At 44.8% G+C, this 547,128-nt stretch overlaps 1 long non-coding RNA gene and 1 pseudogene across 1 annotated transcript; both read left to right on the forward strand.

Moving 5' to 3' along the window:
- The first annotated feature begins 50,484 nt into the window (after positions 1–50,484).
- On the forward strand, positions 50,485–369,128 carry LOC144753639 (uncharacterized). Its single transcript, XR_013594447.1, has 3 exons — positions 50,485–50,547; positions 110,910–110,991; positions 368,727–369,128. It is a non-coding gene; the product is annotated as an uncharacterized LOC144753639 (long non-coding RNA).
- Positions 243,662–244,588, forward strand: LOC144756772 (28S ribosomal RNA; annotated as a pseudogene).
- Positions 369,129–547,128: the final 178,000 nt, after the last annotated feature.

The raw sequence follows: 547,128 nt of genomic DNA on the forward strand, positions 1-547,128 counted from the left end.
CTCAGAGTTCACGCAAGAGCTAAGGCTGCAATGCCCAAACGGGAGAAGGGAGGAGGGGCCATCACACTCTATACAGTGTGATAGCCAAACAAAATGTTCCCTTAGTGAAATCGCCAGCAAAGGAGCTAAGCACACAAGTGAGGGGCAATTAAACAAATGCGCCATTAACAAGCCAGCATTTGTAAATGACGAATTTAACAGCTACTGGAAATTGGTGGGGGCGCGAGAGCCAATAGAAGAGGATACAATAGGTCTTTGAGGCTCGACCTTAAAATACATGCCATCCCCTCCAAATGCCAATTTACTCACCGCTCCGCACTTCCTGAGTAATGTGTCCTTACAGAAAATAATTGCTATAACAGCCTAGAAAAATTCAACATATTGCTCCAATAGGCTGCACAAGAAAAAAGGTCACAGGACCCACAAGTCTAGGCCAACTAACAGCTTTATTTCCACCCACAAGTTTCTCTTAAAACTGATCAATCACCACTTTCCAGTCCTGATAAAAATCAGGGGCCAGATTTCTTACGGTGTTGCATTGTCCTCACCTCATGCGAGGTGACACAAGGCAGTGCAGATCCTTAATTGTGAGCAATTTGCACAGCCCTGCATGACTTTGTAAAAAAATGTAATGCAACGCATTAGCTTGTGCTAAGTTAGGTTTCATTTGAAGCCGGTAGGTGTTCCATGGGTGAAGCATTCTGCATTATGCATTGAAAGAAGAAAATCCCTCTTTGGATTGCTTTTGTGCAGGAAAGATTCCCTTCCTGCACAAAAGCAATCTTGCCCATAACACAGGTACTCTTGCTGCATGACACAAGGGTGCCTGCATTGCCGCTAGGCAGAAAGCAGTGCACCAACGCAAGGAAAGAAAAGTGTTGTATATCTCAGTAGTAATGGCACATTTCCCCTCTCTCCGTTCCATGAAATGCAGCGCAGGAACTTGTGGGTGAGTTATAAATGTTATATTCTATTCACAGGGATTTCTAAAGTGCTTGGCTGCAAAAAAAGGTTTCCCAGAGCTGTAACAACCAGATTTCCTCATATAAATATGTAAACTAGAACAGAAAGGTTTTTAGCAATTTCCTGAAAGCTAGTTCCGGTGTGGTTAGTCTTAAATTCAGAAGGAGTGCATTCCACAGTTTAGATACTAAAAAGGTGAAGGACCTACCACCACTCCTGGTTCTCTTTATCGTGGCACTGCAAGATGTTGAATGTTGGACCGCAAAACTCTTGCACGATTACGTGGAGTGAGAAGAACTTTAATCAGTTTAGGACCTCTGAGGTATCGCTCTATGAGCCCTACACTGTTTATCCTCTTAAGTACTGACAGACCAGGAAGGCTTGCTAGGGCAGTAGTAGCAGACTGATGCTTGGGAATCTTCAATAGTGTCCATGCTGAAGTGTTTTGAGTGACTTGAAGTGTTTTTAAAACAGACCGGGTTACATAGGTACAAAGAATTCCCATAGTAAAGCCTGGAGATGACTAAGCCTTTTATTATTAGTCTGTGTGGATGTCTTTGGTATCCATCTGAGCAATTTTCTAAGGGCTCTTAATATGCCAAAACAGGTTCATGCTAATCTTTTGACTTGAGTCACCATTGTCAATTGTCATCAATCCAAAAGTCAAGGCATTGGAGTTCCGATTGTGGAGGAGGGTGGGCACCAAATAAAGAAGGCCAGTTCAGTTCCGTCCATCCATCTCGAAGAACTTTTTCTCACCACCAGCAACTCAGTTTTTTCTCCATTACATTTAAGGCTGCTTGCCTCCTCTCACTCCATAGCATGATTAAGGCACGTATTAAGTGAAGTGGAGATATTTGTTTCTTCGTGGGAAATGAAAATGACAATCCAAGTATCGTCAGCATATGATATAGAACTGAAACTGTAATTATTTAGGACTTCTGTCAATTCGATAACATACAGATTGAACAACGCTGGACTCAATGAGGACCCTTGCGGGACCCTACAGTTGAGAGAACAGATGTTGGACAGAATAGTTCCCTTACAGACTTGAAAGTTTCTGCTAGACAGAAATGAAGTTAGCCACGTGAGTCCCGATCCAAAGATTCAGATTTCCTTTAGCCTTGAAATTAGTACCTGGTGCAGACAGTGTCAAATGCAGCATTGGGATCCATTCGGATCAAAGTAGCGGTCCCACCCCAATCTAAAATGGCTTTCAGCCCTGCAGAGAAGTTTCAGTGCTTCTGCCTGCCCGGAAACTGGTCTGGGACTGATGAAGGGCATTGTTAGTTTCTAAAGATGAAGAAAGGCACTTGTTAACGTGTTTCTCCAGGACTTTGGTCGGTCCTGGCAAGAGAGATATAGGCAGATAATTATCACATATTTCAGGATCAGAAGATGTTTTTTTAATGAAGGTTTTACAATAGCGTGTTTCTAATTTATTGGCCCGGTTCCTGAGCTGAGTGAACATTTAAACATGTCCATCAGCTCGGAGATCACTGCTTTCCCTCCATTTATTGATATGACGGCTGCTGGATCCAAGGGAGATCCTGACTTCAGAGATTTCAGAATGTTTTCGGAGTCTTCATATGTTATTGCTGAAAAAAACAATATTTCTCCCTTATTTGTGGCCGGGAATTAACAGTTTTCTAAGTTCTAAAAGTTATGATGGTGCATTCGCTCCCTCCCTTAGGCCAGTGTGTTGTTTCCATTGGACTAATTTATCCGATGCACCCTGGATTAATTGCTGAAATCTGTTATATCAAAAGTCCAAGTCTTTTGACATCTCAGGGATAGTTCTTGTTAACATTTGTTTCCAAACATTTATATCCATTTTCAACCAATTCCGTTTTGGGTTGTTATGGTCGGGTGCAGCATATTGATTTTTTTGAATAGTTTATTTCAAAAGGAATTATGTTAAGATCTAACCAAAATGACCTCATAAGGGTCCCTCGTTGTTAATTCGGGCATATGAGAAAATATAAGGTAAAGTAGGCTGCCCATTTTGTGAGTAGGGGTGGTAACACGTTGGGTTAATTGGATTGCTGTTAAATCCATTTAAAAAATGCTGGCAACCTCACAGCTGGTATTATCTAAATTGAGATTTAAATCTCTAAACAATGTGTAGTTAGCAGCAGTATAATTCTTGACTGCCACAATTTCTGGAAGAGCATAAATTAAATGGCAGGACCAGGAGGACAATATATTAAGAGTCCAAAGAACGTACCAGTGGAGGAAATCACAAGAGGAAATAACTCACATTCACTTCCAGGAATAATGAATGGCTCAAGCTTAATATTCAGCACCTCTTTATAAATAATGGTGATTCCACCTCCACATTTCCCTCCATGGTCATGCCTAACAATGGAATATGCTGGAAAAAAGGGTCATTGAAATGTCTTGTATCGATTCCTCATTGAGCCAGGTTTCCATTAGGAATAATGCAACTGGTTTATTTCCTTCTAGAAAGGTCAATATATCTGTACAATACTTAGGTAACGACCTACAGCTCAGCAGGTATAGATGACCCTTCGGAGTGAAAATCCTTTCTTTAAAAATATTTTTTCCTGGTTCTTTTACAATTTCTTTAGCCTAAATCAAACTTGCATTCCTCACACATTAGGTTACTAGTGTCTGGAAACATGGTACGGATGCATAGTTTCCCTTTCTCATCATTCAATAAACGTAATTGTGCGGCCGAATACCATATTCTTTAAATGTTGTTACTAGCAGGGGTCTTGGCCCTTTGTTGCAGCCAGGTGCACACAGGCTTACCTTTGGTGCGCCCTTGATGCGCCAGCACTACTGCTGCACCCGGGTGCACATTAAATACTGTGCCAATCATGTAACAACTAGTGCGCTCACCTAAAAATGGAGGCTGATTTTGTCCCAATGGTGAGGCACTGAACGCGGTCAACACCAAGGTATTCTATTTGAAAAGGAAGTCTAAAGTCCTTCCCTCTTGTAGTGGCTCTGGTGGTTACTCCGCAAGTATTAGGAGGCGTCAGGGCAGTTTTGCGTGCAACCCAGCACAAACAGATAGCAGTACCTAATTTTAGCTAGCTGTATATTTACCCCATCCAATCAAATGTGTTCATTTTTAAAATCAGGACCTAACCTCCATTTTAACTGCCTTTTATTTCGCAAACGGCCTCATTCTGCGCCGGACTTCTCCGGTGTTCTCCTCATCCTCACCTTCAAAATGGTTCGAGTGTAGATTGTGGGTCACAGCTTTCTCTTTTGTGATAGAAAGTGTAGCATTGATAAGGACTTAGGTTTGCCTAATGTAGACATTACTTGGATTGGCCGGAGCGGGTTAAAGTGGTATCAACTGCTGCCTTTGGTTTACAGCATTGCGGCCTGCCAAAACTCTGACCTTATGTTTGTGCACTGTGGTGGCAATGACATAGGCACACTTATTGGGTGTAGGACTGGAAATCAAATGAAGGATACTTTTGCTCAATTAATGGTACTTTTCCCCTCAGACTGTCTTGTGATTCTCTAACATATGTCAAAAGCAGAAATGAAAGTGGCCAAACGAGTTCTGCATGTGGGTCTATGAGTGGATATGAAAGTGTCTGTACGGGTCTGTGAGTGAATGCATGAGTCTCCAAGTAGGCCTGGGAGTGGTTGTGAGAGTGTGTCTGTGAGTGGGTGTGTGTCTCTGTGGGTCTGTGAGCGGGTATGTGATTCTCTGACTGGGTCTGTGAGTTAGTGCGGGAGTGTCTAATTGGGTCTCTGATTAGGTGTGTGAATTTCTGAGTGGGTCTGAGAGTGGGTGCATAAGTGACTGAATGGATCTGTAAGTGAGTGTCTGAGTGGGTCTGTGAGTGGGTGTCTGAGCCTCTGAGTGGGTCTGTGAGTGGGTGTATGAATCTGTGAGTGGGTTTGTGAGTGGGAGCATGAGTGTCTGAGTGGGTCTGAGTTGGTGGGTGACTGGGTGGGGGAGGAGTATCTTAGTGGGTCTGTGAGTGAGTGTGTGTGTCTCTGAGTGGGTTTGTAAGTGAGTGACTGCGTGAGTGCATGAATTTCTGAGTAGGTCTTGAGTGAGAGCGCAAGTCTCTAAGTGGATCTGGTAGTGGGTGCATGAGTCTCTCAGTAGGTCAGAGTAGATGCATTAGTGTCTGAGTGGGTCTGTGAGTGGGCATGATATTGTCTGCATGGGTCTGTGACTGGGCGTATGAGTCTTTCAGTGGGTCTGTGAGGGGATGCAGGAATGTCTGAGTAGATCTGTGAGGAGTGTCTGAGTGGGTGCATGAGTGTTTTAGTGGGACTGTGAGTGAGTGAGTGCGTGAGTCGGAGTGAGTGTGTGTGTGGGTGTAAAAGTGTGAGTGGGTCTCTGAGTGAGTACATTAGTGTCTGAGGGTGTATCTGAATGTATTTTTTAAAATTCTTTCAGTGATATTCACGAATCTGTCCTGATGTTACATGGGGCATTGAATTTGCAAATATTGCATGTGGATTTTTGTTTTTGAAGTATTGTACACATAAGGGGGCAGTCAAAGAACCCTTCATCACACCCATACACACATACACATCTATATACATACACACACATACATGCATATACACACACACACACACACACATATGTATATACACACACATATATGTATACACACACACAAATATATAGTGACTGGTTTACAAAAACATAGTAAATCTGCACCCAAAGAAGTACTTCTTAAATGACTGCAAATTTGCTACTTTTTGGAACTTCACAAACACTGGCAGTAGTAGGTTTCCAGGCATTCTACTGGCAATCACACACCAGTGATAACTAGTCTCAATATCCATAGCTGCCACTTGGACAGTGGACTGATTACCAAAGAAAGGGGGGTTACTCCAGAGTCAAAGCTACTGCCAAAGAATATCCCAAACAATGGGACTCAGAGTAGAGTTGTAAGTAAGACTTGAAAGGTCCTGACCAAAAGCCCCATTCGGAGAAGAAGCGGCATGCTACATTAAAATAGAGGGACTAAAATCACAAGCATCCACCAGCTAGTACAGCAGCTTCTGTCTTCATAGAAATGAAAATGTTCAAGTTGAGACCCCCAATGCTTATCAAAATTTGTCCAATCAATAATAATGCAATACACAATTTCATATTGAGTGTCCCATGCTGTCTACTATTAAAATGTTTTTCTGGTCCTATTTATTCATGGCATATAACATCATCCTAGCTGAAGACGATTGCCTTTCATCATTTTTGAGAGATGCACCCAGTCAGGAGGCAGTGATAATTAAGGCATTTTTCCTAATAGTACTGATATCAATTGTCGGCAAACAGAATAATAGAATGACAAGAAGGTGAAGACTTGAGTTAATGAGTTGAGAAATGAGACAAAATTTGGAGATGAAACAACAGGATTATAAGAGTGAAATAACAGACCTGGGCAGGAACAACAGTTGTGGTGCCGTGAAAGAACAGAGTAGACTTTGCACTTACTCTGTCTCAGAATAGGAAGATGGCTTTGTTAGATCCGGTGCAGTCTAATTTTTCCACAATCCTTTGGGGGCAAAAGGCATCTGAATGGCAGCACTCAGATGCCAATTTGCCAATTCTACTTACTGAAGATATCAGAATAGAGGCAATGTCCCCATGGAAAATTTGGAGTTAGGGGGGACGGAAAGAAGAAACACAGGATACATGTTTCTTTTTGGGTTTTTCCTTTGCTGCTTCTCTAATAGGACAAACTAGGACCAGTCTAGGATGGTGTCTTGGGCTAAAAGGTTACTCACTATACTAGTAAACTGCAAGATTTATCTGTCACTTGTGTGCACTAAACCTCTGTGCTACCTATGAGTTGTTAAAATGTGAAGGCATTGCAAGATACCATTGACTCACCAAATTATCAAGAGTAATGGTGTTGGTGACATCATGTACCTGTTCCCCTCAGCAAAAGTGCTGCTCAAGCTACTGGCGCTAATTTGCAGCTGGAACTGTACAAGTGGCATATTTCCAGCCCGCTGGTGGAACTTCACAGAACCCCGCCAAGTTTTCAATGTTACTCAATGGAATCCTGCAGAGTGAAACTCTGTGAGTTCTGCCCACCTCTAGTCAAGATCAGCCAGGAGACCGCACTTGCCATACCAGTAGCCCCCTGTTCCCAGCCATGAAAGACCATGAAAGAAATGTTGTTACTGGTTGAGGGGAGTGAAACCCTACTCAAGCAGTAACCAAAAATCCTTGTCAGGGTGTGGCACAAGCAAGTCCCAAATTAACCTGTGCACACCCCTCTGGTAGCTTGGCACAGAGTAGTCAGGCAATGTGTAAAGCATTTATGCAGCACTTCAAACAGTAATAAAGTGAAAACACAACACAAGAAAAAGCCCACACCAATTTTTAACAAATACATCAAGATCAAAATGATAAAAATCCAATCAGTAGAACCGGAGATTTGCCATTTCATAGATTTCAGAGAAAATAGTGCCAAAAGCACAAAGCGCCAACAGTGGATACCTGGTTGCGCCGGACAGGAGCAAAGCCATACAATCAGCCCGACTGCATTGGAGTGCAGGACAGCTACAGGGACCCAGTTAGTCCAGCTGAATGAGAGTACCTTAAATCCTGGTTTGAGGAGCATCAAGAGGTCCTGTTCAGAGGATGCACCCTGCAGCGGAGGTGATAGGTCAGTCCTAAAAGAGCTGAGGCGCTGTGGTGCTAGGTCTTGTGTCATAGTCAAAGATCTCAACGACGAGGGATTGTGATGCAAAGTCTGGCATCAAGGATGAGTCACACAGTCAAGGTAATGCGTCGGTTCAGAGCGCATGTGATGCAAGAACCTAAGTCATTGTCAAGGCTGCAGTCAATGAAGGATTTGAAATCGAGGGCCTGCAGTGGAAAAGCTTTGCACAGTGGTGGTTCCAAATCAGTCAGTGGGTCAATGCAGTGTCCTTTTCTAGGTATAATCCTCGCAGGAGAGTTGATTTGTTGGTTCTGCTGGGTCCAAAGCACCTGCAGGCAACTCAAGGGGTGGCACCACTTGGCAGAGTAGGACCTACAGATGTGGTGCTGTGTTAAAGGTTGTTGGTGCCTTCTGTCCCTGAGGCTCAAGTCAACAGCCAGCCAACTAGCCCTTGGAGTCACTTTGAGGTTCTGGGTTCAGCAAATGCAGGTTCAATCCTTCTAACCCAGACAAGAAGGCAGCATGTCAGCACAGCAGGGTAACAGTTCTTCAGAGCGGCAGTCCAACAGAGTTGCAGTACTTTCAGCAACACAGCAGTCCTTCTTCCTGACAGAGTATCCACAGGTCCAGAAGTATACTGAAGAGTTGGTGTCTGAGGTCTAATATTTATACCTGGGCCTTCCCTTCAAGTGGAAGAACCTTCTAGAGGTTACTCTCTAAAGTCCACTGATCTCCTGCCTCCCCTGTCCTGGCTCCAGACTAACTACAGGGGCACAGCCTATTCAAGTGTAAGTTGAGCTATGGTAAATAATATGGGATGGTGCACCCGTTGAGTATAAGGTACACAGCTGTATATATCCAGAAATATTCTTTATCGTATTCAATTTCATAAAAACAGCCAAAGAAAACCCAACACACTTTGTTCATGTAAATGAGCTTTTTAGGGCTGCAAATGATACATAACAAGGCACATGTCGATACAGACTTACACACAAAAATTAAACCAAAAAAAATCACACAGACAACATAAAAAATTATTTAAAATTACAAATACCATGCATAATTCAAGTGCCCAGATGACCCCTTCACAATAACAAGGGCCTTTTGGCAAACAACTTCATATGTAGGGGAGAGATCCCAAAGCCAGAAGTATCAAGACTGAAGAAACAACCAATGTGTTCTTATATGTGTAAAGCTTGATTAGCAAAAGAAAGGAATGGGACAGCAGTCATATATTGAAACCGGCCACCTAGTTAGAAAAAGGAGAATGTACATATGTTTAACATACTAGGTAAGAACGGAGGAATAACAAGAGTGTATGGTGTTCTGTAATCAACATACATTATTCACGTATGAGAAAAAAACTGTTCAAATTGCATCATTAACTATGGTAAACTTGCCATAAGGATCATCAGTAGATTGAACAGCCGTCTCTGTCCCAGAGGAGTGTAACATAGCCTTGCTGTAGCACCTAAAAGTAAGATTCATTTGTTTGTTGATTATTATCACAGCACATGGAGCTTGAAAGAGGTGTATCAGCACCAAATCTGAACAAATGGCTGACTAGGAGGAATACGTAAAAGCTCAACTGTCAGCTAGAGACAGGATTCAGGCACTAAATTGTGAAGGCAGGAAAATGCCTGCCTTAAAATTTTTAATTTAAAATCCAACTTCACCAAGAGAGAGGATTTTTCATTACAATTCTAAGGACAAAACCCATGTACTCTTTTCCAGCTCCCATTTGGAAATGATCACTTATTTGATGTGATAAGGTGACTTTATTGTCAGCCTATAGGAGAGGTGGGCCTTACAGTACTGAAAAACTAAATGTAAGCGATTTCACTACCTGGCGGTATAAAGTCAAAAATGACATGTCTCACTTTTTAAATACACTGCACTTTGCTCTCCGAGATGTCCAAGGCCTATCCTAGGGGTGCCTTACATATATTAAAAAGGAAGGTTTAATCTAGGCAAAAGGTTTATGTTGCTATAGGCTAGTCTACCTGAAGGTGAACTAGACCCAGAACGTACAACTAGGTGCCAGAGGGCTTCAAAACCAAACAATCCTTAAGCTAGTTTAAACTAATTGCAAACATTTTTAAATAGAGTAGTAATCATACTGTTATGCACAGTTTATTCAAAACATGTCAATTCCAAGTTTCCAATACTCTACACTTGAAAATGAAAGTTACATTAACTGGAAACATTCTAATATTCAACATCCTGTTGATCTACCTTAGCACCTGTGCTAGACTGACACCTTTGTATCCTGGCCTTCACTGGCCCATTACCCTGACCAAATGAAAACCAAAAAACAAATCCATAATGCACCATTTTTTCTCATTTTTTGGTTTACCCCCGAGCCTCCCGCCCCTCCCTCGTCCTCCCTCCCCACACCCACCCTCCCCTCCCGCCTCGGCCCCAAACCCCCCAGATGCCGCCCCTGCACCCTCTCTAGTGAAGCGCTCAGACCTGGTCTGTGCACGTGATGGAATTACAGTGTGAGCTGTGAGGACTAATATTAAAACTACCAGAAATCAGATAAACACAATGCCCCCCAAAACCTTATATCTAAATCTGCAGCCAATCGCTACCCCCACCATTTTATGAAATGCTCAAAAGATATCCAAAGAATAAGGATGTTGAATATTAGAATTTGTACAGTTAATGTAGGCGGGTTGAATGACTGGTAGGAGCGTCAAAGGCTTGCCCATTTTGTGAAATTTAACGGAATCGATGTACTTTGTCTCCAAGAGACCCATCTTCCATGGGTGAAAAGGAAATTGATGCTTATTAGGGGTTTTGAGTTGGTTCCATGTTCTTCGCAATCATCGTCAACCAGGGGAGTTGCAATCTTAGCAAGAACGTCCCTAGGGGGGGTCAAGCGATGCAAAGCAATTGTTTGGGAAGATGGGCATTAGCCGAGCTTGCTATGGGCTTCACTCTGTGTGTAGTCTATGGGTCAAATCAAGATGACCCAGAGATGTACGACTTTTTGGAAGGAGAGCTAGCTAGCTTGTCTACCCCGACAATACTTTGTGGAGATCTAAATATCTCCGTTGATTGGTATAATCAACCCATATATGTAGGAAACAGCTTACTGAACTGTTGCTACACCCAGCCATCCGGCAGTTGCTCCATTCCATATCGAGGTGTGCGAACGCTAGATGGTGCCAGAGAGCTGCGAAGTCGCCAGAACGCCATTTCGAATGGGCCGAGTGAGCTGCTGCGGAATTACCGGCTCGCTGTTCGCCCTAGCAGTGTCTGCCCTTGCCGTGGAAGCCCCGTGGAAGGCCTGTTTGAAGCCCCGCTGAAGCCCGCTGAAGTTCCCCCTCCCGCCTGGCCCCCGCCTGGCCCCCCTTGCCTGCTTGCCTGGCCATTTTTCATCTGTGCTGTGCTGTGCTGTGCTCGGCTCCGTGGCTGAGCTGAGCTGCGGAGCTCGCGGAGGATTTGTGGCGGCGGAGCTGTGGGTCTCGGCGGGAGGACAGCGGGTTCGAGCGCCGGTGAGCAAGTGGGCGGTGCAGTGTCACCGTGGAGCGGAGACGGAGCCCACGGCAGCAGCCTAGAGGAGTCGAGAATCGTGTGAGCCGAGCCGTTCTCTGCCTCAGCTGCGACCGCTCACGCTCCCATTGAGAGGCCCCATGAGGAGGCAGACGAAAGAGGGCAGAACAGCAACAAACGGCGATTGCGGATCTGAGGCGGCCTGCCCGATCTGAGGAGTTGCAGGAGCTTAGGAGCTTAGGAGTCTATGAGGAATCTATGAGTTTTGGAGTCTGAGTTTGAAGTTTGGAATCAGATTGGAAACAGTTTTGGTCTTAGCAGAGTGGTTTGTAGCCACTGCGGAGCTTGGAGACCAAGGCTCGAGAGCCCAGAGCCCCGTGTGTACCTCTGACTCTGCTGCTGGAGCCTGCCACTTGAGTGGGGCAGAAGTGGGGTCACAAAGGAAAGCTGCAGTAGTGTGGCTCACTGGTTAGAGGCAGCAGGCCTGAGAGCAGAAGTCGGCCCGGGACCAGGGTTCAATTCCCGACGCGGCAGGGTCGTGGACCTTGGTCAGCGGACTCGATAATTCTCGCTTCGCTGCTTACTCTAATCAGGGGTTCCACTCGGCAACTCTGGGCATTAGCTTGCCTAATCTCCACAACGGCCCCACCAATTCCGGGGATGCCTGGCTCCACCTTGGGGACTCCCAGCAAGGGACTATCCCACAGGGAAAGCCAGGACGGGTTCCCCAGAGTTATACAGCGCCGGGACGCCCCCGTTGCTGGGGCAGCTGTGCGCTTTACAAGTATACTACATTTACATTTGCAGTATGCTATTGGGTCCAAAGGACAGAGATGCTGAGACAACAAAAGTACCGTAGAGAAAGCACTATTGAGAAAGTGCCACCACAGAGTGAGAACACGCTGTCAAGGCTTAGGAGGCAGGAGCCAGAGGCTCGAATTTGGAACGACTATCCCCCAAGCCTCACCAGAATTGCCATTTGTCAAGTACCAGCCAATAATAAACCAAACACAAGGAGAAAACCCAGTGGGAAGGATCGCCTCTTTTTCCCGTGGAGGCGCACATCCGGAGCTGGCTGCACCGCCTCCCACGTTTTCCCTGCTTTCCAAAACGCCCGACCACCGAGGCTGGCCACTGAGGTTTGACTTTTTGCTTTGTCGAAAGATTCTAATACCCCTCCATCTCTGTCATGGCAGCCACCGTCACCTAAATGGCTGCCTTTCCTGACGGCTGCTGCTCAAACTGATCACCGCCACATCTCCGGCCCGCCACATTGCCACGGTCTCACTGCCTTACTATCAGCTAGCCTGTGATAGGCGGTCGGGCGGGTATCCTGAAGAGCAGACAGGCTTGGAGGTAAGCCGTGGTGTTTGGTCTGCTGTGATTGTTGGCGCGGCGGAGACGGGGGGAAATGGTCACCTCTAGAAGAACAAAGTGAACAGGGCGTTGGGAAAAGTGACAAGGGAAAAGAATGTATTTGGGGAGTCACAGGAGCCATTTGCAGATTTGGCAGAAGGAGTGGAGTGGAAGCAAGAGTAGGGGCAGTGTGAATCTGCTTTAGCGTCAGTGGGTCAGAGTAAGTCAATAACATGGTTTAAAATCACCTTATTATCAAGAGGTATCAGAAAAAGTAGTCAAATAGAGAGACACTGAAGAAAATCGGTATTTATAAGCTAGACTGCCAGACTACCTGAACGCCAGGGTTAGCCAAAATCATAACACGCATAAGTTACGAAATTAGGAACCCAAGTCAGCCAACTAGTAGGAAATCATTTTTAATAATTGTAATAGGACCATGAGGTCAGGAAAAATTCGACAAGTACCGTTACATAAACTCAAGAAAAGAGCGGCTACAAAAGACCAAATCAAGCAAGTAAGCAAAAACAAAATAAAGGAGATTGCCGGTAAGGAGCAAAAGAGCCTGATTCCAGTCCCCACTCCAGAACCTTTTAAGTTTGGGGAGAAAAACCTAAGGCACAGATTTCATTTTCTAAAAGACCAAATGGCGTTAATCTATGCGACAACAGACAAAGAAAAAAGCTTACAAAGCCCATTAAAACCAATAAACTTAATTACACCGAGTAAAGAGGAAGGAACAGTTCAGGTACAGCGAGAAAAACAGTCAAAACACAAACAAAGAAATGAACTGGAAGGCAGCATGGGTACACTGTCCCGAGAAAAATCAACGATCAAAAACTGGTTGTTAAAAACAACAGCACAAATCCATGCACCCATTTGCCAACTTATGTCCACACCGGACAAGACAAACAATGAAGAAAATGGAAAAAGCCTAACTTTAAAAAATGACCAAAGTCAAATTTGATGTCAGACAAAAACCAAGGGAATACACAAAAGATAGACTGGACAAGATCTTTCTCAATTTTTGAGGAAGACGAACTTCTGAAGATGCTAGAAGTAAACACACAAAATGCAGATGCAGTAGGGGAAAAAAGCAAGTGGATGATAAAGATATAGGGCCTTATTTATGAAAGCCTTGCGCCACCGATGCGTCACTTTTTCCCATGTTAAAAGTGACGCACCGGCGGCGCAAGGCCTTCATAAATAAGCCCATAGAGCGGGCGAAAACAACAGATAAGGGAGAAAAATGGGAAATTACCTCAACCCCCAAAAATTATATCTAGCCCTACCCGATGGAAGGAACATAAACTGAGAAAAGTGGCCTTCCACAAGGAAACGCAAAAAAACACTTGCACATAACTATTTCCTCCGCCAGTTGTTTTGAGTATACGTCAGGGGCCCTGATGCAACCAATAAACACACAAGCGGTCTCCTGGAGTGAATCTTTATTAAAAGGTTTACAGCAAGCAATCGATGTACTAAATTTCCAATCTGACAAGTTGGATGTTCAGGTGGATTTAATGAATCTAATCGCAACACATATAGTGGGAATAAATACCAAATTGGATACTATTTCAGAACACATCACAAAAGAAACAAAATAGGAATTTAAAACAAAGGGTAAAACAATGGTACCAAACTGCGATTGTGGGAAGATAATAGATAAACTGGCCACTTTACCAGCAATTTTGTCAGAAATTCTACGTGTGACACGTACAACAAGGACACTTGGAGAAACCTCCTACCAGGAAACAAAGGGCGAAGTCTTAAAGATCAAAAAGCAAAAGGGTAAAAGCTCACCCATTTTGAAAGAAAAGGTCATAAACTTAGCTGAAGAAAGGGAAACAAACGAAAGAGGACAAGGCGAAAGTAAGGCACATGCGTCATCGGTCACAATTGAAACTCAAACCAAAAGACAACATAAAACAAGCACGGAAAGCAAGGAAGAATGCCACCAAAATCAAATATGAAAGTCAAAATTACCCTATATTTGAACAGAAAAGGAGGAATAAGAGTTTTATTGATTGGAGAGAAGAATCTGACATAATAGAAGCAAAAAACCAATAGGCAAACACAGAAGAAAATATCGAGCCGTCAAAAAATTCAAAGCATAAAACGACAACGTCAAACACCCATCGGAACCTAAAAAATGAAGCGATAACAGAAATAAAATCTATAAACAAAACCAAAAGAATAGTGGACGACCCATCAAAAATACAAGGAGGATCAGGAAACAAACAGCAAATACCACAGGAAAAAGTGCATATACAAGAAAGTCCAACGTGAATTTAAGGCGCAAGAACATTTAAAATTGACGGTAGGAGAATGTGATGAAAATCAATCAATTTAATTCATAAAAGAAATTAGTCACAAAGCCCAAACAGATCAATCATTGAGCATGAACACCCAATTAACAATCACGGTAGGAAACAAAGGAGGGATATATAATTTCCCCCATGGAGCAACACAAAGGGATTTTGAGAGGCCGACCTCGACTCTCAGACCAGCTGAATCAGCAACATGGTACCACAAAGAAGCGGCGACATTATTAATTTCCTGTCCACTAGAAGTATCCACTGTTCAACATCTAGGGCAAGACATCCACCGAGAGCAAACAGAGGAAAGAAGTGACCTCGGTCAGATTCAGAAACCCCAAACGGTTTCCATAGAGACAGGTCGGAAATTACTATTCAGGCCTGAATACTCGACAAAAGGAAAAATGGACACGCTGAACCGGGGGAACATACGTAGACTATTTAGAGAGATTCCGAAATTAAGGGAAATAAGATCAAATGACCTCATAACAGTAGAGTTTGTTCAAATGAGTAAGGACCCAGACTGGGAAATGAGTAGCACCACATGGGCATCAAAGGAGATAACGGACCTTATCTTTTCCACAAGAGTAGACTTTGCTGCATGGGGCATAACACTGGTATATCCTGCGCCAATAAAATATCCATACCCACTATTAAACAGCGTGGCCCCCCTAGCAACAAACATAAAAGGAAAAATATCCTCCATTTTGAGAGAAGCAAGAAAAGAGACAATCGCCCGACAAATAAGGAGGGAACCCGTTTCTAATAGCATAAAAACAGGACAACTAAAGCACGGACCGGAGGAAGACCAAGATTGATCTTGGATCCCACAAGTATTGAATTCTCATCGATCCTGATGGAAGTATTTCAGACCGCAAAGAGCATGTACGAAACATCGAGGAACGTAAGAAAATGGATAGAAAAATAAGAATTTGCTCTTGGAATGTCCACGGTTTTAAAGACATGGAACAAGATCAAGAGACAATTGCTTTTCTGGGTACATTTGACATAATTGTCCTGCAAGAAACATGGAATGTCACCCCCAGACAAATCGTTGGATATGAAGAACATCATGTGATGGCTGAAAAAATCGCCAAATATGGTCACCCAAGAGGGGGTCTGTCCACATATATAACAAATGATTCCAACTGGAAGTCAGAGATAATGGATTCAGGGGTAAATTGGATACAAATCATAAAGCTAGAAAATAAACATGCCACAAAAGAAGTCGGGTGGAAGTTACTGATCTTAAATGTTTACATTCACCCTGAGAAGTCTACAAAAATAAAAAAACTGTTAGAACTAACAAATTTAATGAAAACATTACAAATAACTCACCAACTCCACGGGATGCTGATCACAGGTGATTTCAACAGTGACCTGACAAGATCCAAGGGAAACAACAGCAAAATTCAAACAATAAGGAACGATCTGGAATCACTGGGATTAATGACGCTAAATGTAAACACAAAGGGCGACCAACCTGCAAAAACCACCTACATGTGCGGAAATAAAAAATCCACAATAGACTACACATTAATCAGCAAAGAGCTCATACAGCTCGTTAACCATTTAGGCATCATAGCTCGACCAGAAAGCGATCATTTCCCGCAAGAAACTATACTGAGCTTAAACATCCAACAAAAAGCAAGTATTGCGTCGCTAGCTACAATCCAGGAAGTGTACAACCTAAGGAAACTCAAATGGAGAGGCGCCATAACAAATGCGATAATGGAAACGGTGTATACGCATGTATAAAATACAGCGGCCCTGGAACCCCACTCGCTTGTAAAAAATTGGGAGAATTTACACACACTTTTGCTAGAAAAATTCCCGGCAATGTCAGTAGTGAAACATGCTTATGACGCCTACAAACTGCCATGGTATACTACAAAGCTAAGAGACAAAAAAAGGGAAATTGCTAAAAAACTAAGAAAAAAGGCTGCAATAAACAGACAGGGAAAGGATATAGACAATGGTGAGATACAGAAAATGAGAAAAGAATATAAAGAAGACTGCGGAAAGGCAAAAAGGTTACATACTGGGAAAATATGGGTAGACCTGCTAAGGACAAGTAAACTACCAAATAGCAGTGAATTCTGGGGCTTAATCAATACATTTTCAAAAGGAACTGGTGCGCAGCAAAACATAGGAATAAGTGAAACCTCTTGGCTACAATATATGCGACGATACCCCAACCTTTGATGGTTATGCCCAGATACATCAGCCGGCCATAAAGAAAAATCGTGGGAGGCCCTCTGGGGGCCTCATGACCTTGGTATCAACAAGAGTAATGAGGGAAATAAATCTGTTGAACACAAAATGTAAATGGGTACAATCAAGCAGAATTGAACTCTTGACGGTGGATCTAAAATTCAAAATGATGATTTTATTGAATGTATATATGCAGTGGGAAAATGGGGAGGAGTATGAAAGGGAAAGGAGGTTTTTTAAGGAGGATGTTGACAGTATTTTAGAAAAATACTCCGCAGATACAATAGTGATATTGGGGGATTTCAACCATAAACTAAACCCAAGAAAAGCAGACCTTTATAATATAGAACAGCTAGAGGCATACGGTATAAACCCGGCAAGGTTCCCAGTAGGGGAAACCTCGAAACAAGACCAGGAATTAACACATATCTTAGGAGGCAGGGGTTTTCACTGTGTTAATGGAAGAATAGAATCAGATACACCAGCAGGAAAAACGTTTATTCAAGGGCAGCAGAACTGCCCAATTGACTATATATTCCTGCAGGCCTGGAATTTTTACCAGATAAGATCCTTCAAGTTAACTCAAAATGCGATGAGCGATCACAAACTCCTCCATATAGTAATAACGGGGGGTAGGAAACTACAGAGAGAAACAGTGATAAACCAGGCGGTTGAGTACCCCAAACGAGCGACGACACGTCTAACTGAGGAATATCTGGAAAAAGTGAAGGCCACGCAAATAATAATGGCACCTGCCAATTTTGAAAATAAAAAACTGGAATGGTTTATCTTAAAACTAGAAGAACTGGTTCAATGCCTCAAGATAAACCTAAAAAGAGAAGATCCCAATAGGGTAAAACAAAGAAATTATGGTAAAGGCTTCTCAGTAGTATGTCAAAACAAGAAAAGGGAGATAAGAGCAACACAGAGGAAACAAAAAAAGACCTTTACACAAGAGAGACAGGATCACCTGGTAAAACTTAAAAAAGAATTCAAGCAAATGGTACTCACTACTAAAAGGTCACATAAAGAAAAATGCTGGTTAGAACTTTTGGAAGCCATAGAGAATAAAAATCTAAGGAAATTCTGGCAACTAGTAAAGACAGCATCTGGCATTTCAGAGGGCGAATTAAACTGTGTGGTGAGTGAGGCAGCATGGGATACATACATAAGGGAATTGTACGGGGCAAGGACTCCCAGTCAGGAGATGGAGACCAAATCATGGCAAGATTTTTCTGAAGATCTTCTTGCCAAATTTAACGAAGAACAAGTAGAGCTCACAATAAAAGAACTCAAGTTAACCAGGGCAGCAGGCCCAGACAATCTGCCTGCAATAATTCTAAAGACCGAGGTTACATGGTGGGCAAGTTTCCTGGCCAATATGTTCCAGGTAGTGCTAAAAGATGGCGCAATGCCTCCAACCTGGAAGGGGGCCATAATCAGGCCGATACATAAGAAAGGGAGCAAAGAGGAGCCAAGTAACTATCGGCTGATTAACCTCCTGGATATTGGAGAGAAAGTGTTCTCTAAAATCGTTTTAAAACAACTGAATACATGGGTAGAAGAGTGCCAAATAATCCCCATAGAACAGGGTGGATTCAGAGCAGGCCATTCGACAATAGACCACGGGTTTGCACTATGGGCGTTGGCGAGGAAGTCGACGGAACAGAACGGCAAACTATGCTGCTGTTTCGTCGACTTCAAAGCAGCCTTTGATTCTGTAGATCGGGCCTGCCTTTGGGAGACACTAAAGAGACTAAATATCCCGTCAGATCTCTTGACCATAATAAAAGAACTACACAGGGAAAACTGGGGGCAAGTAATTAAAGATACGAGGGGCTCCCTAACTCCCAAAATACCCATAGCCAATGGGTTAAGACAGGGATGCGTGCTGGCCCCCCAGCTTTTTTCTATCTACTTGTCAGATCTCCCGGCCTATTTAGAGGTGGAGGGCAGTGCCAGTCCAAAAATGGATGGAAACAAAATCCCATGCCTTTTATATGCGGATGATCTGGTGATAATAGATCAGACCGAGAGAGGCCTCCAAAGGAAGCTTAATGCTTTTAATACCTACTGTGCTGAACATTTTTTGACCATTAACTTGGATAAAACAAAAACCCTATGTTTCGGGAAAAAGCTAAGCAGATTTAGCTGGTACATAGGGGACCTTAAATTAGAGACAGTAAATGAGTACCGTTACTTGGGTATTTGGTTCGATAGGACACTAAATTGGAGCACCCATTTAGAAACGCAAAAAGCAAAGGCTCTCTCCTCCATTTGCGGACTTAAAAGGTTTAATAGGGAATATGGTGAGATGTCACACCGGCCAATGCTCAGAGCCTTTGAGGCAATGATCCCCCCCCAAGTTCTCTATGGCGCAGAGATCCTTTATTTGAGCGGTAAGGGATCCTGGGACGTCATAGAGGGAAATTGCATAAAAAGGCTCCTATCACTTCCTAAATCTGCTATGATTCAAGCCATCAGAACAGAAATAGGTACAAAGTCCTGGGCGATATTAACCCAGATGGCTGTGATCAGATTCTGGAAGAGATTAGAAGACCCAGAAACAAAAAAAGTGGCATACTGGTGTCGTAAAGAAATCCAGAAAAGCAAGCTAAAATGGGCGAAGTCCAGTAGGGATAAAGTGAAGGGAATCTGTAACACTCTTGAGCTCGATTGGGACCTGAGCTCATTGCAAATCACTAGTACCAAAGGTGAATTGAAGCAAAGAGGGAAAGAAGTCTCGAAAATGCTTGATAGAGGCTATTTAAGAAAGAAAAAATCAGTGGTACATATGCTAAATGCGTGGTCCCTTGAGAATTGGTACCCCTACCTCGACAGATTACCCAATCGCGGATACAGGCAAGAGATCCTTAGATTTAGAATCGGGATCAACCCATGGGTAATAAACAGAGACCTGAATGCAAAAATGTTAGATAAGGAAGGTCACTGCAAGTGTTACTTGAGGACAAAGGGAGACCCGCTGCATATCTTGTTAGACTGTTTTACACTCCTAGATCTTAGGAAACTTTTGTTGCGTCCTGTCTTCATAAAATATGATGTAAAAACAAGATCACAGGCAGCCAGGCTCTTAATAGAAATCCCCTACATTGATATCGCAATTGCCCTCGGGAAATTTTTAAAGGTGTCTCTGACGGCACTGAGAGATACAGAATAACATGTAGTACTGTATGAGTTTTTAGCAGATTGCAATTGTACGGAGTAATAAGATAGGAATAGGTTTTACTAGACAAATTAAGTTTTAAGATAACTGGAAATTTTACTGATTCTTTGTATTTTTGATAATGGTGTGTACGAACCTCGCACATGGACAAAGTTTTAAAAATAATAAGTCATACTCCATTCTGTGCTATTCTAATTGCATTGTTTAAAGACTACGGTCATAATAAACATACATTTTGACTTGAATATATAGACTCTCTATACAATACCCATACGTTGCAACTCCCGTGCATAGAATTAAGGAAGGAAACAACTAAGGGAAAAGATTTGGGAAATGTAGTAACAAAACACGAAAAAGCCAAATGGGCAAAAGAAACACCAAGCGGGGCACCTATGGACCCATCCCCATTAACAACAGTGAAACAAATAACCTTGTTGATAAAAAAATTAAAAGCAGAAGGCGCAGCAGGCCCCAACTGACTACCAAATGCCCTTTTTAAACAAAACCCTGATTTCTGGGCAAACTATCTCACCCCACTTTTCAACCAGCTGTTCATTGACAAAAAGATACCACGGTCCTGGTATGGCAACATCTTCCACCCTATTTATAAAAACGGGAGCACCATGGAACCCGGGAACTATAGGCTGATAGCTCTCATCGATGTAGAGGCAAAACGTTTCTTATCTTGTATATTATGTCAGCTACAGGAATGGATAAATAAAAACAAAATAGTCCCGAAGTTCCAAACGGGTTTCAGAGAAGGCATGGGATGCACCAGATATCTTTCCGTTCTGGCGCTGTTAATAGAAAGAGCGGAGAAAAAGAAGGTAGGATTATTGGCATGCTATATCGATTTAAAATCCGTGTTCGATAGAGTACCAAGAGACCGGTTGTGGAAAAAGCTAGAATCTTGGGGCCTCCCACAGAAACAAACAGATATAATAATTGCCTTATATAGCGAAACATGGGCCAAAGTAAAACTTGGAGATGGGAGAATGATATCACAACAAACAAACATAAGAAATGGCCTAAAACAGGGCTGTGTGCTCTCTCCAAGCCTATTCAACGTATATCTAGCGGACTTAAACAGCTATCTGCAACAGGTAAACGGACATCCACCCAAACTGGCAAACGAATCAATTCAGTTTCTGCAATACGCAGATGACATCGTGATTTTAAGCCATACACCGATAGGCCTGCAAAGGGTCATAAACAAATTAACAGAGTACTTCGACCTAGTAGGTTTGGAAATTAACAATAAAAAAAAAAGGTCGTGAGATTGGCGGGCCCAAGCCGAGGAACATTTAAATGGTATGCAAAGAATACTCAAATTGAGGAGACAACCACGTATAAATATTTGGGTATTAAACTGTGCAGGAACATGTCCATGGTGGACCAAAAACGGGATATTATAGCCAAAGCACAATCGCTCACCTTCGCCTACAAACTGCTCCAAAAGAAACTACAATGCCCCTCATATGGGCACCTCTTAAAAGTAATGGCAGCTCAACTGTTACCTACCTTGTCTTACGTGTTGGAAATATGGCACGGGAAAGAAATTTACATCCTAAATAAATTACAGACAAGAGTATACAAATCTGTGTTTAATCTTTTTAAAGGATCATCCCCAGCGCAAATACACCTGGAATTTGGCCTACAAAACCAAGTCTTCCAGAGGAAAGCTATCTTTGCAAAATGGTGCTGGAAACTCAGAGCATCAGAAATAGGATCATTGAATAACCTATGTTGGGTGGAAATCAAGAAACAATATGACGAAAAAGAACCAAACTCTTGGGGCTCCTATTTACGAACTGCCCTGGAGTCACTAAACATCGAGGAAGTTTGGAACAGCCACTTGGAATGAACATCTTTCTATAAAATTTGTAAACTAAATGCAAAGTCACTATCCTTGGTGGAAGACAAAAGGATTTTGGCCAAACGCCGTCACGCCTGGTCAGTAATCAATTCATATAAAAGATTAAAATCACAATTTTATCTTGAAGCTCACTTCCGGCTATCGCTAAAAATGAAATCCATGGCATACAGACTGGGCGATCATTGCTCAAAATACCTAATACCAACTTGGAAAAGTAAACACCAAGAAAAGACATGCCACCTTTGTGGGTACCACACAGAAAGTTTGTACCATCTAATGTGCACGTGCAAGACAGTAAAAAACGAAAGAAGATCTTTGTTGAAATCAGTTTTAAACGCTTTAAGAATTCGCACCAGCAGGCAGGCGGTCACTAGTTGGATGGGTGCATCATCGAACATCTTAATATGCGGTGGAGTAAAATTTATGACTCTAGTAGAGACTCTACTCTCGAAAATCAAAACAGATTAAACTTCGGGTGATCTTCTTTTAGGAATTCGTAAATTTTTAAAAAACATGAATTTTATTTTGTTTTTATATGATTGTTATTTTTATATGTATACTTTAAGGTTGTGATAAACCAAATAAAGTTAAATTTTGACTTGACTTGACTTGACATATATGTAGGACGGAAACCTAGAGTTTTCCGGGCCTTAAAGGCCCTCATCAGCTCACATGGGCTGAAGGATGTTTGGGGGGGGCTTAAGAGCCGCATAACCCGGGCTTCACATATTTTTCTAATCCCTTCCAGAAATATACTAAATTAGACTACTTCCTAACTTCTACTCAAGAAATAAATAAGGTTGACATAAAGAAACTACCGAAAGTAATTTCGGACCATAATCCGTTGATACCTTCGTATGAAGTGGATAATTTAAAAAGGGGAATAACTAGTTGGACTTTTGAAAGGAGGTTACTAGCGGACAGTAGATTCGTTGAGCATCTCAGGAAATGGACGGGGAATTTTTTGATGCGAATCGGTACAGCACATTGCGCAATGGTGTCTGGGAGGCATTTAAAGCAGCCTTAAGGGGAGAATGTATAAGCTGTTTGGCCAGGTTAAGGAAAGAGGATAGGAGAGAGGTAGAGAGATTAATGGGGAAATTAGCGGAAGCAGAAGAACAGCATATAAACGATATTGGACACGCTGATGATGGGGTTGAGAGCCATAGGAATATGACGATTATCAAAGCAGAGCTGCAGAAGCTGGTAACGCAGAAGGCAATTGGTGAATATCAAAGCTCTAGGGCAAAGCGCTATGAAACAGGAGAACAGGCAGGTAGGGCTTTGGCGCTGCGACTCAGGCAGGAAAAACTCAAGAATACAATTTCTAGCATACAGGAAGATGGCAAGGAGTATATTGAGCTTAAAGAAATACTTCAGGTTTTTAAGAATTTTTACCAAACTTTGTACAATGAGGAGGGCTGTGACAACCGCCAGGGGGAGGAGAGGGATGATGAAGGCTCAATATTGGATGAACAAGCGAGGGAAGAGCTGGATAGAGATATGACTGGGTGTGAGATCATAGCGGCATTACATGAGTCAGCCTCAGGTAAAGCAGCAGGTCCTGAAGGGATTCCCTTGGAGATATACAAAAACATAGAATCTGAGATTGTCCCATTGCTGTTGGACCTTTTCAACGGTATTTTGTGTTCAGGTGTGATTCCGGACTCTTGGACGGAAACCAACATAATTGTTTTCCATAAGAAGGGGAAACCAAGGGAAAACCCGGGGTCATACTGCCCAATCTCGTTGATCTCTGCTGATATGAAGTTGTATTCTAAGATTTGGGCTAAAAGATTGGGCAGGATCATTGGAGGTCTCGTCTTCCCGTGGCAACACAGGTTTGTCCCAGGGCGAGATACAATGGATCATACAAGATGAGCGATAGCTCTGTTCGATGCCCAGGGCGCCGTGGGGGGGAGATGGCCATGATCCTTCTCAATGCGGAGAAAGCCTTTGACCGCGTGGTCTGCGATTTTCTGTGGGGCATTCTGGCTGGGAGAGGCTTTGGTTGTAAAATTTTTAGAGCTCTTAAAGCTATGTATAAAGATCCGGTAGCACGAGTTGTGGTAATGGGAGAGAGGTCTGAGAATATAGCAATCAAGAGAGGGACGCACCAAGGGTGCCCCTGCTCCCCGATTCTCTTTTCATTATATATCGACCCCCTTATCCAGAGGATATTGGGCTGCCCACGGTTTAGCCCAGTGGTGCTTAATGGATATGTAAATAAACTATTAGCCTATGCCGACGATCTGGCGATTATAACTACAGATCCTCAGCAGGCGATGCCAGTACTTGCCCAATTGGCAGAGGACTTTGGTGGCCGTTCAGGATACTTACTAAACGAAGGGAAGATAATTTGTACAAAAAACATTGTCAAATCTGATGCTAGATTTGTCGATTCGGCGGTCTACCTAGGGGTGAGAGTTAATGCCTTAGTCGACAAGATTGTTGTAGATAACTATTTTCCACTTATTAAAACAATAGAAGCCGATTTGAAAAGAATAGACGTATTACATCTTTCACTGATAGGGAGGGTAAACGTCCTAAAAATGACAATGTTTCCCAAAATGTTGTATTTATTTCGGGCTATACCGCTTCTAATTGAGGAGAAAGTAATTAAAAGTCTAGAATCAACTTTTATAAGGTTTATTTGGCAGTATGGTAAGGTCAGGCACTCTAATAATTTCATGTCATTCCCACTGGAAAGGGGCGGGTTGGCCATGCCAAATCTCAGACTTTATCATTGGACCTGCCTCTTGACCCGGTTGTCGAAAATGGGGATACCCAGAGCCCCCCTTCTATTTTTGAGCTGTTAGAGGGGAGGAAGGCTATTGGTTTATTGATGTGTGAAGTTGACCGCAGGTACTATAAGAAGGCCCGGCTTAAGATTTTGGAAGGGGCATGGGGGACCTGGAAGGCGATCCTAAAGTTTCTTAATATCTCAAAGATAAACCATATCTCCATTTGTAGAACTCTAGTCTCTTTCCTCAATTAGGTACCGATAGGAATTCTCTGGCATGGAAGGAGCATGGAGTTAAGACTTTGGGAGATGTTGTGGCGGGAGATGAAATACTGGGGTTTGATGTAATTCAGCAGAAGTTTGGTATCCCTCCTAACCATTGGTTTTTATATGGTCAGATTGTACGAAGTTTTTCGGCTCTCAGGCCAAAGATTTCGTCGAATGCAGGCAATCCGCTGGATGATTTCCTATTAAAAGGGGGTAAGAAGATTAGAGTAATATATAATCAACTTCTGTTGGGAATTCAAGATGATTTGGAGAAGGTTGAATCAGCTCTGGCATCTAAGCTGGAAAATCCTGATGTTGATCTGGATCTAGCCCTACTTTTGAATAAGAAAATATTTTGGTACTCAAATTTGAGGGCCCAGCATTACAAAACATTGTTTAATCTTTATCATACCCCAGCGAAGCTATTTGCTTGGGGGGGTTAGGGAGGACGATAGATGTCCTAGATGTAAGACTGGCCCAGCAGACTTATTACATATGTTTTACCAATGTGATTTGTTAGTTCCTATTCAGAAAGAGATTATAAAATTTTGGGAGGGGCTGCTAGGTCATAAATTCGATCTATCCCCTACCCTGATGTTATTATGTACGGATGATAAGGCGAAGCTGGGGAAAGATGTAAAAGCCTTTGTATTTATTTCGGTAGCGGTACTCCGGATCCTCATCTCATCGGGATGGAAAGATACCACCGCTCCCTCATTCCAAATGTGGCTTGTAAGATTATTGGGCATGCATAATATAGAGTCGTGTCTATATGAACTGAAGGGCAAAAAAACTCGGGAAATGGGTAAAAGGATATGGGCACCTCTTAAAAAGTGGAGGGATGCAAGAATATAACGGTATTTTACATTTATTATATGTCAAATGCTTACATTAACTTCTGAATCTTTTTAAACATCATTTTAGGTTCTTTTAGCCATGAGACGATTTTTATGGAATGTATATTTTTATCATCTGACCTGCACTTTTAATACTATATTTGCTCTGAATTGGAATTAATACAGTATAGTTGTTTTTTCTGTATTCCTTTTATTTTTAAGGAACAACGAATTTGTATCAGTCTCTTTTTTACTGCACCAGAAAATCTCAATAAAGATATTTAGAAAAAGAAAATGAAAGTTACAAAATATATACAGAGACTGTGAGTTGACGTTATTTTGCTGGTATTTCCCAATTCATTTTGGGTGAAGCACCCTTCGTCAGGGGGTAACTATGAAAGGAGAGAATTTTATTTTTCAAAAAAGCATAATGAAGTTCAGAAGACAGCAGTATGCAGTAAATGCAACAGAAAAGACGAACAACTAGAAAGTCACGTTGCATGACAGTGATCCACTTTGCAATGAGAACAGAAGCCGAATGGGAAACAGATGTACTTACGTGTAGCTTTGGCAAAGGAAGGACTCAATTGTGACCCTTCCTATAAAAACACAAGTGCATTATTCCACTCTCAACAATTGTACATTTATCACAAGTTGTGATCCCAAAACAGGACAGCCAGTGTGCTGAGAGACAAATGAACTGCTAATGCGCAGGCAGCAGCCTTCTAATTAGCGCAACTATGACACCCAGCATGCATCACTAAGAAAACGAGTAACTATGGTTACACTTAGTATCAACAGCCATTAAAGGTAATGAGATCTAGGAAAATCCTGACAGAAGTAGACAATGTGATGGCTATGAATGAAGTGGTAAGGCTAAAGTCAAGGCACACCCTCTGCAATAAATCTAGGTCAGGGAAAAGAGGGGTTTGACATGCACACAAGACTTAATATTTCCCTCACAGACCATCATCTTTTTACCATTGAACATAGTTCTTATACTCATTAAACTTAAAAAGATGCAACAGTAACAACTCAAATGATATTGTTTGTTATTTTATTTTATCAAAACTTTTCACTTTCTTTTTTTCATCTCATTTTTCATATTTTTGTTTTTGTACCAAAAAATACTTCATTTTTACAAATTGTTATCCTTATCACCTTAAAAAGCACAAAGAAATATTATTCTGGATTTCTCAGCTCATAAATACATTTCTTTTACAGCAATAATTCTTTACACTCCAGAAAACATTAAACCAATTCTGAGAACAATACATAGAGAGAAACAAATTAATGAAGAAAAATAAGTTCCCCCTAGTTAGAAATAAATACATACGATCATACTACAGTTACACCAAATCATACAACAACTACACTCATCCAATATCTGTACACAGTTGAGTATTATCTGGCAAGAGAAAACTGCTGCCAGCTACAGAGTCTCCAAATAGAACATGAGACTCAGCACTAGGTCGACGCGCGTTTCGGTGGATTCAGGATGTAAAGACCACCTTCCTCAGGACCTTTCCAGATATATAACAATCAGTTCCCAGGGGAACTATGAATACATAAAAGTGTGAGGACTGTTGCACTTGAAACAAAAAACCTTTTTAACCAAGGCAAGTGTCATATTAGGACCCAACATGGACATCCACATATTTAACTTGGCCATATCGTGTTCAATTTTTCAATAAAGAAAAATAAAGAAACAAAATAAAGGAAAAGGGAAAAATGACAAGAATCTATACAGATAGCATATCACAATCAAATCAAACATGTCTTACATTACAGCAAAGAGAAACACTCAACCACCAAAGATGATACTCAAATAGATCTCATAGTTCAAGCAACCATCACCATCACCCTGTGAAGAAGATATTATCAGAGAACGGTTCTTCATCCACCAAAACCACCCTTGCAGCAATATTTTTACATAAACTTACATATGCCAAAGGGCAGTATGTGTTCAGTTCAGTACTGTCAATCCCAATAATGTGGATCCAATGACAATTTTTCATTAAACTTTCAAAAGGTAATCTTGTACAGGTTCCTAAAATTAGTAAATATGCAGTTAACAGTTCAGCCTATCACCTTTAAGTGAGGAGAACAAAGAAATAATTTATTTCCCAATCCTCTTACCAAAAGATTATTTTGTGTGGGGTCGTCGTCTAATGCTTATTTAAATAGATATAATCCTCCTAAGTAGCAAATCGCCATGTCCAAATTGCACCAAGTATGCTGAAAAACAGTGTAGCAGGATTAATTTAATTTCTACACTGCTAACTCTTTTGGCTATAAGGTGGATGTCATGATTGCTTCGAGGGTACCTACCTAATGTAGACGTTTTACGTCACACATGCATGAAGTGCCAAACCTTAAAAGCAGTAAATAATAACTCTGAAGTTAGTGCCTAATAGCTAAGATTACATGAGCATGCCGCCATTCGTGTGCACGTGAAGGAAAATAAAACAAAAGAAATACCTGGTAAACAGATTATCTGTATATAACTGGGCACAACGTTGGAAATGCAGCCCTCAGAGGGGCACACAATGATCCAGTCATACTGACAAGCAGGGTTTTAAGTGGGCTGAAAAAAAACTGGGGGGGGGGGTCCTCTGGAAGGGGCGTGGCCAATGTAATTAAGGGCGTGGCTTAAAACACATCAGCTAAAAATCTTTGCTGAGCACAGTGTGCCATCAGACTTGTATTTTGCTGTTTCTGTCATTGGATCCAGGTATATGATACAAAAAGTAACATCATACTTAAAACAAATCAGGACTATTGGTTTTGTCAATGGTTGTTAGTTGCATAAGATAAATAAGCAGCAACTATGGCTTGTATAGAATATTGAAAAAGCTTTCACTTAAAGCCCTGGTGACACCACAGCAATGTTGCTGCTCCTGAGTTTCAAAAAGAGAAGGGAAATTCAGAGAGAAAAAGACTATCTTTGAAGGATATCCCTGCCCCTACAATGCTCACCTGGCATGACATCATGCTGTAACTTTTCTATTAGTGAGAAGTGAGCTGTGTAAGCAGTGCAAATCGATGAGCCTGCTGTCACTACAGTCTGGAAAAAAATGGACTACCTGTGCCAGGGCACAAAAAAAGCCCGATAGAGACCCGTTTTGAGGCCTCCTTTTAAAAACTGCCGGTGCTCAGACCCGGAGAGACCCGGCCCACTTAAAGCCCTGCTGACAAGTAAACAAACATAAAAATATAGCCTAAGTCAGACCCGATGTGCACAATACATTCCTAATGCATGAATATGAATTAAGGATTTGTGCAGAGTGATACCTGAGCCAGAAACCACGAGCGTGCCCGCAGGCAACAGCCCATCGCCAGCAAATGTGTAAACCCTGTGTTAAAGCGATGATGATTTAAAAACGCTGAGTTATGTGCCATTGCGTGCTTAGTGATAAAAAACAGAGAACAGAACTAACATAATCTGTCCGAATTAGAAGTAGTAGAAGCAAATGAATTTTGTAACATGAAAAGGGAAGTGAAATGTCACAGGAAAAATCTCTGATGTATATTATACACAAGTCAATTTGATGAGCCACTCTACAGTAATCATATGGTTTGACAATACAACATACCTGATATGTTGCTGTTATATTTGTTATACACCATAAGTGCATGGATATCATTTGGAGGTAGTCAGGGGTCGCGGCTGTGACCTCTAGCTTGCTCCCTGCTACTCCTGGCACTTCCTTTGCGACCCCTTACCTCAGAAGAGGCAAGGGTTTTGCCATGTAGTACAACTTTACTCGAGACTTACAAGAAAAGAAAATAGGCCAATTGGGTGTAAGCCAATTCTACTATGTTTAAAGGAGAGAACACCAGCACTGTAGCACTGGTTAGCAAGGACAGTAACCAACATGAGCCACTGACAGCTGTCAGAGTCAAGAACCAGACCATCCAAGGTTCTCTGACCTCTGATGTTTCTCCGAGTGGTGGGCAACAGCCCCGGTTGTTAGTCATCCTACTTCCAATCTTCCTCCTTCCAGTTCAGGGGTGGTAACTGGAAACTGGCCACTCAGTCCAATGTCTTTAGCCTGAGGCTGAGCAGGGTTCAGGGTGAGTTCTCCCTTACCCTGCCCCTCCATTTCGGCCCACACCCTCCATTTGAGAGTGATACCCTCAGAAAACTGAATTGTCAAGGCACCACAGACGGCCACCCCTGTTGGCTCTTCTGACACCAGGGGCAAATCATTTCCCAGAATGTAGTCTATGGGCTGCTGAGGACTGATTAGAACCTTCTTCTGTGTCACGGCCCTGCCCCATTCTAGGGATACTAGAGCCATAAGGCAGACAAGGACCAGGCCTTCGGCCGGATTTTCCTGTACACCTGGCCAAAGTACTGCTTAGGGGAAACCAGACTTTCCACTATCATGGTCTGGCTGGGCCGGTGCCCTCAGAGCAGTGACAGAGACCCCACTGACCATAACCTAGTGGAGGTGACTGCTCCCACCCTCTGGGATCACCAGTCTGCCCTCTGAGTTCACCTTCCAACTAAAGGAGATTAAGGCATTGATCTACCTCCTGCCCCTGGAGAATACTTACCCCTTAGGCCATGTTGCCCACCCCTTTAGAGATCCAGTGGGTTGTTTCTTAGAACAGAGTCCTCCTGCTTGTGTCCTATCTGAGAACAATCAAAGCAGCTGGGTTAGAAATGGGACAAACTGGGAAACTGCCCACCAGAACATCCTCCCTATTTCTCCTAAGGGACTTGGGAACCCTTTCCGCCCCATTTTTCTCTGATTTGTCTGGGTCACTTTTAGCTTTGCCCTGACTCTGGAGAGGTGAACCTTAACCATCCTTCTTTGGGTCAGGCCCAGGTAAAAGGGAACTTACTATTGATAAGGTGTTGGCACAGATCTGCAAAACAAAGACTACCTATGTGCTCTCTTGCAATCAGATTGTACATCTCCTGGTAATCATTTACATCACTGCCCTTCACTTAACCGTCTAGTGCCTTGCAAAACGAATCCACCCAGAACTGCTGGGACGGCTTCTGTCTGTCCTTAAACCTCTAAATAATATATAGGAAGCCACTCAGTTTGTCTCAAAATAACCCTCCACATGATGAAGAAAACACTTGTGTTTTCTTGTACAACCCTCACCCTACAGGGTTGCCCCTTGGTGACATACATCATCATGAGGACCATCCTGTTCCTCTGCAGAATAAGGCATGTTGCGACCTATGAATTACGCGAGAGCACTAATAGATGCAATAATACGGTGTAGAATGGTGATAATAGGAGTGGGGGTGTTATTTAATGTAGAAAGAAAACCATACCAATACCTGGCTAGTAGGTAAACTATTATTTATTCTGGCCTCTAGTTGGTATGATTAAAACTGTAGAGAGGGAACAGTGGTTAATTATGTTTCAAGCCACCCTCTTGGATTTTCATCAGGACTAAAGATTTACCTCTTTGATGCCACTCCTGTAATGCTGTGGGCCCTGACTCGCACTCAAATACTCCTATTTGGTATTCACTGTTTTGTAATCGGCAATATATAATCATGAGAGGTTAGTCTACCAAACATTTGGCAGTAATCATACTTCCACCAACACATATATATTAAACTACTCCAAATACATGCTGTTTACCACCACATATATTAGTGTCATAATTAGTGAACTACTACATGCTAGAAATAGTGGTGAGCACTTCTAATAAAATGAGTGTACCTTTTGACACACAACACATAGCACATTAAAACATAGAAGTGAGACACATACATAATTTAGGCAAATGCTTTGGTTCATCAATCCGCCGGTGGTCAAAGTGAGCTTATAGTCACACTATGCGGAGTAAAGAAATTGTGGCCATTATGTCAAAATAATGCCTGAATCTGTATTCAAGAAATGTTCCATATATCGAAATCTGCTATGCCATACTCACTACATCAAAGCATCTCCTCGTCAATTCACCTAAAGGACAGATATGCACCGGAGTCCAACTATTACCTGTGCATTGGTTTAATAGCCAGTATCTCTGTCGATAGTGTGTCCTCACTCAACCACATTGGTCTCCGACGGGGAGACTAGACCACCTTCTATCCAAAAAGGCGGCAGCGAGTGGAACCACTTCCTGGTTTCTTTCTTGTAATAGAAAGGAGCCCGCTCAGAAGTGTGAAGCTCTTTTCACAGTTTCTCAGATTAATTTCAAGTAATGTTTTAACCTAGGGGTATGACTGAATAAAAATATGTGGAAATTAGATTATATATATATATATATATATATATATATATATATATATATATATATATATATATATATAAACAAACAATGAGAGATGTCACAATGTATATTAAAAAATGCAAGCGTTTGTGAGATGTTCTACAGAAGGGATGTGGAACATGCATTTTCCTACATAATAGTCACTCTCTTGTACACAGATGTATAAATGTGTGTTAGTCAGGATGTGTATCATGACCAAACCATTAAAATCTCATATTTCTGAAATCAACAGGTAATCAGAGAGTGTGTTCCCTAATATGTATCCATTAGTATGTATTTCCCTCATATATATGTTTTCATATATATTATTCTGTCCTGGTATACAGACTTACAAAAGCTGGCTTGTTTATACAAGCTGGCTTTAGATCTGCTTCAAGATTCTAAGTTCAGTGTATGAACTCTTCCCATCTAGGAGTTAGTCAACACATTGTCCCGATGGTATATTGTCGCTCAGACCCTCAGTGTGGGTTTTAAGTTCAAACACCCACGGTTGTTCTTTCTCAATTATTTGGGACCCATATTTGAATGATTCAGTCAGGTGTTCAAGGACCACACATTGGTAGTTCTGGTCTGTGTATTTCATCTCAAGAAGGTAGGTTGACATTTTCTTTGTAGAACGGCCACACCTAAGCTTGCTTTAATGTTCCCAGATCCTTATCTGTGCCTTGTCATACCCACGTAGTGCAAATTACAGGGACAGGTTATTAGTTACACTACCCTCTGTGTGTAACAGCTCATATGTTTTCTTGAGTTCCTAAGTGGTGTTTTTATATTAAACTAGACTGTCTTTCTAGCTTCGGTTAAGTGGCAGACACTGCATCCACCACATGGGTTATGGCCAATGATGGGGTGTCTCCTTAAACCTCTGCCTGTACTTCACAATAGTGAGTCATATATCCTTACAAGGGTTTCCTTCTCTCGGGATACCACATCTTGTCCCCCTTTTCTAGGGCCAGTTTACCAATACAGCCCTGGTTGCAACACCAGAAACCCCCAAGGTGCAGAAGGACGCTTCCATATGGGAATCTACTCAGAATAGTGCCCTGTGGGATAGCTTACAGAAAGGCAAATAGGCTGTGCTGCAAGTGTGGGAGTGGTTGCCCTTGGGAAAAATGTCATCATTGGTTAGGGAGTGAATGCTACAAAAGTGGCAGCTCACTCGTAGCTCATCAAAAAAACATCTGGCCCTGAAGAGGAACAGAAGAGGGCTAGACTGGAAGTAGTCTTAGACTAGTGTGGAGAACTGAGTGGCTGGACCTGCTCCCATTTGTATACAGAACTGAGAATTAGACTCCAAAGAATTAGGAACAACTGAGCAGTTCTTACATTTGAGCTTAAATTAAAAATACATATACCATGGCCAAGCACTGCCCTTGTATTTAGGGTTTATGGTCCTGTCCACGACCTTCCACAAAGAGAATTAGTCAAAATGGTGGTTAATGCTGCTGGAACTTGGAATTCAGGCTACCCTAGTCAACTTTTTGTATTACCTGCAAAGGTGACATGTTGCCTTAACTTTGTTTAAAATGTGGAGTGCACCAAGGATGCATATTGGGCCCTCTACTTTTTATTATAAATGAATGATTTTTGTGTCTAGCTGACATCCAGTCTCGTTGATCTCTCTAGAATCACCAGGAACTCTTGTTGTTATACGGGAGCGATGAGGTCTTACTGGTGCGTACATCTTCAGCTTTACGTGAGCTAATGGGCCGTTTCATGCTCTTCATGAGCATTTTAGATGTGACCACAAATTAAGACAAGTCACAAATCATGACCTGTGGGCCTAGTAAAAGTACATTGAGAAGTCCTATTTCAAGCAGACAGTCTTTGGTTGGTGTTAAAGTGTTTAGTTACCTGGGAATCACATTTAACTCTGCAGACACGTGGCACTCACAGGTGACTTCTTGTCTCTTGAAGCTCAGTAGATCAGCGGGAGCCATTTTTAATCTTCCCAGCCCATCACTCAAAGGTAATATTTCTCCCTTGTTATAAATGTTTAAACGCTCAATGTATCCCTGGAGCAGTGTATGGGCTAGGGGTTTGGGTTACCACAATGCCTCTTCACTTCCGTCTGAAGGAAAATATATTTTTCGATGGTTTTACACCTCCCTCCAACGGCTTCACATTATATTGTCCACAAAGAGCTTGATCAGCAATAGATTGAGGACATAGTTCACTTGGCACCCCTGTTGCTTTGGATGAGTATCTTGGTTAATCCCCATACCAGGCTATGCAGGGAGATTATGTTGGATTATCTTGGCGTGGATAAAGGATTTTCTATACCATGGCTGAGATACATATCTAACACTTAGAAGGCTTTGGGGTCGTCCTCTCCGTTTTCTCTACCTGCAGCTCTAAAGAAAGAAGATAAAGTAAAGGTTAGGTGTTTATATCTTCAGTTCGGTGAAGAAATGAGATTTGTATTGGAGAGTACAAAAAGCAGCGTCACTTCATTATAGGCTGCTTGCTTCCACCTGAGACAGTGTTCTATCTTGGACTTGAATTAACTCGTTGGGAGCAATCTTTCCTTTTTCAGTTTAGATCTAACACTGTATTGCGTCTTTCGTGTTTTGTTGGATCTTTTGCTAACTTGGGGAGCTCTGTAACACTTTGCCCTTGTGACAACCTCTCTGAACAGTCCTTGTGGCATTATATTATATTTTGCCCTTACTGTAAATATGCACAAATGCACTTTCTCAAGCCTTTATTAAAAACTCTCGGTTATTGCAGATGCAATGAAGCGCTACATCATCTGCAAGTGTTAAACTCTTCCGAATAATTGTTTCAGAAAAAGCTATTTTTTAAAAGCTGCTATCAGAGCCAGTAGAACGATGGAGGGCTAATGTACTACTTAAGGTTGTGATGGATTTCTTTTATATGATTGGCACACTTGTTTTGTGCGGGTTTCTTCCAACCCTTTTACCTTTTTAATGTTGCTTTAAGCATTTTACTGTTGACAGTTTGGCTATTTATTCACTTGTATACGCACCTCATGTATTTATTTTTGGTTGCTGATATTCATTGATTGACATATCTTGCTGTTTTAATGAATTTTATTCATTTGATGTTTCAATTCTGCAATTCGCGTTTAACAATATAGTGTTAATATGCTGTGCAATGTTCTTTTTTTGTCTTTTATGGCCTGTCCAGCGACTAAAAGAATTACTGAACTGAACTGACTCCAAAGGTCAGTTGACTGATCTCCTGTGAGGCAACATAGATATGACAGGCACTTCAGGAAAAAGGTATCTTGCAGTTTAAGTGACCACAGGCAACTAACCCTGGACTGGACCCTGCTGGCAGCCTCTGCTGCAGTGAGTCCTGGCACCCAGTGCTGTCCGTGAGGTCATGGGAGCCTTAGAAGAGACTAAGGGACCAGGAGGAATTTCTCCAGAAAGGCTTGAAAGTTGGAATTACAAGATCTCCGATTTGTCATTTTAACTTTGAGATCACTTGTATGCAGTATCCAGGCTTGCCTCATTGGAGAATTTTGAACTCCAAAAAAGAGACTATTTTCAAAGACATAAATCTGTACCTGGCTAAGTCATGTAAGGTAGGGGGCTTTGAAGGGTGCAAAGTTAGAATTTTCACACCAGAGCTTTTCCCACCAAAAACCAACAGCTTCAGCAGGCCCTCATCCAACAGCCATCCAACTTCTGAAGGCCTTTGCTTAATACAGTGTTTAACCTTGGCCCACTGGAGAATTTTGACTTCCATTTCAGAGGGCTTAATTTAAATGTTGGTATGAAGGAAACTTCATCACAGCTGCCATGGAGTCACCTCCTTGCCAACATAGTGGCCAACCCACCCAATATATATGACAGTGGGCCTTCAATTTGGCAAAGACAGAGATTACTCTGTCTTTCCTGATGCCAAACGTTTCTGACATCCCTGGGGAGTAAGGGCCCTCAGCGAAATGGCTACAGGTCCGCTGACACAATTTAGATGCATCGACATATACTCATTTATAGGTCTTGCCTAGCGACGCAGCGCATGCACTGCTTGCTTGTGAGAACTATTGTTGTCGATTTAGCTTCCGAAAGGGGACAGGCGATGTGCACGCGCCCGGACAGGCGATGTGCACATGTACGGCTCGCATCGTTTGAGCACAATGTGCGCTTGGCGCGCTTTCACTTTCCTAGTTAGTTTCAGTGTTGTGCTTTACTTCGTATCCACACCCCTCCCATTGTTTGTGCACAACGTTCGCATGGCGCACTTTCACTTTCCTAGTTAGTTTTAGTGTTGTGCTTTACTTTGTACCCACACCCCCCCATTGTTCGTGTTCTCCTTCCTTCCACCCTCTCCCATCGTCTGTGCGCTTTCTGTGTTGTGCTTTACTTTGTTACCACCCCCCTCCCGTAGTCCGTGTTCCCCTTCCTCCTGTTGTCCGTGCGCATTCCATTTATTCCCGAACCACTCCAGTGCTCTGAGATTTCCTCTCCATGCTCATGCTCCCCTCCCATTGTCCAAGTTCCCTTTGTTTCCACCCCCCTCTCTGCACTTGAGATCCTCTAGGTTGTGACAGCGGCAACGCAGCTCAGAACGGTGCTGCTTCGGTCTTTCTGAAGGCAAGCCTGGCCCTGGACAGATTCCCCTCTCCTTCAGTGGGTAAAGTATTTCACAGGGGCTCCGGAACAGCAGTGCTTGGAGAGAAAGCGGACCAGAGAGGCGCTGCATGGAATCTGAGCACCTGGGGCATGCAGGGGAGCCCACTCAGCGCTAGGTGAGTCCTTCTGTTTAATTCCGAGAATGGGCATATGCTATTGATTTCAGCTGGCTGCGTCTCGACAGGGAGCCAGACATGCACATTCCTTTTAGATATCATGTTTGGGTGCTTGGTTCAATTGAACGGAATCAATACCACAATTCCCAGAATGCATCCAGGTCCGGTATTTAATGGTAATAGATGTCATCATCTTACTGTAGATCTTGGGGGTACAGGCAATCTTCCCAGCCAACGAGGGTCTAGGGCATTCTGCCCTCAGTCTTCCCCAGACCTCTTTGTCCATTGGCTTTTGAATGTGGCTAGCCACATTTTGCAGCAACTTGTCAGCTGGTATCCAATCTGCAGAGAAAGTATTGCAAATACCAGGAAACAGTATTTAAACTTGCCAGTGCTTGCTTGCTGGTACCAGTGCATGTTTGCAACTGCCGAGAGGAAGGCCGACCTTCACACATGCCCTCTAATTAATATGGGCTTTGGTAGTGAGCTTCGCAGAGAAATCGCTTTAACTGGAGCTGAGAGAAGCAAGCATTTGCAATGCAACAGGTCTCGCATTTATGCGAGTTTGAGCTATTGACATTGCAAATAATAATGCCTTTTATTTTTGTTTTTGTTTTAAAAACATAAATAAAAAGGCATTGTTATTTACAATGCCAATAGCTGATTCTACCCTCAGCTTTCAGGACCAAACTAGAAGAGTGGCCAGCACCTGCTTTGGTCTCCTTCGGGGACTCAGGCCCTTGCTGGGGTTCTTGGATCCTCCTACCCGTCAGCTGATTGTTCAATCTGTAATTTTATCCAGATTGGATTATGCCAGCTTGCTCTTTTTAGGGGTGAATCAAGCTGAGGTTACGTGTTTACAGCGTGTCCAAAATGCTGCTGCCAGAGCTCTGCTGAGGCTTCCGCGTAACTGCTCCTCTACTGGTGCTATCGGGCGGCTACATTGCCAGCTTATGGCCAAGCGGAATGAATTTAAAGTCCTCTGTCTGTCCTTCAAGATCTTTAAGCTTGGTCCCCATGGCTCCTGGCTAACCTGCTGGTACCTTATGTTCCCGAGTCACCAGCTGTGCTCATTGGGACAACACTTGGTTGTTGTCCCTCGAGTGAACCGTCTCCGGGCTGGGGGGGGATCCTTCTGCTGTCTAGCAGCCAAGTTGTGGAATTCCCTGCCCTTTCAGATCCCCAATCTGGATTGCCTATTGGATTTCAGGAAAGCTATTAAAACATTTTTTTCCTCTCTGTCTAGCCCCTTCCCTTTCCTCTTGGTTCTGTTTTTGCACTAACCGGTTCAGTTTCTTAGTCCCCATGTTTATCTGCTGTAAGCGCCGGGACGCCTCTTTGCTGAGGCAGCTGTGTGCTATATAAGTTCAGTTAACATAACATAACATAACATATATGTCTGCCGGATTTAGCACATCTGGCAAACCTGCTGAATACTGTGGTATCGTCCTCTGGCAGCCATGGTCTACTGTGGCCTGGTTCTGCACCAGAATCCCCATCAGGGGTATTGGAGTTGTCCCCAGCATTTGCATCTGCTCCCTTTGGAGAATGGGAATCCTCATCGGAGGTTAAACCCAGGTTGGAAATTACACAGCTTCAGGATGGCTTTATGCAATCTCTCAAATGCGTCTGAGGGTGGTGAAACAGCCCTAGCCTCGGAGGCGGGTTTTTGAGGCACCTTTGCCCCTAAGGGTGCCCGTGTGTCACCTGGAGTCGAGTGCCCACTATCTTCCTTGCCAGGAAATAAAATGCTGTGTTGGGCAGTACATTCAATAGTTTGTTTACTCAGGGGCTCCAAGGCTGATGAGATTGCTCTCTGTAGAGAAGCATCTGCTCCTCCTCCACTGAATCCCAATACTCATTCTCTGTGCTTGGCATGGAAGATCAAGTAGGATAGAGGAATAGTAGCCAGTTGCTTGAAAACAAAAACCCAAGCAAATATCAGGAAACAGTATTTAAACTTGCCAGTGCTTGCTTGCTGGTACCAGTGCATGTTTGCAACTGCCGAGAGGAAGGCCGAGCTTCACACATGTCCTCTAATTAATACGGGCTTTGGTAGTGAGCTTCGCTGAGAAATCGCTTTAACTGGAGCTGAGAGAAGAGAAACAAGCATTTGCAATGCAATAGGTCTTGCATGTATGCGGGTTTGAGCTATTGACATTGCAAATAATAATGCCTTTTATTTTTGTTTTAAAAACATAAATAAAAGGCATTGTTATTTACAATGCCAATAGATGAAACTCTCGTAACTGTGAGACCTATTGCATTGCAAATGCTTGTTTACTGCTTCTTAGTGCCAGACGAATTATGCTTTGCACACACCTACACGTTTTTCCTTATTGAGCCTGTCTGCTTTGTGCCAATATCAAGAGTAATATCAACATACTATGTTTTTGCCGAATTTCATGCATATTCTACCAACAATGCCAAAGTGATTAGCAAATCAACAACTGGCTTTTCAACTGACAAGATATACAAACATGAATAGCACTCGTTACAACGCGTACCATTACAAAGTGGGTATTAGTACACGTTGTCAATTACAACTAGATACCATTACAACGCAAACTTTTACCTCCACTATGTCTTTATCACGCATGCCATTACATCGCAAAAACATGTGTGGTAAAGGTATAGTCGGGGTAAAAGTTTCTACGGTAAGTGATAGCCCTCTCGCTATATTTACACTACCCAGCACAACCCCATACGCTACCCTAAACCCTAAAACACTACCCCCAGCACGACCCCCTACACTACACAAACACCACAAAACTACCCTAAAACACTACCCCCAGCACGACGCCCTACACTACACAAACACCACTACACTACCCTAAACCCTAAAACACTATCCCCAGCATGACCCCTACACTACAGAAACACCACTACACTACGCTAAACCCTGAACCACTCCAGCACGACCCCCTACACTACACCACCACCACTACACTACCCTAAACCCTGAAACACTATCCCAGCACGACCCCCTACACTTTGCACACACCACTACACTACCCTAAATCCTAAAACACTACCCCCAGCACGACCCCCCCGAATCCCAGTCCTGCCCTTACACTTAAACACTACCCAGCAAACCCCCACACTACCCTAAAACACTACCCTACACTACACAAACTCCACTCCACTAAACGCTAAAACACTACCACCAGTACGGCCCCCTACACTACACAAACACCACTACACTACCCTAAACCCTAAAACACTACCCTACACTACACAAACACGACTACACTACCCTAAATCCTACAACACTACCCCCAGCATGACCCCCTACACTACACGAACACCACTACACTACCCTAAACCCTAAAACATTACCCCCATCATGACCCCACGACCCCCGAGTCCTGTCCCTATACTTAAACACTACCCGCACAACCCCCTACACTACCCTAAAACACTACCCTACACTACACAAACACCAGTACACTACCCTAAACCCTAAAACACTACCCTACGCTACACAAACACCACAACACTACCCTAAACCCTAAAACACTACCCCCAGCACAACCCCTACACTACACAAACACCACCACACTACCCTAAGCCCTAAAACACTACCCCTGGCATGACCCCCTACACTACACAAACACCACTACACTACCTTAAACCATAAAAAACTATCCCCAGCACCACCCCCTACACTACACAAACACCAGTACACTACCCTTAACCATAAAACGCTACCCCCAGCACAACCCGCCAGACCTCCATAATCCCTAAAAAAATAACCCCCACCTCATGTCCAATCTCCCTTACCTCTCTCTCCTCATGGTTCCTCTTTCCTCCTGCTTCCTTTCTTCACGTTGTCTCAGAGGGTCAGTGCACGTCATTATGAGGAACACAGTCTCTGTTTCCTTACAACGACGTGGATCGTCTACATATTATTTTAGAACGCATGGTCATTTTCCATACATATCTTTACAACAAAATTTGTTGTAAAGGCATGCGTGGTGAATGACCATGCGTTCTAAAAAAATGCGTAGTAATGACTTTGCGATGTACAACACATGCGTGGTAATGCATGCGTTGTATGGTATCGCGAAGAAAAAAATCATTGAAATGGCTGTTTACCTACAAAAATGTGAAACATTTCAAGCCCACTGTCAAGAAGTGGTTGTGTCTTTGTTCTCCACAAGAGCAGATTACTTTTCACAGTTTCCTGCCACCACTGCAAGCAACAGACCGCTAAGATATACTACTATGCACCAGAGAGGGGGAAGGAGATTTAGTGAGACAAGAAAGACTGTCACAGGATGATAGGCTTCTTCCTCGCTCTACGTCTTCTATATTTTCAGTTATTTTTCTTTTCTTTTTATGAGCGAGGGTGAGAATGTCTGTCTGCACCTGTCATTGAAAAATACATAAAACACACAATACTTTATCATTTTGACAGTTCTAACTTAATCATACCTCCAGTCCCTCCTTACTCTGCACCCACGTCTGCCTCTTATTACCTTTTGTAGTCAATGGGGGTAGCTGCTCTTCGTGTTTCATTTTAGCACTATTGATTAATTCTGTTCTTGTATTTCCAGTTTATAATTGATGAGCTTATGAATGTCATATCCTTGAAATAGCTTGTCAATTTCTTTAATGTAATTTCTGAGTCTCTCTCTCTTTGAATATATATACATAAATATATGTATATATATATATATGTGTATATATATATATATATATATATATATATATATATATGTGTATATATATATATATATATATATATATATATATATATATATATATATATATATATATATATATATATATTCCAAATCCAGCAAATTAGCATGCTCTCAGAAATGTCAAAAACTCCATGAAATTGTTAATCCAACATTTATTTCACAACACAACGCGTTTCGATTCTGAGGAACCTTGATCACGTGAAAATGTGCACCAAATCAGAGAGACTACATAACATGTGGCAAAAAAAGTAAAAAAGGACCAATGTACTAGTATGGCAGCCATCTTGTAGTGGCAAACTGATTAAAGTAAATGCTGCATAAGGTAAAAGTACAGGCATATCGCATATGTAATGTAAATGCAAATGCATTTGTCTTTGCTTAAAATAAAGTTTGTCCCATTCAACCCCACTGTAGGAAAATGCGAGTACATCATCCCAAAAAGTTTTTTTCAGCTGTGCCAATACACTTTGATTGATACCAGATAATCAAACATTGCAGGTGTTGGTCCAAGTGGAAATCATCTATCTGTGGCAAATGTAAAGATCACTACAAAGATTCCTTGTGCAAAACAGTACGAAGGACAAAGGAACCATCCAGTGCATGTATCACAGGCACAAATATGGTGACAATCACATTGAGATGCTGCAACACGCACCTCAAGACAACAAATGGCATGGTAACTGTAGGTAAAAACGTGAGTAAAATGCTTTCATTAGTCACATGGTGAAAGACTAGTGCTCATTTGCAACAAATATCGGGTCAGTGGCCAAACTTTATATATATATATATATATATATATATTCACTGAAAAAACATAGGTTTCAGGGGTGTTATAGTTAGCTGGACATTTCACTCGTATAAAACCATTGAAATTCCCCCGTTATAGTTAGTTGTATTAACTATAACTCGTGCGCCCGCAATCCACTGCTGATGATGTTACATATTACATCATTCATGACATGGTCAGTGACATCGCAGATGACATCACTGATGACATCTCAAATGGCATCCCTGATGACATCACTGATGACATCATCCAGTAAATGTGGTTTGGTTCGATATTTACATAAGTATTATATATATATATATATATATACTAGCAGCCCGCCCCGACCTTGTCCGGGAGCAATCAGGCTTCCCTGCCTGCCCCGACATAGCAGCCCGTCCTGAAATGAGTGTTCAGGGCCCCCGCCCGCCCCGGCCTTGTGCAGCAGCCCGGCCCCCCGCCCGCCCCGACATTGTCAAGCAGCCCAGGCCCCCGCCCGCCCCGTCCCCCGCCTGCCCTGTCCCCCGCATGCCCCGACCCCTGCCTTACCTCAGCTGCCGCTCCTCCTCCGCGCTCCTCATTTCACCGCTCCGCCGCTCCTTGCCGCTTACCGCTCCTCCCGCCTGTCCGCCGGTCCTCACCACCATTCCGCTGTTCATCACCGCTCCTCCCCCGCGCCATGTCCGCCGCTCCTCCTCACGTTCCTGGATGCCGCTCCTCCCCGCGCTCCTGACGTCAGCACGCAGGTCGCGGTCGGCGCTACTTCGAAGGGACTACTTTTTTTTCCATGTTAATTTTTTAACTAATGCATATTTTTATACTTTATATAGCCTATGTCCATCTGCACACCCTGACGATTACAATGATGTATCGGGTGTGTGGATTGGCGCTGTGGTTCCCGAGTTTACCCGCCTCAAAGGTGCAAAGTTCTTTCTTTATAATAGTAGTATAGATATATAGAAATCTGCCTGGAACACTGAATGGATGTATAAGTGTCTGAATGGAGAATTTAGTAGCAATGTGATTGACTGACTAAGTGACGAATCTAAAGTGTCTCACTAAATATATGGGATAGTGTTTAAACTGTGTGAATACCTGTATCACTCTATCTCTTGTTGTGTAAACTACTACATAAGTTGGTTACTAGCTATGTGAAAGTCTATATTAGTTATTAATTAGTTAAGTGAGTATTTATATGGGATAGTGAATGAATGTGTGTGTGGTTTAGTGGGAGGTGTGTGACTGTCGAAAGATGTGTAAATAGTTGATTTAGTAGGTATATGAGGTAAAGACTATATGTGGAAACAGTTATTTGGGTGAGTGAATCTCTTTATGGATGTGGTGATGAGTAAATATATTTCTCAATTATACATGTCCAACAAACTAGAAAAACAAAAGGCAGTGTATGTTACCGCTGTTGTATATAAACAAGTATAACTAAGACTCAGTGATTATATGAGTTACTGTACGGATAACTGTATACTTGTAATAGTGATTTTATAACACACTAAGTATAACTTTCTAACTATATGAATAAATAAAGTGGGGTTTCTATAAGTGTGTAGGTTAGTAAATATAAGTATGATCAATTGTTTGCATAAGTGAATAGGATTTCTGCATAAGTGAATAGGATGTGTTCTAGTGCGTAATGTTGATGTAGGTGTATAAGTATATTTAAAAGTATTCTATTGATCTTTTTAGCATGTATGACTGAATGTATACGTAATTGTTTAGATGTGTGTATAGATGAAGGAATCACTAAGTGGGTTTTTAGAAACTTGTATTGGTGTGTCACTGGTTTCAAACATGATACTCCACATTTTATGATGTGTGTTAAAAGATCACATGGATGATGTCATCAGTGATGTCATTTGAGATGTCATCAGTGATGTCATCAGTGATGTCACTGACCATGTCATGAATGATGTAATATGTGACATCATCAGCAGTGGATTGTGGGCGCGCGAGTTATAGTTAGTACAACTAACTATAACGGGGGAATTTCAATAGTTTTATACGAGTGAAATGTCCAGCTTACTATAACACCCCTGAAACCTATGTTTTTTTCAGTGAATTTCTAAGGTTTTTTAAATGCTAATTCCTAACTATAACTTATCTGAAACCTATGGTTTTTTCAGTGAATTTAAAAGGTTTTTAAATGCTAATTACTAACTATAACATGTCTGAAACCTATGGTTTTTTCAGTGAATTTCCAAGGTTTTTGAATGCTAATTTGTAAATATTTTTATTGGTTTTTTAAATATTTTTTAGCTAATTTTTTAATCTTTTTATTTTTAGATGTTATTTTTTAGATTACATTACGCATTTCCTTTATTAATTTTTTTTACATATTTTATTTATTATTTTATATTGTTTATAATATAGTTACATTATTTTTATTATTCTTTTCTTTTTTTTGCAGTTGCGCACAATACGAACACCCTGCTCTTTTACTGCGCGCAACGTGCCTGCCATTTTAGGGTTGCTGTCTACGATCCGTGTAGGGTGTGCGATGGGTACAACTTTTCCAACGCGGTTGCTATGCCACTTGTGCGCGACGCCTTGCGCATACGCGAGATGTATGTATAACGCGATGTGACGGATGCGCAATAGCGCGTTATGTCATATGCATATCAGACGCAGTGTGTCCGCGACTTCCGCGATTTTTTCAATGTTGAAAAACGCATTTATATATATTTAATATAAATATTAAGACAAAAGATTATCTGAGGTTATTATTTTAATAATTTTCTTTAACTTTCTTAAAAAGTACATCACTGTTATCCTATGGCAGGAAATTCACTTAGCAGGTAAATAGTGTTATCGTTACCTTTTCTTACTCAGTGGTGGATCCTGGATCCAGCACTGCTGCATCTCCTCTAAACAGTTGAAAGAATGCAAATTACCAAAGACGCGCGGAAGCCCACTTTTTTAAAAATAAATATCGCTAGAATGCGCGGATCATACTCGCACCCCGCGAATTTCCCCCCCCCAAAAATTTAAAATAGGGGCCCTGGGAGACCTTGTGGGACCCCCTGACGAGACCTAGAGGATCAGGGTGTGTCTACCCTCTCCCTTTTCACGTTTTAAACACACATTTCTCACACTTCTTCAGCCTCCCTTGTACCGAGACATAAAATGGCTGCCAACAGTTTCTAGTTTCGAATGTTGACAACCACTTGACAGCCAATTAGCCTTGAGCGCGTGATTGGAAGGGTGCACTTATGGTACGATGACAATAAACGGAGTATCCGTATTCAATTTATTTATGGGAAGTGGGCCGCGTGGCCCCCCTCCCATGGCCAATTCCAGGCACCGGGGTCCCCAGCCCCTGGGGCATGACTAATTATATATTATTATTTTATTGACGAGAACTGCAAAGCCCCCCTCCTGAAGCCACTTCAAGGCCACGAGGACATTGGAAATCCATCTATGTATGTACCCCCTCGGACTTGCCTTTACTTTGCGCATGCATGTTTGTGGTACCGCATGCGTGTTATTATCATGCATGCGCACAATACGTCCCACCGTCTGGCTATGTACCCCTAACGTATTTAATTTTATTTGCACATGCTCAATTACATCATGTCCAATCACAGCTCTCACACCCAGTGACATCATGCTGAACCAATCATCCTTCTGCAAAGCATTTATAAGCTGCCAACCTTCTTGAAGTTTTCCTATTCCGCAGTCACAGTCATTGAGAGTGTTCGTATCCACTTCTTCATAGGTGACAACTTTTTTAAGAGTAGTTAAATTAATTAATCTGAACAATCTTTAAATGCAGCGTAAATGCAAATTTATGTTCGATTTGACAATGTTGTTTTTAAGCACGCTTTCCTGCTTTTTTATATCGTTAAAGTTGACTTTGTAACTATTGTTTGTGGGCAAATCACTTAATCCTGTTGCATTTCTTTATTTTGCCAAGCACCATGTGGCCGCTTCTGCAGCAGTGTGCTACGTGCTGTTTAAGTGAATGCGATGTAGTTTTTCTCATGTAAATAGTGCGTCACATGCCCCATGCATTGCAAAAGTAATGTTTTCGGCAATAGGTTATTTTAGCACGGTTTCCAGCTCTTATTTATCTAATAACTTGCCTTAGTTATGATGTTTCTGGGCAAAACACTTATTCTTGCCACGTTTCTTTAATTTGCCAAGCGCGACGTGGCAGTTCCCGCAGCAGTGTGGTACTTGCTGTTCAAGTTAATCCAATGTAGTTTTTCTCGTGTAAGTAGTGTGTCACGTGCCACATGCATTGCAAAAGTAATGTTTTCGGCAATAGTGTATTTTAGCACAGTTTCCAGCTGTTGTATATCAAATAACTTGCCTTGGTAGGCGATGTTTCTGGGCAAATCACTTAAACCTGCTGTGTATATTTTTTGTTAGTGCGCTACCTGCTGCTTCCTCCCCATGCACTGCATATGTAATCGATTGGTCAATGTTGTATTTTAGCACGCTCTCCATGTTTTTTTAATAACGTAAAACTTAATTTCTTATCCTTTGGTCTGTGCAAATCACTTAATCCTGCCACGTTTCTTTAATTTGCCAAGCGGTACGTGGCCGTTCCCGCAGCAGTGTGCCACGTGCTGTTCAAGTTAATGCGATGCCGTTTTTCTCATGTAAGTAGTGCGTTACGTGCCCCATGCATTGCATAAGTAATGTTTTCGGCAATACTGTATTTTAGTACGGTTTCCTGCCCTTGTATTTACAATACCTTGTCTTGGTACGTGAAGTTTGTGGGCAAATCACTTCAACTTGCCGCCTGTCAATTTCTAAGTAGTGCGCCACGTGCTGTTTCCTCCCCATACACTGCACATGTAATTGATTGGTCAAAGTTGTATTTTAGCACGATCTCCATGTTTTTTATTAACGTTAAACTTGATTTGCTATCCTTTGTTCTGTGCAAATCACTTAATCCTGCTGCGTTTGCTTAATTTACCAAGTTCCACGTGCCCGCTCCCGCAGCAGTGTGCCACGTGTTGTTCAAGTTAATGCGCTGTAGTTTGTCTCGTGTAAGTAGTACGTCACGTGCCCCATGCATTGCAAAAGTAATGTTTTCAGCAAAAGTGTATTTTAGCACGGTTTCCAGCTCTTGTATGTAGAATAACTTGCCTTGGTAGACGATGTTTCTGGGCAAATCACTTAATCTTGCCGCCTTTGAATTTTAAAGTAGTGCGTCACTTGCTGCTTCCTCCCCATAACTGCACATGTAATTGATTGGTCAATGTTGTTTTTTAGCACGTTCTGCATGTTTTTTAATAAAGTTAAACTTGATTTCTTATTCTTTGTTCTGTGCAAATCAGTTAATCCTTTTCACGTTTCTTTAATTTGTCAAGCGCCACGTGGCCATTCTCGTAGCAGTGTGCCACATGCTGTTCAAGTTAATGCAATGTACTTTTTCTCGTGTAAGTAGTGCGTCACATGCCCCATGCATTTTAAAAGTAATGTTTTCGGCAGCAGTGTATTTTACCACGGTTTCCAGCTTTTGTACGCACAATAATACTTAATCTTGCCGCCTTTCAATATTAAAGTAGTGCTTCACATGCTGCTTCCTCCCCATCCACTGCACATGTAATCGAATGGTCAATATTGTATTTTAGAGCGCTCCCTTTGCTTTTTAATAACGTTAAACTTGATTTCTTATTCTTTATTTTGTGCAAATCACTTAATCCTGCTGCGTTTCTTTAATTTGCTAAGTGCCACGTGGCCGTTCCCGCTGCAATCTGCTACGTGCTGTTCAAGTTAATTCAATATAGTTTTTGTCTTGTAAGTAGTGCGCCACGTGCTGCTTTGTCCCCATGCAATGCACATGTAATCAATTGGCCAATATTGTATTTTAGCACGCTCCCCATGTTTTTTAATAACCTTAAACTTGACTTGCCCCCTGTTCTACCTCATTATACAGATATCTCAACCATGGGACGTACTGGTTGCCAGACGCTCTTTATTCCTGCCCATGCACTATCCCAAGTGGTCGGCAACAACTCGACACATCAGATCCACTGACTGCTCTCCATATACTCTCAGCCGAAAATTGCAATGGAACTAATGGAGTTATCAGATTTGACTTTAACATTTCATGATAGAAAAGCATTGTGAGATAAGCATTTATGTATTTCATATGTTTGCAGACAGATAACTGTGCTGTTATGTTTTCGTAGAATTAGTGGGCATTCTAGTATGAATGAAACGAATAAAAAAGCATGTCCTCACGATTTTATTGGTCAAATATGTTATTTGAAATTGAATAATGTATCAGTTATAATTTTTCTTGCATCTATAAAAAAATGTATGAAATATAAATCTCCATTGTGATAGTCAATCAATCAATCAATGCATTTGTAGAGTGTGCTACTCACCCTTGAGGGTCTCAAGGCGCTGGGGGGGGGGAGGGGCGGGAGTGCCGCTACTGCTCAAAGAGCCAGGTCTCGAAGTGTTTCCTGAAAGTGAGGTGGTCCTGGGTCAGTCGTAGGTGGGCGGGGAGGGAGTTTCACTTCTTGGCCGCCAGCTAGGAGAATGATCTTCCTCCGGTAGTGATTCTGCAGATCCGTGGGACGGTGGCGAGGGCAAGGCTGGCGGAGTGGAGTTTGCTTGTTGGAGTGCAGGATGTGAGGCGGTTGTTGAGGTATTTGGGACCTATGTCGTGGAGCGCTTTGTGTGCGTCGGTGAGGAGCCTGAACGTGATCCTTTTGTTGACGGTGAGCCAGTGCAGGTCTCTCAGGTGGGCTGATATGTGGCTGTGGTGGGGAATGTTGAGGATGAGTCATGCGAATGCGTTCTGTAAGCGTTGGAGTATTTTCTGAAGTGTGACTGTGGTTCCTGCGTATAGTCTTATAGACGTTTGTTTTTGAAACCCATATGTTTCTCATTTAAATGCTCGTTACACGTTTTCAGCCTGCTGTTGGGAAAGGAAGTGAAAATGTTGTCTTTAATTTTTTATTTGAAGACGTGTCTTTCAATTTTCCGTGATGTTTATTTCTGAATTTCTAGATCAAAGAAGTTCAAAAAGGGTTCTATCAGATCAAGGTCAGGAGTTTGTGAATGAAGTGAGTGGCCAATCTTGCTTCTCAAATATAATTATACCTATTTTTTTAAGGTTAATTGAGAGTTATCTAAATTTTTACAATTAGAACGTTCTGTAAGTGCAATCTATCACCCACAGACAAATCATTTATATGAGTATACTAATATATAAGCCGTACACCTTCAGAGAAGAAGAGTTAATACCTCTGACAAATTGCAAGCGAACAACAAGGAAAGGAATCATTTTCGAGCATAAGTTTAGTGGACCATATAGTATTGCCAATATGCAAGAAAAGCTTGAAAAATAGTCAATAATGCTAGCAAAATGCCTTCACGTACAACTTATAATCTCAACATGTTAAATCAAAATGAAATATTTAACATAACCATTTGTATATCTCTAAAAGGTTTTGCAACAGATATTGAAAAGTCCCTAATATGACCAATGGAAGTTATTGTTATAATCTAACCAAAGATAACAGAAGAGCTACAACTGTGATGCTTTTTGCATTCTGGTAATGATACTTCCATTATGGATGATTGCTTTTCAACCCCAATCCTATTGAGAACAATTGTTTTTATGTACATTAAAATCAAAGTTGGCCATTTGTACAACATATACATTTTTAATTGTTTTTCTGTAAGTGCTCTAAGCACGTAAATGGAGGTCTGGATGCACTCAGATGGTCTCTGTAAATGAAGTGTTCTACCTTATTATACCGATGTCTCAACCATGACAGAAATTGGTTGCCACAGGCTAAATCAAAATTGCGATGGACCTAATGAAGTCATAAGGTTTGACTTTAACATTTTATGATAGAAAATGTATAATACCCTAGTGGTCTCATAAACTTCGGATTACTTGGTACTTTGTTTTGTCTTTGAATCTTTTTTATAAAAAGACACATATTACATTTTGAACATAGTATAGTAAGATATTTTAATTATGTTTGTCAATTTAAAATTATATTTGTTATCCTGTCATAAGAAATTGTTTTGAACAGTTGTGACTGTCCTATATACAAGATAGGTAAACACCTGTAAACATATAGAAAATAATGCAAATTAAGTTTCCAATTTTTACCATTGCTGTTATAATCCGCTAATGTACTTCTTTTTTCATTTAGAATCTGATGAAACATTCTGTATTGTATGCAGACAAAAATACTTTTTTTAAGGATAACAGTAAGGTAAATATTCTTAATATTACTAAACGATGAAGTTAAAAAATAACGTATATAAGTACTTGAGGTTTTATTTTTCATATAATCTCCAATTCACACTTGTGGAGATGGGTCTGATACAGGGTGATTCTCAGTATAACTAATGGATTTACAAGAATCTTTTCTGAGTTGCATCCGCCATCTTGGTTCACTGGCTATACACCCTTCCTAGCAATAGAGTTATTTCCACTTTGCCACTGACTGGAGACAGTGCACTATGTTTAGTATGTAAATAAATGTAAGTTAGTGAAACAAAAAACTATTATTTATCTCCAATCCGTACAGAATAACCAATTAATTTTCACTTTGTTTCCAACAGGCACTATGTTAAGAATACTACAGATGGTTGCCAATTTCATGCATAGAAACACATGTAATATCCTAGTAACCTTATTCAGATTATAAATATACGAATTGTATGTATTAGTAAGTTTCTTTTCATGGTAAAAATGACTTCGTATGCTAGTTGTAAATTTACATACTTTGAATACTCCTGCTATCTAGTGTTCTGTCCAGATTAAGATAAGTAGTATTTCTTTGAAGAAGCCCTTCAATTTGGGAGTAAACTCACTTCTCGTTTTTTAATTAGTCTCCTTGGACATCAACTCAATTGTTACATTCTATTCACACATGAGTTTCATAATATAGTAAGTGTAATATAGAGTAGTCAATACATATGTAAAATAAATAATAAAATGAAACAACCACAGGTGTTGGTGAGTAGGTAGAAGGGCACATGTGAATCAATATTTAACATTCCAAGAATAGAAGCTGAGACTGATAATGCCCTATGTATAGACCCTGTTTGCAGATTCTTACATAAGTGAATAGCTAATGCTTGATTAGCCAATGCTGTATTTTAGCACGCTCTACATGTTTTTTAATAACAAAAAGAACAAAGCTGAACAAATGTTTCAGAATCCCTATAAAAGTTACTTGCCTCATATGCAAGACTGGGCTTTCAAGACGAGACCGCAATAAAAAGTACTTGTGTAGAACTGCAAGAATACGGAAGACCTTGCAGACCAAGATTCTATCTGTCTGTCTGCTGCTGCTCTCGTATTTGCTTGTGACGACTAGTACATTCCATAGTTGAGACATCTGTGTAATGAATTGGGAAGCAGACATACACTTGCCACCCGCCAGAGCTGATGTTCTACCATCTGTGGACCCCTATGTATCTGTGTACCCCCCTATGTCACAGAGAAGCTGATATAGATATGGTCTGTCAATGTGCTGCTGCTCCTGTATCTGCTTGTGATATTTGTTCCCAATTTGGAAAACTTAGAATGACCTGTATAAAATATGGCCGACTGATAGCATATGGAGAACAGTCAGCAGATATTTCCGCCTGACTTAAAAAAGGGCTGTTGTTCTATCCATATGTGGACCCTTATGTATCTGTGTACCCCATCCATCTGTGGACCCCTATGTATCTGTGTACCCCCCTATGTCACGGGGGAGCTGATATAGACAGGTTCTGTCTGTCTGCTGCTGCTCCCTTATCTGCTGGTAATAACTAGTACATTCCATAGTTGAGACATCTGTATAATCAACTGTAATGGCAGGCATAAACAATTCTGAAAGCTGACTGCTAGATTTCTGTGATATAATACCCATGCATGAGCAAGAGCTCTCATTAGCTTTCAGAATCTATTCTCCCATGGCGTACTGTGATGTACGTATTACGTGATGTGATGGAAGTGTGGTAGCATGTAAAGTCATATCCATATTGGACATGGTCGGTGCGCAACTCCCACAATTTTTTTTATTATTAAAAAATATATTTATATATACTTAATATAAATATTAAGACAAGAGTTTATCTGAATATTAATTACCTTTAATAAAAAGTACATAACTTTTTAATGTAATTTCGTAAAGTTGCGCTGGGCGCATCCTACGCACACCCCATGTGACCAAAAAAAGAGATTGCATTGGTTCATTATACTTTCTATTGAAGGACTCCACCTATTTCTATCACTCTTCTAAGAATATTTCTTAGGAAAACACCTCCTGAGAATATATACTGCTCTTTCTTTTTTGGATTACAAATTTACTTAAAGATACTATTGCTGCTAATCCACAATCATCCTCTGATTCAGAGAACTCATCAGAGCAGGAAGTTCTTCCTCAACCTCCAACAAAGTAAACAAATACCAGCATTCTCTGGAAATTTTTCACCTTTCCACCTGGCTTAAAAAAGGTGAATACAACAAAAGTTACTTGCCACATATGCAAGACTGTGCTTTCAAGACAAGACCTCAATCAAAAGTACATTTGTAGAACTGCAAACATACGGAAGCACTTGCAGACCAAACATCTGGTCAACTTTGCAAGGGAAGAGTTAAGGAGATTGAGAGAGGCTCCTCCTGCTTCATGAGGAGGCCCAAGTACCAGTGGAGCACACAAACAACCTCTACTGCACAACCTAAGATTCGTTCCCAATTTGGAAAACTTAGAATGACCTGTATAAAATATGGACGGCTGATAGCACATGGAGAGCAGTCAGTGGATCTTTACACCAAGCTTAAAAAAAAGGGCTGGTGTTCTATCCATCTGTGGACCCCTGTGTATCTGTGTACCCTCCTATGTCATGGTAGAGCTAATATAGACAGGTTCAGTCTGTCTGCTGTTGCTCCCATATCTGCTTGTGACAACTAGTACATTCCATAGTTCAGATATCGGTGTAATGAACCTGGAAAGCAGAGATATACTTGCCACCCCCACTGCTGCTGTTCTATATATCTGTGGACCTATATGTATCTGTATCCACCCCTATGTCACGGGGGAGCTGATATAGACAGGTTCTGTCTATCTGCTGCTTCTCCCGTATCTACCTGAGACGACTAGTACATTCCAAAGTTCAGACATCTGTATAATGAAGTGGGAAGCAGAGATATACTTGCCACCCCCAGGTCTGGTGTTCTATCCATCAGTGGACCCCTATATATCTGAGTATCCCATCCATCTGTGGACCCCTATGTATCTCTGTACCCCCCTATGTCACGGGAGAGCTGATATAGACAAGTTCTATCTGTCTGCTGCTTTTCCCGTATCTGCTTGTGACGACTAGTACATTCCATAGTTCAGACATATATGTAATAAACTTGAAAGAGGAGATATACTTTCTTCAGCCCTGTATGAAATCTTTAACCTGAAACTGAAAAAAAGGTTTGTTGAGCAATTTTCTATATGCAGTAATGCCCGACAAATGAACTCTGACGGAGCCATATTTAAGACCTGTCCTAGCTAAATAAAAGAGGTAACAAAGAATCACTTCCTCCGGCCCCTTTTGTAGGATTAAAATTATTTGCAACACAACATAGGTAGAATGTCTTCCACTTAAACTCGTATGACGCTATTGTGGAAAGCCTCTTAGCCTCTTTCAGAATGTGCATGCAGTCCTGCAGCAGATTTAAGTGTCCATATTGTAGGACCTCAGGACCCATGCTGCCAAGTTCAGTGAGGGAAGGATGGGATGGAGAATCTTTCCACCCATCTTCATCAGTAGGACCGCCTTGTAAGGTAGTCTCCTGTGGGGGAGTACCGACAACTGCAAGTCCTGGTTTGTTTAAGTTACAAATGACATTTCAAGACGAGTAAATACCAGACACAAAATTGTGTCTCATTACAGTCTCATACATAAATACGTACATCCAGGAAAGGATACTTTAATTCTTCTTCATAGTACATTTAAAATGATCTAACATTAATAAAAAGGCAGCACAGTTTACATTTCCATTTGACCTTTTTTACCTCACAAGTAGTGACCTGTCCATAACACACACTATCACATTCATTCAGTCATTAACAAGTCCTGGTTTGTTTAAGTTACAAATGACATTTCAGGATGAGTAAATGCCAGAGACAAAGTAAACGGAGGGAGCAGGACACAGTTAAGAGATATTGTACATCCCTGGGATAGTGCATGAGCAGGAATAAACAGTTTGTGGTGACCAGTACGTCACATGATTGACATATCTGTGAAATGAGCTGGAACAGGGGTTTTACTTTCTTCAACCCCTGTAGGAATTTCCAAACGAAGAGTGAACAGTTTTAAGTCAGCTATGCGACATACCATAACAAGAAAGTCTCCAAAAAATACCTACAATTTAAGAAGAATCAAAATACATAAATGACTACAATCCGGTTATTCTGTCCATGTTAAATACTAACATGGATGTTCAGTACGTTTCAGACAATTCCATTGCTGTAGCTCGATATATAACGTCCTACAATACAAAATTAGAAAAAACGGAATTGAAAGAAATGTGGGAAGACATTTCTCACGAGAAGACTCTAAGTAAAAAATGTATACAGTTTCAATTAGAAGATGTTATCCCATCGAGAAATTGGAGCATATCAATGCTCAGATCGGTTATTATCGGCAAGTCTATACTTCAAATATAGAAGAATAATTTTGGTAAGTCTAAGTCTAAGTCTTGTTGCAGTACGAAATTGGGTACTAAAATCTGTTCAAGAAATTGAACGTTTAGCAGAAAAAGATCCAGAAAGTACAGATATTTTTAAAACATATATGTTGGATACATATTACTCAAACAGAAGTCATCATCTTGAGAACATATGTCTCTATGAAGTGCTGCAAAAGTATTTGGAGATTTTAGGTGAAACGCCAAATTTTTCTTATATTTGTTGTAAGCATGGGCGAATTTTGCGAATTCGCGATGCGCGAATTTGCGTATTCATGAATTCACAATCCGCAAAATTCGTGAACTTTCGCGAATTTGCGGATTTTTTTTGTGTGTTCGCAAGGGTTTCTGCCAGTTCGCGAGGGTTTTTTACGAGTTCGCAAACGCAACGGTCGCGACCATGTTGTTTCTACGTCTGGTTCATCACAGCACCCTCTGTTTCACCACTGCCACCCTCTGGTTCACCCATGCCACCCTCTGGTTCATCACTGCCACCCTCTGGTTCACCCATGCCACCCTCTGGTTCATCACTGCCACTCTCTGGTTCATCAATGTAGATTATGGGGGGAAAAGCACACCTGCACTGCCTCAACTGACATGAATTAATTTGGGGCTGATTAATGTGTCACTGAATTTGAGCTGGCACCTGCTTCCTTAGCTGTAAGTGCTTCCTGATTAATGATGAGCTTGAACATTTGCACCTGCTAAGTGCTTTCAGTTTTGCAAAATTCGTTAGCACATCTGCCCTGCCTCAACTGACATGAATGAATTAGGGGCTGATTAATGTGTCACTGAATTTGAACTTCCAGTCTGGCACCTGCTTCCTTATCTGTAATTGCTTTCTGTTGCAGTGTAATTTTTTTTAACAGGACCATTGTGGCATACTTGTAGCTATTCTCTGAGCCTGCTGTGAGGGTCAGAGCAGGGTCATAGAATAGTTGCAAGTAGGCAACTGAACTCTGGAGGGGCCCCTCAGGAAGCACTACAGGGAATGGTTACTAATGATGAGCTTGAACTTTTGCACCTGCTGAGTGCTTTCAGTTTTGCAAAAATCGCTTTTCTGCAATTTTGCGCGATTCGCGGGGCGCGAATTTGCGCGAGATCGAATTCGGAAGCCGCGAATTCGTGCAAATATGCGATTTTTTTTGCGGTGTGTTAGTTCACGTGGTTTTTTGCATTTTCGCGAGCCGCTTGTAGCGCAACGATGCAAAGTTACCCTAGCGGTCGTACATGGGCGCGGCCATCTTGTTTGCGTGACGTATTTCCGTTTCCGGGCGCTATGTGTAATCTCGCGAAGTGTGCGGCTCGCTAGTACAAGTTCGTGTGTGATCGCGGAGGAAATCTCGCGCGAACTTACCCACGCGGTCGTGAACGGGCGCGGCCATCTTGTTTTTCATTCATTGCTATGGTTCTGGGCATCCTTTCTGTATCCTCTCTCAATCTCTGCCATCCTTTACTTGTTTGAAGTTTTTTTTATATATTTGACTTATTATCTATCCCTCTATTTTTCTAGCTCTATATTTTTGTGCTTTCTGCTACTTTTGGTTAATTTTAAACTACTCTTTTAAACTCTTTTCGTTTCTTCTTCCCTATTCTATTTCTAATTTATTATTTACCTTCCTTTCTGCCCAGACCATCGTAAAGGGAGCCGGGAAGCAGCCCGAGACGGGGAAGGGTCCGGCACCCCGTGCCCGGCTCCCGTTCGGGCATTTGAGGGGGGAGCTAGTGATGCCACGGGAGATCTTTAGCACGGAGGAGGTGGCCGCGCTAGTGTACAGCGCCGCCTCCCCAGGACCATCGTGGCAGGCGGCAGGATCGCAAGCGGCTACGAGATCCGGGATCCGGGAGTGCCGGAAGCGGTGGGAGAAGGTGTGCAGGGCCATGTATGAACACTCTCGGGTCCGGCGCACCTACAACCAGGCCACCCACCGTTGGACGGATATCCTGGACCTTAAGTGCGACCTGCTTGGCGTCGAGATCCCTGGGCTTGGTGAGTAGTAGTAGCTATTTCATCACTACTCTGTTTTCTCCTGCTCTGTGTGTTATTATAATGCAAATTTTTGTTTTTTACCAAGAGCAATAATGCTGCCGATTACATTGTAGGTAAATTATATTTCAAAATCTTCTGTGCATTTCAGGTGCACTGCTCTCCTTCTCAGTAGCGTTGCTACTATGCTTATTTGTTTTCGATTTTGTGTTCATTTCATTTGCCTGAGAAATTATGTATGAGTGTAGTTTACAGAACTGCGTAATGCTAGACACTAAGGGGCAGATTTGCAATTACCGGCGCATCCCTGCAAAGTAGCAGGGATGCGCCAGTAATTGTGCGCCACGCCACCACCACCCATGGTGCGCCGTATTTACAATGAGGCGCACCATGGGTCCAAAACGTCACCGAAGCGTTACGCATCTGTGCCGTAAAGGCGGCGCATTGCTGGAGTTGCGTCACAACGATGGCGCAGCTCCAGCAATGCTCTGGGGTGCCCTATCTCCCCAATGCTGCGTCAAGCCGTTCGTCTGCTTCAAGCAGGCGCAGGGTTTGAGTGACGCATCATTGTCCTAAAAGTGACTGATTGAAATCTTGTAGATTTCCCTCAGCCACTTTTAGGATGCGTTCGTGCGCAGGAACGCCCTCCCTTGCGCCGGAACGTCCCCTGATGGCGCAGGGCTTTACAACATGATGCATCTCCCATATGCGTCACGTTGTTAATATACGCCGCACCATGGCGCCTCTTTTGTTCTGCCGCTGCGTCACAAAAGTCACGCTACAACGGAGCAAAAGACCCGCAAGGGGCTTGTAAATCTGCCCCTACAGACTGAAGTCCAGTCCTTCCTTTGTACACCTGGCAATAAGAAGAAATAGTGGTGGTGGATTGATAGTTTGAGTATTTTAATGACTGGTTAATGTAGTAGGAAACTTTTTAGTGTTGTCACTGATCTGCAATCACGATGGAGTTTGTCTGTCACTTCGCGTGCTGCGGACTGCTGCCTGCCAGTCCTAGGCGAACCTTTTTAGTAGTTTATTTAGTGAGTTAATAACTTTCCAAGTCGACGGTCCGCAAATCAAGCAATACTAATATTGTAGTAGACCACATGAGATAGGTCAATATATCCCGTGGAATAGTTGTCTATTTGCTATTTCGCCAAAATATTTTGTTATTGTTCTTTTGAAATGTTTGATTTGGTTGACAACAATCATCCATGTTTTCGGGTCTTTCTTTCTTTCATTTTGTACATCAGCTCCCCCCAGGGGCAAGAGGACAGAGGAGGAGGTGGTATCGGCTGCTGCTGCTGTAGAAGGCAAGGATCGGTCAGGTGAGGGCTCCTTTGCTGGCCCGGTAAGTTTTCATTTTAATATAGAGTACCTATTTTTTCCTAGCGTACCTCATTCGATTTTTTCTAAATCGTCTTTGCTCTTCTTGTAGACTGTATCTAAATTCTCATCCTGCCTCTACTATGACTCCCTGTGGTATTACTAGATTATTCTTATTAGTCTGTCTGTGTAGCTAACTAAGATTGCACAGTTGGCAAAAGGTGTTAAACGAAACTCCCATTCTAGTCAGCAATAGCTCTATGCACTGAGTGCAGTCCTCTGGGATTGTCCATAATGTCTTTTCAAGTCTTCTAAATGTTTATGCTTTGACAATTCCCAACAATAAAATGTGAATGACCACCAAGAAAGAATAAGATACTACTTTACTTTTGGTTTGGATAGGAGGACAATCCATACTACTACTGTTGCAGGGACAAATCTGCACAAACAGAACTATGGACACTAAATAGTGCATTGTTTATCAATTATAATAGGGGCAGGTAGACTTTCCACATACCTCAGTGATAACAGACTTTGAAGAACCCCCAATCTCCTTACTGACTAGATAGTGTGGCAGAGTCATTTAGGTCCCGAATTCATCGATGATTGATCCCCAAGCGAAGTAGTTACGCCTACCGGTGTGAAGACTTGGGGATGAAACCAAGCTGAATGCTGTAAAGTGATGGGCTCTGGGCGCTGTAGGATACTAGCTGCTGTGGATAAAAGTGTGTAAGTAGTGTTAGTATGCATTTATAGTATATAGGGAGTGGGAAGCGAACTACTCACCCCTACTGGTGTGAAGACTCGGGGATTAAACCGTGAGCCTAAATTGTGAGCTCATTGCTGTAAAGTGATGTGCTCTGGGCGCATTAGCATACCTGTGGAAGAAGTGTTAGTTTACGTTTATACAATATAGGGAGTGGGAAGAGAAAGACTTACCCCTACCGGTCTCAAGACTCGTGGATGAAACCATGAGCTCATTGCTGTAAAGTCAAGTATGTAATGTTAGAATGTAGGGCTTCATGAGGGGAACCTTGCAGAGTTTGTGCTGGATTAGACTGTTGCTTTGCTGTCTGCTCCTGGTGGTGGTTGTTTCAGGTGTCTTGTTTTCTTGTAATAAATCTACTTATTGGATCCACTGCTGTCTGCCTCTTCACTACATAAATTTGGTGACGAGCGGGAGAAGGCAAAAAGAAGGCACCACTCACCAATATTTCAAAATTGCTTGCGTTGTGCTGAAGACCCGTTTTCTTCGTGTAGCTGTTTCTACTCATGCCAGGGTCCTCAGCTCATTGAACTATGTCATCCGACTTCTGGTAGGATTTATATTGTTAGATTTTGCGCTTCCTCTGCTTCTTCACTACATTCTGGTCACTGTACTACACATGTGTAAGTAGTTTTAGAATGCGTTTATACTAACAAATGCATCATGGTCCTAGAGATGGCGACCTCTCAGGCGCAGCTCATACAATTTCCCGGGGTGTGCATTCATGGGACATTTGTGTTTGCTATTAGAGGGTGGTGCATGGCTTCCACCCTGTGATACCAAATACTTGTTCGACTACTTCAAGCGAGTGGAGAAAAACCTCATATCGCTGTAATAGAGGGTATACGGATGATATAAATGGAGTGAAAAGAACAAACAAAAAAGCGGGGTCTCATCTGTTCTTCTAATTGAGGCCCCTGGTGGGTAATGTGCCATGGCCAATCCAGTTATTATATTGCGGGGTCTCTGTAGGACTGGGGATCTTAATGTCACATGTAAATTAGGCGCGGAAGGGCACAGAGACGTTTTGCAGCTTAGGGGAGCACCACCTTCCCGGGTATTGTTTACTAAGTGTTCGTGGGGTTCAAGGCCAACTGAAGTCCGAGGATTGCCACACTCGGGGTCTTTATTTAAATATGCAGGCTGGGACTCAGCAGTCCCTGAAGCCTCGGTGGTCCTAGGCAGTGCCTTATTTGTTCTGTAATCTCGCAGGCAGTACTTATGGTGTTATAAAGTGATCCACTCATAGAACTCTTGCAGTTGTACAATTAACCAGGCTTCATTTGTCTAATAGTCAGTTAGATTATGTTTGGTAGGTGCACTCTAATATTAAATAATGTTGTCCTTAAAATCTCCCATAAACAGATGATTTTCACAGTAAATATTAGAGAAGTGTTGTCAGAAAAAGAAGACCTATACACTCAGTTATTTATTTGAAAAAAAGTAACCTTTATTAAAGCAGAAATAAATAGAAATATAACTTTAATAGAAAAGTATAATAAAAAAAACATGGGTTGGACTCCAGTGGAAGCAGCGTAGGAAACCTGCAACACAAAAATTAAAAATAAGTATGTGTGGTATGTGGAAGAGGTAAACCAAGGTAGTCCGAATGAAGGGACCATAGTGAGAATGGAAGGGAGGGGGAGTGAGTGGAAGGGAGAAGGGAAGGGAGAGTCAAAAAAAGAGAGGGAGGAGGAGACAGAGCATGGGCATATTGCACCCAGCCATTAGTGTCTACCTTCAGTCACCCGTTTGTCTAGGACGCTGGGGTCCGCGAGAAACAGTGTGGTTCAGCAAGTCCTTAAAATTAAATACATGAGGCCAGAGATTATGGGCCATATTATCAAGAAAGGGTGATAAAATTATCACCGCTTTAGCGGCAGGAAACTGCCGCTAAAGCGGAAATAAGGAGTTGATGATTTGCCCTCGTGAATTCCCTTAGAAGCCCAGGTTCTGGTGTGAAGCTAGGCTTCTATGGGAATTCACAAGGGCATATTATCAACCCCTTATTGTCACTTTAGTGGCAGTTTCCTGCCGCTAAAGTGGTGATAATGTTATCGCCGTTCTTTTATAATATAGTCCTACATTATTAGCTATGGGAAAATCGCTTGCATGCACCTGTGCACCCATGGTGCTGCACCCAACCCCTTCCCCCGCACTGTGCTCAATTGTAGGTCTTGCACACCAAGGCTTCACTGCTCACCTGCCACCACTGGTGTGTCCCACGACATGTTGGTGCAAGCTCCTAGTCCGGGGTACGTTTGTACGGTAGACCAGGTCTCCGGTCGGGGATGGTGTCTTGAAACCACGATGGAAGGTGTCAGAATGCCAGGGCATCAATGCAGGGTCTGCTCCCGCTCCGCCCTTCTTGTGGCAATCAATGGAATGTCTGGAAAGGGAGAAATAATGTATTGGTGGAAACGTATGGAGGTAAATGAAGGTTTATTTCAAGCTTGATAGAAAATAGGAGTTGAATGCATACTTTGTTTTTGAAATACGATCTACCAACTGTTAGTGGTAATCGTGGTTCAAAGAGGAGTTGGAGTGCACGAAAATACACAAGGTTAAATAATAATATGTTATGCCAACGTTCACTTACAAAGAAACAGAGTGCATGCTAGAAGCATAATGTGCGCGTGCAATGCAGTGGCGGGAGCCTGTGCGCACGCACACCTAGTAAGGAGCTCACTACAGTGTCCTAAAAGCCAACGCCATGTGTCTGTAGGGCAGTGCTGCCCGCTGGCTCAGGCCTACAAAACGGTCCAGCAGGTCCTTAAAATTAGACTGATGTGACTGAATGAGGTCAGAGATCACATCATTACGCACAGCAACATCACTTTTTTGCACATGCGCACTCAGGGTGATGCACCCCACCCCTCCCACAGCATCGCACTCAACAAGTGTCTTTAGAGCAGCGCTGCCCGTAGGCTCAGGCCTACCTTATGGTACAGCAGGTCTTTAAAATGAGGCAGAGATGTGACTGAATGAGGTCAAAGAACACATCATAACACATGGCAATATTGCTTATTCGCATGTGCGCAGTCTGACTGATGCATCCCACCCCTCCCGCAGCACAGCGCTCAAGAGGTGTCTGTAGGGCAACGCTGCCCGCTGGCTCAGGCCTACAGTACGGTCCAGCAGGTCTTTAAAATGAGACAGAGTTGAGACTGAATAAGGGCAGAGATTACATCATTATGCACAGCAATATCGTTTGTTCGCACCTGCCAAGCCAGCCTGAAGCACCCCACCCCTACTGCCGCACCGCGCTCAATTGGAGGCCCTGTGCACACAGCCTGCTCTGCTTACCTGCTGTCATTGTTGTGTGAGCAAACACTACGTGCAGCAGTGCTCACAATTCAGATGGAGTGTTGATTGCAGGAGAGTGTACACCTAATGGATCCCTTTCGTAGACGATTTGCAGTAGGGCTCACAATTTAGAGCCCGTGTTGATTGCCAGGATGGTGTACACCTCATGGATCCATTTCTTTTTTTTATTGCACATTGTGTTAAGCGAGGTGGATGAGGCATATTATTTGAGGTATTGTGGAAGAAGAGGGACATGTGGTGTTGTGGTTATCCTATTTATACATACGCAAAGTGGGTTGGGCTTGTATACGCCAGGCCAGCGTAGGGGTGTGAATAATTATTAAAAGGACTTGGGCGTGTTCAGTTCCTGTCTGGCCAGGAAGTATACTTTTGTGTGTTTCTTTTGTAGTTTTGACCTCGTAGAGTGTGCAATTTAGATTAGTGTAGCATGTGTCGGGTGTGCGGAAACTATCGTTAATGAGATGGCATGTGATCTAAGGATACTCCTTAGAGCTACCAACACCCAGGCCGAAAGGCAGCACAATAATGTGCACACACATACACCAGGGGCATTGTGTAACACATATTTGTTTTTTGATGGAACGTTTGAGATGCTTGCCAATCACACGTGGAAGGCTAATGTACAGAGCATGAATATTGATCAAGATGATTGTTTCCTGTTGTGTGTAGTATAAGATATGTGTATACAGGAAAACACTTTTCAAAAAAGCTTTCTAAGCAGAAGAGGTGTCTCTCATCAAACTCTGTAGAGAGAATGAGTAAAATGGGTGGGGTCGTCCAACTGTTACAATGGGAAATGTTACGTACCAATCAAATGCTTTTTTTAAGGTCACATGGCAATCGAGCACCGAGCGCGCAAGCAGGCCGCACCGACGCGATTTTGACAAAATATATTTATCATAATATAATTTTATTACAGTTAGAAATATATAAATGTTTAAAATAATTTAGATTTTTGCGTGCTCTAATATACTGTTTAAAGTTATTTAGATCTACTATTAAGACAAAAAAAAGAAAAAAGGGGCTGGCGTACCCGGCGCGATACTATACGTCTTTTGCGTAACACAGGGCCTGGCAGCGTGTATTCGTCGAACACGCAAAGCGTAGCAGACGCGACACAATACGTACATGATGTAATGCATGGCTAGGTACTGCATACCCGTCGGATACCAAAGTAGCACCTGGAATGACTTCAGCCGTATATGATGTTACACGGGACGCGGTACCACGACCTTGTCGGATACGAAATGCGCATCATTTACAAGTTTAGCAATATGGCGGATAGGATTCGTGTGGTGATGGAGCTTGGTACGCTACCAGTATGGGAGTGCAGTTTTCTCCCCCACCCCAAAAATATACATATTTTTTGGTTAAGATATAAAATATTACATAATTACATAAAGTATAATAGAGTTCCAAAATATTTAAAAATATAATAGAAAAAATATAGGTTTTAGAAACATTAAAATATGAAATTAACATTTAAAAAACCATTTAAATTCACTGAAAAAACATAGGTTTTACAGACGTTATAGTTAGAAATTAGCATTTAAAAATGCCTTTGTAATTCACTGTGAAACCCGACACGCCTTATTTAGCGTCGTTCGGCCCAGTCACTGAAGAGGAAGTGGCAGCAACATTGGCATCAACTAAGAGTGGCGCCCCCAGTGACCCAGTCCCTATACGGTTCGTCAAAGACATCACCCGGACCATAGTGCCCCAACTGACTGCCCTCATCAACACCTCGTTAGCCCAAGGAGAAGTCCCTTTAAGCTGGAAGGAGGCAGTCGTGAAAGGGCTTCTCAAGAAACCATCACTAGACCCTGCGGATCTATCCAATTACAGACCAATCTCGCTCCTCCCCTGGATAGGCAAGGTCGCCGAGAAGCTAGCGAACAAAAAGCTGTCACACTTCCTTGAAGCAAACCAACTCCTCAAAAACTCACAGACAGGCTTTAGACCAGGTCAGGGCACTGACACCGCCCTCCTCGCAGCAGTAGAGAAGACCAGGGAAATTATCGATACAGGAGGATCAGTGGCAGTGGTCCTCCTAGACCTGAGCGCGGCCTTCGACACGGTCAGCCACCAGGTCCTAACCCAACGTCTAGATAACATCGGAGTGAAAGACAGAGCGCTGAAATGGCTCACGTCCTTTCTCTCCCGACGCTCTTTCCAAGTCTGGGAAGGTGAAAGCCGCTCCCCCTCCATCCCCCTCCGGTGTGGTGTGCCACAGGGCTCATCACTAAGCCCCACGTTGTTTAACGTGTACATGGCCCCACTGGAGGAGCTGGTCTCACCATTTGGAGTCACTATCGTCAGCTATGCTGACGATACTCAGCTGGTGGTGACGCTCTCCCACCCCAAGCTAGAGCCTTCCAATCTCCGTGACTGCCTCTCCAATGTCCATCAATGGATGAGTGACTCAGCTCTAAAATTAAATGGATCAAAAACGGAGATCCTGCTCCTAGGACACAAAACCATGAACCTTCCCCCTAACATCTGGCCTGCCTGTATGGGTGAACCCCCTACCCCCAAGACGGAGGTTAAGAGTCTGGGAGTGTGGTTGGAGACAGATCTCACCTTCAGAACACAGGCAAGAAAAACGGCCGGCATCTGCTATGGCCTACTCAGATCATGCAGAAAGGTGCTCCCCCTACTCCCATTTCAGTCCCGACTTCTGCTGATCCAAGGCCTAATTTTATCAAGGCTGGACTACAGCAACGCCATTTACCTGGGGGCACCGGAATCCACTCTCCAAACATTGCAAAAAACCCAGAATGCCGCAGCCCGACTACTTACTAATACTCCAGCCAGAACATCAGCCAAACCTGCACTAAGGAAGCTACACTGGCTCCCAATTAGGGAAAGAGTAACTTTCAAAGCCCTTTGCTTGGCCCACAAGGTACTGCACAACGCAGGCCCTCCAATTCTCAACAACTGGATCACACCCTACAGACCTACGAGAGCGCTTCGGTCAGAACATGGAAACCTTATCATGGTTCCCAGGGTGAAGAAGGCCCGCGTAGGTGGCCGCCGTTTCTCAGTCAATACAGCAAAAAAATGGAACGCGCTCCCCCCTAGTCTCAGAGCGGATCCAAACCTCCTACGATTCAGGAAGTCCCTTAAAACCCTACTTTTCCCCTGATTCGTCAACATCTCCTACTTTCTACCCTTTGGAGCCTGAGGTTTAGCGCTGGGATCCTCGTGGGTGACTACGCGCTCTATAAAAACCTAAAATAAATAAATAAATAAATAATAAAAAAAACATAGGTTTCAGGCACTTTATAGTTAGTTGAACATTTCACTCATATAAAACCAGAGAAATTCGCCTGTTATAGTTAGTTGAGCTGACTATAACTCGCGCGCCCGCAATGCACTGCTGATGATGTCACATATTACATCACTCATGACATGGTCAGTGACATCACTGATGACATCACTGATGACATCTCAAATGACATCACTGATGACTGCTAATTCCTAACTAGAACGTCTGTAAAACCTGTTTTTTTCAGTGAATATATATATATATATATATATGTGCTCTGAAAAAAGTGATGTTATAGTTAGATAAAAAGCAAAAACATAACTGAAATTATCCAGTTATAGATATCTCAATTTACTGTAAATAGGACCAGAAATAAACTATAAGTAGCGTTGCTGCAATGCAGAGCATTTTTTTGAACAATGTATTTTCGGATGTGATTAAGGATGTTATCAATGTATTCAGTGAACATCTCATGAGTGATGTAATATGTGAAGATATAAGCAGTGAGGTGCTGTACTTTTTGCTGCACTTTAAAATAAAAAAATGGCAGCTGCCATTGATTAATGAAAAGGACCCCCCGGCTTGGGCCCGGGTAATCACAGAGAATTAATGACTCTGGTGGCAAGTAAGTGTTGAGGAGGTGGTGGGTGTCCAATGCAGATCTAAGATCACAAACACCAGCACTCACTGAGATCCTCAGTCATAGTGATACAATGTGATTGAGGTAACATAATGGTTCTTTTTCTAACTTTAGGGTAGAGTTAAATGTTGATGTAAATTTACTAAAAGAAGAAAGGAAAAAAGTATTTTTAACCTAAGAACCTCCTGATTGAGAAACATATGTTATCATAATTTAAAAAGTCACATGCTAATACTTATTTTGATGCCAAATCCCTTTGAAAACTGAAACGTTTCTACTGGAAAAAACATATTTAAAACCGAGTTATGATTCTGGCTAAAATTCTTAAACCACTGAAATTCACCAGTTATGTTTCAACCCGGAACTATCACCCTTGTGTTGCAAATGTCATCACACACAGTATAATTGATAGCATTATAAGTGACAACAATGATCACATCATACATGACAATACCATTGTTGTGATCTATAACTTGCACCATCCTCTTGTGATGCCTATGACATCGCACATGCTATCATTCATGAGATTATAATTGATGACACAACTCATGACTTAACCACCACTCATGACTTCACCAGTGCTTCCCTTTAGAAATGTGATTGCTAGAAACGTTTAGATTTGTATTGTTATAAATGAGATCCAATGGCTTGCTTAATTTTAAACACTTTTAATAGGACCCTATTTTCCCTATAGAGTACCCATCCCCGAACGCTAAAACCTTTAGGCAACTCATTTCTGAATCCTGCAAACCCCTTACAAATCCAATATATTGTTGCAGAATCATATACTGACACTTTCCCTGGAAGACGCGCTATACCATGAACCCAGAGAAACATATGGTTGTAAACTATCAATCAACTTTCAGAGCCTGCTTCAGCAGTGAAGCAGCAACTCTGAAAGTCCTCCATGGTGAACATCACATTCTAGACCAAGGGGATTTTTTCCCCAGAGTTTTATATAGCACGAACCTGACCCGAAGGTATCTGTGCGCTTTACATGAGCCCCATGTATTACTGACGGAAATATTAATTTTGTTAGGCGAGGAGATTAAGTGATATCCCCAGAATCACAAGATGTTGAGCATCCCTTGCCGGACTTGAACCCGGTTCCCTAGCTATGAGGTCGACTGATTTAGCCATTAGGCTACATCCTCTTCCCAAACTTATGTCTTCCTGTTCTGCTTAACTTATCAGTAGCTGTAGACTAATTAATGAAAGGCTGTAGCAGATACCGGAGCGTGCCATGAATTACAGTGAGAGGGTTTGATTTAAACCTTTCCTGGCAAATCTCAGTTGATAAATATTAGCAACCACACTTCTACCACAGCCAAAGTGGCATGTGGAGTTCCCCAAGGTACTAACTGCACCAACACTTTACAGTCCCTACATGGAGCATAAGGTTTTATCCTACAAAACTTAGAAATAAATGGGCATCAATATGTGGACAGCACCCAATTGTACAAAAATATACCTCAATGACCTATCACATTGATATTCTAAGAAACTGCCTATCAAAACTTTGAACTTGTTTCTAACCTAACAAAAAACCCTATCAACCAGATCCTTGGCTTTACTTTGGATACATTACTAACACTCACCTTCTTTTTAATCAAGCTGGCAAAGGCTTCAATCTGTCATCCACAGTACTTGAATAACATTTTCCAGGTAGTCTGAAAATTAGCAGTTCATTCACCTTTCAAGACTTGAAATTCTTTACTTGCAAACGTTCACCTCCTCTTAAAGTAGTACTATACTTTAGTTCCTGGAGTGGCTCATTCTGCTAACTCTGGGGTGAGTCATCAAGATATGGCCTGGCCGATCCAGACTTTTGTGTTTACAGCCATGACTGTACTAAGGCTCTGTCTGGCTACCATTTGGTTAGACCACAAACCTCCTTCAGTATGTTATTGGCCTGGTAATCTCCTCGCAGTATACCACTGGAGATGGAAGTGTACAAACGGAAGGGGCAAGAGCTACCAAAAAAGGATCTGAAATTTGGACCTCATTATGCAGATGGATTAATGGGGATGAGGGATCTATGGAATCCAGTTTGGGGTAGCGATGTAATGCAATGAATATACAACGATATTGCCCTTTCAGTCTGTTTACCTTTTTATGTTTTGATGTTTTTGCGGCTTCACCTATATCCTGGTGCCTATTAAGAATGACCAAGTTTAATTGCCTTATAGATCAGGGAGTGAGGGTGGAATCCGGTAGAGAAAAATACGATGGATGTAAATAAGGTATTTTTCTTCTTTTTGAATCTATGTCTAAAACATCAGAATAAAGAATATTTAAAAAAAAAAAAAGTTATATATAGAATTAATTTAAATGGCCCCTTTGCTTTTCGCATTATATATCAAGCCATTCATCCAAGCTTTAAACCATAATGTCCGTATTATTCCATTCACGTGTGGCACTTACGGTATTAAGACTATTGCTTATGCGGACGACGTTGCAGTATTCACATCAGACCCAGCAACTGCACTAAGCTTAATACAGGAAGAGGCAAGCATTTTTGGTATCTTTTCAGGTACAAATTAAATGCACACAAAACACAGGTTTTTCATAATATAGAATCTATCACACCTCTCACCGGCGCTTGCCATGATGTAACATATCTGGGAGTCCGGATTACTATTGATATAGAACAAATTTAGAAATACAACTATGAAATACTACTTCAATCAGTCATGAAAAAAATCAAGTGCTGCAATAACTTGCCTATAACCATCTTAGTCAGAGATAATATAGTCAAAATGATTATTCTACCAAAGTTTTTATATTTATTTCGGGCAATTCCTCCCCAGGGTCCCAGGAGTGACGCATCTCTTGTTTTTCAATGCTGCAGCTTCCACTTGGAACTTTTGCCGCATCTGCAGGTACTTGGGCTAAACGTGACGCAACTGTGGATTATTTTAACGCAAACCCTGGAACTCTTTCCAAATCATATTATTGAACTGTGTATGTTGGATTTTTGTCGTTTTGATCTTGTGTTATTTAGATAAAGATACTTTATCTAAACTGGTGTGGAGTCCATTTGTGGTGTTTTCACTGTGTTACTGTGAGTGTTGGTACAAATACTTTACACATTGCCTTTGATAAGTCTGTCTGTTCATGCCAAGCTACCAAGGGGGTGAGCAGGGGTTATCTAAAGAGTGTATCCCCCTTGCCCTGACTAGAAGCAAGGGTCCCTATTTGGACAGTGGTACCTACCTCTGCCAACTAGAGACCCCCAGATCTAACACTGCACAACATATTGTCAATTCTGTACAGCATCATCAAAAGGCATTGGCAAAAGCAATAGGACCCAAAGGTGAGAACTAATGACTTTGCCAATGTTTGGTATACTTTTTGATCAAATCCTTGGAGAAAGGTTCAGCGGCACACAGGAATAAAATATATTTTCTGTGGTGAGAGATGGGGTTGAAGGAGAAGTAGGAAAAGAGTGTTCAACATCTTTCCTTGTGCTTTTATGTTTTTTATAGTAAACTTACCAAATGTACTTTCAGCTATCAAACATCTCTCTGATCATACTTCATCAATGCCCTTCTTTTGCAGGACAATCCTGACTTTCACACCTACATGAAAAAATGGCTTCTTTTTCTTCCAAATCCATTCTGCATATGTTAAAAGGCCCCTGTTTCTATTGTTGCGGAGTGGGGCAAAGGAATACAAAGCGGGTTAGTTACCCAAAAACTACTTATTTTCTCCACTTTGAGAGATTTTATTATTACCATATTAAAATGGACTTATAGTTCATTTGGATGCTGCTGACTTAAATTCTTATTCCGGTGTCCCCAAATGAACACAAATAATGTGATTTTGGACAAAATTCGGTATTTCCCTATCCCTCGAGTGGTTAATTCATTTAATGTGACACTAGTGCATTATAAAAGCTAATTATACTGCGTGACATGTAATCAAAAGATGTTCTATTGCATCACCACATCATACCCTGACCTTTATGATAATATTTTAATCCAATCCCATTTACATGTTAATTTTTTTCTGTACAGCACCAGGAGTTTGAGATGAAACTGCAATATAAATAATGTTTTCTGTATTGTGGTCTACTGCCCATTTAAGTCAGACATAGGCCGTCAAATGTTTAACATAAAATACTCACATATTTGAGGATACGCACAAACTCTCTCTCTCTCTCTCTCTCTCTCTCTCTCTCTCTCTCTCTCTCTCTCTTTCTCTCTCTCTCTCTCTCTCTCGTGCAGCAAGTACAATAACCGATTAATTTATTTTGCTGGTATTCGAACCTGGGACATGAAGGATCCACACTGCTAGTTTTACACTGCAGAGGACACGAACCACCTCGTGAGCAATCACACCGTGGATAGTTATAATATGCAGATGTGGCAGTTTCATGCTGTGTAGACCACTAATCATTATCTGACAGCCTCTCTAGAGTTATTTATCTTCAACACAGACACCTTAATACTTGAATTGATTTGAAGGGTGTCACGAATGTCGGTTCCTTGCAGATTGCCTTCCACCATCAGACTTCCCATACACATTAGCATGCCTTTTTGTAGTGGGTATATAGAGTGATGCCTGTCAGCAAAACTCACACATACCCCCCTGAAAGTGAAACACAACGAGTAACATAAACGCCACCTGTCCTTAAGATGTCTGCAATTTACTGGTCCCTGTTCAGAGGTAAATTGACAATCATTTATGGATTCGGAAAACTCTATTGGGTCAATTACTGGTCAGGCATCATGACCTGCAGTTAAATCTCGTCATTAATAGAAAATAAATCCATGTTGTGTGTTTAACGTTTGTTAACCTAGGAAATGATGAGTGAACTTATATTTCTTGCCGTGCTTTCTCATTTTTTTTATAACTTCATAGGTTTATCAAGTTATGCAAAATAGGTTATTTAGTCAAGTCCCTCATAAATTATGGAGCTGACCTTTCAGAGCTTAATTAATATCAGTGAGCAGAAACAGTCAGCCACCTCTTTGCCCAGCTAGACTTCATTATGCAAGGACATTTGCCACAGATCTCCACATGTGGGCCAGGCTGAGGGTTGGTGCATGCTGCTATGACTTTCATGTGCTCAACCTAGAAGTCTCATGTACTGAAAAACACGGATGCCCCCTCCTCCCTGAACACAGGTAATACAGCAAGTGGGTCACATAGGCCCGATTATCCAATTCCCCTGACACTGGCTTCCTGGCAACTTGCCTTGTATTTTTAATTGTTTTAACCTTTGTGTCAAGAATATGAAAAAAACATTGCTTGAACACTCTATTTCACCGGATGTTATTTATCTTTCTTTAACCAGTTTGCCGTGATCCATAAAGAATGTGATACTTTGTGAAGGGTGCTCATTGGTTCCAAAGTTATCATCAATAAAGAAGCATTAAGAAGACATAGTGGCATAGCCGAGAATATCTAATTCAGCAGTTTGTTACAGAGAGTAGTTGTCAAAATGGTATACATTTTGAGGTTCGATACAGGCTAGTATGCTCGTACCACCTCTTGTCTATTCACTACAAGTATTGCAGAATCTCAACTTCCCTTTTGTTGGACCGGGCCCTCTCTGTAGGGTCATCCCGGATGTTTGCCATCCTGTACATTCCTTTGATAAACTCGTTCTTGTTGGCTTTTAGGACTCTTTGCACTTCACCCTGCTAACCAGTGCTACAGTGTTTGTGCTCTCTCTTGCCCTACACTTGATTGCTATATTTAATGTACTTATAACTCCCTAGTAAATGGTACTACATGTACCTAGAGCCTGTAAATTAAATATTACTAGTGAGTTGCAGCACTCATTGTGCCACCCCCTGAAGTATATTTTTCAAAACATGTCTCAGGCTGCCACTGTATCCTGTAGTGCAGTTTTAAACTGCCATTGCAGCTTGACAAAGTAAACCTTTTGCCAGACCTAAACCTTCCTCTTTAATATTTATAACTCACTCCTAAGATAGGTCCTAAAGGTTCAGAGGGCAGCATGCACTATATTTAAAAATTAGGACCTGTGTACCTAAGTGTTACATGTCCTTGCAGTGAACAACTTCTAAAGTCGTTTTTCACTGTTGTAAGGCACATCTCACCAACTGACTAACACTTGGTTACCTTATCACATTCAATAGGTGCTAACATTAAGGGCCTGATTCTGATGCGGGTTGGAAAGTTTCTCGACCAAATCGGTTTGGAAATGGTTTCCGACCAACTCGGATCGGGAGAGTCCGACCTACAGAGTACGATGCATCTGGATGCTTCCAGATACGATTTGGTTGGACTCCCATTGACTTCAATGCTCTATGCTCTACAAATCAGATGTTGAATTTTGGAGCGCATCTTTAGCACCAGTGTTTAATAGTATAAGACTCTCCCAGACCCTTCCTGAGTCCTGGCACGGGTCAGTCATCAGCCCGATATATAAACAAGGTAGCAAGAGGCTTCCAAACAACTATCGCCTTATTGCTCTCCTAGACGTGGAGGCAAAATACTTTGCTGGCCTTATCTTGGAGGAGTTAACATCATGGGCAACTGAAAATTCCATCATCCCAATCAACCAAACGGGTTTCTGTAAAGGCCAAAGGACCACAACTAATCTCATGGCACTATCATTGCTGAGGGAAGCAGCAAAAGAAACTAAGTCATTTTTATTCTTTTCATTTATTGACTACACTGCTGCATTTGACCACGTGGACCGTAACAAACTTTGGCTGAAACTTGAAAATTTAGGAATACCTAAATGCCTATTAGACGTCCTAATACTGCTCCACTCAAACACCTGGTTTAAAATCAAACTTGAGGCTGGAACACACCTTTCCAAGCCCATCAGGACAACAAAAGGATTAAAACAGGGGTGCCTACTCGTACCCATCTTATTCAATCTTTTTCTAGCCGATCTACCTGGGCAACTTGACAAATGTCCCAATCATGCACCGAAATTAGGGAAAATTACCCTTTCCAACCTGTTATATGCGGATGATCTGTTGTTGATAAGTCGGGCCCCAATGGGCTTCCACCACCTCTTGAACACAACTCATGCTTTTTCAGCAAAGAATGCACTACAAATAAACTTCAATAAGTCAAAGGTAATGGCTGTGAACTATAGGAAAAAAAAGAATCCCCGCTGGCACTTGAATGGCAAAAAGCTCGACCGGGTCACCACATATAAGTACCTGGGAGTAATCTTGGACTCAAATAATACCTCTAGGGCGCAGTTCAAGTCCTTGCCAGGGAAGGCCACAATGATCTATTTGGCATTAAAATCATTAAAGGTCAAACTACCTGACCTTCACTTAAACCTCTTCTTGAAATTCTGGGTGCCAAATTATTAAAACCGATTCTTACCTATGGGAGTGAATCACACCACAGTAAAGATGCGGCGTTGCTGGACACACTCATAGCTAACTCATACCGGCTATTTTTAATCTTCCCAAATATGTCTCCCCGGCTCAGATTCGACTAGAATTCGGCATCCTGAAACAAACCCTATAAAGGCGGAGTGTGTATGCAACAAACTGGCACAAGATTCGCAATGCAGAGGCTGGATCTTTATGTGCAAATGTATGGGAAGAATTACTTCGGCACCGCAACTTCCCGCCGAGAGCCTACTTATATGAATCACTCAAAGTTCTAGGCCTGACTGACACCCAGGAAACATCAATAGATCTCTTGTCTTTTAAAAAGGTAGCCAAAAAATCAGCAAGTATCATTTCAGCGATAGTGGACAAGAAGGACCTAGCAAATAGAGCGCATGGATGGCTAACGGTGGGTGATTATGGAAAATTGCGGTTACAAGCGTACCTCAACATCGGCATGAAAATAAATGTTAAAGAACAATTCTTAAAATTACGCCTCGCCGTAATTCCTATACTCCCACATCTTCCGCCTTGGGAGAGAAACAACCCTTCACAACAGTGTCGCATGTGCAAAACTGGCAAGGAGGACATAGTTCATGTGATTTGCATCTGTCCTAGCCTAAAGGACTTGAGGTACAATCTCCTACGTCCATCCTTCAATCTACATGCCGTTCGGACCTGTAGGCAGGCAGTCAAACTGTGCTTCTCTACTAGCGACATCAAATTGAACTGCCAAGTTGTGAAGTTCTTTGACCTAACAAGAAAGAGACTTAACAATTCCGGCTGAACTTTTAAATCCCTTGAGGATAATCATAAAACTGTTTCCAACAATACTGTAATTTTATGCATTCCAATTTTGTTATGTTTAAGTAACAACGATTTTATTGGAGGTTTTAAAATTTAGTAAAGATTTAATCATATACAAATAAATATTACTCTTACTCTACTCCATGTTGAATCAGTAAGCAAATAAGGCCATTGGTTGACAACTCATAAAGCACATTAAACATATTAATGGAGCTTTTTTGTGTGGGTGCATAAGTGTCCGGATTGAACAAGATGATGTTTTATTATGTGGCAATGATACCAGCTAGGATGGATGACCCAGATCCCGAATGGGCCAGTCTCTTTCTATCTCATTCCATTCCCCTTTTCATTGAGAGCACACTCTTTTTTTGCACCTATCTGCATCGCAGAATCTAGGTGGATGGTCATTGCTCCATCTACAACCATTGCTTCTCCTGGATTTAGATACGTCTAATGGCAGATACCTGCTGATGTATTGTTTATCCAGTTTCTAATGGTACACGATACACATTGCAGCACTGCACCTGTAGCCATAGCACACAACAAGATCCAGTTTTCCGATTTCTGCTCTTCGCAGTCTCAGGCAAGCATGAAAAGCATAAATGTAAGAAAACCATGATTTACACAAAATACACAAACTCCAGTAATCAGTATCACTTCATGAAGGCAGCGGTGATTAAACAGATTTCCCTGCAATAGTACCTGCTGCTCCCCGGGACGCCAGTGGTAAATGACATTACCTCATCGTCCCTCCCTGGCATCCCTGCCTCACCAGACACCCATTCCCACGTGATTTATCACGTGGGGACTATAAGAAGCCCCCAGCCCCACACACCTCCTGTTTTTTTCTTGTCTCACCTGAGAAACGCGTTCCACGCGCTGGCCGTTAGCGGAGTAGCGGTCATTCTGCTTTTTACTTCCGGGGGCTTCGCCTTCGCGTTCTGCTGCCTGCTGGGTCTGGCGGTGCCGGCCTGGAGTGCGCAAGCCTTTCCTCACCGCGTCTCGGAGTAGCGGTGCACTCTTCAGCGGCTAGGCGGACGGGGTCCGGGTGATGGAGTCACCGGCCCTGAGTGGCTGGGGCTGTGTTTCCGGTTCGGGAGGCCGAAATGGGAGACGGCTGCTGTCGGGAGGGCTGGTGATCCTCGGCTGGCTGTTTCTGGTGCCTCGTTACAGTAAGGGCCTCGTGTGAGGTCGTTTGTATTTCTTTTTTGTTGTTTTCTGATTGGTTTTCCCTTTCTTGCTTCTCCTTCATTGGTTTCCTCCCTATTTTTCATACCTATTGGTCGGTTTCTGGGCTGCTCCCTATTTAATGCTTGTCACTGCTGTGCTTCCAACTGTCGATTTCATTATGGCTAAGCGGACTTCCAAGCGCTTACATGTTTTGTCCTCCTCTTCTGAGGATGAAATGGTTATCCCGGCTTGCCGGACTAGGTCCCAGGGTCCAGAGGATTCTTCGGCCCTCCTGTCTGCTTCTGAGGTGCAGGCCATGATTGAATCTGCTGTGGTTTGCGCTCTGGAAAGCAGGGTTCCTGCGAAGCGCAGGTTTTCTCGTGCTGCGTGGGTCCGGTGGACTCTCCCTCTGAGGACTCTTCTTCTTCGGACACTGCCAGGCCTTCTACCTCTTTGGGGAAGTTTGTGCCTAGGGAAGAGTTTCCTGTGATTCTCCAACACATTAGGGAGAACTTGGGGTTTTCGCTATTCTCTGCTCCCGTGGGGTCGGATGACATCTTTCCACAGTATGTTAAACCTCAGGTGCTCGCTATGCCCTTTCATGGTCGCATCAAGGACTTGATTTCGGGGGAGTGGCGGGATCTGGAGCGCTCCTCAGTTCCTCGCTTTTTGCAGAAACTTTATTCCCTGGAGGAGGGGGAGGTCTCTCTTCCTCACTCTGTCAAGGTGGATGCCATGTTGGCCACTCTGATTGGTCGTACGTCTATCAATCCGGAGGATTGTTCTCCTGCTGATGCTACGGATAAGAAGGTGGAATGGGCGCTGAAGAAGGCCTTTTCCGCTGGTAACTTGTCTTTGCGAGCTGGCATTTACTCTGCTTATGCAGCACAATCCTTGGTATCTGACTTTGGGAAGCTGGCCACGGCTATTCAGGAAGAGATGGACTGCTCTGGCTTGCTTGTCTACATGGAGCAGCAGGCTAAACTCTTGGCTGACTTCACTTCGGATGTGCTTCGGTCATCGGCCATGGCCTCTGGCTCCTTGGTTTTGACTCGTAGGAATTTGTGGATGTGTAACTGGAAGTCTGATTCTTCGGAGAAGTCCTCGCTTCTTTAGATTCCCTTTGATGGCAAGATGCTTTTTGGTGAAAAGCTGGATAGTATGATCACTAAGGCCTTCAAGGATCGTAAGCATGCTCTGCCTTACAACAGCAAGGCGTCTGCCTCTGGTTCTCGCCGTTTCTGGAATCCGGCTCCTTCCTCCGCTTATTCCTTCCAATCTTCCCGGCAGTCCTCTAGAAAATTTTCGGCCCATCAGCGCAAGTTCCAGCCCAGGAATTCTGCTGCCTTGGCTGGTCCCAAGACTCCGGCGGATGCCTTCAAGAGGAAATCCTGACGTCAACTGCGTTTCAGCCGCGGGTCCTGTGGGCGGGAGATTGTTGTCTTTCCTGGAGACTTGGCAGCTGGATGTAAGGGATCTCTGGGCATTGACTATTATCAGGAGAGGTTATCTTATCGACTTTGTCGCCATTCCGCCCGGCTGGGGCACCATCCGTACTCCTATCCCCAGGTCTCCGGCCAAGCGGGAGGCTTTTCTGGATGGGGTTCAGGATCTTCAGTCGAAGAAGGCAATCGTTCCGGTCCCTTTGGTGCAGCGGGATCAGGGATGTTATTCCACTTTGTTTCTGTTCCAGAAGGTGTCAGGGGGATTCCGGCTTCTTCTGGACCTCAAGAGGGTGAATGGTTGGGTTCGGACCGTTCACTTCAAGATGGTGAGCTTGCAGTCCATCATTCTGTTGGTGGGGATCCGGGACTTCATGACGTCTATCAATTTGCAGGACGCCTACCTTCATGTTCCAGTGGCTCAGGCTCATCAGCAGTTTCTACGTTTTGCGGTTGGCGACTCCCACTTTGCGATTTTTCCATTCGGGCTGAAGTCCGCTCCTCGGGTCTTCACCAAGCTTTTGGCTCCGTTGGTGTCCCTGGTCCACTGTCAGGGGATATTTCTTCATCCTTATCTGGACGATTGGTTAATTCATGCTTCCTCGTTCCGGTTGGCTCTCAGTCACACGGAGGTGGTTCTGGCCGTTTTGAGGGAGCACAGCTTTCTTATCAATGTGGGAAAGTCATTCTGCACGAGGCTCGGGTGGACAAGATTCATTCTCACATCCTGTCTCTTCTGTCCGGCCCGGTACAGGTGGCAGCTCATTGGCTCCAGGTTCAGGGGGATATGGCGGCCATGGTTTTTCTGGTTTCGTGGGCCAGGTTTCATTTGCATACTCTGATGGCTCATGTTCTGGCGCATTGGTCTCCCCATTGTCTCCACCTCTCTTCGCCGATCCTGGTATCCCTTTCAGATCAGGATGGCCCTGGGTTGATGGCTGGTTCGGGGTCATCTGCTGAAGGGTGTCTCTCTCTCTCTCTCCTCCGGCTCCGGTTGTGGTTACCACGGATGCCAGCCTCTCGGGGTGGGGAGCCTGGTTGGGGGGTTCATCGGTCCAGGGGCTTCTGGTCACCCTCTCAGAGCAGGATGTCGTCGAACTGGAAAGAGTTGGAGGCGGTCCGTTTGGCTATGTTGGCCTTCTCCCAGTTTCTGCAGGGTTCCGTTGTTCTGGTCAGGATGGACAATGTCACTGCCATGGCTTACGTGAACAGGCAGGGGGGACCAAGCCCTCCTCTCTGGCTCTAGTGGTGAGCCGGTTGTTTGTTTGGGCGGAATCTCATCTTTTGGCGCTCTCGGCGATCCATATTCAGGGGGTGTCCAATTCCCTTGCAGATGTCCTCAGCAGGGCCATTCCGTCCTCTGTGGATTTCTGCCTCCGACGGGAGTTGTTTGTGGATCTGACGATACGTTGGTGGACCTCTGGTCCGGTGGTGGACCTCTTTGCAAGTGGGGGCGATGCCATGGTGCCCGGTTTGTCTCCTGCAGTCGGGAGGGGTTGGCCTGGGCGGTGGATGCTCTCTCCTGCCCTTGGCCCAGCGGGCTTCTGTATGCCTTTCCTCCTTTCCCCCTTCTTCTCCGCTTCCTGCTGCGGGTCCACTCCTTGGGTGCTTCTGTGATTCTGGTGGCTCCTGCTTGGCCTCGGGCCTCCTAGTTTTCTCTCCTGGTGGAGATGAGGTCGGAGGTGGAATGGTTGCTGCCTCTGTCTCCACCCCCTTTGATCTTCCCGGTGTTGCAACAGGATGTTCTGGCTCGGATGCGCTTGGCGGCTTGGAGGTTGAACGTTTAGGTCTGCTGCGTCAAGGGGTTCCGGCTGGCTTGACCTCTACTCTGCAGACGGCTAGGCGCGCGTCGACCAACAAGTCTTACCTGCGGCACTGGTGTTCCTTCAGTCGGTGGTGTCTTGTCAAGGGTTTGGACCCTACTTCCTCTTCTTTGTTTGAGGTGATGCTATTTCTCCAGGATGGTGCTGCCTTGGGCTTGAAGGTTTCTTCTCTTCGTTTACAATGGGCTGCGATTAAGGCGTTTTGAAGCTCTTGGGGCAATCTCTCGGATTCTGAGGGGTTGGTTGGTTGGTCGCCTTTTTAAGGGGTTGGGTAATGTTCTTCCTGCCCCTCTGCGGCACTTTCCCACCTGGGATCTGTCTCTTGTCTCTGCGCCTTTTGTCCTTAAAGACTTTCTTTTTGGTGGCCATTTCCTCTGCTCGCCGCCTGGGTGAACTGGGTGCTCTTTCTTCCAAACACCCTTTTTGTCTGGTTTTTGAAGACAGGATCGTGTTGCGGCCGATTAGTGCCTTTCATCCTAAGGTGGATTCTCAGTTCCACAGGGATCAGGAGTTGGTCTTTCCTTTTTTGATTCTCCGTCCTCGGAGTCTGAGGTGCGGCTGCACTCTTTGGATGTTCGGAGGGCTCTCCTGGTCTATTTGGAGCGGGTTGCTCCTTTCCGTCTCTCGGATTCCCTTTTTGTTAATTTTGGGCCTGTGAATCGGGGTTTGCGTCCTACTACTCCTTCCTTGAGTCATTGGGTTCGGTCTCTGATTTCTTTGACGTACAAGGATGCGGGCACCTTTCTCCTTTGGGGGTTCAGGGTTGTTCCACTCGGTCCATGGCTGCGTCCTGTGCGGAGGTCCACGGGGCTTCAATTTCTGAGATTTGCCGGGCTGCCACCTGGGCTTCACCGTTGACCTTTGCCTCTCATTACAGGATTGGCCAGGAGGTTGACTGTGCTGATGTCTTTGGTCACAGGGTTCTTTCCACTATGGTTCCTGAATAGTGTTTTTTCCTTGTTTTCTGTGTTTTTTAATAAACCTGTTTTTGCATACCTTCTTTGGTTGTCCTGTTTGGCTTTGTACATCTCATTGCATAAGGAAGGGAAGCGAGGGAGGGACGATGAGGTACTGCCTCAATTACTTACCGGTAATTGCATTGCTCTGAGTCCTACTCCCTCCCTTCCCTTACTTACATCCCTCCCTCCCTCCCTGATGGTCCAGGCTAACTTTTGGTATGGTTTCGGTCTATGTGGTATTACAGGAGAGGTGTGGGGGCTTCTTATAGTCAAAACATTATACACGTACTCAAAAGTATTCCAGAAGTTAATCCATTTATTTCTTTCATTTCTCAACGTCTGTCTTTCACGTCAAAGGTACAAGGTTCCAAACATTTCTTGCATTTTTTTGCACAGGAATTGCCCATCCGGGCCTAATTACAGGCATGTCGGGAAATTTGAATCCTCCATTCACATTTAAAATCAACCAATGCATTTGGGTCAGTGTGACCTTCCTCAGGGGTATCTACGATAATAAATGAATGTCTGTCAGACAAAGGAACTACTTCCTGCGCAGCAAATATAAATTAACACAGTGCGCTTTTTCAACCCTTATCTTTCAAGTGAAAATTACAACATTCCTAAACATAATATTTAATTTCTCCCTACTTATTTAAGTGCCACACATCCCCTACCCTCCCTTGTTTGCCAACCCTTTCCCCTCACAACTAGTTTTAAAACGCTCATACCTATCCCCAGCTGTACCTAATGTATGTTACCTGGGGATAGCTATGAGCGTTTCAAAACTAGTTGTGAGGGGAGATTCGAACTGGAGTGCAAGAGAGGAAGAGCATGTTGTCCGAACATGGTAGGATCACCACAGATGGGAACTGGTGAATAAACATTTCTGTTGGAAGATTTTGGTAAGCTGCACACTAGGGAGGATTTTCAAAGAAGACGATATGGGGTATTGTTTAGTTTTACTAGTGGAATTAGGGTAATGTATAATCGTTTATGTAAGAAGGGTCATGGGGCACTGTTTGGTGGGAAGGGGTTGGCAAACAAGGGAGGGTAGGGGATGTGTGGTACTTAAATAAGTAGGGAGAAATTAAATATTATGTTTAGGAATGCTGTAATATTCACTTGAAAGATAAGGGTTGAAAAAGTGCACTGTGTTAATTTATATTTGCTGCACAGGAAGTAGTTCCTTTGTCTGACACACAATCATTTATTATCGTAGATACCCCTGAAGAAGGTCACACTGACCAAAATGCATTGGGTGATTTTAAATGTGAATGGAGGATTCGAGTTTCCCGACATGCCTGTGAGTAGACCCGGATGGGCAATTCCTGTGCAAAAAAATGCAAGAAATGTTTGGAACCTCGTACCTTTGACGTGAAAGACAGACGTTGAGAAATGAAAGAAATAAATGGATTAACTTCTGGAACACTTTTGAGTACGTCTATAATGTTTCAACACAAATGTGTATAAAGCTGTGCAACTCTTGGTGACTTGCACAGTGCGCTACACATTTTTTGCAGTATTCACATATGTGCACTCGGGACGGGGCACAATAGAGTGTATGCACGCTAACCTTGAGAAAATAACGAAGAGAAAAAGAATCATGAAACAAAAATAGGGGTGAGCTTCGAGTCATTTGCGGCTTCTTATAGTTCCCATGTGATAAATCACGTGGGTATGGGTGTCTGGTGAGGCAGGGATGCCTCATTGCGTAAGTAAGGGAAGCGAGGGAGTAGGACTCAGAGTAATGCAATTACCGGTAAGTAATTGAGGCAACACCCTCTAAGGACATCACCCAGCTACGTGTCCCAGAGCCTGGACAAAGGCGAAACCCTGTGTTAAGAAGAGGATTATGCGTGTTCACTTTCAGTGGTGGTTGGAGGCAAATCACATTGGGGTGTGCAAAAAATAGACACAAAACAAATACACATAATACACATAAATAAATACACATATACACATAAATATTATACATATAACAAATATACATATTAACATAAATGTACATGTTAAAAAAATCACTTATCTTACACTGCTGTTCCTAGCTCTGCAGCAGGTCCTTGTTGTTCTGCAGCACGTCCTCCGAGTGCAAAGCCCAGAGCCAACTCTCTAATCCAATCAAGATGGTGTGCTAAAGAGTATTGATTGCCTGGAGAGGGCTGGCTCCATGCTCCTAAAGGCACTGTAGGACTTTGCCTGCTCACCACTGTCTTTGCCTGCTCACCACTGTCTTGGCCTTAGCAAGGTAGCTGGCCAAACCAACATGTGTAATGCAAACTTAAGTGGCCACTCCTCATTGCTGCCAATCATTGGCAGCAGTGACGTTCTGACCCCGCCCTCCCCTTGCATTCCATTTGCTGGCAAAAAAGCCTCAGAAATAAAATGGTAATAAAATCATTGTATTACCATTTCATTTTTTACGCTTTCTGCCCAGCGGTGTGGGGGAGGACAACACTTCTCTCACATGGAGGAACCGCTGCTGAAAAATCACTTCATGTATTTGTACGGGGTTTTTTTGTTGTTGGGGATGGCATGAATTTTTAGAGAGTAGAGATTTCTTTGACTAGGTAAAGGGGATTAAAAGTTTTATTTTGGTTTGTTGGTTTTTTGAAATAGCCTGCTTGTAAGGTAGAGCGGTTTCTGGGAGTGCTGATTTTGATTTGGCAGACACTTATTATAAGAAGCAGGTTTCACTTTTTTGTCATTTATTCGAATAGACAGTGCTTATTGAGTGATGTTACTGAGAATCAGTACTCGATGCCAGTAGCGGCTGGATGGGAACGGTGGCAGGGGGCAGGCGAGGTGAGAAGGGGGGTTTTAGAAAGAAAAAAACATACTACATTGTCACCGATCGTCAGCTGCCTACCTCTCCTCCTCTGAGCAGGAACAGGAAGCAGACAGACTCCCAGAGTCCCCTGACCAATCACAGCACTACTAAGGCAGTGCTGTGATTGGTCTAGGTGCCGTGGTTCGACAATTAGTTGGGGACTGGGAGGCTAAGCATGTTCTCCACTCAGGCTGTAATGAAGCATGGGTGGAGAGTGTGCAAAGTGCACAAGACGGTTGGGCCGGCCGAAGAGTCTTGCACACTTAAGTGCAGCAGGAACCACTTCTACTCCCAGGCAACCCAGCCCTGCCCCAACATGATTGGTTCCTAAATAGAAAATAATAATAACGTGATGTTATTAACGTTGCGTTATTATCAATTGCTTTTTCTTTTTGTACTCAGTGGGGCAATGCTCTTCCGCCTTAGCGGAGGAGCCGCCCCTGCTTGATGCAGGAGTAAAATATACATTTTTCTAAGCCTTGCCCCTGCCCAGTCCAGAACCGACCAGGTAATATGAGACGCAACTCCCCTGTTTCGTTTCCCTGTTGTACTTACATGATGTTGAGCGCCTTCCATTTATATACATCATGTGTATTCAATAGAATAGGTCAGTGTTATGTATTTTTTTATGAACATAAATAAAATGAATATGTAGTTCATTCGAGGTTCAATACTTTGTTTTAGGGATATTTTAGGGTAAAATGTGAGAAGCATAGAATGACAGCGAGCTAGAAAATTATTAGATAATTGATGATGATACTCTTTAATATAATGTTTTCATTGCATTTGAAAAGGTCTTTTACTGCTTGGCCTTTATTTGGTAGGAGTTTTAGCTTATGTTGGCGTTTGAAGATCAGATGTAGCAACATAAAGCTAAACAAGATGATATCCTGTTTTAGGAATAATAATTGAAGATGCACATTTAAGACTCATACTGGTTATTCATTTTTTAATGGAAGTAGGATTCTGACAGATCATTTGTCAGTGTCTTGATACTGAACCATATTTGGAATATTCAGATTAAAGTGTACCTGAACCGTGCATGTGTTAAACCTAAAATCAATACATGACCACCAGATGAATCAATGTCAAGGCCCTGCAAAGGCGTTAACTTGGACTGCAGCAATTTAAGGAGAATTTCAAACATATTTTACCAATTTCAAAACTTCACAAACGGAAGGAAGGATATAAGAAAGGATAAAACATCCTACAATAGGCTTGGTAGTCAGAAACATTGTGGTGCAGAATTCCCTGCAGGCAAATTTGTGCAAAGTTGAAAAACTTTTGAACTTTTCAAAGTTGGGAAGTTTTCAGTCTTGCACACCTTCTTCATTGTTGTACCTGTGTGCGATACTAATCAGTGGTAGTGAAGGTGAAGAGAGCCTTTCCGCAAATGAAGGCCTGTGTTTATGGACAAGTCAAAATAATGTTTTTGGTGTACTCATTAGGGCATGAATCGACTTTATGGGAGAAAATGTGTCTAACTCTAAAATATTATCAAACTGACCTGCAACAAAATCCATAAAGATGACAAAAGGGAAATTAGATGAATGTAAGTACTTCTATCCAGAATACCTACATTTGAGTGTATTGCCTGAAAGCTGCTTCACAATGAATATGTTGAGCATACGTTTTTCCCTGCATTCCATATGTTACTATTTTTTGGCCAGTGCCTTCCCTTACTTTAAAATATATATATATATATGTATTACCTACAAGAGGTCGCCAGTAGGTAGTTATAGTTAGAACCTAGTTTCCATGGGAAAAGCATTTTTTGACTTAGCTATAACTTTGGCTGGTTTGACCAATCTGCATGAAATGTTCCCCAAAAATTGTAACAGAGAGTACTATTGTTAGGGAAAGTTTGAGGTGATCCGTGCTGTGGGGACCGATAATTTGGGGTGCGAAATAAGGTTGCATTTGTAATGTTAATTCCCATAGGAACTTTTAGCTATACCTACAGCCTGAACTGCTGAACGGACTCTCAACAAATTTGACAGGGAGGTAGATGTTGGTACAAGGAAGTGCCTTTTACTTTATTTGGTATAAATCCGATCAGTAGTTGTAGAGAAATTGAAGTTAAAAATTATAGTGAACTCTCTGGCCGTGAATATTTTGCAATGAATCGCAAATGTATGTGCCAACGAGAATGCTCTAATTGGCTGGAAGCAACCTGAACAGAAAGTTTTGCCCATTATTTTTTCTATCGGAGATGGTTGTGGGGTGAACATCTGTGTGAGATCCCACATAAGGGGTCATGGTGGAGGTACTCTGACCCCATGGTTGAGAAATGGGGCGTTAGTGACACGAATTATGTGTCCGAAATTCTTTTTTTTTAAATTTTGTGCAATATTTGCGGCGATGCCACGACTGCCAGGGCAGCCCCCATTGTACCATCGTGGGGACATCGTGAATATTAATGTCATTGCGAATACTGGTAAAAATATAAAAATATACATCAATTAATCATTAGTATGCTTTGTTATTTTGATAAATTTTTTTACAGAGTTATTTATATAGTGAGTTATCTACTGTGATGGTTAGAATTAAATATATAATTATCCTTTTTTAATAAGGTGGTGGCTATTGAATTCCGGCATTTGCTTTCTGCATCCATGACATAACTGCGGGGATCACAATACCAACGTCATCGAGATCTCCGACCTTACAGCAAAAAACGGAAAATAGGTTTTAAGAGATGCTTGTTCTAGAAATACACTAGAAAAACATGAGTTTAAAGTGTACAGTGATGAACACCTAGGGGCTGAGCACAATGTTGTCCGTAAAGGCTCCAAACAGCATTCAATTATTCCGAATCTGATTTGGAACCCGCCTTTTCAACCGTCTCGGACACATTTCCCAACGACCGTTACGATGGCTGGAAAGCTTACAGCCTGTCTGACTTGGTTCCGAAAGGCATTGGGAGTAACCCAATCGATCGGAGTCGAATCGTAGCGGTCTTCGGACTGCGTCTCCAACCAAGTGATTAGGATGTCAGAATCGGGCAGCCTTTGGGGCCCCAAAGCAAGCACCCCTTCTGAATCTGCCAAGTGGGGGTACCCATGGGTCCCCCCTTCCCATGCATGCCACTGTCCATGTCATGAGTGATGTAATATGTGAGGTAATAAGCAGTGCATTGTGGGGGCACAAGTTATAGTTTGCTTAGCTAACTATAATTGCTGAATTTCTCTCATTGTGTACGAGTGAAATATCTGCCTAAATATAACGTCTCTGAAACCTTTAGTTTTTTAAGTGAATTTATAAGGTTTTTTGAAATTCTATTTCCTAACTATAACATCCCTGTAACCTTTGGCTCTTTCTTTCAGTGAATGTGTATATATGTGTGTGTGTTGATATAAAAACAACAATTGATGGACAGAATGCAGAACAATGTCATACATTCACCCCAGTACTGAGATCCGGGCCTAAATCCATAATTTTTGTGTTCACCATGCCATTCCAGTTTGAACCCAGCCATATGCAAATCAGTCTTGGCAGTTCGGGCTGGACTGTTCCCATGAGGCACAGGGTGAAGACTGATTTGTATATAGCTGTGTCTGAGCGGGGTGGCAAAGTGAGCTAAAGAATGAAGATGGATTCAACCCAGATCTGTGATTGGGGGTGAGTGTTTGAAACATTTCAGCACTCGGTCCATCATCTCCTTGTGTTTGCTTTGTTCGCCCTAAGTTGGCAGGGTACGCCCAGACGTGGATTCCTTGTTCACTTTACCATTGGATTCAAGCTAGCCTTGCTGATGAAGGCTGTTAGGATACTTGTTAGGATGCTCTTTTCTGGTCCAGGGAAGACATGGCTTGGAAGTTTGGGCTAGGCTGTTCCCAGGAGGCACAGGGTCAAGATTGATATGCATGTAGCTGTGTCTGAGCTGGGGTGGCAAAGTGAGCTAAAGAATGATGATGGATTCAACTCAGATCTTTGACTGAGGGTGAGTGTTTGAAAAGGTTCAGCACCCCGTCCATCATTTCATTGTGTTTGCTGTGTGTTTATAGATACAAAAATGATGAAATTGCTGCACTCCCAGGGACTTCAAATCACTTGATTTTATTGGCATTAATTGGTACATCAGCACGCTGCCAACACATTTCAACCCTTGTGGTCTTGATCACAGTAGCTTAGTCCTTTTACAGTTTCCAATGTGTGCTTGCATGCCTTTTTATGCTCTAATGGGCATTTAGGAACTTGCAGTTTATTTCTAGTAACCTTTGGGGCAGTGCTGCACTCCCTTAGTTATTAATGAAGCATTAGGTATATCCATATTTTAAATGATCTCATCAGTGTTCCAATGCATAAGAGTTTTTCCTTTAGTCCTTTAACCATAGTGCTGATGTTACACTGTGCTGCACCACTCTGCACCATTTGTTCTTCTCCCTAGCTCACTTTAACTGTCTGTGCACTCTGACTGAGGGTGCAGACGCTGGGATATGACCAGTATCCCCAGACATTTCTAAATTGCTCCTTGCGGTAAAATCATGTCCCCCCATGATCCCTGTCTGGCAATGGTAGCCAAGATGGCATCCGTACCTATTGCCGCAGCATTAACAACAATTTTTAATAATATGTTTGCAGCAGGACAATTTCCTTCTTGTTGGAAACAAGCTTCGGTTCTTCCGCTGCTGATAAAAGCTAATTTGGATATAACGGACCCGAATAACTTTCGTCCTATTTCTAGGCTCCCATTACCAGCCAAATTAATAGAAAGAATGATGAATTTCCAACTCAGTGCTTTTCTGGTGGCTCACCGGGCCCTTGATCCCTCCCAACATGGATTCAGAGCTACCACAGGACTGAATCCGCGCTGGTTAAGGCAACGGAGGAAATTAGAGAAGTTTTGGACCACGGAGGCAGAGCGGCGATAGTCCTATTGGATTTATCCGCTGCCTTCGATACGGTACACCATGGGATCCTGATAGACCGGTTGAGGAAATGTGGGGTACAGGGGAAAGCATGGGACATCTTGGAGCCTTTCTTATCCAACAGAGAGCAGTGTTTGGCAATGGAGGATTACGCATCAAAACCTTTTGTGTTGCCTTGCGGTGTTCCGCAGGGCTCTTCCCTAAGCCCCACCCTGTTCAATATTTATGTTACCTCGCTGGGGCCCATTGTTAAGTCGTTTGGGTTTGATTTAACATCTTATGCAGATGACACACAAATTGTGGTGTCAGTGTTACCAGGCAGGGAAGATGGTATAGCCCTTCAATTTCAGGAATGTATGTTGGCTGTAGGTAGATGGATGGCTGATAACTGCCTCAAATTAAACACAGCAAAAACGGAAGTCATTATATTTGGTGCAAGGAAGGACTTCTGGAGCCCCATCTGGTGGCCTAAGGAGATGGGTTTGCCGCCCCTTCCGGTCGCCAAAGTTAAGAACCTGGGTGTCTTAATTGATGATCAACTTTCTTTTAAGTCCCAGGTTAATGGCGTAGCATCATCAGTTTATTTCATACTTAAATCGATTCGGAAGATCCTCCCGTTCCTTCCGGAATGTAGTAAAAAAACAGTTATTACTGCTTTAGCGCTGTCTCGCCTAGACTATTGCAACAGTCTGCTCTTGAATGCCCAACAGGGGCTGCTCAACAAAATGCAGTTGTTGCAAAATGCTGCAGCGAGACTTTTGACCGGTGTACCAAAGGTCGCTTCCATTTCTCCCCAAATCAGAAAACTACACTGGTTGCCAGTGCTGAAGCGGATTTCCTTTAAGGCCCTATGGCTGGTTTTCAAGGCCCTGCAAGGCCTAGGGCCTGCCTGCTTGAGGGAGTACTTTCAATGGTATACTCCTCCTAGGCAGCTAAGATCCTCAGAGCGGCGGCTGGTTAAAGTTCCTCGGGTAAAAAAGGCCCGGTGGGGAGGTAGGAGCTTTGTGCAAGGGGCAGCAAAGGCCTGGAATGCCCTGCCCCTCGCTGTGAGGAATTTGACAGATTTTATGACTTTTAGAAGAAGTATCAAAACTTGGTTGTTTAATCAATAGATTCTCGCCGGTTAATTCAGGAGTATTCATCGAGCGCCAGGACACCTCCGGGTAATAGCGTGCTGTATAAATGCCAAAAATAAAATAAACAAAAATGAGGAAGGCACTGCATTCCCGAGAGTTCTCATCACATGATTTTATTGGCATTAATTGTTACATCAGCACACTACAAACATAAATATATATACACACACACACACATATATATATATATATATATATATATATATTCTCGCTCCGTTGCACCAAAATCCGGGTCACTCGCAGGCGGGTGCCTCTCGTGGCGGCGCCCCACGTGTAAATCACGGCTCAAGTTTCTTTCTAATCTCAGGAAAGAAATTACGGCACTCACAGGGAAAGTGTTCAGTAAGTCTTTACTCGCTCAGCAGACAAACGCGTTTCGGTATTTCCTTCGTCAGTGTCTACCATTGACACGGAAGGAAGCGTGTTTAAATTGTTTACATCACATTTGTGCATGTACATAGAAAGAGGACTGACGTTATACCTCCGTGAAAACGCTATTAACATAGTAAATTACTTTTTACATCAACATTTCAGTATTCACAATCATTAAGGCATATCCATTGCATATCCAATTTAAAGGCACTTTGTATTTTGTGTTTTACCCACATTTTCGCATACAAGTGTAAAGTATATTTGCCTTAGTTGTATAGTGTGTAATTTACTATGTTAATAGCGTTTTCACGGAGGTATAACGTCAGTCCTCTTTCTATGTACATGCACAAATGTGATGTAAACAATTTAAACACGCTTCCTTCCGTGTCAATGGTAGACACTGACGAAGGAAATACCGAAACGCGTTTGTCTGCTGAGCGAGTAAAGACTTACTGAACACTTTCCCTGTGAGTGCCGTAATTTCTTTCCTGAGATTAGAAAGAAACTTGAGCCGTGATATATATATATATATATATATATATATATATATATATATATATATATATATATATATTTTTTTTTTATTACCGAAAATAGCAAAGTGATGTTGAAGTTAGGCAATGCTCTAAGATTATAGCTCACAGTAAAAAACCCTAGAAAATACATGAAAATAATTGGAGGTTAAAGGCATAATATAGTTAGACCTTGCAATAATATAAACAGCTAATGTTTTTAAAAAAAAGAATCTGAAAATATCCAGCTATAGTTTCTAGAGCTAAAAATGGCTTGCGCCCCTGCCATGCATTGACTGAGTACATCACTGATGACATTTCGAATGAAATCAATGATAGCTTCACTGTTATACAAATATTACAAAAAGCACATTATCTAACTATAACATCACTTTAACCTTTAACCTTTTTTAGTGATTTTCTGGTGTTTTTGATTATATTTACCTAGCCCCCTCAATGAGAGTACCTTTTGACCATGTGCAGTAGGGGTTTAGATGCAGGACCTGCAGCCTGGCCTTGAGCGCAACCTCCCTTCCCACGAGCAGCCAATCCCTGCTTTCGTGCAACCCCCACAGACACTCATCCCACAATTTTTCTTAAACATTTTTTTATTTGCTCCAGCAAGACTATGGTGGGGCCTGCAGCATTCCCACAGGATCACAGGAGATGGCCACGATGGGCCCTGCAGGAGTACTGTTGGATTAGCTGCCTGAATTTAGTTTTTCTACCCTTCGTAGTGACCCTGCACAAGTGTCTGGGTGGTCAGGGGTCTCCACCCTGCCCCCATAAAAATTATTATACAAAAAAACTTAGGACATAGGGACCACTACAACATTTCTATCGATGTTACTGCCAGCCAATCAGATCACTGGGTCCTGCTGGGCCAATCTATGGGACCGAGATGCCCAACAGGAGAAGGCCCTTTAAGTCTATTAAAATGCTCTATTATTGTAATTAAGTTCCCAGGGGAGTACGGTGGGACTCCTGCAGGACAAACTGACTATATAGCACTAACTTTTGACCCTTACCGTCTCCATTTTTGTTTCTGTATCGCTGTCTAAAAATCCTATGTGAAATTGCATTGGAAAAACATGTTTTGGGAACCTTCCCTCAATGTTTATCAGTCTCTGCTTGATAGATCACCCCAAACCTTTCCAGGATGGAGCTTAGGTGAATGGACTTTTATTTAGGAAAGTTTAGGGAAGATTTGTCAAATGTTGGTAAAGTTATTAGCTAAAAAGTGGGGGCGTGGCTTAGGCGCTGATGTAGGCAGAGGCGAGCTCCGGAGCTCCTCCGCGGCTGCCCTCCACAAATAGCAATCCTGCCCAGCAATCCTGTGACCCGGCGCCAAAATCCGTACATGAAGGTCCGGTGCCCCTTTTGAGCGCTACTGCTGAGGGCGGCGGAGGCGAGAAGGGGCCGAAAACCAGGGTCACATACCTCCCTCCCTGCCCGTTGTAACTTCAGGCGGCAAGATGGCGTCCGCGATCGGCGAGACTGGCGCCAGGCAGTGAGGGGGACTATCAAGTCTGGCGGCCACACCGGAGGAGCTGGGACCCTGCCACTGAGACCGGAAGAGAGACTGCTGCTCCCGTTTGTGGCTGCGTTGAGGAGGCATTGCATACCGGCGGGCGGGGGCCATACAACTGCATCTGTTTTGCCCCGGCTGCCTGGCCTTAAGATGGCGGCGCCCAGGACAGGACGGACGCCATTTGGTGATCGGCGCAAATTCGTCTGCTGAGGGCCCTACAAGTTTCCCACTGAAGGCAGCGGAGGCCCCTGCATCGGCCCAGACTCAGGGCGCCTCGAGGTGAACTGCAGAGCGGCCCGGCATCGGGGGTAATTGGGGCACGCGGTGCACCTGGCGGCCGGCTCCACGCGACAGCTGCTAGCCTGAGGCCCGACCCGGTTCTGACAGAGGGCACCCCTGGAGTAGTGGTCTGGATTGTGCCCCGGGCCTTTAGTTGAGGCGACTGATGATAAGGCCCATGGGCGCTGGGGGAGTTCCCCCATGGCGCCCCTGGTGGATGACCAGCGACGACTCACCTGACTGAAAGCTCCGGACGACGCGCCTTATACACCCCTGCGTCCTGAGGGGACATCGACCTACTGTGAGGTGCCAAGGGGCCCGACGCTGATGGCAAACTTGTGACAGGTGTGGGCGAGGTGTGAACGGTTGGACGGATAGCGGGCGGCACCACCTTGGCATTGCCTGTTACGGATCAGACGGCTTGGCGCTGAGAGGGGCTGCAGGAGAGGACCCCTGCACAGCATCGAGCCTGAACAGACCCAGGAGGGCCCCCGGGACTGGTTAGTGGTGGTGCCTTGCTGCTGTGAGGTGCGGACGCGGGCTCCCCCCAGAGCTGCTGCTACTGAAAACATCTCCCCACAACAATGGGTCGCGTGTCCAGAAAAAAGGGCTTTGAGGCGCCTGGATGAGCCTGAATGCCACATGGCAGACGAAGATGGGGATACAGAGAGACGGGGGCCGAGTCCACCTGAAGATCCTACCCTGGGCGAAAAAATGCAGGCCATCATGGCGTCAAGAGAAGCATTGGAGAAAAGGATGGACGTCATTGGAACGGACCTCACACTATTGAAGGACAACCACAGGAAGCTCAAGGAGAGAGTGGCGACACAAGAGACCAACATGAAAAGTATTCCTGATGAGGTGACCGCCCTACGACGCTCCGTGAGTGAAGAGTCAAGGCCCTTGAGGTCCGAGCGGAGGACAGTGAAGGCCGCTCACTGCATAATAACCTCTGCATCGTGGGTGTGCTGGAGTGTGAGGAGGGCTCAGATGCGGTCCAAATTCTGGAGAACTGGCTGCGGGCAGAGGTTGCCCCAGAGGGCCTTTCCCCATTCTATGCGATGGAGCGAGCGCACAGGGTCCCGGCCCGCCTGCCCAAGCCTGGTTCTCCACCCCGGCCAATAGTGGCGCAGCGATTGCATTATCGCAACCGGGACTTCATCCTACAAAGGGCTCGAGAACAACAGAACCTGCAAATAGGCAACAGCCGGGTGATGATCTTTCCGGATTACACCAGGGAAGTGCAACGGCAACGGTCCTCCGTTTTTAGCCATCAAGAAGAAGCTACGACAGCTCAGCATCCCATACGCCATGCTCTTCCCAGCACGTCTGAGGGTGACGGCGGATGCGAAGACCCACTTTTTCCTTACCCCGCAGGCAGCATGGGACTGGTTGGAGAATCGGGGTGGTACGATGGGGGGCATCTCGCAGCCAACTTCACCTCGAGAACGACAAGAGTCTGCCTCACCAAGGGGGAGCCCCACTTCCCTGGTGGCTCAGAGACATGAACGGGACAAGGCGATCCGGGCTGTGGTGGTCATCAGTCAGGGAGCGACCAGCCCGTCGAGTGTTGTCACTGAAGCAGTGAAGAGCGGAACGGGGAGCCCGGGCTCCGGCAGCTCTCAGGGCCTCTCCGATATGGAATTACCAAATGTCACCCCACAGACAGCGGATGGAATATTTGGGTGATGGGCCTACAGAAGTTATGAGAGATACATGATGTAGGGCCTGTTACGCTACCGGCTCTTGGGGGGCGATTGGAGATGGGGCAGCACGACTGATAATGATCTCAAGAATGCCGGGGTCTTAGCTTTCTCTACAGGTTTTTCTCCAAGGGGAGGGTGGCCGAAGGGGGGGGGCTCTGGGGGCATTAAGCATGAGCCAAGAGTTTCCTCCTAGTTGCAGTTATGCATTCGAGCAGTTTAGTTTGGATGGGAACCCTTTCTTGTGTGCCTGTCCTGGGGAGTGGGAGTTGGGGGCAGTTTATGTGTTGGGGGGGCTGGGGGAGGGTCGGACATGCCGCTGGGGGGGGGTGCAGTAAATGTGTACACACAACAGATCCATGGGTACCTCCATAGGCCTTAAAGTCATGACCTGGAATGTCCGAGGGATGCATACCATGTGTAGGCGACACAAAATACACGCATACTTGGTACGGAGGGGAGTGCAGATCGCTCTCCTTCAGGAAACACACTTGACGGAGGTAGAGGGGAAGGCACTACAACGTCGCTGGGGAGGTCAGGTTTTTCACACCACTTACTTGGCATATGCCAGGGGAACACTGGTTTGGATAAGAGCAGGAGTACCGTTTCAATGTTTGAGGCAGGTGGTTGACCCCAAGGGTAGATTTACAGTGGTCACAGGGCGACTAGATGGACGGGAAATTACGCTGGGAAGCATATACGCCCCAATATAGATCAACCCACCTTTCTTGCACAACTTTCACAGAAGCTGGCGGGGGTGCTCACGGGTCCTGTGTTAATGGGGGGGATTTTAACCTTGTAACAGACGTGGACCTGGACCGTTCCCACCCACCACTACCTGATGCCCCTACTCGTAGAATAGCAGAAGGCTGGCGGGATTGGCAGTGGAGTTGGGGGCTAACAGACACCTGAAGGGCCCACCATCCCAGGGAACGTGACTACTCTTACTTTTCTGCAGTTCATGAGCTGCATGTCAAACTGGACGCGGTCTTGTGCTCCCCGGACGTTCATATGCAGGTTACGACGAGTGACTACCTAGCCAGAACGACCTCTGATCACAACCCCCTACTGGTGGCCTTGAATTGGGTTCGGGTTAGAACGGCGATTCCTAATTGGCGTCTCAGGCCGGAGGCCCTGTAATACCAGGTCTTCCGGACCACCATAGGCACAGCCATAGAGGAGTATTTCCAGCACAGTGTGGGCACCTCCTCCAGTCTGCAAAATGAATGGGACGCGTTTAAAGAGGTGATCCGCGGGCGGTGCATTGGAGAGGCGGTGGGTATTCGCAGAACTCTATTGAGTGAGGTACAGGGGGCGGAACAATGGCTTCGGGACAAGGAACGAGAAAGACCGGGGCGGGTAGATGTCCAGGAGGAGCTACTAAGTGCAAAGGAGGAGCTGGCCACACAAGTGGAGAGGCTGAGATGTTTTGATTATAAGGCCTACATGGTGCGAGCGCACGCGGAACGCGATAAGTCAGGGGCACTCCTGGCCTGGTTAGCGAATCTGGCCCGCAGGGGCACACCGATCCTTGAGCTACGAGACGAGGGGGGGGACATCCCACTTTGGGCAGCAGGCAATCAACATGTAATTCCTAGATTACTACTCCACGCTGTATCATAGCGTGCTAGACCCCAGGGGACTGGAGGACGGGGATTTCCTAGATATAAAAATTACCGCAGATTGAAGCGGAGGAGGCAGAAAACTTGGGCCGCCTGGTGGAAGTGGGCAAGTTCAGGAGTGCCCTTAAATGCATGGCTAAGAACAAAACCCCAGGCACTCACTACAATCGATCAAAACAGGTTGGTTATTTGCCCACCTCGACGAGAGAGGCGGTGATTGTCCTGCTCCTTAAACAGGGGAAACCGGAGTGGGATCGAACAGCATATCGCCCCCCTCGCGATGTTAAACATTGACTATAAGGTACTGAGTGGCATATTGGCACATCGCCTGATGGTGCACATGAAGACCCTGGTACATGAGGACCAATCTGGTTTCATCCCCACCCGGAACACGGCGGTGAATATTAGGAGACTGTGTCAACTACTACAGGCGTCGGAGGCCGGAGGTGAAAAGGCATGTGTGCTATCCATTGACATCGAAAAGGCCTTTGATAGCCTAGAGTGGCCATACTTGTTTCAGGTTTTGAGGGCCTTCGGCCTGGGTGAGGGGTTCGTGGCATGGACGCAGATCATGTACTCCAATTCGACGGCCAGAGTCTGGACGGGTGGGGTGATTTTGGCAGCATGTGCGGTGGGTAGGGGAACGAGGCAGGGCTGCCCACTATCTCCCCTCCTGTTTTCCCTATCAATGGAGCCCCTAGCGGTGTGTGCACGAAGGGGGGAACACTACTGGGGCCTGGAGGTGCTGGGTCGAATGCACCATATTCCCCTATACGCCGACGACTTACTGATGTTCCTCATCGATAACATGGGCGCGCTCCATGGAGCTAGGGAACTGCTGGAGAGATTGGGAAGGGTGGCGGGACTCAGGGTTAACTGGGCCAAGACCTGTCTGTTTCCGATGCGGGGTGACCGTGGTGCTCCCCCTGAGGGGCTGGATGTGAGATGGGAAGGTAGCTGTTTACCGTACTTGGGGGTGCGGATTTACCATGGTGCAGCCGATTTATTTGAAGGTAACATAGGCCGGGCCCTGCGAAACACCAAGATTAACCTGGACTTCTGGGGGTCATTACCCTTGTCGGTCGCGGGGCGAGTGGCACTACTAAAAATGATAACCCTCCCCCGGTTGCTCTATTACTTTGTGACTCTGCCACTTTGGATACCAGGGAGGTACTTTGCCCAACTCAACTCCATGATCTCTGGCTTCTTGTGGGGATCAGGGAGGCGCAGAGTGGCACTACCTACCCTGATGCGCCCAAGACGGGAGGGAGGCCTTGCAGCACCTGATTTCGAGGCCTACTACCATGCGGCCCAATTTCAATGGTTTACCCAAAGATTGGTGGGGAGGTTGGGCCTGGAAATGGCTCAGAGAGGCTGGGACGCAGAGATGCACCATCTGGCGCGGATTCTTCTGCGCCTCCTGTTGCGGGAAGGGGAGGCCCCCGGGGAGCTCTGGGTCATGAGGCTCTGCTAGAATAGGGCCCTACGACGCCATAAGGGTTGTTCGGCGTATTCGCCCGAGATTCCGATATGGCTCTGCATGGAACTTCCGCATGGGTGTAATTGGCAGCGGCTACATGAGTGGGAGGAATTCGGGATCTCCACCCTTGGGGATCTGTACGAAGATGGTGCACTCCTACCGTTTCAAGAACTAGTGGACAGACATGAGCTGCCTGCGCAGGACTTTCTCCTACATGCGGCCGTGACGGCTGCAATGCGCAAACATTGGAAGGGAGGACTAGAGGAGCCACGGGTTTTCCCCCCCTTGCCAATACATGGTCACCTCTGCGGGAAGGGTCAAGGCGGTCACGTGCCTGTACCGCAGATTGACACAGGGCTTGAGGACTTCACTGGAGAGATTGCGCCCCAAGTGGGAGGTGGACCTAGGAACTCCCATCGAGCCTAAACCTTGGGAAATGCTGATGGAAAAGCATGGAAATGTTCCCGAAACGCCAGATTTCAGCTCATCCAATTCTATGTGTTCCATTGGGCGTACCTCACTCCTTCCAAACTTAATAAGTTCTTCGACTCTCATGTTGCCTGTCCACGATGCAGACTGGAGGATGCAGGGTACATGCATATGTTCTGGGATTGCCCTATGCTGCGGTGGTATTGGGGAGGGATAATTACCAAATTGACTGAGGCAACAGAGAGGGACTTACAAAGTACTCCAGCTGTGTGTCTGCTACACTGGTTCCCCCACACTGCCCGCAACAAAACTACCAGCAGGTTTTTGGATTTGGGTCTGGTTCTAGCCAAGCGCAAAATCACCAGTCATTGGAAAGCGGCCACAGGCCCTAATGCACATCGCTGGCTCAGAGAATTTCTCAAGTGGGCGGACTACGAGGGGACCCTCCAACTCCAACTAGCTCGAAGAACTGAGAGTGACAAGTTATGGGACACAGCCAGAGCCTGGGTATCAATGACAGATCTACTTAAGGACCCGACTGACGAAGAGGACTGATCCTCCTGATCTTACGTGCCCTTTAGGTTGTATGGGACCTCAGCTGCGGACAGTGTGATGACCAAGTAGGCGGGGGTGGGATCTCCTGATTGGGCCCATTCTCCCGGATGGAGATTAGACCACTGACACCGGTCTCAATTGGAGTGTGCGGAATACATTATGAGCGGCACACATGGTATTGGAGAAGCGGCATGTCTGAGGGGAGGGGAGAGGATAGGAGGGGAAGGGTTGCGAGGGATGGGTGTGAGTCTGTTGGGGTGGAGGGGGGAAGGAGAGTTGGATGTTCGGTTCCCTGATCTATTGAATGGGAGATGACTGTATGTAGAATGAATAGCTTGAGTCCCGCGGAGATATGATGCTAGGCGACGAAGTTATGACACCTGACTCAAGAAAGACTGTGCACTGCACGCTGAAAGTGCAGAGAATGCCACTGAATGGCTGAAAGGTGTAGCACTGTTCTACTAAATCTGCATTTATAACTTGACGTTATGAGCTTACCATGCATTTAATGACAACGTGAAAAAGATGTATGCCCTCAGAACAAAACACTCAATAAAATCTGTTTAAAAAAAAAAAAGGTTAATAGCTAAAAAAATACATTCCTTCTTTGGAAAATCTGAACTAACTAAACTACACAGCAGCAGTCACCACTGTGCCATTATGGTTGAGCCACGGGTGTCCACTGCGAAGGAATTTGAAGATTTGCCTAAAGCTTCAGACACTGTAGACAGATATGCACAAAATGTGACAATTGCTTTTCATATTCAGCTAAGTTTCAGCAGTGCAATTTTCCTACAGATTCATGTAGGGGCCTAAAAAATTTAAGGGAGGTGTTTACAAAAATTACGTTTTCCCATTTTCGCTCCCATAAGAGATTTAGCTAATTTCTACAGCTCAATACACTGGATGGATTTACACCACGTTTTTCATAAATGTAGAAATTTACTCAGAAAACATGCTCTTGTGTAGGTGTAATTCTGTCCAGTATTTTTTTTAGATATAATTGTTTACAAAACTGCCAAGTGGATTTTGAAGGGTTATCCTTGCGATTTGCAATCCTCTATAAGTCCAGAAATTCAGAAACTAAAGGAATCCCATTGAACAAGGGTGGCCCACTGGGCGAGGGAGACTGCTGTAACCTGATGCTGTTATAATGCATCCTTTCAATGGTTCCTCCGTTCTCTGTTGCTCAGCCAGTATGTGTGTGATTTAAAGGAATGCTGATAAGTGCCTCAGCTGTAAGAGTATAAGTTGAAGAGAGTGGGCTGAGCAGTGAGGATGCTGTTCCTGGTGGGACATTTATATAAAACCTGTAACTTAAGAGATTTCTTCTTCAATAAATCTACATCTTACAATGTATGTTACCTGGCTACCTGATTCCTGTTTACTAAGAAAGCATCTTGTATTGGTGACGACTGGAAAAAGAACCAAGTGTGAAGATGGCGTCTACCAAAGAAACATAAAAAAAAGAGATTGAAGCTGAAGACAAAAAGAGAAACGCCCTGAAAGCCATAGCAGTGTTTTTTACACCAGACAGCCAACGGAAGTGTAAGTGCATTGGACCTGCTAATGTATGCAGACTGATGCTGACTAATGGTCTTGTAACCTGAGCCAGCATTTCAGGAGTGGACTGGTGGCAAGTGCACATTGTACTGGCAGTGAGTGTATCAGTTAATACACTCTGAGGGCACAGTAACAGTAATGGTTGGGAATGCAAGTTGGTCACAAGCTATTGGGAACCATTGCTGCTTAAATTAAAAAGGGATTGTATGCGTAAATTAACTATGATTTAGCTCCATCGAGTAATGGTGAGAGCGTGCGCTTATGTTTCTCTATCTTTGGGTGACATTATTAAAGAAAAAAATAAGCTACCAGAAATGAATCCAGAGAAAGCATGTGTCTTAGTACTATGTTTGAGCTTGTTCGCAGGGGAGAAGAGAACACATGCAGCATGTGCTGTGGGAAAGGATTTGTGGGCAAGAAAGGACTGTGTGTGTCTTCTGAGAAGAGTGCATGAGGCAAGAATGTCTCCATGATCAGTTGTATCATGTTATGATGTGCATCAGCCATTAAAGAATAATAATAAAATTGAAAACAGTTAGCATATGTCTGTGTGTGCATGCCCAATGTTATTAAAGAGAACTGTCGGGAATCTGAGCCCTCGGAGGGGGAAAATATCAAGAGAGTTGGGTCACAATGTTGAGCCTAAAACCAGTCAAACCCTGTTGAAGATATAACGGAGTCTTTAAAGGCAAACGTGACATTTGGGAATATAACAAGAAGTGAGAACAACTTAACCGGGTGTAGTACTGTCTTTATTTCAACAGTGAGTGTGAAGTTGTCGAGTTGCTCCACCCCTTTAAGCATTGAGTGCTCATTGGACAGCCAGTCTGACAGGAAGATAGTATGCTGACCCAAAGACAATTGATTGACCACAGCGTGAACTAGAGCGCTAACCTTTCGAATGAGGATAAATTCATGTAAACGATTTTAATGTGAGAAAATATTTTGTGGTGATGTGTTCGGGTAAAGGGTCTTTTTACATTAATGGTGAATTTAGTGTTCGGTGAGAAGTCACTCACCGAGAGTGGGGGAGGTGGATATTGTGTTACTGCCATGCCATGTTGAAATTGCAGCAGAGAGTATTGTTGCTTGTCTTGTTGCTATTTATTGTGAATGCTATGTTGAGATTGTCTCAGGGCATTTTGTTGCATTTGTTCCAGTTGAGTATTCACCCCTGGTCCTGTTGTGCATATAGTAAGACGGTGCGGTGATTATTCTGTGCTCTGAGTATTATAATTTGATAGAGATGTTTTTAGGGTCATGTAGGTTGCCCCCTAAATTTGATGAGTCCTTCATAAGCGGCTAAGGATTTGTGTGTGCAGTAGATGGTGTGAGTATCTCTGGTCCTGGCATTTACATAATAGGTTTATAAAGGTGTGCAGTAGAAGGTTGTGTGTAGTCCCTGGTCCTGTGTGCAGTAGAGGGTTTGAGTGGTCCCTTGTCCTGCCAGGGTTGTGAGTGCAGTAGAGGGTGTGAGTAGCCCCTGATCCTGATATTTCTGTAGTCGGTCTACAAGGGTGTGCAGTAGAGGGCAGTAGGTAGTCCCTGGTCCTGTTGAGTCCTTCCTGAGGGTATAAGGATTAAGCGTGTGCAGTAGAGGGTGTGAGACGTTCCCATGTCCTGCCATGCTTTCCATAGTCTTGATCATGTATGAGTGGTGTTGTCATTGTATTACCTGTGATAGTGTGCAGTAGGAGGTGCTGTATTGCATTTAACTGTCTTGATAATTTATGTGGGTAATTGTACTTCCTGTCTTGGTGATTTTAGTGATTGAATATTTGTAGGGCTTATTGATTGTTGTATTTTCTATTTCATGTCCTGTTTTATTTTCATTTATTTCTTTAAGGGGATGAGATGTGTTGTCACCTGATGTTGTTATAATGCATTATTTTCCTAATTCCTTGGCTCCCTGCTGCTCAGTCAGTGTATGTGTGTGTGTGTGTGTGTGTGATGTAATGGAGTGTTGATGAGTGCCTGAGCTGTAAAAGTGTCAATTGGAGAGAGTGGGCTGAGCAGTGAGAATCCTGCTCCTGGTGGGGCACATATATATATTATAGTTAGGAATTAGCATGTAAAAAACCTTAAAAATTCACTGAAAAAACCATAGGTTTCAGGGGCGTTATAGTTAGCTGTGATCTCATTTGAGATGTCATGAGTGATGTCATGAGTGATGTCACTGACCATGTCATGAGTGATGTAATATGTGACGTCATCAGCAGTGCATTGCGGGCGCACGAGTTATAGTTAGCTGAACTTACTATAACAGGGGATTTTCAATGGTTTTGTATGAGAGAAATGTCTAGCTTAATATAACGCCCCTGAAACCTATGGTTTTTTTCAGTGAATTTCTAAGGTTTTTTAAATGCTAATTCCTAACTATAATGTGCCTGAAACCTATGTTTTTTTCTGTGAATTTCTAAGGTTTTTTAAATGATAATTCCTATTTATAATGTTCAATAAGCATATCTTTTTTAATTATCATCCCATTCTCAACATAGTAAAAACTACAAATATTACCACTCTTCAATTTATTCTTTCCTCCAAGAAAATCGCTACAAGCCAGAACCCCAACTAACATTAATAATATACAAACTAGGCGTTCTCGTAGAAAAAAATACAAAAAATCACCACTTCCCAAACTTTCAAAAACAAACCAAATCTACAATGCGATCCAAAAAAGGCGATAGTTCAGTTTACCACTAACAAATTAATATCAACATTTAACTAGTATAAGGACGTTGACTATGTACTGTATGAATTACATCCACCTCACACCCATATCTAAAGACAAATATGTAATAGAGGTACTAATTCTACACTTTCCAACACCCAACAAAATAACAACACTTAGTGCCACCACCAAAAGAACCCCCCTCCTGACCGCTCCCTCTCTACTACCTCAGACGCAATGCAAAACAGGACAACGGACCTTCCCAAAATAATATATCCCCTCAACAGCACACTAGCTCAATGTTCAGAGATGAGGCAATCAACTATGTATAAGGGAAGGATCTCGTATATCAACAATAATGTACACACTGCTAATGCTACCAATGATATGGTATACACTATAGAAACTAAACACTTTTCCGTGTGTAGATATGCTATTGATACGTGTAGTGTACTGCACAGTGGACGCAACCATATTATCTCAGACACTGGGGAATATGTCGGTCATGTAGCTGTGTTGTCTCCCCCCTCCCTTGAAGCAGAAGCGGAATGGGCTGCTCCAACGTATGCAAATTTAGCGTAAGACTATAAATAATCAGCCTACGCCTTGGGCGTGGTTCACTTCTGCAAAGAGAAGAGACTCCTCCACAGCAAAGGTCTGCACCCTGCCACGTGGCTGCCGCCGTGGCCACGTGCCTCCTCGATACCGGCCCATTCCGAACTCAGCACCACAGCACCGCAGACTTATGTCTGTATCGACTACTGCCTTCGATCTCCCCTGCAGACAGCAGGGTTTACAACTTGAATTCAGCTGTGCATCTGCACTACTGACAGCATTGAATAATTAAGCCTTGCTTTATTTAAGGTAGAGAGAATTGTACTCTATGTCTTCCGATTGGGTAAAAGGATGTGACAAAAATCATTAGTCTTTAACTGTGCTGACTACAGCCTTCCATCTACACTGTGGACAGCAGGGTTCACAACTTGAATTCAGCTTTGCATCAACACTATGGACAGCATTGAAATTAGCCTTGATTTATGTAAATGAAGCGACAAAAAAATGCCTCAATGTCTGTACTGAGTACTGCCTTCAAATTTACACTGTGATCAACAGAATTCACCACTTGATATCAGAAGCGCAGAAGCACTTCAGACAACATTGAATTCAGTCTCGATTTATTTAAGGCAGAGACAATTGTAGTATGTCCTCAGATTTTGTTAAAATAAGTGACAAAAAGCATTCCTCGATGTCTGTGTCAACTACTGCCTTCGATCTTCACCACGGACAGCAGGGTTCACAACTTGAATTCAGCTTTCCATCTACATTACCAACAGCATTCAAGTTAGCCTTAATTTATGTAAGGTAGAGACAATTTTCTTAAATGATGTGACAAAAATCATTCCTCAATGTCTGTACTGAGTACTGCCTTCAATGGTACACTCTGATCAACAGAGTTCACCACTTGATACCAGAAGTGCTTAAGCAGTACAGACAACTTTAAATTCATTCTAGATTTATTTATGGCAGAGACAATTGTACTGTATCCTCACATTTTGTTAACGTATGTAACAAAAAAGCTTTCTTTGATGTTTGTGTCACTACTGCCTTCGATCTACACTGTGTACAGCAGGGTTCACAACTTGAATTCAGCTTTCCATCTACACTACAGACACCATTCAAGTTAGCCTTGATTTATGTAAGTCAGAAACAGTTTTGTTAATACGACAAAAACAATTTCTTGATGTCAGTGATGACTACTGCCTTAGATCTACATTGTGAGGGCTCGCGATTAAGGTAGAATGGTGATTGTGCATGACGCATTCCAGTAGACAAGAGATATTATACCACTGCGACCCCCCCGAAACCACAAATCATCGCAGGGTACGCACACGCTGAGTTCCTTCAGTACCACTAACTCACTGCACCACAAGTCATCTCCCCATAGCCTTATTAAAGCAGAATTCACTAGGCAAAAACATTGCTCCCAGTGCAGCCCCCGTGCACTACCGCAGGATACATGCAAGCTCAGTGCCAAAGATACTACTAACTCAATGCACCATAAATCATCACAAAGAAGAGTGAACAGTTTTATGTCCCAGTGAGACATACTGTCCCTTTTAAATGGAATTCATGCAAAATTCAATCGCCAAAACACATTAGTCCAATTTCTGTACCCCCCCCGACCACGCATCATCACAGGATACGTACACGCTAAATGCCAAAGGTACTACTAACTCAGTGCACCAACAATCATTATCATGTGGCCTTACTAAGGCAGAATTTACAAGACAAAAAACATTACTATCAGTTTAGCCTGCCCGGACCGCGCATCATTGCAGGCTCCACAGAACCTTGTTGTTTCAGATACCACTAACTCAGTGCAAACCAAACTAAGTATAACACCTATCAAACCCTACACAATATCCCTTTATTATGCTTCTTTCAAAAATGTATTTTATATCACTTATTGATTTAGTTGAATAATAAAATTTACGCTGCATATATGTTCTATCTTCCACTTCAATCAATATTGCAGATGATGCAGTCCACCCTAAGATCTACACTGAGGACAACAGGGTTTACAACTTCAATTCAGCTTTGTATCTACACTACAGATAGTAGAGAATTTAGCCTTGATTTATTTAAGGCACACACAAAAAATACTCCCATGGCACTGCTAGTATGCACAAGCACCTTTAATCCCTACATCCTGTGAACTATGTTTACAAAGAAAGTACAACACAGCGCCAAAATGTACCTCCACCACTGGTAATACCAAGTACCTCTGGGGTATCACCTTTAACATTGTCACCAGATATACGTCCCCATTTTGAGTAAGTTAGAATGCACTGCGTGAAATGCAATCGTTTAATTTGTTATGGGGAGCAATCAGCAGACCTAGTTTGCAGAGCAGTTGATAACCATTTTTGTTAACCTCAAAATTGATGCAGACCAGTATGCAACACTCAATATTTTGAGTACAGACCGCTCATACCATGCATCATCGCAGGGTGAGCACACGCTGAGCACCACACATACCACTTACTCAGTGCACCATAAATAATCGCCACGTGGCCTTATTAAGGCAAAATTCAGTTGCCAAAAGACATTCTTACCAGTGCGTTCTGCTTGAACCACGCGTCATTGCAGACTCTACATAAACCGCCCCTACCTCAGTGTACCACAACTCATGAACTCTTTAGGATAGAATCTTCTGTGTATTATTTCACACATAATGCTCCTACCTTAGTACAGCAGAAGTCATAAACCGTTTACAATTGAATATCTGTGTATATCATGATTGCTATTCTACTTGTTACCAACAGCAACGTAATAAAATGGAGTTGAGCGCATGTGCCCGTACCCACTTCAACTATCTATCTATGTCTGTGTATTTATTATGTTTCTAAAATGCTGCTTCTACGCTCTACTACATTATATTGTGCTATAAATAGCGTATGCAACTATCCTACCTCTGATAGTAGGTGTGGACTATTCCTCCTTTTTTTAAATTAATTTTTTTTAGCATCTTTATGTAGCGCAAAATCAACCCAAAACTATATCAGCAATTTACATGAGCACCGTATTTACAGTACATTTTCAGGCACGCGTAGATTACGTCATTAGCCTACAATAACAGGATGAGGAGGCAATTCCAAGCCTCGAACACTGATTTCCAGCACCAAGATCGACAGTATACCTGAATGACCACATACGTATATATATTAGCTGCCCTTCATGCGCCAAAAACTGCAACTTAAACCTTTCACAGCCCTGTATTACTATAGCTACAACACTCCACTGAATGTACAACAAACATTCATAATGACAGAAATGCGTCATGTCCACCATCTTTATGTGTGCAACTATGAATGAATATAGAGTCAGTGATACCCCATACACATTTATACCAAATGGGAGTTCCATGGTGACTCATAGTGACGTGGATGTCGCAGTACAGAAAGGGAAGAAATACAACAGCACTAATACAACAATAAAGGCAATAAGGTAAAATACATGGGAGAGTAATATAACGGAAGGTACAACACAGTGATACCCCGTACCTTTCATATTGGCCATGTAGCGGAAATTTACAGACATAATGATACATTTGGGTTTAATACCCGGGTGACGTCAGCACTACAAAATGGACACCCGATTCACTTGATTTTTTATATATCTCACAACGTAACCACACCCATAGCTCTGGAATCATTTTTCAGATTCTCACAAAGCACTGTCATACGTCAGCTCACTCCGCTTACGCTTCCAGGAAAAAACAAAAACGCAACATTGCCCAGATTTCCATTGTACTGATTTCTTAGTTCCAGGTCTAGTTGTCAAAACGGCACACACACACTCCCTCATGGCTGGTATACACCCATATCACACCCATCTAGAACATGCATCACTACACATGTCACCCTACCAATAAAAAAGACAGAGCGCACATGCTCTACCCCATTTTAGAGTTGCTTTCATCCCAAGCGCTGTGATGGTCCGTCCTGGTGGTTTGGACGCCCCATGTAGGCCTGAACCACCAAGTACAAGGGCCCACCAGAAGGTGAGTGGCCTCTTGGGTCACTGAGTTAGTGGTACCGCAAGGACTGAGTGGGTGAGGAACTTGCTATGATGATGGGAGCACTAGTATGTCGTTAACCATACCGATATCAAGACTCGGCACCATATATAAAATTTTCGGGTGGCAGAGCGGGACTGCATGATGTAGAAGGTGTCCTGTCCACAAAAAAGTGGGTGCGCATCGGAGGGAGTTGATGGGGTGTAGCAGACTAGATACAAAAAAGCGAAGCAGCGATTTAGGCGTAAGTAGTCCTATATACCGTATCTTATTGCATTTACATTTTTTTTTCCAATCGGTCAAATGTCTGGTATATAAACTGTACAAATTGTTGTTTTTAAATGCAGGAGGGAAGGTGTGTGAAAGGGCGATGTAATTCTACTCCACATTAAGATAGTAACAAATACCAATCATAACATCTTTCTTTAACTATCTTTTTGATGTAGAGCTTCAGGGTGCATTATGGCCCGGCACGTGGTGAAAAACACACCAGTGACAGAAAGGTGAGCTGTGAATATTCTTTTCAGTCACTCTCTCACTTCCACTCTCCTTTAATAAACAAATGACGCACAATCTTATCTTCCTTTTTATCTTACGGGTTGTGTTTCACAAATTGGTGTTCCCCCCCATATACTCTATATACTATCTTTCAGATCACTAAACTGGAGGGTGCACTATGAACCAGCATGTGCTAGGACACACAACGAAGGCAAAAGGTGAGCTACAAAGATTTTCTCCAGTATTAACTGCTCCATCTATAATTTTCTCTCTCTCAGGTTTTAATGTCGTTTTTTCTCTCTTTCTCTCTCTCACTCTCTCTCACATCGTTTCTCTTTCTCTTTTAAAGTCATGGACGCTGCTGTCCATTCTGCCGTGTACAACCAAAGCTGAGTTCAAGTTGTGAACTCTGTTGGTCACAGTGTTTACACAAGGTAAGCTGAGCGTCCTAAATATACAATGCCGCCGATTAAATGCGTTAGAGATAAAAGGGCTTATTTATAAGCCCCTTGCGCCACTTTTGCACCACTTTTAACATGGGAAAAGTACGCAAAAGTGGCGCAAGGGGCTTGTAAATAAGCCCCAAAAAATATTGTCCTGCATAATGACTTGATCTCTCACCTAATTCTGTCTCATCTCTGAATCATTTTAAAGACCTGTTGATCCATACTGTAAATTTGACGCAGTAGGCACTTCCGTACAGACACCTCTTGAACACGAGCCTATAAGAGAGGTGGAATGTATCAGGCACACTGCAGATGTGCAAATTAAAAAATATCGCCAAGTATTACCTTAACTTGTAATGTTTGACCTTATTTAGTCACATCAATCTAATTTTGAACACTTATTTTCATTTTTGTTTTGTAGATTACCTACCCTTCTTCCATTGGAGTCCATCTCACATTTTGTTTATTATATTGTTATGTTAAAGTTATGCTTTTAGTTATTTATTATATTGTTATTTTAAAGTTACATTTCTAGTTATTTATTGTTATTTTAGTAAAAGTAATTTAAAAAAAGTATATTTGTCTTCTTTTTCTGACATTTCACTATTATTTAGTGTGATAATCATAAAGTTATAAAACATTTAAAAATAGAAATGATATTTATAACTAGAAGTATAACACTGAGGCTAACTCTTTACCAGCTCTTTACCAGAGTCTATAGCTATGACTAATGGTTCCTATGGAAAACTTTTAAAACTCCAGCACAGTAACTGTTTTGATAAGCAACATTGTGTGGTGAACTTCTAACCTCTGTGCTCACTTATGTGTTCCATGAACTGTTACTTTGGTAACAGGCAGTAAGCAGTTTGGGGGTGGGCTTGAAAGGAACTGGGTGTACAGAAACCGTTATATTTACCCAGGATCCTCTACATGACAGAAAGGAAAGCAAAGTAAAACAGAACACTGTGTACCTGATTTCCACCCCTCTTGTGCCACTTTTTTATCCAAGGCCCCACCCCTGCAACATTAGGAGTGTGTGGGCCTCAACGACCCCCCTCAAGCCCCGGGACCCCCAACCCCCGGGGATTTGTGTATTGTGGAAGGCAGGCTGCGTGTCCCTCCGCCTGGAGCCCTCAAGGGCCACTGGGGACGGCCACGCCCCAGGGCCAGCTCCTACAGTGTCCCGGGGTGCCTACCTCGGGACACTGCTGTATGCTATGAGAGGGCGGGAGTCTCGCGGCTCCCGCCCCTCCCATAGCACATTTGGTTTGGATTTGGAAAGACAGAGCAGGGAAATCTGTTCTCACTTTCAAAATCCAAACCAGATTGTTTTTCCACATTCAAGTTAGCATCTCCCCATGTGGAAAAGCAATGCGGGATCCCAAAGGATGCAGGGAGCCGGCAGGACCGTGGGGGCATTGTGGCTCCCCCCCGGGTCCCCAACATTTTTTATAAGACCCGGGGGATAGGGTCCCCGGGGATATTAGAAATTACTGATAGGGGCTATTTTGTTTACTGTAAAATTAGAAGTCGCACACCCAGCGCAGCGCACAGTGCGGCCCCCTGGTGTGCATGCGCTGAATGCAAAACTCATAATCTGTAGGGTGCACAACTCCAGAGCCTTTGGTGCACAACTTTGACGCGTTTGGGAGCCGTCATTGCTTTTCCACATGAGACGCTACTAACATGCAGCTCCCCATGTGAAAAAGCAATCTGATTTAGATTTTGAAAGAGAGAACAGATTTCCTTGCTATGGGAGGGCGGGATGGACATCCCTGGACACTGCAGTAATCGGCCCTCCCACAATACATAAAGCCCCGGGGAGTGGTGGTCCCTGGGTCTTTGGAGACCTTGCAGCCCCCCTAACCATTTTTATTTTTAGCCCCAGGGGGTGACGGGGCCCTTTGGTGCTCCAGGAGAGGGGGCCATGCAGTCCCCTCCCACAATACATAAAGCCCTGGGGGTGTTGGTCCCTGCTGCTTTGAGGACCTTGGACCCCTCCCCCCACCATTTTGTTTTTTTAACCCCAGTTGTGACGATCCCCGGGTATTAGGCCCCCAGGGGCTAATTATATAAAAAAGTTCAGTTTTATTTTATTCATTATTTTTACGCCAGAGTCCGCGCACCCTACACGCACCTGCCGGGTCTTTTTAAAAAAAAATAATAATAAAATGTTGTGGGCCCTGGGGGTCCTTCTGGGACCCCCAAAGCAGGATTTAGAGGGTAAAAGTATTTCTACCCTGCCCCCTTTCTACGTTTTGCACACATATTCCACTGACTTCTTCAGCCTGGCTTCTACCAGGTCACAAAATGGCTGCCAACAGTTCCTGGTTTCGTATGTTGACAACCACTTGACAGCCAATTAGCATTCAGCGCGTGATCGGAAGGGTTCGCTTATGGTGCACTCATGGTGCGCTCAGGGTCCGCGGATCGACAGCGGCCATAGATATATAAATGCTTTTAACTTTAATTTTCTCAGGAACTACTGAACAGATTGACACCATTTAAGCAAAAGGCAAAAGTCTGACCAAGGACTACATCTTTGCCAAATTTGGTGTAATTCCGTTCAGCAGTTCGGGCTGTAGCTGTGGCTAAAGGTCATATGGAAAATTGCATGGGAAAAACGCGTTTTGGGACCCCCCCTTTTTTCTCGGCCCCCGCTTGATGACTCTCCGTGAAACCTTTAGGTTAGGAGCGGACCAGAGCTGACCATAAGCTTTCAAAAGATCGCGAAGATTCATCAACCGGTGCCAAAGTTATTCCAAATAGAATGTTGTGGATTTCCTTTGGAAAATAGGTCCTAACTATAACTACCTACACAGCGGTGCTGTGGTGAAATTAAGTCTGCTGCATCCAGCGGTTGAAACTGTGGTGGATATATATATATCTATACTAATATAATAAAGAGAGAGCCCAAACCTTTGAGGCGGGTAATCACAGGAACCACAGCACCAATCACAACACCCAATACAGCATTGGAAAGGACAGTTGCAGCAGATGGACATAGGCTATACAACTGGCCACCATATACATTCAAAGGGTAAAAGAACCTTAGGGACAAAGTAGTCCCTTGTGGGCGTGGGCGTTCTGCTCGGGGCGTTCTGCTGGGGGCGTGTGCGTTGTGGTGGGTGTGGCCATACAGCGATGGGCGCGGCATTCGCTACGTGTTAGTACTTCCTTGTGGCTGTGTGGGTTGTGCTGGGGGCAGAAATCAGGTACAACAAGCACTTGTAGGGCTCCGTTGTGGGCATGTGGGGGCGGGTCCAACGCTATGTGTTAGTACTTCCATGTGGCCGTGTGCGTTGTGCTGGGGGCGGAAATCTGGGTGCGGAAATCAGGTAAAACAAACATGTGCGTTGTGCTGGGGCGGAAATCTGGGGGTGGAAATCAGGTAAAACAAGCGTTTACAGGGCTCCGTTGTGGGCATGTGGGGGCCTGGTCATACAGCAATCGGCGTGGCATTCAACGGGCATTCGGCAAAAAGGGGGGCGCGGAGATCCTGCAAAACAAGCGTTCACAGAACTCCGTTGTGGCCGTCTGTATACCCGGACAACGTCGGGACGGGCTGCTAGTATGAGCAAGGCACAGGGGTGCCGAAACGTTATGTAACCGACAAGCGAATAAAGAAATTGAACACCGTGAAATTTGGTCCGTGCTTTGTATTTCTGCGCGAGCTGGGAGTGAGTGGCGACGCGCAGGAAACTTTGGTAGTCAATATATATATATATATATATATATATATATATATATATATAGATAGATAGATAGATAGATAGATAGATAGATATGGATATATATAGATATAGATATAGATATATAGATATATATATCTTGTAACCAGTAACTTAAGAGATATCTTCTTCAATATATCTGCATCTTATAATCTACGTGACCTGGCTGTCTGATTACTGTTTACTAAGAAGGCATCTTGTGCTTACAACAAAGACTTTTCTCCCATTGTCCCTTTCAGATCCACAGTTCTAGGACCGGCACAGTTGATGAGATTGGCTGCCTCAAGAGTAGAACTTCACTTGCGATAGACTTTTCAAGAGGTAAGGCAATGCCCTTCATTCTTCCAAACACAAAAGCCATTTAAGGGGACCGAATAGTAACACCCTAAACCAGTGGTTCTTAACTGTTTGACTTCTGTGGACTCCCACTTAATCATTATTGGAAACTTGGGATCCATAGTAAATCATTACTGGAATCCGGGGACTCCCACTGAATCACAGTATAGCGCCAGGAGGCTCCTTCCAGAGTGACAGTTTGCGCCTTATAAATATCATAGTTCATTTCATTTAATTTCATTGCTGGAAGCTAGAGACCACAGCCTAAGCGTTTATGGGGATTTGCACTACAAAACAGCACACAATAAATACAAAACAACCATTCATCAAACAAATACACAAATGAATAATTCACAAAGAAATTGTTTTATAAAATCACAATTTTACTTTTAATGGGAATGTGTGAGCTTTTCTAAATTCAATTGGTGCCATTCATCTTCCATGCTAAATCCTATCTCACGCACTTGCACTGCTCCCATGAAATGTGAGGATAATAACTTAATTTTTAGCTTCCAAATTCAAATACATTTACTTTTACAGAACATTTTAGAACTTTTTATTTTATATTTTGCTTATTTATTTATAACACACGTTATTAATCTGTTAATATTATTTCATTTTGTAATCAGTCACGGACCACACGAGGATGCTTCATAGACTCTCTCGGGTCCCCAGACCATGGGTGTAGGAACATTGTCCTAAACCCTAAGATGAAGTAAGGGGATATTGAAAGAGTCCACCTTTTAAAGTAGCATCCTCAAAATGTAGGCCAGTCAGTAGTACCCCCAAGGTTACCGTTGTCCCTAGCTGAAGTAGGCCTTGCCGGGAATCCGCAGTACCTAAAAAAGGGACTGTGGTTGCAGGTCAAGCTTCTTGGCCTGATACCTTGAAACTAAGGCAAGCTTTAGCAATTCGTCAGTCAATGAGGTTTGCTGTGGATTCACAGCACTCATCATACCATTTGCCATAGATTATTGGTTCCAAAAAAGTAACACAAAATCCAAGATTTCAGTTAAAAGGAAACAACCTGCCCAAAGGCAAAGTTGTGTCATCCTAGCCTTATGCACTAAGGCCATATGCTGCTGGAGTTTGTTGTGCCCACCTGGTTGGGAGTGGGGCCTCTCTGAAGACCATGCCCAATTGCTTGTCCATCCCGCACAACCAAAGGCTGTGTACAGCAGGAGCACTTGTTAATTAAGTGTTAATTAAGGGTTAATAAAACAAACTCACTGAAAGAAAAAATGAATTCTGAAGCAGTAAACCAAACGTTTGTTAATTCAGAGTCCAACAAAATAATAGAGTGAAAGCTTCAACAACATCAAGAAATACACACAAATCAAATAAAAGTATTAGAAATATTATCAACAGCCTAATAATGAAAAAAAAAAGTAAGAAAAGTATATAAAATATAAACCGCAAGCATTAAACCAAGACTAAATTTTTTTTTAAAACAACACTAACACTTAACAGGTACTGTGACGGTTCGCCATTAGGGAGAAAGAGCGTTGGCACCCCTGATGCTAATGCTCTATTACTTACCGGTAATCTTCATTACTCTGGGTACCGTTGTCCTCGTCCCATTCATTACAAAGTGGAGATGACCATCTCCCGACAGAAAAAAACAAGAGGAATGCTGGAACCCTAATACTGCCCCTCCCACCGGGAGTACATAAGCAGTACTTACCCAGCAGCCCTCCTGTACTCCCAGACAGGAAGGCTGGCTGTCCGGGAGGGAGGGAGGGAGGGGCGTATGAATGGGAGGAGGACAACGGGACCCGGAGTAATGAAGATTACCGGTAAGTAATAGAGCATTACCCCCAGGTCCCTTACGTCCTCGTTCCGTTTCATTACAAAGTGGAGAATCCCAAAGAAAAAAAACTGGCCTTCCGCACCCGCAAGCACACCCCGGAAACCACAACCAAAGCAGCAACCCAAGGGAGCACCGAGGAGGAGGGAAAGGGGGACCGCAGGAAACAAACGGCCCACAACCCAGAACAGGACAGCTGGGACCAACAAGGCCTGGAGACCAACAGAAGGCCAGGACCCCAACAAGGAGGCTGCCAACCAGAGAAACCGGAGACAGGGCAAGCGGAACCAAAGGACACGGCGAAGCAACCCACCAGACAAGGCCGCCAAGCCCAGAACCACCGGGAAGGCACACAGGACCCGGCAGCCACACAGACACAGAGCAAACAGAGACAGCCCCGAAGAAGGCCAACGAAAGAAATGGCCAACAGAGCACAGGCACAAGCATCCAGACCAACCAAGGAAGGAGGAAAGCACAGGCCAGAAACCGGCCCAGAGAAACCAGAGGAAAAAAAACACCAAAACTCTGCCAAGGAGGCCCAGGAAGCAGCAAGAGCCCAGGAGCCGGACAGGAGTGAGACCGCAACCAAACAGAAGAGACAGGAAAGGGGAAAGGGACCCGAAAAACCCCAGGACGCCAAAAAACCCAAAGGGGAAGGAGGCCACCAACCAACCGAGGAAGGACACCAAACCCAGAACATCAGGGGCAGAGGAGGCCAACGCAAAGACCACAGGCCCGAGATGCCCCCAGAAAGAAACAGCCGAAAGCCGACCAACAAAGGAGAGGCCAACAACACTGGAAACCAACAACGAACAAGCCGAACACAGGCGGGGACAAAGCCACCGGCCAAAACCCCCAGAAATCCCCCAACCTACAAAGGGAGGGAAAACAAGGCAGGAAGGGAGGCCAGAGCAACCGGGAGCACCCAACTGCCCCCAAACCAGGCAGAGAGGGCAGAGAAAAACAGGCGTCAACACAGCAGAGGACCAAACAGGTACCCAACACCCAGGCCAAGCAAACAGCAAGGGCAGGAGCAGCAGGAAAAAGAAATAGCCCCAGGGCGCACAGCACTCAGGCCAAAAGCCCACAAGGCCCGACCCCAGCAACTCCGGAGAGGAGCCAAGAAAACAGCACAAACCAGGGCAACAGACGGCAAAGGAACCAGGAAACCAGGACTAGAGCCAAGCAACCCGACCATGCAGGAGGACCCGCAGGCCCAACCAAACCCCGGAAGGAGCCCACGCAGAGCCCAGGCCAAAGCAAAGGGCAGGGAGGAACAGGGATTCCCCAGCACATCGCCGGACCATGCAGAAGGCCGGAAAAGAAACAGAGGAAACCGGAAAAGCTGAGCAGATAAGGCAGAGAGCCAAGCAGCAGGAAAACCCAAGACAACCCGCAGCCAGAAGGGAGGACCCCACAGAGCAAGATCACCACAGAACTGCACTCCAACCACAGAAGGGGGCACCCAAACAGACCCACACTGGGAACAAAGCCTGGGGAAGCAAGGGAGGAAGAAGCGAGCCAGGACACCAGACCCAGGAAAAGCCCAGTAAAACATCCCCCAGAGCAGGCCGAAAAGAGACAGCACAGGCAGAAAGCCCAGGAGGCACAGCCTGAGGCCATCCCGAAACCAGCACGAAGCCGGCAGACCCGGAGCCACAGGACCCCCCTCAGGCCCTGGTGACACAAGCCCGGGAAGAGAACCGTCAGCAGGAGAAGGCCCAGACCCAGGCTCAGCCCAAGGGACCGGAGGAGCAAAGCCTGGAACCAAGCCCCCGAGCACCAATCCCTCTGCTTGCTGCAGAGGCAAGGACCCTCGAAAAAGGGTGGGCAGACAAACGGACCCAGCACACCCAATGGCAGGCCACAGCTCCCACACCTGCGATACCCCGAGAAGCAGGGACACCCAGGGGCAGCAAGAAAAGCGGGGAAGAACCCAGCAGGCCAACAGGAACCCAGGGGAACCAACAGGACCCCCAAGCAACCGCCAAAGGAGCAGGAACACAGACCCACCACCAGTCTGGGGCAGGGAAACACAGAGCAGGGAGAACCAGAAGCGCACCCCAACAGGCCGCAACCGAGGAAGCCAGAGGCGAACCCCCACCTAGAGAAAGCAGCAGTGGGTATGACGCAAGCAAGCAGGCAGAGAGACACCAACAACACAGGGAACCGCAGGGACAAACCCAGACAGAGCCAGCGAAAAAAAGGAACCAGTCACCACAACAGCGACAGGAACCCATGCCAACCCGGGGCAGGCCATCAAACAAAGTGCGAATGCCAATAGCACAGAGAACCAGCAAACGAGCACAATGGAGAGGAGAACCCCCCCAACAGCGTCCCAAACGAAAAAGGGCAGAAGCACACGTGGCCAGGAGCAGGTGCATCACCAGAAGGCAGCGACCCAAAGAGAGAAGTCCACAACAGCAAGAGGAACACCCACCACACAGCCCAAGCGAAGCGGCAGGCACCCGCAGGCCGACAGAACACCCTTGGCTGAATGACACAGGGGAAACACCAGTGCCCGGGGCCCACCCCGCAGAAATGTAAACATGCGGCCATGAAGCAGCGCAACACCATGACATCGACCTCCGAGCTGCGACGGCCACAGCCTCCGGGGCCGAATCCAGAACTTCAGCGCACAAGAGGCCAGCCCCAGCCAGAGAAGAGGAAGAGGCAGCGGCAGGAGACGCACCATGCACGACATCCGCCTCAAGGCCTCCAGCAACACCGAAAGAGCCCGACCTCCCCCCAACCACGCTCCGCAGGAGGGGGGGGACCAGAACAGGACCAACAGCAAAGGAAAGAGCACAGGACACGGAATCCCTACCAGGAAGACAGCGTCCCAGCCGAGAAACATGAGGGAGATCCCAGATCCGACTCCAGCGCCAGCGGCGTCCACAGAGGCTCCCGAAGAAAAAGGAGCAAGAACACATAGAGCGGGGGCCAGCAGTACAACAAGGCCCCCACCGCTACTGGGAACAGTACGAAAACACATTAAAGGAAAGCCCTCCGAGTGAGCTCACTGACCGGATTCAAAGGCAGAGACTTTCCCACTCCCCAGCCGGCTCCAAAATTTACCAGGGCAGCGATGCGTGCACCGAAGGAAGGGAAACATGAAATCCAACCTCCGACCAGCACAGACAGCCTGACATTCCTGTGGGAGAGAAGAGACAGAACATGCATCAAGAAGGCAATAAAAACCTGGCAAGCGGGACTCACCCGGAGCGGGGGCCTTCACCAGGAACAAGGCCCCCAGCCCAAACGTTCAGTACACCAGGAGACCGGCAGGAACACAGCAAGCGCGGCACCTCCCACCCAGGCAGTTTCGGGCAGAGGAGCACGTGACCCGGAAGAACCCAGGAGACCAAGCCCCAGCCGCAAAGGGCCGGGAGGTCAAGCAGGACACCGGCTCCAACAGGGACAGACTCCCAGCAAGCCCAGCAGGCCAGGAGAAAGCCCACGGAAACCCCACGCCTGCACAGCCAGGCAGCCGGGTGAGGGAGAAGAGAGCACTGCCACTCCAGCCCAGCAGGAGCAGCACCAGCACGCCATCCAGTCTGTCGACAGACAGAAAACAAGCATTTGCAATGCAATAGGTCTCGCAGCATTCAAGTTTTAATTATTGGCATTGTATATGACAATGTGTTACATGAATTTTTTACAAACTCTGTATTGGCGCATGAAGATGATTTGCAAGTGCCTATTTTGTTGTTTGTAAATAAATATGTAAACATTGACTATTTGTTTGGTTAAAGTTTAATGTTATGATGGTCATGTAAGGGCCTGGATAGGATTGTTATAGTGTTATAGTGAACAAGAACAATTATAGCACGTTATTAGCGAGAGAGAGAATGTATGCTGTCTCATTGTTGACACCAGGCAGCACATAGTGAGATCACCAGACTGGAAGAGAGAGTGCGCATTTTAAATAAATACATGTTTGTGCCTGAAAGGTAGTAAGAAATGTGCCGTGGCCTCACTGCCCAATGGGGAGCCAGTGGCATTGAATCAGCATTTACATTTCATGGAGTTACTTGGCCAATAATGTACCTTGAATTACTTAACCATAATGGGCAAATCCCCTCTCGCCCCGATCAGCTCCTCCGCTTATGACGAGAGAATACCTAGCCTCCTTTCACCTTAGAGGCACCAGAACCACCTTCGAGGGAGAAGAGTCACCCCCCCACTCACCACCCCCCTCAGATTTTTCTCCAATGAGGATCAAGCATCCTACTCCTCTGATCTTACCACTTAGGAAAAACCCCTCCTAGATTTTCACCTGTGAGGAAGAGGGAAACCCATTACCGCCTCAATTCTGCAACTTTGAGGTACCTCATACCCAGTGACTGACATACAGTGGGCTACGGTCCACACATACACGATCCGTGCCCAGGCGACACCTCTCGGAGTCCATCATCCCGCCCGAGTCCCTTCAGCCCCCATGTCACTCGTCCAACACTCACCCCAGCTCTGCGCCTCCTATTCACCCTCCTCTCCGCCTGCAGCACCCAGCCTAGCACTCCCGGCACGCAGCAATTCTCTTGTCCATCCCCGAATTACCATAATCCTTCACCCTATACATTTTTCCAAATCCCCACTTTAGCCACCAAACTTGGACATTCACTCCCTATTCAGCACACTCACTCACCCCTGTACCGTCCAGCACTCAACCCCTTTCTGCTGCCCCCATCCTTTCAAACTTCCCCCTTCCAGCCCCCAACCGCTGCCTCTCATCACCTTCACAGATCCCATCCCATACACTCACTCCGCGGCCCACTGTGTTGGACACTCACTCCGTGCTTGGCCTCCTCCTCCGCCTTCTTCCTCTACAGGCCCCGGTCCGCCAGGGTCATCAGGTAGGCCCACACCTCGCTCCTCAGCCGGGGGGGGCCGAGCTGGCCCTGAGGGGCCTGGGAGATGTCCAGGCGGAGCAGCTGTGTCCCGGCCGCCTCCATGGAGCTGTGTCCAGGCTCAGCCTCGGCCGGCCCTCGCAGGTGACAGCTGTGCCCCCTCCTCCTCGGGGTTGGGGGGGAGTTGGGGAGGAGCGAAAGAGCTTTGATCACGCTCGCCAGCAAACCAGGGGGAAGGGAGGGCCCTCGGGGGCAAGGAATGCCCCCTAGGAATGAGGGATCCGACTCCGGGAGCAGCCCAGGGCCAGTGTCAACCTGGTGGCGTAGTTCAGTCGGTTGACGCATCAGCTGCAGAGATATCTATGCGTGTGACCTGCAAGTCGTAGGTTTCAGTCTGACCAACATAGCTTAGCGGGTTGATCGTCCCGTTCCGGAGTTCTGTGTGAACCTTGAGAGTTCCCGCCCCAGTAGGTAGTCACACGATCCGCACTTCCCTGGGGTACGGGCCCGCTCACCACCAGTCACCCTCCCAGCCCCTCTCATCACCGTCCATCTGCCACACACCCACGCCTGCTGGTGACCGGGCTATAAAACATGTTCTCCACTTTGAACCCTGTAGTGTTACGCGCTCAAACAGGGGGCCACATCATAGGAGCCAGCACCAGGGAGGCCTTCTGTCATTCCCAGCTGAACCTCGAATCCTGCGAGAATGGAGAGTAGACACAAGAGTGGACAGGACACCATCATGGCAGAGGCGGATTCAGACGCGCGCCTTTGGATTGGGTCGCGCGCGCGAGCTTGTAACGTAGGCAGCTCACGCGCGCGACCCAATCCGAAGGCGAGCGTCTGATTCTGCCTCTGCCATAGACAATGCTGCGCGCGTGGCCAGCTCTTGTCTCCCCTCGTTGTTGGCTGAGCCGACTGCTATAGTGTCTCGGCGAGAGCGCGCTTTCGCACGCTTTTCGCAGAGAGACCTGAAAAGCAAAAATTGTAAACCAGCTGTGAGCAAGAAACACAGCAAGAAGGGGTTTTCTGGCCCCTGGAAGGGGTTCTACAGGAACATTACTGGGGTCTGGGGAACAGCCGAGCAGTGAATGGGATTGGAAAGGGAGTGCATGAGATAAGGACGATTATAACATTGCAGTAGAAAGTAACCCGGAACAGCAGAAGGGCATTTATAGGATCAGGAAAGGATTGTGTAGCAAAAGGAAGGGAGAATGTAAGTACTAAAGAGGAAGGGAACTCTGTAGGAAACATCTAGATGTATTAATGAGCAGAAGATTGCTCAGGGGAAGTTGGAGGGGAAAATATAGGAGTAAAAAGAGTCTAAAGAAACATGAAGGAATGGTCGGGGCAGAGAGATGGCAGATCTGCAAAGGAAACCTCAGAACAGTTTGCAAATGTATCGCAAGACTACTTAATGCCCAGGGCATGCGTACCAGTGGCAGATAGTGCGCTATCCAAATTTGAATAACTTAACGCCCAAAACTTGCTCTTCATTGTGGGGACTCATCATGCCTCCCAGAGTGGAAATCCAGGAGAATGTACCCCCAGAACTCACCCCCCATCTCAATGCCTCCTCAGAGGTACTTCTCCATCACCCAATTACCTTACATCCTGCCTGACCTCCTGTTGCTCTCCCGTGCTTCTCCTACTGCCCTACAGCCCCAGACACCCGCTCCTTGCCCCTCCAATGAGTCCCACCGGTCTCCACTGCTAATCAGATGCTAGTCAGATGTCTCTTTGCACTCCTTGTCTCTCTGCACGTCTTTCCTCTGCACTTCTCTCTAGCTCTCTTTCTGCACTGGATATCTCTCTGCACCCTGACGTATCTATGCACCCCCTGACTCTCGCACATCTCTCCTCTGCAATCCTCTCTCGCTCTCTCTTTGCACGGGATATCTCTCTGCACTCAGATGTCTCTTTGCACTCCTTGACTCTCTGCACGTCTCTTCTCTGTCTCCTCTCGCGCTCTCTTTCTGCACCTGATGTCTCTGCACCCAGATGTCTCTTTGCACTCCTTCTCTCTGCACGTCTCTCCTCTGCACTCCTCTCTTGTTCTCTCTTTGCACATGATATCTCTCTGCACCCAGATGTCTCTTTGCACTCCTTCTCTCTGCACGTCTCTCGCATGCACTCCTCTCTCGCTCTCTTTGCACCTGATATCTCTCTGCACCACAGATGTCTCTTTGCACCCCCTGACTCTCACGCATCTCTCCTCTGCACTCCTCTCTCGCTCTCTCTTTGCACCTGATATCTCACTGCACCTAGATGTCTCTTTGCACTCCTTGCCTCTCTGCACATCTCTCCTCTGCACTCCTCTTGTGCTCTCTTTCTGCACCTGATATCTCCCTGCACCCATATGTCTCACTGCACCTCTCAAGTCTCACCGAACCCACTTTGTTTGTGCGGGCCTGGCCACTCTGCACTGCACGGCTCTCTCTGCACTGCACGGCTCTCTCTGCACTGCACGGCTCTCTCTGCACTGCATGGCCCTCTCTGCACTGCACGGCCCTCTCTGCACTGCCCCACTCTCTCTGCACTGCCCCACTCTCTCTGCACTGCCCCAACCTCTCTGCACTGCCCTCTCTGCACTGCCCCAACCTCTCTGCACTGCCCTCTCTCTGTGATTCCCCATCCTCTCTGCACTGCCCCACCCTCTCTGCACCGCCCTGCCCTCTCTGCACTGTCCCACTCTCTCTGCACTGCCCCACTCTCTCTGCACTGCCCCAACCTCTCTGCACTGCCCCAACCTCTCTGCACTGCCCTCTCTCTGTGATTCCCCATCCTCTCTGCACTGCCCCACCCTCTCTGCACTGCCCCGCCCTCTCTGTACTACTCTGCCCTCTCTGCACTGCCCCACTCTCTCTGCACTGCCCCACTCTCTCTGCACTGCTCCAACCTCTCTGCACTGCCCCAACCTCTCTGCACTGCCCTCTCTCTGTGATTCCCCATCCTCTCTGCACTGCCCCACCCTCTCTGCACTGCCCCACCCTCTCTGCACCGCCCTGCCCTCTCTGCACTGTCCCACTCTCTCTGCACTGCCCCACTCTCTCTGCACTGCCCCAACCTCTCTGCACTGCCCCAACCTCTCTGCACTGCCCTCTCTCTGTGATTCCCCATCCTCTCTGCACTGCCCCACCCTCTCTGCACTGCCCCGCCCTCTCTGTACTACTCTGCCCTCTCTGAACTGCCCCACTCTCTCTGCACTGCCCCAACCTCTCTGCACTGCCCTCTCTCTGTGATTCCCCATCCTCTCTGCACTGCCCCACCCTCTCTGCACCGCCCTGCCCTCTCTGCACTGTCCCACTCTCTCTGCACTGCCCCACTCTCTCTGCACTGCCCCAACCTCTCTGCACTGCCCCAACCTCTCTGCACTGCCCTCTCTCTGTGATTCCCCATCCTCTCTGCACTGCCCCACCCTCTCTGCACTGCCCCGCCCTCTCTGTACTACTCTGCCCTCTCTGCACTGCCCCACTCTCTCTGCACTGCCCCACTCTCTCTGCACTGCTCCAACCTCTCTGCACTGCCCCAACCTCTCTGCACTGCCCTCTCTCTGTGATTCCCCATCCTCTCTGCACTGCCCCACCCTCTCTGCACTGCCCCACCCTCTCTGCACCGCCCTGCCCTCTCTGCACTGTCCCACTCTCTCTGCACTGCCCCACTCTCTCTGCACTGCCCCAACCTCTCTGCACTGCCCCAACCTCTCTGCACTGCCCTCTCTCTGTGATTCCCCATCCTCTCTGCACTGCCCCACCCTCTCTGCACTGCCCCGCCCTCTCTGTACTACTCTGCCCTCTCTGAACTGCCCCACTCTCTCTGCACTGCTCCAACCTCTCTGCACTGCCCCAACCTCTCTGCACTGCCCTCTCTCTGTGATTCCCCATCCTCTCTGCACTGCCCCACCCTCTCTGCACCGCCCCGCCCTCTCTGCACTACTCTGCCCTCTTTGCACTGCCCCACTCTCTCTGCACTGTCCCAACCTCTCTGCACTGCCCAATTGTTTTTGCACCCTCTCTGTAACCTCCCGCCCTCTGTGCAGTGCCTTCTCTCTGTGATTCCCCATTCTCTCAGCACTGCTCCACTCTCTCTGCACCACCCCTGTCCTCTGCTCCCTCCCACCCTCTCTGCACCATCCTGCCCTCTCTGCACCCTCCCACTATCTCTGCACTGCCCTCTCTCTGTGATGCCCCATCCTTTCTGCACTGCCCATAGAGCTCTCTCTGCACTGCCACGGCCTCACTGCACCCTCCCACTCGCTCTGCGCTCTCCGTCTCTCTGCACCCTACATGTCCCTCACGCTTCCACTCCAACAGTTTCTCTGACAGCCGCCCCCCTCTCTTCAAACTGCCCTCTCCGCTGACGTTACCCCGGTCTTTGTGTGGCTCCCCTTCCTCTCTGCACTGCTCCACTCTCTCTGCCCCATTCTTTCTGGATCATCATGCCCTCTCTCTGTGATTCCCCATTCTCTCTGCACTGCCCGCTCGCTCTGCACTACCCTCTTCCTGCACTGCCCTCTCTCTCGGCACCCCTGAAGGAAGTTCCCCCCTGAACTGCAGGAACTTCACGTGTCAACATTCGCCCTCGGCTTCCACTCAACGCTGTGCGTGCCCTCTGCGCCCCCTGCCGCTCCCTCCCTCGTCGGCCTGCATTATCCCGTTCGCTCTGCATTGCCCCCTCCTCTGCGCTCACCGTCTGTAAGCACCTCCGGTCCCTCCCTGCACCACCACCCCCCCAATCTCGCCTGAGTGCACTTCCCTGACTCGGCATTGTCAGATGTGCAGTGCACTCCCCACCTCTCTGCGGTCACCATCGCTCTGCACCCCCGTACCTTGCCCCCTGCTGTCCCCCTACGATACTCACCCCCCTCCCCCGTACCTGCCCCCTGCTGTCACCCCCATGCCCCCCTCGTACCTGCCCCACTGCTATCACCCCCGTGTCCCTCACCCGCCCTCGTGCCTGCCCCTCTGCTGTAACCCCGTGTCCCACCCCCCGCCACCCCCCGCTGTCACCCCCACCCCACCGTACCTGCCCTCCTACTATCACCCCCGCCCTGCGTTCCTCGAGCCCACACTGCGGTTGTGGTTTTGCTGCCTGTAATCCGACCGTCAGCCCGTCCACCCATCACAACAAATTAAAAGCTGGATTCTGGTAAGCGCTCCCTCGAGACGGCGTGAGAGAGAGCGGAGTGGGATGGAGACCGGAGATAAGAGAGACCCCGCAAGACAGGGAGAGACGGGCTTAATGAAGAGCGAGAGACCCTGCGTGAGACAGGGAGAGACAGACAGCTTAATGAAGCGCAAGAGAGCGCCCGCTAGAGTTCCTGTGTGAGGAGAGAAACCTTAATGGAAACCTTAAGAGACTCGTAGTGAGACAGAGCGAGAGCTTAACCAAGACCGAGAGAGAGCAGACAGGACACCATCATGGCAGAGGCGGATTCAGACGCGCGCCTTCGGATTGGGTCGCGCACGTGAGCTTGTAACATAGACAGCTCACGAGCGCGACCCAATCCCTAGGCGCACGTCTGATTCAGCCTCTGCCATAGACAATGCTGGGCGCAGGGCCAGCTCTTGTCTCCCCTCGTTGTCGGCTGAGCCGACAGCTATAGTCCTTGCAAGCGATAGCGCGCTTTCGCGAGCTATTCGCAGGCTCGATCTAAAAAGAACAGGAGGGCTGCTGGGTAAGTACTACTTATGTACTCCCGGTTGGAGGGACAGTATTAGGGTCCCAGCATTCCTCTTGTTTTTTTCAGTTGGGAGATGGTCATCTCCACTTTGTAATGAATGGGACGAGTTCATAAGGGACCTGGGGGTAATGCCGCAGATATGAAGAATACAATGGTAATAAAATGATTTTATTACCATTTTATTTTTCAGTGCGACCAGCCTCAGCTAAGTGTGAGAGCGGGCGCTTTGCTGCTGATTGGCAGCAATAGGGTGGAGTGGGGACTACTCCAGCTTAATGTGCGCATGTCAGATTGACTGTCTGTCTTGCGACTGCCAGTGTGACATACGTGCTTTAAGTCTCTCCATCTCGAGCTGAATTAGACAGCTGGATGAAGAGCAGGCACAGGCCCCAAATGACTGAATGAGCGCTGAGCCAACGCCCATTCCAGCCAACCGTGTTGCTTCGCTTGTGCTGGTTAATATTATCAGCACCATGAGTGCAACTTCTGGATTGGTTAGGGAATTTAACTTCCTGGACCCAATGCCATCTGGACTGGAGAAGAACACAGAGGCAGTAGGTTAGTAAACATTTTCTTTTTAATTACAAAATGCATTTTTTGATCCACTTACAGGCAGTGTGAGGAATCCGCACTGCCGCCAACCTCAACTACAAAGCTCTCAATAGTGGCCCATTGTAAACGCTGTTTTTTACGGACTACGATTAAGAACTTTTGCTTTGAGGCTACGTACATGGCTGGTTTCTCACAGTGCCTGTAAGTGGGTCAAAATATTCGCTTCACCACTTTCAGTTGTAAGTAACCGCCACTGAACAGGAAACCATCAAACGGAGATGTTGTCTTTGATATTTCCGCACACACTCTCAGGAGAAACTTAAGGAATGTTACGGACAAGGCTCTTGTCTCCTTTGTCTCTTCCACTGATTCTCTCGCTCATAAGGATGCAGGCGAGGCAGCTTCTGATCTGTCGAATTCCATAGTCAGTGCTGTTGATAAACTTGCCCCTGCTTCTCTGCGATATGTAGCAAGGCGGAAGCCTACTGCACCTTGGTTCTCTAGCCAGCTGAGACTCTTGAGGCAGGGATGTAGGTGCACCGAGAGAAGGTGGAGGAAATCATGGGATTCTAGGGATCGAGAGGCCCATAAGTCTGCATTACGGGAGTATAAACAGAGAGTGGTAAAAGAGAAGCAGGAATACTTCTCCAATCTTACCAGTTCTCTTTCATCTCCTGGGGAGCTGTTTAAAATCGCCGACTCATTATGCTCCCTTCAACTCCCTGATCCTGTAGTCAATTCACAGGAATTGTGCAACAAGATCTCTGACTTTTTCCATAAGAAGATCTTTGATATCCATGCTTCTTTGGATGTCGAACGCCTTTCATTGGATCATAGTATTTCCACCGGGCTATCCAGTCTTGATTCTTTCAGTAAAGATTCTTCTAATCCATCTTTATCGGAATTTCCCCCCCTGTCGCTGGAGGGACTGAATCTCTTGCTAGATAGAACCAAATCCTCTTCCCCTATGGATCCTCTACCTCTTAAAAAACTTAAAGAGTGTAGAAGCAGTCTTCTTCCTCCCATGCTCATGGTTATGAATAAATCTATTTCCCAGGGCTCTTTTCCAACGGTATGGAAGAAGGCTATTGTAAAGCCTCTCCTTAAAAAACCATCCCTTGACCCTGGCCTTTTAAAAAACTTTAGGCCGATCTCCCTTCTCCCTGCTCCTGCAAAAATGTTGGAAGCACACCTAAACTTTCATTTGTCCTCCTTTCTTGATCATTCTGGATATCTAGATAACACACAACATGGTTTCCGGAAACATCACAGTACAGAGTCCGCTCTGACCCTTGTGGCCGACAAGATCCGGTGGAAAGTGGACTCTGGCCAAACTACTGTCTTGGTCCTACTTGATCTCTCGGCCGCATTCGATACCCTGTCTCCCGCCATTTTAACATCTCGGCTTAGGGAGGCAGGGGTTGAGGGATCGGCCCTGAGTCTTTTGAACTCTTTTCTTTTAGAAAGAGAGCAGAGAGTGATGCTTGGGAACTACCTCTCCCCTGCCAAGTCTTTGCAATGTGGGGTGCCACAAGGGTCGGCCTTGAGTCCGACCCTGTTTAACATCTATGTGGCCCCCCTTGCTAGACTAATAAGATCGCAGGGGATGGAGGTAGTATCCTACGCCGATGACACTCAAATCATGGTGTCTCTGGCTCATTCCTCTGTGGCAACATCCGCCTTGAGCTTCAGGGTATGCATGCAGTTGGTGGCAGACTGGATGACTGTTAATTCCCTGAGGCTCAATGGCGAAAAAACAGAGGTATTGGTCTTTGGAAAGAACCAGGACGTTTGGTCGAGCGAGTGGTGGCCTTCTTCTCTTGGCATCTGCCCCACTCCCTCCCAATCAGCCAGAAATCTAGGTGTGATATTTGACACCTCACTCTCTATGTCCCTTCAAGTTAATAGGACCGTGGCCACTTGCTGGGGTGTGATTAGGACTCTTAATAGAATCCGCGAATATCTTTCTCCCCAAGCTCGTAAACAAATTGCAGTCGCTCTTGTTGGCTCCAGGTTGGATTATTGTAATTCCCTGTATATGGAGTCCAACAAGAGCCACGTGCACCGACTGCAAATTGTGCAGAATGCGGCTGCACGGTTTGTATTGGCCCTTCCTAAGGTGTCATCTGCGACTAAAGCCAGGAAAGACCTTCATTGGCTTCCAGTGCAGCATAGAATTTCTTTCAAAATTCTTTGTATGACCTACAGAGCATTGGCGGAGGGACCAACGAGTGGGATTAGTTCCTTACTCGCCCGCTATGTTCCAGTTAGAGGCCTTCGATCCGCTGAACTACTCCAACTTGTCGTGCCACGTGTTAGGCTGGCCAGATGGGGAGCTAGGGCCTTCTCAGTTGTGGCCCCTCAGCTTTGGAATTCTATTCCAATTGAGCTTAAGAGGTTGCCATCAATTGATCTGTTCAAAAAGGAACTAAAAACTTGGTTCTTTAGGAAGTCCTACCTTTGATTGAATGTTCCTTGGAGTGATAAGCTGTGATTCTGATGTTAGGCGCCTTGACGCCCATTGGGCAAAGTATGCGCATAATAAAAACATTTTCATTCATTCATTCATCAGTGGCAATTGCCTTAAACCTTTTAGATCTGTGAACTCTGGAACTTCCTTAAACGGTCGGTGAGGAGTGATTCACAAGTCTAAATATCATCACAGTTGTGTGTTTAACTTTTTGAAATATAATTTGTTCAAATGTCATGGATGTTGGTAATTTGCCCCTGTGCAGGCTGCTTAACAGAACTTGGTTCAGTGAATTCACAATTCAAACCAGCACAAGGAATGAGAAGAGACAGGCAGGAATATAGAAAAGGCAGAGAAGGAAGCAGCACTTTGCTCATTCAACTAGCCAAAAAGCCTTGTAAGGCTAGAGAGAACAATGTGCTTAAAATGTGAAAGGCCAATACAAATGTAGGCTTTTAGCCTTTTCTTTACGTGGACTTGTCCCCTTAAGCATTGGAGCTGGAGATTATTCTTGACAGCGGATCTGCAAATAAAATCTCAATTGCTCTGATTTAAGAACATAACAGTCCTGACGTCAGAAACAAATTTGAACATGAAAGTGTGCCTAACTCGGGCAGTGAATCCCTGGCTGTGCTGCCTTATGCTAGCCGAAGCGTGGATGGGTAGCCTTGCTGTAGGTCAGTGTCCATGTCATAGAAGATTCAGCTTGCTTTTTTTTGTATCAAGTCATTCGATTAGCTGCATATATGCCTGTAAAAGCATGTTAGAATTTTTGAGAGTGATTAATCAGGACATGGGTAGTCATCCAGTATCTAAATAATGAAACTCGTTGTTGTGAATAAGATCCAGGCGTAGAGGCTCTGTCATTTTTAAACACTTTAATCTGTAAAGTCAGGAATAAGTGGAGATTGAAATTGCTACCAAAATGTTGAAGCTCTATGCTAACCTTCTGAGCTTGTTTGCAACCAGTGTAACTTAATCATTTTCACGACTAATAATTTAAATAAATAAAAAAATACCATGCAATTAGCCCTTGCTATTTATGTGCCTCTTTGTTGGCGCCTAGTACTGAACACTAATCATTATCATGCTGCACTACAATGGGACTGGTTTAATGTTTGACTGATGGTACTATGGAGCATATTATCAACAGCCAGCGATAAATATCGCTGGCCGCGCTTAGCGATAGATATTTTATCGCAGGCTATCACAGGAAATTATCGCCATGCTAGCGCTGTATCAACAACGCATAGTGCAATGGTGATAATTATTCCTGGAGTAGTGGTGTTTTCCATGGAACATCACTGTTTTTCCAGCGATTTTTCATGGAAAACCGGCGATAACCTTGCTGATACGACCCTGTGGTCGTATCAGCATAATCCACCCCCCATGTTGTGAATAGGTAAGTCAGTATTTTAGCAGACGTTAGTTTTTGGTGAAAACCGTGGTTTTCGCCAAAAACTAACTTCTGCTAAAATCCTGAGGGCCATCTTGTAAATATCGCGATGTGCATTTCGCGATAATTTACAAGGTAGTCCATCAAGGGTACGCTCAGTGACGCCCACTTTGCATCTCATTAGAGATGTAAAGTGAGGCGTCGGCAAAACAGCTGCTAACATGCGCTAATGCATGTTAGCACCGGCTTGCAAAAAGGGCGATAAGGTTATCTCCGCTTTTTAGGCCCTTGTTAATATGCCCCTATGTCCGTCACGGTGGCGGAAACAGTACCTCTGCCATCCTGATAGACTACCGTCAGTCAGATTTGGAGATGACCACTGGCTCAGAGGTCATCTCTCTACATTGAAGGGAACCACCGGGTGGCCCCATAGCAGAATATTTCAAATTAAAAAACAAATTGGTAGTTGGCCACCGCAGGTTTTGACAGCTTTCACCAAACTTTTAACATGTTTTTGTTCTTGTTAAGAACGCTCCTAAAAGGGAAGCTTGTTTCACAAAAACAAAAATGAATGCCCCCCACTTCCTAAGAGTTCTCTTCTAGAGTGTGAGTGTCATTATTGTGTTTTTTTCTGTTCCTCACCACTAGGTTTTTCCTGGCGGGGACGAGCAGGAAAAAAAAAGGACATTCGACTGTCCACCTGAAATGGGCGGATGGTGTATTGTGCTACCTCTAAAGGCCCCTACTCCTTCAGGGTGTCAGAGGAAGATTTCTGTAAATGAAGACAACAGTGGCTTCTTTCACGGAAAACTTAAGTTAAGCCTATTTTAGGTCTGTGCGTTTTTTACAGACTACCCTGTCGGCCAAACTCCAAAAGGAGACTGCAGTTTTCAATACAGATTGTATGAACAAAATCTACAGTCCTTCGTCTATGAGAGATAATGTCTTGCTTTCTACAATGTCATCAGTGGGCCATCAGTAGGTCATGGGGCATGTGATGTCACTTTTACTGCACCTATGCAATGATTCTGTGCCAATACTCGAAAATGCCACAGTAGGAGCACACGGATAAAGAGAAAACCTGGAAATTCTCTGGAGTGACTCGTGCCTGGCAAAGGACTCAAGAGTTAACTGCTACATGTGCTTGTGTAAATGCTTACCAATGGTGAAAGAACATGATTAGCATCTCTTGATTTGTTTAATGGCATAAGTACAGTGTTAGAGGGAGGCCCTATTGCCAGTGGCGGGGTATATCAACTTTACAATATCTACTTTCACCACCATTGCCTCATATTTGCACCTTGTCGGCTGTCTTCCCAGACAAGCTAAGGCTCCTTGTTACCCGGTCACCCTCCACTGGGGGTGTAGCCAGAGTGGTGAGAGGCACATGAAGGGGGTAAAAGGATTGAGGCTAGCTGTGGCACATTCACAACTGTTACTACTGCCCCAGTCACAGCTTCATCATCCGAATAGTTATCTTGAAGAGAAACTGAACTATCTGCATAGTCCATGGAGGGGAAGATGCTTCAATGATTGCAACATTATCTCACCTATGTTTGTTTGCCTTAGTTACACATCAAATATTGCATGTGAACATTGCACTTAACAAACCAACCACAGCAACAATATAGTAAGAATTAAATAACTTAGTTGTGCAGACCACATTTTAGTAAATGGATTTACATTTGATAAGGTTAAATAAAGAAAAAATGGGCAAAACAGATGAATGGTCCATAAATGTTATAATAGGGAAAATATCAACAATAGAAATTGTCATTGTTTTATAAGGTTTTGTATGTATGTGTGAGGAGTTTGAACAGTGCTCGTTTGTGGATTGGGAGCCAGTGGACCTCTATGAGGTTCAGGGTGATGTGAGGGTGGGGTGGGATGTTGAGGATGAGCCTCATAAAGGAGTGTGCGTTGAGGTAGTTCAGCTTGATGGTGACAAGTGTTTGGGTGATGGTTCTGCGAGTGGTGCTGGTGGGAAACCATTTTAAGATCCTGAGCATTTTGAGTGTCTGGATGCAGGATACAGAGATTGCATTCACCTGGCTGGTTATGGGGAGTTGATTGTTGAATACAATTCCAAGTTTCTTTGTGCTGGGTTCCGGGAGGGGTGTGGGTCCGAGTTTGGTTGGCCACCAGGACGAGTCTCAGGGTAAGGTGTCTTTGTTAAAGTTAACCACTTCAGCATTCACTTTGTTGAGCTTGAAGCAGGTGTCTGGTGTCTTGTCAGAGGGGTTTCACCAGCCAAAGATACAATATTGATTCTGTGGGCATGGATGATGCTGGTGAGTGGGGTGATGTAGACATTGACAGGATGGGCTGAATGAGGATCCTTTGGAACTCTGCAGATTAGGTTGATGATGTCTGAGGTGAAGGGTGCCAGGCTGACTGACTTGGTGCAGCCTGTCGGAAAGGAGCAAATTCAGTGAAGTGTGCACATTGGATGACGGATTAGTGCACTCATTTGAAGAGGATGTGGGTTGGAGATGGTGTTGGAGACTGCAGAAAGATCTAGTTGGATGAGGGTTGCATTGTCATAATCAGGCCCTTTGTCTCCATTTATGCTCAAACTGCTTACAGTGGCTTTAAATGAGCCTGAGCTCTTTTTATTCACCAGCATGCTTTCAGAATGGTTCTCATGAGTTTGTTGGCTTTGAGAGGAGCCAGGGCTTCGGTTCAGGCAGTGATCCAGGCATTGAAGTTGGAGATGGATTCTTGGAGGATGTTGTGTTGTTACAGTGGTATAGGAGTTTGGAAGACCAGGATATGTCTGACATTGTATGTAGTTGGACCAGGTGATGGGTGTGGGCGAGTCTACTATGATGTTGCTGAAGCTGGTGAAGATGAAATCCAGTAGGCATCCATCAGCATGTATTGGGCCTTACACTCACTGCGTGAGTCCAATTTTGGACAGGTCCTTGAGGAAGTTGGTCGTGTTGGAAACAGTGAGGTCCTCATGGGGCCCTGTTATAGAAAGTGCTTCAGGAGTGCAACAGGCATGTGGGCGAACCTTGTGCACTCCAAAGGCACTTTGGCATTACCGAAGGGGCCGCAGATGCTTGTGCAGCTCCTGTAATACAGATAGCGCTATTATTAGAGGGCTTGCCTCATTGCATGGGGAAGTGGCCACATGTAGATAAGGGAATCACTTTGCGCCCACTACGCAATATGGATCTAAGGAAGTGGCAAACATGCTTTTAGGAGGTGCACTGAAAGTGCGCCACAAAAGGGTGACACACTTTTAGTGTTGATCCTGAAGGCATGCCTCAGGAAGGGAAAAGAGGTGTCCTATGGAACCCCCACCATCCCCTTGCAGGCAGGCGCAGTTACTCACGTGCATGCAAAGGGATCTCTCTCCCCCCCTTGAAAATGCATGTATCTTGCCACCAGACAAGTGAAACACAGAGCAGCTTTAATATAGCTGCTCTGTATTTCACTTGAATGTGCTGCCCCAGAGCAGCACAACTCAATTTACCATAATAGGGTGCACTTTCACTGTTTGCACCTGGTGCTCCTCCTTTAAGGTGTGCCAAGGCACTAGCAGGGAAGTGAGTTTGTACGGTAATAAATACGGGCCCAGGTGGTAGTTGAAGTTGTCAAGAAGGATGAAGGCACTGGAGTTTAGAATAAAGGGGGAGACAAATTTCACAATGGTGCAGTCAAAGTTGGAGATTGGTCCGTGGAGGACGGAAGACAAGTGTGCCAATCAGGGTGTAGTTGGCGGTGTTGAGGAGTTTAAAGGTCAGGTGTTCCATGCTGCTGCTGGTGCTTTTCAAAGTGATGGAGCATTGCATGGATTCTTTGAAGAAGATAGTGATTCTGCCTCCGGGTATGTCTGTCCTGTCCTCTCTTGCAATCTTTTAACTGGGGGATGGGAGGCATTTCTGTGGCCACTACAAGGGCTGACAAGCAAGGCAGCCATGTTTAGGTCAGGAAGAGCAGATCTGGTGAGGGGTTGTGTAGCAGACCCCAAATTGCAGTGGTGTGTTTAGTGGGGGACCAATCATTGAGGCGAATGCAAGAGGTTCAGCAGTGTGGTGGGGTCAGGTGTGTGTGGTCATGTGTGTTGGGTGTATGAGGTGCATGGTATAGTGAAGTGGGTGCGGTATGGTGCATGTGAATTGGCAGGTGGCGCAGGAGAACAAACCTTCAGTGTTGGGCAGTCAAGAGTTGCAGCAGTCCTGGGAGGTACGATCAGGCTTCAAGGTGCAGAGGGTCATGGTGAAGTAGTGATGTGGTCAGGTGGATGGGAGGGGGTCCAGGGGTCTAGGCACTGGGCGCACAGATGGAAGCAGATTGGCTTGTCCTTGGCTAACCGCTGCCTTTTCATGCTGCAGCCTCCGTTAGGTGACAACATTGTTGGTTTGAAACCAGTGATATTATTTCCTGGTCAGATGGATGATGGGAAATCCAGTGATGTCACTTCCCGTGCAGATGGATGATGGGAAATCCAGTGATGTCATTTCCTGTGCAGATGAATGATAGGAAATTATCTTCTTCATTTACTTTTTCTTTTAAAGACAGTTTTGACCGGAAACCAGTTATGTCACTTTTGCGCAGATGTATGATGAGAAATCCGGTGATATCGCTTTCTGTACAAATGGATGATGGGGAGCCTACTTGTGGGTAAACTCAGTTAGATATGATATAGGGGTGTATCTAGCTGAAATGATTGACCTTTTATACTTAGAAACAGTTATGGAGCAACAAGGCCAGCAGGATGCATCTGAATGTTGCATTTGGGCAGGGCTCCTGGATGTATGGATCCATCTATCACAGGTGTCTGTAACCAGTCAATCTTGAGCTACCAGTAGCTCACAGATACCTTCAGAGTAGTTCACAGCCTTGAGTCCATTTTAAAATAAGCACAGAGTCACTTTTCCTTTTAACATTAAGGCAAGGTTATGTTTATTTTACAATATTAACATCAGGCTGCAGATAGCAGGGCCTGATAATGAGCAGCGCTCAGTCATATGTATGACCCAGGCTGGGGCACAAAGTTAAAGAACTGAAGCAATGAGGTATTTAGCTCCTAAATTAAAGTCCTTGCTAACTCAATATTGGTGTGTGAGAACAAATTGATTAGGTTAAGTCTTCATTTATATTTTCTCCCATATAAAAATGTTGCATATACAAATAGCAGGCTTCTTCCTCTCAGTGGCCAGTAAACACTGTGCCATATCTATAACTGACAAATAGTCATTTATTTTAAATGGAAGAAATTTAAAGTGAAGAAAAATATTTCTGTGACACATTAAGCCTTAATGTTTGCCTCCACTTTCAATTATGGCAATACGTTCTTTATGTTTTATGAAGCATATTTCTTCACTTTAACTTCCTCCCATTTACACAAAAGGCTGAATCTTTCTGTTATAAATAAGGCACAGTGTCTGCAGGTCTCTGGGAGCAAGAGGCCTGCTGTTTGTAAGTGTGACACCTGGAAGTGGGAGAAGATGTAAATGATGAGTTTTATGCAATTCATATAAACATAATGAAAACTCTTCAGTTTAATATTTTTATAACTGAAAAATACAACCATTATTTTAAGTGGGAGAAATTTAAAGTGGAGAAAAATGTTACATATTATGAACATTTTTGGAGAACATATTTCTGCACTTTAAATTCTCCCATTTAAAACAATGATTGTATGATTCTGTTATACATGTAAAGGTGCCACATATGACGAATGGTATGTCCTGTATCACAAGAACATACAACACAGGCTTTCAGTTAACCATACCCATATATCCCATTCATACTCATGAATGTTCATACAGCCCCAAAGACAACGCTGTCATTGGCACACATTGCAGCAATGTCATAGTCCCCCAAGGCAAAGTATTTTGTTTAAACCATAGTATGTGGCTCTATGGACATTAGCCTTAAATTCACTAAAGTTGGTTGTGGGGGTGTCTGATAATAATGTGCTAGTTGCTTAGCCTTCAATAGCTCATTATGATTGTCACTCATCAGAGGTAGCATTCACTACAGAAAAGGTTAGAAACTCCTAATCTAGCATGTATCCTGAATCAGTTGAGACCACCTGTTTCTAAAACCTTGAAGCAATTCAATGTTCAAATGTCAAGAGGATTCACAAGGGCAGACAGAGGCTACAAATTTGAGGTTTTCATCTGGCTTAAATATTGACGATATTCCAATGTCCTCAAGTGAAGTATTTAGTGCCCAGTTCATTTAGTGTCAGTGTTGCTGTATTTTTCTTCTTGTAGTTTCAGAATATTGAGTGGAAAATATTGTTATGTAAAAATATTGGAGCCTATATTTCTGATACCAAGATATTATGAAGGTAACTTTCTGAATTTAAGTTAAGGCCCGGTTTAGAGTTCAGCAGGTGGACTCCATCACACACATCATGGATATCCCATCTGCAGTATTACAAATGCCATTGGATATAAGGCACTTGCAATATGGTAGATGGGAAATCGATGACATTGGTGATGGAGTAACTCATCTGCCGAACTCTGAATCAAGACAAAAGTTACTCAAATTAACTCCACCTTCATGTACCATGGTAATGTATATTTGATGTATATGGTTGCGTAGCTAAGAATAGTAAATGTTTACATACCTATATCTACTTACTGTCAAAATGTTTTGGTACTCGATACTCAAGCAACAATATTTTTACACATCAATATGTTGCCCACATTATTCTGACATGCACCATTTTGGCTTCCCAGGAACTCAGTCCATAGAGATCCAATTAATTTCTGACTAGCAGGTTCCAGTCAATTCGGGATCCTATGGCTTTCAGTTTCCTAGCAATAACATACAAGTCATCAGTTCCATAGAGAATCATAAAATCTTTAAGCTAATCTTCCAGAAGCAGACGGTCACCAGCAGATAAACAGATTATGCACAGCAGTTCCTGGGCTTAGCACAATTTAGGAGGCTGATTGGTTACAACTCCAGTGCAAGCTGTTTCTAGCAGGAGAATTTGAGTTCAAAGTTTGGGAAATTAGTAACACCTCCCATGTGGAGGCGTACGATTTTGATTCATTCCCAGGTTTACTAGTGTTAGTAAATCTGGGAATGCGCCACAAAACATGGGTGGATGCGTGGGAACACTAAATATCCACTTGTATAACTCCTTCCCAGGGCAGAGTAACACAAGGCAGTGACTTGCACTGCCTTGAGGTACTACAGATTTTCTATGCCTTCAGGTCATGCAAGGTGGCTCTGTGTAGCATAGTAAATCTTAATTAAACTCTTGCGTTGCCCATATGCCACTTTGCGTGAGGCAAGGAAAATGCAGACCTCTGATAAGCCTGGCCCTAAATTCCATACATGATGATATCATGTAAGATGGTGCTACTATAGCAAAAGTCTTATCCTTAGTTAGAGGCTGAATCATCATTCATGTTTAGTAAATATTCTCTAAGTAGAAATCAAATGTCCTGATGCAGTGAAATTGAGGGGTCAATGTTACAGCATCTGTTTCAAGTTGTTTCTGGTAGTGTGCCTTATTTCTGAGCCATACCTTCTGGGTGGAAGCACCTCTGCACCTCCTTCACCATGCCACCATCTTTTAGCTAGCTGAAATGCCACAGCTGGGAACCTCTGAACTCTGGTGGGAACACCACAAACAAGCACAGAAGGCACATCTCGAGGTTTGGCTAAATAGGGTGTGCCATCATATTTGAAATTATAGACAGTCTCTTGCACCAGTAGATATTTCTGTGAGGGTATGTGCATGCTAATGGCGTTAAAACAACCTCTGGTTCATGGTACCAGCAAAAGTATGCCCTGGCTTTACTTTTCATTAGGTTTAAGGTTTAAGGTTGTGTGGTAGATCCTATGGAGGAACTTGGAATGAATGATCTTCAATCGACTGTTTGGCGAGACAGGCCACCCATCTGAGAGCAACAGAAGGTCCAGTCCTCCTCTGATGTGTTTTTGGCGGTTGCAATCCAATTTTCTCAAATTGAGAGCTGTGCTTTGGCATTCCTGATTGTATAGAGGTAAAGAGCACAGGTTATGAGGTATTTAGTTGATGTAGATTGCAGACTCTAAAAGTAGCGTGAGGGTTCTGAAAAGTTGGTGTTCAGTTAGGAATGTAGGAAAAGTATCTGGGCATGTCATATGCAGGCAACAATAGAAGAATAGCTCTAGCAGTGTGTGCCCTTCCCCAGGTGATGGTTAGGAAAATTGAAATAATTCTCCATTCTACAATTGTAAGTAATTTAAGGGAGCAAAGGAGGCTGAGTGATTAATTTTCGCATGTGGGTGATAATTGTGGGTGTAAAAGCAGGTATAATGGACCAGGAGTGTCTCTTCAGCCAAGTACACCCCACTGTAGCAATCATTAACCTACTGTGGGTTATCTGCTGGTGCAGAAAAGCTCAAGAAGGTACAGGCAAGGCCTTATCTTTTTCACGTGTGGGCTAAGAATGGAGGCATGTTATACCAGTATTTTACTCACCACCTTGAGTGCAGTGTAGTAGGGTTCCAGATCTGATAACAAAGCCATCTCTCTCATATGGTAAAATTAAGGTTTACCATTTTAGTCTCTGTGTTTTCCAGCCCATGTGAGCTTAATCATAAGAGATTTGAGTTTCGTGGAAAAATATTTTGGAAGTGGCATGGGTATGGAATAAAGCCACAGGAATGTGGAAAGGACATTCATTTTCATTCAGGCAATTCTGCCTGCCGAGAATAGTAAGATGGATCAATTCTTTACTATGGCATCTATGTCAAAACAGCTGCACCATAATTAATTGTAATACTGGAATCTAGATCACGGCTGATCCACATAACTAGGTATTTGACTAGTTCAGTACAACATTCCAAAGGGAACTCAAGAGTGCTCTTAGATTATCTGAGTGATGGAAACTATTAGCATGATGTTGCCGTAAATAGCTTGAGTATAATGACAAACTGAATCATGGAGAGAGAGCATCCCTGTCTGGTGCCACAAATTGTGACACTTTGCTTGGGGTTTATTCTGTTTATATGTATGCATGCTAATTAGAGCAGGGACATTTACCCCACAAACTCTGCTGGTATCCCCACGTGGTGCGGCGCCGAGAATAGATTAACCCACTCCTCGAATTGAACAACTTTATGGGATTTAGTAGACTAGTGACTACTTTCTAGCCGGGATCACCTTGATGGATTTTTGCAAAGTTGTAAGGAGACTACAGGAAGCAGATTTCCATTGGATCTTATTACTTATTTTATTAAAGGACAGTGGTCCATATGAATCACATTGTTGAGGCTCTTTGCCTGGCTTGAGGAGTGTGACCAGCAGAGCCTCCCTCATAATGGTTGAAAGTACACAATTTTCTCATGAATCCTCGGATAAGCCTAATGAATGAGGAGTCAATTTTGATATATATATACTTTATAGAACTTCCCAGGCGTGTCATCTGTGACGTAGGACTTCCAACTAGTAAGGGTATGTATAGCAGCCCTGATTTACACATTTGATATAAATTGCAACAGAAATTCCTTATGCCTCTCACTTAGCCAAGCAAATGCGATATCATCAAGTATATTTTTCCACATTTCATCTTCATGAAGTTTAGAAGTATATTCAACAATGAAATTAGAATCCTTGAATTAGAAACATTTTGGTCTGGGAACCCATAAATTGGGGGTTCTCTAAAGTACTTGTGAAGTGATAAGCTATGTGACTTTGTTCCTTTCATTCTATTGATTTTTAGTTGTTTGGCTTCAGATGACTCTCAGCCAAACAAAAGGGCTGATGGGCCTTTAAATCAGGCCTTTGTTGGTACCCAGCTGAGAGTGAAAACAAGAATTCCCCCTCGCTGCCTGCAGGTTGCTGTACTGAATAGAATGCAGACAATGAGCAGGTGTCAAATCTATTGGATCACAGACTCACCCATAATGAAGAAGATATACTCAATAAAGGGCTGTGCTTTTCACCGACGTCCGGATTGGACAAATTCAAATTACATTGTGAACTCTCAGAATTTTTTCGCAAACTTAGGTTAAAGGCATTTTTTGAAAACCAAAAACAACCCATGACACAAACACAGGATAAAGGGGACACAAATCTTAAACCAAAATTCACGTTTGTACCTCCTCCGCACACAATCCCGGTGGAACTTCTCACATTTGAACAAGCTACTTATAATGCCATTGAGGAGGTATCGGAACAACCTGTGTTCCGTAACACCAGTGCCAACCAGTATGCGGCAATAACCAGTTAAAATAATAATGACACCATCGTCATAAAACCCGCGGACAAGGGTGGGGGCATTGTCCTACAAAACAAAGAGGCATACCACTGTGAGTGCTTACGACTCTTGGCTGATGAAAAGAATTACAAGCAGCTTAATTAAGACCCCACAAACATGTTGAAAAAGAAGATTGATACTTTGGTCTTGGAAACTGAAGCAAATGGCGACATCAGCAGATAAGAAGCCCTATACCTTACCTCTGGCGAACAGCGGATTCCCTACTTCTACACAATACCTAAAATTCACAAAAACAAAAACCCACCACCTGGTCGCCCGATCGTTTCCGGTATTGGATCACTTCTTGAACCATTACCGCGTTTCTGCTATTTTTTCTTGCAGCCATTGGTACAAGCGACTCCCGCATACCTAAAAGACACCAAAGACCTATTGGCTCAAATAAAAGATATCTCTTTTGACCCAACCACATCCATCCTGCCGAGTATGGACATTGAAAGCTTATATACCAATCTGCCTCAAGACGACACCTTGGAGGTCCTCCAGAGTGCTTTGGAACAAGCAGACTGGCCCTACAGAACACCAAGGAGCTTTATCTGACAGTGTGCGGAATTAGCTCTGAAAGACAATTTCTTCGAATATGAAGGGACGCTGTACCTACAACAATATGGCACATCTATGGGCAGCACATTCGCGCCGAGTGTGGCAGGTCTATATGTATCCACTTTTGAATCTCAACATGTTTTGAACACAGCATCCCCGTACCATGACGAACTGGTGTTTTATAAGAGGTACATCGATGATGTCCTATTCATTTGGCAAGGTACAGAACAAAAACTTACAGAGTTCCTGATCTGGTTTAACACATTGGACCCCAATTTGAGGTTCACACACTGCATGAGCAGGGAAAGTATCACCTTCCTAGATCTGGACATACTAGCACATGATGGCACCCTAACTACGAAAACACACTTCAAACCAACTGCAAGAAACTCCCTCTTCGGATATGAGAGCTTCCACCCTAGACCTCTACGCGAGAATCTCCCATACGGACAATATTTTAGGTTGAGGCGAAACTGCAGCGAAGTCTCTGATTACAAAATACAATCACAAGCTCTCACAAAGAAATTCACTATGAGAGGCTACCCCAAATAAATTGTCCAGAAGGCACAGAAACGGGCGAGAAACCAAAACAGGGATGCTCTACTTAAACCCTCAGCCAAGCAAGAAACAACCCATCCCACTTACCTTTGTAACAACATATAACTCCATATCTACCAAAGTGGCGAAAATCATCCAGAGCAACTGGAGGATACTGACTACTGGAAAATTGCAGTGGGAAAAACACTTTTTTTCCTATAAAAGATCACAGAACCTACGCGACAATTTGGTAACCACCCGCCCAAGACAAAACCCTAACAGAGAACAGACAGTCCTCAACTCCTGGGGTTTACCTAACATCACCGGACATTTCACCTGCGGAAACTGCAGCATGTGTCATCTGACCATGACTACAAAGAATTTGAACCTGGAGCCTGGCAAAACATGGCAGATGTGAAAACACGAACTGCAATTCAGCTAATGTTGTTTACATGATCACATGTCCGTGCAACCTGAGGTACATTGGCATGACTTCTAGGAAAGTCAAAACCAGAATCTGCAAGCACAGAAGTAATATTCGATGCAAACGCAATACCACCAAACTTACTGATCATTTTCTTACCAAAGGGCACACCACAAACGACATGACATGGGTGGTCATTGAACAACTAGAGAGCAACAGAAATAATCTACAAAATGCCCTCTTGGAGAAGGAACAACGAAGGGTGTATAGACTCCAGACCCACGTGACTGGCTTGAATGACAATGTTCCTTGGAACTTAATACTAAGACCATGAGCCTTGGACACTGTTCTTTCATTTGCCTACCAAGATACTGACATACATCTCCAGATCCGAGCTTTGGTCATTTGTCTATGCCCATCGCCACCCGTAGTGATCATACATAGGTTTGCAGGGAACACACTCTCTGAAAGAGGCTTAGTAGACAGCACCTAAGACTCCTATGTCTTTTTATCACTTTAGGCCACGCATGCAATATCCTCTCATACGGTGACAGCTCCCCCTTTTTTCACCTTATAGACCCATGAGCATAGGTGCCTAACTCTAATTCGTTAGTACGGCACTTTTCCCCGCTATAGCGTGTTTATTTTCATTCAATTGCACAGACCTCTAGTATTCTAGCAGGCTGTACGCCACAGAATACGCTTGTGGAGCATATACTTTGTTACAAACTAATCATCAGCGCTCCTTTGCATGCTTTTTAGTGGCCAATCGGCTAACTTCCTAGTGCGGCACTTTGCACGCCCCCGCTATAGCGTGTATGCATTTAACACGCATACTCTATGCATCAGCGCTCCCGCGCATGCACGCACCCCCCTCCCTAGTGGCCATCCGCTGCAAGCGAACTTCACGCTCCAAGCGGTTAGCATTCTAGTCTTCCGTAGCACGTGATCGGCTTCTGCGATCACGTGGGTAGTTCCTACTTCCTAGTTCCTACTTATTATGTGTTCTCTGAGCAGCTTGGTTGCCGGGTCTCCTCCGTACATTAGATTTGGATGCCATGCTAGAGGCGACGAACGTGAGTAACTTCTTCACCTAGACGAACATTTCTTCCAGGTAGGCGACCGCCTGCAGTTAGATCTCTATCTCTGTTTACTCATGATATCGCCATCTATTTCCAGGGTCCCCTAGCATTCCAACGCGAGGCAGGATCAATGTAGCCAATTACTCGTTAAGACAACGTGAGCCTTGCTGCTTTATGTTATGTGTTGGTTTGCCCAGTGTTTGTCTTTGCATAGATTAAATTGATTCTCAATATCACACTTCCCGCGCAAGAATTTTTATTACAGACGTATGACTGCACGAGATGTGCCAGTAGTTATATTTTTAGGCACAATAAGAACTTTGCACTTATAATTGATATGAACCCCACCATGGCACATCGTAGCCACGCAAGTTTTAATTAACAGTGTTTTTAGTGTTCCTGTGCATGCTGCACAAGATCCTGATATGCACTACGCTTGAATGAAGCAGGTACTTCCATCTGGACATCACCCGTTGACCATAGGCACCATACTAGCGATCGTGATTACGATGATAAGATATGCCTTGCATTGCTTCTTTTACTATTACTTCCTTTACAGGTACTTAACGCCCTGGATCCGTGAGTATACCGATCCACTACATACACAACGCGCTTTAGGGTGCGCGTTGATATATCTACACATCCCCGTGGTCATTATAAGTTTTTTGACCACGCACACCTATGGTCCTGAAGAAAGCCTCACGAATACTGTAGAAGGCTGAAACTAGTAGACCTACACTTTCCTGACAGGGATATAGAGGGACATTTTTACCTCAAGTATATCCCACGTATGTTTTTACTCATGCCATAGGACCCTTCTATTAAAACTTTTAAAAGGGTATTTCCTATAGGCATTTTTTAACACATAATTCTCCTCACATAGCACGTTTCACTTTCCACGCAAAATCCCGCTTCGCTGTAGACAGGCGTTGCAGCACAGCTGGATCGCACTCGGTGATCCAGCTGGTCCCCGATGATGAAGCATGCCATCTACTAGGTAGGTGGGTGAGGGGTTTCTTAACAACAATATTTTGTCGTTAATGCCGATTGATCAGGAACAAGGGTAACATCCCTGACCTGTACCTGTTTGAGGTCTTTTCCTCGTTGTTCTTACATATATATTTGGGGAAAAGGACAAGCACCAGTGTTTATTCCTCCCTCTCTTGTTGCTACTGAACATATATAAATCCACTCTGAACTTATGGGCATATTAAGACGATGCTTCGTGAAGACCCAGAAAAGAGGTGCTTTCCAAAAGAAAACCCCCTCTTTGTACTCAAAACCCTGCTGGTTGGAAAAATCCCACCTACTAAATGCAATCGAAAAGGGGCAAAAAGCTGATATCACAGAGGCCAGAAAAAGGTACAAAATCACATTAAGTAAGGCCAAAAGAGAGTGGGAGGAGAATCAGTGGTTGCTAATGGCTGAAGCCTTAGAAAAGAGAGACTTTAAGACTTTTGGGAAACCGATATCTGTCAATTTGACTGGTGCCAACCATTTGGAATTAGTTATAAAACCTGACATCTGGGTTTCATATTTCATTGGCCCGTATAAGGGCAAATTGAAACAAAATAATCTAGCAAGTCTCTCCATGGCTGCGAGGATTATCGATGTGGGAAATGTAATTCATGCAGAGAACAGTAGACCCACCATATCAGAAGTCAATGTCTGCGTTACCTTAGCTGAAACCCATCTAGCAGTCAAACAAATAAATAAAGAAAAGGCGACAGGGATGGATGGTATACCAGGTACTCTTTTTTTCTCCCAACAAGATATCTGGGTACCATACCTGAACGCTGTATCTAATAGCATCCTAAAAGGCTATTATATTCCTCCTACACGGCATGGAGCGATTATTACACCTATCTACAAAAAGGAGAAAGATCAAACCCCTCTAACTACAGACCCATTAGCAGCCTGCTGGATAACACACGGAAAATCTTCTGCAGGCAGGTGTTGTTCAAACTTAACGACTAGATAGATCAGAACAACATCCTAGAAGAGGAGCAAGCTGGGTTCAGATCTAAGATTAGTACACTGGACCAGGTCACCCGCTTTAAGGTGATAACTTGGAAATATGTCACTTTGAAGTGTGCCCAACTATATGTCACTTTCATAGACCTGTGAGCTGCCTGGTTCCAAGGGAAACACTATGGAAGGTATTGGATGGGTATGACATTCCACCAGACCTGCTAAGGCTCTTGAAAGTCCTACACACAAACACCTTTGCAAAGGTCCGGAGGAATAATACAGGGGATTTGATGGATAAGATTGAGATCAACCAAGGCGTAAGACAAGGGTGCGTACTCACCCCCACCCTTTTTAGTCTTTATATTAATGGAACAGTAGGCAGATTGATGGACTGCAAACATGATGCCCCTGAAATAGCAGGTGTGTCTACTCCTATTTTGATGTTTGTGGATGACACCCTACTAATTTCACGTACTCCAATGGGGCTGCAAGCAGAACTAAACGCCTTTGTCTCCTTCTGTGAGGAAAGAGGTTTAGAACTAAACTCATCTAAGTCTAAAGTAATAACCAATAATCCTCACAGAGCATATAGAGGAAATGTATTTATGGAGGGGGTCCTCCTTGAGAAAGTCTTGTACTTTGACTACCTGGGAGTCAGGCTAAGGGCCCTCAACTAGAACAAAGCAAAGCCATCCTCCAAATGAAAGCCTCAGTTATAGGGTGAAAGTACAGGGCACAGCAGTCCTTCTTCCTGGCAGAGTCCACAGTTTCGGAAGTGTAGTGAAGTGTTGGTATCTAAGTTCCCCTTTTAATACTCTGGTACCCTCCTTCTGGAAAGTGTGAGAAGACTCTAAGTGGCTTTGAAGTGCATGGAATTTTCTGACTCCCTGCCATGGCTCCCAGCTGGCTGCAGTGACAATGTGGAGGTGATAGGTCCTTTGTGTGAAGGCAGAGCACTCCCTATGCAGTTGCAAGTGCGCTGTCTGGGAGAAATTCACAAAGTCTGTCAGTTACACCCAGTCATGATTCAAAGCAGGCTACAGGCACAAGGGGACTAAGGGCAGGAAAACGGCAAGCTTCTAAAAGTGGCATTTTCAAAATGTACCATTAAATAGGGTTTTTCATTACAATACACTAGTTTACTCCTTGAGTCTATCTCCCAATTAAGGGAGACTAGAGCATGTTCTACTGCTTACCCCTGGGTATTGCCTCCCACCCAAGGCCACATCCTGTAGAGCTCCCACCAGTGGGTGGGTTCTTGGTACAGAACAAGGACACCTTGCTTGTGCCCCAATTAAGGGCAATCAAAGCACTGGAGTTGGAAATGGGATGCCTTAGGCATGTGCCCACCAGAACCCTCCCACCCCCTAATCTTAGAAGGGAAATGAGAACCCTTTCCCCTCTTGCTTTACTGGGACCTGTTTGGGTCTCTTTATACCCCTCCCTCACTCTGTTGGGAGAACCTGAACCACCCTCCTTAGAATCCTTCACAGGTACCTTCTCAGACACTGTAATACTCACCCGGATACCTGCCTCCTTTGTAAGCTCCCTAGGTTCAGTGATCTTGCAGTCAACCAGGTGTTGGCGAAGCTCTGGAAAATAATGATTGAAAATGTGCTCTCTGAAACCAAATTGTACAGCCCTTCAATAGCGTTTACCTCACTTCCCTCCACTAAACCTTCCAGTGTCTTGCAAAGGTAGTCCACAAAATCCACCCAAGACTGGTCTGGGTGTCTGTGGCTGTTTCTGGACCTCTGACTGTACCTCTCAGGGGTCAGTCCAAATTTAGCAATGAGTATGGCTTTCATCGTGTGTACCCTTGGAGCTACCTCATATGCAGAAAACCATCTATGTATGCCATCTCCCACAAGGTAATTGGGCACCACGTCTATCCAGGAGACACTGGGGTAACACTGGGGTAGGCATGCAGCCTACATGAAGAAAATGGCCACCCCATAGGCACATGTCTGGTCGGCGTCCTGACCAATCACAACGCTGCCATTGCAGCATTGGGATTGGCTTAGGGGATGAGAGAGAGGCTGCCTGCTTCCTGTGGAAGCAGAGACGACGAAGGATTGGGACAGCGAAGGTAAGTTAACATTTAAAAAAAAAATTGATTAACCCCCACCCCGCGCGACCCTGTCGGCGCACGGTGCCCCACTCGCGATTCTTGCCGTACGCGACTGTTGCAAGGATTTTAACAGATATCCCTTCTGACCTCTGGAGACCCACTAGTGTGTGGGAGACAGCTCTTTAGCGCCCCCGTCCCAGCAATTCTCAGCAGGAACATTACCATAAGCTAATTGAGTTCTCTCGCTTAGCCCAGAAGAAATAAATATGCCCAGGCATGACTTAATCAGTAGAAAATTATGTTTAAATGTGATTTCTTAAAAATCTCTAGCACATAAAATAAAATTCAAAGTCTAAATTGATTTGAATGTTTTGAGCAAAACTACTACAGATTTGTATGATAAACGACACTGTAGTTTAAACTGCCATTCTCCTTCACAGTCCCATAATTAAGCACACTAACAGCTGGGGCCGCCTCATCCACTGATTCAGTTATCTTCCAGCTTTCTAGTTATCGATTAGTATGCACTTTCTGGCGTCAGACAAGTTTCGTGCTTCATTCCAGGCCAGTCCCTCAGCCATTCTGTGGCTTGAGTCTTCGTCGGCAGGATTCAGTTCACAGCACAACACTTATTCAGATTGTGCAAAAATCACTGAGTTATTTTACTCGGGATGATAATGTTTTCTAGAGCTAAACATGTTAGTTTATCGCCCCATCAATCAGTATCTTTCACACTGACCAGCACCCTCTATGAGGACCTAATTAGCTCTACTAAATATGATGGCTAAATGGTATTATTTGATTATGTTCACAATAAGCTCACTCACACATTGGTGAATGTGTGAATTTGTCTGCATTTGTATAGTTTAATTGCTGTCTAACCAATCCTGTAAATTGGTCTTTGAATAGACAACACCCATATCACTATGAGAATCTACGACAACCTTTTGAGGAGAATCTGCAGGGTGACAAAGTGTAGTGGCCTCTAAATATCAACGTGGCTCTTAATGCACATGCCAAATATAAAATGCAAGAATCTTAAACATTACCCATCAGATTGTGACGATTTGTATAATGTTTCCTTTATCTAAGTCTTTATTAGTACGAAGCTGCTCGGTTTGTTTTAATCGAATCATCTCATGCCAAGTATTTTTCCTCCCTAGAATCTGCTGCAGGTACAATATACCATCTTCCTCTAAGATATTATTGTAATGATGCAGAGGGAACAAGTCGCTCTGGGTAATGAAGCCGAACTTCAGAAAAAGGTTCCCTGTAGGCAACTTATGACTGTTATTAGTCATCTGCTTTAATGATAGGCCATGCCATCCTGACATTCTCAAAGGCCTTCCAGCGATTATTCACAAGACTTCATTATTTCAATTTGAACAAAGTCCTTCCCTGGTGAACGTTCTATGCAAAAGGGTAAGAGGTTGGGCTGTTTCATGGGTTTAAAATTTCTTTATGTAGGACGTCACTAATTCCGGACCTCCACACTTAAGGATGATAGGATTCCTGTGAAATTTCACTGTCTATAGGATGCAACATATTCCCTTTTTGTTGGTTTGAATGGTATCAGGGAAAGAGAGGGGTCGGCAGGGATCTTGTCAGAAGCTGTGTTGATTTTGGCGTACTCCCTAAGATCAGTTTCCTTCCAACTAGGCATCACGCTTCTTGATATTCTCTCTTTCCTCGGTGATGTGCGAGCCAAATTAAATTATTTGGAGCCAATTCATCTGTATTCGTTGGACCCTGGTGCATCCTAAATCCGCAATGTTTATCAGTGACACAGCAAACATTCCAGTTGCGCCATTCTCTCAAAAAGCCCCAATTCCTTTAAACAGATCTGAATTGTGTTTGCCTTGAACCTTCATTTAATTCCAATGGATTGGGCATAAGAATTTTACTGAGCTGTGCAAAGAAGGGGAATTGAAAAACTGCATGTTGTTCACAGATCTTAAATATGATAAACTAAAATTGTATGCTCCCAACTTTACAAAATATGCTTACCCTTGTTTTTCATGTGCTACGCAAACATATGATGGACGGAATGCTGAATGAATCATACATTCACCCCCAGCCAAGAGATCTGGGAGAAATCCATTGTTCTTTTGCTCACCACGCCACCCCAGTTCAGACTCAGCCCTATGCAAATCAGTCTTGACCCTGTGCCTCATGGGAACAGCCCAGACCGAACTGCCAAGCCAGGTCCTCCCTGGACTGGAAACAAGCATTCTGGGACCGGTTTCAGGGTATGTCACCCTTCTTCGGCCAGGCTAGCTTGAATCCATTGACAGGAAGGTGAAATTACTTTCTAACAAAGGTTCAATCCATAGGAACTAAAATATAATCAAACATATATCATTCTCTAGCCAGAGATGGTACTGACCTGTCGTGATGGAAGCTCTTCCTCTCCACACTCTCTTGTAAAGGACATCACTTTGTCTGGCTTTTGAATGGTGACAGGGAAGCAATTCCTAACACCTGCTGAAAGTATGAGACCCAGGTGCCCTTGTTTTTCAGGCATGGACCTGTGTGTAGGGCATAGTTTGCAAAAGAATGAGTGCTGGAGTCCAAAGCTCTGCTCACAAGTCCGCAGCCGGAGAAGTTAAATGTTGACAAACAGAATACCAAGGCTGCGTAGCCTTAAACCCATCGGATGCCTCATTAACCCAATACCAGACCCCACATCCCCTTCCCCTTAATTTCACTCTTGCCGGTTCCTGCTTTCTTCCTCTATGACAGTTTTTACTGTATTTCCCTTCATCTTTCACCTTTGTGTATTTTCCCCTGTCTTGTTCTCGGGAAATGTCTGATCAGGAAAAATAAGTGTCTGTCCCCAAAAGTAATGGCTCGTGCCCTCAAACAGCAATCACAGGTTCAAATGAGGCACCGCCTGTTTGCAACCTGAAGGTCATGTGTTGGAACCGTGATGAGCCTCTGCAGGGCCAGACTGGCCATAGTGGGCACCAGGTGTTTCCTCAGTAGGCCGCTAGGGTGGGGGGCGGTTTTGGGCCCCTGGAGGCTGATTTTGTTACCGGGGGTTAGCAATATCGGCCCCCTGTAACAAATCGACGTAAACCGGCTGTCGCAAACTGCTTGGCTGCACTCCCCCTCACCCCATGCAGGGGCCAGCTGAGCAGTTTACCAGGGCTGGTTTCTGTTCCCAGTCCGACCCTGAGCCTTTGGCCACGTTAAAAAATCACCCACAAAGAGACTATGAATAATATCTGAATATTTTGTACATGCATTCCCAGATTCGAAATGGAACTCTGAGAAAATAATCCTGTAGGACCTTTTTCGATTTAACCAGACTTATGGAGACCATGTCCTTATTCAATTATTTCATTTTTATAGGGAACATTTGTTTGCTGATACATGGCTCCTCCATTGTTTCCCTCCTGTAGATAATCTAAAGACCTGATGCAAGCCTCATCATCATAGAGTAATAATAATAATACTTTTAATGGTCAGTTAATATTCTACTTGCAATGTAACCAATTTCACATTCCATGCTTAATATCACATAGTAGCAAAGTCATTCATTTCAATTTCAAAATGATTAAAAGTTTGAAAAGATTATTTCATTATTTAAAAAAAATAGTATCCTTTTTCACCCACTTTCTTTCTTTAAGGTTTTAAAGTTCTATGTGACAGAGTTTGTAAAAAACCGTCTCAATGCTTTACAATGAAAAACTGTAAAACCCCAACATTTTTTCCTCATGAATCAATCCACTCGAGCAATTATGTAACAGAAAACCCTACTATAGGTGTGTCTCTTCCTCTCAGTATGTTCATGGGTAAATAGCATAATATGCATGGTAAATCCATTTAGCTAGTTTATAATCCGCTTTCTCAATAAACGTGAACATTTTTCCAGTAAATGGTAAATCTTCTCTCTGCAGGGCAGAAATTACTGCTTGAAAACACGTGTGAATGGCATATTGGTTGAAACCCTCTTAGCAGGCTTCTGCGTTCTCCCAATAAATCTGGCCAACTACAAACTATGTGAGCGACATCTTCTCTGTGATAATCACAGAGGCAACATGACGTTGGATTGCCCAACCTTTTACAAACTGGCAAATTGCTACTGAATTGAAAGTTGCCTAGCCGGAGACTTAAAAGCTTTAGCTTTGATTTTAATCCGTTCAAACCCCCCAGATCGTTCTGGTGATTTACTTGGCCGTATGATGCAATTCACTATCCAAGCGTGGGATCTTTTCGCTAGGTCCCCGTTATCCATCAATGATTACACTTTTTTGCTGATCCTGTTAATCACTTTATTAAATGCGACTTGTTAGAGGGGTATAGCCCATATTTGTTCTGCGCTAAAAGTAGTAATGGCCAAATTTAAATATTCATGGGCTACCGTATTTCTCAGGTCGGTTATAGCATGCCATACGGTTGTCATCAGAGTGGAATATTTGTCTTTTTTTTGTTTATGGCAACATTTCAACTGTTTATATTTTGTCTCCACCGACCAAACTCTAGTTGAATGTGTGCAAGCAAGGCCTGTTTTGTGAGATTAAACAAGCGACAATAGGTCCCTACCTTGAGCTTGTCTATTATTTTATCGACTTTCCCTCTCAAGATCTCCATGCCGTATGTCAGGGATGGGGCGTGTTTAGCTGCCATGATTTGTAGTAGAGGTTTAAGGGACAAGCTTCTTAGGGTGTTCGGGAGGGAGGCAAACGCTATGATTACTGCGTTGTTGCTTCTTTGAATCGCAGCACACTGAATCTTAAATGAGCCTCTCCCATCAAATATAAGCCCCAACTATTTGTACTCTTGTACTGACTCTAACCATAGGCCTTCTATATAAAATGTTGGTCTTATTACTATACCCTGTCACTTAGTCACTAGCATAGTTTTTTGTTTTATTTAAATTAACTTTTAACCCGTGGATCGAGGCAAACTGGGCAGTTTAGCTAATTAGCCACTGGTGCCCCACCTTCCTGAAACTATGTTAGAGAATATTGTTGGTGTACAGAAGATGGGAAATGTTTAAGCCGGCCACCGATGGGGAATGTGAATGGATTCTGTTCAGACCAGGTGTACTGTCGACGAGGTACAAATTGAACAAGAGTGGGGCCAAGACGCAGCCTTGTTTTAGGCCATTTATTGTTGGTATTTTTTTCGATATTGTTGAACCTTGAACCAGCCGAACTCTTGTTCATGTATCTGTCTACAGGAATTGAATTGCTCTGAGGAGAGTAGATACAATACCCCAATTTAACAATTTACCCCAGAGAATGTTTCTCTGCACTGCATCAAAAGCTGAACGAAAATCAACAAAACGCAGTTGAAGACTGATTGAGCGCTGCCTTGCTTGTGCTATTATGAGGGTCAGCATCTGAGTATTGATATGTACCTAGGCCTTTGATAAACTCGGTCTGAATTCTGGGCAGCAGATTTTTAGATTCCACCCAAGCCTTAAGCTCTACCAGCAGGCATTTGGCAAAGAACTTGGCCTACCAGTCCATAAGGGCTTTCAGCCTTATGGTTGGCGAGGTCAGAAGATTGTCCGGCTTTGTGAATAGGGGCCAATATTGATCCCCTTCAATTGTTTGGGATTTCTTGACTGAAGAGAATGTAGTTGAATAAAATGACCGATTTCTCTGCCCAGTATTGAGGATTTTGGGGCTTATTTACAAGCCCCTTGCGCTGCTGGTGCGTCGCTTTTACTACGGGAAAAAGTGACGTACCGGCGGCAAAGGGGCTTCTAAATAAGCCCCTCTTTTGCAAAGCGCTCGAAGGAGGCCATTCGGTCCTGGGGTCCCAGTCCTGTGAGTATTGCTGATGATTATTCCACCGTTCTAGGGTCGATTACTATGGGCGGGGGTTCCCCGGTGCTACTATTGGTGACTGATTTTAAGGATCCAGTTACAGACACTGTGCCCCTGTACATGGCTCGTAGGTGTTTACTCCAAGTTTCTTCTGAGATGTTCTGGTGATGGTCCTTGGGATTTCCAGCTGGTAGAATTATTAACTAATTTCCAGAATTCTGTTGAGTCTTTACGCTTCGAAGAGTGGAGGATTTTACACCACTAACGGTTAGTCTATCATCACAGAGGTGTCTGCTGGCCTTAGGTGCACCTCACCACTTCAGACCATCCGACTGATCATAAGCCTAAAACTCAGCTGGGGTCAATCTATATGCTGGCTTAGTACATTTTATATAGCTGCCCTGGAATGATTTAGCATATTTCGATTAGTGAAATTTAACTACAGACATTTTTCATGAATGTAGGGTATGATTAAACTGACATGGTTCCTGTGAGTGTAAGTCTTGGAGCCTTTAAACAGACGTTCAAAAGAGAACATAAGTGTAGTGTCAAAGGAGAGCATCGTTGCTACTGTCTAAGTCTCTTTGACAAATAAATCCTACTATTGCAGCCGAAATTAGATCAAATAGATGCAAAATGATTTGCCTTAGCTCAGCCAGTAAGAGGAGGCAGCAGTCCCTACCGCGTCACAGAGTGGAGTGGGGTCAGTGAGACTTGCTGACCCCACCCCACTCTGTGACAAGGAAACAGTGATAGACACTCGACCCTGGGCACTTCAGGGCTTGAAACTGAAGCTCCCAAGTATGAGGCTATCAGTGTCGCTTCCTCTCATCATGAGGGGGGGTCCTCCACGTGCTTTGCCAAGATGAAGAGGTCACACCTACAGTGCTGTGCCATCTGCAGCTTGGCAAATTTCAGCTCTGACGCCTGCGCATTTAGCACATGTCAATTGCCTAGTAGTCTGACCTCAACGTAAAGAGTGTCTGTCAGGCTGACTTTTGCCCAGCCTGACAGACACTCTTTATATTCCTCCACCTTCAAGGACGGGCCGATGCTGGGGTCCACATTAACTAATATGCACATGAACCCGATTCCCCCTCTAAATGTGTATATGTGTTTGTCCAGGTATATGCATGGATGAAATCTGGTTATTTCTGTATTTTTATGGGGGCATATATTAATTTTAAGAAGCTTTAGAAAAAGGATTAAATTGCCGGTGTTGCCAAATGTTTATGTTTAAATGTGTGTTTTAAATCTTGAATTTTAACTTTGCATTGGCAAACCCAATAGGTTTGGCATTTAAATGGTGTATACAGATCAATGGATAGTGATGGAAATGCATAGAAGAAATAGCGAAGTATGGATGGATAAATGGATTGATGAGTGCATGTGCATCGATGGATAGCTAGATAGTTTTATGAGCACACGGGTAGATGAAATTTGCAAGTAAGGGGAGTGTAGGGGAATAGTGTTGGAGAAAGGGCAATAAAGGAGTTGGAAGTGAATGAATGAGTTTATGGATGGAGGAATGAGTGTGTGAGTGGTGGTAGTTTTGTGCTGTCACTTGTTAGTGGCTATCAACAAAGAAGAGAAAGACGGAACACAGAGGGAACTCCACTAAGGCCCATATGTTGGTTGAAAGAGTGAGTGTCTTTTCCATAAACCCCGCACCTTGCCCACTCCCAAATTTCCCAACATTGCATTCCTTATCATAAATAAGCCAACATACACTTCTTGTCTTGTGGTGGTCATTTGTTGGCCGCAGTTTTATTAGTAATACACGTATATCTCTAGTCTGCTTTTGTATATCATGCCATAAATCAATATTGGTGAACTGTCATATCTGCGTCGTGCCTTATTTGCATCATATCACACACTGCATTTGCATAAAACATATGTACATGTCTAATAGCAGGTCAGCCTGACAGTTCGTTTGCATAGGTATTTGCAGCTTTCATTGTCTCTTGGCCCTACTGGCTTGTTGGTTGGGATTTCTTTCTTTTTGCGCAGGGGGTGTAGCTTCAGTCCTGGAGTTAGGCCACAAGTCGCTACCTTGTCCGACTTTTGTTGTGCCCTGCCATCCGGCGGGGGCTGGGCAGCATGCGCTGTCTCCGTTTGCTACCCCCTTTGTGGTAGGCCAACTCACCCAGCCGTAAGGTATCCCAAAGTGAGTGGTCCTACACCGCCCTTAGGCCAACTCACCATAGCTCACCGTAAGGCATCCCAAGGTGAATGGTCCTATTCCGGCACACCGCTCTCCGGTGTGCCTCTGTACCAACCATTATCCCCGTAGTTTCTCGCCACGCCACCAGGGAGGCTTATGTTTTCCTGCAGCTCTCCCCTTTCCTCCGTCCTAGGGGTATTTCATCTGCAACCTGCCAAAGACGTTGCGCCCCACAGGTTGTTCCAGAAGAGACTCATGCCCTCCTCGGACAGGTGCACCCCATCATTTGCAAAGAACTAGGGGCGACCCATGTGGATGAGCCCGTGCCTAACTGTTTCAAAGCCTTGGTTCTGCAGAACTTGCTGACAGTGAGGTTCAACTTTTTCCGGGAGTTCTCCACTGCTTTCTGCGAATGAGCCCCATGCCACTCGCTTCTGCTGATCACCTCTGACCAGATGATGGCGGTGCACCCAAGGACCTTGCCTGCCTCCGATAGGTCCCTCTGTATATCCTGCAGGAGGTCTCTCCGCCATCAGCTGGCCAAATCGTTCCCTCCCAGATACACGATTAGAATATCTGGGTGCCATGCCCCCTCCGCTTGTAGCTTTGCAAGGGTTGCCGGCAGCTGCTCCCATTTCATTCCTGGTTGGCCAAACCACCCTATTCAGGTGTCCACCGGTCTGCTTTTGCCCCTTCTGCTGCCACCAGGCTTGCATCCACGTTATGAACGAGTGGCCCACCACCCAAACCAAGCATGGTCTCCGTCCTGCCAGGGTAAGGATAACATATCAAACTGCTGCCTGGTTTGAAAATTGTTTGTAACCCCCCCTCCCTTCCCGGCAGGTTCTGTGGTTTACAGCAGCTGGGGCCTTACATAGGTCCGGTATGCCCGAGACCGCCATCTCCCCACAGCCTGTATTCCGGCCTCGGACATCCCATGCTGTGCGGCCGTCGTGGCAGCCTTGATCCTGAATGAATGGGACGGTGGCAGCCCTGCTTTGCTGATGGAGAGGCGCATGATTGCGCTGAAGTGGAATCTGCTGAGGTGTGAGCCGTCTCTGTGCTTGAACAGGGGCCGCTCGCCGGTCGGTCACAATGACATGAAGACAAGCAGGCAGCATACTGCGCAGCAGTTCTGATCTATAATGCAACGCAGCCTCACTACTGCCCCTCTGCCGGTCTGATCTGTTTTAGAGCACCTTAGTAGGTCTCCAACCCTGTTTTTGGTGTGATGTCGCCAGCCTGCAGGCAACATGTTGCTAGACTTGCCCTTGACGGTGCCACTAACTCGCTGATGCAGAAAGACCAGAAAAAGGCGGTGGAGAATGCTGCCCTGAACCGAAGGTGCTCAAAGTTGTTCTTCGTGATGCTCTGCAGTGCTCCCAACAATGCACTCAATTGTGTGTAGTCTATTGGGCGCTTGCTGTCCTTCCTTGTGCCCTCCGTGAGCTCCCACTCTTTTATTGCCGCCTTGATGTTGTGCATGGCCACGGGGTCTGACTCGCGCTGCTCCCCCGCTCTGACAGATAGGAGCCTACCTGGGGGAGCACAGCTTATATCCCCCCCTCAGTGCTTGCCCACCTCGTGACTCGCCACCCCTATTGGGGGGTTTGTATGGCGCACGGGCCCCCTTTGGCTGGGGGGGATCGGCACCTCGGTGGTGGTCACTGCGGGGAGGTGCAGGAGTTTTCCCGCTTCAGGGGCCGGCTAGGCGTCATGAAACGGATTTTGTCCGGGGGCGCAGCACGGGTTATGGCGCCGGCCCTCAAAGCCCCCTTCGGGGGCAGCCTCTGCACATCCATGTAGAAACCAAAGAGGGGATTGGATCACAAAGCACCTGTCAAGAACCCATCAACATCAGCACGCAGAATATTGCATAGAGGTTGAGGAAGGATGACACTGATATATAAATCATCAATAAAAGAGTAACCTTAACCGTATCATCCCTGTAGGAGAAGGATTTTACAGTTCCCTACCCGAGCTGAAATGTGATTGGGCATTACTTGACTTTTTTTCCTGCAGACAGGAATGCAACGTGTTTTTGAATGTAAAAAGGGCACCGGAAGATGGATAAACAATTCATCTCTCAAAGCATACAAACTGTAAACGCAGTTAGTGGTGTAATCTCTATTTGACTGCCCCAGAAGTGGAAATCCATGTCCCAAGAGCAGCAAAGGAATACATAAGCAATGAATAAAGAAATGAATTTGAAAACAACAAAAATTAAACTTGAATGGAAACGTGACTGAGAAAGGAACCGGGCAGGTTGTGTAGCTGGTGGCTAGGTGGTTTTAGTCCAACATGTGTAATCAGATTGTGTGAAGAACATCAGGAAAAAGGTTGTATCTGCACTGAATGTGCATCTATTCGCATAAGTGATGGAGGCAGGAAGTGAGAGTGAGTGAAACGGCAAGTGTGGGACGGCTATTGTTTCTTTAGAGCTTGCTCACAAAAAAGAACACAGATCATTCAGGTGAGTAATGGTAAACAAGCGCAACTCTCCCTCAAACTAACTCCAAACTGCCATACCCACTGTCTATCCGGAGACAAGTGAAAGGAGCTCAGTGTTCAATGAAGGGTATCACTTATTAGCAGGGACAGTGGAGGAGGTAAGAGCATGATTGAAAATGCAGGGGTCTGTACCAGGGTAATTTTGCTTAATTATTTTTTTTTATCCAAAGGTCCTGTTTCATCAGCGCTTGTTGGTTTCCATAAGCCTTTCCACTGACCAATAGTGAGATGAACATTAGCTTGGCCCTTAATGGTAAACAAGGAACATTCCCTTTAAAATAGATCCAATTACGCTTAACCACTACCCTTGATGCAAGGCTTAGAACAGTAAATATCTTTTTTTCACTAATCTTTTTCACTACAGGACGGTGACACTGATGGGGTGGCTGGTGGGCAAAGCCAAGTGATATTTGAATAAAAAATAATTTCAAGTCTGCTTTTAAAAAGTCAAGTATCTGATTGTGCATTTAGCAGATATTACAAGTCATTGCTCTGGTGCAATTTATTTAGTGGCATGAAACAAACAATTGAGATTTTTTTTCTGGCGATTGGAAGGTTAAAACTACACTGTATGTCCATAATAATAACTTCAATTCCCGCCCCCTGGTTCACAGAAGCTCTTAAGAAAGAAAAATCCACATGTAAGACTCTGGAGAGGCAGTGGCGTAAAAACTATGAACTTCATCAAAAAGAAGTTTACCGAAAGGCCAGAAATAGCTATCATTCAGCTTGTATGAAAGCTAAAGCATGCTATGTTACCACCACTATTAACATGGCCGTAAATAAATCCCAGACTCTCTTCAATACTGTTAAAGAATTGGCTGGTGAGAATTCAAGAGCGGAACCTACCCCTCTTAATACCCAGCAATGCCAGGACTTGGCTTCTTTCTTCACCGAAAAGATTGAGAATATTGTCTCTAATATCAAAAAGGACAGCACGATTACATATAATCAAGATAACACCCCCCAAGTCCCCAGAGGAAATTGTCATCTTGAAGCCTGGCCTCCCATTAATCTGGATACACTGAAGGAATTATTAATATCGATCAAATCGGGTTCCCCACGTGACCCTATTCCTATCAGTATCATAAGTAAATTAGAGGACTCCGCCATGACCTCCATAGCAGAGATACTGAAAGCCTCCATAGAGCAGGCCACAGTTCCTGCTCTATGGAAACATGCTATGGTTAGTCCTCTACTTAAAAAGCCGGCCGCAGACCCTATGATATTGGCCAATTATCGTCCAATTTCATTACTGCCTGCCTTTTCTAAAATTTTAGAGAGGCACATTCACAAGGCACTTTCAACTTATGTGGAAAACAACGAGCTTCTTCATTCGTCCCAATCTGGGTTTAGGAGTGGTTATTCCACCGAGACGGCCCTGCTCGGGGTCACAGAAAAGATCAGGGAGCTCATGGATGATGGTCAAACGGTAGCATTGGTCTTGTTGGATCTAAGTGCGGCCTTCGACACCATTTCTCACTCCATACTGCTCGGCAGGCTGGGGGAGAATGGTGTCGAAGGCAAAGCACTGGAGTGGATTAGATCATACTTATCCCTCCGCACTTTCCAGATCTCCTCTTCGGAGGCATGCTCTGAGGTATTCCACTCTCCTCATGGTGTGCCACAGGGATCGATCCTGAGCCCTTTGTTTTTCAACTTGTACCTACGACCATTGGCAAATCTGGCAGAAAACTTTGGCCTCATCTTAATGACCTATGCAGATGATTCTCAAATTTTGTTTTCACTTTCCAAATCTGAATCATCTGCTCCATCTGCATTAAAAATAGGCCTTCAGGAAATATTCAGTTGGATGTCAGCTAACCAACTTAAATTAAATGGGGAGAAAACAGAGGTCCTCCTCTTAGGGAATAGTAAAGACCTCTGGAGTGATCCCCATTGGCCTTCGTCATTAGGTAAACTTCCACCTCCAGCCTCTCAGGTTAGAAACCTTGGGGTCATCATAGATGACAGTCTATCTATGACTCAGCAAGCCAATAAAGTGGCAGGCATATGTTTTACCATTCTTAAATGGCTACGCAAAATTGTCTGGATGCTACCATCTATTACCCAGAAGACCGTAGTCAATGCCTTAGTGACATCTCGGCTTGATTACGGTAACATCTTGTACCTGGGCTCAAACAAAGCAGTAATAAAACGTCTGCAACTGGTGCAAAACGCTGCGGCCAGACTGCTTTGCAGAATCCCTAGATCCGCTAGGATCACTAAACATCTTAGGGACCTGCATTGGCTCAGGGTTGAAAACCGGATTCGCTTCAAAACCCTGAGCTACCTATTTAAGCTTAAAGCTGGCACTGCTCCCAAATACCTACAGGATCTTGCTAAGCCCTACCTCCCCAATCGCAGTCTTCGTTCATGCGCAGCAGCGAACTTTGCGGTACCGAGGTTCAAACGGGCCAGAATGGGCGGGAGATCTTTTTCCTATTTGGGCCCAACCTTATGGAACACATTGCCCATTCATATACGCAAGGAGGAAAGCTATATGAAATTTAGAAAAAGCGTAAAAACCTGGTTGTTCGACAAATAAGTGCTTTGATTGTTCCCTTTCCAGTTGTGTTTTGTGTTTTGCTGGTTCGGCGCCGGGAAACCCTTTGTGGGTAGCTGTGCGCCTTACAAGTGTTATAAAATAAATAAATAAATAAATAAATAAATAAATTGCACTTTCCTCAGATCTGCGTGTTCTTTACCCGATACTAAATTATTTACTTCAGTGGGAAAATGAATATGTTAACTTAGTCCTTTATTGTTTTGACGAGTCTGATCCATTTTTACACATTTTTCATGTATGTAACATAGTCTGTAAGGAGATGTTTTTTGCAAACATGATGCAGATTTCAAGTAATCATCGCTTTTACCACAGAACCAGTAGACAATGGTACTTGATTGAATCCAGTTGCCCTCCAAACCGCTTTGGTCTTTCTCTGCAAGCGACTGTCATTTGTTTCCCTTTATTTGTTGCTAATTACTTAGATCAGCGTTCCGTGTTTATTCTAGTGCCGATAGCTCAATTTATTTGGCCATTTAATACTAGATGCAGCCTTTGTTTTGGGACTTTCTGAAGATCATTGTCCACAATTAAAATCTTAGTAGCCTCATGAGGCAAGCACTATTTTTAACAGTCAATCGTGCTTAATTGTCACTGTCATTGCTAAATGTGTCCCATTCCTTACGAAAGTAACATTTGAATACCCCATAATAAAGTAAAAGCACCAAAGACATTTTGTTTATCTTGCACGCAAAGAGTAACTATGCAGCAGCAGGCCGTCCTTAAGAGCGGATGAGCCACCACCCTTCCAATTTTTTTCTCACATGAAGAGTGTCTGTTAAGCTGAGCAAAGGTTAGCACAACAGACATTCTTTATGTTCAGATTAGGCAGCCAGGCGCTAGACATGTGTTGAATGTGCAGGCGGGCGCCAGGCTGGCTGAGCTGAACTTTTTGTGGGCATGACCTCTTCATCCTGCAAACCATTTGGAGGACCGCCATCCCAGGTGAGGAGTGGGATGTGGGGGCAGTTTTAAGCCATGAAATTATCAGGTCCTAGTGTCTATCATTGACACCTCATCACAGAGTGGGATGGGGTCAGAAAGTCTCACTGACCCAATCCCACTCAGCAAAGAGGTAAGGCCTGCCAACTCCTCTAATTGGCTGACCTTAAGTCAGTCCCAATCCTACGGGAACCACAGAGGCCGAGATCTCTGCTGCAGCAGTAAAGTTATTTGTTTTAATGTATTTGGTGTGTGTATGTGTTAGACTTGGCATCTTTGGCACAGTTTCACCTGACTTTTTGCCTCTACCTCCTGTATTTTCGATGCTTTGCTGGATTTCGTTTTTGCTGGCTTAGATACTTTGGACACTTTGCCACTGCTGATCAGTGTCAAAGTGCAAGTGCACCCTGTGTAAATTGTTATTACTATTGGTTCTCCCTGGTTGTCATATTTGATTTACTGGTAAGTCCCTAGCAATGTGCACTGAGTGTTCCAGGGCCTGTAAATCAAATGCTACAAGTGGGCCTGCAGCACTGATCATGCCACTCACATGAGTAGCCCTGAAAAGGTATCTCAGACCTGCCACTGCAATGTCTGTGCGCAGTTTTAAACTGCCATGTCGACCGGCAAGTGCACCCACTTGCCAGGCCCTATCCTTCCCTTTTCTTACATGTAAGGCACCCCTCTGGTAGCCCCAAAGTACCCCCCTGGGCAGGGTGCAGTGTATGTGAAAGGTAGGTCATTCTGGTGTGAATGTCCTGATAATGAAATACTGCCAATTTCATTTTTCACTATTGAAAGGCTATTTGCCCCAGAGGATAGAATGGGAGATAATTTGTAACATCTTACAAGTATAACATCCCATTGGGAGAAGATAGGGAAATAAAATTTAGGCTCTCTGAACTCAGAATTTAAAAACACATATTTTAGTAAAGATCGTTTTTAAATTGTGTGTTCGACAATACCACTTTTAGAAAGTAGGCCTTTTCTTGTTTAGCTACTCTGTGCCTCTCTGCCTTTTTGTGGATTGACTGTCTGGTTTTGGAGTGCCAGGGGCTGTGGATGTGCTTTCACTGTAGGCAGTCACTGGAGGGCGGAAGGGGGGGGGGGGTTAGGTGTGCCTCGCCCTTCCTGGATGACTCAAAGCTGAGCTGAATGGGGCTTGGTTGCATTTAGAGTAGTGGGAGGATATTTCCCGGCACCTGAATAGGGCCTGTCTCCCTTGCACAATGCTGGCTCTAGCCCCAGTGGTCATTGTGAGAAGTTGGCCTGATATAGTTCTAGTGATCACCTTGTATCAGTCCAAACAACCCTTATGGTGATTGGTTGTAAGTCAACCTTATAGACCAGCTATCCTAATGGTAGCATGGACAAAGCAGTCTTAGGCTAAACTCTTTTGGCATGTGAAGCCGGCTGTTTTACCACAATATAACCCCTTGAATACCAAGTAAAAGGACACCACACAGGTTGCTATGAAAATAAACAGTATATTTATTAATAACAACACCTCTGAACTCTTTATGAGGTCAGAGGGCTAAGCACATGACAATCTCTTACGAAAAATACTACAAGTCGCACAAAATTACAATGGTGCCCTAGGGGCACAACAAACCATATACTAAGTAAGTGGAATGTGAGAGTCGATAAAAGGAATGGAGCTGTCCAGAGGCTGTAGGATCAATGGGACCACGCTATACTAACTTCAGGTAAGTAATAGGAGGCCCACGTAACGCGTGTGCAGAGTGTAAACTCACGCGCGAGATGCGTAACAACGTCTATGAACAGTACAGTTCAAGTTAAAGGTGAGTACGGACAATCTTGACTAGGTAGGACTAAAACGACTGTGGAACTTGACACTAGGACAGTTAAACTACCCTTGAGCACCAAAACGCTCTTGTTACCTCCCCCACGGGCCGCGGGTGCATAGGTGTCAAAGTGCGTCGGGTTCTCGCGTTGAAGTCAATGGAGCCTGAAAGAAAAGATGCTGCAGGCGACCAGGAGGAAGATGTCCGGTGCAATCCAAGGGTGGATTGTTGAAGAAGGAGACCTGAAAGCAGAGGGGACAATGTTCACAGTCACTAGCCAGTGACTGGAGTGGAACCAGGAAGGAACCAGATGTCGTCGTCGCGATCAGGTGAAGAGTGGACGCTTGACTCTGCAGCCACGTGGACCAGGAGGTGTCTTCGACAACCAGGATGGAGGCACGAGCTGTCCCACGCAAGCTCTCGCTGTCGGCGGTGTCGGATCCGGGATTGGACTCAACAGGCCTTGGCAAAGGCAACCCACGCGGTGAGTGAAGAAAACGTCTGGTGCGGACTAGGAGAGTCCGGGGTGCCCCTCTTTTGGAAGGGAGCAAGGGCCAGTCTGAAGCAACCAGACCAGCAGTGAAGATTCAAAGGTTCGTCGTCTAGGAGGCCACTAGCCAGCCGGCAAGTGACCAGACAATGCGTCGAGCAGCAACAAAGCAGAAGGGCCCCACGCAGATCTCGTGGATGCTGGAGGGCTGATCTTCGGGGCAGGGGCTGCTCGGGGTTGGGGCTTCTCAGTACCCAAAGCACTTGGTCGAGTTTACCTCGGGAGTCGTGCTAGAAGCGAAGTGCAGGTTCGTTCAAGATGGCCGGTCCCACGTGTCTCGTCGCACTCACGGGTCTCAGCTTTGCTGCAGATGTGAGTTGAGGTCGGAGAGGTCTGGGAATCCGGGTCTCATCAGGCTCTGAAGTCTGGATCCTTGAGAGAAGACGACAAAGTGAGGCCGCTGGACGCTTGATGGTGCCTGCAGTTGCAGGGTGGACACTCCTTGTCCACAAGGGAGATTCTTCAGTCTTCTGTGGAGCAGAACGTCGAAGGCCAGAGTTTCTTCTTGATGAATAGTTCAGGTTAATCTAATCTGGAATGGGACCAGCTCCTACCTTTATTCTCCTAAAGGGGGCTGCACTACTGACTAGGTCCCTCCCCTGGGTGGGACCAGGAAGGGGGGTGGCTACACCCCCTATCCTTTGTCTGGTTTCCCACCAGAGCTGGGGCAGGGATGCCCCAGCAACTGGTTTGAACCGGTGTATGCACAGGGCACCTTGTGTGCCCCAGGCATGTCTCATTCCTTTCAGGCCTATCCTCCCCAATACACAAAATCCTGTCTGGGGTGGTGCTAGCACCTCCCAAGGCAGGAAACCCTTTGTCCAAGCCATCCTCGCTGGAAGGACTCCCAGCAGCAGGAGGTCAGACTTGTGTCTGTGGTGGCAGCATCCATCTTGTGATGCTGAGGCTCGAATTAACTTTAACCGGGGTTCACAGTTACATACATGTCGTGTCCCTCTAGAAGGGTGGAATGCTACCCCCGTCACCAGAATTGGCGAGGGGGTAGTATTCCAAATCGTATGACACCTTACTCGACATGTTTTGATAATGTTATACCAGAGTTAGCATTTAACCGCAAGGTTGATAAAGCACTTAAGAGTATATGGTATAGCGTTATCATGGGAACAGCTACAGGACTTGGTTCCGAAAGCTGTAGACAGGCTCAGCTCATGCTAGAGCACCATCTCACATAATTCCAAGCACTCTGCCTTCAGGATTGATAAGGCCTTCCATAGGAGTGACTGATAGGAATATATGTGTCCATTTTAGGGTTAGATATAGGTATACTATATCTACAGCAAAGGGTGTTTACACCACCTTGCCCCAGCTGTCATGCAGCCAGTTGTGTCAGATTTAGATGGCCAGCCAGGGGTGGCATAATACATGCTTCAGCCCCTGGTAGGCCCTGAGTGCACCTATGCCCTGGGTACCTAAGGTACACTGTACAGGGACTGATAAGGTAACCCAGTATCCAATTTGATATGTACCTAAGGTACATGGAATCCATTTTAACAGAGAGAGCAGGAAGCCTGGGGTCCTGAATAGCAGGATCCCAGGCCAACTAAGACAAAAACCAGCAAAACACCAGGCAAGAAGTTGTGGGCAACCATAGTCAGATATCCACCTTCCTACATAACCCCCCACCCCCAAACGAAAGGAGATAAGGCTATCCATGACCAGGTAAGCCTATATTGCCTGAGTGGCCATATGAGGAGGTGCATGCACTGGCATGGTTACCCCCTATCTCATGGTCCACTAAGCAATCCCTCACCCTAAGGGTATCTGAGGGTCTCCACCATAGGGAATCTCTACCTGTGGTGTGTTTTGGTAAAGTAAAAGGCTGGTGCTGGGATGGAGTACTGAAGTGAGGCTCCACTAATGTTGGGCTCAACTTCCTCCAATCGCTATCCACCATATATGCCTTTCTTTCCAGGACTGAGTTGCTGTATGCTCTCAGGGTCAACATCTGGCTACCTAAAGCTGGAGGCTGGGTCCCTCTGTTTGGCTTACTGGAGGGACAGGTCAGGTTTGGGGCCCTTGGGTCCCAGGTTTGGCTGTGCCCAACAGTGTCCATCTGTGGGAGGTCCCTAACTAATTTTAAGGGGGATCCCTCAGGAGTTTGTTTTATTTTCACTTGGCTAGAACTACTAGCTTCAGTGCCCTTAATCTGCTGATTGGGGGGTTCTTTTGGACAGGGGGCCCTTTGAGGTCCACCACTGGCCTCCCTGACCTCTACAACCCTGGGCTGACTGAGGCAGGGTAGAGAGGGGCAGGTTACCTGCTCCAGACTGGGTCCCACCTTGGAAGGGTCCACTGACATCAGGGGTTCTGCCAGGCTAGTCCTGACTACCTCTGGGGCAGTTTCTTCACAAGGGGTAAGATCAGTTCCCTGAGGAGGCTGATCCTTTCCTAAAGTCTGGTGGGAGGGAGATTTCTCTTCCTCCTCAATGCTCTCTGTTTGAGTGGAGTGATCCGTAGTTTCAGGCTTCACAACACTATTATCAGTCTGAGTTTGGGCTGTGGCCATCACAACCCCACCAACCTTTTCAGGAAGGGACTCAGTTTGGGTATGGGCTGTTACCATCACAGCCCTGCTAACCTTTTCAGGGAAGGAATCTGTCTGAGATTGGGCTGAGCCTGGCACAGCCCTCCTAACCTGTTCAGGAAGATTTACCATTTTAGAATGGGTTTCTTGTTCTACCTCAGCCCAGGCTCAGATCTCTAAATCATTCCCCAGTGGGCAATCTACAGGCAAGTTTGATGACACTGCCACTCTCTTGGGGCCAGTGACACCTCCCCAGCTGAGATTTATAACTGCCATGGGATGATGTTTCTGCACTCCATCAATGTTTGTCACCTGGTATGTGGCACCAGGTAAAAGTTGCTTTGAGGGGACTAGGCTCTCAGTCACCATGGTGATGCTAGCCCCTGTGTCTCTGTAGGCCTCAACTTTCAGACCATTGATGAGGGGCTCCTGTCTGTATTTGCCCAAAGTGTTGGGACAATCAGTGAAGTTGGCAAACCCCATGCCAGTCTCACAGACAAGAGTATCTGAGTTAGGGGACCTGGTTAGGCCAGAGTCCCCAGGAACTCCCAAAGTAAAACCACCCAAATTCTTGGGGGTACTCCCACCACCTGGGGGATTACTACTAGTAGTAACAGGAGGCTTGGAAGTGTTACTTGGGGGTATGTTCTCCTTATTGTTGTTGGCCCTTGGACAACTGCTGTCAGTTTTCCAAGGGCCTACCTGTTTGCAGGTATAGCAATAAGGTTTCTTCTGGGTATTGGAAGGATTCTGGGACCCACCCCCCTCAGAGGATTTTTGGGGCCCTGATGTGGTTTGATCTGTAGATTTATTCCCACCCTTCTCTTGAGGTTTGGTTGATTCCTTCTTTTGGTCACCACCTTGGTTCTTAGGCCTAATCCTGGTTCTGACCCATTTGTCTGCCCTCTTACCCAATTCCTGTGGAGAGGTCAGATCAGAGTCTACCAGGTGCTTGTGTAATAACTGGTTCTGACAATTATTTAAGACTTGCTCTCTCATAATTAGATTATACAATCCTTTGTAATCAGTAACCTTACTTCCCAGTAGCCAGCCTTCCAAAGCCTTAGAGGCACAATCAACAAAGTCAGTCCAATCTTGAGCCTGAGTTTTCTGGGTATCCCTGAACATCAACCTGTACTGTTCAGTGGTTAAGCCAAACCCATCAATCAGTGCAGTTTTCAAGACTTGGTAATCATTAGCATCCTCATCTCTAACAGTGAGGAGCTTGTCTCTACCTTTACCTTCAAAGGAGTGCCACAATATAGCTGCCCACTGACTCTGGGGTACCTGCTGTACTTTGCAGGCTCTCTCCAAAGCAGTTATCCACTTGTGGATATCATCTCCTGTCTTATAGGAGGGCACTATTTTACTCAGGTGTCTATTATCAAAACTCCTGTCTCTATCCCTAGGGATATTGCTGCCACCAGTGGGGACTACCCCACTCAACTGTTGCTCCCTAGCAAAGGCAAGCTTCTCTTTGGCCAGGGCAAGTTCTTCCCTCTGGATCCTCAGATTAGCCTCCTTCATCTTTGCCTCATGCTCTCTCCTCTGAGGGGAAGTCATCCTCCTCTGAGCAGATACATGAGAGGCACGAGAGTGCACAGATCTAATGGAGTCCCTAGAATGAGACCTATCTCTTCTAACTCCATAGTTAGGCCTGCTCAGGGTCAGTACTGGGGGTCCCCCAGATCCTTCCCTATGTAGGTCTAAGTTGGCCCTGGTTAGTCTGCTGACTACCCCAGGACCTTTGTCTGCCTCATCCCCAGAGGTGTCCCCTTCTTCCTCCTCCTCCTCTACATTCTCTGTTTCAGGGAGATCTGGATCACCAAGGGTACCTTCTCAGGCTGGCATGCTCCTATCTGGATTAGAGGGGTCTGTGTTAGCAGCCCTTCTGGCATCATATGTCTCTAAGAGACCTAACAGAAAAGGAGTGGTAGGGTTAGAACCCTGTTTCAATTTCCTGGAGGTACACAATTGTCTCATCTCCTGGAAACTGAGAGCTGCATATCTGGAAAGGACCTGTGGAGAGTCACTAACCACTAGGGGAGTCTCTGAAGACTCTCCATGGGTAGACATGCTTTCTAGTGAGGTGCAAGTGATGCACTTACCTACACTATGGGTTTTCCTACTGATCCCTTGCTAAGAGTTGTAGTCAGGGTGTGCTAGGCCCTTTCTACTACAACAGCTGGTTCAGTAGAACTCAGAGTATTTCTAAGCTTGTTATATTTACCTAGAGTACCTTATGTGATCTTTCAAATGATATTTCAAGATTATATGTGGTAAAAACAACAGCAAGCTCAAATCCCAACTGCTGCACACCAATGTGAGAAGTTGGCCTGATATATGATGCTCACTAGTTCTAGTGATCACCTTGTATCAGTCCAATCAACCCTTATGATGATTGGTTGTAAGTCAAACTTATAGACCAGCTATCCTAATGGTAGCATGGACAAAGCAGTCTTAGGCTAAACTCTTTTGGCATGTGAAGCCAGCTGTTTTACCACAATATAACCCCTTGAATACCAAGTGAAAGGACACCACACAGGTTGTTATGAAAATAAACAGTATATTTATTAATAACAACACCTCTGAACTCTTTATGAGGTCAAAGGGCTAAGCATATGACAATCTCTTACGAAAAATACTACAGGTCGCACAAAATTACAATGGTGCCCTAGGGGTACGACAAACCATATACTAAGTAAGTGGAATGTGAGAGTCGATAAAAGGAATGGAGCTGTCCAGAGGCTGTAGGATCGATGGGACCGCGCTATACTAACTTCAGGTAAGTAATAGGAGGCCCACGGAACGCGTGTGCAGAGTGTGAACTCACACGCGAGATGCGTAACAACGTCTATGAACAGTACAGTTCAAGTTAAAGGTGAGTACGGACAATCCTGACTAGGTAGGACTAAAACCACTGTGGAACTCGACACTAGGACAGTTAAACTACCCTTGAGCACCGAAATGCTCTTGTTACCGCACCCACGGGCCGCGGGTGCATAGGTGTCAAAGTGCGTCGGGTTCTCGCGTTGAAGTCAATGGAGCCTGAAAGAAAAGATGCTGCAGGCGACCAGGAGGAAGATGTCCGGTGCAATCCAAGGGTGGATTGTTGAAGAAGGAGACCTGAAAGCAGAGGGGACAATGTTCACAGTCACTAGCCAGTGACTGGAGTGAAACCAGGAAGGTACCAGATGTCGTCGTCGCGATCAGGTGAATAGTGGACGCTTGACTCTGCAGCCACGTGGACCAGGAAGTGTCTTCGATGACCAGGATGGAGGCACACGCTGTCCCACGCAGGCTCTCGCTGTCGGCGGTGTCGGATCCGGGATTGGACTCAACAGGCCTTGGCAAAGGCACCCACGCGGTGAGTGAAGAAAGCGTCTGGTGCGGACTAGGAGAGTCCGGGGTGCCCCTCTTTTGGAAGGGAGCAAGGGCCCGTTTGGAGCAACCAGACCAGCAGTGAAGATTCAAAGGTTCGTCGTCTAGGAGGCCACTAGCCAGCCGGCAAGTGACCAGACAACGCGTCAAGCAGCAACAAAGCAGAAGGGCCCCACGCAGATCTCGTGGATGCTGGAGGGCTGATCTTCGGTGCAGGGGCTGCTCGGGGTTGGGGCTTCTCAGTCCCCAAAGCACTTGGTCGAGTTTACCTCGGGAGTCATGCTGGAAGCGAAGTGCAGGTTCGTTCAAGATGGCCACGTGTCTCGTTGCACCCACGGGTCTCAGCTTTACTGCAGATGTGAGTTGAGGTCGGAGAGGTCTGGGAATCCGGGTTTCGTTGGGCTCTGAAGTCTGGATCCTCGAGGGAAGATGACAAAGTGAAGCCGCTGGACGCTTGATGGTGCCTGCAGTTGCAGGGTGGACACTCCTTGTCCACAAGGGAGATTCTATAGTCTTCTGTGGAGCAGAACGTCGAAGGCCAGAGTTTCTTCTTGATGAATAGTTCAGGTTAATCTAATCTGGAATGGGACCAGCTCCTACCTTTATTCTCCTAAAGGGGGCTGCACTACTGACTAGGTCCCTCCCCTGGGTGGGACCAGGAAGGGGGGTGGCTACACCCCCTATCCTTTGTCCGGTTTCCCGCCAGAGCTGGGGAAGGGATGCCCCAGAAACTGGTTTGAACCGGTGTATGCACAGGGCACCTTGTGTGCCCCAGGCATGTCTCATTCCTTTCAGGCCTATCCTCCCCAATACACAAAATCCTGTCTGGGGTGGTGCTAGCACCTCCCAAGGCAGGAAACCCTTTGTTCAAGCCATCCTCACTGGAAGGACTCCCAGCAGCAGGAGGTCAGACTTGTGTCTGTGGTGGCAGCATCCATCTTGTGATGCTGAGGCTCGAGTTAACTTTAACCGGGGTTCACAGTTACATACATGTTGTGTCCCTCTTGAAGGGTGGAATGCTACCCCCGTCGCCAGAATTGGCGAGGGGTAGTATTCCAAATCGTATGACACCTTACTCGACATGTTTTGATAATGTTATACCAGAGTTAGCATTTAACCGCGAGGTTGATAATGCACTTAAGAGTATATGGTATAGCGTTATCATGGAAACAGCTACAGGACTTGGTTCCGAAAGCTTTAGACAGGCTCAGCTCATGCTAGAGCACCATCTCACATAATTCCAAGCACTCTGCCTTCAGGATTGATAAGGCCTTCCATAGGAGTAACTGATAGGAATATATGTGTCCATTTTAGGGTTAGATATAGGTATACTATATCTACAGCAAAGGGTGTTTACACCACCTTGCCCCAGCTGTCATGCAGCCAGTTGTGTCAGATTTAGATGGCCAGCCAGGGGTGGCATAATACATGCTTCAGCGTCCCTGGTAGGCCCTGAGTGCACCTATGCCCTGGGTACCTAAGGTACACTGTACAGGGACTGATAAGGTGACCCAGTATCCAATTAGATATGTACCTAAGGTACATGGAATCCATTTTAAAAGAGAGAGCAGAAAGCCTGGGGTCCTGAATAGCAGGATCCCAGGCCAACTAAGTAAAACACCAGCAAAACACCAGGCAAAAAGTTGGGGGCAACCATAGTCAGATATCCACCTTCCTACAGTCATACTGCACCAGTGAGGACAGAACTGGTTTGTACTGGGCACAGAGACCCTTTAACAAAGAGACAAAGACAAAATGGGGTATATTTAGTAGACCTTAAACCCCAGAACTTCAGATCACTTCTGGAGTCAAGAAGAAGCTTTGCCAAAGAGAAGAGCTGAAGAGATGTGAGGGGGAGCACTGCCCCTTTGCTGTGTGCTGTGTGAGGTTGCCCTGCAGTTGCTGTTTCTGCCAAGGAAAGGACAAAGACTGGAACTTTGCTGTGAATCTGCTTGAAGAAGAATCTCCGAGGGCCTGAGTGTGCTGGCCTCCTGTTCTGAAGTCGCAGGGACACAAAAACTTTACTTTTCTTTGGAGGCCATGCTCCCTTTCTGCACCACTCTGCAAATACAGCTCGTGTTTCACTACTGATTACTGGTTGAGGGATGAAGTTCACTTTACTCCTGAGGGACCGTGGAGGCTAAGAAGCCCTCCTGGTACCTCCTGTAAGTCCTACACAGCAAGATTCCTGAGAGCTGGTCAGAGGCACAGCCTCCTTTCTTTACCACTCGGCAAGCTAACCCTGGGTGGAGTTTGCGGAGTTGCACTACGCAAAGCTATGCGAAGTGCAAAAAAACTGTCGCACTACGTGGAGCTCCGCAAGCGGCGGAGTACAGTGGAAAATTCCCGTTAGCGGTGATTGCAAAGTGCCGGATGCTTCTCCACACTGTGCCATCATTGCGAACAGCACCATGCACAGCGGCGCAAGCTTACCTTTTCTGCCGCTCGAGTAGATCTTTACTAGAGCGGCAGCTTTTTCAACGCAAACGGGCAGTTTCTTAAGCATATGTGGCTGTAGTGTAGTTCCTATATTCCCAATAGGCTCTGCGCATTGGAATAATATATTCAGCAGTGTAGACGTAGGACTGAGGTTATCTAGGTCTCTACTGACTATATTAGACTTAAGGTTTGCCAGCTAGCTCAGAGGTCACTAGAAACGTTCTCGAATAAACGAGGAGGAGTTTAACCTCCCTGGATAGACAAGAAGGGATTAGCTTCTGACAACCATAAAACATGACAACTTTGCTCTCCCTGAATAGGAGTGTATCTCTAGAGTCGTGTGAAAACAATAGACAGCTATTTCACTCAGTCAAATGTGCGTACTTAGTTTCACCAGAATGCAGAGAAAAGAGAGACGGGCGTTTTCAATAAAAGGTGTTATTTATTGAGCAGTCTTCTTCCTCATACAAGAGAAATGAATTGCCACGATTGTAATGCTCATGGTAAAGTAAAGTGCGTACAGTAAAAGGAGGATTATAAAATAATACTGTAAAAGCATTGATATGGTTTCTTAGCCATATGATACTTTAAAATAGATAAAATATATACATACATATATACATTGACTAATCGTACTCAACTGGTGCTTCTAAATACACCTACCCCGGTGTACCTGACCTAAGCCTAATACGTGGGAAGGAGTAAGTAAGTAGCAGTTTAAGTTAAGTTTGTTTTGCCAAGAATCTGACTCAAGAATTCTCTGTAAGGGCTTAGTCAGTTCCGTACCTGGGTAATAGAAAGCAGATATATTTATACCTGAAAGGTGCCTGGGTTTGACGTAAGGTTGGACATAAGACGTCAATAAAGATGTCACTAAGAACTGGCCATTCTTACAGTGCTTTACAGGAGTTCTAGGACGAAATCAAAACAAAAGCAAGGGGGATTTCCCAGGTCGCTGGAGGCTTGGTTTTGTTTAGAGAACTCGGTGTGCTTACTAGGGGGCCGGAGAAGTAGCCTTGCTTAAGGTGACAGCACGTGCTACGACTGAATTATGGATATGATTATTATGCCGTTGTATGGATATTATTGATTATAACCGGACAAGGGCATAAAATAGGAATATCGATTCAGGTTTCCTAGATAAAACACTACACCCACTCCACGAATTAATGTCCATCATTACTAAAACTTAAGCAATAGTAAACATAAAAGGTGCATGTGTATACCAACCCATCCCAAAATACATTTTTGCATTTGAAATGGTGTATGTGAAATACATGAAAATGATTATAGGTACTGTACTCTTTTTTAAGCAGTGTAATCATTCATTAAAAAAGGATGCATATATATATCGGCATGAATGATTTGCAAAATTTACACATGAAATGGCTCTTAATACATAAACAAAAGGTCGAGACCATTCCATCACATATAAATACAGTTGCTGTAAATGTGCTAGAGGCTGACGTGATATATTATTTTTAGAGTTCCTAAAATAGAAGCTCTGTTCTCTAAGAATAGTTCTACCTAAAGCAGAGTACATGTGCCAAAAAAAGGTAAATATTTTGGAATCGGAGAAAAAAATAATTTCGCTTTCAGGGGAGAGAGAGAAAAAATATAGTTCCAAATATGTTCAGTAGCTTTTGTTTATCAAAGCCGAAGGCCGAATTCAGAGTTCAGGGAATGCTGTGTACTAGTTTGCTTAAAAGTTATTCTTTTTGTTCGGGGGAAAACATCATTTCAGACAGACTTTCAAAAAAGTGGTTTACCGCTTCAGGTGAAAGTTCGACCAAGTTGGAAAATGCCGCAACTGTGCAGTCGTGAGCATGATTGCTATCATCGATGACAGGATCAGCAGTGCTCACAGAAGGTCGTACCTGGGTGATGTTGCTCTCATCTCGTACTTCACTACCCTTCAGTCGCAATGTGGTGAAGTCTCAACGAATGCCGTCATCAGGATCGGTAACCGCTGGGGACAACACGATGCATGAGCCGTTACAGGACTTAGCAAAGTATCTGTATCCAATGGTTCTGCTGATTGTAGTGTAAGACAGACGTCCAACACACATTCTTCTCCGCATAGCATACATCGAAGCACAGGTAAGATACAATTCTGCCAGATGGGTCTGAATGAAAGAAACCAGGTCATATTCAGATCTCTTAGCCGGGCTAATCCAAGGACTTTACTTATGCGGTCCCGATAGCGTATAGTTAGGATCGTTTCTTCCATTGTTGCAGGAGTCTTGTCTGCGTTTTGGCTTGCCATAACGAAGGAGAAGTATCAAAAATAAAATGCCTGCTACGAGTCCCAACAGGAGTGGTAGGCCGCCAAAGACAGAATGGACAAAATTAGGAAAAATGCCCAGAACTGTTGTGAAGGGTGTTAACAGTCCCGAAAAAATTGTCCTAAATATATGTGGGATACCGCCAGTATCGGACATATTTAAAGGATTTGGCTTCACATTTCTGCGAAATGTAGGGGGCAATTTGCTGATAAAAGGCTATGTATCTCTGCCGTTGTCCTTGCGACTTGCAGATCATACGTTTCTTTTGATGACGTCAAGGGCACAGTTGTCTGCAAAAGGATATACTTCATTCTGCTTAAAGTATCAATTCGAATAGAAGAGATATTCAAAAATGGCCAAATGTTTTCCTCCCTGTCTGGAGTGCTGTTTGGAAACAATGCTTGCATACAGCAAGTGACCTTGGAATTAACACTAACTAGATAAGCTTTTCCTGGCACCATGCCACAACATCTGTGGTCCACTATTAGAATATAGCTCCCCTTAGAAAGCCGTCTAAAGAATGGCTCTATTCGAGTTGCAGGTGTGCCATGCAGGTGACATGAAAGGTTATTTGAAGTCCCCTCACAGGCCCCATGCAAGTTAATACCTTGACACAGAAGTATACCACTTAGTGATCTTTTACAATTATTACCACTAAGAAATACATTCTGTTCCTTTTCACTAAAACATGTGTGTGTGTAAGGTAATTTCCATGATGACTTAATGTACCCTTTACCCAACCTTTCATACTGGCCTGCTGGTATATATTCTTGACAGAATTTAAATTTGAAAGTTATTATCGGAATAGTTATTATTCCGTGTATTATCCATTCAATGACAGGTCGTTCTGACATTGTCAATGGTAATCTCTCAAGTTTTTCAATGCTCAGAATTGTATATTCTGCTCCTTTCTGTGCCAAGCTGATTTGTGTATCAGTAAGGTTAAAGGTAGAGAATAATGACGTTTTGTTGATTAAACGCCAAGGCAAGTAGCCTGAACGCAGATTTTGTAACGTCCAGCCAAGCTGTACAATAGAACGTAATTGGGACTGACCGTGTTGTAACATAAGCAAGTCCTGTTCTATTATATCTATAGCAGATGATACAATGCTGTCCAGTGAATATATTCTGGAAGACAGAGTCATTAACCCATTGTCCACAACAGAAAGTGATTTTTCCAAATTAATATGGTCAATTTCCCGTATTTTTTCTGCTGTTTCAATTTGCATTACTTTCCAAGCTTCGTTGTAAGCTGCGTATATACTGGCCGCTATGAAACGTTTTTGACGCTGTTTGCGTGGTCCCATTATGAAATCACGCAAGTCAGCACCGTCTTTAAGTAAAGTCAAGTGTTGCTTAATTTCTGCCGGTGTGGATGTGTGTAGCCATTCTAGGCAGAGTTTTCCTACACTGTATGTTGTAACTATCCCAGGATGTTGTCTCTGGGAGTATCTAGGGTCTGGCCTGGTCAATTTGAACCCCTGTATTTTGTTCAGGAATCTATCTTGACAGTTATTTGTGTCTGTGGGCCAGATCAACCATTTTTTCCAATCAGGATGTGTTCTGTTTTGGTTAAAAATATGGGATACGTCTATCTCAACATCTGTAGTGCTATTACTGTCAGGTGTTGGCTTTGGAATAGACGATTTGTTTAAGTCTTTAATTTTGGCTAGGCCAAGACAGGTTGTCTGTTGAATGGTATCATTCAAGAATATAATTTGTTCTGGTATCATGCAGGCTCTAAATAATGATTCTATACCTTGGACCTGCCAATCTTTGGTACCCCAGGTGGTTTTTGTTTCAATATTGTTTTTCCAAAAATCAAAACCAAATGTAGTCATTTGTTCATAAAATGCTTCTGAATAGATTAATTTAGTGTTTGTCAGCATTGTTTTCATTCCTGTCTTATTTAACATTTTGAAATAAAAGGCTTCTGCTTTACTTGTATTAAACCCTGAGAAGTATGGAAATTTCTCATAAAATGTTTTAGAACTGCCTTTTGGTGGAGTTGCACAATGTTCCCATTGATTATACTTTAAAACATTTCTAGGTTGAGCAGATTTATGCAAATAGTGATATGCAAAATGGTTGTAGCAGTACATGTCTTCATAATTAGATGAACCCTGTAAGTAATCGTGGGGCATATTATCAAGGGATTTATCTCCGCTTTTTTGGCTTTAAAAGCCAAGAAATCGGAGATAAAATTATCTCCCTATCAGCAACAGGGTGCTAACACGCTAATTCGCATGTTAGCACCCTTTTTCTCTACGCTTCCCCTTGCATCTCTAATGAGATGCAAAGGGGGCGTTCCAGAGAAAAATAATAGGAGAAATGTTGTTAAGCGACATTTCTCCTATTATCAAGGATTTCGCTAACCCTGTTAGTGATAAAAAAAGCAGCGCTAACTGCGGTTAGCACTGCTTTTTTTACACCTGGTATTTTCCTGACTTAGTCATGATATCCTATGGAAGGTGGATATCATGGCTAAGTTTGTTAACCCCTATCATCAAGATAACGCCAAACTTCGAGAGATTATCATTAGTTTTCCAGCGATAATCTCTCATTTGGCAGTTAGCGCGAGGATTTTTATCACTTCTGAGATAAACCTTGCTAATAGCAAGTTATCTCTGCGATAATTTCCGGCAATGCTTAGCGTTAAAAAATTCGTTGCTAAGCCTCGTTAGCGATAAATATCGCTAATCATTGGTAATATGCCCCCATGTTCTGTACATTTTGCTGACATTACTAAGTCTGACATCATATCATTAATACTTTCAAAGTCCCAATCATCAGAGAATGTGCTCGGTTTTACAAAGTCACTCAATGAAATCTTAAACTGGTGTGGATACTTCAGGAGTTCTACCGGGCCATAAATATCGTAATCTGTTTTGTCCCAAGCTACCCCACCGGGTATTGGATTGGCTGTGACATTCACGGATGATAGTTCTCTTTTCTCGATGTGAGATGACTTGTGTGGCTTTAGGACAAAGTTGATGTTCTGACTTGCTGTGTCCATTGTACTATATTTTCCCTCAATGAATTTTCCCAAACAAAGAACCATGATGAGCCAAAGCAGGAGGAAGAGTACACCTAACACAATCCAAAATTCAATCCATGGAGAAATCAGATAGGTTTCTTTGAGTTTATGAAAGAGTTCTGTTACTTTGTCTTTAAAAGATTTTGTTGTTGGCTGTTGTTCAGGCTCGCTTGGATCCTCAGAAAAGTCATCGAAATTGATGAAGTAACCAGATGCAGTTCTGTCAATTGTTGGAATCGCTTCCGGATTTTTATTTGCTTTTGGAATTTTCTTTGTTTCATTAGCATAGTCTGTGGCTACATCGTTGTAGACAGGTGTTTCTTGATGAACTGTTTCAATTTGGGCTTCAAGAGGCACAAGTTCCATGGAATTATTGCATAGTCCCTTTTTAATCACTGCAGGTTTATCAAATGTGATTAGTCTCTCAGTTTGAACCTCTTGGATTGTAGCAAGATTTGGTGCTCTGCTGTTTCTTGGGAGTCCACTGGGCCTACTACTTATTATCGGCCACATGATTGTGGTTTTACCAGGTCGATGGATACAACTCGGTTCTCCTTTTTACCAGCAAGGGGCGGTAGTACAACTGATCTTGTTCCGTTGACAGCTAAGACAGGTACTGCTTGTCTGTAAGAAGACCCAAATTCCTTCTTCACCGCGATCTTCTCTCTGAACAGATCCCCAATCTTTGGAATCCAGACAGGCCTTGCTGGGACAGGTGGTTTCTCGTCAGTGGCTGTTGGCTGCTGTTTTAGCTTTACGTTGCTCAGGTCTTTTCTTGTTTCATTTAAGTCCTGTAAAATAGCCAAACGATCTTTGATAGCAAAGCATTTTTCTTCTACCACTGAAGTCTGACTATCTAAGTCCTGAATATGCATTCTAGTACCAAACAATAGTTCATACAGACTGAAACCTTTTAGAGAATTTCTTGGCAGATTGTTAAGACTACATTGGACACTTGTTAAATGTTGGACCCACCCAGTACCCGTACCTAATACCCTCGCCATTATAGATTGCTTTATGTCTCGGTTTTTTCTTTCCACAATCCCGTTTCCCTCAGGATGGAAGGGACAAGACTACCGCAATGCAATGCCCATGCTGGTCATGGCCTCCTTATAAGCTCGAGAGCTAAAAGCAGGACCCTGGTCAGAATGTAGCATGCCAATTGCGTATGTGCCGATATAGACTCGCAAATCTTTTATAACAGTTCTGGCATCAGCCGAGCGCTGGTGTCTACATTTTAAGTGAATCTAGTTTTAAATAATATGCATAGGGACGCATGTTTCCTGTTTAATCATGCGTATAGATCGCCTTTTGCTTTCTATTAGGTGTTCTGGCACTACTTCGGCCGGTTCGCCACTGCGATCTCTGTTGCAGTTTTGACAGCTCATTACAAATTTGTAATGTTGCAGGCTCATTCCCGGCCACCAGTAGTCTGATTGTAATTCCTTCAGAGATTCCTTGATCTTTCGGTACCCTAGACCTTCACCCATGTGTGCGTCAAGACTCTCCTGTTCGTGTTTGGAATCACTCCATCCCCCACTCCAGGGATTCGAGCAAAAGGAACGGAGTTTGCATCGATTATGTATGTATAATTGAGTGGATAGTTTACAGGTAATGCTGCACAGTCGCCTTTTGAAGACGTTTTTACCGCCAGCATGGTTTCCCTGTCTATGTATTTTTCTGAACGCTTTTTTGTGGCTACGGAAGCAGGATTAGTTGCTTCCGCTGTGGCTGTCTCAGCCAATGAATTCCCTGCAGCGTGAACGCCATCACGCTGATGACTCAGTGTATGTATCACGTGAGTCTTTTGTAGTTCTTTCTTTACAAGAACTACTTGTTCCCAAAGCGATTGTTGCTTAATTGTGGCACCTGTGTCATCTTTGTAACCGTTTTGAAACCATTTCTGCAAGTCTTTATTGTATGATTTGACGCAGGAATGCGAATCGCACACTATTAGTATCGGGAATTCGCGATCGGCCATGTCGAGCGCCATTTTTAAAGCTATTAATTCAGTTTGTTGACCTGAATTGTCTTTTACAGATTGTGACATTGTTACCAGTGGTCTCAATTTACCTCCGCGCCACCGGCATTTGACAACCTCGCATGTAGCGTTATAAGCTTGTTTTCCCCAAACTGAGGGTTCTGCATAACTGTTTGTGTATATTATGCAGGCGTACTGTTGGAGGAGCAGAATGTCCTTAGGCAGAGGATATTCTTTTTCATATGTTAGATAGTTCAATTTTTTCATTTCCGGGTCAAAATAGTATTTCACTTTTTCTGTAGCGAGAGAATTTTCCCATTGTATCCATTTTGGATCTATTGCCACGGTAGTTAAATTACATGGGCTTGTTAATGCCTCGAAGGCTGATTCTGCTGTTAAAACAGTAATCCGTCTGCCTTGGGCCTGGGCTCTTTCTTTTGCTACAGCTGTTTGAACCGCATTTACAAAAATTTTCGCAAGACTGAATGTTTTTTCAGCTTGTGAGTACAAGTGTGATTTGTATGCTATTGGTACCTTTTCTCCCTCATTAGAGGTCAGGTACATGAATCCGCATCTTCCTGGGATGACTCGGATTACAAGGTTGCGTGTATTATCGCGAGTTTGCAAGTTTGTTTTTGCTAACATGTCTGTTTGCAATGATCTCAAAATTTCTGTGTGTTTTTGAGTCCAATTAATTGGTTTAAAATCTGGTTTTATTAATTCATAGAGAGGTTTACCCTCTCTGCATAATTTAGAATGTATGTTCTTCCGAAATTGAGGAAACCTAGTATTGATTGTAAGTTCCTCAGCGTTTTTGGTGCTTGGAGTACAGCACACTTCTCTAAGAAATTGTCTGCTAGGCTTTTGCCTTCACTTGATAATTCATATCCTAAAAACAGTTAGATGGGCAATTCGCGACTCTTTGAAGTTGAATTTGTAACCCTCTGCTGCGAACCCAAGTATTATGGTGTTCACTCTTTTCAAGTGAGTATCCAATCATCGTCTGTTAGATAGATGTCATCGACATAAGATAATGCCTCATCATCATACATTTGTAGTAACTCTGTTACTCTTGCTGAGAATAATCCTGGGCTATTCTTGAACCCCTGTGGGAGTCGACAGAAATTTTTCTGCGAGCCCATTATTGAGAAAGCGGTCAAATACCTGCTTTCAGGTGCTATGTTTTGACAAAAGAAGCCATTAGAGATGTCTAATGTTGTTTTGTATTTTTTGCGCACAATGTTATTCATTAGTGCTGCACTGTGTGAGTTTTGTACTGCAAATGTTTTGCAACATGAATTAAGGTGTCTGTAGTCCAAAACTAGACGATATGAATCGTCTGGCTTGGAGACAGGAAACAAAGGATTGTTCATTTGTGAGGTGCATGTTTCAATCACCCCCTGGTATTCAAGTTGATCTAAGATCTCCCTGACCTGTTTTTTAGCTTCTTGCTTAATTGGGTATTGCTTTTGTGCAGTTGGTTGACATTTTAATTGGATTTTGTGAGGAGGAGAGTCCTCATCCCATCCTACATGATTTTTATATAATGCAGGAGCTTGGGCTACTGCCCACTTTCTTTCAAGTGTATATTTTTTATGAATTGGAATGTGATTTGAGAAGGCAGGCATAATCATTTCTTCGCCAAGAGGGCACTCCCTGACAAACTCTGGTGGCCAGTCCTTTTCAGCTAAAAGGATGTCATAGCCTTTGGAAAGGTTATCCCAAAATAGACCCCTTATTTTCCTAGTCTTATCTCCATCTATACGTAATGTTATCTCGTATATCTTATGAGGTTTGCTAACTCTGCTGTCTGCAGTTTCCACTTGAATGTATTCATTCGTGTCCACTGTCTCCAGATGATTCATCAGGATCTTGGTGGCTATGGTCACTTCTGCTGTGCTGTCTAGCACTGTCTGGGCCCACTCTCCGTTTTTCAGCTGTGTCCTCAGTATCCTCGGCTTGTTTGACTATTTTAATGCTGGCTACCTTCTTTCTTGGAAATTGTAATTTTTGGCTTTGATGAGCAGGTTCTTTGTCTTTGGACTTGACGTGCTCTTCCCTTTGTTCTGACCGTCCTCTTCTTTCCGATTTCTGCGAGGAAGTCTGAAAAGATCGAGAGGGACGTGTATCAATATCTTGATATCTATCAGGTTTCTTTAGATTATCCCTATTTCTAAGGTTGTATCTTTTCTCAGAGGGCTCCCTCTGGGGAGACTTGTGTCCTTGGTCCTGAGATCTTTCTCTCCGCCGAGGAGACCTTCCTCTGGACTGGAATCTTTTTTCTTTGGGAGTGGATTGTTTATTTCCATCCCAGCTCTTTTTTGGAGTGTTTAGATTATTTTTAATAAATATTTTTTCAGGATTTTCAGTTACTTGGGGTTTTACTGGTTTCCCACCCAAACTATCTCTTCCTAGTTCTTCATAGGATTTTTCTATGATTCTGGCAAGTTCAAATGGTTGTTCTGTTATATCTGTCTCTTTCAATTTCTGGAGGAAAGTTATATCCTCCGTTGTCAATTGAACCAACTCTCTATATGCCTGTGTTAATTTTTTTATTTTACTACGAGTTCTTCACTTGACATTTTATCAATGTCTGGATGTGGTGTGTAGCTGGCTAGAACCGGCCACGTTGCTCCTGGTCTACCTAGTGGACCGAGCCTGGTGATGTGATTATTATGTTTTAGGGCGCCTTTAAACCAGAGCAGGTGCTCTTGGTATTTTATTGGGATTTCCACCTCCTCGAAAGGATTGTATTCATCCGGTGGTTCCTCTATTTTGTAATAGTGGAACTCGTGTGTGACAGCATTTGCTGCTGGAAAGTTTATCCATGAATAGAATACCTCTGTCTGCCGATCTTCATGTGCCTCAATTACGAATACGACTATACCACCTCTCGATGTTAGTCCATTCTCTATAAGTTTAAGAGTTATAGTTTTTCTTATGTTGACCGGAATGAGTATAGCATTCGGGTCGGTCTGCAGGAGACTAGTGTCATCCTCTAGGAGTTGAGCTGCTATTCTAGCTGTCTCCCTTTCTTCTTCACTTTCTGTCATTTTTACTGACAGAAAGGTTTTTGTTGCAGATCAGGTTTCAAGGAAACAAAGATTAGGTGCACAATATTTTTGGAACACTGTATCCTTCAGCGTTGACTAAACCAAAACTATACATAGAAATCTCTTTCTACTAAGTTCCGGCGGATTTTTAACCTTTTACCCACTCCAGACGTCTTTTGGAGTATTTACGGGAAAAAGGGTCTGTGTGTAAAAAGCACGACTGAGTTACTCTAACGTCTTGCGTTAGATTTATCGCCTTACCAAACGTTGGGCACCATGTAGTGTAGTTCCTATATTCCCAATAGGCTCTGTGCATTGGAATAATATATTCAGCAGTGTAGACGTAGGACTGAGGTTATCTAGGTCTCTACTGACTATATTAGACTTAAGGTTTGCCAGCTAGCTCAGAGGTCACTAGAAACGTTCTCGAATAAACGAGGAGGAGTTTAACCTCCCTGGATAGACAAGAAGGGATTAGCTTCTGACAACCATAAAACATGACAACTTTGCTCTCCCTGAATAAGAGTGTATCTCTAGAGTCGTGTGAAAACAATAGACAGCTATTTCACTCAGTCAAATGTGCGTACTTAGTTTCACCAGAATGCAGAGAAAAGAGAGACGGGCGTTTTCAATAAAAGGTGTTATTTATTGAGCAGTCTTCTTCCTCATACAAGTGAAATGAATTGCCACGATTGTAATGCTCATGGTAAAGTTGTTGTATAACTCCTATATATCCCTATATCGTGTTAAGTTAGCATAGGTACGTTTGAGATTTAAACGCCATTTTTCCTTTCTTGCAACTTCTGCACACGACCCTCATTTGTTGACTTAGCTTTCAACCTAGTAGTTTGCCGTGGTGAATGTGAGAATAATATGTTATTGCTCTGATATCTGCTTTGTTTAATAAAACATGTCTGCACGGAGAGTGCTGAAGTTTCAGGAGCAACACGATATGGAATTGTTATGAGGTCTGATCTCCACGCCTTCATAGTCATAACACAAGTGCAGCCTTTGCCAACTTGGGCTTGAGGCGGGATTGATATTGCTTTGCACGAGAATTGTTAACACACTTGATGCGGTGCACATGCAGAGAGAGCTGGTGTATGCTGATGTGATTCCTTCATGCTAGGACACTAAGGTATGGGCCCGCCCTAAAACAACCCAAAGAGACCTTCTTAGATAATAATATAATATATGTGTTAGGGAGGGTGAGATATAAGTGTTGTTAACTCTTATTCATTACAGCATGTTAACATGCTGTCACCATTCGCTTTTTATGTCTTAGTAACTATGCTGATAATTTTGCTACTGATAATAAGTATACTTGTATTATCAAAGATACTGCGCCTGAGAAGACGGCATTAGTAAATAAACATTTCAAATGCACATGTGTCTTCTTTACTCCATGTTCTGGTTTGTAATGATAATATAACGAAAGAGTGTTCATGAGTCCCACGTACCCTGAGGTACTGTAAGTTCATGTTCTGGTTTGTCTAAACATTGGGTGTTTGATATGTCCAATGAGACACTGTAGCTAGCTCGGTAAGGGGTGAGTTGGTTGCTAAGGTAAGTTTTGGGACATCCTAATTTGCCGAGGTTCCACTCCTCTGTGCACAGTTCTGTGTGAGTACAGAAACCCTGCAACATGGCGCCCAACGGTTTCGGTGGTCTTATATCATGACACTCGAGTAGTTTATCGTTCATGCCTTAACCCCTTCACGTCCGTTTCCGGAAAACGGGGTGTTGGTGAAACCTACCTATTTTTTGAAATAGGTCTTTATTCAAGCTTGATTCTTACTAAAACGGTTTCTTTGAATTACTACCCAGTTGTGCTACAAAGTATTCTTTGTGTTTTCTTGTTTCCAATTCTGTGATGGCGGCAGCGGTGGCTATTGCGCAGCATAGTCGCGTAGCGGTACGCAACCATCTTCAGACGTACCAGGTCCCAGTAGATGGGATGGCTGTGATTTTCGTGGTAAGTGCAGATCCGGCGTTTCCTTACGAGTTGTTTTACTCTTGGGTTACGTTTCCGGCTGTGGACGCTAATTCTGGTTTGTTCCACTCCTACACCGCCTCGGATGTCCCGGCTGAATATACGCCATACAGGGCATTGGAAATACCTATTGATCATTGGCAGCATCGAGTTTGGTTTGATGGCGCCCTCCCCCACTCTTTGTCCCGTGCGAGGTTAGGTCCACTCTCAATTCCAGGTACTAATTGGCCTGCGTTGGGTGGCTTTACCCCGCACCCGAATCACGGGGCTTGCACCCTGGCAGAAATTCGCAGGCTGCATGTAGTTTCCATTTCCGTGATTCGAGCTTTAGTGCAATACATCGGTCGGCATCTTCCTGGTGGGCCCCAGGGGGGTGCGGCCGCACCCATGGAACGAGGCGGAATGCGTCTCAATCCAGTGATGGTAAATTCGGTTTTTGGTGCGCGTCCTGTTGACAACGATGACTTCCCATTCTGGCTAGCAGAGAAGTTTGATCAACTGGAGGCGGTTTTTCCGAATTCAACTCCTGCTGATAAACATAGAATGTTAACGATTACTCTACCGAAGGATATTACTCCTGAACTTGCTGACTGTGAAAGCTGGGGAAAAACTTTTGCGGCAGTTTATACGAGGTGCTTCGGCACCCCGTCTATGAATGCCCTGCCTGAAATCATTAGACGTGTTCAGAATGATCACGGTCCAGAGGCAGCGGTGGAATTGGGTATGCGCCTGTGTGGTTCTTTTGAGATTGTAAGTGATCTCATTCTCTCCAATGTTAAAGGAGATGCAGTTAACTTTCAGGTGTCGAATGCTTTGGCTGCTCTGCCCGATGCCGACAAACCCCGCCAGTTAGCAAAGATTGTAGTGGCCGCTTATAAAACGATAGGCCGCACAAGTAGAGGTCTGAAATATTTTCCAGTGAAGGATAAAAAACAACCTCAGGGACAATCTGCTGTGACAGATGCCCAGCCCAAGTCCAAAAAATCGAATTGGCCTAAAAAACAGACACAGGGGAAGCAGACAGTGCAGACTCAGGGTCCTTTTCCTGCAATACAAGCTCCTGCGCCATCCGACAAAGTTTATGATTTGCGCGACCGCGCGATGATTAAATCACCTGATCGTTTTCAGGGTTCTGATCAACGCTCTCCTCGTTCCTTTCAGGACACATCGGCCCCGAAGACCGGTGGAGGAGGAGGGGGTGGACGTGGACGTGGTGGCCAACAAGGACGTGGTCAGTCCCGCCAGACGGACGGCGCAGTGAAGCAGGAGGATTCTACGCCTAGGCGTCCGCAGTTTGCGAAAAAGAAAGTCGCAGCCTTAACAGCACATCGATATGCCACAGATAGTGAGAACGCGGCTTCGGAATCTGACGTGGGCTCTGACCTTGCTGGACAGCGCGGCGGAGATAACCATAGTCAGAGAGGCGCTGCGTCCACTACTGAGGGTGACAGCGACTGATGTCTACGTTGTGATAGAAACAGCGGATACGAGACTTGCTCCCCCTGAAAGACTATATGAAATTGTCCTGTTAATTGAAGGTGACATACAGCGTACCGTTAAAGGTGTATTTTGGGAGAATCTGTCTTCTACATATGATATTTTACTTTCGGAGGCTGACTGGCCCCCACCTTTTGTGCTCGCGGCGCCGCGAGGGGAGGAGGTGATCCTACCCAGTTTCGCGAACACTGTCTCGAAAGAGCATGCGCAGCATTTTGCAGAAGAGTGGGCTCGGGCTCTCGCGCCGGCTCTGTACCGTAACCAATGTGGTTGGGATAAATTGTCGCCTTGCCACGAAATTCCGTTGCGGTCTCAGCCGCAGCCTCAACCTCAATATCCCATTCGGCGTGAAGCAAAATCTTCCGTCGCGGAAATCCTTGAACAATTGGAATATCAGGGAGTTATTGAAACGTGTGTGTCACCGATGAATAATCCCCTTTTTACTGTGAATAAACCTGACGGATCATATCGTTTGGTTTTGGATTACCGGCATTTGAACTCGCATTGCCGTAACTGTGCAGTACAGAATACCCACGGCTCTGCCCTAGTGGATAGTCTCGTGCGTAAGCGTTTCAAGACAACGCTTGACATATCCAATGGTTTTTATGCCCACAGATTGGACAGCTTTAGCTCCCAATGGACCAGTTTTACAAGCGCTGGAGTCCAAAAGCAATTCCGGCGTCTTCCAATGGGCTACAAGAATAGTCCTGGAGTATTTACCGCTCGAATTGTCTCTATTCTGGAGGCACTCGACCCTGATGCTTTTTCGTATGTGGATGACATATATCTCACAGACGACGATATTTGGGAGCATCTGTGTCGTGTAAATTCTCTTGTTTGCAACTTCGCAGACATGGGTTACAAATTCAACTTTGCAAAATCGCACATTGCTGAACACACAGTGTTGTTTTTGGGCTATGAGCTCAACAATGAAGGTAGAGGTTTGGCTCCTCACTTCTTGGAGAAGTGCGCACAATTGCGCGCACCAACGACACTGAAAAAATTACAATCCTTACTGGGCTTTTTGAATTTCGGCAGAACTTACATACCGGAATATGCCCAGCGTATCAAGCCTTTGTATGCTTTGATACAACCAACTTTCTCAAAATCATGCTGGCTGCCTGAGCATTCTGCCATTTTGCAATCCTTGCAGGCTGATCTGCTCGCTTCTAAATATTTACTGACTCGTGATAACCACACCAACCTGGTCATAAGAATAATTCCTGGGACGGTGGGTTTCACTTACCTCACTTTTAATGAAGGTGACACAGTACCTATTGCTTACAAGTCACACTTGTACACCTCGGCTGAGATGCGGTTTCCCACCATAGAAAAGGTTTTAACTGCTGTCCAAATGGCTATTCTAAAGGAACGAGCTCTGTCACAGGGGAAACGCATGCTAGTGGTAACACCCTGTCCTCATTTGGAGGCAGTCACGAAAGCCAGTGTACCAAATTCGAAAGCTTTGCACCCTCGGTGGATTCAGTGGGCTGCGTCATTGTCATCCTCGGATGTCATGTTTATTTTTGACGCTTCCTTACGGTCGCAGGAGTTCTTGCAGTATGAATTCGTTCACCCTGCTCCTCTGGCGATGCGACCTTTGGAGGACTTCCATTGCATCATTTACACTGATGGGTCGGCGCAGGTTGCGCATGGCTCTAAACATGCCTACGTTTCCGCATGCGCCATTGTGGTCGGTGCTATGTTGAATGATGAGTTCATTTCCAGGGAGGTACACACGTGGCCCCTGGGCGATTGCACCGCACAATTGGCAGAGCTTCGTGCTCTCTTACTAGCTTTGGAGTACGCAGATCCAAGTGTTACTACTCTAATTGTAAGTGATTCTTACTACTGTGTCCAGTCTTACAATGAAAACTTGTTCTTTTGGATTCAAAATGATTTTCATGATTCCAAGGGTAGCACAATAAAACATAAAATGATCTGGGTTCGAGTGGCAGAGCTTAAGGCTATGTTGCCACTCGTTTATGTGATTCATACTCTCGGTCATCAGCGCGTGGGAGTACACGCTCTTGGCAACTCACTTGCTGATGAAGCGGCGAAATCAGCAGTATCTACATACTTAGTTGCAGCAGTTACTAGGTCTAAAACCAAGATTGATAGCGACATCTTGGCAGCGGTTGCTGCCTCTGAGAAGGGAAGTAAACATCCTTCGGGATTCCCTTCGAAGTATAAATACCACTTAAGTCCCGAAAAGGTTCCTTTTGTGACAATTCCTGATGTTGGGGAACGGCTGATTCCCAACTCGGATCGCAGAACAGACTTGATTACAGCGGCTCATGAAGGTGTGGCGTCTGCGCATGCGGGCGTCTCAGCCACTGTAACGCAACTACAACAACGTTTCTGGTGGCGGGGACTGTACAAACAGACGCGTGATTATGTCCTTCTTTGTGACATATGCCAGCAGATTAAACCTTCAACTGCTACGCGTCCGCCTCAGACTCAGTTGTACATTTCTAATAAACCACTAGGCTGTGTTTATTTAGATCACTGCGGTCCATTTTCATCTGATACTGCGTATAAATACATCTTAGTAGCAGTTGACTCATGCACACGCTTTGTTTGGGTATGGCCACATCGCAGCGCTGATTCCCGGACTGTCATCAGAGATTTGCGTATCTTTATAGGGATTTTTGCCTGTGGTACCTTCCATTCGGATCAGGGTCCGGCTTTCGCCTCTAAGGCGTATAAGGATGCCATGACTTCGATGGGGGTCCAAGTCAAGTTTTCGTCACCCTACAGACCCGAGGGTAATAGTGTAGTTGAACGAATGAACCGTGATTTAAAGCAATCTTTGACAGCCCGAGTTATAGGCACTGGCAGAAACTGGCTGGCTCACCTCTATGGCGTGCAGCGTGCTCTTAATAATCTCCCTAGAAGGTCTCTGGGTGGGCGGACCCCATACGAAATGCTCTTTGGCATCAAGATGTTCGTCCCTGACCTTGACGGTCTAGACTCGGTGGTTCGCGCCACTTCCTTTGACGCAGATGAACATTGCAATGTTTTACAGAATCTACAAAAGACGAGAGACACTCTTGCAAAGGAACATTTGCCCTCCACGTCGGATGATGCGTTGCAGATCCCGGTAGTTGGCTGGCTACCCCAAGTTGGAGAACTGGTTCGAGAGAAGATCGACAACAAGAAAGAGTTTGGTCCCTCATATCGAGCTCCGGTCCCAGTGCTTGGAGTGAAGGGCACAAGAACAGTCATTTTACCACCACTTCCAGGTCGTAAGGAAAACAGGTTTATTTCTATTGACAATGTCAAGATACACAGAGTGGCCGATTCTTCTTAGCATGACACCGGCTGTTTCCTGTCCTTCCATTGTGAGAAATTCAATTATGCCCACTGCTTCTAATAATGAACCTGAGGTGGCCATCGAATTACCTGCGGTTTCCAGTCCATTATTGAATAATTTACCAGGAACTAACCTTGATGAGACAGACTATACATACCCCACTGATTTGTCCATGCCTGACCTGCAAGCTCGTTTAGCCACAGAATCCAGATTTTCATTTGACTCTGCTTCCCTTGCCTCGAAAAAACCCTCTAAAATTGCATTATATGCTAGCCTGTTTAAAAAACATTTTTTGATACCTCCTTGGATATACATTTGGCTGGTCCTTTTTTCAGTTTACCTTTTTATGTCAATTGGTTTTGTGTTTTATTTTTTTCGGATTATGAATGGACACTATGTCGAGGAGAGAACTTGCATTACTCATTTGAATGGAACTTTGGCCCCACTTTCCTCTTCACATTCTGTTTATGTTTGTTTATGTTTATTGGATTTGTAATGCGCAACAAATACCCGGAGGTGTCTCGGCGCAGAGGATTTATACAGTGACAGTGAATGAAGAATGGTACTATTGATCAAAGAGCCATGTTTTCAGCTGTTTTCGAAAAATACAAAGGGTAGGACTGGTCTTAATGGTAAGAGGGAGAGTATTCCACAGTCTCGCCGTGGCTACCAAAAAACGTCTGTCTCCCCAGGCAACTGTTCTGGTGCGAGGAAGAGGAAGAAGGTAGTTGGAAGCCGAACGGAGAGACCTCGTGGGAGTGTAGATCCTGAAGGCATTTATCAGAAATTGAGGGCCTGAATTGTGAATAGCTTTGTACGCAATGCAGAGGGCCTTGAATTTTATTCGGCTCCTGACTCTGAGCCAGTGCAGAGTCACACAGATTAAAAAGAGACTTGACTTTGGTTAACATCACAGCGTGGCCTGTTCTGGATGGAATCGCGTGGGATGCAGTTCGTTTTCAGATTCATGGTCCAACGGAAGTCGTTAATGTCCCTAATGTACTAAGAGTTAATATGGGGGATGTGGTGAAACAAAACATTCGTTCTGATGATTGGGATGTTAATGCTGTGGAAAGTTTGTTTTCTGATTTGAAATATTATGCTGCTTTTGATGCTGAGGATTTATATTTAGAATCTGCTAATTATGGTGAATTGTTCTGTTACCAACATTATGGCAATCACTTCTTACACAAGACATCTTCCCGAAGGGATGCGGTTAATTTTACTCAGTGGGAACATTGCCCAGCACCAACACAAGGGAGTTCAGAAACGTTTCTTAAAAAGTATACTTATTTCACTGACTTTAATCAGTCCAATCCCGAGTCCTTTTATTTTAAATTTCACAAACAGCCACTGTCCAAGGTTCGACTTACAAATACAAAATTGTTATATTCAAAGGCCTTCCTGGATCAATTAGTTACTGGAGGGTATGAGTTATGGAAGGATACCATAGACCTTAAATCAGTTTGGGGCTCAAGGGCCTGGCAGGTACAAGGCACTGAGGCTTTGCACCGTGCATGTCTCATCCCAAATCATATGTGGTTTTTAAATGAAACCATTTCCCAGACCACGTGCTTTGGATTGGCTACATCTAAAAGGTTAAACACCCCGTCTTTCCCGGAGTTGGAGGAATATGAGAATTGGAGTAATTTTACTCAATTGTCCATTAGAGATATACAGATTCTACTTCTGAATTCCTCCTTTAACATTTCCAGTATGAATCCCAAGGGTTGGCTGCTTTGGCACCGTAGTGCTGATTCTTGCCAAAAGAGATTTTTAAACATAACTGACGGTTTTAAGACTGTTAGATCTGATCCCCGTTTTGATTTGAGTCATACTGTCACCTCTTACTCTGTGGGCAAGTTGTGTCAAGCTTGGCTGAAACATTCAACTTTACCTGCGGTTAAGTATCACCTTTCCAAACTGAATGCAGACGTGGATTTGAATGATTTCATTAAGGGCCCAGCTAGTGGCAGGTCGAAAAGGTGGTTATATGGTGTTTACAATGAAATTTGGAAACTCTCACAGATTGAGGCTGCTTCACGCCTTAGGGCTATTGATCAGGCAAATCTTGAGAAAGTGCTTGCAGTAGTTGACAATAGCATTAACGTGCTTTCCTCTAGAATTTACACATTAGATAATATTGTGTCGTCTGTTGTTGATATTGTGCATGATGAAGTGTCTGTATTATACCATGGTCAAAATCAATTACGTTCAATCATGCAGTTTGCATGGACACTACAGACTCTAAAAATGGGTAAAGTTCCCTGGGGATACATGAACGTTTCCTCTTTATTTGCACCGTTTAATTTGACAGACAAACAACGCTTGCTTTCAATGCGTGATGCTTCCTTTTCTATGCTCCATATTGAAAGATTGGAATCTTTACCTTTTTCAGTGGCAGAGACCACTGCTGCTACGTGGCTTATCCACGGTTTAATAACGCTGCCTTTTGCTTTATATAAGTTTTCAAATTGTATGAAATATGTGCCAATAGGTCGTTTTGAACCCTTAGGTAGCGGTTTTCTTCATGAGGTCTGGTCACTCCCATACACATACAGATGTTTCAAGGATGAACAAGAGGTTTATCTAACAGGGGATGAGTGTACTGAGACGCCAGATCATTCTTTAATGTGCAGACACATACAGTTACACGGTTCATGTAACAAGGACCGACCGAATATGGCTTGCGTTTTACAGGGCACGCCAGTTCCTGCTATCATCCCCACGTTTAAATTGTTAGAGAATGGTAGTTATTTAATGCTCAATAATGAAAACTGCTGTGGTTTAATTAAAGGTATAGCTTTCATAGTAACGGTTAGTGAGCGAGTTATTTGCTGCAGAAATGTTCTTTATCCTCCCACACGTGAACATAGGGAGTCTTCCATTTGGCCACAGATACCGACCTTGGGAGCAGAATTCAGCGGCATGGCTAGAATAAGAGCTCTATTGTCCCAGAAAGAGGTGGCCTTGAGCTCGGCCCGTGAAACTTTCGTGCTTCACATTGCTAACACCCGCACGGAGGTTCAGGCTCTTTTAAACACTGATTTGCCCTTGCATTTCGGAGCCATGGTCCGTTCAATCTTTAACGCATCCTCCACAACGGGCCTAGCACATTTTTTTAAAGTTGTTAGCGGTGGTCTCGTGACTTCCTTTGAGAAGATTTTTGGAGTCATCCCTGCTTTCTTCCATTCTATTTTTTCATCCTTGTTTGGAGGGTTCCCGTTTTTGCTTGCATTAGCGGCTGGCGCATTGGTGGTTTTCTGCCTTTTTAAATATGGATGCCCTTCCTGTGCAAGACCACGCACAGCTACTACTGACGCGGTTTCGCAACCGCATGCTTGATTACTATGGCACACTGCCGTTAGCGACTCTAAGCACGGCGTTTGGATTATCTTTTCGGTTCTCCTATTTCACCTGTGTCCAGCCTGTATTTCGCTGTCTGACCTGTGATTTCCTTTGGGCCATTGATTTGTGTCTCTGCGGACCAGCATCTTCTGACGTCGATTTTGATCAACTGATGAGTCCTATCATTGCTCACGAGTTGGTTTGTTCTGACGAAAGGATTATGGCCTTGGCGGTGGCACATGGACTAATGGGTCCCTGGGATGTGTTGTCGGCAGCGCAAAATTTCTTGGAACAAAGTTTTCTTGAAAACCCACCGAGCTGTCCTCTGATGGTTATAGAGGATCCGGTGCTGGAAGATCACGTATGTTCCTTTCATCTTTTAAATTGGATGGCTGAACTGTTTTCGGATGAGGACAGTGACTTCCTCCTGGAGGCTGTTGCAGCTTACTTTTCATATACGGTCTTATCATAGACACTGCCTCAAATTGACATGCTGATGGATAGCATTTCCTTGATTTAATTGACTTTTGGTCAAGACATTTTATTTTTTGCTTGCCTATTGGCTTGAGCCACAGTATATTTGTGGGCTATTTTTTTTAGCATTAATTTTTATATTCATGCTCGTTCATAAATGGATTCTGCTCTCATGTGATGGCACTTCTGTTACCTTATTTAGTCCGTTCTCGGATCATGGGGGGGTGTTGTATAACTCCTATATATCCCTATATCGTGTTAAGTTAGCATAGGTACGTTTGAGATTTAAACGCCATTTTTCCTTTCTTGCAACTTCTGCACACGACCCTCATTTGTTGACTTAGCTTTCAACCTAGTAGTTTGCCGTGGTGAATGTGAGAATAATATGTTATTGCTCTGATATCTGCTTTGTTTAATAAAACATGTCTGCACGGAGAGTGCTGAAGTTTCAGGAGCAACACGATATGGAATTGTTATGAGGTCTGATCTCCACGCCTTCATAGTCATAACACAAGTGCAGCCTTTGCCAACTTGGGCTTGAGGCGGGATTGATATTGCTTTGCACGAGAATTGTTAACACACTTGATGCGGTGCACATGCAGAGAGAGCTGGTGTATGCTGATGTGATTCCTTCATGCTAGGACACTAAGGTATGGGCCCGCCCTAAAACAACCCAAAGAGACCTTCTTAGATAATAATATAATATATGTGTTAGGGAGGGTGAGATATAAGTGTTGTTAACTCTTATTCATTACAGCATGTTAACATGCTGTCACCATTCGCTTTTTATGTCTTAGTAACTATGCTGATAATTTTGCTACTGATAATAAGTATACTTGTATTATCAAAGATACTGCGCCTGAGAAGACGGCATTAGTAAATAAACATTTCAAATGCACATGTGTCTTCTTTACTCCATGTTCTGGTTTGTAATGATAATATAACGAAAGAGTGTTCATGAGTCCCACGTACCCTGAGGTACTGTAAGTTCATGTTCTGGTTTGTCTAAACATTGGGTGTTTGATATGTCCAATGAGACACTGTAGCTAGCTCGGTAAGGGGTGAGTTGGTTGCTAAGGTAAGTTTTGGGACATCCTAATTTGCCGAGGTTCCACTCCTCTGTGCACAGTTCTGTGTGAGTACAGAAACCCTGCAACAAAGTAAAGTGCGTACAGTAAAAGGAGGATTAAATAATACTGTAAAAGCATTGATATGGTTTCTTAGCCATATGATACTTTAAAATAGATAAAATATATACATACATATATACATTGACTAATCATACTCAACTGGTGCTTCTAAATATGCCTACCCCGGTGTACCTGACCTAAGCCTAATACGTGGGAAGGAGTAAGTAAGTAGCAGTTTAAGTTAAGTTTGTTTTGCCAAGAATCTGACTCAAGAATTCTCTGTAAGGGTTTAGTCAGTTCCGTACCTGGGTAATAGAAAGCAGGAAGACTGGTATCTCTCTCTCAGGACTTGATATCCCAGCAACCCGCAAGGGTAGGCTAGAAACGCCGGAGCTGGGTTTCTCGGCAGGGGAAAAGACAGCGTCTTTCTCAGCGCGTCAAAGAGGAGGGGCTCTCGCATCAGCTGGGCTTTCGGGTGAGTAGATAGCTGCTCTGCTCCAGATTCACCACCGTGTGTTTGCTTAAGGCAACGTTTGTATATTCTCTTTCAAAGCTTTATTCGAGGGTTATACTCATAAAAGCACAAACATACATTTAAAATACATCATTTAAAAGATTGTGTCCTAATTATACAATAAGTTTTAAAACAATTGTGCAGACATCGGCAATAATCAGAGAAACTTTGATGCATGATTACACAGAAGCCACAAGAAATACCCCAGTCAATTTGCTTTAGAGAATTGCCCTCCGTCTAATAGACCATGCCCACCCCAAGTACTTTGCTGTTGCTAGGACAACAGGCATATCGGTGGAAGTGCAAAGTATTCGTAGTGCCTCGACACCCCTAGATGTCCCTAAGTTTCTACAAACAGGGACTAAACAGACTTTTCTCGGGGTGGTGTAAGCTTTGCACAAAAATAGAAAGTGGCCTCTACTTTCGTTTGCTACACCACACGCTGGGCAACAAGAGGTGGAGGAACTCCTCCATCTACCTGTCAATGATCTCAAAGGAAGGGCACCTGATCTTAACTGGAAGAAAAGCTTCCTATCCCCAGGATTGGTAATGCTGTCCCAATATGGTTCCAAGACAGGATACAGTTTGACTACCAAAAAACGCCCCGTCATGGAGTCGGATCTGGTTTTATTCCAAAGTCTTCCAGCTACCCAATCCCAGTATAGATCTTTAATCGTATTTTTGCTTGGGAAGGGTTCCCCAGATGGATTGTCCCATAAATTTGAAAGGCCAAGATCGCCTAGGGCAGTCCTGAGATTTTTTAGCCAAACTATCTTATGGAAGGTATCAGCATTAATTATGGCCAAAAACCCCTCTGCATAATGCCGGATCTCCGGGGTAGTCCAGAGGCGTCTCCAATAGAGAATCGGACGCAACCTCGCTAGGTCGCTAACTGATCTTCTCCCTAGATCAAGACCAAGCAGAATTAGTGGTGTGCTCTGCGGGAGTCCTGTAATTCCCCTAAAAAACCTATTCTCAGATATCTGCAAAGGGAGGAGCTTCCCAAATCCCCACAGCTCTGCCTCATAGAGGGCAGACCCAAGAGCCTGGTGTCATATACTGCCAAGATGGGTTTTATTGGCTTCGACTTGGATTTTTTGTGTTCCACCCGAAGTGCCCCCGAGATCTGTTGGTGCCTCAAGACCGCCTTTTCTATGTGCTGCGACCATCTCGAGTCGTTTGCTATCTGTATCCCAAGATAGGTAAATACAGTAACCACCTCAAGCTGACAGTTGTTCAGGAATATTTTTGGCCGGGGTCTACGTTTTGATGCGAAGGCCATCAGCTTGGTCTTACCCACGTTGACTTCCAGGCCATGCTCCCTGCAAAAAAGATCAAAAATATTCAGAGCTCGCTGCAGGCCGGCTGGAGTTTTGGATAGAATTAGCGTATCGTCGGCGAACATCAGGATCGGAACCCTGAGGCCCACCAACGAAGGCGCGTCTACACTGGCGTCAAGCATCCGAGCCACTATCCCATTAATGAATAAAGAGAAAAGTCAACAGAGGATTCGCCATTCATGCCCCATTGGACTTTGGCGAAGTTACACTCATGCAGCCTCATTATCAGGGTAAGTAGCTCTGCCGGAAGACCCATTTCGCTCAGACCTGCCCAGAGCTTTCTCCTTGGGACCAGGTCGAAGGCAGCCCGCAGGTCAACAAAAGCAACATACAGGATGCCTTCGCCAAGCACCACCGTCCCCCACTGTAGCAGAACAACTGTGCTGGTAGCCTGCCGAAAACCAGCCTGGTAAGGGGACAGGGCATTGTTCTCGTCAACCCAATCCATCAGTTTGTTTACCACCATCCTCCCTACCACTTTTTGGACAGTGGCGATCAAGCTTATTGGCCTGTAATTAACCGGGAGAGACCGATCCCCTTTTTTATATATGGGTATGATGATCGCTCCCCTCCATAATTCAGGGACAGCCGTTCCCTTCGCAATAGCATTTCCCAAAAGGAATATATATCTGGCCCACCTCGCCTTATCATTAATAAAAACATCAGATGGTACACCATCTAAACCCGGGGCCCTTCCCCCGGGGGCAGTGCATATTGCGACTTCGGTTTCTTTAAGGGTAAATAAAATCCCGATGGCAAATACAGCTGGAATTGCTTCCACATCCTTGAACTCTGCAGTCTCAGCATATTGGGGTTTAAAATGATCAACCCAGGCACCCTCGGCGACGTTGTTATCGGGTTTATCTGGAGTTCCGCCTCTACCCCACTTAACGATATTCCAGAATAACCTGGAGTCCTTGGCCCCCTAAGCCTCCTTTAGTTCGGCCCAATGCTGTTCATCCCATGGTTTTTTTGCTAGGGATAGGCTGGCCTTATAGTGCTTCCTGGCGCCACTAATCGCTACCCTATCCCTGTTCCGAATTGCTCTACCCAAACTTAACCTGGCTTCCCTGTACTGATGATTAAACCACTTGGCTAGTTTGGGTGGTTGTTTGCTATTTGACTTACAGGGCCTCAGGAAGTGCGGTTTTAAAAGGGAAAAGAACTTATCATGTACGTCGGTTATTTCCCTAGACCCTGGGATTACTGGGTTTGCATCCTCCATAGCGGTGATTGCAATGTCCACCTCAGAAATTATAAATGCCATAGATTCTGCATTAGCCAATACACTCGGCCAGTTGACCATTGATGAAGTCTATCCAGTTTTGGGATGCCAGCTTGCTACTCAACCCCACGATGTTCCATGAGACCAACTTGCCTGAACAGGAACCATCTATAGGAACTGCTCCTACAGAGGGCGCCCCAGAATGTCTTGTTAGGATTCCTGCGTACCCCTCCCCATCTGGATTTTTATCCTCTTTATTATGCACAACCTCCTGGATATCAACAGTGCTAGTTATATTTAGATCCTCATTTTCGGATACCCCAGGAATTGGAATGAACTCCCCGCACATTGCCTCAAGATTCACAATTTCCCAATTAGTGCTAGTTTCATTTGGCTCAGCATTTTCGGTTGTCCAAAGAGTTGATACAGACTCCCCACACATATCCTCAAGATTCATACTTTCCCAGTTGTTCATGGTATAATCAAAGTTAAATTCATCATAACCCGAACCCTGGAGATTTTTTCCATTTGGTCAATTAACCCACCCCGGTTCTGCCATCACTTCAAAACGATTATACATTGATACATTACAATAGTTTCCCTGTTGGTAAGGTGCAGTGAAAGGATCAAATCCTGGAGAGGGGAGATTATTGTAACAACCTACTTCAGGGACTATGCCAAATTGAATGCCTGTTGGTCTTGGGTAGAAGAATGTTAGGTCGACAACACCAATTCCAGCACTACTTGTGCCCAAATTTTGCCTCGTAATCAGACGTACCACCCTGGGATCTTTAAAATTGACAACTATACAATCCCTCTCCAAGCGCTTAGGAGTACAACCTACCCAGTCTGTCCTTCTTACTCCAATAATCAACACATCCACTTCCCTGGGCAATGGTCTGTTGATCCTTAACCAGTGCATTGCCTTGTTTTTCAGCATCTGGAAGTATTCTCTTTGACCAACCTGCAAAGGTGGTACATTGGTAAGGATAGCGACAAAAGGATAGGAATCCGGAGGTAGATTCATAGGTGGTATCCTACGAGGCGCTCTCGTAGGAAGTGTATCGGGCAGACTAAGGGCAGGAGCAACAGGGCGTATCGTTGGAATGCTCAGTGGGGCTTGGGAATTGTTCAATACAGGATTACCAGTTTTAGATCTATCTTTGGTACCCGTGGCCACAGTGTCTAGGCGCTTTTTGGGTTGGGAAGTATTGTTACTTGGGTGGTCTGGTAGATGGAAATTAGTCTTAGGGATTTGTTCCGTCGACCGGGGCCTATTTGTAATAGTGATTACAGGGGGAGGAGGCTCAGCGGCAGATACACTGTTTGCCAGCCACTTGGTTTCGAAGGATTGTTACTATCCCCCGTCCTAAGGTGGGTCTTAATTAGGGATTTGGTGGAGAAAAAATTATCTAGGGTAGCCTGCTCGAAGTGGTCTAATCGATCGGCTAGTCTTTTGACTCGTTCTTCGATGGGAGTCAGCAGAGACCTCATCAGCCTCTCCAACTGGAGGAGCAGGGGTAGAGCAGGAGGTGGAGTCTCGGCCGATCCCATCATTGAAGAGTCACTAGGGTTAGGTGCAGAGCTAGCCGGGGTGACTCCATCCTTAACGATTTCGACACCATCGGAGCCAACCCTATTAGGCTCGCAAGGAGTACACAAGTCTGTTCCAAGTTTCGGTATTTTTTTGGGATGTTTGGGAAGACAGCACTTCCTCGAGGCAATGCATCTTTTTCTTTTGGTGCATGATTTATTAGAAACCACATGGAGTGGCACACTCTATTGGGCAATATTTTCCTCACTAATAGGTAAATCAATTAATATAATAGGCGAGGTAGGAACCAGGGTGGTCGTATCATCGACCGCGGGAATGTTAGTCGTTGGGCCAGGTGACTGGGAAGAAGCATGAGGCTTTTCTACTACCACTGGCAGGGTTAGAGATGATAAAGGGGAAACCAATGCCGGAAAACCCAGAGATGGCCGTTTCTCCAAGGGAATTTTAAGGAGTTCAATAGATTGCCTGCGCTCAGCGCATCGCTCCACCAAAGCAATCTCTTTGTCAATGTCTCGAGTTGCCCGACTAAAGTATTTATCTAGGGGACCCAAGATTGTTGGCCCCACCTTGGGCTGAAGGGGGCTCTGGACAGGGGTAGTTGGAGGTGAAGGCATATTTAGCAGGCAGTACACTTAAAAGAGGGAAGAAAACAATATAAGCCGAAACCACATTTCTCAAAACACAGGAACAAACTGTGATAATGGTCCGTAGGTTAAGCGAATCAGAATATCAGAGTGGCTTACTAGTTAAAACAGTGTCCATATAGCAGTAACGCGATGACAGAGAGTGCGCCCAGCCCAGCCTCCTGCAGCCCCTGACGGCCACAGACGGCCCGCCCTTGTCCCGGGCTTCTCCCGGGACGCTCCCGCGCAGCGGTAGACAGATCTTATTAAATGGGGTAGGGAGAGGGCACGGGGCGTGTCAGGCAGGGAGAGCGGACCAGGTGTGTCCAATCGGTCGATGCAGGGACTCCTGGGATACGGAGTCCCTGTTGAACGCTCGCAGCCCTGCTGCAGTTTATGCCTCAGCCCTCACGCTCTGCTCCAGGTCCAATCAGTCACTCTCGTCGTGCTGCGAAGCGGGACCCGCGCAGCGGGACCCGCGCAGCGGGTCCGGCGAGCAGTCAGCGGCAGCCCCAAGGAAACAATGAACAGCAGAACAATGGGCAATTTCCACCACACCAGGCAAGCACAGAGTGTCCCACGAAGGCTCCAGGTAACGCTGCCTTTCAGCGCTCGAGGGCGGGGGGCGTGTCAGGCAGGGAGAGCGGACAAGGTGTATCCAATCGGTTGATGCAGGGACTCCTGGGATATGGAGTCCCTGTTGAATGCTCGCAGCCCTGCTGCAGTTTATGCCTCAGCCCTCACGCTCTGCTCCAGGTCCAATCAGTCACTCTCGTCGCGCTGCGAAGCGGGACCCCCGCAGCGGGTCCGGCGAGCAGTCAGTGGCAGTGACAGCCCCAAGGAAACAACGAACAGCAGAACAATGGGCAATTTCCACCACACCAGGCAAGCACAGAGTGTCCCACGAAGGCTCAGGTAACGCTGTCTTTCAGCGCTCGAGGGCGGGGGCGTGTTAGGCAGGGAGAGCGGACCAGGTGTGTCCAATCGGTGAATGCAGGGACTCCTGGGATATGGAGTCCCTGTTGAACGCTCGCAGCCCTGCTGCAGTTTATGCCTCAGCCGTCACGCTCTGCTCCAGGTCAAATCAGTCACTCTCGCCGCGCTGCGAAGCAGGACCCGCGCAGCGGGTCCGGCAAGCAGTCAGCGTCAGCGTCAGCGGCAGCCCCAAGGAAACAACGAACAGCAGAACAATGGGCAATTTCCACCACACCAGGCAAGCACAGAGTGTTGTATATTTATAACTGAAAGGTGCCTGGGTTTGATGTAAGGTTGGACATAAGACGTCAATAAAGATGTCACTAAGAACTGGCCGTTCTTACAGTGCTTTACAGGAGTTCTAGGACGAAATCAAAACAAAAGCAAGGGGGATTTCCCAGGTTGCTGGAGGCTTGGTTTTGTTTAGAGAACTCGGTGTGCTTACTAGGGGGCCAGAGAAGTAGCCTTGCTTAATGTGACAGCACGTGCTACGACTGAATTATGGATATGATTATTATGCCGTTGTATGGATATTATTGATTATAACCGGACAAGGGCATAAAATAGGAATATCGATTCAGGTTTCCTAGATAAAACACTACATGACCATTCGCAATGAGAAACCTGACCCTCCCACCCCCGCGTGGAGAAATCTCGCTGGGAGGTGGATTTTCTTCACTCGCGCTCACCAACTTGACGTTGGTGAATGCGAGCGAGGAAAGAAATCTGCTCCGCTGCGCAAAGCGGAGTTTTCCAGATCTCCGCGAGCTCCGCATAAGGCGGAGTGGGCGAAACTCCTCAAACTCCGCGAGTGGAGCATAGTTCACTGCCCAGGGATACTACAAACAAAAATTACTAGTTAAAAACTATAGAAATTCACTGAAAAAACAAAGGTTACATGGAAATTATAGTTAGGAATTATCTTTTTAAAAAATCTTAGAAATTTACCTAAAAAATAAAAGGTTACAGGGATGTTATAGTTAGCAAATAGAATTTAAAAAACATGAGAAATTCACTGAAAAATCTTAAGGTTACAGGGAGGTTATAATTAGAGTGACATTTCACTCGTACAAATCCAGAGAATTTCAGCAGTTTCAGTTAATTGAGCTAACTATAACTTGCGCCCCAGCAATGCACTGCTTATGACCTCACATATTACATCACTCATGACATGGTCAGTAACATCACTCATGACATCACTGATGACATCATCCACAGAATCTCTGGTGCACCCTTCCACACGCCAAATTAACCTTTTATACACCAACCCATACCAGTACTTACACAGTCACTCACTGATTCATGGTTCTACACACCCATCCACTCAGTTACCTATATACCCACTCATACACCAACTCACTCACTATTATAGCCACTGATATATCCAATCATACACCCATATAGCCACTAATACAGTCAGTCACTCATAGAGCTACTCACACACCGACTCACTCACCAATAGAGTCAATCATGTACTCACCTATGCAGTTATACACACACCCACTCATTTATTCATACAGATACTAACACATACTCACTCACCTATGCAGTCACTGACACAAGTACACTCACTCATACGGCAACTCTCTCAATCACCCAGTCACACATACACTCACTCATATACTCCAACACTCACCTATACTACCTTTCACATATACAATTACTCACCCTATACCACGGACACATCAAATCACTCAACAGCACAGCCGTATACAGACTCAGTCATCCACACAGCTCATCACAGACACACTCACTAATCCATGCAGCCACAGACTCACCCACTGACTAATTCATGCAGGCAGTCACACACCCCTCGCTCACCCACATGGACATTCGTACACCCATACAGGTACTCAGACAATGAATGACTTAGTCATACAGACATTCACATAACCACTCACCAACCCATATAGCCACTTCAACACCAACTGACAGACTGATGGAGACATTCAGACAACCTTGTCGCTCATCTGTACATTCACTTTGACACCTAATTGCTCACTTATACAATCAGTCACACACCCACTGAATCATCCATACAGGCACTAATACACTCACTGATTCATCAATACACCTTGGTATATATATTTAACACTCAAACGGTTTTCAAACACTCACAGTCACTGAATGATGTCAACAGTGATGTCATCAGTGATGTCACTAATCTTGTCATGAGTGATGTAATATGTGAAGTCATAAGGATTGCATTGCAGGGGAGGGAGTTATACATAGCTCAGCTCACTATAACTGCTGAATTTCTCTTGTTTTAAATGAGTGAAATGTCTTCCTAACTATAACGTCCGTGTAACCTTTGGTATCTGTCACACCATGAAGGAGGCTCACTTCTTCCTGCGGCCCCCCTCCCCGTGCAGTCAGTTTTTGTCTTCGTCTTTTGCTTATTTGCAGCCTGTTGGAAACAGCGCCCCCCCACAGGTTGCTCTGGAATATGCGCATCCCTTCCTCCGTTAGGTGAACCCCGTCCCGTCCATAGAGCTCCAGGTGACCTGGGTGGATAAGGCCATATCTAACGCTCTCCACACCATTGGTTTTGCAGAATTTGCTTACAGCAATATTCAGTTTCCTTTCAGAGTTCTTGACTGCCTTATGTAACTCAGCCCCTCGCCACACCAGCCAGCTGATCAATTCAGACCAAATGATGACGGTGATCCCAAAGCACCGTGCTGCCTTCGTTAGGTCCCCCTGAATGGGGAGGAGTAGCTCTTTTCTCCCCAGCTGAGCTAAATCGCTCCCACCCAGATGAATTATCAGCATGTCTGGGTGCCAGGCTGTGTCCGTCCACAGCTCCTCGAGCGCCGCTGGCAGTTGGTCCTTTCTCATCCCCTGGCGACCCCACCAACATACGCATGTGTTGACCTGACTGCCTCTGTGCAAGGGGCCTCCCGCTGCCACCACAAATTCATCCGGGAAACAAAAGAGTGACCCACCACCCATACCTGATGAGGGCATCACCGTCCTACTGAGGCAATAATCAGAGTGTCAGGAGAATAGCAGGCGATCAAGTATTCATATGCGTTGCCGTGTTTGTTTACAGCAGCTGGGGTCCCATGTAGGTCCTGTATACCTTGGCGTGCCATCTGCCAATGGCCCTGATCCCTGTCTCGGACATCCCATGCTGTACTGCTGTTGTCGCCGCCTCAATCCTAACTGAATGAGAAGCAAAGGAGGCTGGTGGGAGCCCCATCCTGCCCAGAGCTTGGCGCATCACTGCTGAGTACTGGAATTTACTTAAGAGGTTACCTTCTTTATGCTTGAACAGGAGGCCCTCCCCCGTCAGCCGTGCTGCCATGTAGGTTAGTAGGCAGCATACACAGTGCCTGTGCTCTATGAGTATAACCATAAGATAACATTGGTTACATCAAATTGATTTACTTCACTTTCCAACAAGTCCATGGAAGGGTACTGCAGGTAGGAAATGCCCCAGTTGTCTGGAAGTTAAATATCATGTGTTGGCTATAGTGCATATGTACGTCACCTACAAATATGACTAAAAAGTAAAGCTTAAGGGATGTTGTAGCATCTTTGACAGACAGATTAAAACACTGCAGTTATGCATGTCAGAGAAAAAACACTCTACCACATAGACAAACCTGCTTTTATATATTAGTCAAGTCAAATTTAAGAATCCCTTATAAACATAAACCTAAAGGTTTAGGCTTACTGTTTTCTGTGAATATAATGTATAAACTGCCTACCATTCTGATCGTCCTCTACAGACTCTGACCTCTCTCCATACGTATCTAGTAACTCCTGTTACCGAATGTTTTACCTACTATGTAAAGCACTCTTACCCCTTTGGGTCTGGTCTGCGCTTCATAAAACTGCAATATTAAACACATACATATAAAAAATTATGTATGAAATTGGGACATGCTACATATTAAAGAAACGTATCTCCCTACAGTGGTACGTAAGCAGCCTTTTTCCATGAAAAGTGTGATTGCGAATAGTCATTTATTTTCATAATTACACTTAGGAAAATTATAGAGACTTGCTTAAATGTTCTTTCTTACTTTTTAATCAAACTAAAAAGTTATTGCGGTTACTATGTATTTTTAAATTGTAAAGTAAAAAAATAGTAGTATTTAAAAATCATACTTTATGTTGCTTAGAAACGTAGCAGGCTTCAACCGGTGTTGCAGGCTTCTTCTCTCCCTTCAGTGACAATAATTAACATTCCAATTCGGTGGAAACAATAAAAGGTACTTCAAAAGGAAAGAAGACTGTTGTAGGACAAACATTGAAACTCTTAGGGTCCCTCATTAGGCCAAGGGTGATCACATTCCACCTGATTACGAACAGCCCGGAGTTCCTGCACCCGAATTTCTGGGGTGCTGAAACGCCAGGCCCGATTTTACTGGGCAGAATTCTGGCTGGTAACATCACAAAAATATTTGGCTGCAACAGCAGCCGAGCCTCGCTCCAAGTCCTTGCCAAGCTATTTCTTTGGCAAGGGCATCCTGCCGAAACTATTCTACCCTTTCACTCCCTTGCGTCCCATTCTCCCTTCCTCCCCCCTGCCCACATGGAATGTACTGCTTTCATTTGCCTAAATGGGAGCAATAAACTCCTTGCAATGTGAATGTCATGCCGATGTCTGCACGGTCATTCTGTGCCCCTCGTGGCACTATTCGGAGGGATCTAGGGGCATATTACCAACCAATAGAGATAATTTTTGTCTCTAACTTGATTAGAGACAAAAATTATCGACGCAAATCGGCGATTTTTATCGCAGATAAACCTTGCTATTATCAAGGTTTATCGCAAATGCGATAAAAAACGGCCGCAATGCATGAATATCGCTGAAAAGTCAGCGATATTCGTGCATTATCGAGCAAATGCTCTTATCCATGTTATCCACCTCCCATTGGATAACATGGCTAAGAACTGCTCAGGGCAGGTGTTAGCTTTTGGAGATATTCGCGCTTAGCGCGAATATCTCCAAAAGTTGGTAATAGGAGATAGCGATGTTAGCGACTGTTTCCAGTCGCTAACATCTTGGCACGCCCACTTTGCATGTCATTAGTGATAAATATCACTGACATGCAAAGCGGGGCCCAAGATGGTCGCTATCTCCTATTAGCTGTCGCTAACTGGTGTTAGCGACAGCTTGGTAATAGGGAGATAATTTTATCTCCGCTTTCTTGGCTTTTAAAGCCAAAAAAGCGGAGATAAACCCCCTTGATAATATGCCCCCAAATTCGTAATAGGTGGAATTCCACATGGGGATTCTGGCTGGTAATGGTAATTCAGGCTGCTGGAAAATCTCCACATAGAACCTGCCTAATTCACACTCAGGCCATTGGCTGGGATGAGGCTATTGGGAGAGGACAGGAACACCAGGTATCATGAAAGACCTAGCCAAAAGCCTTCTTTTTCACATAACGATGCTATACAGAGACCCAACTGACAGTTCGCCAATTTCCACAAAAACCGGCTCAACTCTCAATTCCCCATCTTTTCCGTGCATCTTTTCTATTTTCAATGTTGTTAGATATGACACACGTTGGCCTACAAAATAATATAGAAAATTGTAAAATATGGTGTCCATAATGACTAAATAGTAAACTGGAGAAAACAAAAACAATGATCTAGTTAACAAATCTGAAAAAGGCTCTGAAGTTGAGATGGGTAGGCCGAGGATGTTGGAGTAACTTTTAAAAGCAAATTAAACTTCAACAGCCATATAGAGAATGTGGCACAGAGGGCAAATTCCGCAGCGGGCATTCTCCATAAGATGGACCAGGAACTGAATCATGACTGTCGAAGTCCTAAAAGAGACGTATAATCTGAAAATCGTTAACCTGCTTCTGTATAGGGATGTAGATGTAATGCAGTAAGTAATGCATCAGATCGAAAGTGTCAAATTGAGCATCTGGAAAACTGTCTAAGACTCCCAAGAGGGTCAATAAATGGAGCCTTATGGTGGGAATTGGGACGGATAAATATTCTATTTAAATACTACCAACGGCTCGTTAATTTTAACTACCAGTTTTCAGCAGCAGGCAGGCACGCAATAAACTCATACATGAAGGTGGATGCTTCAACTTGTTGTTAAGAGAATTTGAGAAATATTACAAGTTTGTTAGACCTTGAGCCCCTGCTGAAAATAGGTCAATATTAAGTGCATCAAGGAAAAAACTCGTAAAACGTTTGACCAAGCAGCTCACATTCCTAGTAGATGCAAACGAATATGAAAATAAACCCTTAACATCGAAGGAAAAATCCAGTCATGTCTAAAAGTCCTAAAATGTAGAAACACCTGGAGGTGGTCATTGAAGCTGAGATTGGGGCAAGTGCCTCATTAGGTAACTTGAAGTCTTGCATGACCCAACTGGAAATAGGCAAATCCTCTTGCAGGTTCTGTAAGGCCAATAGCCGAACTTTCCAACCTATGATTTCCTTGTGTACATATTTTATTAATAGATAAGGAATATTACAATGCCTGTTTTTTAGATCGCTTCAAATTAGGCAAATTAAAGAATTAATGTAATATTTTATTCAGCATGAAAAGTTTGTTTATCTCATGGGTAATGTTTTTAAAAGGGATTTCAATTTTGGAGTTTGTTCTGCCCCAGTGGGAAATGTATTAAACAGTTCAATAAAGTTGAAACAGAGGCCCAAATAAACATTGCTTTAATCCAGAAATTCCAGATACTCATCCCTGCCCATAGAAGGAGGAGAAAATGTTCACTGGTCACAAAGAGGGGTTGGATCCTCAGTTTCATACAGATAGGTCTGGGCATTGCCTACAGCTACTGAATGGGAGCCTGACATCTGTCATTTTTGGTAGAGACTTCTGGGAAGGTTCATACCCAATCAGGATAAGAAATGCTGAAAACAGGCAGCGTTTTGGCAAGAATTCTCCCAAGACTGGTTCTAGAAAGTCAGCGAACACTGGCTAGTGCACTTAATAAAATCGCACCATACCAACAGCTCATCGGAACATTTCTGTTCTGGAAGAAAATATTAGAAGAAAGTAGCATCTTAACTGCTCTGCATGTAAAGAAGTCTGAAATGACCTGTTGTCTCACTCGCACACAGGGAATTGAACTACTCTCCTGTAGTTGTCTCAGTAAAATGAAAGGCTATTGAATGGCTCTGCCGTTGGCAAAACAATCAGTTGTCCGGTTTTGTATTGAACTCAAGGGATCCTGTGTGACCCCCTTGCTGGAGTGAAATCTAAACTCTATAAGACAAGTAATTTGTGACAGAGACCAGGGGCCGTATTACCGGTGACTGCGCCAGCGCTAATTGTCGCTGTGTGCCAGAGTATGTTTGTGTTTATGTGCGTTTGCGCGCTAATACAATATGCGGACAGACACAAATGGACATTATCACAGAGTTCAAAATCTGCGCTAATATTACGACAGCATTACAGACCAGTCCTCTGTAATGCCGCCGGGCGCATACTCTGGTGCACAGCGACAATTAGCGCTGGCGCAGTCATCGGTAATACGGCCCCTGAAGAGATTTTTTTTAGCATCAAGGGAAATTGAAATTTAGTTATTTTGTAGCCTTCGATGAACAATTTAAGTCACCAACAACTCTACAAAAAAGATTGATTCTCATGAGTAAAGGGTTGCTGATTTGAATCAGTAGAAACCTTTTCTGTCAGTGCTTGAGGCTAACTTGTGACCACCACAAAGAAGTATTCAATCATGTGGAGCGCTTATTAGCTCTCACATCCTTTCTTGCCGCACTTAAGAAAATACGAACCAGATCATAGACTAAGTCCAAGTCTAACACAGGGCTTGGGGCAGGGATTAGTCTACAAAGTCATCCCCAATGCAAAGTACCCAAGGTGGTTAAGAAATTGAGCTTGGACCGAGCAGGAGACTTTGGTGCCAAACCTGAAAGTTTCAGTAGGAGATCTGTGACTTCAAGGTACTCTTGTCAGCGTCAAACTCTTGCCTTGCATCAGTGAAAGAAACTGAGAACCAACAAAAAGGAATAAAGTCTACAGGTGAAAATTTTGACCCATGAGATCTCCAATGCTCACCTGAACTCTGCTTCATCTAGGGTGGCCTATTATCAACCTAGGCCCCGGTATAGGAAAGACATTAATTGCAATTGAAACTTTGCTGTTTCTTGGTGCTTTTTTTGCTTTAAATCCTTAAACTCCTCCAACCGCATTTTAACCATTATTATATGCATAGATATTTTTTTCTTGATTTGGTTCGGGAATTTTATTTTGCTGTGTTCTTACCTCTAATTTATCTCGGTGTGGCTTGAAACAATCGTACATTTCTTTGAGTAAACGCATGGTGCTTGTGTCATAGCTACCAGGACTTGAGCAGAGTATCTCAGGGAAATGTGCTGTAATCCATCAAAAGTGTGTTTTATAAAGTTGTTAGGATCTACCCCTTTTAACCGCATCGCTGCGGCGGCTTTTCCCGCTGTACGTAGCAATTTTAAAATTACCACGTTACATGACAAGGTCAGCTCGTCATGAGCGCACGGCAGGTTACGCTCATGACGAGCTGAGCTCGTCATCAGCCTGGAAGGGGTTAAATTATGCTAAATTGGCGAGTCAACAGAACACCAGGAGGAGGTGTGGAAACCTGCTACTATCCTAAGCCTAGACTGACATTTTTATCACAAGCAGGACCTATTCATATCCCTAGAACTTCTGCTATCATGCTTTAATCTACATTGCTGCTTTCCAAAAGCCACTCTATCCGCTGGTAATGTACATGATCCCAAGCCAAACCTGGCACGAGTCCTTCATAACCAGGGACATGGTTGATACTAACCTGGTCCTGCTGCCACCAATCTTGTCACATGCTTTCTATCAAATTAGAGCACAACAATCTCACACATAGGCACTAAAGTATATAGGCAAACAAAGGGAGATGATAGATGGAGCACTGAAACTTTTCAGACACTCACCCCCAGTCACAGATCTGGGTTGAATCCATCATCATTCTTTAGCTTAAATCTCCAGCCCAGTTCAGACCCAGCCAAATGCAAATCTGTTTTCACCCTGTTCCTCATGAGAACAGTCGAGCCCGAACTGCCAAGCCAGGTCTTCCCTGCACAGAAACAAGCATCCTGAGACCGGTTTCGGGATAACACCCCTCATCAGTTGGGATAGCTTGACTCCAGTGGCAAAGTGAGCAGGGGACCCACATCTGGGCATACCCTGACAACTTAGGGCCAACAAGGCAAACACAAGGAGATGATGGCTAGAGCGCTGAAACGTTTCAGACACTCACCCCCAGTCAAAGACCTGGGTTGAATCCATCATCGTTCTTTAGGTCACTTCACCATCCCAGTTCCTACCCCGCCAAATGCACATCAGTCTTGATCCTGTTTCTCACCAGAACAGCACAGCCCAAACTGCCAATCCACGCCTTCCCTGGACCTGAAACAAGCATCCTGGGACCGGTTTTGGGGTAACACTCTTCATCAGACAGGCTAGCTTGAATCCAGTGGCTTGAAGGTGAAATGAAATTCCAACAATGGTACGACCTGTAGGAACTAAATATATCATTTCCTAGCCAGAGAAAGTGCTGACCGGGCTTGATGGAAGTACTTCCTCTCCACCCTCTACTGTAAAGGACATCACTTTGTCTGGCTTTTGAATGGTGACAGGGAAGCAATTTCTAAAACCTGCTGTAAGTTTGAGACCCAGGTGATGGGTCGAGAATGGTAAAATGAGGAGAGCTAGGAAACAGAAGAGGCAAGAAGGTTGAGGGGTTGGTTGGCAGTCCTGGATGAGAGAGGCAGGGAGTTTCCTTGTGCTGAGCAGCCTCATAGGTCATTAAAAAAGCACCACCCTTCAACCTAATCTGAAGTCAATGCCTAGTGTCGTTCAAGAGTTGCTACTGCCTAAAAAGTGTCTACCTATACACAACAATAACTTCCCCTAGGCAGGAGATGAGCTGAAGTGGAGAAATGGGGACGCATGATGTTTCCAGGAGCAGCCAGATCCCATGCCATTGATATTCTGTTGGGTCGGCACCACTTGAAGGAAAGTGGCAGGACAAGTGACATAATGCTGAAGTGAAAAACCACCCTTCTGACTGTCCTTCTGGTCCATGGTGGCGTAAGTTCCCCACCTCTCATAACATGATAACCAACTGGAAACGTTAAGCAGAGGATCTGGAAGGCATCCGTGGAGGACCATTTCCTCTGCTGACATTTCTTTCTTCTCCTTTTAATTTGTGGCTGTGGGTGTCTGTCCTGTGACCAAGTCCTTACACTGCTGTCAAGGTTTCTGCTGGTCTTTCTTTGCCTGACTGTTGCCTGCCACTGAGACTGAGTGGAATGTCTATCAATTGATGTTTGGGGGATGAAATGTGACGTAACTAAAGTTAGTAAAATATGAGGGAATGTTTAATGGACAACATTGCACCAGAGTATGTGCATTATAGTGTAAAATGATGGTTGGCAGACATTAACAATGTATGAAGGGGGGCTGCACTCTAATATTCCAACTTAGTGCAAGTTAAACCAGTGTGTGTGCTGTGTTAGGATTAGTGCCTGCACACTATGAATATGAACTGTATATGGCCTGGTGCCAAAGGCCACCAGGACTCCAAACACGCACAACGAAATAAATGCTCCTTTTAAACAAACTGTAGTGTATTTTATCTCATATACTTCATAAACCAAAGTTCATATTGTTTCAGTCATTATATATTACAATCATATAAATTTCATCTGTATATCAAAACATCAAAGCATCATTTGTTAAATCAATGAAACTGCAAAACATATTCAAAACATAACAAAAACACCCAATGCATTTCGGGGCCCTGCACCTTCGTCAGGGGTCTGTGTAAGAAAAGAAGAAAGAGAAAGAAAAAGAAAACCGTATTACTTTTGGTATCAAGGGGGACAAATGTATGTACACTAAGACTTCCGTTTTTGACGTCTAGCTTACCTAGTGGTTGTTATTTTGCGCGTTGCCAATAATGCTAATAGGGCGCGTAATCCTCTTTTTTTTATGTTCTATAGGAAAACCAATGGAATTATTTGGTGCGAATGGTTAACTAATAGCAAATGAAATGCCATACCTTGAGTAAATTAAGGAGGCTCACCTGAATATGGGAGACTGTGTCCAATCTGAAAAACGCGAATGGACATCTATAAGTATGTTTCTCATGAGTGCTAAACAAAGATGAAATAAATAAAACGAGGAAATCGTGCATTTACCTGTGGGGTATGTGTTAGTTCTAACCCCCAGACAATCAATCTTGTCTTCAGGGTTGCCTACAAGACAATAGAATTGAAATATTGGAACTAAGTAAATTGCCAAAGGTTAGCTGCCATTATTACCGCTTTAAGCAGGCACATCAGCTTACCTGCGGGGAGAGTAGTATTACCGGTCCCGCTTTACAATCTGAAGTACACACGTCCGTTCTGCATGAAGAGAACGCGTGTTACTTACATTTCATGAGCGCTCGTTTTAATGACAAAAAACGAAAAGCGGAAAAACAAAATTTCTATTTCTTACCGATTACCGGCCGGGATGTTTGTGAAATTCAGCTCAATCCTAAGTGTGCCGAGTGGACCGCGGGTACTCGTTAAGTCCCTTTTCACTGTTCCTTAGTAGCTCCAACATTAAAGTAGGACTAGGAGCAAGGAGTGTCGGCCATTTTAGAGTGGTATTTTAGCAAGGACTGCTTAAAGTGAATGTATACGAAAAAGTTGTAAGAGAAAACAATTAAAAAAAGGGTGAAAAAAAGATAGAAAAGTAAACATGAGGAATGAAGTCATCTCCCCGCCAATGCCAAATAATTCCTACCTATTTACAAACTAAATGTCGCCATTTAGATAATTATAGCAATCACATAATAAAATGTGCATGAAATTACACATGTGGATTTCTGAACTATGTTGTTATTCAGAAAGTTAATGTTTGATGATGAATGTGTGTCATCGTGTGCGAGTTTCCCTAGGGTTCCGAGTTAATGTACTTTAAAGGAAACATGCCATGTCCATTTTGTCATTAAGCCCAAAGGGGGTCAGTGTTTGTAGTTTACGAATCCAGAAAGCCTCTTTTTGAAGTAGGATCTTTGAGTTATCCAAACCCAAACGTTGTGGGAGTAATTCAATCACCTGAAATCTTAGTTGGGCAATAGTATGGCCAGCTTCCCACCAATGTTTTGCGAGTGGTGATGTGTAATTCTTATTCCTGATGCGGCTCTTATGTTCTGACAGTCGCAATTTCAACTTGCGCTCAGTTTTGCCAACATATAGAAGGCCACATGGGCATTTGATTGAATATACAACAAACTCAGAATTGCAGGTTGTGTTGTGCCTTAGTTGAATTTTTTCGCCTGTCCGAGGGTGTAGTAAGACGTTTCCCGGTATTATATTATTGCAATTTTTGCAATTATAACAGCGAATGGTTCCTTTGTACACTTCAGGTTGTTGGGTGGTATCCATATGGCGACTTGGTTTATTGAGCAGTTCTTTAAGATTCTGGGCTCTCTTGTATGCAAACAAGGGTCTTTCACTGAATAAGTTGCCAAAGTCTTTCTCTACTTGAATGATCTCCCATCTTTTCAAAATGATTCGCTTTATATCTCTGGAGGCAGTGGAATATTTCGACACAAATACCATTCTTTTATTCTCAGTTTTGAGTCTTTTTTTCAAAAGATCTGCCCTTGGGATAGCCTTGATATGATCCACATGTGCATCCAGTAGTTTCCGCGGATAACCTCTGTCTAGATATCGTTGCTTTTGTTCTTCAATGTGCCTATCACAGCTGGTTTTGTCAGAAGATATTCTTTTTATTCTCATGAATTGTGAGACCGGTAAGTTATTGACAAGATTTGAAGGGTGAAAGCTTCCATAAAGGAGTGCAGTATTTCTATCTGTAGGCTTTTTGTAGAGGGTTGTATTGATGGAATTTTCGCTGAGTGCAACCCAGACATCCAAAAACGGTAAAGCTTCCTTACTGATATTGTGCGTAAATTGTATCCTTGGGTTAGCAAGATTCAAACTCTTGATGTTTTGGATTAGATCCAAGACTGGTCGTTTCCATATGCTAACCCAAGGATACAATTTACGCACAATATCAGTAAGGAAGCTTTACCGTTTTTGGATGTCTGGGTTGCACTCAGCGAAAATTCCATCAATACAACCCTCTACAAAAAGCCTACAGATAGAAACACTGCACTCCTTTATGGAAGCTTTCACCCTTCAAATCTTGTCAATAACTTACCGGTCTCACAATTCATGAGAATAAAAAGAATATCTTCTGACAAAACCAGCTGTGATAGGCACATTGAAGAACAAAAGCAACGATATCTAGACAGAGGTTATCCGCGGAAACTACTGGATGCACATGTGGATCATATCAAGGCTATCCCAAGGGCAGATCTTTTGAAAAAAAGACTCAAAACTGAGAATAAAAGAATGGTATTTGTGTCGAAATATTCCACTGCCTCCAGAGATATAAAGCGAATCATTTTGAAAAGATGGGAGATCATTCAAGTAGAGAAAGACTTTGGCAACTTATTCAGTGAAAGACCCTTGTTTGCATACAAGAGAGCCCAGAATCTTAAAGAACTGCTCAATAAACCAAGTCGCCATATGGATACCACCCAACAACCTGAAGTGTACAAAGGAACCATTCGCTGTTATAATTGCAAAAATTGCAATAATATAATACCGGGAAACGTCTTACTACACCCTCGGACAGGCGAAAAAATTCAACTAAGGCACAACACAACCTGCAATTCTGAGTTTGTTGTATATTCAATCAAATGCCCATGTGGCCTTCTATATGTTGGCAAAACTGAGCGCAAGTTGAAATTGCGACTGTCAGAACATAAGAGCCGCATCAGGAATAAGAATTACACATCACCACTCGCAAAACATTGGTGGGAAGCTGGCCATACTATTGCCCAACTAAGATTTCAGGTGATTGAATTACTCCCACAACGTTTGGGTTTGGATAACTCAAAGATCCTACTTCAAAAAGAGGCTTTCTGGATTCGTAAACTACAAACACTGACCCCCTTTGGGCTTAATGACAAAATGGACATGGCATGTTTCCTTTAAAGTACATTAACTCGGAACCCTAGGGAAACTCGCACACGATGACACACATTCATCATCAAACATTAACTTTCTGAATAACAACATAGTTCAGAAATCCACACGTGTAATTTCATGCACATTTTATTATGTGATTGCTATAATTATCTAAATGGCGACATTTAGTTTGTAAATAGGTAGGAATTATTTGGCATTGGCGGGGAGATGACTTCATTCCTCATGTTTACTTTTCTATCTTTTTTTCACCCTTTTTTTAATTGTTTTCTCTTACAACTTTTTCGTATACATTCACTTTAAGCAGTCCTTGCTAAAATACCACTCTAAAATGGCCGACACTCCTTGCTCCTAGTCCTACTTTAATGTTGGAGCTACTAAGGAACAGTGAAAAGGGACTTAACGAGTACCCGCGGTCCACTCGGCACACTTAGGATTGAGCTGAATTTCACAAACATCCCGGCCGGTAATCGGTAAGAAATAGAAATTTTGTTTTTCCGCTTTTCGTTTTTTGTCATTAAAACGAGCGCTCATGAAATGTAAGTAACACGCGTTCTCTTCATGCAGAACGGACGTGTGTACTTCAGATTGTAAAGCGGGACCGGTAATACTACTCTCCCCGCAGGTAAGCTGATGTGCCTGCTTAAAGCGGTAATAATGGCAGCTAACCTTTGGCAATTTACTTAGTTCCAATATTTCAATTCTATTGTCTTGTAGGCAACCCTGAAGACAAGATTGATTGTCTGGGGGTTAGAACTAACACATACCCCACAGGTAAATGCACGATTTCCTCGTTTTATTTATTTCATCTTTGTTTAGCACTCATGAGAAACATACTTATAGATGTCCATTCGCGTTTTTCAGATTGGACACAGTCTCCCATATTCAGGTGAGCCTCCTTAATTTACTCAAGGTATGGCATTTCATTTGCTATTAGTTAACCATTCGCACCAAATAATTCCATTGGTTTTCCTATAGAACATCAAAAAAAGAGGATTACGCGCCCTATTAGCATCATTGGCAACGCGCAAAATAACAACCACTAGGTAAGCTAGACGTCAAAAACGGAAGTCTTAGTGTACATACATTTGTCCCCCTTGATACCAAAAGTAATACGGTTTTCTTTTTCTTTCTCTTTCTTCTTTTCTTACACAGACCCCTGACGAAGGGGCAGGGCCCCGAAATGCATTGGGTGTTTTTGTTATGTTTTGAATATGTTTTGCAGTTTCATTGATTTAACAAATGATGCTTTGATGTTTTGATATACAGATGAAATTTATATGATTGTAATATATAATGACTGAAACAATATGAACTTTGGTTTATGAAGTATATGAGATAAAATACACTACAGTTTGTTTAAAAGGAGCATTTATTTCGTTGTGCGTGTTTGGAGTCCTGGTGGCCTTTGGCACCAGGCCATATACGGTTGGCAGACATTGCCTCGTGTCACATGGCTCATACATTAATTTAGATAAAATATCCTTCCCTCAACAATTAACTTCCTAGCAGAGAAACATCTGTGAACAGCAGACTCAAATGCCTACGCTGTTATAGCTTCACTCATCCAACCGCTATGCCAAAACCATACTGATAGCACTCCATACATGCATGATAGCCGAAAAATAAATTCCATCAGAAAAATGTGCAGCCTAAAGATTATTGGGGCATGTTGGCTCCCTGCTATAAGATATGTATCTTTTTTCCAAATAACATGCATCCATCAAATGAAGATTTATGGTAATTTGTATGCTGTACCATTATTTTTAGAGTAGCCTGGCCCATGAACAAATAGACTAGGCCAGGCTGTAGTTCAAAAGAGGGGTCCTTTACCATGCCTAGATGGCTGGTGCAAAAGCTGCTGTGTCCATTTCACTGGTGCTGTTTTGTACTTATAATAACCAAAATGCATCATTCTCTTCATGTGACTCAGTGCTCAGACTGCCAAGCTACCATGGAAGTCCTAATGGGGGCTCATTTGGATTACAAGAAAGGATAGTACTCACGTAGACCCTGGTTGAGGACCTCAGTACCAGAATTCCATTTGCCATGTTGCAAAGCACCCAAAATGGGGACCCGAAGGTCCGGATGGGCTTCCCCCACTTGTCTTGGATAGGAAGTTCTGACCGGGCTCCAGGTCAGAGCCCTGGCAGGTGTGAGGGTGGAAGCCCCCAGTCGTGGGCTTTGTCCCACAGGCCCAATAAGGTTTCCCTGGCTTGTCTGCATTCAGAAACTCTGAACGGGCCCGGGGCAAATCCCCATTGGGACATGGGGTGGAAGTCTCCAGCACTGAGCTCCGGTTCCCAGTCCGCCACATCTCATAGTGCCCCAGACAGAGTTACCCTGGCCTGGGAAGGCCTCTCCTTCTAGTCTAGGTCCAGAAACTGTGATGAGGCCCTGGAACAGTGCAGAAGCAGAATGAGAGGTAGAAGCCCGATGCCCTGGGCTCCTTTCTTCAGCCAACCATGCCAGAAAGTGGCCAGAACACGGTTCCACAGGCCTGGGGAGGTCTCCCATGCTTGTGTGGGTTCATAAATTTTGCCTGGGCTCCTGGACAGAGCTGCCTAGGGCCCATTGGTTGAAACCCCAGACCCTGGGCATCATTCGCCAGCCTTCAGTATCACAAAGTGTCTGAGAAGGGGTCCAACAGGCCCGGGGAGGTGTTCGCTGCTTGTCCAGGTTCAGCAGCACTGTCCGAACTCTGGGTCAGAGCCCCAACATTCCCTGGGGTGGAAGACCGTGGCCTCTTTGCTCCAGCCTGCCATGTCATAAAGTGCCCAGGAAGGAGTTCTACAGGCCCGGGGAGGACTCTCCTGCTTGTCTGTGTTCAGAAGCTGTCACCGGGCCCCAGGCCAGGGCCGCTGCAGGCCCTGGGAGGGAAGACCCCCGCCCATGGTCTGTTCCCTGGCTCACTGGTTTCAAAGGTCTGCAGCTGGGGGCCTGCAACCAAAGAAAGGTCTCCTCTGCTTTCTTGCATTCAAAAGCTCTGATCGGGTCTCAGGTCAAAGTCCTGGTGGGCCTTTGGGCGGAAGACCCCAACCCTGGGCTCCATTCACTGGCCTGCCATATCTCAAAATGCCACAGATGGGAACCCACAGGCCCAGGGAGTATTCTACATGTCTGGGTTCAGAAGCTCTGACTCGGCCTTGAAACAGAGCTCCAATTGACCCAGGGGTAGAAGTCTGAGGACCTATGTTCCCTTGCCCACCATGTCATAAAGTGCCTGGGACAGGGTCATGTAGGCCTTAGGTCATCTCCCTGCTTGTCTGAGTTCGGGACCTCTAACTGGGCCCCAGGAAAGGGCCACGGTGGTCTCAGGGGTGGTAGCCACAAACCCTCGGCTCCCTTCGCCATCCCGCCGTATCTTAAAGGGCATGGGATAGGGTCCCACTGGCTTGGGGTTGTCTCCGCTGCTTATCTGGGTTCAGAAGCTCTGTCCAAGCTCCAGGTCAGAGCCACTGTGGGCCCTAGGGGGAATAACAGTAGCCTCCCTGCTCTTCCCCCATGTTGCAAAGTGCCTGGGACGGAGTCCCGCAGGCCCAGGGAGGCCTCCCTTGCTTGTCTGCATTCAGAAGCCCTGACCGGGCCTCGGGTCAAAGCCCTGGCAGGACCTGGGGTGGGATCAGTTCCCTGGGATGCCATATCTCAAAGTGCCCCAGATGGGGACCCACAGGCCAGAAGAGGCCTCTCCTTGTCTTGCTTCAGAAGCTCTGATCAGGCCCTAGGACAGATCCCTAGCACTTCCAGTAGAGAAGGCTGAGGCTGAGCTCCCTTCTCTGGCCCAAAGTTCCTGGAACAGGATCCCACAGGCCTGAGGTTGTCTCCCTTGCTTATCTGGATTCAAAACCTCTGTCCAGACATCAGGTCAGAGCTCCAGCAAGCCCTTCTGGTGGATGACCCTTGGCTCCTTGTTCCAATCCACCCCTTCACAAAGTTCCGTAGATGGGACTTTGCAATCCCAGGAAAGTCTCCCCTGCTTGTCTGTGTTCAGAATGCTTACCGGGCCCCAGGTCAGAACATCGGCGGGCCCTGGAGGCAAAGTATCCGACCCATGGCCCCATACCCTGGCCCGCGATATCTTGAAGTGCCCCAGACAGGAACTCACAGGCCCAGGGAGGCCTCTCCTTCTTGACTGGGTTAAGAATCTCTGACAGGTCCTTAGGACAGAGCCCCAGCAGACCCAGAGGTAGCATCTCAAGGCCCTCTGCTCCTTTCTCCGGCCTGCTATGTCACAAAGTTCCCGGAACAGGATCCAGCAGACCCTGGGTGGTGTCCCCTACTTGTCTGGGTGCAGGATCTCTCATTGGGCCCCAGGAAAGCTCACCGGCAGGCCCAGTAGAGGAAGCCCCAATCCCTGGGGTCCCTTCTCTAGTCTGCTGTGTTGCAAAGTGCCTAGGATGGGGTCAGACAGGCCTGGGGAGGTCTCCTCTGCTTGTCAAGGTTTAGAAGCTGAGTCTGGGCTCCTGGTCAGGACCTCGGGAGTCCTTGGATGGATGACCATGTATTCCCGGCTCCAGCTCGTTGTATCGCAAAGTGCCCGGGACAAAGTCCTGCTGGCCCATTGAGATCTACCCTGCTTGTCTGCATCCAGAAGCTCTAACTGGGCCTAGAGCCAAAGCCTCGGTGGACCCTGGGGTGGAAGACCCCAGTGCTGGGCTCCTTTCCTCGGCCTGTCATATCTCAAAGTTCCCCATACAGGCCGGGGACCCAAAGGACTGGGAAGGCTTTGCCTTCTTGTCTGGGTTCAGAAGCTATAACCAGGCCTAGAGACAGAGCCCCAGCAGACTCAGGGGTAAAAGCCCAAGGCCCTGGGATCCCTTCTCTGGTCCTCTGGAGATCTCTCCTACTTGTTTGGGCTCAGAAGCTTTGACTGGGCTCCAGCACAGAGCCCCAACGGGTCCAGGGGTGAAAGCCTCAGGCCCTGGACTCCATTCTTCCACCCACTGTGTTACAAAGTGCCTGGATGTGGTCCTACAGGCCCAGAAAGTCTCTCCTGCTGGTCTGGGTTCAGCAGCTCTGTCCAGGCTCCAGTTCAGAGCCCCAGGAGGCACTGGGGTGTAAGACCCTGGACTCCCTGCTCCATCCCACTGTGTCATAATAAAGTGGCTGGGACTGACTCTCGCCTGCCCAGGAGGTCTCCCCTGCTTATCTGCATTCAGAAGTGCTGATCAGGCCCAGGTCAGAACCCTGGAGGACCCTGGAGTAGAAAACCCAGCCCTGGGCTCTGTTCCGTGGCCCACAGGTCTCAAAGTTCTTTGGACAGAGGCCTGTAGGCCTGGGAACATCTCCCCTGCTTGTCTTTGTTAAGAACCTGTCACCAGGACCCACGTCAGAGCCCTGGCGGACCCTGGGGTGGAAGTGCCTGACCTTGTCCTGCTTTCCCTGGACTGCCATATCTAAACCTTCCCCAGATGGGGACCTGCAGGCCCGTGACGGCCTCCCCTCCTTTTCTTGGTTTAGAATCTCTCACCGGGCTCCTGGACAGAGCGCCAGCATACCCAGGGCTAGAAGCCCGATGCCCTGGGCTCCCTTTTCTGGACCGCCATATCACAAAGGGCCAGGAACGGGGTCCCACAGAGTTGGGGAAGACTTCACTGTTTGTCAAGGTTCAGGAGCACTCACTTAGCCTTATGGTGGAAACCCCAAGCCCTGGGCTCACTTCTTCAGCCCGCCGTGTCGCAAAGTGCCTGGGACGGGGTACCACAAGCTACGAGAGGTCTCACCTGCTTGTCAAGGTTGAGAAGCTGAGTCTGAGGCACGTGTAAATGTCCTGGCGGGCCCTGAGGTGGAAGACCCTGGCCCTGGGCTCTTTTTCCTGGCCCTACATATTTCAAAGTTACCCATATGGGGACCCACAGGAAATGGGGAGGCCTCTCCTTCTTATCTAGGTTCAGAAGCTCTGACCGGGCCCCAGGGCAAAGCCCAGATGACCCAGAGGTAGAAGCCCAAAGCCTTGGGCTCCCTTCTCCTGCCTGCCATGTTTACAAAGTGACCGAAATGGGGTCCCACACGCCTGCTTGGCGGGTTCAGAAACTTTGACCGGACTCCAGGACAGAGCCCCGCCAGGACAAAGCGTGGAAACTCCAGGCCCTTGGCTTCATTCACCAGCCTGCCCTGTCACAAAGTGGCCAGGCCAGGGTCCCACAGGCCTGGGAATTCTCCCCTTCTTGTCTAGGTGCAAAGGCTCTGTCAGGGCTCTGGGGTAGAGCCCTGACAGACCCTGAGGAGGAAGTCCCTGAACTCCCTTCTTCAATCTGCTGTGTCACAAATTACCCGGAACTTGGTCCCACAGGCCTGGGAAAGTGTCTCTAGATTGTCAGGGCTCAGAAGCTTTGGCCCCAGGTCTGAGACCCGGCAAGCCCAGAGGTGGACGCCCCAGGCCCTGGGCTGCATTCTCTAGTCTGCAGTGTCACAAAGTGACTAGGAATGAGTTCTGCATGCCGGGGGTAGGTCTCCCCTGCTTGTCTGTGTTCAGAAGCTATGACCAGGCCCCAGTTCAGAGCCTAAGCAGGGCATGGGATGGATGACCCAGGCGCTGGGCTCTGTTCCCAGGCCCGCCGTCTCTTAAAGTGCCAAAGGCGCAGATCCGCAAGCCCAAGGAGACCTCTCCTTCTTGTCTGGGATCAGAGGCCCCAGGCACTAGGCTCCCCTTCTATTCCAGGTTCAGAAGCTCTGGCGCGCCCTGGGTTAGAAAACCCTGGGTTCCCTGATCTGGCGTTCCGTGTCATAAAGCACTTGGGACAAAGTCCTGCAGGCAGGGCAAGTCTCCCCTGCTTCTCTGCATTCAAAACCTCTGACCAGGCCCTCGGTCATAACCTCAGATGACCCAGGGCTGGAAGAACTTGGCTTTGGGCTCCATTCCCTGGCCCGTCACATCTGGATGTGCCACAGATGGGGGCCCACAGGCCAGGAAGGTCTCCCTTTCTTGCCCGTGTTCAGAAGCTCTTACCGGGCCCATACACACAGACCTGGCATGCCCTAGGGTAATAGACATTGGCCTGGGCTCTGTTTCCTGACCCGCATTACCTCTAAGTTCCCCAGACAGGAATTTGCAGGGCTGGGTAGTCTTCTCCTCCTTGTCTGGGTTCAGGAGCTTTAACCGCGCCCTGGGATTGAGCTGTAGTGGGCCTGGGGTAGAAACGCAAGGTCCTAGGCTCCCTTCTCCGGGACGCCATGTTACAAAGTGCCCTGAATGAGGTTTCACTCAACTGGGGAGGCCTTCTCTGCTGGTCAGTTTGGAAGCTCTGACTGGGCACCAGGATAGAGCTCTGGTGGGACCTGAGGTGGGAGACCCGAGGCCCTGGGCTCTATTCTGAAGCACACCATGTGATAAATTACCCGGGACGAGATTTCACAGGACCAGGAAAGTTTTCCCTGCTTTTCTGGGTTCAGAAGCTCTGTCCCCAGTCTGGGTCAGAGCCCCAGCAGGCCTGGGGTGTAAGACCCTGGGCTCCCTTGTTTGGCCTGCTGTGCTGGAAAGTGCCCGGGTCCCATCTGCCTGGGGAGACCTTCCCTGCTTGTCTGGGAGGAGAAGCTCTGGCCAGGCCCAGGGACAAAGGTCCAGAAGGCAGTGGGGTAAAAGACCCCAGTACAGGGCTCTGTTCCCTTGCCCTCCATTTTTCAAAGTGTCTCTAACAGGAGCCCACAGGCCATGGAAGGTCTCCCCTGCTTGCCTCTGTTGAGAAGCTCTGACTGAGTCCCAGGTCAGAACCCTAGTGGACCCTGGGGTGGAAATCCCAGTCCCTAAGTTTGCTTGTCTGGCTGAGCTCACGCGGGTCCCCAAGGGCTTGTTTCTGCAGCTGCCTTCCAACCCTGTATGACAGGCACTTCTTCCTGGCCCCGCTTTCCGGTGAGCAGACAGGGATGCGAAGCAGACCACCCCATGCAAAGCGCCCTGCTCATGGGAGAGGAGGCTGGTTCAGTTAGCACAGTACTCTGATTGTGATGCCTGGGCTGACTTGCAAGTCCCAATGATGACTCATTTGACCCTCAAGCCCAACCAGGACTCCAGGAGATTGGATGTGTTGCCTCTGTTTGCCCTCTTTCACTTGGTGTAAATGGATTACAAGAAAGGCAGGTAGCGGGAGGTTCAAACAGGGCTCTTTGGAAGCCCGCACCAGCTCACTGTTCACCAGCTGCTGCCTTACTGTCTTGGTGGGGTGGGAGTGGGTCCCCCAGAATACCCTTCACTGCAGGAGGAGTGGCATTCTGGCACAACATAGGCGTCAAGACACTCCCGCAGTGCGGGAAATTCAAACCAGGCTCTTTGGAATCCAGCACCGGCTCACGTTCGCCCATTACTGCCTTGCTGTCTTGCTAGGGTAGGACTCCGTCCCCCAGCCTGCCCTTCACTGCAGAAGGATGGGCATTTATATACAATATAGGTGCAAGGACATTCCCGCAGTGTGGGTGTGCACGGGCCACGCCCAGGCAAAGCATGTGTTAAGGGTAGGCCTGTCTGCAACCATCCACATCCAGACAAGGCAGGTCTGGGCCACCCCTTTAAAAAGTGCAGTATTTAAATCCAAGACTCCCGGAGCGAGAAGGTGAGACATCCATGCATGTATTGAGAGATGAACTGCTCTTTTTTATACTCTGATAATATGGGGAAGCACAAGATTGTTGGAAGCTCTGAGGCCTTACATAAAGCCCCACATAAGCCAGCCAGTATTAAATGCTATGTTGGAGCACGCTTTTGTAGTTGTTAATAATTAAATAGCGCTCACAGAACAGAGGATGTTGCTTGGGAAGGAGACCTGTGTGGGAGGCTCACTAAGGGGTTTTGGGGTACAACATCTGATGTACCAAGTATTAACAATTCCGTGACAAGAACAACTGTATCTCTCCATTGTTCAGGTGCCCTGCAGGTAGCTAGTGCTAGTATAACAGATCTTGAGTCATCTTTGATGCTCGCTGCTCTGCCATCATCAAATAGTTCCACCTCCCCAGCTGAACCCCAAAATTGGTGGAAAAAATCTAACGTATGTGCCTCAAGGCCCAAGATAAAGATGGTTGGTGCACGGGAGCAAGAGGTTTTAAGTTCTTCGCATATAGATCCTATTAACATTGATGAGTACCATAAGTGTTTTGCAAGGATCCAGGAGAAGAAACTTCATACCATAATAATGCGCCTTGAGGGAATTGAGACACAGTGAGCTACTATTTCGAACCACCATGACGGGGGGGCCCCACAACCGTCACAGGCATCTGGGTCTGGGTTGGTACCTAGTAGTAAGTCCTTGCCACTTGTAGGTGAGGAACTTTTTAAAACTAAAGGGCACCCATCAGGCTTTGGCAGCATCATTAACTGTCTCCCTTCTGGTCTCTGCATCAACATCAAAGGGACCTTGTAATCAAGGAAGTGAAAGTCTCCAGGGTAACTAACAAGGTAGAGTTGGTACCAACAAAGACATATCTTCCAGAGTACACAGAGTACCCAGCCCGCCTTATCATTATTGTCTAACAAGGGGAGACAATGGTTATGGGGATAACATTTTAAAACCTACAATTGATAGTCCTACCTGACTGGCAAAAGTTTGTTAAGCTATATGATGTAATTTTATTGCAGGAAACCTTGGAAATAAATCCTATTGATTTTAATGGCTATAGGTGCTTCAGCCTTCCAGCAGTACCATCTTGCTTTGGCCATGGCATGGCTTGGCAGTTCGGGCTGGACTGTTCCCATGAGGCACAGGGTCAGACTGATTTGCATATAGCCATGTCTGAACTGGGGTGGCAGAGTGGGCTAAAGAACGGTGATGGATCAAACCCAGATCTTTTGACTGTGTGTGAGTGTTTGATTGGTTCAGATGCTCCGTCCATCACACCCCCTTTTGTACCACTTTGGCCGCCATAAGTGTGGCAGGGTAGGATGTATGACATTACAACGCATGCTTTTACCACGCATGCCTTTACAATGCGGTATTTACAACGCATGCCTTTACAACGCATAGCGCTTTGGGGTGCTGGATAGTGAATAGTTTAATTTACTATTCCAACTCCAGTCCCCGTGGACACTAGGGAAGGTGTTGGATAGTAAATTAAATCTATTCCCTATCCTAGAGCGCCCCCCAGCGCAATGCGTTGTAATGGTTTGCGTTGTAAATACCGCGTTGTAAAGGCACTACGTTGTAAAAGTTGCATTGTAAAGGTTGTACACCGGCAGGGTATGCTCAGACGTGAGTCCCTTGCTCACTTTGCCACTGAATTCAAGCAAGCCGGGCTGAAGATGGCTGTAATGCCAGAAACCGGTCCTCGGAAGCTTGTTTCCGGTCCAGGGAAGGCATGGCTTGGCAGTTCGGGCTGGACTGTTCCCATGAGGCACAGGGTCAGACTGATTTGCATATAGCCATGTCTGAACCGGGGTGGCAGAGTGGGCTAAAGAACGGTGATGGATCAAACCCAGATCTTTTGACTGGGTGTGAGTGTTTGATTGGTTCAGATGCTCCGTCCATCACCACCCCTTTTTGTACCGCTTTGGCCGCCATAAGTGTGGCAGGATATGCTCAGACGTGAGTCCCTTGCTCACTTTGCCACTGGATTCTAGCAAGCCGGGCTGAAGTTGGCTGTAAGGCCAGAAACCGTTCCTCGGAAGCTTGTTTCCGGTCCAGGGAAGGCATGGCTTGGCAGTTCGGGCTGGACTGTTCCCATGAGGCACAGGGTCAGACTGATTTGCATATAGCCATGTCTGAACTGGAGTGGCAGAGTGGGCTAAAGAAAGGTGATGGATCAAACCCAGTTCTTTTGACTGGGTGTGAGTGTTTGATTGGTTCAGATGCTCCGTCCATCACCACCCCCTTTTTTTCACCACCCGCTTTTGTACCGCTTTGGCCGCCATAAGTGTGGCAGGGTATGCTCAGACGTGAGTCCCTTGCTCACTTTGCCACTAGATTCAATCAAGCCGGGCTGAAGACGGCTGTAATGCCAGAAACCGGTTCTCGGAAGCTTGTTTCCGGTCCAGGGAAGGCATGGCTTGGCAGTTCGGGCTGGACTGTTCCCATGAGGCACAGGGTCAGACTGGTTTGCATATTGCCATGTCTGAACTGGGGTGGCAGAGTGGTCTAAAGAACGCAGATCTTTTGACTGGGTGGGAGTGTTTGATTGGTTCAGATGCTCCGTCCATCACCACCCCCTTTTGTACCGCTTTGGCCATGTATCTGGCAGGCTTTCTATTTGGTTCAATTTGTCAATTGAGCATTCTGGAGCAGTGGTGAAGTCACCTGGAACTGACTATCAAGCAGTTAGGTATAAGGGGGCGTTGACCTTATTGTTTATTAATTTTCATAACAACGATTTTTTGCATGTCACTGATCAGAAATCCCCATGTTTATTTTCATTTATCTCAACACAAGTAGGGAAGAAATCCCAGCAAGGTCAGCAACTGTACCTCTGTCAAGGGGGTGATTTCAATGCTAGATTACCACGCCAGTAGGCACGGGGAGAGCAGGTGAGCAGGGTAAAAGCAAAAAGGCAGACAGTGGCAGAGTCTGCTAGGACCCGCTTGCCGCATTATTACCTGCAGGGAAGCTCGATATTGCGCGAATTGTTTTAAAGCATTTTTAAGGATTGCTTGTGTACTGCACCACTTTGTTTTGGTGTCACCCACTGCTTTAATTCTCCTTCCGCCCCAGTCCATCACGGCTTCCAGTGCCGATTGCATGGATGGCAGAGAAGGCAGGAGGAGTGCTTCCGGCCTCCACGCTCTGGGCCAATCAGCAGAGGTGGAGGGGTCCATAAAGAGCATGGGAGGAAGGATGCGCAGCGGACGCGCGCAGCGGGTGCGCCGCTGGCGTGCCTAAGGCAAGCCCGTCTGCGCCCGTCCGCGCCTGGAGGACGCCAGACGCCAGCTCTCTGATGGTTTTGAAAGAGGAGTGCTGGCTTATTCCAGAGAGCGCCTGCTGTCCCTTGGATCACAGCCCAACCCTCGCTGCTTGCGCCTGGGAGAGGGAATGGAGGGGCCTTTTTTGCTGCCACAATTGTGGCTTTGATGCCTGCCCCTACTATTCCCCCCTCCCCCTGCCCCGGTAATACCCACCCTAAAAATCCTCCAACTTAATGCCCGCTCCTTGGTAAGACACTATATGGAAATGTATGATCTTATTGAAGATGAGGCTCCTGATGGGTTCTTTATCACAGAGTCTTGGCTAACCGATGACACAGTGGCTGAGCCCGGCCTTGCTCTTCCTCCTGAGTACATCATTTTGACTGTGAACAGGGCGTCGAGGGGGGGGGGGCTTAGCCGTCATCTTTAAGTCTAGGTTCCCTTGTTCTTTGGTCAGAGAGCCTGTAGTGGGGTGTGAATGCGCTCGCTTTGTCTTTTCCCCTAGCGCGCATTTCTCCCTCGCTGGTCTCTTAGTTTACCACCCTCCTGGTCCTGCCGCGGCATTTAAGTCTGCCATTGTCGAGGCTGTAAGCTCCTTAGCCTTGACCTCAGCAAATTTCACTCTCCTCGGGGATCTTAATTTACATTTCGATCTCCCCGCAGACCCTAAAATTGACAGCTTACTTGCCGACCTCGCTGCCTGCCAACTAAGACAGCTGGTGGTGGGGGCTACTAACACGGCTGGACACATGCTTGATCCGGTCTTTTCCAACATTCAGGGGCTTACAACTAAGGCTCCCAGCCCTGTGTGCTGGTCAGATCATCTTTTAGTGTCCCTTTCCCTTCCGCTTCCTACCTTGCTCCCTAGAGTTAATCTTAAATCTACGCTTAGACGTTGCTGGCACAAGCTTAGGTCGGAGGAGCTTCTCCTCCAACACTAAGCATGGATCCGGAACAAGCCTATAAAACATTCTGCGAATGGCTTATTTGCGCTTTAGATTCTCTTATTCCGGTGAAGCAGTCTGTTGGTCGCTGCACTAGCTCTAACCCCTGGTATAATGACTCCCTTGCTATCTTGCGTAGTATCTGTAAAACATTTGAACGGGTCAGGAGAAAGAACTATGACCCAGAGGTGAAAAAGCGGTACCAGGATGGGATTAAAGCCTATCATAAAGCGATACATCTGGCACGTGCTGCCCACCTCACTAATGAAATTAAGGCTAGCAAAAACCCTATTAAATGCATTTTAAAAATTTTGAGTGATTTTAAGAACAGGAAAAAAAACCCTCCCCATACATTTACATCAGGCCAACAGTGTGAAGCTTTGGCCAAATTCTTTGTTTTGAAAGTGGAAGCCATTTATACATTTTTTCTCATCTGCCCTACAGATCAAGTAGCCTCTCCAGTTCCTCGGCCTGCTAACATTTTATTGGTGAAACCTACCATCACTCAGGATGAGCTCATCGCTCTAAGTAGTAGGGTCAAATCAGGGTCCCCTTTAGACCCTATGCGGCCGGAGCTGTTTAAGGACTGTCTTCCGGTCCTTCTTGATCCTCTATGCCAAGTGATCAATTGCTCCTTTACTTCGGCGGTGGTACCTCAGGCTTGGAAACTAGCTAGGGTGATCCCCCTGTTGAAAAAACCCTCCCTCGACCCCAATAAGCCAGAAAATTTCAGGCCTATATCCCTCTTTCCCTGGGCCGCCAAAGTGGCGGAGGCCCACTCTAACAACATCCTCTCTAGCTTTTTGAACAGCAATAGTAGCCTGGATCCCTCACAAACGGGCTTTCGCCCTGACATAGCACCGAGACGGCACTCCTGGCGGTATGCGAGCATCTGCGGTCTATTCTGGATGAGGGTCAAACAGCGGCGCTGATTTTGCTCGATCTCAGTGCCGCGTTTGATACCGTCTCCCATCAGATCCTACTGCGCCACCTTGAGGAGGCTTGGGTAGTGGGCCAGGCCTGGTTCCATTCTTTTCTTTCAGACAGAGCATTTCAGGTCACAGCGCCCCCCTTCCTCTCCCATGTCCATCCCTGCAAGCAGGGGGTCCCTCTATGTCCAGCCTTTAGTGGGAGTAGCGCGTGAATTAGGCCTGACTTTGGTTTCATACGCCGATGATACACAACTGGTGGTTGCCCTCTCCGACGGCGGTGTCCTGGGCCCTGTGCGGTTTCGAACCGGCCTTGAGGCGATTTCTGAGTGGATGACCACTAACTGTTTACAACTTAATGCTAGTAAATCGGAGGTTCTGCTGGTGGGAAGAAACAAGGACCTCTGGAGCATTCAGTGGTGGCCAGCATCCATGGGTAACGCCCCAACCCCGAAGTCAGTGGTAAAAAATCTTGGGATCTGGCTTGATTCCGCTCTTGGGTTCCAGGAACACACAAAAAAGGTGGCTGGCACTTGTTTCTGACTCCTACGCGGCCTCAGACCCATTTCTTTTTTTTTTTATTCTGCTACACGCCAGCTGATCGTTCAGGCTACTATTCTGTCATGCATAGACTACGCCAATTCTCTTTTGTTAGGGGCTAACAAGGGGGAGGTGAACAGCTTGCAGAGAGTCCAAAATCCTGCTGCACAAGTCTTGCTTAGGCTCCCTAGATTTTGTTCTATGTCAGGCGCCATTAGGCGACTCCATTGGCTGCCTGTGCAAAAAAGGATTGAATTCAAAGCGCTCTGCTTAGCTTTCAAAATGTTTAAATTTTCATACCCAGAAATTCTATCCAAACTACTGACCCCTTATGTCCCCAACCGACAATTACGCTCTGCGGAGCAGCTGTTGGCGGTGGTCCCCCATGTGAAGCGTGTTAGAGCCGGGGGAAGGTCTTTCGGCCATTTGGTCGCCCGGCTGTGGAACTCTCTTCCTGCTCAGATACGCCGTCTGGATGGGCTTTTGCCCTTCCGTAAAGCCATTAAAACGTTTTTGTTCCCCAGATAATAGCCTTGCTACCTCTGTTTTTTGCCTCTAGCGCCGGGACGCCCCTTTGCTGGGGCAGCTGTGTGCTCTACAAAACTACTTAATAATAATAATAAAAGAGCTACAGGCTTTTGTTGCATCCTCTGACTTATATAACACATTGGAGGAAGAGAGGACTGAAATACAAGGTCTGACTACTTCTAGGAGATAGAACAGTTTTTCCTTCATTGACCACGTTTTTAGTTCTAATAATCTCAGGCATTCTTTGTCCAGTGGTATAATTGTTGATACAAAGTTTGGGGACCATAACCCGATTGAGATAACCCTGGCAGCACACTATAGAGCGATTCATCTGGAAGTCCCAGGCCTTACCAATCTAACACTAACCACAGATAATTTGAGGTTGCAATGAAAGCTGCCTGAACCCCAAAATTTCTTAATTGGTTGATAGCAGTGAACCTTTAGCTAGTAATGGGATGTCTATCTGAAGATACTAATGAGTGTCCTCTTTCATGGCCTTTTTGTGAAAAAAACAGATCATCATTGTTAATAACTGTTACATTGGTCCCCCAGTGCCCTCGCTGGTTTGATCATGAATGCTCACTTGCCAATCACCGGTTAAGACAGGCTCTAAATACTGAGGCTTGGGATCAAAATTTAGTGACTACTTTGCTGAAGGATTATAAAGCAGCCACAAATAAGAGAATGGCTGAAGTCATCAAATAGAAGTATTTATTGTTAACTGTTACTGACAACACACAAGATACTAAAACATTCTGGAATGCTGCATGTAGCATGCTCTCCTTTGACCTGGGAGTCAGTCAGTTGCCACATAAGTGGGGAAGAGTTGGGTGTTACAATTTGCTGACATCTACATAGACAGTACTCCTACTCCTTTGCTGCTATGGTAAGGGGCTGACCTGACCCGTTTGATTATCTCTTTGCTGGAAGTTGAGACTACTATTGGAAAAAGTGCAGGAGGTAAAGCACTGGTGCCCAATGGTGTCCCTATCTACAACATCAAATGCAATGTTAACCTGCAGGCCCCATTGTTGAAGAATGTATATAACAGTTTGAACTATTCCTCGATTCCTCACTCCTGGACTTCTGTCATCGTTCTCATTTTCAAAAATGGAAATAGGGCCAAGCATAAATGCTACCTTCCTATTTCCTTGATTGACATTCCAGCGAACATTCTGAGTAGAGTTTTGTATAACAGAATAGTAGAGTGGGCCAGTGAAAACAAGGTACTAAACATTTGTCATTTTGGATTTAGAAGTGGCATAGGGACTGTCAAACAGCGCCTTAATTTAAGCCTGAATATTCGGAAGTATTCCGTGGCCAAATAATCATCACTGTGTTTTGCCTTCATAGACCTGCCAATGGCGTTTGACTATGTTAACTACGCAAAATTGTGACCTTTGCTCATTAAATAAAAAATGGTCCCATCTATAGTACCTTTACTGAGGATGAATGACGTTTCAACGCATGCTTTTACCACGCATGCCTTTACAACGCAGGTATTCAATTGATAACTTTATTCGGTCACCACAGACCATAAAAGTACAGATAAAATACATACATACAAACACAGAAAGCTAAAACAATAAATAGCATGTCCAGTAATTTACAGCTAAGAATAGATTAAACCTAAATAGTTATCAAGATAGGCAAAATAAAACTAGAGATAAACATAATTTATACTACCAGCGCATTCAACATTAGACCGTTATACCCCCGGACATAGTTTCAATAATCTGGAACGCGTCAACCACACACTACCCAAGAATTTTGCAACCCCACAAATCATGATGGAGGATGAACTGTCCGTAGAGAGAACACGTAGTGCCTGATTGTGGCACCTCAACCCAAGTTCCCTGCAAACTGGTTTCAACCAAAGTTTCCGAGCTCCTTTGTAAGCTGGGCAAGCAAAAAACAAATGGGCCACAGACTCCTTAGGTGCCGCACAACCTGGGCATGCACACTGGCGGGCACCAGGGTTTGACCACCTCGCCGTAAACTCGTGCACTGGAAGCGTCCCATATCGCAGTTTTAGGTATAACGCACGATCTAGGGGTTTAGTTATCAGATCGAGGAAGGGCTCCCATTTCCTCACACACTTAAATAACAGGAATCGGTCCGTGAGTGGGCCCCCATCCGCAGCCCTCAGCGCATTATTCTGGACCCAGTCCCAATATAGCTTTTTAATCGTTTCCTTGGGCGGTGGCAATTGTGACTCCCATGCATCTCTTAGCCCTAGGTTAAGAACCAGGTCTTTCAGTTTATTCAGCCATACTATTTTTTTGCCCGTGTCCAATAACAGAAGATCATCCAGCCCTTCAGCGTATTTTGCAAGCTCGGCAGTTCTTCTCAATCGAGTCCAAAAAAGCAACGGGCGGAGCCTTACCAAATCCTTTAATGCTCTTCTACCCAGATCTAGTCTCAGGGGGATCAATGGGGTGGAAATAGGGAGAGCCACCACCTTCCTTAGGAAGATATTTTCCGCTGCCGATAAATCAGACACATTTTCGAACCCCCAGAGTTCAGAGCCATATAATGCCGCTGGGAGAATCTGGCCCTCGTAAATAGCCATAGCAGGAGAGACAGGCTTACTGTTTGATTCACGGAGCTCCCTCAAAGTCACCCCGGATACTCTTTGGTGACTGAGTAGCATTTTGGCCAAATGGTTCTTCCAGGTCATACGACTGTTTATCCGGACACCAAGGTAATCAAACGCAGGTATTACAACGCAAGTCGTTACAACGACTTGCAATGAGGGGCGCTGGATAGTGGAATAGTTTAATTTTCTATTCCAACTCCAGTCCCCGTGGATAGTAGGGAAGGTGTTGGATAGAAAATTAAACTATTCCCTATCCAACAGCGCCCTCCAGCGAGAGTCGTTGTAACGACTTTCGTTGTAATTCCTGCGTTGTAATGGTAGTGCGTGGTAAAAGTTTCATTGTAAACAATGATCCCCCTTTACTGATATCCCTACACACAGGTGCTAAGGCTAGAGTGAGCTTTTGGAACGAGGTGGACGTTTCCGACGAGTATAGTATTAGTCGGGGGTCTGCCAGGGGTGCACATTAGCTCCATAACTTTTTATTTTACATATCAATGAGCTTAGTGTAGAACTTACTAAGCTCACCCCTGATGTATCTATGGTGTTTGTTTCCCGCCCCCAGCGTTACTTTATGCGGATGACACAGTTTTAGTTTTTTATATTCCTCTTGCGTCTTATAATACACTCCTTTGTTAATTTTATGGAGAATCTTAATCTGTTGACTAATTTTACTGAGTGTTTTTTACTGACATGTGGGCTGAAGCTCACAAAACTACACTCCATTACTGTTGGCACAAATATTTTAACTAGCACATGCACTTTTTCTTTTTTAAGGATCAATTTTAGCTCTTTGGGCTCATGGTCCCTTCACATTGCAAAGTGTAGAACTAAGTTCTCAAGAGCAATTGGGTCATTACATTGCCGTCACCAAAGGGGGAGAGGCCTCTGAAACCTTTATTGCAAATATATTCTGCAGAGTGCACCCCCATTGCGACTTATGACACAGGAGTTTAGGGCTTGGGTGATCCTGCAAACCTACAGAGAGAGGAATCATTTATGTAGGAGGTTACTATTAGCTCCTATATCTACCTCCTACTGCATCTGCCACAGAGAGCTGGGCATAGATTATTTGAGTGACTATATCCATAGTCAACTGGTCATCCTGTGGTTATCCACTTGGAGTTCGGAAGACGGAACAATAACAAAGAATATAATCAATGACTCTGGCTTGCGAAAATGGTCTCTCCATCCCTTGGTTGGCCTACGTAAAAAAAAAACCTTGGAAGGAATAGGTCTAATTGATATGTTTTGGGATGGAGGACCACAGACTGCTGCTTGTGCGAAGGAAGGGATGCTCTTATTATTGGAAAAAGCTGCTGCAGAAAGTAAGAAAACAAGTGTCATAGATTACTTGCATTTTAATTTAGGGGAGTCCCTCTTGGACTATTTGGGGAACACAAATAGGAGCTGGGTATGTAATGTAATGTTCAGCTTTAGAGCTAGTACAATAAGATATTTTTTAAGTTTCCCTTTTGGGTATCAGCATGAACTTGATCTGAAGATATTCCCCTGTAACAATCAGCCTAAACAAAGCACAATGCACTTTCTCTTTTTTTCTCTTGTTTTTGTGTGTTACATGGAAAAAGATTCCTGGTGCCTTTTATGAGAGACAGAAATATACGGTCCTGAATGCAGGGGTGTAATTTTCTACGCACCTTGACAGACGATTAATCTTGTTGCTGTGTAGCTATGTTTCTCCAAGCTGCAGTATCCTCCAGGAAAACAATGTCAGAGCATTGATTTTTACCTATAATATTCTGTTTATGTTCAAAAGTAAATGTGTGCAGATTTACTACGATATTGTCTGCTGCTATTTTGACCAGATTTTGATGTATTTTTATATTTATTATTCAATCAGGTATTATGGTGTTTTTGCTTCTTTGCACAGTGTTTGCATGTATGATTAGCATGCTTTTATGGCTATTCTATAGCCAAATAAATATTATTTTGATTGATTTGAATGTCAGTTAGCCTTCTTCCAGATAATTAGAGTCAAGGTATGAGGAACCTCATTTCCCTTCCGTCAGTGGCCTGAGCCTATGGCAGTCTTCCAGCTCTGTGTGATAGGCCTTTCCTCTAAGTCTAACTTCCTCGAGAGAAGTCAGGGATGCAAAGCCAGGATTGTGCTCTGATTGATTGGGTTTAGAAGCTTTGACTAGCCCTTGGTTAGAAGTCCAGCTGGCCCAGGGGTGAAAGCGCTTGGCCATGGGCTCCTTTCTCTGGCCCGCTGTGTCACACAGTGCCAGGGACAGGGTCCTGAAGGCCCGTGGAGGTCTCCTTTGCCCTCACTGGGGCCTGTGTCGTAGCTCCATGAATCAGGTATTATGGTGTTTTTGCTTCTTTGCACAGTGTTTGCATGTATGATTAGCATGCTTTTACGGCTATTCTATAGCCAAAAAAAATACTATTTTGATTGATTTGAATGGCAGATGTATGATTAGCATGCTTTTATGGCTATTCTATAGCCAAATAAGTATTATTTTGATTGATTTGAATGTCAGTTAGCCTTCTTCCAGATAATTAGAGTCAAGGTATGAGGAACCTCATTTCCCTTCCGTCAGTGGCCTGAGCCTATGGCAGTCTTCCAGCTCTGTGTGACAGGCCTTTCCTCTAAGTCTAACTTCCTCGAGAGAAGTCAGGCATGCAAAGCCAGGATTGTGCTCTGATTGATTGGGTTTAGAAGCTTTGACTGGGCCCTTGGTCACAAGTCCAGCTCGCCCAGGGGTGAAAGCGCTTGGCCTTGGGCTCCCTTCTCTGGCCGGCTATGACACACAGTGCCTGGGACAGCGTCCCGAAGGCCCTTGGTGGTCTCCTTTGCTCTCACTGGGGCCTGTGTCATAGCTCCCTGAACCCCAACCCTACTCCATAGCTCCTTGCCTGATACCCAGCTTGGGCCCTGAGAACTCGGTCCTCCGATACCCTGGCTTATCCAAGGGTGACCGGACTCCTTGTTTTTAATTTTAAAATACGATACGCCATGACTAGATGGCCGTCCTTTCAGTCCGGGCATCTGATTGCATGTTCCTAATTTGTGCCCAAAAGGACAATCTTCCCTGGAAGTCCCGATGAGTGCTCATTTGAGTCTTCCATCTTAGCCAAGGCTCTAGGATATCAAATGTCACTCCTTGTGCACATATTACAAGAAAGCGGGGGGGGTTTCGTTAGTTGGTACACTGTATTTGGGACCCCTTGTGGCCTGGTGGTGCTCATACAGCTGCTGCCTGGGTCTGCGACTGCATTCCAACATAGTGCATTAGGCCTTTTTCCAAGTCTTGCTTCCCAGACAGCAGGCAGAGAAACAAATCTGACATGCCCAAATAGGACGGCCTGCTTGGGGGAGAGGTTTAGCCAGCACTGTACTGTGATCGTGACAGCCGGGCTGATTTGGAAATACTTATGAAGGCTCATTTAGGGCTCCAAACCCAGCCAGGGCTCCATGAGGTCAGATGTGTTTGCTCTGCTGGGCCCCTTTCACTTGCTGTGCATGAATTACAAGAAATTATTAGGGACAAGATATGAGAGACCCTCGCTTGCCCCCAGTCTTTCTCACAAGGTGCTGTGAGGGCCAGCCCATCTGCCCTGGGGTCCCAGAGGCCTGCTAATGTGGCTGTTTTTAAGCCTTGTCCGATAACTCTTACCTCAGAGCCTTGCTTATCACAGCGCAGGCAGGGATGCAAAGATGACATCCCATGCCAGACGGCTTGCTCAAGACCATTTTATCCAGCATTGTGCTCTGATTCATTGGGCACCTTTGGTCTACTTGTGGATGGATGTTTGACCAGCTTTGGCTATTGTTTCAAGCAGAGATCTTTCATCCTGCCTATACTGTCCGACTTGAGCATCATTCTTTTGTGGAGAGCATTCATCAGAGGAAAAGCCAAGCAGCTTGGCAGCTTATAAAGGTGTCTGATCAGAGTGGATGGGAGCGGGTGGTGCTAACCCCAGATGCTGCTTGGTGGTCCGGGTCCTGTGTGTTGTTCATTGCCCTTTTAAACCTAGTGCATATCCACCGCAGCTCGACCATTCCATGAGATGGCCCCGGCTATCTAGGCTGGGGCATAGCACCCTTGTGTCTTGTTCAGACTGCACCTTCTCTCCCTTCTGTTGTCACTGGCCAGGATGGGACTTCCAGTGCCTGAGTGACTGTTCTGTCCCTCTAACCCCTTGCCAGCAGCATATGCATATCTAATCTAATATCTTTGATAGGGCTACTTTGATTCGGCGCTCTAGCCTCAGGTATATAAACGGTTAGTCATGACTCCGCGCAGCGGACGCGCACAGCGGGCGCGCCTGAATCGCGCCGGAGTCACGCCAGAGTCCAGCCCGTCTGCGCCCGTCCGCGCACGAACGGGTGCAGGGGCTGGGGCTCTCGGCTGTAGGCTTTCGTATACACAGGATGCATTATACCACTTACAGAGGGGAACCCAGTCATTGGATCCCAACCACGCTAGCCTTATTAGAGGAACTGTCTATTCGCGGTTCATGCAGCAGTAAGTCCACCTCCTATTCCCATACCCTGAATCTGGCTAGCCTAAATACTAGATCACTGCAGTGTCATAGTCTTGAGATTTTCACCCTACTCCAAGCTGGAGAAATCGATGTCCTAACATTGACCGAGACCTGGCTCGGGGAAAATTCACTACCAGACATTATAGCCGCAGTTCCTTCAGGTTATGACATACACTGGCATAATCGTATGGGGAATGCCCGTGGGGGAGGAGTAGCTATACTTTTTAAGAAAAACCTAGCTGCAATTAAAATCTTGACAGAAACAGTGGACCTGGCCGATATGCTGGCAGTGAAAATTATGTTTGATAATTTGTGTTTAATCATTCTCACTGTCTATCGCCTGCCAAATTCCACCTCGGCCTTTAACGACCTATTTATGGCCAGCATATCGGATATATGCTCACGTTATAAGAACATAGTAGTTACGGGAGACTTTAATCTACACTGGGACAAGGAGAAAAAGGAACCAGCAGCTAGCTCTTTGGAGACAACAATGTGTTCGCTTGGTTTCAGGCAACTGGTAGACTCCCCTACGCACATAAAGGGCCATATTCTTGACCTGGTCTGGGTGTTGGATCCTAAGATCACCTCAGTAAGAGTTCTCCCTTGTATCTGGTCAGACCACCACCTGATATATTGTGATGTCCCTATTGGTGCAAAACCCCCACAGCCCCCACCAAAATTTAAAAAGACTCGTCAATAGAAAAATGTTGATGCACAAACATTGACATTGTCGCTCAGGGAACTCACTCAACCCACGGCGCCAGGCGCTGATATAGACCAAGAGTGTAGAGAGTTAATGGGTGATTTAACAAGGGCAATTGATCAGATTGCTCCAGTGAAGTCCCAGAAAATGAATAGTGGTGGGAAGGGAGCCCCCTGGTTCACACCAGCTCTAAGAGAGCATAGGAAAGATTTGCAAGATGCTGAGAGAAACTGGAGGAGAAAAAAAGACCCCGAATCCTGTGAACAATACAGGCAGTTGCTTCGGGCCTATAAAAAACATATACACGAATCCAAAGCGACATTCTACGAAAATCGCATTAACAAGGCAGATAATGTTCAGAAGGAAACTTTTAAAATCCTCATGGAACTAAGTAAAAGAACTCAACCTATAGAGACTATCTTCAATTGCGACACCTTTTTGAAATATTTCCTAGAAAAGGTTGAGATTATTTTACAAGATATAACAAGTACCAGAGTTGGCTCCACTGAACCACATCCTGCTAAAACTTCAGGTGGAATGTACTTGTCTAGTTTTCCCCTGATTGATTCATTGAGCCTAGAAACTTTAATGAGGAAAACAAAGTCAGGCTCCCCAGCCGACCCATGTCCTCCTAGTGTGTTCCGCCTAGCCCGCCTCAGCCTAGAAGAACGCATTCTGTCCATGCTAAATAGGTCATTGAACACGGGACAGCTGCCAGCTAGCTTTAAAGAAGCCCGGGTGAAGCCCCTAATCAAGAAAGCTGGGGCCGATCCCAAAGTATTAAAAAACTATCGGCCTATTTACCAGCTTCCATTTCTCTCTAAGGTGCTTGAGCAGCATGTTCTGAAGTCCCTGGCTGCGTTCCTGGAGTCCAACCATCTGCTCCATGACATGCAGGCAGGGTTCCGTGCCCACCATAGCACCGAGTTAGTCATGCTCTCAGTGCTGGACGACCTTAGAGGGTTGGCTGACCGAAAGAAACCAAGCGCCCTGATACTTCTAGACCTATCAGCGGCGTTTGATACCGTCAGCCATACCATACTCCTGGATAGGTTGGCCAGGTTTGGGTTTCGGGGCTCTGCTTACCTCTGGCTGGAATACTTTCTGTCTGGGCGAACCCAGAGGATTCAGCTGGGAGAGGAGGTATCAGGAGCAGGAGACCTGACATGTGGGGTACCCCAAGGCTCCGCCTTATCCCCCTTATTGTTCAACCTATACCTGCAACCACTAATAAGCACCTTGGTTGAGATGGGCTGTCGGGTGTTTAACTATGCAGACGACACTCAGTTGTTGCTGAGCATAGATGACACCGTACGGGCCCAGTCGCTGGCACAGGAGATTCTTAGGTACACTGTTAACTGGATGTCCAGGAATCTCCTGAAGATTAACCCCGAGAAAACAGAGGTGTTAATTGTGTCATCCACTTGTTCTCCCTGGTGTGACCTCTACTGGCCCCAGGAATTAGGGACCACACCCAAGCCAACAATCGCGGTCAAAAGTCTTGGCATGAGAATAGACGGCGCCCTCTCAATGACCAATCAAATCTCTGCGGTAGTGGGTACTTGCAACGGCATCATAAGACAACTGCGCAAACTTGTTCCACTTCTTTCCCAGTCCATGCTTCGCACGATAGTTTCCGCCACCATACTGTCGAGGCTGGACTACGGAAATGCGCTCTACCTGGGCTTACCTAAAGCCTTAACAAACAGACTGCAGGTAGTCTTAAATGATGCGGCAAGACTAATCTTTAGACTTCCAAGGAGATCACACGCATCCCCGCTGTTGCTGAGTCTTCACTGGCTACCAGTGACGCAAAGGTCGGCTTTTAAGAGTCTCTGTATAGCCCATAAGGCTATCTACGGGCAAGCCCCTTCCTATATCAAGGAAAGACTAGTTATCTACAGGCCCGAAAGAAGCCTAAGGTCCTCCGAGGCTCAGTTGCTTGTATGTCCTCGGTTCAGGCTAGCAACAAAAGGAGGGAGATCCTTCTCGGTCCTACTGCCCAAAATGTGGAATGAGCTGCCTGAGTCTCTTCGCAAGGAAGGAAATCTGCTCCGCTTTAGGAAAGCCCTAAAGACAACTCTATTTAGAACAGCGTTGAGCTCAGTACAGACCTAACTCGCCTCCTGTGGCTGCCCGAGTTGTGATGTCATTGTGGTCAAAAGCGCCCTGAGACCTGCCGGTGATTTGGCGCTATACAAACCGACATAAACATAAACATAAACATAAATGATTAAGCCATGCATGTGTGAATGCACATGGCCTGTACAGTCAAACTGCGAATGGCTCATCAAAAAAAATAAAGTTCCTTTACTCGCTCCATCTGATACATGGATAACTGTGGTAATTCTAGAGATAATACATGCCAATGAACGCTGACCTCCCAGGATGTGTGCATTTATCAGACCAAGGCCACTTTGGTGGCTCTGGATAACCATGGGCTGTTTGCACGTCCTGATGATGGCAACAATACATACAGATGTGCTATCAAAGTTTAATGGTACTTTTTTGCCTTCCATGGTGACCATGGGTAACAGGGTTCGATTCTTGTTAGGGAGCCTGGGAAATGGCTACCACCTACCACTCTCGATTTGGGAAGGTAGTGATGAAAAATAACTCTTTTGGGGCTCTACAATTGGAATGAGTGCACTTTGAATCCTTTAACAAGGATCCATTGGAGGGCAAGTCTTGTGCCAGCAGTCACTGTAATTCCAGCTCCAGTAGCATATATTAAAGGTGCTGCTGTTAAAAAGCTTGTTGTTGAATCTTGTGATAAAGCTGTTGGTCCTCAGCGAGGCACGCTACTGCCTGTCCCAGCACCTGCCTCTCATGCCCAATTTGACGCTCTTGACTGACTGTCCAGGAGGTCCAAAGCATTTACTTTGGAAATATTAGAGTGTTCAAAGCAAGCAGGTTGCCTCAATACTCCAGCTATGAATAGTGGAATATGTCTCTGTTTTTTTTTGTTGGTTTTTGGAACTGGGGCATGATTAAAAGGGACAGCCTGGGGCATTCGTACTGTGCCACTAGAGGTGACATTCATGGACCAGTGTAAAACTAATCAAAGTGAAAGCATTTGCTAAGAATGTTTTTATTAATCTAGAATGAAAATTGGAGGTTCCACCTGCAATCCAGCAGCTTTATTCCCATGACCTGCTGAGCACCTTCCAGGAAACCAAGGTCTTTGGGTTCAGGGGCCAGTATGATGCATAGCTGCCAGCCCTCTGGCTTGACGGGATAGGTGTCCCATTTGTCCCGGGCCAGAAAAACCTGGGGTGCCTGGCTGTGTGCTATGTGTGGCTCTCTGTGGTATCCCACAATCGCACACATGCACCACCTTGGATATCCATGGACGTTTGAATCTATTAATGAGTGTGTAATAACTCATCTTCCGAATGAACTAGCCCTAAAAAAGGATGGCGCTGGCACGTAGGGCACATACCAGGACGTCTTCTGAATTGAGAGCCTCAGCTAGTAGGAGGGATGCTGTGGTGCACATGGAAGCCAGGTGCAAGGGCCCTAGTGGAGCAGGTGCAGATTTTGGTGGTAGTAGCGAATATTCAAACAAGAACTTTAAAGGCTGAAGTGGAGAAGGGTTCCATGTGAATAGCAATTAAACATGGTTCCATCGGTCCAAATAGATGGGCGAGCCGGCATTTTGAAGGGAACGGCAAGGATCTCTGTTGCCCTTGGCTGGTAGAGGGATCGCTGTTTTAAGATTTCCAAACCCAGAGAGTCAGAGATGACACCCTCACAGTCTCCAGTGCAGGAATGCAAATTATCCAGGAAAAGCTGGAAGGAGCTCTGAGGAAGAGTTCTCTTTGTGAAGGTCAGGGTGCACTGGAATGTGTTCACTCCAAGAGAGGGTCATGAGTCTTGGAAAATGTTGTGGTGCTGGTGGTTCTGGTGGAATCCTGTGTACCTTCGATGGCCCTTAAAAATCCAGGTGAGGTGGTGTAATTCCTGCACCGAGCCGTAACCATATCTGCAGTAGGTCTCCAAAGTGAACAGCCTCTGGCCTGCTGCAACATTGTAGGTAAGAGAACTTGGCTAATCTGGTCTGAAACTTTGGGATAAGGATTGGCTCTAAAGACTGGTGGGTCAGGCTGGAATATGGAGAGGGGTTGCACAAGTGTCGTGGCTGGATGAGGGGTGTGGGCTGGGTCATTCCTGTGGATCACCATAGCTGCAGTAGATGCATCTCCCCGTGCCCCACCCTGGGGCACGGGCCCAGAATTCTGCCTCAGCCTGCCCCTAGTAGTGTACTTAGAACTGGTGCGGACCAGGGAATCCCACTTTTTAATTAAAACAAAGCATTGCAAAGGCCAGAGATGGGTGTTGATATGATGTGATTTTTGCCCAGTGCTCTGAATGTCAAGGTGAAGAAATTTGATGAAGCGTGGGTAAATGACTGCAACAACTATGACTCACTTAATCTCTTCTCAGTCATAGTGGCCGTTACCTTCAAGTGGTCCAGCTGGTAACTATCTCTATAGTCTTTGAGGAGATGTCAGTGAGCATGAGAGCAAGACATTGCAACGCTAAGGATGGTATAGTTCCTGGATATTGAAACCACCACTAGAGTCACAAACTGTAAATATCCCAGTGAAAAATGCAACTGTGATTTGTGCGGAAACGTAATAGGAACTTTCTTAGAGCATAGAAAACAAGTCCCAAATAAACATAAAGGATTCTACCTAAAACATGTTGCTCAAAATGTGGCAAGAAAGCAGAATTCCACAACACTGCATGCCACTATGCAAAATGTAAAGGTAGAATAAAGAAAAGAGGGCTACAATTCTTCTGTCACTTCTGTAACCTCAGATTTGGATCACAAATTGGAATGTTGCAGCATGCAAGACAAACACATCTGAAAGCACAAAATGATGTTTGACTCTCATTTCAATCAAGCAGCAAATCATCCTTGGTCAAAAGAAGAAATTCTTCTGCTAACTGAATTGGGAAAATTACATGAAAATTAAAGAATTATAAATGCGCTCATGGTTTCACATTTTGACAGTAAAAAAGAAAACAAAATGCAGAGAACGGAATGGATAGAAGAGAAAAAAGAACAAAAAAGCTGGCAAAGGATGTGCAGCAAATATCCAACATTGAAAGTGACTCCAATGACAAACTTGAAAAAGACAGGAAAAAGGCTTTATTATCAGAAAGAGAGTGCCCAAAATCTCTAAGTTTCATGATCTAAATAACAGAATAATAGAAGTTCAATTTTAAAAAAAAAAATGCACATCATCATGAAGCTCCTATGGACCTGATGGAAGAAATTGTGATTTATCTCTCAGAAAATACCAGTGATATAATTCTAAAACTAGTCAATCACAATGAACATCAAAATGAAACTGTTAATGAGCCTATGAGTACTGCTCAAGAGGCACGTCAGAGTGTCCCACTCCAAAATAACAGACTAAAAAATAAATTTAAAAAAGGCTGTGAAGAAATGGGCCCTGAGCCCCCTTACTTACCATGCACATGTTCCCAAGACTGCACTGCCGACGCCTGACACCACAAGAAAAGTAGTAAAATAAAGAGGGAAAACACAGTGACCAACTACACTAATAAAGGAGTACTATGTTTTTGAACAGCGAGCTGAACTCCCAGCAACCAGTCTCATGGGAGAGGAAGAAAAGAAAAGGAAGCCACAGCAGGAAAGAGGGGCAGTGAGGAGGAAACCAAAAAGAAGGAAACTGAAGAGATTGAGAAGTGACCCAAAGAGAGCCATCTGGTGAAACCGATAAATCAGGAGAAGCTGCCGACCTGGACGAGTCCCCCGATGCGTGAGGAGTGGTGGACATCACCGGAGGATGGTGGAGAGCCACTGCAACTCAGGAGAATTGCGGCATGGTGGGCGTGTGTTGAAGGGGAGGGTGTGTGATTGTTTGGGGAGGGAGAGGTCACAGTGTGGGATTGTGTTTGGGTGGGTTCGCACTATAATTTTATTTCACCGAGTAGCACTCACAGTGCCACTGACATAACACCAGCGCACCGGACCTTGCATTTTAAAAGTAATGTCACGGACTGTTAGGAGAAAGGAGTCATTGATTCCAGGTGAAGTTTATCTGGCACGGGTCCTTAGCACTGGCACCTATAGAAAGGAAGGAAGAAGTCTGAGGGCTGTAGGAACAGGGGCACAGAATGTATAAAAACAACAATTCAATTCTAAATACAAATAATGTACAAATTAATGAGCTAAACAAAATATGCAATTTGAGACCGATTACAATTGGTACAGCATGCATGAAGCTATTTACAAAAATCCTGACCAAAAGACTTACTTTGCTCATTAGTTTGATTATGAGACAAAAAGGCTTCATGAAAGTGAGAAGATATTTTGAAAACCTGAAAACCTGACAGTGCTACAGAACTTCATAAAAGGGGCATGAAAGAATAAACACACACTTGCAATGGTGTTTATAGACATTTTAGAATCTTCTGACTCTGGCAGCCACAGTCACATTTATACAGACTGTCAAGAGACAAAGATTTCTGTCATGCATCCCCTAATATGTGATCTTCAGAAAAACGTCAAGGGCTTTACATTTGGATCAGATGGACTTATTGAGCAAATCACCACTTTAGCATTTGCCGATGACATAGCAGTACTCAGTTGCACATGGGAACAAATGAGTACTAATTTGAAGATCATTGAAAAATTCAGTAAAAAAGCAGCCTTAAAACTGAATATGAAAAAGACGCATGTTTTTTTTCACATGTCACCATAAAGACATAGTCCTGGCGACCAATTGCAAACTATGGCAATTCGAAACACAAAACATTGAGAAATTATAGCCCGAGTGAGAGATACCCTCAGATCAAACTTTGATTTTCACACAGGTTATACATGAAATAGCAGAATAAATGAGGTACTAACAGGGTGGGCTCAAAAGCTTAACAGTTTAGTACTTAAGCCCACACAAAAGTTTGAAATATTATGCCACTACCTGGCTCCCAAGATGTCATTTAAACTGGAAATAGCAGGTGCAGAAGCCACACACCTTCATCAATCTGGGCCAGATAATAAACAAATGTGTCAAGCACTTCCTTCACCTATGTGCATACAACTGCAATGGTCTCCTCCGAAACATCTAATGGAGGCCTAAAGATACCATAGCTGTGTAGAACAATAGGACTAAAAAGACCCGGAATCCTTAAAATCTAAGATAAAACTCCAGATTTGTATATTGCTCACTTTTATATGTATGCAGGAGAAATAATAAACAATAATACTGATAATATTATCAAAATTTACAAACTAACCATCTTGGACAGTAGATTGCTAAGGTATACATTGCAAAAGTTAGTAGCATAAGACCAGAGAAAAGAGGAATTTGAGAAATGGAAAAAATTCCGTGTGCAAGGGATGTTGTTAAATATCTAGAAAATAATGCAGCCTTGAATTTCTGGATTAGTAAGCCATTAAATTAAAGGAAAATCAATACATATCTGCACTGATACTAAGAGCAAGTGCCTTGTACACTAGAGAAACAATCCCCAGAAGAAGAGACCAAATATTTGCTAATTGCAGATATTGCAAAGATGTGTGTGAACAAATATTCACTTATAAGGTACATCTCTCAAAACTAAGGCCTTGAGGATTAAAAGTCATAGCACAATTGTAGAACTTCTCATTGATAGAGTGAAAAGGTGTGGTTGGATAACATTCAGGGAACCTCATATCAAAAATTGTCACGGTGAGTTAGGAAACCCTGATGTGATGTTCACCAAAAATGGGACTGCTGTAGTGATTGCTGTCTCAATTAGTTATGAAAACTCACAAAATTCCATTGAACAACCATTTGAGGCAAAGTAAACTACTATCTGGACTAATCACAAGAAATCAAAAACCATACAAACTATTCCACTGTGAAATTTCATGGTTTTATTGTAGGGTATTGGGATATTTGGCCTCAATGTAAATGACGTTGCTCTAGCTGTTCTTGGTCGGCAAAATGTCTTTTCCATTAAAGATGAATATTTACCTGACTACTTTCATGGACACTTTAAAAAATATGCCAAGTATTCTTGGACAACTAATTGTTTAACTTAACACTCAAATGAACACTGTATTACTTAACGCGTATTTCGTCTCAATTAGTCTTCTGTTTTAAGTTTTAAGAAAAATTTTTTGATTGACACTAACATTTCGTTAAACTTTTGCTATAGTCAAAAAAAGAAAAAAAAAGGTTTATTGCATAATTAATTAAAAAATCATTACAATTTCCACATATTAATGTTATGATACAAAAAAATGCTTACTAAAAAGATTAGACTCTTCCTTTGTTAAAATGATGTAACACAGTTTTTAAAAGGGGTTTCTTCCGGGGAAACTCCCACCGGCATTGGGAGGTCAAAGTGTTATTGCATGTTTGTGCAAGGATTACCAGTCATTGGGATCAGGGCAGCGTTAGTTAACCCACTTCTTTCACCCTGTCCTTGTTCCACAAGACTCAGGCATTTTTTCACTTCTGCCAGTAATTTTATTCCCCGGCATGCCAAGATAATTGAGCTCCCTCCCAGCCAACAAGTTACCGCTTGCCTGCAGGTGCGATTTTTAACTCGTTGCAGATCTGTTTTAGTAAACGACGACGTTGTTCCAGGAGAGCCGGACAGACGCACAAAAAGTGAGCTAGTGATTCAGTTTTGTAGCCACAAAGTCTGCAACTCTCGGTCTGGTGATTACCGTTCCAGGATGGTACTAAGTCCTTCGAAATGTGCATACCCATCCTATAGGCTGTAAAGGCTCTTTTTATATGCACATTGAAGTGAGAGGTTAAGTATGCATGCGGTCGTCCAGCTTTGAAGGAGTTGATTGAGAAGTAACGCTTTGTCTTCTTGCTATAGTTAACATGGTTTAGAGTTGAATCTTCGTATTAAAAATAGTTACATGTTTATTCTTTGATTTATTACAAAAATAGTTGTGTATGCACATTTAGATGTACATGTTGATACTTGATGTGTGTGTGAGCACACACATAATTAGGACAGATTGCATAAATGATTGTTAATCACATTTAATCATACCTTACTTTGCACAGGACATTTGTATACGGTTGATCCAGTAGTGCGGTAAGACAGACAATTTATATTATTAGAGAGGTCCTGGAGGGTATACTATCTCTTTCCGATATGTGATGCATTTTCTGTAAGGACAGCTTCAAGTATAGCTATACTCCGGAACAATTGTTGTGCTGTTGGAAGCAAGGCTGATTTGACATTGATAGGGAGCAATAATAACCCCAGAATGAGCCACTGTGTAGCCAAATATCTTGTCATCTAACCAGTGATGCGCATGAATGGATGAATACATTCCCACTGTCCTTACCTACTATGCAGGGAAACAACAGCCAAGGAAATGTGCTCCTCACATTCAGCTGGGTAAGAAGACCCTGTTGAGCTTGACTTTAGTCTAGCACTGTGAAGAAACATGAGAGGTGTAGAAAACGTAGGAGGCCCTTGGACTGCTGGTCAAATACCACAACTCTTATTGTTTTTTCACTTACTGAGTGAGGTGAGGGGTGAGCCCCATGGGGCTCTTACTTCTTAATCCATGCGCCCAGCACCCAATCCAGGGACAGTGGCAGGTGGCGAGTTTGACTGGGGCGGGTCACCTGTCAAACAATAACATAAGTGTCCTAAAGCAAGCTCAGGGAGGACAGAAACCTCCCATGAAGCAGAAGGGCAAAAGCTAGCTTGATCTAAATTTTCAGTATGAATACAGACCGTGAAGCGAGGCTTAAAAATACCACTGACGTTTCTGGTTTAAAGCAGGAGGTGTCAGAAAAGCTACCATAGGGATAATTGGCTTGTGTTGGCCGAGCATTCTTAGCAATGTCACTTTTTGATCCTTCAATGTCGGTTCTTCCTATCATTGTGAAGCAGAATTCACCACGCATTGGATTGTTCATCAGCTAATAAGGAAAGGAGCGGGGATTAAACCATCATAACATAGGTTAGTTTTACCATATCGATGATTTTTTGTAAGGGTTGCAATAGTAATGCTGCTCAGTTGGAGAGGAACTGCAAGTTCACAAATTTTGTGCATGTGTTTGGCTGGGCAGCCGATTAGGGCGAAGGTACCATCTGTGGAATTATGACTGAGCACCTCTAAGTCAGAACCTTCCCCTTAACTGTAACAATACCACAGTGCTGTGGAGCATCAATTGGCCTTGGACAGCTGGCCTTTTGGCTTTTGCATAGATCACTTTGATCAGGGACAGGCGTGTGTTAGGAAAGGGGCCGCCTCAAATGCATTTAGTACACCACATGTTCACTGGTGGTAAATTATTTGTAGCTATACACTGAGTCAAGCTTTTGTCTCTGACCATGGGTGTCCATCCCCTTCTGGAGACTCTCTGCCACCAGGCCAGTGGGAGGGATGGGGTGTGGGTCCCTAGGAGTCTAGATCCACCATGTTCAGTGCAGCATGGGAGCCTAACCCTCACACCCTGCACCTTTGGGTACAGGGATGGGGGCATGATCCCTTGCAGGTCATCAGGGTGACCAGATGGATGAAGCAGGCACCAGTGGAACTACCTGGAGGCAAGAGGCCAGGCAGTGGCTCGAGGGAGGAGGCTCCTGAGTGCTGGTCTTGTTGTTGGCTGCTGCCCATACACTCAGATCACCAGGTCAGGCTGAGCCATCTAGTGACTCGGCTGACCATCTTTATGACTGGTCGGTGGCTGGCCGACCAGATGACAGACGGGCCGGCCGGAGCAACTAACTCGGACATGTGTCTCCCCCCGGGTTCTGTAAGGCATCAGATGTGGGACCTTAATAGTCAAGGAAAAATGTCTTTCCAGGTAGGGGTAGGCTGAGGCCTTAACCCCATTTAGCCCCCAAGCTTGGGTACCACGAAAGTGAAAGGCATCCTTAGCTGATTGACTGGGGGTGACAGTCTCTACCCAGGGCATGGTAGCTGCAGACATAGGATGATCTTGTGTTCTTCTGGGGTGTGAGGCAGAGAGTGGACCCACCATGAAGGGCCAGACCAATACCTGGACAGGTAGCGTCAGAACAAGGAATGAGTCTGGGGCTCCTGCAGATTGAGCAGCTCCCGTAATCCCCCCTGAGAGGTAGGCAAAGCCATGTTTTTTGCCTGGGAGGCTTGATCCCTGCAGTCCAGAGCTCCATGCACTAGGCAGTGTCACCTTCCCTACCCAGACCAGGGTGGTGTCGGACTGGAGAGGAGTCTGGGGTTGCTGCTGGCTGAACAGCTCCTGTATTCTCCCAAAAGAGGGGAGCAAAGCCATAACGTTTGGCAGGGAAGCCAGGGCTCCTGGCATTGGGAAGACCCACCTTGTCTATCTGGGTCAAGGGCTGGGGCAAGGTGGTGTTAGATTGGGGAAGAGTCTCGACTCCTGCATGCTGAGCAGCTCCCTTAATCCCCCATTAGAGGCCCTGTTCCTGTAGTCTGGTGATGCCAGCCAGCAGTCAGAGCCTCTGACTTTACCCAGGGCAGGATGTACCCCCACCCACAAGGGTTTGCCAGGTTTCAATATGTCCACCAGTTTGTTGCTTCATGTGGGCAAAAACAGCGCCAGTAATGTTCCATTCTCAAGGCCGATCCAGCCGATGGATGAGTATGGCTGTACTAGTCAAGGGAACCACAGGACCAGCACAGCCTTCCTTATTTGGAGTATTCCCAGCTCTAGAATAGATCCAACTATTCTGAGATTGGTGCTCAAATATGTTATTCTCAAGTATGTAGTTTAGCTTCAGTTTAGTGCACTCGCTTGTGTGCTTTTAGCATTCTGTGCAATCAGCAGGAGGCCACTATACCAACCCTCCATCTAAAACCTAGACATTTGTAAATGGAAGATTACAAAGGATAAGATGGAACACATGAGCTACTAGTGAACAAGGTGATGTATTATACACATCGCATCAGAAAGCAATGACCTTCACTGTTGTAATGCCGATTCGGTTCTTTCAGACAAACATCAGTCTAAACCCAAGCAAAGACTCGCCGAAGTTGGAAGATGGTGTTCCGCCTTTGCTTAGGGGACAAAAAAATATGGCAGCTGTGAAAATGACCCTTTGTTCAACCGAGAAAACCTTCATAGGACCTCCATCTACCATAATCACATCTTTATCTAGAATGAGATTAAGGCAGGGTCTTTTCGTAGCCATTTTGGGGAGAAAGTAGGAACACACAGTAGCACCATGCAGGTGGATGTCTATTTGGTAGACTGAATAGCTCAGGAATTGCTACTTTTCCACTTCTCCTTTGTTCATTTCCAGTTATGCATGGCTGATATATTAAGTTGTATGCTGCATCATGTCTGTATTCTGGACCATGTCAACATGAAACAATGACCTAGCACACCAATTCAAGGTAGTACAATAGAACTCCCCTGTGTGATTAAGACTTCTCAAATGTGACATAAAAAGACCAAATGTACACTCACTGATGGCTTGGATCTGTGTGTGTGCTCTGGTGCACCAAGAAAACATGCAAATAGATAAACTTGGAGCTGTAGACAGCTTGAAATTGATAGGGTGTCAGTGCTGTTGACTGTAAACAAAAAGTGTGCAGAATGCCAAGAAGGATCGATTGTCACACGTGTGTAGTCAAATGTTCCAAAACATCTAGGGAAATGAATGGCAGCACAAAATTACCATGCCACCCACTGCCTGTCCTGCTGTGACTGTGGCAATGGGATGTACTTTTGTGCTTTGTTATTGATGCTTTTGATAAACTGGATTAGCACTGATCTTTGCTTGGCTGTAAACCACAAGCCACAATGACTCAGGTAATATAGAATAATCCCCATGGCATTGCAATTTAAAGAGTATCTTAACAGAGTCATTGATGGCATGGGAGAAGACTTTTGCTGAAGCTACCTCCTGTTCCCATTTTACAATCATGACCAGGATTACTTGTGAGGGCAAGTGACACCGCTCTAACTTGCTTTTCCCAGATATACTAAAGAATTTGAGGTTTTGGTGTACACTTCTTCTCCTTCTTATGTAGTTGTTCCTCCTTGATTAGGGACAAAAAAACTGACCAGCTTATGTATGGTGCTGAATCATTGGATTGATTCATTGTTGCTGGGTTGAGGTGTGGCATGGGTGTTTTCGTTGAGCCCAGCTTATTGGCTGTATTGAGTGCTTTCCAGGTTTGTTGGATGTGCATTTAGAAAATTCTCTGAAATTGTGTTGTTGAGTGCTTCCAACAGTATGGATACAACACATATTCATGTTATATATAGGCACCCTGTATATAATATTATATTTATGTTGTGCTTCATATTTCACACCTACTTAATTGGTATGTTGACCCTTGTGCTGTGTAGAAGGGTTGTTTTGACATATGCTGACTGGCAACTTTTTTATTTATTTTTCCTTTTGCTGAAATTTGTTGCATATTTTTGTATTTGTGTAAGTTATTAAAAATTGTTATAAGTAACCTGTGTTTTGTGGGTGACTTACTTCAAAGCTGGTTTGGTGCTGAGTCTACTTTACAGTGAACATTGACTTAGCAGCGTTACAGGAAAATGGCAACTTTGATGCAAGGTATTGCAGAGCTCAGCTGAGGAGATCCCAAACCCAAGCAGTGTGTGGAGAAGTAAAATGCTGTGGATCAAGGTATTTTGAGAGTTAGTAACATCATATTTCGAACCACACTCTCATGGATGCAGGTAGAAAACTTGTCAAGAGTTTCAATTGTCCACACCCCACACATTGCAGATCCTCGTGGTGGCCAGTACTGGGAACTTGGCATTGCCACTGTGTACTGGAGAAGGCATGGAGCTGGTATGGTACTTCACCAGATATAATACATACAGTGGTGAGGACTGGCAGCTTGAGGGTGGGAGGATAGTGCCTTTGGCCATGGAGAGGAGGTGACTGGAGCCAGCACTTGTTCCTCACTAGCTGCGGGACTCTGTAGCGATGCACTCATATGGAAGGCAGAGCACCACATAAACACCAATGTCTAATGAGGAGCGACCACCCACAAAGCATAACAGAAATTCCTGAGTGAAAGAGTCACTTTTGCGCTACTTTGGTGAAACTTTCTAAAAATTGTATATTGAATCAAACAAAAAAGGAATTGCTACAAAGCGACAATGTTGTGTCATCACCAGAACATTTGGAAAACACTTGCAGTAACATGCCTATGCATTATACTAGAGACAAAGAAAAGGGTGAAAGAGAGTGGAGCTGCATTTTCCGCAGCTGAGTCAGAAAGTAAAAAGAAAAACCTTTTCACTATGAAAGGGGTTTGGGAGACTATAGAATACAAAAATAAAACCTCTGAATTGCACTAAAGGTGCAAGCAGGAGCCATGCTGAAAATGTATGAATGGTACTGGCAAATAATTGCTTGCCTAGCTTGAGGATGAAATATACCCCATTAAGTCTGTTTTAAGTGTGTCTTAAGTCTGTCCTAAGTTTGTCTTTAGTTTGTCTTAAGTCTGTCTTAAGTCAAACTTAAGACAAAACCCTAACTTTACAACTACTAAATGCCTTCCGTGAATACCAAAAGTAGTAGGACAGACTTAAGACATACTTAAGACAGACTTAAGACAAACTTAAGACAGACTTAAGACAGACTTAAGACAAACTTAAGACAAACTTAAGACAAACTTAGGACAGACTTAAGACAAAATCCTAACTTTACTACTACTAAATGCCTTCTGTGAATACCGAAAGTAGTAAGTTTAGGATTTTGTCTTAAGTTAGTTCTGTGAATCGGGCCCTATAACTTTCAAAACATCAACTGGCAACTAATTTAGTATATTCATGGGTATGGCATTGAAAATGGCCGAACGTGACAGAGAAAGGGGTCCTTTGCTAATGAATTAAAACATCTTAACACTCCATGCAATCTAAAATGGCTCTGGTGACTAATGCTGAGTTACTAGTGCTGAGAAATAAAAGAAATCAGGAAAGAATGGAAATTGGCAAACTGCACTAAATAATTCGGAAGTAATGCTCCTATTATTTTTCTTCTATTGCCAGCAAATGCTGGTGTGAGCCTCAACGTAATAAAAAGGTGTAAAGTAACTCTGAATTGGCTAACAATGTTAATAGTAATCCTATACGATGAAACACTGAAATCTACTATTTATCATACTACCTCAGGCTTTATGTAATTTGGTACAATACAGCTTCACCAATAGTTATAGTATTTCCCTCCCAGGAATGCATAAAAACAAATTTCAATATATTGAAAGATATGGGGACCCCACCACACCTTGAAGGGGTAGGTCTAAGGGATGGGCAAATGGGATGGAAAGGGAATGGTAAGAAGGTCAGTGAGAGTTAGGGCTAACGTGTGGGTTGAGACTGAGTAATTAAATAAGGCTATTAGGAATTTGTTCCCCAGAACTTTCGCTTAGATTTTAGCATCTGCATTAGTGAGGGATATCGGTCTATATGGGCTACAAGCTTCAGATGGCTTGCCCTTTTAAAAAATATATATATATTTGTTATATCCCACGATAGTGGTGCTATATCAGTGTCACCTATTTCCTGTATAACTGCCACCAAAAGTGGGACTGTTACATTCCTAAAGAGCTTATAAAATTCGATTGGTATTGAGTAATCCCCCTCTGCTTATCAGAATGTAAAGAAGTCATAGTGACTAAGATTTAATCAGTAGAATATCTAGGCATAGGAGAGAAGACTCCTCTTCTGTGGACAGGGTAGCTCAGACTTCTTTAAATATATAGAGAGATTTTCCACGTCTATAAGATCTGGTTGAGCATAGAGATTTTTATAAAACTGAATAAATAGTTCAAGCATAAAATGTGAATCTGTATGAAGAGTGTTGTCTGCCCCTCTGAGAGTATTGATTTGGGTTTTAGCTTTATTATCAGCCAAGTAGTATGCTAGTACCCGCCTCACCTGTTCCCCATATTCATACTGGAGGGAGTGGTGCTCATTGTAACAAGCAGCTACTTTTTCCCTTAGTGTCCCCCCTAGAGATGATTGTGCTTCTATTAAAGAGATATATATCTGTGTCTGATTTAAGTCATTGTATCTAATGCTATGGCATGACAATATTCCAAATGATCTAATGCTGAACAGGCTGCCCTAATAGTAGCTTTTCTAGTTTTGCTTAGTTGTAGAACAAATTGTTGAATGATGCCCCTTACAAACGCCTTCATTGAATCTCAAACAGAGACGTTGTATTACGATTAAATTGTATGAACTCTGCTAATCATTTCTGCATATGTAAGAACAACTAATTATTTGTCAGTTAATTTCGTGGAAATGAAAAAGGGCTTCTAGGTGCAGTTACCAACTGTGATTGAAAAGAAAGCAATATGGGGTTGCGGTTGGATGTTATCTTCAGGCAGACTTCCATCGTAGCAGTCTGAAGTATAGCATCCCCAACCCAGGCCATGTAGATCCAATAGTACTGTTTATGAGGGATAGAGTAGAATGTATATCCTGGCCATTTAGGTGTTAAGTTCTCCATGCATCTTTTAGGCTACATAGCTGAGCTAGCTCAAGACTAGATGCCGTACTTTCAGCATTCTTGAAGTCATTCGTTGATTATTAGAGTCATTAGAGTAGTTCATAACGCAATTACAATCCTCCATAATTACTAGAACCCCTTGCCAATCCAATAATTCCAAAATGAAAGAATCAAATATTTCAGGATCATCCGCATTTGGTCCATAAATAGTTGTACATACATATTTAATGCCCAAAATTTCAAGCTGGGCAACTACCCATCTGCCCTTGGGCTCCGCTAAAACCCTGTGCGTTTTATATGATAAAGATTTGCTAGCTAATATAGCAGTTCCTTGGTAAGTAACCCCTGGTCCATGTGAGCCAAATGATTTTTAGTTAAAAATACCATATGGGGTTTATACATATTCAGTTCCTCACGAACTAGTTGGTGCTTACGGCCTGCATTTAAGCCGCCACATTCCAACACAGACATCTAATTGGCCTCATAGTAAATCAAGATTTTTACACAAATAAATAATTTTCCTTAAAGACACATAACTTTCACTATATAATCTTTACTGATCCTATCAAAATCAACTATAATAGCTCCTACATGCTGACTTTCAGCTACAAAATGTTTGACACCAACAATAACATCCCCTTTTCTTTTTTCCACCGGAGATCCCCACCCAGCCCGCCCTAAATCCACCCTGTGCCCATAGGAAGGAAACACTCCTCTCTGCGCAGTCGCTGCATAGACATCCATGGAGAGACGGCCCACCATGAGCGCTCCCGAATCCATGAATAAGTAATATACTGTACTATCATTATACAAATGCAACAAAAAAACGAAGAGCAGAGCCAAAAAAAGCATAACAAGCAAACAAAGGGCAAGAAAAGCAGTTTTAAGGAGATACAAGCCTATGTAGAAATGCCTTTTGCCACTGTGTTTCTCATAAGATACATTAATGATTCATTTATATATATATTTATTTAGGGACCTCCTGCTGCCACCAACTCAGGGCCTGCTGGGCTTCCTGCTCTGTATAAAACAACTGAGAATGTAAAGCTGCTGAAAAGGGGGAACGAAGATGGCGGTCTGACTCCACTGCAGAGAGTTCACGCCCGGAGCTGCTCTCCCGGTCCTATAAGGCACCATTACTTTCAGCGAAAAAGGAGAACAGGGAAAAGAAAGAAATGAAATGCTGACCTGACCTGACTAATACCGATGCCAGGATACCTTATTAAGAACTAATAAAATTAAGAAGATTAGAGCATCAAGGCGGGTGTCTTGCTGCTTTACCAAGACGGTTCTGATTGCTAGGAACCCGCAGCTGTCCTGGGTCCTAACTTGGCGTGGGCTCATCGATTCATGGCAATCTTCTTTCTGCTGGTTCCCCCTTGCTCACATACCTGCTTCTGCTTTAGCTGGTGTGATGGCCCTGCATAAGACAAGCATGTCAAAGGGCAGCCTCACTCATCTGTGCTCTACAACTATGGCTCCAATGCGGACAGGCCGGTTTTCACAGGGGATGATGGACAGCCCTCTAGCTTGAAGAATACCGCAACGCATGCAGCTTCCTCCTGAGTTGCACAACCCTTTCTGAAAATGCCTCAATCAGATAGAGCCAGCGAACTTCTTAACCCGTGAAGGGGACTGAAATTCTGCCGCTAGAGACCCAGACGATAGGAAGGGGTAACAGACTAAAAAGGCACTTCTTTTCTCGGCTCAAAAACCTCACAGCATCTAGATTCATCTGCTGAAATAGGCAACAAGCGCTCTGAATCTCAAAAGGGAGCACCATATAATGTAGACACTCAAGCTATGCTGAGAATTACTCGTGGGCCATCAATCTTTACATAAGCTTGCAGGAACAATCTGTTGCGCATATTAGTGGACAACTTGCTGACTCTCAGCTACATCAAGGGATATTAGACATTTCTCAGAGGCAGGTCATCTATGGATCTAATACCAGCTTGGAAGGCTCAAATGTGGTAGAGCTCGGTTTAGGTGCCAGACCAAATAAGAAGGGGATCTTGGCAGATACAATTGAAAACAATCCTGAGATTTTCCAAATACCTCAGGTGGGTATAGTGTTTTTTCCTCTTGCTGTCTCTGATTCGGCCACACCTAGAAACAGCACCACTACTACTTCTACTTCTATTATTGATGTTGAGACCCCATTTGAGGAATCTGCCAGCCCATCTTCTAGCAAAAAGAAAAACAAAGCATAGCTGCTAGGGATTTCAAAAAGGGGATAGATCAATAGGCTGTCCCATGACACAGCAAGATAATTGCTAGTAAGCTTGGCACAGTCCACTAAGCAAGTAGGTCACAGCAAAGGGTGAGGTTAAACATCTGATATCCTAGCTCTCTGGGTCTGGACCAGGAATTACATTTGATCCAAAGTGAACTGCTAATGCTGGTGGCCCTGACTAAACCACCAATGCGATAAAAAACTTGACTAATCATGCTGACTTGTCAAATGCAACTGGCTTTTTGGCTCTTGCCTCTCCAGCTTCCCCAGCTCTTCCAGCGTCTACTGGTAAAGCTGAGTTGACTGCTCTGGCAACTACTTTCACTATGGCTGAGCCACCAGTTGCTCTGATTCTTCAAGCACAACAAATCCAAAGAGCAGAAGCGCAGAAACATTATGTGCAGACTAGGGCTGACAGCTTACTGATTCAGCAGTCACTCGCAGAAGTAAATCTCGAGGTGGCATCACTTACATTAGACAACACAGAGCTCCAACAACCAGTCGCTGATGCGAAAGAACATGCCTCTATGTCAGTCAAAATCACAGAAATACGTGTGGCCCAGCTCATGTTTCTGCAGGGAAAAATCGAGGATCTGGAAAACAGAAAACGTTGCAACAACCTCAGGCTTTTTGGGGTTCCAGAGGGCAAGGAGGGAACCAATCCTCATGCATATGTGTTACAGCTATTTCAAAAGGCCTTCCCAAACATTGCACACTGGGATTGGGACTGTCAAGTGCAATGTGTTCACAGATTACCAGTGGTCTTGAACAAGCCTGCCAGGCGATAGCCTAGGCCAATTCTTGTTTTCCGTGGGTTCCTTCTTTTGAGGCAGACCATATCCATCAGAGCTCAACCCAATTCTCCTACACAACTTGACTCTTTTTCTTTTTTGTCAGATCAGATTTTTGTAAGAATACTATGGACATACATTGGAAACTACGTCAGCTCTTTGGTCCACTGAAAATTGCAGGGGCACAGGTTTTTCTGCAGGAGCCTGCTTGTCAAAAAGTTATCAAAAAGATTTTATTTCAAATTGTCAGGGCAATATGGCATGGGTAGAAACTATGGAAAACAATTCAAAACATTACAGGGGTGGGATTAGGCTCCATTATTGGTAGGCTGTGGGGTTTTAGGTTTAAACCTATAATAACTGATAAAACCCCACTGAAAGAGAAATAGCCCTCACCAGTGAAAACATATAAACACTGAAAAAACACCTGCACAACCACAAACTAAATGCCATTTGAAGAAAGGAAAAAGAGAGTGAAAGAGTCATTTATTTTCTTCCTGACGGGGCCAATACAATGTAACGTTGTTATACAAGCTACCAGTAACAAAGCCTGGGCTAACATTCTTCTTCTTGAGTTTTGTTGTTTAGGGATGCCACTAAAATATTGTTTCTTCTTCCTTTTGCTTTTTTCAGTTTTGTGGTCTTTGGTCTAAAGATGCAGGGTTTAGAAGCATGTTTTAGGACTTGTTTAATTATTTTATAAACTGTAGAGAATCAGGAAAAAAATATTAAAATCCTATTTGATATTTTGGCTGCGTTTGAATCTTTCACTGTTAGGTAAAATGGCTTGTTTCATAAGAAGCTTTCCTGATATGTGTAATCACATTTACCCACTGAGATTGGGAAATAATCCTTAATACATCAGCCCACAGTTTCTAGTGGGTCAGTATTGACAGTAAGTGAATTGCCAACACCTCAGGATTTAAACATTTAATGCAAGGTATAGTGACAAGTATATGTATAAAGAGTGCAATCACCAACCATCAAGGATATTGATGAAAACGTGACAACAGACTTTTGGAAAACATGGAACGCAGTGTCACTTGGAATGCTATGCAAAAAATGTTCTTTTCAAGTTCAACAAAGATTGGAGTGATATTGTTTATATTTTGAGTGATTCAGCTACATATATGAAAACGTTGTGTGATGACCTGTCAAAATTGATACCTGAGGTGAAGTGATTCCCTGTAGGAGATCCTTGCCACTTGTTAGATGGTATGCTGAAAGCATCTTTGCAATCTTCAGAGTTAATGAGGGATGGTATTGACTTTTTCAGTCCATTCTGGTGCACTGTTTACTTATGCACAGGAACTAAAATGCAAAGATTTATAATTTTGTGCTTTGTGTGGCATCAAAAAAAGAACCATCTCAACTGTGTCCCTTAGCTGATGGTTCTCACTCCAAGGGGCTATGAATGCTATATCATCCATGTGGCAACCGTTTACAGAATGTTTGCTGAGTGATGGTGCCAAAGGCAAGAAATGTGAGGATCTTCGGCCGCATAAACATAGTGATGTGAAAAAAGTGCACTCTACTGCATTATTAGATTTTTACAGGAAAACATAACTTCTGTAGTGGAAATATTTAAAAAAAACTAGAGCTTTAAAAAAGCCTTTTCTGCCAAGTGTTCAGCATAATTGGTGTAGATGTTAAACCTCTCCTTGAGAGTAGGCTGTGCGACACCTTTAGTGACTTTGGCACAGCAACCAGTATTGGCAGGGATAGCTATGTCAGTGGCCAGAGTTAACAAATTGTGTACTGGCTGTTTTGGAGTTGCTCGTCTCAAGTGCCAATGTTGAGAGGGTCATTTCACAGAAGTTTACATGGGAAGAAAAGGGCGAGCGCACATGACCAAAGACTCACTGAAGAAGTATTGTATGGTGTATTACAATAAGTTTAATTTGCAAAACTCTATGTGGACCTCATGTACACTATATATACATTGTCTATATATCATGTTCTATAAGTGCAGAAAGCAAGCAATAATAAAAGCAAAACTTTCCATAAACACCGGAAAAACACTTTTTCTGTTGTTTTTAGTGGCGCGAAAATGTGTAACCACTGATAACAACTGTTTTTTAAGGTATTGAAAACACTGAAAAAACCCCACCAGAATTTACCAAAAATAGAAACTGAAAACAGGAAAGCCTAATTATAGGATGACTACAATCCTTTAGAAACTTCCAACCATTTTCACATCAAAGCAGAATGGCATTTGTGAATTTGATCAGTTGAAAAGTAAGGCTTGGAACTTCATGTTTTTCTCAGAAATAATAAACAAGTATGGAATCGAAAGGGTAGGTAGTTTCTTTAAATAATTACAGATCTGAGTATGTTTAAAAGAAAAGAACTATAAAAGTACTAATATTTTGATGAGGTTTTCTGCAATGAGCCTGGTAGGGGACGTATTGGTCACATATAACTTATATATTTATGTGATACCAGGATTTCAAATTATGAAAAACTATTATATCTCTCATCAAAGATGTGAGGAAAATGTATGAATAAGGAAACACATAATTCGTGTAAATTCCAACCTTAAGTGTATACAATTATATTGTACGTATGTATAGTATATATCTCACCTCTGCAACACTCAACAACACTTACTCTCAGTTGAGTAACATTTGTTTTAGATTTGGGAGGGAAGTTACAAATTGGAGACATGTCAATCAATCAATCAATCATAATACTTGTATAGCGCGCTACTCACCCGGGAGGGTCTCAAGGCGCTTGGGGGAAGGGGACTGCTACTGCTCGAACAGCCAGGTCTTGAGTTGTCTCCTGAAGGCGAGATGGTCCTGGGTCAGCGGAAGGTGGATGGGGAGGGAGTTCCATAACTTGGCCGCCAGGTAGGAGAAGGATCTGCCTCCGGCGGTGGCTCTTTGGATGCGTGGTACGGCGGCGAGGGCGAGGCTAGTAGATCGTAGCTGGCGGGTGGGCGTGTAGAAGGTCAGGCGGTCGTTGAGGTACTTGTGGCCCAGGTCGTGGAGAGACTTGTGTGCATGGGTGAGGAGTCTGAACGTGATCCTCTTGTTGACTGGGAGTCAGTGCAGGTCCCTCAGGTGGCCGGAGATATGGCTGCGTCGGGGGATGTCAAGGATAAGTCGGGCGGAGGCGTTCTGGATGCATTGGAGTCTTTTCTGTAGCTTGGCTGTGGTTCCGGCGTAGAGGGTGTTTCCGTAGTCCAGTCGGCTGGTGACGAGTGCCTGGGTGACCGTCTTCCTGGTTTCGGTCGGGATCCATCGGAAGATCTTGCGGAGCATGCGTAGGGTATGAAAGCATGATGAGGAGACGGCGTTGACTTGTCTGGTCATCGAGAGGGAGGAGTCCAGGATGAAGCCGAGGTTGCGTGCGTGGTCTGTTGGCTTGGGAGTGGTGCCCAGGGCGGGGGGCCACCAGGAGTCGTCCCAGGCGGAGGGCGATGGTCCCAGGATGAGGACTTATGTCTTGTCTGAGTTCAGTTTCAGGCGGCTGTTCTTCATCCACTCGGCGACGTCTTTCATCCCTTCGTGTAGGCTGGTTCTGGCGGTGTCGGGGTCTCTGGTGAGGGAGAGGATCAGCTGGGTGTCGTCGGCGTAGGAGATGATGTTGAGGTTGTGTTGGCTGTGCGATGGCTGCAAGAGGTCTCATGTAGACGTTGAAGAGGGTGGGGCTGAGTGATGATCCTTGTGGTAGGCCGCAGATGACTTCGGTGGCCTCGGATCGAAACGGGGGGAGGCGGACTCTCTGTGTTCTTCCGGCGAGGAACAAGATGATCCACTCCAGTGCCTTCTCTTGGATGCCGATGTTGCTGAGGCGTTGAACTAGGGTGCGGTGGCAGACAGTGTCGAACGCTGCAGAGAGGCCCAGGAGGATGAGTGCCGCTGTTTCTCCGTTGTCGAGCAGGGCTCGGATGTCGTCGGTGGCTGCGATGAGGGCGGTCTCGGTGTTGTGGTTGGCTCTGAAACCGGACTGCGAGGGGTCGAGGGATCCGTTCATCTCGAGGAAGGCGGCCAGCTGTCTGTTGACAATCTTCTCGATGACTTTAGCAGGAAAAGGGAGGAGCGAGATGGGGCGGAAGTTCTTGAGGTCGGTGGGGGCCGCTGTTGGTTTCTTCAGTAGGGCGCTGAGCTCGGCATGCTTCCAGCTCTACGGGAAGGTGGCGGTGTTGAAGGAGGTGTTGATGATGTTCCGGAGTTGGGGTGCGATAGTGGAGTCGGCCTTGTTGAAGACGTGGTGGGGGCAGGGGTCGGTCAGAGATCCGGAGTGGATGGTGTTCATCGTGCGGGCTGTGTCTTCGGTGGTCACCGTGGTCCAGGTGCGGAGGGTGGCGGTGGGGGGCGTTGGTTCGACGGTTGGGTGCGTGGATGGTGCGCCGAAGCTGTTGTGGATGTCGGCGATCTTGCGGTGGAAGAACGAGGCGAGAGAGTCGCAGAGATCTTGTGAAGGAGTGATGTCGTTGTTGCCGGTGTTGGGGTTGGAGAACTCCTTGACGATGCTGAAGAGTTCCTTGCTGTCGTGGGCGTTGTTGTCCAGTCGTTCCTTCAGTGATTTCTTCTTGGTGGTGCGGATAAGCTGGTGCTGCTTGCAGGTGGCGTGTTTGAGGGCGGTCATGTTGTCAGTGGTCTGGTCGAGGAGCCAGGCTTTCTCGAGGGTGCGGCAGGTCTTCTTGGAGTCCTTGAGTTCGTCGGTGAACCAGGAGGCCTTCTTGCTTCTGGGTCATGTAATCTTAGAATGTTCCACTCTTCAAAATATTGGTCTTTGATCTAATCTAGAATTGAAACAATTACTCAATATTTATAAGATGTTACCCTATTCTAGAGTGTGACCATGTGGGCTAGACAGCAGGAAGCCGGTCAAAATAAGTGTGTTAAAAAAACTAATTTTCATATGCTCATTAATTGCTAGATCAATCACTGCTCAAATATTTGAATTTCCCAAATTTCCACAGGCAGATGAATAGTTGATGAAAAAGAAAAAAACATATACTCTGGGAAAACCTTGCCAGAAATAGGGTTTCTGGTTTTCAGAAGTATGCACCCTGTCCAAGCAGGAACCACAATCAGGGAAGGTCACACACACCCCGTAAATTAACCTGTGTTCACCCTCTGGTAGTTTGGCAGAATGAAGTGCATCTTGACTCAGGAGGCAATATGTAAAGTATTTGTGCAAAATATCATACAGGAACACAATGAATGCACCACAAAAAGACTCCAAACCAGTTTAGAAAAATAGAGAATAACTATATAAATAAAACCTGACCAAAACAACAAAAATCCCATAAATAGAAGTCGAGATATGTTTTTTTTTAACTAAATGTTAACATTGTGCCTAGAAGCAATAAGTGCCAAAAGAGTTAATTGGTCGTGCTGGATTGGGACAAAGTCAAGAGTTCATGCTGAACACGATGGAGCCCGGGTCGGATACAGGAACCCGCCAAGGCTTGTTGAACCAAAGTACCTTAGTCCTTGGTTTGCAGCGACGAAGATGTAGCATGTAGCTGAACGATTAGTCGTTAATTCCTACACAGTTGGGGTAATGCGCTGGATTTCTCCATGCAGCAGTGGCAATGCGATGACTCCATGAGCGATATGTGGTTCCGAATTGCGGCAGTTCCAAAGGCATTGCTCCGGGTTTCTCCATGCTGGAGAGGAAATATGTTAATCTTTCTCCATGCAGTGGCGGTAATTCCTTGGTTCCGAAGTGGCAGTTCCAATTACGATGCAGCAGTTCTGAGTATTCAACCCCAATCCAATTTCCCTAGCAGTGGCGATGCATAAATTCTGCTTTCACAGCAGAGGATGCATTGGTTCCGATCATTGCAATGGCATTGGTGCTTGGGTTCTGGCAGTTGCAGCAATTTATACTTACGTTCAAGGGCCCAGGTCTGGGTTGGCATCACTTGGCAGAGCAAGATTTGCAGCAAGCAAAGTCCAGGTTCTGTTAGTGGCTTGAAGAAAAGTCTTCCATATGCCTGATACTTTAGAACAGGAGTCAAGCCAACAAGCCCTTGGAGATACTTAGGTTCTGGGATGTGAAGATGCATATCCAGTCCTTCTCCCTCCCAGGTAAAAGGGCAGCAGACAGAAGGCCAGCACAAAAAAGCAGCCCAGCAGAGTGGCGGTCCCTTCAGCAGCACAGCAGTCCTTCTTCTTTGTAGAATGGCATCATTTCTAGAATTGTTCTAAGTTGGTAGTGTAACAAGTCCAATATTTTCACCCAGTTGGGCTTGTGAAATGGGGAGACTTCAAAGAGATGCCTTTGAAGTGCTCAAGTTCCTGCTTTTTCTGGCCTGGCTCTATACTCACAACAGGAGGGTATGCAGCCCTTTGTGTGGGGAGTTAATTGGTCGTGCCGGATTGGGACAAAGTCAAGAGTTCATGCTGACCGTGATGGGGCCCGGGCCAGATACAGGGAACTACCAAGGCCCGTTGAACAAAAGTACCTTAGTCCTTGGTTTGCATTGACGAAGATGTGGCATGTAGATGAACGATTAGTGGTTAAATCCTACAAAATTGGGGTGATGCACTGGATTTCTCCATGCAGCAGTGGCAATGTGATTGTTTCATGAGTGAAACGTGGTTTAGAATTGCGGCAGTTCCAAATGCAATGCTCCCGGTTTCTCCAAGCTGGAGAGGAAATGTGTTGATCTTTCTCCATGCAGTGGCGGTAATTCCTTAGTTCCGAAGTGGCCGTTCCAATTACGATGCAGCAGTTCTGAGTTTTCTACCCCAATCCAATTTCCACAGCAGTGGTGATGCATACATTTTGCTTTGACAGCAGAGGATGCATTGGTTCCGATCATTGCAATGGCATTGGTGCATGGGTTCTGGCAGCTGCATCAATTTATACTTACATTCAAGGGCCCAGGTCTGGGTTGGCATCACTTGGCAGAGCAAGATTTGCAGCAAGCAAAGTCCAGGTTCTGTTAGTAGCTTGAAGAGAAGTCTTCGATATGCCTGATACTTTAGAAAAGAAGGCAAGCCAACAAGCCCCTGGAGATACTTACGTTCTGGGAGGTGAAGATGCAAATCCAGTCATTCTCCCTCCCAGGCAAGAGGGCAGCAGGCAGAAGGCCAGCACAACAAAGCAGCCCAGCAGAGTGGCAGTCCCTTCAGCAGCACTGCTGTCCTTTTTCTTTGTAGAATGGCATCAGTTCTATAATTGTTCTGAGTTGGTAGTGTAAGAGGTCCAATAATTTCACCCAGTTGGACTTTTGAAATGGGGGAGACTTCAAAGAGATGCCTTTGAAGTGCACAAGTCCCTGCCTTTTCTGGACTGGCTCCAGACGCACAGCAGGAGGGTGCGCAGCCATTTGTGTGGGGATACGACACAGGCCTTTCAGGGCTAAAGTGTCAGCTCTACTCTTTCATCCTGCCCATCAGGATGTGGGTGGCTCACCGGTCCACATAAACTCCCTTTGTGTGTGACTGTCTAGAAGGAATGCACAAGCCAGCTGTCCCCCACCCCTGCTGTGTATTCAAAAACAGACAGAAGACACCAAATGGCTACAGTGAGAAAATGGCAACTTTCTAGAAAATGGCACTTTCAGAATTGCAATTTAAAATCCAACTTCACCATACGTTGTGTTTTAAGATTGTGATTCTATAGACAACATATTTGGCGGTCTCATCTCTTGCCAAGTGGAAATCACATCTATAAAATGTAATAAGTCAATCCCAATTTTCTCCTATGGGAGAGATAAGGCTTGCAGTAGTGGAAAACAAATTTAAGAGTATTTTGCCACCAGGGTAAGTAAAACTTAAAAGACGATGTTCTACTTTTTAACTACACTGCACCCTGCCCATAGGCTATCTAAGGCCTACCTTAGGGATGACCTATATGTAATAAAAAGGAAAGTTTGGGGCTGGAAAGAGGTTAACTTTCCAGGTCAACATGGCAGTTAAAAATGCACACATAGGCTCTGCAGTGGCATGCCTGAGGCATGTTTAAAGGGAACTTAAGTTGGGGGCACAATCAGTTCTGCATGCCCCACTAGTGGCATTTAATTTACATGAATACAAGGATACATGTAGTGCACTTTACTAGGGCCTTATAAATAAATGGAATATGCCAATTGTGGATAAGCCAATGTTACCATGATTTTAAGTAGAGCACATGCACTCTAGCAATGGGTAGTAGTGGTAAAGTGCCAGATTCCTAAGGCCAGTAAATCGAGTTCAGCAAAAACAGGGGGTCTGGACTCTTGGGGTTCGTACTCGGAGGCAAGATGGTGACCGACTGACAACGTCGCGATGGCGCTCCGCTGGGTCTCCCCTCACTCAAAGATTCCTGATGTCTGTGTCCGCTTCTGGTAGCGGATAAATCCTGAACTTTTAAATGCAGTATGATTCACAGAGAACACAGGGAATTGCAAAGAGAAGTATAGTAAAGGCTGAAAAAAGAAATGCGGCGGAAGTACTCGTTTACGAACTGCCAGGTCTCGTACTCTCAACTTGAACTCATGCTTTGCTTCACCCGCGAGGACATCCTGACCGCTCTGTTATCGCTGATGAGATCTGGCCTGCGTTACCCGCTTCCTACACTGCAGACACGGCAGACCAGCAGAGGAGCAAGCGAGCGCCAGCATCAGCGCATCTCCATCCTCGTGGGGGAGAGGCGCATTTTCTCGCATTAACGGCAGCTTGGTGGAGGAGCGGGAGCCAAATGTACAGGTCGGATACAGTGCTGCAACAAGTCTAACTGTTCCAGAAGCATCAAACAAGTAAGGATGACAGGCAGGGGAGCGAGGGCTGGTAAAGGGAAATCTGCGCCTGCTGTTTCTCAGCCGCAAAGTACGCTGGATGTCACCCGCCAAAAGAGAGTGGAGGTCTTGAACACTAAGGGCAGAGGTGGTAGTGGAGACAAAGCAGTTTCCCTAAATAAAAGCACACAGTAGAGAGACACCCCAAACTCAGCCAACTCAGCAAACGTGAAAAAAAACCATTATTCGAGGAACAAAAGAAACAGACTCCTTGCAATCGTTAATAACGAACAGCTTCATGGCTGCAAAAGGGGGGGAAAGCAATGACTCTGCACTGGGAGCCAATAATCGGAGGATAGCAAACGTGGTAGGGCCCACCGCTCCCCCCTCCCCCTCTCTGGCGATTGACAATGCTCTAACTCCTGCTCCTGTAACTTTGACCTTGGCAGGTAGCGCACCGGAGAACGCAAGTGATGCCCAGAGAAGCGCCCCCACCGCAGGCATTGGTATTAATCCCTCGCCAGTCACCGATAATTGCATGACCCAAGCACCCTTAGCATCTGATGGTGAACAACGTTATGACAACCCCAAGACGCCGGACAATCTGGATAAATTCTTCTCTTTAACAGAAGAATCAGACATGTCGGACATCAGCATATCACTTTCAAGCGGGAAGGAAGGGCTGAAGTGGTGTAGTAGCCCTAATACTGATGCACAGAGAAATAAACCAGGAACTAAAAGGCGTCTTAAAAAAAAAGCAGCAGAGTCCGACTCCCAAAGGAGAGTGACATGTCTGAGAAAGAGGGTGCAGTGGAATTGAAGTGGGATTATAACAACACCCCCCTTACTCTACTCGCAGAAACCACTCCAGCCACCTTAAACACCGGGAATGATCAAAGAAGCACTGGAAGCACAAAAGGGGGAGCCCCCTCAACAAAAGAACCGGCACTGACAGACATTTTGCAAACCATTAAAGGATTTTAAGAGGAAGTAAAGGCGGACAGTTGCAGATCTCGTATAGCCGCAAAAAAACTGCAAGGAGCGGTTAGAAAGGTTGGAAGAACTTGCTCTCAAATTGCAGAACGAATGGCCATGGTGGAGGAAAGGACAGAAAAGTCAGAAAAAGATGTTGTAACACTGCAGACACAACATGAAGAGCACAAGGGGGTGGTAAAAGACTTAATGTGGAAAATAGAGGAGCAAGAAAATAGACTGAGACACAATAACCTCTGCTTTTTAGGATTCCAGAGGGGGCTGAGAAAGACGACCCCAGGAAATTCATGATATCCTTACTCAAGTGGGCTTTACCGGAATTACAAACCTGGGATCTAGATAGAGGAATCCAGCGAGCCCATAGATTTCCTCTGTTTCCTGGGAAACGCACGACAACACCACAGCACCCCGTGCTGGTATTTATATCAGACAGGGTGCGTCAAATCTCACAGTAGGGTGTATTCTAATCTGGTATGTCAATAATACTAGGGTTCAATATGTGTCAAGGTCGGATTATGAGTACGGTCTAATGAAGAAATTGAAATGGGTTTGCTAAGGGTATTATCAATGAACATATGCGGCCTGAATGATAGCAGGAAAAGACAAAATGTTGCTGTAGGGTTACAGGCATGGGGGTCAAATGCGGTATGCCTACAAGAAACGCATGTTGAGGGGTCTCAAATGCACATTCTAAAATCACTTGGGTATAGGCCGATCTGTGTTTCTACTCAAGGTGCTAGAGTCCTGGGCGTTGCTATTCTTGCTAAGGGAAGTGGGCTTGTTTTCAGTCGCTCTAAGGCAGATACATTTGGTCGGTGGGCGATCGCGGAATGCCAGTATGGGAAAGGTCAAAAAATGACGCTCTACTCTATATATGGGAGTAACAGCGATGATCCTTCAGTACTGGACGCGATCTCAAATGAACTTATGCACTGGCCATTACCCCTCATGGTTTGCGGGGATTTTAATATCAATCTCCCTGTCAATTGGTTTTAAAATTGGTTTTAAAAGATATTTGGCAGTATGCTGGTCGCAAGCCCAAAGTATTTAGAGCTCTGAAATATTTATGCAGCACGCACGGCTGAGTGGATGATTGGTAGACCATAAACCCTAGTGACCCCTGTTTTACACTTTTTTCTAATCCGAATCTGAGCCACGCAAGATTGGATTACGCATTCATGTCAAACTCAATAAAAACTAAATGTAAGTTGAAAAAACTCCCGCAAATCCTTTCAGATCATAATCCACTTATATGCAACATAGAAATAGAGCTTGACAAAAACACTCCAACCGCATGGACATTTGAGAAAACTTTACTTTTAGACGATAATTACTGTAGACATATGAGGGAGTGGATTCTGAATTTTTTAGCAGACAATGTGGGGAGTACGCTCAGTCGAAATAGTGTGGGATGCGCTGAAAGCCGGGATCCGCGGTGAGACACTGCAATACTCCTTAAATGCCAATAAACAAGCTAAGGAAGCTATGCAGCAGATGCAGGAAAATTTAAGGAAGGCAGAGGAGGGGCTAGTAAGGGTGACAATGGGAAATATACCTGGTGGGAAGGAAGTGCTAGAGAAGATGCAGAACCAAGTGGCAATTGATAAAGCTATAATTATGAATGTCTTTACCGATAAAGCAGCTAAAAAAGCGCTGTCACAATAAGAACAATATATGAGATGAATGAACAAATTGGACACCAACTGGCTGTGCGCAAAAGACAACAGACAACATCAAATCCAATTTGGGAAATTCTTGACTCTCAGGGGAATCGTGTATCCGACCCAGAACATATAAGACAGGCTTTCTGGCAGTTTTATCAAGTTTTATATACAGAAACCGTGAGGGGAAACCAGGCAAATTGTGAGAAATACTTGGAGAGTGTTAGCTATGAGAAATTCCAGGATGAGGATGCAGATCTCCTGGAGGAATCCCCAACACAAGACGATCTTTTAACCACTATCAGAGAGCTATCAAATGGGGGAAAGCAACCGGGATGGACTGCATCCCCTCTGAGTTCTATGCTGCTTTCTTAAACCAAATAAAAGACACCTTATTAAATCTCATTGATCACATCTTTAAAGGGGGATCGTCATCGAAATCATGGTCCCGGGCAAAAATAGTTATCTTTCCTAAAAAAGGTAAACCCCCAGAACAACTCGGTTCATATCGACCAATACTATTATTAATTCGGACTCCAAAATATATTCAAAAATTTTGGAAAACAAACTAGCGCCTATTCTCCACAAAATGGTAGCTCAAAGCCGACATGGCTTAATTCCAGGAATATCTACTATCAACCACCGTCAACAGGTGATTGCCTTGTTTGGCGGTATGGAGGTTACATGAGACCCTATGGAGCTGCTGCTCCTTAATGCAGAGAAAGCGCTCAATAGGGTCTCCTGGCCCTTCCTTTGGGCTGCCATGGCCAGACTGGGCATAAAGGAAGGGTATACACAAGCAATTCAAAAACTATATGTGAGCCCGAGGGCTGTAGTCATGGTGAATGGCAGCCTAACTGACGAACTGACGATTTCACGGAAAACTCGGCAGGGCTGCCCTTGCTCACCATTGCTTTTCGCAATATATATAGACCCTTTCATCCGTAAATTAGAAGAAAATGGTGCAATCAAACCCATAATCTCACAGGACTATGCCACTAAAATACTTGCATATGCGGATGACATCGCAATCGTGACAGCCGAACCTAATACTGCCATGACAGCTATTGAAGGAGAGGCGAATCAGTTTGGCCTGGTGTCCAGATATGCACTTAAAAAAAGTAAAACACAGATTGTGGTAAAAAAGAATAGCAATATGCGGGATGCCCGGGTGGTGGAACAAGCTACCTACCAGGGAGTTAGTATTACATCTGATCTGGACAAACTGGTTGATATAAACTTGAAACCTATGCTACCATCCATACAGAAAGATCTTCAGCACCTAGACAACCTGCACCTTTCTATCATTGGAAGAGTGAATGTGATCAAAATGATCTTCTTCCCTAAAATGTGATATCTCTTTAGGGCAATCTGATTGGAATTCTCATCCTCGTGGTTTAAGTCATTAGAACGGATGTTTTTAAACTTTATCTGGGCATACTCACAGCCTCGGCGGGCATTTAAACTTCTCACACTACACAAAGACAGAGGAGGACTAGCCCTCACTAATCTAAAGGCATATTATTGGGCAACACTGTTGTTATATAGTAGCGAACTGTTACAGAATACCCGAGGATTGGAGGAGAGAGATGCACACACCTTTTATATTTCAACTACTTTTAGGACGGGAGAACAGAGGGTATATTTGGCGATACTTACATGAGAGCTACCACAAAAAAGAAAAATGTCAAACACTACTCAGTGGATTTAAGGTGTGGAAGGCCGTAAGGAAAATGATGGGCATAGGGAGATGGTCTTTTTACACCCCCCTAGAAAACAATCCACTCCTTCCAGAAATTTTTAACGACAGTTACATGCATAAATGGTGGGAGACGGGGGTTGTACAAATAGGCTGTTTAATCTCCCCGGATGGGATACTGTCCTTTGAAGAGTTGAAAAACAATTTCGGTCTGACTTGGCAAGTCTTCTTCAAATATTTGCAAATTAGGGACTTCTTGTCACACAAAGTTGGGGGGTGGGGGTACATTAAAAAAACAACCTAGTGGAGACCCTAATTCATGGTAAAAAAAAAACACTATCAGGGGATTTATTCACTTATTAATGCACAGTTCCCGGATGATATGGTAAAAATATCAAAGAAATGGCAAGAGAAAGTGGGAGTATCTCATACATATTTTAACTATGCTTTTTCAATGTCACAAACAATTCTCCTATCAACTAAATTACAGGAACAATTTTTTAAAACTTGCTTCTTTCTATACTACACCTTGGATAAAATAGCTAAGTGGGGAAGTGGAAAAAGCACATTCTGTCCTAGGTGCAGGCTGTACAGCACTGACTCAGTGCACATCTTCTCTACTTGTGATTACCAAGCAAGAAATTGAGAAATTTCTATCAACAGTATTACAAAGCCCGATAGTTTTAACCAGTGACGTTATCCTACTTGGGGCAGCAGACCCTAACGAGGCTCTAGTGGGACATGAACTTATATTTATAGCTATGACTGTCTTTAGACTATGTATTGCCTCTGCTTGGCTAGACTCTGCGGCTCCCTCTTTACAACAATGGTTAGCTAGATTCCTGGCCATTTCAAATATGGAAACTGCTATATATAAACGAAAGGGTAGAAGACGACGCAAAAGAGGGCTAGAAATGTGGTCTCCCCTATTAGAGTGGTGCCAGCTGCAAGGCAGGAATTGAATGAATGCACTCTGAATCTAAACTGAAGATAGTAACAATAACTTTGTAATTCTCAATTGTAAGTATTAATCGATATGTATTTGTTATGAGATAATCAATATAAAAGTATGTGTATTTATATGCATTCTTGTCTGAACGGTGGGTGGGTGGGAGGGTGGAAAATTGTTGTGTAACAATCTGAATAAAGATATTTAAAAAAAAAAAAAAACAGGAGGTCTGAAGGCAAAAAGTCAGAAGAAACCACGGCAAGGATGTCAGGTCTAACAGGCCTGCTTTGCAAGGATATTACAATGCAAACGTTTCAATCAGATCTGGGTACGTTAAGAAACCTGGATTAACACACTATGGCTCATTTATTATTACATGCATAACGGCTAATATAAGCGGAATCTATTATCAATGCTGGCTTTTAAATGTGTTCTGCTTTATTTTTGCACAGTTTGAAGAATGGTTTTGATTAATTGATTGTGCTTGAGGTAGTGACGAGTTTTTTGATTTAGGCATAAGTAATTTCTTGATTATAATTGGGCAAGGGAGGCGATGATTTATTTTTATTTACCTGTTGATGATTTATTTTTATGAATGTTTTTATGCTATGTATTATTTTATGTTTTTTATTAACAGAATAAAGATTAATTGACTGATTAGTAGATGCTTAGCAATATGGTTATGTTTATGTAATATATTTCATATATTTCTGTATGCTTTTCTTATTTCCTAAAAATAACCAACAAAAACATTCAAATGAAAAGGCTGGATGAGAGTATTTTTGAGCCTTACTGACGGACTGACCGTAGTTGTGTTTGCCTTTGTGGTTTGCCCTTTTTAGTGTCTCACTTACACTTTTGTAGTCGTGTCAGTGGATTTCCATTACTGTCCTGTAGCATCACTTTAATTTTTTCCTTGCATCACAAATTATTGAGAAGATATTGCCCAATTGTGGGTCCATCTCAATGAACGCTCCCGCATTTATTCTAGGTAGCAATTTTTGTCTGCTCATTATTGTGCTGACGTGACAACTACCCAAATAAGTCAGGCTAGTACTGGGCATACATTTCTAAGTAGGTGTTTGTAATTTGCAAATATTTTATAATGACATACTACTCTTGGATAAGTTTAGCATTCTCTTACACTTTGTCTCGGTCCTCTTTGTTAATTGGGCATCTAGGGCCAGATGTACAACCATTTGACAGATTGCGTGTCCCGACAGATTGCGAGTCGCAAATTGCGAAGCACAAAATCAAATGTACAACAGTGTGTTTAACACTGTTTGCGATTCCCAATGAGGTCGCATTTTGTGAAGCTCATTAATATTAATGAGCCTCATGCAATTTGCGAGCCCATTGTGAATGCCAGGCGTCGCAGGGATAGTGGCCTGCTGGGCTCAGCAGACCACCATGTCTGGGACTGCTTTTTAATAAAGCAGTTTTTTTTCTGTAAATGCAGCCCGTTTTCCTTGGGATGCATTTAAAAAAAAAAATTAAACATTTTCGCTTAATTTTTTAGGGCAGGCAGTGGTCCCTAGTATCATTGCCTGCCCTTAAAAAATTATTTAGCATTTGCAAAGGGGAAGGGGTCCCTTGGGGACCCATTCCCCTTTGCAAATGCATTACCACCTACTTGAAGTCGGTGGTAATTGCGAGTGTTCTGTGATTTCATTTGCGGTTGCAAAACATTAGTGCATTTGGAAGGGAGCGCCCCTTCCAAATAGCGAGTCTCTAAACACTTTTTTGCGAGTTGCAATTAATTTGCGAATCGCAAAATACTATTGGTACATGGCCATTACAATTTTAGCATGAGCAAACAGGCCGCTAACCCGTTTGCACATGCTAAAATTGTTCGTACATCTGGCCCCTAGACTTTGAATAACATTCATAAATAGTTTAAGAAGTAGGTTTTTGGCCAGTGGACATTTCTTGCTTGAAGCTTCACTTCTATGAGCTGTATTGGGATTTGCTCACGATGTATTATTTAAAGTCGCTTCAGTGGATATATATTTCTTGGTTTCTATAGTATGGTTTCATATAAATCATGAACCAGATTTGTATGCACCTTCAGCTCATACACATTAACTCCCTCAGGGATCACCTTTGCTGGAAATTCTGCCCTCAGCAAAATCGAGGCAATATTATGAATGCAAGAGAATCTTTGATGGATGGCTGATGTCTAGTTCATTTCTAAGAAACCACAGAACAGATTTCAGTGGGAAGAAGTAAGAAGACTACAGTATTGATTTTATATCTGCCGGCATTTGTAGGTTTCATGCTGTCAGGTCCAATAAAGATCTGAGGATTAGGTATGCAGTTTCAATTATTGATAGCCAAAATTCAAGCTAAATATTTCTACACGTCACGTGTTCGTTAATTTTTCTTGGTGCATATGTCTGCTGCAGTTTGTTGCACGCAGCTGACAGTGCTTACTATGTAAAAGAATAAGTGCTGGGGCCCAACACTCTCAGAGGCCCCTTGTCAGTGCTAGAAAACATAGGTATGACAAATGCCAAAGCTGTCTACCCTTGATTCCTTCTAATACCTCCACCTTAAGCCTCTTTCATCAACCACCATATACTCCCTTCCTCGTCATCTCACTCTTTAAGGTTTAACATCCCTCCTTTCTCTATTCCTCAGTTTTTCCTCCTTTCTCTTCGTTCTCCTTACCCCATTTTCTGCCATTGTCTCTCTTGTTCTGGATCAAACTGCAATGATAACAAATAAGTCTTGTTCCCCAAAAATGAGTGCGGGGTGGGGGTTGGGGGACACCTGCAATCACTGGCTCAAATCAAGCACTGGAGCCACAGTAAAGCATTTTGAAGGCTCCTCTTTTGAGACACTAATGTTTAGGTCCGAGCTGCAGGACCTCAAGTCTGCTATACAGAGTACAGTAATTAGATAAACCCATTAAGGAAGGCTCGTCCTCTTTGACCAGGGTTTGTTGCAGGTGTCTGTTCTTTGATTCTGATGGCTTCCTCGTGTGACGTTTGGCAGCGATCAGCTAAGCACTCAGTAGTATACTTACCGGAGGCCTGCCAAGCACTTGGCTTTCTATGCCTAGCCTTCAGGGCCGGATTTGGAACCGAAACCGGCCCTGGCAAAGTGCTCGGCCGGCCGCCTCCTCCCCCAGGGGGTGGGGGGTTGTGGGTGCCGCCGAGCTCTTTGCCGGGGCCGGTTTTCGGCCTATTTTGTTACAGGGCTGACTTTCCAGCTATGCTGCAAAAACTGCCCTGTAACAAAAACGGCCCCCAGGGGCCCAAAACCGGCCCCCCACCCGTGTGGCGCACCGGGGGATTGCCCAGTGCCCGCAAAGGCCAGTCCGGCCCTGCTAGCCCTGGGCTTGTAATTTAAATGCTACTAGTGGGCCTGCAGTACTGTTTGACCTATCCACTTAAGTAGCTTTTAAAAACATGTCCCAGGCCTGCTATTGAAGCCTGTATGTACAGTTGTAAACTGCCATTTCAACCTGGCAAAATAAACATTTCGCAAGGCCTAACCTTTTCTTTTCAATACATGTAAGTCATCCCTAAAATAGACCCTACACAGCCCATGGGGCAAGGTGCAATATATTTTAAAAGTTGGACATGTACCTTTAAATTGTATTTGTTCTGGTAGTGAAAAACTCCTAAAGACAGACTGGGACCAGGGCACGGAGGCAAATTATTTCCAACACCTTTTCCAGGGGAAACTCCACAGGTTTCTTTCACTTCAAAGTGGGCACCAGGTATAAAAAGGGGACCCTCAAACCCACTCTGCAATGCGCCCCTGTGCATATTACAGAAAAAGGACTGCCCAGCTGACCTGCTGCTCTGGACTTGACTGGACCTGCTTGAGGCCTACCTAGCTTTCTGAGAAGGAAGATTGGACCTGCACCCTTAATTCCAAGCTGAAGTGACTTGAAAGGTCAGCTGAGTGGCCTCCTATTTGAGCTACAGGGACACAACAAGCTCCAGAGACCTCCCTGCAACTGCCACACTGACCTATTGAACCGGACCTGCCAGGACCTGTAATTAGACCTGCCTGAGCTGGCCTCCAAAGAGGTGTCTCCCAGATCCTAGACCCTTGGTGGCATCATTTAAGCTCCTCCTTGAAGAAAAGGAGAAATCCTCAAGTTTTGGGATCTTCTCAACTACAAACGAGACAGTTTCCACTGAATGCCAATGCGAAGTTTCAGTGAGCTCGACTCTTCTCCCTACATTGAAAGGCAGTGATGACAGGCATTGCGAGATCTGCACTTCAGGCTACAGCCCGCAGTGACAACCAGTGCAAAGGGTTGGGGGTATGGCTTAACTTTTGGTGCAGTTCATAAGTCTTTAAATGGGAATCCAAATCTTTTAGCACTAAGATTCCTTCTCAGACAAGGAAAGACTGCCAGCCATCACTAAACGAATGGTACCCCTATCCCTAAGCAGTAGAGGCTGCAGGGTCCTGCTGTATGCCCCTGACGGCTTCCCTAACATTCCTGAGTTTTCCCTTTAAAGTACTGAAACCTGCATCTGATGTATTGTGGCCTTTGCAAGAGCAATGTGAAAACCCTCTTCTTTCTAACAAAGGGCCTCCTCTTAATAAGATTGAGTATATATCAAAGTAGTGGGCACTCTTGGTAAGTACTGCATCTGAAATTTAAGGCACTGGGACATCTCTTTAAGTCGTTCCACATCCCCTTGCACTAAGATTTTCATCATCACTCAGTACCAGTGCAGTTTGCAGTGGTGGCTCGCACAGGTAAACTCTGTGGGCAGTGAGACAGGGCAGGGGTGGGGCGGGTGGAGTGTGACATACAAGGGGAAAGATGAAAGTAAATAAAAAAATTTAAAATGTACTTACATATTTCCCGTTGTATGTCGTGCTCCACTACCCCCCACCCTGTCCACCCTGCCTCACCGCCCCACAGCATTTGCCTGTGCAAGCCACCACTGGCTGTTTGGACAGAGGCTCCAAATGGACATTTGACATGCTGTTTGGTAGTATGAACACAATGACTTGCGATTCCCAACATAGCATGGGCTCTTGTGTGTTCTAGAGACATGGCGGCCCCCTTGGATTATTGGATATAAATGTGCATCTGGTTCACATCATCCTATGCTTGGCAATTGTGATTCGATGCTGCTGAACAGTGGCAGCTCTTATAGGTAAGGGCTATGGAGCTGTAGGGCGGGTCGGGATGGGGTGGTGGAATTCGACAGATGACGGGCTAAGTAATATTAAATAAATAAATAAATAAATAAACCCACTTACTTTGTGCTCACCGCATCGCCAAAGTGGCGATGCGGCGAGAGCACTGTCAGATGTTTTATTTATTTAATATTACTTAGCCCGTCGTCTGTCAAATTCCATTCACCCCCCCACTCCGCCCCACCCCCACTCCACCGCTCTAACCTGGTCGAGCACTATTGCTGGCAAAGCGTAGTCCTTGCTACCATGGTCACATGGCAAATTTTTTTTCCCAAAAGTATTCTTGTGCTAAACAATGAAAATACAAGGACGTTGCCTAAAAATAGTGCTGTTGTTTGAAACAACATTTGAAAAATTTGGGGGGGATATTTGTTTATCCTATGAAGAAACTGCGAGGAGTTTTAAATTGAAGTATATTGCAGAGGTGTGTATATGTATATCATGTACAAGGTATTAAAGTTCTAGTACACACATACAAGTGCATAGAGTAAGCAAGAACAATATGCTAACAGTACTGGTTATTTTGCAATTGAAGTCATTAGAAACGATAACTCTTCCCAAGAGAGAGAATATAGTGATGAAGCTTGAGATAATTATACTAAACACAGAGAGAAATGCCATTGCACAAGTTTATTTGAGAGATTTCTTTAATGTATGATTCGTTTTTAGGAATTACAAGTTTCACATCTAAGTACGAAGAGTTATCTACACAAAGATATTGCTGAAGGTATATCCATTCACAATTACAGTGTTTAGTTCTCTTAATCACAAGTCACTTAAGATTTCTCTTACATCCTGCAGACCTTCTTGACTAACAGAAGCGATGAGGCAGAGTGATGTTATGTTATGTTATGTTAACATTTTGATAAAGCGCAACAGCTGCCCCAGCAAAGAGGCGTCCCGGCGCTAAGGAACCACAAAAACTGTACTGAGGAGGAGAAGAGGAGGACAGATACATTATTAAAGGGGGGGGAACAGATGAGTCTTGATGGCTTTCCGGAAGGCGGCCAGGTTTTCCAAAGAACGAATGTTCAGTGGTAGGGCGTTCCAGAGCTTGGCTCCCAGAACCTTAAAAGAGCGACTGCCAGTACGGCAGAGCTTTGTGCGAGGTACAGTCAAAAGGTGCTGACCTAATGAGCGTAAGTTGCGCTGTGGCACATACGGTGTTAGGAGAGGGCGCAGAAGTTCTGGGTGTCCGGATTTGAGAATTTTATATGTCATAATGAGCGTTTTGAACGGGATTCTGGCTTCGATGGGTCGCCAGTGCAGTTTCCGTATGTTAGCTCTGACGGAACATTTGCGAGGAAGACCTGTCAAGGCTCTTGCCGCAGAGTTCTGCATGCGTTGCAGTCGCGCTATCTCCGCTTTGTTGGCGCCAAGGAGTAAAATGTTGGCGTAATCCAAACGGGAGAGAATTATGGCCTGGATGATGAGTTGGCGAACCTTGGAGTCAAAAAAACCGAGCATGGGGTTGAGACTCCTCAACAGGCCCACACATGTAGCTGCCACTTTTTTTTGTGTGGGTCTGGAAGCTAAGCTTGGAGTCCATCCAGACACCTAGGTTTTTAACCAAGGATTTAGGTGGTGGAATAGCGCCCAGAGACGAGGGCCACCAGTGCTCATTCCAGTAGCTGGTGTTCTTACCGAGGAGCAGTACCTCCGTCTTTCCGGCATTAAGCTGCAGGCAGTTGTCCGTCATCCACTGGGCCACTGCAGCCAGGCCATCCCTGAATCTTGTGGCCTGAGTAGAGGGACCCTCGGTGAGCGTGATGACCAGCTGCGTGTCATCAGCATATGACACCAGCCTAAGGTCCCACTCCTTAGCCACTGCCGCGAGTGGCTGCACATATAGATTGAAGAGAGATGGGCTAAGTGCAGAGCCCTGAGGGACCCCCTGTCCGATGGAATGGGACTGGGAAAGAAAGGGGGAGCTGACACCCGGAAGGATCGGTCCTTCAGGAAGGAACGAAACCATTCCAGGGCGAGACCGGAAATCTCTACTGTTTCCAGACGATTTAGCAGAATATTATGGGACACCGTGTCTAAGGCTGCGCTCAGGTCTAACAGAATCAGCGCAGCACTTTGGCCGGCATCAAGAATCGTCCGGAGATGTTCTGTCGTGGCCAGGAGGGCAGACTCAGTGCTGTGACCCGGTCTGAACCCGTTTTGAGATGCGTCTAGGATGTTATTTAAAACCAGATGTTGGGACAGGACATTATTTACATGTGCCTCAGCAAGTTTAGACAGCCATGGGAGCAGCGAGATGGGTCTATAGTTTACCAGCTTGGATGGGTCTAGGGTAGGCTTTTTAATAATGGGGGAAACCCAAGCTTGTTTCCAGACAGTCGGGACGCTGGCCGAGGAGAAGGAGAGATTCAGTATAGAGGCCGGGGAAGGCAGAAAGAATTCTAAGGATTCGATGAATTGGACCGGCTTCATTGGGTCTGCTGGAGAGCCAGACTTGACTTTCCTGCAGATTTTAGTTAGATCCTCAAAAGTAATTTCTGGTATAAGCCTCATGGTAGAACCTTTAAAGATGGAGGTAGTGGAGCTGGGCAGATTAGAAGAGTGCTGTGGGAATGAGCTGTAGATTTTTTGCACTTTTTCTATGAAGAACGTAGTCAGGTTTTCACAATGCTGCGTGGAGGTAATGCTGGGGGAGGGGGGAAGTGCTACTCTGAAGTTCTTGTACCAGTTTAAAAATAACTTTAGCGGGGTTAGGGCTAGAGTTGATTTTTTCTGCAAAAAAGGATGCGCGCGTGGAACAGATAGCTTTATGGTAGAGTTTTTGTTTGGCTAAATAAAAGATTTTGTCCCTGTCCTTATATTCCCTTCTCCAGGCTTGTTCGGCTTTTTTACACTCTCTACCGCATAGATTTCAAGGTGTCGTTATACCACGGATTGGAGGGGGAACTGCGCCCCTTAGTCCATTTGGCTGGAATAAGGACATCTAGTCCTCGAGTGATCCAATGATGGAAGACATCATATGTCAAGTTGATGTCCATATTTTCCTCATGATGGAATTGACCTAGAGTAGAGTGCAGATCGCTGGTAAGAAGTTTATGCCATGGTCTCTTTAGGCGTCGGGTAGGCTCAGCCCTGTTAAGCAGCTCTCTAACTAATATGGTGATTTTAATTAGAAAGTGGTCAGTCCATCCCATAGGTTTGGGTCCTTTTGTCCCAACCTCCGGGATGTTGGTAAAGACAGGGTCTAATGTGTGCCCGGCTGAGTGAGTAGCAGCCTGGATGTACTCCTGTGCCTCTGTTTTCTACATACACCATTCTCCGTTCGGAACTTCTTCCATTGTCTGTGTATGTGCTCACTGGTGATGGTGGCAAGAGATGAAGAAAAGCATTATATATTACCCAAATCTCCTATTCTGTCTGCACACCTTTGGCATCACCGGTTTTGAACTACAGTGGTTCTCCTAGTACCCCTCAGTGCACTGTTTTTCTGTTCCATGGGATTTCAAACTTTCCCCATCCACATTTCTACCAGTGGGTGCCCCAAAGGATGCAGTCCTATGCTCTCTCTCCATTTTGCTACCTACACCACCTCCTTGTTGGTGTAGGTAGCACAATCTAGGTAGCTAATCTTCATCCCGTGTCCTTCCTTCTCTCCCCTCCTATAATATCTGACTGCCTTGCTACCATTGGTTTTATGGTCTCCTTTGCTCAACTGATGTCCTCAACTTTCCTTCTATGCTGGCACCCATCCCTTTGCCGAGCTATATTCCTTGTTCCCTGACACACTGACTTTCACCTCCTCAAATAAACTTCTCATAGATCTACAAAGCCCTTTAATGAGAACTGAATTTAATGAAAATTGTATTTGTGTTGCTACCACTGCTATGGCAGCACAACATTGGTAAGCATACATAAAATAGGATTTTTTCTCACATTCCACACAGCTAATACACTAATGAATTCAGTGCCACTTAGTAAATTGGTTCCTGTGTTAGCTTCCTCAATATTTCTTCTCATTTTACATGGTTCTTAATTTATTTTCTGGAATCATGATTGTCCTTTGCTGGCACATTCCCACCAAGTCAATTAAACCATGAAATAGGAAGGTTTTCAACTAATGCATTCTACAAGCTATTGACAATAGCATCCAAAGTGGTCCATGGCATGTTCCCTGGCTATCTTGCTGATACATATAATGTTATAACCCCCATTAGGAATCTGCAATCTTCTAAACAGACTTATGTAAGGCATTCACTGTGCATCACAGCATCTGAATGAAATAAACTCAAGAATGAAAAGACCAGAATACAGGTTTTTCTTTGTTGAACACCAAGAACCTGCAATGCCTAACTATGAGGTCTCGATAGCTGATCCTTTTTTTTTTTGTAAGACCTTTATTTACCTTTGATAAACATACATGGCCAGGAGCCTACAACCCTGGGGCCGGCTGCGAGTTATAGCGTAGATTGATGATGGGTTTACACAGCCCTTTAGCCGACAACGCTAGGTCCGGCGGCGTAATGCAGTATATGAAGTCTTACATTTTATGATATTTTGTAGGTTACAACAACAAACAGAGGACCGTAACTTAGAGACCAGAGGTATATATCATTAAATTAAGCAATTCTAACAGCTCAAACCTGTCGATTCCTGTCTTACATTCCCGACTGGGCACCACAGGACACCACCCTCCCAATATCAGTCTACACCTCACAGTAACCATAAGCAGATCATTCACCCGTGTCCGTTTGCAATGTACTCATGTAGTCCGTGAAGTAACTCCAAATGTTCTTGGGTCTAGATTTCGCTGGGAGCTCCTCCTCATATGTTAATAACTTATCTCTACAACCGGACATGTCCTTCAGCCATCTGGATGTCTGTGGCACTTTCCTACTGTGCCAGCATTGCGCAATCTGTCTTTTAGCCAGCAATAAGAATATCACACAAAATTTGCGCTTGGTGGCTTTTAGTTGCGGTACGATTCCCAGTAGGCATGATCTTATTGTGCATTCTACCTCCACCTCTATCATAGTAGAGATCGTAGTGGTGATTTCTGCCCAATATTCCTGTACCTTCAGACAGGACCAGGCCAAGTGTGTGAAATCTGCGCCCTCTCTGCCACATCTCCTACACCTGTTGTCCTCCTGTAGGCCAAATTTAAGCATACGGGCAGGCGTGTAGTATGCCTGATGTATAAACTTATAGTGTATTATTCTAAGGTTGCCATTAGGGGTGAGTATTTGTGTTAATGCGCACGTTTGCTGCCATTCTAGATCTGTCAATGGATCAATTAAAACCATGTCCCACCTTGCTTTAGCCTTGTCAGTGGTGCGTGATATTTCGGCCTGTGCTGTGGAGTATAGCCGTGACACTAAGTGTGATAGATCCTGAGTGGTAATGATCATTTGTAGCGTGCTCAGACTTTCTGGTTCGTTGGGAAAGGTAGGAGAGAGTTCTTTCCGCGCCCCCTTCAATCTGTAATACGTGAAGCGGAACATGGGCGATTTATTTTGGATATATGTTAGGTCCTCAATGTCTACGAATGTGCCCTCATGGAACAGGTCCCCCATCTTAACTATGCCTGCTCGTTGCAATAGTGACATGCCCACCTTTTCGCCTGTTACTGATAATGCTTGATGGTGATGTAATGGCATTGCAGGAGCGTATAGTGCAAGTTGCCCCAATTTCCGCCAGACTCTGACTGTGGTGTCTATGGTGTTAATGTCTTGGGCGTGAAGGGGCTGTCTGACATGAGATAGGATGTCTGTCAATGGGACGGGTTCCGCATCGCCCTCCTCGATGGCAGTATGTGTGAGGTACGGTATCTCATGGTACCAATAAACAGCGTATTGTGCCTGAGAACACAAATAATATAATAGAAAATCTGGCACCCCGAAACCTCCACGTATATATGGGAGAGTCATTGTTTGAAGATCTACGCGAGCCTGTTTGCCTGCCCATATGAGCTTCAGTACAAGTGACTTTATGCGGCGGAAAACCTCTCCAGGGGGTGTGATAGGGATGTTATTAAAAAGGTACAACAGTTTAGGTAACATTCATTTTTACGATCGCTATGCGGTCTGCCAAAGATAGTGGCAGTTGTATCCAGCGGTGTACTTTGTCTTCCAATTTGGAGAAGGCCGATCCATAGTTCAACCTTATCACCACCGCAGGGTCTCTATGGTATATCACACCCAGGTATCGTATGGGATCATGCTGCCATTCCATTGGGTACTCAGTGACAACGGAAGTCGTCGCATCCGTTAGCGGGATAATGGAGGATTTGGACCAGTTTATGGCCAATCCTGAGTGACCCCCAAATTTGATGTATTCCCTGAGCAGACTGTTGAGGTGTGTGTCTGGATCGCGAACGTATAGTAACATGTCGTCTGCGTATAACGAGATATGAAGCGGTCTGGAATTGAATCGCAGAGCCGATGCTTCGTAGTTTTGTCTTATGATGCAGGCCAATGGTTCCAGCGCCAGCGCAAAAAGCAAGGGCGACAGAGGGCATCCCTGCCTCGTGCCTCGCTCTATATTAAAGATGTCGGATATGTATCCATTTACACGAACCCGGGCACACGGTTTGGTGTATATCAACGACACCCATTGCACGAAGCGTTTGGGAAAACCCATTCTATTCAAAATGGTAATCAGATAACTCCATTCAATGGAGTCAAAAGCCTTGGCGGCATCAAGCATGACTGCCGCCGCTTTCATGGAGGGCTGGAGATAGTGTGACAGGGCAAACAGTGACCTAGTGTTGTGTGATGTTGTCCTTGTAGGGATAAAACCTGCCTGGTCTGGGAGGACCAGTTTCATCATCAGTGGAGTCAACCGAACCGCCAACAGTTTGGCGAGCATTTTGGAATCCGCGTTTATAAGCGATAATGGTCTGTAAGAGTCACACATCTCCGGGTCTTTGGAAGGTTTCAAAAGGGCGATTATCACAGCCTCTCCGAGTGTGGGGGGTAGCCCCGACTGTTCGAAAGACGCACCATACATTTCTACTATATAGGGTGCAAGGACATCCGCGTATTGTTTATAGAATTCGTTCGTGTACCCATCGGGCCCAGGTGCCTTCCCATTAGGAAGTGATTTGATCACGTCAGTCACCTCCTCCACCGTAATAGGCAGTGCCAACCATTCTCTCTGGCCCTCCGACAGCCAGCCTATTGCCACATCATTCAAATATCTGAGTATCTCCTCCGACTGTATTGGCTGTGATTTGTATAATGTCCAATACGTGTCAACAAAGCTATTCAGAATGTCTGTAGCTTGTGTCTGTAGTGTACCATCCTTTGACTTGATGCGCAGTATAGCCGTGTGTCCCCTGCCCTCGCAAATCTTGTTTGCAAGTATGCCGCCAGGTCTACCTCCCTCACCTAAAGATCTGGCTGTGTGTTTCCGATCTAGGTATTTTATTTCATCGTCGACAATTGTTTGATGTTCTGTGTGTATGTGGCATAGTTCCCGCAGTAATGCAACATCTTGAGTGGACTCATAGGCCATCTCCAGTTCTGTCATGCGCGTTTCGCAGCGTTTTATTTGCTGTCTAATGTCCTTCAATATGCCTATTGTGGTGCTTATGCACACGCCCCTTATCGTGGCCTTAAAGGCCTCCCACAGTAGGCCCGGGTCCTCGATCACTGGTGCATTTATCTGAAAGTATTCTTTGATCGCTGTATTGATGGTGTCAGCGTAAACAGTGTCAGTTAGAGCACAGGAATTGAATCTCCAGTGAAACGGGGGTGGTGTGTAGTTCGGTATCGTGAGTTTTAGCAATACAGGGTTATGATCTGACAGTGTCCTTGGTAGGACGCACAGATCCCGTGTCCATAATGTAATGCTATCTGTGCCTAGCCAGTAGTCCAGGCGCGACCAACTATTGTGGATCGCAGAAACGTGAGTGGCTCCTGGCGTGTGAGAGTGTCTATGTCTCCATATATCTGTGAGCGACAGGTCCGTCAGCATATGATCTAATTTCGCCCTAGCCTGCTTATGTTGCTCTGATGAGTGTGGGGAACGATCCACCCCGTCCACCCTAGTCACATTCCAGTCTCCCCCACATATGATGTGTGTGTCAGTGAATGCCTGTAAATGCCCCCACACTTCTTGAAAGAATTCAGGCGCATCCACATTCGGTCCGTACACGTTGAGGAGCGTTATCCATTGTCCACGTAATGCACCGGACACTATAACATATCTCCCATTAGGGTCCTGTAGCACCCTGTGTACCGTGAAATTCACGCCCTTCCGGATTAGTGTGATCACTCCCCTTGTGGTACTGAAAATTCTGGACCCGTGTCATAGACATCGTCGTATCATGGCGATTTTGGTGTCAGCAGACCGAGAATGACGAGTATATTACATACAAGCATTTTTGTCGTATTCGAGCGGCCACATCACCCTGAAATCAGGGATTCCGTCCTGAACCCTCGGGTTCCATTTTGTGCATGGCAGCCATTTTGTGGTTGACCTCACATAGGCCGATGACTAAGGCCAAAACGAGTCTTAAAGGACACGTACACCTTTGCTGACTTTTGCGTGACCTGGGCAAGCTGACTCCACTGCCCGAAGCCAAACCTGTTCGGCCAGTTCCTTTCCCAGTGGCCGACCAAGGTTAGGATCAAGGCACAGCATACCATAAAACCTTCATTGCACACAACTATGCCTAATCTCACACACACCTGTCTCTGTTTCTTGCTTTATGGCCTGCTTTACGATGAGGAGGTGCCCGATTTTATTAGGGGTCCGTCCGATATCTGATGGAAAGTGTTGGGCCTTGCCGGGAAATTGATTATGGGCTGGGCAAACTGAAAAATGTGCTTGTCATCATTATTCTGCCTTTCTTTGGTAGGAAAACATGTGAATGGTCAACCGTAAAATAAGGAATGTTTGCCTAAAGCATAATATTTTGTATAAAAAGAGATGGCTGGCTTTGTAAGTTGAGCAGTCTCCTGAGAATATACACCGTGTTGTACTTCTAGGATACCTGTTACTGGCTGCAGCCAATAATTTCGATCTTTGACTTCACCAAGAAGACTCTGTGTTTCTGTAGTCTGGGACAGGAAGGACTCGAAGTCTTAGGGTGTGTTCCCTGGCACCGCTGGGTTCTTAAAAACCCAGTACTTCAGTTGGCGCCCAACGTCGGGCGATTTCAGCGGTACCGGTCCAAGCCAGAGGTTCGTGAGGAGCTTCGTGTGAAAGTTCTGGAGGAAGGCCAACCACTTCATCGACCCCTGTATGTCGTTCGTGGTCCGAAAGTCTTTGCTGCGAGGTTCCCCGCTTCCCGACGGCTACGAAGGACTGCTGCCCTGACTATCGCCCTGTCTTGGACCCTTTGATGATTTGTAGAGCAAAACGATAGACGAGTCTTCTGGTGACGTCATCGATACCTCAGTTAAGTATAAGTGGAGCGTCTCCCAGTCCTTAGTTTGGTTCTTAGTTTGGGTATCCCCTTGGGATCTTTGATTTGAAACTTGCAAGTACCAAAGCCGAGGGACTCGTGTATTCATGAGACTATCGTATTTCGATAATCCTTTGAAGTTTGAAGCTAGACTAGAGAGCGAAGATGCCTGACTTGGAAATTTGTTTTGTCTTGGTTGTAATAGGGATTCCCGACTGGAGGACTCGTGTCCGGTTCCTCCGATTGGAACTCCAACCTATGAGCTCTATGTGAAGCCCGGCGTGGGCCCCATCACATATAAGGAAGTATGGATCCGATACACCAGGAAGGATGGTGTTCTAAAGTGGCCCCAATATGGTAGTTTTGACACAGAGGTTTTAGATAATCTAGAGGTTAGACTCTTTAAGAAGAAAGCCCGGCCGGCGATGTTTGACTCTTTCCTCCTATGGCGAAAGGAAGTCAAACAAAAAGAAATTAAATTAGCTAAAAGGAATAAAAGAGAAAAGGGTATCTCGATAATGCAAGCCACTATGCAATATAAAGATGATGAAGAAGAACAAGCGAGTGAGCAGTTGCACAGGCAACGTAAAATGGTTGATAAATGCTATCCAGTTTTGTCACCTCTCCAGCAGGATACAGCAAAGGAACTTGAGAAAGATCATTTAATGTCACATTTATTGAATTTGCCACCTCCCTATGCGCAGAGTGCTACTGCACCTCCGCAACCTTTAGTTGTGCAACCTCCGGTTGTTGTGCCTCAGGTTCTTCCACAACCGCCAGCTCCTTTTCAGTTGGCTCCTACTGCTACGGCTCAGCCTCCTCAAGGGCCGCCGACTTTGATACCTGCTCCCTCTGTACTTCCTACGACTTTGCTTACTGCATCGACTACCTCTTCTGATGTTCCTACTGTTACTGCGTCTGCATCTGCATCTGCCTTGCCTCACCCTGCTTTTCCTCCTGTTCTTTCGTCAACTTCTCCTTCTGTTCGACAGAGAATGACTGACACTGTTGCTAGTCTCCTATCTCCTCTTTTTGGGGCAGCAAGTATGACCCCTGTTTCAACGCACAAACAGTTGCGTAGTCAACTGCCCGACTCTAGAGAGCGGGAAACATTGGATTATTTGTCACATAAATGGGTTACTGACCCCACAAGATATGAGCTAGAGTCTGTCATGGATGTCTTCCATCAGTGGGAAGCACTAAAGCAGAGATACGTTTTCGAAAAAATGTGTGCTTTTCTCTGTGAGGATTTGGAGGATAATGATTTGGAGCTCAATCCACCTGAGTTGTGCCGTGTACGGTTCGAGTTTGCAAAAGGAATGATTGTGGGTTCCGATGTTGAGAGAGCAGTTGCGACATTGTTGTCATTTAGGAGGGAGGCTATCTCTCGATCGTTGTTTGAGCCTGATCCCTCTGTTAGGAGGAAAGCGAGACAGTACCCAATGAGAGAGGTTCCTCCGGTATGGAAGGATGCCGTTGCAGCTGATGTCGCTAATAACGTTGATGCTGTACCAGCACACTTTCAGTGTGTTTTTGTCCATGTTCCTTGGAAGCGAGCTGAAGTTTTGGCCCTTAAGCAGACTTTACCTGACCCCCGTAAAAATCCTGCAGGGTATTATAAGGAACTATCACAGACAGCAGACTCATGTATTATGAATTTAGCTGACATAGACATGTTGTTTGGAAATGTGGTTCCACAGCCTTTGTGGGGATTGATTCGTCATACAGATCATGCGCCGGAGTTAGGTGATACATGGGCTAATATTGCTACTGCAGATGGCCGACAAGTTGGTGGTGCTAAACCTGAGCCTTTAGTTGCAGAACTTCCTGGCAAGATCGTTACCTATATGAAGACTTTAATGCCTGCTATGCGAGTGAATTGGGATAAATTGTCTGCATGTAAGCAGAAGAAAGAGGAAACTGTGTCTGATTTCTTCACCAGGTTTGAGGAGACGTTTATCGACCACAGTGGGCAAGATATGAGTACAGAAGGTGGTCAACGGTTGTTTGTTGACAAGTTCGTACATAATTTGCTTCCTGAGTTGTGTAAAAAATTGAAAGATTCAGAGAGTTCTTGGGCCGTTTCCTCATCGGCACAGATATTGGCTACTGCACAGTACTACGAGAATAGAGATAAGGACGAAAAAGATAGAGCAGACAAGAAAACTAAAGAGATAAGAACGAAGGTTCTTTTACAGTAAGCTTATCCGCCTCGTGGTGGTCAGCGTGAATATCAGCAACCTCACAGTTCCAGAGAAACTTGCAAAGGTTTGAGTTTTCTCAACCACGTTTTCCTGTAGGCCCTAATCAGTGTGCATATTGCAAAGAAGAGGGTCATTTTAAAAGTAGCTGCCCTGCTTTGTTACAGCGTATGAATGGTGTTTCTAGTGCACGAGGTCGAGGTGCTCCACGAGCGCCTAGAGGTAGAGGACGTGGAAATTTCCCCCAGAACGCGCGTTCTTTTCCGCCTCAGAATTTAATGAATAGTTTTGATCAGCAGAATAACGCGTCTGGTAGGATGCCTCAATACTATGCTGATGACTACTATGCAGAAGATGAGAATATGGTAGGTAATGATTGCTAGGACAGCCATAGACAAAGAGAGGGAGTTGTTTTAGTTTCAGTGGATCAGAGTGGACCTTATGTTGAGGTGATTACATCAGGTGTGTCAGAGCCTTTTCTGTTGGATACTGGTGCTACAAAGAGTGCTATTATACACTCTAAACTCCCTGGCGCACCTTTGTCTGGCGAAATGAATGTTTCAGTAGGTTTTTCTGGCGCCCCGGTTAGGAACCCGATTTCTAGCCCTGTGTCCCTTTCTGTTGGACCTTATGAATTGGAAGCACCCCTTATTTTGACAACGGGTTGTGGTGAGAACTTGTTAGGATTGGATCTGTTGAAAAGATTATATGCAACCTTGTATTGTTCTCCTTCACGAGTACAACTTACACTAGGTAAGAAAGTGGTCTCCCAAATGTATTTGTCGAAGGATAAACTTCCGACAGAATTGTCACTTCTTCCTGATATTCTTTGGGCTACTGGCCCTAATGATGTGGGTCTTTTGGAAATACCGCCATATGTTGTGACATTAAAAGCGAATGTTAAAATGCCACGCATTCCCCAATACAAGATCTCTAGTGAAGGTGAGAAAGCGTTGCTAGCGATCATTTATGATTTGATTGAAAAAGATGTAATCGAAGAGACAAGAGGCAACGTTTGCAATAGTCCTGTTCTGCCTGTTTTGAAGTGTACTGACCCTTCTCAGCCACCCGTTTACAGATTTGTAATTGATCTTAGAGAGGTGAATAAAATCGTTGTGCCACAGTTTTCAGTTGTCCCTGATATCACTGCCTTATTAACGATGATTCCAGCTTCCGCCACTTGGTTCTCAGTGATTGACCTGAAAAATGCCTTTTTCAGCATCCCAATTGCCGAGGAGAGTAGGGATATTTTCGGCTTCTGTTTAGGAGGACGAAGCTTCCGGTTCAAGCGCGCTCCCCAAGGCTATTGTGAGAGTCCATCGATATATAGTCAGGCTTTAAAAACACAGCTTGATACGATTGTTCTACCTGATGGCGCTACCCTCATTCAGTACGTTGACGATTTGCTAGTCGCTGCAGATACTGAGGAAATTTGTAAAGAAGCAACATTGGCATTGTTGCGTCATTTGTCTGATTTGCATCACAAAGTGTCCCTTTCGAAGTTACAATATTGTCGACAAGAAGTGACCTACTTAGGTCATCTCTTGTCGAAGGAGGGAAGGAAACTGACCCCAGAAAGAATTCAGGCAATTGCAAAATTGAGTGTGCCAAGGACACAGAGAGAAGTGCGTGCTTTCTTGGGTATCACGTCATATTGCAGACAATGGATACCGAATTTTTCTTTACTGGCCAATCCTTTGGTGGCATTGACTTGTAAAGATACACCTAACCCCCTTCCATGGTCTGAGGATTGTCAGAAAAGTTTTACCGAATTGCGTGATGCATTGTGTTCGGCTCCTGTGTTGGGTACCCCCGACTACAGTAAGCCTTTTACACTGGATGTCCATGAGAAAGAAGGTTGTGCATTGTCAGTGTTGACACAGTCTTTTGGGGACAAGCAACGTCCAGGCGCGTATTTTTCGTCGACTTTGGATCCGGTAGCTAGAGCATTGCCGAGTTGCTTGAGAGCCACAGCGGCAGTAGCTGTTTCTATTCGGCAGTCTGCTGGTTTAGTGATGAATAATATGTTGATTGTAATGGTTCCACATGCAGTGGACATTTTGTTAAACAGAACCAAGACACAACACTTAACTAGTGCTCAATTGTCAGGTTACGAGTTGACACTTTTAGCGAGTCATGTACACATAAAGAGATGCAACACGTTGAATCCAGCTACGTTGTTGCCGATTGTAGCAGAAACAGATGTTTCTGAACAACATGATTGTTTACTTAAGACAGAGGAAGAAACGAAAGGGAGAGTAGATCTCAGAGACACTCCTCTTGTGGAGTGTGATGGTACCTTATGGGTGGATGGTTCATTCTTCAAGCTTCCGAATGGTGACACGACTGCGGCATATGCTGTTACGACTTTGCATACGATTGTTGAAGCTGCACGTATCCCACATAATTCAGCTCAAGCAGCAGAGTTGATTGCACTTACAAGAGCATGTGTGTTATCGAAAGGAATGAAAGTGACCATATATACTGAGAGCCAGTATGCATTTGGTGTGGCTCATAGTTTTGGACGATTGTGGAAAGAACGTGGGTTTCTGACCTCGCATGGAGCCAAGATACAGCATGGTCAGTTGATGAATGAGCTTCTTGAGTCACTTACTTTGCCGTCGCAAGTTGCGATTGTGAAATGCAGTGCACATAAGAAGGTTACTGATGATGTTGGTCGTGGCAATGCATTTCCTGATGAAATCGCAAAAGAAACAGCGAGGGATGTGATGAGTCGAATGTATGTTGCAGGCCCTGCGAGATGGGTTGGTGACATTGGAATGTGTGAAGATACGATAGAGAGTGTGAAGTCTATTCAAGCTGAAGCCACAGAGAAAGAGTTGAGTGTGTGGAGAGAGAGTATGGGTAAATTGGATGCAAATGGTTGTTGGGTTGAATTATCAGAACATCAGCAATGGTTGTTACCCGATGCATATGTGCTTGCAGTGGTTACAATGGCCCATGGAATGGCTCACATCAGTGTGAAAGGGATTTGTAAGTTGTTGGCTCCAGTATGGCAAAATGCTAGAATTCCTAAATGTGCAGAGAATGTGGTCAAGAATTGCATGGTGTGCTTGAAATACAATCCTGGTAGGGGAACCCCAACTCCAGCTGGTCATTTTGCACCTCCAACGTACCCGTTTGAGGTTTTGCAGCTAGATTTCATCCACATGGAAAGGTGCAACAATTTGAAATACGCACTAGTTGTTGTTTGTGCCTTTTCAAGATGGGTAGAAGCATATCCCCTGAAAGATAACACTGCCATGTCCACAGCTAAAGCCCTTGTCAAAGAATTCTTCCCCAGATGTGGGTTGCCGAGAATGGTCTGGAGTGATAATGGGAGTGAATTTATGGGTCGAGTGATGAAGAAAGTATGTGAAGGGTTAGGAATCCAGCAAAGATTTCACGCTGCAAATCACCCCTAATCAGCTGGACTAGTAGAGTGCTATAATGGCACTCTAAAACTTAAACTGGCCAAGATACAAGCAAGCTCTGGCCTTAAATGGCCCGATGCCTTACCATTAGCACTCCTATCGACAAGAATGACTGTGCATTCACGAGTGGGGCTTAGTCCTTACAAAATCGTGTTCGGCCGCCCGGCCAACATATGGGGAGTGCCTAGGCCGACAAAATTCAGTGAGATTGAACACCCTGTATTGCTTGATTATTTGTATGATTTGACGGCTAAATTGCGTGTTTTACACCAACAGGTTCACGATACTCTGCCTCAGGTCTCTGAAGCTCCAGAACACACTATCGATCCTGGTTCGTGGGTCTTGGTTAAAAACTTCCAGCGGACAAAGAATGATCAGCCCCGCTGGACCGGCCCCCACCTAGTCCTTTTGTCAACGAGATCCGCCGTGCGAGTGGAAGGCAAGAGGAACTGGATCCAGGGCGTACACTGTAAGAGGGTCCCTTTCCCTCTGCCGTACGACCGGTGGGTCCAGGAGGGTATTGCTGACTCTGAGACTGAGACTGTACCTCGTTTTCTGCCTTTCAGCGATGCACGTGTAAAAGGAACAAATTCTGAACGTGAAAGTGACAATCTTTTGCAGAAAGCTGTGCCACCGTCAATTCGATTGGACACTACCGAGCCTGAACTCTTGTTTCAAGACCAGACATTACCTGGAAAAAGCCGTTATAATCTGAGGCCGAGAACTATGGACAAATAAATCCCTTTTCTTTGCTATTTTTGAAAGTGCAGCTCTCTCATCTGAGAAACTTTTTTATTTTTGTTTTTCGAACTACCATCCGGGTTCAGCTGTAGGGTCGCGGGCGACAAGTCTTTGGAGTGCAAGCCGAAGACACAAGGTCGACGGTTCTGGTTGGTCCTTGGGAGTTCCCTGGACTGACAGGTGCATTCCTTAGCACGGAACACCCTACCTCCGCGAGCAGCAAGGTTAGAGGATGGAGTTTTTCAAGATGGAGAGATCTGCCAAAGAGATGAACTTTAAAGCCAAAATGTGTATAATGATGACCAAGAAACGTTTTTTGATGTTATGCATTTTTATGTTGCTTAGTGTAATGATGTTTGTAATAGGATATGTTTTATTTTATTTTCGAGTGACATTTGCACCCACTAAATAGCCCATGCTTCCTTCTACTGTTTCCTCACATTCTTTTCACCCTTTACCTGAACATGAGTCCGTTAGGAGATTAGAGTTTATCAATAACTCCTTCGTTCAGCTTTTACACCAACACCAATTAGTAGTGAACACGACTAACTGTTGGGTGTGGGGTCTTATGCCTCATACTACTGATAAAGGTATCCCTTATTTGGTCCTGCCTTTCAGCCATAATGGTTCTGTCTGGGCATACAGAACGATGTTCATCTATGCTCATGAAGTCCACCCCCTACGTTCTGAAAAAGATAATCCAACGAATAGTGCTCTAGTTAAGGGTATAGTAGATATGATTAGAGAAGCTATTTCCTATGAGACTATCCCGAGAGATGAGATACTAGCGTACATTGGATGGAACGTGACCGGGTATGGAGTTACTCTGAGTGAAAACCAGCGAGCAAAGAGATCCTCGATTTGGATTGTACCCCATCTGGGTCACCTATGTCTGCAAGGTAATGGCAAGAATCCCAGAGCTCAGTTAGGAAAGAGTATCTGCACGGAGACATATGTCTTTGCGTCTCAGACTTCCCCTTCGTTCCTAGCAGCTAAGGGTACCTATTTCATCTGTCATGATAGAGCCTACACATGGTTGCCCCCTGACTTCTCGGGCACATGTTTTGTTTCATTCTTGTTGCCACCCACCTACACAGCTGCGGCAGATTACCACAAGACAAGGATAGTTAGAGGTGTCTTCAGTAAAGAAGACACTGCAGGACAAGAATTGGGAGACTTCTTGAAGGGTTTTCTGCCGTTTTGGGGACCTATGGTTAACAGCAGGAACATAAGGCAATTGACAAGGGTGGTTGAATCCACCGTAGTTGAAACTGCCGGTGCCCTTAGTAACTTGACTGCTGAGCTCCAGTCGGATCGTCTTATGACTCTTCAGAACAGAATTGCGCTAGATGTCATACTTGCAGACCGAGGTGGGGTATGTAAAGTGATCCAATCAAGTTGCTGCGTTTTCATTCCAGATAACGCTCCGACAGTGTACCAGGCCATTTCCAGACTACATAAGATCTCTGAATCTATTTATGTGGATAAAGGAGATTGGTCAGTGATCTCGTGGTTCTGGGAACTGTTATCCGCCTGGGGATGGAAGATTCTGATGGTCATTGGGATGACCTTAGCCATTCTTTTTCTGTTCTGTCTGTGCGTACAGTGCGCTCCTGCAATATGTGGCCTCTGTGCTACATCATGTGTAAGGAAACCTGTATCGAGGGACGAACTAAGTAATAGGATGATGCTACAGCAACATCTCAATGATTTTATGAATATAGACCTGGACTCAGATTAGCGTGAGTGTAGGTTGATTGCCTATGTAAGGGCAAAAGGAGGGTCTGTGGTACTGAAAATTCTGGACCCGTGTCATAGACATCGTCGTATCATGACGATTTTGGTGTCAGCAGACCGAGAATGACGAGTATATTACATACAAGCATTTTTGTCGTATTCGAGCGGCGACATCACCCTGAAATCAGGGATTCCGTCCTGAACCCTCGGGTTCCATTTTGTGCATGGCAGCCATTTTGTGGTTGCCCTCACATAGGCCGATGACTAAGGCCAAAACGAGTCTTAAAGGACACGTACACCTTTGCTGACTTTTGCGTGACCTGGGCAAGCTGACTCCACTGCCCGAAGCCAAACCTGTTCGGCCAGTTCCTTTCAGAGTAGCCGACCAAGATAAGGATCAAGGCACAGCATACCAGAAAACCTTCATTGCACACAACTATGCCTAATCTCACACACACCTGTCTCTGTTTCTTGCTTTATGGCCTGCTTTTCGATGAGGCGGTGCCCGATATTATTAGGGGTCCGTCCGATATCTGATGGAAAGTGTTGGGCCTTGCCGGGAAATTGATTATAGGCTGGGCAAACTGAAAAATGGGCTTGTCATCATGATTCTGCTTTTTCTTTGTTAGGAAAATATGTGAATGGTCAACCGTAAAATAAGGAATGTTTACCTAAAGCATAATATTTTGTATAAAAAGAGATGGCTGGCTTTGTAAGTTGAGCAGTTTCCTGAGAATATACACCGTGTTGTACTTCTAGGATACCTGTTACTGGCTGTAGCCAATAAATTCGATCTTTGACTTCACCAAGAAGACTCTGTGTTTCTGTAGTCTGGGACAGGAAGGACTCAAAGTCTTAGGGTGTGTTCCCTGGCACCGCTGGGTTCTTAAAAACCCAGTACTTCACCCTCCAGTAAGAGGAGTACGTAGCAGTGTAAGACGATTCCGCCCAGCGTTTGCCTATATGCTGATGTGTGTTAGGTGCAATGTGTGTCTCCTGCAGTATAGCCACATCTACATCCCATCATTTTAGATAAGCAAACACCTGCCTTATTTTCTTAGGTTGTGTAAAGCCTCTGATATTCCACGTTAGTAAATTTAAATGTGTTCTGCCTGTAGTTCTATCTGGCATAGTCATTGAAAAGGCCATACAGTACATGTCAGGAGCAGATAACAAACAGGATCAGAGTCCAAACTCATTGCAGTGTGTGAGGTCATTCGTGGCTGATTAGCCCTTTGCCAAACAATGCACAGGATCATAGCAGTTTTCAAATTTCTTGGTCTCTTAACATGAACAATATCCCCCCCCCCCACCCACTCCAGCAACCCAAACCTGCCGAAGCCATATTCCCTTTTGAGACATACCCTTCAAACTAAAGAACTTCAGGACATTGCCTATCATAACAAAGACTTATTCGGGGAATACCCTTATGGAGGTCCGCTTGGGGCACAACTCAGCACCCAACTCAATGGATGCGGACGACTCTCTTGCCAAACTCTTCATTCATGTTTGGTGTGTTAGGCTGCCCGTACCCCATACACCGCCAAAAAGAGCTTGAATCAAGACTGTGACTATCAGCACCAGTGCCTATGCAAGCATGGCACGAGTGCCGGAAAGTCGCCAGCAGCTCAGGAATGTCCTCACCCCGGCAGTGTCCAACAAGCGCCCCAACTTATATGTCAAACTGGCAATGAATTGTAAAGCGTACAGTTACATGTAACATTTACACCTGTAAGATTGCAATTTTGAGGATGTCAGTGACAGTACGGATGCCATAAACAGCGTCCCTAACCCGCCAAAAACAAGGCACTGGTTACGTGCGTCAATAACCCGAACGGGTATGGCATGTTGTTCCACCCTCTTACTGCAGTACATCACAATAAGTGGTCTCTGGAGGGTCAGGGACCAGTGAGTTAATGACACTCTGGAAGGGATCTTAAATGCTAAAGAGTATTCAAGTCACGTTGTGAGCCAATACCATGTTCAATTACTGAACGCTATAGCAGTTCTCCGTAATCAGAGTAGCAGGAGGCTTAGTTGGTGAGCACGGTAACTATACAATGTTCCTTGCAGTACATGGGTTTCCATACTTTTGTGGGAGGCATCACATTTCATCTGTTAATGTACCTCGCAAGGACATCACCCAACCTTAACAGCAAGCGTGTGATATCTTACCGCATTTAACAGGGGGTCCTCTCCAGCACCATTATTCTGAGTCCTGATGTCGTTCCTCACGAGTATTAGTCTTGTTTTGTTTCAACACTTTTTTTACAAATTCCTGTGCCGCTTTGGGAGACGACAACAGCACGGCCTTGCTTTCCCATGTTACACGCAATCTGGCCGGGTACAGCATGGAATAAGTGATGTTAAGCTCCCTGAGTTTGGCCTTCACGGATGTGAATTTCTTCCTCGCCTGCTGTACTGCTACGGTGTGGTCCGGGTAAAATTCTAGAGTATTTCCCTGGTAGGTGACCGTACCTTTCTCACGTGCAAGTCTCAAGATGGTATCTCTGTCGCAATAATTCAGTATTCTTGCTACTATCGGCCTAGGCTCAGCTCCAGGCGGTGGGCGAGGCGCAAGAGATCTGTGTGCACGTTCCACTATGAATATTTGGGAGAGCGCCTCTTCTCCGAAGATGTCCCTGCATATTTGCTCTATGTATACTTCCATACGCCCGGTTTTTGTCGACTCTGGAAGGCCTGTGATGCGCACATTATTGCGTCTCGAACGCGCTTCCAACTCCTCCTCCTTCGCTTTTATCACCTCCAGAACGCGTTCCATGCCGGTGCATTTGGTGGTCGTTATGCGCGATTCATTCTCTACGGCTGAGATGCGAGTTTCGGCCGTGTCCAGTCTCACTCCATGTTTTTCCTGCTTGGCCGCCATACTGTCCATCCTGCATGTCAAATTGTCCAACTTGCCGTTGATGTCCTGTAGGTTCGCCTGGATAGACAGTAATATCTTTTCCATGTTGTTGCCCGGCACTGGGTCTGCCGGACCCTCGCTTTCTGCCATTTGCTCCGAGGGTTTGGGTGTTTTTTTGCTCTCGAAGGATATCTTTTGCTGCTGCTTGTCAGGTTTCACCAATGTTTCTGGCAGCGACGTTGGCGGTTTCGCAGTCTGGACTGAAGACCTGGTGACCCTGGTTGAGGTCGCCGTCTTGATTCTCGGGTTGGAATATGCGTCTGGAGGCCACGTGTATGACAGTGGGTGAGACGTCTCCCCCGCTATGACCTGGATACTGCGCCCGTCGAGTAGTTGTGCGCCACAATCTGAATGATCTTCGTACTGGGTACAGGGGTCCTGCACTCAGCGCCTGGACTCTCCAGTCTCACGATGTGTGTGTAGGGGAGATCGTTGTTCAGCCTCTGTAGGTAATGAGGAGCCTCCGAGGAGTGTATTAGCGCCCGTTACGACGCACGTAGTGACCCACTCTCTCCGCTCCTTAGCAGAGCGCACACGCTTCCCCCTTCTCAATCATGGCGATCTGCCAGACCCATCGCGCAGAAGTCGCGGTCCTGTCGACAGACGCGGCACACAATTTCACGCCGTTTTGCCAGCCTCTCATCCGAATCAGCAATAGCTGTCGTGCCACAATGTCACTCGTACTTGAACAACACCGATATTCACAATGCACAGCATAGGCACTACGGAGGTATGCGCTGCTGTAATTACTCGACCCCGTCATTAGTGGTTGCCAGAAAGGATATTTACATTCATCGGGCATCAGCTACACGGGCGCCGCCATCTTGCTCCAACGTGTATTTGGGTACTTGGAGGACATCGTAGTCCGGCCCCCGTGAACCGTTAAGCGGTTCTGAAGCACCGATCATGGCCCAGCAGTTGCGACTTTTTATATTTTATTTGTTTTTCGCCCCTCCAGCATCCACAGTATTCTGGTGTTCCGCTGTACTCACTGTTTCGCCGTGTTAGTGCTCGAATCGGCAGCCGCGTCCTCCGCCATCTTAGTCACCGGGCAGCCCCGCTCACAGGACCAGACTGTTTTTACCACGTTGGCGTGTAGTGTTTCACTCCTTCTTTGACCCGCAGATGCACGGCATGTTCACACACCCCGGGAAGTGGTCATCTGGTGATTTAGCGGACTCTGAGGCAGGTGCAAGCCATAACGCTGTCGGTCGTCCGGCGGAGCTGCGGATCACACAGCCATTCCACTGTGCGCCCCCTAGCGCCTCTCCCATAGCTGATCCTTAATGGAGCACCAATGTGTTTTCTTAAAAGTTATACCAATTCGTTTTTATTCAAGCCTAACTTTAATATTCCATGTGGAGACACTCTTTCATTGACCTCTTTGGATAGGAATGGAACCATATTATATCAAATGAAAACAGCAAAGACATCAGTTCCAATTAAAAGTAAAGTTATAATTCAATGAATTTGAAAGAACAGCTTTGGATCGGCAAAATATTTGGGCACTGGGAAAGCCCAAGGTTAGTGTTAGGCTTAAAATTAACATTATGCTTACTTTGTGTGTTTACATCTAACATTAGTCTTAGGGTCAGGGGAGCAGCAGCTTTTACCCACGGCTAGTATTAGCTATAGAGCTAGAGTTTCGCCAGTAGGTAGTTATAGTTACAACCTAGTTTCCATAGGAAAAGCATATTTTGATTTGCTTATAACTTTGGCGTCATTTAACAAATCTTTATGGAATTTTCCAAAAAGTTTCACTTTCTAGGTCAGCTCCCATCTTATAAGTTTGGGGGTGATTCGTCAAGCGAGGGCTGAGAAAAAAGGGGGGTCCCAAAACGCATTTTCCCCATGTTAATTTCCATAGGAAATTTTGCGATGAGCTACAGCCCAAACTGCTGAACAGAATTACCAAAAATTTGGCATAAAAGTAGAGCTTGGTTCAGAAAGCGACCTTTTTTAAATGGTGTAAATCTGTTAAGTAGTTTTTGAGAAATTGAGAAATTCAAAAAATAAGAGTCAAAAAATGAATTCCCCATAGGAAAATTTGGGCAAGGCAAACTACTGAACCGAATTACCCCAAATTTGACACAAAGGTAGTGTGTGGGTCATAAAGCAACCTTTTTTTAAAATGGTGTAAATCAGTTCAGTAGTTGCTGAGAAATTAGAAAAATAAAAGTTTCGATATCTGGGCGGAGCCTAAGTCCTGTGCATGAGCTTCACTGTGATTGGCTGCCAACACTCCAAAGCAGCAAGTGTTGGCAGCCATCTTGTGGCTTGGTAGAAGCAAGTCGCTAGAAAACAGAGAAAGAAAGGTAGAAAACAAGATAAGGGGGCAGGGTAGAAACACCCTGACCCCCAAGACCATAATTTCGTCACATTTGCACAGCGGTGCTGGGCGGGGGCGGAGCCTGACATAGCAAGTGTGCAAACGGACCCCCTGGCACATTGTAAATTGTGGGATTAAGTCCCCTTCAATCCTGAGGGTCCTTGAGGGCCAACTAGCCCACCAGGTACCTCCAGTATGTGCCAGGGAGTTGGGTTGTAGAAAGGTGTTCAGAGGCCACGCCCCTTTTTACACCTCTATGCAACACAGCTCTGTGGCACTTACTGGAGGTAGCTGGTGGGCTAGTTGGCCTCCAGGGACCCTCAGGACTCAAGGGGACTTAATCCCCTAATTTACAATGCACCAGTTCCCGATATTTTCAACGAGCAACCAAATCTGTGCAATCCAAAAACAGGGAATAAGCCATGTTTGCAGTAGAAATCTAATACCTGCATTTTACTGGTGTAAACCAGGACAATTACCTACAATGTAAAAGGGATCGTAGCCCAGAATCACATCTGAAGCGCAACAGATGTCATAGAGTTACTGATCACACAGCTCAAACACCCATGAAAGCCACAGCACGCACTACCACCAGCCTCAGGACGTTACCCCGGACCACCCTTCTCACTACTACCATCGAGGCAGAACAGAACAGGACAGCAGACCTTCTAAAAATGGCATGGTCCCTCAGCCACACAATACTTGAATGTTGCCAAATATGGCAAGCAAGTATGTGTGAAGGACGCAACTCATCCATCAATAATAATAATGCTGCAAAAACAAAAACAACTGTAGCAGTGATGTGCTGGACAGACCAAACTATACAGATCATAAACCTCTCCATGTGTATATATACTGCTGGTGCTTGTAGTATTGTGCACAATAGACGCAACCATGTTATCTCAGGCAGTGGGGAAGATCTCGGACATGTAGCTGTGTTGTCCTCCCCTGGAAGCGGAAGCACAGTGCGGTCGTCCAGCGTACGCCACTCCAGCGTAGGAGTATGAATAAATAAGCCGGGGCTCTGGGCGTGGTTCACTTGTGAATTGTGAAGGCCTACGACTCTGCCAGAGTGGCGGACGTCACCCTGCCACATGGCTGCCGCCATGACCGCGGCCCTCCTCGACACAGGTCCCCTGTGAACCCAGCACCACAGCACCTTAGACTTATGTCTGTACAGACTACTGCCTTCGAACTACATTGCGGACAGTAGGCCTCACAATTCAGATGGAGTAGCAATTGCAGATGATGCAGTCCTGCATCCAAGACACATTGCTCCCAGTGCGGCCCTCTTGGACCACGCATCATTGCAGGATATGCACACGCTGAGTACTTCAGGTGCCACTAACTCAGTGCACCACAAGTCATCGCAAGGAAGAGTGAGGCAGAATTCAAAAGACATTGGTCCGAGTGCGGCCCCCTGGACCACGCATCATCGCAGGGTACATAAACACTGAGCGCCAAAGTTACTACTAACTCAGTGCACCATAAGTCATCGCAAGGAAGAGTGAACAGTTTTAGGTCAGCAGTGAGGCATACTATCACTCGAAAATCGAATTGAGGCAGAATTCAAAAGACAAAAGACATTGCTCCGAGTGTGGCCCCCCTGGACCACGCTTCATCGCAGGGTATGTACACGCTGAGTGCCAAAGGTACTACTAGCTCACTGCACCATAAGTCATCACCTCGTGGCCGTATTGAAGCAGAATTCAATAGACAAAACATAGCTCCGAGCGGGGCCTTTCCAGACCACGCAGCATTGCAATATACGTACACGCTCAGTGCCAAAGGTACTACTAACTCAGGATTGGTTGCCGTTGCACTCAAGACAGTGTATACAATGTTAAGTAACAAAATTCAACCAAGCACATGACAAAATGACAGAATTATCAAAACAAAAGAACTCTCAATGAGTAGATCTTGGAGTCTTTAATGTTGTAAACAGCCAGCCGACACGTGTTTCATCGCATTCGCGATTCCTCAGGGCTGAAATGAACAAAGGTTGACAATGGAGCATGTATCTCACAAAGTTACATTATACCAAAAGACCTGGTTACATGGTCTTGCATGCTCAGTAGTTGCTGCTACCAGTGTACAGCAATGCATCTGTGATTCCTGAGTGCCACCCCAACACATCCGTGTCGTAAGTGTAAGGTTTACCACTATTATCTCTAACCGTGCAGTTCAATAGTGATTTTGTGAAATCATACGTGGGTGTGACAGAAATATTCTTATTAGGAGACAGAGTCTCTGATTCAGAAGTGAACTATTTGTGTACGATTCAGTCATACTGCATGCTATAGTGAATATGTGAGTAGTCTAGAAACTCTGAACCTCAGAATGTATCCGTCACATACCTAAATGGCTGTAATCCAGTCAGAAGGTCTAAATATCAACACGAAAGAAAAATAAAACATGACAACAGGAAAAATCTCATCACTAATTGTCATATATCCATTGCTCAGGCAAGAAGAATACAGCAGTGAGAATGTGAGGTAAAACATATATAGAAGCTCACCGCTCAGCTGGTGATATTTCCAACCCAGCCGGGCCCTTGACCACAGATACTCCGATCGAGTATCCGATATGAGAACAATTCTGCAATCAGATTAGTAGTCTGAATTACTATACATATGTCTGCATTTCATTAATTTAAGAATGCAGTCAAATAGAAGACATGTTATATATAACAGCCTGTTATTGTAAGTACGTAATCACCGACTTAACACCAGAAAAGACAGCGCACCTTAGCCTGTCACATAAATGATATAAAAACGTCAGGTACACAGATCACAACCCCTTGATTCAAACTGTAGGTTATTAAGATACACTTTTTATTGAGCGATTCTGTAGTAAGTAACTACCCAGTACACTTACATTATTCAATGTATATCAGTAAGTATCCGCTTGACGATCAAAATTGTATGGTTTTCTTTATAGGTTGCCCACGGCGAGTAGGGTAATGCTCTGTAAAAATTATGGGCAATATCGATAATTAATTCTGTTAAAAACTGCGGACTTTAGATATCTCTATTCGGTGCGATATAAACAAAGTCTTACCTATTGGTATAAGGTATACTTTATTGCCGTGGTAGCTATCGATGTGTCTTGCGCTTCAAGCTGAAAAGACACCAAAATAAGGGGGGAGTTATGCTCCTGGAATAGTCCTACGTTATTTGGTTCACTAGGCTGGATGTAAGAGCTTATGCCGGCATGTTACAAGTAGCTTACCTCAATCAAGCGGAGAAGCGGCGTGTGATGCGTCCAGATCCGACGGCCGTGTTCCTGTTTGGACACGTGACCGGCGTTCTGACGTCGCTAAGTAGCGTCTCTACATGGCGTGTCAATAGACTAGACCGTATGCATCGTGTTCTAGTCCTCCATGTTGGGTTCTCACAAAAAAAAAACCCTAAGAATCTACCAACCTCATAAGGATTTGTTCTATACAGATATTTTTACGAATTTATATGATTAAATGTTGCCTCAGTATTAAAGGCACAAAACAAAAAGGGGAGGTTATACTTTTCATATATTCGGTTTATGTGGTTGGCAAGGCGCGAAGTACGAACTCATGTAATTAATTGACTAACGCACATATTCATGGTCGGTCAATATAATCATGAGTTAGATCTTTGGACAAAAGATATACTCTGGTGAGCTAAAGTTGTGAACACCGTGCTGGAAAATCTATAGACTACCGGTGCTCATCTCATTCACACGTGGGTATCTAATTACACATTACTATCCGCAGTATATTCTCATTTCACTATTGCATGTATATTAATAAAATCATATTCAATATCAATTGTAAGGCATTACATCATGTCAAGATAAAGTACAGGGGAGTTATTGTAACATGAGGGAAATACAAAATCATAGTGTCAAGATGTATTATAACAGTAATTGTTTTGTAAATAGACATGTAGCAGTATCATAATCACACACCCCTTCAATATATCAGTTACCCAAGAAATATTGCATCTCATGGTCATAATTGAGTCCCCGTTCCACCGATCTAAGACGCATGATCCAGGTAGCCTCTGTGCGCCTGAGCCTCAATTCCCGGTTACCCCCTCTGACATCCTGGGGCACTGTGTCTATGCCAAAGAATTTAACCACTTTGTTGGTCCTGTCACTTTGACAGGAGGCCACATGTAGGGCCACCGGATATTTAGGATCACCGTTTAGTATTGCCCTGACATGTTCCATCATTCTCTCTTTTAGTTGTCTGATTGTGCTCCCTACATAAAATTTTCCACAAACACATTCTATCACATAGATCACAAATTTAGTGGTGCAATTGATGTTATACTTTACAGTGTAGGCAACACCATCAGGGCCCATGAATTCGGTAGTGCCATGTTTTGCCCATTTACACATACTACAAAATCCACATTTATAAAAGCCGAGACTGTGTTGTGTCATCCAAGTTGTTGTAGTAGTATCTCTAGGAACCGTGGGACTCAATTTATTTCTAAGTGTATTACCTCTTCTGAATGTAATTTGAGGTCTGTCTGAAATACAATTGGTAAGAGCTCTTTCTGACCTTAATAGACCCCAATGTTTGGTAAGACTCTTACGTAAAGCGTCATGGAGTGAATTGTAGTCAGTCACCATTCTAATCTGTTCCCTTCCAGTAGTGGTGGACTTATGTGTAGACGTAAGGGTGTGTGTTCTCGTTACTTTCTTCACCCTTTTTTCGGCTTTCTCAATGATCTGGTTAGAATAACCTCTGTTGTAAAATCTCTCCTTCATGCCAGTCAAACATCTCCTGAACTCTCCATCCTCACTGCAGTTCCTTTTCGCCCTTAAAAACTCGCCATAAGGTATGGCGTTTATTTGGTGAGGGGGATGTGAGCTCGAGGCATGCAAGACTGCATTGCATGTAGTGGATTTCCTGAACAGTCTACTGTGAAGACAGTTTGATGCAACATAAAACTCAATATCCAGAAATTCAATATTAGTTTTACTCCAGTTCATAGTAAATCGGATTTCCCAGGAGTTGTCATTGAGATATCTAAAAAAATCTTGTAAAAGCTCCTCTGAGCCGGACCAGATCAGGATACAGTCGTCAATATACCGACCCAGGAAAATAATGGAGTCGATATATTGCGCACCCTTCTTGCTCCACGCCATGTAGAGACGCTACTTAGCGACGTCAGAACGCCGGTCACGTGTCCAAACAGGAACACGGCCGTCGGATCTGGACGCATCACACGCCGCTTCTCCGCTTGATTGAGGTAAGCTACTTGTAACATGCTGGCATAAGCTCTTACATCCAGCCTAGTGAACCAAATAACGTAGGACTATTCCAGGAGCATAACTCCCCCCTTATTTTGGTGTCTTTTCAGCTTGAAGCGCAAGACACATCGATAGCTACCACGGCAATAAAGTATACCTTATACCAATAGGTAAGACTTTGTTTATATCGCACCGAATAGAGATATCTAAAGTCCGCAGTTTTTAACAGAACTAATTATCGATATTGCCCATAATTTTTACAGAGCATTACCCTACTCGCCGTGGGCAACCTATAAAGAAAACCATACAATTTTGATCGTCAAGCGGATACTTACTGATATACATTGAATAATGTAAGTGTACTGGGTAGTTACTTACTACAGAATCGCTCAATAAAAAGTGTATCTTAATAACCTACAGTTTGAATCAAGGGGTTGTGATCTGTGTACCTGACGTTTTTATATCATTTATGTGACAGGCTAAGGTGCGCTGTCTTTTCTGGTGTTAAGTCGGTGATTACGTACTTACAATAACAGGCTGTTATATATAACATGTCTTCTATTTGACTGCATTCTTAAATTAATGAAATGCAGACATATGTATAGTAATTCAGACTACTAATCTGATTGCAGAATTGTCCTCATATCGGATACTCGATCGGAGTATCTGTGGTCAAGGGCCCGGCTGGGTTGGAAATATCACCAGCTGAGCGGTGAGCTTCTATATATGTTTTACCTCACATTCTCACTGCTGTATTCTTCTTGCCTGAGCAATGGATATATGACAATTAGTGATGAGATTTTTCCTGTTGTCATGTTTTATTTTTCTTTCGTGTTGATATTTAGACCTTCTGACTGGATTACAGCCATTTAGGTATGTGACGGATACATTCTGAGGTTCAGAGTTTCTAGACTACTCACATATTCACTATAGCATGCAGTATGACTGAATCGTACACAAATAGTTCACTTCTGAATCAGAGACTCTGTCTCCTAATAAGAATATTTCTGTCACACCCACGTATGATTTCACAAAATCACTATTGAACTGCACGGTTAGAGATAATAGTGGTAAACCTTACACTTACGACACGGATGTGTTGGGGTGGCACTCAGGAATCACAGATGCATTGCTGTACACTGGTAGCAGCAACTACTGAGCATGCAAGACCATGTAACCAGGTCTTTTGGTATAATGTAACTTTGTGAGATACATGCTCCATTGTCAACCTTTGTTCATTTCAGCCCTGAGGAATCGCGAATGCGATGAAACACGTGTCGGCTGGCTGTTTACAACATTAAAGACTCCAAGATCTACTCATTGAGAGTTCTTTTGTTTTGATAATTCTGTCATTTTGTCATGTGCTTGGTTGAATTTTGTTACTTAACATTGTATACACTGTCTTGAGTGCAACGGCAACCAATTCTGTTCGTGTAGTGGTAGTTTTTCTTTCTACTCAATTGAGTGGTTCAAAGGTTTTTCCACTCGCCGTCTTGCACCTGAATAGTCAGCAATTCCAGACTGATGTGCGCATATACGGGCTGTGCACGTTCCTTACTGATCAAAAGCCTTCCCATCCTGTTAGTTTATTATCAGTGAAGGGTAGCCGCCACGCACAATTTTGACTTCTTCTTCATCCCGTTTTATCTAGAATACCCCTAGATAGGGAGACTTATTTATCCATATCATGGATCGTACCAAAGTGGCAGAAGAGCTGTTTGATAACTTAGCCAAAGGGATGTCCACTCAATCTGCTTCTACCAGTACCAACCCCCCTCGTGTAGAGGGTCTCAAGGATAAATTTCTGAAATTAGAAAGATTAAAGAAGTTGGAAAACTCAAAATGGTGGGATGGGGTGACCCTGAAACAATATCTAAGATTAAAACGTATTCCTAGAGGGTTAAGAGGTCAAATATTCCCCACCTATGACGACCTAGATGCGGATCTCATGGTAAAATGGGAAGAATCTCTTACCAACAACTCCATCACTCTTATGGAGATACTGATTGTTAGTTCGGAACGTAAGGTTACCAAATTGCAGGCAGAAATAGCCACTTTAGAACAGGAAATTAAGGATCTAAATTTGCCCGAACCAACAGTCAAGAACTACACCATTTTGGACGAAATCCTTTTGAAACACCAATCGGATATTAAGAACAGGAAAGCTCGGCAATTTAGGAGGGACGAGTTGGATTACACACGTGGAAGAATTTTCACTTTTGACAAAAAATATGACTCCATGATCCCGAACAGCTCCAAAACTAGCAGCAGAAACAAGACTAGCTCAGAACCTGCCTCCTTGTCCTCTAGTAACGCCTCTTTAAACTCTGTAAATACCACCGGGGGTGATTCGGATAACCAAGATAGACAGAATATGCCAGCATTTTTTCAAGAGGTTTTACGTATAAGGGAAGGGCAACAGATACGTGCCCCCAAGAAACCAGCCCGAGCAAAAACAAGACGAGGTAGGGGCAGCAAGTTCAGAGGACTATCGAAGAAAATTTGAGGTCAGGAGCCAACAAGAACCAGTAAACATTGAGAATCAGGGTGTACAGGTCATCAACCTCTCTAAACTAATTCTTACTCCAGATATGATTTCTCTCCTGAGTAGGGGTCTAAACTTTAACCCTTACGCCACCGGAGATATCTGCAAATTGAAGATTGATCTTTTTAAGTTTATTCGGAATCTCAAGCTAAAAAAGCATTTTTACGGGTCAGAAAAAAGGGAGAGAGAAAGTAGATTAACACCTGTACAAAATACTTCTGATACATTATCAATAAAAGATGTGCATGCAACCCACCTTCTGTTGTCATTAACTGATATGGAGGATTCTCCTCTAGACATGGACCAACTGTTGGAGGAGCTAGACATAGAATCTGATTTCAGCATTGTCAGTGGTTTAAAATCGAAATCCAAATGGATTCCCACACTACCTGGTGGCAATGCAATAGACATGTTTCACAAACGGGTGATAGAGGACTTGGATAACCTGAACAGTCATCGAAAGGACAGGATGTTTAAATACAAGGATAACCTCACCCATGGGGAAAGACATGCACTAACCACACTCATGAAAGACAATACCATAACTATCAGGGAAGCAGACAAAGGGGGCAACGTAGTGATAATGGATCGTGTAGACTATTACTATGAAATCTCTCAACAATTACAGGATGAGTCTTGCTACGAACATCTTACACATAACCCCATGGGTCCTTTAACTTTGAAAATTAACTCACTATTGCTAAAATGGAAACAATCTGGGCTATTGAACGAGGAAGAATTTTTATATCTTAAGGTGTTTAGACCAACTTACCCATGGTTATATACGCTTCCTAAAGTCCATAAAAAACTCCCTTTTCCACCAGGGAGACCAATTGTTTCTGGCATTGGGGGCCCCACCGAAATATTAGCGGAATACGTGGATCTCTTCCTGGGTCCCCTGGTCAGAAACTTACCTTCCTACATACAGGATAGTAAACATATTCTAAGTACCTTAGCAGACATCCAGTGGCAAGAAAGATCTCTACTTGTCACGTTAGATGTAGTCTCACTGTATACCAGTATTAATCTAGACCTAGGCATACAGACAGTAAACAAGTTTCTGCATAATAGACCTGCTACACTTTGGCAACATACTGTAATGTTATCTGCAATGATTGAGCTTATACTCAAAAACAACGTGTTCATGTTTGACAAAAACTGGTACTGTCAAAAGAAGGGAGTGGCCATGGGCTCAAAAATATCACCCTCGTTTGCCAACTTGTTCATGGGTGCTTTGGAATCCGACCTCATTTGGAGCAAGAAGGGTGCGCAATATATCGACTCCATTATTTTCTGGGGTCGGTATATTGACGACTGTATCCTGATCTGGTCCGGCTCAGAGGAGCTTTTACAAGATTTTTTTAGATATCTCAATGACAACTCCTGGGAAATCCGATTTACTATGAACTGGAGTAAAACTAATATTGAATTTCTGGATATTGAGTTTTATGTTGCATCAAACTGTCTTCACAGTAGACTGTTCAGGAAATCCACTGCATGCAATGCAGTCTTGCATGCCTCGAGCTCACATCCCCCTCACCAAATAAACGCCATACCTTATGGCGAGTTTTTAAGGGCGAAAAGGAACTGCAGTGAGGATGGAGAGTTCAGGAGATGTTTGACTGGCATGAAGGAGAGATTTTACAACAGAGGTTATTCTAACCAGATCATTGAGAAAGCCGAAAAAAGGGTGAAGAAAGTAAAGAGAACACACACCCTTACGTCTACACATAAGTCCACCACTACTGGAAGGGAACAGATTAGAATGGTGACTGACTACAATTCACTCCATGACGCTTTACGTAAGAGTCTCACCAAACATTGGAGTCTATTAAGGTCAGAAAGAGCTCTTACCAATTGTATTTCAGACAGACCTCAAATTACATTCAGAAGAGGTAATACACTTAGAAATAAATTGAGTCCCACGGTTCCTAGAGATACTACTACAACAACTTGGATGACACAACACAGTCTCGGCTTTTATAAATGTGGATTTTGTAGTATGTGTAAATGGGCAAAACATGGCACTACCGAATTCATGGGCCCTGATGGTGTTGCCTACACTGTAAAGTATAACATCAATTGCACCACTAAATTTGTGATCTATGTGATAGAATGTGTTTGTGGAAAATTGTATGTAGGGAGCACAATCAGACAACTAAAAGAGAGAATGATGGAACATGTCAGGGCAATACTAAACGGTGATCCTAAATATCCGGTGGCCCTACATGTGGCCTCCTGTCAAAGTGACAGGACCAACAAAGTGGTTAAATTCTTTGGCATAGACACAGTGCCCCAGGATGTCAGAGGGGGTAACCGGGAATTGAGGCTCAGGCGCACAGAGGCTACCTGGATCATGCGTCTTAGATCGGTGGAACGGGGACTCAATTATGACCATGAGATGCAATATTTCTTGGGTAACTGATATATTGAAGGGGTGTGTGATTATGATACTGCTACATGTCTATTTACAAAACAATTACTGTTATAATACATCTTGACACTATGATTTTGTATTTCCCTCATGTTACAATAACTCCCCTGTACTTTATCTTGACATGATGTAATGCCTTACAATTGATATTGAATATGACTTTATTAATATACATGCAATAGTGAAATGAGAATATACTGCGGATAGTAATGTGTAATTAGATACCCACGTGTGAATGAGACGAGCACCGGTAGTCTATAGATTTTCCAGCACGGTGTTCACAACTTTAGCTCACCAGAGTATATCTTTTGTCCAAAGATCTAACTCATGATTATATTGACCGACCATGAATATGTGCGTTAGTCAATTAATTACATGAGTTCGTACTTCGCGCCTTGCCAACCACATAAACCGAATATATGAAAAGTATAACCTCCCCTTTTTGTTTTGTGCCTTTAATACTGAGGCAACATTTAATCATATAAATTCGTAAAAATATCTGTATAGAACAAATCCTTATGAGGTTGGTAGATTCTTAGGGTTTTTTTTTTGTGAGAACCCAACATGGAGGACTAGAACACGATGCATACGGTCTAGTCTATTGACACGCCATGTAGAGACGCTACTTAGCGACGTCAGAACGCCGGTCACGTGTCCAAACAGGAACACGGCCGTCGGATCTGGACGCATCACACGCCGCTTCTCCGCTTGATTGAGGTAAGCTACTTGTAACATGCTGGCATAAGCTCTTACATCCAGCCTAGTGAACCAAATAACGTAGGACTATTCCAGGAGCATAACTCCCCCCTTATTTTGGTGTCTTTTCAGCTTGAAGCGCAAGACACATCGATAGCTACCACGGCAATAAAGTATACCTTATACCAATAGGTAAGACTTTGTTTATATCGCACCGAATAGAGATATCTAAAGTCCGCAGTTTTTAACAGAACTAATTATCGATATTGCCCATAATTTTTACAGAGCATTACCCTACTCGCCGTGGGCAACCTATAAAGAAAACCATACAATTTTGATCGTCAAGCGGATACTTACTGATATACATTGAATAATGTAAGTGTACTGGGTAGTTACTTACTACAGAATCGCTCAATAAAAAGTGTATCTTAATAACCTACAGTTTGAATCAAGGGGTTGTGATCTGTGTACCTGACGTTTTTATATCATTTATGTGACAGGCTAAGGTGCGCTGTCTTTTCTGGTGTTAAGTCGGTGATTACGTACTTACAATAACAGGCTGTTATATATAACATGTCTTCTATTTGACTGCATTCTTAAATTAATGAAATGCAGACATATGTATAGTAATTCAGACTACTAATCTGATTGCAGAATTGTCCTCATATCGGATACTCGATCGGAGTATCTGTGGTCAAGGGCCCGGCTGGGTTGGAAATATCACCAGCTGAGCGGTGAGCTTCTATATATGTTTTACCTCACATTCTCACTGCTGTATTCTTCTTGCCTGAGCAATGGATATATGACAATTAGTGATGAGATTTTTCCTGTTGTCATGTTTTATTTTTCTTTCGTGTTGATATTTAGACCTTCTGACTGGATTACAGCCATTTAGGTATGTGACGGATACATTCTGAGGTTCAGAGTTTCTAGACTACTCACATATTCACTATAGCATGCAGTATGACTGAATCGTACACAAATAGTTCACTTCTGAATCAGAGACTCTGTCTCCTAATAAGAATATTTCTGTCACACCCACGTATGATTTCACAAAATCACTATTGAACTGCACGGTTAGAGATAATAGTGGTAAACCTTACACTTACGACACGGATGTGTTGGGGTGGCACTCAGGAATCACAGATGCATTGCTGTACACTGGTAGCAGCAACTACTGAGCATGCAAGACCATGTAACCAGGTCTTTTGGTATAATGTAACTTTGTGAGATACATGCTCCATTGTCAACCTTTGTTCATTTCAGCCCTGAGGAATCGCGAATGCGATGAAACACGTGTCGGCTGGCTGTTTACAACATTAAAGACTCCAAGATCTACTCATTGAGAGTTCTTTTGTTTTGATAATTCTGTCATTTTGTCATGTGCTTGGTTGAATTTTGTTACTTAACATTGTATACACTGTCTTGAGTGCAACGGCAACCAATTCTGTTCGTGTAGTGGTAGTTTTTCTTTCTACTCAATTGAGTGGTTCAAAGGTTTTTCCACTCGCCGTCTTGCACCTGAATAGTCAGCAATTCCAGACTGATGTGCGCATATACGGGCTGTGCACCCGGTTCTTACTGATCAAAAGCCTTCCCATCCTGTTAGTTTATTATCAGTGAAGGGTAGCCGCCACGCACAATTTTGACTTCTTCTTCATCCCGTTTTATCTAGAATACCCCTAGATAGGGAGACTTATTTATCCATATCATGGATCGTACCAAAGTGGCAGAAGAGCTGTTTGATAACTTAGCCAAAGGGATGTCCACTCAATCTGCTTCTACCAGTACCAACCCCCCTCGTGTAGAGGGTCTCAAGGATAAATTTCTGAAATTAGAAAGATTAAAGAAGTTGGAAAACTCAAAATGGTGGGATGGGGTGACCCTGAAACAATATCTAAGATTAAAACGTATTCCTAGAGGGTTAAGAGGTCAAATATTCCCCACCTATGACGACCTAGATGCGGATCTCATGGTAAAATGGGAAGAATCTCTTACCAACAACTCCATCACTCTTATGGAGATACTGATTGTTAGTTCGGAACGTAAGGTTACCAAATTGCAGGCAGAAATAGCCACTTTAGAACAGGAAATTAAGGATCTAAATTTGCCCGAACCAACAGTCAAGAACTACACCATTTTGGACGAAATCCTTTTGAAACACCAATCGGATATTAAGAACAGGAAAGCTCGGCAATTTAGGAGGGACGAGTTGGATTACACACGTGGAAGAATTTTCACTTTTGACAAAAAATATGACTCCATGATCCCGAACAGCTCCAAAACTAGCAGCAGAAACAAGACTAGCTCAGAACCTGCCTCCTTGTCCTCTAGTAACGCCTCTTTAAACTCTGTAAATACCACCGGGGGTGATTCGGATAACCAAGATAGACAGAATATGCCAGCATTTTTTCAAGAGGTTTTACGTATAAGGAAGGGCAACAGATACGTGCCCCCAAGAAACCAGCCCGAGCAAAAACAAGACGAGGTAGGGGCAGCAAGTTCAGAGGACTATCGAAGAAAATTGAGGTCAGGAGCCAACAAGAACCAGTAAACATTGAGAATCAGGGTGTACAGGTCATCAACCTCTCTAAACTAATTCTTACTCCAGATATGATTTCTCTCCTGAGTAGGGGTCTAAACTTTAACCCTTACGCCACCGGAGATATCTGCAAATTGAAGATTGATCTTTTTAAGTTTATTCGGAATCTCAAGCTAAAAAAGCATTTTTACGGGTCAGAAAAAAGGGAGAGAGAAAGTAGATTAACACCTGTACAAAATACTTCTGATACATTATCAATAAAAGATGTGCATGCAACCCACCTTCTGTTGTCATTAACTGATATGGAGGATTCTCCTCTAGACATGGACCAACTGTTGGAGGAGCTAGACATAGAATCTGATTTCAGCATTGTCAGTGGTTTAAAATCGAAATCCAAATGGATTCCCACACTACCTGGTGGCAATGCAATAGACATGTTTCACAAACGGGTGATAGAGGACTTGGATAACCTGAACAGTCATCGAAAGGACAGGATGTTTAAATACAAGGATAACCTCACCCATGGGGAAAGACATGCACTAACCACACTCATGAAAGACAATACCATAACTATCAGGGAAGCAGACAAAGGGGGCAACGTAGTGATAATGGATCGTGTAGACTATTACTATGAAATCTCTCAACAATTACAGGATGAGTCTTGCTACGAACATCTTACACATAACCCCATGGGTCCTTTAACTTTGAAAATTAACTCACTATTGCTAAAATGGAAACAATCTGGGCTATTGAACGAGGAAGAATTTTTATATCTTAAGGTGTTTAGACCAACTTACCCATGGTTATATACGCTTCCTAAAGTCCATAAAAAACTCCCTTTTCCACCAGGGAGACCAATTGTTTCTGGCATTGGGGGCCCCACCGAAATATTAGCGGAATACGTGGATCTCTTCCTGGGTCCCCTGGTCAGAAACTTACCTTCCTACATACAGGATAGTAAACATATTCTAAGTACCTTAGCAGACATCCAGTGGCAAGAAAGATCTCTACTTGTCACGTTAGATGTAGTCTCACTGTATACCAGTATTAATCTAGACCTAGGCATACAGACAGTAAACAAGTTTCTGCATAATAGACCTGCTACACTTTGGCAACATACTGTAATGTTATCTGCAATGATTGAGCTTATACTCAAAAACAACGTGTTCATGTTTGACAAAAACTGGTACTGTCAAAAGAAGGGAGTGGCCATGGGCTCAAAAATATCACCCTCGTTTGCCAACTTGTTCATGGGTGCTTTGGAATCCGACCTCATTTGGAGCAAGAAGGGTGCGCAATATATCGACTCCATTATTTTCTGGGGTCGGTATATTGACGACTGTATCCTGATCTGGTCCGGCTCAGAGGAGCTTTTACAAGATTTTTTTAGATATCTCAATGACAACTCCTGGGAAATCCGATTTACTATGAACTGGAGTAAAACTAATATTGAATTTCTGGATATTGAGTTTTATGTTGCATCAAACTGTCTTCACAGTAGACTGTTCAGGAAATCCACTGCATGCAATGCAGTCTTGCATGCCTCGAGCTCACATCCCCCTCACCAAATAAACGCCATACCTTATGGCGAGTTTTTAAGGGCGAAAAGGAACTGCAGTGAGGATGGAGAGTTCAGGAGATGTTTGACTGGCATGAAGGAGAGATTTTACAACAGAGGTTATTCTAACCAGATCATTGAGAAAGCCGAAAAAAGGGTGAAGAAAGTAAAGAGAACACACACCCTTACGTCTACACATAAGTCCACCACTACTGGAAGGGAACAGATTAGAATGGTGACTGACTACAATTCACTCCATGACGCTTTACGTAAGAGTCTCACCAAACATTGGAGTCTATTAAGGTCAGAAAGAGCTCTTACCAATTGTATTTCAGACAGACCTCAAATTACATTCAGAAGAGGTAATACACTTAGAAATAAATTGAGTCCCACGGTTCCTAGAGATACTACTACAACAACTTGGATGACACAACACAGTCTCGGCTTTTATAAATGTGGATTTTGTAGTATGTGTAAATGGGCAAAACATGGCACTACCGAATTCATGGGCCCTGATGGTGTTGCCTACACTGTAAAGTATAACATCAATTGCACCACTAAATTTGTGATCTATGTGATAGAATGTGTTTGTGGAAAATTGTATGTAGGGAGCACAATCAGACAACTAAAAGAGAGAATGATGGAACATGTCAGGGCAATACTAAACGGTGATCCTAAATATCCGGTGGCCCTACATGTGGCCTCCTGTCAAAGTGACAGGACCAACAAAGTGGTTAAATTCTTTGGCATAGACACAGTGCCCCAGGATGTCAGAGGGGGTAACCGGGAATTGAGGCTCAGGCGCACAGAGGCTACCTGGATCATGCGTCTTAGATCGGTGGAACGGGGACTCAATTATGACCATGAGATGCAATATTTCTTGGGTAACTGATATATTGAAGGGGTGTGTGATTATGATACTGCTACATGTCTATTTACAAAACAATTACTGTTATAATACATCTTGACACTATGATTTTGTATTTCCCTCATGTTACAATAACTCCCCTGTACTTTATCTTGACATGATGTAATGCCTTACAATTGATATTGAATATGACTTTATTAATATACATGCAATAGTGAAATGAGAATATACTGCGGATAGTAATGTGTAATTAGATACCCACGTGTGAATGAGACGAGCACCGGTAGTCTATAGATTTTCCAGCACGGTGTTCACAACTTTAGCTCACCAGAGTATATCTTTTGTCCAAAGATCTAACTCATGATTATATTGACCGACCATGAATATGTGCGTTAGTCAATTAATTACATGAGTTCGTACTTCGCGCCTTGCCAACCACATAAACCGAATATATGAAAAGTATAACCTCCCCTTTTTGTTTTGTGCCTTTAATACTGAGGCAACATTTAATCATATAAATTCGTAAAAATATCTGTATAGAACAAATCCTTATGAGGTTGGTAGATTCTTAGGGTTTTTTTTTTGTGAGAACCCAACATGGAGGACTAGAACACGATGCATACGGTCTAGTCTATTGACACGCCATGTAGAGACGCTACTTAGCGACGTCAGAACGCCGGTCACGTGTCCAAACAGGAACACGGCCGTCGGATCTGGACGCATCACACGCCGCTTCTCCGCTTGATTGAGGTAAGCTACTTGTAACATGCTGGCATAAGCTCTTACATCCAGCCTAGTGAACCAAATAACGTAGGACTATTCCAGGAGCATAACTCCCCCCTTATTTTGGTGTCTTTTCAGCTTGAAGCGCAAGACACATCGATAGCTACCACGGCAATAAAGTATACCTTATACCAATAGGTAAGACTTTGTTTATATCGCACCGAATAGAGATATCTAAAGTCCGCAGTTTTTAACAGAACTAATTATCGATATTGCCCATAATTTTTACAGAGCATTACCCTACTCGCCGTGGGCAACCTATAAAGAAAACCATACAATTTTGATCGTCAAGCGGATACTTACTGATATACATTGAATAATGTAAGTGTACTGGGTAGTTACTTACTACAGAATCGCTCAATAAAAAGTGTATCTTAATAACCTACAGTTTGAATCAAGGGGTTGTGATCTGTGTACCTGACGTTTTTATATCATTTATGTGACAGGCTAAGGTGCGCTGTCTTTTCTGGTGTTAAGTCGGTGATTACGTACTTACAATAACAGGCTGTTATATATAACATGTCTTCTATTTGACTGCATTCTTAAATTAATGAAATGCAGACATATGTATAGTAATTCAGACTACTAATCTGATTGCAGAATTGTTCTCATATCGGATACTCGATCGGAGTATCTGTGGTCAAGGGCCCGGCTGGGTTGGAAATATCACCAGCTGAGCGGTGAGCTTCTATATATGTTTTACCTCACATTCTCACTGCTGTATTCTTCTTGCCTGAGCAATGGATATATGACAATTAGTGATGAGATTTTTCCTGTTGTCATGTTTTATTTTTCTTTCGTATTGATATTTAGACCTTCTGACTGGATTACAGCCATTTAGGTATGTGACGGATACATTCTGAGGTTCAGAGTTTCTAGACTACTCACATATTCACTATAGCATGCAGTATGACTGAATCGTACACAAATAGTTCACTTCTGAATCAGAGACTCTGTCTCCTAATAAGAATATTTCTGTCACACCCATGTATGATTTCACAAAATCACTATTGAACTGCACGGTTAGAGATAATAGTGGTAAACCTTACACTTACGACACGGATGTGTTGGGGTGGCACTCAGGAATCACAGATGCATTGCTGTACACTGGTAGCAGCAACTACTGAGCATGCAAGACCATGTAACCAGGTCTTTTGGTATAATGTAACTTTGTGAGATACATGCTCCATTGTCAACCTTTGTTCATTTCAGCCCTGAGGAATCGCGAATGCGATGAAACACGTGTCGGCTGGCTGTTTACAACATTAAAGACTCCAAGATCTACTCATTGAGAGTTCTTTTGTTTTGATAATTCTGTCATTTTGTCATGTGCTTGGTTGAATTTTGTTACTTAACATTGTATACACTGTCTTGAGTGCAACGGCAACCAATTCTGTTCGTGTAGTGGTAGTTTTTCTTTCTACTCAATTGAGTGGTTCAAAGGTTTTTCCACTCGCCGTCTTGCACCTGAATAGTCAGCAATTCCAGACTGATGTGCGCATATACGGGCTGTGCACCCGGTTCTTACTGATCAAAAGCCTTCCCATCCTGTTAGTTTATTATCAGTGAAGGGTAGCCGCCACGCACAATTTTGACTTCTTCTTCATCCCGTTTTATCTAGAATACCCCTAGATAGGGAGACTTATTTATCCATATCATGGATCGTACCAAAGTGGCAGAAGAGCTGTTTGATAACTTAGCCAAAGGGATGTCCACTCAATCTGCTTCTACCAGTACCAACCCCCCTCGTGTAGAGGGTCTCAAGGATAAATTTCTGAAATTAGAAAGATTAAAGAAATTGGAAAACTCAAAATGGTGGGATGGGGTGACCCTGAAACAATATCTAAGATTAAAACGTATTCCTAGAGGGTTAAGAGGTCAAATATTCCCCACCTATGACGACCTAGATGCGGATCTCATGGTAAAATGGGAAGAATCTCTTACCAACAACTCCATCACTCTTATGGAGATACTGATTGTTAGTTCGGAACGTAAGGTTACCAAATTGCAGGCAGAAATAGCCACTTTAGAACAGGAAATTAAGGATCTAAATTTGCCCGAACCAACAGTCAAGAACTACACCATTTTGGACGAAATCCTTTTGAAACACCAATCGGATATTAAGAACAGGAAAGCTCGGCAATTTAGGAGGGACGAGTTGGATTACACACGTGGAAGAATTTTCACTTTTGACAAAAAATATGACTCCATGATCCCGAACAGCTCCAAAACTAGCAGCAGAAACAAGACTAGCTCAGAACCTGCCTCCTTGTCCTCTAGTAACGCCTCTTTAAACTCTGTAAATACCACCGGGGGTGATTCGGATAACCAAGATAGACAGAATATGCCAGCATTTTTTCAAGAGGTTTTACGTATAAGGAAGGGCAACAGATACGTGCCCCCAAGAAACCAGCCCGAGCAAAAACAAGACGAGGTAGGGGCAGCAAGTTCAGAGGACTATCGAAGAAAATTGAGGTCAGGAGCCAACAAGAACCAGTAAACATTGAGAATCAGGGTGTACAGGTCATCAACCTCTCTAAACTAATTCTTACTCCAGATATGATTTCTCTCCTGAGTAGGGGTCTAAACTTTAACCCTTACGCCACCGGAGATATCTGCAAATTGAAGATTGATCTTTTTAAGTTTATTCGGAATCTCAAGCTAAAAAAGCATTTTTACGGGTCAGAAAAAAGGGAGAGAGAAAGTAGATTAACACCTGTACAAAATACTTCTGATACATTATCAATAAAAGATGTGCATGCAACCCACCTTCTGTTGTCATTAACTGATATGGAGGATTCTCCTCTAGACATGGACCAACTGTTGGAGGAGCTAGACATAGAATCTGATTTCAGCATTGTCAGTGGTTTAAAATCGAAATCCAAATGGATTCCCACACTACCTGGTGGCAATGCAATAGACATGTTTCACAAACGGGTGATAGAGGACTTGGATAACCTGAACAGTCATCGAAAGGACAGGATGTTTAAATACAAGGATAACCTCACCCATGGGGAAAGACATGCACTAACCACACTCATGAAAGACAATACCATAACTATCAGGGAAGCAGACAAAGGGGGCAACGTAGTGATAATGGATCGTGTAGACTATTACTATGAAATCTCTCAACAATTACAGGATGAGTCTTGCTACGAACATCTTACACATAACCCCATGGGTCCTTTAACTTTGAAAATTAACTCACTATTGCTAAAATGGAAACAATCTGGGCTATTGAACGAGGAAGAATTTCTATATCATAAGGTGTTTAGACCAACTTACCCATGGTTATATACGCTTCCTAAAGTCCATAAAAAACTCCCTTTTCCACCAGGGAGACCAATTGTTTCTGGCATTGGGGGCCCCACCGAAAGATTAGCGGAATACGTGGATCTCTTCCTGGGTCCCCTGGTCAGAAACTTACCTTCCTACATACAGGATAGTAAACATATTCTAAGTACCTTAGCAGACATCCAGTGGCAAGAAGGATCTCTACTTGTCACGTTAGATGTAGTCTCACTGTATACCAGTATTAATCTAGACCTAGGCATACAGACAGTAAACAAGTTTCTGCATAATAGACCTGCTACACTTTGGCAACATACTGTAATGTTATCTGCAATGATTGAGCTTATACTCAAAAACAACGTGTTCATGTTTGACAAAAACTGGTACTGTCAAAAGAAGGGAGTGGCCATGGGCTCAAAAATATCACCCTCGTTTGCCAACTTGTTCATGGGTGCTTTGGAATCCGACCTCATTTGGAGCAAGAAGGGTGCGCAATATATCGACTCCATTATTTTCTGGGGTCGGTATATTGACGACTGTATCCTGATCTGGTCCGGCTCAGAGGAGCTTTTACAAGATTTTTTTAGATATCTCAATGACAACTCCTGGGAAATCCGATTTACTATGAACTGGAGTAAAACTAATATTGAATTTCTGGATATTGAGTTTTATGTTGCATCAAACTGTCTTCACAGTAGACTGTTCAGGAAATCCACTGCATGCAATGCAGTCTTGCATGCCTCGAGCTCACATCCCCCTCACCAAATAAACGCCATACCTTATGGCGAGTTTTTAAGGGCGAAAAGGAACTGCAGTGAGGATGGAGAGTTCAGGAGATGTTTGACTGGCATGAAGGAGAGATTTTACAACAGAGGTTATTCTAACCAGATCATTGAGAAAGCCGAAAAAAGGGTGAAGAAAGTAAAGAGAACACACACCCTTACGTCTACACATAAGTCCACCACTACTGGAAGGGAACAGATTAGAATGGTGACTGACTACAATTCACTCCATGACGCTTTACGTAAGAGTCTTACCAAACATTGGGGTCTATTAAGGTCAGAAAGAGCTCTTACCAATTGTATTTCAGACAGACCTCAAATTACATTCAGAAGAGGTAATACACTTAGAAATAAATTGAGTCCCACGGTTCCTAGAGATACTACTACAACAACTTGGATGACACAACACAGTCTCGGCTTTTATAAATGTGGATTTTGTAGTATGTGTAAATGGGCAAAACATGGCACTACCGAATTCATGGGCCCTGATGGTGTTGCCTACACTGTAAAGTATAACATCAATTGCACCACTAAATTTGTGATCTATGTGATAGAATGTGTTTGTGGAAAATTTTATGTAGGGAGCACAATCAGACAACTAAAAGAGAGAATGATGGAACATGTCAGGGCAATACTAAACGGTGATCCTAAATATCCGGTGGCCCTACATGTGGCCTCCTGTCAAAGTGACAGGACCAACAAAGTGGTTAAATTCTTTGGCATAGACACAGTGCCCCAGGATGTCAGAGGGGGTAACCGGGAATTGAGGCTCAGGCGCACAGAGGCTACCTGGATCATGCGTCTTAGATCGGTGGAACGGGGACTCAATTATGACCATGAGATGCAATATTTCTTGGGTAACTGATATATTGAAGGGGTGTGTGATTATGATACTGCTACATGTCTATTTACAAAACAATTACTGTTATAATACATCTTGACACTATGATTTTGTATTTCCCTCATGTTACAATAACTCCCCTGTACTTTATCTTGACATGATGTAATGCCTTACAATTGATATTGAATATGATTTTATTAATATACATGCAATAGTGAAATGAGAATATACTGCGGATAGTAATGTGTAATTAGATACCCACGTGTGAATGAGACGAGCACCGGTAGTCTATAGATTTTCCAGCACGGTGTTCACAACTTTAGCTCACCAGAGTATATCTTTTGTCCAAAGATCTAACTCATGATTATATTGACCGACCATGAATATGTGCGTTAGTCAATTAATTACATGAGTTCGTACTTCGCGCCTTGCCAACCACATAAACCGAATATATGAAAAGTATAACCTCCCCTTTTTGTTTTGTGCCTTTAATACTGAGGCAACATTTAATCATATAAATTCGTAAAAATATCTGTATAGAACAAATCCTTATGAGGTTGGTAGATTCTTAGGGTTTTTTTTTTTTGTGAGAACCCAACATGGAGGACTAGAACACGATGCATACGGTCTAGTCTATTGACACGCCATGTAGAGACGCTACTTAGCGACGTCAGAACGCCGGTCACGTGTCCAAACAGGAACACGGCCGTCGGATCTGGACGCATCACACGCCGCTTCTCCGCTTGATTGAGGTAAGCTACTTGTAACATGCTGGCATAAGCTCTTACATCCAGCCTAGTGAACCAAATAACGTAGGACTATTCCAGGAGCATAACTCCCCCCTTATTTTGGTGTCTTTTCAGCTTGAAGCGCAAGACACATCGATAGCTACCACGGCAATAAAGTATACCTTATACCAATAGGTAAGACTTTGTTTATATCGCACCGAATAGAGATATCTAAAGTCCGCAGTTTTTAACAGAACTAATTATCGATATTGCCCATAATTTTTACAGAGCATTACCCTACTCGCCGTGGGCAACCTATAAAGAAAACCATACAATTTTGATCGTCAAGCGGATACTTACTGATATACATTGAATAATGTAAGTGTACTGGGTAGTTACTTACTACAGAATCGCTCAATAAAAAGTGTATCTTAATAACCTACAGTTTGAATCAAGGGGTTGTGATCTGTGTACCTGACGTTTTTATATCATTTATGTGACAGGCTAAGGTGCGCTGTCTTTTCTGGTGTTAAGTCGGTGATTACGTACTTACAATAACAGGCTGTTATATATAACATGTCTTCTATTTGACTGCATTCTTAAATTAATGAAATGCAGACATATGTATAGTAATTCAGACTACTAATCTGATTGCAGAATTGTCCTCATATCGGATACTCGATCGGAGTATCTGTGGTCAAGGGCCCGGCTGGGTTGGAAATATCACCAGCTGAGCGGTGAGCTTCTATATATGTTTTACCTCACATTCTCACTGCTGTATTCTTCTTGCCTGAGCAATGGATATATGACAATTAGTGATGAGATTTTTCCTGTTGTCATGTTTTATTTTTCTTTCGTGTTGATATTTAGACCTTCTGACTGGATTACAGCCATTTAGGTATGTGACGGATACATTCTGAGGTTCAGAGTTTCTAGACTACTCACATATTCACTATAGCATGCAGTATGACTGAATCGTACACAAATAGTTCACTTCTGAATCAGAGACTCTGTCTCCTAATAAGAATATTTCTGTCACACCCACGTATGATTTCACAAAATCACTATTGAACTGCACGGTTAGAGATAATAGTGGTAAACCTTACACTTACGACACGGATGTGTTGGGGTGGCACTCAGGAATCACAGATGCATTGCTGTACACTGGTAGCAGCAACTACTGAGCATGCAAGACCATGTAACCAGGTCTTTTGGTATAATGTAACTTTGTGAGATACATGCTCCATTGTCAACCTTTGTTCATTTCAGCCCTGAGGAATCGCGAATGCGATGAAACACGTGTCGGCTGGCTGTTTACAACATTAAAGACTCCAAGATCTACTCATTGAGAGTTCTTTTGTTTTGATAATTCTGTCATTTTGTCATGTGCTTGGTTGAATTTTGTTACTTAACATTGTATACACTGTCTTGAGTGCAACGGCAACCAATTCTGTTCGTGTAGTGGTAGTTTTTCTTTCTACTCAATTGAGTGGTTCAAAGGTTTTTCCACTCGCCGTCTTGCACCTGAATAGTCAGCAATTCCAGACTGATGTGCGCATATACGGGCTGTGCACCCGGTTCTTACTGATCAAAAGCCTTCCCATCCTGTTACTACTAACTCAGTGCACCATAACTCATCGCCATGTGGCCTTATTAAGGCAGAATTCAATAGACAAAAGACATTGGTCCGAGTGTGGCACCCTGGACCATGCATCATCGCAGGGTACGTACATGCTTGGCGCCAAAGGTACTATTAACTCAGTGCACCATAAGTCATCGCAAGGAACAGTGAACAGTTCTATGTCAGCAGTGAGGCGTACTATCACTCGAAAACCACCCCAAAATACATATAATATAAAAAGAACAGAACAATCGAAGTACATTAATGATTACACTGCCATGATTTTGAAGATGTGGAATGCAAATATGGACATACAATATTTTGCAGATAACTGAATTGCTGTTTCTCGCTATGTCACGTCATATATTACCAAGTCTGAGAAGACAGACTTGAAAGCAATGTGGGAAAAAAATTCACAGGAGAAGACACTTAGCAAAAATTGTACAGCTTCAACCTAAAGATGCTTTCGAGAAATTAGATCCTACGAATGTTCGCATCCATAGACATCTGCAAGTTCATATTCAAAGTCAAGAGGAATCATCTGGATAAGTCTAGGTCTTGCTGCAGCACGAAATCGAGTTTTAATATAAATGATATAAAAAAAGTTTGTAATGATATAGAGTTACGTTTCTTTGGTAGTCAAGAGAAGTGTACAGAAAATAAGAGTTTACGTGTTGAAGAAGAGATGGAAGATAATAGTGATGTGAAGTTTTAAAAAGAAATAACAAAGTTTAAAGTGGTTTCTGGTAAAAATCCCAACTAAGTATAACGTCCCTCAGATCTACACAACATCCTTTTAGTATCCTTGCTTCAAGAACTTGTTTTATGTCAGTTATAGCTTTACTATAATAACCAAAATTCATCTTGCAAGTCCAAACGAACACTGAATGGCAGTCTACACTGCGGACAGAAGAGCTCACAATTTGAACTATAACGTCCCTGAAACCGACATATTTCGACAGTGTATTTCCTAAATGTTTCATCTTTTGTTCCATCCACCTACACTGCGGACTGCAGGGCTCACAATTCACATCGAGTCGCAATAGCAGATGATGCAGTGCAATAGGCAAGAGACATTGCTCCCAGTGCTGCCCCCCCCCCCCCGGACCACGCATCATCGCTGACTGCGCACATGCTCAATGCTTCTGATGCCCCTATCTCACAGCAAAACAACTCATGCACCCTTTCTGATACAGTATTTTGTGTACAATTTCACATATGCTGTCCTACCTTAGTGTATCACAAGTCATGAACCCTTTACAATAGAATCTTTTCTGTATGATTTCATATCTGGTACCCATACCTTAGTGCAGCACAAATCATGGACCCTATATGATTAAATCTCTGTGTCTGATCCAATTATTACTGTTCACAGAACTTTAGCTTACAATCACCCCACACACATCCACCACAGAAGTCACTGGACATGTGACCCTGTTAATAAAAAGGAGTTGAGCGCACATGCCCGTAGCCAGTTCCACTATCTATCTGTGTCCTTGTGTTCATTATGTATGCAACATGCTGCCCCTAGGCCCTAACACATTACATACTGCTCTGGAAAGAGTATGTAACCATCTTACCTTTGCCAGTGGGGGAAAACTTTAGTTATGTAACTTTGTCACGGTCATTGTACAAGTACGTATGTAGAGACTGTATCATTAGAGTACTGCAAGGGGAGTCTATACTGAATTTATAAGTGCATGAGGATCGTTGGAGTGATTGTATAAGTACATATGTTGGCACAGCCTAACTCCGACAATGGCCTTGTCTCTAATTGGCAGCTCTCCATGTGCAAAAAAATGAAACTTCAACTTTCCATGGCCCTGTATTGCTACAGCTGCAACTCTCCACTGAATGTGCAATAAACATTCATATCTACACAGATATCTCATGTTCACCATCTTTCGTGTGTGTAACTATGGATGAATATAGGGTCAGTAATTCCCCGTACCTTCCATGTTGGCCATCCTGTGGGACTCGGCTCACAGAGTGACACTTTGGCTTTTGCAACACGGGTGACGGTAGCACTCCTACATGGACACCCGCATCCAGTGTTGTTAGATTTCTTCAGCTTTCTATAGCCCAAAGCCAACTAAATACTAGCCCAAACTAGCTCAATATTGCTACTTTAGGGAAGGAAGGGCAGGGGCAGCGTCAAGCAGTCAGTGAATACATTGGAATAGATGTTGCAGCAGTATGCCAAGTAAATATTTGCCTAATAAAGCACTGTAACATACTACGTTGCTGGAGCGTTATATATATATTTATAATCTGGCAACTAACACAAACCAAAATTTTACCACACAACCGGAAATATATAGCCCAATTGTGCGTGATCTAGCCCAATCTGGCAACACTGATGCCACAGCCACTCCCTCACGGCTGGTATACACCCACACCACACCCATCCAGCACAGGCGTCACAGGACACTACTAATATAAAAAATCAAGTGCTCATGCTTTACGCCATTTTAAAGTTTAGAGTGCGTGGCCTCGCTTCTCACTGAGTTAGTAGCACTGCAAGCACTGAGCAGGTGTACAACCTGCGATGATGAAAAGTGCACTAGTATGTTCTCTGCCATGGGGATATCAAGACTCAGTTCCAAATGTGAAACTTGTCACTTTGCAGAACGGAGCTGCATGATATGGAGGGTGCAGTGACCGCGAAAAGGTGAGCAGTAAGGTCTGGGTGCGAAGTGGCGGGCAGATACCTCTGGGCGGCAGGAGTGGATGGGGTGCAGCAGCATAGATGCAGAAAGACAGAGTGATTTAGTCGTACGCACCTGTATATACTCTGCTACAGCGTCCGATTGGTAATGCGAGCACTGGTGCAATGCCCAAGGGGCCGGTGCTGAGTTCCAACTGTGGACTACTTTTTGGAACAGTCTGAAGGGCAGATTTGGACAATGTTGCTGTTGTTTGGATACAGCCAGCAGCCCAGTGGGTGTCTGAATGGCCTTTCTGGAGGCAGATGGTCATCATTACCTCAAGTTTAACAACAGGCAGAAGTATCACTTTCTTTATCTCGCAGGACCGTCCATTAATGTATGCATATCTAGCAGGGTAGGGGGCCAAGCAGAAGTAGCCTCACTTGTTTTTGTTCACAAATCTGTGCCTTTTTTTAATCTCCTCGACCCCCCTTTTTTAAATAAAATTTTGCAGAAGCAGTGTTTTGAGGAAAGGCAATATCCAAATGTGGCCCACTGTTTTTTTAGCGTGCCCGGGCCAATTTTGAATCCTAATCCAACTCTGCTCTGCCATTACTAATTCTGTACTATCTTTCAAATATGCGAGCTTGAGACTTACACTAGGTCGCGGCACGTGGTTGGAGAAAGAGCCGTGGTGTAAAGATAAGCTGTGACGGTTTTGAACACAGTGTGGGTACTCAGTGTCCCTCCTCATCTCTTCCTTTCTCTCCCTCACACTCTTTCTATCTCCCTCTTCCTCTTACACTGTTTGTCTCTTTCTCTGTCTCTCTCTTCCTCTCTCTCTGTTTCTCTCTCTCTTACTCCCCATCTATTTCACTGTTCCTCTTTCTCATACTCTTTCTCTCTCTTTCTCTTGCTCTCTCTTCGTCTTTCTCACTGTCTTCTCACTTTCTTTCTTTTTCTATATCTCTCTTTCTCTCACTGTTTCTCTCTGTCTTCTGCTCACTCACTCTGTCTTTCTTTCTCTCTCTCTACCTTTCTCCTTTGATGGACGCATGACGCACAATCTTATCTTGCTTTTTATCTAACAATCTGTGAATCACGAATTAACGTTCACCCCGCCCCCCCAACACCACCAAATCTGAACGCGCAAAAAATCTGCAATGATGCGTGGCCATACTGAACGCACAACAAAGTTGCTTCGGCACGTGGTGGACCCTCTTACATACATGCCGATGGCACAAGGTGAGCAGAGAGACTTCTTTCCGCAGCAGCAGGCAGTCACCTTTGGGCGGTGGGATTGGATAGTGTGCAGCAGTCTGGACGCATAAGAGCGCACAGACACTTCTGAACAGTGGGAGTGGATCGGGTGCACCAGCCTCATTGAGCATTAGCGAAACAAAGAATTACGTGTATGCCGTTGTATGTACTCTGCAATTGCTAATTCTATACTATCTTTCAGATCACTAAACTTGAGGGTTGCACTATCTCCTGGCAAGGGGCAGGAGACACACCGGTGGCACAAAGGTGAGCTGCAAAGATTTTCTCCAGTGTCAACACTACCTCTCCATCTCTTTCTTTCTCTCTCACACACTTTCTCTTTTTCTTTGTCTCATTCTTTCTTTCTCTCTTCCTCTCTCTCACACTGTTTCACTCTTAATCTCTCTCTCTTCCTATCTCTCACACTGTTTTTCTTGTTGCCTTCCTCTGTCCCACTCTTTCCCTCTTTGGCTGGCTTCCTCTCTCTCAGTAGTTCTCTCTTCCTCTCTTGTGGTGTTGGGTTCAAATCAGGCCTACATACTCTGCTAAACTCTCGAACACCTTAGTATAGAAGTTGGCACGGACACTGGAAAAGGTAAAAGACAAGTTTATTAAGACCCCATGGGGTGGTGATACATTCCTACAGCACCCTTCGGTAATGTAAGAAGTAGCACACCGAACATCGGTGCGCGACCTCTTTTATATAGTTTAATAGCAATAAAAAGATAGGCGGTTACAAGTTACACATTTTAGGTACATATAAGGTCATTTTTGGAACACAGCCAACACGTGGGAGGAGTTTCGACAGCACTGGTCAGTTAGCATGAACATTCCTGAAGGGTGACCAATTGGTGCGTAATGCGCATGTGCGCTTGACCAGTACTAAAAATAGCCTGTTGCCGAGCAGACTAGTGACCATGGGTATCGAGAAAGGACAAAAGGGCATACTGACCACGAGGCAGAGTGTTCATAGGAAACGGAAGGCAGAAGGATTCAAAATGGCCCCAGTTCGTTTTGGTCAAGTTAACAGAAAAGATCGTGTAGCTGTGCTAAACGCTAACTCAGGAGCTGCCAAAACACGACAGACGGCCCTTTTAGCGTTTAGCAAAAGCTACCTCATAGTGGGCATAGTCAGAATGTTCATCCTCAATGTCAATAGCCATTATTTTCAATACTTCGTCACTGATCAGTTTCTCTTGTTTGACAATAGCTCGTTTGGACGGAATACAGGCTGTGATACATACAGAACATAATGTAGGGCCACATTGAATACATAGACAAAGGAAAAATAGTACTCCAATAAAAACACAGAGAATCGTTAACAATTTCCAGCCCCAAGTACTAAGCAGGGTCCAGAACCAACCAGAAAAGGTCCATGTTCCATTCTCTGGGTGGATCTCAGCAGCTATCTTGTGTAATTTTGTAATCGAATCATATACAGAAGGTGAGTTATCTGGTACGTACACGCAACAACTACTTCCGATGACGCGGCATGCTCCACCTCTATCAGCTAGTATCACATCTAGAACCATTCTATTCTGGAGCGCTACAATTCTGGTAATTTGCAATTCCTCAGTAATGTTCCCTAAAGCAGAAGCAGTTTCGTTGGCAACGGCTTCCACCACACGTGTAAGCCGCCTTATCTTTCTACTATTTAATGCAGCTCCTACGAATGAAAATAACCCCAAATTGAAATCTACATATTGTTGTAAAGTGGTATCAGTCTGGTCTATTTCATCAAGGTCTATTGATCGTTTCACTCTATTCAATATGAAATCATGGTACAAAACATAATCATTGTGATACATGGGAGGAGCGATAAACACAGGTGGTAATACAAATGCTACATAACACGTTCCTAACCAACCCAATGGTAGACGATGGTATCCCTTATTTCCACAAATGAAATATGTGTTATGCGAAGCTACAAATGCAATTCCAGTTGGTGTATCAAAGGTAAGTGTAATATTACATTCACTGCGACCTACGGGGATTGTACCTTTATTTCTAATACACAAATCTGCTTTTGTATCGATGACGGTTATTATATGCACGTTCGTATCATTTATAAATCTTTGATTCGTATACACACGAGGTGTAGAAACATTGTCCGGACGATATTCTTCCCATTCAAATTTAGTTCCTTCAGCGTGTGGATAGCCATCTTTATCGTTATAGCATATTTTATTCAACCGAAAAAGTAATCCACCTTTCGTTGGCCATCGCAAAGTAAAAAGAAGAGTGTACCAAGCATGACAAGAACCATTATGAGAAAACGGGAGAGGAATGAGTGGTGTTCCTCCTTTCTTCTGGTGTCCGGGCAACATTCCACATACCCAACAATTGGACGTGTTGGTCATGTTATGAGTATGATGCAGAATCTTAATAAAACTGTTATTCAAATAAGTCTGCCTATGTCTTTCTTCGTGAAAAGGCAGAGTGAAATGAAAATGTTCAGACGGACTTGGAGTGGTGGGCAGTAAATGTTCTCGTGCAGGAAACAACAGTTCTATAGTCCAAGCTAATACTGCGATCACCACTACGGTCAAGACAAACAAAACAGCACCAAGAATTCTCCCTTTTCGTGTCGAAGGAGATGCCATAGTTCATAAAACAATACTCTTCAAAAAGCAACACTAAGCGAGAAAAAATAAAACGATGGTTCTGAACCGAGGCTGCCGTTGATTTGTTCTCCGGGATTCAAGACGGGTGTCGCTACACTGGGCAGAACTGATCCCCCCCCCTTGATATTCCCGGCTTCCGTTTCACAAACCTCAGAGCGGTTACCAACCAGTTTCAAAAACACAAAAGGACTCTTATTTCCTGGGTCGTAGATTGTACTTCACTTTATCAGAAACAACGTGGTCCGGGAAGGCTCCCTCCAATTCATCAGGCGTGACAGCTGGGCTCTTTTCTGTATCCAAAATCTTTCTGTAGTCGGATAGCACCACAGGGCTCACCAGATCCGGAGAGACGCGTCGGCAGTGCGTTGAATGAATCCACCGCTTCTTGTTGGTGACTCTCACAGCAGTTCGCGTAGCCAGCAGCACTTGCTCAGGGCCATGCCATCTCGGTTCCAAACTGCTGGATCGCTCAAAGATTTTGACCATCACGTGGTCCCCAGGACGGAGATCGTGAGCCTCACCAGCGGAGTTATCAGGGAGCGCCTCTCGAACCTGTTGATGAATAGAAAGCAAATCATTTGTTAATCGTGCCAGATAATCGTTCATCATTATACAAGGCATATCATGTATCAAACGAGGTTTTGGAACTCCCCAGATATTCATAGGCCTTCCAAACACTACTTCATAGGGTGTGAGGCCAGATCGAGAATGTGGCACTGATCGAATGGACAGCAATGCTAGAGGCAAAGCGTCCGGCCATTTCAGAGATGTAGATGCCACTATCTTTGCTAGCTTCAGCTTCAGAGTTGCATTGTATCGTTCTACTAAACCTGCTGATTGCGGATGAAAGACAGCATGGAATCGTTGTTTGATTCCCAATCCTTTCAGGACATATTCCACTACTTTTCCAATGAAATGAGGGCCATTATCACTCCACATAAGTTTACAAACACCGTAGCGCGGGAAGTACTCCTTCAGTAACACCTTAGCTGTTGTCAACGCTGTATTGTCTTTCGTAGGGTAAGCCTCAATCCATTTGCTGAAGGCACACACCACTACTAGAACATACTTGAGATTATTACAGCGTTCCAGCTGGATGTAATCCATTTGTAGTACTTCGAATGGTGCAGTAGGTGGAACAAACCCACCTTTAGGAGTATGAGTCCCTTGTCCAGGATTGTGCTGCAAACATATCAGACAGGTCTGCACTACTCTCTTAGCCGTGCTAGCAATGTCAGCATTTTCCCAAACTCGTGTAAGCAATTTAGTAATTGCGAGAGCTCCAATGTGTGCCAGTCCATGTGTCATTTGCACCATTGTTTGTAAATAGGCCATGGGTAGTTTCCATCTCTCCATATCTTTACTACGCCAGCAACCCTCATCATCCAATACTCCCTCGGTGGCCCATTTCACAAGTTCTGCCTCTGATGCTGACTTCTGTATATCGAGTATTTCTTCTCTAGCATCATGCCACCGCTCAGCTTGTGACTTCACCACATACATGGGGAAATTATTTTGCAGCATAGCGGTCTCTCTCGCAATGCGATCAGCAAAAGCATTGCCTTGTCCTATTTTGTCACAGCGAATAGTAGCTCGAAAGTGTTTTAGACAGTGGGCTAGAAGTAGGTGTTCCATCGAACCCTATTGCTGTAATTACCTCGCCAGACAGGGGAGCCCTTGGAACCAAGTGTTTGGACAAAGCGCTACGAGTAGCTCCTGTATCGACCAGAAATTTATCAGTAGAACCCAAAACATGTGCTTCTATGTATGGACCCCTCTGATCAACTGGTACCTCAACCGATTCCACACCCCATCCTACGCAATCCTATGCGTAATGCTCATCCCGTGGTTCAGCAGGATCACCCTCATTTATCTGATATTGATTGCGGTTATCAAACGTATTATAATCTGACTGACCACGACCCCTTGCTCCATATCCTCCACGGTCATTCATGCCATAACCTCCTCTTGACCCTCCATAATAATTCCTAGATCTCCCACTTCCTCGTCCCCTCAAATTACGCTGCTCTCGAAACACCGGACAGTCTGCAATCCAATGCCCAAACTGTTTGCAGTATGCACATTGATTCACAGAAATGTCAGAACGAGGGGGAGGAGCATTACTGTATGATCCTCGCGCTCCTCTATTGTTCCCTCTCGTAGCCTGAACCTGAGCTAACATTACCTTCGTCTTCAATTCCTTCGCCTTCTTTTCACTACTTTCTTTCGCCTCCAATTCCTGTCTTTCATAATATTGAGCCATAGTCAATAAAGAAGCAGGGGTTGCTGTGGTCCATGAACTTTCACTCGCTTTTAATCGTTTCGCAATCTCCGGTAGGAGATTAGCTACATACTTATCAACGAATAGATGCCTGCCAGTATCTTCTGTCAATAATTGACCACTGTAATCATGGAACGCTTCCTCGAAGCGAGAGAAAAAATCAGAAACTGATTCATCCGCTTTCTGCTTACAAGAGGCTAATATAGTCCAATCAATCTTTTTAGCGGGAGCAAGAGTCTTTAGTTTTGTTAGTATGGCCCCTGGAAGGTCTAATATTAACTGACACGGCTTACATGCTGGTTCTCTATCTAAATCAGCCTGAACAAGATCTTTCCAAGTGGCCCCGAGAGTCGTGAGGTCATCAAACCTACGAATGGCTCTCCACATATCAGGGGGCAATATCAACCCGAAAAATAGATCAATATCAACTAACGTCATGATACATGAAGAAATTGCACTTTCAACATTTTCATAAAAAGCCGCAGGGTTTTTACGGGGATCAGGTAACGCATTCTTAAGCGCCATAACATCTGCTCTATTCCAAGGCGTATAAACCCAATTATATACAAAATACCCTTTCGCGTCTTTGGAGCTTTTATCATCATCTGTGCCATCCCCTTTATGAGGGACATATAAAGGCGCAGCTTCTCGCATAGGTCTAACATTAATCGCAGCGATCTTATCTGTTTCAAAGATAGGGCATTCTTTGGATATCCCCGTTGCTCCGGACGTAGACGAATTCTTCGACTTTTCCAACTCCCGTAGCCGTGTCGTCTCATTACGCAGTTCAAGCAAACGCTTGAAGAAGTCGTCCGCATCTGAAAGAACAAAAAGACCTTTACGAAAATTCTCACGATCCTTGGATATCTCCTTAGGTTCTAACTCGAGAGAATATTTTCTATATCGCTCAACAACTTCATCTCCAAAATGATCTAAAAAATACAGTCGTTCCTTATCAGACCACTGTTCCATTTGTTTAGTAACATCAGAAACAGTAACAGTATTACTATTTAGCTTTCGCGCAATCGAGCGCAATTCCGTGGCTCGTTCCGTATATAACCTGGTACGCTGTGTTCGATCACTATCCTCGTCCGAGTCCTCGTTCGGAGCCGTAGGTACGACGTACGGAGGCGGACAACGATCTAGTAATGAAAAATCATCCGTTTCATTAGTAAGGACTGGATAGAGAGGACGCCTGATAGGGAATTGACCATTAACCTGTAGATTACGTTCTCGTCTCTCCCTCTCTTTCTTTTCCTGTAATTCCTTCTCCTGTAGCTGTAAAGCTTTGTCATGTGCAGCCTTCCGCTGCACTTTCTCCGCCAAGGCTTCCTCACGCTTCGCTCGTTCACGCACCTCTTTCTCCCACGTACGCACACAATCAAACATATCTTGTCTAGACCTTCGCTGAAACAAGCACTGCTCTACATATTGTACCTTTCGAAGGTCAAACGACCCATATAGTGGCCACTGTAATTCACGATCAGTCTTGGTATACTTATGCCATAATGCACTATACATTATAGGTGGAATACCGTATTTAACATACATTTCACGATTTGGAGTCCCCTCTGGGGGAGCCGGCTGTTTTTCACTTAATCGATAATTGGTACCATTTTCAGAACAGCACATCCTACGGAGTGTGCTAAAAACAGGCATGTTTCAAAAAGTACCACGAAACCGCGATACTACAAAAATGCCACCTAACACGGTGCACTGTTCAAATCAAATAAATCAGAGAAATATCCCTACATGCCTGCCTATGTGAGGTGCACTTCACATATTCAAATTCAAATTCATAGATTCAAAACGTTAGCTAACAAATTCAAATTCAAAATCAAAGTTTCAAAAAGCCACAGTAAGTGTCAGTAGACTACCTCACCACTCAAAAGCTTACCAATTTTCTTTTCAAACGTCCAAAGTCCAACTGCCAAGTTCTGTGGTCAAATCAGCCAAAACGGCACATCACGACAATCCAAGATCAGAATCTCAGTCGAGGACCGGCGCCACCTGGAAGGTCAGATCGGAAGGAAGGGAAAACACACCGTGGGTGCCGAGACTCGGGTCACTCAATGGCAGCGATCGCGTCCATGGCGAGTTTCCTAACCTTCGTCACAACCTCTCCTTCGGGCCTCCGAGTCGCCGATGAGTCCCTTCGTGGTCGCCAATTGTGGTGTTGGGTTCAAATCAGGCCTACATACTCTGCTAAACTCTCGAACACCTTAGTATAGAAGTTGGCACGGACACTGGAAAAGGTAAAAGACAAGTTTATTAAGACCCCATGGGGTGGTGATACATTCCTACAGCACCCTTCGGTAATGTAAGAAGTAGCACACCGAACATCGGTGCGCGACCTCTTTTATATAGTTTAATAGCAATAAAAAGATAGGCGGTTACAAGTTACACATTTTAGGTACATATAAGGTCATTTTTGGAACACAGCCAACACGTGGGAGGAGTTTCGACAGCACTGGTCAGTTAGCATGAACATTCCTGAAGGGTGACCAATTGGTGCGTAATGCGCATGTGCGCTTGACCAGTACTAAAAATAGCCTGTTGCCGAGCAGACTAGTGACCATGGGTATCGAGAAAGGACAAAAGGGCATACTGACCACGAGGCAGAGTGTTCATAGGAAACGGAAGGCAGAAGGATTCAAAATGGCCCCCGTTCGTTTTGGTCAAGTTAACAGAAAAGACCGTGTAGCTGTGCTAAACGCTAACTCAGGAGCTGCCAAAACACGACACTCTCACTCTTTCTCTCTCTCTTCCTCTCTCTCATTTTTTCTCTCTGTCTTCCTCTCTCACTCTTGCTCTCTGTCTTCCTCGTATCTCACTATTTCTCTCTTTCTTCCTCTCTCTCACAGTTTCTCTCTTCCTTGTAGCTCACTCTTTCTCTCTTACTCTTTCTTCGTCTTCCTCTCTCTTACACTGTTTCTCTTTCTTGTATCTTACTATTTCTCTCTTTCTCTCTCTCACTCTTTATTTGTCTTACTCTCTCTCACTCTTTCTCTCTTCCTCTCTCTCACTTTCTCTCTCTCTCTGTCTCCTTTGCTAGACGCATACCGCATCATCTTATCTTTCTTTTTGTCTTGCAGGCTGTGAATCACAAATGGACCAGCGATGACATGCCATGGCTGTACATAGTTTTATTTGTTGCTGTTTTGTTTAAATAAAATGTTTTATATGTAAATCTACACATGACTAAGATTCTTATTTGTCCACCCCCACAGGAACACTTCCGGGTCCAAAAAGGTTGTTGGGGGTATGCTGGTGATGTAGGAAGAGAGTGTGTTACCTGCTAATGTTGGGAGATGCAGCGTGAAAGGGGTATCTCTCAGGGAAAGAACTCCGGTATGTTTTCAGAAATGCCTCGGACAGATGCCAGCTGACGGACGGAATCACAACATGGCTTTTCAATACTCATATACTGTGACTTATGAACAGTTCGCACCCAGGCTCGCAGAGGGACAGCTGCGGCCCGTGTGCTGGACTCGCAGAGGGAGCACTACGGGCCATCCGCTCCCAAAGGAACAGCAGCATAGTAGCTCACAGAGGTAGAGGCACAGCACCGTAGTAGCTCCCAAAGGTAGAGAGCTGCAAGCCAACTCATTGGTTTTAAAGGCATAGCTGCAAAGTGGTGATGTTGGGCAGAAGGAGCGTGAAAGGGGTATCTTGCAAAGAGAGACCTGCGGTATATTTCCTGTCTTGACTTCACAGATACAACTGCAGCCCGAGAAGTCCCATCGGAACACCTGCAAGCCCACCACTAGTTTGCAGAGGCAGACTTGCGGGCCGAATAAGGCTGTTGAGGGTATGCTGGTGATATGGTAACAGGGTGCATTACCTACTGATGTGGAGAGAAGCAGGGTGAAAGGGGTATCTCTCACAGACAAAGCGTCGGTATGTTTTCAGAGTTACCTCGGACAGATGCGAGCTGACGGACTCAATCACAAAATGGCTTTTCAATGTTCATATAGTGTGACTTATCAACGGTTCGCACCCAATCTTGCGAAGGGACACCTGCGCCCCACAGCAACGTACTAGCTTGCAAACATAGAGAGGTGGGAGCTGACAAACGGGCTTCTAAAGCCATAGCCGCAACCTAGTGTTATCAGTAGAGGCAGCATAAAAGGCATATCTCACACAGATGCCAGTGTTGCCTCACAGAGGTCAAACTGCGGACCAGATGGCTTCAACACGGAGACATGCGAGCTAACAGAGTAAATATCAAAATGGCTGCTTTCAACAGTTCACAGTCAATGAGCCGCACACTTGTGCTTGTAACCCCTCAGCCAATCACATGTCAGAATTCTCAAATATCGATTTCTTTAAAATTTGATATTTGATATTTCTTAAAAACTACTGAACAGGTTTACACCAATTAAATAAAGGAATGCTTTCTGTGCTATCACCTTTCTCTCTGCCAAATATGCCGTAACTCCGTTCAGCAGTTTCACCTGTAGTCTGTAAAGTTTCGTATCAGAACTGCATGGGCCACTGCAACCCCTGCGAGCCCCGAGCTATTATTTTTAAACAACTGCCCCCGGAACCTAGCCAACCCAAGAAACTCATTAAATTAAAACACGCGACCCCAGCACGAATCACGCTGTTTAAAAAAATTAACTTTTTGGGGCCCTGGTGGTTCTTCTGGGACCCCCTGAGCAGGCCTAGGGGGTCAGGGGGATTCTTCCCTGCCCCTTCCCTTGTTTTATACATTTGTTTCTCTGTTTTCGGGTGACTCGCTTCTACCAAGCCACAAGATGGCTGCCAACACTTCCTGGTTAGGACTACTATCATCAATAACAACAAAACCCTGTCTTATGGGTGCAAGTAATGTCAGTGTGCCTTGCAACAGATCAGTCTCATGTCAGTGATCACTGTTGCGCTACCCTCTGTACTATCATTTTTTCAGGGGTATCTTACTGCAAGACGTCCAACATCTTAGCAATTTTTTATATATAAAAAAAAACGACTTTCCAGTTACCCCGAGGGTGGTGTTCCCTTGAGGTGTCATTCAATTCGCCACGCATTTTTCTGGCAGATGTAATTTTTGTAGAATCTTTTCTAACACATTTACAATTTTATTTGGTGGATGCACTATATAGATTGAGTTTCCAGACATCCTGTGGTGTTCTGTGCGACTGTCAAGAGTTGTTGGCCAATATACCATAACTTCCCCCTTTTTTTTTTTTAAATAAAAAATTGCTAAGATGTTGGACGTATTGCAGTAAGATACCCCTGAAAAAATGATAGTACAGAGGGTAGCGCAACAGTGATCACTGACATGAGACTGATCTGTTGCAAGGCACACTGACATTACTTGCGCCCATAAGACAGGGTTTTGTTGTTATTGATGGTTTTTGAGTGGAGGGCAACCCTGCTCTTCTTTTTCCCTCTGAGCTCCTTTTTGTGATAGGACTACTAGCAGCCAATCACAGTGAAGATCGCGCACGCAACTTAGGCTCCGCCCAGATATCAAAACTTTTATTTTTCTAACTTCTCAGCAACTACTGAACAGATTTACACCATTTAAAAAAGGTCGCTTTGAGACAAATTTGGGGTTATTCCGTTCAGTAGTTTCGGCTGTAGCCTTGCACAAAGTTTCCTATAGGAAAATGATTTTTTGACTCTTATTTTTTGAATTTCTCAAAAACCACTGAACGGATTTACACCATTTATAACTAAGGTTGCTTTCTGAACAAAGCTCTACCTTTTTGCCAAATTTGAGGTAATTCCGTTCAGTAGTTCGGGCAGTAGCTCGTCACAAAATTTCCTATGGAAATTAACATGTAGAAAATGAGTTTTGGGACCCCCTTTTTTCTCAGCCCCCGCATGACGAATTACCCCAAAACTTTCAGAATAGGAGCTGACCTGGATAGGCTTTTTGTTGGGAGAATTTCAAAAAGATTTGTCAAACGACGCCAATGTTATTAGCAAATGAAAAAAATAAAATTACTATGGAAACTAGGTTGTAACTAAAACTACCTATGGCGACAACCAGTAGGTAATATATATAGTGGGTGTTTTTCCTAAGTGCTGGGAAAAAGCGATAGAATCTTGCAATACAATAATCTCAATGGGGATAATGCAACATTAAAATTTCGCTATTCATATGTCTGGTTTCAAACGGAAAGCAACCCAACAGTAGCCAACAGGGAAAAGGAAAAAAGGAAAGGAAGAAGAAAAGAAAGAAATACCTTCCTTTAAATAAATATAAAACCATAACACAGGTAAAGAAATGGAAAAGCGAGAAGCTAAATGGATGGAACAAATGTCGACCATGTTTGAAAAAGGCAACATGGTAAAAGTACCCGAAAGGCAAAATATGTCCGGAAAAAATGATGTGAAAAGTAAACTAAGAACATGGGAGAAAGTGAGCAAAAAGGAGATAGATAAATCATGGGAACTGATAACATTAAGGAAATGTTTGGAAGTTGAAAGAGGCCCCAGGGTTTACGGATTATGTTGATGCCCAGTCAACAGGATGCAACAAATGATCTGTTACAGGAATGGGGAGAATACACTTTGAATTTGTCACTGGGCTTAATAAAAATCTTGGTCAAGCATATTGAGATCGCCTTACAAAAAGTTAAAATTCAATTACTGGAAGTGGAAAAAGATCTAGAATCACTCAAATTGAAGTCAGAAATAACTAAGTTCAAGGAAGATTTGGAGAGACAAATAGACAAACATGAGGAAATTGTGAGACAGCGGAAGCATAATAAATTTGTGAGAGATACAGTTGATTACTCCGAACGGAGGATTTTTACATTTGCTCGGAAATGTGACCCTTTCAAACAACCAGATTTAACATCAGAGGCAGCATCAAGTAGCATGTCCTCCCTAACCTCAACAGAACAAAGTGAAGAAGACGTCCCCACTGATAAGGCAAAGAAGGCTTTTTTAGGGGATGTGCGTCTCGTTCTCCAACAGCGACAGTGGGAACAAAATCAGATGGCGCAAAGACAACCACGAGGAAGGGGGAGAGGAAAACCCTGGCAGCAGAGAACACGAAATCAAGAACACGGAGGGGCTGGAGAAGCAAGCACTTCAACAGAAAAAGTTGGCACGAAAACTCAGAGTATGCGACAGAGGATGGATCAATAAATGAGGAGCTTCAAGTAATAAACTTGTCACAAAGAGAAATCTCTCCATCTGAAATCTCACTATTAAAGTGAGGCATTAATTTCTGCCCAATACAAAGAATGGACCTTGCACAAACAAGGTTCGATTTATACTTGTATATCCGCAAAATCAAACTGGAAAAATACTTCATGGAAAATCGAAATAGACAAAGACAAATAAATGAAACCACTAAACTAACATCAACACTCCTAGCAAGAGAGGCGGAGAGCTATCTGACACTTTTAAATCTAAATGCAGAACAAGGTGAAGAAATCACCCTGGAGCAAGCGTGCACGCAACTAGGAGCTGGTTTGAGTGACAAAAAACCTAAATAGAGATTTTACCCACAGTTAACATCTGGGAATAAAATTGATATCTTTCAAGAGGCGGTGATACATGACCTATATAAAATGAATAAAACAAAACATACTGACAATTTAACCATGATGGAACGAAAAGTCCTGTAAAATCTTATCAATTACCATGAAATTTAGCTCAAAATGGCAGATAAGGGAGGAAACGTGGTGCTATGGGATCACAAACTGTATTACATGGAAGCACAACGTCAATTAACTGATCGTCAATTTTATGAAAAATTACAAAGCAACCCAACGGGAAAGATCAAAAAAGACATTGATGAAAAACTAAGTACATGGGAAAAAGAGAAATTAATTGACAATTATGAGAAGAAATATCTGACTGTGGACTTCCCTGTAACAGCCACTATGTATTTCCTCCCAAAAGTTCACAAAAATGCCATGAACCCACCAGGGAGACCGATTGTGTCAGAAAAAAAAGGTTCACTGCTAGAACCAATGGCCAACTTCATAGATCAATTCCTAATTCCATACGTGGTGGACTTAAAATCTTACATCAAAGACACAACAGATTTCTTGGGAACCCTAAAAAAACTAAAATGGCAGGACAGTTACCATCTAATAACTATGGACGTTATTGCCCTATATACCAATATCGATAATACTCTTGGCCTAAATGCCTGTCAATATTTTCTGAATGAGAGGAACATTCACTAGAAGAAACATAATGACATGTTGATGAGCATGATTGCTTTTTGTCTCACAAACAATATTTTCCTCTTTGGAGAGGAACTGTACTGCTAACGAAATGGAGCAGCGATGGGTTTTGCCTTCAGCCCTAGTTATGCGTGCATAGCTATGGGCTGGTGGGAGAATGAAGTGGCATGGAACAGCATTAATGATCAGTTTACCAGACGTATAGTGACCTGGAGATCAGTTTACCAGACGTATAGTGACCTGGAAAAGGTTTATAGACAATCTTTTTTATTGTTTGGAATGGAAACGATCAAGAGTTCCAGGAGTATTTCGAAATCCTAAATAACAATACACAAGGACTGAAATTCACTTATGAAATGAGTAAAGAAAAAGTGATCTTCCCGGATGTTGAAATTTATGTAAAAAACAATATTTTGGAAACAACTTTGCATCGAAAAGCCACATCCACCAATCCGACTCTTGAGGCAACTAGCTTTCATCAGCCATCCTTACTTTCAAGTATTCCCTGCGGGGAGTTCCTTCGACTGCGAAGGATCTGTACTAAAGAACATGAATGGCAAAAACATAGCGCTGGGACGATCAAACGATTCCAAACAATGAAACACAGCAAAGGCATAATAGATGCTGGAACAAAGCAAATATAAAAAGAAGAGAAGAATGTCTAGCATCGAAAGACAAGGGAGAGGTTGCGAAGGAGGAACCCATAAGACTTATTTTAGATCACAGCCAAGAATCCAAAGAAATTACAAAGATAATTAAGAAGAATTGGAATATTCTCCAATTGGATGCAACAATAGGAGACCTTCTCCAAGGCGAGGTCGCCCCCACTCCGCTGCTCCTGCCGGCCGCCACCTGAGCCTTGTTCCGAGGCCTCGTTGCTGCCTGCTGCCTGCCTGAGCCTAGCGCCGCCCAGCCCAGCTGCCTGCTGCTTTCTCCCCCCCTGCTGCCCCCGCTCCTGTCTACTTTGTTTTTCTTTCTGTCCCCTCTGCTGTTGTCCGTCCTCTGTCTCCTTCTCCCTTCCTGCTGCCCTGTGCACCCTTCCCCCCTCTGCTACCCTCCCCCTTCCGTGGGTCTCCTCCACCGACCCAGCCGCCGCAGAGCCGCCCTGAGAGCCCCTTCCCGCCACTGACCCCCGCCGACTCCGCCCCCCCTGCCCATTGGCAGCCCCGCTCCCGCCACCCAGCTGACCCGCCCTCCCGGCTCCTCTCTTATGACGCCCCCAGCGCGACCGCGCAGCGGAAGCGCGCAGTGGGAGCACCGATTGAGCGCCAAAGGTAAGCCCGTCTGCGCGCGTCCGCGTCCGGACCGCGCCCAGCGCCAGGACCCCTGGCCCCCGCCGACCCCAGCCCACCCGCCGGACGTACGACGCCGCCACCCTCAACGCACTCAACGCCGGCCGAATCCCGGGATGCTACCGAGCCACCCCAAGACGCACCCACGGACCCTTCTGCTGCAACTCCTGCAAGTTCACCTGCATCCGAACCTGCACCACTCCAGCAGGGCCCAAGACCTCGACGAGCAACAGCAGCAGCCACCCTAAGTGCATCCTGCTCAACACCCGCTCCATCCACAGACACGCCGTCGAGCTCTGGAACCTGCTCGACACCACAGCCCCAGACGTCGCCTTCCTCACGGAAACCTGGATGAACGCCTCCTCAGCGCCCGACATCGCCATCGCCATCCCCGATGGTTACAAGATCATCCGGAGGGACGGCGTCAACCAGACAGGGGGAGGCATCGCCATCATCCACAGGAACTCCATCCGCATCACAACCAACACCAATGACACCCTCGCACCCGCCGAGCACCTGCACTTCCAGATCCACATCAACCCCAAGACCACCCTCAGAGGCACCCTCATCTACAGACCCCGGGGACCACGCACACAATTCAGCGAGGACATCGCCGACTTCGTCAGCCCGCACGCCCTCCCCTCCGCTGACTACATCCTCCTCGGGGACCTCAACTTCCACCTGGAGAACAACAACGACCGCAACACCACCACCCTACTGGACAACCTCGCCAACCTCGGACTCAAGCAACTGGTGACCACCCCCACCCACGACGCCGGACACACACTCGACCCCGTCTTCTCTTCCAGCAAGGACATCGCCTTCAGCCACACCACCGCACTCCACTGGACGGACCACAGCTGCGTCCACTTCAGCTTCAAAAGGACCACGATCCACCACCAACAGCAACAGGTTGCACGCAGAAGCTGGAACAAGATCACTGCCGACCAGCTCGCGACCTCCCTGAGCAAGAACCCACCCACCAGCGCAACGAACCCCAGCCAAGCGGCCACCAACCTCACGAAGTGGATCAGCGACTGCGCAGACAACCTCGCCCCTCTGAGGACCCCGCCTAGCAGACCCAGCAGCAAGAAAGCCCCATGGTTCACCGACGAACTCAAGAGCTCCAAGAGGAACTGCAGAGCCCTTGAGAAAGCCTGGCGCAGAGACCCAACTCCGGACAACATGACTGCCCTCAAGCTCGCCAGCCGAAAACACCACCAACGGATCCACACCACCAAGAAAACTGCATTCAAGGAATGACTGGACAACAACGCACACAACAGCAAGGAACTCTTCAACATCGTTAAAGAGCTCTCCAACCCCAACGCCGGAAACAATGACATCACCCCTTCGCAAGACCTCTGCAACTCCCTCGCCTCCTACTTCCACAACAAGATCGCGGACATACACAACAGCTTCAGCACCCAACCGATGCACGCCACGTCCGAACCACCGCCCCCCACCACCACCCTCCGCGCCTGGACCCCGATCAGCATCGAAGACACCGTCCGCACAATGAACTCCATCCACTACGGATCTCCGACCGACCCCTACCCTCACCAGGTCTTCAACAAGGCCGACGCTGTCATCGCACCCCACCTGCGGTACATCATCAACACCTCCTTCGACACCGCTACCTTCCCGGAGAGTTGGAAGCATGCCGAACTCAGTGCCCTACTAAAGAAGCCATGAGCCGACCCCACCGACCTCATGAACTACCGACCCATCTTGCTGCTCCCGTTTCCCGCAAAAGTCATCGAGAAGACCGTCAACAAGCAGCTGGCCGCCTTCCTCGAGACGAACGGATCCCTCGACCTCTCGCAGTCTGGCTTCCGGGCCAACCACAGCACCGAGACCGCCCTGATCGCAGCAACCGATGACATCAGAGCCCTGCTCGACAACGGAGAAACTGCGGCCCTCATCCTCCTAGACCTCTCCGCGGCCTTCAACACTGTCTGCCACCGTACCCTAGTACAGCGCCTCAGCAACGTCAGAGTCCAGGAGAAGGCACTGGAGTGGATCATCTCCTTCCTCGCCGGAAGGACACAGAGAGTCCACCTTCCCCCGTTCAGATCAGAAGCTACCGAAGTCATCTGCGGCGTTCCTCAAGGCTCCTCGCTCAGCCCAACCCTCTTCAACGTCTACATGAGTCCCCTCGCAGCCATCGCACGCCAGCACAACCTCAACATCATCTCCTACGCCGACGACACCCAGCTGATCCTCTCCCTCACCAACGACCCCGCCACCGCCAGAGCCAACCTACACGAAGGGATGAAAGAGGTAGCCGAATGGATGAAGGACAGCCGCCTGAAACTGAACGCAGACAAGATGGAAGTCCTCATCCTGGGATCCTCACCCTCCGCCTGGGACAACTCCTGGTGGCCCCCAGCCCTAGGCAGCGCACCCAAACCAACAGACCACGCACGTAACCTGGGATTCATCCTGGACTTCTCCCTCTCCATGACCAGACAAGTCAACGCCGTCTCCTCGTCGTGCTTCAACTTCCTACGCATGCTACGCAAGATCTTCCGATGGATCCCCACCGAGACCAGGAAGACGGTCACCCAGGCCCTCGTCACCAGCCGACTGGACTACGGCAACTCCCTCTACGCCGGAACCACCGCCAAACTCCAGAAGAGATTCCAGCGGATCCAGAACGCCTCAGCACGACTCATCCTGGACATCCCCCGCCACAACCACATCTCCGGACACCTAAGAGACCTGCACTGGCTCCCGGTCAACAAGAGAATCACCTTCCGCCTCCTCACCCACGCACACAAAGCCCTGCACAACCAAGGCCCAAGATACCTCAACAACCGCCTCAACTTCTACGCTCCCAAACGCCAGCTTCGATCGACCGGCCACGCCCTCGCCGCCGTCCCCGCATCTGAAGAGCCACTACAGGGGGAAGATCCTTCTCCTACCTCGCCGCCAAGACTTGGAACTCCCTCCCGACTCACCTCCGCCTGACCCAGGACCACCTCGCCTTCAGGAAGCAGCTCAAGACCTGGCTGTTCGAACAGTAGCAGACCCCCCCTCCCCAGCGCCTTGAGACCCTCCGGGTGAGTAGTGCGCTATACAAATGCTTTGATTGATTGATTGATTGATTGAGATAAAATGGGGCCCCATCTGGTTATAACGTACCGAAGAGCTAGAAATTTAAAAGATCAGCTAGACCACAGCCATTTCAGGCCAAACATACCGAAAACAACATGATTAAATACAAGGGGCTTCATCAAGTGCCATAATTGTAAGATATGTGAAATAGCAAAGCCCACAAAAGATGTTAAAATGGCAAATGGGAACATTTGGCAAATAAGAAATCTGTTTACGTGCAAGAGCCTGTAAGCAGTGTATATCATCGAGTGCCCATGTGCTTTAATATATGTGGGCAGCACTATTTGTGAACTTAAAAAACGCTTCTTGGAGCACGTCAGAGCCACCAAAAACAAGGACAGGAACAATGCGGTGGCAAAACATATGGAAAGCAACCACAATGGAAATTAGAATTGATCTGGAACCCATAAGTGAAAGAGGGGGCCACCGAGAAAAAACTTGGCGACAAAAAGAGTCCTGACACATTCTTAATTTCCGAACTATGACTCCTTTCGGATTAAATCAATCGGAAGAATTGTATATACATCTGTGATTGAAAAATTAGCTTCTAATTTATATATAAATAAAACCAGAAAACATTTAACAGAAATTAATGAAGAACAAAAAGGATATTGACAAAATGGGCCCACTGGAGAGCTTAACACAAAGGTTAAACAAGCATTTACAATGCAATAGGTCTCCCAGCTTTAAAGTTTGAGCTATTGGCATTGTATATTACAATGTGTTACATTAACTTGTTATCAAACTCTGAATTGTTGTATAAAGATGATTTGCAAACTGTCAAATGTTGCTGAATAGTAAGCAACGTTGTGAATAATATTGTTTGCTAGTCATCCTTGGGTACCAGAGTACTTCACTTGAGGCAGCTCACTACTCTGCACTCACTACTCTGCACTCACTACTCTGCACTCACTACTCTGCACTCACTGCTCACTACTCTGCACTCACTACTCACTACTCTGCACTCACTACTCACTACTCTGCACTCACTGCTCACTACTCTGCACTCACTACTCACTACTCTGCACTCACTACTCTGCACTCACTACTCACTACTCTGCACTCACTACTCACTACTCTGCACTCACTACTCTGCACTCACTGCTCACTACTCTGCACTCACTACTCACTACTCTGCACTCACTACTCTGCACTCACTACTCTGCACTCACTACTCACTACTCTGCACTCACTGCTCACTACTCTGCACTCACTACTCACTACTCTGCACTCACTACTTTGCACTCACTACTCACTACTCACTACTCTGCACTCACTACTCACTACTCTGCACTCACTACTCACTACTCTGCACTCACTACTCGGCACTCACTACTCTCCATTCACTACTCTGCATTCACTACTCTGCGCTCTCTGTAAGCTCACTGAAAAGTTTAGTTGTGCTATTGAATGGTCAAAGATCCTCTGTTCAATGGTACTCATTTTATCGACCTTAGAAGGATGAAAAGCCATGTAAACTCATGTGGAATCAAACAAGTGAACATGTGAGTATAGGAGAGCAAACACAGATCCTTGGAGTAGGCACATTAGCTCCTTTGGCCACCAGTGTAATACATAACTGTTACTATACCACATGACCCAGTAAGATAACGGTGTTCGGACACTGTAGTGACACACACAGTAGTGTGTTTTACTGCTACTGCCTGTCTTCAGAGCAGCCTGTGACCGAAAAGGGGGCTCTCTGTAAGCTCACTGAAAAGTTTAGTTGTGCTATTGAATGGTCAAAGATCCTCTGTTCAATGGTAAACATTTTATCGACCTTAGAAGGATGAAAAGCCATGTAAACTCATGTGGAATCAAACAAGTGAACATGTGAGTATAGGAGAGCAAACACAGATCCTTGGAGTAGGCACATTAGCTCCTTTGGCCACCAGTGTAATACATAACTGTTACCATACCACATGACCCAGTAAGATAACGGTGTTCGGACAGTGTACTGACACACACAGTAGTGTGTTTTACTGCTACTGCCTGTCTTCAGAGCAGCCTGTGACCGAAAAGGGGGCTCTCTGTAAGATCACTGAAAGTTTAGTTGTGCTATTGAATGGTCAAAGATCCTCTGTTCAATGGTACTCATTTTATCGACCTTAGAAGGATGAAAAGCCATGTAAACTCATGTGGAATCAAACAAGTGAACATGTGAGTATAGGAGAGCAAACACAGATCCTTGGAGTAGGCACATTAGCTCCTTTGGCCACCAGTGTAATACATAACTGTTACCATACCACATGTCCCAGTAAGATAACGGTGTTCGGACAGTGTAGTGACACACACAGTGGTGTGTTTTACTGCTACTGCCTGTCTTCAGAGCAGCCTGTGACCGAAAAGGGGGCTCTCTGTAAGCTCACTGAAAGTTTAGTTGTGCTATTGAATGGTCAAAGATCCTCTGTTCAATGGTACTCATTTTATCGACCTTAGAAGGATGAAAAGCCATGTAAACTCATGTGGAATCAAACAAGTGAACATGTGAGTATAGGAGAGCAAACACAGATCCTTGGAGTAGGCACATTAGCTCCTTTGGCCACCAGTGTAATACATAACTGTTACCATACCACATGTCCCAGTAAGATAACGGTGTTCGGACAGTGTAGTGACACACACAGTAGTGTGTTTTACTGCTACTGCCTGTCTTCAGAGCAGCCTGTGGCCGAAAAGGGGGCTCTCTGTAAGCTCACTGAAAGTTTAGTTGTGCTATTGAATGGTCAAAGATCCTCTGTTCAATGGTACTCATTTTATCGACCTTAGAAGGATGAAAAGCCATGTAAACTCATGTGGAATCAAACAAGTGAACATGTGAGTATAGGAGAGCAAACACAGATCCTTGGAGTAGGCACATTAGCTCCTTTGGCCACCAGTGTAATACATAACTGTTACCATACCACATGACACAGTAAGATAACGGTGTTCGGACAGTGTACTGACACACACAGTAGTGTGTTTTACTGCTACTGCCTGTCTTCAGAGCAGCCTGTGACCGAAAAGGGGGCTCTCTGTAAGCTCACTGAAAGTTTAGTTGTGCTATTGAATGGTCAAAGATCCTCTGTTCAATGGTACTCATTTTATCGACCTTAGAAGGATGAAAAGCCATGTAAACTCATGTGGAATCAAACAAGTGAACATGTGAGTATAGGAGAGCAAACACAGATCCTTGGAGTAGGCACATTAGCTCCTTTGGCCACCAGTGTAATACATAACTGTTACCATACCACATGTCCCAGTAAGATAACGGTGTTCAAACAGTGTAGTGACACACACAGTGGTGTGTTTTACTGCTACTGCCTGTCTTCAGAGCAGCCTGTGACTGAAAAGGGGGCTCTCTGTAAGCTCACTGAAAAGTTTAGTTGTGCTATTGAATGGTCAAAGATCCTTTGTTCAATGGTACTCATTTTATCGACCTTAGAAGGATGAAAAGCCATGTAAACTCATGTGAAATCAAACAAGTGAACATGTGAGTATAGGAGAGCAAACACAGATCCTTGGAGTAGGCACATTAGCTCCTTTGGCCACCAGTGTAATACATAACTGTTACCATTCCACATGTCCCAGTAAGATAACGGTGTTCGGACAGTGTAGTGACACACACAGTAGTGTGTTTTACTGCTACTGCCTGTCTTCAGAGCAGCCTGTGACCGAAAAGGGGGCTCTCTGTGAGCTCACTGACTCCTAGCAGTCACTGCAAACCATCCTGAGTGCTCGGTGGCAGCTATATAAGGTATATAAATATTCCATTGCCACCAGTTGACCCCGTGATACTCCGGTCCTAATGGAAGCAGCCCCTTTGAAAGTCAGCAGTATAGTATTATATTGATATAGCTCTCCCTGCCAGTGTACCTCCCTGAACCCGCGGCGCGCGCCGGTATATAGGAGTGCAGCTGACCTGCTGTGGCTGCTATTAATAAATACAATTGATGCTTCATCGTTCTGAGCTGCCTGTGCCCTCTGCCTTTAGTGAGCTGTGCAGCCGCTGCCTGGCTGCTTCTGCTCTGTTTTCAGCCTTGGCTGGCAGCGATGGGGTTAACGCTGCTCAAGCAGGAGTAGTGTTTGCCGCTGGATCTGGAAAGCGCATGCGTGCAATCACACGCATGCGCGCTAAACGGCCAGAAGTGGGATCACAGACCGGCAGAGACGGGCAGCGGGCAAAGAGAGGAGAAACCGGCGGAATCCAAGGACTGCACGGAAGAGAACAGGACCGGACAACTTAGTTGTAGGAGGTAGGAGGGGGTATCGGTGCACGTGTGTGTGTGTGTGTATGCTCGTGTGTGTATGTATGTGTGCGACGGCGGGGGGGCCTCGGCGCACTCGTGTGTGTGTGTATGCATGGGAGAGTGTGTGTCTCTGTATGTATGTATGTATGTATGTGCGTGCGTGCGTGCATGGGTGCTCGTGTGTGTGTCTGTGTCTGTGTGAATGCGCATGCGTGTAGGAGCTTCCCAGGAGACAGCAGCTGGCCACAGCGCTCGTTCGCGTGCGCGTGGCCAGCTCTAATCGCCTCCTCGGAGAGAAAATGCGCGCGCCAGGTGCTGTCTCCTGGGAAGCAGAGTCAGCGACAAAAGATCTCCTGGCGGACACAGCGCTGACGCGCTGTTAAACGCCAGGAGACCTAAAAAACGAATAAGTGCCCGGAAATAATGAAACTACTTGGTTTGAACTATAAGACTCATTACAATTAAAGGAAAGGTATAAAGAAAGCATGTGTGGCATCATTCTAAAGAAAGGGCTGGTCCATGGAAGGTAAAATGAAGGACGTTTTTGTTCACCAGTCTTGAAAAAACTTTATTGGTATCCACAAAGGGTGGCCGAAGAAAAAGCACAAAATCATAAAATGGATTGATTCTGAAAAAGTAATGGCCAAATGAAATCCGATAATGTTCTGACTTTAAAGAAATGTTTTTTCTAAAAATATTGTGATTACTGGTGTAAATATATAAATAGTGATTGGATTCTGAAGTTAGAACTACCAAGACCAGAAATCCTTGGGGTAGTGGTTTAACTATAGACAGGAAATTACAAAATGCAGAGTTTCCTGAAAAGTTCAAAAGAAAAAAAAGAAAAAATATGTAACACACGAACCGTGAACAAGGTATAGGAGATACCGGAATGTGTGGGTTGGTCCTGGGTTAGTGAATATAAATGATTTGAGAATACTGGTGTGCGGCTTAATTCGTTTCCTTGGAAGCGGTTTTGTATATATATATATATATATATATATATATATATATATATATATATATATATATATTCACTGAAAAAACCATAGGTTATAGACCATATATAGTTAGGAATTAGCATTTACAAAACCTTATTTTACTCACACAAAACCATTGAAATTCCATATATAGTTAGTTGCACTAACTATATATCGCGCACCCGCAATCCACTGCTGATCATGTCACATATTACATCATTCATGACATGGTCAGTGACATCACTGATGACATCACTGATGACATCTCAAATGACATCACTGATGACATCACTGATGACATCTCAAATGACATCACTGATGACATCACTGAGGACAACATCCAGTGACTGTATGTTTCTGTAAAGTTAAAATATGTCTTACATATTGAAGAATGAGTGGATTTATAAGTGTCTGGATGAAGGATTTAGTAGGTGCATGACTGACTGTATGAGTGAGTGATTAAATGTGTCTCACTGAGTGCATGGGTTAGTGACTAAACTATCTTAATTTGTGCATCATTATATCTTTTGTTCTGTAAACTGCTGCATGTGTTGATCAGTAGCTATATGAGTAACTATATGGGTTATTGATTGGTTGCCCATGTATTTGTATGGGAGACTGAGTGTGTGTGTGGGTGTCTGGGAGGTGTATGACTCTGTGCATAGATGTGTGAGCAGTTGATTCACTAGATGTATGGGTTCAAAAGTGCATGTGGAAACAGCTGTATGGGCGGTTGACTGTGTGCATGAGTGTATTGGTGAGTGAATGGATATCTCAGTGCTACATGTCAAAGTAAGTACATATGTAAAAGACAGTACATGTGAGAGTTGACATATATAAATAAGTGTGCATAAGAGCCAGTGAATGTGTGAGTGGCTGTATGGATCATTGTGAACTTGTATCCGGGATTGTATAAGAGAGTAAATATGTGTTAGTATGTGTTTGAATAAGTAAGGTGTGTATAACTGTATAGTTGAGAAAATGGAGGTGTGATTGATTCTTTGCATGACTGACTAGGTTTGTGTGTAACTTCATGGATGAGTGACAGTCTGTGAGTGTCTGTTTACACTGAGTGTATCTAAGGTTATATTAGAGTCTGAAGAAGTTCATCGTATTATCACATGAATGATGTCATCAGTGATGTGATCAGTAATGTCAAATGAGATGTCATCAGTGATGTCATCAGTGATGTCATTTGAGATGTCATCAGTGATGTCATCAGTGATGTCATTTTAGATGTCATCAGTGATGTCACTGACCATGTCATGAATGATGTAATATGTGACATGATCAGCAGTGGATTGCGGGTGCGCGATATATAGTTAGTGCAACTAACTATATATGGAATTTCAATGGTTTTGTGTGAGTAAAATAAGGTTTTGTAAATGCTAATTCCTAACTATATATGGTCTATAACCTATGGTTTTTTCAGTGAATTTTCAAGGCTTTGTAAATGCTAATTCCTAACTATATATGGTCTATAACCTATGGTTTGTTCAGTGAATTTCAATGGTTTTTTAATAGCAAATATCAAAAGCTTTAAAATGTATTCTTCTTTAAATCGAAAAATATATTTTATATGTTTTTAATACAATTTTTTTATGTATTTATTTTTTTTTGTTTCGCTCCCGGTCCGCGAACCGGGTAGCTTCCCGTTAGCTCAATTTCTTGCCGAGACCCGGTCCGCGAACCGGTAAATGTTCCGTTTGCGCAACTGCCGCGTTAGGAAACAACATGGTGACGCGTCGCGTAACCGCGACGTATCGCGTTGTCGCGTAATGCGTCATATGACGCGTCGCGTTAGCGCACCCGGAAGTGCTCCGGTACGCGAAGCGAGGCGCGAAGCGCAGCTTCCCGGAAGCGATCCGGGACGTGGCGCGGAGCGCGTAACGTAAGCATAACAGGTCATGTGACTTGTTAATAACACTTTTCATTGGTTCATTTCACTTTTGGTTTCCTAATGATGTAAGGCTAGGTCATGTGACCTAAAATAACACTTTTCATTGGTTCAGAACTATTTTTTTCCCAAATGATGAAAACCCCTCCTTGTTTCCTCACTCTGACTTTCATCTTTGTGAGAGGAAAACCTTTTTTCATCACTTAGCAATGGCAAGTGTTGTAGCTTCAGCTGGTGCACCCCCACCACCACCACCACCACCACCTCCTAGGAAGAGAGGACCACCTCCTCAGGTAATCCTCAATCAAGAGGAGGAAGAAGAGGAAGAAGAGGAAGAGGAGCAAGAGAGGAGGCAGTTTTTGGAAGAAGAGCCTAGGACGTCCCGTGTCAAAGAGAGTTTCATTTGGCAATTTTTTAAATATCCCCGGGGCCAAAAAAAAGTGAATGCCCGGTATGTAACTTGCCTTATATGCAAGAAAGATCTGTCCAGAGGGACAAATAAAAAATACAGTTATGGCAATTATACGATGCATCGCCATATGGAGAGGTGGCACCCTATCAACTACGGTGCTGCGCAGCTACGTGACATGCAGGACAACCCCCCTCCTGTGGCCCGAAGATCAAATGTGGAGGAAGTGACGGGACCAGAGGCGAGGGACATGGTCCCAAATATACAGATGAGGTTCGGGACAATCAAACAAGTGTGCCTGCGTTGCGGTCAGTTGATTTGCTACAGAGAAAGTAGCATCAATTTAATCAACTTAGCAATTGATCATCATGATTGTCGAAAACGCCCCAGAGAATAAATTATCTTTGTTTTTGTTGCTCCTGTTGAGCCCTTTACAATGAATCGTTTTCGTTTCCCCCCCCAAAAAAAACCCCCCAAAAAATATAAAACCGTTCAAAAAATACAAAAAAAGTAAAAAAATGTTCAGAAAAATAATAAAAAAATATAAAACAACAAAAATAATTTAAAAAAAAGTTCTTTTCAGAACTACCTCCCCTTTATAAAAAAAATTGCTGAAATGTTTAGCACTCTGGCAACCTCTATTTCTTTTGATTCGCTTCCCGGTTCGCTCGCCAGTACGCGAACCGGAAGCGAAACGAAAAAAAAAAGAAGAGTAAGTATAAGGGAAGGAAACAGAGAGTAATGTTAAAAGAAAGACAGCTATAGGGAGTAACACGGAGATACTGTTTAATAGATCTATTTACCGAAGAAAAGATGGAAGAGGGTATAATAGTGAAAAACAAAATAGATAAGGAAGTGAAAGAAAAAAAGAAGAGTAGAAGAATAATAAACAAGAGTTTCTTAGAGAATGTGAGTGAATGTTCAAAATAAGATTAAAACATGTGGAATAACAGAGGGAAAAAACAGAAAGCAGAAAAGAAGAAGTAACAGAAAAGGAATGATTGAAACAGCAAAGAAATGTAAATAACATAGGGGCATATTATCAACATAGGTGATAAAATTATCGCTGCTTTTATCGGCAGAAATCTGCCGCTAAAGCCGCTTTTGCGGCAGAAAACTGCCGCTAAAGCAGCTTTTGTGGCAGTTTTCTGCCAATAATGACTGCTTTTATCGGCAGAAATCTGCCGCTAAAGCCGCTTTTGCGGCAGAAAACTGCCGCTAAAGCCGCTTTTGCGGCAGTTTCTGCCAATAAAAGCAGCGATAATTTTATTGCCTGTGTTGATAATATGCCCCTTAGTGTGCTTGAACTACAGGGAGAAAGCATAATGAACTATTAGTGAAAGAGTGATCAGTCAGAGACAGTGAGAGTAATAGAGACGGAGTGAGTGAACAGGAGTGAGGAACTATGAGAACAGAGGGACTGAGAAAAGGAGTGGAAGGAGTAGAGTAAGTAAGTAATAGAGAAAGGAATGAGAGAAGTAGCAAAGGCAGGAAACTGAGGGTTAAAGAAATGAAGCAGTGGAACTAATAGAAGTTAAATGTGATAGAAATGTAATGAAAAGAGTACAAAACATTTACCTTATAATTGTCGTTAACTTAGTCACTTGTTATTTTTATACTTTCAATCTGTGAAAGAAAGAACAAAAATTTGAAAAATATTAAAACATGTATTTAAAAATTAGAAAAGACAAGGGAAAAGATTGAAGGACAAACAGTTTTTCAACAACTTTGACACTTACAGAAGGCTCTGCTTCTCCATGCCCCCTACACAGTCCTAAATATATACATTTTAAACTAACAGTATCTTGTTGCAGATGAAGTGAGGCCTATCTTGCAACATGGTGCATCTTTTGCATCACTGCTGCATCACATAAGTGATGCAACAGCGGCACAAAAGAGGCGCATGGCCATCATAAATCTGCCCCTAACATTTTAAATGATTGATTCAGGATGCCGATAAGGTGTGGCCTATCCAGGGGTTTGTTTGAGGTGAGGCCTACTCAGGGTTACAGATGAAATTTAGACTTGTTGAAGAGTACAGAGGAGATAATACATGTCCATGCCTACTAATGAAGTGAGTCATGTCCACTGCACTCTTTAACAAAGGCCAGACCTCCTCTGTCTCCCTGGACAGGCCTAAACCTGATCTGCACAATGTGATTCGTAATGTTAGGAAACACAGGTGATGTAATTGAAAAACGTGCAATTTCTTTTGCTCATTTCACAATCACATCACTTGTGTTTCCTTTGCTTAGGTATCTTATTGTGCAGATGTAGTCCAGCATATGAAAGAGTACGCAGAAGTGCAGCACTGCATGCAACAACTTTGACACTTACTGAAGCCTCAGCTTCTGCATGCCCCCTACACAGTCCTAATTATATACATTTTAAACTGACGGTATCTTGTTGGAGATGAAGTGAGGCCTATCTTGCAACATGGTGCATCTTTTACACTGCTGCTGCGTCACAAAAGTGACGGAACAGCGGCGTAAAAGAGGCGCACGGCCATCATAAATCTGCCCTTAACATTTTAAATGATTGTTTCTAGATGCTGATAAGGTGTGGCCTATCCACAGATTTGTTTCAGGTGAGTCCTACTCAGGGTTGCAGATGAAATTTAGGCTTGTTGAAGAGTACAGCGGAGATAATACATGTGCAGGCCTACCAACGAAGTGAGTCATGTCCACTGCACTCTTGAACAAATGTCAGACCTCCTCTGTCTCCTGGAACAGGCCTAAACCTCATCTACACAATGTGATGCGTAATGTTAGGAAACACAGGTAATGTAATTGAAAAACGTGCAATTTTTTTTGCTCATTCCACAATCACATCACCTGTGTTTCCTTTGCTTAGGTATCCCATTGTGCAGATGTAGTCTATCATATGAAAGACTACGCAGAATGTGAGCACTGTATGCAACAACTTTGACACTTACAGAACCCTCAGCTTCTCCATGCCTCCTACACAGTTCTAAATGTATATCATAAATACAAAAAGTACAGAATTAATTATACATGTTAAATGGTTTATTTTTGCTGTTCTCAGAATTTATCAAATTTCACTAAAAACAGTGACTTGAAGGTATTCATCATATAACAGCGGGGAAAAAAAAACACAATCAAAATGATTGTGTTTAAAAAACCCATATAACATAACCAATCAAAAATCAGAACTCCTTTCAATTAACTTACTTTCTATGACGTCGAAGGATATCCTATGAACAGCTTACACTCTGTTGTGCTGTTATTATTTTCAGCCCGCCACTTTCTGAAAGAAAAGCTCCATCGTTTTGACAAATATGTTACATACAATAAATGACTTCTCGCTCTCTACCACACTTTTCCACAAGGCCAAATCGTGTAAGAGCCATTTATAACTCTTGGAATTCTTCTAAGCAAATCCCGTCATTTTCTTTTTCCGCAACTTTCAGAAAGAAAACGTTCAAGATCACTTTCACAATCCTGTACTAGTAATATCTTACCCTTCTTGCTCACTCATGTTCCACATTTCCTATGACACTGATACTGCTTACTATGAAGCAGACTTACACTACCTCTATGACTACTACAATTATTTAATTCTCTACATCACTTTTAATCACAAAGCAATTTAAAACAGTACATAAAATTATATCAACCCCTAGAATCATTATAGGCCAGTTACCTACCCTAAATTCTTTCTTCTGAAAACAGAAAGTAAGAATATTTTTAATAAGATGTGTAATAAGTGGATGTTGTCAAAGGACCATCATGTCATATAATAGCTGCAGTTAGAATTTCTTTTCTAAAATCAACGAGTGTGTAGCCACAACATTTGAAATTAAAGTTGAAAACTTATTTTCATCAGGTTTATATAGTTGGAATTTTTAAATGACATTATAACCAAAAGTTTGTTCAAGATATGTTGACAGCATTGCAGACTTACATTACCTCTACTCCATGTTTTGATTGGCTGCTTGAATTAGCTTATTAAAAGAAACAGCTTTTCTGAACTCATTCAAAGTGCAGTTATTTTTCCATGACGTCAAGTGTTATGGTAAGAACACCGTTTGCTTTGGGAAATACTCTGTTGTCCTTTAACTAATCCGTGCCCACCACTTTCTGTAAAAAAAACTTCTTTTTTTTCAGGAAATAGTTAAAACTGAAAAATAACGTTTGACTCTGTACTACACTTATCCTCAAGGCCAAATAGTGTAAGAGCCATTAGAACCTCTTGAAATTCCTCAGAGCAAATCCCGAGATTCTTTCCCTAAAATTTTGGTTGTAAAAACACCAGGTAAGAATTTTTAAGGTCAAAAGGCAATTTTTTTTAAAAAGTTAAAACAGAATCATTGCAGAATGACCAGCCGTTTCTAGACTTCAAATAAGCTGTGTAATGTCCTGATGTTGTTGAAGGACCGTCATGATATATAATTGCTGCAGTTACAAAAGTCCTTCCTGATATTGACAACTGCGAAGCCACAACATTTTTAATTAAAGTTGTCAATTTTGTTCCATCAGGCCTACATCGTTGGAACATTAAAATGACATACTGGCCATATGTTTGTATAAATAATGTGGACAATATTTCAGACTGACATTGGCTACACTCCATGTTGTGATCAGCTGCTTTTACTAGCTTATTAAAGGACACTGATTTACTGTCTGGCAAAGTTAAATATATACATTTTTCTGAGTCTACACTAGTAGTACTTGATACCCTACAGTTCTCGCAGTCATGTTGCCATTGATAAGAAAGGCCAAACAGGTGATCTACATCTACACCTTCATCTTGCAATACATCAAGCATATACATTAAAAACTCCTGACAATCTTGCTGAATATTTTGAGAGAATTGCGTTTGACCTCAACATTTGTCTAACAGATTTCGAATTTCAGACACACTTTCTATTTTTGTTCTATCAGTGCTACATTTCTCTAACACAGAATTCAACAAACTGCAAAGTCTTTGATCCGAATTGACCACAATCTCTTCTTTTAAATTTTCTAGAGAAAACAAAACATTAACCACTACATTAGCATAGCAGTTGACAGCAGAACTGTTTTCAAATTGAAAACCAACAACATCTTCAACAAAATCCTTTTTCTTTCTGCTTATAATTTCTGGTTCATCGACTTTTCGTCTTTTTGCTACAACCTCTCTCCTATTGGTCACATTTCTTCGTTTCGGGCCTACCACACGTTTCTCAAACAAAGGATATTGAGGCAAATGTGGCGCATACTCTCTTCTTAACCTATTGTATTCCTTAACACAATCTAGATCCGCACAAATGTTTGTGACATCACACTCAATCAAGTACAATCCCGATAAAGTTCTGACTCGTGACAATGCCACATATGCCATACCCTCCTTGAACACTGAACTGCCAATATTCACCAATGCACTGTCTACACTTAAACCTTGCGATTTATGGATTGTCACCGCATATGCCAAGCAAACAGGAAACTGCTTACGGCGAACATATAAGTCTTTTACAAGCAAAAACCTAGCAGAGCAATGACCAATTAGCTGTACTTCCTCAATGCCATCAAATTTAATTTTTAAAAATTCAATTCCATCTCTATTTCTGTATTTCTCAAAATCAACAACATTACCCATTGATCCATTTACCAGACCTCTTTCAACATGTAAATTCCTTCTTAAAATTATACGGCAATTTAAGCACACATTCAGAGTCTTTTCAAAACTAGCAGTTTTAGATATAGTCTTCTCTAATGAATCCAATTTTGATTTCAAATTCTCAGACAAAATAATTGTTGCTCCCATATGCTCTACTCTGTCAATAGCTTCCAGTTTCACAATCTCTTGGTTTTCTAAATGCAACATTTTGTTGTTGAAGATGGCACATTCTGCAAGAGTTGGCATCAAACATATTCCAGATTTCTTCTCAGTAATTTTCTGAAAAATATTCTCAGGCACAACGTCTTCTTCTGGATACAAATTTGACAGTAATCGTGCATGTAAAGCTTCTTTCCCATGCTCGGCCACTTTTCCGATTCTAACATCTTGTAGAATATTCTTATAATCTTCATCCTTAGCTTGACGCATATTTTCACGCAGTTCAGCATAATTGAAGTTTAACCATATATTGACGTTGCCAATACTCCCTAGGCACTTCCTGGTATCTTCATGCATGAGCATTTTGAACACAGGTTGTCCTTTCACTGGTGTCAGCTGCAGAAGATCACCGAAAACAATGATGTGTTTGCCACCAAATAACACATCATACTCTGTTTTGAGAACTTCTTGCATTCTCAAATGCACAAAGGCAAGCATGACCTTGGAAACCATGCTTACTTTGTCAATGATAAGAAGTTTCATTTTCCTCAAGACTCTTGAAACTTCAAAACAAGCATCTCCAGTTAACTTGTGGTATTGTAATGTGTTATCATGCTCCACTGGCAGCATCAGTAGACGATGCAAAGTAATACCTTTAATGTTATGTGCTGCCAGTCCAGTTGGAGCAGTGACAACACAAGACAGCGATGACTCAGTCCTTTTCTGCAAATAACATGAAATTGCTTTAATGAGGAAACTTTTTCCAGTTCCCGCTTCTCCACTCACGTACAGTCGGACAGGCTTCAACGACGTACATGAGCACTCTTTCTTCTCATGACTTAATCCATGATCTATTTGGTTGGTAACTTCGTCATATATTTTCCTCTGCTCAACGTTGAGTTGTCTTTCCAAGTCTTCTAAGTTAACCGCATCCTCCTGAGCATGTGCCATGGCTCTTTCCACTTCAATCATGGCAGTGGCAGCTTCATTTTCGATAACTGGTCCTCCTAGTGGATCCTGACTCAATGAAACAGAACTCTGACTGTCCTGAGAACTGTCTCTAGCAATCTCGGCTGCAATCGTTGACTCCTGCTCGATTTCCGCATTCAACATTTCTAGATATTTGGGAAAAACAGGACATTCTATGGTCCCCTTGGCGGCATTGAAAGAGTCTTCGTAACAGAGGAAATCTCCAAGCAGTTCCTCTTCTGCACGCCAAGGCTTGAAAAGTTGCAAAAGTGCTAAATAGAAAAACTCTTTTCTTTCAGGAGATTCGCCACTCAATTTTCGATGGTTTACCAAGTGGCATTTTCTTTGCTTGACCAGACATCCCTCACTTCCAATTACAGCATACACTCCTTTATCAATATCTTCTTTGATGTTCCTCTTGAATATGTCATTTTGTAGAACCTCATACAGACAAACATTCTCGAGGTGACTGCTTCTATTTGGATAATATGTATCCAACATGTTGGTCTTCAACATATCTGTACTGTTTGGCTCCTTTTCCGCCAAATACTCAATTTCCCGTACAGGTTTCAGAACTCGATTACGCGTTGCAGCAAGACCAAGACTCGCCCAAATGATACTCCTGGATTTGGCATAGAGACTTGCTGAAGACAACCGGTCAGAACATTCGTAAGCTCCGATTTCTCGATGCGACAACATCTTCAGACTGAAACTGTACAACTTCTTACTGAGGCTCTTTTCATGGGAAATGTCCTCCCACATATCCTTCAATTCTGTCTTTTCTTTTTTGGTGATGTAAGATGTCACATACCGAGCCACAGCCATACAGTTATCAGCCACAAACTGTATATCCATGTTAGCATTCCACATGGACAAAATCACTGGGTTGTAGTCGTTGATGTACTTGGACTCTTCGTTCCTTTTCAAATTGTACGTATTTTTGGGTGATTTCTTCATCACATTATGTCGCAGTGAAGACATCAAACTGTTCACTCTTCCTTTAGAAATCACCGGTCGTGGAAAGGCGAAACGACATTTTGTGTAGAACTTGTCCTTGTTTCTGAATTTACGACGACAGTACTTTCCACAACGATGGCTTTGGAAGTGTAAAACTTGTTCTCTTAGGCTTTTGTCTTCCTTTGCCTTTGGAACAGCACATGTAGAATACTGTTCTATGAAACTCATCACTAAGTCATCCGGATCTGTTCCAAAATTGGGTGCATCTTTGATCCACAGCAGCATATGTATATGAGGAGCACCTCTTGCTTGGTACTCCTTTCTCCAGAAGAAATCCAACACCTCTCCAAGAGGTGGATTTTTCTTGTTCATGATGAAAGACATCATAGCTTCAAATCTATGATTGAAGTACCTGCATACATTCACTGGATCCAAGGAGCACAGTTCTCCGGGTGTCTTGAATTCGATATTTTCAATGTTTCCATTTGCCTCTCGTAGAAATTCAAGTAAATCTTCCCAGCCATACTCGGCACAACTGAGAGTGAGGAACCATGTGGGAGTTCCTAAGTTCCTCAGCATACATTTTAAATCACCATGACGACGGTACCAGTACTCATTAGTACCACGCTGACACGCCATGACATTAATCAGGTGAGAATCCAAAATACTGTCTTGCACATTGACTTTATCCATAAAGTCACTTGCCGAGATATTTTGCATCTGTACACCACTTTTCAAGATGTGGTTCACTGCATATGACAGTCCAGACAGATCGCTTTCAAACAGTAGATGAAACAAATAGGGAATGCATTGACGAAACCTAGGATCTTCTGCATACAATCGTAAAGTCCGGTATTCAGAAGCAGGAATTTGATCAGGTCGCTCATCATATCTTCCTCCTTGACCTGTTGGAAAAAGCTGTGGGAAACACCGAGCTTCCAAACTTTCCTCCCAAACACTAATGGGACTTCCTTTGGCTTGTTTCATTTGAAACAACTCAATAGCATTCCCCATGACTTCCTTGGAATGCAAAGGATGAACACTATAATGTTCATATATTTCTTCATTTTTAGAGGCTTCTACTTTCTCAATTTGACCAGCACACAAATCGTTATCCTCTTCTTCACTTACTTCCTCTTCTGCAACATATACATTCTTGTAGTACTTATTGTTTTTCTTCAAATACAATGTTGCCTTTTTGACTTTCCTAACATCCACTAAATCTTGCCAGATTTTCTTACTCTTTGTCGGAACCCCATTAACTAAGATAACCAGAGGTTCCTCTTCCACTTTCTCTACTCCAATTGTATTAATGTTTTTCTTCAAATCTAGAGGCAAATAAACAACTCTTCCCTTCAATCCTCTCTGTAAATCTGATGGAGGCAATTTCCCTGTCTTTGGCTCCATTCGTACAATAGCCTGAAAGGGATGGATACTTTGAATCAAAATAGATTCATAAGTATTTAAATCCTTCAATTCAGAAGGAATCTCAACCAATTCCAGATTATTATGAACCGCTCTAGCAGGCATCCGGTTTTGATTTAATTTGTTACAACAATAAGTACACACACGTTGATCCAATCCCAAATCAAAACAATTTTCTACCATCAAGTATGTTGCAAAATCCTTCCATTCACTATTATTTTCACTTTCACTTTTCGCATATAAATCCACTAACTTAGTCTGATTCTTATAATAAGTGCGTCGACAACACACACAAGTAAAATTAGGCCTCTCACTTGATTTCACCTGAAACGTGGCAATTTCTTTCTGAAAATTATCTGTACTGGAAACCTGTACACTATCTTCCACATTACCTTCTTCTTCTGGGTCAATTTCAACATTCTCCTCTTTACTTGCAAAGTAACAAAACTCAATTTCTTCACAAATATTCTTCACATCTACTTCAGAACCATGCAAAAGAGCAGTGCATTATTGTTTAAGCATAATTGCTGGACTCTTAGCATAATACAACATTCTAACTAATTTCCTCACTTTATTATGATGCACTGCTAGCATCCTGAAATGATGAAAAACACTCTGGCATACTCTCCTGGAAAGACAAGCCAGTGAATGACCATGCAAACCTGTCACTTCTCTCACTCTGCAAGGATCTAATTCTTGCAACAACTTCATTTTCTGTTTTAAAGTTTTCTTATTAAATGTCCGTACAAAATCACAAAGCAAATTGATGGAATCCTGTCGCACACTGCAAATACTACTACACTTCCAGATATACACTGGTCCCTTAGGACGTCTTCCTAAAACCTCATTACCTAACACCTCTTCTGCCTCTGTTGTCACAAGTTTTTCTTTTTCAACTGGACAACCATCTTTCACCTCATAAGCTCGACCACTGGTGTCAACTGCATGCACCAAATCATTATCCTGGAAATAACTCTCCTCATTAAAAAATGCCTCACAACTTGAACTATGCATCCATTCTCCTGAAAAAACTTCACAAAAATTATTACGATTAACTGTTCTCTTCCATCTACTTTTTCTTTTAAAATCATAAATTGCCTTGTTTTGCTTCCTAATTCTATTGATTATCAAAATAAATAACTTTCGCTTAATTTCAAATGCCTGATCAATAATTTTCTCAACTTTTTTTTTTCTCTTATAAAAAACCACTTTCTGTTGACCTTTCTTAATATTTTTTTACAAATTGCCAATTATCCTGTTGCGGAACATTCGTCTACGAATGTCCCTAAACTGATTTTTCCTTCTACTACCATGCACAGAGTTATCTCCTGCTCTAGCAGTAACATTTTTGATAGGCCTTTCCTTTCCGTTTAAATTGGTTCTCTTTTTCTGGACTAAAACATTTTCTGTAGTACTACTTTTTGTTCTACAAATGTTTCTTAGGAATGATTTTGTTGTCTTACCCGGAGCTTTCTTGGTGACTTGACGAGTTTTTATTGTAGAGGACTGCTGCAAGCATTTAGTAAGCTGCTGTCTTTGACGTTTTGTAGCCTTTCGGTTTCGTTCTTTAGATGGCATTATGTACTTTTGAAATGATCTGCAGTTGAATCTGTGGTAAAATATAATTAAAAATGTTATTAACCACTATTACCAAACAGTAAATCAATAACAGTCGTCAAAAATGTAACACACTACTTGTCATTTTTACATACAATAATTTTTAGTGCATTGGCAAATTTAGTAGTCACAAATAGTAGCAAAGAAATGGAATGCTTCTACATTTGACCTGTGCTGTTTTATATGTGAATCTGAACTAATTTTATGAGCATATTTGACTATTTTATTAAAGACACTACACACAAGCTGTTTTTGAAGTTGTGTTTAATTTTAAATGAAACGTTTTACATGTTTACTTTTCATTTCCAGTAACTTTTAAAAATAAATGTTTATAGTTCCATAGGCTCAAGCAGGTCAGCTTCCCACCCTATGCCATACAATTCTGACAAATCGGCATCCTCATCATGTTCTTCATCATCCTCAGGATTTAAATCATCCAAGGGATCTACTTCCACTGATGTTTCAATCACAATTTCAATGATAATATCGAGATCAACAGATTGCTCATTATCACTCATGCTTGATGTTGTCGTTATCTTTAAAGAAAGAGAACAACAATGAGATGTTGCAGAGTAAGAGACAAATCTCAGAGACTATAATTGTAAAATTGTTTAACAAGAGTAACATTTTGCAGATATTATTTAACCATGTCCAGCGATGCTGTTTCAAACAGGCGTAAGGATTTGATTCAGCAATGCCATAAATGTGACTCAGTGAAATCTTCTTAATTTTACTGTGTTAGTTTTACAGGGCTTTCATGCAAATGACTGGCCACCCTACAACAAAACGCTCACATGAAATCTGACGCAGGTTTCATGTGGCACAGGACTTTACAGGATGACACATCTGCCTAGATGCATCAAGTTGTAAATATGTCGCAACATAGCAAATCTTTTGCACCGCCGCTGCGTCACAAAAGTGACGCACAGCGGCGCAAAAGAGGCACACGGCTATCATAAATCTGTCCCTAACATTTTAAATGATTGATTCAGGATGACGATAAGGTGTGGCCTATCCAGAGGTTTGTTTGAGGTGAGGCCTACTCAGGGTTGCAGATGAAATTTAGGCTTGTTGAAGAGTACAGAGGAGATAATACATGTGCAGGCCTACCAATGAAGTGAGTCATGTCCACTTCACTCTTGAACAAAAGCCAGACCTCTTCTGTGTCCGTGGACAGGCCTAAACCTCATCTGCACAATGTCATTCGTAAAGTTAGGAAACACAGGTGATGTAATTGAAAAATGGGGAATTTCTTTTCCTCATTTCACAATCACATCACCTGTGTTTCCTTTGCTTAGGTATCTCATAGTGCAGATGGAGTCTAGCATATCAAAGAGTACACAGAAGTTGAGCACTGTATACAACAATTTTGACATTTACAGAAGATTCAGCTTCTCCATGCCCCCTACACAGTCCTAAATGTTTACATTTTAAACTGACGGTATCTTGTTGGAGATGAAGTGAGGCCTGTCTTGCAACATGGTGCATTTTTGCATCACTGCTGCATTGGTTTCATGTGGCACAGGACTTTACAGCATGACACATCTGCCTAGATGCATCAAGTTGTAAATATGTCGCAACATAGCAAATCTTTTGCACCACCACTGCGTCACAAAAGTGACGCACAGCGGCGCAAAAGAGGCACACGGCTATCATAAATCTGTCCCTAACATTTTAAATGATTGATTCAGGATGACGATAAGGTGTGGCCTATCCAGAGGTTTGTTTGAGGTGAGGCCTACTCAGGGTTGCAGATAAAATTTAGGCTTGTTGAAGAGTACAGAGGAGATAATACATGTGCAGGCCTACCAATGAAGTGAGTCATGTCCACTTCACTCTTGAACAAAGGCCAGAACTCTTCTGTGTCCATGGACAGGCCTAAACCTCATCTGCACAATGTGATTCGTAAAGTTAGGAAACACAGGTGATGTAATTGAAAAATGTGGAATTTCTTTTCCTCATTTCACAATCACATCACCTGTGTTTCCTTTGCTTAGGTATCTCATTGTGCAGATGGAGTCTAGCATATCAAAGAGTACACAGAAGTTGAGCACTGTATACAACAATTTTGACATTTACAGAAGATTCAGCTTCTCCATGCCCCCTACACAGTCCTAAATGTTTACAGTTTAAACTGACGGTATCTTGTTGGAGATGAAGTGAGGCCTGTCTTGCAACATGGTGCATCTTTTGCATCACTGCTGCATCGGTTTCATGTGGCACAGGACTTTACAGCATGACACATCTGCCTAGATGCATCAAGTTGTAAATATGTCGCAACATAGCAAATCTTTTGCACCGCCGCTGTGTCACAAAAGTGACGCACAGTGGCGCAAAAGAGGCACACGGCTATCATAAATCTGTCCCTAACATTTTAAATGATTGATTCAGGATGACGATAAGGTGTGGCCTATCCAGAGGTTTGTTTGAGGTGAGGCCTACTCAGGGTTGCAGATGAAATTTAGGCTTGTTGAAGAGTACAGAGGAGATAATACATGTGCAGGCCTACCAATGAAGTGAGTCATGTCCACTTCACTCTTGAACAAAGGCCAGACCTCTTCTGTGTCCGTGGACAGGCCTAAACCTCATCTGCACAATGTGATTCGTAAAGTTAGGAAACACAGGTGATGTAATTGAAAAATGTGGAATTTCTTTTCCTCATTTCACAATCACATCACCTGTGTTTCCTTTGCTTAGGTATCTCATAGTGCAGATGGAGTCTAGCATATCAAAGAGTACACAGAAGTTGAGCACTGTATACAACAATTTTGACATTTACAGAAGATTCAGCTTCTCCATGCCCCCTACACAGTCCTAAATGTTTACAGTTTAAACTGACGGTATCTTGTTGGAGATGAAGTGAGGCCTATCTTGCAACATGGTGCATCTTTTGCATCACTGCTGCATCACAAAAGTGACGCAACAGCGGCGCAAAAGAGGCGCACGGCCATCATAAATCTGCCCCTAACATTTTAAGTGATTGATTCAGGATGACGATAAGGTGAGGCCTATCCAGAGATTTGTTTGAGGTGAGGCCTACTCAGGGTTGCAGATGAAATTTAGGCTTATTGAAGAGTACAGAGGAGATAATACATGTGCAGGCCTACCAATGAAGTGAGTCATGTCCACTGCACTCTTGAACAAAGGCCAAACCTCTTCTGTGTCCCTGGACAGGCCTAAACCTCATCTGCACAATGTGATTCGTAATGTTAGAAAACACAGGTGATGTAATTGAAAAATGTGGAATTTCTTTTGCTCATTTCACAATCACATCACCTGTGTTTCCTTTGCTTAGATATCTCATTGTGCAGATGGAGTCTAGAATATCAAAGACTACGCAGAAGGTGAGCACTGTATGGAACATGGCTATGTAACTCAAAGAATCAAAATCTAAATTTGCCAAGCACACATGGGGGCGTATTTACAAGGACCTTGCACCACGGGGAAATGTCTTAAATTAAAATGGGAAAAATAACATCAAAGGGACTCAAAGGCCTTGTAAATATGCCCCAAGCAACCTATGAAACTCTAGCAGAACATATCAAGAAACCTAATTGATTTCAAAAAACGTTTTTAAACACATCATGTAAATCAATTATATATCTACATTCAAGGGGAAGTGACTTAAAATGCCCTAAGACACTTGAAAGCGTTTTTTTAAGGCCCTTGCACCATTTTTGCGTCACTTTTAACATGGCTATGTAACTCAAAGAATCAAAATCTAAATTTGCCAGATGGGGGCGTATTTACAAGGACCTTGCACCACGGGGAAATGTCTTAAATTAAAATGGGAAAAATAACATCAGAGAGACTCAAAGGCCTTGTAAATATGCCCCAAGCAACCTATGAAACTCTAGCAGTACATATCAAGAAACCTAATTGATTTCAAAAAACGTTTTTAAACACATCATGTAAAGCAATTATATACCTACATTCAAGGGGAAGTGACTTAAAATGCCCTAAGACACTTGAAAGCGTTTTTTTAAGGCCCTTGCACCATTTTTGCGTCACTTTTAACATGGCTATGTAACTCAAAGAATCAAAATCTAAATTTGCCAAGCACAGATGGGGGCGTATTTACAAGGACCTTGCACCACGGGGAAATGTCTTAAATTAAAATGGGAAAAATAACATCAGAGAGACTCAAAGGCCTTGTAAATATGCCCCAAGCAACCTATGAAACTCTAGCAGTACATATCAAGAAACCTAATTGATTTCAAAAAACGTTTTTAAACACATCATGTAAAGCAATTATATACCTACATTCATGGGGAAGTGACTTAAAATGCCCTAAGACACATGAAAGCGTTTTTTTAAGGCCCTTGCACCATTTTTGCGTCACTTTTAACATGGCTATGTAACTCAAAGAATCAAAATCTAAATTTGCCAAGCACACATGGGGGCGTATTTACAAGGACCTTGCACCACAAGGAAATGTCTTAAATTAAAATGGGAAAAATAACATCAAAAGAACTCAAAGGCCTTGTAAATATGCCCCAAGCAACCTATGAAACTCTAGCAGTACATATCAAGAAACCTAATTGATTTCAAAAAACGTTTTTAAACACATCATGTAAAGTAATTATATACCTACATTCATGGGGAAGTGACTTAAAATGCCCTAAGACACATGAAAGCATTTTTTTAAGGCCCTTGCACCATTTTTGCGTCACTTTTAACATGCCTATGTAACATGGCTATGTAACTCAAAGAAACAAAATCTATTTGTAAAACACTTTACACAAAGCAACATTTTAAATACACAACTTTCTTCATAATTTTCTCCTTAAAGCATACTATTCTCTATTTAAATTAAATGAATCTTTTCTCACCTTAGCAAATACTTTTTGAGTTTCAAAACAGTCTCAGACACACACCAATTTGTCTTCAGCAGAGCAAAAGGTATGCACTCCAGAGGCTGCAACCAACAATGGCACAGAAATGCTGTAATTCATCACACATCTCTCATGTCACCCAATCAAAACTCTTCCCTCACTTTTTTCAAATCAACACCCTTCCCCCCTCTGCCCTTTCTGCCTTTTTTCCATAGCAACCACCTCCTGAAAGACCTCTCATGTTTGCAAGTTCACACAACAATGTTTCAATTGAACTCTGAACTCTCAGTACACCTGCGTATCCAGTGCAATCTTTCATAAAATTATTTTTTCTTGACCATTCAAATTACATCTTTCAAAGAACTCATCCATGCACCCTAACTTTCTGTTTTCAGCAATCAAAATCCACCAATCACTGCTACTGATTAATTACTACAGAAACTCCACAGTTTTTTTCATTACATACTCCTACTGTTTCAACTGCCATTTCATTACCACACTTCATCTGACTGCAGCAGAACCTCCTCTCATCATGTTTTCTGTCTGGATTGTTGGACATAGTTATATCCACTGGGCTCAAAGGTATGCTGATAACAGAAATTTACACAACCTCAATTTACAAAATGTGGAAATCAACTGGATTGGCCACAGAGGATTAAGATGTCACCAATTGATACCATTGGTGAAAACCTTTTTGCATTTGCCAAAACCTGACCTGTTAATTGTGCACTGTGGAGGAAATGACTTGGGCACTTTGACTGGGGTAGGTCTGGAAATGCTTTTAAAGGACACCTTTGAGCAATTGATGGCACTATTTCCTCAAACTGCCTTGGTATATTCAAATATATGCCAAAGACAGAAATGCAGGTGGTCCAACCAATTTTGTCCACAAATTGAGAAATCGAGGAAGCATGTAAATAAGTCTGTTTCAGCTTACATGAGAGACCATGGAATGGGCTCCATCTACAACAATAACTTGCGTTACTACATGCAAGATATCTACAGAGCAGATGGAGTTCACTTCTCAGATGAGGGGAACAGAATTTTCATCCTCAATTTAAGACTGTGCATTGGTACCTACTTGTAGGTACCTACATCTGCCACAGGACCCAAAAGCTCTTTTCAGAGCTACCCTACATCTGATCACTCACAATTATTATTTTACTCTAACTTTTTTCACTAATTTTCACAATTTACGCTTTCCGGAGCGCTACCCGGTACGCGCACCGGACGCTAACCGCGCGAAAATTTGAAAAAAAATGTTTTTTTTCGCACATATGGGCCTCCTCAGCCACCCTCAGAAAACCTAGGGGGTCAGGATACGTCTACCGTGCCCCCTTCTACCCATTCTCAACATTATTTGCCCTCCATCTTGTATCTCAATTCTACCGAAACACAAAATGGAGGACTCCCGTAACGCTGCCGGTTCGCGTACCGGGGCGCGCACCGGGAAGCGCTCGCTCAAAAAAGGTGGGAAAGTAATTCACAGAAAAACCACTGGAGACACTTTCACCAAATATAGATTAGCTCATACTACATACCAATCCCTACCATTTTCCCAAATTTGATTGGAATTCCATTTAGCCATTTAGCCTGTAGACCTCTCTAAATACCCTGAGGTAAATTACTTCACAAAACACATCTGAAGTGTTGGAATTGACAACCAATTAAAATGTTACTTTCATTTTCTACTTTTTTTGCCTGACATTTGATTGGTTATGTACCTGAATATACATAAAGAAAGAGAGAGAAACACAGCCATTTTGACTACTACTTCCTGAACTACATTGCAAGATCATTTTCACTCACAACTTAAACTTGTTTTTAAAAGGTAAGATGTTATTTTATAAATTTGAAAACATTTTCAGATAGTTATATACTATCCCTCTGTAAGAGTTAGACATTGAGAAAGGCTTGTTTATTATAATTATGGATTGATTTAGGTTTCTGTGGTATAATTATGAATTTACTTAGGCTTTTTCACAGGCACTTTTTAATAGTACTACTTCACGCCTCAAAAGTACCTGTCTGAACTTAAACCCAACAGTGCCCTATCTCTACTGATATATTTATTTTTTATGCAAATTTCAGCACAAAAATGGAAGGAGAACAGAACGTTTCCTTTGAAATTGTCCTAGACATGAACAATGAGGAAATCATTGAACCCATTGACTTGGAATTCATGGATGAATCACGAGACCATGAACTTCTACAATGTGTACAATCTGTGGATTTCTTACTTCAATATGAGGACGGTCAAATGTGGGAAGTTATGTTCAGTCAAAAAGAAGACATATTGGACAGTCAAATGTTAGACGTTCTATTAAATTTTGAAAAAGAATCAGAAAAATAAAATTATATTTAATAATAAAAAATTGTTTGAGTCTTTAATCATTTTTATATGTAATTCATAAACTAGTACCAAATTGATTATAATGTAAAGTCAGACTTATAGTATTCTGTGCACAATCACAAAAATAAATTTATATTTAATAATCATAAATACTGCTACTTAAATAAAAAAAACAAAAAAAAACAACAAAAAGAACAATCAATAAACATACAATATTTCAAAATATCATAGTCTATCATTCTTTTTTCCTTATAGTACACTCCCCAGACCGCTTCCCGATGCGCGTACCGGGCGCTCCCCAAGCAAAAAAACCAAAAACAAATGGTTTTTTTTTGCCCCGCGGGGCCCTTTTAAAGCCTCCACATCAAACCTAGGGGGTCAGGGAGGATCTACTATGCCCCCTTATGGTCATTTCCCCCTTTGTTTTGGCCTCCTCTTGTCTCTCGATCCTACCGAGAGACAAGATGGCGGCCACTCCGGACTGTTTAGAATGTTGACAGACACCGAAGAGCCAATCAGCTTCGCTTCGCGAAGTTCCGTTACGCGTCAGGTACGCGAACCGGGGCGCTGCCCGGAGCGCGCTTACAGATATATATATTTTTTTGAACGTTAATTTCTCAAAATCCACTGGAACACATATATTTAGACCTAGCAAAGGCACATCGGGCTACCAGTCCCTACAATTTTGCCAAGTTTCGTGAAAATCCATTCAGCCGTTCGAGCTAAAAGTGAGGCCAACCGCCCTATGGAAAATTGCATGGGAAAAACACGTTTTGGGAGCCCCCTTTTTTCTCGGCCAGCCCTTGACGAAACCCCCCCAAATTTTCAGGGGCTGCTCAGCCAATTCCATCCTCAAACACCAAAGTAATTTGACATAGAATTTTCAAAAATCCCATAGAGAAAAAATCCTAACTATATATACCTACTGGCGACCGCCAGTAGGTAATATATATATATATATCTCGCTCCAAATTACCCACAGGCAAGGATGCACTAAACAGCCACACCCACACTTAAATACCTTGTTTAGCGTCCTTTATGTGCGCAATGCTTTCTGGATTTTGTAGTGTGTGTCATCATTAATCCACAGATGGATGCACGTAATTACCAGCTGCCTTCATTCAAAGCCCTCGGATGGGCCTCAGACTGCGTGCCACTCAGACTGTGGTGTTCGCTCTTACCTGTGATCTTGCTGTTTAGTGCATCCTTGCCTGTGGGTAATTTGGAGCGAGATGTTTATGCGGCAGCCCAGCCGCGAAGGTTGCACGACCCCGGGATCACTGGGGGTCACGGTGCCCGGAAATTCTGCCGAGCCCAAGGAGTGAAACAGCTGACAATATGGGATTTATGAGTGGCATGCAGTCTGAGGCCCATCTGAGGGCTTTGAATGAAGGCAGCTGGTAATTACGTGCATCCACCTGTGGATTAATGATGACACACACTACAAAATCCAGAAAGCATTGCGCACATAAAGGACGCTAAACAAGGTATTTAAGTGTGGGTGTGTCAGCACGAACTCATTTGTCGAGCCTCTGATGAGAACAAGAAGTTCAGAAACGCGTTAGGCTAAAATCTATGACAGGAGAGCTGGAAACATATCGGACTGTGGTGTTCGCTCTTACCCATGATCTTGCTGTTTAGTGCATCCTTGCATGTGGGTAATTTGGAGCGAGATATATATATATATATATCTCTGCTCCACTCTCTTACCCAAGATAGTGAAACCTAGAATTCCGGTGCAAGGTTTCTATACTTGCAACAGGTGTAAAGCCTGTCGCAACAGTAAAAACTTAAAGGAGATACAGTTATCTAAAGACACCAGCAAGTTCAAAATCACCAAGCATGTTACTTGCCTTACAGATCATGTCATATACGCTCTGCAATGTCCCTGCCAATTATGCTATATTGGCAGCTCCAAACATCAAGCCAAGAAAAGGGTATTGGAACACATGCGGGCGATAACTAACAATGACAGACAGTATCCCATCGCCAGGCACTTTGCTACACACCACAACAGCAATGTGAATATGCTGTCGTTTTGTGTACTGGAAACAGTTCCGATAAGAGAGAGAGGAGGAGATCGCATAAAGGAAATGAGGAGACTTGAATCCAGATTAATTATCAAGTATAGGACGACCCAACCCCATGGTCATAATTTGCATGAGGAATTAAACGTCCACTTGGGTTAAACTGTGAGCTTGCAATGTATATACTTACCTGCTGTTTTTAACCATTCTTTCTTCACCTTTTAGCACTGATTTAACAGTCACTGATTTATGTATTTTTTAATTTTGGTCTACAGAATCTGTTGGTGATCATAATTGGGAATCTGTTGGACCTCTGGGAGCACCTGAGTACATAAGACTATTGAATTGGACAATGTGAATTATTACTATGAGCAACATATGCCCACTTGGGCTTTACCGCGCCATTGTGTATGGTGGAAGGAATTATGATTTGCGCATTTGGCCCACTGGGGCGGTATATAACATATACATAACAATGATATATTATCTGAATATGCTAATATTCCTGAATGTGCTCTGCTGATTGATGCTACACTGCACTTGCATTATTTTCAGTCCAATGAATTTAATTTAATGTATTGCATTTTGCGTGTTTGACCCTATAACGCTTTTTGCAACTATCTTTATTTGTTTCTATGATATGCTCACCTCTTAGAGTAACTAACTCAGCCCGTAGATAGACCCAACAGTCTGTTTTCCATGGATGTGATTTGAACAAACATGTGACTGTATTTAAAGAGCACTTGGTTTCTGGTTTCTGTCTCGTGATAAAGCAGATTTATCTGCGAAACGCGTTGAGGAAGCCATTTAATAAACACGCTTTTCATCTCCAAGTGGCCCGGATTGCTTTTCTTACCGAGGAGAAGGTTTTGGCTGTATATATATATATCTATATATATACTTTATGGGACTACACCCTTACTTTAACGGTGTTCTCGGCGCCACGACGGATGGAAGTGCATGGGAGGGGGAGAGGACCGTGATTGACTTTTTAAATGCCCCGAAAACTAGCTACACTCCCTGCCTGCTCACACAACCCATCGGTCACTCACCAAATAAACGCACCGATGGATGGGATCGCCGCCAGCCTGGGAATGATGTTGCATGCTGGGAAATGTGGTTCACCTGCGAACACAGAGGCGACTCCATACCGTGTTTTGGAGGCAACCCACGCTACTTCAAGTGGTGGGACACTTCTTTGATGAAGGGATTGCAAGCAGCAGTGGCGACTTACTCACCAGGGGGGCATTTTGACAAAGGAAAGTAAACCCCCGAAACGCGTTAATGCCCATGGTGTTAATTGATAATAAAGGATTGAACGGACCTCGAGTGCTGCCTCAAGTCTTCTTCCTGTGGGGGAGACGTCTGTGGAAACATATGGCGTGGTTAGCGACGCGACTTGGAGTGTTGCTGCGCGCTAAGGCTGGCACCCCCCGCAAGTGTTAAGGGGGTCGCTACATGGAAGATCCCCTGACTGCCCCGCACGAAATCTGGAGTGGACACGGCTGCGGATGCGCAGTCCATACTTTATGGGACTACACCCTTACTTTAACGGTGTTCTCGGCGCCACGACGGATGGAAGTGCATGGGAGGGGGAGAGGACCGTGATTGACTTTTTAAATGCCCCGAAAACTAGCTACACTCCCTGCCTGCTCACACAACCCATCGGTCACTCACCAAATAAACGCACCGATGGATGGGATCGCCGCCAGCCTGGGAATGATGTTGCATGCTGGGAAATGTGGTTCACCTGCGAACACAGAGGCGACTCCATACCGTGTTTTGGAGGCAACCCACACTACTTCAAGTGGTGGGACACTTCTTTGATGAAGGGATTGCAAGCAGCAGTGGCGACTTACTCACCAGGGGGGCATTTTGACAAAGGAAAGTAAACCCCCGAAACGCGTTAATGCCCATGGTGTTAATTGATAATAAAGGATTGAACGGACCTCGAGTGCTGCCTCAAGTCTTCTTCCTGTGGGGGAGACGTCTGTGGAAACATATGGCGTGGTTAGCGACGCGACTTGGAGTGTTGCTGCGCGCTAAGGCTGGCACCCCCCGCAAGTGTTAAGGGGGTCGCTACATGGAAGATCCCCTGACTGCCCCGCACGAAATCTGGAGTGGACACGGCTGCGGATGCGCAGTCCATACTTTATGGGACTACACCCTTACTTTAACGGTGTTCTCGGCGCCACGACGGATGGAAGTGCATGGGAGGGGGAGAGGACCGTGATTGACTTTTTAAATGCCCCGAAAACTAGCTACACTCCCTGCCTGCTCACACAACCCATCGGTCACTCACCAAATAAACGCACCGATGGATGGGATCGCCGCCAGCCTGGGAATGATGTTGCATGCTGGGAAATGTGGTTCACCTGCGAACACAGAGGCGACTCCATACCGTGTTTTGGAGGCAACCCACGCTACTTCAAGTGGTGGGACACTTCTTTGATGAAGGGATTGCAAGCAGCAGTGGCGACTTACTCACCAGGGGGGCATTTTGACAAAGGAAAGTAAACCCCCGAAACGCGTTAATGCCCATGGTGTTAATTGATAATAAAGGATTGAACGGACCTCGAGTGCTGCCTCAAGTCTTCTTCCTGTGGGGGAGACGTCTGTGGAAACATATGGCGTGGTTAGCGACGCGACTTGGAGTGTTGCTGCGCGCTAAGGCTGGCACCCCCTGCAAGTGTTAAGGGGGTCGCTACATGGAAGATCCCCTGACTGCCCCGCACGAAATCTGGAGTGGACACGGCTGCGGATGCGCAGTCCATACTTTATGGGACTACACCCTTACTTTAACGGTGTTCTCGGCGCCACGACGGATGGAAGTGCATGGGAGGGGGAGAGGACCGTGATTGACTTTTTAAATGCCCCGAAAACTAGCTACACTCCCTGCCTGCTCACACAACCCATCGGTCACTCACCAAATAAACGCACCGATGGATGGGATCGCCGCCAGCCTGGGAATGATGTTGCATGCTGGGAAATGTGGTTCACCTGCGAACACAGAGGCGACTCCATACCGTGTTTTGGAGGCAACCCACGCTACTTCAAGTGGTGGGACACTTCTTTGATGAAGGGATTGCAAGCAGCAGTGGCGACTTACTCACCAGGGGGGCATTTTGACAAAGGAAAGTAAACCCCCGAAACGCCTTAATGCCCATGGTGTTAATTGATAATAAAGGATTGAACGGACCTCGAGTGCTGCCTCAAGTCTTCTTCCTGTGGGGGAGACGTCTGTGGAAACATATGGCGTGGTTAGCGACGCGACTTGGAGTGTTGCTGCGCGCTAAGGCTGGCACCCCCCGCAAGTGTTAAGGGGGTCGCTACATGGAAGATCCCCTGACTGCCCCGCACGAAATCTGGAGTGGACACGGCTGCGGATGCGCAGTCCATACTTTATGGGACTACACCCTTACTTTAACGGTGTTCTCGGCGCCACGACGGATGGAAGTGCATGGGAGGGGGAGAGGACCGTGATTGACTTTTTAAATGCCCCGAAAACTAGCTACACTCCCTGCCTGCTCACACAACCCATCGGTCACTCACCAAATAAACGCACCGATGGATGGGATCGCCGCCAGCCTGGGAATGATGTTGCATGCTGGGAAATGTGGTTCACCTGCGAACACAGAGGCGACTCCATACCGTGTTTTGGAGGCAACCCACGCTACTTCAAGTGGTGGGACACTTCTTTGATGAAGGGATTGCAAGCAGCAGTGGCGACTTACTCACCAGGGGGGCATTTTGACAAAGGAAAGTAAACCCCCGAAACGCGTTAATGCCCATGGTGTTAATTGATAATAAAGGATTGAACGGACCTCGAGTGCTGCCTCAAGTCTTCTTCCTGTGGGGGAGACGTCTGTGGAAACATATGGCGTGGTTAGCGACGCGACTTGGAGTGTTGCTGCGCGCTAAGGCTGGCACCCCCCGCAAGTGTTAAGGGGGTCGCTACATGGAAGATCCCCTGACTGCCCCGCACGAAATCTGGAGTGGACACGGCTGCGGATGCGCAGTCCATACTTTATGGGACTACACCCTTACTTTAACGGTGTTCTCGGCGCCACGACGGATGGAAGTGCATGGGAGGGGGAGAGGACCGTGATTGACTTTTTAAATGCCCCGAAAACTAGCTACACTCCCTGCCTGCTCACACAACCCATCGGTCACTCACCAAATAAACGCACCGATGGATGGGATCGCCGCCAGCCTGGGAATGATGTTGCATGCTGGGAAATGTGGTTCACCTGCGAACACAGAGGCGACTCCATACCGTGTTTTGGAGGCAACCCACGCTACTTCAAGTGGTGGGACACTTCTTTGATGAAGGGATTGCAAGCAGCAGTGGCGACTTACTCACCAGGGGGGCATTTTGACAAAGGAAAGTAAACCCCCGAAACGCGTTAATGCCCATGGTGTTAATTGATAATAAAGGATTGAACGGACCTCGAGTGCTGCCTCAAGTCTTCTTCCTGTGGGGGAGACGTCTGTGGAAATATAGATATATATATATATATATATTACTCGTGCAAGATGTGCCAAATAGCCAAACACACAAAGGAAATAACCTTGGCGAACAACAAGACATGGGAAATACGCCAATGTATCACATGCAAGACACCCTACACGATTTATGTAGTGGAGTGCCCATTTCCCAAAAGATATGTGGGTAGCACAACGTGCGAGTTAAAGAAAAAAATAATGGAACACACAAGAGCCGCTATACAAAAAGATCGATCTTATGCAGTGGCTAAGCACATGGAACAAGAACACCAGGGAGATTGGAAAAAATTGAGATTCTACGGAATCGAGACATTGCCAAGAAAAAGCCGCAGTGGTAATCGAGAAATAGAATTGCGCAAAAGAGAATCGCGCTATATCCTAAACATGAGGACCCTACACCCACACGGCCTGAAGCAGTCGGAAGAATTATATATTCATCTACAATAATAAGGAGGTATGATCAGAGAAATGTGTACAAACAGCCAGAATAAATTACAATCATAAGGACCCGATTTAAATTTAAAGGAAATAGAAGGCATTATAGTTACAAATCCCACCAGAGGGATGAAAAGCAATTGAGTTTTTGGTCATTAATGCCACAAAATGTTATACTAAACATGCGAACACATAACTAACATTGGACTAGCGGGAATGATTGATATAACAAATTGGCCAAAAAAAAACAAAACACAAGAGTTAAATAAGATGAATTGGAAAACGAACATTAAAGTCAACAAAACATAAAAACTTCCACAGAAGACAAACAAGCAGACCATAAAGAGTAAACATTAAGATAAAACAGGAAACTACAAAGACCAGAATTCCGAATGGCTAGTCACATGACAGGAAATGAGTCATGATGAACATTTTAAATTGTAATGTTACACAGAGACTGTTGATCGTGAACAAGGTGTGCTGCAACAATGAAACGCGTTGATCCAGAAACGTGGTCAACCCCCTTTTCAACAAATGATGTAACTAAATAAATACCTCTTCAAATAAATCGCCCTGGAGTGCGGCCTGTTTTTTCCTCGTTTGGGGAAGAGTGAGTTGATATATATATATATATAAATATATATATATATATAAATATATATATATATATATTACTCCACTCCGCATATACAGAAATCGCCTCTCAAACACGGACCCAAAGTTCCAGTTTGTTTTTTGATTTATTACTGTGCCGCCATAAAGTTTCTCATGACACAGAATTCTTCCTTTTCGGCTGATTTAAAGTGACAGGTGCGTGCAAAAAACACTGATTGCGTTGCATGGCATATGCTTATATTTTTATATTAATCGCAAATGTATCACAGTTCATTGTTTGTTGTTTGTCATCATGATAAAATATCATAAACCATTAAAATACGTTTTAACAATATTTGCAGCATGGAATATTAAAACACAGATCTTCATTTGCTATTGAGTCTCGATACAAATCCTTAATGTATAATTCCTTCCACACACAGAATCATTTTTGTCTAATACATTATGGATTGTGGACTTGGTTCACTGTCAAATGTGTGTTAGCTGATTAAACTATGCCTATGGATAAAAAGTGCCAGTGTGGGTGAATAAAGTTAATAGTGAAAAAGTGCAATGAAATCCGTGCAACTCCTTGATATTTAAAAGATTAATGTTTTTAGAGAACAGAGTAAGTGTGGTTCACTATTTAGCCATCATTGGTCCTTCCCTATTGTGAGTCGTTGAGGGAATGTCTTTTTCTTGTTGGTTTCTCATTATATGTGCTATTATTGTATACTGTTTTATAGTCTATAGCTCTTCCCTTTATTTTAGAATATTAAAATAGGGTACCGTCAGTGCAAAATTAGACATAATAAATACTTGTATAAATACATTGTTGCTAAAATTATTCATGTCAATAAATAAAAAAACATCACCAAATAAATACATATAAATACAATAGTTAATAATATGTATAAAAATATATACTAAAATATAAAATTTCATATTGGTGTTTGTGGAATATAAATAGATAAATAAACAATCCAATTACATGCCAATAAAATTGTCATGTATTACCTATTCCCACATGTGTTATAGCCTTAATACTTTTATGCCTAATATATAAGCTAACTCAGTTGTTGCTACTGATGGCGATGGTATACAATTGTATTCTGTCATTATTATGCTCTATAAATAGCTATCTATATAAGAAAAATAATCACACCTAAAACCTTAAAACATATTCTATTCTCTGAGGATACATAGAGTGACCAACCTCTTAGCCCAGACACGTATATAAGTCCTCAGTGGCATTAAGCCCCTCTGGTGCTTTCAAGTCCAACTGTAGTATGTACCTAGTCTCTATCCTCCGTAACTTATTTTCCCTGTCCCCACCTCACCTACTTGGTGGGACGCTGTTTATAACAAAATATTTGAGGCCTGTGTTGTTAGAATTATGTGCCTCCCTAAAGTGGCGTGCCACTGGATAAGTGTTATCTGATTGCTATAGCTCTTAAATGTTGAAGGATGCGTTTATGCACTTGCAATTTAGTGCTGCGTATCTACTGGAGGCCAAAAGGACACTCCAGCACATAGACAACATACTCAGTTTTACAGGTAAGCAATTTATGTATTTTGTACATCTCTCTCTCTCTCTCTCACTCTCTCTCTCTATAAAATCTCGACTCTTTTGGCTGTTTTCTCTGTGAGCAAGGACGTTTGTCCGAAACCGGTCAGAGATACTACTTGAAACAAAGCCGTTTGTTTTGCCACACTGCAGACCTAATTAAAAATGGCATACCTACCTGTGTGTGCATTCTCATATGCAAGGGCAGCCTTATCTTCCATATTTGTAGCGGCCTTAACAGGTCGCGAGAACGCACCGCCGCTGAAGGATGCAGCGGATCTGGCGCTCATCCTGATGGGGGCGCCCTTAAGAGCAGATGGGTCCAGAGTGAGGACTGTTATTTGTCAGTGAGGAAACAAGCTGGACTTTGTCTTTCACCCCACTTGGGAGCATGCACAATTTGATAAACAGTGGAGTTGAGCCAATGCCCAGGGAGGCTCAAATAGTGATTGCTGCACTGCGAATACCCACTCACTGATTTCTAAGTCTACACACACAACTACCCATTCACCCTTAGAATCACATGTACATGCGGGTACTGATCAATAGCACACCAATAAATGCCCTCATACACCTATATAGACATTGACACATCAGCAGTCATCCTAGTCGGTTATGCAGTCATCCTACTCACTCATGAACAGAATCAATCACGCTTACATTTACTCACCTACAGAGTTACAGACACAACACCTCATTTATTCATACACATAGTAACTCATAGTTACTATGTTAAAAAATCACTATTACAATTATACTCTCATCCATACAGTTACTCTCACAATTACTGACTCTTACATATACTTATTTATATTCACCAACTCTCACATACAATGGCTTTTATTTTTGTACTTTGTTGGAGATGTACCACTGAGATATATATTCGCTCACCAACACACAAATAAACATACTCAGTCACCCAAACAACTGTTTCCACATGCACTATTAAAACCATGCACCTAGGCAATCAACCACTCACACATCTATGCATAGAGTTACACACACCCAACCACACACACACTCAGTCTCCCATACAAATACTCAGCCAACTAATCAATAACTAATATAGACTCTCATGTAGTTAGTGACCAACTGATGCAGCATGTTAGACAACAACAGAGACAGTGATGCACACATTTACATAGTTTAGTTACTAACCCATGTATTTAGTGAGACACTTTTAATTACTCACTTAAACAGACAGTCAGACAGCTACTAAATCCTCCATCCAGACAGTTATACATCCACTCAATCTTCAATACAGATTGCTATATATATATATTTTTTTTCTTCCCTGTCTTAGGTGCAAAGCCTGCAAAAGTAGCAAAAAAGTCTCAGAGTTCCTAGGTAGAACAGGTGAAGACAGACGGAACAGAAAAATAAAACATCTCCTCAACTGTAATTCGGAATATACTATTTATTGCCTTGAGTGCCCCTGCAAGAAAAGATACATTGGGAGCACCATCAATACCACAAAACTTAGGATCTTAGAGCATATGCGAGCGATCGCAAATAAGGATAAAAACTTCCCGGTCGCTCGCCACTTTGCTGAACATCACCAAAGCAATAGGGACCTACTTAGTTTTTATTGTATTGACCAAGTATCCAGGTCAGAACGAGGGGGAAACAGAGAAAAGGCACTCCGAATTTTAGAGTCAAGATATATCATTGACTTGAAGACCAGGACATCTTGGGGTGCATTTATAAATGGACACATGGGATCATGTGTACCATGTATCTGTCGTAGGTGTACATAGTAAGAACACACCGAGTTAATAGCAACATGAGATGAAGTTACTAAACCCCTATGTCAGAGGTTACACTGCAGCACTATAGCATTGCTAAGAAAAGATTTAGTTTGCCCATACAGGGCTACACAAAGAACAGAGGTGTCAGGACTATACATGTCACTTATAGAAAGAGAATATTTGGGGATTCACCCCGTGATAAACTAGACCAACTGAGGTAATAAAATAACGTCTCATAAACAAGTGGCTACAAAAATCAATACCTGACTAATGAAATGAAAGTATGTACATAAATTGAAATGGTTTGTTGTTTTTAATGGGTTTCAAATTGCGCACTTTAAGCACTTTCATTGATTTGGCATTTGAAGTAACTGCAAATGTATGTATATTTATGCATTCAAAGATGGCCACCGCCTTTTTAATGTATGAACCTTCTTTTATGTTGATGAATTAAATTGAGGTCCGGTGGTCTTTAAAATGGCAACTGATCACAAACACAAACTGACACTGACGAAGCTTTGATAGCGAAACGCGTCTGTCTGGGGTGAGGGGGTTTGCAATAAAAAATCTTTTTTTTTCGATTTTCAGAGGGGGGAGCGCCCGGTACGCGCACCGGGGAGCGTACCGGGGAGCGTAGCATGGGGAAAACCCCGTTCATTCACTGCATCACCTCTACGACCCTTTCTTGCGTCAATATACCCATTTTGCATACATTACACCTGACGTAGGTATAATGTGGCGCAGGGGTTTACAAAGTGACGCATCTACCTAGATGTGTCACTTTGTAAATATGACTCAATAAGGTGCATTTTTAACAGCACTGGTGCGTCACAAAAAGTGACGCACCGGTGGTGTAAAAGTGACGCATGGCCTCATAAATGAGGCCTTCAGTCTTCTACTCATGCGTCATATTAAATATATGACGTATTATGTCGCAAGTACTTTTAGATACGTCAGTATTTCAGACGTATCTGTAAGCGCAAAAGTGATGCATTGCTGGAGTCTGTCACAAAAATGATGCAACTCCAGGAATGCATCCTTTCACATGGGGCTAGGCCCCATGTGAAAGGGCCTGCATCAGTCTTACGCCTGCTGTGAAACAGGCGCAAGATTTGGACGCAACAGCGTCATAAAAGTGACGTAGTGATATCTCATAGATTTTACTGCGTCACCTCTACGACCCTTTCTTGCGTCAATACGTCCCTTTTGCATACATTACACCTGACGTAGGTATAATGTGGCACAGGGGTTTACAAAGTGATGCATCTACCTAGATGTGTCACTTTGTAAATATGACTGAATAAGGGGCATTTTTAACAGCACTGGTGCGTCACAAAAAGTGACGCACCGGTGGCGTAAAAGTGACGCATGGCCTCATAAATGAGGCCTTCAGTTTTCTACTCATGCGTCATAATAAATATATGACGTATTATGTCGCAAGTACTTTTAGATATGTCAGTATTTTAGACGTATCTGTAAGCGCAAAAGTGATGCATTGCTGGAGAGTGTCACAAAAATGATGCAACTCCAGCAATGCATCTTTTCTTACCCTTCCACACCCCCGTTCCTTTTCTACATTTTGTTTGAATAACCACATTCCCCATGTTCACTCTCCTTCTCCTTACTTTCGTTCCCAACACTCACCTTCTTTCAGTCCCCCTACTTCACTTCCTTTCTCCTCTCATACTTTTCTGTTCTTTCTTACTCATTTTCCTTTCATTTATCAATGCACTCCACTTCACTTACTCTTTTTCATTTTTTTAAGAATATAGCTCTTTGATGAGAATTGGAGGTAGTTCTGAAAAGAACTTTTTTTTTCTTCTTTTTTCTTTTTTTAGAACTACAACAAAAACAGGGAATGGAAACTGCTCAACAGGAGCAAAAAATAAAATAAAAATTAAGGCTGGTAACTGCAGTGATGGTTCTCCAATGCTCGAACCATGAGCAGAACGCTTTGCTCCCCACAGGAAAGTAGCTGATCACAGTATCTGCATTTAAGGGCGCCTTTGTTAAATGCAGGCTGAATGTTCGGAACCTGCTCTTGTGATCTCCCCCTCACCGATGGTGTTCGTCCTCCGGTTGATGTAGAGGCCCCATTACTGGGAACCTTTTGTGCCAGAGCCCTGACACTTTCCTGGGCAAAATTCTGGGGGTGCCTTCTCTCCACATGGCGAATCATTGTGGAGTTCCCAAAAGAATATTTTTTATTGGGGTTACCCCGTGACAGGACTGTGTGACAGATCCTGCACTCCACTCTTGGAGCATTTACCTTCTTCTGGTGATCAGGTATGGAAAAAAAATTCCAGATGAAATGTTCTTTTGGATTTTGGCTGAGGAGGCTCTTCATCGATGAATTCATTGGAGTCATCTTCACTGCTGGATGGTCTGGCAGCCATGATAATCCAAGATATCCAACAAAGAACCAACAGCAAAACAGGCAGGTCTTTCAGTCACAAAAGTGAAAGAAGAAGTGAAGGAAATGGGTGGGGATTTCATTCTTTATAAAAAAAATGTTAGCAACCAATGAAAAGTGTTATTTTCAGGTCACATGACCCGACGCGCTTACGCTACGCACTCCGGGGCGCGCCCGTAGTCACGCTCCAGGGCGCGCCCCGGGGCACGCGGCGTAAGCGCGTCAGATGTTGCGCGATCGTATGCGCTCGCGTGCTTCCGGGTGTGCTTACGCAGTGCGTCATATGACGCATCACGCGGTTACGCGAAACGTCACGATGTTGTTTTCGTTCACGAGAATAGCGCTAACGGGATGCTCCCCGGTACGCACCCCGGGGCACGCCGTAACATTGCGCTTGACCGTGCGTTCACCGGTACGCGCCCCGGGAGCGCCCCAGGGTTAAAAATAAAAAAAAAATAAAAATTTACATAATTATACAATATAAAATTCGTTTTAAAATTTATTATTTTTTATACCTATAAAGATTTGCTATTAAAAAACCATTGAAATTCACTGGAAAAACCATAGGTTTTACACCAGTTATAGTTAGCTGGAAGTTTTACTCGCATAAAACCATTGAAATTCCCACGTTATAGTTAGTTGGACTCACTATAACTTGCGCGTGCAATGCACTGCTGATGACGTCACATATTACATCACTCATGACATGGTCAGTGACATCACTCATGACATCACTGATGACACCATCCTTGTGACAGAGTGAGAGACCTCCTTTCACTGTAATGTAACCCTTGAAACACATATTCAAAAATCGAAACTAAAATTTTCAAAAAAATTGAGATACCCATACCACTTACAACAACCAATTCAATAATTCCACCATCTATATACACATCCACTCATTCACCAACAGTTCTATATAGTCACTCATACATATACTCACTCATCATATGTAGTGATACACCTATACATCCTGTTACACAACGACAGGCATCCAAAAGTTACTCACACACATACTCACACATGCAAATAAACTATTGAACATCCATTTATTTGCATATACAGCTATACACACACTATCACTTTACTTCTAAGGAAACTTACACATACTTACTCTCTTAAACAATCACTTATAGAAACACATACTAATTTAAACAGGAACTCTTACAATCCCTCACTCTCACATATACTCACTTATATACATCAATATTCACATATACTAGATTAAAACATATGTAGTTACTGATAAAGACACTAGTGAGACAGTCATTCACTCACTAACACACACATATACACACTCATCCACCCATACAGTCCTGCACATATGCTGTCTTCAAAGCACATACAAAGAGAGAGACAGTCATTCAGGCATCTATGTGCTAAGTAATACCCCCACCAAACCATACAAAAACTCATACTGATACTAAGAAAAACATCTAATAACCCATATACATACACATGTATATACACAAAGTGAAACAATAATACATATATTTAAATATTTAAACATTACTCTCTAATATATGTATTTTAAAAAAACATCCATGTAATCACTTATTTAAACATTTATTCTTACATTAACTTTTACATATACATATATAATACATAATTATTTTTTTTAAATAGACACATATACTGGATGGTGCCATCAGTGATGTCATGAGTGATGTCACTGACCATGTCATGAGTGATGTAATATGTGACGTCATCAGCAGTGCATTGCACGCGCAAGTTATAGTGAGTCCAACTAACTATAACGTGGGAATTTCAATGGTTTTTTGCGAGTAAAACTTCCAGCTAACTATAACTGGTGTAAAACCTATGGTTTTTTCAGTGAATATATATATATATATATATATATATATATATATCGCTCAAAATCTCCTTGCTTTGTGAAGATAAACAGCACTCCGGAGGGGGCGATTTTCAAACGGGCTTTATTTTGAAAGTGAACAAACACGTTTCGGCGTTTAACCTTCGTCGGTGTCAATGACACTCACCATGTGACCTGTTAATAAAGTTTTCAAACTGGTGGCAACAAACAAGGGACTTTACCCCTCAACGTGAAATGAAGCGTCATCTTGGAGTATATAACTCGATGTGCGCTCACATAAGCATATTGTTTAGCCGTATATCGGCGCATTCACAATTCCAGAGGGTATAAAACATTGCAATGGATCATACAATACAATCTTGCCGTGGATCGGCTAATGTCCCTCACAGGTTTACCACCCCGTTGTAAACAATATCACTCACAGCAAAATTCACAATAATAAAACAAATGCAGTTCATAAATGTCAAAAGAAGCCGCAATAGAATATTCCCATCAAAATAATCCAATCCATAGGATCAATCAATACATCAGAATCTATACAACTCATTAATTTTCTCATAATGGAACTATTTAGCAGCAGAGCAATCAGTATGTCAGTCCAGTCCTCCCTATTACTTTCCCAAATGTACAGCTAACTCCTCCCCACTATTCATGCCCTTAGGGAATTTAGTTGACAAATCTATAATGAATCTAGATTCGAGCCTCCGTAATCTTCTGAGACGGTCTCCTCCTCTGATACTCTGTGATACAGTGTTTAACCCAAAATACTGCAACTTACTCCTATCCTTGGTGTGCATTTCGGCAAAGTGCCGGGCTACCGGGTAGGCAGGATCTGCCTTATCGATCGCCCGTAGATGCTCAAGTATTCTCAATTTTAGTTGATTGATGGTGCTGTCGATGTAGCGCAAGCCACACGGGCAGACCAGAAAATACACTACGTAGGAAGTGCTGCACGTGATGAACTTCTGTATCTTCAGCAATCTCCCGGTATCTGGTATGTTATAGGAGAGGACCCTCCTGCTCGCTGAACAGGCCTTACAGCAGCCACAGGGATAAAATCCCTTAATTTCCCTAAGGGTACTGCTCTTCGATATGGGTTTCTCCAGGTGACTTCTCACCAGCATATCCTTCAATGACCTAGCTCTACAGAAGGTCACTAGGGGATACTGTGGCAAATCGTCCTTTAGCCCATTGTCGGTTAGGAGAATGTGCCAGTTCTTTCTTACCATTGCTCTGAGGTGGTTAGCTCCTGAGGAGAACGGGGTGACCATTCTAAATTTCCCTTCATTGGCAATTTCCCTGTTCCCTGGTTTCTTACCCAGGAGTTCTTTCCTTGGGATTTTTTTTAACTTTCTTGAGTGTGTGCTCTAGCATCCCTCTGTCATACCCCCTGAGACTAAATCGTGTAGAGCATTCCGAGGCAGCCGCCTCGAAATCCTGATCCTTTGAGCTGTTTCTACGTAGTCTCAGAAGTTCCCCATAGGGTATACTTCTGACCAACTGTGGAGGGTGACTGCTGCTGGCGAAAAGAATAGAATTCCAAGCAGTTTCTTTCCTGAAAAGTGCGGTGTGGATCTGGCCGTTATCAACAAACACCTTCAGGTCCAAATAGTCCACTGCCACTGGACTAATGGACCCCGAAAAGTGCAAGTTGTATTCATTGTTATTAAGGATCTCGATGTATCATTCCGCCGTATTCATTGTCCCTTGCCACACAATGAATAGGTCGTCTATGTAACAATACCATTGTATCACCTTGCCACTTTCCTGTCCCACCACAGAGCTCCTAGGCACCTGCTCCTCCCACCAGCCAATGAACAAGTTCGCGTAACTGGGGGCAAAGCAGGTGCTCATCGCCGTCCCAGACACCTGTCTAAAGAATTGTTCTCCAAACAGAAAAATATTATTGCTGAGACAGAATCCCACAAATTCAAGAATCTTCATGTTGTGCTGCGCGAAGCGCAGTTGCTGTCGATCAAGAAAATACTGGACTGCATTTAAACCTTGTCGATGTTTTATACAAGTATATAAACTGGTAATGTCCAGTACCATCAGTAAATAATGAGGGCCCCAAGTAGTGTCCGCGATCTTATTAAGAAAGTCCTTAGTATGTAGGATTTCAGGTTCGCTACAAAGGGGAATAAAACACTGTCCACAAATCTGGACATATTCTCTGTGGGGCCATTAATAGAGGAAACAATTGGATGGCCAGGCAGACATTCGCTGTTTTTATGTAGTTTAGGGAGATGGGAAAAATTGGAATCATGGGATTGCCACTTCGTAGGAAAAGATGTTCATCCCTACCCAGCATCGAAAGATCATACCATTTGCGTATAAATAGATCGTATGCTTGGATACTTCGCTGGTAAGCTGCATTGCTGGATACCTCATAATATTTCGTATCTGACAATTGCCTCATCGCTTCTTGTTGATAATAGTTCCTACTGAGTAGGACCACGTTCCCCCCCTTATCTGAGGGTTTTACAACAATAGTGCTGTCATTCATAAGATCTTGTATTGCCAGCCTTTGGACATCAGTTATATTCCGGCCATTAATTTGATGGTTGCTGGCCTTTCTCCATTTCAACAGATCGATGGTCATTGCCTCAGTGAAAACATCGATCGCGTCCTAGGGCATTTGTGGAATGAATACAGATACAGTTTTAAATTGGCTCTCTTCTCTTTCTTGGTCCACACCTTGCAGCAACGCTCGCTGCGCAATATTCATGCTGGTACTTGGATCTGAATCCCGCCCCAGTCTCAAATCCTCCAGCACTTCTAGGCCAGATAAATCCTTACTGCTCAATGCGTCAGTAGCTGTCAATCTAACACCCTGTTTTGTCTGTTCTTTAGTATGAGGTCTCAGCTTGAAATATTTGTGAAGCTTGAGCTTGTTGGGTGCTGATTGGAGTCGGAGGGCTGGAGCAAGGAACCGCCTCGTATGCTGCTGGGCTGGACCTCGATGCTTATGCCCTATCTGGTGATCCTCTTTTACACTTGTAAAATTGGACAGTTTAATAGTGCGGCAGGGCGTCTTGGAGGGTGGAACTTTCAACAGGCGGGGAGTTAATAATATATGAACTCTACCCGTGACCTGGTAACAGCACCTGGGAGTGAATAGGGCTGTGCCTGCCTGCCACAATGCTGGCTCCACCTCCTGCCGGGCGACTGACATCTCTGCCCCTCACACTGAAAGGAAGGAAGAAGCCAGGAAGCCCAAGTGCTCCAGCACCACCCAGAACTGGTTTAGACCGGGCTCAGGGCCCACTTGCACAAAGACTTCAAAGACTTTTTGGGGTATAAGAGAAGGACCCCTGACAACAGATTTTGAGATTCTACAATCAAGAGGAACCTCTGCCAGAAGAAGGACCGCTGAAGGAACTGAAGGAAGACTGCCTTGCTGTGTGCTCTAAGGGCTGACCTGTTCTGCTGTTAAACTGAACGAGAGAAGAAGGGCTTGCTGTGTGCTGTGCCCCTGCCTGCTTGTGACTACCAAGACTTTGCTGTGTGCTGTGTCTTAGACTGAATCTTCAAGGGCCTGAGAAGAGCTCGCCTCCTGTCCTGGAACCCAGGGTCAAAAGGTTCCACAGAAACTGAACTACGCTGTGAAGATTGTGCTGTTTTGGCCTGGTGCGTGATTTATTTCCAACTGCTGATCGTGGGCAGATATCGGTGTGCTCATCGGCACATATTCTACGAGGGTCAGAGGTCCGTGGTGCCTCCCTTCGTGAGTTCTGCCTCAACAAGATCTTGTGGCCGTGAGGCCGGTCTAGCTGTGACCCGCGCCCTCGGAAATCACTTCCCGCCTTTTCACCGCTGCTGCCCGGGGCTAGAAACACCCTGGGAAGTTTGCGGTACCTTGCAGGCGTTGCCGAAGCAAAGATTGAGCTCGCTTCACCAACGCTGCTCTGGAATTGGCCCCAGTGCCGCCGCGTCATCGCCCGAGCCGTGCAGCCATTGGTTTGAGGCTAGCGCGTCACTAGGGGCTCGTCCCGGGAGCCGCACTGCCATTGGCTGACTCCCGGGTGTCTGTGGAGGCTTGTCGAAAGGGCAGCGTCATCCGAGCATTGCTGGAAGCCGCGCTCGAAGCCGAACAGAGACCCGTCCTCGCCGAGGGAGCAACGCGAGTATTCAACGCCCCCGGCCTGTTGTCCCAGTAAAGAAGTGCCGCACTAGCTCCCCGCCGCTCGTTGGATTGTCGAGAGCGGGTGGGAGGGCTGACGGGACCGGCCGGGGCTGTTCTTGAGCTTCCTCCAACGCTGAGGCTTCAAAGGGAGCGCAACGGTGAGGGGGAACCTAATTAAACACCGCTAGGGTTAGCGAAGAGCTGACTTTGGCATACAGCACAGCTGCATTATTCCTGTGATCGTTTTTAGAGACTCAAGACTATTTTTAAGTAAAAACCTTAAACAAGATAAATACCAAGAGGAACTGAAGATATCGCGCAATCATCCTGTAACTGTTTATTTTTACTGCTGAAACTAGATAAAGTTATATTTGTACATATACCTACCTGTGTGGTCCCAGTTTGTGGTGTGTTGTAGGATTACTGTATGTGTTAAGTGCAAATATTGTACACATTGCCTTGGGGATAAGCCTGTCTGCTCGTGCCAAGCTACCTAGGGGGTGAGCAGGGGTTATCTACAGTGTGTATTCCTTACCCCTGACTAGAAGTAAGGGTCCCTACTTGGTCAAAGGTACTTACCTCTGCCAATTAGAGACCCCCAGTTCCAACATTGTTGGACAGTGGTGTGGATTTTGAACTAGTATTTGCACTTGACCTGCAGTGATTTTGCGTACACCACTAGTCTAGTTTAGCAGCCACAAATTGCACCAGATTTTTTCTTTTTGGTGAAACCTATTTTTGGAAAGCCTAGGAAGCATCAGGTCTCAGAAAGGAGCAAGCGAAGGAGTAGAATTGGAATTTGAAATTCAGGAGTTGCTCACATATAAAAAGGAGCAACTGAAGCAATTCTGCAAACAGCTTGGATGCCCAGTGAAGGACAACGCAAACAAGGAAGAGCTACAGAAAGCTCTATGGGCCTAGTTGGAGGCCAAACATGTTGATTCAGAGGATGTTACTGGAGAGAGGGATGCATAGGTGATTGGTTTTGAATCCCAGGATTTACCAGTGAATAGGTCAGCTTCTAGGGCTGGCAGCAACCATTCCAGTAGGGGCCTTTCTCCAGAGGAGCTGGAGGAAAATCAGAGGGTTAGGGCCCACGAGATTGAGCTTTTTAAACTCAAGGTTCAAGCAGAAGAGAGAAAGTTACGCCTTGACAGTGAGAAGAAGGCGGAGGAGAGAAGGAACGCTCTCGCTTTGGAGGAGAAGAAACTCCAGTTGGCTCATAAGTTGAGTCTGAGGGAGCTGGACCTTAAAGCTAAACAAGGGGAGTCCAGTTTTAATGGTGGCAGCGCACAGCCAGTGCAGGTGGGTAAGGTATACATACCCAAAGATTTGGTGCAGAATTATCAGAGGGGTGAGGATATCTATGCATGGTTTAGATCCTAGGAGCTTGCCTTGAAGATGAATGAAGTGCCTGAGAAGAGTTGGGGGGCAGGTTTGTGGAAGCATTTTGAGGCCTCTGGGAGGGATGTCTTGGCACCCTTAGAAGCAGCAGGTACCTTAACCTACCCCGCTATGAAGGAGGCTTTATGCCTCAGGTATGGGCTCACTCCAGAACAGTACCGCCAGAAGTTTAGGAACTTCAAAAAACTTGATTCTAGTACCTGGGTGGAGTGTGTGAGTATGTACACGCATGCACTGGAAACTTGGATAAAGGGCAGCAAAGTAACTGATTATGTGGGGTTGAGTCACTTGATTAGTTGGGAGCACTTGAGTAGTCTATGTGTTCCAGAGCTGCGCCAGCATCTTTTAGACAGCAAGTTAACTGATCCCAGTGAGCTTGCCAAGGAGGCAGACCACTGGACTAGCACCAGGGTCCACAAGGGGGTGGTAAGTACCCCAGCCAAGGGTGGACAGGGTCCCCAGCAGGAGGGTGGGGAGGACAAGGGTAACAGTAACAGTAAGGAGTTCTCTAAAGGGCCCCAAACTAGTTCCAAGGAGAAGGAGTCCCAACCCCCCAAGCCTAAGAGGCCTTGGCCCCATATGGGCAGGCAGGACAACAGAGCTCAGCCTACTTGCTATGCATGTAGAGAGTTGGGGCACATTGCCCCTAAATGTCCCAACTAACCTCCAGCACCCACTGTTGCTCCAACCCCAGTGTTAACCAGTGTAGTTTTGGGAGGTGATTTGGTTTCCAGTGGGGAGGAGGGGTTAGCAGTGATGACCCTTGTCTCTTTAGGAGACCAAGAGATGGTCCAGGAAACCTTGCTGCCTGCTAACACTAAAAAATACGGGCAGAAGGTGACCATCAATGGAAAAGAGATAGAGGCTCTGAGAGACACAGGGGCCAGCGTGACATCTGTCAGGTGTCAGTGGGTGTCTGAAGAGCAGATCATTCCCAATGTACTCCGTCCTGTGGTGGCAGCTGACAGTTCAGTGCGCCTCTGCAAGTTGGCACGTGTTCCCTTTGAATGGGGGGGAGTCTCTGGTCTTTTGGAAGTTGTTGTCAGTGATGCCTTACCTGTAGACTGTCTATTAGGTAACGACCTGGAGAGTTCTCCATGGAAGGATGTGGAGCACAGAACTCATTTGGAAATGTTGGGCTTGCCTGCGTGGATCTGTGTGACCACACGTGCTATGGCAGCCAGTAGGGGGGAATCAGCAGAACTGGAGCCTGGAACAATGGCCCAGGGACCTGCCAAGAGAGGAAGGGGCAGAGGGCGCAGGAAACCAGCCCCCGCCGTTCCCACGGTCCAGGAGGAAGCAGAACCTGAGGGGGATGCCCTGGAACCTACAGGGGAGCAGATGGCCGAACTGGGGAAATTGCCTGAGCTGACCCATTGGCAGCAAGAGGGTGGTCCCTCCAGGGAGGAGTTCTGCCAAGCGCAAAAGGAGTGCCCTTCTCTCATTGGTGTGCGGCAACAGGCTGCAGACCAGGCAGCAGGCCTAGGGTCCAAAGAACATTTGATTTACTGGGAGGATGATCTACTTTATAGTGAGCCTAAGTTCGCTGAGCCCGGTGCAGCCCGCGTGCTGGTGGTACCCGAGCGCTTCAGGAACTTCCTAATAGGTCTGGCTCATGACGTGCCTCTCGCAGGACATCTGGGGCAAGACAAGACCTATCACAGGCTTGTCACCCACTTTTACTGGCCCCAGATGAAGAAGCACGTCGGTGCCTTTTGTAAGTCTTGCCAAACATGTCAGGCCAGTGGCAAAAGCGGAGGGAGGTGCCTGGCACCCCTCCAACCCTTTCATGTGGTGAGCACCCCTTTTGAGCGGGTGGGCATCAACATCGTGGGGCCCCTGGACCCCAAGACGGCCTTAGACAACAGGTTTATCCTGGTCTTGGTGGACCATGCCACCCGGTACCCGGAAGCAGTCCCTCTCAGGACAATCACAGCCCCCGTGGTGGGCCGTGCATTGATGGGGATCTTTTCCCAAGTGGGGTTCCCCAGAGAGGTGGTCTCCGACCGGATTACAAACTTCATCTCTAGGTACATGAAGTCTCTGTGGGAGGAGTGTGGGGTGACATACAAGTTCACCACTCCTTACCACCCTCAAGGAAATGGGTTGGTTGAAAGGTTTAACCACACCCTAAAAGGCATGATTATGGGCCTAGAAGAACCCATGAGACGGAAGTGGGACCTCTTGTTACCATGCCTGTTGTTTGCCTACAGGGAGGTGCCTCAGAAATCCTTAGGGTTCAGTCCCTTTGAATTACTGTATGGCCACCCTGTCAGAGGACCTCTCACTCTGGTGAAGGAGGGGTGGGAGAAATCCCGTGGGAAAACCCCCCAGGATGTGTTCAGCTATGTGCTGGCTATCCGCAACCAGACAAAGCGCTTCAGGAAGCTCGTTCAAGAGAACCTAGAGGCTAGCCAGGAGGAAATGAAAAGATGGTACGACCAGAATACCACTCTGGTTGAGTTCCACCCTGGTCAGAAAGTGTGGGTGATGGCGCCGGTGGAGCCTTGTGCGCTCCGTGACAAGTGGACCGGGCCATATGAGGTGGTAGAGTGCAAGAGCGAAGTTACCTACCTGGTTAACATGAAGACTCCCAGGCAGCCCCTGAGAGTGTTGCACATGAACCGTCTCAAACCCCACTTTGAGAGGTCTGAAGTGACTATGCTCATGGCTACAGATGCTGGAGGGGAAGAGGATAGTGATCCTCTCCCTGACCTCCTGGCAGCCAAGGAGCAAGACGGGTCAGTGGATGGTGTGGTCCTCTCGCCCACCCTGACCCCAGAGCAGCAGAGGGACTGTCGCCAGGTCTTGGGCCAGTTTGCCTCCCTGTTCTCCCTGCACCAGGTGTCACCAACTGGTGCGTCCACGATGTGGACACTGGAGATAGTCTGCCTGTGAAGCAAAAGTTTTACAGGGTGGCTGACAAGGTCAGAGCCAGCATCAAGGAAGAAGTTTTCAAGATGTTGGCACTAGGAGTAATTGAGCCCTCCAGCAGCCCCTGGGCTAGCCCAGTGGTCTTAATGCCTAAGAAAGCTGCTACACCCGGTGTCCCTCCAGAACTCCGTTTCTGCGTGGACTACCATGGGCTCAATGCGGTCACCAAGACTGACGCACACCCCATCCCCAGAGCTGATGAGCTTGTGGATCGGTTGGGAGCTGCCCAGTACCTCAGCACCTTTGATTTGATTTCAGGGTACTGGCAGATTGCCTTAACTGAGGGGGCCAAGGAGAGGTCAGCATTTTCAACACAAGAGGGACACTTCCAGTTCCGCGTCATGCCCTTTGGGTTGAAAAATGCCCCTGCCACATTCCAGAGACTGGTCAACCAGGTACTAGCCGGGCTGGAGCAATTCAGCGCTGCATACCTGGATGACATTGCTGTGTTCAGCTCCACTTGGGAGGAACACCTGCAACACCTCTGTGAAGTGTTGAAGGCCCTGCAGAAAGCAGGCCTCACTATCAAGGCCAGTAAGTGCCAGATAGGGCAGGGATCAGTAGTGTACTTGGGACACCTGGTGGGGAGCGGCCAGGTGGCGCCCCTACAGGCAAAGATTGATAGCCATTCTGGCTTGGGAACCCCCCAAGACCCAGACAGAGGTGAAAGCCTTTCTAGGCCTCACCGGGTATAACAGACGGTTCGTCAAAGGATATGGCACCATTGTTGCCCCTCTGACAGAACTAACCTCTGGAAATCAGCCCAGGAAAGTGAATTGGACCGAGGCCTGTCAAACTGCTTTTGAAACCCTAAAAACTGCCATGTGCACAGCACCGGTGCTTAAGGCGCCTGACTTCTCCAGTGAGTTCATAGTGCAGACAGACGCTTCAGAGCAAGGCGTGGGAGCAGTACTCTCACAGATCAACGACGAGGGCGGAGACCAACCTGTAGCTTTTATTAGTAGGAGGCTGCTCCCCAGGGAACAGAGATGGATTGCGATTGAAAGGGAAGTTTTCGCTGTGGCCTGGGCTCTGAAGAAGCTGAGGCCCTACCTGTTTGGAACTCACTTCCGTGTTCAGACCGACTGCAGGCCCCTCAGATGGTTAATGCAGATGAGGGGTGAGAACCCAAAACTGTTGAGGTGGTCCATCTCCCTGCAGGGAATGGACTTTACGGTGGAACACCGCCCTGGTACAGAACACACCAACGCTGATGGTCTGTCCAGATTCTTCCGCCTTAGTGAAGAGGACTCCCAAGAGGTTGGGTAGTTCTCCCCACTTTCAGCTGGAGGGGACCCGTGTTAGAACTGACACCCTTGGCGTGGTTTTTCCCCTATATTTTTGCCTCTGCCTCCTGTATTTTTGATGCTGTGCTGGATTTCGTTTTTGCTGGTTTAGATGCTTTGGACACTCTGCCACTGCTGATCAGTGCCAGAGTGTAAGTGCTCCCTATGTAAATTATCATACTGAGTGGGTATACCTGATTGGCATATTTGTATCACCATGAAGTCCCTAGTAAAGTGCACTTTGTGTGCCAGGGCTGGTGATGACAGATGCTACTAGTGGGCCTGAAGCGCTGATTGCGCCACCCACATAAGTAGCCCTAAAATGGTGTCTCAGGCCTGCCACCGCAGTGCCTGTGTGCAGTCAGTGAACTGCCATGTCCTCCTGGCCAGTGTGCCCACTGGCTGGGCCTAACACTTCCCTTTACGTACACATTGGTCACGCCTATGGAAGGCTCAAGGTACCCCCCTGGCAGGGTGCAGTGTATAGGAAAGATAGAGCATGTACTAGTGCAGGTAACATGCTCTGGTAGTGAACAGCAGCCATTTTGTGTGCTCACTGCTGCAAGGTTATCTTGCTCCATAGACTAACATGGGGGAGGCTGGTCCCAATGGATACCAGCCTATCTTCTCATAGGAACAAGATGGGACATAAGTGACTGATATCCCTGAACTCAGAATTTAATAACACATCTTTTAGGAAAGGTTGTTTTTAAATTCTGTGTTTGAGAACAGTACTTTTAGAAAGTGGCTGTTCTCTTGTCTAACCTTTCTGTGTGCCTGGGCCTGCTTGTGGATTGACTGTCTGGTTTGAGGGTGACAGGGGCTGGGGAGCCCCCAGGAGGTTGTCTGAGTCAGCCTGTGGTTGAATGACTGCATCTGCAACTAGAGTGGTGTGAGGAGATAGCACCTGGGAGTGAATAGGGCTGTGCCTGCCTGCCACAATGCTGGCTCCACCTCCTGCTGGGCGACTGACACCTCTGCCCCTCACACTGAAAGGAAGGAAGAAGCCAGGAAGCCCAAGTGCTCCAGCACCACCCAGAACTGGTTTAGACCGGGCTCAGGGCCCACTTGCACAAAGACTTCAAAGACTTTTTGGGGTATAAGAGAAGGACCCCTGACAACAGATTTGAGATTCTACAATCAAGAGGAACCTCTGCCAGAAGAAGGACCGCTGAAGGAACTGAAGGAAGACTGCCTTGCTATGTGCTCTAAGGGCTGACCTGTTCTGCTGTTCAACTGAAGGAGAGTGGAAGGGCTTGCTGTGTGCTGTGCCCCTGCCTGCTTGTGACTACCAAGACTTTGCTGTGTGCTGTGTCTTAGACTGAATCTCCAAGGGCCTGAGAAGAGCTGGCCTCCTGTCCTGGAACCCAGGGTCAAAAGGTTCCACAGAAACTGAACTACGCTGTGAATATCGTGCTGTTTTGGCCTGGTGCGTGATTTATTTCGAACTGCTGATCGTGGGCAGAGATCGGTGTGCTCATCGGCACATATTCTGCGAGGGTCGGAGGTCCGTGGTGCCTCCCTTCGTGAGCTCTGCCCCAACAAGATCTTGTGGCCGTGAGGGCGGTCTAGCTGTTACCCGCGCCCTCGAAAATCACTTGCCGCCTTTTCACCGCCGCTTCCCGGGGCTAGAAACACCCTGGGAAGTTTGCCATACCTTGCTGGTGTTGCCGAAGCAAAGATCGAGCCCGCTGCTCTCTCATTGGACGAGAGAATCGAGCCCCTTCACCAACGCCGCGCTGGGATTGGCCCCAGCACCGCCGCGTCATCGCCCGAGCCGCGCAGCCATTGGTCTGAGGCTAGCGCGTCACTAGGGGCTCGTCCCGGGAGCCGCACTGCCATTGGCTGACTCCCGGGTGTCTGTGGAGGCTTGTCGAAAGGGCCACGACCGGATTGGCCAGCGTCATCCGAGCATTGCTGGAAGCCGCGCTTGAAGCTGAAGAGAGACCCGTCCTCGCCGAGGGAGCAACGCGAGTATTCAACACCCCCGGCCTGTTGTCCCAGTAAAGAAGTGCCGCACTAGCTCCCCGCCGCTCGTTGGATTGTCGAGAGCGGGCGAGAGAGCTGACGGGAGCGGCAGGGGCTGTTCTCGAGCTTCCTCCAACGCTGAGGCTTCAGAGGGAGCGCAACGGTGAGGGGAACCTAATTAAACACCGCTAGGGTTAGCGAAGAGCTGACTTTGGCATACAGCACTGCTGCATTATTCCTGGGATAGTTTTTAGAGACTTGAGACTATTTTTAAGTAAAAACCTTCCTAGAAACAAGATAAATACCAAGAGGAACTGAAGATATCGCGCAATCATCCTGTAACTGTTTATTTTTACTGCTGAAACTAGATAAAGTTATATTTTTACATATACCTACCTGTGTGGGCCCAGTTTGTGGTGTGTTGTAGGATTACTGTATGTGTTAAGTGCAAATATTGTACACATTGCCTTGGGGATAAGCCTGTCTGCTCGTGCCAAGCTACCTAGGGGATGAGCAGGGGTTATCTACAGTGTGTATTCCTTCACCCTGACTAGAAGTAAGGGTCCCTACTTGGTCAAAGGTACTTACCTCTGCCAATTAGAGACCCCCAGTTCTAACAGAGCGTTGCTGCAAGGTGTGGACCAAGAAAGAGAAGAGAGCCAATTTGAACCTGTATCTGTATTCATTCCACAAATGTCCTGGGACGCGATCGATGTTTTCACTGAGGCAATGACCAACGATCTGTTGAAATGGAGAAAGGCCACCAACCATCAAATTAATGTTATGTTATGTTATGTTAAAATAACTTTTACCGCGCACGGACACCAAGTGGTTTCATGGCGCTCATAACAATAACGAGAGGGCGGGCAGCGAAATTACTCAAAAGCTTGTTGAAAGAGATAAGTTTTAAGTAATTTACGAAAACAGGAATAGTTGGGGCAAAGTCGGAGTGAGATAGGAAGGGAGTTCCACAATGCAGGGGCCAGAAACGAAAAGCGCGAGCCACCATGCTTTTTACGTTTGTACCTGGGGACAATCAAAAGATTGTGGGTAGTGGAATGAAGGTTTCTTGAGGGAATGTGACGCATGAGGCTAGAGGAAGTGAAAGCCGGAGCAAGAGCTAGAAGGGCCTTAAAGACAGTGCAGCCCAGCTTGAAAGTGCAACTAGAGGCCACTGGAAGCCAATGTAATTTCCTCAACAGGGGCGAGACATGTTGATATCTGGGCTGTTGAAAGACCAGTCTCGCCGCCTGATTCTGTACCAGCTGAAGCCGATGAAGGTGGTAAGCAGGAATCCCAAAATAAAGAGAGTTAGCATAGTCAATACGGGAGGTGACCAGAGCCATAATGACAAGTATGAGAGCCTCAGTAGTGAGAAACCTACGGATTTTGCAGATCCTGCGGAGATGGAAAAAGCAGGAAGATGTAACTGCATTAATTTGAGGTCTCATACATAAGTCACTAGATATAATCACACCAAGGCTCTTCACCGAGTTGACAGGGCAGGGCGGAGGGCCAAGAGTGGAGGACCAAAAACTGGGGCTCCAGGGGTTGGCTGTCCCACCTGTTAGTACTAACTCTGTTTTGTTGGGATTGAGCTTCAGCTGGCTAAAGTGCATCCACTCGGAGATGGCAATCATGGTGGATTGAAAATAAGCACAAGAAGAAGGGGAAGAATCAACAGGAAAAATCAACTGTAAATCATCCGCATAATTAAAAATCGTGACAGGGGTGTGACGGAGAGAAACAATGAGGGGTTGCATGTAAAGATTAAATAAAAGAGGTGAGAGAGCAGAACCCTGAGGGACACCACAGGAAAGTGCAGAATAAGGGGCTGAGTAGGTAGACAGATGAACTGATTGGGAACGTTGATGCAAGAAAGACCTAATCCAGGTTAAAGCCATACCCTGAATACCTGCATTGTTGACACGGTCGATCAAGATAGAATGATCGACCGTGTCAAAGGCAGCCGACAGATCTAATAGAACAAGAGCCTGAGCCAGGTTCTTATCAGCGCCTTGTCTCAGTACATCCATTACGGCCACGTTGACAGCTTCAGTAGAGTGAGACGGTCTAAAACCGGCTTGCTGGTCATCTAAAAAAGAAGACCCTTCAATGAATGCACTGAGGCAGCGGGTAATATAGGTCTCCAAAATTGTCCCCAAAAAGGGGAGGAGGGAGATCGGCCGATAATTGCTCAGGACAGAAGGATCAGCACCAGGTTTTTTGAGTATGGGGATCACAACTGCCTGTTTGAAAGCATCAGGGACAGAACCTGTGGCAAGCGAGCTGTTAAGAAGTGCCAAGGGAGGATCGGGGCATGCCAGAAAGGCAGCTTTCAAAATTTGAGGGGGACAGCAGTCATTGGGGGAACCCGAGCCCACCATATGTAATAAAGAAATAAGTCAGGGAAATAGGAGGGAATGCAACAGGGATTCAGAGGGGATAGAAAAGAAACAGTAGATGGGGAAGGGAGAGGAATGTTATTTTTAATAATGGTAATTTTATCAATAAAGAAAGAGTTGAGGGAATCACAAAGAGTTTGTGCAGGTAAAGGTTGAACAGTGACACGGTCTGGTACCGAGAGTTCCTCTACAATTGAGAAAATATCTTTAGTTTTAGAAGCAGAATTGAGAATTTTCTGCGAAAAGTAGGAAGTTTTTGCTTGTAAAATGGATTTTTTTGTAGAGGTTTAGTAGATCGACATAAGCCGAATTAATGGCCGAATATAACTGATGCCCAAAGGCTGGCATTACAAGATCTTATGAATGACAGCACTATTGTTGTAAAACCCTCAGGTAAGGGGGGGAACGTGGTCTTACTCAGTAGGAACTATTATCAACAAGAAGCGATGAGGCAATTGTCAGATACGAAATATTATGAGGTATCCAGCAATGAAGCTTTCCAGCGAAGTATCCAAGAGTACGATCTATTTATACGCAAATGGTATGATCTTTCGATGCTGGATAGGGATGAACATCTTTTCCTACGAAGAGGCAATCCCATGATTCCTACTTTTACCATCTCCCTAAACTACATAAAAACAGCGAATGTCCGCCTGGCCGTCCAATTGTTTCCTCTATTAATGGCCCCACAGAGAATATGTCCAGATTTGTGGACAGTGTTTTATTCCCCTTTGTAGCGAACCCGTAATCCTACATACAAGACACTAAGGACTTTCTTAATAAGATCACGGACACTACTTGGAGCCCTGATTATTTACTGATGGTACTGGACATTACCAGTTTATATACTTGTATAAACCATCGACAAGGTTTAAATGCATTCCAGTATTTTCTTGACCAACGGCAACTGCGCTTCGCGCAGCACAACATGATGATTCTTGAATTTGTGGGATTCTGTCTCAGCAATAATATTTTTCTGTTTGGAGAACAATTCTTTAGACAGGTGTCTGGGACGGCGATGGGCACCTGCTTTGCCCCCAGTTACGCAAACTTGTTCGTTGGCTGATGGGGGGAGCAGGTGCCCAGGAGCTGTGAGGTGGGACAGGAAAATGGCAAGGTGATACAATTGTATCGTTACATAGACAACCTATTCATTGTGTGGCAAGGGACAATGAATACGGCGGAAGGATACATCGAGATGCTTAATAACAATGAATTCAACTTGCAGTTTTCGGGGTCCATTAGTTTAGTGGCAGTGGACTATTTGGACTTGAAGGTGTTTGTTGATAACGGCCAGATCCACACCGCACTTTTCAGGAAAGAAACTGCTGGGAATTCTACACTTTTCGCCAGCTGCAGTCACACTCCACAGTTGGTCAGTAGAATAGCCTATGGGGAACTTCTGAGACTACGTAGAAACAGCTCAAGGGATCAGGATTTCGAGGCGGCTGCCTCAGAATGCCTTACATGATTTAGTCTCAGGGGGTATGACAGAGGGATGCTAAAGGACACACTCAAGAAAGTTAAAAAAAAATCCAAAGGAAATAACTGCTGGGTAAGAAACCAGGGAAAGGGAAATTGCCAATGAAGGGAAATTTAGAATAGTGACCCCGTTCTCCTCAGGAGCTAACCACCTCAGAGCAATGTTAAGAATGAACTGGCACATTCTCCTAACCAACAATGTGCTAAAGGACGATTTGCCACAGCATCCCCTGGTGACCTTCAGTAGAGCTAGGTCATTGAGGGATATGCTGGTGAGAAGTCACCTGGAGAAACCCATATCGAAGATCAGTACCCTTAGGGAAATGAAAGGATTTTATCCCTGTGGCCGCTGTAACGCCTGTTCAGCAAGCAGGAGGGTCCTCTCCTATAACATACCGGTTACCGGGAGATTGCTGAAGATACAGAAGTTCATCACGTGCAGCACTTCCTACGTAGTGTGTTGTCTGGTCTGCCCATGTGGCTTGCTCTACATCGGCAGCACCATCAATCAACTAAAACTGAGAATACTTGAGCATCTATGGGCGATCGGTAAGGCAGATCCTGCCTACCCGGTAGCCTGGCACTTTGCCGAAATGCACAACAAGGATAGGAGTAAGCTGCAGTGTTTTGGGATAGACACTGTATCACAGAGTATCAGAGGAGGAGACCGTCTCAGAAGAATATGGAGGCTCGAATCGAGATACATTATAGATTTGTCAACTAAATTCCCTAAGGGCATGAAAAGTGGGGAGAAGTTAGCTGTACATTTGGGAAAGTAATAGGGAGGACTGGACTGAAATATTGATTGCACTGCTGCTAAATAGTTCCATTATGAGAAAATTCATGAGTTGTATAGATTCTGATGTATTGATTGATCCTATGGATTGGATTATTTTGATGGGATTATTCTATTGCGGCTTCTTTTGACTTTTATGAACTGCATTTGTTGTATTATTGTGAATTTTGCTTTGAGTGCTATTGTTTACAACGGGGTGGTAAACCTATGAGGGACATTATCCCATTATGCCAAATACTATCTGGAAGCGCTACCTGCTAAGGGCTACCAAATATTGTTGTTCTTGCTAGCTGTTTGAGGCTTTTTTAATTATAAAAATCGTCATTTTTTAAAATTGTCTTTTTCACCCTGTGATGCAGACAGCACACTCCTAGGCCTTCTGCACGCATTTTCGCCATCATTACACGGCTCTAGCGGCCGTTTTTGGGCTTTATTGGGCTTTATTTGGGGGTTGTGAAATCTTTACACGGCGGCCATCTTGAGTGTGGCCCAGAGCGGTGAGAGCGCTCTAGTGGATCACATAAAAGGAAACGGACGCTCTACCGCGCTAGCGGTCGCGTTTGTGGGAGCGCCGTCCCTAGCGCCGGAGTCTCGCCTGAGTCAGCCCGTCTGCGCCCGTCAGCGTCTCGGAGGCGCTCGGACGCGAGCCTGGTGGGTCCCACTGAGCACTTGGTTAGATGTACACAAGAGAGGAACATTTGTCTCATAATGTACACACTGCTCTATGTCAGCGAGCTATCCCCCACTCTGCAGGGGTTATTACCACGTGCCTCACGTGTGGATGGGTGCCTGTCCCTATCAATTCCTCTCCGGGCAAGCTTCCCCCTTTAGGTAGTAAATGCGCTTTGTTAAACACCAGGTCCCTTCCTCAGCACGCTCTTGACATTCATAATCTTCTAACACACGATGATTTGGACTGTCTCTTTCTCACGGAAACATGGCTTGGTGAGGGCTCGGAACCTGATCTGGCTATTGCCATCCCTCCTTCTTATGCTATTTTCCGTCGAGATAAATGCAAGGGAAGAGGAGGCGGAGTAGCACTTATTATCAAGAGGCACATTCCCTGTACCATCTTGTCGATGGATGATTTACCAGGCTGTGAGACTCTTGCCTTCTCCCTGGCCCTCTCCCCCCATCAATCTTGTTTGGGGCTCCTGCTTTATAGACCGCCTGGCCCCCTAGGGTCCTTTATTGAGGATTTGCTATCGATCATCTCCACTCTAAGTCTTAGGACAAACCACTGCCTGATCCTCGGGGACTTTAACATCCACATGGACAAGGGTGAGGATCCGGAAGTGCAAAGATTTTTGGACATGACATCTTCGGTGGGACTTCATATGTACCTGCGGTCTCCTACACATGAGAAAGGGCATATTCTAGACCAAATTTTTTCAACTGTTCCGGTGGCCCTCTCCTCTCTTGCCCCAGTTCTCTGGTCAGATCATTTCCTAGCGGCTTTCACGATAGTACATCAGCCAGTAGCCGCGCGTACTTCGCAGCGGCAAACAGCTCGTAACTCTAGAGCCTTCCACAAAGTCACCCCGGCCATGCTCACCCAGGCTTTAGAGACTCATCCTTGTGCTCTCACGGGGAGACTGGAGGACGATGTTAGTTGTTTTCAGCACTGGCTCACGACACGCTTGGAAGTCTTGGCACCACCCCGCCTAGCTAGATCAGAACTGGCAAGAGCATCAGCCCCGTGGTTTTCCGCTACCCTGGCTACTAAGAGAAGGCACTGTAAGCAGCTGGAGAGAATTTGGAGGAGGCAATATGATACATCTGCTAAGCAGTCCTATAGAGAAGCAGTGAAAGAATATCACAGGGAGATCACTGCAGCAAAAAAATCTTTCTTAGCTAAAAGGATTGAGGAAGCAGATAGCTCTTGTAAAGAGATCTTTAAGATTGTTAAAGAATTCATCTCTCCTTCCTGTTGCACTCCTACGTCTGCTTTCTCGGAACCTTGGATCAAGGAGCTGGCAGTATTTTTTACGAATAAAATACGTACCATCCAGGTAGCCTTGCAAGGAACCCATAACATCTCGACTGAGGGCTCCATGGGCGATGGCTCTTCTTTCCCTTGGGTACATCCATAGGCCCCGCATATGGACTCTTTGGGTCCTACCCTGCACCGTTTCCCCCCCATAGAGCTTCAGGCCTCGCTCGACCTTTTGTCTAGCCTGAAATCTGGCTCTCCACTGGACCCTTGTCCCGCCAAGTGCCTTGCGACCCTGGCACCAGCCCTTAACCCGATTATCAATCCTATCATCAATGCTTTTCTGAATTCGGGCAAAGTCCCCTTGTCGTTCTGCCCCTCATAAAAAAAACGAATGCAGATGCTAAACTGCATTCCAATTACAGGCCAATTTCGTTGCTTCCGGCCCTGGCCAAGATCACGGAAAAGCACGTTCATACGACCCTGACCAACTTTTTAGAGGGAAACTCCTTTTTACATCAGTCACAGTCCGGGTTTAGATCTAACCTGAGCACTGAAACCGCTCTACTTGAGGTAACCGAGGCTGTGAAGGAGACTCTCGACAGGGGTGGAAAGGCCCTGCTTATCATGCTGGATCTGTCAGCGGCCTTTGACACCGTTCCCCATGACCTTCTCCTAACAAGACTCTTGGAGATTGGCCTGCGGGGAACGGTGTTCACATGGTTTCAATCTTTCTTGGCCGACCGGAGACAAACGATCTGGGCCCCCCCTTTCTCCGCCCTGATGCCGCAGCTTGATGTTGGGGTCCCGCAGGGCTCCATTCTCAGTCCCTCCCTTTTTAATATCTTCCTCACTCCTTTGGCGGCACGGGTGGAGGAGCTAGGGGCCCAGATCATATCCTATGCGGATGATACACAGCTCCTGTTCACCTGTGACAGGGGCTGTGACTTTGACGGAGCAGTTATCCGGAAGTGTCTGGAGTTTGTGTTTGATTGGTTCGGGAAAAGTGGCCTCAAATGTAACTCGCGCGACCGCAATGCACTGCTGATGACGCCACATAATACATCACTCATGACATGGTCAGTGACATCACTCATGACATCACTGATGACATCTCAAATGACATCACTGATGACATCAATGATGAAATCATCCAGTGAATGTGTATCTTTTGACATGTCATGAGTGATGTAATATGTGACATCATCAGCAATGCATTGCGGGCGCGCGAGTTATAGTTAGCTGAACTAACTATAACAAAGGGCAAAGGGCACACAGGGCTGCTGGGCCCAATCGTGGGGCTTGAAGCCTTTTACTCTTGATGTCCTGGGGACCAACTATTGTACAACTAGTCCAAGAACCTGTTCTGCACTTGACTCTCAGTAGTAACGTGGATGAGCCGTCCACGGCTCCTTCATGGCAGGAGGTGGCTACAGGATAAAGACACAGGCTCACAACTCAAACTGCTTGCAGCAGCAACAATAAATCATTGTCCAGTCAAATACTCACTTAAATAAAAAAAGATAAGTATGTTATTTCTACTGCTAACCAACAGAAAAGAAAAATACAACGTTCACAAGCAATTAGACAGTCTTCCATGATGTTGGGGCTCAAGTGTTTCTTTGGTAAGTCCCAGCCCCACTTAATTTGCTCTATACCTATAGTGGTACTAGCAACAAGTGCACCCCAGTGCTGAAAGGCCAACAGTCAGTCTTACCTGCACGGGCAGGCATGAAGCATCGGGAATTCCTGAGGGCATTACGACCATGGGAGCTTGGATTGTCATCAGCGAAGTTCAGGTGAATGTGCCCCATGCGGCCCAGGTAGGCTGCACTCAGTAGGTGCAGAGTTCTTCACACACAGTCACTCTCCCGAAGTGACCAGAGAATCTTTGTGTTTCCTCTTGCTGGGTAAGTATCTAATCCATTTCCTGATGGGGGTTGTAGCGAGGATCCTGATGCAGGTTCTTCACCTGGGTGATGGTTTGCCAGCACTCCCTCTGTGTCCTCACTTCTCCGGTGGGGTTGCAGATCAGGTTGCTGTTCTTGATTCTCCCAGGGCCCCGTCTGGGGCCACCGTATTCTCACAGAATATGAGCTGCCACCGTATTAGCACAGTGAAATCCTTGGCGACGGCTCCTGCTGACATACATGGTCATAGCCTACTACCACACCAGACTATGGCCCTTACTGCATTGTTGTATTTTGAAGGTGGGCCCTCCTCGGATGCCGGGTTGTTGGCTCAGCACTACAGTTGGGCTCCAGCCCGCTCGGCACAGCGCAACACACATCTCCAATGACTTTGGCTGTCTGAAGTACAGAGGTTGTCAACTTTGTCCTGCATGCGGGCAGTAGCCATCTTCTCACACATTTCAAAGGAGTCCACTTGACAGTGCTCCGCATTGGAGCTTGCTCCCTCCAATGCTCTCCTCTACTTCACTGGGCTAACTGGACTTGGCAAGCAGGAAGTCACTGGTGGTCAAGGCTCCAGGGCAGGTGGTCTTGGATTCCCTGGGTGATGTTCTCATCCAGCAGGGAGATCAGCAGCCCTTGGACTCTGGTCCTGTTCAAATGCAGATGTCTTGCAGAGCTTCTTCTCCTCACACAGCCCATCTGGCTGCTTGGTAGATATTTATTGTCTCAAACTCCCCGTCTTATTGTCCATTTCCAAACACCAAATGTTTCTTAGGGTCTGAGTCATTGATGTTTTATGTTGAGGGGTCTGCTTATTTGGAGGTGTCCACTCCTCTGCTCTCTCTTCCTCTGAAATGCAGTCTATCAAAGCAGGAGGCATTCCTAAGCTGATAGCCCCACAACACAGGCCATGGAAGTGCCTAGAGTTCACACCTGGATATCAGCCACAATGATAAGTGAGTTTCAGCCCTATTCATTATTGTTCTCTAATCAGCCCTCTCTCCACCCTGAGATGTGCACAGGCCCCTTCCTTGTGTCCACTCACTGAATCAAAGAGCACCCTTTGAAGTGTACAGGGGAAATCTGGTTACCCCCTTTCTAGTGTGTTCCCCACCCAGCTTACAAGAATTCAGCAATGCACACATCTGTCTGGGGGGATTTCTCTACCTCCTCTTCATGTTCACCCCATGCCTACTTCATAAACTGGAAGTCAGGTCACTCCATGTATTGATCCATCCACAGGTCGCACATGCATCCGGTGCATATATAGAACCTACACATATTGTACAGTACTGTGGGGAATATTAAGAAGGCGTTGATATAAAATTACCACCGCTTCTGCGGCCGTTTTCAGCCGAAAAGCGGCGATAATTTTATAGCCTTATCAGCAAAGGCACGCTATTGCGTATTTTGCTAATTTTGCTCCCGTTTCCAGCACGCCTACTTTCGCATCGCTAATGAGATGCAAAGTAGTCGTGACTGTGGAAACAACATGGGTAAATATCGCGAAGGCAGCTTTCGTATTATTATCGCCTCTTTCCAATTTTCACTCCCCTATATTCCTTTCTTCTTTTTTACTCCCATTCCCTCCTACAATATGGTAGCTTCCATTCTGTGAGACCTCTGTGTTTGATGGTTAGCATATTGATGCTCTGAGGTAGTCTGACAGCTGCATTGGCTGAGAGGCTGCTGTTATCTACAACAAAATACTTATTTAAATTATTCTTGTCCCTTCGTAATACTGGCGAGGAGGATGGGATCTGAACACAAACATTTGGGTGGACAGATTCCTACTTCCCAGGATAAGTGAAGTGATTTGTATGATTGGCGAAGCTGAACACTTTAGTGTGATTCAACTTTCTTCTGCGTATCATCAAATAGAGCTTCACCCTGAATCTAAATCACTCACATTATTGATAAAACCTTTTGGTGCCTTCCCGTACTGAAGTATGCTGTTTGGCCTTGCATCTGCAGCTGCAGTATCCACAGAGTTATGCAACAACTACTCAAATGTATACGAATGTACTCTGCTTCCAGGACAATATCCTTATTTAGGGGGATTCAAGAAATAATCATAATAATACTTTAAGACAGATGTTACATGCGCTCAAGGAGGCTGGGTTAACTATAAAAAAGGATAAATGTAAAATGTATGTGGATTTAGTGGATTATCTAAGGCACACAATTTCAAAACAGGGTCCTAGGCCTAAGTTGGATTTGGTAAAAGCTACAAGAGAGGCACCTACACTTACTAACAAAGAGGAAGTAAAATATTTTCTTGGTCTGGTTGAGTATATGACTAGGTTTGTGACAAATTTAGCTTATATCATTGCCATTTTCAGACGTTTGTTAAAAAAAAGGGTTCCAATTTGTGTGGCATGAAGACTGCCAGAAATCTTTTGATCTAACAAAGGAAGCCATCGTTAATGCGCCATCTTTAGGTAATTTTGACACAAAGTGCAAGACTGTGTTAACCAGCAGTAAAGATATTGGGGCATCTCATACCCAAATTCTGGATGGCAAAGAGAGGATTGTGGCCTTTGCTTCTAGAGCACTAAAGCATGCAAAGTGTAACTACTCCACAGTGGAACGTGAAGCTCTGTGCTGATAACTGTATTGTGTCTTCTTCTAATTGCCTTGTTACATTAGAATACTATTTTATTTGTTCCTTTCACATTGTCATGGTAATGTTTTTCTTTTTTTCCTCCGGGGTAGGAGAAGGGCTAGTTGCCACACAGCCTATCGTATTGTATATAACTTTATTCGATATACAATATCATAAAAGTTTAAAAAAGCATTAAATAAACATATTTAAAACCATTGCACAATATATACAAAACTATAATATGTTACAAAGTCCATCCATGATATGCAATACATACATTTATGATACAAATTGATCCTATATTAATTTAGGCAGGTAAAAAAAAATAATATAGCATAAAAAGATAAAATGTACATCATTACAGGGTGACAATCTACAGTTCCACAGCCAGTGCTTGGGTCTTCCCGGAAAGTTTCATCCTCCTCAACCAGGCACAACCCAGGTATTTGGCCAACCCACATATTAAAGTGGGGATCGAGGTCTCCGATGCTAGCATACGCAGCGCTGCCCTGTGGTCTCTACAGACCAGATTGAAACAGACAGGTTTCAGCCATTCCCTCCTCGCCTGGCCATACGCTGGGCAGGCGAAGAGGAAATGGGCGACCGATTCCGTAGGGGAAGCACAACCTGGACACCCCAAATCACTCCCCCTCATGTGCATCCAGCCTGCTTTAAAGTGGTTCACTGGAAGGATGCCAAACTGGAACTTCAGATACAAGGCCCTATCTTTCGGGGACTCAATGAGGTCCAGAAGGGATTCTAGCTTGGGCACAGGCTTGGCGCTCAAAAAAGATTCTGTCAGGGTGCCACAATTCTCACTTCTAGATGCGGCTACCGCCACCCAATCCCAATATGCCTTTTTTACAACTATTTTGGGCGGCGGATCCTGACTCGCCCATGCTTCTCCCAAACCAATGTCCCCCACTAACTGTTTCAAATTAGTTAGCCAAGCTATCTTGTTGCCAGTGTCAAGTTCTATCAATTCGGTCAGTGCAGTAGCATAGTGGCATAGCTCAGGGGACCTTCTGAGGCGCGTCCAGAACAGTAAGGGGCGCAGTCTTGTCACCTCATTTATTGGGTGTCTCCCCAAATCATAGCGGAGTGGAACTAGTGGGGTCAATAGAGGAAGCGAGACCAAGTCTCTAAAAAACTTGTTCTCTGACCTAACTAGGTCTGTCACCTTCTCAAAACCCCACAGTTCCGCTCCATATAGAGATGAAGGCAAGGCCTTTCCCTCATAGATCTTAATGGCAGGACCCACTGGTCCACTATAGGAGAGGCGCTGGTGTTTAGCAATGGCACCCGCTACTCGTTTATGGTTAAGGAGCATCTTAGCCAAGTGTGAGGACCAGTTCCTCCGACTATTAATCCTCACTCCTAAATAGTCGAAGACTTCAACGAGTTCCAGGGGGGAGTCATTCAATCTGATGTTATTTTTGAAATTTTTCGATGGTGCCAGGGCCATTAATTTTGTTTTGGATGTATTTATAATTAAACCTCTAGCATCACAAAACTTGGTGAAGCGGTCAAGTAATTTTTGTAGCCCCATAGGGCTTTTTGAAATCAAGAGGGTGTCATCCGCAAAAAGCAGCGTGGGGATTTTTTCCCCTGCCATGGTTGGTGCATCGGCCCCATCCTCCCTCAAATAGTCCACCACCCCATTAACAAATAGGGAGAACAGGGTCGGGCCATAACACAACCCTGGCGGACCCCTCTATTGACCGCTATCCTCTCAGTCAATTGACTCTGGTTACCCCACCTCACTCTCGCATAATTTCCCTCATGGAGTCGTTTGATGAGGTCCAAAATTAGGGCGGGAGTACCGAGGTCAAGCATGGTCTGCCATAGCTTGGCACGAGGGACCAGGTCGAAGGCCGTTCTTAAATCAATAAAAGCCAAATAAAGGCTGTCTTTCTTGATCGTAACAGACTTCCAGTAAAGAGCAAGAAATCTGAAGACCTGGTCCATCGTGCCAACCCCCTGTCTGAACCCCGCCTGGAATTGTGACAAGATGCCCTCCTCATCGATCCATGACCTCAATCTGATCAGTAGGACCCTGCCAACCACTTTCTGGGCTCCATCGATCAAGCTGATCGGTCTGTAGTTGGCAGGGTCCTGCCAGTCCCCCTTCTTGTAGATGGTCACCACCACAGCCCCCTTCCATGAATCGGGCACTGGGTGACCGCTCACAACGAGGTTAAGGATCCGAAGTATAAAATGTGCCTAAAGATTTTTATCATACAACATAAGGTCACCAGGAATACTATCGGGACCGGCGGCTTTGCCCGGGGCAATTGTTGCGATTGCCGATAGCACCTCACTTAACCCAAACAGTTCCCCTTGGGTATGTGGCTCGGGGAGGGTAGGCCCTATCGCTTACTTCATAGGCACATTCCCAACCTCACTGGAATATAAGCCATAAAAATGCTCAAACCATTGGCGCCCGGCTATGTGGTTTGCCATCGGATCTGCTCCTTCTCTGACACTAGTGCTAATTAAGCATGGGCGCAAAATCCGTTCCGCTCGCGGATTTTTCGGATTTTCGGCAAATCCGCAATCCGCGAACTCTCGCGGATGTGGCGAAAATACGCAAATCCGTGCGAAGTGGATTTTTTGCTTGTGTTCGCACTGCTCGCGGTCCGCGGCGCGGGCAGCAACAATCTGGCAGTCGCGAAAGTACAAAAATTACAATTGGGGAGGGGTGAAGGAAGTGGCCCAGTCTCCAACTTCCTGTTCCTGTCCAGCAAGCTCCTCCCATAGGGGTGGGGTGAAGGAAGTGCCCCAGTCTCCAACTTCCTGTTCCTGTCCAGCAAGCTCCTCCCATTGCTTAGTCCATTTCCTGGCCACTTTGATTTCGATCTTGACTGGGAAGGATTACTTTTTGTGGATGCTGCTGGATATTTGGATTTGAGGCCTTTTGGATTACTTTTGGATTCGAAATTTTATTTCACAAGGAAGTAAGTTGATGTTGTTTGTTTGTGGTGATTTTTGTGTGTGTTGCTTGTTTTTCGACTTTTTGGGGGGGAAAATCTGCAAGTTCGCGAGCTGAGGATTTTTTTGCTTGTGTTCGCACTGCTCGCGTCCCGCGCAGCAACAATCTCGCACTCGCGAAATCGTAAAAATTACAATTCTGCACATGAATTGAAAACCACCAGGCTTAGTTATGGGTGCATGCATGATACAACTGTTTTGTTGAAATTTATTTTTAACATGATTCTGGCCAGGGCACGGATGGCATTGGATTGTGGTGATTTTTGTGTGTTTTACGACTTTTTGGGGTGGTGTTGGGGGCTTGTTATGTGGGTGGGGGCCATTTTATTGCCTGGTCCCGTGTGGGTGGGGGCCTATGGGCCATTTTTAAGCCAGTTTGTGTGCTTTGTGCCATAGGCCTGCACCCAGTGTGCTCTGATTTCATCCATTATGGCCAGGGGGCCCAGAATCGGTCTGTTGGCGAATTTTGCTGGTTTTTCGGCACGTTCGCGCCGTGAAGCAACAATCTCGCACTCGCGAAATTGTAAAAATTGCAATTTTGCACCAGAAAACCACCAGCAGGCAGCATAAGCCTTCTGAAACTTCATGGATGCCATTGGATTGTGGTGATTTGATTTGTGTTGTGTTTTTTGACTTTTTGGAGTAGGGGTTGGGGGCTGGCTATGTTGGTGGTGGCCATTTTGAGGCATGGTCCTGGCCATGTGGATGGGGGTCAAGCGGCCATTTTGAAGGCAGGCAGTGAGCTTTGTGCCATAGGCCTGCACCCATTTTGCCTTGCTTTCACCCATTGTGCCCAGGGGGAGTCAGTGGTACATGAAACTATAACCCTCTCTGTGTGTGCTCTCTTGGATCAATGTTAAATTCCTGTTTCCCAAACATTTAGCAATTCTTAATTTTGAAATTTCCATATTGTGTGGTGTGCACGAGTGTATTCATAAATGCCTACTTGCAAACTATTTATTGAAGTGCTACATATGCAACATATATTTACTGATGTTCCTCTGTCTTCATTTGCTTCTAGGTGCATAAAGTCAATAAATCCGCATCATCGTTGAGCATCAGTGCCAGGAAGAAGTCCTGCTGCGGCCTGTTGTTCCGACATCTGAAGAAGATGGCTCCAAAAAGAGGTGCCCGTAGGTCCTCTAGCAACTAGGACTCTGTGAATTCCAGGTGGAGCCAGCCCTCAAACACCAATTACAGGTAAGATAAGCGTTTGGATGGGAGGTAGTATAACGGAGTGTTCGGAGAGGCGAGAGAGTGACAGTGGTACTAGTAGTAAAGTCCTAGGGCTCTTGAATTAACAAACTCTGTGACAGGCATTTACTTTGGAAAACATTTGGCCTATTGCACGTGAACCAACACGATGACAGTGTTCAGTTAAATGAACTTACTGCAAAACCACCACCCACCAAGCTCAAAAGTAGTAAAAAAACAGGTATGCTCAGATAAAGTTTGAAAAAGTATATTTATATCCCTAACAAAATAATCTCCCGCAAGACCCTCCCTAACCCCAACAAATAAATAGTCCTTCAAAAGTCCCCAAAAAACCCAACTCCCAATTCCCACCCCCCAAAAGTCTCTAAAAAAGGGGCAAGGGACACTCTAGGGATGCAAGGTGTTGAGTTTGGCCTCCAGGGCATCATGCCTTAGGGCCAGGGCATCATACTTCTCCTGGAGGGTCGCGTGATCTAGGCGGAGGCCCTCCACCACATTCTGATACTCGTTCCATTTCTGGACCTCCGCCTCTAGGTCGGACACTCTGCGGAGTGCACGGCGCAAGCGAGCCTTAACAGTACTGTGAGGTGCAGCCTTTGCTGCTCGGCGGTGGCGTCTTCCAGCACGGCTCCGGTTCGCTGGAGCACTGCGCTTACCGGCAGAACATGGGGTCACGGAGGAGGATGTAGATGTTAGATTTGATGCACTGGAGTGCGTGTCGTCCCCCTCCAGTTCCACCAGCCGCCGATATTCGGCAACAGTTGCTTCCAGCCTCCGTTGCCGGGCCAGTACAGCCAGCATACTCCTCGTCGGTTTTGAGGTTTTAGTATTGCCAACTATATGAAGAAAGAAAGACATAATATGTAACCAATGCTCTTTAAGAATATGATTAACACAAAATAATTCAGCAGGAAGTTGTGTCACAGTACAACTAGCAACTAGCCAGCGCAGTACAAAACTATCCAGGCCAGTATCATGGGCGTCCGCAGGGAGGGGCAAGGGGGGGCGCTTGAATCACCATTTCCCTTCCCACAACTCACTTGTATCCTTGGTTTGATGCTCTTTCATATGAAAGAGATCTGGCAGAAGCCCAGGCGATATGTCTGTTTCCCTCTCTCTCTCTCTCTCTGTCTCCCTCTTTATGTCTCCCTGTGTCTCCCTCTACCTCGCTGTCTCTCTCTCTCTGTCTCCCTCCCTCACCCTCCCTCTGGCTCCCTCCCTCTCTCTCTCTCCTTCTGTCTTCCTCTCTCTCTGTCTCTGCCTCTGTCTGTCTGTCGGTCCCAGCCTGCTGTAATTACCATATTGTAATTTGTCACTGGGCCACCACTGGATACACATCATATCCTATCTAAGAGTCAGATAGTACCATGATCCAGCTTACCTGTACTCGCCACCGCCACTGTCTCCTTCCTCACAGTCTGTACTTCTTGGTCCGACTCCTCTAGCGCCGCCTCCTCCCCAGAGTGATCCTCGGACTCAGAGTCAATGATCACCACCACATCCGAGCTGGCCCCGCCACCAGATGTTCCACCTACAAAGTAGATTTAAGAATGTTAGATTACACCACTCACTAGTATTTGGTCTATGAATGAAAAAATGTGAAAACAACAGAAAAATTAATTGACTGTCTACTCTAGTCTAAAGTAAAAATGTCCCTCCTTCCAGGGAAGGCTGTTGTCTTGCTTCACTTTTTTGTCACAATTGTTGAATGCTTGCTTAATTTTAACACACACCATTTTTCTCTGAACAGACAGAAACTGGACTTCTCAGGACAAGAGCAACATCAACTTCAAACCAGGTGAAAGCTCGGCTCGACCACAAGAAATGTGTTCCATTACTCATCAACTCAGCACCAAGCACTTTTCCATTTCCAACTAACTTTATTTTAATATATGTGTTTACTTAAACTTTGAATAAAGCTTTTAAACTTGAATAGACTCTGTGGTTTTTGGTCCTCCAGACTAGAGTGACTGAGCGAAAAGTTTTGCAATTTTTGCAAGGAGGAGTCCGTGCCGCTGACACTACCAGGTTTATACAGTGTGCCAAACACGCCACTCTGAAATATTATTACTCTGGCCTTTGGTGTCCATAGTTCGGTTTGTGGAGAATTGTCCCTGCAACAGTAGGATTATTTATTTTGCTCCTATCTAAACACTATTTCGAAACAATTAAATTAGGAACGCTTGGACAACAATAGGTCCTCTATATTTAAATGAAAACTTACTGGGGCCAGCAAAGGAGCACTCGCCGCCCTGGCCTGCATCCTCCTCCTTTGGAGCCACTGCATCCGATTTTTCGGTCCGCTTGCCCCTGGGCGGACCTGACGTACAACATGAAAGAATGAACAGAAAACATTGATGATTGCTGCTTGCCGATGTCCTTGTCAACCAAATCAAACATTTAGAAAGAACAAGAACCAACTATTTCATCCAAAATGAGGGCTACAAAGGAAGGACTGCACCTGAGCCTCTACTCTAGGGGCAGATTTACAAGCCCCTTGCAGCTCTTTTGCTCCATTCTTGTGTCAATTTTGTGACGCAGCACCACAACAAGAGAGGCGCCTGGTGTGGCGTATATTAACAACGTGACGCATATGGGAGATGCATCCCATTCTAAAGCCCTGCGCCATTAGGGAGCGTTCCAGCGCAAGGGAGGGCGTTCCTGCGCAGGAACGCATGCTAAAAGTGGCTATGGGGAATATATAAAATTTCAATCAGTCATTTAGGACAATGATGCGTCACTGAAACCCTGCGCCTGCATGAAGCAGACTTACGGCTTGACGCAGCATTGCTGGAGCTGCGCCATCGTTGCAACGCAACTCCATCAATGAGCCGCCTTTACGGCACCGATGCGTAACGCTTCGGTGACGTTTTGGGACCATGGTGTGCCGCGTTGTAAATACGGCGCACCATGGGTGGTGCTGGCGTGCCGCACACTTTGCCGCACACTTTGCAGGGATGCGCAGGTAATTGCTAATCTGACACTTAGGGGCATACTTACGAGTTCTGAGCTGGACACCTCCAGATGTGCACCAGAACAAATGCGTAACGCAAAACTAACCTTGCGTCACGGCAGATGCGCCGCTATTACAATGCGGCAAACCCTGGCGCAAGGGTAGGCAGATGCGTGACGCATCTCGTGACGAAAGAGGGGCGCATCTCTAGAGTCGCGTCGCGGGCGCGATGCAACTATAGCAATGCTCAGGGCTGCCCAATACTCAACATACCGCATCAGTCCTTACGCCTGCTTCAAGCAAGCAGGCATAAAGAATTGACATAGCAGCGTCGCGGAAGTGCCTGCGTTAAATCTTGTAGATTTCACGCAGGCACTTTTGCGAGGCGCACAGCTGCCTGACCGCCACCCCCCCCCCTTGCGTGGGAACGCACCCATTGTGGCGCAGGCCCAGGCCTTCACGTGGCGCATCTCCTTAGATGGATCACGTTATACATGACTCGCAGGGATGCGCCACGTTTACGTCGCTGTGCGTCAGGTAAGGCAGCGTAAACGTGGAACAAGGGGCTTGTAAATCTGCCCCTTTGTGTCTAGCATTACGCAGTTCTGTAAAATACACTCATACATTACTCAGCCCAATTAAATGAACACAAAATAGAAAACAAATAAGCAGTGGCACCGCCACAGAGAAGGAGAACAGTGCACCTGAAATGCACAGAAGATTTTGAAATATTAATTTACCTCTCTTATCAATGTAATCAGCAGCATTATTGCTCTTTGTAAAAAAATTAAAGCAAACATTTGCAATATAACACAGTCACACAGAGCAGGAGAAAAAACAGAGTAGTGAGTGATGAAAAAATTGCTACTACTACTCACCAAGCCCGGGGACCTCCACTCCCAGCACGTCTAGCAGGTCACGCTCTCGATCCAGGATATCGGTCCAGCGGTGGGTGACTTGATTGTAGGTGCGCTGGACCCCCGTGATCTTAAAAAGGGCCCGGCACACCTGCCCCCACCGCTTCCGTCGCTCCTGGCTGTTGGTGTAACCAGCAGCGATCCTGCCGCCTGCCGCGATGGTCCTGGGGAGACGGCGCTGCACATAAAAAACAGGTGCGCCCACCTCCTCAGGGCTGAAGATCTCCCGGGGCACCACCATTTCCGCCCTCAAGCGACCACACGGGAGCCGGGCACGGGCTGCGGTGCCCGTCTTGGGCAGCTTGACAGCTGTCTTGACCATGTTCTGGGCAGGTGTTAGCAGTAAAGAAGAGACAAAATGAAAAAGAATAAGAGTAGGGAAGAAGGAAATAAAAGTTTAAAAAAGTAGTTGAAAAGTAAACAAAGGTAGCCTAAAACACAAAAATATAGATCTAGAAAAATAGAGGGATAGAAAATAAGTTAAATAGATCAAAAAAATATTAAAACAAGCAAAGGATGGCAGAGATATACAGAGGATAGAAACACCATACCCAGACACATAGGAATGAATGAAAAACAAGATGGCGGCCCGATCACGTGCGCGTAAGTAAGTTCGCACGCGATTTCTCTCGCGAACTCGTGCAAACTTGCATTCGCAAGGCGCTCATTGCGCGAGATTACACAAAGCGGGCGGAAACGGAAATACGTCACGCAAACAAAATGGCGGCACCCATACTCAACCTTGGGGTAACTCGCATGAGTTCGCGGCTTCCACGGTCGAGTTCGCACGACGCCGCGCCTCGCGAATAGGGCGAAATTACCGAAAAACGAGTTTTGCAAAAGCAAAACCAACGAGCAGGTGCAAAAGTTCGAGCTCATCATTTGTAACCATTTACCTGTAGTGCTTCCTGAAGGGGCCCTCCAGAATCCGGTTGCCTACTTGCAACTATTGTGTGACCCTGCTCTGACAGTCACAGAATAGTTACAAGTATGCCATTTCATCCTGTATTGCAACAAAAAGGAAAGGGAGCAGACAAGCAAGTGCCAGCCTTCATTAATGTCAGTTGGGGCAGGGCAGGTGGTGTTGTTTGCAAAACTTAGTGCAGGTGTGCTTGGCTTTGCCACAATAATGTACACTCACTAGTCAATCAGAGGGTGCTGTGATGACACCGAGGGTGGCATGGGTGTGCCAGCCAGAGGGTGGCATGGGTGAACCAGAGTGCCAGTGTTGACAGAGGATGGCAGTGCTTTGCTTTGCCCCAATAATGTACACTGGTGAACCAGAGGGTGCTGTGATGACACAGAGGGTGACATGGGTGAGCCAGAGGGTGGCATGGGTGACCAAAGAGAGTGCCAGTGGTGACAGAGGGTGGCAGTGATGAAGAAAGCCTTGCAAACAGGCTGGGCACGTAGAAACAACAAGTTCGCAAAACTGGCGACCCGACAAGTAAGTTCGCAATTTGCGAAATTGTACAAAACCCTCGCGAACTTGCAGAAACCCGTGCGAACACACACCCCAAATAAAATCCGCAAATCCGCGAGAGTTCGCGGATTTTGCGGATTTTCGCAATCCGCAAATACGCAAATCCGCAAATTCGCGGATTGCCAATCCGCAAAATCCGCCCATGCTTAGTGCTAATTAGGTCCCAGAATCTAGTGGAGTCTTTCAACTGGGCAGCAGATTTTAATTCTTGCCAGTGCTTTTCCTCCCATAGACGTTTGGCAGTATCAACCTTCCGATAATAGATTTTTCTTGCTATGACTATGCTTGGTTGGTCTTTTGCTCTTAGGGCCTTTGTCAGTTCCTGCCTCTTAGTCCTGCAAGCCCCGGAATACCACGGGTTTGCAGCCTTTGGACGAGGGGCCTTGCAACCGTCTTTTCCTTTAACCAGGAAGAACTCGCCTATCTTCCCCATGGCCTTCTTATTAACATTCGTGAGCTGTGACTCCTGAGGGGCCACTGGGAAGAGACTCGTTATTTCATCTAATTCCAAGATGCTAAGATTTATGGCATCCTTGATGCTTTCCAAGGTTGATTCCTGCTTTACAACCATGTTCCATCTCAGGTGACGACTGCAATTAGAAGTTATCTGCCTAGTCAGCTGCCTTAAAGGGCCAGACTGTTCAATGGAAGTAGTATCCTGTACACGCCTCAGCTGCATACATAGCGGGTTGTGGTCGCTATTACACCAGGGGACCACCTCCATCTCAATGAGGTCGGCCCATGACCCCACATCAAGCATTATATAATCAATACGTGATGGGGACCTAAAGCTATTATAGGTAAAAGCTCCCGATGGGTCAGATCTGGTTCTGCAATGTGAGGATCTATGCTGCACACCTCCTACTAGTCCAAACTTTATGGATTGTACTGGAAACTAAATGGTTTTTATTGGGAGCTACCCAGTGGTCAGTTGAGCCCACAACTGGTTACTTAAATGCTCTGTAGAGGCCCAGCAACAGCTAGGTCTGAGAACAGGGAGCTCACCTCCTGTCCCCAGATCTGGTTCTGCCATTCGCTGCTCGCAGATTATGCTCCAATGTTAAGGCGTTAATTTGGACAGCTCTCTGGGTCCATCTCTTGATAGGGGCCAGAGTGAGTTGGGGAATAGCCCACTTGAAATCCACGTCCCTGATACCCAAAATGTCTTTGTTGAACCAGGGCTCACAGGTGCTATTGAAATCACCAGCAACGATAATCCCTGTGTTGGTATTAATAGCTGACTATTCCATATCAAGAGTTGATATGATGGAGCTGGCCTGGGTGCCCGGGGACCCTCTGGCATAGATATTAAAGATTTCAAATGTGTATAAGACTCGTTCCCTCCAACTGAAATATGGAGAATGTCCTGAGATGGAGTGTTGTGTTGTGATACTTGCAAATTTAGCTCGATGTTCAGCCAAATAGTGAGCCCCGCTGATGGGCGCCCCCTGCCTGATGTAGTTGCGGGGTTATGGTATGTAGTGCACCCTGGCTTGTAAAGGGGGACCAGGTTCCATGTCTCCTGGAACAAAATAATATCATAGTTATCTATGAAATCATTCCAATCCTGGTCGACTAGGTTTTTTTGTAAGCCTGCTATATTCCAGGATATAAACTGGATTACCCCCGGTGTTTTCTTACTGGGGTTGTCATTACTGACTGGCCCTCTTCCCACTCTGTCAGCCTTGTCCACCACCAGCTCCCTGCTAATCGGGGAGGCAGCAGCAGCTCGATCCGGGGAGGCCAGACTCGAATTGTTCTCACCTAGTGTATGGAAATCAAAGCCCAAGGGGAGAGCCTATCTGTACTGAGTAATGACACACTCTGTAATAAAGCTCTCATCAGCTCAGAACTTCATATTGTAGGGTCGCACAATACTAAGTAAATCGGACCTAGTATTAACTCGCAAAGCTGGTAACTATTGCAATTCTTATACTTTAAGTACCAGCCTTGCAGTAGTGTAAGACTACGGATAATTTCTTCAATTGTCTGGTCCTGATGAATTGCCACAAGACCCATTAGGGGCAAACAGAGGCAAGAAACATGTCGACCATTCACACAACACTGGCCCTTTAGGACCATTGTATCCGGTTAGGGCTTCACTGTTTTTAGTTAGGTTAGTGAGTTTCAGTGAGAAAATGTAGGCAGTAGGGCCTCCCTAAAACTATTTTAAAGCACCTCTATGCACCCATTACACTACTTATTCCACACACCCCTACGAACCATATGGCTTCACCAAAAAGATCTTGGCTAAAGAGTCCCTTCGCGGGTGCCCATAGGGCATTGCAGCACCGGCCCCATGAGAAGCAGGCCCATATGATGAAGCATGACATCATTCGGGTGTGTGAGGGCACTTTTTCTCAGAACTCTAGAGAGAGGTGACTCTTGTCAAGGGCCTCTTGGTAAACCAAGACCAATATAGGCATGGACTGGACTTTGGTAGCTTTATAATTTTTAGCTGGGAAGCCATCTTCTCAGAGAGCACTCCCAGTGGGCATGGCATTGATCGCAGAGGCAATTTACTCTACAATGATCGCTCTGTCCAGTGCGCAGGTTGGATGGGAGTCAACTCCTGCAGCTGGAGGAGTCTAAATAATTTGGATTCGGTGTCCCGTGCTGGAGGTGTTCCAGTCATGTAGAGGTGTTCATAGTATTTCTGAAACTCCACCACTATTGTCGTTGGATGGGTAACTAGGCAGTCCACCAGTTCTCAGATGGCAGGGATTGCCATAAAAGAGTCTTGATCGAGAGTTGGTAAGCCAACATCTGTCCTGCCTTTTCACCCTGGCTGTAGCACCCGCCACAATGTTAAAAATGTCATTTTTGCTTTTCCCTGCATTACGTGGCAGGCACCACGCCGTGCCTGCCACATGTAGCAGGGAAATATAGGTGTCCCCCAAGTGCAAAACAAAAGTTCCCCTGCACAAGGGGGGCCCGCAACTGGGCGCCCAAATTCAATCCCGCCAGCCTTTCCATGGTGGGGGAATCACAATGGAAAGGCTGGCAGGGATGCAGCTTCCTAATGTGGCGCAACGCCACCTATCTAGGGATGCAGGTGGGTCCAACAGGCAATCATAACGATTGCCTCTGTCAGACCCTTGGCAGATGGGCTTTCCTCCCGCCAGCACATTGCCCGCCATCCTTATCTGGCAGGCAGGAATGGCCTTACGATGGCAGTGAACCCACCACCGGCAGTCTTCCCTATGTACTTGAACAAGGAACAGTAAACGAATACTGAAGTTAAGCCTTAAAGAACTGGTACATTCACACATTCGACCCTCTCTGGGTGCTGTTTAGCATTAAAAAAAGTTGCTTTTAGATAGATCAAATTGAACACGAATCTCAATATATCTTTCTAAAGTAGAAAGATGTATGTTGTTGTTCATTTTAATGGCTCACTCCTAAACACTGACATCTTTTGACGCTTTTCAAATCCTGTAACCCACTGTAATTTGCATTTGGTTCATCTCTAGGGAGATCTCCAGTGGATCGATTGTTTCTTCGGGACTTAACCGGGCAGAGGGTGAATGAACATCGGGTTATATATACCTTATCAGTGGAACAAAAACATGATGGTTAAAGATACCCTCTGAATCCAATAGAACAGAATCTAAGCTTGGCATTGTATTAGAAACCAATGCCCGGATTGAATCGGCATTTCTATCAGCAACAATCTGTGACAGAGGCAGGAAGACAAGACACTGTCCAGAATCCGGCCAATTGGTAAAACATTGGCATTGCTTTGAAAGATACTGCTGTCTCTTATCATGCGTTAGGCAGCTCGAGCTTTGTCGTCTCCTTCATCAATAGGTAAGCCGTGTGCGTTACAAAGCGCTTTATATGCCAGGTGGAGCATGCAATTTCGCTCAAGTGGTAGAAAATTGCTTTCCATTATTTTCTTGCTCTTTAATTCGGACAGCTGCCTCGAACTTCTACGCAGAATGTTCAAGTGGAATAGATCGCTTAGGAAAAAAAGTTTTACTTTCTGTTTGTTTTATTTTTCAAGTAAGTCTGTATGTCAGGAGAAGCTTTTAATTAGTCTGCACCCTCACACATGTATGTAAATGTAATTCATCACGCTTGATTTTTTTCCCAGTACCATCAAGCCAAACTGGAAGTGCTGAGTTGGATAAGACAACATTATGTCCAAAACATTGTCAAACGCAAAGTCGCCTGTTTCTCTCAAACTTTTAGAGAAAGTAGTGTCTTTATTTTATTTTTATAGTGTGGAAATACAAAAATGATTCAGTTATCAAATTATTTTACATTTATGTACCTTACACTTGTGTAATTGAAAAATTAGATCCAAAAATGTACCATTTTATAATAAATAAGATCAAATACATTTCATTACAGTCACTATAGGCGTAATAACCTCACTTTATGATTGTTTATGTGATCCTTTTGCCTTATGTTGACCCTGTTACAGTTTTTTCTGTCTTGAAATAAAAAAAAGATTATGGCAGAGTTTTGAATATTGAAACAGTTCTTGTTACAAAGGGCATATACATGTGAAATGACAAAATCTGGACATTTCGTTAGCCAGCTTGAACAATGCGATGGCTGAAGTCAGAGAACGAGGTGCTAATATAGATATTAAATCAGCTCCCATACCGCTTTGTCAAGATTCCTCGTGAAAGCTACTAATCATTCAACAAACTAGTGCGACAGCTTAGGTTTAGAGATGGATGATCATGAGAACATCTATCTAGAAACAACTGGATCTGAAAGACCCTTATGTGAGGGCATGACCAGGGAATATCATGGCAGCCTAATATATTCATGTTCTAATACCAAGGCCATTGATACAATGCATTGGTACAGTAAAATATCTGCATCCATGTAGCTGGATGCGCTGGAGTTACACCACCAAATAATGTCCTATTACTTACCGGTAATCTTCTTTACTCCTGGTCCCGTTGACCTCGTCCCATTCCTTAAAATATGGAGATAACCATCTCCATGACAGAAAAAAAGAAAAGGAGCATGCTGGGATACCCTACCTGCTCCCTCCCACTGGGAGTACATAAGCAGCACCAACCCAGCATGCAGCCTGAAAATACCAAGCCAACAACAGGAAGGCCGGCCGCAAGGGAGGGAGGGAGGGAGGGAAGTAAGGAATGGGACGAGGTCAACGGGACCAGGAGTAATGAAGATTACCGGTAAGTAATAGGACATTACCCCCAGGTCCCTCCTGACCTCGTCCCATTCCTTAAAATATGGAGAATACCAAAGCAGAGAACCCGGCCTTCTGGAAACCCACCAACAACAAGGGCACCAGACCAAAAAACAGTACCCCACAGGCCCGAACCAAGACCCCAAAGGCCAGAAGGCGACCGCCACACAGAAGGGAGGCACAGAAGCATAGCCAAGTACCCAAGGGAGCAAGCAGAGGAGCCAAAACCCAGGGCCCCCCCACCACGAATAAAGGAAGCCCAGGAGAAGCGCACGCGCCTCAACAGAGAACGGAGCCAGGAAAGGGCAAACAACCAGCGAGAAACCCCCAAGGGCGAAGCCCCCAGACCCAGGCCGCCAACAACCAGGGACCAACAGGCCAAACCAGCCCAAAGGGAAAAGGGCAGAAAAGAACATCCCGCACAGGGCGGAGGAGCTGAAGGAACAGGAAGGAAGAAAGCAGAGGGACAACCCCAAAACAGCAGGGGAAGCCCCCAGCAGAACCAAAAAGAGGGCAGCAACAGGGAACCACAGAGGAACCCGGCCACAGGGCAGGACCAACCAAAGGCCAACCCCCACAGAGACGCCGCAGAGCAGCAGCCCCGAAACGGACAACCAACCGGGAGAAGAACCCGGCGCCCCCAAAACGACCAAGGCCGGGGCAAAAACGGGGGCGCAGCAAGAAAGACAACACAGGCCCACACGGAACCAGGGAAACCAAAACCCCAGACCCGGACAGGAGGAACCGACCCCCAGGAGGAAAAAGGGACACATCCCGGAACCACCGAAGGTGGAACCCCAAAGGCAGAAGGCCCACAACAAGGCCCACAGCCCAACCCCAAGAAACCCGCCGGAGGACAGGCAGGCCAGCCAGCCAGGAGGCACACAACACCGCACCACCCGGACCCAGCGGGAGAGGCAAAAAGGAACCCCCAACCAGGAAGGGGCACAGGAAAGGCACAACAGCCAACCACAGCCAGACCCCCCAGAGAAAAGAGAACCAGAGGAAGCCCGGCACCCAAACGCAAAGCGAACAGGACGCCAAAACAGGGACCGGAAAGGCAAAACCAACAAAGGCAGAGCCACGGCCCCCAGAGCACACGGGAAAAACCCCGGCCCCGAAAGCAAAGGACAGGAGCCCAAAGAAGCCCAAGGGGCACCACTCAACAAGGGAGCGGGAAGGGACCCCCCAGCACCAACGAGAGAGCAAAGGGCAGAGGCCGAAAACAGCCCACGCGGGGGCACAGGGCCAACGCCAGGCCCCCCAAAGCCCCAAAACGGAAGCAAAGCCAACCGCAACCCAAGGCAGAACGAGAGAGGCGGGAAGCAGAAACCCGGCCCCACACCAGGGGAGGCAGACAACCAAACCCCACAAGGAGCGAAAAGGCACGGCCAACAGGACAGGGCACAAGAGGGGAAACAGGGCAGCAGGCAAGAAAACACCCGAGCCAACACTACCAAAAAGGCCAAGACCCACCAGCACAGAGGAAGGGCACAACAAACCCCCCCCCCCCCGGAAACCAGGGCGAGACACCACCAGAAGGCAGGCACCCCGAGCACGGGGCAAGCAAAAGCACCCGAAGGGAGCAAAAAGCGCCCAACAGCGAAAAAGGCAGGCAGGCAGGCAGGGCTGGCACCCAGAGAGGCACATACCCCGTGCAAACCAACAGAAGGGCAGGAACCAAGGGGCGAAAGGAAAGCGCAGAGAGGCCACACACCCGGGGAGAACGACACCCAAAACCCACCAGCAGGGAAAGGGCACAGCGCAGCCAGGAACGGCAGATGGGGAGTGGCCCAGGAGCCAGGCCCACGAAGAACAAGCATCCACCGAAGGTAGAGCCAAAGACCCAGCCACAAGGTGCCCCCAGGACAGAGGAAGGGCCCAACAGCCCCCCCCTCCAACAAGGAAACAAGGGCAGGACACAGGAAACCCGCCGAAAGCCAGAAGCCCCGAGCAGGGCCCAAGCAAAGCACCCACAGAGGAAGCACAAGGCGACCAGGAGCGGATACCTCAGGAAACCCACAGGCACAAACCTGGACCGAACCCACAGGAACGCCAGGAACCGAAGGACAGAAGGCCGAAAAAGCGAGCCACGGCCCCGCAGGAAGACACCCCACCAGGGACGGCCACGCAGCAGGAGGACCAGAAGCCACAGGGCAACACAGCTGCAGAGCACAGCATAAGCGGCAAACAAACCCAGCCAAGCGGCAAGCACCAGAGGGAGAGGCCGGATGGAAACAGAAAGAAAGCCAGCAAGAACCCCGGAACAGAAAGCACAGGGAGCCGCAGCAGCCGGAGAATGAAAGAACAGGAGCCCGGCAAGGCCCAACCGGAACCCCCAAACAGAACACAGGCCAGGGGAACAGGAAGAAAAACCCCAAACCAAGGGTCAAGGGCAAGCCAACCAAAGAGGCACGCCCAAGGCACACAGGGGAAACCAGAAGCGACCCCAGAACACAAAAAGGAAAAACAGGGAACCAGTGAGTAGGCAGGAAGCGAGAGGGAACGTACACCCCTCCAAGGGCACAAGCGCACCCACCAGGGGCGCAACAAGGGCAGAGCAGGAGGGCCTGAGCAACAGGGAACCCCCCGCAGCAAAAAAGACGGGCAGGAGAATGCCCGAGAGAGCCAAAAGGAGGGGGCCAACACACACGAAGCAGGAGGCCCCCACCACAGGAGAAACACACCAGAACCCCCCAAAGGCGAAACCCAAGAGGAGGAGAAAAGGACCCCAAGGGGGCAGGAAAAACGCACCAGCCAACCGCCCCGAGCAACAGAACACAAGCAGCCGAGGAGGCACGGGGAAGGCAAACCAAGGCAGCAACAGAAGAGCCAAGGCCGCACAGGAGACCAAGCGACATGCGGACAGGAGCGGAGGAAACAGTGCAGGAAAACAGCACACACCCCACACAACCGGCAGGGAGACGCCCAGAGGACGACACCCACCAGCACCAGGCACGGACAATAGCAGGCAAAAGACGGAACCAAGTCCAGCAAGGCCAACCCACCCATACACAGCCTCAACCGCCACACAGCGCACAAGGACAGTGAACAGGAAAGAAACAGGGACTACCGATACAAGGTACTCACCAGGGGGGCAGGAAGAGGGACACAACAGCACCCCCCCACCACCCCCAACAGACCGTCCAGGCGCCCACCAGAACACCAGCGCCGGGCAGAGAAGTCCGCCCCGCCGAGGCCACAGCAAGATCCACACTGGCCACAGGCAGGGAGCCAAGGACCCGGCCAAGGAGGAACCTGCAAAAGAAAGACAGCAGGAAAGGCGGACAAAAACAAAGAAAGAACAGGGACCGCTACGCGGAACTCACCAGGAGGGCAGGAGGAGCGCCCCAACAGCTCATCGCCCCCCAAGAAACCCGCCCAGGCGCCCACCAGAACACCAGCGCCGGGCAGAGAAGACCGCCCCGCCGAGGCCAAGGCAAGATCCACACAGGCCACAGGCAGGGAGCCAAGGACCACCTGTAAAAGAAAGACAGCAGGAAAGCCCGACAAAAAAAGAAAGAAACATGGACCGCTACGCGGTACTCACCCGGAGGGCAGGAGGAGCGCCCCAACAGCTCAACGCCCCCCAAGAAACAGCCCAGGCGCCCTCCAGGACAGCAGCGCCAGGTAGAGCAGACCACACCACCGCGACAGCAGGGGAAGACACCTGGGGAAGACACGCGGCAGCCAGGCAAACACCCCCATCGCAAGCGGGGCACAACGGCCGACACAGATGAGGACACAGAAGGCCAAACGGAAAGCACTGGCCCAACAAGGAGCAGAGTCCGTCGTCCCCAAGACTCAACATGCGAGAATCAAGGAACCACTCGACGGAGCCGAAACCCGGGACTGAACCAGGGACCTCTCGACAGTCAGAAGAACGCTCTCTAGAAAACCAGCATATGCGTGGACATCCGCATCGCAAACAGGACAAAGCAGACATCCACAGTCAAAGCCCAACGTGAAATGGGCTCGAGGGCAGCGGTGAAGGAAGAACAAAGCAAAACACCGCAAAGCGGGACTCACCCGCAGAGGGGGGCCTCAGCACCACAAAAACAAGGCCCACACACCCAGCCGGCACCAGAATCCATCCAGCGCCTCGCCTACAAGCCACAGGAGCAGCGCGTCTCCCACCCGGCCAAGCTCGGGGAGACGCGCCCAGGCGACCCGGAAGAACAGCGGGATGACGGTGCACCAGCAGCAAAGGGCCGGTAAACCGGAAAGCAGCCAGGAAGAAGCCCCGCGACCCAGCAAGCCAGGCAGGCCGGGAGGCAGACCACCAGGAAGCAGCACCTCTGCCCACGAAGCCAGGCAGCCGGGCAGGGGAAGCAGAGAAGGACCAGCACGCCACCCCAGCCCAGCAGGAGCGGGCGCCGACCGGAAGAAGAATCCAGTAAGTAAAATACACCACAGCACACGCGAACATCCATTCTGTCGGAGACAGAAAAAAAGAACAGGCTGCATGCTGGGTTGGTGCTGCTTATGTACTCCCAGTGGGAGGGAGCAGGTAGGGTATCCCAGCATGCTCCTTTTCTTTTTTTCTGTCATGGAGATGGTTATCTCCATATTTTAAGGAATGGGACGAGGTCAGGAGGGACCTGGGGGTAATGTCTAGTTCAGGAGTCTTGTGAGCTACTGCAACTCTACAGCTGCCTCTGAGTAGCTCTCCTGTGAGCTTATTAAATTAGAAAGCTTTTGCTTGGTTGAATTAAAATACATATAAAAAATGGAGATTATACAACACTAATAATAATAGTAGCTCTCAATGCGTTTCATTGAACATAAGTATCTCTCAATACAGAAAAGGTTGGAGACCCCGGTATAGTTCCATCTGAAGAGTTGTATCCATTCTGCAGGTGAGCACACTATCGCTACCTCATCCTTCCACTTGTCTGAAATAACTAACTGTTACTGTGCTCGGCACCGGACTGGCAAGATAGGAATACCTATGCCACGTATGGATGCACAACCACTTACAAAAGAGCTGCTAATTCTTCAAGAACTGGCAAAGGTCATAAAGACCAAAGGGAAGAAAATGGGAAACAATTTACTTCAGTCCTTATCTTCTTTCCAACTTAACTGGCTTCCATTTGTAAATAATATTTACATCCCAAAAACAAGTGAAGGTATGCATTTGATCCTAAAAGAGTGCTCCTGAGTAAGACCTTGCCAAAGGAAAAAGACATTAAAAATATTTACTTAGATTGATCAAGGTCTCAAAAGACACTGATTACGGGCTGCAGGGGCTACAAAGTGAACTGGCTAATCTGATTTCTGTCATGGGGCAACACGCAGAAAATTGCTTCCTTGCGTATTCACTAATTTTTAAATTCTGGCCCAGACAGAAAGCAATAATGCTTACTGTCTGTCTGCGAGGCAGTTTTAATCAAACCATTTATATATTTCATTTATACCACAGCGCTTACTACACCCTGCAACTCTCACCACATGACTGACTCCAAAAGGGTATATCATACCGTACTAAAACATCATAAGAGCTCCTCTCAATTATTGTTGGAGATGTAGTCCACACTGTGACTTGCTGTTGCTGTGTGAGGAGAAACCATATTATGAAGCATACCACCTCTGGTAGATGAGGGGTTTTATCCATTTAAAGGAATACTTTTTGGCATCTTAGGTTTCAAGTAATCTACCTTTTTTCTTAGACCCTGGCATTTTGTTGTGTTTAGTGTTGAAGGTTAAGGAGCGAATACCCACAGGTCTTAAAATGAAATCTCTCTTGGCCCACCTATTTTGTGTTTTGATTTTGTACTATCTCTTACAGGTCATTTTAGAATACTTCAAATGCTACATTGGGGACAAAGATTCCTGCAGAATCTGGGAAGGGGATTTTAATATTGCTAAATGTTCTTTTAGTGGGAATCATATTTGCGGTTTTTCAAATCTTCAGGGGGATGACAGTGACCATTTTAATCACTTCGCATATGGTGACTCTTTAGATCATGTAATGTTATCTCAAAATGTAATCTTTGATTATGATTATTTCTCTAACGAAAATATAAGCCATCCAACATTTATAGGAAGAGGTAGAGGGAGTACTATAGATTTTATGATTTTAACTGTTAATTTGACTCGCGATCTTTTGAAATATGAAGTTTCTCTGCTTCCCTTTAGTGACAATAATCCTATCTCTATATGTTTGAATACGGGCCTTCTAGGAGAAGAGGGTGTTTCAAATAAGCTACCTGTAAACTACTCAACAAATAAAGGAGCTCGAATAAATTGGAGGAACATCAATCCTGTTAATTGTTTTAAGCAATCTGGTTAGCAAGAAGTCTGACAACATTTTTTGTTGTCTTTTTCCTGATACTTCTTCAGTGTGGATTGTGGAAGGTTTTTTTCAAAATTGTTAAATGTGTAGCTACGGAGTTGTCTAAAAAAAAACAACCAAAAAATAGTTGCTTAATTTTTGGTTTAGCCCCAACTGTAGCGCTTAAAGCATTACAACATGCCATTATGAAAGCCCCACGGAACATAGAAGAAATAAGAGCAGCCAGAATAAATTATAAGCAAACCCTTGAACAAAGAAGGCAGGAGCTTAGACTCCCTGGGAATCTGGGATCATCTAGAAAAAGCATCCAACCTGAGAGATTTTAGGTTAATTTGGGAGGTTGTAAATTGACCCTTTTTTACAGAAAACTCCCCAAATGGTATAGGGTGTCACATACTCGACCTGGACTGGATAACTTATTTTTCAACAATTTTTAATCCTGTTCATGATCTGTTGGGCTGTGAAAAAGATTTTAGGCTTGATTCTGTAACAATTGAGGAGGATTTGTTGGTTGAACTTATATGTTGAACTTATATGTCTCCCTGCTGTTATTACAGCTATTCAGTCTGCAGCTAACATTAAGGCTGCAGGCCATGACAGGGTCCCATTTGCCCTTTTTAAGAATAACATCGGTCTTTGAGCCCCTTCTTAAAACAAATGTTTTGAGGGCTACTCTGAGAGGCAACCTAATTGAGTCATGGAGAGAGGCCACTATAATCCCATTCTTTAAAAAGGGTAATAAGATTCAGCCTACCTACTACATATCCAATTTCAATAATTGATTTTACCGCCAACATTTTGAGGAGGGTTATTCTGAAAAAGAATTAGAGGAGTGGACTGAATTTACATCCTTTTTCCCACCATTTCAATATGGCTTTAGATCTAATCTTGGAACGGTGGAGCATGCCCTTAATCTCCGTTTTATCTGGGGCAGCTATGTCAAGGCCTGGAGAGGTGCCATTTATGGACCTATCCTGCACCCTTGACTTTGTTGACAGGAAGAAATTATGGGTTTTAATGCTTCAGGCAGGAGTAGATCCTAGTTTGTTGTATCTAATTAAACGACTACACTGGGACACATCCCTTAAAGTGCCTTATTCATGTTCAGGGGAATGCAATAAACCGATTAAGGTGACTAGAGGAGTGAGACAAGGCTGTATTCTAGCACCAGTTTTGTTCTTATTTTACATTAATTCTCTCTGAAGTTCTTTGGCTGCATGTATTAAAGATATTCTGCACATTGGCATTCATGTAGTTCCGATTCTATATACGCGGATGATGCTGTTCTTTTAGGGTTAACAGCAAATGGCCTCCAAAGTCTTTTAGATGGTTTTAATAATTTTATGAGTAGTCTTAGCCTCAGGGTAATATACCAATAGTCATCTATTATGACCTGCGGTCCTAAAACCACTAAATCAAAAACAAATTCTATTGTTTAGATGCCGATAGCAAAAGTATCTACCTTTAACTATTTGGGCCTCTTAATCAGTGCGAATGAGTCATGGGAGGCTTTAATCAACCAGAGAATACAAAAGATGGGGGCTGCTGGGGAAATGATATTTTAATTTACAAAAAATGGGGCCAGAAACAGTTTAAGTAAATGATTCCGTTATATTAAAGTAAATGTCATCCCTGAATGTTTATGGAGCAGGAGTATGGGGTTCCATAAGATGGAAAACATGTTTTTAGCTAGACTTTTAGCTGTACCAAAATCAACCTCAACTCTCATTACAATGCAGAAGTGGGGGTCAGTTTTGTGGTGGACTCTATTAATTTCGCTCCGCTGCTATTGTGGTTAAAACTCAGGAGCGCTCCCAGGGCTTTTCTTTCAAGGCAAGTTCTGATTGATTGCCTAAATCTTGAAAATGTGACTACTATCCCATGACTGGCTTTTGTAAAAAAAACCAACAAAAAAAACTTTTACACCTTCGGTCGGATAGATATTTTTAAATGTCCGTGAAAAAAATAGGACCTCAGACAAAGGAACGGTTGAGAAGAGGGCAGGATAATTAAATCGCTTGATTCATGTTCCATTATTATTTATATTGAAATACCTATTGCTTCTAGTACTGAAACCTGTTTGATATGGTGTTTTATTGACATGTCAGGCAGAGTTACCTCCAACCGACACCGTCTTGGTCTCGGGACCGACCGACCTCCGGTCGGGGGTTCCGATCACCTGATTACGATGCGACCAAGCACTGTTCGGTTGACTACTCAAATTTCTCCCTGGTAGCTTGTGCTATGGCCATAAATCGGCTGTAATACAGGCTCCCATAAAGAAATGGGTGTATTTGTAAAACCCTGCATGGTACCTGGCACACAGTGCATGGATTTAACAGGGTGGCACCCTAGGTACCCCTCGGTTACCAGCCTTATAGCACGGAGGCAAGGCTAGGCCCTGCTAAGGGCCCCTAAAGTCACTTTGCAACAGCCTTACCGTGTTGGAAATGCCGGCACAGAAAGGCTGTGGGAAACTGACATTGTTAATCCAGATGGCGGAAACCCCATCCATAGGGGATTGCGGTGCGTTTATGACCATTGGGAAGTCTCAGAGAGCCGGTTGGAACCACATAGGAATGACCGGCCGGTTCATGCTCCAATCACCGACTTTCTAATTCGGCAGTCGGATCACAACCGCCCATGCTGGTGGGAAAGCGGAAAGCTTCTGACTAACAGTCGGAGGCTTTCAAACTGACATCGTAATCGCCCCTAAATCTAATTCGTCATTTAGTTGCCTTTCCCAAAGCTGGTTCTTGAGTTAATTCATTTTATTTTTTTAAACTCATGAGATGATGTTTCAACCCAAACAACTGTACAATTTATGGTATTTTGCACATTGTATCTTACGTTAAGCGTTCAATTTTCATGCCCCATCCTTCTGCACAAGCACTTTTGCTCACATAAAGAAGGATTGGATATATTCAATCTTTAGCCTCACCTGAAATCTGTATACCCACACCTAATTATATCACTGCTGCTATAAATGTCAGGAAAGGTTATGCAAAATAAAGGATTATATTCTGTTTTTTTACTGTCTTATAGGAACACTAAATATTTGTCCGTTATTTTACCAGTCTTAGCAAATTGATTTATTTGATACTGTTTTGGATTACAGGTTAGAGGTCTAATTTCTCTCCCAGCTGACCCAATTGCGCATTGTATTTTAATTTATCTGCTGTAAAGATGGCTTAGGCCACATTGATCTTATGAACTGCCTAGTATTTTGCATGACCATATTTTGCTACGAAGGAACATATGATTTTTTTTGCAATGTAAATTATCTTATTGTTTTCTTAGTCTTTGAAAAGATGGTTATATATTTTTCCTATTGTATTTTTGGTGCTGTTATGTTTTTTTAATGTTATTGTGTTTTTAAATTATCTGCTGCTATGACCATTTTTGGTCGAATAAAGAATTGTTGATTGCTTGACCCCTGCAGAAATTAGTGATTCAAGATAAGATACTTATAGAATTGTTTTTCTTTTACAATAGAATCGCTAAGGGAACACCAAATGTTTATGCAATGTTAGGGAAATATCTTCAACCTCACAAATGTAAATACATGCTAAAATGGGAGAAGAAACGCAACACCTAGATTCCCTAGGGGACCTGGGACATTATATGGGCGAGAGCAAAGAAATCCTGTACATGCACCCACCAAAGGGTTTATAACTTGCAAAATCCTTATGTGTCAGCACTTTGCCTTTGGACAATCACAAGCAATGTTTGATACCTCTGGCACATACTGCAGGGGTGTGGTGGTCGAGGGACAATCTTCTACGTGAGGTGGACTTGCACTCAAGTATTGAGCATAGTGCTATTGGACCACGAAAATATTTCTTTTTATATGAAATCACTGGTTAGTCATTAACCTTGCAACCACAAGCTTAAATGCTGGAGTGAGTGTTCTTATCCACTTATAATCCCAATGGGTACATTGCTTACACACATGCTGCTAGCAGCTTATAAACTAATGCAACTTGGTGCTATGATCAAAGTAAATGCTGACTGGATAAAACCATCTATATTTGATTTTATTATGGGACAAGTGATCTGTGATTGGCTTGAACTGCTGCCAGGGCAATGTCCTGGAACAGTGTGCAGAAGTAGCCTTCACGTTGGATGTCGTCCCTGGATCTGGCAGCCTGTAGGACCTGCTCCTTTAACCAGAACCCATGGACCTTGGCCAACACATCCAGGGGTCTGGTTGATCCCTCCATTTGGTGGGGGTCCACATGGTGAAATCTTTGTAGCACGATCGAAGTGCGGTCAGTGTCAATTAACAATGAAAAGAGTCCCAAGACAAAGCTCTCAAGGTCTGAAACCTCTGCTTCCTTTTGGAGACCCCTGATTTGAATATTGTCTCTTCGGGATCAGTTTTCCAGGTCCTTAATCTTTCTCATAAGTACATAATTTTGAGCATGAAAAGCTGTGCAAGTGTCCATTATTGTGGCTCTTGCCCTTCAGAGCCTCTAGCTTACTTTCTCAACAATCCTAGCTCCCACGTCTGACGTCAGGTTGCTGATTTTGTCTCTGACATCGGATCTTATGGCATTTAACTCTTTTGTAATATATGCCTTGAGCTCCTCCTGCAGTTCCATCTTAAAGCTTTTGTGGTGGACCAATATAATTTCCTTTGTTAGGGTCATACGAATCTCCTCTCTGGCTGCACTCGCCACGCCAGGCCCTTCCACCAAGCCCTGCTCACATGGCACGCTCATTCCAAAGAATCTTGTGACCTTCCTGTTTGCATGTTATTTGGGAGGTGACATAGGTGGAGTGAGGGAGTGAGGAACCTATGTTCTCTAAATATGAGCATAGTCTCCAGTGGTGCACCAGCTAGGGGACCTGGCAGATGTCATAAATGGTCTGAATCGCATGCGGTAAAACCTCGAACCCCAAATATTGGGCCTTCGTGTTGTAATGTGCATAACCAGGACACTTAGTCACCAACAAAGCGATGTGGTGAGGGAGTGGGCAAGTGTTACACGTTTGACTGGACCACCTGGCACCACACATGCTGTCCCCCAGCAGGTTTGTGTTTGTGAGTTTCAGCCTTTTGGGACACTGTCAAGTGAAGATTGCTGTGATGTTGCTGTAGTGTCTACTGCTTTTATCCTAACATCAGGTTGTCTGTGGAATTCCTCTGTTTTTGCTCAGCATCTCACCCTTACTGGTTGCTGATATCCAACTCAGCCTAAACCAGAAGACATCGCTCACTTTTCTGCCAAGGTAAGAAATAAAGCTGTACACAGTTGCAAAGTCATCCAGCTCACAGGTTTGCATTTTTTTAAAACCTCACTAGATTGAAAGTTCATGTTGTTTTAATTGCACTATATGGTAGCAGGAAACTACTTATGGTGTCACAGAAGGCTGCAAATGCACTGTTGCAGCTTGGCAGCAGTCTACTCCTCTAAGCTTTTTCCCTCAGGTGAAGTCCTGACTCATGACCCCCAATACCACCACAGTTTCAGTCACCTCCCTGCTTTCCTATGCCCCACACACTGTTCGACTTGTGTAGTACTTCCTGTCCCCACATCATTGCCTACATGCCACCATCTCCAGCATCCTACCCTGAACCGTGCAGCTTTCAGAGCTACGGAGGGTTGTGGAACCACATACTGATTCCTTTCTGCACAATTCCCCACACACAGAATATCCTGCAACAGGCAATCAACACTGCTTTGGTGCTGCGCCTAGTAAACTTTGCCCAACACGCCAAGTACTAATTTTCAACTTCATAAGCAAAGTAAGTATTACTCCCATTCTATTATACAATCAGAAACTCTGGTTGAGTCATTGTGGCTACAGCACCAAGATAATCTTGCTGTGATTTCGATGAGGAAGTGAATATAGATAGCCTTTTGATGAATAATAAACACAGGTTTTAATATTCAATCACACCAGTAGCATAGTGACTCCGCACCTCCACTTTTCACAGCCTAAGCGGTGGTGGTGTTGGTACATAAATATTTACGAGCCTTGTCTGCCTGCAGATCTGCAGATAGAAGCTCTCAAAAGCAATGTAAAGAAAACTATTACAGAGGATGAAAGGTGAAAAAGAGGCTCATAAGGTGAAATCATGCGGGAAAGAGAGGAAAATAGTTTGCAGAGGCTTCGCTTCCATAGGTCCAGCAGGTGCAGTACTGCCAAGGTCCAGAGGCCTAAACGGCCCACTGAATTCTGATTGATGCTGTATTTTATCATTCAAATGCCAGCAGGGAGCCCATTTTTTACCTGCACTAAGGGCCACAATACATTGGCTGTGCTACTGATACAGTGAGAGAGACAGAGGGCTGGAAGGAAGGATGAAATGAGCTACATATACAAAATAGAAAAAAACGTGCTAAAAAGAAGACCAATATTCATGAAAAGGTGCATGCAAGGGTGAAAGGGCTAATGGTTGGAAGTTGAAAACAACAGTTGCATGGGTGAGTGAAACATTGGCTGGAATGACAAAAGGCTGGATTAATGAGTGAATTGGCAAATGGAAGTCTGGATGGATGGGTGAATTGATAAAAGTAGGGTAAAATGATGGATGGATGAAATAGAATTGATGTATGGATGGCAGGAAGGATGAATGACTGGAAGTGAGAGTGGAAGGGCAGAATGATTGATGGAAGAGCGCAATCATGGAAAGATGAACTGACAGATGTAATGAAAGGGTAGAATGGTGAAAGGATAGATGGATGGAAACATGAAAAGATGGAGAGGTAGATGAATGGAAGGGAGCTCATTTAGGCTGGGCACGGTTTACTTGCCCCGCTCACCTGATGGCATTCAAGGTAAGGATCAAAGTGATGGCATTTTAATGTTCTGGCTACTCTTTTGAATCACACTGTACTCAATAGATCAATAGTCTGTAAGAGACTAGAATGGTTTATTGGTTAAAGGTAATCCCATGCGATGTCCCCTTGAGTGCCTGTACAGCACGGCACTCAGGATATGAATATGCCCTCCATAGCCTAATTTAGTCAAGAAAATTAACTATGCCAGGGTGAAATTCCATTTACACTGGGATAATCTTGTGCAAGTTCTGGCATTTCGCATTACATATTTCACACTAAATACCAGTAGCACAGAAACAACGTGAACGACCAGACCAGAAGCTGCTGTTCTTTGCGTCACACATGATTTTGCGCTATATTTTACTGCAAAATGCATCCTCGTCCCAAAATGTACGTGAGAATGCATTTCCACCTAAAACACCTCTTAATGCCAGACAAGCATTTTGTGCAATAGTGCATAATTTTGCATTACTTTTTGGGAGTTTCGGTTAATTTCTGCAAAGAAAAACACGCAAATTTCACCAAGGCCTAAAATTAATCACCGTGCTAATCACTGAGATGTAATGATACGCGTCCAATGAAACAGAGAGGCATCAGTATATGAGAGGGATTTGTGTCCGGGCTAGCTATTTAGAAAGGACACCAGGCTAGAAGCATCCACCATCAAATACTTCCGCCCTCTAGTCTTTCTAGCATCAACAGAATTATGCAGTTATACATTTATTTAATGTTTTCACTATTATTTGTGACATATTTATGCACATTTCTTCCTATTACATTATGCCTGCTGTTGGAGTGTAGTTTCTGCATTTATAAAATCTTTAAATAAAAATGTCTCAAGTAAAACCATTTATTAAATAAAACACTGTTTGTACTTATCACGGTTCACTGCTGAATTGGCTATTTCCTTAATCAAGAGATGATGTTGAATTAATGAAAATATGTCTTACCTTCTGCAGCAGAGTTTGCTCAAATCATTACATTCCATTCCAGTCCCTGCTGGTGTCTTTACAAACCTATTTATTTGATGAGTGTTTTTGTAAATTCAATTTAGTTTTGATATTTTTTTCAATATATTTCTCAAGCGTGAAGTTTTTTTAATATGCATTCCTCGAAGCCTTTAATCATACGTGTGCCTGTGCAGGTTAATGTAAATGCGTGCCTTTTCCACAAAGGTAAAGTGAAATAATGAACAAAAAAGCTTTTCTTTTGCAAACATGGCTAGTGTGAAACCTCCATTTCATTTCTTCTCCTTAATGGCCTCAGTTGCAGCTCTCCATTTGCTACTTTCAGACAATATTAGATTAGAAAATTAGAATGTTCTGCTCTCCTCACAAGGGAATTTGGTGTGGCAGGGCCCAGAATGGCGGGTATTGGCCGTTTGTGCACACATTGCATTGTGTGCCACTATAGCATAAAATAACAATACTTTGTAGAACGTGCATTCATCCAATGGGATTTGTTAGCGCTACTGAAAATTAACATATATTTGTTATTTTCCAGCTCAATGGTACTTATGTTTTATTTGTATTAAAACTCTTTTACCCTAGTCTATATTAGCTATGAAAGGCCCTCTCCCTCCCTGCAGTAGAGGATCTTTAACAGCCGATTTCCCTGTCAACCGAAGAAGGAAACATGCATAAGCATTCAATCCAGGACAAAGCCATCAGTTTGGAGGAACAGTGGGTGGAATGGTATTTTCACAGTGGTCCGAGAACTTTCAGTTTGGCAAGCAGCATTTGAGTCAATAATTATATTCAATGTTTTAATATAGCTCAATCAAGTATGTCAACGTTCACAGAATACCAACCACCTCAAAATATACCTACACCTTTCAGGTCTAGGAACAGAGAGCTTTGGCTGTGTCAAAGACTTACTGTCATCAGTTCTTTAAAAAGAGGGCACGGTTTGGGTAAATTCTGATCAACCATTGTCCTTCCTGTGTTTTGCATAGCTGGTGAAATAGGCAACTCAAATGCATTTTCTGGTTGGCTACATTGTCCTATTTATGTTCTCATAGGGGGCGATTACGATGGGGGTAGGAAAGCCTCCGATCTTTTGTCAGAGGCTTTCCGACCCCATCATCGGTTTCAGTTCCAACTGGCTGATTATGAATCAGTCTGTCGGAATTGAAACCGGCTGGTCATTCCGGCTGGCTTCCGACGGGCTCACGGAGCTCAGTCGGCCAGTCGGAACTGTCTTGTAATCTTAATGGGTGGGCCTTTCTGCGCTTGGGATTACGATGCTCCATATCCGGCATGGCCTGTCTGACATGGTAACCTTGTTGGAAAGCGTGTTTGGGGGCCCCCTTGTGTATGCGGCCTCCAATTGGGGGCAGAGGCGGCTTTTGTACTGCTTTGTTTGCCAACTTATGGCAGGGTATGCTCAGACGTGAGTCCCTTGCTCACGTTGCCACTGGATTCAAGCAAGCCTGTCTGAAGACGGCTGAAATGCCAGAAACCGGTCCTAGGAAGCTTGTTTCCGGTCCAGGGAAGGCATGGCTTGGCAGTTCGGGCTGGACTGTTCCCATGAGGCACAGGGTCAAACTGATTTGCATACGGCCATGTCTGAACTGGGGTGGCAGAGTGGGCTAAAAATCGGTGATGGATTAAACCGAGATCTTTTGACTGGGTGTGAATGTTTGATTGGTTCAGATGCTCCATCCATCACCACCCCCTTTTGTACCCCCTTTGATCCCGGCACCCCGGGGCAGGCACATTGAGGTGCCACAGGGTGCAGGCATGAACACCACCTCCATTTCCATATAGGAGCAAGTATTATGACCGGTTTATGACCGTAATGCATGCTCCAATAGGGAAATGTGGGAATGTGACCGAACAGTGTTCGGTCGCATCCTGAATAGGCGGTCGGTCGGTCCCATGATAGATACTGTGTTGGGTGGACTTAAGTCCACCCAACATCGTAATTAGGCCCTAATGTTTTGATGAAGGGGCATCAAGTGATCCTTTTGTTAAGCAACTGCAGATGCAAAATGTCAAGTGACTTGTAATTGAGACAATGAATGTTCTTTAATGTGTTTACTTCGCTGACACAAGTACTGTTTAATTGCTCATTTATTGCAGTTTTGCTTAGGAAGTGATATTTACTAATTACTCTTGTTCATTTAATTATTATAATTTGCTGTCATGATACCATGTTGCATGTAGAACATTTTTGTTCACAAAGTAAAGACGTGCAAGCATATTGGCTATCGTAAACATACAAAAAAATACTGGCCCTTTGCAAAAGTAACTATTATGGAATAGTTTGCTATGTAAGCCTATTAAGTACACCACTTAGAATGCAAACTTCATTTTTTTGTCTTCTTTTCATAGCACTCTTCTTTGAGGCTACATCTTAACTCTGCTGAAGCATTCTGTTTGGGCCCCATTCCCATCTTGCTTAATGTTGTACCCCAGGATTCTGCTTTTTATGGGATTTTCTTCACAGGACAGCTTGGCGTTACATACACAAAGTCACACAACTATTACCAAACACTTCCTCTAAAAAAAAGTCTTACCTGTTATTTTTGCCAATACCTGTTATTGCATGGGCTGGTAAATGCCTCAACATCTTATATCAGAATAAAATTAAGGCCACAATGTGACCTAGGTCTTACTGTTTTAGATATATCTTCCTTGATAGCCATAGACATATTTACATTAGGCCACCCATAATTGCAGGTCACTTGAGTACATTTCAACAGGTATGTACATTGAATAAACCAGGAAACCCTTCCTGTGAGTTGTAGTGTCATGGTGGCCAAATTGAGCCAGTGTGACTGATGTGTCTAGCAATGTTTCAGAGATGAAGGACTTTAATAGTTCATGGTAGCTTTTTAGTGGAACTCTAATTGACACTCTTTAGAGCGAGGGAGCTGCATGTTTTTTTCTGTGCAAAATGTTTGGGATATCCATGTAAGATACATTTGCATGAAATGAATCAAAATGTAACTAATTTATAAAGTGAGTGTTTTTTATTGAAAATCTGCCTTTAATCACTGCCCTCCTTAGGACACTTCTATTTTACAGTGATAACTTTGTTATAGTAAAACCGGAGACAAGCATAGCATCCAGAATACTTCTGTCTCTCTTTAAGGTTCAGGATCTAAAGTTGCTAATTGGAGACATTTTGAGGCATATAAAATATTATCTTTCACTAAAATGTTTTAGGCAGTTTTCAATGTCCAGCAACATAGCACATGCACACAAAACAAAAACTGGAAATTTTACTCCATGGCCAAGTATTCCTTGGGTTAAGTACACTCAATGAATAAGAACTGTGGTTCAGAAACTTTGGACATTATGTTGACAGGTGGGACTTAGCTAAAATGCTCTGAGGAGTGGCTTAAATAGGCACTCCCTTGGACCCTGGGAAATTTTCGACCTCCCCCGCCTGAGTGCTCTCAACAGCACCTGGTTGAGCCTACGTTTACCCCTGTGGGTCCCCTGCCTTTGCCAAGACTCGCTCCCTGGAGTGCGGTCAGCCCAACAAGATCAGCCCAAGATAGTGGCTGCCTTATTGTAGAAGCTTTGGGGTCGGATGCTGGGGCGGCTGCCACACTTATTGACCTGCTTTTGGCAGCTGGCCTGTTCCTGCTGGACTCCCCTGCCTGGAAGGCAGTGGGGATCAGTACCCCTGTGGCTCAGAGTGGAAGCTGTCCCGGTGCTTGAGCTCCACCTTCTTTAGGTGGGGGCCTTTGCCTGGCAACATATGGGTGCGCCTGGCCCATATTGACTCTCTCCTGATTGGGGGCGATGTGCCTTGGCTTTATTGGCCCTTAAGTTTAGGGGAATGCCCTAGACTGGCTTAAAGACTTTCTGAACAACAGGACCCAAATGGTCTCCTTTGATGCCTTTCATTCTAGGATCATGCCTCTAAGCCAGGGGGTCCCTCAAGTATCTTCCTTGAGTCCCACTCTATTTGAAATCTATGTGCCACCCCTTGCCCAGATAGTCATGTCCTGTGGTTTTGAAAAAAATATCCTACGCAGATGATAGCCAAATAATCATCTCCTTTGGGCAAAACCCAGAAGATGTTAAAAATAGGTTTAGCGACTGCATGGGGACAATTGCCACATGGATGACTCAGAACCACCTACAGCTAAATAGGGACAAGACCGATATTTTGCTGTTTGGAAAAGCTCAAGCATATTGGTTGGATGATTGGTGGTCCTCTGAGTTAGGATCAATGCCTTGTCCGAGGAGAATGGCTAAAAATGTGGGCATTTTTCTTGACGAGAACATGTCTATGACAGATCATGTTATGTCTATCTGCAGTGCCTTGTTCGGCACCATGCGCCTGCTTAGGAAAGTATTTCAGTGGCTCCCATTAAGGTTCAGGAGAATTCTAACTCAAGCTCTTATAATTAGTCATCCTGACTACGGGAATGCCTTACTGTTTAGTGGTCAGTGAGTCGCTCCTCTCCAAACTTCAGGTCATTCGGAATACATTCTCCCACATGGTCAGTTAGCTTCCCCCTGGCTCTCCATCTGTTCCTTTGCTCATGGCTTGTCACTGCCTTCCAGTCAGGAAACGATTGTTGTTCAAACTCCTCTGTCTTATTTACTAATCTATGTCTGGCAAGGGTCCGGTTTACCTACGTGAGAAACTCACCTATTACTGCCCTAGCAGAAATCTGCGATCCAAAGACAAACTGCTATTGTGGCCCCGCCATATTCATTTTTCAAGATACAGTGGGCAATTCTTTTCTTACCATTACCTTCATCACTGGAACAAGCTTCCCCTTCACATTTGATCCTGTCCTGGCTCCAAAGTTTAAAAATCATTTAAAAACCTGGCTATTAATTTCTGACATGCCGTTCCGTCTTGACTTTGCTGAGAACAGAGATACTTCTTCGGGAGTGAGTTTGTGCGCCTTACTAAGTGTCTCTGACTTAACATACTGGTGGGGGGTGCCCCCCCCTGCCATGCCTTTACAGGCCCATGAGACTGACTCCTCATTGACGACATTGAGCTCTGGCATGATTGTCACCTAGGAACAAGGCAAGCATACCTCTTCACCCCTTTCTCTTTCTACTCCTTCTTAGCCCTGCCTGTGCACTGTGTCCCCCAAAGTACATGTATAATCTCTACACTGGCATGGACAATGGGGCGGACACATAGAGGCAAGGAGGAGCCATGGTTGTACTGCCTCCTGACAAGAGCACTTATTACAAGGGTTTTCACAGGGGACAGGTATTGGGAACAAATTGGATGCCATCCCTGCTGCTCAAAAGCAAAGTAGACTCCTTGGTCGTTGGTATAGGGCACATATGTGATGACATCAGGAAGATGGGGGACCGTGTCCGCCTGATAGAGTCAGAAATGACAGTGATCTTCCCCACCTCTAAATCCCACACAGTGTAATTGGGCACCCTCTCATGAAAGGTCAAGGTTTTGGAAGCAAGGATTGAGGACCAGGATGGCAGAGCCAGGAGGAACAACATTAGGTTGGTGGCCTACTACAATGTATACAGGGGACCTCCATGATCTCCTTTCTCAAGGATTAGCTTCAGGAGGTGGTTGCCAGGAGAGGCTATCAGAGCACTAAGCCCTTAAATGAGCAGACAGGGTGTTGGTGCACATATCTGAGCCCACAGTGGTAGCTGCAATTCTGCACTATTCCAACTGTGACTTTATCCTGTGACGAGTGCCACAGCCATGGCCCTTTTATTGTCAACAATACACGTGTCTCGATCTTCTCTGACTTCACAGCTATGGTACAAAGGCAGAGGGCTTCCTTCATAGCCGCGTAGAAGAGACTTTGTGAACTTGGGGCATCCTATCTGCTTTTATTCTGGCCAAACTGCAAATTGAACTGTGTGGGAAATCTTGCTTCTTTCATGATCTTGAGGTCAGGCAATGGCTCTACAAGTATGACTCGGGTAATCATGCACACCTAGAGCCCGAATCCTATGGACATCGCCGGCGCAAAAGGCCTTTCACAGAGCCCACATGGCAAGTTGCTCCCCACACAGCAACAGGTCCATGATGGCAGGGATGGAATGTTAGAGGCAGCCATTCTGGCTTGTGGTCGAAGCGCTTGACTAGCTCAGAGGAGGGCATGCACCGAACTGCTGGGAGTGCCAGTGGATCGGACATTAGTGTACTCCTGCCTAAAATAACCCCTGGCACGATCTGCATGATTATCTGACATTTCATATTTTATTATTGATTGCTTATTTTGTAGGATTTTTTCCCATCTCCAGCCAAGGTGATTATTTATTGTTTTTATTGCAGAGGCCCAGAGTGGGCACTCTTCACTTTGTGTTTGTATCTCTCCCCCCATGGTACCACAAAAATGTGGGCGGTCATTAACCCCTCCAATTTGTGCTTTCATTGAACTTTGGTTGAACAGTTTGGACAATATGTGTTGAAGTAATAGTCCTGGGAAGGATCCTTTGGAGTGTATTTCTGATCATTTCCCTGTTCTAGGCACTGTTGTTTGCTCTTCCCTTCTGACCATTGTGCATTGACTTCCACGTTGGGCGCTTCTACTGCGACAGTTGTGCCCGAGTACCATAATCCATTGTTGTACTGACCAGACAGGGCAAGCTCTCAATATGCCAACAAGATACTCATCAGGAATGTGAGGGGCCTTAATTCCCTGTGCAAGATGTCTGTGCTGCAGGCTTATCTTAAGAGGCGGAAAGACTTCAAGAAACTTACCTTACCCCTGAAGTACTGACATTGCAAAAGCGATGGCATGGTCGTGTTTACTTCATGTCCTACTCTGCCTTCTGTTGTGTAGTGCTCAGCTGGACATTGCCAGGCCCACTCAACCTCCCTTGTATCGAGATCATTCACACCAAGGGTAGATTTATTGTACTAAGGGGTGGACTGGAGAGGAAGGACATTGCACTGCTGAACCTGTATGCTACTAATGTATGCTTCTAATGTAGATCAACAGGCTTTCTTGACATCATTGCCCCCTCATATCTTTATGATATTACATTTCCCATCGGCTGTAGGGGATCTCATTACTAACAGAGTAGGAGACGCTAAAGGTAGCAGTCAGGGAGCATTGCACAGTCACCACATCGGGGTCGGTGTACAATTACACAATGATATAAACTCACCACTCACAACTTCTCAAGGACTTTGTCAGGCCTGGGCCCCATGCCCACTCCTTACACCTCAGCGACTGACTGGAAGAATGCGCATGGGTTGAGAGACCAGCTGAAGGGCTGGGACTACTGCCAGTACATCACCAAGGCACATAATGAATGAGACAAGTCTGGACAACTGCTTGCATGGCTTGCCAACTCTACAAGGCACTAATCACAGATCTTATCTGTATTAGACTCTGTCTAACATGAACTATTTGCACCTGTTAAAAATCAGCACAATGTTTCTGACCTACTATACCCTCCTCTATCCTGATCCGGTCATGCAAGCCATACACACATATGTTAGAGGGTGAGACCTGCAGACTTGGGAATGATGTGGCTACCCTCCTTGGGTGGGACATACTAGTACAAGAGATATGAGGGGGCTATAAAAACCCTGTCTAGTGCAAGGTACCAGGGTCTGATGGTGTACCCGTTAAAATAGTATCTGACCTACAAGGATATTCAAGCCACTGACCAAATGTTACAATACTGCAAGAGAACTGTGTAATCTCCCTCCCACAATGTGCGAGGCCTTTTCCATTTCAGTGAGGTATATGGCCTACAAGTGAATTGGGATCAATCCATTACTTATTCCCTACAGGCTCCTAGCACTGATACTAAGCCTTCAGAAATAGGGAATGAGATCTGAAGGAAGCCAAGCATGTTTAGATATTTGGGGGTGCAGTCCAAAGTCCAGTCACTTGAGAGTAACAATCGGCCGACCATTTCCTCTCTGTGCCAATTTGTCTCCTTCTAGCTCACTTTGCCATTGTCCATGAAGCCCTTGCAAAAATGATGGTCCTCCCATGACTTCTTTACTTATTCATCACTCTCCCCATTTGTTATGTTATGTTATGTTAACATTTTGATAAAGCGCAACAGCTGCCCCAGCAAAGAGGCGTCCCGGCGCTAAGGAACCACAAAAACTGTACTGAGGAGGAAAAGAGGAGAATAGATAAATTATTAAAGGGGGGGAACAGATGAGTCTTGATGGCTTTCCGGAAGGCGGCCAGGTTTTCCAAAGAACGAATGTTCAGTGGTAGGGCGTTACAGAGCTTGGCTCCCAGAACCTTAAAAGAGCGATCGCCAATACGGCAGAGCTTTGTGCGAGGTACAGTCAAAAGGTGCTGACCTAATGAGTGTAAGTTGCGCTGTGGCACATATGGTGTTAGGAGAGGGCGCAGAAGTTCTGGGCGTCCAGATTTGAGATTTTTATATGTTATAATGAGGGTTTTGAACTGGATTCTGGCTTCGATGGGTAGCCAGTGCAGTTTCCGTATGGTAGCTCTGACGGAACATTTGCGAGGAAGACCCGTCAAGGCTCTTGCCGCAGAGTTCTGCACGCGTTGCAGTCGCGCTACCTCCGCTTTGTTGGCACCAAGGAGTAAAACGTTGGCGTAATCCAAACGGGAGAGAATTATGGCCTGGATGATGAGTTGGCGAACCTTGGAGTCAAAAAAGCCGAGTATGGGGTTGAGACTCCTCTACAGGCCCACACATGTAGCTGCCACTTTTTTTGTGTGGGTCTGGAAGCTAAGCTTGGAGTCCATCCAGACACCTAGGTTTTTGACCAAGGATTTAGGTGGTGGAATGGCGCCCAGGGACGAGGGCCACCAGTGCTCATTGCAGTAGTTGGTGTTCTTACCGAGGAGCAGTACCTCCGTCTTTCCGGCATTAAGCTGCAGGCAGTCATCACAGATAGAAGTCTGGGAGGAAAAGGCTGTCCATCTCCACTCGCTACTACACACACCCGTCATCTCAGAGAGAGGTCTCAAAGGAGAGTTTACTCCATCCACACACCCTACTATGCACACCCATCATCTGAGAAAGAGGATTGAAAGGCAAGGCATGTCCCTCCCCACACACTGCTATGCACACCAATTATCTGATAAAGAGGTCTCAAATGAAAGGCCAGTCCCACCATTCATTCTACTATGTACATCTGTAATGCAAGAGAGGGGTCTCAGCAAAGAAGCCAGTCCCTGCACATGCTCTATTATTCGGCATAGTTATCATTTGGGAGAGATGTTTCAAAGCAGAGAGTAGTCCCTTCTCATACTCCAGTATGCGCACCTATTATCCAACAGAGGGTTCTCAGTGTTGAGGCTAGTGCTTCCCATATACTATTTCCCTATAATTGTGTTGTGATCCCACAAGAGTATGGTGCAAGCTTCAGGGAGTAAGGCTTGCCTCATGAGGCTCATGCAATCCCTCGAGACCCAGATGGAAAATTTCTGAGCTGACCTAAAAGTGTTTTATGATTCCGCAAGACCTGCATGGAAAATTACTGGGCCTACCATGAGGTGTTCTACGATCCTGTGGTAGTTTTGCAAGATCATATGGAGAAAGTAACTACAAAGGGGTTGAGGCTCCACCAATAGCTACCATGCCTATTACATGGTTGAAGAAATGCTGTGATGTGACTGACTGCAGAACCATCGATAGCTCAGTTTTTCCTCAGTGCTTTGGAGGAAAAGGAAGTCTCCTTGAGTTGCGCTCAGCGGATGCAACTTAATTTGGAGTTGAAAGAGACTGGCGTCTTCATCTGCAATTAAGAAAGAACTCCAGGCTTATTTACAAGGCTCTTGCGCCACTTTTGCATCATTTTTAATATGGGAAAAGTTATGCAAAAGTGGCGCAATGGCTTGTAAATCTGCCCCTCCAAGTTCAAGCATTTAATAATATTTTCTATAAACTTTGTGGTGAAGTATCAGTAGGTGTACTAATGTTGGTATACTTATTCTACACCATATTTATAGAGTGAAAATTTGTTTGGAGAGGTATTTCTATTTTAATATATATTTTTTAAGGTACACATCACAGTGCAAAGAGAAGTGAGCAAGTTTTGCAGACTGTGATAAAAAATGAAGTGTTTCAACTGTATATATTTGTAAGTAAAGGTAGCAGTGTTTCTTAAATTATAAAACAAAGAATGCAATAAAACAAGCTCTACTGGTCTTATTCCCCTCATTGTGCATATATTTTAGCCCTTTGAGATGTTTGAGTGGTGATATTGCTATTTCTAGAGTGAAACACGCAAGTGCACTAAATATAAATATGTGATTGCGGGTGAAAAATGTAGTAAAGGTTAGACAACATGGTGATGATCACTGTTAAGAATTATTGATCAGTATATAACATTTATCTTTTTTGTTATTTTGTCTTTTTTTTAGGATGAAAATGGAAACTTACCTCTGGGAAAATAATTATCTGCTTACATATGCAGCAAAAAAGAGCCTTTTAAACACAAGCAGGATTATTGTGCTGTTCAGCAATAACTACTTCTTGAAGCACAGATTTTGAGGTTGGAAGGGAGTGGAAGTGAGTGAACAGTTATGCAGCTAAGCAGCACAAGCTAGGCTTTACGAAATGTGTTATATACCAGGAAACTGAAAACTCTTTGGCAGGCTAAGGTGGCTATAAGATTAGGAAAGAATCCAATAGGCAAATAAAGCAAAAATGGGGGAGACATTGACACCTGGGTGTAAAACATTGTTTTATGTTATATAGTTGTGTGTTTTGCTTGTTCAATAGTTGTTCATATAGTTTGTTAAAATAGTTATTGCCGTTTTGTATTGTTGCTAATTGTTTGTTGTTGTAATACAAATGTTTAAAGTTACTTTTGATTTATTTGCTTAGTGCTTATTATAAATTTCAATTTTATTATGGTATTGCAATATTCACCAACACTGGCATTTCCATTTTCCGGGACTGTAAATATGCTGCTGCTTGTATATGTATCTCTATGGTAGTATGCACATGTTTTATTCTACAGACTTCCGGTAATGGAGAACCCAAGTCATTTGTCATGCAGCTATGGTGAATTGTCATGCAACAGTTAGGTGTTAGTAGAGAGATCAGTCCTTGTCCATAGGGAATTTTGATAGAAGAGAGAGGCATTGGCAGTGCATCTTCCAACTCTAATATGCATTTCTGTCAGCTGCTGTGCTCACAGTCTTTTGTATGACTGTCACCATTGGGAGATGTCTGAAAGAGAGGTGAGTATGTCCCACAATCAAATATGGACACCAGTTGTGCAAGACACAGTTTTCAACAGAGAGGATACTCCATTTTATACCCTACATTGGACATTCATCATTATGAAGAGAGGTATGCACAAAGAGAATAGTCTCTACCCAAAGTCTACTTTGCACATATGTTGCTCTTGGAAGATGTCTCAGCTGACAGGGCAGTGTGTTTCCATACCATAGTCTCTATAGTTGTTTTGGAATACAGGCCTTTCAGCATAGAGATAATTTAATTCCTAAACCTTAGTTCTACATCTCTCATCTTGGGGAGAGCTATGACCAGAAAGGCAAGCCACTTTTCACACCCTGATTTGCACAACCATCAACCAAGACACAAGTCACAGGTGAGAGGCCAGTCTCTTTCCATAATATACTACACAGACTTATCATGCAAGAGAGATCTGTCAGCAAACAGGGCACTTCCTTCCAACACCCTACCATGCATACCGGATATCATGGGAAGATGTGTGAGCGGAGAGAGACATTTTTATAAAACCCTTCTACAGACACCTCTCACCCTGGTAAAATATGTTAGTGGACAGGGCACTCCTTTCCCAGACACCACTGCATATCCCTGTTGGTCTAGAGAGAGGTGTTCCTTGGAACACCATACTGTACATCCATGTTGTCTTGGAAATAGATGTTAGTGGAGAGGAGAATGTTTCCCTACACAATACTGTGGGCCCGATGTAGGTAAATGGCATTTACCCATTCGTAAATACCGAATTTTACCGATTCGGTATTTACAAATCGGTAAATGCAATGTAGGTATATTTACTGAATTCTTTACCGAATCTGTAACATTCGGTAATTACCGAATCGGTATTTACCGATTCGGTAATTGCCATTGATTCCTATGGGCCACATGGCCTATAGGAATCAATGGCAATTACCGAATCGGTAAATACCGATACGGTAAAATTACCGAATTTACAAGGGGGACAGGGTGTCACTTTGACACCCTGTTGCACCCCTGATTCAGGCTTGTGTGCCATATGACACACATACATGCCCTCAGGGCATGTATGTGTGCCACATGGCACAGGTGTACATGCACAGATGTGCATGTACACAGAAATTCGTTATTTACCATGCAATAGTATTACATGGTAAATAACGAATTCTTAGGGGCCTGTGGCACTGTTTCCAGTGCCACCTACATATGGATTGACCCATTCTGTAAAATTACCGATTCGGGGCCAGATGTAGTTAACTCATTTTTACCGATTCCAAAATACCGAATTTTACCGATTCGGTATTTTAGAAAAGGGAAATGAGATGTAGGTAAAAAAAACGGTAGAAAATACCGATTGGGTAAAATTCGGAAACCCCAACCCGGCAATTACCGAATCGGTATTTACCGATTCGGCAAATACCGATTCGGAAATTCACATTCAATCCTATGGGCCTGGATGCCCATAGGAATGAATTGGAGTTACCGAATCGGTATTTACCGATTCGGTAAATACTGAATCGGTAAATACCGAGTCGGGGATACAAAATATCAGGCAGTTGATGTATCAACCAATCACGTGCCTCCACCCCGCCTCTCAGCCAACCAACAGAGCAATCTACCAATCCTATGCATCCACCCCACCCCACAACTAGGAAGTGGCCACACCCATGCAGGTGCAGAATACCTGATCACACAGGAGAGCAGTTACACAGTGACAGGCTGTTGTGAAGCTGAGCTCTGCAGGACTAACAAATGGATTCCCAAGACTCCCAGAAGGAAGGTGCAGAGAGGAAGAGGAAGATGAAGTTCAGCACAGGTGAACTTCAGGTGCTGGTGGAGGAGGTGGTAAAGCACTACTCCAAGATATTTGGAAAGCAGTCTCTGCAGGTAGCAAAGGCTGTGAAGAGGAACACCTGGCTGGGGATCCAAACCAAAGTGAACGCGATAGGAGTGACAACCAGGAAAGTGGACGATCTCAAGAAGAGATGGTATGATCTAAGGATCATAACCAAGAAGAAATTGGCAGCAAGAAGTAAAGAGGCCAATGCTACAGGTGGAGGAAAGAACAGGGCACCTGCTCTCACAGATCTGGAAGAGCTTGTGGAGTCCACACTGGAGCCAGAGTGCGCTGTGGGGATTGGTGATGCAGACAGCTCAGCCCGAGCTGCATCAAAGAAAGGTAAGGGACATGTCCATCATTCCTCACCCCTTGCCTGTCTCCCTCCCCCAATGTGGCTGTATGTTTAGGAAATCAAGTACAGGCTTCAGTATTCACCTGCAATGCATTATGGGAGTGGTAGTCATAAGAATACACATCAGAGCAGTCAACATAAAATAATGTCAGGCATGCCACACAATACAATTAGAGACAGGGGAGGAGCAGGAAATAGTGCTAATATAATGTGATTTAATAGTGAATTACACGGTGAAAGCACCACTAAGACACTGTCCATATCTGTCCACAGGAGAGACTTCGCGCAAGTCAATGCAGGAGAGGGAGAAGACACATCCCCAAAGGGAGAGGAGTGAGGAAGAAGGCAGGGATGCAGGGCCCAGCACCGCAACACCTACAGCACCCTGCACACAAGCAGCTGCCATACCAGAGGCAGCCACCATGCAACTTGAAGCATCTCGTCTGCTCCTTGACTCACCACAACATGAGTCACAACAACTTGACACACCAGCAGACACAGAGGTGTCAGACATTTGCAGGCCCAGGAGGCATGACGTTCCCCCACTAAGGATCCTACAAACATCCTCCGATGAGGAAAGGGAGGGTGAGGAGCCAATTGAGTCAATGGCAGGAAATGCAGCAGGTCTTCCATCCACTCCTGTCACTCTATCCGGAGGAACAACACGTCGTAGGGTCCGGGAGGCAAGCGTGAGTGGCCGTGATGAGGGTGTCTTCCGTGGCCTTGAGACCACAATGGTCAAGGTGCAGCGCCTGCAGGCAAAAGCTATTAGTGCAGTGCACAGACAAATGCGCCATATGAACAAAAACTTTGATAACATGAACAAGGGAATAACAGCAATGGCGGACAGCATGAGGGACATGGCCGATGGAGTCAGGGACATGTCAGAGTGTGTGATGTCACTGTGTGAGGAACTACATGAGGACCGCGCCCAAAGGCGCAGGGAGAGGCATTGCATGCAACAGCAGACAAGGGGCATGCACCGTCTTGCAACTACGACTTCACTGCTGTATCGCCGATCAGTTGCGATGCAGGAGGGGCTGGTGCACTGCTGTACTGATCTCACGAGGGGGATAGGGAGAGTCACTACAGCAATGGAAGTGCTGCTGACAAACCAGTCAGCCACCACAGGAGCTGAAGGTTTAGGGGACACAGACAACAGCAGTAGCAGTAGCAGGAGCAGCACCCCTATCCCTGAAATACGGAGGAGCAGCAGATGCCAGAGTACCGGCGCTGGCACAGCAGACATAGAACTAAGCCAACCTCACGCATCACGCAGTGCAGTGCATGGGCGCAAGCAGTGAGTCTGCCAAATTCGGTCGGACATGTGAGGGTGAGGTAACCCCTGTCCACCCAGTTGTGCTAGGCACACTAGTATGTTACAATTGTGTCTTCAGACATTTGACGTAGTGCCAAATAAACTACGTGCATTGCAGTACAACACGTGCTTTGTCTCTATACTTACTCAAAAGTAGTTGTGTGTGATCTCTGCCCGTCTCTGTCTTCCGCCTGTGGGTGTTGGTACTCCTACTGTGTTGGCTGCTGGTAGTGCCTGCTCATCGTCATGGTCTTCATAGTCCTCCAATTCCACCTCTGTGCCCTTTTTAGTTGCGAGGTTGTGCAACATTGCACAGGTTGCAATGATCTTACAGCATATTACTGGTGATTACTGCTGTGCCCCCCCACTTTTGTGGAGGCAGCGGAACCGGCTCTTCAGGAGGCCAAAGGTGCGCTCCACGATGTTCCGGGTGGATTTATGTGCCACATTGTATCACTATCCCCTAATGTGAAAGGAGAAAAACATTACTCACAGGCACACATTAACATACGTCTGCATCATCTATCAAGGGAGTGTCACACAGTAATTTACCCAGCAGGTATCCTTTCCTAAATTCACCCGCTGTCAGGCGGGTGTAGATCCTACTGTTTTGGAAGATGTAGGAGTCGTGGGTGCTTCCTGGGTACCCGGCCACTATATCTGTGATCATGTACTTGGCATCACAGATTACTTGTACATTAATTGTGTGTGATGACTTCCTGTTCCTGTATATGTGCTCAGTGGCAGCTGGTGGGCATATTGGGATGTGGGTGCCATCAATGCAGCCAATCACGTGTGGGAAATTTGCCATGAGGTAAAAGTCAGTCTTGGTCCTGAGCAAGTCCGCATCAGTGTCTGGGAAGTGGATGTAATGCTCCATTATTTGCATCATGGCATCCAGGAACTTCCTGAAAAAATGGGACAGGCAGCTCTGGGACACCCCACCTACCGCAGCAACAACACTCCCAGATGCAAGCAGGTGTATGCTACAGAGCACCTGCACATGGGGTGGGATGGCATGGGCTTTGGGTGCTCCAGGAGTGGGTGCAGGTCCCTGATCAGGTCCATGATGGTTTGGGGGTGCAGTCTGTATCTTTGCAGTATCTCTGGCTCTGTCAATTGGAACAGTGTAATCCTCTGCCTGTAGACCTGCTCTTCCCTTCTCCATTCCCTCACTCCTGCTGCCTGTAGCCGTAGCCGCCTTGCTATGACGTAGAATGCCGCCATTCTGGTTACAGTGTTGCATTTTGGGGCCCTATTTTATAGGCTGCACCTGGTTGCCACCTGCTTTCAATCCATGTTAAATACCGACTCTTAAATACCGATTTTGCAACAAAATCGGTATTTTATGGGTCACCTACATCTCAAGGGTGTTATTTTTTCCATTTCTTAATTTCCGATTCGGTAATTTTACCGATTCGGAACATTTACCGACTCAGTATATTTTCAGAATCGGTAATTTTACCGATTCGGAACATTTACATATTTTCCGATTCGGTAATTTTACGGATTCGGAACATTTACCGATTCTGAACATTTTCCGATACGTTAAATCTACCGATTCGGAATTTTTACCGAATCGGGAAATTTTGGGCGCCCTACATCTCAATGTCCAACTACCGGTCGTTACCGACCGGTATTTGGCTACCTACATCTGGCCCCCGGTAAATTTACCGATTCTGTAAAATATAGGCCCCCTACATCTCAATCACCAAATACCGGTCAGTAACGGCCGAAATCGGCCGTTACCGACCGGTATTTGGTGACCTACATCTGGCCCTGTATGAGCTGTCATCGCGGGGAGAGCTATTACTGAACATTGAAATCTATTACCGCACCCTGAGATACATGGATATTTTCCTGGGGAGAGCTCTCAATGGAGAGGCCAGGTGTGTACCTTCCCTACCCTACTAAACATACTGCTGAGCCTGGGGAAAGGTGGAAGTGGAAAGGAAGTGTCTCTTTATTCCCTACACTACACACTGGTTACCTTCATGTAAGATCTCGCTGGAGAGGCCAGTCTCTCCCCATATTCTACTTTACACAGGTGTTAGGCTGTGGAGAGGTGTCAGTGAGATATAAGTGTCTCCCTATGCCCTTCTTTGCACTGTTGTTATACTGTGAAAAGGTCTCATTCGAGAATCTACTTTCTCCCTACACCCTACCTAATGGGGACCATAAGGCATAAGTACTGTAATAAAGGAAAGTGTAAATTCTTCATCTAAATTTTTTTTTACAGTCTGTGAGACTTGTGGAGAAGTAAAAAAAAGTAATGATTGAACTTTTTATAATGATAATAATAAGCCAACTTAAAGTAAACAAATGAGTATCAAGGTTACAATTGATTAGAATTACATGGGAGTAACTCAAACACCAGTTGTGAGAACAGAGTGCTACAAGGCAGGGTTCGCTTTGCCAGCTAGTCAACACCCATAAATGTCAGTTTGCAAGCATTCACAAACTGCTGTTTAACTCTCTCCCAGCCTCGGAATGGCAAGAGATTTTCCCCAGAGATTGTGCGGTGCTGGATTGCTCACGCCTGACTGAGGAAGTCGAGTGATGGAGCGGAGCGGGATGGAGCATGAGGAGCTAGCGGGAGAGTGGAGGCAAGCGGAGGAAACGTCGAGCGCTTTTGCACCTCTGCGGACTCTGCAGACCCTGCTCTGTTGAGAAATACGACGTAAGTCGTAAGTGGGATTGCACTGGGGTCGGCACAACACAAACCGGGAAAACGAGCGCCACTGTGCCGTCAGGAAGGCAAGATTGTGATAAGACAGTGGAGGTGACGGCGTGATGGTGACTGTTTTGGGGCTCAGCCTAGTAAAAGAGAGCAGCTGGCATGGTGCAGGGCAATGCTGTAAAAGTTGCAGCGGCTGCTTGTTGCCTGTGCCGTGCAGGGGGGACTTTGTAGGAATTTTGTTGAACTGCTCCTGAAAACTGCTCCTGGGGGATGAGAAGCAGGGTGCTCAATGCTGCTGAGGGCAGAGGACAGGCATGCAGGCAGGCAGGCAGGCAGCAAGGCACTAGATTGAGGATCTGTCAGCTGCTTGCTGTATTGAACATTGGGGTTTCAGCCTTTTCTGTTTTCCGCATTTACTGCACCAGGTGTGTCCAGTCCTGGGGGGACCACAACATCTAGCCTGCCTCCCGCAGATGGCGCATGATATCCACCAGGAGGCACTATATAAACTCCCATCGTCACTTGTGACGCAAGTGGACAGTGCCTGGGCAAAACCTGGACCCTGGACCATCTAAGCCCATCTAAGCCAGTCTAAGCCCGTCCGGGATCAATAGAGGCTGGGCTGGGCCACTGTATTAATATCTGTGCATAGATCATCTTAGAAGGTACTGTTGTATTTATTTACAGTTTCTAACATTGAGTTCATTGATACAGAAATACTGCAGTGGTTCAATAAAGCCAACTAAGATGAGTAAATTAAAATCAGGAAGTGGACAAGGGGTGGTGGGTACATTGGACGCCTTCCTGTTGCGGGATGAGACGTGTCTTATTCATGAAATTGAACTTACTGGACGTAGACTGTCTCCGGACCCTCAGAATCCTCACCAACGATTTACCCCTGTTACCCCTGTTACCCATGTGTTAGCATCACAACCCACTTTGGAAGCGTGCCCTTCACGAAGGGATATAAACAATTGGTGGAACATGGAAATATTGACGACCCGGCCGAAGTTGAAGTCAATATCGATAAGGCTAATACTTTGCCGAGGCCACATGTTGCTACTCGGGCAAAAAAGCAAAATCTAAAGATGGAATCAGCAATGCTCCTTCTGTAAAAGAAGAAAGGTACATACTTTGAATAAATTAACTAAACACAACAAGCAAAGCCTTCCTCCCCTTAAGTCTTTGGGCCTTAGAAGTAAATCTGTTGAGCCAAATTGCAACTTAGGGGTTTTCACGGAGCAAGCCGAGGAGAACGTTGTATCTACTGTAGCTTCATCCTCTCAAGAGATAGAGGATTCCTGCATGAAAAAGCTGGAACTTTTATTCTCAGCTCATTTGGACCCTATTTAATAAAAAGTTAATTGACATTGAGGGACGGATTAATAGTTTGTCGAGTCCTGTGTCTAATATTCCTGTATCTCATGTATCTCATGTAGTTGGTGGGCAAAATGTGCTTGGTGGTGGTGGTAATTCCAAAAATGCAGAGGTGCAGTACCCCGATCTGCCCCCTATGCCAGTGTACCAGGTTGATCCCTCCCACTCAAGGGTTGCGCACTCTTCTATAAATAGCAATAAAGTTGCACATGAGTCAATAGGTTTCATCTGTGGCCAAGGTCAAATTGTGAAAACCTCCAAAACCTCCAAAAACATTCAAAAAGATAGGTATGGTACTATTGTCGTAGAAGGATCTAGAAATACGGGAGGGATGGATAGTCAGTTTTCTGGCAAAAGACATCTTAGCCCCCCCGGACCTTAATCTACACCTAACCCTAGAAGCAACCCCTTATACCGTAGTGCTGGCCAATGCTCCAATATTATCATATGGAGAAGTGGAGCATTGGTCAACCCTGAGGAATAAATTGCTTCATTGTTTGAGCACCAGGATGGGCATTAGCGATGTATTCCTATTTAAAGAATTTAAAATGGCTCGCTGTATAGGATGGGTGGGGAAATCCAATAAATCATTTCGGGGAGATTGTATGACTTTCAGATCTCCAGATTTGGTAAAGACCGTATTGGATAGAATGGAGAACTGCTTTGAAGGTGTAAGGGGGACGTCTGTTCTGTTCTTGGGGGGTTTCTATCAGCCTCCTAGAGGAAGTAGCTATATCGAAGATGAGGGCAGATTTGTAGGCAAATACAGTCTCCCCCTCTCCCATCCTGGTTTTATTTTAACCGCTATGAGGCACTAAGTAATCTTGCAGACATAGGTTGACTTACCCAAGCTCAAAATATTATTTTGGATACTGTTGTCCCGGTTAACGTCCCGTAGATTGATACTGAGGAATTGGGTGGTATAGTGGCCACACTGCCTTTAAACAACAATAATAATAGCCTATATTACCCTGGGCATTCAAATCATGACCACAGAGAAGCTATCGGGTTGGACTCAAATAATGAGATAGATGATTCAACTTTTAATGATAATGTTGATGAGGCATGTTGGGCACAGAATGGTAATGATGTTTTCTACGAAGTACCTAGGACCCAGTTCACCAATGTACAGCCTTTTAAGTTTATATCTTGGAACATCGCAGGTATTTCTGCAAAATTAACAGATAAGGTTTGGTTACAATGTGTGAAGTCTTTTGATATTATTTGTCTCCAGGAGACTTGGAGCCGAGTTGACATTACTTTAGATGGATTCAGCTGATTAAATACACAAGCAAATCCGGCAGCTGCAGGGAGAGCCAAGGGAGGTCTAGTGACGTTTATTTCGCTTATGTACGACTTAATCAAGATGGAGAGTATAATAGATTCCCATTGGTACCAGTTTATATTAATTTTTAATCTAACCAATACCATAATTTTATTAATTAATTGGTACTACAACAACTTTGACCCAAATAATACTGAGGTCATTAAAAAACTTAAAGAGGAGATCGATAATGTTGCTGTGAAATTCCAACCTCTGTGTATAATATGGGCGGGAGATTTTAATTGTACCCTCTGCATTTTAAGCATACACCGCAGGGTGATGCCCTGAATACTATTATACTGGTCAATGATCTCTACATGGCGAACACCCTGGTTAATAATCCCTCAGTACAGCTTCCAATTTATCAGGGGGGAGCCAGTGTGAGCACAATTGATTTTATACTAATTACTAGTAAATATACATGGTTGGCTGATAGTTTCGCAGTTGAACCAAACCCTGTAAGTGACCATAATCCTCTGATTCTCTCTATGACTGTTACAGCACAGAAAGCTATGGGGGATGCATGTCCGATAAAATATAATCATAATCAAGGAGTTCGGCTTCAATGGAATCTAGTGGACTCAAAGCAATTTGAGGAGGCCATTGTCAAAGAAAATCTAGGTAAATGTATGACTTGCCTAACTGTTGACTCCCCTCCTGTCAGCCACCACAGGAGCTGAAGGTTTAGGGGACACAGACAACAGCAGTAGCAGTAGCAGGACCAGCACCCCTATCCCTGAAATACGGAGGAGCAGCAGAGGCCAGAGTACCGGCGCTGGCACAGCAGACATAGAACTAAGCCAACCTCACGCATCACTCAGTGCAGGGCATGGGCGCAAGCAGTGAGTCTGCCAAATTCGGTCGGACATGTGAGGGTGAGGTAACCCCTGTCCACCCAGTTGTGCTAGGCACACTAGTATGTTACAATTGTGTCTTCAGACATTTGACGTAGTGCCAAATAAACTACGTGCATTGCAGTACAACACGTGCTTTGTCTCTATACTTACTCAAAAGTAGTTGTGTGTGATCTCTGCCCGTCTCTGTCTTCCGCCTGTGGGTGTTGGTACTCCTACTGTGTTGGCTGCTGGTAGTGCCTGCTCATCGTCATGGTCTTCATAGTCCTCCAATTCCACCTCTGTGCCCTTTTTAGTTGCGAGGTTGTGCAACATTGCACAGGTTGCAATGATCTTAGAGCATATTACTGGTGAGTACTGCCGTGCCCCCCCACTTTTGTGGAGGCAGCAGAACCGGCTCTTCAGGAGGCCAAAGGTGCGCTCCACGTTGTTCCGGTGGATTTATGTGCCACATTGTATCGTCTCTGGCGGGGGGTCATGGGGTTGAGGTAGGGTGTCAGGACGAAGGAACGGAGTGCATATGCACTATCCCCTAATGTGAAAGGAGAAAAACATTACTCAAAGGCACACATTAACATACGTCTGCATCATCTATCAAGGGAGTGTCACACAGTAATTTACCCAGCAGGTATCCTTCCCCAAATTCACCCGCTGTCAGGTGGGTGTAGATCCCACTGTTTTGGAAGATGTAGGAGTCGTGGGTGCTTCCTGGGTACCCGGCCACTATATCTGTGATCATGTACTTGGCATCACAGATTACTTGTACATTAATTGTGTGTGATGACTTCCTGTTCCTGTATATGTGCTCAGTGGCAGCTGGTGGGCATATTGGGATGTGGGTGCCATCAATGCAGCCAATCACGTGTGGGAAATTTGCCATGAGGTAAAAGTCAGTCTTGGTCCTGAGCAAGTCCGCATCAGTGTCTGGGAAGTGGATGTAATGCTCCATTATTTGCATCATGGCATCCAGGAACTTCCTGAAAAAACGGGACAGGCAGCTCTGGGACACCCCACCTACCGCAGCAACAACACTCTGGTAACTCCCAGATGTGCTTGGTGGTGGTGGTAATTCCAAAAATGCAGAGGTGCAGTACCCCGATCTGCCCCCTATGTCAGTGTACCAGGTTGATCCCTCCAACTCAAGGGTTGCGCACTCTTCTATAAATAGCAATAAAGTTGCACATGAGTCAATAGGTTTCATCTGTGGCCAAGGTCAAATTGTGAAAACCTCCAAAACCTCCAAAAACATTCAAAAAGATAGGTATGGTACTATTGTCGTAGAAGGATCTAGAAATACAGGAGGGATGGATAGTCAGTTTTCTGGCAAAAGACATCTTAGCCCCCCGGACCTTAATCTACACCTAACCCTAGAGGCAACCCCTTATACCGTAGTGCTGGCCAATGCTCCAATATTATCATATGGAGAAGTGGAGCATTGGTCAACCCTGAGGAATAAATTGTTTCATTGTTTGAGCACCAGGATGGGCATTAGCGATGTATTCCTATTTAAAGAATTTAAAATGGCTCGCTGTATAGGATGGGTGGGGAAATCCAATAAATCATTTTGGGGAGATTGTATCGTTCTGACTTTCAGATCTCCAGATTTGGTAAAGACCATATTGGATAGAATGGAGAACTGCTTTGAAGGTGTAAGGGGGACGTCTGTTCTGTTCTTGGGGGTTTTCTATCAGCCTCTAGAGGAAGTAGCTATATCGAAGATGAGGGCAGATTTGTAGGCAAATACAGTCTCCCCCTCTCCCATCCTGGTTTTATTTTAACCGCTATGAGGCATTAAGTAATCTTGCAGACATAGGTTGACTTACCCAAGCTCAAAATATTATTTTGGATACTGTTGTCCCGGTTAACGTCCTGTAGATTGATACTGAGGAATTGGGTGGTATAGTGGCCACACTGCCTTTAAACAACAATAATAATAGCCTATATTACCCTGGGCATTCAAATCATGACCACAGAGAAGCTATCGGGTTGGACTCAAATAATGAGATAGATGATTCAACTTTTAATGATAATGTTGATGAGGCATGTTGGGCACAGAATGGTAATGATGTTTTCTACGAAGTACCTAGGACCCAGTTCACCAATGTACAGCCTTTTAGATTTATATCTTGGAACATCGCAGGTATTTCTGCAAAATTAACAGATAAGGTTTGGTTACAATGTGTGAAGTCTTTTGATATTATTTGTCTCCAGGAGACTTGGAGCCGAGTTGACATTACTTTAGATGGATTCAGCTGATTAAATACACAAGCAAATCCGGCAGCTGCAGGGAGAGCCAAGGGAGGTCTAGTGACGTTTATTTCGCTTATGTACGACTTAATCAAGATGGAGAGTATAATAGATTCCCATTGGTACCAGTTTATATTAATTTTTAATCTAACCAATACCATAATTTTATTAATTAATTGGTACTACAACAACTTTGACCCAAATAATACTGAGGTCATTAAAAAACTTAAAGAGGAGATCGATAATGTTGCTGTGAAATTCCAACCTCTGTGTATAATATGGGCGGGAGATTTTAATTGTACCCTCTGCATTTTAAGCATACACCGCAGGGTGATGCCCTGAATACTATTATACTGGTCAATGATCTCTACATGGCGAACACCCTGGTTAATAATCCCTCAGTACAGCTTCCAATTTATCAGGGGGGAGCCAGTGTGAGCACAATTGATTTTATACTAATTACTAGTAAATATACATGGTTGGCTGATAGTTTCGCAGTTGAACCAAACCCTGTAAGTGACCATAATCCTCTGATTCTCTCTATGACTGTTACAGCACAGAAAGCTATGGGGGATGCATGTCCGATAAAATATAATCATAATCAAGGAGTTCGGCTTCAATGGAATCTAGTGGACTCAAAGCAATTTGAGGAGGCCATTGTCAAAGAAAATCTAGGTAAATGTATGGCTTGCCTAACTGTTGACTCCCCTCCTGACATAGTAATACAGTCCTTTGAATTTATCTGTGCTGATGTGGCTAAAAAACTAAATAAGTCAATTAGGAAACGGGATACCCGCTAAATTAGGTTGTTTAATGCAGAGTGTTCCGGGGTGCAAACAAATGTTAGGAAAGCTCTGCAATTAGTACCCCGTCGCAAGACCTCTGCAACTCCCTCGCGGCCTACTTCCACAACAAGATCACGGACATTCACAACAGCTTCAACAACCAACCAACGCAAGCCACAACAGCAACAACGCCACCCACCACGACCCTCCGCACCTGGACCCCGATCAGCACCGAAGACACCATCCGCACCATGAACTCCATCCACTCCGGATCTCCGACTGACCCCTGCCCTCACCACGTCTTCAACAAGGCCGACGCGGTCATCGCACCCCACCTGCGGGACATCATCAACACCTCCTTCGACACCGCCACCTTCCCTGAGAGCTGGAAACACGCCGAACTCAGCGCTCTTCTCAAGAAACCCACAGCAGACCCCACCGACCTCAAGAATTACCGTCCCATCTCGCTCCTCCCGTTCCCGGCCAAAGTCATCGAGAAGACCGTCAACAAACAGCTGGCCGCCTTCCTCGAGACGAATGGATCCCTCGACCCCTCACAGTCGGGCTTCCGAGCGAACCACAGCACCGAGACCGCCCTCATCGCTGCCACCGATGACCTTCGAACGCTGATGGACAACGGAGAAACAGCGGCACTCATCCTCCTGGACCTCTCCGCGGCTTTCGACACTGTCTGCCACCGCACCCTAGTACAGCGCCTCGGCAACATCGGAATCCAGGACAAGGCACTGGATTGGATCACCTCCTTCCTCGACGGAAGAACACAGAGAGTCCGCCTACCACCGTACAAGTCAGAGGCCACCAAAGTCATCTGCGGCGTCCCTCAAGGATCCTCACTGAGCCCCACCCTCTTCAACGTCTACATGAGCCCCCTCGCGGCCATCGCACGCCAACACAACCTCAACATAATCTCCTACGCCGACGACACCCAGCTGATCCTCTCCCTGACCAACGACCCCGCCACCGCCAGAGCCAACCTGCACGAAGGGATGAGAGATGTAGCCGAATGGATGACGACCAGCCGCCTGAAACTGAACTCGGACAAGACGGAGGTCCTCATCCTGGGCTCCTCGCCCTCCGCCTGGGACGACTCCTGGTGGCCCCCCGCCCTGGGCACCGCACCCAAACCGACGGACCACGCACGCAACCTGGGCTTCATCCTGGACTCCTCCCTCTCCATGACCAGACAAGTCAACGCCACCTCCTCATCTTGCTTCAACATCCTGCGCATGCTACGCAAGATCTTCCGATGGATCCCCACCGAGACGCGGCAGACGGTCACCCAAGCCCTCGTCACCAGCCGACTGGACTACGGCAACGCCCTCTACGCCGGAACCACCGCCAAGCTCCAGAAGAGACTCCAGCGGATCCAGAACGCCTCGGCCAGACTCATCCTCGACATCCCCCGACGTAGCCACATCTCCGGACACCTGAGAGATCTGCACTGGCTCCCGGTCAACAAGAGAATCACCTTCCGTCTCCTCACCCACGCACACAAAGCCCTACACGACCAAGGCCCGAGCTACCTCAACAACCGGATCAACTTCTACACTCCCAAGCGCCTCCTCAGATCAACCAACCACGCCCTCGCCGCCGTCCCCCGCATCCGAAGAGCGACAACAGGAGGAAGGTCCTTCTCCTACCTGGCCGCCAAGACCTGGAACTCACTCCCGACCAACCTGCGCCTGACCCAGGACCACCTCTCCTTCAGGAAGAAGCTCAAGACCTGGCTGTTCGAGCAGTAGCGGCACCCCCCCCCCCTCCCAGCGCCTTGAGACCCTACGGGTGAGTAGTGCGCTCTATAAATGACCTGATTGATTGATTGATTGAAATAATACTGAGATAAAAATAGAGAGACAGTCTTATAAACAAGCTATTAACAGTAGGAAAAATGAATTATAGCATGAGAGGACTTAGAGAACGCTACTCGCTCCCTCAAGGACTCAAAGAGCTTCTGGGGGATTATAAATCTCCCGCTTTTCTCTAACGATGCAAGGGCCATTGATTCTGCCAGAACAGGCGAGGTTTGGGAAGCCCATTTCTTAAAAATATTTAATCCACGGGGAATAACAATACAAGAGCAAAGGGATGAGACAATTATAGATTTTAAAACTGCTCATGAATTAAGCCAAAGTATTTCCGTGAGTGAGGTGGAAGATGCAATATATAAGGGTATATCTCTGAAAGCGCCTGGTCCAGATGGGGTACCCTTAGATTTGATCAAAAGTAATCTTCACCTGTGGGAACCCTTGCTGTCGAATATTTTTAAGGCGGCAATACTGGGTGAAATTCCATCTTCATGGAAGGAAGCAGTTGTTGTACCTATTTTTAAAAAAGGAAATAGGAATGACCCCACATGTTTCCGGCCAATTTCCTTAAAAGACACCACATGTAAGGTTATGGGGAGGGTGATTCTAGAACGTTTGGAGTCATGGGCTAATGCTTCTGGATTAATAGCCGATATCCAATATGATTATAGAAAGGAGATGGGCACAAATGAACGGTGTCTAACCTGTCCCTGATTATGGGCAAGTACATGAAGGCCAGGAGGGTCTTGATTCACCTGGCCTTCATGGACTTCTCCAGCGCATTTGACACTGTTTGTAGGGGAAAGCTATGGACAATGATGAGGAAATGGGCTTTGATGAGCCCCTTTTTACCCTATTATGCAGGCAACACGAATCCATCACTGTGGCTGTGCGCTTTGGACCATTGTCTCCAAGGAAGGGATGCGCCAGGGTTGTATCCTGGCCCCCTTCCTATTTCTTGTATATACTAATGGTCTAGAGTCATTCTTGACTAAAGAGCAACTGAATTTTCAAGGGTAGGAGGTAGACCGGTCCCTCTGTTGGCCTATGCCGATGATACGGTATTAATGACCGTGACAACCAATAGTTTGCAAAAGGCCCTGACCCCCTTCACTGATTGTATGTTAGGACTGGACCTCAAAGTAACTTTTGGTAAATCATTTATTATGGTTTGTAGTCCGGAAAAAACTAAGACTAGGAAGTTCATTGTGAATGGAAAAATCATTGAGAAGGTGCCCAATTTTTACCTATTTAGGTAATGTTTTAACAACAAATTGAGTTGGGATGAATTAATTATGAGAAGGGCCCAACAGATAAGTAGAATAACAGAGGGACTGTTTCATTTTGCATGTAAATTGGGACATAAACCGATTATAGAAATTTTAATTTTATTTAAATCCAAATGTTTATCTGTAGCTACTTTGGGGCCGGAGTATGGGGTTATCATAAGAGTAATCAGATTCAGGTTATAGAGGAAAAAAAATAAAAAAAATGCTTTCAATGATTCCGAGTAGTACTTCAACCTCATTTAGTCACTCAGAGGTGGGCCAGGAATACGTGAAAGATAGGATAAACATTGCACCCCTCATTATATGGGCGAAAATCTGGTCTTCAGAGACTTTGACATTCAGTAGGAGTATCCTTAATGATTGTATGAACCTGGATAATGCAATGTCACTTGCTTGGCTGCGTTATGTTTGGGATATTTTTTATAAAATTGGCCTAGAGGAATGTTATAATAATCCAGATACTATTGAGTCTAATATGAAAATGATTATAAAAAATGCATACCGCACTGAATTAAGGATGTCTGATCAGGGCAGGGGAACATTAGATGATGGGGCATTAGGTCCCCAGCAATTTAATTTGTCTTTTACTTCACATGTACAATCTTGTTTTCTGTTGACCAGATTTCGACTGGGAACACTGCATTTTTAAGTGGCCTATCCCAAACAGGCTGGCTGGTGTGAGAGACTAGCCCCCTGTCCTTGTAATAATCTGGCCATACAGAGTACAATGCATTTTATGTTGGTTTGTTCCCTGTACAAAATACCCTAGATCATGTTTTATTAAACCTATATTGAATGTTATTAGGCCCTGCTCTTATCAAGAGGGCTATGCCTATTTGAGGTAACTATCTATGGCTGTAATTTCTAGTGCAGTACTTAGTTTTATTAGAACTGCATTTATAATCAGACAACGTTATGAAGTGTGAAAATGAATCTAATTATATCCATTTTACTAAGACTTTTCTACTTAGTCAATTGTACAAATTGAGATGTGGACAGCTATTATGATTTTAAAATTGATAAATTTTGCTGGTTTATCAAAATCTATGGAAGGGAACAGGTGCACATTTTATAATAGTTTTTAGATGTTTTATTGTGTAAACTTTTATGATTCTAATGAATCAAATAAAGTTATGTGAACGAGTATCAATGTGTGTTATTTACCAATGTTTGTCTCATACAGATAAAACAAGTATTTATTATTTCCTAAATTTAATTGATTTCTTTTTCTCCACAATTATTCAATGAAGTGCATTTTAAGAAACTAAACACACTGTTACTATTCTGGTGTATATAAATTATACATACTACATCAGGATATATTCAGTGTAAATGAGAAGTCAGTTATAAACAGTATCATCAAACTATAGGGTAGCTCTAAAAAGAGCCTTGAGCCATTTTTCAGCATTTTTAAAAACTATTTTTAAACATTTTTACATTTTTTAGTATTCCAATTTGTTTTAAAGGGATATGACAAAAATATACAATTTGAGATGTTAAACAAACACCTCAGCATGTCCTTAAAAACAAAAAAGACAAAAGCGTACAAAAAACGGTTAAATAAAAAATAAACTACTGTCTAGGGGGCCACTAGTGCTCCTAAACAAGTTTCTCCTGGGCAAACCTGCTTGACTCTGATGAGAAAATGATCTCCTTACATTAGCAGCAAAATGTCGCTTTATTAAAAAAAAGTAGGTTTATTGTCCGCTTATGCACTTAACACCTGCGCAGGCACAGAGTCTGCTGGAGTAAAATATGTTGTAGCCCCTGTAGAGTTGTCTAGCTCCACAGCACGGGCCAACTCTGCCCATCTAAGCCTTTGTGGATGCATTGACCTCAGGTGCCTACATATCCCTGCGGAACTCATGCTATATTTTTTATTTCTGCTCCCCCAACTGAACTCTTTGCAAAGTTTGCAGGCAACATACTTCACATAAACTTTCTTGGTAACTGGCTTCATTTCAAAGAATTGCCATGCCAAGTATTCCTTGGGTGGCGTAGAGGGGTGAGCTGGTGCAGAAGCGCCTAGCTGTTCATTTGAATCTTGTAAAGACATCTTTGTGAAGGGCGCAAAACAGGAAAGGAGAGCCAGCCAAATATGTCTACTCTGACCAAAATCCAATATTGTAATAAAGCAAAAAGGATAGATCTTCTTTTAAATAAAGACATCCATATAAGGCAATCAAAATTATTCCTTAGGGTGTGGTTCCTCTTCCAGAGCTCTTGCCAGATACCTGAAGCATCTTGAGTGACTGCAGTATTTTATTGCTTTATATATTTCATGGAACAGCTCATAATGAATTTTTCCAAACTAATCAACATCTCTAAAGTCTTTATTTGTTCTGCATTACAAGAAAAGTTTATTATTAACCTAATTCTAAATGCACAATCTTGTAGGTAGATCGGGAGAGACGAACAGAAAGTATAGTCCACTCTTAGTCCATGCAGAGGATTGTGTGTTCAATTCTGATAAGCCTCCTGGGAGATTGTAAAAATATTATTGCTTTAAATATTCAATGAAACATATCATAATCAATTTTACTAACATAAACAACTTCTGTAATATGTAACTTTTTTCAGAATTAAAGGAAAACACTGTTCTTAACTTAATCTCAAATGTACGATCTTGTGAGAGGGTCTCAAGAGACAACCAGTAAACTCCTATTCGAAGTCCACACAGAGGATTGTGTGTCCGACTCCTGCGAGCCCCTCATGAGAGTCACCACCTTTAAAAAAATTGTTTTTTATATTACAACCATATTTTAATGATGCTCTTTTTACAGAGTAATATGAATAATAACTGAACACATAAAAAAGAACTGTAAACAGTATATTAAAACAAAATATAGAACTCTAATTAGTAATCACACACTTTAAATATAGATTTATGTTATGAAATTAAATAATATGCTATATTCCAAAATCTGATTACTCTCTATCTGAATTATAATTTTGACTTTTTTGTAAAAACACATACAAAGGTTATGAAAACTATGCTACTACAGTATTAATGGACTTGCTCAGAAAATGTCTAATTATGAGCGTCGGATGAACTGAGGAGATAGACAACCTCAACACAAATATGTTGTATCTCTCTGTGTTAGACTCAAGATAATTTTTTAGAAACATTTTGCAAAGTGTGCACCCTTTCCTGTTAAGTTACAATTCAAAAGCAATTCTCTTTCAGAATAATTTCCATGCACAGGATATATTATTCAGTTATTCTACCATACATATACTAAAAAAAATCTTTACTTAAAAAAATACTGAAATTGAATGAAAAAGCCAAAGGTTAACATAACGTTATAGTTAGGTATGATAAAAAGGTTTATTTTTGTTTTAAAAAATAAAACGTAGAAATTCACCAAAAAGCAACGTGCCCCCACTATGCACTACTTATCATCTCCACATATGACATCACTCATGACATGGTCTATGGCATCATTTATGACATCACTCATGACATCTCAAATTACATCCTTGATGACTTCACTGATGACATCATCCAATGAGTGCACCAGATTGTTTTATAGTTTACATAGTGGCGGGTAAGTATCATACTACTTGACCATCTAATTTTGTACAGCATGAGTCCAGGTAATGGCTGTAAGTGTTTACAAAACACATCAGCTCTTAATTCATAATAGGTGTGCAGAGGTTTTAATCACGTCATAAATCTTTGTATCCAAGAGTATTTTTATGTGTAGGCGTCAGTTGACGACTATTGTTCATATGTAGCAGATATTCAGTTCTGTAAGCAGTCTTGAGTTATCAGACAGAATAATGTCATCATGACAATTTTGACATAATTTAGAAGAGTGTGTGCACACCAGGTACTAACCTTTGTATATGTGATGCATACAGTGTACACTGTCTTAGTAGATATATTTCAAAAACTGCATGAACAACATCAGACTCACCAGACTCACCAAACTCATCCACAACCCCACGCGCGCCACAGGCCGCACACTAGACCCCATCTTCACATCCAGTGACTGCATCAGGTATAACCACGCCACGCCACGCCACGGAACTTGCCTGCACCGACCACTCCATCGCCCACTTCAAGTTCACATACCTCCACCCCCAGTCTGCCCAATCCCCCTCATCCCTGCTGGAGCAAAGTCTTGAAGGACAAGTGGATTCATGCCCTCAACACCAGCAATCCTAGCCCCTGAAACAACCAGTACCAGAATGTCCAGGCTAGCTGGAACACTGAAGACCTCAGAACTGCTAAACAACACTGTAAACAACTAGCAAGGAGATGATGTACCAGCAAGAACACAGCCCACACGACTGCCTTCAAGACAGTCCTCAACCTCTACCACAGTCAGTTGAGAGAGTCAAAGAAACAGGCCTTAGCCCCATGCTTCAAATCAAGCTCCAATAACATTAAAAAATCTTCAACATCATCAGAGAATTCGAAACCCCTCAGCTGAAAAAAACAACATTACCCCATCACATGAACTCTGCGACAACCTTGCAAACTTCTTCCATGACAAGATCAGCAACATCTACAGAAACTTCAAGCCCAAGCCCACTGACTTCTTCAAGCAACATATCAAGCCCACTACAGACATCCAACCAACCAAATGTAGCCAGCTCATCCCACAGGACACCGCCTCCATCATGAACTCAGTCCACTGAATGGTTCCAATCAACCAATTCCCTCACCACATCTTCAACCTAAGCAAAGTCAGAATTGACCACATACTCACCACCTTGCTCAACACCTCAATTGCCATGGCCACCTTCCCCAAGGACTGGAAACACACAGAAGTCAACACCCTGCTAATGAAACCATCTGCAGACCCCAGAGAACTCAACAACTACTAACCGATTTCCCTGCTCTGGTTCCCCGACTTAGGGCCCGATTAGTGGAGGGACCGTCTGCAGGGGCGGCGGCGTTCCCTCCCTCGGAATTAGGATGTGACTGCCACCCTGGCGGTCACATCCCCTATATTTAACATTGCGGCGGATGCTGCTTCAAGCAGCTCCCGCGGCAAGGTTAAATGTGCATGTTTTCCTTTGCATGCACGAAGCAGCAGGCACCGCGTGGTGCCTGCCGCTTCGTGCATGCAAAGGCAGGGGGGCACCCCCCAACACCCCTGGCCCCCATACTCAAAGTCCACATGCTTTTCTACGGCGGAAACCCCGCCGTGGAAAAGCATGTCACCGCCGGCATCCTAATATGGCTGGCGGTGTAAAATAGACACCGCCACCATATTAGAGCTATTCCGCCGCGGTCGGAAGGCGACCGTGGCGGAAAAGCGGCGGACCGAAAAATGACCCCCAGCCATCCTAATCTGGCGGGGGGTCTTTTCTGTGTCCGCCGCGGTGAATCCGCATCCTCCGGGCCGGCGGTGGCTTCCATTGGCCCGGAGGATGGGGATTCACTGCGATCCTAATCAGGTCCTAAGTATTAGAAACAACCATCACTCAACAACTCAGACATTCTGGAATGAATCAGCCTCTAAGAAGCTCCAGCACTCTCCTGCTGAAAACTCACAAATTCAAAAATAAAAGAATCTACAACAGCGCCTTCTCTGGTCGTACCCCAAAAATTTGGAAAGCTCATCCTCCCGATATCATTTTGAACCCTTTGACCTCTCCATTCAAAAAACAAGTCAAAGGGCTACTACTGAATAACCAGCTGCAACAATCGACCTGAAGACATTGTAACTAATGTTTATGTCTTACAGAAAAAAGAGTATCTCAGTCAATGAGGCCATTTTTGATGTTCACGTTACATGTTGGACATGTTTGGTTTGCTCTGCTGTAACTGTGCTGGTTAACTACAAATGTTTATTATGTTTTCTTTTTACTGACCAATCTGTTCCTCTTTCTGTTGTACAGCACTCTGATACCCCAACGGGTCATGTTTGCACTATATAAAAACTGTCAAATAAAAATAAGTAAATAAACTCTCCTCACATCTGGAATGAAACTTCCTCCTATACTCTTCACATTCCGGATTTCACAGCAACCACAGCACCGAGACAGTCCCCTTCACAGCTACTGATGACATCCAAGCCCTCATCAACTGAGGAGAGACTTTGGCTCTAATTCTCCCAGACCTCTCGGCAGCCTTCGACATGGTCTCCCACCGAACACTTATTGAAAAGCTGCACAATATAGCCATCCACGGATCCACTCTCAGATGGGTCACCTTTTTCCTCGCCGGAAGAACGCAAAATGTCTGCCTTCCCCTCTTCACCATCGAGGCTGCTCCTTCTCCTACCTAGCAGGGAAGACATGGTACAAGCTACCCTGTCATCTACGGACCTCCTCATCTTGTCCAGCGTTCCCTGAAGACCTGGCTATTCAGTTAATAAACTGGACCCTGCCAGCGCCTGGATAACCTCACGGGTGAAATGTAGCACTTTACAAATCTACTGATTGATTCATTGGTTTAATGAGGGTTTCCTATATATCTGTGGTTAATAGTGAATGTGAACTATGCTTGCTGCTAGCTGTAAGCTGTATAGTATACATTCAATTTTGCACATAATGCATCCTTTCTACACCTAAGAGAGTTGTGTTTGTGATGGCAGTTAAGATGACTGATATTCTCCTGAACTATTTTGTACTTACTGTCAGGCCTCTAATATCATAGTAATTTATGGAGCAATATGCAGCAAAAAGAAGTGTGGATGATATCCTCAGCAATGTCATCAATTATGTCATTTGAGATGACAATCAATCAATCAATCAATCAATCAAGGCATTTATATAGCGCGCTACTCACCCAGAGGGTCTCAAGGCGCTTGGGGGAGGGGGGTCCCCTACTGCTCGAACAGCCAGGTCTGCTTCCTGAAGGCGAGGTGGTCCTGGGTGAGGCGGAGGTGGGTGGGGAGGGAGTTCCACGTCTTGGCGGCCAGGTAGGAGAAGGACCTTCCTCCCGTGGTGGCTCTTCGGATGCGGGGGACGGCGGCGAGGGCGTGGCTGGTCGATCGGAGCTGGCGGGTGGGAGTGTAGAAGTTGAGGCGGTTGTTGAGGTATCTGGGGCCTTGGTTGTGCAGGGCTTTGTGTGTGTGGGTGAGGAGTCGGAACGTCATTCTCTTGTTGATCGGGAGCCAGTGCAGGTCTCTCAGGTGTCCGGAGATGTGGTTGTGTCGGGGGATGTCCAGGATGAGTCTTGCTGAGGCGTTCTGGATCCGCTGGAGTCTCTTCTGGAGTTTGGCAGTGGTTCCGGCGTAGAGGGAGTTGCCGTAGTCCAGTCGGCTGGTGACGAGGGCCTGGGTGACCGTCTTCCTAGTCTCGGTGGGGATCCACCTGAAGATCTTGCGTAGCATGCGCAGGATGTTGAAGCATGACGAGGAGACGGCGTTGACTTGTCTGGCCATGAAGAGGGAGGAGTCCAGGATGAAGCCCAGGTTTCGTGCGTGGTCCGTTGGTTTGGGTGCGCTGCCCAGGGCGCGGGGCCACCAGGAGTTGTCCCAGGCGGAGGGCGACGATCCCAGGATGAGGACTTCCGTCTTGTCAGCGTTCAGTTTCAGGCGGCTGTTCATCATCCACTCGGCTACGTCTTTCATCCCATCATGTAGGTTGGCTCTGGCGGTGGCGGGGTCGTTGGTGAGGGAGAGGATCAGCTGGGTGTCGTCGGCGTAAGAGATGATGTTGAGGTTGTGCTGGCGTGCGATGGCCGCAAGGGGGCTCATGTAGACATTGAAGAGGGTGGGGCTGAGCGATGAACCTTGGGGGACTCCGCAGATGACTTCGGTGGCCTCTGATTTGAACGGGGGGAGGCGGACTCTCTGTGTTCTTCCGGCGAGGAAGGAGGTGATCCATTCTAGTGCCTTTTCTTGGATTCCGACATTGCTGAGGCGCTGTACTAGGGTGCGGTGGCAGACAGTGTCGAATGCTGTGGAGAGGTCCAGGAGGATGAGGGCCGCTGTTTCCCCGTTGTCGAGCAGGGCTCGGATGTCGTCGGTGTCGGCAATGAGGGCAGTCTCGGTGCTGTGGTTGGCCCGGAAGCCAGACTGCGAGGGGTCGAGGGATCCATTTGTCTCGAGGAAGGCGGCCAGCTGCTTGTTGACGGTCTTCTCGATGACTTTGGCCGGAAATGGGAGGAGCGAGATGGGGCGGTAGTTTTTGAGTTCGGTGGGGTCCGCTGATGGTTTCTTCAGTAGAGCGCTGAGTTCGGCGTGCTTCCAGCTCTCCGGGAAGGTTGCGGTGGCGAAGGAGGTGTTGATGATGTCTCGTAGGTGGGGCGCGATGATGGAGTCGGCCTTGTTGAAGACGTGGTGAGGGCAGGGGTCGGGTGGAGATCCAGAGTGGATGGAGTTCATCGTGCGAAGGGTTTCTTCGGTGTTGATCGGGGTCCAGGCGTGGAGGGTGGTGGTGGGGGGTGGCGGTGCGGTCGTGGGGAGCGTTGACTGTGTGCTAAAGCTGTTGTGTATATCTGCGATCTTGTTGTGGAAGTAGGAGGTGGGGGAGTTGCAGAGGTCTTGCGATGGGGTGATGTCGTTGTTTCCGGCGCTGGGTTTGGAGAGCTCCTTGCTGTTGTGTGCGTTGTTGTCTAGTCGCTCCTTGAATGCGGTTTTCTTGGTGGTGTGGATCAGTTGGTGATGTTTTCGGGTGGCGAGCTTGAGGGTGGTCATGTTGTCTGGTGTTGGGTCTCTGCGCCAGGCTCTCTCGAGGGTTCGGCAGTTCTTCTTGGAGCTCTTGAGTTCGTCGGTGAACCATGGTGCTTTCTTACTGCCGGGTCTGCTGGGCGGGGTCCTCAGTGGGGCGAGGTCGTCTGCGCAGATGCTGATCCACCTCGTGAGGTTGTTGGCGGCCTGGCTGGGGTTCGCTGAGCTGGCGGGGGGGTCCTGGCTCAGGGATGCGACGAGCTGGTCGGCTGTGATCTTGTTCCAGCTTCTGCGTGCCACCTGTTGCGGGTAGTGGTGGGTCATGGTTCTTTTGAAGCTGAAGTGGACGCAGCTGTGGTCCGTCCAATGGAGTCCGGTGGCGTGGCTGAAGGTGATGTCCTTGCTGGAGGAGAAGACGGGGTTGAGCGTGTGTCCGGCGTAGTGGGTGGGGGTGGTCACCAGCTGCTTGAGACCGAGGTTGGCGAGGTTGTCCAGTAGGGTGGTGGTGTTGCGGTCGTTGTTGTTCTCCAGGTGGAAGTTGAGGTCCCCGAGGAGGATGTAGTCAACGGAGGGGAGGGCGTGCGGGCTGATGAAGTCGGCGATGTCTTCGCTGAATTGTGTGCGTGGTCCTGGGGGTCTGTAGATGAGGGTGCCTCTGAGGGTGGTCTTGGGGTCGGTGTGGATCTGGAAGTGCAGGTGCTCGGCGGCTCTGAGGGTGTCGTCGATGTTGGTCGTGATGCGGATGGTGTTCCTGTGGATGATGGCGATGCCTCCTCCGGTCTGATTGGCGCAGTCCCTCCGGGTGATCTTGTATCCGTCCGGGATGGCGATGGCGATGTCGGGTGCTGAGGAGGCGTTCATCCAGGTTTCCGTGAGGAAGGCGACGTCTGGTGATGTTGTGTTGAGCAGGTTCCAGAGTTCCACGGCGTGTCTGTGGACGGAGCGGGTGTTGAGCAGGATGCACTTTAGGTGGTTGCTGCTGGTTTTCGGCTTTGCGAGTGCAGGTGCCGTGCAGGTCCGGATGCAGGTGAACTTGCAGGAGTGGCAGCTGAAGGGTCCGTGTGTGCGTCTCGGGGTGGCTCGGTAGCATCCAGGGATCCGGCCGGTGTTGAGTGCGTTGAGGGCGGTGGCATCGTAGGTCTGTCGGGTCGTCTTGCCTCGGCGGGGGCCAGGGGTCCTGGCGCTGGGCGCGGGCCAGGCGCGGACGGGCGCAGACGGGCTTGCCTTTGGCTGTGCGTGCGTGGGGGCGTCATAAGAAGGGAGCCGGGAGGGAGGGTCCGCTGGGTGGCGGGAGCGGGGGGGCCAATCGGCTGGCGGGGGCGGGGTCGCAGGTAGGCAGCGGCGGGAAAGGTGAGTGCGGGCGGCTCAGCGGTGGCTGGGTCGCCTGCAGCGGCATGCAGGCAGGCAGGCAGTGGTGACAGGCAGTCAGGCAGAAGCAGGAGGAGCGTGGGGGCGACCCGGCCAGATGTGTATGATGTGCATGATGTCATGCATGATGTCACAGAACATGACATGAGCGATGTCAAATGTGAGGTCATAAGCAGTGAATTGTGAGGGTGCAAGTTATAGTTAGTGCTGCTAAAAATAACTGCTGAATTTCTGTTTTTGTTGTTGTTGAAAACGTTAATGTTGTCACTGAGAAATTCTCCTAACTATAATGTTAACTAAACCTTTGTTTTTTTCAGCGAATAAAGATATATATTTATATAGATATATATCTATTTATATCAATCTGCTTATAGATAGATGAAAATATTGGAACAGGAATCACGCCCACACAAAACAAAACAGGTATCACGAGATTAAAAACATAGAGAACATCAAAGCCCAGTAAAAGCATAGTACAAGCACAGGCACCATATACTAGGGTCGATTAGGATCGCGGACGGAAACGTGTACCGTCCGCCGCGGAAGGTGGCAAGATACTCCGGACCTGTCCGTGGAAAATCCGCAACAGCAATTAGGATAAAATATGCTAAAAACGCCGATCGCGGCGTACGGAGCACACCAATCCCCGTCCTCGGCGGTCGGAGTACACCTGAGTCCGCGGCAGGCGGACGGAACAGAAAGAACACCGACCGCCGCGTACGCACATGACCGCGAATACATCCACTTCCCCCGCGATACCTGCGCAGTGTCCGTGTCCGCAATTAGGATAACTCCGCAAGTACCCCGGTAGTCACCGCCATCCACGTCCGCAGCTGTACCAATGCACCGAGAATCCGTCCTCCACAGCGGAACGCCAACACAAACAACATCCCTACTGTCAAACCAATGCCATACATTGCGACGGAAGTTATCACCAAACACACGAAAATGAACGACCACCCACCGAAAACATCCAAACCAATCACAACACACAATGATCCACCGCCAAGCACCACACAATGCACACCTGGCAACACACCCACCTAGCACCTGACTGCCAATAACCATTCAGACACGGCCAAGACACACACCATAAAATAACTCCCACCCACTCCACAAATCCTCTGCATCACTGCATAGCTGCTAGCAGGATACACGACTCAACTGACAGCAAAGACATATATCATTCACATAACCCACACCCAAACACACCCACCACACAAAGACCCACCACACCATTCCTACACACCACACACCTGCACCTCCCCATTCACGCAAACCCACACCCCGAGCACCACACACCATGGCACCAAAAAAAAAACCAAAATTCACTGACACCGAGTTAAAGGTTATGGTAGATGAGATAATCCGTGTCGAACCCCACTTATTCGGGGCCCTAGTGCAGCAGACTAGCATAGCCAGGAAAAACAGCATGTGGGACCGGATAGTCACCAGGGTGAATGCCTCCGGGAGCGTCCCGAGGACGAAGCAGGATATACAGAGGCGGTGGCATGATCTCAAGACCCGAGTGAAATCCATTCGAGCCAAGAACTATCTCCGGGCAAATCACACAGGCGGTGGAACCCCCCCGGAGCCCTTACCCTACACCGAGTGGGAGGACAAGGTGATGACCATCATCCACCCTGAGACCCTTGATGGACTTGCTGAGGGAGAAGAGACTGGTAAGTACAAACCAAGCACCACGAGCACAACTACATGGTGTGCCTCACACAACTGTGAAGACACATCTCCCAGACCCCAACCCATGCATGCAGTCCACATACTCACCAACGTCGAAATCACTCCAACAGGCCATAGGGATGGCGGTGGTGGTGGTGGGTGGTGGGTGTGAGGGGACGGAACTACAACTCCCAACAGGCCCCCATGTCCATAGGGATGGCGGTGGTGGTGTTGGGTGGTGGGTGTGAGGGGACGGAACTACAACTCCCAACAGGCCCCCATGTCCATAGGGATGGCGGTGGTGGTGGTGGGTGGTGGGTGTGAGGGGACGGAACTACAACTCCCAACAGGCCCCCATGTCCATAGGGATGGCGGTGGTGGTGGTGGGTGGTGGGTGTGAGGGGACGGAACTACAACTCCCAACAGGCCCCCATGTCCATAGGGATGGCGGTGGTGGTGGTGGGTGGTGGGTGTGAGGGGACGGAACTACAACTCCCAACAGGCCCCCATGTCCATAGGGATGGCGGTGGTGGTGGTGGGTGGTGGGTGTGAGGGGACGGAACTACAACTCCCAACAGGCCCCCATGTCCATAGGGATGGCGGTGGTGGTGTTGGGTGGTGAGTGTGAGGGGACGGAACTACAACTCCCAACAGGCCCCTGTTGGACTTGGGCCCTTAGGGCAGGTTCACCCCTAGACTTTTTGCGTGAAATGGTGACCTGGAGATGGTGATTTTGGGATTCTGCGCACTTTCACTGTGTCCCAGTGGAAAGTGCGTGCGCACTCTGAGTGCATGTGCTGAGCTAGGCCTGCCCGCCCATAGGAATGCATGGGGAATGTATGTGTCCCTGGTAGTTCCTGATGCGTGGGGTGTACAGGCTTGAGTCTGGTATGTGTGAACTCGTGAGAGTGAATGCTGCGAGATGGTGTATGCAGCATGTATGTGTCTAGTAGGGAAGCGCCATTTCTAGACATGGCTGTACGTGTGCTGTGAGGGTGCTGGCGTGTGATTGGCTGGAGCTGGCTGGCATGCCAGGCTCCAGGAAGTCTGGATGGGTCTGCCCGGTGGTGAGTGGGAGATTTGCATGAGTAATGTGTGGGAGGAGTGTACCTGTGTCATGGATGGGCTGGGTTTTCCCCACACAATGCTGGCTCCGCCCCCCTGTGGTGTGTCTAATGACCCAAGCCCTGCCAGTGAATAGAGAGGGTGGTTGAGGTAAACAGAGTACTCAAGAACCAGCTGCGACTGGTTCCGCCCCCACCCTGCACCCTTAGACAAAGGAATGCACTGTATAAAAATGGGGCTGTGTCCCCACAGAGGTGGTTCTCTTCCAGGATCCTGAGGGGGCTGCTGCTGCTGTCGCTGGGCCAGAGGACCGCCACTTGGAGTGTCTCCCTGCCTGGAGACCCAGTGTGCTGGCTCTGGGCCCAGCCTTGCCCCTGCCTGCCCTGAGGACCTTTTGCTGGACTTTGTGCTAGCGCTTGGGAGCGCTACATTTCTCCCCTAGCGCTTAAGAGCGCTTCATTTTCCTGAGGAGCGCCTGGGAGCGCTTTATTGTCTCGCTGGCGGCTGCCCACGCCGCAGATTCACCTTTTAAGTGACTTAGTTCGAGTGCCCACCTCGATTTCGTCCCCGTAATCCCTGCTGCAGCCCGGGGCCGGGGAGAAGCCGAGGAGCAGCTGCTGGCGTCACCCGGGAGCCGCGCTGCCATTGGCTGTGGCTGCGGGAGGCTCGCCGGGCGATCAGCGCCGTGATTGGAGGAGCCCTTTATTTTGGAATATAGCGCTGGGAGCGCTGTGTTAATCCCCCTTGTTGCGCTTGGAAGCGCTTTATTCCCCAGAGCCGGTGCCCACCCGGCATTTGCCCGCAAATCGCTCCATCCGCTGCCCGGCGCCCGACCAGGAAGTCAGGCAGGCCGGGGGCGGTACTGCGGGACACCTCTGACGTCATTCCCGGGCCGCGCTCTGATTGGCTGCTGGCCCGGGACCTGACGTGTAACCAGGAAGAGAGAGCGGCGCCTGCCTTCTCGGGGCTCCCGGGACCGAGGGGGAGCCCCGCCTGCTGCCGTGAAGAGGAGACCGGTAACTGAATCCAGACCCAGGCGAGAGCCTACCCCGCGCTGGGCCACACCAGAAAGAAGACCGGCGGCAAGAGACCGGTGAGTGCCCGCCCCTCCTCTTCGGAGCGCGTCCCTTGTGCTAAGAGGCCCGGGTGGGCCTCAAGTGATTCCCGAGTCCCCAGGAGGGGGACTCCAACAAAGCCTGAGAGAGGCTCCAACGAGCGGGAGCTTTTCTGTGAGCCCGAGAGGCTCTGAGGCATTTCCTTGTGTCCTGAGTCCCCCGTGAGGGACTCCCAGACCCCGCAGTTGATACAGAGCCAGGGGAGGCTCCAGGTGCCCCAATTGTGCTTCGAGTCCCCAGGAGGGGGACTCCAACGGCGGCCATTGTTGCTTAAGAGTCCAGAGAGGCTCTATGGGGGCAGTTTGATTTACTTGTAGCCCAGAGAGGCTCGAGGCGCTATTTGTTTACCGAGCCCAGAGAGGCTCTAGGGGGCCTGCTGGTTTTGTGAGAGCCCTGAGAGGCTCTGGGGCCCAGTGGTCCTGGAAAGAAGTGCCTGAGAGAGGCTCAGGGCACCGGTTCTTGTCCAAGAGCCCAGTGAGGCTCCGCAGTGCCACAGTGGTGGTTCTTGAGCCCAGAGAGGCTCCAACGTTGCCCTAACTTTCCCTGCACCAGTTGCCCAGCACTTTGTGGCCAACTGCTACGTTTAGGCCCTGACATTGGGACACAGGGACAGTCACAGGTGGTGACTTCTGAGTTTTGCGCAATTGTACTTTCTATGCACCTCTGAATGTATTGTTTATGCGTCATGTGCCTTTACACCTCTGAATGAATGTTATGCATTGCATCATGTGTTATGTGCTTACACCCCTATAGGTATTGTGATACATAGGTGGTTGTTTTCTCCCTAGTGCAGGTGGTGCTAGTGAGATCCTGGTTACCAGTGATTACTGGTTGTGTGCTATTTTGTGCTAAAGTAAATTTATATTTTACCTTCTAAGTGCTATTTCTGAAAGTGCTACTTCTGATTCCTGACAGTGGTCCAGGTGGCCCTGTCTTGTACATATCCCCTGTAAATTCTGCCCGTGCCTCTGGCACATTGTAAAGTGTGTGTTTTATCTAATGTGTTTTGGTGTAATACAAAGGCTATTTGTATATAACCTTGTGTGGAGTTTCCTTTGTGGTGGGCCTTTGGTTGTTGTTGCTGGGGTGCGTGCGCAAATACTTAGCCTACATCGCCTCCAAGTTTAGCCTTGCTGCTCGCGCCACGTTACCTAGAGGGTGAGTAGGGGTTATCTTGGCGTGTAACTCCCTTGCCCTGACTTGGGAGTGGTGGTCTCTGACTGACTTTGGCGAAAGCCCTGGCCAGCCGGGGATCCCATTTCCAACATTGGCGGCAAGCGGTGGGATAAGGATTTGTGTTTGCCTTGTACCTTAGTAGTAACTGGCCATACCACAAAACTCTGCATTTTAGATGACCACATTTTAGGGGATTGTTTTTTTTGGAAGTTTCATATTTTCTTCTCCTGAAGGTATCATTGTGCAATTGTGTCAGTACATTTGTCCCCTACCCTGCGCCCAGAGTCGGTACCTGTGTCACTTGTGGTCAGGTTGAGGAATCAGGGGTGGTAGAAACTGCCTTACCAGTCCGAGGGGAGGGTTGTGTGTGGATGAATGGTGTGTGGCACTAGGCAAGTGAGTGTGAGTTCTCTGGGGTAGAGAGCTTGCTGATACCTTTGTGAATTGTGTACTCCTGTGTTAGCTCAGACCCCTAGGTTCCCTGTGTGATCTCTTCTCTAGAACGTCTGCCAGAATGGATCTTGTTTTTGATTTCAGTGATCTAGATACCTACAGTACGTGGGAGCTGGTAGGGTTCTGTGAGGAGAGAGACCTAGGGAGGGGTGAGTCAAACTGGTACGACCTTAGGGACCGCCTGGTCAGATGGCACGATGGTCACTGGGATCGTGAGCGCAGTGAGGAAAGGGTCTGGGCCCCACACCAGGAGGGTGGTGGGTCTGTGGGGAGCCCTGAAGATTCAGAAGAGGAGGAAGAAGATGACAGCACCTGGATGCCAGTAGAGAGTGAGGACCCCATAGATAGGGAGTCCCTTGCTGGGTCCAGTGTAGGAGGCAGCGCCTCATCCCTTTCCCTGTCCCCAGAGGAGCTGGAAGATAGGAGGAGAGAAAGGGAGCACCAGCTGGCTTTAGAAAAGCTCAGGTTGGAGCATGCCCAGGCTATGGCGCAGCTGGAGCTTAGGAAGCAACAGCTAGAGACCGAGATGGTCTTAGCGCAGGAAAGGATAGAGGAGGCTGAGAGGGCCTCCACCAGAGGCAAAGTAGCTCTGGAGGATAGACTATCCCCTGCGCGCAGTTTTAATTTTCTGGATTCCCCAGGGAGGGCTGAGTCCAGTGGTGGCAGCTATTTAGACTTCAGTGCAGACAGTCCCCTACCCCGTGCCCAACGTATGGTCCCTTGTTCCCAAGAGGAGGAGTTAAGGTTAAAGTTCAGGGGCAGTAGGAAACCGCCTCAACAGAAGTGGGGTTTTTTTGTGGATGACTGTTCTGATGCAATGTGGGATTGGCTGGCGGCTAGCTCAGATGATGAGAAAGACGGAGTACTGAATATGTTTCTCAAGGAGCAGTTGCTCAGTGTTGTTTGTCCAGAGTTGCGCCAGCACCTGTTGAAGTCTGAATCCCTTAGTCCTTGGGCGCTTGCTGAGGAAGCAGAGCGCTGGGAGAGTGATAAAGGTTCTCTAGGGTCATTAGGGAGTGACTCCAAAAGTAGTGGTTCAGGTATCTTCCAGCCCAGCGTGGTGGAAGAGGCTCAGTGTAGCCCAGCTAGGTCCCAGGATAGCGAGGAGGGTGTAGGGGCTCACTGCCTGGCTCAGTGGAGCAGGAGTGAGGGGGAGACCGAGGTTCCCCGGACGCCCGAAGCCCTGCCTCAGGACTTGGATGGTTTCCGTAGGGAACACCAGGTTGGGGACCTAGGCTGTCCTGTTAGTCCACTTGAGGAAGATCTCTTAGTGAGTAGAGGACCTGGAGCGTCTGTAATCAGAGATCCTGTGGTTCTAGAGGCTGGCAGTACCGCTCCGGTAGGGAGGGTACAGGAGTCCAGCGTGAGGAGTGATTGGGGGATGAGTTTCCCAGTGGATGCACCAGTGGACCAGGGACTAGCCAGTTGGGCTAGATCTTCTTGGGGGGACCCGGGTGGCGCCACTTCTGGTCTGGGGGATCGTCACGCACTGTCAGGTGGACAGAGGGCGGGAGATCTGCGCCAGACAGACAGTCACACAACATATGTCTCATTTGTTAGCCTCAGGGGGATGGAGTGTAAGTCCCCAGAAGTCCTGGAGTGCCAGGCAATTGTTCCACCGAAGGTTGTAGACCAGAGGTTGGAAGGCCAGGTTCAGGATCAGCCTGACCTGAAGGGTAGGACGACTGTAACCAGTGTCCTGACCGGTTCTTCTTCCAGAGGAACTTCTCCAGGTGGGAGAGGGCAGACCTCTGGAAGGGGGTGCAGAGGGTGGGAGAGCCCACCTCTGACCCCGGTGCAACCTGAGGGGTTAAACCCTGGGTTGGAGTGGCGTTGTAAGGGTACCCCTCGCAGAGGGAGGAGGAACCCTAGAAGAAGAGGTAGGGGGAGGAGAGCCTTCCCTGAGACTCCTGGTCCGCCTGAGGTTGTAGACCCTAGGCTGGAGAACCAGTGGCAGTCTAGTCCTGTCTTGCAGACAGGAAGAGTGGAAAATGGCCGCTATGTGCCAGGGGTTACTACCCCCCGCTCTGCGAATTGGCAAGGACCAGTGGCACCTGGGTGGCCCAGGGCCTGGTCCTGGCCGCGGACAGCTCGGGAGTACCAGTGGGGTAGCCCAGTTGGTCCGGATAGTGGTTCTAGAAGGAATCCCATGGGTTCACCGTGGCGTAGAACAGGAGGGTGTCCCTGCAGTTGCGGGCCCGCGTCCGTGTTCTATCGCCCCAAGCAGGGAAGTCCATCACGGTGGTGATTGGTCTCCCCTGCGTTTTGGCTGGAAGGGGGTTGTGTTGGACTTGGGCCCTTAGGGCAGGTTCACCCCTAGACTTTTTGCGTGAAATGGTGACCTGGAGATGGTGATTTTAGGATTCTGCGCACTTTCACTGTGTCCCAGTGGAAAGTGCGTGCGCACTCTGAGTGCATGTGCTGAGCTAGGCCTGCCCGCCCATAGGAATGCATGGGGAATGTATGTGTCCCTGGTAGTTCCTGATGCGTGGGGTGTACAGGCTTGAGTCTGGTATGTGTGAACTCGTGAGAGTGAATGCTGCGAGATGGTGTATGCAGCATGTATGTGTCTTGTAGGGAAGCGCCATTTCTAGACATGGCTGTACGTGTGCTGTGAGGGTGCTGGCGTGTGATTGGCTGGAGCTGGCTGGCATGCCAGGCTCCAGGAAGTCTGGATGGGTCTGCCCGGTGGTGAGTGGGAGATTTGCATGAGTAATGTGTGGGAGGAGTGTACCTGTGTCCTGGGTGGGCTGGGTTTTCCCCACACAATGCTGGCTCCGCCCCCCTGTGGTGTGTCTAATGACCCAAGCCCTGCCAGTGAATAGAGAGGGTGGTTGAGGTAAACAGAGTACTCAAGAACCAGCTGCGACTGGTTCCGCCCCCACCCTGCACCCTTAGACAAAGGAATGCACTGTATTAAAATGGGGCTGTGTCCCCACAGAGGTGGTTCTCTTCCAGGATCCTGAGGGGGCTGCCGCTGCTGTCGCTGGGCCAGAGGACCGCCACTTGGAGTGTCTCCCTGCCTGGAGACCCAGTGTGCTGGCTCTGGGCCCAGCCTTGCCCCTGCCTGCCCTGAGGACCTTTTGCTGGACTTTGTGCTAGCGCTTGGGAGCGCTACATTTCTCCCCTAGCGCTTAAGAGCGCTTCATTTTCCTGAGGAGCGCCTGGGAGCGCTTTATTGTCTCGCTGGCGGCTGCCCACGCCGCAGATTCACCTTTTAAGTGACTTAGTTCGAGTGCCCACCTCGATTTCGTCCCCGTAATCCCTGCTGCAGCCCGGGGCCGGGGAGAAGCCGAGGAGCAGCTGCTGGCGTCACCCGGGAGCCGCGCTGCCATTGGCTGTGGCTGCGGGAGGCTCGCCGGGCGATCAGCGCCGTGATTGGAGGAGCCCTTTATTTCGGAATATAGCGCTGGGAGCGCTGTGTTAATCCCCCTTGTTGCGCTTGGAAGCGCTTTATTCCCCAGAGCCGGTGCCCACCCGGCATTTGCCCGCAAACCGCTCCATCCGCTGCCCGGCGCCCGACCAGGAAGTCAGGCAGGCCGGGGGCGGTACTGCGGGACACCTCTGACGTCATTCCCGGGCCGCGCTCTGATTGGCTGCTGGCCCGGGACCTGACGTGTAACCAGGAAGAGAGAGCGGCGCCTGCCTTCTCGGGGCTCCCGGGACCGAGGGGGAGCCCCGCCTGCTGCCGTGAAGAGGAGACCGGTAACTGAATCCAGACCCAGGCGAGAGCCTACCCCGCGCTGGGCCACACCAGAAAGAAGACCGGCGGCAAGAGACCGGTGAGTGCCCGCCCCTCCCCTTCGGAGCGCGTCCCTTGTGCTAAGAGGCCCGGTGGGCCTCAAGTGATTCCCGAGTCCCCAGGAGGGGGACTCCAACGAAGCCTGAGAGAGGCTCCAACGAGCGGGAGCTTTTCTGTGAGCCCGAGAGGCTCTGGGGCATTTCCTTGTGTCCTGAGTCCCCCGTGAGGGACTCCCAGACCCCGCAGTTGATACAGAGCCAGGGGAGGCTCCAGGTGCCCCAATTGTGCTTCGAGTCCCCAGGAGGGGGACTCCAACGGCGGCCATTGTTGCTTAAGAGTCCAGAGAGGCTCTATGGGGGCAGTTTGATTTACTTGTAGCCCAGAGAGGCTCGAGGCGCTATTTGTTTACCGAGCCCAGAGAGGCTCTAGGGGGCCTGCTGGTTTTGTGAGAGCCCTGAGAGGCTCTGGGGCCCAGTGGTCCTGGAAAGAAGTGCCTGAGAGAGGCTCAGGGCACCGGTTCTTGTCCAAGAGCCCAGTGAGGCTCCGCAGTGCCACAGTGGTGGTTCTTGAGCCCAGAGAGGCTCCAACGTTGCCCTAACTTTCCCTGCACCAGTTGCCCAGCACTTTGTGGGCAACTGCTACGTTTAGGCCCTGACATTGGGACACAGGGACAGTCACAGGTGGTGACTTCTGAGTTTTGCGCAATTGTACTTTCTATGCACCTCTGAATGTATTGTTTATGCGTCATGTGCCTTTACACCTCTGAATGAATGTTATGCATTGCATCATGTGTTATGTGCTTACACCCCTACAGGTATTGTGATACATAGGTGGTTGTTTTCTCCCTAGTGCAGGTGGTGCTAGTGAGATCCTGGTTACCAGTGATTACTGGTTGTGTGCTATTTTGTGCTAAAGTAAATTTATACTTTACCTTCTAAGTGCTATTTCTGAAAGTGCTACTTCTGATTCCTGACAGTGGTCCAGGTGGCCCTGTCTTGTACATATCCCCTGTAAATTCTGCCCGTGCCTCTGGCACATTGTAAAGTGTGTGTTTTATCTAATGTGTTTTGGTGTAATACAAAGGCTATTTTTATATAACCTTGTGTGGAGTTTCCTTTGTGGTGGGCCTTTGGTTGTTGTTGCTGGGGTGCGCGCGCAAATACTTAGCCTACATCGCCTCCAAGTTTAGCCTTGCTGCTCGCGCCACGTTACCTAGAGGGTGAGTAGGGGTTATCTTGGCGTGTAACTCCCTTGCCCTGACTTGGGAGTGGTGGTCTCTGACTGACTTTGGCGAAAGCCCTGGCCAGCCGGGGATCCCATTTCCAACAGCCCCCATGTCCATAGGGATGGCGGTGGTGGTGGTGGGTGGGGTGAGTACCAGTGCAGACAGAATCGGCAACAAAATGAAAACAACCTGTCAAGTCCACATTACTCATCCTCACATTATCGTTTTGCAGGTCATCCTAATCTGACAGCTGGAACCAACACTCGCCCTCCAGACTCGCCACACACAGAAGTCTCAGGGGACGATTGGGCAGCTACCTCCGGGGCAGAGGATGATCCCGGCACAAGCAGGCAGCCAGGGCCATCTGGCTCCCAGGTCACACCTGCACCAACGACTACGGCCTCTGCCATTGTCACAACACCGGCCACTGTGACCTGCACAGCCACCACCAGCACCACCTCCACCACCACCACTACTACCACCACTTCTGCCCCTGCCACCCTGCCCAACCCACCGGCCAACGCCGTGCCAGCGCCATCCCAGCCACGCAGGGAGAGTGTGAGGCAAGGCAGAGATGCAAGGCCAGATCCGGCAGGCAGGAGCATAGGCCAAAGACGACATGAGGATACCAACACACACAATGCTGTGCAACAGTCATTGGAAGCACTGGGCAGGGTGGAGGTAAGCTATCAACGTGGTCAGGCACAGGCAGACCGGGCCCACCAGGACTTTGTTGACAACACTGTTATGTTGGGGGCCATTGAGAGGCGGCTTGGCCAACTGGTGGACATTTTTACCATGACAACCAACATGCGGATGCCATGTACATCCGCCAACACCACCCTCCCCACAACCCCACAAACAACGCCACCGCCACCGCCACCTGCGGCGGATGTGGTACCTGATGCGCCAGCGCACCCAGCTGACTCCGTACCGTCACAAAGACGGAGGGGCAGTCCGAGGCTGGAAGTGGGCGAGAGCAGTGTGGAAGCAGCTGGCACACGCTCCAAGAGGAACCGAAAATGACTATAACAGTACCTGAGCATGCCATTCACCCTGCCAACTATCCGGTCCCACCTGCCACAGGCCTGCTGCACTAGGCAGACACCACCCTATGTGGTGTCAGCACGGACATTTCATCTGCCATAACCTTCTACTCTCACTCCCCCACCCCTTCACTCATTTTTAAATATGCACCTACACCCATGCACAATTTGTAAATAAATGCCACTTACTCACGGCGGTAGTGGAAGGGGCGTGCAACGGCGGTGGTTGGCATAGCCGGCACGGCGGTCCTGGACAGGGCAGGGCCGGCCGGCCGGCCGGTGAAGGCTGGATGATGCAATGTCACTGTAAGGGGGGGCATGACCTGCCATGTGCATTGACATCAGCTAATGGATGTGTTGGCCTGCACGTCCCCCGCCGAGCACGTGCCCCGCCATGTTGGCGCCAGTGATACAACATTGTTGCAAATCGACCATCCGTCCCGGAACCTTGCACATGCACTTGCCGGTGTGTGAGCGTGACGGTCTGTGCACGTGCAGAAATGGGAGGTGCGAACAAGGGCGGCGTGTGCCCAATAGAATGTACCGTATGCTGTGCAGCGCAACACCAGGGCCAGTCATTGGCCCATTTCCAAACACGCTTCTAGGGCTGACCAATGGCTGTCGCCGTATGCCACTGACATGGCCACAGGGCCCTATAAATGTGTCATGTGCAATACCACACATTCCACGATGACCACCGACTGCTGCCTGTGACCATCACCTCCAACTGCTGCTGCGGAGCTGACCACCGACTGCTGCCTGTGACCATCACCTCCAACTGCTGCTGCGGAGCTGACCACCGACTGCTGCCTGTGACCATCACCTCCAACTGCTGCTGCGGAGCTGACCACCGACTGCTGCCTGTGACCATCACCTCCAACTGCTGCTGCGGAGCTGACCACCGACTGCTGCCTGTGACCATCACCTCCAACTGCTGCTGCGGAGCTGACCACCGACTGCCGCTCTAGTGCCCTACTCCGTGACCTTGCCATGTCGAGAGTAAAAGAGATCCGGTCTCGTCCCTTCACCGCCGCGGAGCTGGATGTCCTCGTGGACGGTGTGCTCCGCAACTACGGATGCCTGTACGGCGCACCCGGACAGGTGGTAAGTGCAGTGGGGGACAAGTTGGTGTGCATGAGGTGTACCATGACACCTGGGCTCTGGGATCTTGGCGGTGTGATGTGGGACCAACACATGATTCGCAATGTGCATGGCTGCTGAGAGTAACGTGTTGCCCCAATCTGTGTGACTGGCCAACTGTACACTGACTTGCACCCTTTTGTCTCCCATCATGGTAGGTCAAGCTGCACCTTCGCAAGGACGTGTGGAGGAGCATTGCACGAGATGTACGGGCATTGGGGGTGTGCAACAGACGACATACACACTGCCACAAACGCTGGGACGACATTTCCAGGCTGAGCAGGAAGGTAGCGGAAGTGACACTAGGGATGATTCCAAGAACGGCACGACTGGCCCGACGCTCAATGACCCCTCTCATGCACCGTATCATAGCTGTGACGCATCCTGCCATGTCCGAGCGGTTGCGTGTGGATGACCAGCAACGTGGCGGTAAGCATACTGTCAGTGAATGTTGCTTGTGAGTGCAATGCATGTTATGTTGGCCAGACACATTAGTGACTTCCGTGAATCATGCGTCTCGTTGCAATGCCATGTTGGTGACATTGGCGCAGTTAAAAGTCACTTTCCGGTGCGGCATGTTGAGACGGCACTCGCTAAGCAGTTGAGTGTTGATGCACATGCTGTAGTGCTCCGTCACCCCATGGCAAGACTGGTGTGCAGATGTAGTTGCTCATGCCCTGTCAGCATGCTGTACATGTCGCACGGACAACGCCACTTATTTCGTGTGAGGATGACTGGTAGGGGTGACCCGTGTGCAGGTTGGGGGATCGAAGTACATCGTCAGCAATGGCAATAGGGATTACGTACCAGTACTGTACGTGAGTGTGGCCGTGACTTACACCTCTTTTCTGTGAATTTCAGCTTTGGCAGAGGACACTCAGCCACAGACCGAGGAGATGTTTGAAGCCAATGCATCCGGATCAGACGTCGGGCACACGCAGACTGACACAGAAGGGGGCAGCGCCGGAGAGGGGGACAGGACCGTCCTGGAGGACTCGCATGTGGAGACAACATCGTCAACATCTTCCGACAGTGTTGGTGAGTCAGCACTGTTGTCACAGACTGGGAGTGGGCAATCAACACCTTTGGTCGGGACACAGCACACAGGGCCCACCCTGCCGCCAACTGCACCATGTACTGTTCGTGCACGCAGGAGTAGGGGGAGCAGAGTAGCGTTCGGTGCCGGAACCGCTGCCCCGGCCTCCGTGAGCCAAAATGCTCTTTGTGCTGAGGCTGTTGATCTGCTGCGACAGCTGTGTGTGGGGCAGACCAATATGATTAATGCTTTCCAAGACCACGATAGGAAGTTGGGGCAGGTGGTAGCTTTCATGGAAGGTATGCATGGCGATCTGGCTGCTCTACACAGGACAGTGCAGTCATTGGGGAACAGTGTGTCGTCTGCCATTGTACAGTCGCAGGGACTGGGTGCAACTTCTGTTCCACCATCTACAACACTGGATGTCTCAGGGGGAAGTCAATTGTCTGACCAGGACTCGAACACAGGTCATTGCACTAAAAGCAGCGTCAGCCAGCACGTCAAGTCTCGGAGGGCTCAGACACCATCCCCTAGGTCAGCTAAATCTGTTCACAGAGACACCGTCAGAGACAGTGGAGTACAGACACGTGATCCAATAGAGGGTTTGGGTTCAATGGCTACACATGCTGCACAGGCATCCCACACACAAGGTACTCCCAAGGCAAACCTTACTCCCAGTTCCATTGACACTACCTTGGACATGGACAGTGAGAAGAGGAAGGCACCTCATGAGAGCAGGGACACTCCCAAGGGCAGGGAGACTAGGAAGGAAGGAGACACTCCAAGGGCAGGGAGACTAGGAAGGAAGGAGACACTCCCAAGGGCAGGGAGACTAGGAAGGAAGGAGACACTCCCAAGGGCAGAGACAAGGACAGTCACAAGACATACGCACCTAAGAAGAGCACGGACACTCCCAGGGGCAGGGACACACACAGGGAGAAGGTGTGTCCTGGGGATGTGTACACCAAAGACAAGTCTGCTGCCTGGGACAGGGCACCATCCAGGGAACAGGGAAGATCCACAGACATCATTCCTCCTACGGAAATAGGACATCCAAGGGCAAAGGCATCTCCCATGGACAGTGGTGCTGTCAAGGACAGGCATACATCACCCCTTGATGCACTGCGGTTGCTGTTTTCTGGGAAACGGAATACAGATGTCTCCGCAGTGGAGTCACCCCTTACCTCCACTCCCATCAGGGCCCGTCAGGAGCGGATGGAGGTTGACCCTGTAGTAGCATCCCCCATGCCACATGTTGCAGAGGCCAGAAGGCAGCCACACAGCAAACGACAAGCTGGCTCAAGCACGTCCCCAGAGAGCATTCCCCCGCCAGCAGATGCACCTCCCATGGTGGGTGATATTTCTACCCAGTCAGGCCCACTTGCCAGTCCTGTCCTGTCCAGGGTGCAGTCACATGTCACCAAGAAACGGAAACACACACCATTGACACATGCCCAACCCGATGTCGGCCAATTGCAACTATCCCCCGCTCCCAGAGCCACCCTGCCTCCTGGCCCATACAGCCCTGTGGCTCATCATTTCAGTGGTCCCAGTGGCGCCGCTGCAGTTGACTCGCATGTGTCAGGTAGTGGCACTGTGTCTGTTGTTTGCTGTCATGCATCATGTAGTGGCACTGTATCAGTTGTGCCTCATCCTGTATCAGGTGCTGGCAGTGTGTCTGGGTCTGTGGCCCATGTGTCGGTCACTCGGGCTGTGGCTGTGTCTCACACTCCTGTTTCAGGTGCTGGCAGTGTGTCTGGGTCTGTGGCCCATGTGTCGGTCACTCGGGCTGTGGCTGTGTCTCACACTCCTGTTTCAGGTGCTGGCAGTCTGTCTGGGTCTGTGGCCCATGTGTCGGTCACTCGGGCTGTGGCTGTGTCTCACACTCCTGCTTCAGGTGCTGGCAGTCTGTCTGGGTCTGTGGCTCACGTGTCAGTCACTACATCTGTGGCTGTGTGTCACACTACGGTTTCTGGTGCTGCCAGTCTGTCCGATGCGGGAACTTCACGCAATCCACCTGATAGTGTGATGTAAGGTGCTGTTGTCTTCACTCACATGTAATTGGACATGGTGTGTGATTTGTCCATTGTACACAGTCTTCCACTGCTGTGGACCTTGTTGCGGGTTGTTGGTGATTCGTACTTGTGGTGCCTCAGATACTGCTGTATGCCCTGTGATGTACTGCCTCTGATGTACCTGCTCTGGTGTCCACACTGCCCTGTTGCTGTTCTCATACTGCTGTATGCCCTCTCATGTGCTGCCTCTGATGGACCTGTGCCTTGCCAAGGACTGTTGGTGCACTTAGCCCCTCTCATGTGCTGCCTCTGATGTACCTGCTCTGGTGTCCACACTGCCCTGTTGCTGTTCTCATACTGCTGTATGCCCTGTGATGTACCTGCTCTGGTGTCCACACTGCCCTGTTGCTGTTCTCATACTGCTGTATGCCCTGTGATGTACTGCCTCTGATGTACCTGCTCTGGTGTCCACACTGCCCTGTTGCTGTTCTCATACTGCTGTATGCCCTGTGATGTACTGCCTCTGATGTACCTGCTCTGGTGTCCACACTGCCCTGTTGCTGTTCTCATACTGCTGTATGCCCTGTGATGTACCTGCTCTGGTGTCCACACTGCCCTGTTTCTGTTCTCATACTGCTGTATGCCCTGTGATGTACCTGCTCTGGTGTCCACACTGCCCTGTTGCTGTTCTCATACTGCTGTATGCCCTGTGATGTACTGCCTCTGATGTACCTGCTCTGGTGTCCACACTGCCCTGTTGCTGTTCTCATACTGCTCTATGCCCTGTGATGTACTGCCTCTGATGTACCTGCTCTGGTGTCCACACTGCCCTGTTGCTGTTCTCATACTGCTGTATGCCCTGTGATGTACCTGCTCTGGTGTCCACACTGCCCATGCTCGAGCCTACACTGTGATGTTACCCCGATTATGTGTAAATAAAGTTGTCATTCAAGTGTCGTGGGTTGTCGGAGTCATTCTTGCGTGTGTGATGCTGGTGTGTATTTGTTTTTCCTTCAAGGCAGTGTGTTCGGATAAATGTCTCTCCCCCCTACCTAGGTCACGACTCTTGCAGGTGCTGCCGTCCACACGACTCAGTGGTTTCCGGTACATGTGACTCCCCCCTACCTGGGTGACGACCCTTGCAGGTGGTGCCCTCCACAAGAATCAGTCGTTTCCGCTACATGTCACTCCCCCCTCTCTACGTCACGTCCCTTGCAGGTACTCCTCACCAGGCAGCGAAATGTTTGTAGCCTACCTGCGTCGTCCTCGATGGTGGGCCAAGACTAGGATGTGGTGGATCGCGTAGAGTATCGGGTATGCGTGTAGTGCAGGGTCCATGTCGGCGAGCGACTCGTGTTGGGTATGGTCGCTGTGGTGAATCCGCTGTGTTCAGGCAGGTTGTTTTTCCGCGGCGCTTTTATGTGTATTTTCCACTATCTTGATTTGGTGGACGGACGTAGACGTCAGTCCGTACGGCGGCGTATCTGGATTGGTTACGTCCGCTGCGTGGTTGGGTGAGGTTGTGCGGCGGACCGTCATCTACCGCAGCGGACGGATTTTTACCTCTATTTGCTATCCTGATCTGGCGGACGGAGTGTCCGCGACGGGCGGACGGAGAATAGGCATGTTCCGCATACTCCGGTGCTGCGGAGGCACTTCCGTCCGCCATCCTAATGACCCCAATAGTATGGTTTTATAAGTGCACATATAACTCCTCATTGGAGTTTAAACCAAAATGAGTCCCAATATTTAGCACTATAATCTATTTGGATTCCCTTCTCCTAAGGGCAGTTATCCTGCCAACCTCCCCCCCACTAGATTGGGTCACATGTGAGTAAGTTCCAGTTTTTGGCTAGGATCCCCCGCACAGCTCCCTGCTCACTGTTGAATGTGTTGATAATTTTTTGGGGATTTACCTCACTGTCTTTGTTGTGGCTATTAGGTTCAAATAAAATGTTGTAGAATATATATTCTTTGCGTAGTCATCATTTCTGTTCATTCATCCTGTGATGCAGCTGTGTTTTGGTCCATCAACTATGTGTATGCACTTCCTGCACTCGGAGGTCCTAACTTACAAGGTGCTGGAGTGGGGAGCATCACAAGGAATCTTGCTGCACTGCCCTGCATCAAAAGAAAAGGGCAGGAATGTGCTGTATCTAGAAGATACTGTGCATTCCTGTCCTTTTCCCCTGTGCTAGTGCACAATGCGCTGTCATGCGCCAATGCAGGCACCCTTGCGCCATGGTGCAAGGGTGCCAGCACTGCAGGGATAATTGACTCTGTGCAGTAGGGGACACCTTTCTGCACAAAATCATTCATTTGAGGCCATTTCCCAATTTTATGTGTGCTGCACAATGCAGCACATATAACAAGAGGAAAAAACTAGGAGAAATGAAGACCTCTGGGGTGGCATTAGAATATGACGCATTCTCAGGTTTAAGATTCCTCATAAATCTGGGAAAGCTTCAGATTCCTTGGGTGTAGCATGGGAACACCAACAACAACACTCATGGAATGCCCCTTTAATGCAATGTTCTGCGTGAAAGATGCACATATTTACAAGACCATGAAAAGTCACGTAAAGTGGTTTTGCATGGCCTTGCAAATAACATGCGGCACATTGCGCCACCAGTTCATTTAAAAGTGATGGTCCAGCGGCACAAAAGTTGCACAAGGGGCCTCACTAATGAGGCCCTAAATATTTCATGATGGTTGCCATGAATGCAGAGGACAATCTGATGATGGCTGGTTCTCTGAAATGTATTGCCTTTTTCTTGGATATGTGTTGCCTTTAAAACACTTGCACCTTCTACAGTGAGGGTGCTCTTCCTTGTCTGGGTGTATTCCGGAAGGTGGATTTTATATTCACATATAAATCTATATGTGGTTCAGAGATCGGTGGGGTATGTTGTCAGCCGGACACAAAACATGTAGGATTAGAAGATTAAGAGGGACTGGAGTCGGTGTCAAGTGAATCATAGTGCCTAAATTCTGTTCCACAGTGTCACAGGTATGCTTGGGCTGATGTACGGGACGTCAGAAGGATGTCGAGGGTCTTGTATTTCCTCCATGACTACTGTCACTCTGTTTCTTGTACAGTCTCCATCTCTGAGAGTTGCAGTACACACAGGGAGACTGCCTATAGCTGTCAGAGTGACCAAATGGCACAAAATGTATGAAGCGAGTTTAGGAGCAAAGTAATTTATAGGAAATGTTTGCCGGTTAAAATCCCTTTTGTAGAGAGTACTACTAAGTATTTAACAGTGTCCTCTGTATCTTTCTTCCTTTCAGGACAACCGAAGAGAACCTAAAAAGAGAAGAAGATATCTATGTCCCAGGGCGATGGTGATACCCCAGCCGCCTCGCCAGTCATTCCCACTGGTGCTGGTAAGTCATGTTTATTATTTCAGTCAGTCAGCCAAATTAGCTTTATTCGAGCAAAGACTCATAAAAGCAAAATAAAAAATGATCATTCCATTATTAATATGAGTACATTAACATTAACAATGACTAAAACACTTTCTGTTTCAATTAAAAAATGATTTGTCATCATATAAAAGTTTTTTTTTAAAAAGAGAAGAAAGAGAATAAAAAATCATTTTGAAAGCACTATAGCGAAAATTTTGTGAAATAGGCGGCGATCGGTAATGGTGCACAATTAAAAAGACAGACATCAAATTCATATTATCACAGTTAATGCTGGCAAAGTCCCATCAGTGGGATCTCTATCTTTCTCAACACCTAAATACACTTATAATCCATAATTTCATATGTGCACCAAGGATAAACCAATTAATCACAGCAAATGTAAAAACAATTTCCTAATGGCCAAGCCCACCCCAGATATTTAGCAACCGCTACTGAGATAACCGGTAAAGTGCTAGTGCAAATTAATCGTAATGCCACCGTACTATCTCTAGTGCCTAGCGATATGCACATAGCTTTTAGCCAGACTCATCTAGGAGTTGTATAAGTAGGACAGACAAAAAGAATATGGGCAATGGTCCCCTTTTCAGTTGAACATGCCAGACAAATGTTGCTATTACCTCTGGCCCACCTGCCGGTCAGCGTTCTTAAAGGTAGAGATCCTGCTCTGAGCTGAAAATAGAGCTTTCTGTCCCCGGGTTTTGTAACGACATCCCAATATAACTCTAAACTGGGCGTAGGTTTAGCCTCCAGGAAGCGACCTTCCATGGTAGAGGGATCAACACTATTCCAGGTGCAATGCGCAACCAATTCCCAATACTTTTCTTTTAAAGTGTCTTTGGTTGGAAATAAAGTTGCCTCTGGATTATCCCATAGCCCCCGCATACCCATTCCCACCGGAGTCTTGGAGAGTTCCTTTAACCACATTATCTTGTGGAATTCATCAATTTTATTGACATCCAAAAATCTTTGGGCATAATGAGCAAGCTCAGGGGTTACCCATAGTCGGCGCCAATATAAAATAGGACACAATCTGGCCATATCTGCTATTGCCTTTCCGCCCAAATCATATCTCAATGGCTTCATTGGGGTACTCTTTGGAAGACCAGTAAGATTACGCAGAAACTTGTTCTCGGCAAGCGTTAATGCTGTTAGTTTTTCATAACCCCATATCTCGGCACCGTAGAGTGCTGAGCTTAGGGCTTTTGCCTCATACACTTGGAGAGCTGGGTTTATCGGCTTTGTCTGTGATTTCTTATGCTCTAAGTTTATTGCTCCTGCATTTTGGCGGTGTTTTAGGGCCGCCATTTCTATGTATTTTCCCCACTTATTGTCTTTTGCCACATGGATGCCTAAATAAATAAAATCCGTCACCATTTCCACACATTGCCCATTCATAAAAAACTTTCCTTTAAAACTAGAATGCGGATTAAATGCCATGAGCTTCGTTTTCGCTACATTACCTTCCAGCCCATGATCGACAAAATACTCCTCGAAAATCTTCAAAGCTCGCTTTAGGCCACTAGGAGTTTTAGATAAAATGAGCGTGTCGTCCGCAAACAATACAATTGGGGTTTTTACACCAGCCAACATTGGTGCATCTACGCTTTCCAAGGCCATGCGCTCTACTACACCATTAATGTATATTGAAAAGAGCGTGGGGGCCATGGCACAGCCTTGGCACACACCATGCTCTACCGGAAATTATGTGGTTACTTTTCCATGCCCACCCCATTGGATTTTTGCATAATTCGACTCGTGCAGCCTCATCACCAGAGTTAGGATTTCTGGTGGCATACCCAACTTGTTTAACACATCCCATAGCTGGAGACGTGATACTAAATCAAAAGTGGCACGTAAATCGATGAAGGCAGCATAAATGCTGCCTTTAGCAAGTACAACTATCTTCCAATGGAGTAGGTTAAAACTGAAGATCTGGTCAATGGTGCTAGTTAGTTTACGAAAACCAGCCTGGAAAGAGGACAAAATATTTTCAGCTTCTACCCAATCTAATATTTTGCCCAACGTCATTTTCCCAATCAGATTTTGTACAGTATCAATCAAACTGATTGGTCTGTAGTTCCCAGGCTGCGTTCTGTCGACCTTCTTATATACGGGGATTATTACTGCCCCTTTCCATGACGTCGGTACCGAAGCACCCTGAGCCACCGCATTTGCAAGTTTCATGAAATACTGACCCCAGCGCATTTTATCGTGAAGAAAAACATCAGCTGGCACCCCATCTGGCCCCGGCGCTCTTCCCCTAGTCACAGAATTAAGGGCCACTATTACATCATTGATATTAAAGGGTGGATCTATACACAATGTAATATTTGGAGATTCCCTGATTTTATCATCAGGGCGGCATGCCTATTGGGGTCCAAAATGCTCTACCCAGCAACTCTGGGTCACATAAATTGTCGGGGTTCTGGTTGACCTCCTCTCCCCCACTTGACAATATTCCAAAAGAGTCTTAAATCCTTGGCAATACTAGCTGTTTTAAGGTCCTGCCAGTGTTGTTCATCCCACAACTTCTTTGCCACATATATACTTTTCTTATAATCCTGTCTAGCTGTTCTAACAGCATTAGGATCTCTTCTTTTGATGGCAGTACCTAGGGATTTTCTTGCGGACCTACAGGTATCATTGTACCACCCCACTCTATTCATTGGTGTTGTTTCTCCCCTTGGCTTCTTTACTGGCTTGAACAAATAGCCCCTTATGTTGAAAAAGAAATTCTCATGGTGTTTGGTAACTTCCCCCAATTCTTTCTCTGCACCAACTATAGTATCTGTATCAAAAATAGCTTTATCCAGCTCCTTATTGATATTATCCAACACCCTTTTGTTCGTCATGACTTGAGGATTCGCACGTAAAGCGCCTTGTTTGTAATCATGAACCTCAAATAACTTTAATTTATTAATCAACCTGTTTGTCTTATTAATTTACCCCTTATTCTGACATTGTGGGTGTCCGAGAGACGCTTGCCTGTGTTTTTACTAATCCTAATACGCTTGCTACTTAAGATGGCTGCTGCTAGGCGGGAATTTCTTCTGCGCATGCGTCGGTCATACCCATGTGACGTGACGTGCTCGCAGTTCTGGTGGGAAACTCTTTGCACTTGCACAGAAGAACTAAGATGGCTGCTTTGTGTCCTCACATGCCTGAAGCTTGCAGCAATGCTTTTGCTATGCTGTTCGTTCTGCTTTAATCATTAAGGCTATAGTTATTATGAAATAATGGGAGTAATATAGGGATTCCTGGTATACAGTGCATTCATTTTTTCTGTGTTCTAAAACTGTTTCTATTTACTTTTCATGTATCGTAATCCTTGGGCATGAGGGACAGGAATACTCCATTTTGAAAATCCTTTCTGCGCATGACAGTCCACAGCCAGAGGATGAACTCTGTGTCATTGAACGCAAGTCAGACAGAAGCACCAGCCAAGATGTGCCTGGGAACTCACGCTTGACCCTACTAAGAAGAAATCAAAAGACTACAATGTATTTGTAAATAGACTGTCCATTGTTTCACGAACTGAAATCATCATGTGAACCTGAAATTCAGTGGGCGGGTATTAAAAATTCTAATGAGGGGCTTGAGAAAGTCAAATCCTAGGAGGTGTGATGACCTGTCCTCTCTTTTGCCCAATCAAAATTGGGGATCCTTACACTTGCAACATTTGGGGGGTGGTACACGGACCCGAAAACAGTATAACTGGCCTAGGTTTAGCTAGAGAATTTGTCCGACTTGTCCGAATAGCTGACCTGTCACTGACCCAACGCACTCAATAGCTGATTGAGAAACAGAGGTGCTGCGGAGCACTCTGTCAGACAGACTCACAGACCCATTCGGGGTTTGAGAACCGTAAGTGCTGGCGAAGCACTTTGCTGGAGAACTCGATAACCCATTTGGGGTTTTGACTGATAGTTGCTGAGAGGGTGTAGCGCAGGCGTTGCAACTGAACTGCAGGTGCAGGTCTCAACTTTGGTGGTCCTGTCCTGATCCTAATCTGGTTTTCCTGTCTTGGGTTTCCATTCTTCACCTGCTGGCCTACTGGCGACTGCATTCCTTGGGATTCCTACTGTCCTTAACTGACCCGTGGCCAGGGTTGGTCTCCGCACCGTTCTAGGTAAATATAAATCTGTGAGGGAAACACATTTACGTCCTTTTCTTGCCCTTCTTGAAATAGCTAAAAGTCTTAATTTCACATTGTTCCTTTTTCTTACCCTTTAATCCTGATCATACGTTTTGCGGTTTATTAGCATGTTCCATTTTTTCCCCATCCTTAAAGTAAATGGTGATATACAGTTTATGAAATATAGATGTTCCCTTTCTTTACCCTCCTTTTAGCCGAATTAAGTTGGTGACTCTGAATCATTAGCGTGTTCCATTTTTCCCTTCCCTATAGCTGCATGGTTACTTCCAATTCCTTTAGTACAAATTAAAGTTCTTTGGCCTTACCCACCTTCTAGGGGTACTCAAACTGTGACGTTCTAGCATGTTCCTTATTTTTCCTGTCCTTTAGCTACACCATATTAAGTCAAATTTCTGAAATTTCATACTAGCATGGTCTCTGTTCTTACCTTCCCTTTAGAGTTCTAAAAGGTTGGCATAATCTATTTTTTGCATGGTTATACGATTTTCATGATTTTGCTTATTGATAGTTTACTCGCTGTGAATTTCATGCTTTCTGACTTTGACGAGAACTAGATAAAGGTTTTCAAACTTCCTGAGTCTGTGGTTATTATAAAGAGTGCAAATATTATAAATGTTATTGTATTTTGGTGACTGCTTATCTTTTTCAGCTAGCTCCCTGATCCATTGTGATCATAGGAACCTGTGACAAGGATTGGTAAGTCGGGCACATAGGAAATAGGTAGGAACGAACTGGGTTACTGGTAGTAGAGTGTAGGTTACCCGATTAATAAATATGGTAAATTGAATTAATGGGCCCAAGTGTGCATATGGTAAAATTATAATCGGGTGACCTGCGCGCTCTATCAGTAATTTTCTGGTAGCAGAGGCATGGTTAGGGACTAGTTAAAGATAGGTAGGTAGGTAAACTGTCGCTAACTGTGAAAAATTACAACTTGCTGCTAAATAAAGTATTCATCGATCAAATGTAAATTTGTTTTTATTGTTTGAAATGTTATGAAATCTTTTAAAATTTTCTCTGATATGCTGTTATATTGATCTTTGTTCTAACCAAACTCCTTAGTGATTGTTATATGTATGTCTGGAATCCCCGGGGGCAGAATAGCGAGTGGTAGAATAGAAGCCAGGTCGCATAGAGGTCACTTATGTCGAGGAAAATTGGTGCAGGTTGGGCAGAACTGGAAGCACTAATTCGGGTTTTCTGTATAAATGTATGAATAAATGATAGCAAAGAGTTTGCTGGCAAAACTTCTATTGTGATATAACCTAGTAAGGGTCACACGGAAGGAGTAGCAGGTTCATCTGAGCTTGATTGTTAGCAAAGAGGTTCGCTGGTGAAACTTTTGACTTAGTATATATCCCAGAGTGGATAAGTCGAAGGAGTAGCAGGTTCTCTAATGCTTGTGTGAAGAGTAGGCAGAAGAGATCTACTCGCAGTATATGAAAAGTAAACAGAAGGGATTTGCTTGCAGTGAAACAAATCTTTTCCTTCCTAGACACTCGATTACAGTGGCGAATGTTTTTGCGTTGTAAATTAAACAGAGCACTTGCACTTTAAATAAAGAATTTAATTTACGATACCTTGTGAAGGAGGGAGTCAGTTGCGGAGCTGCGCTGACGTCACTCAGTGCTGCTGTGGTCGAGACAGGTGGCGTGTGGCATTGTAAAGGAGGGGTGAGCACAGGAGCGTGGGAACTCGTTTACCAGGAAAGCCGCGCACCCATTGGTTGAAATTGTTTGAAATCGCGCATTTAATTGGTAGTAGAAAATTAAAAGACGCATTTGTATTGGTAGTGATTTTGTAAACAAAAATAATTTGCGAAAAGGTGTATGTGGTATCCGACTCATCCAGAGACTCGACCTGATCCAAGATATCAAGGTTTTGCGAGGGATCAGTGGAAATCAGCTAGATAGAACATTATGTACGGAAACAATAGAAAAATGACATTTGTAGACAAAGTAAAGAATTACTTCAAGAAAGACAAACTCATCAAAACTAGAGAAGGAGTTATTATTCCACCACCAAATACTCCCGCATCATTTATGATGTTTGACAGAGGCTACCATGCTTGTGTATGGTTAGAAAATTGGGTGGAATATGTTAAAGATGACGGAATTTTGGCATTTCCTTTAGAAGGGACATTTAATGGGAGAATGTTCTTTAATTTGAGAACCCGAATGAATGATTTACATCCCAGACCTACACTAACGTAATATGAGGCCTTAGAAGAATGGGAAATAGAGGCTTTTGAGCGAGACAGGCCCAGAATTGACAAAGGGTTAGCTAAATTTTATCCAAAGGTACAGAAAGAGAACCGAGAGAAAAGAATGAAAGAATGGAGACAGAACATGATGGTAGAAGGACTGTACCCTGTATTAACAGTAGAAGAGCCCATGGGAGGGAAAAGGACAGAGAAAACCAAACATTTAATGACCACTGGTGATTCAGACGATGAATATCTGGAGGATTTGTAATGAAGAATCCACCACCTTATAATGAGGAACCAAGATCCCTAAGCATGAGAAACCCATTCCTGAAACCTAATTATGGTGAGGGACCGAGTATGACAAATCCAAGTGCCCCGAGTTATAATCCTCCTTTAATTCCGCAGATAGTACATGAAACCTCCATGGATAAGGTACTGCAGGATAGAGAACGAGAGGCTTTAGTTAAACAAAGAACAGAACTAATTCAGAAAAACACCCAATTAAATACCAGTACTGAAGCTCTGAAAATTCCAGTAACTATTGGTCCAGTTGTTCCTTTGTACGGGGATAAGCAAGCTAGTCCGAAGACTCCAATTGTAACCCCATCTGTAGTACAGCTGAGAAAAGAGCCTTTGATCATAGACGATCAGGCAAGTGAATGTGAATCTGTGATTTCCTTGATGGATTTACCGATAAGGGAACCAGAAGGGAGTTCACAGAGAAAGAACACTCCTTTTTCTTCAAGAGAGGTTCAAATTGAGTCATCTTCCGGTACTAGAAGTGGTGACTCCTGAAGAAATAGACAGATGGACTCGAGAATTAGAGAAACCAAATTCTCAACGAAAACCATTAGATTTATACAAATTGAGAATAGAATTGGAGGAACTGATGGCTGGGAATGTGGGATTGGACAGACTAAACACCCTTAGTGAAGAGGAATTGTTATTCCTCTGTAAAAGCCTTACCCGAAATACCAGGGTGTACTATGAGAAATTAGTAGACACCGCAGCTAGCATGGGAATAGACATTAGCCGATCTAAAGTTTTGCAAAAACCCTACAGAGCAGATTTCTCAGACAAATATTTAGAGAACATGAATGTGTCAGGAAAAAAGGTACAGATCAGAGAATTGTTAAACCTGTTACAAAAATGGGGAGATTTAGAAAAATGGAAAGCCAGGTGGGCCAAGAAAAAGGAAGATAGTAGATCAAGGCAAATGACATCTGAATATGTTTTAAAAGAAACAGAAAAGGTGGAAAAATGATATCCTATGCGAGAAGTGCCAGGTGGAGGATATGTACATGTTCCATGGTCCCGACAGGATATTGTGTCCTTTACGAATGACTTCCCAAAATTGCGAGAAAAACCTGTAGAATGGTACAGACAGGTCGAGAGATTTGTGAAAGTTCAAAAATGCCTCCTGAAAGATTTAGATGGTTTCTTTGACATTGTAGTTCCTGTAGATTTATGGACAGAATGTAAAATTGCTGTAGATTGGCCTAGTGAAGAATTCCAGAGAGACCCAAAGACAAGGGCTCCTTCAGGGAAGTACAATCAGGTAATGTTGTATCTGAAAGGAAAGAAACTGATTGGACCCGAATAGATAGAACTACCCAGGATCAAGATGAAACTGTACATTCATACTATGAACGACTGTTACATGTGTTCAAGACTTACAGTGGCCTGGATAATATTGAGATGAAGGACATGACCCATTTCATTTATCGATTTGTGTTAGGGTTAAGGACTGAGATTTCACAGTGGATCAAAGACAATAAAATTTGCTGGCAAGCTAAATCAAGTCCTTAAATATGCTAAATACTGTGAAGATGAGCTGGAAGATAAACGAAAAGAATTGAAAGAAAAAGTCATGTGGGCACAGGTAAAATTAGCAGAGCACCAGGAACAGCAGTTAAGCAAAATGACTAATAATCAGAGTCAGGGCCCTTGGGGAGGGGGACAGCTGAGAGTTAAAATGAGCAGAGACGAGGCAAGGAAGAAATTTCCCTGCCACGGGTGCAGAAAGATAGGACACTGGAGAGACAAGTGTAAGGCTGTACAGAATGGTAATGTGCAAATTAATGATTTGAATCCACAGGCGCAGAATAAGACACCACGGAAGACCCAGCAGCAGGTAAAACAGAATCAGTTGCCTCGTGCACCTAGGCCAAATTACAGGAGCAAAGCACAACAGAGTGAAGACACTGAAGCTTGGGAAGGAAGGGAGGCTAGAAATGCAGCAACTTCACAATTTTTGTTAAATGACCCATTCCTCTGTGACGATACCTACTGACGGTGCCTGAGGGGGGAGGACGGGGAGTGCGTGCTTGGTGCCTCCTTGCCGGTGGACCAGTCAGGGCCATACATTGAAGGAAAGGTTGAAAGAAATGACGTCACCTTCCTGTTGGACACTGGTGCTACCCGTTCTACTGTGAGAACAGCAGACGTTCCAAACCTACCCCTCTCAGGAGAAACGATCCAAGTAGTGGGCATTTCTAATCAGCTAATTAGTACCCCAGTTACAGAACCTATGGAGATTAAAATTGGGAATTTTAAAGAAATGCATTGTGATTCCAGTCCTGTAAACCTATTAGGACGCAATTTGCTGTGCAAAATGAACTGTACTATCTTTTGCACTCCAAATGGCGTCGAACTTCAGACCCCAGATGAAGATGGAATATACAAATTAATGTTAGCAAGACCCGACTCAGAAATTAAAAGACTGACAATACAAGACTTACCTGAAGAGCTCCAACAGACAGTGGAACCGGAGGTATGGGATTTTAAAGGAAAAGATGTAGGATAAATGGCAAATGTCAACCCAATTAAAATAGCCATAAAAGAAGATGCAGTCTACCCAAATACCAAACAGTATAAAATGAGTGCAGAAGTAAAAGCAGGGGTTGCTATTGAAAACAAACGGTTGCTAGAAGCAGGCATATTGCAAGAAGCATTGAGCAGTCCTTGTAACTCACCGATAATTGGCATAAAGAAACCTAGTGGCAAGTACAGGGTCGTACAGGACCTGCGCAAGCTTAATAAAATCGTGGTTCCTTGCTGTCCTGTCGTGCCAAACCCTGCAGTGATTCTATACCAGATACCATGGAATGCTGGATGGTTTACAGTCATTGACTTATGTCATGCATTCTTTTCAATTCCATTGCATCCAGACAGCAAATTTATTTTCTCATTTGAATTCGACAGCCATGTCTACGTCTGGAATCGTGTTCCTCAGGGGTACACAGAAAGTCCTTCTATCTTTAATCAAATTTTGAAAAAATGCCTTGAAACTTTTTTATTGCCCGGAAAATCAGTCCTGGTGCAATATATAGACGACCTCTTGGTGGCGTCTAAGAGCAGGAAAGACTGTGTTGTCGACACCATTGCCCTATTGAACCATTTAGGTGAAGGTGGACATAAAGTGTCGCCAGAAAAACTCCAGTTCTGTACCTCATCAGTAAAATATCTGGGGCACCAGATAGAGAGAGGTATCAAGAAAGTTACCACAGAAAGAATTAGGATAATTCGAAACATGGAATTGCCAAACACTCAGAAAAAAATCAGAATGTTTCTAGGAGTTGTAGGATACTGTAGGCAGTGGATTGTGGGATTTGCAGTCCTAGCAAGACCATTGATAAAAATGACAAAGAAAGGAGCAAAAGATCCTGTGGAATGGGATGACGAAAGCATGACTGCTTTTGTAAAATTGCGAGAATGTCTGTGTACAGCTCCTGCATTAGGAATGCCTGACTATTCAAAAGATTTTGCACTTTTCTGTGACACACGAGACAATTGTGCACTTTCAGTCCTGACCCAAATTCATGGTTTAACACGACGTCCAGTGGCATATTTTTCTTCCACATTAGACCCAGTAGCAGCTGGACTACCTGGATGTTTGAAAGCTGTAGCTGCAACATGCATGAGTCTTGAACAGAGTGAGTCCATTGTTATGGGACATCCAGTAATTGTGTATGTTCCACATTCTGTTGTGATTTTGCTGACAAGAACTAAAACTCAGTGTCTCACACCAAGTCAGCTGACTAAGTATGAGAGAATCCTTGTAGGTGCAGGAAACGTAACCATTGCTAGATGTAATATTCTGAATCCAGCTACCTTACTGCCTAATTCATTCGCAGCAGAAGTGAGGGAGGAAACTAAACATGACTGCATTGATTTGACCGAGTTTAGTACAAAACCACGCCCAGACATAAAAGAAGACCCTTTGACTAATGAAGATTATAAGCTGTTTGTAGACGGCTCATGCATGAGACATGAGGAAGGAGGCCTAAGCGCTGCCTACTCGGTGTGTACTTTAGGAGGTCCAGTGGAAGCATCTTATTTACATGGAGTCAAGTCTGCACAAGTAGCTGAATTGGTTGCATTGACAAAAGCTTGTAAATTTGGGAGGAACTCAAAGATAAGCATATATACTGATAGCCAATATGGTTATGGGGTTATGCATAGCTTTGGCCAAATATGGATGCAAAGGGAGTTCCTGACTTCTTCAGGTACCCCTATCAGAAATGAAAATTATGTGCAGGGTTTACTGAAAGAAATCCAGTTACCAAAAGAATTGGCTGTGGTCAAGTGTGCTGCTCACAAATCCGGCGATGACAAAGTGACAGCAGGTAATCGATATGCTGACCAGTTAGCCCAACATTGTGCAAGGTACCGAATAGCAACCAATCTAAAGGTTGGGGGAAACGGAAACAGCTGCCAACTTATGATGCTAGAAGGAATAAACACATGGGAGGAGGTGAGAGACTTGCAGGATGCAGCAGAGGCAAAGGAAAAGGAAAATTGGAGGAAATTTGGTTGTCAGAGGAGAGATGAAGATGGTGTCATTGTTTACCTTGATGGTATGGCTGTGTTGCCAGACTGTCTGCTTGCTCCTATGGCTAGGTTGATACATGGAGATACACATTTAGGCAGAGACGCCATGATTCGCATGTTCCGACAGACATGGTTCAATTCGAAATTCAGAAACGTAGAAGAAGCACTCTGCCAAAGGTGCCTGATTTGTCAGCAATTTAACCCCGGAAAGAAAACTGTAGTGTTTCCAGGAAAGATTGGAAAGGCAGAGGGCCCCTTTATTCGATTACAACTTAACTTCATTCAGTTGCCCCCTTGTCGAGGAATGAAATACCTACTTGTCATTCTCTGCCTGTTTTCAAAATTGGTGGAAGCTTACCCTGCACGTAGAAATGACAGCATCACGGTAGCCAAACTATTACTTAGGGAACTCATACCTAGGTACGGTTTTCCAGTCACAATTGAATCTGACAGAGGAAGTCATTTCCAATGAAATAATAAAACAGATTTGTGAAGATTCAAAATCACGCTAAAACTGCACTGTGCATATCGCCCAGAGGCTTCTGGAGTAGTAGAACAACTGAATGGCACAATTAAAGCAAGATTGGGAAAAATGTGTGAATACACTCAATTGGAATGGCCTGAGGCTTTGCCACTTGTGTTGATGGGACTCAGAAGTATACCAGACCGAAAAACGGGGTTGAGTCCTCACGAGATATTGATGGGAAGAGCAATGCGGCAAGCATGGGTGCCAGGATACAAACTGATAAGCATATCTGATGATTTGGTACTAGAATACTGCAAATAACTGGCTGACCAAGTGCGTTCTATCTCTCACCAGGTTGGGGAAGACGCTGTCGCCAGGCCAATGACTCCAGCGCATGACCTGAATCCAGGTGACTGGGTCGTGATTAAGAAACATACTCAGAAAAATTGTCTTGCACCAAGGTGGGGTAAGGCACGCCAGGTAATTCTGGTAACCACCACAGCTGTGAAGTGTGCAGGAGTACCTCGCTGGATCCATGCCAGCCACACGAAGAAAGTGACTGAACCTGAAGAAACTGAGGCTGAAGGTTGTGCAGCTGAGGGGTCCCAAGAAATCAGTCCTGAAGTAGCTGAAGAAGAACAACCGAGCTCCAGTCAAGATGATTGGGTCCCAATAATCGACCTGACTATAGATCCTATTAGAACCAGAAGGCAAATCTATTTAGATAACCAGTCGGAAAGTGAGGACGAGACAGGTGAAGAGGAAGACACTCAGATCATCGAAATCCAAGTCAAATCTGATTCTGAGGAGGACCAGATATGGAGAGAACAGGTAATTGACACTCCACCAAGAACTCTTGAGCCAGAGGAGGGACAGATAGAAATTAGGGAGGAAGTTCAATCGGTAGAAAATCAAGAGTTCGAAGAGCTTGAACAGGACCAGATAGGAATAGACAATTGTGCTCAGGAAGAAGAAAACGAAACAAACCAAAGCCAAAATCAGTATACACCTGAACAAGGCCAGTTTAGGGACCATGCAGAAGAAACTGATGAAAGACCTGGACCTAGTCAGTTAGGGAAAACTACAGAAGACGATCTTGAAGCAGATGTGCCACAACTAAACAAAACTAAAAGAGGGTTTGAAGAGAGCCAAGACACAGTGCCAGTTAAAAGACTCAGATAAGGTGACTCAGTACCTAGATTTGTAAAAAGACTGAGACTGCGACTAAAGACAATAAATGAAGAACCTGAACAGATAAATGAAGTCTCAAGTCAAAGTGATCCAGCTGTAATAAAACCAAAGCGAAGAAGTGCTCGAATAAAAAGACTGAATAACAAGTATCAAAGTCCTGAGTGGACTTACTTTGTATTGGAAGAGTTTGAAAATTTGGAAATAAGGGACGAAAGTGATGAAGAGTTGATTACTGACCAGACTGACGAAGAACTGAAACCAACCTGAAAGTTGCGCGAAGTAAGCAAGTTGTACAAAGTTACAAAGAGCGGTTGAAGCTTCTTTTGAGTCAAAATGTCTGATTCTTCTGTGAATGGGAGACTGAGACGAGGTTGTTTTAAAACATGCTGCCAAGTATGTTTATGTAGTGTAGCAATAGTACTGATACTTTGGATAGGACTAACAATAGCTATTCCTTCTATGTTGAGTAAAGACCCGAACCTAAACCCAAATATTCCCCTACCAGAAGACACTGTAGAATCACACACTAGAAATACACCACAAAGAGTAGATGCACCAGAGAAGACACTTAGCCTTAAGCAAACAAAATTAGAGTTAGAAGCAGCAGATGAGGAAGGATTACATTACAACAAAATCAAGAACAAAACCCATTTAAATGTTTTCGCAAACCTGTTAGTACATTATGTAGAAGCTATGGAAATAGACGACTGTTATGTCTGTATGAAGCTGCCTACTTCGGTTGCTGAAGGTGTGACATACCACCATTTGCCACTAACATATGGAATCTCCTGTAGTATTCGAACTAGTTTATTTTATAGAAGAGGACCTTTACAGTATTATTACTCAAATCTTGATGAGATATTTTCTGAACTTCCTGTGCGACGAAACCCAAACCCTGTACATACAACTAGAGATGTAGCTAAATACATGAGTGACTACTTTCTAACTGTAGGTAAAATAAATATAGATGACGCACACAAAGACAACCTGACCTGTTCATTACACGAAAAAGAGAAAATGTTTCTGAACATGGTAGAGAAAAGAAGAGAAAGTTTCCAAAAGAAAGCAAAAGACAAGAATCAGAAAATTCCCAAATGGGCTGAAAGCATAGGGAGTACCTCAACTGGTGGGGCTAATGCTGCTATGTTGCTGGATTTCGAAAAGAAAGGGAAACTTTGTCTTCAAAGAGAAAGAACCAGTTATTATAACAATATATTCATTGGTTCCAGTGAATGCGAACATATTTAAAAGGTAATTGGGGGTTGGGGTTTCAAAGATGGGTCAGAGCCTGTGTTTCCGGAATTTATTATATATGTGGAAACAAGGCTTATTTCAAATTGCCCGACCATTGGTACGGAAGCTATTACTTTGGTATTCTTCTTCCCAAAGATATACCATGTGGGGAAAATCACTGGAAGCCCTGAAAGTACTAATGATTTAGTATGTAGTAAAAGAGAAAGTGTTGGTGAAATAGTAGGTGATATCTTTAGTGCATTGATACCTACAGTGGGAGTGGCTCTGAACACACACAGAATTTGCAAATTATCTACAGTGGTTGATTGGTTATCAACTGACACTGCTGGAAGTTTCCTAATGGTCAATACCGAAATGGTTGCGATCAGATCAATGGTTTTACAAAACAGACTTGCTCGTGATACTTTATTGGCAAAAGAGGGCGGAGTCTGCAGAATGTTGAAAGCGCAACATTGTTGCACTTACATACCTGACAAAAGTGTGGAAATTAAAGGGTATGTGAGAAACATTACAAATTTGGAAAAAGAGCTCAAACCACTGGAGGTTGACAGTGCCTGGAAGAGACTTACTGATGGTATCTCCGCTGTAGGTAGTTGGTTTTCTAACCTAGGTCAAAGTCTTGTGAGCAAAACACTGATGCCAATAGCGGTAATAGGGTTAGTAGTGTTCATAATAATAATTTGCTGCAAATGTCGAAAACACAAAGAGAAATATACTGTGAACAAGCGAGGAGTGAAGAGAAATGTTGATGAGCTTGAATTAGAAGAATTAAATAATCAAATTTATAAAAGGGTGAAAAAATTCTCACCCTAACAAAGATACTGAGAAAAAGCTGAATAGAATGTTTGAAGAGATTGAACTGGGTAAAATGTGAAAAGTTGGCATCTGGTTCCATTAATTTGTGATGATATAAAATATCATCAAAGAGGGGGTTGATGGAGCAAGGATTCGCACGTAAAGCGCCTTGCTTGTAATCATGAACCTCAAATAACTTTAAGTTATTAATCAACCTGTTTGTCTTATTAATTTACCCCTTATTCTGACATTTTGGGTGTCCGAGAGACGCTTGCCTATGTGTTTACTAATCCTAATACGCTTGCTACTTAAGATGGCTGCTGCTACGCGGGAATTTCTTCTGCGCATGCGTCGGTCATACCCATGTGACGTGACGTACTCGCAGTTCTGGTGGGAAACTCTTTGCACTTGCGCAGTAGAACTAAGATAGCTGCTTTGTGTCCTCACATGCCTGAAGCTTGCAGCGATGCTTTTGCTATGCTGTTCGTTCTGCTTTAATCATTAAGGCTATAGTTATTATGAAATAATGGGAGTAATATAGGGATTCCTGGAATACAGTGCATTCATTTTTTCTGTGTTCTAAAACTGTTTCTATTTACTTTTCATGTATCGTAATCCTTGGGCATGAGGGACGGGAATACTCCATTTTGAAAATCCTTTCTGCTCATGACAGTCCACAGCCAGAGGATGAACTCTGTGTCATTGAACGCAAGCCAGACAGAAGCACCAGCCAAGATGTGCCTGGGAACTCACGCTTGACCCTACTAAGAAGAAATCAAAAGACTACAATTGTATTTGTAAATAGACTGTCCATTGTTTCACGAACTGAAATCATCATGTGAACCTTAAATTCGGTGGGCGGGTATTAAAAATTCTAATGAGGGGCTTGAGAAAGTCAAATCCTAGGAGGTGTGATGACCTGTCCTCTCTTTTGCCCAATCGAAATTGGAGATCCTTACACTTGCAACATTTGGGGGGTGGTACACGGACCCAAAAACAGTATAACTAGCCTAGGTTTAGCTAGAGAATTTGTCCGACTTGTCCGAATAGCTGACCTGTCACTGACCCAACGCACTCAATAGCTGATTGAGACACAGAGGTGCTGCGGAGCACTCTGTCAGACAGATTCACAGACCCATTCGGGGTTTGAGAACCTTAAGTGCCGGCGAAGCACTTTGCTGGAGAATTCGATAACCCATTTGGGGTTTTGACTGATAGCTGCAGAGAGGGTGTAGCGCAGGCCTTGCAACTGAACTGCGGGTGCTGGTCTCAGCTTTGGTGGTCCTGTCCTGGTCCTAATCTGGTTTTCCTGTCTTGGGCTTCCATTCTGCACCTGCTGGCCTACTGGCTACTGCATTCCTTGGGGTTCCTACTGTCCTTAACTGACCCGTGGCCAGGGTTGGTCTCCGCACCGTTCTAAGTAAATATAAATCTGTGAGGGAAACACATTTACGTCCTTTTCTTGCACTTCTTGAAATAGCTATAAGTCTTAATTTCACATTGTTCCTTTTTCTTACCCTTTAATCCTGATCAATAATAAAGTCATACGTTTTGTGGTTTATTAGCATGTTCCATTTTTTCCCCATCCTTAAAGTAAATGGTGACATACAGTTTAGATGTTCCCTTTCTTTACCCTCCTTTTAGCCGAATTAAATTGATGACTCTGAATCAATAGCGTGTTCCATTTTTCCCTTCCCTATAGCTGCATGGTTACTTCCAACTCCTTTAGTACAAATTAAAGTTCTTTGGCCTTACCCACCTTCTAGGGGTACTCAAACTGTGACGTTCTAGCATGTTCCTTATTTTTCCTGTCCTTTAGCCACACCATATTAAGTCAAATTTCAGAAATTTCATATTAGCATGGTCTCTGTTCTTACCTTCCCTTTAGAGTTCTAAATGGTTGGCATAATCTATTTTTTGCATGGTTATACGATTTTCATGATTTTGGTTATTGATAGTTTATTTGCTGTGAATTTCATGCTTTCTGACTTTGACGACAACTAGATAAAGGTTTTCAAACTTCCTGAGTCTGTGGTTATTATAAAGAGTGCAAATATTATAAATGTTATTGTATTTTGGTGACTGCTTATCTTTTTCAGCTAGCTCCCTGATCCATTGTGATCATAGGTGCCTGTGACAAGGATTGGTAAGTCGGGTACATAGGAAATAGGTAGGAACGAACTGGGTTACTGGTAGTAGAGTGCAGGTTACCCGATTAATAAATATGGTAAATTGAATTTATGGGCCCAAGTGTGCATATGGTAAAATTATAGTCGGGTGACCTGCGCGCTTTATCATTCTGGCCACTTGATCCGCCTCATGTCATTGGAAGGAACACTTTCGGAAAAAGCTTGTTCAGCCCTCTCTATCCCCACTGTCTTTCCCCCCACCAATGATGGTCTATGCACAGGGGGTTGTGGTCACTCTCCTGCCTGACAACTTCCTTCATATCCTCCAGATAACGCCAGAGTGCCATATTGCATATTGTTTATTATTTCTTACTCTTAACAACTAGCATTCATTATGGCCTTCTGTATTTTCCAACGTCCTCTTATCTACTTTAGTGTCCATGCATACCCCCTTATGTTTATTTTCTATTCACTCTTTCCGAAGATTACTTTCTCCTGTGAGCAGCTTTCTTCCCTCCCTTTTTTGTTACTGTGGCATAACCTTTCCCTTACCCATAGAAGTAATTTAGGGGTCGCAGCTGTGACCTCTGGTTTGACATTTGCGACTCCTTGCTTCATGACAGAAACTAGATTACATTAGTTTGCTGACCTGCAGTGCTAAAAGCATGGGTGCGCGGCTTTAATTATTTAGTTCTTTTATTTTCTGAAAAATTCAGCTCGCTGAAGGAGGTGTGATATACAGTACAAACTGCAATGGGAGAGACAAAGGCATATTGACAAATATTCCAGCTTTAAACTAGTCTGCATCAGTGTGACTCTGGCTTTGTGGGTTGTGCTGCGGTATAACAGTTAGGTTTTATAAAAGGGCTGGTTTAAAATTATAACTTCAGAATGTTTCCAGAATGTTTGGTGACTGTACTACTTAGCTACCAGCTTAAGATAGAAGAGCCTAATAGGAAGGTTGTTTTACGTGCTTTAGGCAGTGGCCTGGCAATCCTGTTCCACCTTTCTTCGAACAGACGTGTGTTTGTACTTTTTATTGTGTTTTGGGGTATGTGGCATTATAGATGCAAAATGACCAAAAGTGAGCAGTTCTGCAGTACAGGCCACAAGAGGCTTGTACGGAAATACAAAAGGACAATAGGTGCATACAGGTGAATGTGTGGCTAAGTCCAGACAGGTGACGTGGGGCTGGAACAATGTAATCAAATGAGGCATTAGGATATGAGGAGGCCTAGGTGCAAACAAACTAAGGAGTGATTGATGCAGGGAGGTTAGAGGGGCTGCATTCACACAACTAAGAAGCCCGTTATGTCTGAATAGAAAAGCTTAGGTGTAGCGAATGGAGCAACGTTCATGCAGGTGAGGAGGTTATTCCGTGCACATAGGAGAAATGGGGCTATGTAAGAGATGCGTCTAACTATCCTCAGAAACCTCGACATGCAATTTAAGCTCAGTAGCTGAGTGGCACTGTGCAAACAGGCGACAGGGGCAAATGCACAGAGATGAGATCAAGCAAGGTGCAGAGGTGAAGGCAAGCTGAAAAGCAGGGGAGGATATTAAGAAAATATTAGTGATGCAGGTTAACTAAATAGTTGCACACAGTTAAAAGGGGCAAGCTGTATACATGGACTTTCTAAACTTAAATTTAATGTGATGGGGGGTCCTGACTGGCTTCTTAATCAAAAAGGAAAAATTGTTTTTTTGCATGTTTTCTTATTTTTTTCCTTATATAAGATTATTTGTATTCTTTTCTTTTCTTATCTCTGGGAGGTCAGGCTCGTCCAATCTCGGTGATCAAAGGATAAAACACTGAGTGGGGTGGTGGCTGGAGCCTCTCACTTCCTCACCATCATTCAGGGTTTCCCTGACTGCTTTTTTTTAGAGGGGTAGGAGGAGGGAGGAGGGGTCCGTAATGAATGCAGTGGGGCTAAAGGTTAAAAGGTTGGTCTTGTTTTGTCTAAAATATTTCAACTTTATATCTTAGGAAAAATTACACTTGCAATGTTCTGCAGGAGAGCGGGATGTGTGGGGAGGGACGGTGGGTGGGACTGGGGCGATGTAGGGGTTGGGGGATGGGGGAATGGGGGGATTTAGCCCTTGAAATCAGACAATGAACTCACTAAACAAATTTAGAATTGTTTCGTTAAATATCTGCTGCCTGAACGATTCTCTGAAGAGGCAGAAAACCGCTCAGGCACTAAGACTGATGGGAGCAGACCTAGTATGTCTCCAAGAGACTCACACTGAAGGGGGCCTGAAATCTTTGTTGAATTCTTTAGGATTTAAAATCGTCGGGATAACCTGGCAGAGTCCACGGGTGAAAGGAGTTGGGATCCTGGGTCGGAAAACACTACCTCTAGCTGTGAATCCAGTAAAATCTCATGCACTAGTGAGATGGGTTATTGTAATGTGCTCTCTACCCTGTAATCTTGTATTTACGATTTGTACTGTTTATGCAAGTAATCTGGACGATCCTGGGGTAATTAACTATGTAAATGAAGAACTAGCGCATTGGCCGCTCCTGGTAATCTTATGTGGCGACCTAAATTTAAACCTGCCTAGCACCTGGGACTCGGATGAATCTTGGCGCTGTGAAGGTAGGAAGCCTAAAGTCTGGGCACTGCTTAATCTGGTAAACACTCATGGCTTAAAAGATGTGTAGTAGTAATTTATTCGATCTAGAAAAAAATAGATAATTTTACAGGAATAAAAACCATCATAATACAGTATCAAAAACAATTAAGTAAAATTTGATAAGAACATCATGTTCCAAATGAGAATGATTTACTGATTTTTTATTGTTTGAAGTAAATGAATGTATTTTTTGGATTAGTAATTATGCTTTTATATTTAGGAACCTGAAAATCTGTTTGTCTTGAAGAAGGCGCTGGTCGCCGAAACGCGCGTCGACAACATATTTTATAATTAATTCAAGAATTGATACTATGTTCTTATGAAATTGTGAATATTGTGTTCAAATTGTTTTTATTGCTATTCCTTATTGTATCTCTTTATTTCTATGTCTATTGCATTTCCTCATGTATTTTTAAAAAAAAATCTTTTCAGATAATTGCTTTTGTGGATTTTATGTATTTTGTTTAATTATGATAAACTGTCTTTTCTACGGAAGTAGGTTGTTGCGTCCTATCACTATTATGTGGGCAAGTCTTGTTTGTTACCGCCTGGGTTGATACCTACACACCCCCAAATGAGAATAGAAACAGTTAAGAATAACAGTTCATTTCAATAAATACTGTTATACATATACTAAAATTAAGTTAATAAAATCTTCATACGTTTCCGCCACGCATACAGAAGATACCTAGTTAGTGCAAATACAAGCCATCTGGTATTATCAGACGTAAATATCCTAATGGCATCAGAGGGGGGAATGCAAGATAAAATGCGACACACAGGGATGATCCAATTTTTCCGATAATCATTATATGCAGTACAGAAAAAGAGAAAATGTTCTATGGTCTCTGGTTTATCCAAACACACAGGGCATATAGGTGAAACAAGTGCATTGGCCCAGTTACTTCTTCTAATGTGCAATGGTAAAATCCCATATCTGAACTGCAAATATATAGCTCTGGCCTGAAGGGGTTCAATGTCATCTAAAAATTGTTCAAAGGTAAGCTCGCATTTAAAATTAAGAACATTTATTGTAAGCGGGCCATTAAAATTATTTATCAAGAATTCATGGTCCATAAAAGCCCAGAAACTTTTTTTTAAAAACTGAATAGTCACCTTCTGAATACACCCTGGTTCATCCCATAGATAACTCATACTAAGCTTGGTGAACCAATCCCTCAATTGTTTGAGCCATTTGACCCGCCCCATTTTGTTTATGAAAATCAAGGAGTTCGCACATAGCACACCTTAATGGTACCTTCGTTCTACTCACCCAGATTCATAGCCAAAAGGTGAGCGCCCTTAGGATAGCACAATATCCTATGCATCTTAACCCTAAATCAGATCTAAGGGGTATTAAGGATGTGCATCCTGGGAGGTTCACGATTGCCCTTATAAACTTATTTTCGGCCCAGGTCAACTCTTTTACATTATCCATACCCCACAGCTCAGCCCCATAGAGGGCCGCTCCTAAGCCCTTTGCCTTGTGAATTTCTAATATAGGGGCTAGTGGTCTATAAGGGGAGGTTCTGATCTTGCACAGTAGTGCTCTATCAACATGTTGAAGAGTCAAAGTACTCTTTCTAATCTGGTTTGACCAGGATACATCTTCACTTATCCTGATTCCCAAATAATCAAAGGCTTTGACCTTCTGTAGAGCCTAGTAGTCCAAAAACAAGGGCCCTGTGCTTTTCTGTGCTTAAAAGATGTCTGGGCTCACCTGAAACCTGATCAAAATGGCTTCATTTTTTTTTCTGCCCCTCATCTGTCGCTAGCAAGACTTGATTATTTTTTCATTTTATCCGCACTAATTCATGACTGTTCCATTGAAGCCGCCCCCGACTCCTGTCGAATCCTAACCCCCTCATTTTAAACTTAGAGGGTTGGTCCAACCAGGGGCCAAGTTAGAATTGACATTTGAAAAGGCGCTATTATACAATAATAACTATCGAGAATATATGGCAGGCTGGATACGGGAGTTTTTGAATATAAATATTGGGACTGCATCTACAATGGTGGTTTGGGACACGCTAAAGGCAGGTATAAGTGGGGAGACGTTACATTTTTCAATTAGGAGGAAAAAAAAGAGAAGACACAAATTAATCTACTACAAGGACAGATGATAGATGCAGAAAAAAAATTTCATATAGGCGGTTCAGGCAGGAATAGGAGTAGAAGAGGCACAGATAATAGTTTTGGTCAGAAAATCAGAGATGGGGAATGTCTTAGCAGAGAAAATAGCTGCTAAATGGGCAGCATCGAGAGAAAAATGCTATGAGTGGGGCAAACTTATTGGCCACCAGCTTGCCTACTCTACGAGACAACAGTTAACTGCAAATACTATCATCTCAAATAATACAGACACCGACCCTAAGAAAATAGGCTAAGCCTTTAGGAAGTTTTATGAGAAGCTGTACTTAGAATAGACGGTAGGATCTACTGAAGATAGAGAAATTAAGATCAGGGATTATTTAGAGACAACACAATGGAGGCTCCTTCAGTGTGGGAGGAGATCGCAGTTGCATTAGCTGGTCTCCTGGATGGTAAAGCGTCCGGTATGGATAGTATACCAGTTGAATTTTATAAAGTCTTCTCACAGCAAATAAAGGACCTCTTTACTGATGTAGTAAGATCTATCTTTGATATTTCCCAAAAAGGATAAATCACCCCTGGAGATGTCATCATACAGACATATAACGCTAATTAATACTGACTCAAAAGTTTTCTCCAAAGTTATTGCCTCTAGACTATCATCAAATATCGAGTCACTAGTTTCTAGGAGGCAACATAGGCATATCCCGAAAAAAGGCACTACGGAGCACGTCTGCCGTACCATCACTCTATTTGATGCCGCAGAAGTTACAGGAGACCCGATCTCGCTAATCCTTCTAGACGCTGAAAGGCATTTGATCGGGTCTCCTGGCAATTTCTTTGGGCTGTCATGTGACGGACTGGCTTCGGACAAAGGATGGTTCAGGCACTACAGGCATTGTATCAAAACCCCAAAGCCAGAATACTAATCAATGGACACCTGTCAGAACAAATAAAGATATCAAGAGGAACGAGGCTGGGGTGCCCCTGCTCGCCTCTCCTTTTTGCCCTTTATATCGACCCTTTGATTAAAAGAATTTAACTAAACCCCGCAATTTTGCCAGTGAGTAGGTTCGGTATAGACACAAAGATCATGGCTCATGCCGATGACGTAGTTATAATAACCCTGGAACCTGAGTCGGCTATTAGGGCCCTGGAGCAAGAAGCCCAGGAATTCGGAGCAATTTCAGGATATCCCTTAACAGAACAAAAACGCAGATAGTTATTAATGAAAAGATAACTTGGGCGGATAACAGAATTACCAAGAAAGCCAAATATCTAGGAGTTAATATAGTGTCAGATTTAGACTCCCTGGTTGCAGAAAACCTGACCCCACTGGCAGCTGACATGAAGAAATCACCTCAGAAAATTGATAACTTACATCTCACTGTAGTAGGGAGATGTAATGTTTTAAAAAATACTTATTTTCCTAAGTTACTTTATTTTTTTCAGACAATTCCGCTTAATTTTAATAATCGCATGCTTCTAATCTTCTAACAAATTTATTCTCAGTTCATTTGGACCTATACACAGCCGAGAGGGGCTTTTAATCTTCTTTCTTTACCCAGGGGAGGGTGGGGGTGGGCCCTACCCAATTTAAAACTATACTAGTGAGCTGCTGCCCTACAATACAGCTGTGAACTATTGCATGAGGATTGTATCCTAAGCTCGTCAGGATTGCCCTCTCCTTATTTTTTAGTCCTAGGGGAAAATGTAAGGGGGTGCCTTTGGCGTCATTGGGAATTCAGTTATTACAAGCGAGTCAGATTTAGAACGATAATTAGTGCTTATTGGGTTTTCCGCAATATTTGTAAAGCATTTGGAATAGCTAAACTGAAGTATTATATCCCAATCAGGAACAACAACAATCTGCCATTAATATTTAAAAATACATATCTCCAACAGTGGCATCTGGCAGGTATTTGTAGATTAGGAGATCTGATTAGCTCTGGCCGTATTCGGTCATTTGAAGATCTGAAAACTTGTTATAAATTGAACAATAATCAGTACCACGCTTTCACAAGATATCTAACAAAGCAAACTGGGGGATCAGCAGGGTTTGTAAGGGTTGATCTCATAGATAAATTGCTCGGTTCTAATTTACCCAGGATTGGAAATATATATTATTTAATGAATGAACGAAGACCTGATGATTTAAATAAAATTGACGCGAAATGGCAGCTGAAAGTAAATACTCCACCTAATGCCTTCTGCTCAGCTTTGGGCCTGGCGCAAGCATATCTGTTATCAACTAAATAGCAAGCGCAATTCTACAAGACGGGCTATTTTATGTATATAACTCCTAATAGGATCGCTAAATGGGCTACTGGTAATGGAACTACTTGTCCGCGCTGCACGGAATATAGTGCGGACTTCGTGCATATGTTCGCTACGTGCCCCAGGCTGGAGCCATTACTGAAAGAAATACAACGGTTTTTAAGTAGAATTCTTGTTTTAGATATCCAACTTACAACAAGCACAATTATGCTAGGGCTATATGATCGGAAGGGATTAGGGAAGGGGGCGCACTACTGTTTGTTGCAATGACCATATTTCGGATATGTATCGCTTCGTTTTGGAAAGATTTTAATCTCCCCTCTTTCAGTCAATGGCAAGCTAGATTGCTTGCCACTTACAGATTAGAGAAGGCAATTTATGCTAAAAAGGGCAGACAAGCAAAAAAAAGGGCCTGGTGTTCTGGGATCCTCTGACCAGATGGCTCAACACCTTGAATACTCAGGAAGTACAATGAACGTATTATGTTGTTCTCTGCTGTGTGACTCCCTCTCCCAGTTCCCCTCATCCCCGTTTCCCGCTCGCCCCCCTCCGCGCCTCGCCCACCCCTTCCCCCTCTTCTTCTTCATGGTGTCCCTATGCTTCCGCTCTTCTCTCTAAAATAAGATATCTTTTCTCTTTTTTCTGTTGATTAAACAATGTTGAAATTCTTACCAATATTGAATGATTGCGCCTCACTGCTTGTAAACATAATATGTATCGCTAGCATTTTTTTTCTCTCCTTGGACCTGGGGTGGGGGGTGGAGGGGGACCATGTGTTATGATGAAATAATCAACTCTGTAATTTTTTAAAAAAGAGTAAAAAAAAAAAAAGGAATATGATGACCCTACTTGTCCTATGATGGCTGTTTCCATTGTCGATGAAGGCTGTTTTAATGGATTTATGTGGTTGTGCCCCTGGCATATGATAAAAAGAGCCTAGCACATATATGTTTGATAACTAAATACACTTTTACCGACCTTAGTATCCATTTTCTCCTTCTCACTCATTATAGAGGTTTTAACTTCACTTACTTTGCTTTCAGTAATGCCAAGGGAAACAAACTACTGTAATGTCACCAGGGTTAAAGTTCATTTGATGTCACTTCCTGTGTTGTCATCTGTGGGGGTGAAAGGGGCATGTGATGTCACTTCTGCTACCCTTGGCATTTTAATGAATTGACATCCATGCCATTACCCCTCTTTTACATACCTTATGGTAATGGAAGACTGGTGGTAAAGCGAACAGGAAGGAACACAAGTACACAGCATGCAGATTCACCAGAGACTTTATTGAGGAAGCTGTCAAGAACATAGATGACCATGAACCCCAACAGTATATTGTATGCTGCTAACCCCAGGTCTAACTTTCAAAATGCTGACTCTGTAGAACTCCCTCTTCATGCAAGATTTCAGAAAGTCACAAAGATCGTTATGGAAAGATACCAATACCATATATCCTTTTCATGGTCCTCCCATCCTTTCATCATTGTTTTTGTGATTCTTTCCTAGACATTTTCCGTCATTATATTTTTTATAATATTGAAATATTGACAACTCGATTTTTAAAATGTCAAGTAACCCTTTCAACGAGATACTTTGGATTGCATAGCTATAACCACAAATTAGTCTAGTTATGTATTGGTTTTTAACATGAACACTTTTGTTTATACTGTTATTCTAAATATCTCCAGGCTGATGAGGGTGAGGGCCATCCTGTTCAGGGAGTGGGTAAACGAGTTGCAGGGACAAGTCATAAGTTACTTTCTTTTCTCACTACTGCCTTTGTTAAGGTATTCCTTCCTTGCTTTCTAGCACATGTATAAATGCTTTATAAATTATCCAGACTCTTATGCTTCTGCATCAGCATCTCAGCCTTCGAAAGTAATAATTAGACGAAAAGGAGCATTGCCCGGTGCTCATTCATGCCAAACACTTCCTCCTTCCATTCTGTGCCATCCAGCCCACAAATTACAATCCCATTTGGGTATGCTGTACATTCTCCCCCCTGTTTCTGCTAGGGTGTCTACTTTTCACCATTACTGTTCCATCTTCTACCTTCTGTAAACCGTATGACCAAGCCTACTAAATGGTTGATCCTCCAGCCTGACCATAGCCAAACCTATTTCTAGCCCAAGCCCTGACGTTTTATTATACCTTACCGTACCCATCTCGTACTTGCTCCATAGCCCAGCATTAACATATCTGTTGCACCTTTAATGAATCTCAGCTCGAGCTTGTAGTGTGGTACTCAGTCTGGACTCAGGTAAGGATTCAGGAGAGAAGAGGATAAGAGCATGCCAATGGAATTCATTACATGCCATTAATTGTCCAAAACATGCTGCCCTGCCAGGTTTGCTCCATTAATGTTACACAATACATATAAATATAGTAAAATTAAAAGTGTTGCTTAAATGTAATGCACTATATTTTTCAATGGCAATATATGTTTATATTTTGAAGCTCAGTCATTTTTAGCAATACATTGTGTGCCCATGAATTCATTTAGGATTTTCCTTCATTCAAGAAAAACTAATTCATACCATATACTGTCCTATGTGACTTATGTGTGGGTGAAAAAGGTCCTGTGATAAAACATTGTAAGGAAATGTCTATTTTTGCATGGTCACCCCGAAAGTGTTAGACTGATGATGCGTTTTTTTTTTAACTCTGAGACTGCACTGATGACTGCTACCCAGAGCTCAATTCCAGTGTTTTAACCCTTTATCAAATGTATGTTGAATTGGCTATCCCCGACTGGCATAAGTTAACTTACTTATAAGTCCCTGATATATGGTACTAGAGGTACCCAGGGCATGTAAGTTAAAGTGTCCACTTATGGCTGCCGCACTGATTGTGCCACCCTAAGTGTGACAAAGCACAACCACTGCAGACTGAAAAGCTGTTTTTAAACTGCTAGTTCGACTTTGTCATTTAAACATATGGCAAAGCCCAAACCTCCCTTAACAATATATATAAGTCACCATATATTATTAAGTAGGACATGTACTTTAATATGTCCTAACATTAAAACATCTAAATTGTAATTTTTACCGGGGAAAGGTTAGTAGCTCCATTGGCAAGCTCGGAGTTGTAGTTTGACACCTCAGTCTTGCTAACTTCTGAATGGAACTACTAGAATTGGTACTTCAAGATATCAAATTAATTGTGACATTAAACCTGACTCAATGCCCAAGTCATATTTAATGCTTCTTTCAAAGAAAAGCAACTTTCTGAAAGTTGCCAATCTACTGACAAGTTTATCCGGCAGCCTTTCACAGATGCTGGCACCAGACGTCCTTCTGCCCTCCCAGGGAGTCATCTGAACAACTCCCAAGCCCAGGAACAATGGAGGCCTGACACAAAGGGAGGTGTTATCTCCTCCTCACAGGAAGCCATACAGTGTGTTGCCTCAAAAGGGTAGCTTCAAAGGGGAAACTGTCTTTGATGGCTAAATGGCAAGCACACTTGAGAAGGGCTGACCCTTTGTTCATGTAGACAGACTGGTGGCGGGACAGAGAAGGGAAACCAGTTGCCAAACTGGCTATCCATGGGTGTGTAGCGCACAGGTAGCCACGCCTCTAGAGTAGGCTAACAAGTTCTATACACTGAGTGAAGGTGCCACATCTAGGTAGTGTGCAGGATAGTGCATTCTGGGATAGCTTGATGCCATACATAGCCAGAAGTTGTCATAGGACGGGAGGGTTCCTGGTAGCCCATCAACTTGTGACCGTTTCACTCCCCCCCAACCCCCGGCCCTCTTTTGGCATTAATATTGCACTCCTAGCACCCTGAACGCCAGATCACATCTGGACTGGAGAAAGAACTAAAGAAGGACTGTCCTGCTGATCCCTGGATCTTGCAAGAAAGGCTGCACCAATGGCTGGACTGCACCTGCTGCTCCTTGGGCTAGCACTGAGAGGATTTTGCCTGTGGTGTCTGGCTCCAGGAAAAGTCACTTCAGAGCACCACATAGGAATTATGAACTCCAAGATTCGGTCAACTCACACCCTGTTCCAGCAAAAGGCTATAAACATTGAAGGAGGCTATTCTGGCCAGTCAGTAGCCACTTCCAAAGAATGTTTGCCGGCCGCAGATCTGCAGCCAAGAAGACCACCCCTTGGTGCTTAAACATTGCAACTGGGTCTGTTGTAGTCAGTAGAGTGGTCAGAGGGCAGATCGGTCTCTTAATAAGGACACCAGCCAACTCTCAAGGAAACCGCTGGGCTTTTCTGTTACCAGAGATCGGTAGCCCAGTCAATGCTGTACTACTACTGGCTCAAAGAGGACTTCAAGGGACCTCAACTCCTGTGGCAAAAGTTGCTTCAACTCAACCGTGGATCAAGCAGCAATTCCAGGAAGAGCCCTATGAACCACACAGTACCTACAGCATATTTCAGTATCTTCAGCATGCTGTATCTTCAGCATCAGGGCTACTCCATTGAAGTCTATGGCTTTGTTCCATAAAGTGTAGTACAGGACGTGAGATTGCTTTGGAGACCAGATAACTGTCCAAATACTCCTTTTTGGCCACATTGACCTTCTCCCTGTCTGAACTGTCCACCCAGTCAAGGCCAAAGTAATCAAACCTAACTCTAACAGTTTCAAATGTTTCCAGTCTTTTCAGTTACCAATACTTTTTTGCACTTTGTACTAAAGAGCTGAGATTTACGTTTTACTTAAAAATCAATATCTTTCGAAACCTCCAGTTGATCTTTATCATATTGGTGTGTAAAATGTCATAAAATATAATCTATTTTTATAAATTGATGTTGGATTTCTTTTGTGTTGTATACATTTCTTATTCTGTTGTTTGGTGTGTCTAAATGCTTTACGCTAGTTTCATTGTTTAAGCCTTACTTCTCGAAGCCACAGCTACCTGGGGTTGAGCTAGAGGTCTTAAAAATGCACTTGACTGGACCTAAAACAGCTTTGTGAGTGTATTACACTGTGAGCTCACACAACCACATCATATAGTACACCAGAAATCCTCACAAGAATCACATAAAAACAGCAGTCAAGGTCCCAAAGGCCTGACAGTAAGTTAAAATGGCATTTGCTGACTGGAAGAAAACCCCAAAAACATTTTAAGGGGGCTGGAGTCCATAGTGATGGTTTTGTAGGGAGGGGAGGACCTCTTGCAGGAGGAACTGACAAGGACAGTTGGGGAGAGGGTTTATACAGTTGAAGAGAGGGTAAGACTTTACATTTCTTTTAAATTAAGGTGTCTCTTTTGTTTTCTTCAATACGTGTGTTTTTATTTTATTTACTACTAGGCATTACTGGTTAGTGCAGCATCAGTGTTAATTAAACAGGAAGCACCATTAGCAACAAAGACTGAGTCCCACCCCTGTCTGATCAAAAAACAACTTATTTAGATGGACAGTTGGTCCCCAGTACCATATAGTCCACCTGGCTTACCACAACAGCTTTTTATTGGCAAATTGAGTTTTCTTCCATTAGCTCCTCATGGGGATTGTAAAGAGGATCCAAACTTTGGAGGATAGATTTCTTATGGTGACAAAGCTTGAAGAACTTGTTAAGGTGGGTTTAGCAGTGGTGCTGGCTTTTCTTTAGGGCGGGCTGTAAGTGCGTACAGGGGTGTTTATTGCAAGCTTTTGTAGTTTTTAAAAGATGTAACGCTATGTTGGTGGAACTACATGACTAAGAGTAGATTGAATAGAGGTGAGCTAAACTTCTTTGGGTCACTCTCCACACTAGCATTCACTGGCTCCTCATCACCTTTCTCATTTCCATGGCTTTTGGGAACGTTCTTTTACCTCGTCTATCATGGGGAGTCTCTATTGGGATACAATCCAAATCCAGATCATCAAGAGGGAGGCTTGGAGAAGATGGGGAAGTGCTCTTTCTGTTCTTAGCCTGAGATCATGAAGCTAGTGTGCCCAATGGAAGAGCAGTCACAAAACATCCTCCTTTGCAGTTAGCTCAACTTGCTGTTCTGCTCCTCCTTCCAGAAGATCAGGAGTTGCAGGCAGTGATTTCTGCTGTTGATTTTCCTGTGAAGCTCTGGTTTGCTGGTGTGACAATTCTATCTCAGAGTCACTCCTCACCATGTCTCCAGTCATTTCAGCGTTAGTTCTGGTGGTGGTGCCGTATGATCCAGGTGTGATCCTCCTCCCCATCTCTTCTTGCGTAGAGAAGGTTACAGCAGGTATGTTACATTTCTGGAAAAATTAAGAGGGCTGGACCAAAGAGCAACATTGGCAAAAGATGTTATATAAAAAATAGTTGTACCTCGGCACTCTAACTTGTAAATTTAACAGTATCCAATTTGGATTACACTAAATGGCCAATACTGAGAGTCCTACAACAGCAATTAATTCAGTAGTAGACAACATTATCAGTCTATCAAAGGGGGAGAAAAGAGAACATCAAACTGTTGAGTATTTGTCAATTTAATATTGCCATTCAATCTTTTAGCATAATAGTCGGTACAAGTTTTAACACATAACATTCCTATGTTTTAGCAATTCAGAAGACAATACATGTAATGATCATATTATGTGCATGTATAATAGAGCAATCGAGCACTATGAGCAACATGAATAGTAACGGCCAAACTGGAGGTCCTAATCATAGGGCCTTCCCGGTTAAGGTGGTTGGCGAAGAACCGATGACAGCCGACACGTGTTTCGTTACATGGATGTAACTTTCTCAAGGCTTACTCTCTGTATGTGCAACAGTAGTTATGGCATAGAAACGTTGCGGCATATATTCTGGACGTAATGTATGATGTCAGAAATATAGTCTGAGTTTAGTAGGTCATTAGGGTCTCCCTGAAATAATTGGGGTTCGACAAGTAGTAGAAAATAACTGGATTTATCCCTTCTTCAGAATGGCCTGCCAAGAACTGGTATGTGGTTTTTGGCGGGACTCAGCCCGTTAAAATCCCCACCCTAACAGTCGGTGATTCACCAATCTTGAATAATGAACTCTCATTAGGTAAAGTGGCCGCTAGTGTACATGAAAAGCATGTGTTAGTGCAGCGGCCCGAACTATGATAAGTCCTATTTGGTGAGGAAAGTGTAGTCCAACGTTTGGGGCGGTCCTCTGAATGTAGACACTAGCTTTAAAAATGTCCCAACTATAAACCACATCAATTACCCACCAAAATACTTTTAGCAGTTGCAGAATAAAAGTAAAACACAATAGTCCCGGACTCCCATCGAGACTTTTGTGTTGTAGCCCTGCGCACTTGGCGACAGAAGGCAGAGGTCCTAAGGCTAACGCCCAAAAGCCGCAATCAAAATTTGCCTGGTCCAAGTCGGGAGACAAGAGTGAGCCGCCATCAATGGAGAGGTTGTATGACGTTACAGCGCATACTTTTACAACACATACCTTTACAATGCATTTTTTACAACGCAACATCCATTACAACGCATTCCATTACAGCGTATGCCATTACAACAAATTTTTTAAAACTACCTTTGCAACGCATTCCATTACAACGCATGCTACCTTTATAACGCATACCATTACAACGCATACCATTACATTGCATGTATGGTAAGTATTGGATAGTGTAGTGGTAAAAATTACTATTCTAACTTCAGGGGGTGCAATAGTAGGGTAAGTGTTGGGTGGTGTAGGGGTAAAAATTACTATTCTAACTCCAGGGGGTGCAACAGTAGGGTAAGTGTTGGATGGTAATGGTATGTGTTGTAATGGTATGGATTGTAATGACTGCGTTGTAATGACATGCGTTAAATTGGTATGCGTTGTAGTGTCATGTGTTGTAATGGTTGCGTTGTAATGGCATGCGATGTAATGGATGTTGCGTTGTAAAAGTTTTGTTGTAATGGTAGTGCGTGTAAAAGTTGCATTGTAAAGGTTGTTTCCCCAATGGAGAAGGATGGGGTACACACCCCCCCTAAACAGGGGACAGAGCCAACTTTACATGATGTCATGGCGGCGATTAATGGCGTCCGCTCCTCGCTAGCCTCGGTCACGGTGGAAGTTTCCCTCATCAGAGTGGATTTAGGAAGATGGATGAAAAGTTGAAAGAACTCAAAATAGTTACGACCGCTTTGCAATCTGACATGTCAGAGCTTCAAACACAGATGGTTGAAATGAGAAACAAACAGGAGAGGATGGCTCAGCAACTTGACGATTATGAAGGCTGCGTACGGCGCAACAGTATTCACATTTTAGGAGACCCAGAGAGGGCTGAGGGGCCGGTGGCGGACCTATATGTGGAAGAACTCATCACTAAACACCTGAAACCCAAGACCCTGTCTAGCTAATTTTCCATCGAATGGGCTCATAGAGTCTCGGGAGGCAGACCGAAGCCTGGGGTGCCCCGGAGACCCCTTATAGCCCGTGAATTCAACTACCGATATATATATATATATTTTTTAAGCGCATGGCTGCCCGCAAGCGTCCCAGCGCTGACAGATAGGGATATTATCTTACAAACTGCGAGATACAACCCCCCCGCTGAATATAGACAATGCAGAGGTGGCCTTCTTTCCTGACTTCACGGTCAAGGTTCAGGCCCAACGTCGCAGCTTTCAGGCAGTGAAGAAGGAATTGCGAGATAGGGAAATAAAGTTTGCAATGCTATTTCCAATGAAGTTGATAGAGGAATTGGATGGAAAGACATGGTTCTTTGAGTCTCCTGAAGAAGTATGGGTCTGGATGGAGGGGTGGAGCAGGGTGGGTGGGCAAAGGAGAGATCGAGCTGGTAGACTGACGCAACACACAGGTAGCGGCGCAGAAGATCTCGGACACGGCTCAGCGGAGGGAGATGGCCAGATGAAAGTGGTGGAATAGCGACCCTTTGTTGCCGACGTGGAGAGACGCTGCTTGGTACAGAGCGCAAGTATGAGGGGAAGGCACATGGTTTTGCATAATCATGGGTGCAAGACACTGTGGTGGTGACCTGGCGAATGGGGTATGATATGTAGACATAAATGAGGTTTGAACTGACCAGGACTGGAGTAAACACGACATGTGGATGGCTGAACATATATTACTGTGATATGCACTTGCGAGGAGGGGAGCCGACTAACCACGTGCATCTTTAGCATTTCAGGGAGGGTGAGAGGCACTCTGCCTAGTTGGGGATTGGGTAGTTTCAAATCCACAGGCAGGCGGGCACGGGGGCAGGAAGGGGGGATGGGATGGGGGATGGGTAGAGGGGGTGTTTCATAGTTCCTAATTATTTTTTCGATATGCAGAGTGGTTGTGAGATCTTAAGACACGAGATGGACATACTGACAAGTAGGCGCCTTTGTGACGAGTTACAATGTAAATGTAATGTTTTGTTATGCAATGATCTCCATGTTAGCTTTGAAAGTGACAGACATAGGTATGACAGTGTTGCTTTTATCTACAGGTTGTGTCACGACATATTTGCCGTATTGTGGACCTATTAGGTTGTTGATACTACCCTGCTATGGGATGGGGGTTGACAGTGTTTGAAATGGAAAAATAGAAGTGCAGATACTCTGTACCAGAGTACCTGCTCGTTTCTGAGAAGTGCCAGTACTCTCCAGTTAAAAGTATTAGGTATCTCTTGAGAAGTGCCGGTACTCTGCCTAGCAAAATAAAAAAGTGCCGGAACTCAGTACCGGACAGTACCGGCCCTTTTAAAGCACTGGGGGTTGACAAGGAATTAGTGCTCTCTGTCCTTTCTTGGAACATCAACGGACTGGGTGACAAAATAAAGAGAGGTATTTTCAAACAATATCTGAAGAGACAGTCCCCGGATCTTGTTCTGCTGCAGGAAACCAACCTGGCAACAAAACAAGGCTCTTAATAGGTGTGGTTACCTGCTCCTGGTGCATGCCGACTATACCACTGGTTCTAGGTGCACGTGTATTCTGGTTAAGAAAGGCACACCCTTGATTGTACACAAGACATGGACAGACCCGGAGGGGGCGGTTTGCTGTGGCCAAAGCCCAATGGGAGAGGAGGGCTCTTAATGTAGTTTCTGTTTACCTGCCACCGGCACTGGTTAGGGACGCCTTAACAGATCTGGGCAAAGTAGTGGCCAGACTCCACGATGGTACATTGATAATGGGCTGTGATTACAATATGACTATGGATGATACGATCGACAGATACCCGCAGAGACAGGGGGCCAGACCAAACGAACTTATGGCGGAATTCACCGCGGCAATGGGCCTCTCAGATGTACGGCGAGAGTTACAAACAGCGGATTCTAAATATACGTAATTTTCTAGTGCACACCGTAGCCTTTCCTGAATTGATTATTTTTTAACATATATGGCCTACGTGGGTAACTTTAGACACCCTCTGACGTTTTCCAGAGGTATCTTGGATCTTTCCCCTGTTGGGGTTGAGTTTACTCATAGAGAACGTCAGGCGCGGAATACTATAGTTATTATCCCATCGCTGTTAAAAATACCTGATATTAAGTAAGAGCTTTGTGTTCAAACAAGGAACTTTTTAACCGAGAATCTGGGTTCGGTTGACTAAGCACAAACTATATGGGAGGCATATAAAGTGGTCTTAAAAGGATATACCCTGTCACTGAAAACAAAGTATGTTGCAAACAGGCACCAGATCCTGGTTCAATTAGAGGAGGAACTTCGGGGACTTGAGACAGAACGTGCACATAATCCCTCAGAAGATACACTACCTAGTTTGACACTGAAACAAGATGAGTACAGGCTCAAGGCGCATGAACACATGATGGGCAAGCATAGTGCTAACCAGCATAGGTTGTATGAGCTGGGTGATAGGGTAGGGAAGACACTAGCCTGGTTGGAAAGGAGGGAACAGGAAACGGGGTGGGTGCCTCGACTAACTTTGCCTAGCAGAGAGGACCTCCACCACTGCAAGATATCGCAGTGGCATTTGCAGGTTACTTCGAAAGAGTATATTCTCCCTCCGCTACACATACAGCAGAGGAATCACGCCAACTCCTAGCGGATAGTGACGTGCCAACTCTTTTGGATCTGGATAGAGATGTATTGGATGAAGATCTAACAAATGAGGAAATCCAGAAAGCTGTTGGCCAAATTTAGTCTGCTAAGGTGATGGGGCCAAAGGGCACCCCCATTGAGTTCCATAAGGTCATGGCCTCTCAGGTTGTCCCACATTTGTGGGCAATGTATGAGGAAAGTTGTGAGACGGGAGCTCTGCCAGCAGACGAACGTCTTGCTAGCATTGTTGTTATTCACAAAGCAGGAAAGCATGTGGATGACTGTAGCTTTTACAGGCCAATCTCGCTGATAAATGTGGAGGCAAAGATCTTGGCAAAAGTTCTTGCCACGCGACTTGGGACAGTAATTTCTTCCCTGGTGAACCCAGATCAATCTGGTTTCATGCCTGGGAGAAACACGGCTCTCAACATACACCAACTGCATAATGTGATGGCGCGCAGGACTTTTTTTTAGAGGAGATGCAGTTATATTGTCCTTGGATGACTCCATGGCATTCAATTCGATTGAATGTAAATATATTTTTGAAGCTCTCGTTATAGTTGGGTTGGACCCTAAATTTATAAGATGGGTAAAGCTGCTATACACTGACATCCAGGGGCAGGTCAGAGTTAACAACTATACATCCCAAACGTTCATGCTACCGAGAGGCACCAGACAGGGCTGTCCACTGTCCCCGATGTTGTTTTCCCTTATGCTGGAGCCCCTTGCGGCATGGATATGTCGTGATGTGATGGTGCGGGGTTTTAGATGGTCATTGGAGTGTGAGGACAGAATATCCCTATATGCCGATGACATATTGATATACCTTGGCTCCCCTTACAAGTCTATACACACTGTTCTCAATATTTTTACAAACTTTGGGAATACTCGGGATACGCAATTAACTGAGGTAAATCTGTGCTATTCGTGTTACATGGACAGACTCCCCGTCTCCCTAGAGACTGATTTATGTATTTAGGAGTCTTTATCACGTCGGACCGGCTCTCTTTTACAGCCGCAATTTGGCAACCTCGTTTACTAGATTGCAAATAGACGTTAAGCACTGGAGGTCGCTGCCTCTGTCTTTGGTGGGCCGCGCTGCCCTTTTTAAAATGCTGGCGCTCCCGCGATTTTTATATATTCTCCAGAACTGCCCGCACCGGATTCCAGATGCTTACTTTGTAGCAGTTGATGGGGAGGTACGTACACTGTTATGGGATGGTAAGGCCCCTAGAATTGCACTTCAGAAACTAATGAAAGGGTGGTACGACGGGGGGATAGCGTTGCCCGACATTAGGTTGTATTACTGGGTCTCACAGTTGATGGTCGTAAATTATTGGATGTATGCCCCACCAACGGACCCGGCCTACATCTTAGACAGGTACCAGATGGATCGCTTGGGCTATCTGGGTGCCCTCTATTCCCACACCAAGAAACAAAGATACATTGGTCCAACAATGCACACGGTGCAAATTTGGCGTCTGGCAAACTCGCAGCTGGGATGAGCTGGCGTCCTCACTAAGGCAACACCACTATGGTACACTCAGAAATTAGGCATGCTGTGCTATCAACCAGGATTTGATAGGTGGGATGTAATAGGCATCTCGACAATGACATATTTGATTAAAAAGGGAGCAATACTCAAATTTGAAGATCTCCAGATGAGCTACCAATTGGCCCAGGGGGAGGTTTTTAGATACCTGCAAATTAGACATGCCTTACAGGCAGCCTTCCCGAGTTGCGAAGACATACCGGATTCATCGTCTCTGGAGGATCGCTTGCTAGATGGGCCACTGCAGTCTAAGGCGATATCCTTGGCTTATAAAAAACGTAGTCATATTTTGCCAGATACCTTCGACAAGCTCAAGGAGCAATGGGAGAAAGACCTGGGACCGATCGACGAGGAAGATTGGCAACTGGCTCTTATGTCACCTAGAGAAGTGGCCGTCACGCTTAGAATCAGACTAATACAACTCAGGATTTTGCACCGCTCCTATCTGACGGGGATAACGCTGGCCAAAATAGGGACTAGGCAAGATGACCTATGTTTGAAGAGTTGCAGGCAGTCAGCTACTTTCTATCATATACTGTGGGAATGCCCGCTGGTGCGGGATCTTTGAGAAAGAGCCACAAATCATATGCCGTCTGCATTGGGGAAGACCGTGAACCTGACGCCCGACTGGGTTTGCTCAACATATGGGACAGTACAGACCTGACTGAAATCGAACAACAATTGTTGACACCCGGATACACATTAATTAAAAGAGAACTGGCAAGGGGATGGGGTGGAGTGGTGCCGCCTACTGTGTCGGTGTGGCTGAAAGAGTTAGACAGGTGCATGATAGCAGAGAAAGAAGTCTTTATAATCAGAGAATGCCCGAAGAAATGGGATAAAAAATGGTTGAAATGGAACACTTACAGGAGGGAGATCTGTGTGTCACCCATGGTGGAATTGGAAATGTGAAGAACTATGGACAGAGACGTTACTATTTAAAATATCTGTTTTCCCAACCTCTGTAACATGTATGGTGATGAATGCAACTTGTGAATACCGTATGTAAGCGATGTATACTTGTCTGCTATGAACCTTTATCAATAAAAACAATTTAAAAAAAATAGTTGTGCCTGCCCTCTCCCACACAAAAAATCTTTGAGAATCAATGCATTGAATTAATTTGTCTTTCCCAAAAAGTACCACATTCTAAAGGTTTATATGTAGCAGAGATTGCAGACAAAAAGAAACTGATGCTTTCACTCTAAAATTAAAATGCAAAACAAAACAAGGGCTGAATAAACCGAAGGGAGAAGTTTTTAGGACAGAAGAGGAAGTTACTAATGCATGTACTTTAGCCTCCCAGTCTCTATGGCACTTTCTTCCAGTAGAAAAAAAGAAAAATGGTTTTGTTGCCCAAATATTTATTCAATTGGGCCCTTTTTGGTAAACATTAATCCCCCCAAAAAATTCTAATAGGATTTTCCAGTCCCTTGCGCTAAAGGACGTGCCGCTCATGTTTGTAAATGTAATTTGGTGCTCACAAATTTCCCCAATGGTCTGCTCAGATAAAAATATCAACAAATCATCTTGAAATGTTTGTGGACCATTCACATTAAAGACAAATTACTAAAATTACACCAACTGTGCCACAGGTCCACAGGATAGCAGATTCACTGACCCTGGAGAAACAAGTCCTAGTCCACAGTTGCTAGCAGACATCCCTGAGTCCATCTTTGCAGTGGGGTAAGGTGTCGTCCCTCATTCAGCTGTTCATTCCTCTCAAAGTAAAAAGTGTGGAAGAGTTTTCCATTGTGATTCAAAAGCTCTATAACATAGGCAGCTTTGCCCAATCCTAGGTGATCACTCCACCCCTGGCCCAATCCTCCTGCACAGCATTTTGGGAATTTGCAAGGGCATCAAGTGATCTGTTGAGAGACTTTTTATGGAAGCAGAATACTTTGCCCTTACAGTCACAGCTGCCTGGTCCCTTCCCTTCAAACCTTCAAAGTGCAGCCCCTCCTGTAACTCACTTTAGAGATGTAGCTGCCCATCATTGATTCTGTTGGGTTGAGCCTTTCCAGGTCAGGTACAATGTGAAACTTTCAGATTATGTCCTCATTCTCGTCTCTCCTAAGAGCAGGTCTTGTTACTGGCTTATGACCCCATTGTTTGAGTGACCTTTGATCCTCCAGCTAACCAGCAAAGTAATTAAATTTGCTGAGCGGGATTATTCAAAATCCCTAATCTAATTAGGAGATAAATCTAAGAAAAATGATAAACTCTGAAGTGCCTCAAGGAGTGCAGATATGTGGAAATTAATGTCAGATCTGCATTCAGTATCCTGATTTACCATAGGATTGGTGCATCATGCTCGTCTCTAGGTCTAACTATAGTGAAACTGTACTTTGGTGCAGAATTTGCACATAGGGCCCGATTCACAGAACTAATTTAAGACAAAATCATAAACTTACTACCATTTGTTCATTTTGGTATTCACAGAAAGCACTTATCATTGATGAGTAAGTGCCTTCTGTGAATACCAAAATGAGTAAGTGCAATTACTCATCTTGGTATTCACAGAAGGCATTTACTCATCAATGAGTGCGTGCCTTCTGTGAATACCAAAATGAGTAAGTGCCCTCTGTGAATACCAATACGAGTAAGTGCCTTCTGTGAATACCAAAAAGGTAGTAAGTTTAGGATTTTTTCTTAAGTTAGTTCTGTGAATCGGGCCCATGGTGTTTATTACACTAAAGAATTGATGTACACACTCAGACTCATAGTATTAATGCCACTCATATTATGAGGCCTGCACAGGTCATCACCAATCCCTGAAGGGTTCCCTCTGTGACAGACTACTTGTGTGCAGATACCAGGCAGAGCTAGACAGTAGTCTCACAGGCTTAGCCCATACACATCTACGTACCTTTTAATGTGCAACTAGTTTAGAGCGTCTTAACCTAGCTGCACAGCAGTGAACCCCATTTTAAAAGGCAGACTTTAGTGGTTAGCAATCTCAATTCATTATAACAGAGATTATAGTGAGTGAGACCCAGCTTGAGCCTCATTCACAGCCAAAGCCTATAAACCAGGTGGTCCAAAAATTGGAAATATCCAGGGAGATTATATGGTGCGGAAACAACTTCTAACAGCCATCTCTTGGACAATTCATAAAACCAGCCAGTACACTCCATAATATATGTACCAAGAGGGGTCGATTCTCAAATCCCTCATAGGCCAACACCTGCACTCACATAGACTCTAGGGTGTTGGGGAAGGTGCCAAACTCACCACATGGTGGGCTTTCATTGTACTAACAGCCACCACTCTGCTAACCGAGACAGTACTCACACCAAACGGCTGTTTTAACAACTGGTGGTCTACTTTATAAAAATATATTGAGTGAAATTGAGATGCTGTTTGCATGCAAACATGAAAATTAAAGGGTTTGTTTAAATTAAAGCACTCCAACTGATTGTGCAGTTCCCAGTTTGTAACAGACTGCTACAGAAGGTGAATCCAAATTTCGAAACCATCCGACCACGGCCGCCATACTTAATGGTTTTTCTTTCAGTACATCTGCTCAATATTATCATTAGGAACTAAATATGCGTTTAAAATGCTTTTATACTGGGTATTAGATACTCTATTAGGCTCTGCAAACCTTTGATAATAATTCGCTTTATCTAGATGCATAAAGAGAACAAGGATTCCACTAATGTCTTCATAATGAACAATGAACACTAAGGCAGGAGTCATTCATTAGCCACGAGGATATCCTCATCCACAGTGTCGATAATGTGTTTACAATTACATACACTCATCTCACAACCCAGCTTGTAGTGGTTCCCTCTTGAGATACCCTGCGGATTACAGCCCCTAATGATATTAATGTGCACCGAACAAGAAAATTAGTTTATGCAAATGAATTAGTATTTTTGGCAAATTGCATTAAATAGTTACATTTCCTTTGGAACTGAAAAATTCACTACATTGGCAACATATTTTCTACTCCTTCAGTGTTTTGCATATATTTAAAGTGTCTACAATTGTGTGATTTGTTTGCCAGAATTATGAGGTATGTTCGTTTTTTAATTTACCCAAATAAGCCCACTTACTGTTTTATTCAAAGCACAATAAAATAGTGTCTGCAGTTCTCTTCTCCATGGGATGTTTCTTCTACTGAAAATCCAGAAACTTGAGATAATTATTTAAGCTCATTGGTGGTGGTGGGGTGGCGAGGCATGGGGGTATACGGGGGACAGGGACAAGGGGTACATAAAAATTACAAATAAACTTGCCTCCTCGCTGCGTCTTCCCTCGCTGTGTCCTCTTCGATGCGTCTCGCCTCCGGCCATATGGAACAGGACGTTCTGATGGAGCAAGATTTCACTCGTAAAGAGACTGGCTTGTAATCAGCCCACTCGAAATAAACTGTAATACACTAATAAACATGTTTCGTCTTATTACCAACGCAAAACACGACATTTCTAGTATCTAGGGGAAGCTTTCCTTTGTGCTTTTTACTAACCATAACTCAAGTGTCTTAAAATGGCCGCCACAACTCGGGAAGTTTTCTACCATGCGTCTGTCATACTCACGTGACATCACGTATTCTTAAGCTTTGTGGGAAATCTTTGCTTCTGCGCACTAGAGCTAAAGATGGCTGTTCTATGTTCTCATGCGCTAACGCTTGCATTGCTGCTTTTACTAAATTGTTCGTTCTGCCTAAATCCTAACGCTGTAGTTAAAATAAAATAATAAGAATAGAGTAGCGATAAGTGGTATACAGTGCATTCATTTATTCTTTGTTCTAAAACTGTTCTTCTTTGACTATGCTATTAGCTCGTGTTTGGACCAATCAAGTACAATGTTGCTCCATCTTGGGTCCTGAAACAGCATGCGCCGAATTCACCTGAGTCTACAAGCCATGGCATTGAACTCATGCGAACTCCTGACCTGCTAGAAGATGTTCATGGGAACCCGACCTTCTGAACTTCCAAGAGGATGTTAAATTATACATTGTATTTACTATTGCAACATTCATTGTTGGGTGGAATAAAAGTGCATGGGAAATAAAGTATTGGGCGGGAACATTGATCTGAATATTGAAGAGCATGATCTCATAACTGGTATGGTGGGATGACCTCTCCTCGTCTTTTGACCGATCAAATTGAGGGAATACATACATTTGCAACATTTGGTGGTGGTACACTGCCCTGGAAAATGGTATAACTAAGGTAGGCTTAGCTAGTTAGATTGTCCAACTTGTCCCAATAGCTGATCTGTCACTGACCCAACGCACTCAATAGGCGATCGAGAGCAGAGGTGCTAGCGGAGCACTCTGTCAGAAGAATCAATAACCCAATCAGGGTTCTGTGGAGGAGTTCAATAACCCAATCGGGGTTCCTGAGGGAAAAGATTCGCTAACCCAATGAGGGTCCGACTGTTATCTGCAGAGAGGGGTGTGATGCTGGCGTTGCACTTTAGCTGTGGGTGCCGGTCCTAACCTGCGGTGGTCTTGTCCTGATTCAATTTCGTCTGTACTTATCCTGATTCTTGTCTGCACCTGTTCTATCCTGTTGGCACCTGCACTATCGGGGGTCCTGTCCTTCCTCCCAGCCCGTGGCCAGGGTTGGTCTTCACCCCATTCTAGGTAAATATAAAAGTTGTGTGGGTATGTCATTGTGCTGTTTCCCTCTTCTTACCCTTCCTATGTTTCAATGCTTAAAGAAAGTCTCATATTATTTCCGCATCATTTTGCTTTGATTTTATTCTTTCTAATTGATCAAGCTCTAAATGATTTAGTATGTACTCTGACATTTAAGAAAATATTTAGATAGAGCATTTAAATCTTTCCCGAGTCTGTGTTATTTTATGAGTGCAAATGTTAATTTACTACCTATTTTCTTGCTAACTCCCTTGATCGCTTAGGACTCTAGGTACCGGTGACTAGGATTGATAAGTCAAGGTATAGGTCCTAAAAGGTTAAATTAAATCACTGGTTTAGCATAAGTTTACCTGTTCAAAGTGTATATGATTTATGGGCCCAGGTGAGTATGGTAAAATCCTGAGCAGGTGAACCCGCGCTCTATCAGTACCCAGGCTGAGACTCCACTGAGCCAATCACAACACTGCTATGCAGCGTTGTGACTGGTCTGAGTGCTGTGGTTCGGCACTCAGATGGGGAAATGGAGCCCGGGCATGTTCTCCACCAAAGGCTGAAATGCAACCTGGGTGAGGAACATGATAAGTGTGCATGAATGTTTGGTCAGCCCGAGAGGAGAGTGAAAACCACTCCTCTCCTCCACTACTCTGTCAGCAGAGCAGCCCCTACCCGCACCACCTGGCAAAGCTGACATGCCTGCAATACGCAGTGCTCGAAATGGAAATATAAAAGTGTACGTACTTTGTACCAGAGTACCTGCTTGTTTCTGAAAAGCCCAATTAATAGTATTACATTTCTCTTAAGAAGTGCTGGTACTCTCCCTATCAAAATAAAAAAGTGCCAGTACTCAGTACCGGACAGTACCAGCCCATTTAAATTACTGGCAACAGTAAAAAATAAAATGCTAATAACTTTCAGTTACCATAATTTTATTTTTCCTTACACTTCTGAAAAGCAGTGGGGCGATACTCCTCCGCCTTAGCGGAGGATCCACCACTGCAATGGAAAAAGCCACTGCAATATATTGTTGGAACACAAGGGCAAACCTTACGTCATCTGTTAAAATAGTGAGAAACAGACAGTATTATTGCATACCTGCAGTCCTTTTGTTTTTCTGGAAAAAGCAAATCTATTGTTTCATTTTATCTCAATGTATGTGGAATTGAAAACATTTCCTGTCCAGGACCAACTTCATTTTAAGGGCAGAGCACCCTGGCAAAAGGGGGTGTAAGTGGTGCCAGAGCGGTTATTTTAAAGAGGCTATTCTCACATGGGTTGTGTTTGCCCAATAGTATTCTTGACAGCGAATCTTCCAATATTTTCACCCATGGGAAACCTTGACATGGCTCACTATAAATAAAGCAGGGGAGCAATTTCCATGATGAAGAAAAGAAAACGTCCTTCCTTTTGCCTCTGTATTAGAACAAGGCCTGCCAACTCGCATGGTACTGCCATGTGACATATGGTTTCACACTGATCACACGCACACCTTATGAAAAGGCCTCTATTGAGAAAGCACTATCATATGGTGAGCTGGAAATCCTTTCATAGAATAGTTTTCAGTTCATGTGTGAATGGTTTCCATAGCGGGGAGCACTTTTAATCCTCCCCAGGACATGAAAGATGGCTCCAGATGAATAATTCTTGCTGGGGAGGTGGGGTGGGGCAGGTGGTGTTTTTTGGCAGAGAACTGCTCCAAAGTTCTAATTGTCATGTCCCCTCTCCTTGCCAGTACCACACCGCCTCTGATCACATAGTAAAAATTATAAAAGTGATGCAGGTCTATAGAGCCAGCAGGTATCATGTGTGAAGAAATTGGAGGAATAGCTGAGGGGGTAATACCCACCTCAAGAAATAATCACAATCCTTGACAGGGTGAACCACTAAAATAACTAAATATGCATGAGCTCTAACCTCTGATAGGTATACCACAGAGCAGACAGGCTTAACTTAGATGCAATGCGTACAGTACTAATGCAGTACTAAAACAGTTATTATATCACAATGCAAAAAGAATGAAAGTCCAAAAATTTGTAAGAAAAATAGAGATAAATTGAAATTGAATAAACACAATGATGACAAAGTGAAAAAAGTCCAATAAGAGGAACCGAAGATATGACTTTTTAAACTTAACCATGATGGAGAGTGGGTCTGACTTTAATCCTTTAAGTTCAGAGCCACCACAGGAGTACACTTCTAAAGAAGAAATAGGTTACATCAAGTGCAGGCGACAGAAATAAGAATTCGTCAATTGCCCCTCAGATAATACAGAAACAATTATAACATGTCAACGACATTTTAGGTACTTAACGGTTTACAGTTTGTAACCCAATTTTTTCCTTTGGAAAAAGATGCTGTGCAAAAATCTACTAACACTAAATACGATAGGCTGGCTGCTATCAGTCAAAAGGATCCTTAGGGCCTGGGAGCATGTTCTTACACCTAGTGTTTGACATATGGGCTTGATCCATCTCCTCCTCGCTTTAACATATATTGGGCAGAAGAAGAGGATATGTAGCTCATTTTCTTGTTGGTTACCACCACACATGGTGCATGATTCACCCTCTGCATGATTCACTGAGTTAACACCACCAGACCAACGGACCAGTGTTGAACCAATTTGAAGGTTTCCATATCTGAATTTCAGAAATAGTGTCTTTGCTAGCGGTGGTTCTATTTCATCCAGAAATGACTCAAAGAATGGGTCACCTTTAAAATTAAGGAATCTTTGTACAAGCGACCCATTAGAAGGAGCGTTTGTGATCATACCTGAAATGTACGACCAAAAACACTTTTTTACCATGATTTTTGAATTTGGTGGAAGTATATCTGGTTGTTCCCAATAATGTGACAATCCTATTGAGGTAAACCAGAATTTAACATGTTTAAACCAGGGTATCACATTAAAGCTGTCAAGCTCCATGATTTCTATTAGGCCATTTTTGTAAGCCTGCAACTCCGGTACGCGCCACAGCCTGATCCATAACAATAAGGGACGTAGAATAATGTGGTGGTCCGTTCTACGAAAATTTAGGTCAAGCTGGAGCGGAACCAGAGGAGTACTCCTGGGGACTCTAACCAGACTTCTCAGGAAGTTGTTGTCCATGACCCTAAAGACATCTTTGGATCCTGGGCCCCAAATTTCCGAGCCGTACAATACTGCAGATTGAACCTTATATTTAAAGAGTTCAACTGCTGGAGACACGGCTTTGCTGGTACTTAGACCTTGTTCTCTGATAATGGGTTTAGTGTTCTGACTAAAGAGCATCTTACATTTTTCTAATTGGGCTTTCCATGAAAAGGTGGAGTCAAGTATTACTCCTAAGTAACCAAAGTGCGGGACTGATTCCAATTTTATTCCATTTAAAGTTAGAGAGCCCTTGTCGCTCTTTGTTGGATTTAGGACCATACACTTTGTCTTTTTCCCGTTTATCTACAGTCCTTTCTTATTACAATAATCATAAAAAGAATTTAAAAGAGACTGAAGGCCTTTTTTAGTCTGGGAAATTAGTATGGTGTCATCCGCAAACAACAGGGAAGTAACTTTTTCACCATTTAACTTGGGAGAATCATTGTTGCATTCTTCCAGGTATGATGGAATGTCATTCACGAATAGCGAAAACAGTGTAGGGGCCAGTACACACCCCTGGCGCACACCTCGTGCAATTGGTATTTTAGGGGTTAATTCGCCTTTTGGGCCCCACCGTGCTCTGGCGAAGTTCCCTCTATGTAGCTCTTTTATTTGCGCTATCAAGATTGGTGACATCCCTACTAAACTTAGTGTTTCCCACAGTAAATTGCGTGGAACTAAATCAAACGCCGCCCTTAGGTCGACGAACGCAACATGAAGTTGTCCCTTTTTAATCTTAATGTATTTCCAATAAAGGCAACAGAAGCGGAAAATTTGATCAATTGTACTAACTTTGGATCTGAAACCCGCTTGATATTTTGACAGAATTGCCTTCTCGTCTAGCCAATCATTGACACGGAATAAAATGTGTCTTGTGTAGATCTTTTGCAGTATGTCCATTAAACTTATCGGACGATAATTTGAGGGGTCCATCCTGTCACCTTTCTTGTAAATTAAAACAATTTCAGCCCCCTTCCAACTTTCTGGGAAGTCAAGAGTTCGGGATAACTCGTTACACAAATGGTTGATGTATGGGACCCAAATTTTTTGTTCGTGTTTATACAAGTCTCCCGGAATCTTGTCTAACCCAGGGGCTTTGCCAGATTTAATTTGGTTTATTGCCAATTCTGTCTCTCCTAGGGTGAACTCCAGGGTTTCCCCCGGAATGACATGGCTAGGAGTTCTATCAGTGCTGGGTTCCTCATATTCCTTATAAAGTTCAGAAAAATGGTTTACCCAAGTCTGTTCGTCTAGATAGACATCCTTAACCACTCTACCTTGGTGATTTCCGTTTGCTATCAGCCTCCAGAAGGCTACACTATCTCGTATTTTTGCTGCTTGTAACAAGTCAGCCCATTTTGCTTCTTCCCATGCAACTCTACATGCTTTTTGGACCATTTTATAATTGTTCCTTGCTGATATAACATTTGTTTGGATCTTAAACTTAATTGCTGTCAGGAGTGCCCTCTTGGACTCCCTACAGTCCTTGTTGTACCAGGGTTTGCTATGGGATAAGTTGTTTGTCTTCTGCTGGCTTTTTTTCGGCATCTTGGTGACTAGGGGCTTTAAAGCGTTAAAAAATGTATGGTGTAGTTCCATAAAATGGCTGTCATGGCCTTCATTTGGGATGACATTAGGGTATGCTCCAAAGGTACTAGCAAAAAGCCCATAAATTTCACTTATGACTTCGCCATCGCCCAATATTAGTGGCCATTTGAGAGAACGTCTGTTGTTACTGATGTGTAACTCAATTTGGTCACCACTATTTCCGTCTCCCATTAATGGAGACACTGTATCTCCTAATAGGGAGTCCTCGACATGAAGGGCCAGAGGAAAATGATCGCTCTCTAGTCTTTCCGTTACCTCCATGTCCAGAAGGAATTCCCATGAAGACACAGAGGCTATAATGAAATCTATATTGCTTTTATAGTTCCCTCTGTAGAATGTGGGCTTCCTCATGATGTCTGATGGTAGCCGTCCATTACACGCTCTTATACAATGTTCTGTACATAATCTAGTCAGTTGGAGGGCCATCGGAGAACATTTTACTGATTTTATGGTTTCTAGAGCAGGGATCCCATTGGCCTCATCTTCTTCTATAAAGATGTCGCTGAGCCCCACAATAGGCTCATAGTTACAATTGAAGTCGCCTGATATAATGACATAGTTCGCTCTAGTATCTAGGTTACCCAATAAAAAATCAAGGGATGTTAGTGTGGAAGATTCCCTAGTAATGGGGGTTGGTCTGTTGTAAACGTTAACTAGATACAGTTTTTTCTCTTTACGAACATCAATTTTCAAAATCAGAATATCAGGGGAGTTGGTATCCACCACTTCTATGTTCACTTTTAAATCTACCTTTACCCAGGTCAGTAACCCTCCCGAGGGTCTTCCACTCCTCGAGGGAATTGCATTGGCACCATAAGATTTGTATCCCAGCCTATGAATAGTTTCAACCGCCCAGGTCTCTTGCAACATACAAAAATCAAAAGAGTCAATGAAACTTGCCCAGTCCGGGTCAATTAGGTTTTTAAGTAGCCCGGCTATATTCCAGGATACCAACTTTAAGGTTTGTCGAGGTTCCAAGAGTTTTTGCATCGGGACATTTCCCCCCTCTACAACCTCTGAAATATGGCCTTCTCGATTAATTACATCATACTCAATAGACATTAGATCATTTTGAGGTGTGACACTTCCCAATGGTATTGAACCATCCCCAATTATTGAAGCTAACACAGGCAATGTACGTACATTCCCCTCAGATCCTGCTACATAAGTATTAACACCATCTGTCTGTAAACAGAAAACACCCCTTCCCCCCAGCAAATTAGCATCCAACAATTCATTTCCGTCAACCCCCCTAGGCGCTTGGCATCAATCGCAATCATCAAGCCCACTGAAGATGTCAAATCTGTTGATAATTTCTAAAGGGGTGAACGGTTTTAAATGGTCCATTCTTCCATTGTTGGGGTTAGGTTGCCTATATGGAACACAGTTCCAACCAAAAGCATCAGGTGCCGGTGCATTATTTGGGGGGAAGAAAGGCTCCACAGAAATAGGCCTAGAAAATGGTGGCAACATGTGTTGAATGTTACCAGCCCTCTGCATGACTGGTGGATAGAAGCAGGGCATAGTTTGAGGTGTAATATGAGGGGCTGGTTGTTGATGGGAGGGAAAAACCACAGACCTTGGATAAAAAAAGGTCAAGGGTCTGGGTATTATGCAGTTACTTGTGGTACCCGGGGGCCAATTTAATATAAGTTGGACTGCATTAGGATCCCTAAAGTTAACAACCACCACGTCCCCCTCGATGTTTTTTTGTCGGCTTCCCAACCATTGGAGGCGTCGAACGTGGACAATATCACCATTTATATTGGTCTGTATAAACTTAACCAATGCATGATCTTATTTTTTAGTTGTGCAAATCCCTCCCTCTTGCTTGTAGGTAACACTGGGACTCCGGTTAGAACTACCACAAAGGGCACTGCCTCTGGTGGTAATTCTGGATTTGGCACCGGTTTTGACCTTCCCCATCTTGATTTTTGTCCCATAGCTTCAATTGATTGGCCTTCATTAGAGGAGCTAACTGCCTTGATAGATGAATTAATTTTGGTAGTAGCTGGCTTTGGGGCCAAATTAGTTGATAGGGTTGTTAGTAATGCAGTTGGTTTAGGAGTAATTTTAGCATTCCCTTTAGGCACCGAGATGTTAGGAATCGCCAACGATGTAGGATTGGCTGTTATTGCTTGGGAGGCTGAATTGGACTTAAACACACTAGGAGCTTTAAGTGTTACTGAATTCGATGATTTGGAATTTGCCTCGCCCTTATTCCCCAATGCACGCTCAAGTGAATTTAGCCTTGACTCTATTTCAATCAGCCTTTCCAAGATTGATGCTGAATGGCTGTTAATTAAGTTTGCTAACGAATCTAGAGAGGCAGGAACGTGAGCAGTGGGGAGCAATTTAGGCAGCTCAGAAACTACCATCATATCCTCTACAACTATAGGTGAAATACGAGGTAAAGAAGATGTAATAGTAGCTGGCCCTTCTGCGGCAGTAGAAGTATTAATAACACTAGCTTCTGGGGTCTTGGCTTTTTTACCAAAATCAGAGTGGCTTATTTTTGGTTGCACTGGGATCCCCCCTTTTCGTCGTTTTTTACATGGCGGAGGTCCATGTACCCTTGGGGCTGGTATAGGTTTCTTTACTCTGCTTGATACTATTTTTAATGGTAATGGGGTAATAGGTTTTGGAACATTAGGAGTACTTGTCTGTGCGGTACCATCGGGACTTATAATATCCAGATGAGGGGAGTGATTTATACAAGGGTTAGAGACATCCAATACCACGGGTTGGCTATCAATTATATCAATTGTATGAACAATAACATCAGTTAACTGGGTATTGACACTGCCAAAACAATATCTAATGGCATATCCGGTGAAGCTTTAGTAAAATAGTCATCAAGGGTTTTGTTCAAAAAAGCACCCTGCTTTTCGGCCATAGTATATGAAAATAGGAGTAAAATCCCACAGCGATAAAATACAAAGTCACTCAAAGTGTCAAATATGTTAGCAATGAGTCACAGCATAAATACCAGGGATTAGGGTCCAGTCCAGTCTCCTCGGTTCTCGGAGGGTCTCAGAGGGTCCGCCCTTAGTCCGGGCTTTGTCCCGGGATATGTCCCGCACACGCGTCCCGCTAACGCGTGAGTGCACCGATTCTTAAACGTTCTCTGGAAAGGGAGGCGGAGACACGGGAAGAGGCGGCAGGTGTGCTCGCTGGATCACGCACAGCCTGCCGGACCTCGCAGTCCCGTTCTCCTTAGCAGCAGCTCTCCCCCTTCGCAAATAACCAGGTCCAGCGGGGCTCCAAACGGGCAGCAGCAGCACAGGAATCCAACCTCCTTGGCGAATTCTTTATACTTAATTGCCCTATTTGGCATCTTGGGATCTCATAAGCAATTTCGAGGTGACTTTAATGAACAGTCAGGATCATAGAGCAAGAAAAACATTGTCGCTGCAGTGTTTCCTAGCACTGTTCTCCTTTATCGATGTGCAATTCATTTTTCCTAGAGAGCTTTGCACTGAGGGCAGATTAGAAGAAAATCCTGCACACCTTCTAAATAAAATACACAGCAATTGCAAGCGTCCTCCTCTGCAAATGTCTACCTCACCAGATTTTAGCCAGCACCCTATCATTCCAAACAAAGTTCTTTGTTTCACATTGTACTGCTTATGCATCTGTGAGAAGCTGTCCATATTATAAATATCCGCCTAAACAAAATGTTTCAATTGTTCTTCTGGTTTTGACTTTCTTCGTGCAACCTGTGGTATTGAGGACATCATGTTTTGGCATGCACAAAAAAGTTTTTTCCAAAATTAGTCATTTGGTTCTGGCCTTGCCAATCAGATAATCTGTGGAGGGTGTGCTTATTTAAATGCATAGAGCACAGGGCATTTCTGAACTCAGTCTTTCATTGGCTTTTATCCAAGATCTACTTTGAACACACTAGATAGAAGCTTTTTGGAATCATGATTTTGTTCTCATATTGCTATTTATTGGCCACTATTTTGGAAGAGTTAGAATCACAGCCTTATATTTCTATCTCACAAGCCAGACTACTGCAATATTCTGCTGGTAAAACTTCACCTTTCTGAAAATAAAGGGGTTCAGCATGATTCATCACTAACTTCATTTCCTAAAGCATCTGTCATTGGTACTGATGTTTTTTGCATGCGATTCACAGCTTAATAAAAAGCTGCCTAGCTATTAGACTATTCAAGGCAGCTTTATGAACAGAGTCCAATTAAAATGGAGCCTTGTCAGAAAGAACTAACCTTGTACTCTGCATCCAATAGTATTGATGCACTGTTTCTTCTCTCACTGCCTCCCCCAATGACGACACACAAGATTTTGAGAGTCAGTAGTGGAAATCGATATTTGGATAAGAGGGAAACAAAGCCACCAGACACCACAAGTCCAGCTGGTCAGTTCTAATGAACACTGATATCTGCAGGTCAAAATGGGTGTCTAAAGGTAATAACAGTTAGCCTAGTAACTATGGGGCAGATGTATCAAGATTGGGTTTTGCGAATCTGTAATTGCGATATTTTGCGATTCGCAATTGCAGACTCGCAAAATGGGATGTATGTAGAATTTTGCGATTATTTAGCGATTTCTTAAAAATCGCAAAATATTCTCAGAATCCCTTGCAATTTCTTAATTTGCGAAATTCGCAAATTATGAAATCACAAAAAACGGGAATCTGCAATGCAGGAGCTGGTTGATGACATCACAGCCAGGAAGAGGGAGTGATTACCTGCACCTGCTTGCCTGAGCCACACCCAGTGGCAGTTGGAAGACTGTCTGGAGGCTGAACAGACTTGCTTGCTGTGAAATGGAGTCCCGGAGCACACAGGAGGGAATGGCTAGTGAAAAAAGAAAGAGAAAACATAAGTTTTCAGAAAAGGAGCAGGAAATCCTAATTGAGGAGATGGTGTGCAGCCATGAGCTGCTTTTTGGAAAAAAAACATTAAAAGTGTCTGAATCCAGAAAAAGGAAAATCTGGCTGGACATACAGCAAAAAGTGAATGCAGTGGGAGTGACCAAACGTACCATAGAAGAACTTAGGAAAAGATGGTATGACATGCGCCAGAGATCAAAAGAAAGGGTGGCTGAAAGGATAAAGGAGGCACGCAAGACTGGAGGTGGAACTTCCACAGCAGAGCAACCTACACCACACAACTTGTGGAGGCCACTCCCCTGCCTGAGAGTGTGAGTGGAGTGGCTGATATAGACCCTACACAAAGTGCACAAGGTAAGATGCATGTTATGAAGTCCAAAATGAGTGGGTAATGCATGTGCACAGTTCTGATACATGTACTCAGTGCAAAGAAAGTCATGGTACACTGCTTCACATACATTTAGAAATGCATCATGGGAGTTGTAGTTTTACAAGCATATTTTTATTCTTACATCAATGAAACACAGGCCCACATTGTGGTGTTGTTGGTAGTCAGAATTAGAGTGTGAATAATGTCAGATTTTGAAATCAGAAAACTTTATTTGTTTCAAGTTGCACAGCAAAACACAAACTCATATGTCTCACTCTACATCCACAGCACAATCAAGGGAATCAAGGGATCACACAAAGGGCGATGAATAACCACTCCATGTTGGCTCTGGGGCAGAAGGAGAAAGTAGTGATGAGACTGTCTCTACTCCAATTGTGCGCAGGAAGCGCAGACATGTGGCCCCTCTGCCTTCTTTGGAAGATGACCTTAACATTGAAGGGAATACAAGAGACGGTGGCCTTGATACAGTGGTCCCTGTTGATAGCAAAGTCCATCAACAAACGCAAACAAGGCCACGTACATATAGTTTGGAAATATCCAGGAGCAGCAGTGTTCATCCAGAAACACCCACAGTCTTTGCTGGTTTAGAGCAGGATATGCTTCAAGTGCAGCGCCTGCAACATAAGGCCCTACAGTCAATTAACAGACAGCTTTCAAAATTGAACAAGAACCAACAAAGCATGGGTGAGGGCATGAAGATTATGGCAGCTTCAATTGACAGACTGTGCATAACACTTAAACGCACAGAGACATCTAGGAACAGGGCTGCTCACCGTGCACATGGAAGAATGCATGGATATACAGAGGCCATTAACTGGCTATGTACAGTTACATGGAACTTTACTAGGCGCAGCATCAACATGCAGAGGGAGATGAGTGAATGCACTCAAAACATTGCCAAAGGCCTGGACAAGGTTACATCTGCTGTTGAAATTTTACAAACTGCAATCTCTGGTGCCAGCCCCCTAATGGCTTCTGCAGACAGTGAGGACACCTCCAGCAGGAGTAGCAACAACCCCACTCCAACTTCTCAACTCACGCAGTGCAGAAGTGGAAGACATGCTGGAACTACACCTGTGTTGGAGAGCATGGAATGTGAACACTGCCCTGCACCTAGCCGCCATCGCAAAAAGTGAACATGTACATTCCAATACTTTCTCCTTTCTGCATTATCACATATGGCTTTACTTTTAATTAATGGGACATTAGCATGACTGTGCAGTAACATGGCATGGGTAAAAACAGTAGTAAGGTTTTTGTTTTGTGATTAAACACATCACTTGCAAAAAACAGATATGTTGTGAGAGTACTTGTCTTACCTAAAAGCAATTTTGTGTTATCTCAGACCGTCTCTGCCGGCCAGGCGCTGCTCCTACTCCTGCTGTTGCCCTTCTAGATGGAGGTATGGCATCATCATCAGATGTGTCTGAGTCACTCACTTCAATGTCTGTGCCTTTTCTCATTGCCATGTTATGTAGCATTGCGCAGCTAGTTACATTCTTACAACATGTTTCTGGGCTGTACTGCAATGCACCTCCACTTTTGTGTATGCACCGGAAATGGCTTTTTAAAATTCCAAATGTGCGTTCAATGACGCGGCGCGTTGACCGGTGTGCCCTGTTGTATCTTCTCTCACTTGCATTTGATGGATTCAAATATGGCATTAGGATGAAGTCACGCACTGCGTAGGCACTGTCACCTGCATGGAAGAAAAGTAAGAGTGACTGTGTGTTCCATTGATAATTTGCTAATGTATGGATGGATGGATGTATGAGATTCATTTACCTAGCAGGTATCCCTCTCCAAACTGTCCAGCACTCAGACGTCTATGAATTCCACTATGTCGGAAAATGAAGGAGTCATGTGTGCTGCCTGGATATTTTGCCACAATATCATTGATGATGTATTTAGCATTGCACACAATCTGGATGTTGAGGGAATGGTAGCTTTTCCTATTTCTAAACACATATTCTGTGGCTGGTGGTGGTGTGATGGCACCAAGGGTGCCATCAATGCAACCAATCACATGTGGAAAACGTGCAATTTGGTAAAAATCCAGTTTTGTTTCTTGCCAGGCTAGTTGGGTGTTTGAAAAGTAGATGTGATGTTGAAGCCTGTTCAGCATTGCATCCAGAAAGGCATGGAAAAAGTGCAAAAGAGCACTCTGGGACACCCCACCAACCTCTGCAATGACGCTTTGAAAAGACCCTGAAGCCAAAAGGTGCAGTGAGCACAATACCTGCACATGGGTAGGAATTGATTGTGTCCTGCCTGTTGGATGCTCCAAACAGGTTTCAATTCATTAATGAGATCCAAGATGGTGTGTGGGTGAAGTCTGTATTTGTCAAAGATGTCCTTTTCAGTCTGCTGGAACAGCGTGATGCGCCGCCTGAATATTCGCTCCTGTCTCTGTCTCCTCCGTGCAAGGGCATGGATACGCAGCCTCCTGGCTATCAGGTATAGTCCAGCCATTTTGTAACTTTCCATTGCATTGTGGGTTCCTTTTTACACTTTCATCCTGGTTACCACCTGCATGTAGTTGGTTTTAATTGCGATTTCTTAAAATGCGATTTTCTTAAATTCGCAATTTCCTAATTTTTCATACATCTCTTTGCGATTTCTAATTTTGCGATTTCTGGTTTGCGAATTTTGATAAAAAAATACCTCGCAAAATAAGAAATCACAAATAAATCGCAGAAAAGCTGTTCTCGCAACTTAAGGAATCGCAAATATAGCGATTCCTTACATTGTGATGCAAATTCTTACATACATACCATTTTCCTATTTTTTAGTCGCAAACGCTGTTTTTTCACGATTCGCAGCGTTTGCCACTAAAAAATCCATTAATACATCTGCCCCCTATATCTCTGGAACTAAAACCTACATGAGATGAGTACCTTAGACGTATGTTTGGCAACGCTTGTCCCTGTGAGTAAGATAACCACCTCCAACTTTGTAACAGTACTTTTTCTGTGGAAATTAGCTTAGATCCTTCTTGGTGATTTGTGTCACTAAAAGGGTAATTAAAATGCTCTATAATGCTGCAGTTCTTATCTTAGAAATTAATTTATTCCTTACTAAAAACTCCTAATAGCTTATGCATAATGATAAATACATATCAGGGGTAGCATCGTCTTGTCATGGGGATTCTTCCTGTTGCACAACAGGCTCCAACCTAAAATGTGAACGCAACAATCTTTACATCCAGTTAGTTGTTCAAAGTTTGTTCTCTATGCAAGACTTTTATAATCCTTCCCTGTATCCCAAATGCCATGCAACAAACTAAAAAAACAGGTATCATGGTTTCAGTAATAGTGTATCATACTTGTTAGGAAGGACGCTGTGAACTGTTTGGGAAATTATACCTGATAATCCAAAATGGCCACAGCCATTGCTTAACAATGTGAGATCGGGGATTGCTGGGAATTATTGTTTGTTCTGTGGGCACAGTCGTGTGTTGCAGTCTCCACACATGCAAATTCTCATACCAGGTTTTGGAGTATTGCTCCCCTGCAACCACGGACCCATAGGTGGTAAGCCATACCTCCTGCCATGCCACCTGCTGACCAGTCAGGATTTCCCACTGTTACGTCCCCTGAAGCATCACCACAGAGAAATGGTGTACATCAATCACCAATACTCCAAAAATATTCCAAAGGTGAGTAATGGATTTCCTTACGAACAAATGAGTTGCCCCCGTCAATCCGCCCGTGACTAGCGAACATGCCAGTCATGCGCCCAACATACAATAATCTACTGTGGCTTTGATCCTGGGCTGTGTGTCTAATAAACCCTTTCAGCATCTGTCATGTTTAATACACGTTATGACCAATTTTAAAGAGATCTGTATTCAGTCCACCGCAGCAATGTAAGCGAATGAATGAAAGATAAGATCCATAACGCTGAACTCTCAAAAAAGAAATATAATCTTTCAGTAGTCTAAGTCAGCAAATTGTGCCACTTGTTTCCGAGTAGTTAGCCTGCAGATATAATTTGGTCCTTCAAATCAAAGGCAAAATGACTCTGTAATAGAACATCAGACGCTCAGCAGAACAATAACTTAGGCCCTGGGAGCAAATTAAATTGAAATGTTTTTTGTTTTTTATTAGAGGTGCACCGTTATGCTTACAAAAGACTTAAAATTGTCAGAGATATTTTCTCATGATGTTTTACTTGAACTGACAACGAGTTATATTTCTTTCATATGAAGTAGAGGACTTGGAGCCTGTTTCGTTTCAGAATACACAACAGCGACCCCGTCAAATGTTTTAGATGCTTTACATTTGATCTACTTGAAAGAAAATGGAGATGCCACACGGTTGGTTGCTTTTTAACTCTTGGAAAATATTGGCATTGGGTAGTTCTTTAGGTTAACCTGCCTAAACGTTAACTTTTCTCCAGTGCATCTGAGAACAGGGTGAAATTGATGGGTTTAGAAGGACACAATCAGGATTTTTATGGACAGACTTCGAGTAGAAGGTATAATTGAGACACAGCTTTTAAGCCTGGCTCTTGAGGCAGCTTTAGTTATCTCATAAAACTATATTTTTTTCTCCAAAAATAATACAGAATATGCATACTTATAGGTGATTTTGGTCAGAAGGCTTTATCCATAGGTCTGTTAGCTGCAATTCACTTTTGCTTCCGCCCACCACAATGTACAGCATGGGGTAACAGGTGAGCCCAATTTCAATCAATCAATCATACAAACTTTTTTTGGCTTTGATCAAGAAAAAAAATAAAAGTTCAAATGTACAATAGATACAACATTAAACAAGCATTTGCAATGCAATAGGTCTCGCATTTAGGCAACTTTGAGCAATTGGCCTTGGAAATGACAATGCCTTTGATGTATGTGTAGGTTTTTAAAACATAAATAAAAGGCATTGTCATTTACAATGTCAATAGCTTAAAGGCATGCAACCGCCTTTATTAAAGATAAAGTGTGGAAAAATTGCAGATCTTGCTAAGGTGACCCATGTAGGCATCAACAAATCATATGTACTAAATAAAAGTGCAAGCGAGCAGCGTGCTCTGAATGCTGCAGGAAAGCATGTTGTGCCTGCAGTAACAGAAACTCATTAAAGAAAATAGTACTTACAGTCGAAATAAGACTTACCATGTAGCAACCAAAGTAAAAGGGTCAGTCCTCATGGGAGGTTAAAAATGAATACATGGCTGTACTAAGGAGGGACTAACAAGCCTATTAACTAATCAGAAGCCACCATTTACAAAGGACAATGACGCAAGCCAATGAAAAATATGGGCAGAGAGTGTGCGGGGCTTTAAGTACCTCCGAAAGACTGACTAGAGGAAGGACATATACTGGCCAAGGAAGCAGTTATAAGCCCATTTTCCAGGGAAGGGACAAACAGAGGAAGAGAAAGTGTAGTGGGCAAGCGCTGACTGAAGAGAAGCAAGGTTTTGAGAGCGACAACAAAGCCAGCCAAAGGTAAGCATTAGGTGGAATCTATGCCCCCTGTAAGTAAACAAAATGCCTTGCAAACAACTGCACATGCACTGCATTAGGCTAAAAAGCATATGTATGTTGCTTTGCTTCCCTGAGGGTATCGCTTCTCGCTTGTCTTATAAGCCATTTTGCATTGATGGAGTAAGGACTCGTAGCAAAGAGACTTGCTCGGAAGCAATCCTCTCATTTAACTCACTATTTTGTTATTAATAACGTAAACTAATGCGCACCACATAAACACATGAATTAGTGAAGCTTGCATATGTGTTTGCTTACGCCAACCAAC

This window comes from Lissotriton helveticus, chromosome 5_1 (assembly GCF_964261635.1).
Source record: "Lissotriton helveticus chromosome 5_1, aLisHel1.1, whole genome shotgun sequence".
Taxonomy (NCBI): Eukaryota; Metazoa; Chordata; class Amphibia; order Caudata; family Salamandridae; genus Lissotriton; species Lissotriton helveticus.